The 576,716-nt window shown below is 46.5% G+C and overlaps 4 protein-coding genes, 1 long non-coding RNA gene, 1 other non-coding gene and 1 pseudogene across 14 annotated transcripts; 2 read left to right on the top strand and 5 right to left on the bottom strand.

Moving 5' to 3' along the window:
- Nucleotides 1-38,838: 38,838 nt before the first annotated feature.
- On the bottom strand, nt 38,839-75,270 carry THOC3 (THO complex subunit 3). The gene is made up of 6 exons (XM_063928009.1): nt 74,982-75,270; nt 73,599-73,755; nt 64,050-64,254; nt 52,184-52,345; nt 51,671-51,771; nt 38,839-39,245 (listed from the first exon to the last, which is right to left on the bottom strand). Exons 1-6 carry the CDS (start codon nt 75,150-75,152, stop codon nt 39,082-39,084), a joined length of 960 nt encoding a protein of 319 aa, XP_063784079.1. The 5' UTR covers nt 75,153-75,270; the 3' UTR covers nt 38,839-39,081.
- Nucleotides 75,271-84,491: 9,221 nt separating this feature from the next.
- On the bottom strand, nt 84,492-85,139 carry LOC134933057 (uncharacterized). The gene is made up of 2 exons (XR_010179582.1): nt 84,868-85,139; nt 84,492-84,591 (listed from the first exon to the last, which is right to left on the bottom strand). It is a non-coding gene; the product is annotated as an uncharacterized LOC134933057 (long non-coding RNA).
- A 278-nt stretch (nt 85,140-85,417) lies between these two features.
- Nucleotides 85,418-201,507, top strand: SIMC1 (SUMO interacting motifs containing 1). Of its 8 annotated transcripts, none has more exons than XM_063928007.1 (11): nt 85,418-85,529; nt 93,433-94,038; nt 94,939-95,162; nt 96,484-96,565; nt 110,825-110,955; nt 139,791-139,877; nt 139,979-140,107; nt 152,478-152,640; nt 153,250-153,345; nt 155,165-155,243; nt 200,974-201,507. In XM_063928007.1, the coding sequence occupies exons 2-11, from the start codon at nt 93,493-93,495 to the stop codon at nt 201,192-201,194; spliced, it is 1,758 nt and encodes a 585-aa protein (XP_063784077.1). In that variant the 5' UTR covers nt 85,418-85,529; nt 93,433-93,492; the 3' UTR covers nt 201,195-201,507. The 8 variants fall into 8 exon arrangements, with proteins under 8 accessions (XP_063784077.1, XP_063784072.1, XP_063784071.1 ...); XM_063928002.1 differs by having other exon boundaries at nt 85,423-85,770; nt 96,484-96,553; XM_063928001.1 differs by having other exon boundaries at nt 85,423-85,770.
- A 25,008-nt stretch (nt 201,508-226,515) lies between these two features.
- Nucleotides 226,516-262,374, bottom strand: KIAA1191 (KIAA1191 ortholog). The gene is made up of 9 exons (XM_063928000.1): nt 262,244-262,374; nt 259,750-259,858; nt 259,447-259,531; nt 257,968-258,158; nt 254,923-255,040; nt 232,859-232,983; nt 229,652-229,755; nt 228,269-228,387; nt 226,516-227,547 (listed from the first exon to the last, which is right to left on the bottom strand). The coding sequence occupies exons 3-9, from the start codon at nt 259,472-259,474 to the stop codon at nt 227,336-227,338; spliced, it is 897 nt and encodes a 298-aa protein (XP_063784070.1). The 5' UTR covers nt 259,475-259,531; nt 259,750-259,858; nt 262,244-262,374; the 3' UTR covers nt 226,516-227,335.
- Nucleotides 237,435-237,548, bottom strand: LOC134938788 (U5 spliceosomal RNA). The gene has a single exon (XR_010181257.1). It is a non-coding gene; the product is annotated as a U5 spliceosomal RNA (small nuclear RNA).
- A 110-nt stretch (nt 262,375-262,484) lies between the features above and the next one.
- Nucleotides 262,485-528,216, top strand: CFAP43 (cilia and flagella associated protein 43). 2 transcript variants are annotated; one of them, XM_063927998.1, is made up of 38 exons: nt 262,485-262,678; nt 263,677-263,930; nt 265,297-265,393; nt 274,750-274,917; nt 295,812-295,962; nt 321,905-322,061; nt 330,837-330,919; nt 333,248-333,379; nt 339,657-339,773; nt 342,834-342,914; nt 343,055-343,203; nt 351,723-351,826; nt 359,978-360,133; nt 365,686-365,855; nt 380,463-380,618; nt 386,553-386,683; nt 388,786-388,939; nt 398,790-398,885; nt 399,467-399,544; nt 402,772-402,897; nt 403,572-403,676; nt 404,094-404,210; nt 406,024-406,227; nt 418,925-419,131; nt 420,134-420,223; nt 422,590-422,670; nt 424,398-424,523; nt 450,993-451,112; nt 457,417-457,524; nt 466,252-466,338; nt 466,421-466,509; nt 468,694-468,901; nt 497,364-497,476; nt 497,824-497,983; nt 499,457-499,621; nt 508,890-508,970; nt 511,347-511,500; nt 528,004-528,216. In XM_063927998.1, exons 1-38 carry the CDS (start codon nt 262,647-262,649, stop codon nt 528,174-528,176), a joined length of 4,980 nt encoding a protein of 1,659 aa, XP_063784068.1. In that variant the 5' UTR covers nt 262,485-262,646; the 3' UTR covers nt 528,177-528,216. The 2 variants fall into 2 exon arrangements, with proteins under 2 accessions (XP_063784068.1, XP_063784069.1); XM_063927999.1 differs by lacking the exon at nt 274,750-274,917.
- Nucleotides 378,995-379,113, bottom strand: LOC134938462 (5S ribosomal RNA; annotated as a pseudogene).
- Nucleotides 528,217-576,716: the final 48,500 nt, after the last annotated feature.

Below are 576,716 nucleotides of genomic sequence, written 5' to 3'. Positions count from 1 at the left end.
AGTTAGTTTTGACAATACCCCAGGACAACCATCCTCAGATCGGGACGCTTACCCCTGTAGAATTGGATCAGCAGGGTGTATAGAATAGACATAGTACTGGTTGCCTAGTAACCGTCCTAACATAGAGGAAGAATTTCTTTTCCCTGGCGTACTTGAAACGCCGGGTTTTTATGGCAATCATGTTACATTCCGGATATCCGCCCCAGGCGTCCAATAGGACGGACTCATGTAGATCCAGCGCGGGTTGCTTAGCAACAAGCGCTAACAAAGAAGGGGAATTTTTTCCTCCGTTCGGATAGGAGGTAACAATCTGATGTCAGGAGCTGGGCCCGACCCGGCCTGACTCTCTGTAATAGGGCTGTCCATAATTAGGTAAACCCACCTCCGCAATTGTTCATTGGATACCCAACAGGAACAAGGTATTTAAATCCCACAGTGTTACATAATGAATGGGGCATTATCCAGGAAGTGATCAAGCCCGCTTGGCGAGCGAAACGTGTTTTCCCACAGGACCCCCACCTTGGCGTGAAAACTCACAGCGACCGTCAGCAATCTGGTTGTATATACTATTCTCTAAAGTCATCATTGGCATTGTTTAACTATTTTAATTTAAAAATGTTTGTTCATATTTTTCTATAAATTGAACACAGCTGATCATAGCTGAACTGTAGTCTCACACCCTGACCTGTAAGAATTAATGATAGGTCCCATATACATAACCCAGTCTATTTATGGTAATCATAGATTTACAACAAATATTGAACAATACCTTTATTAGAATTGGAGGCTACCCTACTGCTTGGGGCAGAAATAATCGTTTTTGTGTGTTATCAAGATACTTCTTGCAAAGCGTAACAAATGGGTGTTTTTCCCCTCAAAACGTAAATTATCAATTATTAGCAGATTTATGGTTGACATATGCTCCTTAAAGTTAATGACCAGTGTGATTGACTAATAGTAACTGCTATTGTTAGGTACTTTGTATGTGACCTAAGCCATTTTTATTAACTGCTGCTCTACAATTAGTATTGACCTATACCTGTAGCTGAAATCAGCCTAAGGAGGCCATCCTACTGCTTGGAGTGGATAACAGATTCTGTTCTTACTTCTGCTTATTCTGTGAACTCTCATCTGTGATCCAGGTTGCAATTCCTGCCTAACACAGACAGCAGATTCACCACTCTGGATTATTTTGGTCTTTCTATCCTACTATTTATGTAAAGTATATATTCTCAGACCCATTCCTATTTCTGGTGCTCTCTCATTAGTGTCCAAAGAGAGCTCTGAGGCCCTACTACCATACCATAACACAAATGCCCGATCTCGTCTGATCTTGGAAGCCAAGCGGTGTGGGCTTGGTCAGTACTTGGAAGGGTGACCTCCAAGGAATACCGAGTGTTGTAGGAGCCCACAACAATTGTCAAGACGTAAGCAACCTTCCAACGCTAACAGCAGAAGCACCTCTGTCTTCCTTCCCCCAGTTTACTGTTAACACAGGCATTTTCAGCCTATCAGTACTATACAAATTTATTTTCTAACAGGTATGATCAGCCATATGGTACAACCATAACCCAGGTGGGGTTCTCGGTAATGCCTGGCCGATTGTGGCCTTATTAATACAGTTCATCTGTACTGGTCAGGGAGGAAGGATTCAGTCCAAATCTATGGCTGTATACCCTCAACCCATATTATATGGAAAATGGCCAGAACATTCTCTATTTTTATTCTTAATCTCTCATATTTATTAGTTACCAATTTTTCATAACACTGGTGGGTATAGTCAATTTCCCCTAACAATTACAATCTCAAAAGGGATCACTGTAAGGACTTACTTTTCAGTTCATCTAAATATGTTAGGTCAATAATTCTAGCTGGGCACTGTGAGTCAGTGCCTTAAAATATTTTTTTTTCGGTTACATTATTAAAAGTTAGGTTTTATAGTATATATATTATATATGGTATTTACCATATTGCTAAGAGTGCGCCCACAAAAAGAGTCTTCTTTTTCTCTGTATTTTGCTGCATACTTCTCTCTGACTCTGGGCGCACCACCAAACGGACAGTATAGAATTGATACGAACTGTATCCAGATTGTCCTTCTTTGGTTAAGCACGAATTATTAGTAATCATCAACACTATAATACTAGTGCCTAGTCGCCCCTTTCTCCTTGCTAGAAGATGGGGACATCCTTATTAGACCATTGCTGTCATCCATCCCCCGAGGCAGAACCAGGGTTTGAGGCATAAGTGTCATCTGCCTCCTGATCAGAGAACATCTCAGAATCTGAAGCCTGCACTGACTGAGATGAGGGTGTAGTCCATCTAGGCGCTTTGGAGGCTCCTGCTTCATCGCCCTGTAACATGTCTTGAAAGGTGACTGATGTCTGAGCTAAGCTCCAACGTCAGCTGTATAGGGGAGGCCAGAAAACCAGGTTGAAACTGTTGATGCAACCCCTGTTGTGGAGGTAAAGTAGGAGCTGACAAGCGTTCTATTAACTGCATCATAACCTGAGATAAAGAAGCCTCTCCATTGCAGATTGTCTTGTACAGAATCCCGAGGGACTAAGCCAGCTGAACAGGATCTGCATGAAATCAGTAAAGGAGCCAGAGCTTCCACCTTGCTTTTAGAGTACTTGCCAGTAGATAAAGTCAACCTTTCTGTCAAACTTGACAGGTACCACACCCACTTCTCCTAGGACCCGCCCCCTTTTAATATTAAATGATAGTGTTTTATATCGCTTAATATAAAAATTTATATAAATTGATAGTGTTCGATATTAAACCGTATTAAAAATTATTGCGTAACACCAGTCACAGAGTGTCGCGCAACACCAGTCGCAGAATGTCACGCAACGCGGCGCGTCAAATCAGGCGGATGAAAGATGCATATTACACAGTGTTAAAACCAGGTAGTTTTAGCGGCATTGATAAATATTATGGGTCGGTTAAAAATAAATTTAAAAGATCCGACGTAAGAAAGTGGTTACAAGAACAAGACGCATACACGCTGCACAAGCCAGCAAGAAAAAACTATAAAAGGAACATGATTTGTGTATCGGGTATAAACCAACAGTGGCAATGCGATTTGGTCTCGCTGATAGATTTGTCAAAATACAACGATGGCGTTAAATACATATTAACAATCATCGATATATTCAGTAAGAGGGTGTGGGGTGAAAGTCTGACCGCTAAGAATGCAGCAACGGTCGCTAATGCTTTTGAAAAAATATTCCAGCGCGGCGATGTGCCGTTGAAGCTACAAACCGATAATGGTAAAGAGTTTCTAAACAGAAGCCTAAAAAAGGTGTTAGAAAAATACGGTATAAAGCATTTCACGACCAATAACGATGTGAAAGCGGCTGTTATAGAGCGCTTCAATAGGACTTTAAAAACACGCATGTGGCGCTATTTCACGGCAAAGAATACCTACAGATATATAGACGTTTTACAAGAATTCATACGCAGCTATAATAACACATACCATAGAACGATTAAGTGCGCTCCAAACGATGTGAATGACTCTAACGCATTGAGTGTCTTCAAAACGACTTACGGTGATTACTTTAGAAGTAAGAAAGCCCCAGTTTGTTTAGGAATCGGTGACCACGTCCGTATTTCTAAATATAAGGACATATTTCAGAAAGGTTACGAACAGAGCTTTTCTGAGGAGATTTTTGTTGTACATAGTGTGAACACTAAAGGGATTAAACCGCTTTATAAGTTGGCAGATCTGTACGGTGAAGTTATAACAGGTAGTTTTTACCCCGAAGAGCTTCAAAGCATACCAAAAAACTATAACAGAGTTTACAAAGTGGAAAAGATTTTAAAAAATAAGACGGTCAGAGGCCGTAAATACGCGTTAGTCAAGTGGCGCGGGTACCCCGCAAAATTTAACAGTTGGGTCGCAGCATCGGTGATAAAAGACATATAAAGATCATCAGGATCTAACAAGACGTGCGATGGATGACAAGTCGTTCTACATAACCTTACCCAGCAACGCATCGGCTGTTACCTTCCCGCAAAATAAGATTTCTAACTATACGACAAAATTGGCTAAACCGATAGACTTAAATGGCGAATGGGAAGTGGCACTTACTGAGATACAATACCCGCATACGTGGAATACATTGGATTTACAAGATTGTAGACTGCAATTATCATGGGATGGAACGGCGGAACAGCCGGTGGCGAGAGTCGCGAGTTTGTGCATTAAACCCGGTTTTTATGAAACAATCGAAGCGTTACTAAACGTAATCAACGCTGAAATTGTACAACTGAAACTGGACGTTGGATTAAGACTAACGTATGATCCATTTGCACGCGTTGTAACATGTGACAGTAAACTGTTGTATCAAATCCACGCCGGTTCTAAGCTGACATGGATACTGGGTTTACAACCTAAAACTAATATTTCTAAACCATGCGCCGACATCAAAGGCGGCCAATATACGATGTACGTGTACACAGACATTATCGAACACCAACGGGTCGGGGATAGTTATGTACCGCTACTTCGCACTGTTGAAATGAAGGGTTATAACAATGAGGTTGTCACAATACGATACGAGAAACCCGATTACGTACCATTGTGCAAAACACATTTTGACACGATAGCCATAGAGATAAAGAACGACCAAAACGAGAACATGGCATTTAAGTTTGGGAAAGCGATCGTGAAGCTACACTTCAGACGTCGCAAAACTGAATTTTATTAACTAAGCAGAATGGTCGCTGTTAAAAATTATGGCGATCCGGGACTCTATGCGCAATATTATAAATCTCAAGCCGGTAATGGGTTACCAGGTTTTCACGGCAGCGCATACATGTACGGCTGCGGTTTAGGCGGTATTTTTCGAAGTCTTTTCAGAAAAGCTGTTCCTCTTTTCCGGAGAGGTTTAGAGTTGGCTAAACCGCATATGAAGACAGCGGTTCGTAATATAGCGAAAGATGTTATCGGGCAAGCCACAACGGCCGTTGTGAATAAGATACACGAGGCGAACCAAGCAAAGCAAGACGGTTCAGGACTAATATATACAAGAAAAGGCGTGTCTAAAAGAAAACGGAAGCGTATGATAACGCTTCCGCCTTGGGACATACCCTTTTTAAATAAAAAACAGAGACGACGCAACTCAAAGAAGAAGAGAAAGCCGAAGAGTGCCGCTGGTGATATTTTTTAAACATGTCTTTCATACACCACGAATCCGTTGAATGTGCAAAAACAGAGCTGGATCTTTTTGACGTGCCCCCGACACAAACTAGCATAGAGAAAAGTCTATACGTCGAAGTTCAACCTTTAGCGGCGTTATCCGACACAGCTCCGCTTGAGTTTTATATAGCAGCCAGCGGTGAACACTACTACGATCTGAACAATACGCTGTTGTACGTGACATGTAAGATCGTACGAACCGATAACACGCCGATACCGCAAGGTGCGCGGGTCGCGCTTATTAATTACCCAATAGCGACTTTATTCAACCAAGTGGATGTAACTTTGGGCGACAGGCTCATATCACAATCCAACAATCTTTACGCATACCGCGCGTACATTGAGACTATATTAAATTACAGCTCGGACGCATTATCAACAAAACACACAACAGGACTATTTTACAAAGATGTGGATGGTGAATTTAACAACACGACGCTGGACGGCCCGAATATGGGATTCAAAAAACGAGCAGGTGCAACAGCGCAGAGTCGCACTGTTGAACTGCTAGGACCGCTTCACTGCGACCTTTTCCATCAACATAAACTAATTTTAAACGCCGTTGATCTGAAGATTAAACTAACCAGAAACAAAGACGCATTCTGCTTAATGTCGTCTGAGGCGGATGCCTTTAAAATACAGATCACAGCTGCATCCCTGTTCGTGAAAAGAGTTCAGGTCTCACCGGCCGTGCGGATTGGGCACGTGCAGGCTCTGTTAAACGGTAACGCGAAATACGCGATTGACCGCGTTGGGATGAAAATCTACAGCGTACCAACAGGCAGTAGAGTATTTAATCTAGAAAATTTATTTTTAGGTCAAGTGCCGAAAACAGTTATAGCCGGTTTCGTGGATAACGAATCATTTTCAGGAATCCATAACCGGAACCCCCTGTGCTTTGAACATAAAAATGTAAGTTTTGCGTCCCTTTATCTGGATGGAACGCCGCACCCCGCCAAGCCATTTCAACCCGACTTTGAAAGCGGTAATGCTGTAAGAGAGTATATGTCACTCATACAGATCACAAATAAGCAGAAATCTGACAATGGTATACTGATTGACCGCGAAGAGTACCTCAGGGGCTACACGCTATTTGCTTTTGACCTTTCACCAGAACAGGAGTGTGGAGAACACCTTTCCCTGATAAGAACAGGCAATCTACGTGCCGAATTCCGCTTTGCAGAAGCGTTGGACCGGACAGTCAATGTGATAATATACGCTCTATTTGATAACATCATCGAGATTAATCAAAGGCGCGATGTGCTGTACGATTATCTATAAATGAAATAAACTAACACTACGCTGCTGAAAAAATGAACACATTACAGATAAACTGTATTCTGTACGCCGTGCAAAGCACAAGGCATGTTTTTAAAGGAACGTATCCGTGCGATATGTTACCGGTCAGTAAACTGTTGCAATATCCCTGCGCGTTTGTAATCAATACGCATAGCAGCGGGCAGCCGGGTGAGCACTGGTTGGCCGCTTATTTTAACGAACAACGTGAATGTTACTTTTTTGATTCTTACGGGTTAGCCCCTGACAGCCCCCTATTCCCAAAGGCAATAATACATTTTTTAAACTTGAATTCAAAAAGTGTTTATCACCAAAATATGCAGTTGCAAAATTTTAACAGTACCGTTTGCGGTCAATATTGCATATACTTTATATTTTACATGTGTAAAAAATACAAATATGTGGATGTACTGGCCCGTTTTAGTGATGACACAAAACGTAATGATTGTTTTGTTTCAAATTTTGTAAGACGACTACCAAGAAGCCATTGTCTGAATCATTATGCATATAGATATATACAGAATTGTGTAACTTGTAACCAGCGTTGTGCGTGAAACGTTTTATGTACAACGTGTCATAACTTGACACGTTGTACATAAAACGTTTCACGCACAACGCTGTGTGTGAAGCGTGTTACGCACAACGTTGTATTGTTTGTGTAACTTGTAATCAACATTCTGTTTGATACGTTTTATGTACAACGCATCATATCTATGATGTTTTTCTAATAAACAACGTTGTTTATTAAACTTTATATCGTGTGCTTGAAATTTCTTCCGTTTACAGCAATAGAAACAAAGAACAAAACGTTGTTTTATAAAGCATAAGCATATTTTATTGATATATGTATATATATATATATATATAACACGGTAAAGATGCATTTAAAACATTACATAAAATATTATTGACATAAGTTAAACATTGTGGCGCAAAATACCAACACAAAATACAGTGTATAAAAATAATATAAATTAGTTATATGTTATAGTTTCAGCCACTGTGAATCCTGAAATAGATTTACGGATCTTTTCCTAGGCAGTAAGTAACCGTGCGGTGTTGTTAAACCTGGGGGACTTAAAACATTTATTCGCCCTTTGTTAAGGGTTTGTAACGACATGGGCGATGTCACAGCGCCATCAGAGTCATCCTGCATCTCAGCTTTTAATCGTTCTAAACACATTCTATTCCCCGCATTGGCTATGACGGTTGAGGGAATATTCAATTCAGACATAGCCCGCATAAATTCAGGCCAACCATTCGGTATATTACGGATCGACACACCGTTACTTTGCGTGATGCTTCTTATTAAATCTAACATGTTGGAACCAGGCACAGTGACGCCTTTGTACAGAAACTCCCCTTTACTGTTCCAGTCTGTGATGTGTTTAGAGCGTGTCATTTTACTCAATAGTATTTCACAGTTTTTCTTATACCGGTCATTAACACCGCTCAAAAGCTCATGATAAACAGCATCGGGGGCAATAGGCTGTGTCGTATTATTTGATTCATCAACAGATTTTGCAACGGGTGATAAAAGAGCTAAAGTTGACATTTCACTATCAGCCTGCTTACTCAACACCAGGTATCTCTGCAACAACATTGTATATCGCTTTGCTTTTTCATATTCTGATAAATCATTATTCTGTAGTATTTTCACGATCTCTACATCTAGACCGTGCGTTGCTGTTTTACGTATGTCGTCGCTGTTCGTTTTATTATGTAAACGTTCTATCTGATTCTGAGGCACCAGATACATTTTCTCAGCGTACTCCATCAGCGATTAGACAATAGACCTGTAATTAGCGGTATAGCAAAACCAAGCAGCGAGCCGATAAAACCCCCCGACTGTTTAACCAGACTCTTCTTTTTTCCAATGGCACATTTCTTATTACAAAGTGATTTTATAAGCGCACGCTTCTTTTTAAGGTAGTTCAGCTGCCGTTGAGACAGCGGTATTTTGCCTTTAAGCGTGTTGAGCGCTATCTCACAAATAGCCGTGACTAAATCGTTTGAAGCGTTGGATAAAATAGCATTTCTTTGGATTGGTGTTGCTTTAATTAACGTTTTTAAAAGCACCCAATTACGTCTTATCCGCCCCGACATGTTCACCGTTGTTAGAATGGCAACAAATGACTAAAGGTTGTACTGTTATAGCTTTATAGAACCACGCTTCTTAATGACAAAAGCGACAGGCTTGTCTGGTGGGAATAAGCCGCTTCGTAAACGATAATCGTCAAGAGCGTTGTTTCTTAAATCAACCAGCAAATACCCATAAGGGGCAGCCGTTGCGGATTCATAGGATTCGAGAAAAAAACGATGTTTCGATGGGTACATTTGTCTAGCCAGAATGCCCACCTGCATTTTATCCCTGGGGTTTTTGAACAGGACCATATATTTTGTGTTTAAATGTATAGTTCTGCTCTTTTTACCTTGACAAAATATGTTTTGGACAAGGTACAGGATACTGAGATTACGATGATGTACATACTTTGTGAAAGCCTTCTCAACCTCAGAATTATTACTTGCCGCGTCCATCAAATCATCAATCACTGTTAAATTAACCTTATCAGGGGGAAAAAGTTGATCATCGCTAAAAGACTCTGGTAACCCCTCTATAAAGCGCGTACCGGGGTAATCACGCAGAAGTTGGTCGTATATAGGTTGCCAACAGGTGTAAAACCAAACAACATTATCAGGTACATGAGTCATATGTGTTGCAGCGTGTTGCAACAGCGTTTTGACAAAATAACTTTTACCCGAATTGGACGGCCCCGCTAAAATACATGAGAAAGGGTGTTGAAATCTGGTGTCCATCTTAATAGCCGAACGGCAGTGTTGTGAAGTTGTCCGTAAGAGCCCGTTTAGTATAAACACACCTTTGCGTCTTCTGCAAAGTACGAGTCTCTATCTGCCAGCACTTTTTCACACGTACTATACCGGGTTGACGGATCACAACCTTTTTCTGGTCATCGCCTTCGGGGTTTAAAGGATAATCTAAGACCAGTTCTTTCAGGCTGTCAAAGTTAACGTGCTGCGCATTATCAACATTGAGCGTTATACCTTTAACTTTTAAACAGGTCTTTCCGTTGTTTAGTCGATAGCCGTATGACTTGGGACCGGCTGAGACAAATTCTGTTATATGGGTGCCTGTGGGCAGTTCGCTGGTCAACTCACCTAAATAATCACCCAATGGCGGGCTCCAGTCACCAGGTCTACTGACAAAAATTACAGAATCGGTGTCGTGATAAAGACATCTATCTTGTAATCTATACAGTAGTTTGTACAGTTCAACACGTGCATAAGCAGTTGTAAAGATAGCTATAGTTACATTTGAAATTGCACCCCTGGTGTAATGGTCTTTGACATACTTCCAATTTACCATAACTGTATCATCGTCAATAAAATCCAAAGCGGACACGTCATAGTACGGTAAGAACGCGTATTCAAAAAGCTTGTCGGGGTCGGTCACTAGACACGTATTGGGCATGTTGCTACGTTGACCAAATTTACCCCATAAGGAATTTAAAAACAATTTTGAAATTTGTCTTTTAGCGGGGTTGATTTCTATGTGTTCGGGTCGTAAAGACAAGCCTTCATTTTTTTGATAGGCGTCTATATACTCTTGGCGTTTCTCGGCGTCTGTACACCATTCGGGATAACCAGAGGCCTCTTGTTTATCCCTGAGGTGCGTTTTAATGTAGCCTGAAAACAATTTGTCAGATCTCTCATCAAAATGCCACACCTCATAGATTTTACATACCTTGTACCCCATTTCTACAGCCAAGTTTAGTTCCACGGTACACCATGTACCGATGAGCGCACGTTTTTCTGAATCATGAACGCACGGCTCAGTCTGTCCAGACTCAGCGCATGTGCGACATAATGGAAACATTAACTTGCCGCCCATTTTAACTGGCAGAACCGGAAAGAATAGGCCACGAGGTGGGTAAACTTTAACCCTGGCAAAACCGAAATACTTTGTGACATCACCAAAGTCCTTATAAATAATGCGTGGGTGCTGTATAGGATACGTTTTGGTTTTATTAACATACGGATAGAGGCTGGTGAAATCAAAATAGTGTATTTTTTCATCACAGCCTGTTTTGTGATACAGCTTTATGGCGTTTGTGCGCCCGCCATAAAGCGCATCACGTGGCTCCAAGGGTTCGGGTAAATCTTTACCCTTCAGAAAAGCCTGTAGATCCGCATCAGAATCTAGCATAGACTTCCATTCACAACCCCAGATTTCACGTATCTGAAATCCACAACGTTTAAGGTAGTGCAACTTTACCTGCGTCTTGTGGTGTAATTGACCGTAGGTCGTTTTAGTCAGTTTGTTTTTATCATCGGCGTTGTAACAAGCACCACAGCCGTGGTAAAAACAACCTTGGAATTCAAATGCAGTGGGTGTTCCGTTAATCACGGCATAACCATCCAGGCTGTATTTACCAACTTTCTTCTCACCCCCTTGTAAAGCGTGTCTTATACTCACCCCTTCTTTGTGTTCTATGTACATTAACCACTGTATGGCGGGCGTTGAGTAACGCTTCTGCGTCTTGTGATAGTTATCACCCGGTACAAGCGCCAGTGTCTTTTCCTGTAAAAATTTACACCGGTACATGGCCATGCATACGCTCGCCAACGTAACTAATTGAAAAGCCTCGATGTGACGTTTAACCACAACCTTTTTTTTTTTCTTTGTTATTAGAAACTCCTGTTCTGTCATGGATATAACAGCAGATCTGAAAGCATCACAAGCTTTTTGTAATATTTTCACATCGTCTTTACAATATCGCACGAGCTCTTTTTGAAAGTTAAACGGTTTGTGTACACACTGTTTATACCAAGCTGTAAACTCAGATAATTCATCAGGCATCATGTATTGTGGACCAAAATACTCTATTGACGGCATAGTTCCTATGTAATTTTGGTTATCAGCTGTGTTAAAAAAATGTGGGAAATAACCTTTGGTACCGTCAAACCCCATCGCCTTTGGTAACTTGCTAAGCCGCATGGGTAAAAAATTTAAAGAGTCGATAAATCTTATCTTCAAATCTTTTACCGTGATGCACATTATGTTGCCGCCTCTAGATAATAATTCAATCTTTAATTTCTCCTTAATCAGCTGGCGCAGCACAAAATATGCATCATAGCGACCTGCATTATGGGCTATGAATGTGTAATGCTCAAATTTTGGTTTCATGAATGTCTTTACAAAGTCTTCGATACATGCAACACCCTTAAACTCCCAGTCTTTCTCCCCCATTAATGTTAAAGCGTAACAGTAGTTTGGTATGTGCACACCTGTCTCCTGCATACACTCAAAATCATAAAAGATGTATTTCTTTGTGGGCTCTTCCGGCTTGATGGTTTGTATATAGCACAAATGGTTCGAAAAACCATCAACGAACACCTTACAAATGGGACACTTTAGGCCTCGGCAGTTATGATCTGTTCGCCTGTAGAGACAACACTTGTCACAATATACATGTTCAAGACAGGATATTTTGTGATCAAGAGCTAAAGCTTTGTGTAGCTCTAAACACTCGTTTGATCGACAAAATACCCTACACAACGAACACCTTAAAGCCGTCACACCATCGTCAATACAATCCGGCCTGTGACAAGCCTTACAAAAGAAAAGACAATCGTGATTATTTTTATGATGGTAAGCGCTATGACAACGGATGCAATAATATCGGGCTCCAAGAAACGCTTTGATATCGAGTATCCCATAAAAGTGACAATCGTGATATAGCACAAACAGCGTGTCTTTGTAACGACTGTCCGTACTGTAGTATTTCCAATCATTTTGACTATAATAGAGGAGATTGATTGAGACATTTAAATAATTTTCAAAAATTGCAACATCGCTAAAGCTGACCGCTTTATCAAGCGGCAGATTCAAAGCTTTATGTAGTTGGATCGCTCTCTCCTGTATTACATGATCATCGGCATTGTTACCTTTATCCAGAAGTTTACAGACGCTAGCGGCCAAACACAGGTTATTACCTATGCGTCTGAAGTCATAGAGATATCTCTTTCTTTTATTTATTATTAAACTTTGGGGCAGGCGTTGTAAACTACGCCCAGTCAAGCCAGACCCTGATCTGTTTCTAAAAATACTGATCACAAATCTTAAGCCTGTGGATAATAAGAATTCAGCGTTACTTTGAAGCGTGTTTGTAATCTGATTCAAAAAACTGGCCGCGTCTAATGTTTCTTGCGGCTTACGATGCGAATAGATGGCATTGTGTAACCCACCCCCCTCCAATCTAAGCTGAACGCGGTCGGCCGGATCCACGCCCGCAAGGACACCATCGAGCATGGCCTGTATAGCCGTATGAATGGCTCGAACCCCCTCTACAAATGATGTAACCCACCGAAAATGGTCATGGTCAAATTGTACATCGTGGCTTCTGAGGGGTTTCTGTGACATTTAAAATGACCTTTTAAATTAGTACCATGTGTGATGAACCCTTGCTTCTAAGAAATGGTCATGGTCAAATTGTACATCGTGGCTTCTGAGGGGTTTCTGTGACATTTAAAATGACCTTTTAAATTAGTACCATGTGTGATGAACCCTTGCTTCTAAGAAATGGTCATGGTCAAATTGTACATCGTGGCTTCTGAGGGGTTTCTGTGACATTTAAAATGACCTTTTAAATTAGTACCATGTGTGATGAACCCTTGCTTCTAAGAAATGGTCATGGTCAAATTGTACATCGTGGCTTCTGAGGGGTTTCTGTGACATTTAAAATGACCTTTTAAATTAGTACCATGTGTGATGAACCCTTGCTTCTAAGAAATGGTCATGGTCAAATTGTACATCGTGGCTTCTGAGGGGTTTCTGTGACATTTAAAATGACCTTTTAAATTAGTACCATGTGTGCCAAGCTTGATGTTTCAACTGCTGGAATGTGTGATGCTTGAATGTGTACAGCCTAATCCATGTGAAATAAGACGGTCTGTAACTACCTGGTTTTAACACTGTGTAATATGCATCTTTCATCCGCCTGATTTGACGCGCTGCGTTGCGTGACATTCTGCGACTGGTGCTGCTTGACACTCTGTGACTGGTGTTACGCAATAATTTTTAATACGGTTTAATATCGAACACTATCAATTTATATAAATTTTTATATTAAGCGATATAAAACACTATCATTTAATATTAAAAGGGGGCGGGTCCTAGGAGAAGTGGGTGTGGTACCTGTCAAGTTTGACAGAAAGGTTGACTTTATCTACTCTTGCCTTTAGAGGACATAGTAAAAATAACACAGAGTGTAATTACTAAATATGCAGTGTGGCACCCCTCACAAATTACAAGTAAATGTGAGGTACAAGGGGGGTTATTCAGAGTTAGCAAACAAAAAGTTAGCAATTTGGCAAAACCATGTTTCACTGCAGGTGGGGCAGATGTAACATGTGATAAGTTAGATTCGAGAGGGGTGTGTTCAAACTCAAATCTAAATTGCAATGTAAAAATAAAGCAGCCAGTATTTACCATGCACAGAAACAATATATAGATTGTAAGCTTGCGTGCAGAGCCTTCCTACCTCTATGTCTGTCTGTTTTTACCCAGTTTTGTTCTATTACTGTTGTTCTAATTGTAAAGCGCAACAGAATATGCTGTGCTATATAAGAAACTGTTACTAAATAAATAATAACCCACCCAAATCTACCTCTGCACATGTTACAAGTGCCCCACCTGCAGTGCAACATTGTTTTGCCCAATTACTAACTTTTTTGGTTTGCCAACAACTCTGAATAACACCAAAAAAATCTTTAAATACCTGGTATAGGCTATAGGTAGAGGAATACAGGGACAGATATAACAGTACAGCATGAATTTAAGAGCAACAACCAGCGGTAGCTAGAAGCAAGTCACATACAATGCATATAAAATTGGGCACTGAATCAACTACACAAGCCTCAGAGGCTGGTAGGATAAGTACTGTATAACGTGGACCACTGGAGAGGTATACAGGGGGTCTGGACCTGATCCTGAGTCTTGCTATGGCAGGCTCTGTGTAACAATGGCTGCTGAGCTTCTCACTGGAGGAGGAGGGTAGATATGAACAGCTCAGAAGCAGGAAAACCTGAGAGGAATTGTGCCTTGGCTGGGGGAGGGGCTAATAGAGCTAACCTCCCCTATGCTGACATCACCCCCAGGGCTGACCCGGCCTTCCCAGTGTCCCCAATGTCAGATACACACAAATAGCCCTGGTGGTCTACCAGAGGACGTGAGAGACCCAGTCTCCGCTGTCAGCACTCCAACTCCGGTGGTCGAGCTGCTACTAACACGATTCCCTGGGGAATCACCTTACCTGCTCTCCACTCTCCAGGGGGTATATTTACTAAGCTGCCGATTTTGACCGATTTGGTGTTTTTTGTTCAAAGGGTCATCTCGGGAATTTACTAAACTCAAATCTCGGCAGTGATGAGGGCATTCGTATTTTTTTTACGGCTGTGTAGTAAAAATACGAATGAATACACCATCGGTCAAACGCGGCTGTTTAGGTATAGAACTCGGTCATTTACTATGCATTCGTATTTGAAATCTCTACCGTGAAAATGCATGTGCGGCCGTGAAAAAATACAAATCGTAAAAAAAGCCTAAAAAAAAGTAGACCTGCTTTTGAGAAGCGTGTTTACATGTGTTTCCAATTATACATTACTCACACCTGAATTTTTTGACCTTTAAAAGGGACCCAAGAACATTTTTCACATCTGTCACTCTGAAATGGCTGCTGCCATGTGTAGTATTGATTTCTTGTTTGCTGGGGGATACCTGAGACTGCTCCATGAGACAACAATAAACCAGGGCCAGGAAAGTGAACATGGTCAGTAGGTTGTACAGGTTCCGCAGAGGCTGTGTAGGCCTCGTTTTTTTAGGGGGCGTTTAAACTTGAACGCATTGGCCAATGAGCAGGTTATACAGATGTTTTGGCTAAATAGAAACAACATTTTCCATCTGTATGACCTTGTCAAACTGGACCTAGACCCTGAGACAGCACGCTCTCGCTCTGTCTCAGGCCTGCAGAAACTCCTGGCTGTGTTGCACTTTATGGCTACTGGCAGCTTCCAGGCTGTGACTGGCGATGTAATTGGTATCTCACAGGCCACCTTTTCAAAATATTTAATTCAGGTGAGTTAAAACATACATACATACATACATACATGTCTATGTCTAAGTGGTGCTTCTGTTATGTAATATAACACAGTATTGTATTGATTACAGGTCATGACACTCACCTTATATTTTGTAATGTCCACTCAGGTTTTGGATGTCTTGGATGCCCACATAGATGCCTCTATCTGCTTCCCTACCCAGGAGTCGCAGTGGCATGCAGTCAGGGTAGCTTTCTATGAGCTTGCTGGCATGCCCAATGTGCTGGGTGCCATAGATTGCACACACGTTGAGCTGAGCCCACCTAGGGGCAGGCAATATATTTATACCAATAGACATCTGGGCCAATCCACTAATGTCCAGGTGTTTTGTGATGCAAATTTAACAATTATGAGTGTTGTTGCGGGTTACCCTGGCGGCTGCCATGACTCCTTCATCCTCAGTCAGTCATCCCTCTATGATAAGTTTGAGGCCGGACAAATGCTTGATGGCTGGCTGCTGGGTATGTTCCAAGTGTGTTGTCTGTATGTGTGGTAACTTCAACCTCCTTATTTTTTATTTTATTTCCCATAAACCACATGTCCTAATTTTGCCTATATCTGTCTTTCAGGTGATGGTGGTTATGGCTGCTACTCTTGGCTCCTTACTCCATTGTCCCAACCTGATTCTCCTGCTGAACACAATTATAATAATGCACATACGTCCACGCGGAATGTGATAAAAAGATGTTTTGGGGTGCTGAAATCTAGGTTTCGGTGTCTGGATAAGTCTGCAGGGCTTTTGTTGTATAGTCCCTCAAAGGTGACTAGGATTGTGTTCTGCTGCTGTTTTCTTCATAACATGTGTTTGCGCCAACATCTGCCACATGTTGTTGATGAAGAAAACAGTCAGCAAGTAGGTGATTTAGAAACATCTGGCGACAGTGTGAGTACAGATGTAGGGAGGCAGGTAAGGCAAGAAGTGATTCTGCGTTTTTTTAACGGTAAGTATTATTTAGTCATAAATAACCTTGCCTAACCACTATTATAAAATGTTTTATAGGTCTTAATTATGTTTGTGTTGCGTTATTGTTTGTTATTTCTCATGTTGTTTACAGTTAGGCAATAAAATGTATAACTTACACTGTCACTCATTAGCAAATTAAACAATACACATATTGCGTGTGAATAATTTATTACCTTGAACACAGGCATTTTTAGTGAAACAATTCCCAAAACATTATTTTTAAAGAACTATTTGCTGCAGCCTTCATCATTTTTTTTTTTTTTTTGGTGTGCTGGGTGCAGAGGATTGGCCTGGTTCGTTGGTCCGTGTTCTGCTGGAGCGTCTAACTGGGGAGGTAACTGGGGTCTGGCTTGGTGTGGTTGTTCCCGAGCTTGAGCTTAGTTGGTGTGATGCCAACACATTAAGGCTTTGGCTCAGGTTGTTTAGGCTTGCAGTGAGTTGTGTATTAGAGGCAGTGTTGGTGGGAGAGGTTTTCGTTTATCAGTTGGTTGTGTTGAATAATTTGAATGAGGGCTTGTTGCTGCCGCTGTTGGTCATCCATGATTCGTTGCAAATTGGCTTGCATTTGGCTGTTGTCTGCCCTCATCTGTTCCATTGAATTGGCAATTCTGCCAACCTGAACTATCAGTCTGCCTAAGTTCCGACTGAGTCTAGGCAGATGATGGGGCAGACTAGCAAGGTATTGGGTGTGGGTGTTCAGGCAGGCATAGTGTTGCGCCTGTTGTGTGGCCCAACTGCTCCAAAACTCTGGGGCCATTTGTTGCTGGGGTGGTGTTGGGCTCAATTGGGGGCTGTGGGATGTTTGGTGTGGTTGGGTTATGTCCTGTGGCGTGGTTGGCTGGGTAGGATCTATCGCTTGCAGGTGTAGTGTGTACGTATCCTGCAAGTCAGATTCCTGCTGGCCATCCTCGGGCATGATGGTTGGTTCTGTATGGGGTTGAAGACAGCCACTATTTAGTCAATATTTTGCATTGGTCTTTTTATAGCTTTACGTCAACATGCACTACTTCTTAATATTCATGTTGGAAATGATAAATAGATTGTGGCCTAAACTTAACTATGTAGCTCACCTTTTTGTAGAAATATGTGGCTTCTAACGTTCCCTACTCAGTTGAAAAATGTTTGAGGGAATTGTTGGACTCTGAGCCATAATTAATGTGCGAACACGAAGAACTCTAACAATTACAAATTACTACATTTACATATTGTGTATGAAGCTTCCTTTTGTAAAACACACACAATACAATAAATGTGTTGAGCAATACACTCATACATTGTTCAAGGCAGTCAGTGGTCTGGCCAAAACTTTAACAAATATAGTGCAAAAAAATGAAAACTTTAAAAATGGTTGAAAATGTCTTAAGGTGGCCTATGTTTAGAACTGCTGATGTTGGGCATGCAAAACAATTGGATTACACTTAACATTTATGTAGCTGTTTCTAGCAAATAAAAAAAAAATTGGTTGCTATGGCCAACATCACATCTGAAAATTAAACAAAAAAAATAACGTTACCCCCATGTGCTTGCTGTTGGTGATTATTACAAGGATGACTTTTGATTTGTAACACATTTTTTTGGGCTGTGCACAAACATTGGGGCAGATGTATTAACCTGGAGAAGGCATAAGGAAGTGATAAACCAGTGATATGTGCAAGGTGATAAAGGTACCAGCCAAACAGCTCCAATCTGTAAATTAACAGTTAGGATCTGTTTGGCTGCTGCCTTTATCACCTTGCACATATCACCGGTTTATCACTTCCTTATGCCTTCTCCAGGTTAATACATCTACCCCACTGTTTTTTAACTTATTTACAATTATTTTTTATGTTTACTCACCAGACAGCTGAGGGGATTGTGGATCCTCGCTTTGTGGACTGGCCAAAATGGCTTGTGGTGGCAGGGACGACACTGTGAAGATGCGCCGTTGTGGTGGTGAGGATGCTGCTGGAGATTCAGCCTCAAGATGGCGTCTCTTGGTAGGCATCCTATGGAGTATCCGAGCCCTGTGATGTGCGCCTTAGTGGAGGGGGGTTTGATGAAGAAGGACCTATGTGATAAGATAAACATTAACATTCTGCTTTTCTATGTGTTTTCCGAATATGTGTATAGACTACATTCTTACCTGCATCGCCAGCATCTGCATCTCTTGGCAGTGTGGGTTGTGGCCTGGCTGTGCTGCGTCTCTTTCGTACTGTAGAAATATGAAGAATGTCCTTATGAACATACTATTATGTTTATATGTTTATGCAAAATCCTTATTGTGATGTAAACATATGAGGAACCTGATGAGAAGTAAACAAAACTATGCTTATGCTTTTCTGCCTGACTTCATTGGATGTGTATAGTTCAATTATGAAACAATTACACCAACCAATCCATACACAAAGGTGCAGAATTCACACTATTATACTACTTAAAACCCAATTGTGGTAGCTTAACACAACCAGAATATTGCTCTGTATTTTACATTTTTTTGCTGCTAACAACCAAACACTACCCCCAAATATATGCGCAAAATTGTAAGCATCAAAAACAAATATGCATGAAAAATCACATCAACCACACAAAGGACAACCCAGAACAACACACAATAACCATAAGTCCATTGAAAATATTTTTAAAAACAAAATTTGCAAAAACACATGACTCACACTTCTTTTAAAGACACCAACAACAATTTACTTTTGTATTAAAACACCAGAAAAAGCCCAAGGCCACCTGCTAAATTGACAATACAAAGGATAAAAACATAACTATTTTTGATTAAAACTACATCACCAACACATTAGAAGAATGAACCAACTTACAATCACAATTAGCTAGAAGACATTTCAGACAACTAAGGACAAAGCACAGATGTTTTAATTATAAAAAAAACCAAAAAAATAACTCACCATCCTGCCTTGGGCGATCCGAATCCCGGACATGAGTCGCACCAACCACTTCTGGCGGAATAAGAGTACGCACAGGCTCCTCCCAATCCCGATATGACGCTCGGAAGGGGTGTCCACCCCCTGTTTGGCGGGCTGATTTAGCCTCCTTAGACATCTTAGCCTTGACACGGTGCTTGATGTCGTAGAATCGCTTACAACACGTGTCCTCGGTCCTCCTCACCACACCCTCACTATTAACTGCCGCAACGACCTTCCCCCACAGAACACTCTTCCTGCGTGAAGAAACCTTTGCAGCATCATGGCCAAACAGCTGTCGATGATGCCTCATCAGCTCCCGCACCAATGCCATATTCTCTGCGTAGCTGAATTTGACATTGCGGCCCGTCTTTGTAGTGGTGCGTGGCTGCGGAGCCACAGCACCATCACTGTCACTATCAGTCGAGGCCGCAGCAGCAACCTCCCCCTCACTAACCTCCTCCACCTCACTCACCTCCTCCCTCTCACTCACCTCCTCCACCTTACTCACCTCCTCCACCTCACTCACCTCTGACTGGGACATATTCAGGACAAACAACAAATAACACTGAGAAAAAAAAACAGTAAACAGACTCCTCCACTATCACTATCACTACACACACACACACACACACACACACTCACAAACAATGACAATAGACGTTAAAAAAAAACAAAGACAAAAAACTAGACAGACTTTTAAATAACTACACAACAAGTATGACAAGACTACTTACACACACAGTACAGCACTCAACAATCGCAAAGAACCTCCTCAAAACCGCCAAAAACTCCTAACAACTCACCAACTCCAAACACCCCTTCCTCTCACCTCTCCACTGGCTAAACCCACGAGGTGCGGACGGTTTGGGGCGGTTTTATAGTAATGAGCACAGGTACTCCTCCATCACGAATCAAACCAATCACGGACGAGTGACAAAAACGAAAGTTAGAAAAAAAAAGCGTCCGGGAACGGGAAAACACTGCCGTAACTGAAAAATGGAGCATTCGTAAAAAAACCTGAGAACACGGCCGCAAAACCACAAAATCGGCCGCATTCTACCTTGGAAAAACACGAATGACATCGACATCAAAAAATGGTAATAATCAAAACACGACAGCATAGTAAATGAGGCGTAATAAATTCAAAAAGTTGCAAATTCACACATTCGATGTCATTCGTGATTACACTTTAACCTCATTCAGAAAAATACGATTTTTAGTAAATATACCCCCAGGTGTCTGGTTGCAGACCTAAACTGGGAGAATCCTGCTAGCATGTCCTGGGAGTGATTGAGCGGCAATGCAGGCATCCCTATAGGACGCCCAGTGCAGCTTGCACTAAGTAGAAAAAATATAAAATAAAAAGCCTGGGGCTGAAAGCTGCCGACCTGTCAAATGGTGCGTCCGGCTCCTGCCGATACCAAATGAAAACTGGATGGCTGGGGGCGGGGTATAGGGTAACAGTTTGATGCCCAGTTCTCTCCAAACCACCTATACCCCGTGGTAATTCCTGTGGAACCTATGGACCCTGTGAATAAATTAAGATTATGATCAGCTTTGCTTTATGGTTCACTCACACAAAATATAGGAGTACATTCTTTGGATAGGAAGCTAAGACATAACTTAAGTACAAAGCCTACAAAATACAACTAAAGAAAAAAAAACTTATAGTCGCAAAAGGTGGCATTTGCCTAAAACCAATCCATAGATTTCCTAATAACCACTTAACTTACAATTATTTTTTTCAAAAAGATTAAAATGAAAGAACATTTGACTAAATAAAAGGAAGATTTATGGTAAGACTTACCATGATTAAATCTTTCTGCGAGGTACACTGGATTCCACAGGGAATAACATCAGGGTGTAGAGTTGGATCTTGATCCGAGGCACCAACAGGCTAAAGCTTTGACTGTTCCCAAGATGCACCTCCTCTATATCCCCACCACCAGGCACTGGAGCTCAGTTTTGTTAACCAGTCCAATGCAGTAGCAGGTAAAAGAGACGGTAGATGTTAGCCACATAGAACCACATTCTCACGACAGGAGAAGGTACCAGCGGCTAATGCCATACAAACACAAAGAAGCTAAGTGCGTCAGGGTGGGCGCCCTGTGGAATCCAGTGTACCTCACAGAAAGAGATTTTACCATGGTAAGTCTTACCATAAATCTCCTTTTCTGCAGCGGGGTACACTGGGATTCCACAGGGAATAACATTGGGGATGTCCTAAAGCAGTTCCTCATGGGAGGGGACGCACTGTAGCGGGCACAAGAACCCGGTATCCAAAGGAGGCATCCTGGGAGGCGGAGGTATCAAAGGCATAGAATCTGATGAACGTGTTCACTGAAGACCATGTAGCCGCCTTGCACAATTGTTCAAGGGATGCACTACGGCGGGCCGCCCAAGAAAGTCCAACAGACCGAGTAGAATGGGCCTTGATAGCAGCAGGAGCTGGAAGTCCAGCCTGCGCATAAGCTTGTGCAATTACCATTCTAATCCATCTGGCCAAGGTCTGCTTATTTGCAGGCCAGCCACGTTTGTGAAAACCAAAGAGGACAAAGAGAGAATCAGATCTCCTAAGGGAGGCTGTTCTCTTCACATAGATACAGAAAGCCCGTACCACATCCAAAGACCGCTCTTTGGAGGACAAATCAGGAGAGATAAAGGCCGGAACCACAATCTCTTGGTTAGGGTGGAAAGAGATCTAAGAACCGCACGGTCACAGTGAAAACTCAGAAAGGGTGACCGACAAGACAAGGAACCCACGTCTGAAACCAGTCTAGCAGAGGCAATAGCCAGCAAAAATAAGACCTTAATCGTAAGCCATTTAAGGTCCACAGACTCAAGAGGCTCAAATGGAGACTCTTGCAGGGCATTCAGAACAGACAAATCCCATGGAGCCACAGGAGGGACATAGGGAGGTTGCATCAGTAAAACACCCTGAGTGAAAGTGTGAACGCCAGGAAGAGATGAAAACTTTCTCTGAAACCACACCGACAAGGCAGATATATGAACCTTGAGGGAGGACAGACAAAGTCCAGGCCCTGTTGCAGAAAAGTCAAAAGTTTGGCAGTACTGAACTTGTATACATCGTAATTCTTAGCCGCACACTAGGTGAAGTAAGAATTCCAGACCCTATAATAAATCCGAGCAGAAGCTGGTTTACGGGCTTTCAACATAGTTTGAATGACTGCCTCAGAAAATCCTTTGGCCCTCAGGAGTGAAGCTTCAAGAAACACGCTGTCAAAGCCAGTCAGGACAGATCCTGGTAGACACAAGGGCCCTGAACGAGAATGTCTGGGCGTTGCGGAAGCAGAAGAGGACAATCTATTGAGAGACCCTGCAGGTCTGAGAATCAATGCCGTCTGGGCCACACTGGAGCTATTAGAAGTAGTATTCCTCCTTCTTGCTTGAACTTCCTTATTACCCTGGGCAGGAGTGACACCGGAGGGAACACGTACGGCAGCCAATAGTTCCATGGAATTGCCAGTGCACCCACGAATGCTGCTTGAGGATCCCTTGTTCTTACCGGAACCTTGTGATTGTGTCGAGATGCCATCAGGTCTACATCTGGTATGCCCCACTTGTCCACTAGGAGTTGAAAGACTTCTGGATGAAGGCTCCACTCTCCAGCGTGTACGTACTGACGACTGAGGAAGTCCGCTTCCCAGTTGAGGACTCCCGGAATGAACACTGTCGATATGGCTAGCAGATGGCGTTCCGCCCATTGAAGAATCTTTGACACTTCCAACATTGCCATGCGGCTTCGCATGCCGCCTTGATGATTTATGTACGCCACGATGGTGGCATTGTCCGACTGTAATTGAACAGGCCTGGGCTAGGGCAAGGGCAAGTTTCAGAGCATTGAACACTGCCTGCAATTCCAGAATGTTTATCGGGAGGAGAGATTCCTCTCTGGTCCACCGACCCTGAAGAGAGTGTTGCTCCAACACCGTGCCCCAACCCCGCAGACTGGCATCCATCATTAGGAGGACCCAGTTGGAGATACAGAAAGGACGACCCCTGCTCAATTGTTGGTCCTGTAGTCACCAGCTCAGTGACAGATGAAACTCCAGAGTCAAGGAAATCATGTGAGATCTGATCCAGTGAGGTAGGCCATCCCACCTGGCAAGGATTAGCTTCTGCAGAGCGCGAGAGTGAAATTGAGCGTACTCTACCATGTCGAAAGCCGACACCATGAGGCCTAGTACTTGCATCGCCGAGTGTATCGACACTCGTGGGTGAGGAAGCATCTTATCCTGTCCTGAAGCTTCAGGACCTTCTCTGGAGACAAGAACAAACATTGGTTGTGTGTGTCCAGTAATGCCCCCAGGTGCACCATGCTCTGAGCAGGGACCAGTGAGGATTTCTTCCAATTCTTGAGCCACCCGTGTGCCTGTAGGAAGTGGGCCGTCAGTTCCAGGTGACGTGTGAGAACCTCTGGGGAGTTCGCCAGGATCAGCAAGTCATCCAGATACGGCAGGATCCTGATACCTTGCCGACGGAGAATGGCAGACATGACTGCCATGACCTTGGTGAAGATCCCCGGAGCTGTAGTCAGTCCAGAGGGCAAGGCTTGGAATTGATAATGTAGGTTGCCAATAGCAATAGGTGTGTGTAGGTAAGCATCCTGTATGTCCAGGGATACCATATAATCCTTGGGCTCCAAAGCCAGAACAATGGAGCGAAGAGTTTCCATATGGAATTTGGATACCTTCACAAATTTGTTCAAAGATTTGAGGTTGAGAATGGGCCGGGAGGATCCATTTGGTTTCGGGACTAGGAACAGCATTGAATAGTACCCCCTGCCCCTCTGAGACAGAGGCACCGGCACTATCACTCCTGTGTCCAGGAGTGATTGCACCACCAAACGTAGATTCTTTGCCTTTAACGGATCCGAAGGGATAACAGTCGAGCAAAACCTGTGAGGGGGACATGTCTTGAAAGAGATGGCGTATGCGTGAGTGACGACTTCCCTCACCCAGGCGTCCGAAGTGGTCTGTAATCAGACCAGGGTGAACCGCAGAAGTCGGCCTCCCATCCTGGGATTCCCCAGGGGGAGGCCCACCCCATCATGCAGCAGGCTTGTCTGGTTTGGAAGCCGGCGGACGGGCAGCCCAAGAACGTTTAGGATTGGGCTTAGAGGTTTTGGAAGTGCGAGCCTGTTTTGAGTACGCCCGACCCTTTGCTTTACTTGGAGGTCGAAAGGAACGAAAGGAGGTACTTTTAGCCTTCAGAGCCGAAGGATTAGTACTTGGTAGACATGCGGTTTTAGCAGACGCTAGATCAGCAACAATCTTGTTCAAATCTTCCCCGAATAGGATGTCTCCCTTAAAAGGGATCACCTCCAAGGTCCTTTTAGAGTCCAGGTCTACCGACCAGGACCGCAACCACAGAATCCGGCGAGCCAGAATGGAAGTAGTAGACGCTTTGGCTGCCAGAACACCGGCATCAGAGGCCGCCTCCTGAATGTAATGAGAGGCTGTCGTAATATATGATAGATACTGTCTGGCATTATCAGACAAATCCAGAGGTAGCTCTGCCTCAACAGCTTGAACCCATGCTTCAATACCCTTTGCAGCCCAAGAAGCAGCTATAGTGGGTCTATGTACAGCATCCGCAAGAGTGTAAATAGACTTCAAGCAACCCTCCACGCTCTTATCCGTCGGTTCTTTCAGAGAGGTGACTGTAGTGACAGGCAAAGTAGAAGACACCACAAGACGTGAAACATGTGAGTCCACTGGTGGTTGTGTTTCCCAATTCTTAACTCTGCAAAGAGAGGAAAACGAGCTAGCATCTTTTTAGACAGGGAGAATTTCTTCCCTGGAAACCCCCAGGATTCCTGACGTATGTCAACCAAATGGTCAGAATGTGGCATAAATTAGAATTTACTCACCGGTAATTCTATTTCTCGTAGTCCGTAGTGGATGCTGGGTACTCCGTAAGGACCATGGGGTATAGACGGGCTCCGCAGGAGACTGGGCACTCTTAAAAGAAAGATTAGGTACTATATCTGGTGTGCACTGGCTCCTCCCTCTATGCCCCTCCTCCAGACCTCAGTTAGGGAAACTGTGCCCGGAAGAGCTGACATTACTAGGAAAGGATTTGGAATCCAGGGTAAGACTCATACCAGCCACACCAATCACACCGTACAACTCATGATAACTATACCCAGTTAACAGTATGAACAATAACTGAGCCTCTCTCAACAGATGGCTCATACAATAACCCTTTAGTTAAGCAATAACTATATACATGTATTGCAGAGAGTCCGCACTTGGGACGGGCTCCCAGCATCCACTACGGACTACGAGAAATAGAATTACCGGTGAGTAAATTCTTATTTTCTCTGACGTCCTAGTGGATGCTGGGTACTCCGTAAGGACCATGGGGATTATACCAAAGCTCCCAAACGAGCGGAAGAGTGCGGATGACTCTGCAGCACCGAATGAGCAAACTCAAGGTCCTCCTCAGCCAGGGTATCAAACTTGTAGAATTTTGCAAAAGTGTTTGAACCCGACCAAGTAGCAGCTCGGCAAAGTTGCAAAGCCGAGACCCCTCGGGCAGCCGCCCAAGAAGAGCCCCCTTCCTCGTGGAATGGGCTTTTACTAATTTAGGATGCGGCAGTCCAGCCGCAGAATGTGCAAGCTGAATCGTGCTACAGATCCAGCGAGCAATAGTCTGCTTTGAAGCAGGAGCACCCAGCTTGTTGGGTGCATGCAGGATAAATAGCGAGTCAGTTTTTCTGACTCTAGCCGTCCTGGAAACATAAGTTTCAGGGCCCGGACTACGTCCAGCAACTTGGAATCCTCCAAGTCCCTAGTTACCGCAGGCACCACAATAGGTTGGTTCAAATGAAACGGTGATACCACCTTAGGGAGAAATTGGGGACGAGTCCTCCATTCTGCCCTTTCCATATGGAAGATCAGATATGGGCTTTTACATGACAAAGCCGCCAATTCTGACACACGCCTAGTCCAAGCTAAGGCCAAAAGCATGACCACTTTCCACGTGAGACATTTTAGCTCCACGGTCTTAAGTGGCTCAAACCAGTGGGATTTTAGGAATCCAACACACGTTAAGATCCCAAGGTGCCACTGGAGGCACAAAAGGGGCTGAATATGCAGCACCCCTGTAACAACGTCCGAACTTCAGGCAGTGAAGCCAGTTCTTTTTGAGAGAAAAAGGGATAGGGCCGAAATCTTGGCCTTTATGGATCCTAATTTTAGGCCCATAGTCACTCCTGACTGTAGGAAGTGCAGGAATCGACCCCCCTGGAATTCCTCTGTAGGGCCTTCCCGGCCACACATCAAGCAACCTATTTTCGCCATATACAGTGAAAAAGTCTTGCTGTCACGTCTTTCCTAGCCTTTATCAGCGTAGGAATAACTGCATCCGGAACGCCCTTTTCCGCTAGGATCCGGCGTTCAACCGCCATGCCGTCCAACGCAGCCGCGGTAAGTCTTGGATCAGACAGGGTCCCTGTTGCAACATGTCCTGACTGAGAAGGCAGAGGCCATGGGTCCTCTGAGAGCATTTCTTGCAGTTCCGGGTACCGAGTCCTTTTTGGCCAATCCGGAGCAAAGAATATTGTTCACACTCCTCCGTTTATTACAATTCTCAGCCCTTGGGTCTGAGAGGAAGAGGAGGGAATATATAGACCGACTGGAACACCCACGGTGTTACTAGTGCGACCACAGCTATCGCCTGAGAGTCCCTTGACCCAGCGTAAAACCTTTTTTATCTTTTTATTGAGGTGGGACGCCATGTAGTCCACCTGAGGCAGTTTCCATCAATTTGCAAAACTGCGTGAAGACTTCCTGATGAAGTCACCACTTTCCCGGGTAGAGGTCGTGTCCACTCCCGGAACGAACACTGCTGACAGTGCGCTTACTTGATTCTCCGCCCAGCGAAGAATTCTGGTGGCTTCTACCCTCGCCACCCTGCTCCTTGTGCCGCCCTGGCGGTTTACATGAGCCCCTGTGGTCTGACTGGATCAGAACCGGTTGGTCGCGAAGCAGGAACTCCGCTTGACTTAGGGCGTTGTATATGGCCCTTAGTTCCAGGATATTGATGTGAAGGCAAGTCTGTTGGCTTGACCACAAACCTTGGAATTTTCTTCCCTGTGTAACTGCCCCCCACCCTCGGAGGCTTGCATCCGTGGTCACCAGGACCCAGTCCTGAATGCCGAATCTGCGGCCCTCGAGAAGGTGAGCATCCGCAGCCACCACAGGAGAGACGCCCTGGGGGTTAGGGTGATTAACCGATGCATCTGAAGATGTGATCCGGACCACTTGTCCAGTAAGTTCCATTGTCCTTGCATGGAACCAGCCGAAGGGGATGGCCTCGTATGATGCCATCATCCTTCCCAGGACTCGAGTGCAGTGATGCACTGACACCTGTTTTGGTTTTCAATGGATTCCTGACCAGTGTCATGAGCTCCTGAGCTCTCTCTATCGGGAGATAAACCCTCTTCTGGTCTGTGTCTAGGATCATGCCTAGGCGAGGCAGATGAGCTGTAGGAACCAACTGCGACTTCGGAATATATAGAATCCAGTCGTGTTGCCGTTTCACTTCCAGAGAAGGTGATACGCTGTCCAGCAACTGCTCTCTTGATCTCGCTTTTATGAGGAGATCATCCAAGTATGTGATAATAGTGACACCTTGCTTCCGCAGGAGCACCATCATATCCGCCATTACCTTGGTGAAATTGGTAATGACAATCCCGTACCACAATTCTGAGGTACGCCTGATGAGGTGGATAAATGGGGACACGAAGGTATGCATCCCTTATGTCCCGATTCATTTCAGGCTTGCAATGACCGCTCTTAGCGATTCCATCTTGAACCTTAACCTTTTCAGGTATATGTTCAGGGATTTTAATACAATATGGGTCTAACCGAACCGTCTGGTTTCGGGATTATAACATGGTCGAATAATAACACCCTCTTGTTGAAGGAGGGGACCCTTGACCACCACCTGTTGAAGATACAATTTACGAATTGCAGTTAACACTGGCTCCCTCTCTTGGGGGGAAGCCCGCCGGGTCCTCGGTGAGGGGGCATCTTCTCACAGTCCAGCCTGTATCCCTGTGATACAATTTATATTGCCCAGGGATCTAACAGGGAGTGAACCCACTTGTGGCTGAACTTACAAAGGCGTGTCCCCACCGGGCCTAGCTCCGCCTGTGGAGCCCCAGCGACATGCGGTGGATTTTTGTAGAGGCCGGGGAGGATTCTGTTCCTGGGGACTAGCTGTGTTGTACAGCTTCTTTCCTCTGCCCCCGGCTCTGACAAGAAAGGACGCACCTCAGACTTTCTTGTTTCTTTATTCGAAAAGCTGCATTTAATAATGTCGTGCTTTCCTAGGCTGTGCAGGAATATAAGGCAAAATATCAGAATCACCAGCTATAGCTGTGGAGACCAGGCCCGAGAACCTTTCTCCACACAATCCTCAGCCTTCCATATGCCTCTTAAGTCGGCATCATCTGTCCAATGTATATTCTGCAGGACACGTCAAGCAGAAATCGACATAGCTTTTGTCTCTAGGACCCAGTATACTCATGTCCCTTTGGGCATGCTTTATAATTATATATCTATCACTTAAGACAGCATCTTAAAATATTTATATGCATACTAGGGTCTCAATCTCTGCTGATAAGGTACCTGTCCACGCTGCCACAGCGCTATAAACCCATGCCGACACAATCGCCGGTCTGGGTAGTATACTAGAATGTGCACACTATCTGCAGGATCCCTGAGAATAGCTAGTGCAAACAGGACACCCAAGGGGAAGATTCTCAACACATCCTGGCCCTAGTGGGGAAAGGATACAGCCTGAGAATTCTCTTGTGGGAAGCTGCCGTCTCTTGTCTGGAGATTCCCGCTCTTTTTCCTCATGAGAGGAGGGAAATTTACCTCAGCATTCTTCCCCTTAACATGTGTACTCTCGTGTCAGGGACAGATGAGTCATCAGTGATATGCAAATCATCTTTTATTCCAATAATCATATATTGAATATCTTTTAGCCCTCTTGGCTGTAACGTTGCATTATCGTAGTCGACAGTGGAGTTAAACTCAGTGTCGATACTTTGTTATTTTGGATAGTGAACATAGAGAGACTCTGAAGGACTCTGTGACATAGGGACAGACCAGGGTAGATTTCCTGTCTGTTCCCTAACCTTTTGTGCAATAATTTTACCTCAGCACTTACACATATCCAAACAGGTGTCGGCGTTGTCGACGGAGACACCCTCCCACACACATATCCGCTCTATCACCTCCTTAGAGGAGCCTTTTACCTCAGGTGTACCGACACACCACACACACAGGGGATGCTCTATTTGAAGACAGTTCCCCCACCAGGCCCTTTGGAGAGACAGAGAGAGAGTATGCCAGCACACACCACAGCGCTATATAATACAGGGATGTACACTATACTGAGTGATTTTTCCCCTATAGCAGCTTATATACACAGTTTTGCACCTAAATTTATGTGCCCCCCCTCTCTTTTTTTACCCTTTGTGTACCAGGATACTGCAGGGGAGAGCCTGGGGAGCTTCCTTCCAGCTGAGCTGTGAAGAGAAAATGGCGCCGGTATGCTGAGGAAGAAGGCCCGGCCCCCTCAGCGGCGGGCTTCTGTCCTTTTATGTACTTTAATGGCGGGGGTTAATGCACATATACAGTTTATCAGACTGTATTATGTGCTTTTCGCCAAGTAAGGTAATCTAATTGCTGCCAAGGGCGCCCCAGCGCCCTGCACCCATCAGTGACCGGAGTGTGTGGTGTGCTAAGGGAGCAATGGCGCACAGCTGCAGTGCTGTGCGCTACCTTAATGAAGCCGCCGATTTTCAACTTCTCTTCGTTCTTCTGGCTCTGCAAGGGGGACGGCGGCGTGGCTCCGGGACCGGACGACCGAGGACTGGGCCTGTGTTCGATCCCTCTGGAGATAATAGTGTCCAGTAGCCTTAGAAGCCCAAGCTAGCTGCAAGCAGGTAGGTTCGCTTCTCTCCCCTCAGTCCCACGTAGCAGTGAGTCTGTTGCCAGCAGATCTCACTGAAAATAAAAAACCTAACAAATACTTTCTTTTCTAGGAAGCTCAGGAGAGCCCCTAGGGTGCATCCAGCTCTGGCCGGGCACAGATACTAACTAAGGTCTGGAGGAGGGGCATAGAGGGAGGAGCCAGTGCACACCAGATATAGTACCTAATCTTTCTTTTAAGAGTGCCCAGTCTCCTGCGGAGCCCGTCTATACCCCATGGTCCTTACAGAGTACCCAGCATCCACTAGGACATCAGAAAAACTAATTTATACCCCTTTTCCACCTAGAAGCACGGGTCGCAGCCGGGAGCCTGACACGTGTGCTACCCGGCTGCGGCCCGTGCTCAGCCCCCTTTCCCACTGCACTCACCAATCCACTCCGAAACGAGTGGATTGTGAGGAAGAAATGGCCTGCTTAGATGACACCTTGGTCCTGGGAGGACGAGGGTTAGGCTTTTGTTTAACCAAAGACTGATTTAATTGCTGTAACTGAGTAGACAGAGTATCCGCCCATGGTGGATTAACTACAGGGACAATATGTGGCTGTAATGGCAGAGGAGGTTCCACAGGGGGCGTTAGTTTCTTTACTAGCGTAGTCAGTAAATTCGAAAAAGCAGCCCAAGGTGGGTCTTGGTGTGCCACAGGTGCTGCAGACTGACTGAGGGGTACAGAACCCCCGTTACCTGGACCCTCTGCTGGAATATTTTCATCACAAATCTGCGGTGTCAGCACTGCATAATGCAGGATCAGTCACAGATCTCCCGACCTGTGTAGCAGACATTATATGGAAACTTAGCCTTAGGGCGTAACAGTACAATATAGCCAGACACAGTACCTGATAAAAAAAACCCTGTGGCGTGTGACTGCCAATGCAGAACACAAATAGAGGATTTAAGTGGTATATAGTCACTGAAATACATAGAGAAAAATACAAAAAACAGTATATCCTGTGAAACACTTTTAATAGGATTTTAATACCTACCGGTAAATCCTTTTCTCCTAGTCCGTAGAGGATGCTGGGGACTCCAAAAGGACCATGGGGTATAGACGGGATCCGCAGGAGCTTGGGCACACTAAAAAGACTTTGACTGGGTGTAAACTGGCTCCTCCCTCTATGCCCCTCCCCCAGACATCAGTTATAGGAACTGTGCCCAGGAGAGACAGGCATTTCGAGGAAAGGATTTTTGTTAAACTAAGGGTGAGAAACATACCAGCCCACACCACAAACATACCGTACAACCGGAGTAGCAGGAAACCAGATAACAGTATGAACTAACAGCAGCAACAAGCTGAATATAACTGATACACAACCCACGTGTAACCAAAAATAACCAGTATCAATACAACTGCAAGTAACAGTTCGCACTGGGATGGGCACCCAGCATCCTCTACGGACTAGGAGAAAAGAATTTACCGGTAGGTATTAAAATCCTATTTTCTCTTACGTCCTAGAGGATGCTGGGGACTCCAAAAGGACCATGGGGTCTATACCAAAGCTCCAGACCGGGCGGGAGAGTGCGGACGACTCTGCAGCACCGATTGGGCAAACATAAGGTCCTCATCAGCCAGGGTATCAAACTTGTAGAACTTAGCAAAAGTGTTTGAACCCGACCACGTAGCTGCCCAGCAAAGTTGAAGTGCCGAGACCCCTCGGGCAGCCGCCCAAGACGAGCCCACCTTCCTGGTAGAATGGGCCTTTACTGACTTCGGCAACAGTAGCCCAGCCGAAGAATGAGCTTGCTGAATCGTAGTACAAATCCAGCGTGCAATAGTTTGCTTAGAAGCAGGATATCCAATCATGTTGGAAGCATACAGGACAAACAGAGCCTCTGTCTTCCTAGTAAGAGCCGTTCTGGCGACATAAATTTTCAAAGCTCTTACGTCAAGAGATTTTGGGACCGCCACTGCCTCCGTAGCCACAGGTACCACAATAGGTTGGTTTATGTGAAACGAAGAAACCACCTTCGGCAGAAATTGTTGACGAGTCCTCAATTCCGCTCTATCCAAATGAAAGATCAAATATGGGCTCTTGTGAGACAAAGCCGCCAACTCGGACACTCGTCTGGCAGACGACAGAGCCAAAAGCATGACCACTTTCCAAGTGAGAAACTTTTACTCAACCTTACACAAAGGTTCAAACCAGTGAGACATAAGAAACTGCAACACCACTTCAAGGTCCCACGGCACCACGGGTGGCACAAATGGAGGATGGATATGCAGCACTCCCTTTACGAAAGTCTGAACCTCAGGAAGGACGGCCAATTCTTTTTGAAAGAAAATAGATAAAGCCGTAATCTGCACTTTGATGGAACCCAATTTCAGGCCTGCATCCACGCCTGCTGCAAAAAATGGAGGAAACGACCCAAGTGAAATTCCTCCGCAGGAGCTGCTTTGGTTTCACACCACGACACATACTTTCTCCAAATACGGTGATAATGTTTCGCCATAACCTCCTTCCTAGCTTTAAGGAGAGTGGGGATAACCTCCCCAGGAATACCTTTCCGAGCTAAGATTTGGCGCTCAACTTCCACACCGTCAAACGCAGCCGCGGTAAGTCCGGAAACACACCGGGCCCCTGCAGTAACAGGTCCTCTCTTAGAGGAAGCGGCCAAGGATCTTCTACAAGCAATTCCTGAAGATCCGGATACAACGAGTATTGCCTGAACCCTTGTTCGTCGTACGATCCTCAGCACCTTTGGAATGAGAGGAAGCGGAGGGAACACATACACCGACTGAAACACCCACGGAGTTACCAGGGCGTCCACTGCACTGGCTTGGGGGTCCTTTGACCTGGAACAATACCTCAGAAGCTTCTTGTTGAGGCGAGACGCCATCATGTCTATCAGAGGAATTCCCCAACGCCTTGTCACTTCTGCAAATACCTCTTGATGAAGAGCCCACTCTCCCGGATGGAGATCGTGTCTGCTGAGGAAGTCTGCTTCCCAGTTGTCCACGCCTGGGAGGAAGACTGCTGACAGAGCGCTCACGTGCTGTTCCGCCCAGCGAAGGATTCTTGTGGCCTCCGCCATTGCCGCCCTGCTCCTTGTTCCGCCTTGGCGGTTTACGTATGCCACCGCTGTTATGTTGTCCGACTGGATCAGGACAGGGAGACCCTAAAGAAGGTTCTTCGCTTGCAGCAGGCCGTTGTAAATGGCTCTTAACTTGAGAACATTTATGTGGAGACAAGATTTCTGGCTTGACCACTTTCCCTGGAAATTTCTTCCTTGCGTGACTGCGCCCCAGCCTCGGAGACTTGCATCTGTTGTCAGCAGGACCCAGTCCCGGATTCCGAATCGGCGTCCCTCTAGAAGGTGAGAAGCTTGCAGCCACCACAGGAGAGAAATCCTGGCCATGGAAGATAGAGACTTATTTTCCGGTGCATGTGCAGGTGAGACCCGGACCATTTGTTCAGCAGAACCCACTGAAACACCCGGGCATGAAACCTGCCAAACGGAATGGCTTCGTAAGCCGCAACCATCTTCCCTAGTACATTGATGAATCGACACACTTGTCGGCCTCAGAAGCTCCCTGACCATGGTCTGGATTTCCAGAGCTTTGTCCTCCAGAAGAAACACTCTGTAGCTCCGTGTCTAGGATCATACCCAGGAAGGGCAACCGAGTGGCCGGGATCAACTGAGACTTTGGCACATTTAGAATCCAACCGTGATGTCACATTTCTTAACAACTGTTCCTTGGACCTCTCCTTTATCAGGAGATCGTCCAAGTACGGGATAATTGTGACCCCTTGCTTGCGAAGGAGAACCATCATTTCCGCCATTACCTTGGTGAAAACCCTCGGGGCCGTGGAAAGCCCAAACGGCAACGCCTGAAATTGGTAATGACAATCCTGTACCGCAAACCTCAAGAAGGCTTGATGAGGAGGGTATATCGGGACGTGAAAGTAAGCATCCTTTATGTCGACTAACGCCATAAAATCCCCCCCTTCGAGGCTGGAGATCACAGCTCGAAGAGACTCCATCTTGAACTTGAAAATTTTCAAGTATGGATTGAGGGATTTTAGGTTCAAAATCGGTCTGACCGAGCCGTCCGGCTTCGGCACAACAAAGAGGCTCGAATAGAACCCTTCCCCCCATTGAGACGGGGGAACCGGCACAACGGCCCTCTGTTGACACAACTTTTGTATCGCAGCCTTTACCACTTCTCTTTCGGGAAGAGAAACTGGCAAGGCCGACACGAAAAAGCGGTGGGGGGGCATCTCCTGAAACTCCAGTTTGTACCCTTGTGACACTATGTCTAAGACCCAAGGGTCCAGGGCCGATTGAAACCTGACCTGACTGAAGAATCGGAGACGGCCCCCCACCGGTACGGACTCCCGCTGGGGAGCCCCAGCGTCATGCGGTGGACTTGGTAGAGGCGGGGGAGGACTTTTGGTCCTGGGTGCCTGACACTGCGTGCGACTTCTTTCCCCTTCCTCTACCCTTTGAGGCGAGGAAGGACGAGCCCTTTTCTCTTTTGTATTTATTAGGCCGAAAGGACTGCAATTGCTGATGGGGTGCCTTTTTCTGTTGTGTGGGAACATAAGGAAACAAAGATGACTTACCCGCAGTAGCGGTTGACACCAGGTCAGCAAGGCCGTCACCAAACAAGACACTACCTTTAAAAGGAAGAGCTTCCATATTCTTCTTGGAGTCGGCGTCAGCATTCCATTGATGAATCCACAGTGCCCTCCTGGCCGAGACCGCCATGGCATTGGCTCTTGATCTCAAGAGGCCAACATCCATCGCCGCATCCTTTAGGTAATCTGCAGCGTCCTTGATATAACCACTTAGCAATAACACTACTCACCCATACCGACGCCACAGCAGGTCTGAGCAATGCACCAGTATTAACGAAAATGGACTTCAATGTCGTCTCCAGCTTGCGATCCGCTGGGTCCTTGAGAGCAGCCGTGTCCGGAGATGGAAGCGCCACCTTCTTGGACAATCGGGATAGAGCCTTGTCCACATTGGGAGACGACTCCCATTTGTCCCTGTCGTCAGAGGGGAAAGGATATGCCATCAAAATTCTCTTGGGAATCTGCCATCTTTTGTCAGGCGACTCCCAAGCCTTTTCACAAAGCGCATTCATTTCATGAGAGGGGGGAAAATTTACCTCAGGCCTTCTCCCTTTAAATAAACAAACCCTTGTGTCAGGAACGGCAGGTCCTCAGATATATGTAAAACATCTTTGATGGCTACAATCATGTACTGAATACTCCTAACAACCCTTGGATGTAAAGAAGCCTCATTGAAATCGACATCTGAATCAGAGTCCGTGTCAGTACCTGTATCTGCGTAAAAGAACGCTTTTGTGACCCCGAGGTGGTCTGTACCTGAGACAAAGCCTCCTCCATGGATTTCCTCCATGTTTGTGTCTGCGAATCAGATTTATCCAGTCTCTTAGACAATAAAGCCACATTTGCATTCAGTGTACTCAGCAGTCACCCAATCAGCAGTCGGCTGTGCCGACAGAGTCATACCCAAATCCCTCTCTGCGCCCCCAGTAACTTCCTCCGGGGAGGAACACTCAGCCTCAGACATGTCGACACGGAGTACCGACACACCCATACCCACACTGGCCAAAAACAAGGGGACAGACCCACAGGGTAGCCTGTAGAGAGAAACACAGAGGGAGTATGCCAGCTCACACCCCAGCGCCCATATACTAAAAGATATAATATATGTGACCAGCGCTGTCTACAATATGATAAAAGCACCAAATATTATGTGCCTCCCCCCCCCCCCTGTTTCTGCCCCCTTGTTGAGGGAGCTTGGAGGTCCGGGCCAGCGTCTCTGCAGTACTGTAGAGAGAGAGAAAATGGCGCTGGTAAACAATGTGCATCTAAGCCCCGCCCCCTTCCCGGTGTGCTGTAGCCCGCTCAATTTCAAATTTATTATACTGGTCGGGGTATACTATACGGTGCCCAGGCACCGTATAATACTTTCTGCCAGTCCTCTGACCCCAGTAACTGCTGCCCAGGGCGCTCCCCCCCCAGCGCCCTGCACCGTGAGTGCCGTTGGTGAAGCGTGTGTGGGAGCATGGAGCGCTGCGCTGTGCCGTTACTGAAGTCTTCTGCCATCTGAAGTCTTCAGATCTTCTAATACCCACCCGGCTTCTTTCTTCTGGCTTCTGTGAGGAGGGTGACGGCGCGGCTCCAGGAACAAGCAGCTAGGCGAACCAAGTGATCGAACCCTCTGGAGCTAATGGTGTCCAGTAGCCTAAGAAGCAGAGCGTTTAACTAAGACGTAGGTCTGACTTCTCTCACTTCAGTCCCACGATGCAGAGAGCCTGTAGCTAGCAGGTCTCCCTGAAAAGAAAAAACCTAACAAAAGTCTTTCTAGAGAAACTCAGTAGAGCTCCCCTAGTGTGTGTCCAGTCACTCCTGGGCACAAAGTCTAACTGAGGTCTGGGGGAGGGGCATAGAGGGAGGAGCCAGTTCACACCCAGTCAAAGTCTTTTTAGTGTGCCCAAGCTCCTGCGGATCCAGTCTATACCCCATGGTCCTTTTGGAGTCCCCAGCATCCTCTAGGACGCAAGAGAAATAAATATATATATATACATATATATATACATACATACATATACATACATATACATACATACACACACACACATATGGAGTGAGGGGGAGAGAGATGCAGCTCCAGGGCGGGCACATCTGCTGTAGATGGCGTCTGAGGCTGGGGGAGGGGCTACAGGTCAGCACCTTACCCCCTCTGCTGGGCTTTACTACCAGGTACTACGGAGCCTGTAATAAAAGGATTTTAGTAAATCCGACCTGTGCTCCTTGTTCTGGTGGATATAGTGGGGTCCCAGTACGGCCACAGTGTCCACGCCAGCGGCGCAGTCCGTCTCCTGGGACAGTGTCCGGATCGCGATTTCGGCGGGTCCCACCTAGGGGACCCTCTTACCTCCTCCCTGCAAGTGCGGCCACGCAATCCAGGAGAGCAGCAGCAGTGATGTGTGCCTGATGAGACCAGAGCGCCTCTGCTGTAAGTACCCGGCAACCAGGGTGCGGGAGTATACAGCGCCGCTGTGGGAGGTGATGGCGCCGCAGCAGTATGACATATAGCATCTAGTGCCTGTGCTGCAGCCCTTGAAGTCTTCTTTCTTCTCAGAAAAGCTCTTTTCAGGGCTGCATAACGCAGCCCTCCCTGTTAGCTGCCTGCACTGCAGGCACCAACTTACAAACTGAGCTCCAGTGCCTGGAGGCGGGGCTATAGAGGAGGTGGTGCAGTGCATCTTGAGAACAGTCAAAGCTTTAGCCTGTTGGTGCCTCGGATCAAGATCCAACTTTACACCCCGATGTTATTCCCTGTGGAATCCCAGTGTACCCCGCTGCAGAAAATTTACTAAATATTTTAGTCAATAAACAAGTGCCCATATGTTCCCACGAGGTACTGGAATCCCCCAGTAGCAATACAATTTTGCAATGGTATTATTCAACCCCTACCACTACATTGCCAAGAGATCCTCCCTCCTGTGGCATTACACCGCTTCTGAGCCATTACCCTCAACCCCCCCCCTTCTCCATGCAGATCACAGGAGAGCATGTCTCGGGGGAGAATGACTAGTAACCTCTGCTGCAGCTGATCAGTGTAACAAAGCATTTTGCACTTCTGTAAACTGCACACGCACTCAAGAATGGCAATCACACGACATTCCGGGGGGGGGGAAGGGTTGGTAGAATAGTCATGTGATGTTGGTGGTCAGAGATCAGTACATCACTGCTGGGTGGGGCCACATGTGCAGAATGGATCCCCTCTTAAAACACCTCAAACGGAAGAAGGGGAGCATGGTTGCATGGTATGAGGTTGTGAAGAAAAACATATACTGCATTTCAGTAGTCTGGTAAACTGTGATATTAGGATTTAAAACACATATTAGCCTTATTCATCTGTAATCATGTCAACGCTAGACTGAACATTAATTCAAAGCCCAACCTAAATCTAAGTCTAACAATAAAGCCAGCTCAAGATCTCCAGCTATCCTTCTGACAATGCTTTCATAGGAGAACATTACCCACAACTGAGATTTCATTTCTGTATGGGAACAGGGTCATGTTGTTTTATAGCATATTGACGGTTTTTCTTTTATGTCTGTGATTCAAAACCAAAATGGGTAACAATAGGAAAGAATCACCTGTGTTTGTATAATGGTTACTTCTACACATCTAGCACAACCCCATTACTGTGCCACAACATATTATATTATTATAACATCCCCAAAAAAGTTGCAACCCTACATGTACAATAAAGCATATTTTAATCCAAATGTAATTAATTTTTTTTTGTTTTTTACTTTTCATACAAAACACTTTCATCAGTAATGCATTAATATCAACTGGACTTCCACAGCCAACCATATAAAGAAAAGCACATCACTGAAAGGCTGGCATTTATTCAGTTATGCCATGCTGGAGATGTTGCCATTCACTAGTTCAAGACTTTCTAACATCTTTTCTGGAACTTATTTCATAAGATAATGTCCTTCAAGGGTCATTAGGAAGACCAAATAATTTGACAGTGCCGGCTTCACGGCTACTGTCGTATTTCCCATCCTTATCATCGCAAGCAAAGGCCAGAAGGTATCTCTTAGGGTGCCAGGCCACGGTGAAAGTGGGGGACTCACACTGAACTTCACACAACTTCTCTCCTGCAAATATGAATGAACATCATAAGAGTGTGTAAACAGTATGCCTTACTTATATCACTTTACATATTACATATGGGGTCCATTTATTGAGAGATTTAGGGGTAGATTTACTAAAGTGCAGGTTTATAGAAGTGGATGTTGCCCAAAGTTGACATCGACAAGACGATGCCAGCCACTGCTTGACTTGTAATAGACCAATAAACAAGTATATATGTACCTGATGGTCACCTACACTGGTTATCTTACATTATGAAATGTGTGTTTAGGTTATTTGGCCTTTAAATTAACAGGGGAAAAAAAATTTGGTCATACATTTTGTGGGGGGAAAAATAAAACGTTTTGCAAACATCCAAAATATAAAAATGTTCCCATGTTTGCTATACAGAAATAATTACCTTCCCTTATTGTTTCCTGTACATGATTTATGCAATTTCAGTGATTTTTAATTAAAAAAATAAGAATTTACTCACCGGTAATTCTATTTCTCGTAGTCCGTAGTGGATGCTGGGGACTCCGTAAGGACCATGGGGAATAGACGGGCTCCGCAAGAGACTGGGCACTCTAAAGAAAGATTAGGTACTATCTGGTGTGCGCTGGCTCCTCCCTCTATGCCCCTCCTCCAGACCTCAGTTAAGGAAACTGTGCCCGGCCGAGCTGACATTACCAGGAAAGGATTTTGGAATCCAGGGTAAGACTCATACCAGCCACACCAATCACACCGTACAACTTGTGATAACTATACCCAGTTAACAGTATGAACAACAACTGAGCCTCATGAAACGGATGGCTCATAACAATAACCCTTTATTAAGCAATAACTATGTACAAGTATTGCAGAAAGTCCGCACTTGGGACGGGCGCCCAGCATCCACTACGGACTACGAGAAATAGAATTACCGGTGAGTAAATTCTTATTTTCTCTGACGTCCTAGTGGATGCTGGGAACTCCGTAAGGACCATGGGGATTATACCAAAGCTCCCAAACGGGCGGGAGAGTGCGGATGACTCTGCAGCACCGAATGAGCAAACACAAGGTCCTCCTCAGCCAGGGTATCAAACTTGTAGAACTTAGCAAATGTGTTTGAACCCGACCAAGTAGCTGCTCGGCAAAGCTGTAATGCCGAGACCCCTCGGGCAGCCGCCCAAGAAGAGCCCACCTTCCTCGTGGAATGGGCTTTCACTGACTTTGGATGCGGCAGTCCAGCCACAGAGTGAGCCAGCTGAATCGTGCTACAGATCCAGCGAGCAATAGTCTGCTTCGAAGCAGGAGCACCCAGCCTGTTGGGTGCATACAGAATAAACAGCGAGTCAGTCTTCCTGACTCCAGCCGTTCTGGAAACATATTTTCAAAGCCCGGACTACGTCCAACAACTTGGAATCCTCCAACTCCCGAGTAGCCGCAGACACCACAATAGGTTAGTTCAAATGAAACGATGATACCACCTTAGGGAGAAATTGTGGACGAGTCCGCAATTCTGCCCTGTCCATATGGAATATCAGATAGGGGCTTTTACATGCCAAAGCCGCCAATTCTGACACACGCCTAGCTGATGCTAAGGCCAACAGCATGACCACTTTCCACGTGCGATATTTTAGCTCCATGGTCTTAAGTGGCTCAAACCAGTGGGATTTCAGGAAATCCAACACAACGTTAAGATCCCAAGGCGCCACTGGTGGCACAAAAGGAGGCTGAATATGCAGCACTCCCTTTACAAACGTCTGAACCTCAGGCAGTGAAGCCAGTTCCTTTTGAAAGAAAATGGATAGGGCCGAGATCTGGACCTTTATGGACCCTAATTTGAGGCCCATAGTCACACCTGACTGTAGGAAGTGCAGAAATCGACCCAGCTGGAATTCCTCTGTAGGGGCCTTCCTGGCCTCACACCAAGAAACATATTTTCGCCATATGCGGTGATAATGCTTTGCGGTCACATCCTTCCTAGCTCTCATCAGCGTAGGAATCACTTCATCCGGAATGCCCTTTTCCGCTAGGATCCGGCGTTCAACCGCCATGCCGTCAAACGCAGCCGCGGTAAGTCTTGGAACAGACAGGGCCCCTGTTGCAACAGGTCCTGTCTGAGAGGCAGAGGCCATGGGTCCTCTGTGATCATCTCGTAGTTCTGGGTACCAAGTCCTTCTTGGCCAATCCGGAACGATGAGTATTGTTCTCACTCCTCTTTTTCTTACTATTCTCAGTACCATGGGTATGAGAGGAAGAGGAGGAAACACATATACCGACTGGAACACCCACGGTGTCACTAGCGCGTCCACAGCTATCGCCTGAGGGTCCCTTGACCTGGCGCAATATCTTTTTAGCTTTTTGTTGAGGCGGGACGCCATCATGTCCACCTGTGGCAGTTCCCATCGATTTGCAATCTGTGTGAAGACTTCTTGATGAAGTCCCCACTCTCCCGGGTGGAGGTCGTGCCTGCTGAGGAAGTCTGCTTCCCAGTTGTCCACTCCCGGAATGAACACTGCTGACCGTGCTTGCACGTGATTCTCCGCCCAACGAAGAATCTTTGTGGCTTCCGCCATTGCCACCCTGCTTCTTGTGCCGCCCTGGCGGTTTACATGGGCGACTGCCGTGATGTTGTCTGACTGAATCAGCACTGGTTGGTCTCGAAGCAGGGGCTCCGCTTGACTCAGGGCGTTGTATATGGCCCTTAATTCCAGTATGTTTATGTGCAGACAAGTCTCCTGACCTGACCACAGGCCTTGGAAGTTTCTTCCCCGAGTGACTGCCCCCCCATCCGCGCAGGCTTGCATCCGTGGTCACCAGGACCCTGTCCTGTATGCCGAACCTGCGGCCCTGGAGAAGCTGAGCACTCTGCATCCACCACAGAAGAGACACCCTGGCCCTCGGGGACAGGGTGATCAGCCGATGCATCTGAAGATGCGATCCGGACCACTTGTCCAACAGATCCCACTGAAAGATCCTGGCATGGAACCTGCCGAAGGGAATGGCTTCGTATGACGCTACCATCTTTCCCAGGATTCGCGTGCAGTGATGCACCGACACCTGTTTTGGTTTCAGGAGGTCCCTGACCAGAGTCACCAGCTCCTGAGCCTTCTCCTCCGGGAGAAACACCTTCTTCTGTTCTGTGTCCAGAATCATACCCAGGAAGGGCAGACGCGTCGTAGGAATCAGCTGCGACTTTGGAATATTCAGAATCCAGCCGTGCCGTAGCAACACGTCCTGAGAGAGTGCTACGCTGATCAACAACTGCTCCCTGGACCTCGCCTTTATGAGGAATTCGTCCAAGTACGGGATAACTAACTCCTTGCATCCGAAGGAGTACCATCATTTCCGCCATTACCTTGGTAAACACTCTCGGTGCCGTGGACAGACCAAATGGCAACGTCTGGAATTGGTAATGACAGTCCTGTACCACAAATCTGAGGTACTCCTGGTGAGGTGGGTAAATGGGGACATGCAGGTACGCGTCCTTGATGTCCAGAGATACCATAAAATCCCCCTCCTCCAGGCTTGCAATGACCGCTCTGAGCGATTCCATTTTGAACTTGAATTTTTTCATATAAATGTTCAAGGATTTTAAATTCAGAATGGGTCTTACTGAACCATCCGGTTTTGGTACCACAAACAGTGTGGAATAGTAACCCCTTCCCTGCTGAAGGGGGGGTACCATTATTATCACTTGCTGGAGGTACAGCTTGTGAATTGCCGCCAGGACTACCTCCCTTTCCGTGGGAGAAGCTGGCAAGGCTGATTTTAGGTAACGGTGAGGGGTCGTCACGTCGAACTCCAGCTTGTATCCCTGAGATACAATCTGTATAGCCCAAGGATCCACTGGTCGCTGAAGTTTCGGAGGCGCGCCCCCACCGCTCCTGGCTCCGCCTGTGAAGCCCCAGCGTCATGCGGTGGACTTAGTGGAAGCCGGGGAAGACTTTTGTTCCTGGGAACTGGCTGCATGGTGCAGCTTCTTTGCTCTACCCCTGCCTCTGGCAAGAAAGGATGCACCTCTGACCTTCTTGCTTCTCTGAGAACGAAAGGACTGCATTTGATAATACGGTGCTTTCTTAGGCTGTGAGGAAACCTGAGGCAAGAAAGTCGACTTTCCAGCTGTCGCTGTGGATACTAGGTCCGAGAGACCGTCCCCAAACAATTCCTCACTCTTATAAGGCAAAACCTCCATGTGTTTTTTAGAGTCGGCATCCCCTGTCCATTGCCGAGTTCATAAGACCCTCCTGGCAGAAATGGACATTGCATTAATTCTAGAGCCCAGCAGGCAAATGTCCCTCTGGGCATCCCGCATATATAAGACGACGTCTTTAATATGGCCCAGGGTAAGCAAGATGGTATCCCTGTCCAGGGTATCCATCTCCTCCGACAGAGTATCTGTCCATGCTGCTACAGCACTACACATCCAGGCTGAAGCAATAGCTGGCCTCAGTAGAGTACCAGAGTGTGTATACACTGACTTTAAAATAGCTTCCTGCTTCCTATCCGCAGGTTCCTTCAGGGCGGCCGTATCCTGAGACGGCAGGGCCACCTTCTTAGATAAGCGTGTCAGGGCCTTATCTACCCTAGGGGAGGATTCCCAACGTAACCTATCAGTTGGCGGGAAAGGGTACGCCAGCAGCAATCTTTTGGGAATTACTACCTTCTTATCAGGGGAGCTCCACGCTTCTTCACATAACTCATTTAATTCATGTGACGGGGGAAAAGTCACTGCCTGCTTTTTCTCCCCAAACATATGTACCCTCTTGTCAGGGACAGGGTTAACCTCTGAAATGTGTAATACATTTTTCATTGCAATTATCATGTAGCGGATGGCCTTGGTCATTTTAGGCTGTAATTGTGCCTCATCATCGTCGACACTGGAGTCGGACTCCGTGTCGGTATCAGTGTCGACCAACTGCGATAGTGGGCGTTTTTGAGACCCTGACGGCCTCTGAGTCGCCTGGGCAGGCCCGGGTTGAGAGCCCAGCTGTCCCCCGGCTGCAACGTCATCAAACCTTTTATGTAATGAGTTTACATTGTCATTTAAGACTTTCCACATATCCATCCAATCAGGTGTCGGCACAGACACCACATTTATCTGCACTTGCTCCGCCTCCACGTAACCTTCCTCATCAAACATGTCGACACAGCCGTACCGACACACAGCACACACACAGGGAATGCTCTGACTGAGGACAGGACCCCACAAGGGCTTTTAGGGAGACAGAGAGAGAGTATGCCAGCACACACCACAGCGCTATATAACTCAGGGATACACTGATTACCCAATAGCTGCTGAAATATAACTTTTGCGCCTACATTTATGTGCCCCCCCTCTCTTTTTACCCTTCTGCTACCAGGAGACTGCAGGGGAGAGCCTGGGGAGCGTCCTTCCAGCGGAGCTGTGAAGAAAAAATGGCGCTGGTGTGCTGAGGAAGAAGGCCCCGCCCCCTCAGCGGCGGGCTTCTGTCTTCTGCTTTCAGTGATAGAAAATGGCGGGGGATTTACATATATACAGTTCCTGACTGTATATATGTAGGTTTAATGCCACAAGGTACTCAAATTGCTGCCCAGGGCGCCCCCCCCCCAGCGCCCTGCACCCTACAGTGACCGGAGTGTGGTGTGCTGTGGGAGCAATGGCGCACAGCTGCGGTGCTGTGCGCTACCTTAATGAAGACAGGAGTCTTCAGCCGCCGATTTCACTGTCTTTTCAGCTTCTGTTCTTCTGGCTCTGCGAGGGGGACGGCGGCGCGGCTCCGGGAACGGACGATCGAGGACAGCCGCCTGTGTTCGAACCCTCTGGAGCTAATGGTGTCCAGTAGCCTAAGAAGCGCAACCTAGCTGTGAACAGGTACGTTTGCTTCTCTCCCCTCGGTCCCACGTAGCATTGAGTCTGTTGCCAGCAGAAGCTCACTGAAAATAAAAAACCTAACAAATACTTTCTCAGGAGAGCCCACTAGGAGCACCCAGCTCTGGCCAGGCACAGATTCTAACTGAGGTCTGGAGGAGGGGCATAGAGGGAGGAGCCAGTGCACACCAGATAGTACCTAATCTTTTCTTTAGAGTGCCCAGTCTCCTGCGGAGCCCGTCTATTCCCCATGGTCCTTACGGAGTTCCCAGCATCCACTAGGACGTCAGAGAAATACATTTATGGTTTTTATGTGTCCCCCCCCATCCCACCATATGCATTATTGCCTCAGTAATTATAGAAACCTCATAATCCGAGTACTCCATTTAATGATTTGATTAAGACAAAATAAGAATTTACTTACCGATAATTCTATTTCTCATAGTCCGTAGTGGATGCTGGGGACTCCGAAAGGACCATGGGGAATAGCGGCTCCGCAGGAGACTGGGCACAAAAGTAAAAAGCTTTAGGACTACCTGGTGTGCACTGGCTCCTCCCCCCATGACCCTCCTCCAAGCCTCAGTTAGGATACTGTGCCCGGACGAGCGTACACAATAAGGAAGGATTTTGAATCCCGGGTAAGACTCATACCAGCCACACCAATCACACCGTACAACTTGTGATCTGAACCCAGTTAACAGCATGATAACAGAAGGAGCCTCTGAAAAGATGGCTCACAACAACAATAACCCGATTTTTGTAACAATAACTATGTACAAGTAATGCAGACAATCCGCACTTGGGATGGGCGCCCAGCATCCACTACGGACTATGAGAAATAGAATTATCGGTAAGTAAATTCTTATTTTCTCTAACGTCCTAGTGGATGCTGGGGACTCCGAAAGGACCATGGGGATTATACCAAAGCTCCCAAACGGGCGGGAGAGTGCGGATGACTCTGCAGCACCGAATGAGAGAACTCCAGGTCCTCCTCAGCCAGGGTATCAAATTTGTAGAATTTAGCAAACGTGTTTGCCCCTGACCAAGTAGCTGCTCGGCAAAGTTGTAAAGCCGAGACCCCTCGGGCAGCCGCCCAAGATGAGCCCACTTTCCGTGTGGAATGGGCTTTTACAGATTTTGGCTGTGGCAGGCCTGCCACAGAATGTGCAAGCTGAATTGTACTACAAATCCAACGAGCAATCGTCTGCTTAGAAGCAGGAGCACCCAGCTTGTTGGGTGCATACAGGATAAACAGCGAGTCAGATTTTCTGACTCCAGCCGTCCTGGAAACATATTTTCAGGGCCCTGACTACGTCCAGCAACTTGGAATCCTCCAAGTCCCTAGTAGCCGCAGGCACCACAATAGGCTGGTTTAAGTGAAATGCTGAAACCACCTTAGGGAGAAATTGAGGACGAGTCCTCAATTCTGCCCTGTCCGTATGAAAAATTAGGTAAGGGCTTTTATAGGATAAAGCCGCCAATTCTGATACACGCCTGGCTGAAGCCAGGGCTAACAGCATTACCACTTTCCATGTGAGATATTTTAAGTCCACAGTGGTGAGTGGTTCAAACCAATGTGATTTTAGGAATCCCAAAACTACATTGAGATCCCAAGGTGCCACTGGAGGCACAAAAGGAGGCTGTATATGCAGTACTCCCTTGACAAACGTCTGAACTTCAGGAACAGAAGCTAGTTCTTTTTGGAAGAATATTGACAGGGCCGAAATTTGAACCTTAATGGACCCTAATTTGAGGCCCATAGACAGTCCTGTTTGCAGGAAATGCAGGAAATCGACCCAGTTGAAATTCCTCTGTAGGGGCCTTCCTGGCCTCGCACCACGCAACATATTTACGCCAAATACGGTGATAATGTTGTACGGTTACATCCTTCCTGGCTTTGATCAGGGTAGGGATGACTTCATCCGGAATGCCTTTTTCCTTCAGGATCCGGCGTTCAACCGCCATGCCGTCAAACGCAGCCGCGGTAAGTCTTGGAACAGACATGGTCCCTGCTGGAGCAGGTCCTTTCTTAGAGGTAGAGGCCACGGGTCTTCCGTGAGCATCTCTTGAATTTCCGGGTACCAAGTCCTTCTTGGCCAATCCGGAGCCACGAGTATAGTCTTTACTCCTCTCCTTCTTATGATTCTCAGTACTTTTGGTATGAGAGGAAGAGGAGGGAACGCATACACCGACTGGTACACCCACGGTGTTACCAGAGCGTCCACAGCTATTGCCTGAGGGTCCCTTGACCTGGCGCAATATCTGTCCAGTTTTTTGTTGAGGCGGGACGCCATCATGTCCACCTTTGGTTTTTCCCTACGGTTCACAATCATGTGGAAGACTTCTGGGTGAAGTCCCCACTCCCCCGGGTGAAGATCGTGTCTGCTGAGGAAGTCTGCTTCCCAGTTGTCCACTCCCGGAATGAACACTGCTGACAGTGCTATCACATGATTTTCCGCCCAGCGAAGAATCCTTGCCACTTCCATCATTGCCCTCCTGCTTCTTGTGCCGCCCTGTCTGTTTACGTGGGCGACTGCCGTGATGTTGTCCGACTGGATCAACACCGGCTGACCCTGAAGCAGAGGTCTTGCCTGACTTAGGGCATTGTAAATGGCCCTTAGTTCCAGGATATTTTTGTGAAGTGACGTTTCCATGCTTGACCACAAGCCCTGGAAATTTCTTCCCTGTGTGACTGCTCCCCAGCCTCTCAGGCTGGCATCCGTGGTCACCAGGACCCAATCCTGAATGCCGAATCTGCGGCCCTCTAGGAGATGAGCACTCTGTAACCACCACAGGAGAGACACCCTTGTCCTTGTAGACAGGGTTATCCGCTGATGCATTTGAAGATGCGATCCGGACCATTTGTCCAGCAGATCCCACTGAAAAGTTCTTGCGTGGAATCTGCCGAATGGAATCGCTTCGTAAGAAGCCACCATCTTTCCCAGGACCCTTGTGCATTGATGTACTGACACTTGGCCTGGTCTTAGGAGGTTCCTGACTAGGTCGGATAACTCCCTGGCTTTCTCTTCCGGGAGAAACACCTTTTTCTGTACTGTGTCCAGAATCATCCCTAGGAACAGCAGACGTGTCGTCGGAATCAGCTGCGATCTTGGAATATTTAGAAACCATCCGTGCTGTCGTAGTACTACTTGAGATAGTGCTACTCCGACCTCTAACTGTTCTCTGGACCTTGCCCTTATCAGGAGATCGTCCAAGTAAGGGATAATTAAGACGCCTTTTCTTCGAAGAAGAATCATCATTTCGGCCATTACCTTGGTAAAGACCCGGGGTGCCGTGGACAATCCAAACGGCAGCGTCTGAAACTGATAGTGACAGTTCTGTACCACAAACCTGAGGTACCCTTGGTGAGAAGGGCAAATTGGGACATGGAGGTAAGCATCCTTGATGTCCAGCGACACCATATAGTCCCCTTCTTCCAGGTTCGCTATCACTGCTCTGAGTGACTCCATCTTGAACTTGAACCTTTTTATGTAAGTGTTCAAGGATTTCAGATTTAAAATGGGTCTCACCGAGCCGTCCGGCTTCGGTACCACAAACAGCGTGGAATAATACCCCTTTCCCTGTTGTAGGAGGGGTACCTTGATTATCACCTGCTGGGAATACAGCTTGTGAATGGCTTCCAATACCGCCTCCCTGTCGGGGGGAGACGTTGGTAAAGCAGACTTCAGGAACCGGCGAGGGGGAGACGTCTCGAATTCCAATTTGTACCCCTGAGATACTACCTGCAGGATCCAGGGGTCCACTTGCGAGTGAGCCCACTGCGCGCTGAAATTCTTGAGACGGGCCCCCACCGTGCCTGAGTCCGCTTGTAAGGCCCCAGCGTCATGCTGAGGACTTGGCAGAAGCGGGGGAGGGCTTCTGTTCGTGGGAAGAGGCTGTCTGCTGCAGTCTTTTTCCCCTTCCTCTGCCCCGGGGCAGATATGAGTGGCCTTTTGCCCGCTTGCCCTTATGGGGACGAAAGGACTGAGCCAGAAAAGACGGTATCTTTTTCTGCTGCGAGGTGACTTGGGGTAAAAAGGTGGATTTCCCAGCCGTTGCCGTGGCCACCAGGTCCGATAGACCGACCCCAAATAACTCCTCCCCTTTATACGGCAATACTTCCATATGCCGTTTGGAATCCGCATCCCCTGACCACTGTCGCGTCCATAATCCTCTTCTGGCAGAAATGGACATCGCACTTACTCTTGATGCCAGAGTGCAAATATCCCTCTGTGCATCTCGCATATATAGAAATGCATCCTTTAAATGCTCTATAGTCAATAATATATTGTCCCTGTCCAGGGTATCAATATTTTCAGTCAGGGAATCCGACCAAGCCACCCCAGCACTGCACATCCAGGCTGAGGCGATTGCTGGTCGCAGTATAATACCAGTATGTGTGTATATACTTTTTAGGATATTTTCCAGCTTCCTATCAGCTGGTTCCTTGAGGGCGGCCGTATCAGGAGACGGTAACGCCACTTGTTTTGTTAAGCGTGTGAGCGCCTTATCTACCCTAGGGGGTGTTTCCCAACGTGCCCTAACCTCTGGCGGGAAAGGGTAGAATGCCAATAACTTTTTAGAAATTAGCAGTTTTTTATCGGGGGAAACCCACGCTTCATCACACACCTCATTTAATTCATCTGATTCGGGAAAAACTACGGGTAGTTTTTTCACACCCCACATAATACCCTTTTTTGTGGTACTTGTAGTATCAGAAATGTTCAAAACCTCCTTCATTGCCGTGATCATGTAACGTGTGGCCCTACTGGAAAATACGTTTGTTTCCTCACCGTCGACACTGGAGTCAGTGTCCGTGTCTGTGTCTGTATCGACCTGAGGTAACGGGCGCTTTAGAGCCCCTGACGGTGTTTGAGACGCCTGTACAGGTATTAACTGATTTGCCGGCTGTCTCATGTCGTCAACAGTCTTTTGTAAAGTGCTGACACTATCACGTAATTCTTTCCATAAGACCATCCAGTCAGGTGTCGACTCCCTAGGGGGTGACATCACTAACACAGGCAATTGCTCCGCCTCCACACCATTTTCCTCCTCATACATGTCGACACAACGTACCGACACACAGCACACACAGGGAATGCTCTGATAGAGGACAGGACCCCACTAGCCCTTTGGGGAGACAGAGGGAGAGTTTGCCAGCACACACCAGAGCGCTATATATATACAGGGATAACCTTATATAAGTGTTTTTCCCTAATATAGCTGCTGTATATATTTATATGCCAATTTAGTGCCCCCCCTCTCTTGTTTTACCCTGTTTCTGTAGTGCAGGACTGCAGGGGAGAGTCAGGGAGCCTACCTCTAACGGAGCTGTGAGGAAAAAATGGCGCCAGTGTGCTGAGGAGATAGGCTCCGCCCCCTTCTCGGCGGCCTTTCTCCCGCTTTTTTATGGAAAAATTGGCAGGGGTTAAATGCATCCATATAGCCCAGGAGCTATATGTGATGTATTTTTTGCCAAAAAAGGTGTTTTTATTGCGTCTCAGGGCGCCCCCCCCCAGCGCCCTGCAACCTCAGTGACCGGAGTGTGAAGTGTGTTGAGAGCAATGGCGCACAGCTGCGGTGCTGTGCGCTACCTTATTGAAGACAGGACGTCTTCTGCCGCCGATTTTCCGGACCTCTTCAGTCTTCTGGCTCTGTAAGGGGGCCGGCGGCGCGGCTCTGGGACCCATCCATGGCTGGGCCTGTGATCGTCCCTCTGGAGCTAATGTCCAGTAGCCTAAGAAGCCCAATCCACTCTGCACGCAGGTGAGTTCGCTTCTTCTCCCCTTAGTCCCTCGGTGCAGTGAGCCTGTTGCCAGCAGGTCTCACTGAAAATAAAAAACCTACTTTAAACTTTTACACTAAGCAGCTCAGGAGAGCCCCTTAGCCTGCACCCGTCTCGTTCAGGCACAAAAATCTAACTGAGGCTTGGAGGAGGGTCATGGGGGGAGGAGCCAGTGCACACCAGGTAGTCCTAAAGCTTTTTACTTTTGTGCCCAGTCTCCTGCGGAGCCGCTATTCCCCATGGTCCTTTCGGAGTCCCCAGCATCCACTAGGACGTTAGAGAAATTATATTTAGCATCAATAACTGTTAGATGTCAACTCACATAAACAGCTTTGGTCATGTATAGGCAGACCCCAAACACATTCATCCACCAGTCACCGCATGCACTAAACTTACAGATACACCCAGTGCTCCAAGTGAGGCAGTATGTGAATGACAGAGGGGGTGATAGAGGAAAGTAGTAAGTGAGAGTTCCTGGGGTGAGCGATGGAAGGAGGGTGTGAGAGGTGTAGGGGTGTGAGATGGAAGGAGGGTGTGAGATGGATGGAGGGAGTAAGAGGTGCAGGTATGAGAGATGGATGGAGGGACTGAGTGGTGCAGATGCGAGAGATGCAGGGGTGAGCGGTATAGGAGTGAGAGGTGCAGAGGTGAGACATGGAAGGAGGGAGTGAGTGAGAGATGAAGGGGTAAGACATGGAAGGAGGAAACCCACCAGCCCTGACAGGTAAAAACATGTTATCCCCAAACCCCTCTCCCACTTCCCTCCTCCGGCGAGATAAGAGACATTGTCCTATTCTACTACTGATTTGCCAGTATACTAAATTGAATACCTGTTTCAACGTGTGCAATGTCAATAAAATGATCCTCAGATGCAGACGCTAGCATTTTCCCATCATAGCTGAAGCTTAGGGTTCTCACAGGCCAGTCCAGCCTATAAATCCAGAAACCAGAATTTAATTCAACCCAGCAGATTAATATGTCCAAAATTGTAAATTGAATTAATACATAATATTCATATATTTATTTATAGCCTGGTTTATACTCAACATTTTTTTTTTGTGAACTTGAGGTAAAAATTTGCTACTAAGGGAAACCAAGCAGAACAAGTAAAATTGCTGCCTCATCATAAAAACTAAGAATAAATGAGCCAATAAACAGTATAGCAAATACATCATGACAAGTAGAATGGAGAGTGAGCCTCAGAACCAGCTGTTTACAAGCAATAACTGGATTTTACAATAACGTTGTATACGAAGACCTCTATATCTTGTGATACAATACCGAGAGTCTGAGGTCAAACTGGTTGTTTGTGATTAAGCTTAATGCAACATGCAGGTACCTACCGTGAGAAGCAACGTACACACACCAGCTCCTCTATATCCCAGAGACTGACTAGTGCATCAGCGCTGCCTGTAGCAAAATACTTCCCGGTAGGGTCAAATTTTATGCAAATGCAATTTGAAGGGTGCGCATTGATGGACTGAATTGGCTTCAGCTCCGGATAGCTAAAAAACAAACAAACAAAAAAAACACAACAGACATTAACAGGTTTAGTAAATTACATTTTTTTAAATTGAACTTTGATTTTAAGTTTAGCAAATCTTGGGAAACCCAAATAGTGAAGGCTAGTCAGAGTATTCATGTTTTATGCAACTAGCAGTCATGGATAAGGGTGAGTTAATTATAAAAGATATCAAGACCGGCTGACACTGTATTGCAGGATTATTCTTTATACAGCCCATAATTTGACAAATTAAATTGCATGAGCAGCCAGTAATATACAGGTTGAGTATCCCTTATCCAAAATGCTTGGGACCAGAGGTATTTTGGATATCAGATTTTTCCGTATTTTGGAATAATTGCATACCATAATGAGATATCATGGTGATGGGACCTAAATCTAAGCACAGAATGTATTTATGTTTCATATACACCTTATACACACAGCCTGAAGGTCATTTTAGCCAATATTTTTTTAACTTTGTGCATTAAACAAAGTGTGTCTACATTCACAAAATTCATTTATGTTTCATATACACCTTATACACACAGCCTGAAGGTCATTTAATACAATATTTTTAATAACTTTGTGTATTAAACAAAGTTTGTGTACATTGAGTCATCAAAAAACAAAGGTTTCACTATCTCACTCTCACTCAAAAAAGTCCGTAGTTTGGAATATTATGCTGAGTAAAATGACATGAGGCATGCCTATATTCTATGGGGGTAATTCTGAGTTGATCGCAGCAGGAACTTTGTTAGCAGTTGGGCAAAACCATGTGCACTGCAGGGGAGGCAGATATAACATGTGCAGAGAGAGATAGATTTGGGTGTGGTGAGTTCAGTCTGCAATCTAAATTGCAGTGTAAAAATAAAGCAGCCAGTATTTACCCTGCACAGAAACAAAATAACCCACCCAAATCTAACTCTCTCTGCAAATGTTATATCTGCCCCCCCTGCAGTGAACATGGTTTTGCCCAACTGCTAAATAATTTCCTGCTGTGATCAACTTGGAATTACCCCCTATGTTCTAATGTGGCTGTATCTGCATACGAAATGGTACGTTATAGTGTTTTCTAGGAATACACTGTAACATACCATTTTGTATGCAGTTACAGCTGCAGAAAATATAGGCTTGTGCATCCTATTCATATAGCGATGCGAATAAGACACATTTACTGCAAAAAAAAAATGCCCAAATTGCACGGGACCTGTCTGCTCATTCAAGCCAGGCAACTCCCGCTACGTGGCGTGTTGAGGCGAGATGGATGATGAGGACACACTTGTGTTACAACCCTGTTTTAGGATCTGTGAGCTCTGAGGCTCAATATTAGTTTACATTGATGTATTACTTATATCTACACTATGCATGGCTCATCACTAACATTTACACCCTTACCACAGCTTGCAATCATACTCTAGAATTTTGATCATGAATTTACCAACATAATTTAAGCATACTTAAAAAAAAATAAAAAAAAGCTAACAATATTTAAAATTAACTGGATTTACTTATATGTGCTTGCCATAGTACTCTATTATTATAATGGAATAAATATTTTCATTCATTTCAATTATTGAAACACAGACTGAAAAAAAACATGCATCGCATAGGGGTCCATTTATCAATCAAATCTGCAATGTGATCTGGGCAAGATATTAGCGTCCAAAAATAAGAATTTACTTACCGATAATTCTATTTCTCGGAGTCCGTAGTGGATGCTGGGGTTCCTGAAAGGACCATGGGGAATAGCGGCTCCGCAGGAGACAGGGCACAAAAGTAAAGCTTTCCGATCAGGTGGTGTGCACTGGCTCCTCCCCCTATGACCCTCCTCCAAGCCAGTTAGGTACTGTGCCCGGACGAGCGTACACAATAAGGGAGGAATTTTGAATCCCGGGTAAGACTCATACCAGCCACACCAATCACACCGTACAACTTGTGATCAAAACCAGTTAACAGTATGATAACAGAGGAGCCTCTGAAAGATGGCTTCCTAACAATAACCCGAATTAGTTAACAATAACTATGTACAATTATTGCAGATAATCCGCACTTGGGATGGGCGCCCAGCATCCACTACGGACTCCGAGAAATAGAATTATCGGTAAGTAAATTCTTATTTTCTCTATCGTCCTAGTGGATGCTGGGGTTCCTGAAAGGACCATGGGGATTATACCAAAGCTCCCAAACGGGCGGGAGAGTGCGGATGACTCTGCAGCACCGAATGAGAGAACTCCAGGTCCTCCTTAGCCAGAGTATCAAATTTGTAAAATTTTACAAACGTGTTCTCCCCTGACCACGTAGCTGCTCGGCAAAGTTGTAATGCCGAGACCCCTCGGGCAGCCGCCCAAGATGAGCCCACCTTCCTTGTGGAGTGGGCCTTTACAGATTTAGGCTGTGGCAGGCCTGCCACAGAATGTGCAAGTTGGATTGTGCTACAGATCCAACGAGCAATCGTCTGCTTAGACGCAGGAGCACCCATCTTGTTGGGTGCATACAATATAAACAACGAGTCAGATTTTCTGACTCCAGCTGTCCTTGCAATATATATTTTTAATGCTCTGACAACGTCCAGTAACTTGGAGTCCTCCAAGTCACTTGTAGCCGCAGGCACTACAATAGGCTGGTTCAGATGAAATGCTGACACCACCTTAGGGAGAAACTGCGGACGAGTCCGCAGTTCTGCCCTGTCCGAATGGAAAATCAGATATGGGCTTTTGTAAGATAAAGCTGCCAGTTCTGACACTCTCCTGGCCGAAGCCAGGGCTAGTAACATGGTCACTTTCCATGTGAGATATTTTAAATCCACCTTTTTTAGTGGTTCAAACCAATGAGATTTTAGAAATTCCAAAACCACATTGAGATCCCACGGTGCCACTGGAGGCACCACAGGAGGCTGTATATGCAGCACTCCCTTAACAAAAGTCTGGACTTCAGGAACTGAAGCCAATTCTTTTTGAAAGAAAATCGACAGGGCCGAAATTTGAACCTTAATAGATCCCAATTTGAGACCCATAGACAATCCTGATTGCAGGAAATGTAGGAATCGACCCAGTTGAAATTCCTCCGTCGGAGCACTCCGATCCTCGCACCACGCAACATATCTTCGCCAAATGCGGTGATAGTGTTGCACGGTTACTTCCTTCCTTGCTTTAATCAAAGTAGGAATGACTTCTTCCGGCATGCCTTTTTCCTTTAGGATCCGGCGTTCAACCGCCATGCCGTCAAACGCAGCCGCGGTAAGTCTTGAAACAGACAGGGACCCTGCTGAAGCAAGTCCCTCCTTAGAGGTAGAGGCCACGGATCTTCCGTGATCATCTCTTGAAGTTCCGGGTACCAAGTCCTTCTTGGCCAATCCGGAACCACTAGTATCGTTCTTACGCCTCTTTGCCGTATAATTCTCAATACTTTTGGTATGAGAGGCAGAGGAGGAAACACATACACCGACTGGTACACCCAAGGCGTTACCAGCGCGTCCACAGCTATTGCCTGCGGATCTCTTGACCTGGCGCAATACCTGTCCAGTTTTTTGTTGAGGCGAGATGCCATCATGTCCACCATTGGTCTTTCCCAACGGGTTACCAGCATGTGGAAGACTTCCGGATGAAGTCCCCACTCTCCCGGGTGAAGGTCGTGTCTGCTGAGGAAGTCTGCTTCCCAGTTGTCCACTCCCGGGATGAACACTGCTGACAGTGCTATCACATGATTCTCTGCCCAGCGAAGAATCCTTGCAGCTTCTGCCATTGCACTCCTGCTTCTTGTGCCGCCCTGTCTGTTCACATGGGCGACTGCCGTGATGTTGTCCGACTGGATCAACACCGGTTTTCCTTGAAGCAGAGGTTCTGCCTGGCTTAGAGCATTGTAGATTGCTCTTAGTTCCAGAATGTTTATCTGAAGAGACGTTTCCAGGCTCGTCCACACTCCCTGGAAGTTTCTTCCTTGTGTGACTGCTCCCCAGCCTCTCAGGCTGGCGTCCGTGGTCACCAGGATCCAATCCTGTATGCCGAATCTGCGGCCCTCCAATAGATGAGCACTCTGCAACCACCAAAGAAGAGATACCCTTGTCCTTGGAGACAGGGTTATCCGCTGGTGCATCTGAAGATGCGACCCTGACCACTTGTCTAACAGATCCCTCTGGAAAATTCGTGCATGGAATCTGCCGAATGGAATTGCTTCGTAAGAAGCCACCATTTTTCCCAGGACTCTTGTGCATTGATGTACAGACACCTTTCCTGGTTTTAGGAGGTTCCTGACAAGCTCGGGCAACTCCTTGGCTTTTTCCTCCGGGAGAAAAACCTTTTTCTGAACCGTGTCCAGAATCATCCCTAGGAACAGCAGACGAGTTGTCGGCATTAACTGGGATTTTGGAATATTCAGAATCCAGCCGTGCTGTTTTAGCACTTCTTGAGACAGTGCTAATCCCCTCTCTAGCTGTTCTCTGGACCTTGCCCTTATTAGGAGATCGTCCAAGTATGGGATAATTAATACGCCTTTTCTTCGAAGAAGAATCATCATCTCGGCCATTACCTTTGTAAAGACCCGAGGTGCCGTGGACAATCCGAACGGCAGCGTCTGAAACTGATAGTGACAGTTTTGTACAACGAACCTGAGGTACCCCTGGTGTGAGGGGTAAATTGGAACGTGGAGGTACGCATCCTTGATGTCCAAGGACACCATAAAGTCCCCTTCTTCCAGGTTCGCTATCACTGCTCTGAGTGACTCCATTTTGAACTTGAACTTCTTTATGTACAGGTTCAAGGACTTCAGATTTAGAATAGGTCTTACCGAGCCGTCCGGCTTCGGTACCACAAATAGAGTGGAATAATACCCCTTTCCCTGTTGTAGAAGAGGTACCTTGACTATCACCTGCTGAGAGTACAGCTTGTGAATGGCTTCCAAAACCGTCTCCCTTTCGGAGGGGGACGTTGGTAAAGCAGACTTCAGGAAACGGCGAGGCGGATCTGTCTCTAGTTCCAACCTGTACCCCTGAGATATTATCTGCAGGATCCAGGGATCTACCTGCGAGTGAGCCCACTGCGCGCTGAAATGCTTGAGACGACCGCCCACGAGTCCGCTTGAGAAGCCCCAGCGTCATGCTGAGGCTCTTGTAGAAGCGGGGGAGGGCTTCTGTTCCTGGGAAGGAGCTGCCTGTTGGTGTCTCTTCCCCCTTCCTCTGCCTCGTGGCAGATATGAATATCCCTTTGCTCTCTTGTTTTTAAAGGAACGAAAGGACTGCGGTTGAAAAGTCGGTGTCTTTTTCTGTTGGGGAGTAGCTTGAGGTAAAAAGGTGGATTTCCCGGCTGTAGCCGTGGCCACCAAATCTGATAGACCGACTCCAAATAACTCCTCCCCTTTATACGGCAAAACTTCCATATGCCGTTTTGAGTCCGCATCGCCTGACCACTGTCGCGTCCATAAACTTCTTCTGGCCGAAATGGACATAGCACTTACCCGTGATGCCAGTGTGCAGATATCCCTCTGTGCATCACGCATATAAAGAAATGCATCCTTTATTTGCTCTAAAGACAGTAAAACATTGTCCCTATCCAGGGTATCAATATTTTCAATCAGGGACTCTGACCAAACTACTCCAGCACTGCACATCCAGGCTGACGCTATAGCTGGTCGTAGTATAACACCTGTATGTGTGTATATACTTTTTTGGATATTTTCCATCCTCCTATCTGTTGGATCTTTAAGTGCGGCCGTCTCAGGAGAGGGTAACGCCACTTGTTTAGATAAGCGTGTGAGCGCCTTATCCACCCTAGGAGGTGTTTCCCAGCGCGCCCTAACCTCTGACGGGAAAGGGTATAAAGCTAATAACTTCTTTGAAATTAGCATCTTTTTATCGGGGGCAACCCACGCTTCATCACATACATCATTTAGTTCTTCTGATTCAGGAAAAACTATAGGTAGTTTTTTCACACCCCACATAATACCCTGTTTAGTGGTACCAGTAGTATCAGCTAAATGTAACGCCTCCTTCATTGCCAAAATCATATAACGTGTGGCCCTACTGGAAAATACGGTTGATTCGTCACCGTCGCCACTGGAATCAGTGCCTGTGTCTGGGTCTGTGTCGACCGACTGAGGCAAAGGGCGTTTTACAGCCCCTGACGGTGTTTGAGGCGCCTGGACAGGCACTAACTGATTGTCCGGCCGTCTCATGTCGACAAACGACTGCTTTAGCGTGTTGACACTATCCCGTAATTCCATAAATAAAGGCATCCATTCTGGTGTCGACCCCCTAGGAGGTGACATCCCCATATTTGGCAATTGCTCCGCCTCCACACCAATATCGTCCTCATACATGTCGACACACACGTACCGACACACAGCAGACACACAGGGAATGCTCTTAACGAAGACAGGACCCCACTAGCCCTTTGGGGAGACAGAGGGAGAGTTTGCCAGCACACACCAAAAGCGCTATATATGACAGGGATAGCCTTATAATAAGTGCTCCCTGTATAGCTGCTTTTATAATATAATTTTTGCCACTATTTTGCCCCCCCTCTCTTGTTTTACCCTGTTTCTGTAGTGCAGTGCAGGGGAGAGACCTGGGAGCCGTCCTGACCAGCGGAGCTGTGTAAGGAAAATGGCGCTGTGTGCTGAGGAGATAGGCCCCGCCCCTTTTCCGGCGGGCTCGTCTCCCGCTCTTTAGTGTATTCTGGCAGGGGTTAAATATCTCCATATAGCCCCGGAGGCTATATGTGAGGTATTTTTTAGCCAAATAGGTTTTCATTTGCCTCCCAGGGCGCTCCCCTCCCAGCGCCCTGCACCCTCAGTGACTGCCGTGTGAAGTGTGCTGAGAGGAAAATGGCGCACAGCTGCAGTGCTGTGCGCTACCTTTAGAAGACTGAGGAGTCTTCTGCCGCCGATTCTGGACCTCTTCATGTTTCAGCATCTGCAAGGGGGCCGGCGGCGAGGCTCCGGTGACCATCCAGGCTGTACCTGTGATCGTCCCTCTGGAGCTGATGTCCAGTAGCCAAGAAGCCAATCCATCCTGCACGCAGGTGAGTTCACTTCTTCTCCCCTAAGTCCCTCGTTGCAGTGATCCTGTTGCCAGCAGGACTCACTGTAAAATAAAAAACCTAAGCTAAACTTTCTCTAAGCAGCTCTTTAGGAGAGCCACCTAGATTGCACCCTTCTCGGCCGGGCACAAAAATCTAACTAGCTTGGAGGAGGGTCATAGGGGGAGGAGCCAGTGCACACCACCTGATCGGAAAGCTTTACTTTTGTGCCCTGTCTCCTGCGGAGCCGCTATTCCCCATGGTCCTTTCAGGAACCCCAGCATCCACTAGGACGATAGAGAAATCACATTGCAGGATGCGATTATATTTGTTAGATGTATTAAACAGCACACACTGGGGCACCAAAAGAAGCCTGTCCCTGTGATGTGTGCATTCCAGTACATGTGCAGTCTACTAAACCTGCTCCTGAGACTTTTTGAAAAGTGTTGCCTATAGGCTACAACAGTGTCAGACAGGGGCATGTAGGGCCCACCGGGGGGGATGCAGTGGTAGGGGCCCATGTTTAGGGGTGTGGCCAGTCACCTCATTGGTTTGACTAACCATTAGAGAGTGCAACATCTGGGCCCCTTCATTATATTCCGTAAAGTCAACTGCTGCATGTACCAGATTAATAACAGCAATGCACTGTAGAAAATACACCATAGTCCAGTATAAGGTAACATATGTATAATGTATAATTCAGGTGCAGTCTGGAACCTGATCCTTAGAGCAGCAGGTGGGACCCAGGCAGTGGGGACCACCAGTGGTTTCTCCCGTACCCCTGTGGGCCAATCCAAGCCTGGGCTACAACAGACTAACGCCATCTTCAGATGACATTAGCTGCTGGGGCCAAACTCCAAAATGCTTCACATTCTGAAACTTGATAAATCTGCTAGCATTGCATCCCCCATTGAAACCTTTGGGGGCTGCAGCTGCTGTTGGGAATGAAGGGGCTGTAGCAGATATCTGCTGCGGTCTCCACTTCATAGACTGGGATGCACAAATATATAATGATAAATAGGCCCTAAAGTCTTACATGGCATAAGAGTAGGATTAATGCTGGGAAGTAAAATAAATCATACCCCGTTCTGTAACACTGTGCTATTATAGGGCCTGATTCAGAGATTTACCTAAATTTGATATTTGCAGATCTGTGCGTGTGCAGATAAGTTTCTGTGACGTCAGTCGCAGTTCCCCATAAGCTACAGCATGACTGATGGGGAGCCTTCTAAAAGACGTGGGCTTGTTGGCATCATTTTGTGGGCATGCCAAAGCCGGTAGAAAGGGGTGGTGAAATCCTTAATGGCTCTTCTAGTGTACCGATTGCTGCCTTCTCCATCCAACAATGGACTTATCCCAAGTGGGCAGTGCAGACGGAGGCAACGTCACCGTGGGCGGACAGAGGCGGAATGCTGAGGACGCAGTTCCTTCCCAAGTTAAGCCCTGCCTGCGGGCCGCAAAAGTATGCGGTAGGGTTCGCACATTGCCTGCGAGTTTGACACCCTCGGTCTTGTGTAAAAAGAAGTCTCCTGCAGACTTCTATAATCCACTGCTGCATCCAAAGATGCAACATCTGATCACAGTGGACATCTGAGTAATAACCCCCAGGTTACTCCGGATGTCTGTCCAAATCATGCTGCCATGGCAAAGGAAGCAGAGTACAAAGACGCAGACACCGGCTTTGGCATGGAGAGAGTTGTGGTGGTGTGGACTAGATGGCGCTATCGTTCAAGCAGTGATGGTGAAAGTGAGAGTGATAACAAATACTTAGCTGTGTTGTATCCTGAAGGATTGTTAGGGATATTCTGTATCCAATTTTTTTGATGGAGAACTCAACCATATATAAAAAATAAGACAGAAGTACACAATGTGTAGTATTGTCGTGATTAATAAATGGAAAGCACGTACTATGCGGTCTTCACCACTGTGTACTGGAGTACCTCATTTAACAATGTGAGTCGTCAAAAAATACGTATGAAGGTATCTTTTTATGTTGATTAAGAAATAAATATCCTCTTATGCACACACCTGACTTACACAGAAACAGGTGTCTAAACGCCCATAAAGGTATCTTTCAAACTGTGGTGTATTCTTTATCAATCAGTGATAGATAGCCAAGATCTTATTTATATCCACTGATGCGAAAAAGGCGTACCTAACACTCACGTGAAAGACGGTAGGTATCCTCACATTGTGTATTCTTGTTTTATATTTTCTGCATATGGTCAAGTTCTCTATCAAAAAATTGGATATAGAACATCCCGACAATTCTCCAGGATTGATGTCCTTGAAAGAAACCATTATATGAGGATACCTACCGTCTTTCACATGAGTGTTAGGTACGCCTTTTTCGCGTCAGTGGATATAAATAAGATCTTGGCTATCTATCACTGATTGATAAAGAATACACCACAGTTTTGAAAGATACCTTTATGGGCGTTTAGACACCTGTTTCTGTGTAAGTCAGGTGTGTGCATAAGAGGATATTTATTTCTTAATCAACATTAAAAGATACCTTCATACATATTTTCTGACGACTCACATTGTTAAATGAGGTACGCCAGTACACAGTGGTGAAGACCGCATAGTACGTGCTTTCCATTTATTCATCACGACAATACTACACATTGTGTACTTCTGTCTTATTTTTTATATATGGTTGAGTTCTCCATCAAAAAAATTGGATACAGAATATCCCTGACAATCCTTCAGGATACAACACAGCTAAGTATTTGTTATCACTCTCACTTTCACCATCACTGCTTGAACGATAGCACCATCTAGTCCACACCACCACAACTCTCTCCATGCCAAAGCCAGTGTCTGCGTCTTTGTACTCTGCTTCCTTTGCCATGGCAGCATGATTTGGACAGACATCCGGAGTAACCTGGGGGTTATTACTCAGATGTCCACTGTGATCAGATGTTGCATCTTTGGATGCAGCAGTGGATTATAGAAGTCTGCAGGAGACATCTTTTTACACAAGACCGAGGGTGTCAAACTCGCAGGCAATGTGCGAACCCTATCGCATACTTTTGCGGCCCGCAGGCAGGGCTTAACTTGGGAAGGAACTGCGTCCTCAGCATTCCGCCTCTGTCCGCCCACGGTGACGTTGCCTCCGTCTGCACTGCCCACCGGCAACCACAGAGTCCTGGCCAGCGGCAGTGTGAAGCAGCGAGCCAAGGGGGCTCTGACAGACAGCCGCAGCCCTTAATCCAGAGCCCTTACAGCAGGAACCCCGACACCCTGAAGCAGCATGCCCATGAAGGAGCATCCTGCTAATGCAAGTCTCTGGGGCATGCTGCACAGGGGATGGGGGAGGTGTAATGGGGGCATTATGTGTAACTGGCACTACACTGGGGGACATTATGTGTAACTGGCACTACACTGGGGGACATTATGTGTAACTGGCAATACACTATGGACATTATGTGTAACTGGCAATATACTGGGTGACATTATGTGTAACTGGCACTATACTGGGTGACATTATGTGTAACTGGCACCATACTATGGACATTATGTGCAACTGCCAATATACTGGGGGACATTATGTGTAACTGGCACTATATGGGGGGACATATGTAACTGGCACTATACTGGGGTACATTACGTGTAACTGGCACTATAGTGGGGGCAAAAAAAATTCAAATATTCTTTATTTTTCTTGCGGCCCACACAAGACTAAAAGGTGCATACACAGTAGTAGATTTTGAGCTCAAAGTAGCTCACTCTTTGGCGTTCTGCGCTACTTTGAGCTCAAAACCTCCTAGTATGTATGGCCGAGCGATGAGCGGTGATGTGCATCATCACTGGCCGCCGTCTTCCGTCTGCCTATTTTACCAGCCGAGTGAACCACTACTATGGAACGTAGTTCACCCCCGGGAACATCGCTCAGTGTGTATGCACTGAGCAATTTTCCTGCCAGCGATGTTCACATCATCGCTGTGCATACACACTGGGCAAAAACGCCCAGTGTGTATGCACCTTTAGACCTTGATAAGTCAACCCAGTTGGGATTTTGAGTTTGACATGCCTGCACTAGATGCCTCCTGATGCATTTGCATATGGTCGCACGGCTGTTGGCGGCAGCAACAGCGTCCACGTCTGAACCAGCCCCATAGCGGTTGCAGAACATGGCCTCTCACTAATCCTCCTCTTTAATTATTGTAACTTTCTCAATAACTTTTTTTTTTTTTTGTGAATATAAAAAAATCTAACCCCCACACATTTCACTTCCCCTGAGCAAAACATCTCACTATTGTGAATATTCCAAGTTTTCAGTTATGGTGAACCAGAACGAGTGAAGACATCTCTACCTACATAGTTACCAGGACGTGTGAAGACATTTGTACCTACACAGTTACTTCAGCAGGAACAGTGGGGCAGATGTATTAAGCCTGGAGAAGTGATAAAGCAGTGGTAAGTGCAAGGAGCTGATTGGTTGGTGTGTTATCACCTTGCACTTATCACTGCTTTATCACTTCTCCAGGCTTAATACATCTGCCCCTGTGTCTGCCATTAGTTTAACATAAAGCTATATGGAGAGACTTGTCTCCATAAATGTGTTTGCATACATAACATGAAGTATATTTGAAATCACTTGCAAATGGTTAGATGTCAGCAATGCTTTAATGGAAATGTCAAACCTGATCTGAGTGACCAGCATCTGGGAGACTAGTGATAGAATTATACCTCAGAATGTTGATGCAGCCATTCCCATTGGTGAGGAAAAACAGATTGTTATCATTGTTCCAGGATATTTCATTCACTTCAAACTTGAACTGCTCTTCTGCTTTGGGGCGATGAGTTTTGACGTCTATGAAGGTGACTACATCGTCCTTATTTCCTACTGCAATGGTCTGACCATCTGGACTCCAGCAGATATTTATATTTTCACCTACAAACAAGATATATTAACTAGAAAGATACACACAAAGCATAAAAACATAAATATGGTGGAGTGGACGTCACAAAACGTCATATTTTGCAAAAATACTAAACATGTATTTAAAAAAATAAAAAAAATGAATTAACTACAACTTGCCACTCAGAAACATGTCCACTGACTTGGGCTACAGCAAACTGCAGGATTAGGATTAATAATGTTTATAATTTTTTATCAATAATTCATAAAAATTGAAAGCAAATACTAAGGTCCACGATAAGTAACAGCAAATGTGCCACAGCAAGCAATATCAGAAAGTCATCTTCCACAGAAAAAGGCCAGCTCTTTGGTATCAGTTAATAAAAGTTAACTGTTTTATATAGCAATCACCCAAGATGCCAGCGAGACATTTACAGAAGACAAAATAAGAATTTACTTACCGATAATTCTATTTCTCGTAGTCCGTAGTGGATGCTGGGGACTCCGTAAGGACCATGGGGAATAGCGGCTCCGCAGGAGACTGGGCACATCTAAAGAAAGCTTTAGGATCACCTGGTGTGCACTGGCTCCTCCCCCTATGACCCTCCTCCAAGCCTCAGTTAGGATACTGTGCCCGGACGAGCGTACACAATAAGGAAGGATTTTGAATCCCGGGTAAGACTCATACCAGCCACACCAATCACACTGTACAACTTGTGATCTGAACCCAGTTAACAGCATGATAATAGAGGAGCCTCTAGAAAAGATGGCTCACTACAACAATAACCCGAATTTTTTGGTAACAATAATTATGTACCAGTATTGCAGACAATCCGCACTTGGGATGGGCGCCCAGCATCCACTACGGACTACGAGAAATAGAATTATCGGTAAGTAAATTCTTAATTTCTCTGACGTCCTAGTGGATGCTGGGGACTCCGTAAGGACCATGGGGATTATACCAAAGCTCCCAAACGGGCGGGAGAGTGCGGATGACTCTGCAGCACCGAATGAGAGAACTCCAGGTCCTCTTTAGCCAGGGTATCAAATTTGTAGAATTTTACAAACGTATTTGCTCCTGACCAAGTAACTGCTCGGCAAAGTTGTAAAGCCGAGACCCCTCGGGCAGCTGCCCAAGATGAGCCCACCTTCCTTGTGGAGTGGGCATTTTAAGATTTTTGGCTGTGGCAGGCCTGCCACAGAATGTGCAAGCTGAATTGTACTACAAATCCGACGAGCAATCGTCTGCTTAGAAGCAGGAGCACCCAGTTTGTTGGGTGCATACAGGATAAACAGCGAGTCAGATTTTCTGACTCCAGCCGTCCTGGAAACATGTATTTTCAGGGTCCTGACCACGTCAAGCAACTTGGAATCCTCCAAGTCCTTAGTAGCCGCAGGCACCACAATAGGTTGGTTCATGTGAAATGCAGAAACCACCTTAGGTAGAAAATTTGAGGACGAGTCCTCAATTCTGCCCTTTCAGAATGAAATATTAAGTAAGGGCTTTTATGATAAAGCCGCCAATTCTGACACACGCCTGGCTGAAACCAGGGCTAATTCGTCACTTCCATGTGAGATATTTTAAGTATACAGTGGTGAGTGGTTCAAACCAATGTGACTTTAGGAAACTCAACACAACATTGAGATCCCCAAGGTGCCACTGGAGGCACAAAAGGAGACTGTATATGCAGCACCCCTTTTACAAATGTCTGAACTTCAGGCACTGAAGCCAGTTCTTTTTGGAAGAAAATCGACAGGGCCGAAATTTGAACCTTAATGGACCCTAATTTTAGGCCCATAGACAGTCCTGTTTGCAGGAAATGGAGGAAACGACCCAGTTGAAATTCCTCTGTAGGGGCCTTCTTGGCCTCACCCCACGCAACATATTTTCGCCAAATGCGGTGATAATGTTTTGCGGTTACGTCTTTCCTGGCCTTGACCAGGGTAGGGATCTTCAGGATCCGGCATTCAACCGCCATGCCGTCAAACGCAGCCGCGGTAAGTCTTGCAACAGACAAGGCCCTTGCTGGAGCAGGTCCTTTCTTAGAGGTAGAGGCCACGGTTCGTCCGTGAGCATCTCTTGAAGTTCCGGATACCAAGTCCTTCTTGGCCAATCCGGAACCACGAGTATAGTTCTTACTCCTCTCCTTCTTATGATTCTCAGTACTTTTGGTATGAGGGGCAGAGGAGGGAACACATACACTGACTGGTACACCCACGGTGTTACCAGAGCGTCCACCGTTATTGCCTGAGGGTCCCTTGACCTGGCGCAATATCTGTCTAGTTTTTTGTTTAGACGGGACGCCATTATGTCCACCTTTTGTTTTTCCCAACGGTTTACAATCAGGTGGAAGACTTCTGGGTGAAGTCCCCACTCTCCCGGGTGAAGGTCGTGTCTGCTGAGGAAGTCTGCTTCCCAGTTGTCCACTCCCGGAATGAACACTGCTGACAGTGCTATCACATGATTTTCCGCCCAGCTAAAATCCTTGCAGCTTCTGCCATTGCCCTCCTGCTTCTCGTGCCGCCCTGTCTGTTTACGTGGGCGACTGACGTGATGTTGTCCGATTGGATCAATACCGCCTGACCCTGAAGCAGGGGTTTCGCTTGACTTAGGGCATTATAAATGGCCCTTAGTTCCAGAATGTTTATATGAAGAGATGTCTCCAGGCTTGACCATAAGCCCTGGAAATTCCTTCCCTGTGTGACTGCTCCCCAGCCTCGCAGGCTGGCATCCGTGGCCACCAGGACCCAGTCCCGAATGCCGAATCTGCGGCCCTCTAGAAGATGAGCACTCTGCAACCACCACAGGAGGGATACCCTTGTCCCTGGTGACAGGGTTATCCGCTGAAGCATCTGAAGATGCGACCCGGACCATTTGTCCAGAAGGTTCCACTGTGCGTGGAATCTGCCGAATGGGATTGCTTCGTAGGAAGCCACCATTTTTACCCAGAACCCTTGTGCATTGATGCACTGAGACTTGGTTCGGTTTTAGGAGGTTCCTGACTAGCTCGGATAACTCCCTGGCTTTCTCCTCCGGGAGAAGCACCTTCTTTCTGGACTATGTCCAGAATCATCCCTAGGAACAGAAGACAAGTCGTCGGAATCAGCTGCGATTTTGGAATATTGAAAATCCAATCGTGCTGCCGCAACACTACCTGATATAGTGCTACACCGATCTCCAACTGTTCCCTGGATCTTACCCTTATCGGGGAATCGTCCAAGTAAAGGATAACTAAAATTCCCTTCCTTCGAAGGAATATCATCATTTCGGTCATTACTTCAGTAAAGACCCGGGGTGCCGTGGACCATCCCTACGGCAGCGTCCGAACTGATACAGTTCTGTACCATAACCTGAAATACCCTTGGTGAGAAGGGTATATTTTGACATGAAGGTAAGCATCCTTGATGTCCCGAGACATCATGTAGTCCCCTTCTTCCAGGTTTGCAATCACTGCTCTGAGTGACTCAATTTTGAATTTGAACCTCTGTATGCAAGTGTTCAAAGATTTTAGATTTTAGATTTTAAAATCGGTCTCACCGAGCCGTCTGGCTTCGGTACCACAATAGTGTGGAATAATACCCCGTTCCCTGTTGCAGGAGGGGTACCTTGATTATCACCTGCTGGGAATACAGCTTGTGAATGGCTTCCAAAACTGCCTCCCTGTCAGCGGGAGACGTCGGTAAAACAGACTTTTGGAAACGGCGAGGGGAATACGTCTCGAATTCCAATTTGTACCCCTGAAATATTATCTGAAGGATCCAGGGGTCTACTTGCAAGTGAGCCCACTGCGCACTGAAATTCATTGAGAACGGGACCCCACCGTGCCTGAACTTGTAAAGCCCTAGCGTCATACTGAGGGCTTGGCAGAGGCGGAAAAGGGTTTCTGTTCCTTGGAACTGGCTGATCTCTGCAGCCATTTTCCTCTCCCTCTGTCACGAGCAGAAAAGAGGAACCCTTTTGTCCGCTTGCCAACCAGGACTGCGCCTGATAATACAGCGTCTTATTTTGAGAGGCGACCTGGGGTACATTCCCTCTTTTAAGGCAATACTTCCAAATGCCGTTTGGAATCCGCATCACCTGACCACTTTACTGGAATAATTGGACAACGCACTTATACTTGATGCCAGTCGGCAAATATTCCGCTGTGCATCATGCATATATAGAAATGCATCTTTTAATTGCTCTATAGGCAATAATATACTGTCCTTATCTAGGATATCATATTTCCAGTCAGGGAATCCGACCACGCCAACCCAGCACTGCACATCCAGGCTGAGGCGATTGCTGGTCGCAGTATAACACCAGTATGTGTGTAAATACATTTTAGGATACGCTCCTGCTTTCTATCAGCAGGATCCTTAAGGGCGGCCATCTCAGGAGAGGGTAGAGCCCTTGTTTTTACAAGCATGTGAGCGCTTTATCCACCCTAGGGGGTGTTTCCCAACGCACCCTAACCTCTGGCGGGAAAAGGTATACTGCCAATAACTTTTTAGAAATTATCAATTGTTATCGGGGGGAAACCCACGCATCATCACACACCTCATTTTATTTCTCAGATTCAGGAAAACTACAGGAAGTTTTTCCTCACCAAACATAATACCCCTTTTTTTTTTGGTGGTATTCATATTATCAGAAAAGTGTAAACTTTTTTCCATTGCCTCAATCATGCAATGTGTGGCCCTATTGGAAATCACGGTTGTCTCTTCACCGTCGACACAGGAGTCAGTACCCTTGTCGGCGTCTGTATCTGAGGTAACGGGCGCTTTAGGGCCCCTGTATGAGACGTCTGGACATGCACAAGCTGAGTAGCCGGCTGTCTCATGTCAACCACTGTCTTTTATACAAAGCTGACACTGTCACGCAATTTCAACAGTACATCCACTCAGGTGTCGACCCCCTAGGGGGTGACAACACTATTTCAGACACTCTACTCCGTCTCCTCATCATTTTTCTCCTCATACATGTCGACACCAACGTACCGACACACAGCACACACACAGGGAATGCTCTGATAGAGGACAGGACCCCACTAGCCCTTTGGGGAGACAGAGGGAGAGTTTGCCAGCACACACCAGAGCGCTATATATATATATATATATATATATATATATATATATATATATATATATATAATTCTCACCGTGCGGCACTCAGCTTGTATGAAAAAGACACACTGGAAACCAGTAGCGTTAAACAACGTTTCAGTGCCTAAGCACTATCGTCAGGTTTATAAAAGAATGACACATAAATTACATACCTTTATACACAATCACCCGTGCAGTCTACCACGCCGGGAGTCCTCACGGACCCTCCTCCTTTCCGGCAGCGGCTGATGACATCATCAAGAAGTGCACCCATCACCAAGGTTACAAATAAACATGCAGCGATTCTACAGATATAACAATACATATAAGACAGATTGTCAATCAGATTGCCCCAATTGAACTGCGATCCAACCTATAAGGCTAAGAAAAGCATTCAAAAGCAATTATAACTCAAATATTCATTTAATCCCCGCGGGGATAATACATCCAGTCGATGTATCCATTGAACCTCTCTCTGTATTAGTAATCGATTACGATCACCTCCTCTCACCGGTTTTTCTACCCAATCTATCATCCGATACCTAATGCTGGCTACACTATGCTTAAACTCCGCAAAGTGACGGGCAACTGGTTGATCCGATTTTTTGTCGCTACTCAATGCCGCTCTGATTGCTGATCTGTGCATTGACATGCGATCCTTAAATCTTCCCTGGGTTTTGCCTATATAGCTTAATCCACAGGGACAGATTATTTGGTATACAACATAGCACGTATTACATGTTAGATGATGTCGGATTAAAAACTTTTTTCCTGTGTGTGGATGGAAAAAGGCATCGCCTGCAATTAAAAAACTACAGGTGGTGCATCCACATTTGAAACAACCCAACTTTTTCTTAGACAAAAAATGCTGGGTACCAGTTGGTTCCTGGTTGCTAATATCTGTGCGTACCAAAAGATCCCTAAGATTTTTACCTCGTGTGAAACACGGCATAGGATTTACCTTTTGGAATGGCAATTGCTGATCTGTTTTAATTACATGCCAATGTTTCTTAATAGCGGCATTGATCTCACCTGATTGTGTGTTATATTGAGTGATGATCGGGACTCGTTCCTTTACTGTATTAACCTGTACCTTATTTAATAATTCATTCCGATCAATCAATAACACTCGCTCTTTCGTGTGATTCAGTAGATCTCTCTCATATCCCCTTAAATATAATTTCTCTATTAGTGCATCAATCTGTTTAGTGGCCGTCTCTGTGTTTGAATTGATTCTCCTAATTCTTAACATTTGTGAATATGGAAGTGAATTTTTTAATTTTGATGGATGACAGCTGTTATATTGTAATAAGGTATTCCTGTCTGTTTCTTTCAAGAATACAGATGTCACAAATTGATTATTGACTAATTTGATATCAACATCCAAATAATCTATAGAATGTTGATTAATACGAAATGTGAATTTAATTGGACTTCCACTATCATTGATCTTTTCCATTAATTTGCAAAGGTATCCTTAGAGCCCGACCACACAATAAACAAATCGTCTATATAGCGGGTATACAAGACAATGTTAGAATAAACCACCTCCTCAGAGAAAAATAAATGTTGTTCGACACTAAACATATAAATGTTAGCTATAGCTGGGGCCACAGCAGAGCCCATTGAGCAGCCGCTCAATTGAATATAATATTTTTTGTCAAACAAAAAGTAATTCTTCTTGAGGGTAAACTCCAAAAGACATATGCAAAATTCAACAAATGCCATATCATACAAATCACAATCTAACAAAAACCTTTTCACCGCCTGTAAACATTGATTATGTGGTATAACTGTATATAAGCTGACAACATCTGCGCAGACCATCCACGATCCTTCTGGGATGCTGCCCAGAGCTGTCAGCTTATTAATAAACATAGTGGTGTCCAGAAGGAAATTCTTGTGCCGTTGGACTAACGGTTGCAAGATGGAATCAAGATATGTTGAAATTGGTTGTGTCAAAGAACCCCTTGCAGCAACAATGTTCAAAACCTCCTTCATTGCCGTGATCATGTAACGTGTGGCCCTACTGGAAAATACGTTTGTTTCCTCACCGTCGACACTGGAGTCAGTGTCCGTGTCTGTATCGACCTGAGGTAACGGGCGCTTTAGAGCCCCTGACGGTGTTTGAGACGCCTGTACAGGTATTAACTGATTTGCCGGCTGTCTCATGTCGTCAACAGTCTTTTGTAAAGTGCTGACACTATCACGTAATTCTTTCCATAAGACCATCCAGTCAGGTGTCGACTCCCTAGGGGGTGACATCACTAACACAGGCAATTGCTCCGCCTCCACACCATTTTCCTCCTCATACATGTCGACACAACGTACCGACACACAGCACACACAGGGAATGCTCTGATAGAGGACAGGACCCCACTAGCCCTTTGGGGAGACAGAGGGAGAGTTTGCCAGCACACACCAGAGCGCTATATATATATATATATATATATATATATATATATATATATATATATATATATATATATATATATATATATATATATATATATATATATATACAGGGATAACCTTATATAAGTGTTTTTCCCTTTATAGCTGCTGTATTGTTATATACTGCGCCTAATTTGTGCCCCCCTCTCTTTTTTAACCCCTTTCTGTAGTGTAGTGACTGCAGGGGAGAGCCAGGGAGCTTCCCTCCAACTGAGCTGTGAGGGAAAATGGCGCCAGTGTGCTGAGGAGATAGGCTCCGCCCCTTTCTCGGCGTCCTTATCATCCTTTTTCTGTATGTTTTGGCAGGGGTTAAATGCATCCATATAGCCCAGGAGTTATATGTGATGCATTTATTTTAGCCATATAAGGTTTTTTATCGATTTATTGCGTCTCAGGGCGCTGCCTCCCCCAGCGCCCTGCACCCTCAGTGACCGGAGTGTGAAGTGTGCTGAGAGCAATGGCGCACAGCTGCGGTGCTGTGCGCTACCTTATCTGAAGACAGGATCGTCTTCTGCCGCCGATTTTTCCGGACCTCTTCGCTCTTCTGGCTCTGTAAGGGGGACGGCAGCGCGGCTCCGGTGACCCATCCAGGCTGAACCTGTGATCGTCCCTCTGGAGCTAATGTCCAGTAGCCTAAGAAGCCCAATCCACTCTGCACGCAGGTGAGTTCGCTTCTTCTCCCCTTAGTCCCTCGATGCAGTGAGCCTGTTGCCAGCAGGTCTCACTGAAAATATAAACCTAAACTAAAACTTTCACAAAGAGCTCAGGAGAGCCCCTAGTGTGCACCCTTCTCGTCGGGCACAGAAATCTAACTGAGGCTTGGAGGAGGGTCATAGGGGGAGGAGCCAGTGCACACCAGGTGATCCTAAAGCTTTCTTTAGATGTGCCCAGTCTCCTGCGGAGCCGCTATTCCCCATGGTCCTTACGGAGTCCCCAGCATCCACTAGGACGTCAGAGAAACTACAGTTATTACTCCAATTTGCTTTTTCATTGAATTATATACATAATGGGGAGCGGTCACTTTGAACTAGCTTAATTTTGTTACAGTGTTCTAGATAAATGAATATTGGTTGCTATGGGTAACATGTCCAGTTTTCCTTTTGAGATTTTCTAACACCCCAAAGAGTTACAGCCATCACAAATCCATGCCTAAAAAGCTGCCACAATGTCTGAGGGATGGGAGCTGATTTATTTACGGAATAATTAATGCTCTAAGAACCTTCTGTTACGATAAACACTGCAATGATTTAACAAAAGATGCAACGGTCATTCCAATGTCACTTACAATCATACATTCCCCAAAACAACGACTTGCAGCGTACACACTATGTAATCTTCCACACAATATATCATGCGATTGCAGTCTAAGTCCCGGCAGAGGGGGCAGTAATAAGACATCGAAGCATTTTGTAGGCACTGACATGGCGTTCGGGGGCACGGTCCGGACAACGGAGGCATGTCCGGACCGTCTGTGGGCCGGGCTGCGGCAGCTGCGTGACATCACACGCAGTCACTTTGGATGCCCGGTGACTGTCTTCGCAGCTAGACTGCGTAGGCAGGGAGCAACCATTAAGATGCAAGCATTTTTGGGGGACCTGGCATGCGGGGCGACCCCCCGCATGCTATAGACAGGAGTTGTAGTTTTTTCGCAAAACTACAACTCATGCTGATTTAGGCCCTGTTAGGCTCATGTAGACGGTTTTACTTGCTGAAAAGAAATACAACTGATGATGCATGTATTTTTTCAGCAAGCTGTTGTTTCAAAGCTCAAAGTCAAAACTCTTAAGTGCATTAGTTCTTAACCAAAGTGCTAGAAAGGCAGACATGAGAATACTCACCCTTTGTGGTAACAGTAGTAAGACTCCTTTCAGTCCTAACATCCCAAATGCGGATTGTCTTGTCTCCTGATGCAGTGACAAAGAGATCTGGATTTGAGGGATGCCAGCAGAGTTGGTCAACACTATCCCCATGCCCACGATAATTACTTTCTTTTACCTATAATGTAAGATTTAGGGAGAATAACAGTATGTTAAGAAGAACTCGTAAACTGAGGGGCTCAGCAGAAAAGAGGCACATACCACATCAACATGGATTTTTAATTTTTGCTGCCATCAAGTAGCTTCTGTCATCTACTGTCTACTCCACTAACTTCTAACATAGTTGCATGTGCCCGTTTCTCACCAGGAGAAAAATATAAATACCTGGCCTTAGAGTTCAATACATAGCTAGTTTAAAAGGGACCCATGTATTTTGTGGCCTGTGCCTCTTTTCCAATGAACCGCTAAATTATAGGCTATCTCATCATTGACTTTTTAGACTTTAAGTTGATGACTTGTCTGTAATTATATGATCACTCATGTTTTATGGGCCTGACTATGAGATGTATGCAAAGTTGATTGATTACATAGTGGAGCTTTTTTTTCAGCCATTCCACGTGTTACTGCATGTGCCGCGATGGTCTTGCGCCATCGGTCGCAGTGAGGATTTATTTGCAAAGTGACTGACAGTCAGGCACCGTGTGTGGGAGGTAACAAGGGGTGGCTACTAAAGCAATGGGCATGTAACTCCACCGCTATCCCATACACAGTGATAAGGGCTCCAGCGTCTCACACCCATCGGCCAGTCTGCACCGCCATAAGGTTACTTAGATGGTGAATTACTGACTGATGTGTGTCCATTGGTTGTGTCTTGTACACAAGTGGAGGAAATGAGACTTCCGGGAGGCATCTCAATGCGAATCCAGGCAGCAATGACATTTGCTTATATTCACACAGCCGAGTATACATTCGTAGCTGCAACAGCATTTGTGTATATCTCCGATTCAGGCCCAGTGTTCCTTAGCTGTGGGTTCCATTCAGCTTGTACAGCACCATAGAACCCTAGCACCATTCAGAACATAAATGATTTTGCCTGCAGAAAACCCAATGTGTCAGTGGGAGGATGGTGCTAGTGCCACAATTAAAAAAACATGACAGTAAGCGCGTGCAAGCATAGAATCCCCTTTGGGTTTTGCTTACAAAGAAGGGTGATATGATAATATGTCATTCCTTATTTCATTGCTGCCTACGTGGCTATAACCCTATGGAGAAGGTTATCCTGTCCGCAGCCTCAGCCATTATGTGTAGGGGATAGTAAGGACACGATGAGACTGATGGGACAATTAAGGTGCATTACACTCCCCATGATGCTCCGCCACAATACAGGAGCTCCGGCCCTCTCACCAGGCGGTCTTTCTCCAGCACGAATACGCAGGCGCTCTTATCGAAAGAGCCGGATGCCAGGCGGCGCCCGTCACAGCTCCAGGCCACCGAGTGCACCTTAGCCAGGTGCGCTGGGAACTCCCGCGTCTTGCAGTTAGCGCGGAAGTGTTCCTGCAGCCCCAGCGCTGACATGATGATGAGAGGCTCCTGCTAGAACATCCCGGGACTGAGCGTCAGCACCACCGCCACGCCCCTTCCGGCGCCGCTACACTGCCATGGCAACGCCGGGTACTACTTCCGGGTATTTACCACCACCACCACTTCCCTTTCCTGCTGGAATTTGAAGTTGTTCTGCGTGTGAGGGTTTTGGCTAATCTAGTGTGTGATGGTGGCGCTGTGCAAACTGCAGGTGCTGTGCTCACTCATGCAGCAATCCCACCTCCAGAGCTGCCAGCTATCAGTAGCTACTGTACCTGCAATTAGCGGCAATGGAGTGGGTAGCGTCTAGATTACCTTCCTGGAGAGGACCTTTCCCATAAGGTTGAGGCTAGATCCAAGTGGCCTAAGGGACCTTTTCCGTCAGGGGGAGGAGCTACGCCAGCGGGACAGTTGCTCTAGTATCCACGCCACCAACTATTACCTTTAGTAATCAGGTGGCGAGCCACCGACCCTGAAGCGTGGCGAGCGAAGCGAGCCCGCGAGGGCACTTTTCGGGTACCTTGTTCGGCCGTAGCTCCTCCCCCTGGTGACGTGTCTCCTCCCCTAGGTACGTCAGAAGGTCCGTTCTCCCACTCCGAAATAGAATCAACCTCCATGGTATATGCTAGAACCAAGTCAGAGGTCCTTTAGCCAACTTGGTTCTAGCATATACCATGGAAGGGGTGATGGCCATCGAACGTAGAAGGTAGGCCACAGATGGGCAAAGGGTTCGATAGTGATGGTAGAGAGTGCAGCCATGCCATCCATCAAAACCATCCAATAATCTAACTAGTGATGGCAATGCTATGAGCATGTGAAGAAGCATTTAGTGCATACTTGCGAACTCTCCCTGAATGTCAGGTAGACTCTCTGAAATAGCAGCAATCTCCTTTACTCAAGAGCCTAGCAATCTCCGTGATTGCACCTTACCGCCGTTATATACTTGGGGAAAAAGAAATCAGAGATGACTGTATAGCCATTCAAATAGGTCATCAGTGCCATTTCCCTGCATTCCTGACAATGATCCCTATGGCTACATGCATTTTCAAATAAGATTTCTTGTGGTCACTTACATGAAACATCTATGGTTGCTGATCATAGGCTTCCAACATACACCACTACGCTGGCCTTTCCCCTAATGTGCCTCATAGCCCCACCCTCATTCCCTGCTTGTCCCACCTCACACTAAGGGGTCCATTTACTAAGCATTGGAGAGAGATACAGTGGACGGAGATAAAGTACCAACCAACCAGCTCCTGACATTTTTCAAACAGCCTGTAACATTACAGTTAGGAGCTGATTGGCCTATCTCCATCCACTTTCTCTCTCTCCAAGGCTTAGTAAATAGACCCCCTAAGTCAGAGCTGCTGCCTGCACTGTGTGATGGCCATCAGTGGTAAACTAAGGATGTTAAACACCTATGGTGGACCCTTTGATGGCCAACTCTATATGAAAGTATTACAGCTATTACTGAGTATATGAGATTTGTTAAAAATCCTTAATTATTATACTCTTCATCCTCTAGATATGACTATCTTTGTGCATGGTGACCATGGTGGGGACATTCCATTACTGAAGTTATGTGGTTGTGACATGCAGCTGTAGACATCACTGATAATTGCGATACAGCAATACTGCAGTTTCCTGCGCACCTCTATGGTAGCTTCAAGGTGCCGGGAAAATAAGCTTCGACACCTCAAGGTCATCGGCGGTAACTAAATACCCTGCTTGGGTCTGAGCACTTCATTGCGGCACAGGGTGTTTAAGGAGTCTTCTGATCTTGTACGAGCAAGTGATTTGTCCAGTGGTGTAGTTCAGAGGCACTATATTTTTATGTTGGGAGCAAAATATATATATTATCTCAAAATATCTGGCACACTCAGATATACCTTCCCAAGTGCCCTCCTAGCTGGATAAATGTCCACTTATCATGTATGCATAACAGCACTCTTTCCAATGTTTCAGTTTCCATGACTTTTATCAAGAAAATGAGTGCACCACTCATGGTAACCCTAGATGGCAGCTGCACTGCGCCCCATCGACCCAGTACATTGACTGACGCCTTTTAAATGTTTGAAGGGGGTGAGGCGCCCCCTCCCCCCCCCCCCCCCTTCCCACTCAGATGGTGTAGTTGTGTACAAGAATGTAGAGCTGCATTTGATGGAAGCAGTGTCACTATAAGTAGAGTGTAATAGAAATGAGCAGGTAAGCACACACTTTTGAGGAATCAGGTTCTCACAATGAGTGGGCATTCCGATTACCTGCAATGCAGTGTCGATGGCAACAATGTGCCTTTGGAGTATAGATGCTGGCATTTCGACCTATGTCATATGTGCAATGTTTTGCATCCTATGTAGCGACCTAACATTGTGGGTCATTCAGAGTTGATCGTAGCTGTGCTAAATTTAGCACAGCTACGATCAGGCACTCAGACATGCGGGGGGATGCCCAACACAGGGCTAGTCCGCCCCGCATGTCAGTGCACAGCGGCGATGCTTTTGCATTTCAGGAGTACCTCCCGGCCAGCGCGGCTCCTGCGGCTGGCCAGGAGAACCTCTTTGCTGCCTGGGTCGCAGCGGCTGCGTGTGACGTCACGCAGTCGCCGCGGCCCACCCCCCCAATGGTCCGGCCACTCCTACGTTGGCCGGACCGTACCCCCTAAACGGCATAACGCCGCCGTCCAGCCTCCTCCCGGCCCAGCGACCGTCCAGCCTCCTCCCGCCCAGCGACCGCCTCTAAACTTTCTACATCAAATATATAAGTGCTATAGAAGACTTTCTCTGGTTAAGGGGATGTTTGATAGTAGCTAAAGCCGACATGGGGCCTAATTCAGACCTGATCGCAGCGGCAAATCTATTAGCTAATGGGCAAAACCATGTGCACTGCAGGATGGGGGTGTGGTAGATATAATGTGCAGAGAGTTAGATTTGGGTGGGTTATATTGTTTCTGTGCAGGGTAAATACTGCCTGCTTTATTTTTACACTGCAATTTAGATTTCAGTTTGAACACACCCCACCCAAATCTAACTCTCTCTGCACATGTTATATCTGCCCACCCTGCAGTGCACATGGTTTTGCCCAACTGCTAACAAATTTGCTGCTGTGATCAGGTCTGAATTAGGCCCATGGTTACAATGCTTTACTTTGCATTATTACCATGTTGGCATGATAGGTTTGACATAACACTGTTCTCCTATTTTTGACATGCTTACTGTCTATTAGGCACACCCATCTACTAGTTAAGGCAGCGATGGACTGGGGCTCGAAAACGGCCTGGGCATTTGTGAGCGTGCGCGCCGAAGGCACAAGCGCACGTCACAGGGGCGCGCCGCCATGATGTATGGGAGCACGCCGCAAGTCATGGGGGCGTGGACTCACGGCACGCCCCCATTTCCATGGAGACCAGTGGGGGGCGGCTGAACCAGAGAGCCAGAGGCTGCGCTGCGCGCGGCCTTCCCGGCTCTCTGAGGGGCCAGATCGGCCCTTCTGGCATGTGCCAGATGGCCAGTCCGGCCCTGAGTTAAGGGTAATGTCACACTGCTTATTTTTCAGCTGTAGTTTTCCACAGTGAAAATCACCCTCATTTCTCTTACGTCCTAGAGGATGCTGGGGACTCCGTAAGGACCATGGGGTATAGACGGGCTCCGCAGGAGACATGGGCACTCTAAAGACTTTAGAATGGGTGTGCACTGGCTCCTCCCTCTATGCCCCTCCTCCAGACCTCAGCTAGATCCTGTGCCCAGAGGAGACTGGGTGCACTGCAGGGGAGCTCTCCTGAGTTTCTCTGAAAAATACTTTTTGTTAGGTTTTTTATTTTCAGGGAGCACTGCTGGCAACAGGCTCCCTGCATCATGGAACTGAGGGGAGAGAAGCAGACCTACTTGAATGATAGGCTCTGCTTCTTAGGCTACTGGCCACCATTAGCTCCAGAGGGTCGGAACGCAGGTCTCACCCTCGCCGTTTGTCCCGGAGCCGCGCCGCCGTCCTCCTCACAGAGCCGGAAGATAGAAGCCGGGTGAGTATTAAGACGAAAAGAAGACTTCACAGGCGGCAGAAGACTTCAGATCTTCACTGAGGTAACGCTGCGCGCCATTGCTCCCACACAGACACACACAGCGGGCACTGTAAGGGTGCAGGGCGCAGGGGGGGGGGGGCTCCCTGGGCAGCAGTAAAAACCTCTAGGGACACTGGCATATAAAGTAGATACTGCGGAGGCAGTATATTAATAAACCCCCGCCAGTATAAATAATTTGAGCGGGACCGAAGCCCGCCGGTGAGGGGGCGGGGCTTGGTCCGCCAGCATTAACCAGCTCCATTTTCTCCACAGCACACTGCAGAGAAGCTGGCTCCCCGGACTCTCCCCTGCTGAACACGGTTACAGAGGGCAAAAAAGAGGGGGGGGGGGGCACATTTAATTGGCGCAATGAGTGTATTTATATATTTATATAAAAGCGCTGTGCTAACTGGGATTTTATTCCAGTGTCCGGTGGCGCTGGGTGTGTGCTGGCACTCTCTCTCTCTGTCTCTCCAAAGGGCCTTATGGGGGGACTGTCTCCATATAGATATATCCCTGAGTGTGTGGGAGTGTCGGTACGTGTGTGTCGGCATGTATGAAGCGGAAGGCTCATCTAAGGAGGAGGTGGAGCAGATGATTGTGGTGTCTCCGTCGGCGACACCTGATTGGTTAGATATGTGGAATGTTTTAAATGCAAATGTGGCTTTATTACATAAGAGATTGGACAAAGCGGAGTCCAGGGATAAAACAGGGAGTCAATCAATGGCTTTGACTGTGTCACAGGGCCCTTCAGGGTCTCAAAAACGTCCCCTGTCCCAAGTAGCAGACACTGATACCGACACGGATTCTGACTCCAGTGTCGACTACGATGATGCGAGGTTACACCCAAGGGTGGCCAAAAGTATTCATTATATGATTATTGCAATAAAATATGTTTTACATATCACAGATGACCCCTCTGTCCCTGACACGAGGGTATGCATGTTTAAGGAAAAGAAACCTGAGGTAACCTTTCCCCCATCTCATGAGTTGAACGCGTTATTTGAAAAAGCTTGGGAAACTCCAGACAAAAAACTGCAGATTCCCAAGAGGATTCTTATGGCATATGCTTTCCCTGCACAGGACAGGGTACGGTGGGAATCCTCGCCCAGGGTGGACAAGGCTTTAACATGCTTGTCCAAGAAGGTGGCGCTACCGTCTCCAGACACGGCGGCCCTCAAGGATCCTGCTGATCGCAGACAGGAAACTACCTTAAAATCAATTTATACTCTGATAAAGGAGGTGACAGCGAAACATTATCACTGTATTATCACCGTATCTGGTGGAAGTATGTCTCTTGGTGTGAAGCCAAGAATGCTCCTACGGAAGATTTCCACTAGGGCCGTTTTCTCCACTTTCTACAGACAGGAGTGGATATGGGCCTGAAGTTAGGCTCCATTAAGGTACAGATTTCGGCCCTAGCTATATTCTTTCAGAAGGAATTGGCTTCTCTCCCAGAAGTCCAGACTTTTGTAAAGGGAGTGCTGCACATCCAGCCTCCTTTTGTGCCCCCAGTGGCACCTTGGGACCTTAACGTGGTGTTACAGTTCCTAAAATCTCACTGGTTTGAGCCTCTTCAAACACTTGAATTAAAATTTCTCACTTGGAAGGTGGTCATGTTGTTGGCCTTGGCATCTGCAAGGCGGGTGTCCGAATTGGCGGCTTTGTCTCACAAAAGCCCCTATCTGATTTTCCATGTGGATAGAGCAGAGTTGAGGACGCGTCCTCAATTTTTGCCCAAGGTGGTTTCATCGTTTCATATAAACCAACCTATTGTGGTGCCTGTGGCTACGGGAGACTTGGAGGACTCCAAGTCCCTGGATGTAGTCAGGGCCTTAAAAATTTACGTAGCCAGGACGGCTCGGATTAGGAAAACAGAGGCACTGTTTGACCTGTATGCGGCCAACAAGGTTGGCGCTCCTGCTTCTAAGCAGACTATTGCTCGCTGGATCTGTAATACGATTCAGCAGGCTCATTCTACGGCTGGATTGCCGTTACCAAATTCGGTAAAAGCCCATTCCACTAGGAAGGTGGGCTCTTCTTGGGCGGCTGCCCGAGGCGTCTCGGCGTTACAGCTTTGCCGAGCAGCTACTTGGTCGGGTTCAAACACCTTTGCAAAATTCTACAAGTTTGATACCCTGGCTGATGAGGACCTCATGTTTGCTCAATCGGTGCTGCAGAGTCATCCGCACTCTCCCGCCCGGTTTGGAGCTTTGGTATAATCCCCATGGTCCTTACGGAGTCCCCAGCATCCTCTAGGACGTAAGAGAAAATAAGATTTTAAACCTACCGGTAAATCTTTTTTTTCCTAGTCCGTAGAGGATGCTGGGCGCCCGTCCCAGTGCGGACATATTTCTGCAAGGCTTGTATATAGTTGTTGCTTACATAAGGGTTATGTTTCAGTTAAGATCAGTCTTTGGCTGATGCTGTTTTGTTCATACTGTTAACTGGTTGCGTATATTCCATGTTATACGGTGTGGATGGTGTGGGCTGGCATGAATCTTGCCCTTAGATTAACAAAAATCCTTTCCTCGTACTGTCCGTCTCCTCTGGGCACAGTTTCTCTAACTGAGGTCTGGAGGAGGGGCATAGAGGGAGGAGCCAGTGCACACCCATTCTAAAGTCTTTAGAGTGCCCATGTCTCCTGCGGAGCCCGTCTATACCCCATGGTCCTTACGGAGTCCCCAGCATCTTCTACGGACTAGGAGAAAAAGATTTATCGGTAGGTTTAAAATCTTATTTTATTTTTAGGCGTGAAATATCCACTAAAGTTATCCATTGCTAAAACGTGTCAGAAACCATTATTTTCAATAGAGCTACATTTTCCAGTAGTACTTTATCCACTGGCTAAATTCACTTCCACCATTATGTGGCGGCAAATCACTGGTGTGACAGCCTCTAGTATTATTTAATGGGTAATGCTACACAAGCAATTGACTGCAGCTCAAGTAGCAATCACAGCTGCTAATAATGTGTTCTCATAAAATATTGGCCCTCATTCCGAGTTGTTCGCTCGTTATTTTCCTTCGAATCGGTGCGATTTTCCACTAACTGCGCATGCGCAATGTTCGCACTGCGGCTGCGTCAAGTAAATTTGCTAAGAAGTTTGGTATTTTACTCACGGCATTACGAGGTTTTTTCTTCGTTCTGGTGATCGGAAGTGTGATTGACAGGAAGTGGGTGTTTCTGGGCGGAAACTGGCCGTTTTATGGGTGTGTGTGAAAAAACGCTGCCGTTTCTGGGAAAAACGCGGGAGTGGCTGGAGAAACGGGGGAGTGCCTGGGCGAACGCTGGGTGTGTTTGTGACGTCAAACCAGGAACGAAACTGACTGAACTGATCGTAAGTCTCGAGCTACTCAGAAACGGCTAAGAAATGTCTATTCGCAATTTTGCGAATCTTTCGTTCACAATTCTGCTAAGATTCACTCCCAGAATGCGGCGGCTTAGCGTGTGCACTGCTGCGAAAAGCGGCTAGCGAGCGAACAACTCGGAATGAGGGCCATTATTGGAAGTTGTTGCCCCAGAAATGTTCTCTTCTTGCAGATGCTGCTGACGGCCATCTAACGCAAGATAAACACTGCTGGGAAATGCAGCTCTACTGGAATCAGAGTTAGCTAATCATTACTTAGTTAACAAAGAATATTCACAGTTGCTAAACAGCAATTTATATTTTTGTTCTCTGCAGGTCAAACCTCTAAATTGGCAGAAAACCCTTCCTACCTCTATGTCTGTCTGTTTTTACCCAGTTTTGTTCTATTACTGTTGTTCTAATTGTAAAGCGCTACAGAATATGCTGCGCTATATAAGAAACTGTTAGTAAAAAATATTTTATAATTATAGTACTGGTAATAGCTGTAGAAAAAGCATAAAAATAAACTCAGTAGTACCCCTTTCACACTAGAATCAAAATCCCGAGTTATTGCACGTGCAGCAACCCCCGGATTTTGTTTTGTGTGAAAGCAAACAACCTGGGACTAAGGGGGTGATTTAGTTATGCGATCCTTACTGCAATTCCCCAATGTCAGGCTCCTGTAGGACCCGTTCTGCGATCATAGCGCAGGTATGTGCACACCTCTGCCTGATTGACAGACAGAGGCATTCGAGGAAGGGGGGGGCAGCATTCGGGAAAACAAGGGCATGTTACCCCCGTTTCCGGGAGTGCCAAGGACTGTCGCAAGACACAGTTTCCATGGCCTTGCAAGCCTGAGTAAACTGAAGCTTACTCAGCCTGCCTTCACAGATGAACATCACAACCATTGTTTGCGATGTTCACCTGAGATGCGACCGCTTTGCAAATGCAGGGAGGAGGTGGTATGCACCTCCTCCTGCATTTGTATTGCTAAGGACTGCAATTGCAAAGCTGCTGCAAGCAGCATGACTTTTGTTTATTCTCCAGTGATATTCAATAATAGCAGTAATCTGGCTGACAAATAATTGTTGATTTTCTGCTGTGAGAAAATTTCCATTGTACTGTAACTCTACCCCTAAATTGGTACACACAGCGAAATAGCTGGACTGATCAGACGATTTTCGGATGTTGAAACCAATTCAGAGATGGATGGATGGATGGCAAATCATGCGCGGCTGCAATTTCTCATAAATACTCAAGTGCAAAATGATGCTAATGTTGAGCATTCCTCTTGTATACTTGTGGTTCCAATGTAAAGATAGAGAGTGTCTAGGTAGACCAGGCATTCCCAACCGCGGTCCCCAAGGCACACCAACAGTGCAGGTTTTAGTGATATCCAGGCTTCAGTACAGATGGTTAAATCAAAATAACTGAGGTACTAACTAAGTCACCTGTGTTCAAGCCTGGAGATCACTAAAACCTGCACTGTTAAGGGCCCTACAGACATGCCGATCCGCCGCCGAGCTGCCCGACGGCGGATACGGCCGATGGGCGACCCGGCGGCAGGGGGGGGGGAGTGATGTTTTTTAATTCCCCCCGTCACGCGGCTCCATTGAAGTGCAGGCAAATATGGACGAGAACGTCCATATTGGCCTGCATGTACAGCCGATGGGGGACCAGCGATGAACGAGCATGGGGCCGCGCATCGTTCATCGCTGGAGCCTCCACACTGAAAGATATGAACGAGTTCTCGTTCATTTATGAACGAGATCGTTCATATCTTTCAAACAAATCGGCATGTGTGTAGGGCCTATTAGTGTGCCTTGAGGACTGAGGTTGGGAAACACTGAGGTAGACAGTCAATAGGTGGACGCCATATGTTTGACATGCATTAGATCAATTAGGTGTGGCTAACAGGGAACTGTGACCAACCTCGCAGCTCTATCAATGCACATGTGCAGTCCACTAAAGATCGGACAACTCTGTAAAAATCCAAACAGCTCTTCACTCATGTAATGTGATCTTCAAACCTGTCAAAAAGAAAGCTGTACAAGCAACTATTTGGCTGCCAACGTTCAGCAATACATAATTGCAGTTCTTACAAGGTAATACTTTCAAAACATAAACTTACAAATGAAAATATTTATTCCTTGTTGCATGGAGTACTTTCAATATTTTGTAACCAAACAGAAAGTAACATTTTATTATTTTTCAAATAAACATTTAATAATATTTAGTAACTATTGTAATATTTAGCATTCAGCAAATAAAGAGGTTTAAATCAGCAGTGTTGTCCAAGTACTTACATAAAGAGGACGATCTCTGTGCAATAACCACATTATTGTAGGCTAAATATTGTAAAAATAATCAAAGGGAACGTGTATATTATCTTCTCTAACAGCATCTATAACATATTACAGTAAATGTCCTTCTAGTATTTGCGCACTATGGGCTTTATTCAGATTCAGTTGCAAAATCGCAAAACGCGTGATTATCGGCAGACTGTGCAAGCGCTGTGAATGCATTGCGAATGCAACAAAGGCTAAATTTTGATCGCCGTTTGGGGGTGTTAACGTGCAGGCGCCAGCATGACTGCATTCGCATTATTCTGAGTAGCCCTGAGTCAACCGCAATCGTTGGTGGTACTCGATTCTGCGCATACACAATTTTGCGATTGCATCAGTGGGGCTATTTTATTCTGTATCCTATTACAGCTATGAACGCCGCTACGCACCCGTTAAGTGGCAGGATGTATCGCATCCGATATGCAGAGCCTAGCACATCACTTGTGTATACACAGACGCTCTGATACAAAGGCGTGTACAAGTGAAGTACACAAGCTATCTCTTCCTAGGTCATGGAGCATGATGCTGTTGGGATTTGCAGTCCCATAATAATCACACGCTGATCTCATCACATGGAAGGCAGAGGAGACACTCCCAGCGGCGGCAATGGAGCACGATAATGGGTACGGGAGCTGCGGCCGGTGGGAGGCGCGCTCACGGCGCGGGGAAGGAATCGGCCTGTTGTTGTCATGGCGCCGCCTCCCCGCAGGCTGCAGCTCGGGCTCCGGTGACGGGGGAGACAGTATGGCTGAGCCCATCGTTATCTCTGACTCCGAGGACACGGGAAACGCGCCGCTCGGCGCACAGCAGCAGGGGACAGGTTGGAGGTTAGAGCAGAGCCTTCCGGGAGGTGCCGGTGCCCAGGTGAGCGGCAACACGGGGGCCCGCGTCTCATACTACGGGCACTCCCACTGCCGGAGCAGGTTTATTCTATTATTAGCCATCACCTGGTCCATACAGGACTCTATTTAAAAAAATGTGAAAAGCTTTATATCTGTGCCCAATTGTCGTCAAAAGTGTGGTCCCTGATGCACAAGTGCGGGGAAAGCGACCTCCTGCTTGCTGCGGTTTTAGACAATTGTCTCCGCTAAGTGCGCATGTACTGGCTCACACTGTAACCAGGGCTGTAGAGAGCGAGCAGTGCATGGGTAGCTGACAAGGAGGGGCGTGGCCAACTGGCCATGCCCCCATACAAAGAACAATAGTAGGCATTTCCGCTCCATCGTGTCCCTCAGCCAGGAGCAGATCGAAGTGAAAGGTCAGTGGGGGGTCTATTCATGAAGCAGTGATAAGTGGAGAAGTGAGTCAGTGGATAAGTTGCCCATGGCAACCAATCAGCCGATTTGTATAATTTTATAGTATGCAAATTATAAATGTTACTTCAATGCTGATTGGTTGCCATCAGCAACTTCTTCACACTTTTCACTGCTTCATGAATAGACCCCAGTGTCTGATCTGTGTTGGGTGTATTTATTCCAGAGAGACATCCTGGATCTGGCAGATCCTCAACCTCACAGATTTTTGTCTTTTTCGTTCTCCTTTCAAGACAACCAGTGAGAAGGCAGCCTTTACAACAGGTGGTGCTCTGTTATCTTCAGGGGTTAGTGTTCCAGTTCCAGAAAGTCAGAAAGGGTTGGGGTTTTACTCCTTGTAACAAAACTGCATGGTAATTTTGGCCAAACCTCAGTGGCTGAATCATCTTTTTGTGGAAGGATGAAATCCCTGCTCTCAGTCATAGCTACTGTAGATGGCGGGGAATTCCTAGCATCTCTGGACAGCAAGGATGCCTATTTACACATTCCCATGTGAAAAGGGGATCACAGGTTTGTGGTAGAAAGTCACAATTTTCAGTTTCAAACTCTTCCCTTCAGTTTCTTCACTGTTCTTTGGGTTTTTACCAAGGCAATGGTTCCTATGATTTTGACAATCGAAGGTATTGTAGTGATCCCTTATCTAAATGATTTGATTCTCAGTCAACCACTGTTCACTGAGAAGAGGCAATCTTGGAGGAACATAGCAAGATCATCAATTTTCCAACTTGTTTACAGCCCAGAGAATGCTTTTTCTTGTTCTCTACAGCTTGTTGGAGGGTATTTCTTTCAGAGGCCAAGATTGTGGCTCTTCAGTTTCTGGTGAGGTCTTTCTTGCAGAGACATTTGGTGTTGGGCATTTTGTGCATGCAGTTGCAGGGGAAGATGGCCTCATTTTGAGGCTCTTCCCTTTGCTCATTTCCATTCCAGAGCTCTACAGAATCTAATCCTGATGCATCGATCCAGATTAGTTCTTAGACTTGACAGGCAGATCATTCATCAGACCGGTAAGTTATTTTTGTGGTGGCTATACTTGTCCGACCTGTCCAAGTGTTGCCAGTTTTTAGTCTGGGATTGTACTCAACAGCTTACAGCTTCTCCGGCTGGTGTGCAGTGATTCTGGGGCTCCAGTTTTCTTGGCCTCTGGTCCAGGGAGAAGTAGGTCCTTCCCATCAATGTGCTCGAGTTACATGTAGCCTGAAATGCACTGTCCAAGGCTCATAAGGTTTTGAGAGGCAGGCCCATTTGTATGTTATGCGAATGCCACATGATCAAAATAGAAGTCTCATGGCCATGAAGGAGGCCTCTTTCGTCATGAGATGGACAGAGAACTTTGTCCCAATGATCTCAGCATCTTTATCTCTCACTTCTGACACCATTGAAATAGACTTTTGTTCAACTCCAAAGATGTTGGGTAGTTTTGTGTGGAGGGTTCTCGAACCACCTGATAAAGTAGTCCTCCTAAATCTCATTCATATATTTTCTCTCTCTTCAACATAAAATATTGATTCTAGACAATAACTACGTGTGGATAGGTTCAAAATGAAACTGCTAATCCATGTTTGTTTCTCTGACGTCCTAGTGGATGCTGGGGACTCCGTAAGGACCATGGGGAATAGCGGCTCCGCAGGAGACTGGGCACAAAAGTAAAGCTTTAGAACTACCTGGTGTGCACTGGCTCCTCCCCCTATGACCCTCCTCCAAGCCTCAGTTAGATTTTTGTGCCCGAACGAGAAGGGTGCAGACTAGGTGGCTCTCCTGAGCTGCTTAGTGAAAAGTTTAGTTTTAGGTTTTTTATGTTCAGTGAGACCTGCTGGCAACAGGCTCACTGCATCGAGGGACTAAGGGGAGAAGAAGCGAACTCACCTGCGTGCAGAGTGGATTGGGCTTCTTAGGCTACTGGACATTAGTTCCAGAGGGACCGATCACAGGCCCAGCCATGGATAGGTCCCAGAGCCGCGCCGCCGGCCCCCTTACAGAGCCAGAAGACAGAAGAGGTCCGGAAAATCGGCGGCAGAAGACGTCCTGTCTTCAACAAGGTAGCGCACAGCACTGCAGCTGTGCGCCATTGCTCTCAGCACACTTCACACTCCGGTCACTGAGGGTGCAGGGCGCTGGGGGGGGGCGCCCTGAGACGCAATAAAAACACCTTGGATGGCAAAAAATGCATCACATATAGCTCCTGGGCTATATGGATGAATTTAACCCCTGCCAGAATTCACAGAAAAACGGGAGATAAGGCCGCCGAGAAGGGGGCGGAGCCTATCTCCTCAGCACACTGGCGCCATTTTCCCTCACAGCTCCGTTGGAGGGAAGCTCCCTGGCTCTCCCCTGCAGTCACTACACTACAGAAAGGGTTAAAAAAGAGAGGGGGGCACTAATTAGGCGCAGTATTAAAGATACAGCAGCTATAAGGGGAAAAACACTTATATAAGGTTATCCCTGTATATATATAGCGCTCTGGTGTGTGCTGGCAAACTCTCCCTCTGTCTCCCCAAAGGGCTAGTGGGGTCCTGTCCTCTATCAGAGCATTCCCTGTGTGTGTGCTGTGTCGGTACGTTTGTGTCGACATGTATGAGGAGAAAAATGATGTGGAGACGGAGCAGATTGCCTGTAATAGTGATGTCACCCCCTAGGGGGTCGACACCTGAGTGGATGAACTGTTGGAAGGAATTACGTGACAGTGTCAGCTCTGTATAAAAGACAGTGGTTGACATGAGACAGCCGGCTACTCAGCTTGTGCCTGTCCAGACGTCTCATAGGCCGTCAGGGGCTCTAAAGCGCCCGTTACCTCAGATGGCAGATATAGACGCCGACACGGATACTGACTCCAGTGTCGACGGTGAAGAGACAAATGTGACTTCCAGTAGGGCCACATGTTACATGATTGAGGCAATGAAAAATGTTTTACACATTTCTGATAATACGAGTACCACCAAAAAGGGGTATTATGTTCGGTGAGGAAAAACTACCTGTAGTTTTCCTGAATCTGAGAAATTAAATGAGGTGTGTGATGATGCGTGGGTTTCCCCCGATAACAACTGATAATTTCTAAAATGTTATTGGCATTATATCCTTTCCCGCCAGAGGTTAGGGTGCGTTGGGAAACATCCCCTAGGGTGGATAAAGCGCTCACACGCTTGTAAGAACAAGGGCTCTACCCTCTCCTGAGATGGCCGCCCTTAAGGATCCTGCTGATAGAAAGCAGGAGGGTATCCTAAAATGTATTTACACACATACTGGTGTTATACTGCGACCAGCAATCGCCTCAGCCTGGATGTGCAGTGCTGGGTTGGTGTGGTCGGATTCCCTGACTGAAAATATTGATACCCTAGATAGGGACAGTATATTATTGCCTATAGAACATTTAAAAGATGCATTTCTATATATGCGTGATGCACAGCGGAATATTTGCCGACTGGCATCAAGTCTAAGTGCGTTGTCCATTTCTGCCAGTAGAGGGTTATGGACACGACAGTGGTCAGGTGATGCGGATTCCAAACGGCATTTGGAAGTATTGCCTTATTAAAGGGAGGAGTTATTTGGGGTCGGTCTTTCAGACCTGGTGGCCACGGCAACAGCTGGGAAATCCACGTTTGTACCCCAGGTCGCCTCTCAACATAAGAAGACGCCGTATTATCAGGCGCAGTCTTTTCGTGGGCAAGCGGGCAAAAGGTTCCTCATTTCTGCCCCGTGACAGAGGGAGAGGAAAAGGCTGCAGAAATCAGCCAGTTCCCAGGAACAGAAGCCCTCTCCCGCCTCTGCCAAGCCCTCAGTATGACGCTGGGGCTTTACAAGCAGAATCAGGCACGGTGGGGGCCCGTCTCAATGAATTTCAGCGCGCAGTGGGCTCACTCGCAAGTAGACCCCTGGATCCTTCAAGGGATATCTCAGGGGTATAAATTGGAATTCGAGACGTCTCCCCCTCGCCGTTTCCTAAAGTCGGCTTTACCGATGTCTCCCTCTGACAGGGAGGCAGTTTTGGAAGCCATTCACAAGCTGTATTCCCAGCAGGTGATAATCAAGGTACCCCTCCTGCAACAGGGAACGGGGTATTATTCCACACTGTTGTGGTACCGAAGCCGGACGGCTCGGTGAGACCGATTCTAAATCTAAAATCTTGAACACTTGCATACGGAGGTTCAAATTCAAGATTGAGTCACTCAGAGCAGTGATTGCGAACCTGGAAGAAGGGGACTACATGATGTCTCGGGACATCAAGGATGCTTACCTTCAGGTCCCAATTTACCTTTCTCACCAAGGGTACCTCAGGTTTATGGTACAGAACTGTCACTATCAGTTCAGACGCTGCCGTATGGATGGTCCACGGCACCCCGGGTCTTTACCAAGGTAATGGCCGAAATGATGATACTCCTTCGAAGGAAGGGAATTTTAGTTATCCCTTACTTGGACGATTCCCTGATAAGGGTAAGATCCAGGGAACAGTTGGAGGTCGGTGTAGCACTATCTCAGGTAGTGTTGCGGCAGCACGATTGGATTCTCAATATTCCAAAATCGCAGCTGATTCCGATGACTCGTCTTCTGTTCCTAGGGGATGATCCTGGACACCGTCCAGAAAAAGGTGTTTCTCCCGGAGGAGAAAGTCAGGGAGTTATCCGAGCTAGTCGGGAACCTCCTATAACCGAGCCAAGTCTCAGTACATCAATGAAAGGGTTCTGGGAAAAATGGTGGCTTCCTACAAAGCAATCCCATTCGGCAGATTCCACGCAAGAACTTTCCAGTGGGACCTGCTGGACAAATGGTCCGGGTCGCATCTTCAGATGCATCAGCGGATAACCCTGTCACCAAGGACAAGGGTGTCTCTCCTGTGGTGGTTGCAGAGTGCTCATCTTCTAGAGGGCCGCAGATTCGGCATTCAGGACTGGGTCCTGGTGACCACGGATGCCAGCCTGCGAGGCTGGGGGGCAGTCACACAGGGAAGGAATTTCCAGGGCTTATGGTCAAGCCTGGAGACATCACTTCACATAAATATCCTGAAGCTAAGGGCCATTTACAATGCTCTAAGCTTAGCAAGACCTCTGCTTCAAGGTCAGCCGGGGTTGATCCAGTCGGACAACATCACGGCAGTCACCCACGTAAACAGACAGGGTGGCACAAGAAGCAGGAGGGCAATGGCAGAAGCTGCAAGGATTCTTCGCTGGGCGGAAAATCATGTGATAGCACTGTCAGCAGTATTCATTCCGGGAGTGGACAACTGGGAAGCAGACTTCCTCAGCAGATACGACCTCCACCCGGGAGAGTGGGGACTTCACCCAGAAGTCTTCCACATGATTATAAACCGTTGGGAAAAACTCGACAGGTATTGCGCCAGGTCAAGGGACCCTCAGGCAATAGCTGTAGACGCTCTGGTAACACCATGGGTGTACCAGTCAGTGTATGTGTTCCCTCCTCTGCCTCTCATACCCAAGGTACTGAGAATTATAAGATGGAGAGGAGTAAGCACTATATTAGTGGCTCCGGATTGGCCAAGAAGGACTTGGTAACCGGAACTTCAAGAGATGCTCACGGAGGATCCGTGGCCTCTACCTCTAAGAAGGGACCTGCTCCAGCAAGGACCCTGTCTGTTCCAAGACTTACCGCGACTGCGTTTGACGGCATGGCGGTTGAACGCCGGATCCTGAAGGAAAAAGGCATTCCGGATGAAGTCATCCCTATCCTGATCAAAGCCAGGAAGGATGTAACCGCAAAACATTATCACCGCATTTGGCGAAAAAATGTTGCGTGGTGCGAGGCCAGTAAGGCCCGACGGAGGAAATTCAACTGGGTCGATTACTACATTTCCTGCAAACAGGAGTGTCTATGGGCCTGAAATTGGGGTCCATTAAGGTTCAAATTTCGGCCCTGTCAATTTTCTTCCAAAAAGAACTAGCTTCAGTCCCTGAAGTTCAGACGTTTGTAAAAGGGGTACTGCATATACAGCCTCCTTTTGTGCCTCCAGTGGCACCTTGGGATCTCAATGTAGTTTTTTGGGTTCCAAAAGTCACATTGGTTTGAACCACTTAAATCTGTGGAGTTAAAATATCTCACATGGAAAGTGGTCATGCTGTTGGCCCTGGCCTGTGCCAGGCGCGCGTCAGAATTGGCGGCTTTATCCTATAAAAGCCCTTATCTGATTTTCCATTCGGACAGGGCGGAATTGAGGACTCGTCCTCAGTTTCTCCCTAGGGTGGTTTCAGCGTTTCACCTGAACCAACCTATGGTGGTGCCTGCGGCTACTAGGGACTTGGAGGACTCCAAGTTGCTAGACGTTGTCAGGGCCCTGAAAATATATGTTTCCAGGACGGCTGGAGTCAGAAAATCTGACTCGCTGTTTATCCTGTATGCACCCAACAAGCTGGGTGCTCCTGCTTCTAAGCAGACTATTGCTCGTTGGATTTGTAGTACAATTCAGCTTGCACATTCTGTGGCAGGCCTGCCACAGCCAAAAATCTGTAAATGCCCACTCCACAAGGAAGGTGGGCTCATCTTGGGCGGCTGCCCGAGGAGTCTCGGCTTTACAACTTTGCCGAGCAGCTACTTGGTCAGAAGCAAATACATTTGTAAAAATTCTACAAATTTGATACCCTGGCTGAGGAGGACCTGGAGTTCTCTCATTTGGTGCTGCAGAGTCATCCGCACTCTCCCGCCCGTTTGGGAGCTTTGGTATAATCCCCATGGTCCTTACGGAGTCCCCAGCATCCACTAGGACGTCAGAGAAAATAAGAATTTACTTACCGATAATTCTATTTCTCGTAGTCCGTAGTGGATGCTGGGCGCCCATCCCAAGTGCGGATTGTCTGCAATACTGGTACATAGTTATTGTTACCAAAAATCGGGTTATTGCTGTAGTGAGCCATCTTTTCTAGAGGCTCCTCTGTTATCATGCTGTTAACTGGGTTTAGATCACAAGTTATACGGTGTGATTGGTGTGGCTGGTATGAGTCTTACCCGGGATTCAAAATCCTTCCTTATTGTGTACGCTCGTCCGGGCACAGTATCCTAACTGAGGCTTGGAGGAGGGTCATAGGGGGAGGAGCCAGTGCACACCAGGTAGTTCTAAAGCTTTACTTTTGTGCCCAGTCTCCTGCGGAGCCGCTATTCCCCATGGTCCTTACGGAGTCCCCAGCATCCACTACGGACTACGAGAAATAGAATTATCGGTAAGTAAATTCTTATTTTTTGTTATTTTTTAATTATTTATTTTTTCTCTTTTCAGGACTTAATTGATTTGACAGACTTTGATGACCATGTAATAGATTTGACTGCCAATGAGCACATGAATTTTGAGTTCGATCAGTTGATATCCTCGGAATCCTTAAGCAACAGCAGTTGTCTCCTCTCAGGTGGACAGTCCGACTCGGAAAGTAGCAACAATGCATGTTGGTTATCTGGGGACAGTAGACTTTTAAATGATGAGATCCCTGATTGTGAAGGCAGGTTTGCTGAAAGTAGCTGGAGATCTACGTATAGCCACCAAAGAATTTCTGATTGTGCAAGTGATGTGAAAAACCAAGAGGTCTCTCGCTGTGATAGTATTGATGAGGATCTTGCATTTCAAACGAACGTGAAAGGCCCCTTGAAAAATTGTTCTACTTTACAAAGTTGGCAGCCTGAAGCCACCTGCACTGTGTATTTACAGGACAATCATTCACAGCCGGTGCCAAGTTCTACATCCACCCAAACTGTGGTAAAACAAGAGGACAGTAAGGAAGAGCCTGATGCTCAAGCAGTGCATCTCAACAATGCCCTTCTGTACAAACTTAGGTACTTCAAGAAACCTCCAGTCAATCACTTCTTTTTCAATACATTTAAAAATGACAAGGTAACAGAACGACACCTTAAATCTTGTAAAACAGTTAGACTGAGAGAATGCAGGTGGTAGTCTCGTATTTTCTGTCACCACAAGCAAGGAGAACTTATTTATGTTTGGTACTGTTTGTAGTATAAATAATCACTAAACATTTTCTGCTTGTAACTCTTAAGGCCCACACACTAAACGATCCTCACTGACGCCGATATTGCCAGCGGCGGGGTGCCAGCATCGGCTAGTGCATACACATTTGCCGATGCCAGCGGGGGAAGAGAGCGGTGGCGGGGGGAACGACGCCCATGCTGCAGGTGTAGCATGGCTGTCGTTAACGAGAACCTCCCTCGTCTGTACGTGTTCAGACGAGGGAGGGGGTTGTTAAAGATGCACGGGAGCGCGCATCGTTAACGACATTGAGTGTACACACTGGACGAGATTGTAAAAGAATGGCCCTTCTGAGCGATATCTTTTATTTTCTTGTCTAATGTGTATGGGCCTTTATCCATTAACACTTAGGAACACTTTAGATGTACCTAGAGAGCGTGTGCGAGTTTGTATTATTATTATTATTATTATTATTATTATCATCCCTTATTTATATGGCGCCACAAGGGATCCGCAGCGCCCCTTACACAGTACTTAATCAAATGAGCAAACAAGAAAACAGCACTTACATTTCAAGACAATATAGGACAGGTATAGAAAACCCGGGGTTAGGTGCCATCAAAGGGAGTATGGAGTATAAGATTGTGTAAGTAAGAAAATGTTGTTAGTGTTTCCTCTACCATTCTGTTCCTACATTTGGTTTACAGTAACTTTGTTACACTTCTGTAACTTACACCCAGTATTGCACACTGCTCTCTTATAGCTTATTCGGTTCACATTTTTCCTTTATTTTCCGTGTAATTGTAACAGAAACTGCCTTCAGTGCCAATCCCTTTAAGTCGTATGAGCATCGTGAACAACACAAAAGATGAAAGCTTCCATCAAGGCACATTGCACTTCTTGAATGAGTTTGTATCTGCACATTATTACCCACCTAAGGATATTATCAGTCATGTCATCAACTCTATTCTACTTTGTGCGGAGGAACAAGCAATTGAGCATGAAGCTTACATGATCCTGATGAAAGTTCAAAAGTAAGTAAAGCCGCTGGACCGCCAGACCAGTCACTTTGTTTTAAATAAAACTGTAAGCAGTCATTAAGTAAATCTAAATTCCTCTGGGTAAGCAGAACAAGCTTTTAATGCTTTTATTCCTTGCATCACGTACAAAAGATAATTGCAACCCTATATCAGAAACCTACTTTCCTGAACCGAAAGGGCCTGATTCGGAGCCGCATCTGCAGTTTGTCTCACTGCTTATGCACGGGACATTCTTGTGCACTTGAGTCTCAGTAGTGCGGCAATGGTGCATTCACACTTAACATAAATTGATTGTTGGCATGTAGATGGCATTGCAACCAATTTAGAGATGAAATCAACTGAATATGGGGATCATTCAGGTTGCATCGCAAATGCAGGGGGGTGTTCATTGACTGTTGCGGGGGAAACGGGCATGTCACCTGCATTTTAGGGGCGGCTTTGTGTCTTCACACACAGCCGCTCCAATCGAAAAAATGGCGGTACTCCTGCCGTTGCAGCCAGGCTGGGTCGGCAGGAGGCTTCCCTAGTTCCTGCGACCACACACTAATTACAGTGCTATCGCAATTAGAGCATGATCGCAGTTGGTGGGCGACCATTCCCTGTGATGGCCGGCCACAAGCATGTGAAAAAAAGGATTGCAGATTCTAATAAAAAGCAGAGTCTGCAAACCTTAATTATGTTTGGAAATGCGTGGCTAAATTCAAGCGCACTATGTGGCTGCACCTGCGGGTGCATTACGTTTGCATTTGATTTAGTCCTGTAATCTAAGTTGTCTATAGCCATTGTTTTACCCTATCTTTTCCGAATGTGCAGTGAGCATATTCAGTACATTTTGATGCCAGAGAGAAAATTGTGACCTCTTCTGTGCCAGTATAACCCATTCCAAGTGCAAAGAATTGCATCCTAAAATACACAGGCTGTAGTGTGATGCCAGGAAACCTAAATCAACAGTATAGGCAGCTATGAAATGTAAGCGAGGGAGAAATAAAACAAATGTAGAACAAGTAGCGTTATACATTGATTTATTATTAAATAGTTATGGGGAGCTTTATATTATCCTTATCCTCTATATTATACATCCCCTTGTTTGCTATATTGGTCTCTATTCATTTCAGTAGTGTTGGCAGAGTTGGGTCAACCACTGTTTAACCCAGGTACTCATCTAGGGTCAAGTGGTTACTGGGGGGCCCAAATGTTTTATCAAATCAGGGAGTCCCAAACCAAAATTTAATCTAGTGTCCTACAGAATTGGACTGATAGAAGTGAGGAATGAAGTCATTTTTAGTGAAGCTGCTGCCCATTTATGTTTTTTCAGGATGCACCCAGCTACCTTGGATACAGTGGCGTGGGATTGGAAGCTGCTCTCGGAGGTGATGGAGAAGAAGGTATTAGTTGAGGTGGGGAATGGGGGAATCTTTATGCCCATTGGCACACCTGTAGATTAAAGTAAAATGTTTGGTCTATTCAGCAATGAATTATAGGCAGTCTAATTTCCTTGAATTGTAAGACCTGGTTATAAACAGACACTGGCTACCAGTATATGTAATCTATTACGACATGGCAAAAGCATATTGAAGCCAACTCAGAGTTGTCTCACTGTGCATGGAACTATATGCTGCTAATGAGCCGTATGCCGAGTTGCAGGATTCTGTGTGACCATGGCACCAAATTCCATCCGTTTGTGGAAGTAGTAGTCTTCATCAGCTTTTATTTGAACCAGTCTCATACCTGGTGCAAGAGATGCATCAACAATCAAGTGGATCCCTGTGTATGCACAACTAGGCCCACAATTCCAATGACCCAGCTTCACATAATGTATGCTTCATGTGAATGCCCCATTTCCAACCAGTTTCGCCACAAGTGGCAATGCTATACAATCTACCTTTTCTAGAGATATTAGAATGTGTCTTCTATTTATTAAATATGAAAGAGAAGAGAATTCTAGATTCCATGTGAGTTCTTTCTTCATTATGGTGCACCAAGTCACAAGATGTTGTTTATCTTGAAAGAGTGTAGATAAGTGACTAAATAAATATGAATTATGCTTCTATGTAAACCTGAAGTTCCAAGGAGGATATGTTTACAGTATATAAATATACTAGGTGATTCATCGCGCCCTGCAGGCGCTCTTCACACCGTCGTAAAGGACTATGCCCCCTTAACCCTTGCACGTCCTTGTGGCATGCAATATTTCTATTATATGGAGTATCCCCTCCAATCATAATTATGTGAGTGCGTGCAATGGTTAAGGGGTCAAAGCCCTTGCAACGGCATGAACAGCGCTCGCAGGGCCTGATGAATCACCTAGTAGGTGCTGTGTTTGGGGGTGTGGTGGGTGCGGGGGAGACGCGGAGGGGGTCCGGGGGTGCCGCGGGTGGGGGGAGGGGCTGGTGCGGTGGTGGAGGAGGGGCGGGTGCCGCAGGAGGGGGTCAGGAGCCACCGTGGGTGGGGGAGGGGCAGGTGGTGCTGCGGGTGGGAGAGGAGTGGGTGCAGGGGTGCTGCGGGTGGGGCAGAGGGGCCGGATGTGCGGGTGCCGCGGATGGGGCCCGGAGGTACTGCGAGGAGGGGCGGGTAATACTTCTCCTGCTTCTCCTCCTGGAAGCAGCTAGGCTGCTGTCCTCCCTTTGGCAGTGGTTCTCCTGGAGACTCGCACAGCATCCAATCACTATTTTTAGCGGCGGTGTCCTAACGCACCGCATTACAGGGAAGAAGATGCACTCAATAAACTGCAACTCCCAGGAGCCCTTTGCGCCTGAATGCTTCGGCGGCTAGGGCTGCTGGGAGCTGTAGTTTATTTATTGCGTATACTTCCCTGTAATGCGGCACGTTGGGACACCGGTGCTAACAAATAGTGACTGGCTGGCAGAACTGACTGACTCGCTGAATCAATGTAAAAGGTGAGAGTGCTGTGCAGTGTCAGTGACACTGCTCACCCACTGCACTGTCACCTTTTACATTGATTCAGCGTCCAGACATTACCCTCCGCGATATCACCCACTTTATCCGTTACATTAGCCATCTCGGGGCTTCCAGGCCAGCAGCCCAGGTGCTGTGTTGTGGAGTCAGGGCTTCTGGGGATCTGTGTGCGGCGATGCTTTTGTACTTGACGAGTAATTCCCAGCCAGCGCAGCTCCTGCGGCTGGCCGGGAGTTACTTGTCGCTGCCCGGATCGCAGCGGCTGCGTGTGACATCACACAGCCACTGCGGCTCGCTCACCTCACGGTCCTGCCACTCCTGCGTTGGCCGGACCGCGCCCACAAAACGGCGGGCAAACGCTGCCATGCCGCCCCCTCCCGCCCAGCGACCGCCTCTGTCTGTCAATCAGGCAGAGGTGATCGCTAGGCTGTCAGCCATGAGCCGGCGCACTGCGGTGCCGGCACATGTGCAGTTCTGACCTGATCGCTGCACTGCGATGAACTGCAGCGAGCGATCAGGTCAGAATGACCCCCATAGGACGCTGCAGTAAAAGGTTTTTCTGCTGCGGGGTACACTGAGCTCCTCAGGGAATGACATTGGGGTGTAGAGTAGGCTCTTGATCCGAGGCAACAACAGGCTAAAAGCTTTGACCTTCTTCCCAGAATGCATAGCGCCGCCTCCTCTATAACCCCGCCTCCGTGCACAGGAGCTCAGTTTTGTAGTTGGTGCCATGCAGTAAGCAGGCATACAACAGGGGGGCTGCTCCAGCAGCCCTGAGACTGCACAGGGGGTTCTTGTCAGGTATTGTGCTGCTGATATTGTACTGGATTGCCCTGCATTTTGCTTTCGGATATGTCAGCTACAAGGGGCAACGGAGCTGGGGCTGATCTCACATTGTGTGGTGGTGACGCTGCAGACACATTTGAGGAAAATATAGCAGCTGAGGGTTCAGGTTCTGGGGGTTCCTTACCCCCCCAGTGGGACCGTAGCAACGGGGGTTCACAATGGGCTACTTTCTCCATGTTATTGAATACGCTGGTAACTAGACTAATGCCCCATGGGACCTCCTGTACCAGTACAACCGCTTATGGTCCCCGCTGTTAACTCGCCATGGGCAGATCAACTGTCTGCTCAGTTACAGCAATTGAACCAATCACTGACTACTCAGAAGTCTAACCCTCGCCCGCCTAAGTCAAAGGGGTCCTCTAAGTGGGCTGTTACTTCCGCACAATCCACCAATCTTCCAGACACCTCGTCTGATGAGGACAGCATTTATGCTGACCCCACAGATTCTGATCCTGAAGCTTCTGATGGGTAATCTGTTTCACAGGTGGATGTTCCTGACTTGTTGGAGATTATCAGGCTCATTCTTCAAATTACTGATGACCCGGAGCCTGATGCTGCCCCTAAGAAACCGGACAGATTTAAACTTCAGAAAGTGGTTAAACAAATTTTACCTCATTCTGATCATTTAGTTGACATACGTCAGTAGTCCTGGGAAAATCCAGGAAAGAAATTCACGCCTCATAGGAAGATGATGGCTCGCTATCCCCTCGCTGCAGAGAAACACCCCCACCAGTGGATTCGCAGGTGGCGCGGCTGGTGGTATCCTCAGCTACCGTCACTTCTCTGAAAGAACCGACGGATAAGCGTGTGGAGGGTTGTTTAAAGGTGATTTACACCCTAGCAGGTGCTGTGCATCGGCCCACCATTGCAGCGACATGGGCTGCAGAGGCTGTTGAAGCATGGGCTCAGGAGTTGGAAGCTGAGATGTATTCCAACACTTCTGATCATGCTAGACAATGCTTATCGTATATTGTCACAGCTGCTCATTACATTAAAGAGGCGGCTTCTGATGCCGGTATTCTGGCGGCCAAGGCTTCTACTACGTCCATACTGGCTCGCCGGATCCTATGGTTGCGGTCCTGGTCCGTGGATCTGGACTCTAAGAAAACCCTGGAGGTACTCCCTTTTAAGGGAGACATCCTTTTTCGGAGAAGACCTCAACAAGATAGTGGCTGACTTAGCTTCTGCTAAAACAGCTTGTCTACCTATTACTGCTCCTTCGGTAACGAAGGCTAAGAGTACTTCCTTTCGCTCCTTTCATCCTTCAGGGAAAGCAAAGGGTCAGACGTACCCAAAACAGGCTTGCACTTCCAAACCCAATAAGCCCAAACCCAAACGGGCCTGGGCTGCCCGTCAGCCTGCTTCCAAGACTGACAAGCCTGCCGCATGACGGGGCGAGCCTCCTTCTGGGGGATCCCAGGGTGGGGGCCGACTTCAAGGGTATACCCAGGAATGGTTGAAGACCACTTCCGATGCCTGGGTACGGGAAGTCGTCACTCGAGGTTACCCGTATCCTTCACAAATCGTCCACCTCATCGATTTTGCCTGACAGACGTCCCTTTGGATCAGGTGAAGGCAAAAACTCTTCATTCGGTGGTACAGTCCCTCCTGGACACAGAAGCGGTAGTACAGGTGCCTCTGGCTCAGGGAGGCAAGGGTTACTATTCACTGCTGTTCCTAGTCCCGAAACAGAATGGATCCTCTCGGCCCATTCTCAACCTCAGGTCCTTGAACAAATTTGTGAGGTTCTCCAAGTTTCGTATGGAAACTCTTCGCTCTATTGTTCTGGCATTGGAACCTGGGGATTATATGGTCTCCCTGGACATACAGGATGCTTACCTGCATATTCCATTGCAATCTCACATCAGCAATACCTGAGGTTTGTGGTTGGCAACCTCCATTACCAATTTCGGGCATTACCTTTTGGTTTGACTATGACTCCGCGAGTCTTCACCAAGGTTATGGCGGTAATGACGGCTGTTGATCCTGGCAAATTCCCCAGAAATTCTCCTACGCCATCTGGATCTGACCGTCCAGTTTCTGCAAGCCCACGGGTGGCTCATCAACTGGAAGAAATCTTCCCTGGTCCCTGCTCAGAGCATGGTGCACCAGGGGGCATTGTTGGACACTCACAACCAGCGGTTGTTCTTGTCTCAGGAGAAAGTCTTGAAGCTTCAGGACAGGATTCGATGCTTCCTATCTTGTCCGCAAGTGTCGATACATTCGGCAATGCAAGTGCTAGGTCTCATGGTGTCGTCTTTCCACATGGTGGACTATGCTCAATCCTATTCCCGCCCTCTGCAGAAATTGTTTCTTGCCAAGTGGGACGGCCTGCCTCAACGGATCAGGTCTCAAATGATCTCCTTGTCTCCGGAGGTCCGTCTGTCACTGAGCTGGTGGCTTCAGGACCAACGGTTGAGCAGGGGTCGTCCCTTCTGGATCTCCAACTGGGTCCTTCTGACGACGGACGCCAGCCTGAGAGGTTGGGTCGGTGGACCAAGGAGGAGTCTCTCCTCCCGATTAAACATTATGGAATTGCGGGCGGTGTTCAACTAATTGAACTTGGCCTAGCATTTAATACAGAACAGACCTGTTCAAGTACAGTCGGACAACGCCACCATGGTGGCATACATCAATCATCAAGGTAGCACTCAAAGCCGCATGGCGATGAGGGAAGTATCACGGATTCTTCAGTTGGCGGAACTGGGAAGCGGACTTTCTCAGTCGTCAGGACATACACACCGGAGAGTGGAGCCTCCATCCAGAAGTGTTTGAACTCCTCGTGGACAGGTGGGGCCTTCCAGATGTGGACCTGATGGAGTCTCAACACAATCACAAGGTTCCGGTCTTAGGAGCAAGGACAAGGGATCCTCTAGCAGCGTTCGTGGATGCACTGGAACTTTCGGCTGCCATACGTGTTCCCTCCGGTGTCACTCCTGCCCAGAGCAATAAGGAAGTTCAAGCAAGAAGGAGGAATCCTACTTCTGATCGCTCCCGTGTGGCCCAGACGGCATTGGTTCTCAGACCTTCAGGGTCTCTCTATAGAGCGTCCCCTTCTACTTCAACAGCGCCCAGATCTCCTCGTTCAGGGCCCCTGTGTATATTAGGATTTAGCCTGGTTGGCTTTGACGGTGTGGCTCTTGAAGCTTCCGTCTTGAGGGCCAAAGGATTTTCTGAGGCGGTCATTCAAACCATGTTGAAGGCCCGGAAACCGGCTTCTGCTCGGATTTACCATAGGGTCTGGAATTCCTACTTTGCTTGGTGTGCATCTAACAATCATGACGCTTACAAGTTTAGTACGGCCAAACTTTTGGCCTTTCTACAACAGGGCCTGGACTTGGGCCTTCGTCTGGCCTTCATCAAGGTTCATATTTCTGCCTTGTCGGTTTGGTTCCAGAGAAAAATTGCGACTTTACCTGATGTACATACGTTCACTCAGGGTGTGTTGGGGGCCTGTGGCCCGTTGGGACTTGTCAGTGGTTTTGGAGGTGTTGCAAGGGTCTCCGTTTGAGCCTCTTGAATCTGCAGACCTTAAGTGGCTATCTCTTAAGATATTGGGGGTAATTCCAAGTTGATCGCAGCAGGATTTTTGTTAGCAGTTGGGCAAAACCATGTGCACTGCAGGGGAGGCAGATATAACATGTGCAGAGAGAGTTAGATTTGGGTGTGGTGTGTTCAATCTGCAATCTAATTTGCAGTGTAAAAATAAAGCAGCCAGTATCTACCCTGCACAGAAATAAAATAACCCACTCAAATCTAAGTCTCTCTGCAAATGTTATATCTGCCCCCTCTGCAGTGCACATGGTTTTGCCCAACTGCTAAAAAATTTCCTGCTGCGATCAACTTGGAATTACCCCCATTGTTTCTGCTGGCTATTGCTTCTGCTAGACGGGTGTCGGATTTGGGTGCCTTGTCTTGATTTTTCAGCGTGATCGGACGGTTCTTAGAACACGTCCCAGGTATTTACCTAAGGTGGTGTCTTCTTTCCACCTTAATCAGGAGATTGTGGTTCCGGCCTTTGTCTCTCCTGAATTGTCTTCCAAAGAGCGGTCTTTGGATGTGGTACGGGCTCTCCGTATCTACGTGAAGAGAACTGCCTTCATCAGAAAGTCGTATTCTCTCTTCTGTTTGGTTTTCACAAAAGTGGCTGGCCTGCTCACAAGCAGACCCCTGGCGAGATGGATTAGAATGGTGATTGCACATGCTTATGTACAGGCTGGCCTTCCAGCTCCTGCTACCATTAAGGCCCATTCTACTCAGTTGGTTGGACCTTCTTGGGCGGCCCGCCGTGGTGCAACAATTGTGCAAGGCGGCTACGTGGTCCTCAGTGAACACGTTCATAAGATTCTATGCCTTCGATACTTCCGCCTCCCAGGATGCTTCCTTTGGACGCCGGGTTGTTGTGCCCGCTACAGTGCTTCCCCTCCCATAAGGAACTGCTTTAGGACATCCCCAATGTCATTCCCTGTGGAGCCCAGTGTACCTCGCAGCAGAAAACGAGATTTATGGTAAGAACTTACCGTTGTTAAATCTCTTTCTGCAAGGTACACTGGGCTTCACAGGGCGCCCACCCTGACGCACTTAGCTTCTTTGGGTTGGTATGGCATTAGCTGCTGACACTTTCTCCTGTCATGAGAGTGTGGTATATGTGGCTACTGACAGTTGTTTTTGCCTTTTGCCTGCTACTGCATTGGACTGGTTAACAAAAACTAAGCTCCTGTGCACGGAGGCGGGGTTATAGAGGAGGCGGCGCTATGCGTTCTGGGAAGGTCAAAGCTTTTAGCCTGTTGGTGCCTCGGATCAAGATCCTACTCTACACCCCAATGTCATTCCCTGTGGAGCCTAGTGTAGCACGCAGAAAGAGATTTAACAACGGTAAGTTCATAAATCTCGTTTGTTTTTTTCCCCCTATCTACAGCGCAGTGACTTGAGGGCATGCCCTCCAAGTGTACCTTTTTGGCAGATACAGTACCATTTTTTTTTTTTTATGGTCTGTACCGATTTTTGGCTCTTCAAACTTCCATTGAAAGTCTTTTCAAATTTGTATCGATTTTTATGTGTAAATTGTTGGAGGGTATGTTGCTGCAGATGCAGTGGGCCTATTTTGGAGTGTGGAGCTGGAGCTGCAGCTCCATCAGCCCCACTGTTAATCCTGCTCTTGGAACACACAGCAGCCAAAGGACAGAGCCTCCCATTGGATGTAACCAGTGTGGGAGAGCGTTTCTGCCCAGTCAGCTTTGTACTGGGTGTGATAGACCTGCTGCTAACCCAATGACAGCTCCTAGCCACGCCCAGCGTTTTCCACACAGTCACAGAGTGACAGATCTGGGCAATTATATAGGAGATAAGATGTGCACAGAAATGTTTAACCGGGTTCAGTATGGTATGCCGGCGGTCGGGCTCCCGGTGACCAGCATACCGGCGCCGGGAGCCCGACCGCCGGCTTACCGACAGTGTGGCGAGCGCAAATGAGCCCCTTGCGGGCTCGCTGTGCTCACCACGCTACAGGCACGGTGGCGCGCTGCTATTTTATTCTTCCTCCAGGGGGGTCGTGGACCCCCACGAGGGAGAATAAGTGTCGGTATGCCGGCTGTCGGGATTCTGGCGCCGGAATACTGTGCGCCGGGATCCCGTCAGTCGGCATACTGAAGACCACCCATTTAACTTGTTCAGTGTTAAACGGGTGGTCACCACACTGGGCTACTTTTACTGGCAGAGAAGTGCAACTGTATAATGCATGCCCACAAGACTAGTAGGGACTAATGTAGCCCATACACTTGTGAGATAATCGGTGCTAACCTTCGATTTCAACCACATCTGTGAGAGAAATCAAAGGATTGTATGCACATTTTAGGTACCTTGCGACGTGATGCGCGGGCACGCCGGTCGAATCTCGCGTCTCAAGATAGTATGTGCTGCACTTAATATTTATCGAATCGCAGTGCGATCGCATGTGTTTTAAAAACACGTGCGATATATCGCACTGCGATGCGCGATGAGCACCCGCCAGGAGCGGATGGAGGCTGCTCCCACTCGGCGGTGACGTGCCCATCACGTGATTACCATGCGATCGATCGCATGTTCGCATGGTAATCACTTTGGCAGTTCAGGTGCGATTCCATCGCACCTGAACTGCCGGTGCGATGCCCCGCGATGTTGAGTCGCGGGGCATCGCACAAGTTTATGGGGACCATAAGACCACTAAGAAACATGAACCTGTGTCTAATGTAACAATTTACTTGTCCGATGTCCTAAAACAAGCATGTAGGAAGTATACGGATTCTGGCTGCGTTAAGACAAGCCTATATCTTTAGAGATGTATAATATATATTGTGTTTTCTCTGACGTCCTAGTGGATGCTGGGCACTCCGTAAGGACCAAGGGGAATAGACGGGCTCCGCAGGAGACTGGGCACTCTAAAAGAAAGATTAGGTACTATCTGGTGTGCACTGGCTCCTCCCTCTATGCCCCTCCTCCAGACCTCAGTTAGAATCTGTGCCCGACCAGAGCTGGATGCACCTAGTGGGCTCTCCTGAGCTTGCTAGAAAGAAAGTATTTGTTAGGTTTTTTATTTTCAGTGAGATCTGCTGGCAACAGACTCACTGCTACGTGGGACTGAGGGGAGAGAAGCAAACCTACCTGCGTGCAGCTAGCTTGTGCTTCTTAGGCTACTGGACACCATTAGCTCCAGAGGGTTCGAACACAGGGCCTGACCTCGATCGTCCGTTCCTGGAGCCGCGCCGCCGTCCCCATTGCAGAGCCAGAAGACAGAAGAAGGAGAGAAAATCGGCGGCAGAAGACTCCGGTCTTCATTAAGGTAGCGCACAGCACTGCAGCTGTGCGCCATTGCTCCCACTGCACACCACACACTCCGGTCACTGTAGGGTGCAGGGCGCTGGGGGGGGGGGGGGGGCGCCCTGGGCAGCAATAAGTATACCTTTTGGCAATATATACACATAATACAGTCTGGAAAACTGTATATGTGTAAAACCCCCGCCATTTTTAGTCAGAAACAGGACAGAAGCCCGCCGCTGAGGGGGCCGGGCCTTCTTCCTCAGCACACCAGCGCCATTTTCTCTTCACAGCTCCGCTGGAAGGAAGCTCCCCAGGCTCTCCCCGGCAGTATCCTGGTACACAAAGGGTGAAAAGAGAGGGGGGGGGGGCACATAAATTTAGGCGCAAAATTTGTATATACAGCAGCTACTGGGTAAACACTGAGTTGTAGTGTAATCCCTGGGTTATATAGCGCTGGGGTGTGTGCTGGCATACTCTCTCTGTCTCTCCAAAGGGCCTTGTGGGGGAACTGTCCTCAAATAGAGCATCCCCTGTGTGTGTGGTGTGTCGGTACGCGTGTGTCGACATGTCTGAGGTAAAAGGCTCCTCTAAGGAGGTGATAGAGCGGATATGTGTGTGAGAGGGTGTCTCCGTCGACAACGCCGACACCTGTTTGGATATGTGTAAGTGCTAAGGTGAATTTATTGCACATAAGGTTAGGGAACAGACAGGAAATCTACCCAGGTCTGTCCCTATGTCACAGAGACTTTCAGAGTCTCTCAATGCTCACTATCCATAATAACAAACACTGGTATCGACATGGAGTTTAACTCCACTGTCGACTAAGATAATGCAAAGTTACAGCCAAGATGGCTAGAAGGTATTCAATATATGATTATTGAAATAAAAGATGATTTGCATATCACTGATGACTCATCTGTCCCTGACACGAGAGTACACATGTTTAAGGGGAAGAATGCTGAGGTAAATTTCCCTCCTCTCATGAGGAAAAAGAGCGGGAATCTCCAGACAAGAGACGGCAGCTTCCCACAAGAGAATTCTCAGGCTGTATCCTTTCCCCACTAGGGCCAGGATGTGTTGAGAATCTTCCCCTGGGGTGTCCTGTTTGCACAGACGGTAGCACTTGCTATTCTCAGGGAACCTGCAGATAGCGTGCACATTCTAGTATACTACCCAGACCGGCGATGGTGTCAGCATGGGTTTATAGCGCTGTGGCAGCGTGGACAGGTACCTTATCAGCAGAGATGAGACCCTAGTATGCAATATAAATATATAAAAGATGCTGTCTTAAGTGATAGATATATAGTTATAAAGCATGCCCAAAGAGACATGAGTATACTGGGTCCTAGAGTCAAAGCTATGTCGATCTCTGTTTGACGTGTCCTGTAGAATATGCATTGGACAGATGATGCCGACTTAAGAGGCATATGGAAGGCTGAGGATTGTGTGGAGAAGGGTTCTCGGGCATGGTCTCCACAGCTATAGCTGGTAATTCTGCTAGTTTGCCTTATATTCCTGCACAGCCTAAGAAAGCACGACATTATTAAATGCAGCCTTTCGAATAAAGAAACAAGAAAGTCTGAGGTGCGTCCTTTCTTGTCAGAGCCGGGCAGCTAGTTCCCAGGAACAGAAGTCCTCCCCGGCCCTTACAAAAATCCACCAATGTCGCTGGGGCTCCACAGGCGGAGCTAGGCCCGGTGGGGACACGCCTTCATAAGTTCAGCCACAAGTGGGTTCACTCCCTGTTCGATCCCTGGGCAATAGATATTGTGTCTCAGGGATACAAGCTGGACTGTGAGAAGATGCCCCCTCACCGACGGCCCTGCGGGCTTCCCCCCAAGAGAGGGAGCCAGTGTTAACTGCAATTCACAAATTGTATCTTTATCAAGTGGTGGTCAAGGGTCCCCTCCTTCAACAAGAGGGTGTTATTATTAGACCATGTTGTAATCCCGAAACCAGACGGTTCGGTCAGACCCATATTGAATTAAAAATCCCTGAACATATACCTGAGAAGGTTCAAGTTCACGATGGAATCGCTAAGAGCGGTCAGTGCAAGCCTAAAAAGGGGGAGACTTTATTGTGAATCGGGACATAAGGGATGCATACCTTCAGGTCCCCATTTATCCACCTCATTAGGCGTACCTCAGAATTGCGGTACGGTATTGTCATTACCAATTTCAGATGTTGCCGTTTGGTCTCTCCACGGCCCCGAGAATATTCACCATGGTAATGGCGGATATGATTGTGCTCTTGCGGAAGCAAGGTATCACTATTATCACGTACTTGGACGATCTCATAAAAGCGAGATCAAGAGAGCAGTTGCTGAACAGCGTATCACTTTCTCTGGAAGTGTAACGGCAACACGGCTGGATTCTATATATTCCAAAGTCGCAGTTGGTTCCTACAGCTCATCTGCCTCTCCTAGGCACGATCCTAGACACAGACCAGAAAAGGGTTTATCTCCCGATAGAGAGAGCTCAGGAGCTCATGACACTGGTCAGGAATCTATTAAAACCAAACAGGTGTAAGTGCATCACTGTACTCGAGTCCTGGGAAGGATGGTGGCATCATACGAGGCCATCCCATTAGGCAGGTTCCATGCGAGGACTTTCCAATGGGACTTACTGGACAAGTGGTCCGGATCACCTCTTCAGAGGCATCGGTTAATCACCCTATCCCCCAAGGCCAGGGTGTCCCTCCTGTGGTGGCTGCAGAGTGCTCACCTTCTCGAGGGCCGCAGATTCGGCATTCAGGACTGGATCCTGGTGACCACGGATGCAAGCCTCCGAGGGTGGGGGGCAGTTACACAGGGAAGAAATTTCCAAGGTCTGTGGTCAAGTCAACAGACTTGCCTTCACACCCATATCCTGGAACTAAGGGCCATATACAACGCCCTAAGTCAAGCGGAGATCCTGCTTCGCGACCAACCGGTTCTGATCCAGTCAGACCGCAGGGGTTCATGTAAACCGCCAAGGCGGCACAAGGAGCAGGGTGGCGAGAGTAGAAGCCACCAGAATTCTTCGCTGGGCGGAGAATCAAGTAAGCGCACTGTCAGCAGTGTTCATTCCGGGACTGGACGACTGGGAAGCAGACTTCCTCAGCAGGCACGACCTCCACCCGGGAAAGTGGGGACTTCATCAGGAAGTCTTCACGCAGTTTGCAAATTGATGGGAACTGCCTAAGGTGGACTAGATGGCGTCCCACCTCAATAAAAAGCTAAAAAAGGTTTTACGCCGGGTCAAGGGACCCTCAGGTGATAGCTGTGGTCGCACTAGTAACACCGTGGATGTTCCAGTCGGTCTCTGTATTCCCTCCTCTTCCTCTCATACCCAAGGGCTGAGAATTGTAATAAAAGGAGGAGTGTAAACAATATTCTTTGCTCCGAATTGGCCAAGAAGGACTCGGTACCCGGAGCTGCAGGAAATGCTCTCAGAGGACTCGGGGCTTCTGCCTCTCAGACAGGACATGTTGCAACAGGGGCCCTGTCTGTTCCAAAATTTACCGCGGCTGCATTTGACGGCATGGTGGTTGAACGCCGGATCCTAGCGGAAAAGGGCATTCCGGATGCAGTTATTCCTATGCTAATAAAGGCTAGGAAAGACGTGACCGCAAGACTTTTCACTGTATATGGCGAAAATAGGTTGCTTGGTGTGAGGCCGGGAAGGCCCTACAGTGGAATTTCAGCGGGGTCGATTCCTGCACTTCCTACAGTCAGGAGTGACTATGGGCCTAAAATTAGGATCCATAAAGGTCAAGATTTCGGCCCTATACATTTTCTCTAAAAATTAACTGGCTTCACGGCCTGAAGTTCAGACGTTGTTCCGGGGGTGCTGCATATTCAGCCTCCTTTTGTGCCACTGGTGGCACCTTGGGATCTTAACGTTGTGTTGGATTTCCTGAAATCCCACTGGTTTGAGCCACTTAAGACCATGGAGCTAAAATATCTCACGTGGAAAGTGGTCATGCTATTGGCCTTAGCTTCGGCTAGGCGTGTGTCAGTATTGGCGGTTTTGTCATGTAAAAACCCTTATCTGATCTTCCATATGGACAGGGCAGAATTGAGGACTCGTCCCCAATTTCTTCCTAGGGTGGTATCATCGTTTCATTTGAACCAGCCTATTGTGGTGCCTGCGGCTACTAGGGACTTGGAGGATTCCAAGTTGCTGGACGTAGTCCGGGCTTTGAAAATTTATGTTTCCAGAAAGGCGGGAGTCAGAAAGTCTGACTCGCTGTTTATTCTGTATGCAGCCAACAAGGTTGGCGCTCCTGCTTCGAAGCAGACTATTGTTCGCTGGATCTATAGCACGATTCAGCTGGTTCACTCTGCGGCTGGATTGCCGCATCCAAAATGGTGAAAGCCCATTCCACAAGGAAGGTGGGCTCTTCTTGGGCGGCTGCCCGAGGGGTCTCGGCTTTACAGCTTTGCCGAGCTGCTACTTGGTCGGGGTCAAACAAGTTTGCTAAGTTCTACAAGTTTGATACCCTGGCTGAGGAGGACCTTGAGTTTGCTCATGCGGTGCTGCAGAGTCATCCGCACTCTTCCGCCAGTTTGGGAGCTTTGGTATAAACCCCATGGTCCTTACGGAGTTCCCAGCATCCACTAGGACGTCAGAGAAAATAAGAATTTACTCACCGGTAATTCTATTTCTCGTAGTCCGTAGTAGATGCTGGGCGCCCGTCCCAAGTGCAGACTCTCTGCAATACATGTATATAGTTATTGCTTAACTAAAGGGTTATTGTTATGAGCCATCTGTTACTGAGGCTCAGTTGTTAACCATACCCAGTTAACAGTATGATCATCACAAGTTGTACGGTGTGATTGGTGTGGCTGGTATGAGTCTTACCCTATATTCCAAATCCTTTCCTTGTTGTGTCAGCTCTTCCGGGCACAGTTTCCTTAACTGAGGTCTGGAGGAGGGGCATAGAGGGAGGAGCCAGTGCACACCAGATAGTACCTAATCTTTCTTTTAGAGTGCCCAGTCTCCTGCGGAGCCCGTCTATTCCCCTTGGTCCTTACGGAGTGCCCAGCATCCACTACGGACTACGAGAAATAGAATTACCGGTGAGTAAATTCTTATTTTTCCTTCCCTCCAATCCAGACTTGCTGCCTATTTCTTCAGTATGTAGTGCAAACTCTAGATGATGACTTCCAGCGGTCCTTGCAGCGACGGTCCCTGAAGAGATGTCTGTGTAAAACAATGCTTTCCTGTGACCGTTTCAGTAATGTCAAGTAAGTGTCTGACCACATACAGAAAGTTTATAGTACACTTGTTTCTTTAGTAGAAGGCATAGATTATGAAGCGACCTGTGTGAAGAAAAATTTCATCTAGACCAGCGTTTTTCAACCACTATGGCGCGGCACACTAGTGTGCCGCAAGCTGTTGTCAGATGTGCCGCCGCCCGCCCACCCGAGATGCCTACCACCCCAATGCCAGCTGCAGCAGTAACTGCTTCGGGCTTGGGTACCACAAGGCTCTTCCGCGGCTTGGGCCATGACCTACTGTATGCTGACGCGGCGTGACTCACAGGTCACGCACGCCATGTGACATCACCTTCTTACCCGCCTAGTGCTGCTCCGTGGTGCTCTGCTCCTCACTGCTCCAATGTCGGGATGGAATGCAGTTCTTCACTACTCTGATGGTGAGAGGGGAACTTGAGCTTTATAGTGAGGTTGGAGACAGTGTTTATTAACATTTATTTGATTACTGTGGGGGGAAGGGGGTGCAATGTGGGGGACAGTGTGTGGCATTACAATGGGGGGGGCAGTGTGTGGCATTACAATGGGGGGGCAGTGTGCAGCAATACTATTACTGCGTTTTATGTCTGCGGGGGCCAATGTATTTGTTTTATTACTGCGGGGGCCAGTGTGTTTTATTACAGTGGGGACCAATGTATTACTGTTAATATTTGTTATTATATATTTATATTATATTTGATTTAAAACTGATGGTGTGCCTTTGCATTTTTAAAATGTTGTTTAGTGTGCCACAAGTTTAGAAAGGTTGAAAACACTGACCTAGACCAATGCACAGGATCTTAACAAATCTAAAATGGAGTATTCTCATTTACCACTAGAGGGCATATAATCTAGTTTTAGTAAAATCTCAGCCTGTATTTAATTGCACAATAGTTCACATGCTTCTATCTGTCTATTGGCAGCCTAGATGGGCCGATGGTTCTCATCTGCCGCCATGTTCTATGGGGACGATTAAATTGCTTTGTGGGCGCCCAAACGTAATGGGCACCCATCCAGAGCTATTCAGTTGTGTCCCCCCAGTACCCTCCGTGGGCACGCATGTCCTGTGTGCACGCCCACTAGTACCGGGTCTAACTACACAAATCCGCTAAACCCGTCTAAAGTCTAGGATAGGGTGCTCAGACTCCTGTTTCAGCACTCAAATCACGTTTTGCACATCAGGAGGCTGCAAGCTGAAATGTGTCCCCTGGCTGCATGCGCACCTAAATGGAGAAATATTCGTTATGGTAAGAACTTACCGTTGATAACGGTACTTCTTTTAAGTCCACAGGATAACATTGGGATATGATGACGCGACAGCGGATTTGCACCAAACAGTCAAAGCTTTCAGCCTCCCAGCATGCAACGGGTCCATCCATATATCCCCGCCTCCTGTCTCAGGCAAATCAGTTATTTTTGCAAAGCTCAAGGCAGGAGCATCATAGATAGTCCTAATCAGGCAAAAAGAACATACATGCACACCCTTCCGTACAAGAAGGAAGAGGTTAGTGAGTAAAAGGATCCTCAAATCGGGTGGGATCCCTGTGGATCCTGTGGACTTAGGAGAAATACAGTTATCAATGGTAAGTTCTTACCATAACAAATATTTCTTCGGCAGGGTCCACAGGTTATCCACAGGATAACATTGGGATGTCCCAAAGCAATTTAGTGGGGACGCTCCTGATTGGACAGGAGAATACTTCGCCCGAATTCAGCGTCCTGAGAGGAAAAGGTATCAAAGGCATAATGTCTAATGAATGTGTTAATGGAAGACCATGTGGCTGCCTTACATATCAGTTCTGCTGAAGCACCACGTTGTGCTGCCAATGATGGACCTACCTTACGAGTAGAGTGAGCAGAGACTTTAGCCGGAAGAGGCAGATTAGTGTGAGAATATGCTTCTGAAATAGTCATCCGAAGCCACCTCACCAGTGTCTGCTTGTCAGCAGGCCATCCTCTCTTGTGAAATCCATAGAGAACGGAGAGAGAATCTGTCTTACTGATGCACTGGTACGATCTACGTAGATCCTTAAGGCATGGACTGCGTCCAACAATGCATCTCCCGTAGAAAGGTCTGGCCCCTGGAAGGCCGGGACCACAATTTCTTCGTTAAGGTGGAATTTAGACACCACTATAGGAAGATACCCAAATGTATTTCTGGGAACTGCTCTATCTGGATAAAATAATCAGAAATGGAGGACGACATAACAATGCCCCCAAATCTGAAACTCTTCTAGCTGAAGAAATGGCCAGTAGAAAGAGAACTTTAGCTGTCAACCATTTAAGATCCACTCTTTTAAGTGGTTCAAATGGGTCAACCTGAAGGGCCTTTAGGACTAAACCTAACTCCCCGCAGCATTCCCTGGAAAAAAGTATGCACATCCTGTAGGTTACCAATTTTCTTTTGGAACCATACAGTCAATGCTGACACTTGCACTCTCAAGGAAGCCACCCTTAAACCTTTATCTATTCCTGCATGAAGGAATGCTAAGAATCTGGAGGCTCTGAAAGACCTAGGGTCAAATTTCTGATCACTGCACCATTTGAATATAGGCTTGCCATATTCGGTGATAAATGCGAGCTGAAGGTTTCCTTGCTCTGAGCATATTTTGAATTACCTATTGTGAGAATCCTCTTGAGACCTTGAAAAAGACACCCCTTGGTGTCTAAACATGTCGGAGGAGTGATTGTCCAGGGGCTTCCCATCCACGCCGATCTTTTGAGCATCAGTACGGTATACAGAACTAATACCTGGGTTTCATCACATGGTTTTGTTTGACATGTCTATGCTTCATATATTTCTGGTACGGAGATTGGGAGAATCCCCTTTTTATATGTATATCATGTATTGTGATTAAATACTGTTTTTAAGTATACTACGCCATGCAAAGTTTTTATACTGTTTTTTTCATGTGCAGTGGAATGAAAGAAACCTTTATGAGCCTTGAATAACAATATAAACACATATGCAATGTGAGCATCTGTTAAGAATCCACCTATGGTTTTGTGTTCATAATAGTTAAAGATACCTTTATGAGTATTCTGCATATCTATTGAAAGAACAAAGTGAGCACTATTCTGTTATCACGGTGGTGCCCCATACTGTAGAGGATTTCTGCACCCCACTCTTTTGGGGAGAGGATAAGGGTTTGATAATACCAACCTTCCCTGATCTTCACATACAATAGAGTTGTTATTTGTACCTGTTTTCTTCATTTTTCATACTTCCACACCTGTGAGACATACTGAATGATGAGAATCCAAATGACTGTTGGTTGAAGGACTATACATCTGGAATAAGTTTGGCGCAAGGACCTTTTTATTGTTTTACCACGAGAATCCTCTTGACTTCAGGATGGAAGTCTCAAGAGCCACGCCGTCAAAGACAGTCGATCCAGGTGTTTCTGATAACAAGGACCTTGAGACAGTAGGTCTGGACGTTGAGGTAGTAGGAATGGAGCATCCATCGACATCCTCTGCAGATCTGTGTACCAACGTCTTCTGGGCCAAGCTGGAGGTATTAGTATCAAGGCACCTATTTCTTATTTTGCCTTTCTCATCACCCTGGGTAATAGGGTGATTTGGTGGTAACACATAGGCTAGATGAAATTCCCATCTCACTGACAGGGCATCCACAAAGATCGCTTTGGGATCCTTTGTTCTTGACACGTATGCAGGAACTTTGTTGTTCTGACGGGATGCCATAAGATCTATCTCCGGCAACCCTCACTTGTCTACCAGGGTTTGGAAGACCTCTGGGTGTTAAGCCCATTCATTTGCATGAATGGCGTGTCGACTGAGAAAATCCGCTTCCCAGTTTAGGACTCCCAGAACGAACACTGCAGACAAGGCTAGATAATTAAGTTCTGCCCACTTTAACGTGCGACTTACCTCCTTCATTGCTTTCTGGCTGCGTGTTCCTCCCTAATGGTTGAGATATGCTACTGCCATCGCATTGTCTGAGCGGATCTGAACTGGTTTCCCCTGAAGGATGTCCTTTGCCTTAATCAAGTACCATGTATATGGCCCAAAGTTCCAATATATTTATTGGCAGGCAACTTTCTTCCTTGGTCCACTGCCCCTGGAAACAAATCCTTCCTGACACTGCTCCCCAGCCCTGAAGGCTGGCATCCGTTGTCAGAATTTCCCAATCTGATATCCAAAAGGGTTTCCCTTTGTCCAGATGGGATGTCTGTAGCCACCAGGCTAATGACCTCCTTACTTCGAGAGTAAGGACCATAGTCTGTTTTTATTGTCTGTTGAAAACCATTCCATTTGGTAAGCATCAGACGTTGCAGAGGCCTCGAGTGGAACTGAGCATACTCTACCATGTCGAATGTTAACACCATCAATCCCATCACACGCATTGCTGCGTGAATGGATACCTTTCGACTGTGTAGCAGCTCCTGAATCCTTGACTAAACTTTGGATATCCTGTTCAGAGGTAAGGTTACTCTCTGAAGGCTCGAATCCAATACAGCCCCCAAGTGAGTCATCCGCTGTGACGGAACCAGAGACGACTTTGCCCAATTTATGAGCCAACCGTTCTTCTGCAGACAAACTATGGTCTGTTGCAGATGACATAGAAGCAATTCCTGAGACTGTGCCATGATTAAGAGATCATCGAGGTATGGAAATTTTTTTCTCTTACGTCCTAGAGGATGCTGGGGCCTCCAAAAGGACCATGGGGTATAGACTGGATCCGCAGGAGCTTGGGCACACTAAAAAGACTTAAGACTGGGTGTGAACTGGCTCCTCCCTCTATGCCCCTCCTCCAGACCTCAGTTAGACTTTGTGCCCAGGAGTGACTGGATGCACACTAGGGGAGCTCTCCTGAGTTTCTCTAGGAAAATACTTTTTGTTAGGTTTTTTTATTTTCAGGGAGCCCTGCTGGCTACAGGCTTCCTGCAGCGTGGGAGTGAGGGGAGAGAAGCAGACCTACTTCTGTGAGTTTCAAGGCTCTGCTTCTCGGCTACTGGACACCATTAGCTCCAGAGGGTTCGATCACTTGGTGCGCCTAGCTGCTTGTTCCCGGAGCCTCGCCGTCATCCCCTCACAGAAGCCAGAAGTCGGGTGAGTATGAGAAGAACAGAAGACTTCAGGACGGCAGAAGACTTCAGTGACGGAAGGTAAAGCACAGCGGTAACGCTGTGCTCCATGCTCCCACACACACATCACCAACGCTTGTCACTGGGTGCAGGGCGCTGGGGGGGGGGCGCCCTGGGGGGCATGTTACTGAGGTTACTGAGCCGGCAAAAGATCGTAGGTGCCGAGGCACTTTATTACAGACCCCCGCCGGGCATTTTTTGTATGTTAAAATTTGGCGTGCCGAAGCCGCCGGGAAGGGGGCGGAGCTTCGGTCCGCGGCTCACTCGCGCGCCATTTTCTCCCTACACAGCACCGAGGGAGAGACGCTGCCGGGACCTCCACGTTTTCTGCAAGTATAAGGGAGCCGCTGTGGGGTACCAGTTGTGAACTATAAGGCAGCGCTGGGTACACTTAATCTTCTGTGTCCCAATACAGGCGCTGGGGTGTGAGCTGGCATACTCCCTCTGTCTCCTCTTCTGGGCTGAATTGTGGGCCTGTCACCTTGCTGGGACGGTTCTGGGTGTTGTGGGTGTCGGTACTGTGTGTCGACATGTCGGAACCTGAATGTTATTCACCAGAGGAGGTTATAGGAGGTGGGGATGCGGGGCTAGAGCTAGCACTGTCGACGCAGCCGACTCCTGATTTACTAGCACTCCTTAGTACAATAAATTCCAATGTAGCTTCTTTATCTAAGAGGTTAGATAAGTCTGAGTCACAGACCCAGGTGTGGAAGAAATCTATGGAGGAGGCTTTATGTCAGGTACAGACCCCATCCGGGTCCCATAAGAGGCCTTTTACTCAGGTGGGGGATACGGATACCGACACGGACTCTGATTCCGAGGTCGATTTCACTGAGGCGGCGTTACATCCACGTTTGGTTAAGAGTATTCAGTACATGATAGTGGCTATAAAGGATGTGTTGCAGATTTCTGATGAACCTGCGGTGCAGGAAACAAGGATTTGCTTATTTAAGGGGAAGAAACCTGAAGTTTCCCCCCCTCTCATGAAATGAATACTCTTTGTGAAAAGGCTTGGGAATCGCCGGATAAGAAATGGCAGATTCCCAAGAGGATTTTTATGGCGTATCCTTTTCCCTCTGATGACAGGGAAAAATGGGAGACATCTCCAACCGTTGATAAAGCTCTATCCCGTTTGTCTAAGAAGGTGGTGCTTCCGTCTCCTGACACGGCAGCTCTCAAGGATCCGGCAGATCGCAAGTTGGAGACGTGTCTGAAGTCCATTTTCGCTAATACGGGTGCATTGCTCAGACCTGCTGTGGCGTCAGTATGGGTGAGTAGTGCTATTGCTAAATGGGCCGAGAATTTAGCTAGTGACATGGATACTCTTGATAAAGATAATGTCCTTCTAACTCTTGGTTATATTAAGGACGCTGCAGATTACCTGAAGGACGCGGCAAGGGACGTCTGTCTCTTGGGATCAAGGACCAATGCCATGTCGATATCTGCAAGGAGGGCCTTGTGGATCCATCAATGGAATGCTGATGCCGACTCCAAGAGGTCTATGGAAGCTCTACCCTTTAAAGGTACGGTCTTGTTTGGGGACGGCCTGGCGGACCTAGTCTCGACCGCGGGTAAGTCCTCTTTTCTTCCTTATGTTCCCACACAACGGAAGAAGGCACCACATCCGCAAATGCAGTCCTTTAGTCACAATAAATACAGGCGTGGAAAGGGTTCGTCTTTCCTCGCCTCAAAGGGTAGAGGACGGGGAAGAAAAATTCCTGCAACCTCAGGTGCACAGGACCAGAAGTCCTCCCCGGCTGCTACCAAGTCCACCGCATGACGCTGGGGCTTCCCTGGGGGAGTCCGGACCGGTGGGGGGCCGTCTTCAGGTATTCAGCCAGGTCTGGATTCAATCAGACCTGGATCCTTGGGTGTTAGAAATAGTGTCTCAACAAACTGGATTTTCTGGAGATGCCCCCTCACCGGTTCTTCATTTCGGCATTACCAGTGGTTCTTCCGGACAGGGAGGTGGTCCGGGCGGCCATTCAAAAATTGTGTTTACAGAGGGTCATTGTTCCCGTCCTTCCGTCCCAGCGGGGGGAGGGGTTCTACTCGAGCCTCTTTGTGGTACCGAAACCGTACGGTTCGGTCAGACCAATTCTAAATCTAAAATCCCTCAATCCATACTTGAAAGTCTTCAGGTTCAAAATGGAATCCCTTCGAGCGGTGATTGCCAGCCTGGAGGGGGGGGATTTTATGGCGTTTGTCGACATAAAGGATGCCTACTTACATGTGCCGATATATCCTCCACATCAGGCTTTCCTCAGCTTTGCGATACAGGATTCTCATTACCAATTTCAGGCGTTGCCATTTGGGCTTTCCACTGCTCCGAGGATTTTCACCAAGGTCATGGCGGAAATGATGGTTCTTCTTCGCAAACAAGGGGTTTCAATTATCCCGTACTTGGACGATCTCCTGATAAAGGCGAGGTCCAAGGAACGATTGCTGACAAGTGTAGAGTTGTTTCTATCGGTTTTGCAACAACATGGATGGGTCCTCAATTTGCCGAAATCCCAGTTGATTCCGACCACTCGGCTTCCTTTTCTGGGCATGATTCTGGACACGGAGTTACAGAAGGTATTCCTTCCAGAAGAAAAGGCTCTGGAATTGCAGATGATGGTCAGAGAACTTCTGAAGCCGACGAGTGTGTCGATCCATCATTGTACTCGGGTTCTGGGGAAGATGGTTGCGGCGTACGAAGCCATTCCATACGGCAGATTTCACGCCCGCGTGTTTCAGTGGGACTTGCTGAGCAAATGGTCCGGGTCTCACCTACACATTCACCGGAAGATAAGTCTATCTCCCAGAGCCAGTATTTCTCTCCTGTGGTCCTACAAGCTCATCACCTCCTGGGGGGACGCCGATTCGGTATCCAGAATTGGGTACTTCTGACAACAGATGCAAGTCTCCGGGGCTGGGGCGCAGTCACCCAAGGAAGAAATTTCCAGGGAAAATGGTCGCTCCAGGAAGCCTGTCTCCACATAAATGTTCTAGAGTTAAGAGCCATTTACAACAGCCTGCTCCAAGCAAGAAGTCTTCTTCAGGGTCGACCGGTCCTGGTACAGTCAGACAACATCACAGCGGTGGCCCATATAAACTGGCAAGGCGGAACGAGGAGCAGAGCAGCAATGGCGGAGGCCACAAAGATACTTCGCTGGGCGGAACAACACGTCAGCGCACTGTCAGCAGTTTTCCTACCGGGGGTGGACAACTGGGAAGCGGATTTCCTCAGCAGACACGACCTCTATCCGGGAGAGTGGGCTCTGCACCAAGAGGTATTTGCAGAAGTGACAAGACGCTGGGGAATTCCGTTGATGGACATGATGGCGTCTCGGCTCAACAAGAAGCTCCCGAGGTATTGTTCCAGGTCAAGGGACCCACAAGCCACGGCGGTGAACGCCCTGGTGTCTCCGTGGGTCTTCCAGTCGGTGTATGTGTTCCCTCCTCTTCCTCTCATTCCAAAGGTGCTGGGGATCATTCATCGAGCAAGGGTTCAGGCGATTCTCGTCGTCCCAGACTGGCCAAGAAGGGCCTGGTACCCTTATCTCCAGGACTTACTGGTGGAAGCTCCTTGGCCGCTTCCTCTAAGAGAGGATCTGTTGTTACAGGGTCCATGCGTGTTTCCGGACTTACCGTGGCTGCGTTTGACGGCATGGAGGTTGAGTTCCAGATCTTAGCTCGTAAGGGTATTCCCAGGGAGGTCATTCCAACTCTCATTAAGGCTAGGAAAGAGGTTACGGCGAAACACTATCACCGTATCTGGAGGAAATATGTTTCCTGGTGTGAGGTTAAAAAGGCTCCTGCGGAGGATTTTCACTTGGGTCGTTTTCTCCACTTTTTACAGGCTGGTGTAGATGTAGGCCTGAAATTGGGTTCCATCAAAGTGCAAATTTCGGCTTTGTCTATTTTCTTTCAAAAAGAGTTAGCTGCCCTCCCAGAGGTTCAGACTTTTGTAAAGGGTGTAATGCATATCAATCCACCGTTTGTACCACCTGTAGCGCCATGGGACCTTGATGTCGTCTTACGGTTCCTCATGTCTTCCTGGTTTGAACCTTGGCGGACGGTTGAATTAAAATTTCTCACTTGGAAGGTAGTTATGCTTTTGGCTCTGGCATCTGCCAGGCGAGTATCGGAATTGGCAGCTTTATCTCATAAGAGTCCGTACTTGATTTTTCATGCGGATAGGGCGGAATTGAGGATTCGTCAACAATTTCTACCGAAGGTGGTTTCGTCATTTCACATTAACCAACCTATTGTGGTTCCGGTAGCTACGGAAGAAGTGGCAATTCCAAAATCTCTGGATGTTGTAAGAGCGTTAAAAGTTTAGTTTCTAGGACAGCTGTTACTAGGAAAACTGAAGCGTTGTTTGTTTTGTATGCGGCCAACAAGGTGGGTCATCCCGCGTCAAAACAGATTATTGCACTCTGGATTTGTAGTACGATCCAGCAAGCTCATTCTTCGGTGGGGTTGCCGGTGCCGAAGTCGGTTAAAGCCCATTCTACCAGAAAGGTGGGCTCATCTTGGGCAGCTGCCCGAAGTGTTTCGGCACTACAGCTTTGCTGAGCGGCTACTTGGTCGGGTTCGAACACTTTTGCTAAATTCTATAAGTTCGATACCCTGGCCGATGAGGACCTGGCGTTTGCTCAGTCGGTGCTGCAGAGTCGTCCGCACTCTCCCGCCCGCTCTGGAGCTTTGGTATAATCCCCATGGTCCTTTTGGAGTCCCCAGCATCCTCTAGGACGTAAGAGAAAATAGGATTTTGGTACTCACCGTTAAATCCTTTTCTCCTAGTCCGTAGAGGATGCTGGGCGCCTGTCCCAGTGCGGACTATTACTTGCATTATATATTTTCTTACTGGTTAAGTTAGTTTATACACGACTTGTGTATTGGTTTGTTGCAGCTGGTTGCTGGAGTTTTATGCATACTGTTATCTGGTTTGGCGTTATTCCGGTTGTACGGTATGTTTATAATGTGGGCTGGTAATTTGGTAGCCCTTAGTTAAGACAAAAATCTTTCCTTGTAATGTCCGTCTCTCCTGGGCACAGTTCCTATAACTGAGGTCTGGAGGAGGGGCATAGAGGGAGGAGCCAGTTCACACCCAGTCTTAAGTCTTTTTAGTGTGCCCAAGCTCCTGCGGATCCCGTCTATACCCCATGGTCCTTTTGGAGTCCCCAGCATCCTCTACGGACTAGGAGAAAAGGATTTAACGGTGAGTACCAAAATCCTATTTTATCCCCTGCTGGCGGAGATAAACTGCCATTACCACCATAATCTTGGTGAATACTCTGGGGGCTGTGGCCAAACCAATTGGAAGGGCCTGGAACTAAAAATGCTGCTGGAGGATAGCGAACCTGAGATAGCGCTGATGAGACAGTGCTATAGGAACATGTAGGTAAGCACCCTGGATATCCAGGGATACCATAAAAGCCCCTAGCACCATGGCCAAAATGATGGAACGTAAAGTCTCCATATGAAACCAAGGCACCCAAATGTATTTGTTCCGCACTTTGAGATTGAGTATGGGCCGGAACGACCCATTTGGCTTCTGGACTAGAAACAGGTTGGAGTAAAAACCCTGTCCTCATTGTGCAGGAGGAACTGGAATGATTACTCCTGACTGAAGCAACTTCTGAACTGCCTATTGCAAAGCCCTGGCCTTCGTTTCTACTGAAGACGGGCTGGTACAAAAAAACCTTTGAGGAGGGTGTTTCTTGAAAGCAAATGCCTAACCATGAAATACCGCTTCTAGCACCCAGGCATCTGTGGTAGACTGCTGCCAGATCCATGCAAATTGAAGAAGTCTGCCTCCCACCCTGTGATTCCCCAGGTGGAGGCCCGCACCATCAGGCTGATGGCTTTTCTTCTGATTCGGAAGCCAATTCTCTGGTAGCCCAATGCTTTTTCGTCTTACCAGACTTCTTGTATTGGGACTGTTTACCATCACCTTTTCCTTTTGCTTTTCCTTGAGACCGAAAGGGCCGAAAATCTGGAAATTTAGGCTTGAATTTGTGTGTGAAAGGAAACTTCACTTTCTTGGAGTCTGCTTCTGACTCTAAAATACTGGTTAATTCTTTACCAAAAAGAATATCTCCAGTAAAGGGTAAAGACTCCAAAACCTTTTTGGATTCTGAATCAGCTTTCCATGTACATAGCCAAACTGCTCTGTGAGCGGCTACTTCTGAAGCTGATGCCTGAGAGGAAGTAGTACCCATATCCAAGGCTGCTTCTTCCAAAAACATTGTCGCCTGTTTGATATGTGCAACTTGGGATTTTTGCTCTCTAGATGCCATTTAAAGATCCTCCCCCAATGCATCAGCCCAGGCAGCCATTGCTTTCTCCATCCAGGCTGAAGCCATGGCTGGTCTTATGATTGCCCCAGACAAGGAAAAAATGTTTTTTAGAAAACCATCAACTCTTATATCCGTGACATCATTTAATGATGTTGAAGGCAGAGGTAATGTAGATTTTAGCACTAATCGGATGACATGGGTATCTCTTTTGGGAGCCACCTCCCTCTTTAAACAGTCCCCATCCGGAAGAGGGTAATTGGAATTCCATTTCCTTAGAATTCTAAACTTCTTACTGGATGTAACCCAAGCCTCTTGTATAATTTCAGTCAGCTGTTCTTACCCAGGAAACTCAGTCCTAACTGTTTTGGGATGTTTAAACACAGATGCCTTAGATTTTAACACAGGCTCTGCTGATTCTTTTAAGGATAGAATGGCTTTCATCGCATTAATTAACTCTGATATGTTCACTGAGCTGAGAACTTCCTCCTCATCTCCGTATGCAGAAACTGATTGTAATGAGTCTTCATACTCCGAATCCTTATCTGAAACATGTGTAGACTGTGAAGATGTTGTTTCATGTCCATGTAATGTACTTACCACCGGCCTTTCAGCCTGTTTTTGTTGAGAGGCTGCTGCTTCCCCTGCTGGATGTAATATACCCCAGGTGGAATGCTGCATGTAAGGGGTAATAATGTAACCTATCTCTCGTACAGAAGTTGGAATTATCTGCTCAGCTATACTGGATAATGTCTGTGGAAAAGTAGCCTATGGGGGATCCACTTGCACCTGTGTCTGCCTAGGATTTTTCAAGAGACTTTGGTGAAAGCTAAAACAATTTACACACAAACCATTCTGAACCAGATCCTGAGAGGTTAACCCAGCTTTGCAAGACAAACATGACATGAGTGTTGGTGCTGCTGTGAGTGTATTTTCCTCACCCGTTCCGCTCTTAGACATGATCAATAATCACACACTTGTACAGTGTAACTACAATTTGTGAATGTAATCACTTTAAATTTTGTTAAAGTGACATACAATCTGACCCTACCCTGCTTTGCACCAGCATTGAGGATCGGAATAGACAGAAAAACCGACAGAATTATAGTAAAGTCAGCAATCACACTAGCAATCAGTCACAGGTTATACATTAGTATAATAAGCAATATGAGCACATAACTACAAATACATTTCAAATACGTAGGAGAAACATATTACTGCATTACCTTATATAGGATTTAATCGTATTCAGTCGCACAGCGAAAGAAAACCATAATAATTATCAGACTCGTATGCATTAGGCCAACTATTCGTACTCAAAAGGTAGATAGAGACTTAGTACTGTATTACCCGTGCTTAGTAGAGTGGGATACAGGGAGACTCACCCCGCTTCCAGGATAGATCAATACGTTAGCTAACGCTGAGCGGATCCAGACGCTAATAGTGTACACACTCGCCCTGTGAATCTACAATGAACACAGACGCCCAAGTGAACACTGACGCACCAGTCACACAGCCACCTATGCTGCGACTGGGTCCCCTTAGATGCACAGCGTCTCAGACGGAAGCAGGAAATCAGTTAATGGCGGGAGACTCAGAGGAAACTGTTCATGAACCGGTGGGAGGGGCGACCAGGGGAGCATCTGACTCCCCACTGCTGACATCAACCCTAGGGATCACGGCCTCATACTACCCCTGGAGCCTATGATTCCTAGGGCCTAGCGCTGGTGCACCCTAGGTGGCAGCCGCTTCAGCGACTGTTTGGTAGTCTCCTCCCAAAACAGTGCGTCTGTGTCCGTGTTCCCCCTCTAAGCGGAACCGATGCCTTACCTTCTCCCCGTGCCCCGGCCACAGCCTGGTAACATCTGCTGGACTTGCTAGTACATCCGACACAGACGCCTGCCAAAACAGCACTGTACTTGTGGGTAAGCGTTGTCGCGACCCGGCGGTGGGTTGTTGGAGCGACTCTTTCTAAGGTACGTATAAGACGCTTTTTAGAAAGATCACTCAAAAAAATAGTAAGACTATAAAAATAAAAAAGCTTATAGCTGCTAAAAAAAAAACAGCAGCCCTCTTGACCATGGTCCGGCTCCTGCCGCACCAAACAAAAAACTGATTTGCCTGAGCCAGGAGGCAGGGATATATAGACGGGCCCGTTTCATGCTGGGAGGCCAAAAGTTTTGACCGTTTGGTGCAAATCTGCTGTCGCGTCATCATATCCCAATGTTATCCTGTGGATCCTGCCGGAGAAACAATTTAATTGCTCTGTTGGGCACCATCTAGTGGCAGCCGAGGCGACCAACAATTGAGTTGCTCCCTAGGTTTCTATGTTAATATTCAAGAGAGCAGGGGGAGGTGGGGTTCCGATCAGGTGGGGGAGAGAAGGAAAGCTTCCCTGATTCTCCTGAGCCTAGGCTGCAGGAAGACTTTTTCATGCAGCCATGGGTGGGCAGTCATCTTAGGATTGCAACTCTTCAGTAGCTTGGCTGGAGGAGGCAGCGGGGAGGTTGCCTGCTGCAACAGAGATGGCGGCCAGGTGGGCTGACCCTGGTTGCTGTTGGAGGATTAGGCTCTAACACAGTCGCATCAGATATGACGATGTCAGGGAAAGCCCAACTTGCCATGGTTGCATCTGATGCGACCACAGCAGGCAAGTGGTTAAAGGGCCCTGCCTAAGCAAGCCACTTAGCTCTACAATTAAAATAAACCTTATAAAAGTGGTTTGTTACAGCTACCCCTTAGTGCAGGGATGGGAAACCTTTGGTCCTCCAGTTGTTGATGAACTACACATCCCAGCATGCCCTGCAACAGTTTTAGCATGGCCAAATGGCAAAACTGTAGCAAGGCATGCTGGTATGTGTAGTTCAACAACAGCTGGAGGGCCAAAGGTTCCCCACCACTGCCTTAGCGGATTGTCTTGCTACACCTAGTATGTAATAGAAGGTTTTTATTAAAGATTTTCAATATTTTGGTTACAAAACAATATGGAAACTGTCGAAGTAAAAAACAATATTACATAAAGAGAACATACAAACTACACACATATAAGTCGCTATACTTACAAATACGCGCAGCGAGCACAGCAATAATAAGATTTTAAACCTACCGGTAAATCTATTTCTCCTCGTCCGTAGAGGATGCTGGGGACTCCGTAAGGACCATGGGGTATAGACGGGCTCCGCAGGAGATAGGGCACCTAAAAAGAACTTTGACTATGGGTGTGCACTGGCTCCTCCCTCTATGTCCCTCCTCCAGACCTCAGTTAGAGAACTGTGCCCAGAGGAGATGGACAATACAAGGCAGGATTTAGCAATCCAAGGGCAAGATTCACACCAGCCCACACCAATCATACCATGTAACCTGGAACCTACATAACCAGTTAACAATATGAACAAAAAACAACAGTAACGGTCCAAGACCGATGTCAACTGTAACATAACCCTTATGTAAGCAACAACTATATACAAGTCTTGCAGAGTTTCCGCACTGGGACGGGCGCCCAGCATCCTCTACGGACTAGGAGAAATAGATTTACCGGTAGGTTTAAAATCTTATTTTCTCTTACGTCCTAGAGGATGCTGGGGACTCCGTAAGGACCATGGGGTTTATACCAAAGCATCCAATCGGGCGGGAGAGTGCGGATGACTCTGCAGCACCGACTGAGCAAACGCTAGGTCCTCATCAGCCGGGGTATCAAACTTGTAGAATTTAGCAAAAGTGTTTGACCCCGACCACGTCGCCGCTCGACAAAGTTGTAAAGCCGAGACGCCTCGGGCAGCCGCCCAAGAAGAGCCCACCTTCCTAGTGGAATGGGCCTTAACCGAATTTGGTACCGGCAATCCAGCCGTAGAGTGAGTCTGCTGAATCGTATTACAGATCCAGCGAGCAATAATCTGCTTTGAAGCAGGCGCGCCAATCTTATTGGCCGCATACAGGACAAACAGAGCCTCTGTTTTCCTAATTTTAGCCGTCTTGGCTACATAAATTTCAGGGATCTGGAATCCTCCAGGTCACCAGTAGCCACAGGCACCACAATAGGTTGATTTCATATGGAACGACGAAACCACTTTAGGCAAAAATTGCGGACGTGTCCTCAATTCAGCTCGATCCACATGAAAAATCAAGTAGGGGCTCTTGTGTGATAGAGCCGCCAATTCTGACACTCGCCTTGCTGATGCTAAGGCTAACAACATTACCACCTTCCAGGTAAGAAATTTCAACTCAACCTTGTTAAGCGGTTCAAACCAGTGTGATTTTAGGAACTGCAACACCACGTTCAGGTCCCATGGTGCCACTGGAGGCACAAAAGGGGGCTGTGTGTGCAGCACTCCCTTTACAAACGTCTGGACTTCTGGAAGAGAAGCCAATTCCTTCTGAAAGAAAATCGAGAGGGCCGAAATCTGTACCTTAACCGAGCTTAATTTCAGGCCCATATCCACTCCTGTCTGTAGGAAGTGGAGAAGACGACCCAAATGAAAATCTTCCGTAGGTGTATTCTTGGTCTCACACCAAGACACATACTTTCGCCAGATACGGTGATAATGTTTTATCGTCACCTCCTTCCTAGCCTTTATTAAAGTAGGGATGACCTCTTCCGGAATCCCCTTTTTTTCTAGGATTCGGCGTTCAACCGCCATGCCGTCAAACGTAACCGCGGTAAGTCTTGAAATACACAGGGCCCCTGCTGCAACAGGTCTTCCCTCAGAGGAAGAGGCCAGGGGTCTCCTGTGAGCATCTCTTGTAGATCCGAGTACCAAGCCCTTCGAGGCCAGTCTGGGACAACGAGTATCGTCTGTACTCTTCTTCGTTTTATGATCCTCAACACTTTCGTGATGAGAGGAAGAGGAGGGAACACGTAGACCGAGTCGAACACCCACGGTGTTACCAGTGCGTCTACTGCTACTGCCTGAGGGTCCCGAGACCTGGCGCAATACCTCCGAAGTTTTTTGTTGAGGCGTGACGCCATCATGTCTATTTGAGGAGTTCCCCAAAGACGTGTTACGTCTGCAAAGACTTCTTGATGAAGTCCCCACTCTCCTGGATGGAGATCGTGTCTGCTAAGGAAGTCTGCTTCCCAGTTGTCCACTCCCGGAATGAAGACAGCCGACAGAGCGCTTACATGATTTTCCGCCCAGCGAAGGATCCTTGTGGCTTCCGCCATCGCGACTCTGCTTCTTGTCCCGCCTTGGCGGTTCACATGAGCCACTGCTGTGACATTGTCTGATTGAATCAGAACCGGAAGGTTTCGAAGAAAACTCTCCGCTTGTCGAAGGCCGTTGTAAATGGCCCTGAGTTCCAACACATTGATGTGTAGACAGGACTCCTGGTCTGACCAAAGACCCTGAAAAGTCCTTCCCTGTGTGACCGCTCCCCATCCTCGGAGGCTCGCGTCCGTGGTAACCAGGATCCAGTCCTGAATCCGGAACCTGCGACCCTCCAGCAGGTGAGCACTTTGCAATCACCACAGGAGGGACACTCTGGTTCCTGGGGACAGAGTTATTTTCCGATGTAAATGCAGATGGGACCCGGACCACTTGTCCAGAAGGTCCCATTGAAAAGTCCTTGCATGGAACCTTCCGAAGGGAATGGCCTCGTAGGCCGCCACCATTTTCCGCAGAACTCCGCATTGGTGAACTGACACCCTTTTCGGTTTTAGCAGGTCTCTGACCATGTTCTGGATGTCTTGGGCTCTCTCTATTGGGAGGAAGACCTTCATTTGTTCCGTATCCAGTATCATACCTAGGAACAGTAGTCGAGTTGTCGGAATCAACTGTGACTTCGGTAGATTTAGAATCCAACCGTGTCTCTGGAGCACTCTCAGAGAGAGCGCCACACTGCTCAGCAATTTCTCTCTTGATCTCGCTTTTATCAGGAGATCGTCCAAGTATGGGATAATTGTGACCCCATGCTTGCGCAGGACTACCATCATTTCCGCCATTATCTTGGTGAAAATCCTCGGGGCCGTGGAAAGTCCAAACGGCAACGTCTGAAATTGGTAATGACAATCCTGTACAGCGAATCTCAGGTATTCCTGATGGGGGGCATATATGGGGACATGAAGGTACGCATCCTTTATGTCCAGAGACACCATAAACTCCCCCTCCTCCATGTTGGCTATTATCGCCCTGAGTGATTCCATTTTGAATTTAAATCTTTTTATGTACAGGTTTAGGGATTTCAGATTGAAAATCGGTCTGCCCGAACCGTCCGGTTTCGGGACCACAAATAGGGTTGAGTAGTAACCTCTTCCCTGCTGGTGCAGGGGAACCTTGATTATCACTTGCTGTATACACAGCGTTTGAATTGCAGCTAACACTACATCCCTGTCCGATGTGGAAGCTGGTAGATTTGAAAAATCGGCGCGGGGGCACCTCCTCGAATTCCAATTTGTAACCCTGGGAAACTATTTCCAACACCCAGGGATTCAGGTCCGAACTGACCCAGGCCTGACTGAAAAGTCGAAGACGTGCCCCCACCGGTGCGGACTCCTCAGGGGAGCCCCAGCGTCATGCTGTGGCTTTTGGAGCAGCCGGGGAGGACTTTTGTTCCTGGGCACCTGCCGAAGCAGGTGCTCTCTTGCCTCTGCCCTTACCTCTGGCGAGGAAAGAGGATCCCCGACCTCTTTTGGACTTGTGCGACCGAAAGGACTGCATCTGATAGGGTGTTACTTTCTTTTGCTGTTGGGGAATATATGGTAAAAAATTTGATTTACCTACTGTAGCTGTGGAAACCAGGTCCGTCAGCCCATCCCCAAACAATACATCCCCCTTATAGGGTAGTACTTCCATATGTTTCTTGGAATCCGCATCACCCGTCCATTGGCGAGTTCATAAGGATCTTCTCGCTGAGATAGACATGGCATTGGCCCTAGAAGCTAGCAATCCAATGTCCCTTTGAGCATCCCTCATAAATAAGACTGCGTCTTTTATATGGGCTAGAGTTAGGAATATAGTATCCTTATCCATAGTATCAAATTGATCTGTCAGCTCATCTTTCCAAGCTGCATTTGCGCTACACACCCATGCCGACGCAATCGTCGGTCTTAGCACAGCACCCGTATGAGAATAAATACCCTTTAAGGTAGTTTCTTGCCTGCGATCTGCTGGGTCTTTAAGGGCCGCTGTGTCAGGAGACGGTAGCGCCACTTTCTTGGATAAGCACATCAGGGCCCTGTCCACAGTGGGGGGTAATTCCCAAATCTCCCTGTCCTGCTTAGGGAAAGGGTATGCCATAAAAATTCTTTTGGGGATCTGCGGTCTCTTATCCGGAGTCTCCCAAGCTTTTCCAAAGAACTCATTTAATTCATGAGATGTGGGAATATTTATAATCTGTTTCTTTTCCTTAAACATGTGTACCCTTGTGTCGGGGACTGACGGTTCATCCACAATATGCAACACATCCCTTATTGCCACAATCATACACTGAATAGTTTTAGTCACCTTAGGGTGCAATTTTACTTCGTCATAGTCGACACTGGAATCAGAATCCGTGTCGGTAGTAGTGTCTTGTGTTAAGGGACGCTTTTGAGACCCCGACGGGCCCTGTGAGTCGGTCCAGTCTGAGGATTGACCGCCTGATGTCCCCCCTAAACCAGCCTTATCAAGCCTTTTATGTAAAGATGCCACACTTGCATGCAACGTATGCCACATGTCCATCCAATCTGGAGTCGGCACAGCCGACGGGGACACACCACTCATTTGCTCCACCTCCTCCTTGGAGAAGCCTTCCGCCTCAGACATGTCGACACACACGTACCGACACCCCACACACACAGGGAGTTACCTATAAGGGGACAAAACCCCAACCAGGCCCTTAGGAGAGATAGAGTATGCCAGCACACACCCAGCGCTTAAAAACACTGGAATATATGACCAGATAGCGCTATTATATGTTTATAATTGTAATCTCCACTCACTGCGTCGCCAAAGTGCCCCCCTCCTCCTTTTTCCAACCTGTGAAGCTCAGCAGGGGAGAGAACAGGGAGCCAGCGTTTTCTCATGCAGCCTCTGTGGAGAAAATGGCGCTGGTTAGTGCTGAGGATCAAGCCCCGCCCACCCGACGGCGGGCTTCGGTCCCTTCATCATATACTAATAAAATGGCGGGGGTCCGCGGATTTACTGTCCCACAGCCTAATCCATCGTATTTTTGGCCAAATCGAGGTTTATTGCTGCCCAGGGCGCCGCCCCCCCCCTGCGCCCTGCACCCTTCAGTGCCTGCTTTGTGTGTGTGACTGGGAGCAATGGCGCGCAGCTTACCTCATGAAGATCTGATGTCTTCTGCCGCCTGAAGTCTTTTCCTCAATACTCACCCGGCTTCTATCTTCGGCATCTGTGAGGAGGACGGCGGCGCGGCTACGGGACGAACCCCAGGTGAGACCTGTGTTCCAAATCCCTCTGGAGCTAATGGTGTCCAGTAGCCTAGAAGCCGTGCCCAACTTTACAAGCCAGCTCTGCTTCTCTCTCCTCGGTCCCACGATGCAGGGAGCCTGTTGCCAACAGGTCTCCCTGAAAATAAAAAACCTAACAAAATTCTTTTTCCACAGAAAACTCTGGAGAGCTCTCTGCAGTGCACCCATTCTCCTCTGGGCACAAGATCTAACTGAGGTCTGGAGGAGGGACATAGAGGGAGGAGCCAGTGCACACCCATTCTAAAGTTCTTTTTAGGTGCCCTATCTCCTGCGGAGCCCGTCTATACCCCATGGTCCTTACGGAGTCCCCAGCATCTTCTAGGACGTAAGAGAAATATGGTAACACACGCATTTACACGGACATGCCACAGAGATGGATTCAACACTTATTTCATGCAGTACATAATTGTGGTGGTATCAAGCGCCAGACATCATGATGATTTAAAATTGTATATGATGGAGTGGTGTCATGTATGTGTATTATTTGAACGAAACAAGATAGACCAGTCATGTTTACTATTGAAGCAACCAGATTGATGTTTAGATTCATTTGATACTTGTTATTAAGTTGTAGGATATTGCAACACGGAATTATGATTAAATGTATAAAAGCTAAAATCACTTTTATTAGAACAATAGATACTCCAAACAGGTAATGAACAGGAAACTCAGGCCAGCCCCTTTGGACGTCCCCAAGGCTGAACATGTTCAGCATATACAAAGGAACTGGTGACTCATCGTGAATCCCTCCCCCAGAAACTAGATAACACATTGACCACACAGGAAATTAGTGACTGTAAGGTCTGAGATGATGATGGAATTGCTGGCAGCTCAGTTCCTGTTTTGGTCTCAGAGGAAGATTGAGTCCCAGCATTACTTTACAGAGAGAGAGAGAGTGATATGGAAAGACGAATTTATATTACTTAAGGATAATGGTATTGTATGCTGGCATGTAACTGTATGTAACTTTATGTATTAACTGCTTACTGTGTGAGTTGTAATCATGTAACTATAGGTATACAGTACTTTGTAATATATATTGAATCCATATCCTTTTAATAACAAATATATACATCAATGAGCTTTGGAACTCAGATAATGTGTGGGTGTATTGTTTTCTCTAATGGGATGCAGTGTTTTGCGATGTACAGCGCACTTTTATCGTATATGGTAATAAGATGCGCCTGGCGTCTGCAATATATATTAGAGCGGGCATTTTAAATATTTGTGAGAAATCAATCTGGCATTCTTAGATGGGGGCTGGTCCGCGATATCACGTTCTTAATGATGCACTGTACATTATAAACGCGACGCTGTGGTCGATCAGCTTGTGATGGACGCATCCTAAAGCTGAGAAAATCATCATATCCGTGTGTATTGTTGTGTTATTAGTAAGACGCTGATATAAATTCAAGGGACAATGCGTTTCTCATAATATTTAAGATGCTAAAATGTATTTTTATTGTTGCAAAACAAGGTTCAAATAAGTCATCTTGTGTTTGATTCAGATTGGATTGTTTATCTGTTTAAGTAGGTTTAAAAGTATATTTAAAAGTTGCTGCATAGTCTTGATATAGTTTTTATTTTTAACTCGGGCCTAAAATAACTTCTGGTGCTTTTATGATGTGCGATTTCTTTGTGACAAAGGAAGCCGCATGGTCTGTCCTCCATTTTGGACTAACCACATGGCCTGTCCACCATTTTGTGTAACCCTCATGGATGTGGAAGGGGGAGGAGCAGTGGCCATTTTGGGAAGGTCATTTTCTAAATGGCTGATTTTCACTGCTCGGAATAATCAGCTCTCCTTGGTCACATCAAACACCATTTATGAGTTACCAATGCATTTATTTAACCCATGCCATAGTCAATTACAAATAGTTTCAGCTGGGCCTAGTGAGAGTTAATAGATGAATACTTAGTGTAAGAATTACACACAGATATAAAAAAAGTTTTTTTTCTTTTACCTCTAGGATTCAGTTAACTCTGCTTGCTAGTTTAGGATAGCCATTGAAATGTTAATTAACCTCTCCCACTACCCTCTTGAACAGGCATATGAACCTCTGTTGATATGCAAATTAGAGACTTTGAAGGAAATGCATTCATTCAGTAGGTGTGTACTGTGTGGGGGTTCTATGAGAGTCAAGTGGTATATATATTATATAAATATATATTATATATAATATTATAATTGTGTGTATATTTATATCAGTGTATGTTCTGCAAGATAGCTATCCAATCTGAATCATATCATTTAAATTATTGATTATTGCTAGAGTCATTATAGATCTGTGTGAAATAGGATACATTTGTTGCTATATAGTTAAAACTAAAATAAATGTTTAAGGAAGTAAGCGTAAAGACACAAACGCAGGTCTGCATAAAAGTTTATACAGAACAAGTTGTGTCTAGTGGGCAATAGTAGTTAGTATTGCTCACATTTATAGAAGCTGTGTGATTTGTTTTATTGCGGACGCAGGGTTTTGTACACGTGTCTCGGACAAAGTAAAGGACTGCGCACGCAGCGTAAGAGACACGCACGGTGGCGTGTTTGCACAAAGTGCGTAAGAATGCGGGCACTAAGTACAAATTATACAATAGTGTAGTTTAGTTCAAAGGTGGGATAGTAGACATTTAATACAATAGCAGATAACTATCAGATTTCAAAAGCAGGTTACTCTAAATTTAGTTTAAAAAACTGTATTGCCTCTGGGGTAAAGCTGCCAACCTGAATGAATCCAAATTTTCTGTACAGAAAAGACAAAGTGTACTTGAGCGAACGTAGGAGTGAGTGGAACTGAACCCCAGAAGTCAGGTCCCGTGGTACATCAAGTAAGAGGAGGCTTGGTGGGGTGAAGTGGCTGACTCACGTTAATATAGATTGAAATACGCAAATCGTGAGGTGATTTGCAGAGGAGCGTGATAGTGCATAGTATTGCGATTGAAGTTAAAAGGTTTTTGTATTACGCTCCGAACTGAGGGTCGCAGTTTGTACATCGACCCGTGGTTGTACGGCAGATAGGTAACAAGTACCTATATGCTGTGCGTTTGGACCGCGCATTTGTGGGTGCGATATATATAGCGCAACTGGATACCCCTTTACGAGCTTTTGCGTAAAATCGCGGTATCATTAGCGCTGTATAGAGCATACGCAAGTGTGATTTGTGTATAAGTGTATAGGGAGTTTTCGCTGGTCTCTCTCAGGAAAATCTCCAACGGTGTATATTCACTGGAATAGGTAAGTCACTCCTAAACACTTCCAGTGAATAGAAACCAGATAGGGGCCTCACTGGGTACGCGGTGGTCACTATTGGAGTGAGTCGGGGTACTCATCGGAGAAGGAGTTGGGTGAAAGCGCTCTAAGAACTTTCACAGTCTATCTGCGGTGTGCATTGGGGATTGCGTAAAAAGGAAAAAGTCCGCGATGGGATCCAATTGCACAAGCAGTGGGCGTTTGGTAACTAGGGTTCAGGTTGAAGAGCCGCGGCTCAAGGGGTCAGCGAGGTTTGTTATTTGTGGTAAATATGGATCACACACGGAAGACTTTTTGTCTGAATGGGAACGTATGACTGACAAAGATAGGGTACCATTCCCTAAAGTGAGCAGCTTTGAACCAGAGGTATTGCAGAACTCAAGGATAAGAATATGTCTGATAAAATCCCGAAAACAAAGGGTCAGACATACAAATTGTTTAAACCTGTGACAGCAAGAGGGGTTGGTGAGTTTGATCCTCAGGTGGTATTGCAGGTGGTATGTTTAACCAAAGTCATATAAGACAAGAATGGAAATATAAGAACTATTTGAACTTGTAGCAACAATAAATAAGTAGGAAGAAAAAAAAAATATAATGCAAGTACACCGCCATATGTAGATGTGGAAGCAGTTACGGCCAGCATACAAACTATAGAAAATAATAAAAATATGAAAAATATGACTGTAACCTATATATGTACTAATGAATGTTGAAGTTTTATTCAGGAGAAGGTGACCTGATCGTTTTCAGCCATTTCTCATGTACCCAGAGGAGTATCCAACCGGTAAAAGAAGAGCAGTAGCCTGTGAGGAAGTGGCTGAGACCAGTGGAACAGGTAAGTATGGTATCATTTGTGTACATATATAGTAAAACCCAAAAATAAAATTAAAAAAATCAAGAAAGTAACGTCAGAAATGGAGAAAAAAAACCTGTCCGCACATTAGTATTTGCCAGTAGGAAAGCGGACAGAGACAAGGTAACCCCAGGGTATTTCTTTCAGTTACCATATAAGAAGTATTCATTCCTAGTAATGCCCCTAGTCAAGATGAGCTTGGAAATGTTTGTTGAACTATGTACAGACCCTTAGAACGGGATGAGAAGGATTGAATGAAATACTTCGCATGACCTAGAAGCTTGTTAAAAATTTTTTTTGTTTTTGTCTCTTGCAGAAATAGAAAACTCTCCATCTGGATAAGACCACTGGTAAACACTAATTCGGCAAATGGGAGGTGGCTGTCTCTGTGCAAATGAATGGGCTCAATAAGGCATTGAGTGTCAGGGTGCAGACTTCTTTGCAAAATTGGAAAGGGGTCACAGTAGCTAATCTTAGATAGTGTGCTATTGAACATCACAAGAATAGTGGTTGGCGCAAAGTACAACAGGTGGAGAGGTTGAGGATGGTAAGTATACTGGCACATACAGGAAAGACCCATCAGTCCAAACCCCAGATCCCTAATGGTCAATAATATGTTACACTTGTAGGAAGGAAGGGCATTTTGCCAGAGATTGTAGGAGTAGTAAGACACATAGTCAATATAGATCCCCTAGACAGAAAACACAAGCCACATTATTAAACACATAGACGGGACCAAGGGACATATAGTAAGGAATCATAAGCCATATAGAAAACACAGATTCGGTTAATGGGAAGAACAGAATAAATGCAACTTACTAATGTTACATTTCACTGTTCTAGATGCATGTCCATCACAGGTAGAGGAAATTATCTCACAGATACCGGGTTCCCTATGAACTTAGGATGGACAGGACACTGGATTGATGGCTGGGATAGTCCCAGTAGAGATAAGACACACATAATTTTTTTTAAGGAGTAGACCAAGTAGAGAATCACTTCCCCGTAGTGCCCAATCCAGTTGTCAAATTTTTATAAAATCTTCTCCACCTCTACAAACTCATCTATCACCAACCTCTATTCTGTTTCTCTACAGTTTTCCTCTTCATCTTTTGCGTTCACACAGGGTGGTACAATACATGGACCCAAGTACAGTTCAAACTCCACATGCCTAGGTCCTTCAGAGTTCTGCCCAAACCCAGTATATCTCAACAGCACGATGACACCAGTATTACTGCAGTGTGCCTTGTCATGCACAAATGGTGGAGAATGGGAATACTGGTGAAGGGAAATTGTGTATAGACACTGATATGCCTGTTGGTGAATGGCAAACCTGACATTTTCTTTTTAATTTTCTTCTTTTTTCTCTTCTCTAGAGATGTTTCTTTTTTACTTTTTTTTTTTTTTGAGTTATGCTCATGTTACTCTACATTGCAAACACACGATAGAAAATTAAACTGGGTAGAGGTATTTCCTGCCGCCACGGATCCTGCTGTGTTTACCGCAAAGGAAAATTGCGCAGAAATTTGTGTGTAGATAGTGGTACCCCTAGAAGTAGGAGCAAAGCTTGAAATTGTACTATTGTGATCATAGATACTGCCACTAGTATTATGTAGCTTCGGAACCACTCCCAGATCTTCACTTAACGAATCACCCTCTTCTAAATTTGTTGTTGTTTTGGTTTTGGTATTTGTGGGGGGGGGTTTTGGGTTGTTTTTGGAAGACAACCTCATGTCATGATTGATCCACACAATGATCAGAAATACACCAATGAGGTGACAGTACAGTACCTTGTTGAGATGAGCCAGCATTTGAGAACTTGACAAAAGAACTTGAAACTGTTGATTGCTGGTATGCCAAATGCTAACTGTCTTGATTGTGAACCAAGAGATTGTGTGATTGTTCTTACGCTCAGGTTGCCTAATAGACAGGTGGGAAGGACCATACCAAGATTTGTTGACAGCACTAAAGGTCGCCGAAAGAGAGACTTGGGTCCACTCGTCCCACTGCGAGAAGGTCGCTGACCCAGAGTTATTGCTCACATTCATCGAGTTGTGAACCGTGTGTTCCAAGTGAACTGTGTGTTCAAAGAGCAAGGTGGAGAGCAAAGTGAACTGTGTGTTCCAAGTGAACTGTGTGTCCGTGAAGACTGAGAGGCGGCACTGTTGAACACTACCTGAGCGTACTAAAGGACTGCAGAAAGACCAGTCATTGTAATTGATTTGTTATGAACAAGAGTTGTTTTGTTCTATTTCTCTTTTCTCTCTTTCCCGCTGACAAACATTTTCTTTCAGGATATTCTATTTTTGCGAGGTTTATTTTTTTATGAGGAGTCGAGTGTGGGACTGGAACTGGTTCTGTAGGAAGGAGTGATCTCCTTATAGGATCCCAGGATTAGCCGATCAGTTTGTTAAAGTCAGAGAAAAATCAAAGGTCTAGTAGTTATGGAGTTCAGAGGTAATCAGGAACAGTCAGACAATGGCTATTCACACATTGCAGATAAAGAGCTCACTAATATATGTGGAAGAAAGGTTTATGAGTGGCTCTCCCCGAACTCCGAAGGTTTATGTTATTTAAGAAGGACACTACTTATAACCCTTGTTCAATGATTAAACAGACCTAGCATACGTTCCAGAAATGGAAACAATGTTCAGAAAATGTTAGGAATATGTAGATCATGAAAAAAATTTATGTCACTGTCACGATTTGAATCCAAACATCAGTGTACAAAGACGTAGGTACATGTATGTGTGAAATGTTCGTCGCAAATCAGACATTATAGGCCAAAGCACTGTCCCAGCATACTCTATAGGTTGAATGTTGTCCCACACCCAACCAGTGGTCCCGTGACCGCCGAGTGCATATAGAGGATGTCTCGTCCTCCTCCCTGTCTTCCCCAAATATAGTCAAGTGTCTTATTTGCGAAATGCATACATACTTGTGTCTAGGTCACCGATTATGGTATGAATTATTTTTTTCTTATGTTAATAATTGATGGCAGTTATTGTTTACTGCCAAAGGGTGGACTGTCGAAGTAAAAAAAAAATTACATAAAGAGAACATACAAACTACACACATATAAGTCGCTATACTTGCAAATACGCGCAGCGAGCACAGCAATATATGGTAACACACGCATTTACACGGACATGCCACAGAGATGGATTCGACACTTATTTCATGCAGTACATAATTGTGGTGGTATCAAGCACCAGACATCATCATGATTTAGAATTGTATATGATGGAGTGGTGTCATGTATGTGTATTATTTGAACGAAACAAGATAGGCCGGTCATGTTTACTATTGAAGCAACCAGATTGATGTGTAGATTCATTTGATACTTGTTATTAAGTTGTAGGACATTGCAACACGGAATTATGATTAAATGTATAAAAGCTAAAATCACTTTTATTAGAACAATAGATACTCCAAACAGGTAATGAACAGGAAACTCAGGCCAGCCCCTTTGGACGTCCCCAAGGCTGAACATGTTCAGCATATACAAAGGAACTGGTGACTCGTCGTGAATCCCTCCCCCAGAAACTAGATAACACATTGACCACACAGGAAGTTAGTGGCTGTAAGGGCTGAGACGATGATGGACTTGCTGGCAGCTCAGTTCCTGTTTTGGTCTCAGAGGAAGATGGAGTCCCAGCATTACTTTACAGAGAGAGAGTGATATGGAAAGACGAATTTATATAACTTAAGGATAATGGTATTGTATGCTGGCATGTAACTGTATGTAACTCTATGTATTAACTGCTTACTGTGTGAGTTGTAATCATGAAACTATAGGTATACAGTACTTTGTAATATATATTGAATCCATATCCTTTTAATAACAAATATATACATCAATGAGCTTTGGAACTCGGATAATGTGTGGGTGTATTGTTTTCTCTTATGGGATGCAGTGTTTTGCGATGTACAGCGCACTTTTATCGTATATGGTAATAAGATGCGCCTGGCGTTTGCAATATATATTAGAGCGGGCATTTTAAATATTTGTGAGAAATCAATTTGGCATTCTTAAAACGAATATTACAAATGATGACAAATGAGAAGATAAATAATACAGACATCATACAATGAATTGAATACAGATAATATCTCCAATTATGGTTAAAAAAAACAACAACAAAAACGGTAAAATTCAAAAAATATAAATGTACTGTATATTATCTAGCTGCACCTCAGTAGTTGAAATTCATGACATTTTTAAGTCCACATCAATAGCCAGTTGCTGATCATTATTCTCATTGCAGCATTCGGCGAGCTTACACACCCCATTAGCACTTTAGCAAGTCTCCTTCCAACCGCTTGCTCACTGCGGCCAATGCTTATTGATAGGTGCGATGAATCTGCTTCCATTTCCATAATCTACTCTAAACATTGGAGTCCCAACAGGGATCCCAGGGAAATCCAAAGAGCTTCCTCAAATCTTCTGTTCTACTTACAGTCTCAGTGAAGAAAGCCTAAAGAGAAGTATTGCTCCCATAATGGAAAACACACCACTTAAGTGTGTACTAACTGGGGGAATGGAACTTGGCTGAAGAGGAGCACTGATCAGAAGTGTTGACTTCCAGCACTCGGATTATGAAATGGCCTATGTGGCCACACAGCTGAGTAATATGGGAGACACTTGCTTAAGGAGGGTGTTAACATCTATACATTTACCTGTCAACCTTTTAACATCTCTGCGGGTCATGGGTTATGACCGCTTCTCCCTGTATACAGTTGTTTCCAATGCAGAAAATATTAAAGTTGTGTTTTATCACATTTGATATTAATACCTGGCTGAAAATAACAGCAAATAGCAAAACCAAGAGCAATGTACTTATAAACCTTTGTGATGGCCAAGTATGCTCCAATACCAATTAGGCTGTCTGTTAACACTTTCTGTAATTTGTCTGTGTTACAGAAATGTCATACACTGGCTAATGGATAACATTTCTGGAATTGGCTTGGACAAGGAGCTGGATACCTGTTCTGAGTGTGACAGAGAAAGGTAAGGGGTTGCTCTATCCCTGATCTATGTTTTGTCAAATAAGCAGAAGCATACAGCTTTTTAGTCCCTTTTCTTTCTCTTTCCTTCTTTCCTGTAAACAGGATGGTTTTCCTTCTACAACGCATGCTCTCTATAGCAGTGGAAGTTGATAACTTACCTACAATGAACTCAAACAGGATAGCTGACTTCATATTCCCCTATTTTATTGTCTTAAAAACCCGGCAACAGAGGTAACTATGTACTATATACTGTTATGCATCTATGAAGACCTTTTAGCTCTCCTATTTAACTGTGCAAGCAAAATTCCAAGGTCATAAACATGTTTTTATGCCCAAACTATTTTCTGCACATATCAGCAATTTTCTGTTGCATAAGAACTTTCTGAGTATGTCAGTCTGTGATCTGCAAATGTTCAACAACAGAAGAGGCGAGTGGATGAAGGTGTTATGTAACAATTTTCTTAAAAGAATAGTTTTTTTTCAGTTGAAGATGTTATGACCTAGGGATCATAGTTGTAAGGAATAAAGTGTTGTCCGCACAGACCTAAAAATGAACTCAGAACAAAATGAGTAGAGATAAAAGGACAGTCAGTATATAAGTAACACTTATACCCCTGTTTATTGTAACATGCACATCTGTGCTTATATATCTGTTTGTGACACGGGGGGTGCTCCCTGAGAGTTAGGTTAAGCTATTTCACAAAAATTACCAAGAAAGGTAGACAAGAACTCTCCTAGAGTGGGGCACTCAAAAGTGTAATAATACGTGTGCAACAATATAGGATCAAGAGAGAAAATATGATAAGACTTAACTTTTATTAAAGATCAAACATTAAAAATACTTGGAGATATTCTCTCTTATTCTAAAAAGGCGAAATATAAACACAATACATATAGTGCAACATACAACAATTTAAAAGGTACAGGTAATTTGCATACTCCAGCGGGCCTTGGCCCTTTATATAGTGGAGAATAAATATATGAATAAGACTCTAATAACAGTAAGTCAAGACCTTAAAGCATGTTTCGTGGTTCTGCTGCCTCGTATGTGCTATAGCATTATATACGTGGTGAGAGACTGGCATGAGTAAGGGTCTCTCACCACGTATATAATGCTATAGCACATACGAGGCAGCAGAACCACGAAACATGCTTTAAGGTCTTGACTTACTGTTATTAGAGTCTTATTCATATATTTATTCTCCACTATATAAAGGGCCAAGGCCCGCTGGAGTATGCAAATTACCTGTACCTTTTAAATTGTTGTATGTTGTACTATATGTATTGTGTTTATATTTCGCCTTTTTAGAATAAGAGAGAATATCTCCAAGTATTTTTAATGTTTGATCTTTAATAAAAGTTAAGTCTTATCATATTTTCTCTCTTGATCCTATAAAAACAAATGTGTTGAACAAATGCGCTGCCTAAAACAATGCCGCCTGCTTGAAAAATACAGGAATCCTCATCAAATTCCAAAGAAAGCAAAATGAAACATAAAGATTTAACAAGTGGGCGCAAAGAACCTACATAGAGAATATCCTCAAGGTGATGGATGATTCCAGGGATATCACAGACTTTGTTCTTAGATACTCAAACCACCATATGATCAGTCAGGTAGAAATTTTCTTTATGGAGATATTCCAGAAGTGTCACAATCAGTGTTCTAAAATTCCCAATCCACCGTGTAGGTCAATCAGGTGGTGGTATTCTTTCTCTCAATGTAAAAAAGAATAGATCATGGTGCAGATCAAATTTAAAGGGACAAACACGTTTTAATAGACACAGGACACTCACAATTTGCCTAAAAAGAAAAAGCATGTAACCAATCAAATGGTACAAGTTGGAGTGTGGGCCTCTAACATCATCACGTTACCCTCCCAGAATGGTATTGGGACACCACTGGTGGTTCCGGATAGCACACCAGTTGGAGCAGGCTTTGAAGTCAGAAGTCACATCCACAGCAAGCAGAAAACGCCACCAGCTTAACGCGTTTCGGACAGTACTTGTCCTTCCTCAGAAGAACAAGTACTGTGATAGAAGAACACAGTCTGTGATATCCCTGGAATCATCCTTCACCTTGAGGATATTCTCTATGTAGGTTCTTTGCGCCCACTTGTTAAATCTTTATGTTTCATTTTGCTCTCTTGATCCTATATTGTTGCACACGTATTATTACACTTTTGAGTGCCCCACTCTAGGAGAGTTCTTGTCTACCTTTCTTGGTAATTTTTGGGAACTAGGGATCATAGTAACAGATTTCCAAATGTAGTGAATATTGTATAAGATTCATGTGAAAATTAATATAAGTAAAAATAATGTATTGTTAACTAAAATATCCCAGGTTCTCCTAAATGTAACATAAAACCTTCATTCGCTCGCCTCATCAATTACTGCAGCAGGCAACAAGTTAGTTGATACAATGATCTACAATTGTGTCCTCATAGATTTAGCCTCAATATGCCACGCAGCAGGAGATGCCTGTCATGAGCTAGCCGACCGGTCCCATGCAACCCGGCTAGCAATGGGCATCGTCTTTTTCTTTTATTTATTTTTTTCTCTTCCGTCCTAGGGGATACTGGGAATCCATTTATTACCATGGGGTATAGACGGGTCCATTAGGAGCCATGGGCACTATAGACGTTCGATTGTGTGTGCTGGCTCTTCCCTCTATGCCCCTCCTATCAGACTCCGTTTAGAAAATGTGCCCAGAGGAGCTGGTCACGTCTCTGGAAGCTCCTGAAGAGTTTTCTACATTTATTTTTAAAGTTTGTTATTTTCAAGCAGGACTAGATGGCACCAGTCTGACTACTTTGTGGGACTTGCGGGGGGTGGGGGGGGGGAAAGGCCCAACCCCAGTCCCAGTAAGGGTTAATGGTCCCGTACCGCGCTGACAGGACGCTAGCTCCTGAGGGAACTAGTCGCAAGCCCCACCACGGCGAGCGTACATTCCTGCAGCACACCGCCACCCCTAACAGAGCCAGAAGAATGAAGAGTGGTGAGTACTAAGCCAGCGTCCCAGTTAGCGGGTCGCCGGCCATTATGGCAGCATGAGGGTACAGAGATGCACGGCTTCTATACGGGGCGGACTGAGTCTCCTGACTTAGTATACTGTAGTGTACACAGTACCCAGACTGGCACTACAGCCATAAAAGGGGAATGTCTCCATTTTATGCACACAGACACATAAGACAGTATAAAGAAGGGAAGACTGCGCGCCATTAAAGGGGCGGGGCTTCACTATGAGCGGATTCAGCAGCTCACAAGCGCCATTTTCCCTACTGCAGCTGACACAGACGCTGACTGACAGGGACGCGCAGCTCCTCCGGAAAGCCTCCAATCTACCTCAGCGGTACCAGGGGGCTATAGCAGGGGGGAGCAGTTTACTAGTGTATTAAGTCCCTAATCTAGGTATTTAGTCTGTGTCCAGGCTAAGCTTGGCATTAGCGATAAGGACGCCGTGTGCTGGTTTAATACTCTCTCTGTCTCTCTCTGGAAGGGCTCTTTGTGGGTTAATTATGCTTTTAAGCTTTTCCTGTGTGTGTGCTGTCACTACTGTAGTATGTCAGGCAAAGAGTGTGTTTCATGTAAGGCACAGTGTTCCTCTTCTCCAGGGTGGGTTCACTAGTGTGTACTCAGTGTAGTATCCCTCCCCAGGCTAGTGGGGCAGAACCAGCATGGCTGGACTCCATTAGGGGAATGATTTCCACCATTTCTACAAAATTATCTCGTAATGAAAGAGACGCAATACTTAAGACAGTCTATGGATGAGTTTATGAAAAAGGACTCATACCCAGTCCAGCGTCTGTCCTCTACCATTTGTCCGCAATAACGTACTTTTTGTCCCATAACCTGCTTTCTGACTCTGATAATGAGGGGTCAGAAATGGAGGAAGGTGAGGTGGCCACAGAGGTAGGGGAGGGTACTCTGTCACAGGGTCCAGAGGCTCTCATACATGCTATCAGAGAAATTCTAAATATCCCTGATAAGGTGACAGAGAAGAGTGAGAAATCTTACTTTCTCTAACGTCCTAGTGGATGCTGGGGACTCCGTAAGGACCATGGGGAATAGACGGGCTCCGCGGGAGACAGGGCACTCTAAGAAAGAATTCGGACTACTGGTGTGCACTGGCTCCTCCCTCTATGCCCCTCCTCCAGACCTCAGTTAGAATCTGTGCCCGGACGGAGCTGGGTGCATTTTAGTGAGCTCTCCTGAGCTTGCTAATAAGAAAGTATTTTGTTAGGTTTTTTATTTTCAGAGAGATCTGCTGGCAACAGACTCTCTGCTACGTGGGACTGAGGGGAGAGAAGCAAACCTACTAACTGCGTATAGGTTGCGCTTCTTAGGCTACTGGACACCATTAGCTCCAGAGGGATCGAACACAGGAACTCACCCTTAGTCGTCCGTTCCCGGAGCCGCGCCGCCGTCCCCCTCGCAGAGCCAGAAGACAGAAGCCGGCGAGTGAAGCAAGAAGACATCAAAATCGGAGGCAGAAGACTCCTGTCTTCATATGAGGTAGCGCACAGCACTGCACCTGTGCGTCATTGCTTCCACACTAACCCACACACTCCGGTCACTGTAGGGTGCAGGGCGCAGGGGGGGGGCGCCCTGGGCAGCAATTGAGTACCTCCTGGCAAAATAGAGCATATATACAGCTGGGCACTGTATATATGCATGAGCCCCCGCCATTATTTTTCACAAAATCGCTGGACAGAAGCCCGCCGCTGAGGGGGCGGGGCTTCTTCATCAGCACTCACCAGCGCCATTTTCTCTCCACAGCTCCGCTGAGAGGAAGCTCCCCAGGCTCTCCCCTGCAGAATCACGGTAGAAAGAGGGTAAAAAGAGAGGGGGGGCACATAAATTTAGCGCAAATTCACTAATACAGCAGCTACTGGGTAAACACTAAGTTACTGTGTAATTTCTGGATTATATAGCGCTGGGGTGTGTGCTGGCATACTCTCTCTCTGTCTCTCCAAAAGGCCTTGTGGGGGTTCTGTCCTCAAATAGAGCATCACCTGTGTGTGTGGTGTGTCGGTACGATTGTGTCGACATGTTTGACGAGGAAGGCTATGTGGAAGCAGAGCAGGTGCAGTTGAATGTGGTGTTTCCGCCGACGGCGCCGACACCTGATTGGATGGATATGTGGAAGGTGTTAAATGATAATGTAAACTCCTTGCATAAAAGGTTGGATAAAGCTGAAGCCTTGGGACAGTCAGGGTCTCAACCCATGCCTGATCCTACAGCGCAGAGGCCGTCAGGGTCTGAGAAGCGCCCACTATCCCAGATTGTTGACACAGATATCGACACGGACTCTGACTCCAGTGTCGATGGCGATGATGCAAAGTTGCAGCCTAAAATGGCTAAAGCCATCCGCTACATGATTATAGCAATGAAGGATGTATTGCACATTTCAGAGGTAAACCCTGTCCCTGACAAGAGGGTTTATATGTTTGGGGAAAAAAGGCAAGAAGTGACTTTTCCCCCTTCACATGAGTTAAATGAGTTATGTGAAAAAGCTTGGGATTCTCCTGATAGGAAAGTGCAGATTCCCAAACGGTTGCTTATGGCGTATCCTTTCCCGCCAACGGACAGGATACGCTGAGAATCCTCCCCTAGAGTAGACAAAGCTTTGACACGCTTATCTAAGAAGGTGGCCCTGCCGTCACAGGATACGGCCTCCCTAAAGGATCCTGCGGATAGGAAGCAGGAAAGTATCCTGAAGTCTGTTTATACACATTCCGGTACCATGCTGAGGCCGGCAATTGCGTCGGCCTGGATGTGTAGTGCTGTAGCGGCATGGACAGATACTCTGTCTGAGGAACTGGATACCTTGGACAAGGATACTATAATACTGACCCTGGGGCATATAAAGGACGCTGTCCTATATATGAGGGATGCCCAGAGGGACATTTGCCTACTGGGCTCTAGAATAAATGCAATGTCTATTTCTGCCAGAAGGGTCCTGTGGACTCGGCAATGGACAGGTGATGCCGACTCAAAAAAGCACATGGAGGTTTTACCGTATAAGGGTGAGGAATTGTTTGGGGACGGTCTCTCGGACCTAGTTTCCACAGCTACGGCTGGGAAGTCAAATTTTTTGCCATATATTCCCTCACAGCCTAAGAAAGCACCGTATTACCAAATGCAGTCCTTTCGATCACAAAAAGGCAAGAAAGTCAGAGGTGCGTCCTTTCTTGCCAGAGGCAGGGGTAGAGGAAAGAAGCTGCACAATACAGCTAGTTCCCAGGAACAGAAATCCTCCCCGGCTTCCACTAAATCCACCGCATGACGCTGGGGCTCCACAGGTGGAGCCGGGAGCGGTGGGGGCGCATCTCCAAAATTTCAGCCACCAGTGGGTTCGCTCACAGGTGGATCCCTGGGCTATACAGATTGTGTCTCAGGGATACAAGCTGGAATTCGAAGTGATGCCCCCTCACCGCTTCCTCAAATCGGCCCTGCCAGCTTCCCCCATAGAAAGGGAGGTAGTGTTAGCGGCAATTCACAAATTATATCTCCAGCAGGTGGTGGTAAAGGTTCCCCTCCTTCAACAGGGAAGGGGTTACTATTCCACAATGTTTGTGGTACCGAAACCGGACGGTTCGGTCAGACCCATATTGAATTTAAAATCCCTGAACATTTACCTGAAAAGGTTCAAGTTCAAGATGGAATCGCTCAGAGCGGTAATTGCAAGCCTGGAAGAGGGGGATTTTATGGTGTCTCTGGACATAAAGGATGCTTACCTGCATGTCCCCATTTATCCACCTCATCAGGAGTAGCTCAGATTTGTGGTACAGGACTGCCATTACCAATTCCAGACGTTGCCGTTTGGTCTGTCCACGGCACCGAGAATATTTACCAAGGTAATGGCGGAAATGATGGTGCTCCTACGAAAGCAAGGAGTCACAATTATCCCATACTTGGACGATCTCCTCATAAAGGCGAGGTCCAGAGAGCAGTTGCTGATCAGCGTAGCACATTCTCAGGAAGTGTTGCAACAGCACGGCTGGATTCTGAATATTCCAAAGTCGCAGCTGATTCCTACAACGCGTCTGCCCTTCCTGGGCATGATTCTGGACACGGATCAGAAGAAGGTGTTTCTCCCGGCGGAGAAGGCTCAGGAGCTCGTGACTCTGGTCAGAGACCTCTTAAAACCAAAACAGGTATCGGTGCATCAATGCACGCGAGTCCTGAGAAAGATGGTAGCGTCATACGAAGCCATTCCCTTCGGCAGGTTCCATGCGAGGAACTTTCAGTGGGACCTGTTGGACAAGTGGTCCGGATCGCATCTTCAGATGCATCGGCTGATCACCCTATCCACCAGGGCCAGGGTATCTCTTCTGTGGTGGCTGCAGAGTGCTCACCTTCTCGAGGGCCGCAGGTTCGGCATACAGGACTGGGTCCTGGTGACCACGGATGCAAGCCTCCGAGGATGGGGGGCAGTCACTCAGGGAAGAAACTTCCAAGGGCTGTGGTCAAGTCAGGAGACTTGTCTGCACATCAATATCCTGGAACTAAGGGCTATATACAACGCCCTGAGTCAAGCGGAGCCTCTGTTTCGCAACCAATCGGTGCTGATTCAGTCAGACAACATCACCGCAGTGGCTCATGTAAACCGCCAGGGCGGCACAAGAAGAAGGGTGGCGATGGCGGAAGCCACCAGAATTCTTCGTTGGGCGGAGAATCGCGTGCAAGCACTGTCAGCAGTGTTCATTCCGGGAGTGGACAGCTGGGAAGCAGACTTCCTCAGCAGGCACGACCTCAACCCGGGAGAGTGGGGACTTCATCAAGAAGTCTTCACACAGATTACAAATCGATGGGAACTGCCACAGGTGGACATGATGGCATCCCGCCTCAACAAAAAGCTACAAAGGTATTGCGCCAGGTCAAGAGACCCTGAGGCGGTAGCTGTGGACGCACTAGTAACACCGTGGGTGTTCCAGTCGGTCTATGTGTTTCCTCCTCTTCCTCTCATACCCAAGGTGCTGAGAATCGTAAGAAAAAGAGGAGTGAGAACAATACTCATTGTTCCGGATTGGCCAAGAAGGACTTGGTGCCCAGAACTGCAAGAAATGCTCACAGAGGACCCATGGCCTCTGCCTCTCAGACAGGACCTGTTGCAACAAGGGCCCTGTCTGTTCCAAGACTTACCGCGGCTGCGTTTGACGGCATGGCAGTTGAACGCCGGATCCTAGTGGAAAAAGGCATTCCGGATGAAGTGATTCCTACGCTGATAAAGGCTAGGAAGGACGTGACAGCAAAACATTATCACCGTATATGGCGAAAATATGTTTCTTGGTGTGAGGCCAGGAAGGCCCCTACAGAGGAATTCCCGCTGGGCCGGTTCCTGCACTTCCTACAGTCAGGAGTGACTATGGGCTTAAAATTAGGGTCCATAAAGGTCCAGATTTCGGCCCTATCCATTTTCTTTCAAAAGGAACTGGCTTCACTTCCTGAGGTTCAGACATTTGTAAAGGGAGTGCTGCATATTCAGCCCCCTTTTGTGCCACCAGTGGCACCTTGGGATCTTAACGTGGTGTTGAGTTTCCTGAAATCTCACTGGTTTGAGCCACTTAAGACCGTGGAGCTAAAGTATCTCACATGGAAAGTAGTCATGCTATTGGCCTTAGCTTCGGCTAGGCGTGTGTCAGAATTGGCGGCTTTGTCATGTAAAAGCCCCTATCTGGTTTTCCATATGGACAGGGCAGAATTACGGACTCGTCCGCAAATTTCTGCCGAAGGTGCTGTCATCTTTTCATTTGAACCAACCTATTGTGGTGCCTGCGGCTACTCGTGACTTGGAGGATTCCAAGTTGCTAGATGTAGTCAGGGCTTTGAAGATTTATGTAACCAGAACGGCTGGAGTCAGGAAAACTGACTCGCTGTTTATCCTGTATGCATCCAACAAGCTGGGTGCTCCTGCTTCAAAGCAAACTATTGCTCGCTGGATCTGTAACACGATTCAGCAAGCTCATTCTGCGGCTGGATTACCGCATCCAAAATCAGTGAAAGCCCATTCCACAAGGAAGGTGGGCTCTTCTTGGGCGGCTGCCCGAGGGGTCTCGGCGTTACAGCTTTGCCGAGCAGCTACTTGGTCGGGTTCAAACACTTTTGCAAAATTGTACAAGTTTGATACCCTGGCTGAGGAGGACCTTGTGTTTGCCCATTCGGTGCTGCAGAGTCATCCGCACTCTCCCGCCCGTTTGGGAGCTTTGGTATAATCCCCATGGTCCTTACGGAGTCCCCAGCATCCACTAGGACGTTAGAGAAAATAAGATTTTACTCACCGGTAAATCTATTTCTCGTAGTCCGTAGTGGATGCTGGGCGCCCGTCCCAAGTGCGGACTTCTTCTGCAATACTTGTATATAGTTATTGCTTAATTAAGGGTTATGTTATGTTGGCATCCGTTTGTTGATGCTCTGTTGTTGTTCATACTGTTGACTGGGTATGTTATCACAAGTTATTTGGTGTGGCTGGTATGAGTCTTACCCTGGATTCCAAAATCCTTTCCTTGTAATGTCAGCTCTTCCGGGCACAGTTTCCTTAACTGAGGTCTGGAGGAGGGGCATAGAGGGAGGAGCCAGGGAGGAGCCAGTGCACACCAGTAGTCCGAATTCTTTCTTAGAGTGCCCTGTCTCCTGCGGAGCCCGTCTATTCCCCATGGTCCACTACGGACTACGAGAAATAGATTTATTGGTGAGTAAAATCTTATTTTAATATTAAGGAAAAACTCTCAGCCACTTTTCCTGTGTCAAAGGAACTAAGTACCCTGTTTGAAGAACCGTGGGTTAATCCAGATAAGACATTTTAAATTCCTTGGCGGTTGTTAATCCTCTTTTTCCTTTTCCTCCTGAGGATAGGAAAAATTGGGAAAATCCACCGATAGTGGATGCGTCAGTCTCCAGACTCCCACGTAAAATTGTATTACCTTTCCCTGGTGCAGCCTCCCTAAAAGATGCGGCTGATCGCAAGATTGAGACTACACTCAAATTTTTGTATACTGCTGCCACTATAGCATGTGGATGGATTACAAGAGCCATTGCTAAATGGTCAGGTAATTTAATTGAGGGGTTAGACACCTTACCTCAAGAGGAAATTGTTTTGCTCCTGCAACATATACAAGACTCTGCGAACTTTATGGTGGAAGCCATAAAAGAAATAGGTTTGCTTAATACATACACTACAGCTACGGCAGTGTCGGCACGCAGAGGTTTATGGCTACGCCAGTGGACTGCTGATGCGGACTCCGGGAAAGGAGTGGAAGGCCTACCTTTCACAGGAAGGCCTTATTTGGAGATGAACTCCACAAATAGATCTCCCGAGCTACTGCAGGTAAGTCCACATACCTTCCTTCTGCAGCTCTGCCAGCTAGGAAGGCCTTCTCAGGACCTAATCTACGGTCCTTTCGGACTCCCAAATTTAGGGGCAAGGCCAGAGGTTCTTCTACCGCCGCAGGAGGTGCTAGAGGTAAACACGCAGACCAGCGACTGCTGGTTCACAGGAACAGGGCTCAGACTCGGCTTCCTCAAAACCTTCCGCATGACGGTGGACAGAGATGCCTGGAAGACAGGAGGGTCGGAGCCCGGCTAAAATTCTTCTGTCACATCTGGACAGGATTGTGCCAGGATCCCTGGGTCATAGACCTTATATCCTGGGGCTACAGACTTCTCACCTAGTCGAGGTTCGGGATTCAGAATTGGATTCTGCTAACCACAGACGCAAGCCTTTAGAGGTTGGGGAGCAGTCACCCAGGGGGTGCAGTTCCAGGAAACATGGTCAAGTCAGGAAGTCGTCCTTCCAATAAACAACCTGGAACTCAGGGCTATCTGCAACGCCCTTCTGCAGGCCTCATCTCTTCTTCAGAATCAGGCCATTCAGGTCCAGTCGGACAATGTGACGGCGCTAACATACATAAACCTACAGGGCGGAACGAAAAGCAGAGCCGCAATGTCAGAGGTGTCAAGAATTCCCCTCTGGGTGGAAAAACAGGCAGTAGCGGTAGACGCCCTGACAACTCTGTGAGTTTACCAGCTGGTGTACTTGTTACCTCCCATTCCTCTGTTCCCAGGAATTCTAAAAAGAATAAAAAGGGAAAAGGTTCAAGCAATCCTCATTGCTCCGGACTGGCCACGAAGGGCCTGGTATGCGGATCTTCTCGAGATGCTGATCGAAGATCCGTGGCCTCTACCTCTTCGAGAGGATTTTTTGCAGCAGGGCCCGTTCGTCTATCAAGACTTACCACGGCTGCGTTTAACGGCATGGAAGTTGAACGGTTAATTCTAGCCAGGAGAGGGATTCCTGACAAGGTCATCCCGACTATGATCCAAGCCAGAAAGGGGGTAACGTCTAAACATTACCATCGTATTTGGAAGAAATGTGTCTCTTGGTGTGAGAGCAGACAATATTCTGCGGTGGAATTTCATCTGGGACGTTTCCTGCTTTTTCTGCAGTCGGTAGTGGATGTGGGCCTACGCCTAGGCTCCATTAAAGTTCAGATTTTGGCCTTGTCTATTTTCTTTCAGAAACAATTGGCTTCTCTCCCTGAGGTCCAGACGTTCTTGAAAGGTGTTCTGCACTTACAACCTCCCTTTGTGCCTCCTACAGCACCTTGGGATCTCAATTTGGTGCTGCAGTTCCTTCAATCGGACTGGTTTGAACCGTTGCAGGAGGTAGACGTAAAGTACTTTATGTGAAAGACTGTCACACTGTTGGCCTTGGCCTCAGCAAGACGTGTGTCGGAGCTGGGGGCGTTGTCTCACATCAAACAACCTATTGTGGTTCCGGCTGTTACGGACGCCTCTGGTACTTCAAACTCTTTGGATGTCGTAAGGGCTTTGAAGGTCTATGTGAAGAGAACAGCTCGTCACAGGAAATCGGACTCGCTGTTCGTTCTTTATGATCCCCATAAAATTGGGTGTCCTGCTTCGAAGCAGTCCATTGCACACTGAATCAGGCTCACTATCCAGCATGCTTTTCCCACGGCAGGTTTGCCGATTCCGAAATCTGTTCAAGCCCACTCTACTAGGTCTGTAGGTTCCTCTTGGACGGCTGCCCGGGGTTCATCGGCTTTACTGCTCTGCTGAGCAGCTACTTGGTCGGGTTCGAACATGTTTGCTAAATTTTACACGTTCGATACTTTGGCCTCTGAGGACCTTTAGTTTTGTCAATCAGTTCTGCAGGAACCTCAGCACTCTCCCACCTGGTGTGGGAGCTTTGGTACTTCCCCATGGTACTAAATGGATTCCCAGTATCCCCTAGGACATAAGAGAAAATAGGATTTTAATTACCTACCGGTAAATCCTTTTCTTATAGTCCGTAGGGGATACATTTACAGATTTACAGTTTCTCAAACTTTAGTCAAGTTCACGTTGTTGTTCATGCATGTACGATGCTGTATTGGTATTCCTCCAGGGATGCTGAGGAACTGGAGGGCAAGGGACTTATACCCACAAGTGTGCATTACAAAAAATAAGGTAGATTTGTTTAAGTATTAAGTTTAGTGGAATTTCATTTATTCTGATTACTATTTAGAATGTATTTACTGTACAGCCTCCAGTTAGTAACTACTTCGGAATACTTACGTAGTATTTTGTACTCATTCTTTAGGGAGCTGTTCCTCTGCAGCACTGAAAACCACCTTCTTCGGGCAAAGATTCTAGAGGTGATCTTCCAAAATAGTTGTGATGCTTCTCTACCTCAAGACCAATCCCTTTCTTTAGACCAAATACTGTTCTTCATTGGTAATTCCACACTGCGCCTGGAAAACCAGGTGAGCAAGAATGAATAGGTTGTAACGGTCACAATCCTTTAGCTAGATACCTTTTTGGGATTATATACCACCTACTAAATTTTAATGGGTCCATCAAGGAACTCGCTAACCTTAAAAGGCATTATAATCCCTGTCTAGTGTGTGATTATCATCTGTAGTAATTTACTGAGAACTTTATTATTTTCCGAATACTGACAGCTGAACTTGTCTTTAGATACTGTACTGTACATACAGTATATTAGATGTATAAACATCACTTTTTATTAACTTAATTCAGTATGATATTCAAGTTTTTAGGTTTTGTCCATAGTTTTATTTTTCCTTACAGGGCTTTTATGACGCTTTAAACATTTATTCTTATTTTCACTGTTGCTTTGCCCAAAGTGCAGTATATTGCTGTTTATGTTAAACTATTCATCGGAAAACCCAGCGTAGCTGTTCTAATTTCATAAAATACAGCTAGCCCAGTGGTTCCCAAACATTTTTGAGTCACGGCGCCCCAGAGTATCAGAATTTTTTTCACGGCATCCCTAGGCTACATGTTTCTGATTGAGTAATTTTGATAAAAATATTACATTTAAGTAAAATGTGCTTATATGTCATCCTTAGGTTCAATTATGTGGTGAGGTACAGGATCCACTTCTGGTTGTCCACATAATTTATGATTGGAAGACACCAGCACTGGTTTTGCCTATTACATTGACCGTAAATATTTGAATTGGTTCTTGACCACCAATCCAAGGCACCCCTGCAAGTGTCCCGAGGCCTAGGCACACAGTTTGGGAACTTCTGAACTAGCCACTAGCCAGACAAAATGTTATCCAACATATATTGCTTTTTGCACAAATAACCCCCTATTATTTGGTAGGCATGATTGAATCGGAAACACTACTGCCATGTGGAGTATTATATGTGCCATGTTTTTGTTGGTCAACTTTAATTAGAAATCTAGTCAGTAAAAAAATTGGACAATTCAAAAGAACATCTTAAATCTTTACAGTGCTGTATACGATCCATTTTCTGGATGAAGACATAGAATTGCTTATATAAAATGGTTTTCACAATAGCCATAGGGATAAAAAAAAAATCATTCTCCTTCTGATTTGTGAAACGCATACTTCACTATAAAGAAAAATACATTTATTTATCATATGAAAGCTGTTGCAGTGGCCAAAGGTTGTTACTAACAATTACAGGTATGTAATAGTTAATTCTTGCCCACTGGCTGACCCCAAACATTTAACTACAGACTAGGCACACAACCCACATACAGGCTCAGAGATGCAAAACTTGCTTTATGCTTTTGGAAACTGGTGCATATTAATGTTGTGTTCTGTGTATGTTGTGATACAGTACCTCACATAAAGCTCTCTAAGATACCTTGCGGCTTCAGCATACTCTGTTTATTATAAATTGATATTTGCTATTACATAAAGATACACTGAGGTGCCAAAAGTCATGGGATAGGTGCCTGGTATCTTGTAGGACCCCTTCTAGTCCAGCAACTCTGCATCAATTCCATAAGTGGACAGAAGACTCTGGAGAGATGTTAACTTATGCCATCTGGATAACTTCCCACAGATTCCAGATATTTGTAAGTGCAGGATCTTGTGTGCAAATGGACTTCTCCACCACGTCCCATAAATTCTCGATTTGGGTTCATGTCAGGCGAACGTGGCGGGCACGCCATTTGTTGGAACACCCCACATCATTATGGAACCACCACCAGCCTTTACGGTGCCTTGTTGACAATTGGGGTTCATGGCCTCATGGGCTTTGCGCCACACCTGATCCTTACCAGCAGCCCAAAACAACTGAAACCATGACTCATTGGACTACACCACATGTTGCCAGTACTCCAAGGTCCAAATAATGCAGGTCCCAGATAAGATGCTTTGTCCGATGTCGTAGTGTTTACAGGGGAACTCTTCTGCTCCTATATACCATGGAAGATCTCCTGCATTGAATGTGGATGTGATTTGAGCCAGTGTCGCTTGTCTGTTATCACAGACAATTCTTTCCAGACCCTGCTGGTCACGATCATTGAGCACCTGTGGTCGCCCACTACGCTGTCCATGGTGGGTAGTAATGCCTTCCATGAGGTATTCGCTGTGCACACGTGACATCGTATATCAAGGAATGTTGAATGTCCGCACAACTTGAATGTCCCATCTATCCGTCACCCACTCTCATACCCTGTTTGAACTCTGATCACGTCGCCTTGCCATGAGCAGCATAGTCAGTGATCAAACTAACTCATGAGGTGTCAGATTACAACTGATGCAGGTCAAGAAAGCAGTATTTCCAAGATGTCACACTACTGTGGCACCACCTACCATTACCATTGCATACTGCTATCCCATGACTTTTGGCACTTCAGTGTGTAGTAATATTAATGGCCATAATTAAGTTTGTTGTTTTGTTTCCATAACAAACATACTGTGACCAAATTGAGCAAATTAAGAGATTACAAACAATTGCTTTTAAAATTTCACTGTATTAATATAATGTCTCTTGTCCATAGGGTGCAGAGTGGCAACGATGGGATGAGATGCTGCTTTACATCTATCTGCTGTTTGTAAGTTTACAGAAGATTATGACAGGTACGAGGGATTTTTTATATATACCATATACCAATCAGCAGCACTCCATTCACCATCAGGGTAATATACATACAGCCGGTGCCTTCCCCAAGTTTCAAACAGCGTTACAAACCGTGAGTATATAGCAGCAGCGGGCGGCACTCAAAGCTCCCCGCAGGGAATAATACACAGACAGTGTCTGTGTATTATTCCCTGCGGTGAGCTTTGAGTTCCGCCCACTGCTGCTATATACTGAATGTATAAAATTCATGGTAAGATGGCATGGGTCAGAGGTAGGCAGATGAATCTTGATTTCTCTGACGTCCTAGTGGATGCTGGGTACTCCGTAAGGACCATGGGGAATAGACGGGCTCCGCAGGAGACTGGGCACTCTAAAAGAAAGATTAGGTACTATCTGGTGTGCACTGGCTCCTCCCTCTATGCCCCTCCTCCAGACCTCAGTTAGAATCTGTGCCCGGCTCGAGCTGGTTGCACACTAGGGGCTCTCCTGAGCTTCTAGTAAAGAAAGTATTTGTTAGATTTTTTATTTTCAGTGAGATCTGCTGGCAACAGACTCACTGCTACGAGGGACTTAGGGGAGAGAAGCGAACCTACCTGCTTGCAGCTAGCTTGGGCTTCTAGGCTACTGGACACCATTAGCTCCAGAGGGATCGAACATAGGCCCAGCCTCGGTCGTCCGGTCCCGGAGCCGCGCCGCCGTCCCCCTTGCAGAGCCAGAAGCAAGAAGAACATCCTGGAAATCGGCGGCTGAAGACTCCGGTCTTCATTAAGGTAGCGCACAGCACTGCAGCTGTGCGCCATTGCTCCCTATGCACACCACATACTCCGGTCACTGATGGGTGCAGGGCGCTGGGGGGGGGGGGGGGCCCTGGACTGCAATTAGAGTACCTTACATGGCGAACAGCACATAGTATAGTCTAATAAACTATATATGTGCAAGTCCGTCGAGAAGGGGGCGGGGCTATCTCCCTCAGCACACTGGCGCCATTTCTTCTTCACAGCTCCGCTGGAAGACAGCTCCCCAGGCTCTCCCCTGCAGTTTCCAGGCTCAAAGGGTAAAAAAGAGAGGGGGGGCACTAAATTTATGCGCAAACTATATGTAAAGCAGCTATAGGGAAAAATCACTTTGTGTTAGTGTAAATCCCTGATTATATAGCGCTGTGGTGTGTGCTGGCATACTCTCTCTCTGTCTCCCCAAAGGACTTTGTGGGGTCCTGTCCTCAGTCCGAGCATTCCCTGTGTGTGTGCGGTGTGTCGGTACGGCTGTGTCGACATGTTTGATGAGGCTTACGTGGAGGCGGAGCAGGTGCCGATAAGTGTGATGTCACCCCCTGCGGGGTCGACACCAGAGTGGATGGATATGTGGAAGGTATTAACCGACAGTGTCAACTCCTTACATAAAAGGCTGGATGACGTAACAGCCGTGGGACAGCCGGCTTCTCAGCCCGTGCCTGCCCAGGCGTCTCAAAGACCATCAGGGGCTCACAAATGCCCGCTACCTCAGATGGCAGACACAGATGTCGACACGGAGTCTGACTCCAGTGTCGACGAGGATGAGACATATACACAATCCACAAGGGGCATCCGTTGCATGATTACGGCAATGAAAAATGTGTTACACATTTCTGACATTAACCACTAAAAAGGGTATTATGTTTGGGGAGAAAAAGCAGTACCACTAAAAAGGGTATTATGTTTGGGGAGAAAAAGCAGCCAGTGTTTTTTCCCCCATCAGATGAGTTGAATGAAGTGTGTGAAGAAGCGTGGGGTTCCCCCGATAAGAAACTGGTAATTTCTAAAAAGTTACTGATGGCGTACCCTTTCCCGCCAGAGGATAGGTCACGTTGGGAGATATCTCCTAGGGTGGATAAGGCGCTCACACGCTTGTCAAAAAAGGTGGCACTGCCGTCTCAGGATACGGCCGCCTTGAAGGAGCCTGCTGATAGAAAGCAGGAGGCTATCCTGAAGTCTGTATATACACACTCAGGTACTATACTGAGACCTGCAATTGCTTCAGCATGGATGTGTAGTGCTGCTGCAGCGTGGTCTGATACCCTGTCAGATAATATTGATACCCTCGACAGGGATACTATTTTGCTAACCATAGAGCATATTAAAGACGTCGTCTTATATATGAGGGATGCACAGAGGGATATTTGCCGGCTGGCATCTAGAATTAATGCAATGTCCATTTCTGCCAGGAGGGTATTATGGACCCGGCAGTGGACAGGTGATGCTGATTCTAAAAGGCACATGGAGGTTTTGCCTTATAAGGGTGAGGAATTGTTTGGGGATGGTCTCTCGGACCTCGTATCCACAGCAACAGCTGGGAAATCGACATTTTTACCTCAGGCTCCCTCACAACCTAAGAAAGCACCGTACTATCAGGTACAGTCCTTTCGGCCTCAGAAAGGCAAGCGGATCAAAGGTGCTTCCTTTCTGCCCAGAGGCAGGGGGAGAGGGAAAAAGCTGCACCAGACAGCCAGTTCCCAGGAACAAAAATCCTCCCCTGCTTCTACTAAGTCCACCGCATGACGCTGAAGCTCCACAGACGGAGCCAGGTGCGGTGGGGGCGCGTCTCCGGAACTTCAGCGACCAGTGGGTTCGCTCACAGGTGGATCTCTGGGTTCTACAAGTGGTATCTCAGGGATACAAGCTGGAATTCGAGGCGTCTCCCCCTCGCCGTTACCTCAAATCAGTCTTGCCAGCTACTCCCCAGGACTGGGAGGTAGTACTGGCGGCAATTCACAAGCTGTACCTCCAGCAGGTGAAAATAAAAGTTCCCCTCCTTCAACAGGGACGGGGTTACTATTCCACAATGTTTGTGGTACCGAAACCAGACGGTTCGGTGAGACCCATTCTAAATTTGAAATCCTTGAACACTTATATAAGGAAGTTCAAGTTCAAAATGGAATCGCTCAGGGCGGTTATTGCAAGCCTGGAAGAGGGGGATTACATGGTATCACTGGACATCATGGATGCTTACCTACATGTCCCCATTTACCCACCTCTCCAGGAGTACCTCAAGGTTGTGGTACGGAACTGACATTACCAATTCCAGACGTTGCCGTTTGGTCTGTCCACGGCACCGAGGGTGTATTCCAAGGTAATGGCCAAAATGATGATACTCCTTCGAAAGAAGGGAGTTATAATTACCGTACTTGGACGATCTCCTTATAAAGGCGAGGTCCAAGGAGCAGTCGTTGATCGGAGTAGCACTATCTCCGGAAGTGCTACAACAGCACGGCTGGATTCTGAATATCCCAAAGTCGCAGCTAGTTCCTACGACGCGTCTGCTGATATTGGGCATGTTTCTGGACACAGAACAGAAGAAGGTGTTTCTCCCGGAGGAGAAGGCCAAGGAGTTGTCATCTCTGGTCAGAGACCTCCTGAAACCAAAACAGGTGTCGGTGCATCATTGCACGCGAGTCCTGGAAAAGATGGTAGCTTCTTACGAAGCAATTCCCTTCGGCAGGTTCCATGCAAGGAACTTTCAGTGGGACCTGTTAGACAAGTGAGGATCGCATCTTCAGATGCATCGGCTGATCACCCTGTCCCCGAGGGCCAGGGTGTCTCTGCTGTGGTTGCTGCAGAGTGCTCATCTTCTCGAGGGCCGCAGATTCGGCATTCAGGACTGGGTCCTGGTGACCACGGATGCAAGCCTCCGAGGTTGGGGAGCAGTCACTCAGGGAAGAAATTTCCGAGGACAATGGTCGAGTCAGGAGACTTCCCTACACATAAATATTCTGGAACTAAGGGCCATTTACAATGCCCTAAGGCAAGCAGAACCCCTGCTTCAAAACCAGCCGGTGCTGATTCAGTCAGACAACATCACGGCTGTCGCCCATATAAACCGACAAGGCGGCACAAGAAGCAGGATGGCGTTGGCAGAAGCCACAAGGATTCTCCGATGGGCGGAGTATCACGTGCTAACACTGTCAGCAGTGTTCATTCCGGGTGTGGAAAACTAGGAAGCAGACTTCCTCAGCAGGCACGACCTCCACCCGGGAGAGTGGGGACTTCATCCAGAAGTCTTCACGCAGATTGTGAACCGTTGGGAATAGCCACAGGTGGACATGATGGCGTCCCGCCTCAACAAAAAGCTAAAAAAGTATTGCGCCAGGTCAAGAGACCCTCAGGCGATAGCTGTGGACGCACTAGTGACACCGTGGGTGTACCAGTAGGTTTATGTGTTCCCTCCTCTTCCTCTCATACCCAAGGTACTGAGGATAGTAAGTAAGAGAGGAGTAAGAACTATACTCGTAGTTCCGGATTGGCCAAGAAGAACTTGGTACCCAGAACTACAAGAAATGAGCTCGGAGGACCCATGGCCTCTGTCTCGCAGACAGGACCTGTTACTGCAGGGGCCCTGTCTGTTCCAAGACTTACCGCGGCTGCGTTTGAAGGCTTGGCGGTTGAACGCCGGATCCTAACGGAAAAGGGCGTTCCAGATGAAGTGATTCCTACGCTGTTAAAGGCTTCGAAAGACGCTGCCTGAAGTTCAGACGTTGTTAAGGGAGTGCTGCATATACAGCCCCTTTTGTGCCTCCAGTGGCACCTTGGGATCTCAACGTAGTGTTGGTTTTCCTAAAATCACATTGTTTTGAGCCACTTCAGAACGTGGAGTTGAAGTATCTCACGTGGAAAGTGGTCATATATATTTGGCCTTGGCTTCGGCTAGGCGTGTGTCAGAATTGGCGGCTTTGTCATGTGAAAGCCCTTATCTGCTCTTCCATAGGGACAGGGCAGAATTGAGGATTCGTCCCCAATTTCTCCCAAAGGTGGTATCATCGTTTCATTTGAACCAACCTATTGTGGTGCCTGCGGCTACTCGGGACTTGGAGGCCTCCAAGTTGCTGGATGTAGTCCGGGCCCTGAAAATCTATGTTTCCAGGACGGCTAGAGTCAAAAATACTGACTCGCTGTTATCCTGCATGCACCCAACAAGCTGGGTGCTCCTGCTTCTAAGCAGACTATTGCTCGCTGGATCGGTAGCACGATTCAACTTGCACATTCTGCAGCTGGACTGCCGCATCCTAAATCAGTAAAAGCCCATTCCACGAGGAAGGGGGCTCTTCTTGGGCGGCTGCCCATGGGGTCTCGGCATTACAACTTTGCCGAGCTGCTACCTGGTCGGGGTCAAACACGTTTGCAAAATTCTACAAGTTTGATACCCTGCTGAGGAGGACCTTGAGTTTGCTCATGCGGTGCTGCAGAGCCATCCGCACTCTCCCGCCCGTTTGGGAGCTTTGGTATAATCCCCATGGTCCTTACGGAGTACCCAGCATCCACTAGGACGTCAGAGAAAATAAGAATTTACTCACCGGTAATTCTATTTCTCGTAGTCCGTAGTGGATGCTGGGAGCCCGTCCCAAGTGCGGACTCTCTGCAATACGTATATATAGTTATTGCTTAACTAAAGGGTTTTGTTATGAGCCATCTGTTAATGAGGCTCATTTGTTGTTCATACTGTTAACTGGGTATAGTTATCACAAGTTGTACGGTGTGATTGGTGTGGCTGGTATGAGTCTTACCCTGGATTCCAAATCCTTTCCTTGTAGTGTCAGCTCTTCCGGGCACAGTTTCCCTAACTGAGGTCTGGAGGAGGGGCATAGAGGGAGGAGCCAGTGCACACCAGATAGTACCTAATCTTTCTTTTAGAGTGCCCAGTCTCCTGCGGAGCCCGTCTATTCCCCATGGTCCCAGCATCCACTACGGACTACGAGAAATAGAATTACCGGTGAGTAAATTCTTATTATTTCAATACTTCACTGCTTTCTTGCATGGAGACGAATCAGTGAGTGATCAGTGACTGATCAGTCCTCTTAACATATGTTGTCAAATTGCTACAGTGTTAACTATCCGTTCCCCTGTCAGGGGATGAAGGATAATTTAGAGGTTCTGGTGTCTAATGTCAGCTCCTGTTATCCTGGAAATTGGCCAATAACTGTTCTAGAATGACTAATGATGAGAAGTTATTATGATTCATCTATACTTTGCTTTTAATATCACTGTCAGACCTCAAGTTTGTGTCCCCCCACTAAATGCTGGGGGTTATATAGTTGTAGTGGTTAAAAATAAATGTAAATGCCAATAGGAAGAAAATGAACTTACTAGGGATTTGGCAGCTACACATGGCATGTATATGCAGTGGCGTTGAATCTACCAATGTCTGGAATTGTGCCGTAGGAATGCAACAAAGTCAATCAAGTGACACCTGGTTGATGGTTGGAAATGCTGTTGAGGGAGTGGTTCCTGAATAGCCCATAAATACTTTACTGTATATACATCTGGGAATTGAGAAAGCCATGACGTTAGGATAATAGTGTGGTACTGTGCTTTATATACTATCGGGCAGCTCAGTGGCGTAACTAGAAATTTTCCTCCCCCAAGCCAAAAAATCCTTTGGCATTAGCAAAGGGATAAATAGGCGCGCGCCGCCAAAAAGGGTGTGTGGCTTTGTTAAAATGGGCGTGGCTTCGCGTAAAGGGGCGTGGTATTGCAGGAAAAGACTACCTTATACCCCAGTTTTGCAACCTACACGCCCAGACGTTAGCCACCACAGGAAAGAAAAATAATCCTGATTCATGCCCCTTACATTATTTGTCATTTTTCCTCCTTATAGTAATGCCCAGTATACATTATTCCACATACTGCAATGGCCCTTAGACATTATGCCACACACAACAATGCACATGACACAATATGCACACACTGTAATGCCCCCGACACATTATGCCACACACCGTAATGCCTGTGACACATTATGACAGGAATCGCAATGCCCGTTATACATTATGCTACACACTGCAATGCCCCTGATACATTATAGCACATACAATGTCTGTGACACAGTATTACACACACCACAATGATCCTGAGACATTATACCACATACCACAATGCCCGTGATATAGTATACAACACACCGTAATGCCCGACACATTATGACACACACCGCAATGTCCGTGATACATTATGCCACACACCGTAATGCCCATTACACATTAAGTTCTACAGTAAGGCTTCTAATTACTTTTAAATTACCTGCTCGTTGCCAGGGGTTTCATGCTCTTGGTTCCATGCATGGTGCCAGGGGTTTTCATGCTCAGGGTGTCATGCTCGTTGCCAGGGGTTTCATGCACTGGGTGTCATGCTCGTTGCCAGGGGTTTCATACACTCGGTGTCATGCTCGTTGCTAGTGCTTGTTGCTAGTGCCGTGCCCCCAGTGCCACATATGCCCCCAGTGCCAGATATTCCCCCACAGTGCCAGGTATATGCCCCCAGTGCCAGGTACATGCCCCCAGTGCCAGATCTTCCCCCACAGTGCCAGGTATATGCCCCCAGTGCCAGGTATATGCCCCCAGTGCCAGATCTTCCCCCACAGTGCCAGGTATATGCCCCCAGTGCCAGGTATATGCCCCCAGTGCCAGATCTTCCCCCACAGTGCCACATATGCCCCCTCAGTGCCTGCTCCCCCCAGTGCCAAATATTCCCCCACAGTGCCAGGTATATGCCCCCAGTGCCAGATATTCCCCCACAGTGCCAAGTATATGCCCCCAGTGCCAGATATTCCCCCACAGTGCCAGGTATATGCCCCCAGTGCCAGATCTTCCCCCACAGTGCCAGGTATATGCCCCCAGTGCCAGGTATATGCCCCCAGTGCCAGATCTTCCCCCACAGTGCCAGGTATATGCCCCCAGTGCCAGATCTACCCCCACAGTGCCAGGTATATGCCCCCAGTGCCAGATCTTCCCCCACAGTGCCAGGTATATGCCCCCAGTGCCAGGTATATGCCCCCAGTGCCAGATCTTCCCCCACAGTGCCAGGTATATGCCCCCAGTGCCAGGTATATGCCCCCAGTGCCAGGTATATGCCCCCAGTGCCAGATCTACCCCCACAGTGCCAGGTATATGCCCCCAGTGCCAGGTATATGCCCCCAGTGCCAGGTATATGCCCCCAGTGCCAGATCTACCCCCACAGTGCCAGGTATATGCCCCCAGTGCCAGATCTTCCCCCACAGTGCCAGGTATATGCCCCCAGTGCCAGGTATATGCCCCCAGTGCCAGATCTTCCCCCACAGTGCCAGGTATATGCCCCCAGTGCCAGGTATATGCCCCCAGTGCCAGATCTACCCCCACAGTGCCAGGTATATGCCCCCAGTGCCAGGTATATGCCCCCAGTGCCAGATCTACCCCCACAGTGCCAGGTATATGCCCCCAGTGCCAGGTATATGCCCCCAGTGCCAGATCTTCCCCCACAGTGCCAGGTATATGCCCCCAGTGCCAGGTATATGCCCCCAGTGCCAGATCTACCCCCACAGTGCCAGGTATATGCCCCCAGTGCCAGGTATATGCCCCCAGTGCCAGATCTTCCCCCACAGTGCCAGGTATATGCCCCCAGTGCCAGGTATATGCCCACAGTGTCAGGTATATGCCCCCAGTGCCAGGTATATGCCCCCAGTGCCAGATCTACCCCCACAGTGCCAGGTATATGCCCCCAGTGCCAGGTATATGCCCCCAATGCCAGATCTTCCCCCACAGTGCCAGGTATATGCCCACAGTGCCAGGTATATGCCCCCACAGTGCCAGGTATATGCCCCCAGTGCCAGGTATATGCCCACAGTGCCAGGTATATGCCCCCACAGTGCCAGGTATATGCCCCCAGTGCCAGGTATATGCCCCCAGTGCCAGATCTTCCCCCACAGTGCCCGGTATATGCCCCCAGTGCCAGGTATATGCCCCCAGTGCCAGATCTTCCCCCACAGTGCCAGGTATATGCCCCCAGTGCCAGGTATATGCCCCCAGTGCCAGATCTACCCCCACAGTGCCAGGTATATGCCCCCAGTGCCAGGTATATGCCCCCAGTGCCAGATCTTCCCCCACAGTGCCAGGTATATGCCCCCAGTGCCAGGTATATGCCCCCAGTGCCAGATCTTCCCCCACAGTGCCAGGTATATGCCCCCAGTGCCAGATCTTCCCCCACAGTGCCAGGTATATGCCCCCAGTGCCAGATCTTCCCCCACAGTGCCAGGTATATGCCCCCAGTGCCAGATCTTCCCCCACAGTGCCAGGTATATGCCCCCAGTGCCAGGTATATGCCCACAGTGCCAGGTATATGCCCACAGTGCCAGGTATATGCCCCCAGTGCCAGGTATATGCCCCCAGTGCTAGATCTACCCCCACAGTGCCAGGTATATGCCCCCAGTGCCAGATCTTCCCCCCCAGTGCCAGGTATATGCCCCCAGTGCCAGGTATATGCCCCCAGTGCCAGGTATATGCCCCCAGTGCCAGATCTACCCCCACAGTGCCAGGTATATGCCCCCAGTGCCAGGTATATGCCCCCAGTGCCAGATCTTCCCCCCCCAGTGCCCGGTATATGCCCCCAGTGCCAGGTATATGCCCCCAGTGCCAGATCTACCCCCACAGTGCCAGGTATATGCCCCCAGTGCCAGATCTTCCCCCACAGTGCCAGGTATATGCCCCCAGTGCCAGGTATATGCGCCCAGTGCCTGCTCTCCTCTCAACCCCCCCCCGCACCTTTGTGTTGGAGGGACGGGACACTGAGCGCATAGCGCGTCTCTCCTGTGTCCCTCCTGGCTCTCCCCCGGCAAGTCTAATAAAGGAAGTGCCGGTTCGTGAGCCAATCAGAGCTCACGAACGGCACTTAGACCGGCCGGGGGAGAGCCAGGAGGGACACAGGAGAGACGCGCTATGCGCTCTGTGTCCCTCCAAGTCCTTACAGCAGGGAGGGAGACCGCCCGCATGTCAATCTGTGCAAAGTCAGTGGCGCCCCGCAGCCCCTCGCCCCCAAGCCACCGCGAGGACTGCGGGGGCAGTAGTTACGCCACTGGGGCAGCTATAGATGGGGCCTGATTCAGAGCTAGGAAAAAGGGCCAGTTTGCACCTTGAATGTTGGAGTGTCTTGAGGGTCGCACGCTACTGTGGAGAGAGCCATCCTGCCTCCCTTTTACCAACACTGCACCAGTGTGAGGTTGTATGTCCCTAACCTCACCTCATGGTGTAGGTCAGGCTTTTTCAACCAGGGTGGCGTGACCAGTTGCAAGGTGTGCCGCGGAGCCAGAGCAGCTTCCTGCACCTTCAGAGTGAACTGTTGGCCCGGGCTCTTCTTAGAGGATCGGTCGTGCTCCGGCCATGACCTATGCCTTTAAAACGATGTGATATCATAGGTCACGGCCGCCGCGTCTCACCAGCCAGCCCACCCGCCTGCATACACATCTTCCAGTTCCCGCCTGCATACACAGCTTTCCTTGCCCACCCACATCCACACCTGCCCCACCGCCCGCTTCTCAGTATTCGCAGAACTCCACTATGAACAACCCCCGCCAATGAGAGACAGGGAAGAGGACAGCTGATAATATTTGTTATTTTATTTCTTCTGTGGGGAACAATAGGATTTCAATAGAATTTATGTGGGGAGAATAAGGATTTATGGGGTAACTGTGAATAATTCATGTGGGGAGCAATAGGATTTATGTGGGGAGAAATATGATTGATTTATGAGGAGCAATAGGATTTATGTGGGGAGAAATGTGATTGATTTATGTGTGGAGCAATAGGATTTATGTAGGGAGCAACATGATTTATGTTGGGAGCAATGTGATTGTTTTTTCTGTGTAGGCCAATGTATGTGTGGATTTTTTATTTCTCATACGTCCTAGAGGATGCTGGGGTCCACTTCAGTACCATGGGGTATAGACGGTTCCGCAGGAGCCATGGGCACTCTAAGACTTTTCAAAGGGTGTGAACTGGCTCCTCCCTCTATGCCCCTCCTCCAGACCTCAGTTTTAGAAATGTGCCCAGGCAGACTGGATGCACTCCAGGGGAGCTCTACTGAGTTTCTCTGAAAAGACTTATGTTAGGTTTTTTATTTTCAGGGAGGACTGCTGGCAACAGTCTCCCTGCTTTGTGGGACTGAGGGGGCAGAAGTGGGAACCAACTTCCTGAATAGTTTCATGGCTCTGCTTCTGGCTGACAGGACACCATTAGCTCCTGAAGGTTACTGAACGCTAGCTGTGCCTAGATGCTCACTCCCACAGCACGCCGTCACCCCTCTCACAGAGCCAGAAATCAGAAGACAGGTGAGTGATAGAAGACAGATCTTCACTCAAGTAAGTGACGGTTAAAGGTACCGCGCGGCTGGCGGGAGCGCAACGCGCCATGTTGCCCACACATACACAGGCACTGCAGGGTGCGGGGGGGGGGGGCACCCTGGGCAGCATGAAACCTCATAAAACTGGCAGAAAAGGGGCATAAGATGCCGAGGCACAGCCCTACCCCCGCCAGTATAATTATTAATATCAGGATCTCTGAGGAGAAACGCGCCATTGCAGGGGCGGAGCTTCCTCCTCAGTCAGCCAGCACACTGCTCAGCGCCATTTTCTCTCTCTCCTCAGGCTGCAGAGACAACGCTGGTCCTCCTCCACTACTGAATACAAGTATCAGGGAGCAGAACATCGGGGGGCACAGTGAAATTGGTGCTTTATATTGTGTATTGACATTATAAAAAAGCGCTGTATGTCAGAGGGCATTTTATATTTCACAGGCATTGTGTTACTGAAGCTGGGTTTGTGAACTGGCTGCTCCTATCTTTGTCCTTCTGACAGATTTTACTGTGGGTCTGTCCCCTATAAGTCCCGGAGTGTCTGTGGTGTGTTTGTGCACGTGTACGATATGTCTGAGGCAGGGAGTTCTTCCCCTGAGGAAGCCATTTTAGGGACACAGAGTTGTAATCCGGTGGCGCTGCCGGCACACCACGAGCCTGAATGGGTGAAAGAAATACGTGATAGTGTGAATCATATCAGTAGGAGATTAGATAAGTCTGAGTCTCATGCAGAAAGCTGGGGAAAATCTGTGGAAGATGTGATTTTTTCAGGGTTCTGCTTTCTCATCCGCAGGCGACCCCTCTGGGTCACATAAGAGACCGTTTGCAAACATTGTACATACTGATACCGACACGGACTCTGATTCCTGTGTCGACGATAGTGATTCCAGGGGGATAGATCCCAAATTGGCAAAAATATATGATTGTTGCTATAAAGGAGGTCTTAGAAGTTACAGAAGCCCCTACTGTACCTCAGGAGAAGGCTTATTTCTATAAGGAAAAGAAATGTAAGGTAACTTTCCCTCCTTCCCACGAGCTAAATACTCTTTTTGAGGGAGTTTGGGTAAATCTTGAAAAGAAATTTCATATTCCCAAAAGGATTCAGATTGCTTATCCTTTCACATTAGAGGACAGGAAAAGATTGGAGTCACCCCTGGTGTTAGACAGCGCGTGGGTAAGTCGTGCTATAGAAAAATGGTCAGATAACTTGTCATCGGAAATTGACGCGGTTGATAGAGACGAGATACCCCTAACGTTAGGTCATATCAAAGACGCTGCCGCATACATGCTGGAAGCTATGAAGTATATTGGACTCTTGGGTTCAAAAGCCGCTACCATGGCCATATCGGCTCAGAGGGCGTTGTGGATTCGCCAGTGGAATGCTGATGCAGATTCCAAAAGAAATATGGAGGCTCTCCCGTATAAAGGTGAGGCCTTGTTTGGTGATGGGCTGGATGCGTTAGCCTCGCCGGCTACCGCAGGTAAGTCGACATTCTTGCCCTATGCTCCTACACCGGCGAAAAAGACACATCACTCTCACATGCAGTCCTTTCGGCCCAACAAATACAAAAAGGCCAAAGGTTCCCCCTTCTTTGCAGGTAGGGGAAGGGGAAAAGGAAAGAAATCCGCAGCGGCTCCCGGATCGCAGGAGCAGAAGTCCACCCCTGCTTCTGCCAAATCTGCAGCATGACGCTGGGGCTCCCTTGCGGGAGTCCGCTTGGGTGGGAGCACGTCTGAAACTTTTTTGTCAAATCTGGATTCAATCTGGCCTGGACCCATGGGTCTTACAAATAGTGTCCCATGGGTACAGGCTGGAGTTTCAAGACGTCCCGTCATGCCGATTTTTCAAATCGACCTTGCCAGCTTCTCTTCCAGAAAGAGAGGCAGTAACATCGGCAATTCAAAAATTATGTCAGGATCAGGTCATTGTCCGGGTACCCTTGTCATAGCAAGGAGAAGGTTTTTATTCAAGCCTCTTCGTAGTTCCGAAGCCGGACGGCTCGGTCAGACCGATTTTAAACCTGAAAAATCTGAATCTCTACCTGAAAAGGTTCAAGTTCAAGATGGAATCCCTGAGGGCAGTGATTTCCAGTCTGGAGGAGGGAGACTTCATGGTGTCAGTAGACATAAAGGATGCTTAATTACATGTTCCCATTTATCCTCCTCACCAAGCTTATCTGAGATTCGCAGTACAGGATTGCCATTACCAGTTCCGGACGTTGCCGTTCGGGCTCTCCACGGCACCGAGGGTATTCACCAAGGTGATGGCGGAGATGATGGTCCTCCTTCTTCAAAAAGGAGTCAATATAATTCCTTATCTGGTCGATCTCCTGATAAAAGCGAGATCCAGGGAACAGTTGGTGTAGAACATCACACTCCCCCTGTCAATACTCCAACAACACGGTTGGATCATGAATTTTCCAAAGTCGCAGTTGGAACCGACGACAAGATTGTCCTTTTTAGGGATGATTCTGGACACACAAGTACGGAGAGTATTTCTTCCAGTGGAAAAGGCTCTGGAAATCCAGAAAATGGTCAAACAAATATTGAAACCAACAAGCGTGTCGATCCATCAATGCATTCGATTGTTGGGGAAAATGGTAGCGGCCTACGAGGCCATACAGTTTGGCCGATTTCATGCCAGAGTATTCCAGTGGGACCTGTTGGACAAGTGGTCCAGATCCCACCTACACATGCACCGGGAAATAATCCTGTCCCCCAAAGCTGCTCCTGTGGTGGCTACACAGTTCTCACCTACTAGAGCAGGGATGGGGAACCATTGGCCCTCCAGCTGTAGTTGAACTACACGTCCCAGCATGCCTTGCAACAGTTTTAGCATGGCCAAATAGCAAAACTGTTGCAAGGCATGATGGTATATGTAGTTCAACAACAGCTGGAGGGCCGAAGGTTCCCCATCCCTGTACTAGAGGGACGCAGGTTTGGGATTCAGGACTGAGTCCTAATAACCACGGATGCAAGTCTCCGAGGCTGGGGAGCTGTCACACAGGGGGAAAGCTTCCAAGGAAAACGGTCAAGTCAGGAAGCATGCCTTCACATCAATGTGTGTGTTTTTGGTTTTTTTCTGTGTGGAACTGATGGTGTGCCTTGGCAATTTTAAAATATTATTCGGTGTGCCGCTAATAAAAAAAGGTTGAAAATCACTGGTGTAGGTAATTGGACAATAGAATAGATGCCATTGTTTTCTTTTTCTGTAAACTGCCAGGGTGCTGTAGTGCAATAGTTTAATTGTATTGGTATCACTGTTTACCTTAACAGTTTCTACTCCTGTGGTGGGCACACAGTTACAGTACCTGACATACTTATTTGTTTATTTGTGGTTCTATAGGCTAGTGTTACTTAGCCCTTATAGTTTTTCTCACACACTTATCTGCTATCTGCTTCTGAGAGTGTTTGGCTTTTACAACAGGGTGGAACATGTCCTCCAGGGGATCTTCCAAAGCTGCCCAAAAGGAGAAGGGAACAGCTGGGCTGCACGCCTGTACGTGTACGGCTTGCAAGGAAATTTGTCTTGCACGGTACAAGACCATTGCTCTGTCGAGCCTCCAGCTGAGCCTGTTGTGGGGGGGGGGGGGGGGGGGTCAACCCCATCTGAGCCAGCTTGGGCTTCCTCCTTGGCCTCGGCTATGAAGGAACTGGCTTCCCAGCTGGCAGCTAACCAAAAACCTCAGGTACCTGTTGCGGTACTAGCGCGGACTCTTTACCTACCCAGCCACAACCTCAACCGACTAAGCCCTCCTGGGTCTAGCGGTTGTCACAATCAGTACATGGATTATTGCAGGTTTCCAGTAACCTACAGCAGGCCCTGGGTTCTTTATCTAAGCGCAGGAGTAAAAGTTCCTCTGCGCCATCCCTCATACAATCTGACCAATCCCACTCTGAGGGATTGGTCAGATGGCCAGATGGCCAGATGAGTTTGACCAGGGTAGAGGCACTAGTCAAGGCGGTTAGGGAAGTCCCTCAAATTAAGGATACTGACACCCCTTCTGATGCAGACTTCTCTTTTTAAGAAGAAAAAGAAGGATCTGTCTGCTTTTCCTCTTCTACACAATTGGAGAACCTTTTCAAGGAAGCTTGGTCTCATCCTCATAAAAAGTTTTTGGTAACCTAGAGGAACTCTTCCTTCTACCCCATGGCGGAAGCTGATCGGAAGAAATGGGAGAGTCCCCTGCCGGTGGATGCGCATGTAGCTTGCCTGGTTAAGTCTTCCACCCTTCCCATCCCGGGTGTCACTTCTCTGAAGGAACCTATGGACAGGAAACTTGAACAGTCCATGTAACCCATCTACTCCAACGCTGGAGCAGCTCTACGCCCTGCAATTGTATCTGCCTGGGTCTCCTTAGCAATGGGCAGCTGGTCAGATGTGCTAACAGGGTCTCAGGTCAAACATGCACCATTCTGATCTTATCAAATATGTTGATAATATTAGAGAGGCCAACACCTTTTTAGGTGAAGCGGTATTGGATATGGGTACTTTTTCATCCAAAATTTCTGCTACCTCAGTGGCGGCTAGACGCGCACTGCGGTTGTGCTCTTGGCATGCTGAAAATTCGAAGAAAGCATTGGAATCCTTTCGGGAGAGGTCCTCTTTGGTGAGGAATAGAACAAGATCGTAGCCACAGTTTCTGCTTCCAAGAACACATTACATCCTTTGGCTGTGCCGAAGACTAGATCTCCAACTTTTCGTTCCTTTCGCCCACAGGGTAAGGCCCGTGGTAAACCTTCCGCCTGCTTCCAGGCTCCTTCTACCAAGACTTCAAAACCAAAAGGCTGTCAACCTTGGTCAGGAAAGCGCCAGGCCCCCAAGCAGACCGAAAAGCCTGCCACATGACAATCTGGGCTCCCACCTGGAGTCTTCCAGGGTGGGCGGTCGTGTCCTTCGATTCGCCGAGGTCTGAAGGCAGACTACGTCGGATGTCTGGGTTTTGGGCATTTGTGTCCAACAGATACACCCTATCTTTAAGAGACAGGCCCCCCAGACGTTTCTTTCCCACGGGACTGCAAGCAGACCTTCAAAAGATGACCGCACTTCAGGACGCAGTACATTCCCTACTTCTTCGAGAGGTCATTGTCCCAGTACCAGTTCTCCAACAGGGGATGGGATTTTATTAAAATCTGTTTCTCGATCCAAAGCCAGACTGCACATTCCGTCCTATACTAAACCTGCAAACCCTAAATAGGTTTCTCAGGGTTCTGAAATTTTGCATGGAGTCCCTCAAATCTATCATGCAGGCCTTGGAACAGGGAGTCTTTATGGCCTCCTTAGACATCCAAGATCCCTATCTGCACATCCCCATTCGAGAAAGACACCAGAGGTTTCTCAGGTACGCTATTCAGAAAAAAATGATGATGGCGCATTTGCGACTGCAGGGTGTCCGCAACTTACCATATCTGGACGATCTTCTCCTTATGGCACTGTCTCAGGCCAGCCTTCAGGAGCACATCGACCTCACGCTGACAATTCTTCAGTCACATGGTTGGCTGATAAAGTGGCGAAAATCCAGCCTCACACCATCTCAGCGCTTGATACACTTGGGTGCTCTATGTCAGGTCTGTATCTGTGTCTGTTCCCAGAGGGGGCACTAGTGGGTCAGTGGTGGTGCGGTGGAGGAAACGAGGAGGCTGCAGTAAGTTCCTGCGCATGTGCGCAGTGATGCTTTATTTAGCACACAGAGGTATGAACAGCAACTGGAGCAAATGGCAATACAGATGGTTTTTAGCAAGGAAGCTGACAGAGGTACAATAACAATCACAGGTAATGGGCTGGTCTGGAAACCAGTGTGATTAGCAAACAGCGATGATCGGCCTGGAAGCCGATGGCGAACATCGAAGACCGGCTTGGAAGCCGATGGTAAACAGGATAAATATGCAGTAGATAAGTAATGCAACCGATGGCAGTAAATACAGGCAACACCAGTAATCGGTCTGGAAACAGCAATAGCTTCACACAGTCAATAGATATGCTCAAAGTCCGCAAAGCCAAGCAAGGCTATAGCAGGAGACAGTTGGTAATTACAAGCTGGTTGTTTTAAGTGCTGGATGCAATAGCACAATGCTGAATGCAGATTAACAACACACAGGTGAGAATGGTAAGGCAGCACCTGGAGAGAGAGTCTCTTACTGCATGTAGAAGTGGTAGCAAACTGTGGAAGGAGTTTGTAGCAGAGCTGGATGGCTGGTGCCTGCAGTTCCACGGAGAAACTGGAGCTAGGAAATCGCTGGAGACAGAAGACTGGAGCAATAAGCTGGTGCCGTGACCTCCGGAGGCCTGCACACCAGCAAGCTGGTAAGCCAGATTCCGCTGAACGCTGATTGCTGACACTCTATTGGACACTCTATTGGACACTCAAGTGCAGAGAAGAGCCTTACAGGACATGATTTGCAGGTTTCTGAATTGGAAAAAGGTATCCATTCACTTCTGCATGCAACTGTTTCGGAAGATGGTGTCTTGTTTCGAGATGGTGGAATATGCACAGTTCCATTGAAGACCATTACAAATGGAACTGTTATGGAATTGGGGTCACTCTCCACGACATCTCAAATTGCAGACGATTCTGTTTTCCAGGGACACTCGTCTGTCGCTCCTTTGGTGGCTACAGACATCCCACTTGAACAAGGGTCGTTCTTTCTGCATCCTGACTTGGGTAGTCCTCACGACGGGGGTGGGGTACATTCGTGAAAGATCGTTCCTTCCAAGGTCGGTGGACTCTTCAGGAGAGCCAACTCTCCATCAATGTTCTGGAACTGCAAGCGGTTTTCAGGGCCTTGACTCAGACGGATCCTCTCTTACGTCACCGTCTGCTAAGAATCCAGTCTGACAATACGACGGCAGTCGCCTACATAAACCACCAGGGCGGCACTCTCAGTCCAGCAGCCATGACGGAATTCTGTCACATTTTGCGGTGGGCAGAGAAGTATCTACCGGCCCTATCCACAGTGTACATTCCTGGTGTGTTAAATTGGGAAGCGGACTTCCTCAGCCGCCAGGATGTTCATTCCAGCGAATGGTCTCTCCACCCTGCAGTCTTCCAGCTGCTGGTCCAACGGTGGGGCCTTCCGCAAATCAATCTGTTTGCTTCCCGACAGAATCACAAGCTACCCTACTAGGACGCCAGTCCTATAGGACGCTGCAGTGCATAGTATATGAAGTGGCTAGTTATCAAGTGGCAGCTAAAATCAATAGCAGTGTTATACCTGTATGTCATTAGTTACATCTTCAACTGATATCAAAATTGACTCCTGTCTCTCCTTTTCGTCAACAGGTAAATACTGCAGACTATTGCAAATTTCTTGCTAAATTTTTATTCGGTAAATACTGCAGACTATTGCAAATTTCTTGCTAAATTTTTATTCGATAAATACTGCAGACTATAGCACATTACATTGTATGGTTAAAAGTTTAGAAAGTTTGTTCTAAGTGGATTAATATCTGTAATCTGAAAAAACTTACAGTGATTGAGTGGGGTTTTACTGACCTTACATTTTGTTAGATTTGATTAACACCTTTTGCTGGAGGTGGAGGGTTGCTGTGTGGGGTAGGGGGTTGTAATCAGGAGGAACATGTGTCTGTAGACTTATTTATTCAGTATAGATCAGGACACCAGTCCTATAGGACGCTGCAGTGCCTAGTATATGAAGTGGCTAGTTATCAAGTGGCAGCTAAAATCAATAGCAATGTTATACCTGTGTTAAACCGAAGGCAAACAAACCAACAAGATAACAGAAGGACTGCATTACAACCACAAAACTCAGGATCTTTATTTGGCCTCTCCTCGCCTATACCATGAGAACACCAGGACCAGGATTACCACCTCTCTGGCTGAGAACATCAAGTCTGCCCCTAGGCCTAACCCTCAAGATGAACAGGGAACTGTGGGGGTAGAGCACCAGGACCAGGCTCAGCAGGGACATCCCCATTGCTTCTGAGTATGCCCCACACGTGGTCCTACCCACCCGTACTATGATCTTATCATAATAATGTTATCCCAATTTTACTTCTGCCACTAGGTACCTGCTATTGTTTATTCCCCCCCGGGGTTTTTTTTTTTCTTCAACCGCACTGTGTGGTTTCCTGTAATGTTTACCTCCACTGATTGCACACCCTGCCATTGCGCCCTACATGCAGGGTACATCATACTACTACATAAGCATCAGTTTTCCCATATATGAACTTGGCCATAGTGTAACCTTCAAAGTGCGCCCAACATGGCTGCACTTGCGGATGGGATGAAAAATACATAGGCCTGATGGTTTTGATGGAACCCTATTCTGAACTGTAGGACTCTGAAATCACCCCCATTTTATGTCATCTCTTCTAGCGGTAGACTATTCCACCCTGGGTAATCCTACACTGTGCGCCCAAGATGGCTGCCGCACCTGGTACCTTATGAGGGTGGAATACACAACCCTTGGAAGTTATTACACAAAATGCCTACACCAATCCTGCATTATGCTTATGTGTGCTTAAGGTTTTCTTTTATGTCGGTATTGCTGTATTGCTCAAATCCTCTGTATCATGTGCATTGTTTTTGATATCTGTAAAGCGCCTTGAGTCCTGTTGGAGAAAGAGCGCTTTATAAATAAAATTATTATTATTATTATTATTATTACTACATAGCGTTCACAAGGGACCCAAGCGCGTACTTAATCGATACCTTAGCGGTACCTTGGCCATTTCAGATGGTGTATCTCTTTCCACTGGTGGTCCTTCTTCCGAGGGTCCTTCACAAACTCAAATCGGAGACTGTGATCGCTATCCTGGTTGCTCCTCATTGGCCGAAGAGGGCCTGGTATGTGGATCTCCTAGCCCTATCAGTAGCTCCTCCATGGTGCCTTCCTCTCCGTCTCAAGGTCCATGTCTACATCTGGATCTTCAACGGTTGGCTTTGATGGACTGGCTATTGAGAGGTCGGTCTTGAGGAACAAAGGTTTCTCTACTAAGGTCATAGACACTATGATTGCAGCTCGGAAACCTTCCACTGCTAGGATATACTACAGAGTCTGGCACACCTTTTTCAGATGGTGTCATACTCGTCATTTCTCTGACGTCCTAGTGGATGCTGGGACTCCGTCAGGACCATGGGGAATAGCGGCTCCGCAGGAGACAGGGCACAAAATTTAAAAGTTTGACCACTAGGTGGTGTGTACTGGCTCCTCCCCCTATGACCCTCCTCCAAGCCTCAGTTAGGTTTTTGTGCCCGTCCGAGCAGGGTGCAATCTAGGTGGCTCTCCTAAAGAGCTGCTTAGAAAAAGTTTGTTAGGTTTTTTATTTTCAGTGAGTCCTGCTGGCAACAGGCTCACTGCAACGAGGGACTTAGGGGAGAAGAAGTGAACTCACCTGCGTGCAGGATGGATTTGCTTCTTAGGCTACTGGACACTAGCTCCAGAGGGACGATCACAGGTACAGCCTGGATGGGTCACCGGAGCCGCGCCGCCGACCCCCTTGCAGATGCCGAATAGAGAAGAGGTCCAGAAACCGGCGGCAGAAGACGTCTCAGTCTTCATGAGGTAGCGCACAGCACTGCAGCTGTGCGCCATTGCTCTCCGCACACTTCACACCAGCGGTCACTGAGGGTGCAGGGCGCTGGGGGGGGCGCCCTGGGCAGCAATGTAATATACCTATTCTGGCTAAAATATATCACATATAGCCCCTGGGGCTATATGGATGTATTTAACCCCTGCCAGGTTCCAAAAAAACCGGGAGAAGAAGCCCGCCGAAAAGGGGGCGGGGCCTATTCTCAGCACACAGCGCCATTTTCCTGCCCAGCTCCGCTGCGAGGAAGGCTCCCAGGACTCTCCCCTGCACTGCACTACAGAAACAGGGTAAAAACAGAGAGGGGGGGCACTTATTGGCGATATTTATAATATTTGAGCTGCTATAAAGGGAACACACTTATTAAGGTTGTCCCTATATATATATTTATAGCGCTTGGGTGTGTGCTGGCAAACTCTCCCTCTGTCTCCCCAAAGGGCTAGTGGGGTCCTGTCTTCTATCAGAGCATTCCCTGTGTGTCTGCTGTGTGTCGGTACGTGTGTGTCGACATGTATGAGGACGATGTTGGCGTGGAGGCGGAGCAATTGCCTGTAATGGTGATGTCACCCCCTAGGGAGTCGACACCAGAATGGATGGCTTTGTTTATGGAATTACGGGATAGTGTCAGCACGCTACAAAAGTCGGTTGACGACATGAGACAGCCGGCAAACCAGTTAGTACCTGTCCAGGCGTCTCAGACACCGTCAGGGGCTGTAAAACGCCCTTTACCTCAGTCGGTCGACACAGACCCAGACACTGACACTGAATCCAGTGTCGACGGTGAAGAAACAAACGTATTTTCCAGTAGGGCCACACGTTATATGATCACGGCAATGAAGGAGGCTTTGCATATCTCGGATACTGCAAGTACCACAAAAAGGGGTATTATGTGGGGTCTGAAAAAACTACCTGTAGTTTTTCCTGAATCAGAGGAATTGAATGACGTGTGTGATGAAGCGTGGGTTACCCCTGATAAAAAACTGCTAATTTCAAAGAAGTTATTGGCATTATACCCTTTCCCGCCAGAGGTTAGGGCGCGCTGGGAAACACCCCCTAGGGTGGACAAGGCGCTCACACGTTTATCCAAACAAGTGGCGTTACCGTCTCCTGATACGGCCGCCCTCAAGGATCCAGCTGATAGGAGGCTGGAAAATACTCTAAAAAGTATATACACACATACTGGTGTTATACTGCGACCAGCAATCGCCTCAGCCTGGATGTGCAGTGCTGGGGTGGCTTGGTCGGATTCCCTGACTGAAAATATTGATACCCTGGATAGGGACAGTATTTTATTGACTATAGAGCAATTAAAGGATGCGTTCCTTTATATGCGAGATGCACAGAGAGATATCTGCACTCTGGCATCAAGAGTAAGTGCGATGTCCATATCTGCCAGAAGAAGTCTATGGACACGACAGTGGTCAGGCGATGCGGATTCCAAACGGCATATGGAAGTATTGCCGTATAAAGGAGAGGAATTATTTGGGGTCGGTCTATCGCATTTGGTAGCCACGGCAACAGCCGGGAAGTCCACCTTTTTACCTCAAGTCCCCTCCCAACAGAAAAAGCCGCAGTCTTTTCAGCCGCAGTCCTTTCGTTCCTATAAGAACAAGCGAGCAAAAGGACATTCATATTTGCCCCGAGGCAAAGGAAAGGGTAAGAGACTGCACCAAGCAGCCCCTTCCCAGGAGCAGAAGTCCTCCCCGGCTTCTGCAAAGGCCTCAGCATGACGCTGGGACCTTACAAGCGGACTCAGGGGCGGTGGGGGGTCGCCTCAAGAATTTCAGCGCACAGTGGGCTCACTCGCAGGTGGACCCCTGGATCCTGCAGGTAGTATCTCAGGGTTACAGGTTGGAATTCGAGAAGTCTCCCCCTCGCCGGTTCCTAAAGTCTGCTTTGCCAACGTCTCCCTCCGACAGGGCGACGGTATTGGAAGCCATTCACAAGCTGTATTCTCAGCAGGTGATAGTCAAGGTACCCCTTCTACAACAGGGAAAGGGGTATTACTCCACGCTATTTGTGGTATCGAAGCCGGACGGCTCGGTAAGACCTATTATAAATCTGAAATCTCTGAACCTGTACATACAAAAATTCAAGTTCAAGATGGAGTCACTCAGAGCAGTGATAGCGAATCTGGAAGAGGGGGATTTTATGGTGTCCTTGGACATCAAGGATGCTTACCTTCATGTCCCAATTTGCCCTTCACACCAAGGGTACCTCAGGTTCGTGGTACAAAACTGTCATTATCAGTTTCAGACGCTGCCGTTTGGATTGTCCACGGCACCCAGGGTCTTTACCAAGGTAATGGCCGAAATGATGATTCTTCTTCGAAGAGAAGGCGTATTAATTATCCCTTACTTGGACGATCTCCTGATAAGGGCAAGATCCAGAGAACAGCTGGAGGTCGGAGTAGCACTAACTCAAGTAGTGCTCCAACAGCACGGGTGGATTCTGAATTTTCCAAAATCCCAACTGATCCCGACGACACGTCTGCTGTTCCTATGGATGATTCTGGACACTGTTCAGAAAAAGGTATTTCTTCCGGAGGAGAAAGCCAGGGAGTTATCCGAACTAGTCAGGAACCTCCTAAAACCAGGGACAGTGTCTGTGCATCAATGCACAAGAGTCCTGGGAAAAATGGTGGCTTCTTACGAAGCGATTCCATTCGGCAGATTCCATGCACGAATTTTTCAGTGGGATCTGCTAGACAAATGGTCCGGATCGCATCTGCAGATGCATCAGCGGATAAAATTGTCGACAAGGACAAGGGTCTCTCTGCTATGGTGGTTGCAGAGTACTCATCTGTTAGAGGGCCGCAGATTCGGCATACAGAACTGGGTCCTGGTGACCACGGATGCCAGCCTGAGAGGCTGGGGAGCGGTCACACGAGGAAGAAACTTCCAGGGCGTGTGGTCAAGCCTGGAAACGTCTCTTCACATAAATATACTGGAGCTAAGAGCAATCTACAATGCTCTAAGCCTGGCAAAACCTCTGCTTCAGGGTCAGCCGGTGTTGATCCAGTCGGACAACATCACGGCAGTCGCCCACGTAAACAGACAGGGCGGCACAAGAAGCAGGAGGGCAATGGCAGAAGCTGCAAGGATTCTTCGCTGGGCGGAAAATCATGTGATAGCACTGTCAGCAGTGTTCATTCCGGGAGTGGACAACTGGGAAGCAGACTTCCTCAGCAGACACGATCTTCACCTGGGAGAGTGGGGACTTCATCCAGAAGTCTTCCACATGATTGTGGTCCATTGGGAAAGACCAATGGTGGACATGATGGCGTCCCGCCTCAACAAAAAACTGGACAGGTATTGCGCCAGGTCAAGAGACCCTCAGGCAATAGCTGTGGACGCTCTGGTAACACCATGGGTGTACCAGTCAGTGTATGTGTTCCCTCCTCTGCCTCTCATACCCAAGGTACTGAGAATTATACGGCAAAGGGGAGTAAGAACGATACTCGTGGCTCCGGACTGGCCAAGAAGGACTTGGTACCCGGAACTTCAGGAGATGCTCACGGAAGATCCGTGGCCTCTACCTCTAAGAAGGGACCTGCTTCAGCAGGGACCGTGTCTATTCCAAGACTTACCGCGGCTGCGTTTGACGGCATGGCGGTTGAACGCCGGATCCTAAGGGAAAAAGGCATTCCGGAAGAGGTCATCCCTACCCTGGTCAAAGCCAGGAAGGAGGTGACTGCACAACATTATCACCGCATTTGGAGAAAATATGTTGCATGGTGTGAGGCCAGGAAGGCCCCGACAGAGGAATTTCAACTGGGTCGATTCCTACATTTCCTGCAAACAGGATTATCTATGGGCCTCAAATTAGGGTCCATTAAGGTTCAAATTTCGGCCCTGTCGATATTCTTCCAGAAAGAATTGGCTTCAGTTCCTGAAGTTCAGACTTTTGTAAATGGAGTACTACATATACAGCCCCCGGTTGTGCCCCCAGTGGCACCGTGGGATCTCAATGTAGTTTTGGATTTTCTCAAATCCCATTGGTTTGAGCCACTCAAATCGGTAGATTTGAAATATCTTACATGGAAAGTAACCATGCTACTGGCTTCAGCCAGGAGAGTGTCAGAATTGGCAGCTTTATCATATAAAAGCCCATATCTGATTTTCCATTCGGACAGGGCAGAATTGTGGACGCGTCCTCATTTTCTGCCTAAGGTGGTATCAGCGTTTCACCTGAACCAGCCTATTGTGGTGCCTGCGGCTACTAGCGATTTGGAGGATTCCAAGTTGCTGGACGTTGTCAGAGCATTGAAAATATATATTTCAAGGACGGCTGGAGTCAGAAAATCTGACTCGCTGTTTATACTATATGCACCCAACAAGCTGGGTGCTCCTGCTTCTAAGCAGACGATTGCTCGTTGGATTTGTAGCACAATTCAACTGGCACATTCTGTGGCAGGCTTGCCACAGCCTAAATCTGTCAAGGCCCACTCCACAAGGAAGGTGGGCTCATCTTGGGCGGCTGCCCGAGGGGTCTCGGCATTACAACTCTGCCGAGCAGCTACGTGGTCAGGGGAGAACACGTTTGTAAAATTCTACAAATTTGATACCCTGGCTAAGGAGGACCTGGAGTTCTCTCATTCGGTGCTGCAGAGTCATCCGCACTCTCCCGCCCGTTTGGGAGCTTTGGTATAATCCCCATGGTCCTGACGGAGTCCCAGCATCCACTAGGACGTCAGAGAAAATAAGATTTTACTTACCGATAAATCTATTTCTCGTAGTCCGTAGTGGATGCTGGGCGCCCATCCCAAGTGCGGATTGTCTGCAATACTTGTACATAGTTATTGTTACAAAAAAATCGGGTTGTTTATTGTTGTGAGCCATCTTTTCAGAGGCTCCTACGTTATCATACTGTTAACTGGGTTCAGATCACAAGTTGTACGGTGTGATTGGTGTGGCTGGTTTGAGTCTTACCCGGGATTCAAAATCCTTCCTTATTGTGTACGCTCGTCCGGGCACAGTATCCTAACTGAGGCTTGGAGGAGGGTCATAGGGGGAGGAGCCAGTACACACCACCTAGTGGTCAAACTTTTAAATTTTGTGCCCTGTCTCCTGCGGAGCCGCTATTCCCCATGGTCCTGACGGAGTCCCAGCATCCACTACGGACTACGAGAAATAGATTTATCGGTAAGTAAAATCTTATTTTTGACCTGTTTCAGTATCACCTTTCCAGAATTGTGGCCTCTTACAAGCAGGACTAGACTTGGGCCTCCATTAAGCCCCTCTCAAGGTTCTGGTTTCAGCACTCTCTGTGTTGTTCCAGAGACGGGTGGCCCACTCCTCGGCTGTTCAGACTTTCCTCCAGAGGGCGCTGCATCTCCAGCTGCCTTATATTTCACCGTTTAACCCATGAGATTTGTCTTTGGTCCTTCAGAGTCTCTAGAGGGCTCCCTTTGAACCCTTGGAAGATGTGGATCTTCGCTGGCTCACTTGGAAGTCTGTTTTTTCTGCTTGCCATTGCTTCGGCTTGTAGGGTTTCAGTTTTGGGAGCTCTGTCTCACAAGTCCCCCTTTTTGATTTTCCACCCAGATCGGGCAGTTCTCCGTACCCATCTGGATTATCTACCTAAAGTGGTTTCTATATTTCATATCAATCAGGAAATTGTTGTTCCAACCTTTTCTCCTTCGGATTCTGCAAGTGATATTGACAATATGGCCACTCTTGATGTGGTCAGGACCTTGCGTATCTATGTGCAGTGCACTAGTGCATTACGAAAAATGGATTCCTTGTTCATCCTTTACAACAAACATAAACGGGGCTGGCCAGCCTCCAAGGAGACTATTGCTAGATGGTTGCGACTTACTATTCATCAGGGTTATCTGTTGGCTGGGAAGCCGGTTCCGGCATCAGTTAAGGCCCATTCCACAAGGTCAGTTGGAACCTCATGGGCAGCTCGCAGGGGGGCTTCGGCAGAGCAACTTTGCAGGGCTGCTACATGGTCTTCAGCTCTTACTTTCCTTCGGTTCTATAGATTTGACAACTTCGCCTCAGCTGATGCGGCTTTTGGGCGTCGGGTCCTCAGTGCAGCTCGGGAGCGCTCCCGCCCGAAAAGGGACAGCTTAGGGACGTCCCACTATCCCCAATGTCACACCGTTGGCTGAGAGAAAAAAAGGGGATTTTTGTCTTACCTGTAAAATCCTTTTTTCTGAGGCCATGGTTGACACTGGGCGCCCACCCTTTCGCTCCTTGCGAGTGTGTTTTTCGGACATGTTCTCCAGCTTGTCTCGTGGCTGTGTCGGTTAGGTTCTTGTATGTTTCTGCCTTCTTTTACTGTTCGTGGCTTGTAGGCTGCACTCAAATTTTTTAACTCCGTGCTGCCCAGACCGAAGCCCTAAGCTATACCCACTGTCCCCAGTGTCAACCATGGCCTCAGAAAAAGAATTTTACAGATAAGACAAAAATCCCCTTTTTGGGGCAACAGACCCTGTTTTGACTGGCTCTAGGACTAAATCCTAAATGGATACCGTTAATTTGTTTTCTCTCCCCTAAAGTATTGCAAAGGGTCATTTACAAACAAAAGTTTAGACTTGCAATGCTGCTTTATATGCAAGCGTGTCTGCTGGCACCACTTATACCCCTTTCAGACCGCACAAATAACCCGGTATCGACCCAGTATATTGCTGACTCGACACGGGTCTCTTTGCAGTGTCACTCTCAAATTCCCAGGTCGCCTGACCCTGTAATTCAACCCGGGAATAAAAAAGGTTTATTACTGGGTCAGGTGCAGTGTGAACGGGTTACCCAGGTCTATGCGACTCGGTACCTGTTCACAGTATAGGAAGAGGTGGCACGGAGATGATCTCATCTCCCAGAGCCTTCTCCACCCCCGATGCCGCTGCGGTCCCCGCCCCGATGGCAACCCAGGTAGGATCCATTTCCAATTCCCGGGTGCGACCGGGCATTTGTAATCTGAAAACGGTATTAATGACAACTTTATCTAGACTGCCATGGGGAAAGCCTTCTGCCAATCACACACCCACAAAGCTTTATCCATTAAATCCTCTTACAAGTGAAATCTAGTTTCTTGCAAGTTGATAACAAAGTGTCTCATGTATGCACCAAATATTGGTAACTATGGTGCCAAAAATAATTATATGACTAATTATATTACTAGATGTGGATAAATAATCCCACCTTTTGCACCTTTTTATACAATATATTTATATTATGGGATGAAAGATCATAAATTAGAAAACTCATTGGATAAATAAATTCTTCTCTCCCTCCACCACCAAATGGAGACATAAGACATTTGTTGATGATCCGTTTGCTATAAGAGAAGTGTCCCCACTAAGGGCCTGATTCAGCTTAGTATGCAAACCCAAGATTATGGATCTGCACTGCTGGCAGATAGTTGGCATGGTGATCCAATGCAGTCATATCGCAAATGCGTCTATTTCCTACAGACAACCCCTGCTGCATTTGAATTTTATATGGTACTGCACAGCCATTTCCTTGCAGCTGTGCAATGCCAACCACATTGGAATCAGGCCCTAAATTCTACAAATGTGAAGTTGGCAAAATGTAAACTATAGACTACTTCTCTGTAATAAGGACCGGTGCCTTAACCTTTTGGGAAATTAAGACTGGCCAATTGGAGGTGGTCTCTGTAATAGTCAGCTGTCACGGCTCTTAAATATGGGCGTCTTCATAGATGCATGGTGTAGACTGAAAGAAAAATGTCTAAAATATAACATTATATCCATCCTAAATAAATTAACATAGACTTGATGGCGTTTGTTAGGGGGATGTCGAGAGTACTGCTGTATGTATGTGTGTGCACGTTTGTTAGGGGGACGTCCAGAGTACTGCTGTATGTATGTGTGTGCACGTGTATATGTGTGTGTGTGTGTGTATGTATATATATATATATATATATATATATATATATATATGTATATATATATATATATATATATATATATATATATATATACTGTGTGTGTGTATATATTTTAACACCTTCATTCATTCACATACATATACGCACATACAACAGTACCCTGGTCGTCCCCCCTAACAAACGCCATTAAGTCTATATTCATCTATTTAATATGGATAAAATGTTATAATTATATATATATATATATATAACAGAATGTGTCTTAAGGGAGCTAGGCAGATGAATACTTTATATCGGAATCTCTCTTCCAAATTTTTGACCACAGTTAAATAAAAATGTTCGCTTTATTCACATATTATCATTGAACAGAGCATTGTAGTGAATAAAATTACATTTATATACAGCAGAGGATACAGTTAAAAAATAAACTTAAGTTTTGTAAAATACATGAATCTTGATTCTTTCATTCAATGATATTTCTTAAAAGATGCCTGATGATCTCATACTAGAACCAAACCCAACGCGTTTCGTCCCAAAGGACTTCATCAGGGGTTCATATCAATGGATATTGGAAGAGCTTTATGGGGCAAATATCCAGTACTGCTGTTCAGGAGAGCCTGAGAATCTGCTAAGCTTGATCAACTTAATTGTGGATTTAGTCATTTGTGAATACAGCGCTCAAATCCCTGTATTGCATGACTATATTGGCCTGATCAATTGTGAATACTGGTGTATCCAGCATTGTTGTTTTATTATTGTAGCATACTGATTTTGCATGTGGGAACAACACTACCATTAAAATCGGTTATTTGCCCCATAAAGCTCTTCCAATATCGATTGATATGAACCCCTGATGAAGTCCTTTGGGACGAAACGCGTTGAGTTTGGTTCTAGTATGATATCATCAGGCATCTTTTAAGAAATATCATTGAATGAAAGAATCAAGATTCATGTATTTTACAAAACTTAAGTTTATTTTTTAACTGTATCCTCTGCTGTATATAAATGTAATTTTATTCACTACAATGCTCTGTTCAATGATAATATGTGAATAAATCGAACATTTTTATTAAACTGTGGTCAAAAATTTGGAAGAGAGATTCTGATATTAAGTATTCATCTGCCTAGCTCCCTCAAGACACATTCTGTTCTTTTATCTTTACTCAGTACTCCAGCTAACTGAGAGTACCGTCATAAGGTGTAGCTTGGGAATAGCGCAGAATTAGGTCTATACCACTTCTCTCTCTCTCTATATATATATATATATATATATATATATATATATATATATATACATACATACATACATACATACATACATACATACATACATACATACAGCACAGGGATAGGCGGCACTCAGAGGATCTTGTAAGCACAAAGAAACACACTGCGGCACAGGTGTATGTTTCTAACGTTTAGGATTTAATCCATCTTCAGAGAGTTAGAAACATATACCTGTGCCGCAGTTTTAATTTTTATTTTTTTCATTCAATGCTTAGTCACATTGATAAAGTAATTATACAGTACAAAAATACCAGAATATTGAAAAAGTAAGTGTTTCATTTGGGTTTTGAATAGCTAACTCTTGACAGCATACAATGTTCATAAGTGTTCTAACTGCCTGGATGTCTGTCTAGGGCAGGCATTCCCAACCACGGTCCTCAAGGCACACCAACAGTGCATGTTTTAGTGATATCCAGGCTGCAGCACTGATGGTTAAATCAAAATAACTGAGCTAGTAATTAAGTCACCTGTGTTCAAGCCTGGATATCACTAAAACCTGCACTGTTAGTGTGCCTTGAGGACCGTGGTTGGGAATGCCTGGTCTAGGGGGTATATGCAATTCACGGCGAATCGCGGCAAATTATCGCCGTTTTTAAATTCGACACAATTCGACAGGTGAATTCCGGCAGGTGGCTGCCGGAATTCACCATATTCAATGAAAAACGGATTCGACAGTCCCGCGGGCGAAAAACGGCCGATTTGCCGGATTTTGCCGCGATTTAAAAAAACGGGAAAAACACGGAAAAAAAATGGCGTGGGGTCCCCCCTCCAAAGCATAACCAGCCTCGGGCTCTTCGAGCTAGTCCTGGTTCCAAAAATGCGGGGGAAAAATTGGGCAGGGATCCCCCGTATTTTTAAAACCAGCACCGGGCTCTGCGCCTGGTGCTGGTGCAAAAAATACGGGGGACAAAAAGAGTAGGGGTCCCCCGTATTTTTTACACCAGCATCGGGCTCCACTAGCTGGACAGATAATGCCACAGCCGGGGGTCACTTTTATGCAGTGCCCTGCGGCCGTGGCATTAAATATCCAACTAGTCACCCCTGGCCGGGGTACCCTGGGGGAGTGGGGACCCCTTCAATCAAGGGGTCCCCAGCCACCCAAGGGCCAGGGGTGAAGCCCGAGGCTGTCCCCCCCATCCAATGGCTGCGGATGGGAGGCTGATAGCCTAGAGTAAAATGACAAGAATATTGTTTTTTCCAGAAGAACTACAAGTCCCAGCAAGCCTCCCCCGCAAGCTGGTACTTGGAGAACCACAAGTACCAGCATGCGGGAGAAAAACGGGCCCGCTGGTACCTGTAGTTCTACTGGGGAAAAAATACCCAAATAAAAACAGGACACAGACACCGTGACAGTAAAACTTTATTACACACTGCCGACACACACATACTTACCTATGTTGACACGCCGACTGCCACGGTCTCCGACGATCCGAGGGTACCTGTGAAAAAAATTATACTCACCTTCCAGCGTCCAGAGGTACATCCACGTCCAGAGATACATCCACGTACTTGGCAAAAAAAGAAAACGGACACACGGACCACCGGACTGAAAGGGGTCCCATGCTGACACATGAGACCCCTTACCCCGAATGCCGGGACACCACGTGACTCCTGTCACTGAAGTCCCTTCAGCCAATCAGGAAGCGCTACTTCCGTGGCGCTCACCTGATTGGCTGTGCGCTGTCTGTGCTGTGACAGCGCATCGCACAGCTCGGTCCATTATATTCAATGGTGGGAACTTAGCGGCTAGCGGTGAGGTCACCCGCCGGTCAGCGGCTGACCGCGGGTAACCCCACCGCTGACGGCAAAGTTCCCACCATTGAAACTAATGGACCGAGCTGTGCGATGCGCTGTCACACCACAGACAGCGCACAGCCAATCAGGTGAGCGCCACGGAAGTAGCGCTTCCTGATTGGCTGAAGGGACTTCAGTGACAGGAGTCACGTGGTGTCCCGGCATTCGGGGTAAGGGGTCTCATGTGTCAGCATGGGACCCCTTTCAGTCCGGTGGTCCGTGTGTCCGTTTTCTTTTTTTGCCAAGTACGTGGATTTATCTCTGGACCCTGGCTGAGGTGAGTATATTGAACTTTTCTTTTCAGGTATCCGTGGATTCTACATGGAGAAGAGGACCGATGTTGGCGTGTGAACATAGGTAAGTATGTGTGTGTCGGCAGTGTGTAATAAAGTTTTACTGTCACGGTGTCTGTGTCCTGTTTTTATTTGGGTATTTTTTCCCCCAGTAGTACTACAGGTACCAGCGGGCCCGTTTTTCTCCCGCATGCTGGTACTTGTGGTTCTCCAAGTACCAGCTTGCGGGGGAGGCTTGCTGGGACTTGTAGTACTACTGGAAAAACCAATATTCTTGTCATTTTACTCAAGGCTATCAGCCTCCCATCCGCAGCCCTTGGATGGGGGGGACAGCCTCGGGCTTCACCCCTGGCCCTTGGGTGGCTGGGGGGGGGGGACCCCTTGATTGAAGAGGTCCCCACTCCCCCAGGGTACCCCGGCCAGGGGTGACTAGTTGGATATTTAATGCCACGGCCGCAGGGCACTGTATAAAAGTGACCCCCGGCTGTGGCATTATCTGTCCAGCTAGTGGAGCCCGATGCTGGTGTGAAAAATACGGGGGACCCCTGCTCGTTTTGTCCCCCGTATTTTTTGCACCAGCACCAGGCGCAGAGCCCGGTGCTGGTTTTAAAAATACGGGGGATCCCTGCCCAATTTTTCCCCGCATTTTTAGAACCAGGACCAGCTCGAAGAGCCCGAGGCTGGTTATGCTTTGGAGGGGGGACCCCACGCCATTTTTTTTTTACATTTTCCCGTTCCAGCACTAAAAAAAAAAATAATAATAATAATATTTTTAAAAATATATAAATAATACTTGTGCCTCCAAAAAAAAAAAAAAAAGTACCTAATCCCTTCTAATATAAATAGATATGCTATTCCCCAAAAAAAAACACCAAAAAAAACATGCTTAAAATTTTTTTTATTGTTTTCACCCTCCAAAGTGTGGCGGATTGAAAATGACGAATTTACTGTCTAAAAGCACTGCTGTCGAATTTCCAAACTTGAATTGAATATGCTTTTGTCGAATTGCAGCACTTGTATCATTGCAGAAAAGTCGAATTTGCAAAAAGTCGAATTTTGAAAGTCCGTTTTTTTGACGGAAAGCACTGAATTGCATTGACGATTTTTTTTTTTGGGCGAAAATGACCCGAAATTCGACAATTTCGGGAATTCGACCGCAATTGCATATACCCCTAGATCTTGCAAACTTGATCTGCTGATCGCCTTTTAAGCATGATTTTCTTGATTATGTGACTCTTAAAGTCATCTTATTTTGCTCTTGGACTTAATTTTGATTTGCAACAAAAATTCATCATCTTTGGTCTAGGAAATGAGTTATATTTGTGGGGTAAAAGTGGTTAACGTGACTATTACGCAGGTCAGATTGGCTACTCAGCACTAGGCATGTTTCTTAAGCTGGGTATATACTAGGTGATAATACTGCAAGCCTATCAGATATATGTGCATGACGTCGTTCCTAGATATCGCGTTGGCAGTGCAGATCTATCGGCAAATCTGGCTGTGTGTACAGGCAGTCTTGCTGCAGGGGCTGACATCATAGCAGTGCGGCCAAATTCAAATGCCCACCCGCTAGATTAGAGGAATGACACATTGAGCGGTCAACAGTGGTGCAAGTAGAAAAAATGTCTTACGGGTACTGTGTGCGCGCGCCGAAGGCGCGCGTGCAAAAAAAATGGGTGTGACCAAATGCCACATGGGGCGTGGCCAATGAAAATGGGGGCGTGATACACATATGGGGGAGGGGCAGATACACGTATGACCCCAATAGTGTCAGATACACGTTGCCCCACAGTGCTAGATATACATTGCCCCACAGTGCCAGATACATATAACCCCACAGTGCCAGATACACATTGCCCCACAGTGCCAGATACACAAATGTCCCCACAGTGCCAGATACACAAATGTCCCCAGTGTCAGATACACATTGCCTCACAGTGCCAGATGCACATTGCCCCACAGTGCCAGATGCACAAATGTCCCCAGAGTGCCAGATACACATTGCCCCACAGTGCCAGATACAGAAATGCCCCCAGAGTGCCATACATTGCCTCACAGTGTCAGATACACATTGCCCCACAGTGCTAGATACACAAATGCCCCCCGTGCCAGATACAGAAATGCCCCTACAGTGCCAGATATGCCCCCAGTGCCAGATATCCTCCAGTGCCAGGTATACATGCCCCCCTGTGCCAGATATCCCCCAGTGCCAGGTATATATGCCCCCCTGTGCCAGATATGCCCCCAGTGCCAGATATCCCCCAGTGCCAGGTATACATGCCCCCCCCCCCCCAGTGCCAGATATCCCCCAGTGCCAGGTATAACATGCCCCCCCAGTGCCAGATATCCCCCAGTGCCAGGTATAACATGCCCCCCCAGTGCCAGATATCCCCCAGTGCCAGGTATAACATGCCCCCCCAGTGCCAGATATCCCCCAGTGCCAGGTATAACATGCCCCCCCCAGTGCCAGATATCCCCCAGTGCCAGGTATACATGCCCCCCTGTGCCAGATATCCCCCAGTGCCAGGTATATATGCCCCCCTGTGCCAGATATGCCCCCAGTGCCAGGTATACATGCCCCCCTGTGCCAGATATCCCCCAGTGCCAGGTATATATGCCCCCCTGTGCCAGATATACCCCCAGTGCCAGGTATATATGCCCCCCTGTGCCAGATATGCCCCCCAGTGCCAGGTATACATGCCCCCCTGTGCCAGATATCCCCCAGTACCAGGTATATATACCCCCCCCTGTGCCAGATATGCCCCCAGTGCCAGATATCCCCCAGTGCCAGGTATAACATGCCCCCCCAGTGCCAGATATCCCCCAGTGCCAGGTATATATGCCCCCCTGTGCCAGATATGCCCCCAGTGCCAGGTATACATGCCCCCCCAGTGCCAGGTATAACATGCCCCCCTCCCCTACTCACCGCTGCCGTCGCTGTCCTCCTGTCTGTCATGTGAGGGAAGGAGAGTGCAGCCTGCGCCTCTCGTTCCCCTCAGTCTCCGGCGGGTGTCTCAGTTTAATTCAGCGCCGATCCGTGAGCCAATCAGAGCTCGCGGGTGCGAGCTCTGATTGGCTCACGGATCGGCGCTGAAGTAAACTGAAACACCCACCGGAGACTGAGGGGAACGAGAGGCGCAGGCTGCACTCTCCTGCCCTCACATCAGCGGCGGTGCGGCGTGGGGGAGGGAGGGAAGGAAGAGGAGCGGCGGCCCGTCGGTGTGGGTACGGCGTACCCACGGCTAAATTCTTACGGGTACGCCGTACCCACCCGTACCCGCCCACTTGCACCACTGGCGGTCAATCTGTAAGTGTCTATACTTACCTGAATCGGCTGCTCTGTCGGTGCAACCAACAGTAATAGTCTGAAATCTACTGGTTATGCATCCAATCTACTCTCTCTAACCTCCTCTCGACTTTTCCCAGTGGACTGACTCCTCTACCCGTCAGGAGAGCCACTGCTTTGATCTTGTATTCACCAGACTTTCCCTGTCTGGGATCACAACCTTATCACCTGCTTGCTCTTCATTACTTCAAACTCATTATCACTGAAGTCCTCCAATCCTCCTCAAACCTGCAGAAATATTAACAAAATACATTTTCAAGAACTTTGCACCTCTCTGCAACAACTGCTCTCTCCTATTTCTGCATTCACTTCTGAGATGGCTGGATCACACCTGAACCAGATTCTAGTAATATCCCTTGATGAAGTGGCTCCAGCTACCCATCGCACTCCACGTAGAATCACATGGCAACCATGGCACTCTAAATTAACAAGACTCCTACAAAAACTCTTGCATAAAGAACGTCAGTGGCATAAATCTTGTACTCCAAGCGACTTCCACACGTATAAGACTAACAACCGCTCATATCGTAATGCCCTGGACACTGCCAAACAAACATTTCCAAACTCTCATCTCTGCTCAAGCCTCTAACCCCAAGTAACATTTTAATACATTTAAATCCCTTCTCAACCCTCCCTTACCCAAACCACCAGCCACTATCAGGGCGCAAGAATTTGTTTCCTACTTCAAGGTCAAGATTGCTATCATCCAAGATGAAATGGTATGCTCTTGCTCAGTGACCTGCTCAATTCCTTTCTTGAACCCTCTGGCACCTTCTCTTCATTTGATCCCACAAATGAAGATGAAGTTTCCATGCTCTTCTCATCCTCCTACTCTACTTCCTCTCCTCTTGAACTTATACCCTCATAAACAAGTGAAGCTCTATCTCCTGTGCTCACCCCAACCTTAACTAAAATCTATAATCTCTCTGTCTGTGTGTCTTTCTCTCTCCCCCCCTGGTATCTTTCCTTCACTGTTAAAGTTCACAGTGATTTACTCCCATTCTGAAAAAAAAAATGTGACCTTAACACACTCTCAAACTACCTTCCCATCTCTCATCTCCCATGCCCCTCCAAGCTACTTGAAAGACTTGCCTACACTCTTTTTCTTAACTCACACAACTTATTGGACCGACTTCAGTCAGGCTTCCACTCCTAATACTCCACAGAGCTAGCACTGACTAAAGCAGTGATAGATCTGGTCACTGCTAAGTCTAAATACCATTACTCACTTCTTATTCTTCTAGATATTTCTGCTGCTTTTGACACTGTTGACCACTCTCTCCTCATACAAGCACTACAATCCCAAGGTCTTCAGGATAGAGTCCTTTCTCAATCTATACCTCCTCTCTTGGCAAACTAATTAGCTCATTTGGATTGCAGTATCATCAGAACGTGGATGATACCCAAATCTACATATCCTCCCCAGATTTGTCGCCATCTGTATTGATCCGTGTCACTGAATGCCTTTCTTCCTTTTTATCTTGGATATTACCTCGCCACCTCAAACTTAATATTTCCAAAACAGAATTAATTCTATTTCTACCACCCAGTAGTCATTACCAACCTGCTATCTCTATCACGGTTAAGAACTCCCAATCAGTCTTACACCACAAGCTCAGTGCCTAGGTTTCATCATTGACTCTGAACTGTCCTGTTCACCACATTCAATCTGTCTCAAAATCATGTTACATGCATCTAAAAAACATTTCCAAAATATGACTATACCTTACACACAACACTGCAATACTCTAATCTATTCTCTCATTATCTCCTGCATTGATTATTGCAATAGTCTTCTTACTGGTCTTCGCAAAAAGAAATTCTCACCACTGCAATCCATTCTGAATGCAGCTGCGAGGCTAATTTTTGCATCCACTCTCAGTCCCTCCATTGGTAACATGTATTTCATATAAAATACTTTTACTCACACACAAGACCATTAACCAAATTATACCAAAGTACTACTCTTCGGTTACCTCAAAATATCTCCTAACCCGACCTCTTCACAAGATCTGCATCTCTCATCCACACATTAATTGTTCCCATTCACGATTGCAGGACTTTCTTTGGGCTGCACCCACGCTGTGGAACTCCCTCTCACTCACCATAAAAGTCTACTCTAGTCTTCAAGCGTTCTCTGAAAACTCACCTCTTCAGGCAAGCTTATCAAATTCCGGAACTGCCCACATACACGGGTATATTCAGTTGAAGTCGGATCATCTCCGACATGCATTGTCGGAAAGGACCCGACAAAGCACTATTCAATGGCCGTTCTCGACAATGTCATTCCTACAGTTTTTAAAGTGGGAATGACATTGTCGGTAACGCGGCCAAAAACTGTCAAATTTGGCTGCGTTTCAGATAGAAGCATGCGGATCGGCAGCTATTCCGCCAATCTACATACTTTACGACAAGTCTGAATTCCTGCCTTGTTGGAAAAATCAGGGCTCTATTGAATAGGTCGGAACACCTTCCGACCAAAAATAGTCGGAAACTGCCGTCTTTCCGACTTCAATTGAATATACCCCACAGTAACCTTCATGAACTTTCCTATCTAATTACATCCCCACTCTAGTCCACACATCCTCACATTTTCCCTATCTACACTTTCCCATCCTCCTGATCCTAGGTCAATATTGCTGTGTGAGCACATTATACATCCTTGTGTATCAATGCCTATTTTCCTATAGATTATAAGCTTGCAAGCAGGGCCTTCCTACCTCTGACTCTGTCTGTTATAACCCAGTTTTGTTTTTATCATTCATGTAAAGCACAAAATAATTTTTGATGTGCTATATAGGAAACTGTTAATAATAATATGTCTGTCTGGTGTGTACCCAGCTTAAGTTTCATCTACTCTGCAGTTGCGCTTTTTTTTCCCTCTGACATAGGGGGTTATTCCGTGTTGATCGCACGCTGCGATCAGGTCTCTACTGCGCATGCACGTCGTACGGGTACAATGCGGATTGTTGCCGAGCTATGGATTTAACGAAGAATCCATACGCACAGCCGATCGCAAGAAGATTGACAGAAAGAGGGAGTTTATGGGTGGCAACTGACCGTTTTCTGGGCGTGGTAAGGAAAACGCAGGCATGTCCGGGCGTTTGGAGGGCGGGTGTGTGACGTCAATTCCGGCACCAAAAAGACTGAAGTGATCGCAAGGGCTGAGTAATTTCAGACCTACTCTGAAACTGCACAAAATGTTTTTGCAGAGCTCGGCTGCACAGGCGTTCGCACACTTGCAAAGCGAAAATACACTCCCCCGCGGGCGGCGACTATGCGTTTGCACAGCTGCTAAAAACTGCTAGCGTGCGAACAACTCTGAATGACCCCCATAGTCTTTTACAGCACTCTGAAGTCAAAAGTAAGAGAGCTAGAGCATAACAAGAATGGGAGTATTCAATCTTCTAAATTTCTTTGATCAATACACATCGTTGAACTGTGCATTCCTGTTTATAGCATTTCAGTGCATCTTGCCATTACACTGCCCATAGCCAGAGCAGATATAGGTTTTATAAGGAGCAGAGCAGGTCCGATCAGATCTTGAACTACTGCACTGGATTAGCTAGAACAAAATAAAGCTTCTGAACCTTCCTGCCTAGTGAGCTGCGGATAGTGTGGCATAAGGTCTATATCACATGAAAGATGGTATGCAGTGCTTTCCACCACACACTGCTGTGTCAGACTTGCTATGGCACCAGAGGGCAATTTCTACCATTTGTATGTGTAGCCTTTATGAAATTGTCAGGCTTCATGTATAAATAATAATTATGGGATTAGAGAAATCCAGGGCGATTTAAGTTGACAGCACATTTTAGCAATAAAATCTCCCAAAACATGTTATAAAGAATAAAACCTTGCAGGTGAACAGCAATGGCACAATTGTATGTATCTGGATTATATTGCTAGATGTTGATAAATAATACTGACAGCTGCTTGGATTTCATATTATGTGTGTATGTAAAGGCAGGGGTGTAGCTAAACGTATGGGAGCCCCATTCCGAAACTTCCACACACACTCTCCACCCCACTTTGGGTAATCACTGACCCTGCTTATCTGCTGTCTTTCAGTATTCAGTCAATGATGCTGGGAGGAGACGTGGATGTATTGCAGAGGTTTCCAAACTGTGTGCCGTGGCTCCCTGGGGTGCCTCGGGACACTTGCAGGGGTGCCCTGGGTTGGTGTTCCAGGACCAATTCAAATTATATTTCTCTATCGTCCTAAGTGGATGCTGGGGTTCCTGAAAGGACCATGGGGAATAGCGGCTCCGCAGGAGACAGGGCACAAAAGTAAAGCTTTTACAGGTCAGGTGGTGTGTACTGGCTCCTCCCCCTATGACCCTCCTCCAGACTCCAGTTAGATTTTTGTGCCCGGCCGAGAAGGGTGCAATTCTAGGTGGCTCTCAAAGAGCTGCTTAGAGAGTTTAGCTTAGGTTTTTTATTTTACAGTGATTCCTGCTGGCAACAGGATCACTGCAACGAGGGACAGAGGGGGAGAAGAAGTGAACTCACCTGCGTGCAGGATGGATTGGCTTCTTGGCTACTGGACATGAAGCTCCAGAGGGACGATCACAGGTACAGCCTGGATGGTCACCGGAGCCACGCCGCCGGCCCCCTCACAGATGCTGAAGCAAGAAGAGGTCCAGAATCGGCGGCTGAAGACTCCTGCAGTCTTCTTAAGGTAGCGCACAGCACTGCAGCTGTGCGCCATTTTCCTCTCAGCACACTTCACACGGCAGTCACTGAGGGTGCAGGGCGCTGGGGGGGGGCGCCCTGGGAGGCAAATGAAAACCTTTAAAAAGGCTAAAAATACCTCACATATAGCCCCAGAGGCTATATGGAGATATTTACCCCTGCCTAAATGTACTAAATAGCGGGAGACGAGCCCGCCGAAAAAGGGGCGGGGCCTATCTCCTCAGCACACGGCGCCATTTTCTGTCACAGCTCCGCTGGTCAGGAAGGCTCCCAGGTCTCTCCCCTGCACTGCACTACAGAAACAGGGTATAACAGAGAGGGGGGGCAAAATAAATGGCAATATATTAATATAAAAGCAGCTATAAGGGAGCACTTAATCATAAGGCTATCCCTGTCATATATAGCGCTTTTTGGTGTGTGCTGGCAGACTCTCCCTCTGTCTCCCCAAAGGGCTAGTGGGTCCTGTCTTCGTATAGAGCATTCCCTGTGTGTCTGCTGTGTGTCGGTACGTGTGTGTCGACATGTATGAGGACGTTATTGGTGTGGAGGCGGAGCAATTGCCAAATATGAGGATGTCACCTCCTAGGGGGTCGACACCAGAATGGATGCCTTTATTTGTGGAATTACGGGATAGCGTCAACTCGCTTAAGCAGTCGTTTGCCGACATGAGGCGGCCGGACACTCAATTAGTGCCTGTCCAGGCGCCTCAAACACCGTCAGGGGCTGTAAAACGCCCCTTGCCTCAGTCGGTCGACACAGACCCAGACACAGGCACTGATTCCGGTGGTGAAGGTGACGAATCAACCGTATTTTCCAGTAGGGCCACACGTTATATGATTTTGGCAATAAAGGAGATGTTACATTTAGCTGATACTACAGGTACCACTAAACAGGGTATTATGTGGGGTGTGAAAAAACTACCAGTAGTTTTTACCGAATCAGAAGAATTAAATGACGTGTGTGATGAAGCGTGGGGTGCCCAGATAAAAAACTGCTAATTTCAAAGAAGTTATTGGCTTTATACCCTTTCCCGCCAGAGGTTAGGGAGCGCTGGGAAACACCTCCTAGGGTGGACAAAGCGCTAACACGCTTATCAAAACAAGTGGCGTTACCCTCTCCTGAGACGGCCGCACTTAAAGATCCATCAGATAGGAGGATGAAAAATATCCAAAAAGGTATATACACACATGCAGGTGTTATACTACGACCAGCTATTGCGACTGCCTGGATGTGCAGTGCTGGGGTAGTTTGGTCAGAGTCCCTGATCGAAAATATTGATACCCTGGACAGGGACAATATTTTACTGTCGTTAGAACAAATAAAGGATGCATTTCTTTATATGCGTGATGCACAGAGAGATATCTGCACACTGGCATCACGGGTAAGTGCTATGTCCATTTCGGCCAGAAGAGCTTTATGGACACGACAGTGGACAGGCGATGCGTAGAGGAGTTATTTGGGGTCGGTCTATCGGATTTGGTGGCCACGGCTACGGCCGGGAAATCCACCTTTCTACCTCAAGTCACTCCCCAACAGAAAAAGGCACCGACCTTTCAACCGCAGCCCTTTCGTTCCTTTAAAAATAAGAGAGCAAAGGGCTATTCATATCTGCCACAAGGCAGAGGACGAGGGAAGAGACAGCAACAGGCAGCTCCTTCCCAGGAACAGAAGCCCTCCCCGGCTTCTACAAAAGCCTCAGCATGACGCTGGGGCTTCGCAAGCGGACTCGGGGGCGGTAGGCGGTCGTCTCAAGAATTACAGCGCGCAGTGGGCTCACTCGCAGGTAAATCCCTGGATCCTGCAGATAATATCTCAGGGGTACAGGTTGAAATTAGAGACAGAGCCACCTCGCCGTTTCCTGAAGTCTGCTTTACCAACGTCCCCCTCAGAAAGGGAGACGGTTTTGGAAGCCATTCACAAGCTGTATTCTCAGCAGGTGATAGTCAAGGTACCTCTTCTACAACAAGGGAAGGGGTATTATTCCACTCTTTTTGTGGTACCGAAGCCGGATGGCTCGGTAAGGCCTATTCTAAATCTGAAGTCCTTGAACCTGTACATAAAGAAGTTCAAGTTCAAGATGGAGTCACTCAGAGCAGTGATAGCGAACCTGGAAGAAGGGGACTTTATGGTATCCTTGGACATCAAGGATGCGTATCTCCACGTTCCAATTACCCCTCACACCAGGGGTACCTCAGGTTCGTTGTACAAAACTGTCACTATCAGTTTCAGACGCTGCCGTTTGGTTTGTCCAAGGCATCTCGGGTCTTTACAAAGGTAATGGCCGAGATAATATTTCTTCTTCGAAGAAAAGGCGTATTAATTATCCCATACTTGGACGATCTCCTAATAAGGGCAAGGTCCAGAGAACAGCTAGAGATGGGTTTAGCACTATCTCAAGAGGTGCTAAAGCAGCACGGATGGATTCTGAATATTCCAAAATCCCAATTAATGCCGACAACTCGTCTGCTGTTCCTGGGGATGATTCTGGACACAGTTCAGAAAAAGGTTTTTCTTCCCGAAGAAAAAGCCAAGGAGTTATCTGACCTGGTCAGGAACCTCCTAAAACCAGGAAAGGTGTCTGTACATCAATGCACAAGAGTCCTGGGAAAAAATGGTAGCTTCTTACGAAGCAATCCCTTTCGGCAGATTCCATGCAAAGGGATCTGTTGGACAAATGGTCAGGGTCGCATCTTCAGATGCACCTGCGGATAACCCTGTCGCCGAGGACAAGGGTATCCCTTCTGTGGTGGTTGCAGGAGGCTCATCTATTGGAGGGCCGCAGATTCGGCATGCAGGATTGGATCCTGGTGACCACGGATGCCAGCCTGAGAGGCTGGGGAGCAGTCACACAGGGAAGAAATTTCCAGGGAGTGTGGTCGAGCCTGAAAAAGTCTCTTCACATAAGCATTCTGGAACTAAGAGCAATCTACAATGCTCTAAGCCAGGCGAAACCTCTGCTTCAAGGAAGACCGGTGTTGATCCAGTCGGACAACATCACGGCAGTCGCCCATGTAAACAGACAGGGCGGCACAAGAAGCAGGAGGGCAATGGCAGAAGCTGCCAGGATCCTTCGCTGGGCGGAGAATCACGTGATAGCACTGTCAGCAGTATTCATCCCGGGCGTGGACAACTGGGAAGCAGACTTCCTCAGCAGACACGACCTTCACCCGGGAGAGTGGGGACTTCATCCAGAAGTTTTCCACATGCTATTAAACCGTTGGGTAAAACCAATGGTGGACATGATGGCGTCTCGCCTCAACAAAACACTGGACAGGTATTGCGCCAGGTCAAGAGATCCGCAGGCAATAGCTGTGGACGCGCTGGTAACACATTGGGTGTACCAGTCGGTATATGTGTTTCCTCCTCTGCCTCTCATACCAAAGGTATTGAGGATTATACGGCAAAGAGGAGTAAGACTAGTGGCTCCGGATTGGCCAAGAAGGACTTGGTACCCGGAACTTCAAGAGATGGTCACGGACGATCCGTGGCCTCTACTTCTGAGAAGGGACCTGCTTCAGCAGGGTCCTTGTCTTTTTCAAGACTTACCGCGGCTGCGTTTGACGGCATGGCGTTTGAATGCCAGATCCTAAAAGGAAAAGGCATTCCAGAAGAAGTCATTCCTACCTTGATAAAGGCAAGGAAGGAAGTCACCGCGAAGCATTATCGCCGTATTTGGCGAAAATATGTTGCGTGGTGCGAGCAGCGGAGTGCTCCGATGGAGGAATTTCAACTGGGTCGTTTTCCTACATTTCCTGCAATCAGGATTGTCTATGGGTCTCAAATTGGGATCTATTAAGGTTTCAAATTTCGGCCCTATCAATATTCTTCCAAAAAGAATTGGCCTCAGTCCCTGAGGTCCAGATTTTTATCAAAGGAGTACTGCATATACAGCCTCCTGTGGTGCCTAAGGTGGCACCGTGGGATCTAAATGTAGTTTAGATTTCCTCAAATCCAATTGGTTTGAACCACTAAAGAATGTGGATTTGAAATATCTCACATGGAAAGTGACTATGTTACTGGCCCTGGCTTCGGCCGGGAGAGTATCTGAACTGGCGGCTTTGTCTTATAAAAGCCCTTATTTAATTTTCCATTCGACATAGGGCAGAGCTGCGGACGCGTCCGCATTTTCTCCCTAAGGTGGTATCAGCGTTTCACCTGAACCAGCCTATTGTAGTGCCTGCGGCTACAGACGACTTGAAGGACTCCAAGTTGTTGGACGTTGTCAGAGCCTTAAAAATATACATTTAAAGGACGGCTGGAGTCAGAAAATCTGACTCGCTGTTTATACTGTATGCACCCAACAAGTTGGGTGCACCTGCTTCTAAGCAGTCGATTGCTCGTTGGATTTGTAACAAAATTCAACTTGTACATTCTGTGGCAGGCCTGCCACAGCCTAAATCTGTTAAGGCCCATTCCGCAAGGAAGGTGGGCTCATCTTGGGCGGCTGCCCGAGGGGTCTCGGCATTACAACTCTGCCGAGCAGCTACGTGGTCAGGGGAGAACACGTTTGTAAATTTTTACAAATTTGATACCCTGGCAAAGGAGGACCTGGAGTTCTCTCATTCGGTGCTGCAGAGTCATCCGCACTCTCCCGCCCGTTTGGGAGCTTTGGTATAATCCCCATGGTCCTTTCAGGAACCCCAGCATCCACTTAGGACGATAGAGAAAATAAGAATTTACTTACCGATAATTCTATTTCTCGGAGTCCGTAGTGGATGCTGGGCGCCCATCCCAAGTGCGGATTATCTGCAATACTTGTACATAGTTATTGTTAACTAATTCGGGTTATTGTTTAGGAAGCCATCTTTCAGAGGCTCCTCTGTTATCATACTGTTAACTGGGTTTAGATCACAAGTTGTACGGTGTGATTGGTGTGGCTGGTATGAGTCTTACCCGGGATTCAAAATCCTCCCTTATTGTGTACGCTCGTCCGGGCACAGTACCTAACTGGAGTCTGGAGGAGGGTCATAAGGGGAGGAGCCAGTACACACCACCTGACCTGTAAAAGCTTTACTTTTGTGCCCTGTCTCCTGCGGAGCCGCTATTCCCCATGGTCCTTTCAGGAACCCCAGCATCCACTACGGACTCCGAGAAATAGAATTATCGGTAAGTAAATTCTTATTATGGTCACTATAACAGGCAAAACCAGTGCTGGTGGCTGCCAGTCATAAAATATGTGGCCAAACAGAAGTAAATCTTGTCCCTCACCACACAACTGACCCTAAGGATGACATATAAACGTGATCTACTTAATGTAATATTTCTTTCTAAATTTCTCAATAAGAAATTTTTGGCCTAGGGGTGCTGTGAAAAAAATTCTGATATTCTAGGGCGCCGTGATTCAAAAAAGTTTGGAAACCACTGGTGTAATGGGACTTTCCTGGACCATGGCTACGCCTCCTCACAGTATTAGTGGGGACAGAACAGACGGACCACATAGCAGCTGCACCAATAAATGAATGTCCAAAGATAAGGCTGCACAGTAAGGCAGTTTTAGGGTTCTGTTCTATTTGTATATTGTATAATATGAACAACAGATTTGAAGCAGATAGCACACACAGTATATATATATATATTTATTTCTAAAAGGCAATTTTACCACTAGCAGACATCCAAAAGATAATTGCAAATGTAAAAATTGTTCCATTCTATGTAAGATACTGTAGGTTCTACTGTATGCATGTCTTTACAGAAGTAGTGCCTTCTACCCCAAGTTCTATGGGAAATTGGGGGAATCTGAGCTGACAAATGTGAAAAATTCACTGGAATTTCCCTTTCTAGACCACTTGCGAACACAAGTTACAGACCGCATTGATGAAAGCCTGAAGAAGCCACATTCTCAGTTACCTGCATCTGAGGAAATCACTGAAGAAGACGTGGAGGCCTCTCTCAACACATTCAAGAAACGGGTTTTTCTTGGAGCGGAAACTCCCTCAGCACTTAAGGATAGAATTCAAATGTTGCGGTCTTTGCTACTAACAGCTGTTAAAAGGCACACGTAGTAATATATCTGAACTGTTCATTTTGATATTTTTTATTTTATTTTCTAAACTATTTTAGCAAATGTTTTTAATCTCAGGTGTCTGGATCATTTCAGCATAAACTTTGCCAATGTAAATAGTTTGTGGAGATTCAAAAAATATATTAAGTAAGATTTAATTTTTAGGAGGGTGTAATGTAACCTGACCGCAATGCCTGATGGTTTAAACTACTAGTAAAAGCTATAAAACCGCTGTCTGTCCAATCAGAAGGTGAAGACTACCATACATATTTTAATGAAGGCGATCTTTATCTCTTGATAAAGGAGGAAAATTATGGGTGCATTATAATTTTATTAACATATTGGTTGCAAGCTATTTAATTTGATTATGATTGATGTGGAAATATTAATTGTTAAAAAAAAAAAAATTGGAGGTCAACATATAATATTTTATGAAGTTGGAGACAGTTATAAATCTACACTATAATAATAGATGATGCCCCATTTATAAGTAAATGTGTTATTTTAATACCAATTCTTTTATATAATAAGTACGTAATATTGCTGTCAATCAAATTAAGCATTACTTTTGCATGCAAATATGGAAGCAATAATAAGAATTTACTTACCGATAATTCTATTTCTCGGAGTCCGTAGTGGATGCTGGGGTTCCTGAAAGGACCATGGGGAATAGCGGCTCCGCAGGAGACAGGGCACAAAAGTAAAGCTTTTACAGGTCAGGTGGTGTGTACTGGCTCCTCCCCCCATGACCCTCCTCCAGACTCCAGTTAGGTACTGTGCCCGGACGAGCGTACACAATAAGGGAGGATTTTGAATCCCGGGTAAGACTCATACCAGCCACACCAATCACACCGTACAACTTGTGATCTAAACCCAGTTAACAGTATGATAACAGAGGAGCCTCTGAAAGATGGCTTCCTAAACAATAACCCGAATTAGTTAACAATAACTATGTACAAGTATTGCAGATAATCCGCACTTGGGATGGGCGCCCAGCATCCACTACGGACTCCGAGAAATAGAATTATCGGTAAGTAAATTCTTATTTTCTCTATCGTCCTAAGTGGATGCTGGGGTTCCTGAAAGGACCATGGGGATTATACCAAAGCTCCCAAACGGGCGGGAGAGTGCGGATGACTCTGCAGCACCGAATGAGAGAACTCCAGGTCCTCCTTTGCCAGGGTATCAAATTTGTAAAAATTTACAAACGTGTTCTCCCCTGACCACGTAGCTGCTCGGCAGAGTTGTAATGCCGAGACCCCTCGGGCAGCCGCCCAAGATGAGCCCACCTTCCTTGCGGAATGGGCCTTAACAGATTTAGGCTGTGGCAGGCCTGCCACAGAATGTACAAGTTGAATTTTGTTACAAATCCAACGAGCAATCGACTGCTTAGAAGCAGGTGCACCCAACTTGTTGGGTGCATACAGTATAAACAGCGAGTCAGATTTTCTGACTCCAGCCGTCCTTTAAATGTATATTTTTAAGGCTCTGACAACGTCCAACAACTTGGAGTCCTTCAAGTCGTCTGTAGCCGCAGGCACTACAATAGGCTGGTTCAGGTGAAACGCTGATACCACCTTAGGGAGAAAATGCGGACGCGTCCGCAGCTCTGCCCTATGTCGAATGGAAAATTAAATAAGGGCTTTTATAAAACAAAGCCGCCAGTTCAGATACTCTCCCGGCCGAAGCCAGGGCCAGTAACATAGTCACTTTCCATGTGAGATATTTCAAATCCACATTCTTTAGTGGTTCAAACCAATTGGATTTGAGGAAATCTAAAACTACATTTAGATCCCACGGTGCCACCTTAGGCACCACAGGAGGCTGTATATGCAGTACTCCTTTGATAAAAATCTGGACCTCAGGGACTGAGGCCAATTCTTTTTGGAAGAATATTGATAGGGCCGAAATTTGAACCTTAATAGATCCCAATTTGAGACCCATAGACAATCCTGATTGCAGGAAATGTAGGAAAACGACCCAGTTGAAATTCCTCCATCGGAGCACTCCGCTGCTCGCACCACGCAACATATTTTCGCCAAATACGGCGATAATGCTTCGCGGTGACTTCCTTCCTTGCCTTTATCAAGGTAGGAATGACTTCTTCTGGAATGCCTTTTCCTTTTAGGATCTGGCATTCAAACGCCATGCCGTCAAACGCAGCCGCGGTAAGTCTTGAAAAAGACAAGGACCCTGCTGAAGCAGGTCCCTTCTCAGAAGTAGAGGCCACGGATCGTCCGTGACCATCTCTTGAAGTTCCGGGTACCAAGTCCTTCTTGGCCAATCCGGAGCCACTAGTCTTACTCCTCTTTGCCGTATAATCCTCAATACCTTTGGTATGAGAGGCAGAGGAGGAAACACATATACCGACTGGTACACCCAAGGTGTTACCAGCACGTCCACAGCTATTGCCTGCGGATCTCTTGACCTGGCGCAATACCTGTCCAGTGTTTTGTTGAGGCGAGACGCCATCATGTCCACCATTGGTTTTACCCAACGGTTTAATAGCATGTGGAAAACTTCTGGATGAAGTCCCCACTCTCCCGGGTGAAGGTCGTGTCTGCTGAGGAAGTCTGCTTCCCAGTTGTCCACGCCCGGGATGAATACTGCTGACAGTGCTATCACGTGATTCTCCGCCCAGCGAAGGATCCTGGCAGCTTCTGCCATTGCCCTCCTGCTTCTTGTGCCGCCCTGTCTGTTTACATGGGCGACTGCCGTGATGTTGTCCGACTGGATCAACACCGGTCTTCCTTGAAGCAGAGGTTCCGCCTGGCTTAGAGCATTGTAGATTGCTCTTAGTTCCGGAATGCTTATGTGAAGAGACTTTTTCAGGCTCGACCACACTCCCTGGAAATTTCTTCCCTGTGTGACTGCTCCCCAGCCTCTCAGGCTGGCATCCGTGGTCACCAGGATCCAATCCTGCATGCCGAATCTGCGGCCCTCCAATAGATGAGCCTCCTGCAACCACCACAGAAGGGATACCCTTGTCCTCGGCGACAGGGTTATCCGCAGGTGCATCTGAAGATGCGACCCTGACCATTTGTCCAACAGATCCCTTTGCATGGAATCTGCCGAAAGGGATTGCTTCGTAAGAAGCTACCATTTTTTCCCAGGACTCTTGTGCATTGATGTACAGACACCTTTCCTGGTTTTAGGAGGTTCCTGACCAGGTCAGATAACTCCTTGGCTTTTTCTTCGGGAAGAAAAACCTTTTTCTGAACTGTGTCCAGAATCATCCCCAGGAACAGCAGACGAGTTGTCGGCATTAATTGGGATTTTGGAATATTCAGAATCCATCCGTGCTGCTTTAGCACCTCTTGAGATAGTGCTAAACCCATCTCTAGCTGTTCTCTGGACCTTGCCCTTATTAGGAGATCGTCCAAGTATGGGATAATTAATACGCCTTTTCTTCGAAGAAGAAATATTATCTCGGCCATTACCTTTGTAAAGACCCGAGGTGCCGTGGACAAACCAAACGGCAGCGTCTGAAACTGATAGTGACAGTTTTGTACAACGAACCTGAGGTACCCCTGGTGTGAGGGGTAATTGGAACGTGGAGATACGCATCCTTGATGTCCAAGGATACCATAAAGTCCCCTTCTTCCAGGTTCGCTATCACTGCTCTGAGTGACTCCATCTTGAACTTGAACTTCTTTATGTACAGGTTCAAGGACTTCAGATTTAGAATAGGCCTTACCGAGCCATCCGGCTTCGGTACCACAAAAAGAGTGGAATAATACCCCTTCCCTTGTTGTAGAAGAGGTACCTTGACTATCACCTGCTGAGAATACAGCTTGTGAATGGCTTCCAAAACCGTCTCCCTTTCTGAGGGGGACGTTGGTAAAGCAGACTTCAGGAAACGGCGAGGTGGCTCTGTCTCTAATTTCAACCTGTACCCCTGAGATATTATCTGCAGGATCCAGGGATTTACCTGCGAGTGAGCCCACTGCGCGCTGTAATTCTTGAGACGACCGCCTACCGCCCCCGAGTCCGCTTGCGAAGCCCCAGCGTCATGCTGAGGCTTTTGTAGAAGCCGGGGAGGGCTTCTGTTCCTGGGAAGGAGCTGCCTGTTGCTGTCTCTTCCCTCGTCCTCTGCCTCGTGGCAGATATGAATAGCCCTTTGCTCTCTTATTTTTAAAGGAACGAAAGGGCTGCGGTTGAAAGGTCGGTGCCTTTTTCTGTTGGGGAGTGACTTGAGGTAGAAAGGTGGATTTCCCGGCCGTAGCCGTGGCCACCAAATCCGATAGACCGACCCCAAATAACTCCTCTACGCATCGCCTGTCCACTGTCGTGTCCATAAAGCTCTTCTGGCCGAAATGGACATAGCACTTACCCGTGATGCCAGTGTGCAGATATCTCTCTGTGCATCACGCATATAAAGAAATGCATCCTTTATTTGTTCTAACGACAGTAAAATATTGTCCCTGTCCAGGGTATCAATATTTTCGATCAGGGACTCTGACCAAACTACCCCAGCACTGCACATCCAGGCAGTCGCAATAGCTGGTCGTAGTATAACACCTGCATGTGTGTATATACCTTTTTGGATATTTTCCATCCTCCTATCTGATGGATCTTTAAGTGCGGCCGTCTCAGGAGAGGGTAACGCCACTTGTTTTGATAAGCGTGTTAGCGCTTTGTCCACCCTAGGAGGTGTTTTCCAGCGCTCCCTAACCTCTGGCGGGAAAGGGTATAAAGCCAATAACTTCTTTGAAATTAGCAGTTTTTTATCGGGGCACCCCACGCTTCATCACACACGTCATTTAATTCTTCTGATTCGGTAAAAACTACTGGTAGTTTTTTCACACCCCACATAATACCCTGTTTAGTGGTACCTAAGCTAAACTCTCTAAGCAGCTCTTTATGAGAGCCACCTAGAATTGCACCCTTCTCGGCCGGGCACAAAAATCTAACTGGAGTCTGGAGGAGGGTCATGGGGGGAGGAGCCAGTACACACCACCTGACCTGTAAAAGCTTTACTTTTGTGCCCTGTCTCCTGCGGAGCTGCTATTCCCCATGGTCCTTTCAGGAACCCCAGCATCCACTTAGGACGATAGAGAAATTTTATTATTGGTATGCAAAAATTGCTAGCTATGCAAAGCTGAGTGCACAAGAAAATACACCTGTTTCCAGACAGATCTTGTGCACCTGGTGGTAATGGTGAGCGCTAATGATGACAGCAAGCAAACAAAGACTATATATAGGGGTGGATACTTTGCTACATAAAAGATGACATCTGCAGCTCCTGCTGATGGTTGGGTATGATTTACCGGCAGCTGGGATGCCGGCTGTTAGTATACCGACAGCGAGCTCCCTTGCAGGCACGCTGTGCTTGCCACAGGTTCTGTTCCCACTGTGTTGGTGGTGTGGACCCACCAACCGAGTAGGTATACTGGGCGGCTGTCGAGATTTCATATGTCGGAATTTCTCCTGAACGCTGGGATCCCAACAGCCGGCATTTTAGCTGCATCCCCCTCCTGAGAGATATTGCTCTGCATTTTAGGCTTGTCACCTGGTATGCTCTGCTTTGCAGATTTGGTTTCAGACTGGGCATCTTTATAGCAGACTTTATAGTTTAGACCAGTGGTTCCCAACACACAAGTTTCCCCAACAGATTCATGGTTTGAGGATTTCTGTCTGTGGAAGCAGGTGCAATAATTACTACACCAGCAAAATGGGTGTAGTACGGTATGCCGGCGCTCGGGCTCCCGGCGACCAGCATACCGGTGCCGGGAGCCCGACCGCCGGAATACCGACAGCGGGGCGAGCGCAAAGGAGCCCCTTGCGGGCTCGCCACGCTGCGGGCACGGTGGCGTGCCACACTATTTTATTCTCCCTCCAGGGGGGGTCGTGGACCCCCACGAGGGAGAATAGCTGTCAGTATGCCGGGTGTCGGGATTCCGTAGCCGGTATACTGTGCGCCGGGATACTGACATTAGGCATACTGAAGACCACCCAGCAAAATAGTTGAACTCACCTGTGCATGATTGAAGAAATCCACAAACCATGACCTGTTGCTGGAGCTTGAGGACTGGAGTTGAGAACACCTGGTTTAGCCTGAGAGATTCTTAACATATTGTAAGTTATTAATATACCAAACTGGAAATAAACATGAACATCATGATGTTTATTCTAATATATTGAAATCCAATAAAAACATTTCTAGGAAATCCTGTAAATAATAAGGATGGCAATTAGCTGGCATCATGGCCTCATATAACACCATTTGTCACCCTTTAGTCAAAAAATTATCATTTATAAATTTTGTCATTTAGAATTTTTCGGGATATATTTTTTTTTTTAAAGCTTACATAAATCTTAAGAACATAGCAAAAAAAACAAAAAGGTTTGTACCTCGACAAGCTATGTTGCAATGCAATGTGTGCACATTTTGTTTATTTCTCTAACGTCCTAGTGGATACTGGGGAATAGGATATTGCCATGGGGTATAGATCGGGTATACTGGAGCCCGGCACTTTAAGAAATCAATAGTGTGTGTGCTGGCTCCTCCCCTCTATGCCCCTCCTGCAGACTCGGTTTAGAAAATGTGCCCAGGGAGCCAGGTGCATTCTGTTGCTCTCCAGAGAGTTTTCTTCAGAAATTAATTTGTTTATTTTTTTCAGGCAGCACTGGTTGGCAACCAGTCTGCGTGCGTCATGAGACTTAAGGGGGGAACCGAACCAATTTCCTAAAAGATAATGGTTCGTAATCCCAGCTGACCGGACACTGAGCTCCTGAGGCGCTGTTTCTCACATCCCCAGATTTGAGACCACGCCGCCACCCCTTAACAGATGCCGAAGTCAACGCGATGAGTGTTAGCAGGTCCCTGGTGCGAATTGGCATCATTAAGGGACAGTGATCACCCGGCTCCGGGCCGCAGTGCCCACTAAGTACCCAGACTGGCAGCATGCGTACACTCGTTTTCACAGTTTATGGAGAAAGCCAGTATAAATAAAATGCAGGGAGCGTGCGCCATTATGGGGGCAGGGTTTCCCAGGGAGCGCCATTTCCTGCTGCTGTTGCTGATATAGGCTGCATGCGGAGACTGCTCCTCCACAGGACCCACTGAATCACTATTGTAACTGATACCAAGGGGTTATAGTGAAGGGGGGAGCTCATAATCAGCGGTTCTACAGCTGTGTGGAAAATTACACATAGAAGACACCCAGCGGGGCCCTGTTTGGTCTGTGGTGTAGTGTGCTGGTTCCAATTCTCTCTGTCACTCCATTCAGGGTGGTCTGGGATAAGTGTGCATATATCACTAATTCTGCACTGTGTTATCATACTGTGTTTTCTGCGCAAGCATGTCTGCAAATAAGTCTGTGTGTACTTTATGCAAAGCTAAGTTTACACCTTCCTCACAGGGGTCCCTTATGTGTACCCAATGCTCAATTCCTTCACAGGGTAGTAATGTGCAGGAACCGGAGTGGATGGAATCATTTAATACTATGATTTCCAGTATTAATTCAGAGTTAGCTACGGCTAAACAAGAAAGACAGACCCTAAAACAAACTATGGACACGTTTATGGTAGCTGTTGCAGACCACAGACAGGCTCTTCAGCCCTCCCTATTGGTCTTTTATAAACGCACTCTCCCTCAATTATTACAATCTGATTCTGAACTACCAGAGTTTGAGGAAGGAGAGGCTGAAGTGGACGAGGATAATTCCCTGTCCCCAGGTGTTGAGGCCCTCATTTATGCCGTTAGAGAGGTGCTCAATATCCCTGATAAGGAGGAAGAACAGACAGGGGAATTGTTTTTAATGTGAAACCAAAGTCCTCTGCAACCTTCCCGGTTTCTAAAGAATTAGATTCCCTGGCTAAGGCAGCATGGCTAAATCCTGACATAAAATGTAATACCCCTAAACAGGTGTTAACTTAATTCCCTTTCCCTACAGAGGATAGGAAAGTCTGGGAAACCCCATCGACAGTGGATACTTCTGTGTCCAGGCTGTCACGTAAGATTGTCTTAGCGGTAGCTGGGGCTGTTTCCCTTAAAGACTCAGCTGATCGCAAAATTGAAACCACTCTTAAATCCATTTACGCTGCAGCGGGTGTAGCCCAACGCCCTACCATAGTATGCGCTGGATTTTTAGAGCCATGGTAAAATGGTCTGATGAGATGCTGAAGGGGCTGCTTACACTACCTCAGGAAGAGATTTTCATTACTACAACATAGCCAAGATGCTGCTAACTTTATGAGTGAGGCTGTTAAGGCACTTAGTATCATTAACGTCCGTACCACTGCTATGGCAGTAACGGCTCGCAGAGCCCCGTGGCTGCGACATTGCTCAGCGGATGCTAATTCTAAAAAAGGGGTTGAGAACCTTCCTTCTACAGGTGATGCCTTGTTTGGGGAAGAGCTGAACAAGTGGATATCTCGGGCAACTGCAGGCAAATCTACATATTTGCCGTCTGCCCCGCATCCCTATCCTGGGCCCTCCATGCAGTCCTTTCGGGTAGCCAGATTCAGAGGCAAAGGCAGAGGTGCCTCCAATGCTACTAGAGGATCTCACGGTAAGTCCCGTAAATCAGCAGCTGCTGGACCTGCGGACTAGGCCTCAGGATCCTCTTCCACATAGCCCTCCGCGTGATGGTTGGCCCCAGCAGCAAGGCGACTTTCAGGTAGGTGCTCGCCTTTAGCACTTCGCCCACATTTGGGCAGAGTCCTGCCGGGATCCTTGGGTGAGGGACCTCATATCCCTAGGGTACCTGCTGGAATTCCAGGAATTCCCTCCTCTCAGATTCTTCAGGTCAGGCTTACCAGCTTCACAGGAAGCAAGGGTTTCCTTACAGCAGGCAGTACAAAAGCTGCTTTCTACAGGACTTACTGTTCCAGTGCCTCCTCAGCTGCACACAAAGGGGTTTTACTCAAGTCTCTTTGTGGTTCTGAAGCTGGACAGTTCTGTACGACTGATCTTGAACCTCAAATCCCTGAACCCGTATCTTCGGGTGTTCAAATTCAAGATGGAATGTCTAAGAGCAGTGATTGCGAATCTAGAGGAGGGGGAGTTTCTGGTGTCCCTGGATATAAAGGACGCATACCTATATATGCCGATTTGGCCCCCTCACCAAGCGTTCCTCAGGTTTGCGATTCTGGACCAGCATTTTCAATTTCAGGCCTTACTCTTCGGATGACGCTCAGTGAACATGGACGCACCAGTCACACAGCCACCTATGCTGTGACTGGGTCGCCTACGTATACAGCATCTGAGATGGAAGCGGGAAACAGTTCATGGCGGGAGACTCAGAGGAAACTGGTCATGAACCGGTGGGAGGGGCGACCAGGGGAGCATCTGACTCCCCACTGCTGACATCAACCCTAGGGATCGCGGCCTCATCCTAATCCTGGAGCCTCTGATCACTAAGGCCTAGCGCTGGTGCACCCAAGGTGGCAGCCGCGTCAGCGACTGTTTGGTGGTCTCCTTCCCAAAACAGTGTGGCTGTGTCCGTATTCCCCTTCTAAGCTGAATCGATGCCTTACCTTCTCCCCGTGCTCCGGCCACAGCCTGGTAATGTCTGCTGGATCTGCTAGTATATCCGACACAGACGCCCGCCGAAACAGCACTGTACTTGTGGGTAAACGTTGTCGCGACCCGGCGTAGAGTTGTTGGAGAGACTCTTTCTAAGGTACGTATAAGACGCTGTTTAGAAAGGTTGCTCAGTAAAATAGTAAGACTATAAAAATAAAATAAGAAAGCTTACGACTGCTAAAAACCAGCAGCCTTCTGACCATGATCCAGCTCCTGCCACTCCAAACAAATAACTGGTTTGCCTGAGTCTGGAGGCGGGGATATATGGACGGGCCCATTGCATGCTGGGAGGCCAGAAAAGCTTTGACCAATTGGTGCAAATCCGCTGTCGCTTCATCATATCCCATTGTTATCCTGTGGATAACCTGTGGACCCTGCCCGAGAAATGGACATGACCTGTCATTCCTACAAGTTGGTTAAATCCGTGATGTAACCAATTTGTATAAACTACAGCACAGGTTCTCAAACTCGGTCCTCAGGACCCCACACAGTGCATGTTTTGCAGGTAACCCAGCAGTTGCACAGGTGTATTAATTACTCACTGACACATTTCAAAAGGCCCACAGGTGGAGCTAATTATTTCACTTGCAATTCTGTGAGGAGACCTGCAAAACATGCACTGTGTGGGGTCCTGAGGACAGAGTTTGAGAACCTGTGAACTACAGTATTTATCCATTTTCCAGTGTTTGGGAACAAATGGTGAGTGAAATTTGCACTCATCCGTTACCAGATTTTCATTCCATCCAGCCAGTTTTAGTAATAGGGGCATCAGAGGAAATGTGCATCTGTAGGGATGCAGAGTCTTGCTTCGCTGCTGCTTTCTTTGCAGCTGGCATCATTGCTTCTGTATCACCGTCTGGTGCCATGTTAGGGTCTGCCCAGTGCTTCTCCCTTCTCTGCTGTTGTGGCTTCAGCGTGCTGGAGGAGGAGAGAGTTCAGGCAGAGTTGTTGGGGAGTACAGGGAGAGGTGCTGAACCAGTGTCATCTTAAAGACACAGCCCTAGGTTGCAGAAAGCAGCATATACTTCACCTACTACCCCCACGAGCTGCAGGAGCCGACAGGTTTCTGGTAGGGGCTGATACTCTATAAGGGATTATCAAAAGTCTTTTTATGCTGTAGGTACTCTATGACGCTGCAGAGAATGGAGTTTTGGCAGGGAGCATACAACCACATGAAATTGGCAGCACCGGACCAGAGAGGAAATCCAGGCCGCGGCTTCGACTGACGAGTAGGCCTAAGCACCAGCATCAAAGAATGGTAATGAGGCCGGTGGGTGGAGGGGCCAAACGCTATAGTGTGGTAACAGAGGAGTATATTAGGGGTAAAAAGAGACGGTATATCAGGAGTTCTTGAGCAGCACATACAGCTTCATCAGCAGCCAAGCCATAATGCTCCTTTTATAGTCTCTAAACTTCTTACATAAGTTGAGCTGAATTAAGTATTTTCTTTCATTTGCATCCAAATAGCTACCCAGTCAGTTTCCCATAAAAGGTAATGATGGTTACAAGGATTTAGGCTGGGTACACACTACAATCTGACAGCATGACCGACAACATGGCGGACACTATCGTGTGTTATAATGTTCATGCCCACATTCAGCTGTATGCTCTTGGGCACCGGATCATGCCAGCAGCCGTGAAGTACAGTACAGTACAGTAGATGGAACAACACCGATGTCACACTACCCGATTTGCACAATGTCGGTCCAAACCGATCGACATATATTTTAGTGTGTACCCGGCCTAGTATACAGTGGAGATAAATCCCTTTGTGAAGGCTTTTCTAAGACACAAAATATTCCACTGTGGTTAAATACCTGTGAGTTATACATTTATTTATTTATTTTTTCATTTTATTATGAAAATGTCTAATTTGACAGAACTGAAAAATAAATTGTTCAGGATGGCAAATTTAGATTCTGAAAAAGGAGGAAATGAAGTATCTGATTTCTCTAACGTCCTAGTGGATGCTGGGGACTCCGAAAGGACCATGGGGAATAGCGGCTCCGCAGGAGACTGGGCACAAAAGTAAAAAGCTTTAGGACTACCTGGTGTGCACTGGCTCCTCCCCCTATGACCCTCCTCCAAGCCTCAGTTAGATTTTTGTGCCCGAACGAGACGGGTGCAGGCTAAGGGGCTCTCCTGAGCTGCTTAGTGTAAAAGTTTAAAGTAGGTTTTTTATTTTCAGTGAGACCTGCTAGCAACAGGCTCACTGCACCGAGGGACTAAGGGGAGAAGAAGCGAACTCACCTGCGTGCAGAGTGGATTGGGCTTCTTAGGCTACTGGACATTAGCTCCAGAGGGACGATCACAGGCCCAGCCATGGATGGGTCCCAGAGCCGCGCCGCCGGCCCCCTTACAGAGCCAGAAGACTGAAGAGGTCCGGAAAATCGGCGGCAGAAGACGTCCTGTCTTCAATAAGGTAGCGCACAGCACCGCAGCTGTGCGCCATTGCTCTCAGCACACTTCACACTCCGGTCACTGAGGGTGCAGGGCGCTGGGGGGGGGGCGCCCTGAGACGCAATAAAACACCTTTTTTTGGCAAAAAATACATCACATATAGCTCCTGGGCTATATGGATGCATTTAACCCCTGCCAATTTTTCCATAAAAAAGCGGGAGAAAGGCCGCCGAAAAGGGGGCGGAGCCTATCTCCTCAGCACACTGGCGCCATTTTTTCCTCACAGCTCCGTTGGAGGAAGGCTCCCTGACTCTCCCCTGCAGTCCTGCACTACAGAAACAGGGTAAAACAAGAGAGGGGGGGCACTAAATTGGCATATAAATATATACAGCAGCTATATTAGGGAAAAAACACTTATATAAGGTTATCCCTGTATATATATAGCGCTCTGGTGTGTGCTGGCAAACTCTCCCTCTGTCTCCCCAAAGGGCTAGTGGGGTCCTGTCCTCTATCAGAGCATTCCCTGTGTGTGTGCTGTGTGTCGGTACGTTGTGTCGACATGTATGAGGAGGAAAATGGTGTGGAGGCGGAGCAATTGCCTGTGTAAGTGATGTCACCCCCTAGGGAGTCGACACCTGACTGGATGGTCTTATGGAAAGAATTACGTGATAGTGTCGGCACTTTACAAAAGACTGTTGACGACATGAGACAGCCGGCAAATCAGTTAATACCTGTACAGGCGTCTCAAACACCGTCAGGGGCTATAAAACGCCCGTTACCTCAGGTCGATACAGACACTGACACGGACACTGACTCCAGTGTCGACGGTGAGGAAACAAACGTATTTTCCAGTAGGGCCACACGTTACATGATCACGGCAATGAAGGAGGTGTTGAACATTTCTGATACTACAAGTACCACAAAAAAGGGTATTATGTGGGGTGTGAAAAAAACTACCCGTAGTTTTTCCTGAATCAGATGAATTAAATGAGGTGTGTGATGAAGCGTGGGTTTCCCCCGATAAAAAAACTGCTAATTTCTAAAAAATTATTGGCATTATACCCTTTCCCGCCAGAGGTTAGGGCGCGTTGGGAAACACCCCCTAGAGTGGATAAGGCGCTCACACGCTTATCAAAACAAGTGGCGTTACCGTCTCCTGATACGGCCGCCCTCAAGGAACCAGCTGATAGGAAGCTGGAAAATATCCTAAAAAGTATATACACACATACTGGTATTATACTGCGACCAGCAATCGCCTCAGCCTGGATGTGCAGTGCTGGGGTGGCTTGGTCGGATTCCCTGACTGAAAATATTGATACCCTGGACAGGGACAATATATTATTGACTATAGAGCATTTAAAGGATGCATTTCTAAATATGCGTGATGCACAGAGGGATATTTGCATTCTGGCATCAAGAGTAAGTGCGATGTCCATTTCTGCCAGAAGAGGGTTATGGACGCGACAGTGGTCAGGTGATGCGGATTCCAAACGGCATATGGAAGTATTGCCGTATAAAGGGGAGGAGTTATTTGGGGTCGGTCTATCGGACCTGGTGGCCACGGCAACGGCTGGGAAATCCACCTTTTTACCCCAAGTCACCTCGCAGCAGAAAAAGATACCGTCTTTTCAGGCTCAGTCCTTTCGTCCCCATAAGGGCAAGCGGGCAAAAGGCCACTCATATCTGCCCCGGGGCAGAGGAAGGGGAAAAAGACTGCAGCAGACAGCCTCTTCCCACGAACAGAAGCCCTCCCCCGCTTCTGCCAAGTCCTCAGCATGACGCTGGGGCCTTACAAGCGGACTCAGGCACGGTGGGGGCCCGTCTCAAGAATTTCAGCGCGCAGTGGGCTCACTCGCAAGTGGACCCCTGGATCCTGCAGGTAGTATCTCAGGGGTACAAATTGGAATTCGAGACGTCTCCCCCTCGCCGGTTCCTGAAGTCTGCTTTACCAACGTCTCCCCCCGACAGGGAGGCGGTATTGGAAGCCATTCACAAGCTGTATTCCCAGCAAGTGATAATCAAGGTACCCCTCCTACAACAGGGAAAGGGGTATTATTCCACGCTGTTTGTGGTACCGAAGCCGGACGGCTCGGTGAGACCCATTTTAAATCTGAAATCCTTGAACACTTACATAAAAAGGTTCAAGTTTAAGATGGAGTCACTCAGAGCAGTGATAGCGAACCTGGAAGAAGGGGACTATATGGTGTCTCTGGACATCAAGGATGCTTACCTCCATGTCCCAATTTGCCCTTCTCACCAAGGGTACCTCAGGTTTGTGGTACAGAACTGTCACTATCAGTTTCAGACGCTGCCGTTTGGATTGTCCACGGCACCCAGGGTCTTTACCAAGGTAATGGCCGAAATGATGATTCTTCTTCGAAGAAAAGGCGTCTTAATTATCCCTTACTTGGACGATCTCCTGATAAGGGCAAGGTCCAGAGAACAGTTAGAGGTCGGAGTAGCACTATCTCAAGTAGTACTACGACAGCACGGATGGATTCTAAATATTCCTAAATCGCAGCTGATTCCGACGACACATCTGCTGTTCCTAGGAATGATTCTGGACACAGTACAGAAAAAGGTGTTTCTCCCGGAAGAGAAAGCCAGGGAGTTATCCGACCTAGTCAGGAACCTCCTAAGACCAGGCCAAGTGTCAATACATCAATGCACAAGGGTCCTGGGAAAGATGGTGGCTTCTTACGAAGCGATTCCATTCGGCAGATTCCACGCAAGAACTTTTCAGTGGGATCTGCTGGACAAATGGTCCGGATCGCATCTTCAAATGCATCAGCGGATAACCCTGTCTCCAAGGACAAGGGTGTCTCTCCTGTGGTGGTTACAGAGTGCTCATCTCCTAGAGGGCCGCAGATTCGGCATTCAGGATTGGGTCCTGGTGACCACGGATGCCAGCCTGAGAGGCTGGGGAGCAGTCACACAGGGAAGAAATTTCCAGGGCTTGTGGTCAAGCATGGAAACGTCACTTCACATAAATATCCTGGAACTAAGGGCCATTTACAATGCCCTAAGTCAGGCAAGACCTCTGCTTAAGGGTCAGCCGGTGTTGATCCAGTCGGACAACATCACGGCAGTCGCCCACGTAAACAGACAGGGCGGCACAAGAAGCAGGAGGGCAATGACAGAAGTGGCAAGGATTCTTCGCTGGGCGGAAAATCATGTGATAGCACTGTCAGCAGTGTTCATTCCGGGAGTGGACAACTGGGAAGCAGACTTCCTCAGCAGACACGATCTTCACCCGGGGGAGTGGGGACTTCACCCAGAAGTCTTCCACATGATTGTGAACCATTGGGAAAAACCAAAGGTGGACATGATGGCGTCCCGCCTCAACAAAAAACTGGACAGATATTGCGCCAGGTCAAGGGACCCTCAGGCAATAGCTGTGGACGCTCTGGTAACACCGTGGGTGTACCAGTCAGTGTATGTGTTCCCTCCTCTTCCTCTCATACCAAAAGTACTGAGAATCATAAGAAGGAGAGGAGTAAAGACTATACTCGTGGCTCCGGATTGGCCAAGAAGGACTTGGTACCCGGAAATTCAAGAGATGCTCACGGAAGACCCGTGGCCTCTACCTCTAAGAAAGGACCTGCTCCAGCAGGGACCATGTCTGTTCCAAGACTTACCGCGGCTGCGTTTGACGGCATGGCGGTTGAACGCCGGATCCTGAAGGAAAAAGGCATTCCGGATGAAGTCATCCCTACCCTGATCAAAGCCAGGAAGGATGTAACCGTACAACATTATCACCGTATTTGGCGTAAATATGTTGCGTGGTGCGAGGCCAGGAAGGCCCCTACAGAGGAATTTCAACTGGGTCGATTCCTGCATTTCCTGCAAACAGGACTGTCTATGGGCCTCAAATTAGGGTCCATTAAGGTTCAAATTTCGGCCCTGTCAATATTCTTCCAAAAAGAACTAGCTTCTGTTCCTGAAGTTCAGACGTTTGTCAAGGGAGTACTGCATATACAGCCTCCTTTTGTGCCTCCAGTGGCACCTTGGGATCTCAATGTAGTTTTGTGATTCCTAAAATCTCATTGGTTTGAACCACTCACCACTGTGGACTTAAAATATCTCACATGGAAAGTGGTAATGCTGTTAGCCCTGGCTTCAGCCAGGCGCGTCTCAGAATTGGCGGCTTTATCCTATAAAAGCCCTTACCTAATTTTTCATACGGACAGGGCAGAATTGAGAACTCGTCCTCAATTTCTCCCTAAGGTGGTTTCAGCATTTCACTTAAACCAGCCTATTGTGGTGCCTGCGGCTACTAGGGACTTGGAGGATTCCAAGTTGCTGGACGTAGTCAGGGCCCTGAAAATATATGTTTCCAGGACGGCTGGAGTCAGAAAATCTGACTCGCTGTTTATCCTGTATGCACCCAACAAGCTGGGTGCTCCTGCTTCTAAGCAGACGATTGCTCGTTGGATTTGTAGTACAATTCAGCTTGCACATTCTGTGGCAGGCCTGCCACAGCCAAAATCTGTAAAAGCCCATTCCACACGGAAAGTGGGCTCATCTTGGGCGGCTGCCCGAGGGGTCTCGGCTTTACAACTTTGCCGAGCAGCTACTTGGTCAGGGGCAAACACGTTTGCTAAATTCTACAAATTTGATACCCTGGCTGAGGAGGACCTGGAGTTCTCTCATTCGGTGCTGCAGAGTCATCCGCACTCTCCCGCCCGTTTGGGAGCTTTGGTATAATCCCCATGGTCCTTTCGGAGTCCCCAGCATCCACTAGGACGTTAGAGAAAATAAGAATTTACTTACCGATAATTCTATTTCTCATAGTCCGTAGTGGATGCTGGGCGCCCATCCCAAGTGCGGATTGTCTGCATTACTTGTACATAGTTATTGTTACAAAAATCGGGTTATTGTTGTTGTGAGCCATCTTTTCAGAGGCTCCTTCTGTTATCATGCTGTTAACTGGGTTCAGATCACAAGTTGTACGGTGTGATTGGTGTGGCTGGTATGAGTCTTACCCGGGATTCAAAATCCTTCCTTATTGTGTACGCTCGTCCGGGCACAGTATCCTAACTGAGGCTTGGAGGAGGGTCATAGGGGGAGGAGCCAGTGCACACCAGGTAGTCCTAAAGCTTTTTACTTTTGTGCCCAGTCTCCTGCGGAGCCGCTATTCCCCATGGTCCTTTCGGAGTCCCCAGCATCCACTACGGACTATGAGAAATAGAATTATCGGTAAGTAAATTCTTATTTTAAACCTGATGAAGTTCAGTAATTAAGCAGGATAATTGGGGAAGGTTGAAAGGAAAGCGCATCATCAATTAAGTGCAAATTTCCAGAGAATAATCACCCATATGACCAGTACACATGAGAATACAGAATGAGACATTATGGGGGATATTCAATTGTTTGAAAAGTCAGTTGGGTGTCTGTTTTTACCTATCTAATAGACAGGAAAAAACAAACAATTAGATAGGTAAAAACAGACACCCAACTGACTTTACAAACAATTGCATATCCCCCAATGACTGTTGCATGAACAAAATAAAGCAATAGAAATGTGAGTTTTATGACAAATAATAGATTGTAAAACACTTGTACAGACTTGCCAATTGTTTTGCAAGATCACAGAACTGAAGGTGGCTGTTGCAGTTCCAAACCTGTGTTAAACCAGGTGCTATTCTCCATTACCACAAATCTCTTGAATTATTTGTTTTCCAACACTAGTCCACTTTGGGGGTTATTCCGACCTGATCGCACGCTGCCGTTTTTCGCAGCAATCAGGTCATTACTGCGCATGCACTGCAATACGCAGGCACGTCCTACGCAGGTACAATGCGGATCGTTGCTGGGCGATAGATTTAATGAAGAATCCATTTGCACAGCCGATCGCAAGAAGATTGACAGGAAGGTGTTTATGGGTGTCAACTGACCGTTTTCAGGGAGTGGTTGGAAAAACACAGGCGTGTCCAAGCGTTTGCAGGGCGGGTGTCTGACGTCAATTCCGGGACCAGACAGGCTGAAGTGATCGCAGCGGCTGAGTAAGTTCTGAGCTACTCAGAAACTGTACAAAATAGACGTTATGGTAAGAACTTACCGTTGATAACGTGATTTCTCTTATGTCCACAGGTATCCACAGGATAACATTGGGATATGCCGGACCGACAGCGGAAATGGTACCAAACGGTCACAAGCTTTCTGGCCTCCCAGGATGCATCAGGGCTTCTCCATATAATCCCACCCACTGACTCAATCAACTCCGTTCTTTCCACAGCAATTAGGCAGGAACATCAGGTAGAAACCTATTCAGGCGATAAGAACACACATGCACACCCTTCCATGCAAGAGGGAAGAGGTTTAGTGATTGTAAAGATCCTCAAATCAGGTGCGTCAGGGTAGGACCCCTGTGGATACCTGTGGACATAAGAGAAATCACGTTATCAACGGTAAGTTCTTACTATAACGTCTATTTCTCTGGCTGGGTCCACAGGATAACATTGGGATTCCCAAAGCCAGTTTTAGTGGTGGGGACGCTCCTTATTACACAGGAGAACCTTTCGCCCTGAATTCTGCGTCATGAGGCAAAAGTATCCAAGGCATAATGTCTGATGAATGTGTTTATGGAAGACCATGTGGCTGCCTTACAAATCTGTTCTGCTGAAGCACCATGTTGTGCTGCCCATGAAGGACCTACCTTACGTGTAGAGTGAGCAGAGACATTAGCCGCAGTAGGGTGATCTGCACGAGAATAAGCTTCTGATATTACCATTCAGAGCCATCTTGCCAGCGTCTGTTTACTAGCAGGCCATCCTCTTCTATGAAATCCGTAGAGGATGGAGAGAGAATCTGTTTTTCCGATGGCACTAATACGATCTATGTAGATTCTTAATGCTCGGACTAAGTCCAGCGACGCTTCTCCTGCAGAAAGTCCCGATCCATAAAAAGCTGGGACTACAATCTCTTCGTTAAAGTGAAACTTTGAAACCACCTTCGGAAGATAAGCAGTTCTCAGAACTAGATCTGCTTTATCTGGAGAAAAAAAATTAGGAAAGGAGACTTGCACGACAGTGCTCCTAAATCTGATACTCTTCTAGCTGAGGCCATTGCCAGTAGAAAGAGTACTTTAGCCGTTACCCATTTAAGATCTACTCTCAAGTGGTTCAAACGGAGGTCCCTGAAGGAATTTAAGAACTAGATTCAAATCCCAGGGAGCTGCAGGAGGAACAAATGGAGGTTTAATGTGTACAACTGCCTGAAAGAAAGTACGCACATCCTGTAAGTCAGCAATCTTTCGCTGAAACCATACAGTTAATGCTGATACTTGAACTCTCAAGGAAGCTACTTTCAAACCCTTATCCAATCCTGCCTGAAGGAAATCCAAAATCCTGGATACTTTAAAAGATCTTGGATTCATACTTCTTTCACTACACCAATGAATATAGGCTTGCCATATCCGATGATAAATACGAGCTGAGGAAGGTTGTCTTGCTCTAAGCATAGTTTGAAGTACTTGCTTTGAAAATCCTCTAGCTTCTAGGATAGAGGTTTCAACAGCCACGCCGTCAAAGACAGACAATCCAGATGGCTGTGACAACAAGGACCCTGCATTAGCAGATCTAGACTGAGCAGTATTGGTGCTTCCACGGACATCCTTAGTAGATCTGTGTGCCAATGCCTTCTCGGCCAAGCTGGAGCTATTAGGATTATGGCTCCTTTTGCTTGCTTTATTTTCCTCACTACTCTGGGTAACAGATTGGAAATTTCATCTGGCATATCTGTTCCCTCCAATTTACTGACAGTGCGTCTACAAGGACCGCTCCGGGATCCTTTGTTCTTGATCCGTACCTCGGAACTTTGTTGTTTAGACGAGACGCCATGAGGTCTCTCTCTGGTAGACCCTATCTGTTCACTATAGTCTGAAACACTTCTGGGTGTAATGCCCATTCAGTTTCCTGAATGGTGTGTCGACTGAGAAAATTTGCTTCCCAGTTCAGTACACCTGGAACAAACACCTGACAATGCTGGAAGATGGAGTTCTGCCCACCTTAGTATGGGAGTTACTTCCTTCATCAATCTTTTGCTGTTTGTTCCTCCCTGATGATTGAGGTACGATACTGCTGTTGCATTGTCTGAGCGGATCTGGACTGGTCTTCCTTGCAGACTGTCCTTTGCCTGAACTAGAGCCATATAAATGGCCCTTATTTCCAACAGATTTATTGGCAGGCGACTTTTCCTTATGGTCCATTTTCCCTGGAACCAAAGGCTTTTTTGAGTACCGCTCCCTAGCCCTGAAGACTGGCATCTGTTGTCAGGACTTGCCATTCTTCTATCCAAAAGGGTTTCCCCTCGTTTAAATGGTCTGTCTGTAGCCACCAGGCTAGAGACCTTCTTACGTTTACCGGAAACATCTGTTTTTTTATTGTCAAATGATTTCCGTTCCATTTGGACAGAATAAGGTGCTGGAGTGGTCTGGAGTGGAATTGCGCATATTTCACCATGTCGAAGGTTGACACCATCAGACCCAACAGTCGCATTGCCGCATGGACTGACATTGTCTGGGTGTGCATCGTCTGTAGACCTGAATGCAATATGGCCCCCAGATGAACCAGAGAGTCTATGAGGAAGCTTCAATTGGAAGCGAAACGCGTCAGGAAAGTGCCCGAATTGTGACCCAGTTGACACTGTTTGTTCCCGTTGATGTGCATCGCTGTTGTTTTTGAGGCTGACAGATGGGAGAAAGGAGGATGCTATACGCGGCAGCTTGAGGACGGGAGCATACTCAGCTGACAGGCGCCGGCGGTGCGCTGAGCTCCAGGAGCCGGACTGTCCTTTCCCCAAAGCCTACAAGGTGTGTGCACTGCATACCGGAGCTATTGCAGTGGGAGACGGAGGATGCCACGAGCGGTGGTCAGAGAACGGGAGTCGTATTTCACAACAGGTGCTTGTGGTGCACTGAGCCCCGGGTGTTCGATTTATTCTCCATGATTCAGGAAATCTCCCATAAGTAAAGAATCTTTCTTCCTGCGAGCACATGGATAATTCCACCAATTGGTAAAAAACTACATCTATACTATACTACATGATATTTAATCCAAGAGATATAAATACTCCTAACGGGACTGTCCTATTTAGGAATGCAATAAAATAAGGACATCAGTACCTTTACAAATATTGGATTAATCCACTGTGGTCAATTATAGTAATTTAGGTTCATGATCCACCTCTTATGCTCAATTAATATTATAATTATTATTTTTAATATATCTTATAGTGGGTTTTTTTATATATGCGCATATTAAGTTAATTTTGTGATATTTTTTTGTGTTTTATATGATTGATTTCATAGATATTAAAAAATATTATAAAAGAATCAATGTATTGAGTATGTTCATGCCCAGTTGCCTCTAATTAATCATATTAGCGCGAGGAGTTTTTTTTTAGATTTTGCTAGCTTGCATCTGGTTTATATCAGGTGGGATTGTGTTGGCTACATCCACACAAGCCAATTTTCCTTCGCTGCTTTGTAGAATATATCGGTTTTTATTTTTAAAACTATATACATATTAATCTTTATACTCTAATGGTTTGTGTATATGTGGATGCATGCACTTATCCACAGTTATACACACATTTGTATATATATAGTGATTAGCGCCAGACACTATTAGTGGTCTTCCAAATATTGGGCAGCTTGTCTTAAACGGCCCAAATGATTCTCCTGCTCCCTATTATGAGAGGAGAGGCCATTCTCTAGTTCCTCTATCCATTCTCCCATTGCCTTTGCCATCCAGGCTGAAGCCATAGCAGGCCTTACCACTGCTCCTCAGAGAGAAAATATATTTTTCAAGAAGCTATCTACCCTTCTGTCTGTGACATCATTTAATGAGGTAGAAGACAACGGCAAAGCAGATTTATGCACAAGTCGCAGTACATGTGCATCTATTTTAGGAGGAACATCTCTTTTTGAACAATCCGCAGCCGGAAATGGATAATAAGAATCCCATTTTTTCGGAATCTTATATTTTTTACTGGCCGTCGCCCAAGATTCTTCCATCATTTCCATCAGATCCTCTAACGCTGGGAATTCAGTCTTAACTGTTTTTGTTCGTTTAAACACAGGTGCTTTAGATTTTGACACTGTTTTGGCTGTTTCCTCCAAAGAGAGAATAGCCTTCATTGCATCAATAAGTTCAGCTACATCCTCTGAGCTGAAACTCTGCGATTGATCATCCTACGGAGTATTTGAATATACTGTATCATCATCTGTTGTATCATCTTGTGTAGTCTGCAACATAGACGTATCTATCTTAGTTTTACCTGTACCTTGGTTACTTGTAAAAGCTACTGGAATCAAACCATAGGAAGGGAGCTGCATGTATGGGTTAATAGTGTAACCTATTCCCTGGGATGGCGCTGCCGGAGTTAATCTGTCCGCTATTGAAGACAAACTTTGTGCGAACACACTCCATGGTGGCTCTGCTGGTTGTTGAACCAATTCCTGTTTTTTACTTTGCTGAAAAGCAAAACAGTTAGCACATAACCCCTCATAAGTGACCAACTGGCCTATACCAATTAACCTTATTTTACAAGATAAACATGTTAAGGATGTAGGAGTGCCTGATAAATTCTCCTTGTCACTTTTGTCGCTCATAGACATGGTAATATTCTGTTTATGACTACACAATTTGTGACTGAAAATCACCTATATATAAATATAGAAGTGAGATCAATCTGACCACAAATGTGCACCTGAATGGAGGTTCAGAACAGAACTGACAACATATAAAAGTCAGCACACATACTAGCAGTCAGTCACAGTTTAAAACATTAAACATTGTCATATGAGAATACAATCACCATCATAATAACTTACAAGTAGGAAAATTGTATTTCTGTTTTTAATGGGTTTTTTTTTTTTCAAACATAACATGCAGAAACAACAGTAATATACAGGTCTCATATGCATTATGTACCAAAATTAGCAATTCATACTAACAAGTAGAGAGAATTTTAGTACGGTATAACCCTTCCATAGAGCGGGATACAGGGAGACCCACCACACTTCCATATCCATCAATACGCTCGCAATACGCTGAGTGGATTCAGACGCTACTGGTGTACACTGCCGTTCTGATAATTGATGACACACGGACGCTCACAAACGGACACAGACGCTCAGTGAATGCCACGTGTATGCAGACGCTAAGGCCTGCGACTCGGTCTAGGCGGCAACTCTAGTGTACACAACCACAGCGTCTTAAGCTGCGAATGAGTACCCTCATGGTAGCGTCTGAGACGGAAGTGAGGTCATTCAGTTCATGGACTGGAGACGCGCGGAAACTGGTCATGAACTTGGGGGAGGGGCGGCCAGGAGAGCGTCTAATTCCCCCTGTTGACTTAAACTCTAAGGATCGCGGCCTCAACCTAGTCCTGGCGCCTATGATCCCTAAAGCATAGCGCTGTCGCACCTAAGAGTGGTCGGCGCATCAACACACTGGTTGTAGTCTCCACCAATACAGTATAGCTGTGTCCGGAACCCCTAGTAAGAGGAAATCCATTGACTTACCTTCTCCCCATGCTCCGGCCACAGCCTGGTTATGTCTGCTGGACCTGCTAGAATCATCCGACACAGACGCCCGTCGAGACAGCACTATACCGCGAAGGTAAGCGTTGTTGCGACCCGGTGGAGAGTTGTTGGAGCGACTCTTTCTAATATGCGTTTAAGACGCCGTTAAGAAAAGTCACTCAAAAAACCATAGTAAGACTATAAAAATAACATAATAAAAGCTTCAGGCTGCTGTTAATAGCAGCCCAGTGACCATGGTCCGGCTCCTGCCACACCAAACAAAAAACTGATTTGACTGAGTCAGTGGGCGGGATTATATGGTGAGAACCCCGATGCACCCTGGGAGGCCAGAAAGCTCGTGACCGTTTGGTGCCGTTTCCGCTGTCGCTCCGGCATATCCCAATGTTATCCTGTGGACCCAGCCAGAGAAAAACATTTTTAGCGCTCGGCTGCACATGCAATCGCACGCTTGCACAGCTAAAACACACTCCCCAGTGGGCGGCGACTATCTGTTCACACCACTGCAAAAAATAGCTAGCGAGCAACTCGGAATGACCCCCTTTGCTCCCACTCCCTCCTTGATCTACTTCCATTCCCATCATGCCACATAAATCTCCTTCACTAATGACCTTCTCAATACTAATGTCAGTTTTCCATTCTCATCCTCTGAGCCGGTCAGCTGCTTTTGACTGCTGACTTTCAAGCTCTCCACTCTCTGGGCTATTACCCTCACATGGCTGATCTACCCATTACACTGAACGGCCAAAGACATAACCGCTGCTTAGTAATGTAGCCACAGGAGACACCATTGGACTTCCAGTGGACGGGTCCAGTTGCCATAGCAGCAATTTCCATTTTCATCTCAGTTGTTTGATGCGGATACAATTACCAAGGGAGAAGGAGCAGAGCAGCGTTTCCCAACTTTGAGCCTAATTCAGACCTGATCGTAGCAGCAAATATGTTAGCAGATGGGCAAAACCATGTGCACAGCAGGTGGGGCAGATAGAACATGTGCAGAGAGAGTTAGATTTGGGTGGGGTGTGTTCAAACTGAAATCTAAATTGCAGTGTAAAAATAAAGCAGCCAGTATTTACCCTGCACAGAAACAAAATAACACACCCGAATCTAACTCTCTCTGCAAATGTTATATCTGCCCTCCGCAGTGCACATGGTTTTGCCCAGTAGAAAAAGATTTTGCTGCTGCAATCAGGTCTGAATTAGGCCTGTAGTACATCAAGCTTCAACTACGTTCACACCTTGCAATCCTATAGGATCATTGCTGCAAATACCTTGTTCTCACCTGCCAGCGAGCCCCTTTTAAAAAGGTATACATGCTGCAAATACATGATGTACAGATATGTCCTTTTAGGATATATAAATAAGTTGTACTGATTTAAGACAAGTGGGCAGTGTAGCTATCTGTTACCTCCAGCACACTCCCGTTTTGTTATACAAGTATCCTCACACACAAAGTGTATTTATACTACCAAACAGGAGTTCCATATATTATATATAGTGTACACTACTGTGTTTTCTATTACCACACTGAAATACAATTGAGGAGACAGACTTCAACTTTTTCAATACTTCCAAGCTCCTATATTCCTAGAGAATGTAAGCAGGGCCATCTCATTCCTTGGTTTCAATTTGGACCAAATAGTGATAACATAATAAGCAAGGGTTGTGAGTTTAATCAATGCTCAATAGTCAACTGGGTAAGAAAGAGAAAAGCCAAAATAATGGTCATCGGTATCACTCCTGCAGTAATATCGTCACACCTTTATTTTGTTAAGGATTGTCAATAGGAATTTCCACCTGAATAAGGATAGATATACAAACCTGTAAGCCAAAAAACACAGCCTCCTATAATAAAGTTTATTTTAAACCATAAAAGTAGGCACAGCTGCACACAAAATACATACAAATAAATTAAACAAGCTTTCAGTGTGCAAGAAAAACAAAAACAGAATGAGAAAATTACTATGCAGCCTGCATGTGCTAACCTTACGTAGGGAACCAGATTGTTCCATTTGCTGTGCCAGTTACTTATCACTTCATTAGCAAACAAAATGCCTATGGAGAAGGAAATATGTTCTAACAAAGCTCAAGTTCCAGATAAAATGGATAGATGCCACGGTTTTTATTCTAGGTAATCATTTGTGCTATTTACAAAATATGGTGTCAAACACCAAACACAGGTCTAGTGAAGACAGTAACCATGTTTAGCAGGGACACTTGTGGCATGTCATATAGGTAACGGGATACAGCTGTATGACAGGGTGGATGGGAAGGGAAAGAATGTCGCGGTGACGGTATTAAAGTTTGCATTCTACTACACCACCGTTCTTTTCAACCAATCAACCGCTTATGCAAGTCTATGCAAAGTCTGTAGATAGCTAGTCAAAGCAATGCACAAGTCAAAAGAGTTTCTGGCATGACCTGCATGGGTGTAAAGAAAAGGTAGCAACAGTTCTTGTGTGTCAAGAGGTTTCAGGGAAGCATTTACACTCCCACCTTTGTGAAGAACAGAGAATGATTATTACTATTATGCACTTTACTGGCAAAGGGCCGCTGTGGTGACACCCTTCAAGAGGAGAGCCTGGAAAGGAGAAAAAGGCGACTACTAAGATTGCTCATCGGCCTATAAATAGATTTTGGATGGGAGAAAGAAAAATGCATCTTAAAATCCAGTTGGAGTGAGGATGTTCATATCACGTGGCTTGAGGTTGTGGCTTCTGGGAACTTTGCTATTTACATCAACCAATGGTGGCATTTCCATCTTTGGAGGTCTGAAGGTAAGTGGGTCATCTGCTATTCTGTTAGCCTGGGCTCTCATCAATTCCATGGGGGTTGGCTTCTGAGCACCTTTGTAAGATTGGACAGTGAAGCCACCTGTACAGCATGTACAAAGAGGCATCAGTTAGGACAGCATTGATTACATATCTAGACAGAAAGCTACAAATTATATATATTTTACATGTGAATGGCTGGTGGCACTACCCTCCTTGCTTTAAATTAACCACAGGATACCGTCCTATACTGCTGCTTGATTGCATAACAAACATTCCTTTTTAGAATTTGAAAATTAAATGTACTATATATTAGCAATTTCTAAACCAATTATCAAACTCAGACTTTTTTACTTCTTACAAAAGGTGTTCGGTATGTTTTACCACTGCACGGGATGCCGAATGTCAGTATACCGACATCGGCATCCCGAGTGGTAGAATGCCGGCAGGGAGGGCAAGCGCAACGAAGCCCTTGCGGGCACGCTACGCTCGCCACAGGTTCTATTCTCCTTCTATGGGTGTCGTGGACACACAGAGGGGGAATCATCTACCTCGCCAGTATACAGACGGCGGTATGATGCCCCCTTCGGGATTCCAGCATCGGCATTGTGTCAGCCGAGATCTCGACGAGCGGTATGCTAACCGCATACCCATAAAAGGATATTATACTGTAATGTAAATAGAAGTCAGGAATGTGCAAATCCAAAACCCTATTTAACAGCGGTGGCTCAGCCTTTCAGATTATTTTCTATTCTCAATAAGCACTCATCTTCCATTATAACTTGCCAAGCTAGCTACTTTCTTATGGAAGACTATAAAATTACCTGGATCTGTGGTTGATTTCTGTACAGTACGAGGACCAAACATACTCCATTTATCTGCCTCTGAGCTTTGGATCTCACCAGTTGGAAGGGAAGTGGTGGAACCCTGACTGAACCACGATCTGTGCAGAACACAAAAGACATTGAGAAATCTCTCACACAGTTGATGGTCTATCAGTAGAAAGTGAAAACATGTAATAAAAGTTCAATGAAATACATTTTTTTGGTAAAGTTTCCGAAAAACCATGTAAAACAGTAAAAATATGTAGTTTGCATCAGAATGTATATGTAGTGGAATTTACATTTAGTACAGCAATGTCAAATCTTAAGGGGAGGTATAAATTGCACTGGGAGTAGTGTGAGGGCTCTTGTATCATTCTTTAACTGTAAACTACAATATTGTGATGAAAACCAGATCGCTCATGTGTGTAGATTAAGGGTATTCGACATGTGAAACTACACATCTCACATATTGAATACCCCCTGCTCTACACACTTGCGTGATGTATGGTGACTGAAGTCTTAAGCTCACAAGAAGGCAAATACTTTAAACACCAATACAATGTATGTAGAGTGTTTCTGCACTCACATACCCCCTCCCATCCCTGAAGCCAATAGAGTCAGGCAACAAAGGATTTGTAGTGTAGCAATGTTTCAGTACAGTTAGATACTGGAAAAATTACAAAAGAAAAACTCTTAAAAAAGGTTCATCAACCACAACAAATACCACTAATGTTTACAGATCTGAGAGCATGATTTATTAAAAAAAAAAAAAATATTTAAAATTGTTTCCCCCTTCCGAAATACAGAGTGACCTTGGTACAGTCACTACCACTAATGTATAGGATGGCTGTGGAGTGTGGTCCAGACTCATCAATCATTTGCAGAAAACTGTTAAAATTAGCTCACTTCTACAGTGCTGACTGTTCTGATAAGCAGATTTGGTGTGTCCAATCTTCACAGGTGAGAGCGTGCTAAAATTTTATAACACACATATTACTGCAAAGAGGGCCACATCAGTGCTCTAAATTGTATGATGGTTACCAGCCTATAAAATGACAGCACTAAATTCTAGAGATCAGGGCTGCATTCTTGGGTAGGGTGAAATGTCCCTATTGAACCATTCCTCTTATCCTGGGACTAGGCCATGCAGTCATTTTCCATGTCTGTAAAGCTATTGTAGCTGCAGGGATAAATGAAAAGCTGCAAATTCCATGCAGCCATATTCCCGTTCAATTGCCAATTTGAACAGCAATTAAGCAGTAGCCCTAAAGCTAACTGGGAGTGCAGTTCTACCACATAAGTATCATTACTTGACTGTGAGAAAAGACATTTGTATGGTAAAACATGCACACCCGATGACATAGGCTGCACACTGTATGATACCTGCGCATCTGCTTGGGGGAGGAGCTTGGAGTGCTGCAAGGAGTGGATTGTGCGGATGAACTTTGCTTTTCGTCACCAGATTCTCCAGTTTGCATCTTTAACTTCTGTGAATGGGAAAGAAAACCTTTACTGGTTAAATTTTTGATTTTACCAAACTGAGAACCAGATTGCAGAAAATAGAAATGTCTTTCTTTCCTCCCAAACAAGAACACACTTCCTGTGCACATAAAACTACACGTCCGTAGGCTTGACTGGCAATTTACTGCTTCTCCAAACTTGATCTCATAGTATTTGTAAACAGTCAATTTTACAATCACGTTTGTTAGAATGTAATGATTTTCAGTGCAAGCCAGTTTATGTGCATGAAAAAGTGGCTGCCAATGCTATCCTATGAGGGTCCTCTAGGGACACCGTTTTTCTTGCCTTTAAAGTGACAGAACACCACTTCTATTACGGAAAGACCTATCTACCCTGAACACTGCAAGCAGAGTGGAAGGGAGCGTTTGCTCAGCAAACTGATACAGCGTGACCTCATAATGTCACACAGCTTTGCTAGCATGCTACAGATAGAAGCAGTCATTTACAATGCATTATATTTACTTCCCATCTAGTGTTTTGGAAGGGCCAGTGTTTATTTCACATTTTAAAGTCACGGCAAAGAGGCAGCCCGACACCTGGTTCCAGCTTCCATTAGTTTTTTGTACAGCAGTCATGTGAAGGCCGCTTACCACAGAAAATCACTCAGAAACCTGGTTTATCCTGGTTGTCTCTTGAATACAACGTATCTCAGCTTTTTTGGATATTTTTGATGTTTTTGTTGTTACCCACACAAAGTTGAAGCCTAACATTTCAGCTCACTAGAAGCCAGCCATTCAGTAGTAGCTGGCAGAGAATACCTTGATGTGACAAGTGACAGGCTGCACTGAGGAATATTGATCCAGCACTTACAGCTACCTCCACAGAATGTAGAACATATAATAGTGCAATTAGTTTATATGCAGTAAACACAGAACCGACCATCTTCTGATGTCACCAGAGTAAAGCAAATATGGAGCTTAAGCATCTTACAGCAGATTTTTGCTGCAGTTACCAAGATGCACAGTACGTATACTGACTGACCCCTCAAAAATACAGTACATACATTTCACTGTCTCCTGTTACTCTGTGAAATAAAGTACATAAACACCAATGCAAAATTGCTCCTGGAAGTTGCATCTGTACAGCCAGTCCCTTCCAAGAATATTACATCATGTTACATAAACTGCTTGGGGCCTCAACACAGTTTCATACAGCGTCCTAGTCTGAATACACCCGAATAAACAAGTCTCTGCAGTTAGGCTCTACGGGTCAGTTATGTCGTCATCCATTGAAATCCAGTTTGCTCGTGGAAACACCAGTCCACTACTTTGTTCCGTTCAAGACAAAGATACATAAAAGTTGTGTCACAATTGTCCCAGTCATTTCGCAGTTAGTTGTCCCATACAGTGACAGACAGTGGGCCGGAATCCGGTCGAAATGCAGATGCCGGAATCCCGACACTGCGTCGGCATCCCAACTAGGATCAAAAGCCAGGCGCCGGGATACCAAACCCAACCCAGTGGGACAGACTTAGTACAGACTTAAGAGAAAAGACTCTGCATGTGTACATAAAATCAAGATAGCTTGAACCTTCCAATGCAAACAATTCTATTAAGAGAAAACTGGTAATGCAGCTGTATACTCTTATTCAGGTGCACTGAAGATGAACTACTTCCTGTTTACACAACACCCTAGATTTTCACCTTAAACACACTTAACCAGCACCCTGAGCTGGCCACATATCCTGCAATATCTGGCGACAAGCAGAACAAAATGGTTGCAACACTGAAGATCTAAAGCTGGGTACAATGGACGATATATCAATGGAGGGTGTGTACCAGCGATATTTCTGTGGACAATGTTCACAAACATATTGAGTTGGCTGTGCAGCACAGCAAATGGGCAACATATCAGCAAATCATGCTCTGTGTACGGGCGGTGAGCCGACTGTCCGTATACTCGCTACAGAGGCCGCCGGTGACTGACATCACAACTGGGCAAGCACATGTCAATGCCCGCCCAGTTGTGACATCAGGCATGACATATCTGACTGACGATTGGTAAGTGTGTATGCACTTATAGGCCCTACACACTGGCCGATATTCCTCAAAGATATGAACGATCTCGTTCATTATTGGTGTGTGGAGTCACCTGCGATGAAAGATGCGCGGCCCCGCGCTCGTTCATAGCTGGTTTCCCGTCAGCTGTGCATGCAGGCCAATATGGACGATCTCGTCCATATTTGCCTGCACTTCAATGGAGCCCCCCCCCCGGTCGCGTCACCCGTCGGCAGTATCCGCCGTCGGTCAGCTCGGCGGCGGATCTTTATATGTGTAGGGCCCATTAATCTTCAGATTGGTCAGCAGATCAGCCGGACAGCCAATCAGTTGTCCAAGTGGGATCAGCATGATGTCCCGAATGTCTGGATCCAGACAGCCGGGACACCGGCGGTGAGCGCAGTGTCCCCCCTCGCGGGCTCGCTACGCTACGGACAAGGTGGTGATATTCCCTCTCGGGTGCTGGCTTGGTCCACCACCCAAGTGGGGAATTCAAACCACCAGTAGTTCACCAGGTGGTAGGATTCTGGCGTCAGGATACAGACAGCCAGGATCCTGGCAGACGGTATATTGACTGCCTCCCGTCAAAGTGTGTGACCAACATTAAGGAAATCAGTTGGACCATTAGGTACGTTGATAGATACAGCTGGACGAAATCTGACAATGACCTGTCTGTGCTTTTGCTTTGCACTAATTTTCACATGTCCCCCAGTAACTGGTAGCAGATATGGAAATGTAACACTGATGAAGCTTCCAACAACTCATAATCACAAAAACATTTAAATAAAACAGAACCACCTTGTGTGGCAATAAAAAAATAAAATGAAAGTCCACTGGGCACATGAACCATATTAAATCCACGTCTACAGAATACCATGCATAGCCATCCACACCAACCCATGGGACATGCAAACAGTACAATAAGGAACACGGGACCAGATTTGAGGAGACGAAAAGCAGCAGCAAGCATAGCACATTCTGTGTTTTCTTCACAGCACTGCCATAAGGCAAGATGCACACTCCAGGCAGCAGCACAAAGGTAAGGGGGCAGAGGGCAAGCCACAAGTCTTACATGCAGGGCCTCCGCCACGCGATGGTACTTGGTCTCTTCGGCAGTGAGGCCTTTGTGTGGAGTATATCCAGCATCCCTGAGGCCGGCCTGCTGCTCGAATCGCTGAATGCTCTCTTGTGTATGCTCTGAAATGGGAGACATTTGCACACACAGCTTTCAAGCAGGTGCAACAGCCAGAGACTGACTGGAGCCTTACTCAGAGCAGATACATACTGGACACATTGCAAATTAGCACTCAAAAACGCATTTTAAAAATACAATAGATGCTATTTTTATTAGTCTTGTTTCTTTTGTGTTTGGTTAGAATGATTCTGTTATCATGAGCCTGTAACAGTGTTCATTAGCAAAAAAATAGAAGATTCCCACTGCGTTCCATATGGAAGGCACAGTGAGAAGAACCAAGACAAAATTGTACTGGATTAGGGATCACTGGCACACTGATATTGAACGTGCATTATCAAACACTTAAGAATGTAGGGTGAACACACTCCTGAGCACAACCACCGTATCAGTATTGGAGGCAATGCCAGTGTCTGCAGCATGTTGTTGGTTCCATTTGAAAAGGTGGAATAACAAAAAAAAAAAAAAAGTACATGTAATATAAATATTATAGTATTCCTAATTGGGGCAGGGACCAATGTGAATGAGTAGATAATAGGATTTTGGTACTTACCAGGTAAATCCTTTTCTTTGAATCCATAGGGGGCACTGGAGTACTCTTGGGATATGGACGGGCGCAGCCGAACAAAGGCACTGAATATTTAAATTTAGGACTCTCCCCCCTCCATATCCCCGAGTACCTCAGTGTACGACCTCAGTGTTTTTTACTGAGCGAACAGGAACTATATAGAGAGGTTGACAATGGAGAATTCCTATAACATAACGGACAACAACAAAGTTGACCCATAACTTTACTGTCAACTAAACAGTTGACACCATAACCGATAGAACTTTATAATTTGAACCAATCGGTGAAAATGTGTTACCATAAGCTCCTCTGAGCTTAATACCAACTAGGTAAAACGTGTTACCCTAAGCTCCTTTGAGCTTAAAACAACCCAGGTAAAACTGCTCTGGGTGGGCGTCCAGTGCCCCCTATGGATTCAAAGAAAAGGATTTACCTGGTAAGTACCAAAATCCTATTTTCTTTTTCATCCACTAGGGGTCACTGGAGTACTCTTGGGACGTACCAAAGCTTCCCTCGTGGGCGGGAGAGCTGTTTGATACTTGTAACAGTAGGCAGCCAAAGCTAGATGCTGATGCCGCCACCATTCATAACGTGTAAACGTGCACAAACGTGGTGCACTGAAGGCTATGTAGCCGCGTCGTAGACGCTCCACGACCCGCTGGGTCTGACATTCCCACAGAACCTGTGGGATGAGCTATTACTGACGTAGGCGATTGTAACTTAGCCTTAAAGTAAGCCTGACTTGTAGTCATTATTATCCAACTGGATAATGTCTGCTGAGAAACTGGCTAACTCCAGTTGGCAGCATCATCGAGAACAAACAACGTATCCGTATCACGTACTGTAGACGTTCGGGACATATATAAACGCGTAATGCGTGTACCACATTCAGAATTCTAGAATGTGCTGTCCACCCAGGAACCACTATTGGTTTATTGATGTGAAGAATACGAAAGCGGAATTCGTCCGAAGATCTGCTTTGTCATGAGAAAACTCAAATACGGTGGCTTGGAATACAAGGCACCCAAATATGAAAACAAAACCCTTGCCGAAGCCAAGGCTAGAAGAAAAATGTTTTCCAAAGTGAGAAACTTAATCCCCATTTGTTGTAAGGGTTCAAAATATGAAAACTGTAAGAAATCTGAACCCAACCTCAAGTCACCTGGCGCTGTAGGTGGGATAAATGGAGTCTGAACTTTGATGACACCTTGTAGAAAGGTGTGTACAGACGCAATAGAATCAAACGTCTTTGAAAATAAGTTTACCACACAGATACCTGCACCCTCAGTGCAGATAAACGCCGTTTTCCATCCCACCCCGTTTAACAGAATACGGGTAACTTGAAGGATGATGTCGGAAACTTCCGAGCTTTACCACCTATGTAAGCACACAAAATTTTGTAATAATGAGCTGCCTTAAGCGGCTTACTAGTTTGTAACATGGTTGGTATAACCGATACTGTAATGCCCTATTTATTAAGAGGGCGGTGTGAACCCTCACCCCGTCAACCGCAGCTGCGGTACCTAGGTAATAGGTACATAGGTAACTATGGGTAAAAGAACGTTCCCTGTTATAACAGGTTGGACGTATTATGAGCGGGCCAATATCGTGTGCCAGTATTCCCTGGAAATTCGAGAAGCAAGCTCTCCGAAACCCATGAGATATCACTAGTATGACTGTGACGAACTGTCTTATGATCCGTTTTGGCAACGGAGAGAGAACAGCGGAAAATGGTGGAGCCAGATACACGATGCTGAATGACCACATGAATGTGAAACACTCCACCGCCACTGCCCTTGTGATCTGTTGTTTTGTACACATACTGAGCTTTTGTAATTTGGCGAGATGCCATCATGTATACCTGAGGGTAATCTTTTGTGGACTCATATATGAACCACCTCTGGATTTAATGTCCAGTTTTCAGGATATAAATCCTGACGGGTGAGATCATCTGTCTATCAGATGTCCACTCACGGAATGACCCCGTTGACATCATCACATAATAGTGTTCTAGGTAATTGAGGATTCGAGTTACCTGCCGCATTGCCATGCGGCTTCTTGGTTCTCCCTGGTTGTTGTGTATGCAACTCCCGTTGCATTGTCTGACTGCCCTTGGTCAGACTGAAAACGAAGCATGTATTGCATTGTAAATTGCACGGAGTTCCAGGACTTTTATCGACCGCAATCTGTCGTGATTTTAGAACCTCTTTTTTAACTACAACTCCTGAACCTCTGAGACTGTCGTCCAGAGTATATACACCCTCGGCCCTCTGTGGGAAACACGAGTGACGGCCGGCGAACTAAAGTGCTTTGAAACACATCATTATTTTTAACAGGCGAATACACCAATGTACCGCTAGTGTGCGTGTTTTGCACTAATTACTAGATGTGTAGTAGGTAAATGTCTTTGATTTACCGTATTTATAATCTTACCTAGGAATCGTTCAGACGGCATTAGATGCGATTGCTTTTGAACTTGATCTGCCACCGCAGTATATATTAGTAGCGCAAATTAGAGGAACTCTGTTGAGACAGAGTTCTTATGAGCAGATCATCTAAGTTAGAGGCACTCTGTTGAGACAGAGTTCTTATGAGCAGATAGTCTAAGTATGGAAAGATTGTCACTGTCAGGACTCTGAGATGAGCTACCACCAACATCACTTTGGTAAATACCCGAGGCGTTGACCAGAAGCCAAACGGTAGACCTGAAATGGTTAATGGTTGTGGCGTTTTGCAAACGCTAGAACCTATGACCAACCGGAATGGGTAAATACGCTTGTGAAGATAAAGTGCAATGATGCAATTTTGTGGCTCCAATATGCAAATGCTAACCGCAGAAAATTCAATTTCAAACTGCAGTAAGTGACTTGCTGATTGAGACTGCGACGGAGCTGTCTGGTTTTGTTCCCCCAAACAGAGGGGAATAAGTAACCCTGACTCTGCTGGTGTACTACTGACTGGATATAAAACAGCTGAAACCCAGCCGAGACTAAATGGCAACCTGCCAAACCGTTCGATAGAGGCATCTTGTACTTTAATCTGTAAATAGCTGAGACATCATGAGTTGATGTCTTCCGCCAATGTAACGTGTAAAGACGCGCTTCCACAATAGGAACATGGAGATGGCCTAAGAGGTCATCAAGCCACTGGCTTGCTGACTATAGCGTCCTTACAAGGCGTGACTGTTTTGTACCTTTGAAAAAACTGAAGTCTAAAGGGATTAAACGCCGGCACAAGTATTTCCGTTTTGATACTGGCTGCAGTAATGTCAAATTTAGGACCAACAAGCTCTGGCCTTGTCGCGCTTAAACTAGCGACGATGAAAGTGACCGGCGTTAGCAGAAACTTTACAGATATACTCTGCAACTTCTTTAAACAGTGATCGTCCTTGTTTCCATACATAGAGTCTAGTGACTCAAATGTTTTTTTTTTTTTTATAATGTGTGACACAGACGCATTTACCAATGGCGGATCGCGTCATTTTGGAAACGATTAAATAGTGGTTAGAGTCTACTCAGTCTCTGTAAAAAATGGAGACAGTGACTCACTGGGATCTAGCAATGTATGGTTGTCAAAACCCCCGCACTACCTGAGTGCTGGACTAATGTACCCTTCTCACTTGTAATTATCAGTGTGAGATTTGACATAGAATCGTGCATTAAATTATAAGACCAGTCAAATAAACACTCTGGTACCCAAAGGGAAATTGGCCCTTTGGAAAGACTGTCTTTTGTTAGATGTGGCAGAGTAACTTCCGAGACTCCGATTTTACCGCTCTTTTAATTTGAATTTGTAAAATTATTTTTAGTCTGCGCTAGAGCCTTACTCGCTATGCAGACAGACACCACAATAGGCAACGGACAGACACTTGGCCGACTTATTGTTATGTGTCATATATATATTTTATTGCTGAACAGCATATTTATATGAAACTCATGGTTGTTTCTGTCTACGGAAATCTTTAGTAAAAAACGAAAGATCTATGAAGAGAAACCAGAGTATTCTTTATGTGAAAAACAGGTCACATGGGCATGTGAAATCCGAACCAAATTCCCACTAACACCCCTGCGCCTCTGGTGGCTTAGAGATGTAGGGCAGGAATGTTCCAGAATTACACACTGGAAAACAACAGGAAGCCTGGTTAAAATGGCCCCTTTGCCATGCTGACTGATAATCACAGAACAAATTACAAATGTTTCCGTGTTAATATAGCCTATTATACAGTATAATCACAGGCCGAGTACAACACATGCTCTATGAATAAATATATATATAGGCTCAATAGCCTATGATAATTAGACATTAATATATTTATACAGCATTAATATGGGCTCAATAGCCTAATATACAGTAATAACCACAGACTTTAATATAGGCTCCATAGCCTATTATACAGTGATAATCACCGATTAATAAATAGGCTGAATAACCTTGTTAATAACAGCCTTTAATATAGGCTCAATAGCCTATTATACTGTGAAAATTACAGACAGTAATATCCTATTACTGCCAGGACAGGTATTATAACTCTGTGACATATATATATATATATATATATACCCTGCTGCTGTTTTATATTTGATCCGCCAGCTCCAGCGTGCCTTTCCCCCTGTAACGCTGTGTGCGGGAAGCCTGCACTTGTCACCTTGTACTGAGACTGAGGGAACGTCGTATGGCGCTGGGCGGCCGGACGGAGCTGGGCGGCCGAACTCTCTGCAGGAAGACTGCCTGGGCGGCCGGCGGAGCGGCGTTTAAACTGAGAGTGAGGGAGCGTCTGCGGCGTATGGCTTCCCCCCTGCTGGGCGGCCGGACGGAGCTGCCGAACAGAGCGCTGGGACGGGCGGCTTAGCGGCTGGGCGGGTATGAGGGCAAAGCAGCATATTAACCCCAACATAGCGGGGCGGCAGCCTGCGCTGACCGCCCCGTTCCCCAGCCTACCTTACTTGCTCCTGATCATAGCTGCGACGGGGCTTCTTATGTGTAAGCTCCGTCCAGCTTCAGTGATAGAACTCCTGGCTGTGACGGGGCTTCTTCTGTGTAAGCTCCGTCCAGCTTCTTGTGAGTCATGGCTGTGACGGGGCTTCTTCTGTGTAAGCTCCCTCCAGCTTCAGTGATGTGAGTCATAGCTGTGACGGGGCTTCTATGTGTAAGCTCCGTCCAGCTTTCAGTCAGCTTTCCAGTGATCTATGGCTGCGACGGGCTTCTTCTGTGCAAGCTCCGTCCAGCTTTTTAGTCCTGGCTGCTCTTTGTAGGAGCAGTGGGCTGTCTGTGGCTGTGAGGGTGCTCTTTGTGAGGACCGACACGCCATTCGCTGCCCGTGGAGCGGCACTATCCCGGACCCATGTTTTTCTTGAAACTGGGAAGGGATGTGCTTTTAAAAAAAATTAAAAATAAAAATGAAAAATTATTAAAATCTTCCAACAAGTGTGGGAATCCCACAAGCCGATGTTAGTGCTGTGAGCACCGAAAAAACACTGAGGTCGTACACTGAGGTACTCGGGGATATGGAGGGGGGAGAGTCCTAAATTTAAATATTCAGTGCCTTTGTTCGGCTGCGCCCGTCCATATCCCAAGAGTACTCCAGTGACCCCTAGTGGATGAAAAAGAAATGGTCTGTAAAGCAGTGTGGTATGTGTGTGGGTGTGCTATATAAATGTTAATTAAGTATTTGATTCAACTGCTGCAAATGATAGGTTAGGGGACCTGATAAAACCTGGCTCCTGGTTAAATGAAAACAATTACTAGGGAGCTGTTATTTACGTCATTAGTACACTAACAAAGCATTCAGTATTCAAGTAATGCACAAGACAGTAAGAAACCCACACAAAACTGCATGCTGACCTATATTAGACTCCACATAATCCCTGCAGGACTGCAAACAAACAATCAGCAGACCCACTGTATATTATGCATAGAAATGTAATCAGTTTCCACACAGTAACAATTATACTCTCTTCAATCTGTTACAGAGTAAACGCAGAACAGATAGCAAAAAGCACAAACTGCTGAACTGACATCACTGGGTGCTCCAAGAGATTCTGCTGGCATAAGATAGGGGAAGGGTGGAAAAAACCTGTACAAGCAAAACCAAACCCACAATGAAGAAAACATGCAGAAGGTGGCATTTTGCAGTCTGTAGTGGATGATAACTGTGCAACCTGCACACAGCTGTATAGCACATCAGGCATGCTAAGCTCTGAAGGCATAGGAAGTTCTACATGTAGAGCGGTAAATGCTACAATACCAAGGATAGTATTTTCTATTGCAGTCACTGCCTGGCACTGTGTGCTACTATTCTGCTTTCTTTCAGCTAGGATACCCCAGACCTATTACAACGGATGTGTAAGTAGCATAGTTATTACCATGACCTGAGAGCACAGCACCACACCTATCTACGTGACATTCAAGATGCTATTTCACAATCTAGTTTGCCATTTGATCTATTTAGTACAGTCTCGATACTCAGAGGACAGTATCACTTGACAAATCCCAGGTGCCCTGTTGGTCCCCAGGTGTGAATCTGTACATGTGTCACCTTGTGCTTAGAGGAGATGTCTGGGCACACGCAGCAGTAGTGAGCTCCGTAATGAGCCCTCCATGGGCCAAGCATTCTACAGCAGTGTGTGCAATGATCACAGGTTAATTCCTTCCAGTAAAGAGGGCTATGCTGTGGCAAAGAATTCTCCATGGGGTACTAGTGTGCAATTACTGGAGGAGCACAGCAGCAGTGAGAGAACAGGAAGGAGTTACTATTAGAGAATAGTAGTAATGATCGCATTGCAGTTAAATGAGTGAGGGTTACTAATAATAATGCACAATGGAAGAGGACAGGTGACAGGACAGCAGTAGTGATAAAGGCCACATGCAGGGAAAGGGCAATGTGTTTGAAGGGTTATATAGAGTATGGAGAACGCAGAAATGAGATGAAGTAGACTATGGGGTATATGCAATTCCGGGCGAATTGCAGCACTTTTTCGCCCGTTTTTAAATTCGACACAATTCGACCGTCGAATTCCGGCAGGTGGGTGCTGGAATTAGACATTCAATAAAAAACGGATTCGACAGTCCCGCTGTCGAAAAACGGCTGAATTGACGGATTTTGATGCGATTTTTAAAAATGTTAAAAAAAAAAATAAAAAAAAAAAAAAAAAACGGTAAACACCCAGAAAAAAAAATTTGCGTGGGGTCCCCCCTCCTAAGCATAACCAGCCTCGGGCTCTTTGAGCCGGTCCTGGTTGCCAAAATACGGGGGGGGGGGGGGGGGGAATGACAGGGGATCCCCGTATTTTAACAACCAGCACCGGGCTCTGCGCCTGGTGCAAAAAATACGGGGGACAAAAAGCGTAGGGGTCCCCCGTGTTTTTTGTACCAGCACCGGGCTCCACTAGCTGGACAGAATGCCACAGCCGGGGGACACTTTTATACCGCTCCCTGCGGCCGTGGCCTTAAATATCCAACTAGTCACCCCTGGCCGGGGTACCCTGGAGGAGTGGGGACACCTTCAATCAAGGGGTGTTCCCCCCCCCCCCCCCCCCCAGCCACCCAAGGGCCAGGGGTGAAGTCCGAGGCTGTCCCCCCCCATCCAAGGGCTGCGTATGGGGGGCTGATAGCCATGTGTAAAAATGAAAGAATATTGTTTTTTCGACGTCCGGGGTACCTGAAAATAAAAATAAGAATTTACTTACCGATAATTCTATTTCTCGTAGTCCGTAGTGGATGCTGGGGACTCCGTCAGGACCATGGGGAATAGCGGGCTCCGCAGGAGACAGGGCACATCTAAAAAGCTTTTTAGGTCACATGGTGTGTACTGGCTCCTCCCCCTATGACCCTCCTCCAAGCCTCAGTTAGGTACTGTGCCCGGACGAGCGTACACAATAAGGAAGGATCTTGAATCCCGGGTAAGACTCATACCAGCCACACCAATCACACCGTACAACTTGTGATCTGAACCCAGTTAACAGTATGATAACAAAACGAAGTAGCCTCCGAAAAGATGGCTCACAACAATAGCAATAACCCGATTTTTGTAACAATAACTATGTACAAGCATTGCAGACAATCCGCACTTGGGATGGGCGCCCAGCATCCACTACGGACTACGAGAAATAGAATTATCGGTAAGTAAATTCTTATTTTCTCTAACGTCCTAGTGGATGCTGGGGTTCCTGAAAGGACCATGGGGATTATACCAAAGCTCCCAAACGGGCGGGAGAGTGCGGATGACTCTGCAGCACCGAATGAGAGAACTCCAGGTCCTCCTTAGCCAGAGTATCAAAATTTGTAAAATTTTACAAACGTGTTCTCCCCTGACCACGTAGCTGCTCGGCAAAGTTGTAATGCCGAGACTCCTCGGGCAGCCGCCCAGGATGAGCCCACCTTCCTTGTGGAATGGGCATCTACATATTTCGTCTGTGGCAGGCCTGCCACAGAATGTGCAAGCTGAATTGTACTACAAATCCAGCGTGCAATAGACTGCTTAGAAGCATGAGCACCCAGCTTGTTGGGTGTATACAGTATAAACAGCAAGTCAGACTTTCTGACTCCAGCCGTCCTAACTATATATATATATAATATATATATATATATATATATATTTTTTTTTAGGGCCCTGACCACGTCTAGTAACTTGGAGTCCTCCAAGTCCCTAGTAGCCGCAGGCACCACAAGAGGTTGTTTCAGGTGAAAATGCTGACACCCCTTCATGAAGAAACTGGAGACGAGTCCCAGTTCTGTCCTGTTCAAATGGAAAAAATTTTAATATGGGCTTTTGTAAGACAAAGCCGCCCCTTCTGACAATCGCCTGGCCGAGGCCAGGGCTAACAACATGGTCACTTCCCATGTGAGATATTTGTCAACAGCATGGTCACTTTCCATGTGAGATATTTCAAATCCACAGATTTGAGCGGTTCAAACCAATATGATTTTAAGAAATCCCAACACTATGTTGAGATCTCACGGTGCCCCTAGGGGCACAAAAAAGCTGTATATGCAATACATCCTTTACAATCTGGACTTCAGGAACTGAAGTCAATTCTTTCTGGAAGAAAATCTACAGGGCCGAAATTTAAATGTTAATGAACCCCAATTTGAGGTCCAAAACACTCCTGTTTCCAGGAAGTGTAGAAATCGACCTAGTTGAATTTCCGTCGTGGAGCCTTCCTGGCCTCACCCACGCAACATATTTTCACCACATGTGGTGATGACGTTGTGCGGTCACCTCCTTCCTGGCTTTGACCAGGGTAGGTATGACCTCTTATGGAATGCCTTTTCCCCTCAGGATCCGGCATTCAACCGCCATGCCGTCAAACGCAGCCGCGGTAAGTCTTGGAATAGACATGGTACTTGCTGAATCAAGTCCCTTCTTAGCTCCCCAGGCCCTTAGTCCTCTGTGAGCATTTCTTGAAGTTCCGGGTACCAAGTCCCTCTTGGCCAATCCGGAGCCACTAGTATAGTTCATACTCCTCTATGTCTTATAATTCTCAATACCCTGGTTATGAGAAACAGAGGAGGGAACACATACACAGACTGGTACACCCACGGTGTTACCAGAACATCCACAGCTATCGCCTGAAGGTCTCATGACCTGGCGGAATACCTGTCCCGTTTTTGTTCGGGCGGGACGCCATCATGTCCACCTTTGGTCTTTGCCAACGGTCCACAATCATGTTGAAAAACTTCCCTATGAAGTTTCCACTCTCCCGGGTGGAGGTCATGCCTGCTGAGGAAGTCTGCTTCCCAGTCGTCCACTCCCGGAAAGAACACTGCTGACAGTGCTATCACATGATTTTCCGCCTAGCGAAAAATCCTTGCAGTTTTCACTGCCCTCCTGCTTCTTGTGCCGCCCTTCTGTTTACGTGGGCGACTGCCGTGATGTTATCCCACTGGATCAATACCGGCTGACCTTGAAGCAGAGGTCTAGCTAAGTTTAGAGCATTATAAATTTGCTCTAAGCTTATTTATGCGGAGAGAATTCTCCAGACTTAATCACACTTCCCTGGAAATTTTTTCCCTGTGTGACTGTTCCCCAGCCTCTCAGGCTGGCCTCCGTGGTCACCGGCATCCAATCCTGAATGCCGAATCTGCGGCCCTCTAGAAGATGAGCACTCTGTAATCACCACAGGAGAGACACCCTTTTCCTTGGATATAGGGTTATCCGCTGATGCATCTGAGGATGCGATCCGGACCATTTATCCAGCAGATCCCACTGAAGAGTTCTTGCGGGAAATCTGCCGAATGGAATTGCTTCGTAATAAGCCACCATTTTTACCAGGACTCTTGTGCAATGATGCACTGACACTTTTCCTGGTTTTAGGAGGATCCCGATTAGCTCGGATAACTCCCTGGTTTTCTTCACTGGGAGAAACACGTTTTTCTGGACTGTGTCCAGAATCTTCCCTAGGAACAGTAGACGTGTCGTCGGAAAAAGCTGCGATTTTGGAATATTTAGAATCCACTCGTGCTGTCGTAGAACTACTTAAGATAGTGCTACTCCGACCTCCAACTGTTCTCTGGACCCTGCCCTTATCAGGAAAGCGTCCATGTTTCTTTTAAGAAAAATCATCATTCCGGCCATTACCTTGGTAAAGACCCGGGGCACCGTGGACCATCCAAACGGCAGCGTCTGAACTGATAGTGACAGTTCTGTACCAGGAACCTGAAGTACCCTTGGTGAGAAGGGCAAATTTGGACCTGTAGGTAAACGTCCCTGATATCCAGTGACATCATATCGTCCCCTTCTTCCTGGTTCGCTATCACTGCTCCGAGTGACTCCATCTTGATTTGAACGCTTGTATGTAAGTGTTCAAATATTTCAGATCTCACCGAGCCGGTTGGCTTCAGTACCACAATATAGTGTGGAATACTACCCCCTTCCTTGTTGTAAGAAGGGTACTTTGATTATCACCTGCTGGGAATACAGCCTGTGAATTGTGTGAGGGGGAGACGTCTCGAATTTCCAATGTACACCTGGGATATTACATGTAGGATCCCGGAGTTCCCTTGCGAGTGTTGCTGAAACTCTTGAGATGACCCCCTACCGCACCTGAGTCCGCTTGTACGGCCCCAGCGTTATGCTGCGGACTTGGCAGAAGCCGTGCGGAGCTTCTGTTCCTGGGAATGAGCTGCTTGCTGCAGTCTTCTTCCCTTTCCTCTCCCCCTGGGCAGATATGACTGGCCTTCGCCCGCCTGCCCGTATGGGGACGAAAGGACTGAGACTGAAAAGACTGTGTCCTTTTCTGCCAATATGTGACTCGGGGTAACAAAAGGTGGATTTTTCAGCTGTTGCCATGGCCACCAGGTCCAATGGACCGCCCCTTTATACGGCAATACTTCCATATGCCGTCTGGAATCTGCCTCACCTGACCACTGTCGTGTCTTCGTCTGGCAGATATGTACATCACATTTATTCTTTGATGCCAGAATGCAAATATGCCTCTGCGCATCACACATATATAGAAATGCATCCCTAAAATGCTCTATAGACAATAAAATCCTGTCCCTGTCAAGGGTATCAAAATTTTCAGTCAGGAAATCCGACCAAGCCCCCTCAGCGCTGCACATCCAGGCTGAGGCGATTGCTGGTCGTAGTATAACACCAGTATGTGTGTATATACTGTTATGATATTTTTCAGCTTCCTATCAGCTGGCTCCTTGAGGGCGGCCGTATCTGGAAACGGTAACGCCATGTTTTTTATATGCGTGTGAGCGCCTTGTCCACCCTAAGGTGTGTTTTCCAACTCGCCCTTACTACTGGCGGGAAAAAGGGTATACCGCCCATAACTTTCTGTCGGAGGAACCCCACGTATCATCACACACTTCATTTAATTTATCTGATTCAGGCAAAACTACAAGTAGTTTATTCCCACCCTACAAAATACCCTTATTTGTGGTACTTGTGGTATCAGAAATACGTAACACCTCCTTCATTGCCCTTAACATGTAACTTGTGGCCCTAAAGGAAAAAATAAGAATTTACTTACCGATAATTCTATTTCTCGGAGTCCGTAGTGGATGCTGGGGTTCCTGAAAGGACCATGGGGAATAGCGGCTCCGCAGGAGACAGGGCACAAAAAAGTAAAGCTTTACTAGGTCAGGTGGTGTGCACTGGCTCCTCCCCCCATGACCCTCCTCCAGACTCCAGTTAGGTACTGTGCCCGGACGAGCATACACAATAAGGGAGGCATTTTGAATCCCGGGTAAGACTCATACCAGCCACACCAATCACACCGTACAACTTGTGATCTAAACCCAGTTAACAGTATGACAACAGAAAGGGCCTCTTAAAGATGGCTCCTTAACAATAACCCGAATTAGTTAACAATAACTATGTACAAGTATTGCAGATAATCCGCACTTGGGATGGGCGCCCAGCATCCACTACGGACTCCGAGAAATAGAATTATCGGTAAGTAAATTCTTATTTTCTCTATCGTCCTAAGTGGATGCTGGGGTTCCTGAAAGGACCATGGGGATTATACCAAAGCTCCCAAACGGGCGGGAGAGTGCGGATGACTCTGCAGCACCGAATGAGAGAACTCCAGGTCCTCCTTTGCCAGGGTATCAAATTTGTAAAATTTTACAAACGTGTTCTCCCCCGACCACGTAGCTGCTCGGCAGAGTTGTAATGCCGAGACCCCTCGGGCAGCCGCCCAAGATGAGCCCACCTTCCTTGTGGAGTGGGCTTTTACAGTTTTAGGCTGTGGCAGGCCTGCCACAGAATGTGCAAGTTGAATTGTGTTACAAATCCAACGAGCAATCGACTGCTTAGAAGCAGGTGCGCCCAACTTGTTGGGTGCATACAATATAAACAGCGAGTCAGATTTTCTGACTCCAGCCGTCCTTGCAATGTATATTTTTAAGGCTCTGACAACGTCCAACAACTTGGAGTCCTCCAAGTCGCTAGTGGCCGCAGGCACCACAATAGGTTGGTTCAGATGAAATGCTGATACCACTTTAGGGAGAAAATGCGGACGAGTCCGCAGTTCTGCCCTATCCGAATGGAAGATTAGATAAGGACTTTTATAAGATAAAGCCGCCAATTCAGATACTCTCCTGGCAGAGGCCAGGGCTAGTAACATAGTCACTTTCAATGTGAGATATTTCAAATCCACCTTTTTCAATGGTTCAAACCAATGGGATTTGAGGAAATCTAAAACTACATTTAGATCCCCCGGTGCCACCGGAGGCACCACAGGAGGCTGTATATGCAGTACTCCCTTGACAAAAGTCTGGACCTCAGGGACAGAGGCCAATTCTTTTTGGAAGAATATTGACAGGGCCGAAATTTGAACCTTAATGGATCCCAATTTGAGACCCATAGATAATCCTGATTGCAGGAAATGTAGGAAACGACCCAGTTGGAATTCCTCCGTCGGAACCTTCCGATCCTCGCACCACGCTACATATTTTCGCCAAATGCGGTGATAATGTTTCACGGTGACTTCCTTCCGTGCCTTAATCAAGGTAGGAATGACTTCTTCTGGAATGCCTTTCCCTTTTAGGATCTGGCGTTCAACCGCCATGCCGTCAAACGCAGCCGCGGTAAGTCTTGAAAAAGACAGGGACCCTGCTGTAGCAGGTCCCTACTCAGAGGTAGAGGCCACGGTTCGTCCGTGAGCATCTCTTGAAGTTCCGGATACCAAGTCCTTCTCGGCCAATCCGGAACCACTAGTATTGTTCTTACTCTTCTTTGCCGTATGATCTTCAATACCTTTGGTATGAGCGGCAGAGGAGGAAACACATACACTGACTGGTACACCCAAGGAGTTACCAGTGCGTCCACAGCTATTGCCTGTGGATCTCTTGACCTGGCGCAATATTTGTCCAGTTTCTTGTTGAGGCGAGACGCCATCATGTCTACAATTGGTCTTTCCCAACGGTCTATTAACATGTTGAAGACTTCTGGATGTAGACCCCACTCTCCCGGATGAAGATCGTGTCTGCTGAGGAAGTCTGCTTCCCAGTTGTCCACGCCCGGGATGAACACTGCTGACAGTGCTATCACGTGATTCTCCGCCCAGCGAAGAATCTTGGCAGCTTCTGCCATTGCACTCCTGCTTCTTGTGCCGCCCTGCCTGTTTACATGGGCGACCGCCGTGATGTTGTCCGACTGAATCAACACCGGCTTTCCTTGCAGGAGAAGTTCCGCCTGGCTTAGAGCATTGTAGATTGCTCTTAGTTCCAGAATGTTTATGTGAAGAGACTTTTCCAGACTCGTCCATACTCCCTGGAAGTTTCTTCCTTGTGTGACTGCTCCCCAGCCTCTCAGGCTGGCGTCCGTGGTCACCAGGATCCAATCCTGAATGCCGAATCTGCGGCCTTCTAATAGGTGAGCCTTCTGCAACCACCACAGAAGTGACACCCTTGTCTTTGGTGACAGGGTTATTCGCAGGTGCATCTGCAGATGCGACCCTGACCATTTGTCCAACAGATCCCTTTGGAATATTCTTGCATGGAATCTGCCGAATGGAATTGCTTCGTAAGAAGCCACCATTTTTCCCAGGACTCTTGTGCATTGATGTACTGACACTTTTCCTGGTTTTAGGAGGTTCCTGACCAGATCGGATAACTCCTTGGCTTTTTCCTCTGGAAGGAAAACCTTTTTCTGAACCGTGTCCAGAATCATTCCTAGGAACAGCAGACGAGTTGTCGGGATTAAATGGGATTTTGGAATATTCAGAATCCACCCGTGTTGTCTTAGCACCTCTTGAGATAGTGCTAAAGCTGTCTCCAGCTGTTCTCTGGACCTTGCCCTTATTAGGAGATCGTCCAAGTATGGGATAACTAATACGCCTTTTCTTCGAAGAAGAATCATCATCTCGGCCATTACCTTGGTAAAGACCCGAGGCGCCGTGGACAATCCGAACGGCAGCGTCTGAAACTGATAGTGACAGTTTTGAACAATGAACCTGAGGTACCCCTGGTGTGCGGGGTAAATCGGAACGTGTAGATACGCATCCTTGATGTCCAAGGATACCATAAAGTCCCCTTCTTCCAGGTTCGCTATCACTGCTCTGAGTGACTCCATCTTGAACTTGAACTTTTTTATGTAGAGGTTCAAGGACTTCAGATTTAGAATAGGCCTTACCGAGCCATCCGGCTTCGGTACCACAAATAGAGTGGAATAATACCCCTTTCCTTGTTGTAATAGGGGTACTTTGACTATCACCTGCTGAGCGTACAGCTTGTGAATGGCTTCCAACACCCTCTCCCTTTCGGAAGAGACGGTTGGTAAGGCAGACTTCAGGAAACGATGAGGAGGATCCGTCTCTAATTCCAACCTGTACCCCTGAGATATTATCTGCAGGATCCAGGGGTCTACCTGCGAGTGAGCCCACTGCGCGCTGTAATTTTTGAGACGGCCCCCCACTGTCCCCGAGTCCGCTTGAGAGGCCCCAGCGTCATGCTGAGGTTTTTGCAGGAGCCGGGGAGGGCTTCTGTTCCTGGGAAGGAGCTGCCTGTTGGTGTCTCTTCCCTCTTCCTCTGCCTCGTGGCAGGTACGACAAGCCCTTTGCTCTCTTATTTTTGTAGGAGCGAAAAGGCTGCGGTTGAAAGGTCGGTGCCTTTCTCTGTTGGGGAGTGACTTGAGGTAAAAAAGTGGATTTCCCGGCAGTAGCCGTGGCCACCAAGTCTGATAGACCAACTCCAAATAACTCCTCCCCTTTATACGGCAAAACCTCCATGTGACGTTTTGAATCCGCATCGCCTGTCCACTGTCGTGTCCATAAGGCTCTTCTGGCTGAAATGGACATAGCACTCACCCGAGATGCCAGTGTGCAAATATCCCTCTGTGCATCACGCATATAGATAAATGCATCCTTTATTTGTTCTAACGACAGTAAAACATTGTCCCTATCTAGGGTATCAATATTTTCAATCAGGGATTCTGACCAAACTACTCCAGCACTGCACATCCAGGCAGTTGCTATAGCTGGTCGTAGTATAACACCTGCATGTGTGTATATATTCTTTTGAATAACTTCCATCTTTCTATCTGATGGATCCTTAAGTGCGGCCGTCTCAGGAGAGGGTAACGTCACTTGTTTGGATAAGCGTGTGAGCGCCTTGTCCACCTTAGGGGGTGTTTCCCAGCGCGCCCTAACCTCTGGCGGGAAAGGGTATAATGCCAATAACTTTTTTGAAATTATCAACTTTTTATCAGGAGCAACCCACGCTTCATCACACACGTCATTTAATTCTTCTGATTCAGGAAAAACTGTTTTACGGTATCTGTAGTATCAGCTAAATGTAACGTCTCCTTCATTGCCAAAATCATATAACGTGTGGCCCTACTGGAAAATACGTTTGAATTTCTACCGTCGTCACTGGAATCAGTGCCCGTGTCTGGGTCTGTGTCGACCGACTGAGGCAAAGGGCGTTTTACAGCCCCTGACGGTGTTTGAGGCGCCTGGACAGGCATTAATTGATTGTCCGGCCGCCTCATGTCCTCAACTGACTGTTTAAGGGAAGATAAACCATCACGTAATTCCACAAATAAAGGCATCCATTCTGGTGTCGACCCCCTGGGGGGTGACATCTGCATATTTGGCAATTGCTCCGCCTCCACACCAATATCGTCCTCATACATGTCGACACCACGTACCGACACACACCGCAAACTCACAGGGAATGCTCTAATGAAGACAGGACCCACTAGCCCTTTTGGGGAGACAGAGGGAGAGTCTGCCAGCACACACCACAAAGCGCTATATATACAAGGGATATCCTTATATTAAGTGCTCCCTTATAGCTGCTTTAATATATATATATATAGCCATTAATGTGCCCCCCCTCTCTGTTTTACCCTGTTTCTGTAGTGCAGTGCAGGGGAGAGACCTGGAAGCCGTTCTGACCAGCGGAGCTGTGACAGAAAATGGCGCCGTGTGCTGAGGAGATAGGCCCCGCCCCTTTTTCGGCGGGTTCTTCTCCCGCTATTTTTCCAGTCAGGCAGGGGTTAAATATCTCCATATAGCCCCTATGGGCTATATGTGAGGTATTTTTAGCCTTGTATAAGGTTTATATTTGCCTCTCAGAGCGCCCCCCCCCAGCGCTCTGCACCCTCAGTGACTGCCCAGTGAAGTGTGCTGAGAGGAAAATGGCGCACAGCTGCAGTGCTGTGCGCTACCTTATGAAGACTGAGGAGTCTTCAGCCGCCGGTTTCCGGACCTCTTCACGCTTCAGCATCTGCAAGGGGGTCGGCGGCGCGGCTCCGGGACCGGACTCCACGGCTGGGCCTGTGTTCGATCCCTCTGGAGCTAATGGTGTCCAGTAGCCAAGCAGCAAATCCACTCTGCATGCAGGTGAGTTTACTACTTTCCCCCTAAGTCCCACGTTGCAGTGATCCTGTTGCCAGCAGGACTCACTGTAAAGAAAAAAACCTAAACTAAACTTTCTCTAAGCAGCTCTTTAGGAGAGCCACCTAGATTGCACCCTTCTCGTTCGGGCACAAAATCTAACTGGAGTCTGGAGGAGGGTCATGGGGGGAGGAGCCAGTGCACACCACCTGACCTAGTAAAGCTTTACTTTTTTGTGCCCTGTCTCCTGCGGAGCCGCTATTCCCCATGGTCCTTTCAGGAACCCCAGCATCCACTTAGGACGATAGAGAAATACGTTTGTTTCTTCACCGTCGACACTGGGGTCAGTGTCCGTGTCAGTGTCTGTCGACCGACTGAGGTAAATGGGCGTTTTTACAAGCCCCTGACGGTGTCTGAGACGCCTGGACCGATACTAATTTGTCCGCCGGCTGTCTCATGTCGTCAACCGGCTTGCAGCGTGTTGACATTATCACGTAATTCCATAAGTAAGCCATCCATTCTGGTGTCGACTCCCTAGAGAGTGACATCACCATTACAGGCAATTTTCTCCGTCTCCTCACCAACATTTTCCTCATACATGTCGACACACACGTACCGACCTACAGCACACACATACAGGGAATGCTCTGATAGAGGACAGGACCCACTAGCCCTTTGGGGAGACAGAGGGAGAGTTTGCCAGCACACACCAAAAGCGCCATAATGTATATAACAACCCTAGAAGGTGTTGTTTCTATATATGGGCTCTTAATATATAATTATATCGCCAATTTATGCCCCCCTTCTCTTTAACCCTGTTTCTGTAGTGCAGGGGAGAGTGGGAGCCTTCCTCACCAGCGGAGCTGGTCAGGAAAATGGCGCTGAGTGCTGAGGAGAATAAGCTCCGCCCCTTTCACGGCGGGCTTTTCTCCCGGTTTTTAGGAAAACTGGCCTGGGTTAAATACATACATATAGCCTTAATGGCTATATGTGATGTATTTATTTGCCAAATAGGTATTTATATTGCTGCCCAGGGCGCCCCCAGCAGCGCCCTGCACCCTCCGTGACCGTGTCAGTGAGCCGTGTAGCAACAATGGCGCACAGCTGCAGTGCTGTGCGCTACCTCTCTGAAGACTGTGAAGTCTTCTGCCGCCTGTTTCCGGACCTCCGTTCCGCCGTCTTTCTTCAGCGTCTGTAAGGGGGATCGGCGGCGCGGCTCCGGGACGAACCCCAGGCTGACCTGTGTTCCGACTCCCTCTGGAGCTCAGTGTCCAGTAGCCTAAAACTTCAATCCTCCTGCACGCAGGTGAGTTGCAAGTCTCTCCCCTAAGTCCCTCGTTGCAGTGATCCTGTCGCCAGCAGGAATCACTGATTAGAAACCTAAAAAAAAAACTTTACTAAACAGCTCCTTAAGAGAGCCATCCAGTTTGCACCCTTCTCAGACGGGCACAAAAACCTAACTGAGGCTTGGAGGAGGGTCATAGGGGGAGGAGCCAGTACACACCATGTGACCTAAAAAGCTTTTTAGATGTGCCCTGTCTCCTGCGGAGCCCGCTATTCCCCATGGTCCTGACGGAGTCCCCAGCATCCACTAGGACGTTAGAGAAATTATATACTCACCTGATCCAGTGTCCGGTTCTTTTATTGTAATCCTCGTACTTGGAAAAAAAAAAAAAAAAACGCATAGCCGATCCAGACGGACTGAAAGGGGTCCCATGTTTACACATGGGACCCCTTTTTCCCCTAATGCAGAGACCCCCCGTGACTGCTGTCACATAAGGTCCCTTTAGCCAATCAGGGAGCGCCACGTCGTGGCACTCTCCTGATTGGCTCTATGCGCGTCGGAGCTGTCAGACGCGCATCGCACAGCCCCCCTCCATTATCTTCAATGGTGGGAACTTTGCGGTCAGCGGTGAGGTCACCCGCGGTCAGCCGCTGACCGCAGATAACCCCACCGCTGACCGCAAAGTTCCCACCATTGAAACTAATGGAGGTGCTGTGCGATGCGCTGTCTGCCAGCTCAGACGCGCATAGGGAATCAGGAGAGTGCCAGGACGTGGAGTTACCCGATTGCCAGAAGGGACCTTCTGTGACAGGAGTCACAGGGAGTCTCAGCATTCGGGGAAAGGGGTCCCATGTGTAAACATGGGTCCCCTTTCAGTCCGTCTGGATCGGGTAAATGCATTTTTTATTTTGCCAAGTACGTGGATTACAAATATCACTGGACACTGGATTTAGGCGAGTATGATTTTATTTTCAGGTACACCCCGTGGATTCTACTTGGACAAGTGGACCGAACGTCGTGTCAACATAGCTAAGTATGTGTGTGTGTCGACATGTATGTAATAAAGTTGTACTTTCAAGGTGTGCGTGTCCTGTTTTTATTTGGGTATTTTTTTTGCAGTAGAATTACAGGTACCAGCGGGCCCGTTTCCCCCCCGCATGCTGGTACTTGTGGTTCTCCAAGTACCAGCTTGCGGGGGAGGCTTGCTGGGACTTGTAGTTCTGCAGCAAAAAACAATATTCTTTCATTTCACAAAAGGCTATCAGCCTCCCATCCGCAGCCCATGGATGGGGGGGGGGGGGGGGGACGACGACGACGACAGCCTCGGGCTTCACCCCTGACCCTTGGGTGGCTGGAGGGGGGGGGGACCCCTTGATTGAAGGGGTCCCCACTCCTCCAGGGTACCCCGGCCAGGGGTGACTAGTTGGGGTTTTAATGGCACGGCCCGATATCAAAGTGTCCCCCGGCTGTGGCATTATCTCCCCAGCTAGTGGAGCCCGGTGCTGGTTCCAAAAATACGGGGGACCCCTACGCTTTTTGTCCCCCATATTTTTGGCACCAGGACCGCACGCAGAGCCCGGTGCTGGTTCTAAAAATATGGGGGATCCCCTGTCATTTCCCCCCCCCGTATTTTTACAACCAGGACCGGCTCAAAGAGCCCGAGGCTGGTTATGCTTAGGAGGGGGGGAACCCATGCATTTTTTTTTCTGATTTTTAACCCATTCCATAAAAAAAAAAAAAAAATATTTAAAAAAAATATATATAAAAAATACTTGTGCCTCCTAAATAAACAAACCAAGTACCTAATCCCTTCTAATATAAATAGATATGCTATAACCAATAAAAAAAAACAAAAAAAAAAAAACATGTTTTTAAAATTTTTTATTAGATTCCGCCAGCAAAGTGAGGCGGATTGAAAATGACGAATTTACTGTCTAAAAGCACTGTTGTCGAATTTACAATCTTCAATTGAATATACTTTTGTCGAAATGCCGCATTTGTACCATTGCAGAAATGTCGAATTTGTCAAATGTCGAATTTCAAAAAGTCGAATTTCAAAAAGTCCGTTTTTTTGATAAAAAGTACTGAATTGCATTGTCGATTTTTTTTTTGGGGCGAAAACGTCCCGTTTTTCGACATTTTCGGGAATTCGACCGCAATTGCATATACCCCTATATGGTGATATATACTTCCGGAGGGTTATTGTTTGGATAGAATGGTGTGTATTGCCTGTAATAAGTATGAACTGCATCTACAGGGGGTGGGGGCAATGCATTACTTACAGATCACACGCTTAATAACAAGCCTTTGGGAAAGTCCACTGGCAACCAGAATTTTAGTAGGCCTCTGTGCTCCCCTATAACGTTCTATTTGCAGCAGTTGATCAAACAAAACCCAAAAGAACAGTTCCCCATCCACCTAAACCAGAGGTTCTCAAACTCTGTCCTCGGGGGGCACACACGGTGCATGTTTTGCAGGTCTCCTCACAGAATCACAAGTGAAATAATTAGCTCCACCTGTGGACCTTTTAAAATGTGTCAGTGAGTAATTAATACACCTGTGCACCTGCTGGGTTACCTGCAAAACATGCACTGTGTGTGCCCCCGAGGACCAAGTTTGAGAACCTCTGACCTAAACTGACTAATTAATTAAGCAAGAGATTAATGCAGCTTTATAGTTTTAGTCCCTCCAACAGAACCAATCACTAGCCTGTATAGTGAATGCATATTTCACAGTACAGATATGTATCTACTAATAGTATTCCACATAGCAAGGGGGAAAAACAAAGATACATCCTTACTTGTCATTAGAGAATTCATGATGACAGAGGTTGCTTTGGCTTTCACCACAGGGGCCTTCTCAATGGTAGAGGAATGGGGCAAAGTAGGTGGGGGCATGCTATGATCCCCATCCTCAACCTGCTCAAAACAATGGAAAATGTATGGAGAGAAGAATGGGCACGGAATAATGTTAGAAGAAGAGGGGGGAAATATACAAGTCATTTTACAGTGAGTGATCATGTTTTTCAATGCATTTTTCCTCTACAACTAGTAACACCCATATCAAGTTATAAAAGGTTATCCTGTTATAGAACCAGAACATACTAATTACTTCATATAACAGGAAGCCTTTTCTAACTATATATATCCAATATGGTTTCCATAGCAGCAAGTTTTGTTTTCGATAGACGTATTGTTAGGCTTAGATAGTCATCCCAACAGCAATACTGTAGATTTCCATACAGATAATGAATTATCATATACAGTGCTGGCAATATGTTTATACACTGAATCAAATCATTAGAATGAAGCCTATAAAACACAACAGAAACTAGTGCTACCTCTAAGGAATGATGTATGGATGCTACTAATCAATCCATAGCCTGGATGTATGTTTAGCACACACATTGTTGGGCAATAGGTGCATTTTAAACATTAATACTATTTCTAGTTACACTATAATAGTGATGGCTCAGTCATTTTGGATGTTTTGCTAAACAAGGAAAACGTTTTATAGTAATCCGATAACCGAACGGGGTTTCATTAGCATATGCTGCACAGGGGGTCACCTAGTGAAATGGGGCATGGCGCCGGCCGCGCAAATTAGGGGGCATGGCCACGCCTACGTCATTTTAGTGGGCGGTGCGGTCCACAGACGCTACTATAGAGCGAGTCTGTGGCCGGCGACGTCCCTTTTGGGGGCGTGCCCAGCACCTCCGTCGGTGCTGGGCTTCCCCCAGCTCTCTCCCAATGCGTGAATGGATGCCGCGCGCATGCGCACAGCATCTTTACACGCTGGGAGGGCAGGAAGCGGGTGGCTGTTCTAGCAGGGCGCCGCAAATGGGACAGGGCAGGTTTTGCCTGCTAAAAAACGGGCAGGGCGCGGCGCCCTGCTAAAACAGACTTGAGTGAACACTAGTCACCTTTTACACTGCATTTTTAAAAGAGTCCAACTTTAGAGTGGACATATACAGTATATAACTAAGTGAACTGCAATACTGTAAGCTCCACAGTCAGATCTCTCGCCCCTCCTATTTTATTACATTTTTTTGTCTGGAACGTATCCTTAATGTATCTTAAGACTATAAAAGCACTTAAAAATACACTGCAATTAAATTTAATGAATGTGTATCCAGTAATATGAACTATAGGTAACACTTTTTTTTTTGCAGTTATGGGCCCTACACACTGGGCGATATTACGGAAAGATATGAACAATCTCGTTCATTAATGAACGAGATACCGTTCATATCTTTCAGTGTGGAGGCAGCAACAACGAACGATGCGAGGCCCCGCGCTCATTCATTGTTGGTGTCCTGTCGCTTGTGCATGCAGGCCAATATGGACGCTCTCGTCCATATTTGCATACACTGCTATGAAGCCCCCCATCACCCCCGCCACCGGGACGCCCGTCTGCCGTATCGGCAGTTGGGCAGCGGGTCGCGCAGTCTGTAGGGCCCATAACAAGTAGATTACTCCAAAAAGTAGATTACTCCAAAAAGAACGTATCCTTGCAGCACTACATGGGGAAACATGGCTGCAATCTCTACAAGGCTACATACATGGAGTCTACAGACAACCCATTACCTAAACAATGACGGAATCTCTCACAAGGTTAGTTAGTGATAGGATTCCATTCTCCCATCTGTTGCATTGACAGCATTTAGCAAAATACAAACTTTCACCACCTCCCAAAACAATAAAATAAGGACAGCAATGTTCAGGAAAGAGGGGACCATCTCTTCAGCAATTAATCCAAAAGTCAAAACAGATTTTGTTTTGGGAGGTTACTATTCTAAAAAAAATCTATGATGATCTTCATTTTCTAACAAGACCACAATCCAACCAAAATACCCCTTTCACACCGCCAATGGCGGATCCCACCCGCAAATTGGAAACGGGTCCTTCCCAGGTGGGATCCGGCATTGGACCCTAAGGGCTGTTACACACTACCCGGTTTACACCAGATGGCAAAAAGCCGGACAAAAACTTTGTCCGGCTTTTTGCCATCCGGCAGAGTCTTTCACACACAACGGCTTTGAGCCGTGTGTAACGCTGTGAGCATGCGCAGCAGCAGCGGTGGCTAAAAAAAACCAAAACATTGTGTATGAAAGCTCCCCTTCACACACGCGGTTCTCTGCCTACAAAGACGGCACAGCAGCCGCACCTTCCAGTGGATATTTCCGGCTGCAACCCGGCAGCCGTGCCGGGGCCGTGCCATGTGAAAGGACACATTGCTCTGAATGTGTCTCAGCAGCACAGCTGCGTCAAAAAGCTATCCGGGATTTTGCAGGGCGGCGGGAGCGGGCGCGTGTGTAATAGCCCTAACTGCTGGCTTTCCGACCCGGCAAGTTTCCATAGTGGCGGGTGCGGAGCCGGCAGTGGCGCTGAGCTCATCTCTTTGCCACCTCTCCCTATCTAGTGAACGGGTCCCAGGTTGCATCGACTCGGGAACCCGTTCACGCTGCCACTAACCCGGTGTTCAACCCGGGAATAACACTGCTTTATTCCCGGGTTGAATTACTGGGTCAGACGACCCAGGAACCCGACCATGGCCCTTTTTACACCGCACACCGACCCATATTGCCAGGTCGATAACGGGTTATTTGTGCGGTGTGAAAGGGGGTGCTGGATTTTTGGATACTCTATTACAAGCAATAATGTAGATGTGCCATTCACACTGTTAGGTCACAAAAAATTCTAAATCACAGTTGTCACTGTCTTTCACCCAATTCATGAATCATTTTTGGTAGGATTTAGTGACCGCAGTGCCTAAATGGCTCACTATATGGGTCCCAGCTTGTGTGTCCCCCACCCCACATACAGGAGGCTCTCCCCCAGCATACCTTAGACAGCTTCTGGTATTTACGTTCTGGGATTACAGGGTTTCTCCACAAGATGTTACTGCACATATCCGATGGGGGTGGTGTCATTGGTGCTGTATCCTCCAGAGCATCGTCATAGCTGAAAGCTCGACGGTGCATCCCGACAGGCAGGGACATTTTTCCTAGAAGCCCACCGGAACTGTGCTCAATGGCTGGGGATAAAGAGCCAGCTACTTACTACAGAGATCACCTAGAAACAGCTGTATATGTAAGCCTTACTATTCTTTCCACAAATACTTCTACATATTATTTCAAATTCATTTTGAAAAAAAAAAAAAAAGCCAAAAAAATAAAATAAAAATGGACTTTACCGCAAATATCTTTGAATTTAGATCAAAATATTTACAAGCACATAAGAATATTTACAACTACTAAAGAAAGGTCTATGCACACATACAAAACCCCCAACACTAGCACACAATTTGGCCACCCAGGAGACCTGGCCAGTTGGCACTTAGCTTCAGGCATCATTGTGACCTTTTAGTGCAGTAGGAAATGACAGAGCACACACACAGGCCAAACACATTTGTTTGGATAATTATCTGGGGCACCAACACTGTCACTGTGTGCAGGGTTAACTTTTACAGCAAAAATCGGACGTGCACTTGCTAGAACACTGTATTATGGAAAATATGACGCCAAACTGAAAGAAACGGAGCAAGCACTTTTATTAAGTTGTTGAAAGGGAGAGCGAAAAAAAATAAAAAAAATTATAAAATTATATATATATATATATATATATATATATATATATATATATATATAGATATATATATAGATATATAGAGAGAGAGAGAGAGAGAGAGAGAGAGAGAGAGAGAGAGAGAGATTTTCCCTCCTTATGTTAAACAAACCCAATTTAAAATAAACAAGCAAAAACTCCAGTATAAGGGGACTTACTGGAACTCTCCAGCAACATTTTAGAAGGAAGTACGGCAAAACTGAAAGTTTAGACATATCCGAGAAACTGAAGCCACATTTATTTCCAAACAAGTGAAGTGGCAGCCACCCAATAACAAACACTGCCACGGAATCAACCCTTCTTGGGCGGTAAGTACGAGTACCCCAATACCAACAACTGCTGTTGTACCCAAAAATCACAGTATTGAATAAGGGCTAGTCACTGGTGCTCCATAAAAGCCATGCACCATGATAAGCAAGCAACCTTCAGTCACTTAGGTACAAATGGCAGAGGAAGGTGATGCCAGAGGCAGAAAGCAACTATTAGAGTTTTTCAGTGAAATGTAAACAGAGAACCAAATTGCACAAGTACCCATTAATTATAATTGTTTTTACTGTTATATGCACACCAAATAACACTCCAATTCATTCAGACATGACCTTCACATGCTAGACCTTTGTCTGCTGTACACCAGATCCACAGTATAGAACAATTATTGCCTCTCATGGAGAACCATGATTAATAAGAAGGTATGTTACCAGGTACATCAGGTTGTCTTGATGCCATGACTGATTACAGATGCTGCCTTTTTTCTATGGAGTTCCAGAATATAATTGTTGTTACCTGGCAAAAACAAGCATCTATTTATTGCTGTAGGAATAGGCAAGTTATAGAAACATTTATGATCTAAAGCTACATCTCACGTAACAGTATTAGCAGCAGGATGTGGGTTTACAATAGATTGGGGGTGGAGGTTCAGTTAGATGAGAACACTGTGAAAACGATTTGTGTGCACGCTGTTCTTTTGGAACAGACAAAACAACAGGAGATGTAAATCTTACCAGGCCACAATGTAACAGAGATTAAGTGGAATGAGAGGTGTTACATCGGTACATAGTGCAAATAGAGCAAAAACCCAGAAGGAGTGCCAGAGTAGTCCATGCAGGGTACCTGGAAGCCAAATAGAGAAGGTCAGCATATATTAATAACTTACCAGGTAACAATCCCTACACCACATCTTATATACAAACTAGGGAAGCCAATAACCGGGGTCGGCGGGATCCTGGGATTTAAGGCCAAAAACGGCCGGGATTCAATCCCGGGATTGGAAGGTCTTATCCCGGGGTTGGAGGGATCAGCGTTGAGCGTCCACAGGATGCTCAGATACTGCCCGGCTTCCTCCTTCCGGCTTCCCCAGCGCAGCATGACGCTGTCAGCCGCCGCTGGGGGAGAGAGATTGTGAAGTTTCCCACCCACCCGCTTGCGGTATACGGTTAGTTACGTGTGCGTGGCGATGGGGCGGCCACATAGTTAAACGCCAATCCCGATACCCAGGATTGAAAAACTGACCCGGGATTGGCTTCCCTAATACAAACCAATGAAATTTCATTATACTGCATGCAAACATCACTTATACAGAAAAGCAACGTGGAACACCATTGTGGTCAAGCACCAGTGGTGCAAGCATGTGGGTACAGAGTACCCTAAAGAATATGGCAGCGGGTACTCAGTACCACCTGCCACACACTTTGCACCCGTGACCACCATTACCAGAATTATAATGCGCCACAAAGTTACAAGACCATGGTGCTTGGCAGCATGACAGTGCTTTCCAGTTTGTCATGGTTACTGGGAGCGCAACAGTGATGTCATGACGCCACATCACACTTCCTCCTCTGGCAGCTGTGGCTGGCGTGAAGAGAGGAGCCTGATTGCACTTTCCCGCAGCGTCTCTTGCTAGAAGCATTAATTTCTAATATAAAGAGACACTACTATATGTGTCTATTATTATGGGGGTATTACTACATATTTCTATTGTAATGTGGATACTACTATATATATATTTCTATTATACCAGGGGCACTACTACACTAAATATTCCTGTTATAATGGCGGCATTATATTATATTGTTATTACATTGGGGGGGTATATATATATATATATATATATATATATATATATATATATATATATATATATATATATATATATATATATATATATATATAGGCACTCAGAGACTTGACTTGTGCAAAACAAACTTTTAGTGCAAAAACTGCAGGTTACAGCATCAACGTTTCGGGGCACGTAGCCCCTTCATTCATACGTGCCCCGAAACGTTGATGCTGTAACCTGCAGTTTTTGCACTAAAAGTTTGTTTTGCACAAGTCAAGTCTCCGAGTGCCGCCTTTTAGATCTGCTATATACATGGAGGTGCAAACCTCATTGGAGGGCACCAGAGCCAGTTAACCCTTGGAGGTTTTTTGAGTGCCAGCCACAAAAGGAAGGATAGATAGATATATATATTTTTATTATTATACTGGGGGCATTACTATATATTTCTACTATACTGGGGGGATCACTATGTATTTCTATTATACTGGAGGTAGTACTATATTTTCTAGCCTTGCCTCCAGAGTACAAAAAAAGGGGGCTTTGTAGTGTTGCCACGCCACAAGTGTCATATAGCCACTCCCAATTGTGCCATGTGGCCACACCCCCTCACAACACATGACCACACCCATTTTTCAGCACTCGGTACCACTAAGGAAATATTTCTACTTACACCACTGTCAAGCACCCACATTCATTAAGGGTTGGCTGGTTGAGGGGAGGCTGGGGGGACGGTGGCATCAAACATGCCCCAACATTCAGTAGGTGGTGGGGGGGCAGTGGCGTCACACATGCCCCCACATTCCGTAGGTGGGGTGGGGGCGGTGGCAACACATGCTCCCACATTCAGTGGGGGGGACGGGGGGCAGTGGCATCAAGCATGCCCCCACATTCAGTGAGGGGGGTGGTGCCCTCCCCACATTCAGTGAGGGGGGGTGGGGGTTCCCTCCCATCAGGGAGAGGAGCAGCAGCATGGGCTCTAAAATTCCCAACAACTGTGTACTGTGTTAGCATTGGACGAGGCTGCATGTTTGCTTCTTATTCGGCCAGCTTCGTATTCACTTCTTATTCAGAAAATTGGAGTGTTAGCATTGGAGTAATGAACAATACGAATAAATCCATGTGTAACCAGCACCCCAGAGATGCGGAATGCCCGCAGTGTAGCAGTAGAGTAAGGGCAGTGATGGAGCAGGGCACAGGATTTGAGGACTAGCTGGTGACGTGCGGGGCAGGGATGCGGCTGGGCACAGCTGGCATTACCACTGGAGCGGGGCAGCCAACAATCATTACCCCTATCAGCTGCTGACGTGTCGGCGGACCGGTACAAAGCCAGACGGGCAGGATAACGCTTCTCCCCCGGGGGGATGGGGGATGCTACCCAGACCAGGCGGCGGCGGCGGAAGCTGCTACTATACCGCGCTACAGACACACACACCCCTCACCTGCAGAGCGACTGCTCCCGACAGCTCGTACACTAACAGCCGCCTTTCGCTCCTCTCTCCCGGGACATGTACAGACAACAAGGGCTGCCGGCTACATCAGCAAGAAAAGAAGCCATTATCTGCTGTAGAATGGCGACCAATAATGAAACACACTGCACATGCGTGAGGCGGGGCCCAGAGAACGTATTTGCGCATGCGCCTCTCACTGGCCTTCGTCTTTGCGGCTTGCGCAGCCATCTTTGTTTGGGGAATCAGAGGTTTGTCATGCGCAGATATGCTCTGACGATCCGGCACAGGAGACCCAACCAATGGGACACGACGTTTAGGGTTTCCTAGCAACCGGCGTAAACTTTACTGAGGGTCGAGCTGGCAGCGTCCCGATCTCAGGGTCCCCGGGAGCACAATGGATTCCTCCAGCTGCTCGCTGGAAGTCAGGTAAGTGCAGCCTGCGCTATCAGCCGCACACTGATGTATGTTCCACATGTAGTTAGTACATTCACAGTTGCAGTGCACACGGGACACTATATATATATATATATATATATATATATATATTGTAAAATTAATGTGGGCTCTCTAAGGAGATTTCAGGTATAGAAGTAATGTGGGTGATTGTGAGATTCTGCATTGGAAGAGCCCGTAACATGTTAGTTAGTCAAAAGGTATCACTCTTCCATCAATGATGTTGGATTAGATTTAGAATTGGTATTTATTCAGCGGCGGAAAAAGCGCAGTTTAGTCCAGATCATGGGGGTCATTTACGAGTTGATCGCTCGCTAGCAGTTTTTAGCAGCCGTGCAAACGCTATGCCGCCGCCCTCTGGGAGTGTATTTTAGCTTAGCAGAAGTGCGAACGAAAGGATCGCAGAGCGGCTACAAAAAAATATTTTTCTGTTTTAGAGTAGCTACAGACCTTGCGATGACTTCAGACCATTCAATTCCGGATTTGACGTCACAAACACACCCTGCGTTCGTTCGGCCAGCCACGCCTGCGTTTTTCCTGGCACGCCTGCGTTTTTTCGGACACTCCCTGAAAACGGACAGTTGACACCCAGAAACACCCCTTTCCTGTCAATCTCTCTGCGGCTGCCATTGCGACTGAAAAGCGTCGCTAAACCTTGTGTAAAAATACATTGCCCGTTGTGAAAGTACGTCGCGCGTGCGCCGAATACGCATTCGCAGAAGTGCCGCTTTTTCACTTAATCGCTGCACTGCGAACATTTTTCACTAGCAATCAACTCGGAATGACCCCCCCCAAGTTAGGAAATGTAAAATCACACTGAGATGATATTTTTCTGCAGAATAAACTGCACAGATATGTTCTTACATTTTATAAGAAATCAAAGTAAAATAAACAGAGAAATACATGTACTTTTTATTCCATTATATGTTGATAATCATCATAATGATTTTAATTGTCTTGTTTCTTTTCAGATGGATGCAGGGAATCAACCAGAAGCATGTCACTTTTATCAACCATAATACAGTGTGTTACCCATGTGGAAATTTTATAGTGTTTACTGACACAGAGACAAGAAAGCAGTCAGTGCTGCAGTGTTCTACAGGGAGTATCGGAGCATTTGCTCTCAGTATAAGTGCTGAAGTGGTGGCATTTACTGACCAAAGGCTTCAGCCGAATATATTCATATATACCTTCCCAGGATTTGTGAAAAGAGCAGAACTAAAAGGTATTCTGTCAATGAAGGGGCAAACTAGACGAGCCAAGAGGTTCTTATCTGCCGTAAAATTCTATGTTTCTATGTAAGGAGAACATGTAACATTTTGGGGGAAATGGTGCTGCATTTTGCAGGGCTGTTGCCAGGGCCGTCTTAACAGCAGTGTAGGCCCCTGGGCACAGCAATGCACCGTGGCCCCTACCCATCCTCCAGCAGTAGGGGTGGGTTGGTGCTATCAGCGGCAGCTTTGATGACCCGTGGGCGGTAGTGGGTGTTCTATCTTCCACTCAGCATGTAGGACCTGGAGCAGTAATTTCTGCTATTTACTCCTTTACTGCACAGATGGTGGGAGATGCGGTGAGACGGAGAACACTAAACTGTATAAGGGGGAATTGCACTGAATGAAAGTGCCCCAGTACTTGACTTCCAGGGCGGTAGGGGGTGTTTAATACGCAGGGGAGGGGTAGATAGTGGAGTGGGCTTAATATTCATAATTTTCTAGTGAGAGGGCAGCTTGCTTGATTGCAGATATCTCAAATTCCTGGAAATAGATGTCCTAGCTTTCAATGGGATATAAAAGTTGAGAGCCCCACCTTTCAGGAGGTTCTGGGGACTTGGGGATCAGAGATCAGGAGCCAGAGCAATCCACCAACAAAATTATAAAACTGGATACCAGGCGTGTGGAGCTGGAGCAGGGACCAGCTGCTGGAAGGCTGATATCTCTGGTTCTGGGCATAGTAGAGACAAGCTGCCAGTGTCCAATGAAAGGGGAGAGTCACAGCTTTTGGAGTATACCCTCAGAACTACTCTATGTCAGACAGAGCCCGAGATATCTTGGGGGGAAGAGCAATTAACAGGCTCGGATGGGGACCACTGCTTTGAAGTTGGATATCTCTGGTTCCCCAGGGCCGATTTTCAAAAATCTGGTACCCCTAGAAAGAGCGGACCCTCAGCTATCAGCATAGTGCCCTTATACTACTGGGGCCCTTGGGCAAGTGCCCATTGAGCCCATACGAAAAGACGGCCCTGGCTGTTGCTGGTTTATGGAAGATTGAAACTGTAAGGTGCTGCATTTAGAGTAGGGTGACTTTAGTTCAGGGATGGGGAACCTTCGGCCCTCCAGCTGTTGCTGAACTATACATAACAGCATACCTTGCTACAGTTTTGCTATTTGGCCATGCTAAAACTGTTGCAGGGCATGCTGGGATGTGTAGTTCAACAACAGCTGGAGGGCCAAAGGTTCCCCACCCCTGCTTTAGTTCTACATACACATGCAGGACAGTTATACCTGTGCTGTATTAAGTCTGGTTGTATACCTTAATGCATGATTTTCCCAGGTGTGTTTATATTTCACAAATCTGCTCTTTGGCTTTTACAGAGGGAGCACAGCTGGAATACTCTTTACTAGCATTTAGTCATTCAGGACACTACTTAGGTAGTTACTCATCTGCTCCTGATCACCTGCTCACAATCTGGTAAGAAAAACATGTAATATTACTTTATAGTAGCTGAAATGCCCGGGGTGAAGAATGGACCTTGAAGTAACATAGTAACATAGTATCTAAGGTTGAAAAAAGACAATTGTCCATCGGGTTCAACCTATTTGTGGTCTCCTATGCACGATTATTTTGTATAAAATTTTGACTGAAGTTGCTAACTACCGTTCCGATTAACCCCTCTTTTTTATAATAACCATAGTGCGTGACTATGCCCCGTAACCCTGGATATCCTTATCCATTAGGAATTTATCTAACCCATTCTTAAAGGTGTTGATTGAGTTGGTCATTACAACTCCCTCAGGCAGGGAATTCCAAACACGTATCGTCCTTACCGTAATAAAGCCTTTACGCCGTATTGTGTGGAATCTCCTCTCCTCTAACCTGAGCGAGTGTCCACGAGTTCTCTGTGTTGATCTAACCAAAAACAGGTCCTGCGCAAGATCTGTATATTGTCCCCTTGTATATTTGTAAATATTGATCATGTCCCCTCTTAATCTCCTCTTTTCCAGTGTAAACATGCCTAGTCTTGCAAGCCTTTCCTCGTATTCCAGCGTCTCCATACCCTTAATTAGTTTGGTTGCCCGCCTTTGAATTTTTTCTAGCTCCAGGATATCCTTTTTGTAGTAAGGTGCCCAGAATTGTACACAGTATTCAAGGTGTGGCCTCACAAGTGATTTATATAACGGGAGTATAATCTTCTCGTCCCTAGCATCTATTCCCCGTTTTATGCATGCTAATATCTTATTAGCCTTCTTTGCTGCAGTCCTACTTTGGGTACTACTGCTTAGTTTGCTATCTATGAGGACACCTAAGTCCTTTTCCAGTACAGAATCCCCTAATTTTACCCCATTTAGTAGGTAGGTGTTATTTTTGTTCTTGTTACCACAGTGCATTATCTTACACTTGTCTGTATTGAAGCGCATTCTCCATTTCGCTGGCCAAGCTTCTAATTTAACTAAGTCATTCTGAAGCGACTCAGCATCCCCCTCCGCATTTATAACTTTACACAATTTGGTATCATCTGCAAAAATTGACACCATGCTCTCTAGACCTTCTGTTAGGTCGTTAATGAAAATATTGAACAATAGCGGTTCTAATACTGAGCCTTGCGGCACACCACTTAGCACTTCAGTCCCAGTTGAAAAAGATCCATTAACCACAACGCGCTGCTCCCTATTATCTAACCAGTTTTTGACCCAAGTGCATATTGTGCTTCCTATCCCTGATTCTTGTAGCTTGTAGATAAGTCTCATGTGTGGTACAGTATCGAACGCTTTGGCAAAATCTAAAAAGATTACATCCACCTCTTTACCCTGATCTAGGTTTGCGCTTACCGTTTCATAAAAGCCAAGTAAGTTGGTTTGACAGGATCTGTCCTTCATAAACCCATGTTGATTCCATTTAATGACCTTATTGACTTCAAGGAACTTCTGAATACTATCTCTTAGAATACCTTCCAATACTTTCCCCACTATAGATGTAAGACTAACTGGTCTATAATTACCTGGTTCAGCTTTACTTCCTTTTTTGAATATAGGCACTACTTCCGCTATACGCCAGTCTTTGGGAACCATACCTGATATTACTGAATCCTTAAAGATCAAAAATAGCGGTTTTGCAAGTTCAGAATGAAGCTCCATTAGAACCCTTGGGTGAATACCATCGGGACCTGGTGACTTATTAATCTTTAAATGTTTTAATCGGTCACAGACTACTTCCTCGCTTAAATAAGTATCTATCAGCGGGATATTCTCATTATTGAGATTATATGTTAGTCCATGAATTGGGTCCTCTCTAGTAAATACTGTTGAAAAAAACTCATTTAGTGTGTCCGCTATGTCATTATCATTTTTGCTTAAGACTCCCAACTTGTCTTTTAAAGGGCCTATACTCTCCTTCTTTAATCTCTTGCTATTAATGTATTTAAAGAATTTTTTGGGATTCGCTTTGCTTTCCTTTGCTACTAGTTTTTCAGTTTCTACTTTAGTCACTCTTACTTCCTTTTTGCATATTTTGTAACATTCCTTATAGTGCTGAAATGACTATGCTTCCCCGTCAGATTTGTATTTTTTAAATGCTCGCCTTTTCTTGCCCATAAGTTCCTTAATCTTTTTGTTAAGCCACATCGGTTTATGATTTTTATTCCTTTTTTTGCTGCTTGTAGGAATAAATTTGAGTGTATTTTTAGCTAGCAGGAAGTAGTATTTTTTCCTAAAAACAAACCTTCCCAATCAATATCCCTGAAAAATACCCTCATCTTTTCAAAATTTGTTCTGCTAAAGTTTAGAGTCCTAGTTGAGCCAGTATAGGGCTGTTTATGGAAACTGATATTGAATGTGACCATATTGTGGTCGCTGTTTCCTATGGGTTCCCCTACTATAATACCTGATACCAAATCCCCATTGTTTGTTAATACCAGGTCTAAGATTGCATTGTACTTGGTTCCTCAATTAGTTGAACTAAGTAGTTATCATTAAGTGTGTTTAAAAACATATTGCCCCTAGCAGTATCACATGAATCATTTTTCCAGTTTATCTCTGGATAGTTAAAATCTCCCATCACTACTATGTCTCCTACTCCTGCTGCTCTTTCAATTTGCTTTAGTAACAATTCCTCATCAGATGCGTTGATACCAGGCGGCCTATAGCATACACCCAATACTAACTTTTTTATTCCTTTTTCCCCGCATGCAATTTCTACCCATAATGTCTCGACAGTGTCTACAGTCCCCTCCTGAATATCTTCCCGTATATCAGGTTTTAAAAACGGCTTTACGTAAAGACACACCCCTCCACCCTTTTTATTTAGTCTGTCTCTCCTAAACAGTGTATAGCCCTCTAGATTGACTGTCCAATCATGAGATTCGTCCCACCAAGTTTCAGTAATGCCTATAATATCATACTGTTTGCTTGCTGCAAGTATTTCTAGTTCACCCTTTTTACCAGTAATGCTTCTGGCGTTTACATACATACAACTAAGATAAGTATTTTCCCTTGCGTTAGGGACATCTTTCACCTTATGTAGCAATGATGACCTGTAATTGTCATTAGTTAGTGCTTTGGTAAATTCTCTTTTAGTACCCATGTTAGTAACCTTACCGCCTGCTCTTACCCTCCCCCCAACTTCTCCCCCATTTCGTTTACTACCGCCATCCCCACTATTCTCACTGCAGGACCCGTAGTTTCTAGCTAAACCCTCCCCCCAGGCTCCTAGTTTAAAATCTCCTCCAACCTTCTAACCATCCTTCCCCCCAGCACCGCTGCCCCCTCCTCAGTCAGGTGCAATCCGTCACGACAAAAGAGATGGCGCCTAACTGAGAAGTCCGCCCAGTGTTCCAGGAACACAAACCCCTTTTTCCTGCACCAATCCCTAAGCCACACATTTACCTCCCTAATCTCCCTCTGCCTCCCTGGACTAGCGCGTGGCACGGGTAATAATTCCGAGAATATTACCTTAGATGTCCTTGCCTTTAGTTTCTTTCCTAAGTCCATATAGTCTTTCTTAAGGACATCCCACCTTCCGCTAACTTTGTCATTGGTGCCAACATGCACCAAGACCGCCGGGTCTTTCCCAGCCCCTCCCAACAATCTATCTACCCGGTCCGCGATGTGCCGTACCCGAGCACCCGGGAGACAACAGACTGTACGGCGATCACGGTCCCGGTAGCAGATTGCCCTATCTGCCTTCCTGATGATAGAATCCCCTACCACCACCATCTGACTAGGTACCTCACTATCTTTTATCCCAACCGCGCCAGAGGGACCGCTCCTCTGGATGCTAGAGGGAGCAGTCTCCGGCACCGTCATTTCTTCACTATCATCCTCCAATTCCTCGTCCAGTCGGGCAAATTTGTTCGGGTTTGATAGTTCGGAGATGTCGAGCCTCCCCCTCTTTTTCTTCCTTCTAACTGTGACCCAGCTGGCTACCTGATCACCATCCTCTTCTACCAGTGACCCCTCCCGCAACTCCTCCACCGTTCTGTCTAAACTTCGCTCGAGATTGTGAATCTCCCTCAGTCGCGTAACGGTTTGCTCTAGATCAGTTACCTGGGCTTCCAGGGCAACCGTTGGCACACACCTCGTGCAGATGTAATCACACTGGGCCGGTAGCTCCAGGTGTGCAAACATCTTGCACGACATGCACTGAGTGAGGTCCCCAATCACAGCCCCTCCCATATTGTTTGTAAGGTCTAACTCCCTGTTACTCTCAAAGAAAAAGCAGGAATAATAAAAAGTAGAAGACAAACAATCTCACTTGTACAATAATTAAGCTGGCTTATACTTATCTATCTTTGTGCGGTTCTTGGTCCTTCACTTTTATGCAGCCGTAGTACTCTCTCCTGCGGCACCTATACTCCACTTAGCAGTTGCAGTTGTTCCAGCTCACTGCACCTCCTTTTCACTCGGCTTCCAGCTCCTGCTAAAAAAAAAAAAAGCCCCTCACACACGCACAATCACAGCCCCTCTGCTGCTCCAAGTAAGAGACCCTCTCACTCACTCACAAGTTCAGCCCCTTGCAGCCTCACCAGAAGTTTAATGGTACTGCAAATATGTGTGTTCCTGATTGTGTATTATAAAAATCACCTTTTTCTGTATTCTAACTCACCTTTTGCTGTTACCAACTCACACTTACAAATCCGAGCAGCACTTTAAAATACAAGCCCTTACAAAGAGCAAGCTCCAAAGAGTCTAATCACTGATTATATAGGCTCAGCCAGCTGCTTTAGTCAGCCCCTCCTCCTCCTGATTACTCACACCTGATTCAACCCCCTCCCTCTGGCTTTTCACCTCACACTTTTTTTTTCCCCTCCAAAAAAAAATCGCAGTACAGATATAAACACACACAAAAAAACAGTATAGATACAAACAATCAGATTCAGATTAACTTTCTCTCACAATATTACTATCCCTATATGGATAGAAAGAGAATAATCAGAACTCACCTTTTGCTGTTACCAACTCACACTTACAAATCCAAGCAGCACTTTAAAATACAAGCCCTTAGAACAGGGGTGGGCAATTATTTCAGCTGGGGGGCCGCTTAACACTTCCAGTGAATGTTCGAGGGCCACACACAAGGGTGGGGACTAATATGAATAACAAATATTTGTAGGAGTAAGTCCTGGGCTGCGCAGAGACTCCACAAAGTAGATTTTTGTAGCTCTGCGTACACATACGATCGTACACTTGCACGGGTGAATTTACACTCCTCCTGGGGGCGGCGACTACCCGAACGCAGGACAGCAAAATTTGCAGCACAGTGATCAGGTCTGAATCAGCCCCTTAGTCAGCAGTTGCTGTAAAATAAGACCCGTTATAGGGCCCAATTCAGACCCGGTCGCTGCTGTGTATTTTCGCACAGCGGGTGATCGGGTCTGAACTGCGCATGCATTGCAGTGCGCAGGCACATCGGTCTGCCGCGCTGGGGAGCGTCAGGCAGTGATGGGATGGTGCGAACAAAGCGATCGCACAGGTGATCGCAAGGTGATTGACAGGAAGAGGCCGTTTGTGGGTGGCAACTGACCGGTTTAGAGGAGTGCACGGAAAAATGCAGGAGGGACCAGGCGTTTGGAGGGAGGGTTTCTGACGTCAGCTCCGGCCCCGATCATCGCATTGAAAGAGTAGGTCCTGGGCTGTGCAGAGACTGCAAAAACTTCTGTTTCTGCAGCTCTCCTGCACATGCGATCGCTCCCCTGCACAGCGATTACCCCCTCCCCCTGTAGGCGGCGACTACCTGATCGTAGCAGTGCAAAAATCACACCCTAGCGATCGGGTCTGAATTAGGCCCATAGTTTTATATATATATATATATATATATATATATATATAAACTATAACTATAAAAACATAGTATTATATATATATATATATATATATATCTATAAAAACACACACACCACAATATACATTACACCGCATACGTAGTTTTTTACAGGCAAAATACAAATGTCTAAAGGGGGGTACTCACGGAGCGATATTCTAAGCAATCTGACTAGATTGCTTAGAATATCGGCATGATCGCTCCGTGTGTAGCCCCCTCAGCGATAGCGATGCGCGGCCCCGCACATCGCTATCGCTGCTGCTAGATTGGCCTGCATGCAGGCCAATCTAGCGGGTCGCTCACTTCACCCGCTGGGTGAAGTGAGCGCCCCCCCCCCGTCTCCCCCCGCACGCTCAGCACAGATCGCGCTGTGCTGAGCGGCAGGAGAGATGTGTGCTGAGCGGTTCGCTCAGCACACATCTCTCCCAAATCGGCCCGTGGGTACTGGGCTTAAAAAACACTTTCAGTAATAAAAAAATAAAAATAAAAAACTGCTGAAAACAAACAAACAAACAGCATCCTGTGTAATGCTGTTATCAATCGTATTCACAGCTGGTTACTAGCTCCCCCCACCCGCTTCCCTGAACCCACATAGCAGTCTCAAACCTCCCCTCTCCCTTAAACCCATATAGTAGTCTCTACCCCCCTTCCCCCACCCCTGAACCCATATAGCAGTCACTACCCCCCTTCACCCCCTCCCCTGAACCTATACAGCAGTCTCTACTTCCCTTTCCCTGAACCTATACAGCAGTCTCTACCCCCCTCCTCTCCTCTCTCCCTCCTCCTTCTCTCCCCCTCCTCTCCTCCCTCCTTCCCCCCCCCCCCCCGGACCCATATAGCAGCTTTACCTTTGATGTTTTTATTTCACTGTGGCAGATCTGCTGCCCAGATTATCCACCGCCTTCTCTGCCAGATCCGCTGCGCTGCGCAGAGCCGCTGCTGCTACCCGCTGCCCTCTGCACTCTTGCCGTGGCTCCGCCCCCTATGCCGCCCAGCGCATGATGTCACAGAGGAAATCCCGGTCAGCAGACCGGGTATTTCCTCAGCGGCGCCGCATCTCGGAGCTTCGTAGCGCAATGACAAGCGGCTCAGCCGGGCCGCTTGTCATTGCACAGTGGTATGGGACAGCGGGCCAGGCAGAATCGGTTCGCGGGCCGCATCCGGCCCGCGGGCCGCATGTTGCCCACCCCTACCTTAGAAAGTACATGTGCAGCTTGCCAGCTCAGCTGGTACCAATTTTCTGTAAAGTATGAACTGTGTCCATTAGCTGACAACAAGTATTGTGCTTTAATATGAAGCTACATTTTATCACAATGCCAGGTCCCACCCGGGAGTTGAAAACGGGTCCTTCCCGGGTGTGACGTGGCATTGGACCCTACACACCACAATCCCTACCAGGCAAGTTGCCATCTGGGGGCGGGGACGGAACCGGCATCGGGGGCGGGTGCGGAGGGGGCTCTGGGAGATGAGATCATCTCCCCGCCACCTCTGCAGTGAACGAGCACCAGGTCGCATCCACCTGGGTAACCCGTTCACACTGCGCCTGACCCGGTAAGTACCCAGGGATAACCCTTCTTATAACCTGGGTTAAATTACCTGGTCAGGTGACCCGGGAATTCATCCATGGCCCTTTTCACACCGCACAGCGACCCGTGTCGACCTGACAATATACCGGGTCGAAACCGGGTTATTTGTGCGGTGTGAAAGGGGTATTTGTTTCTTTTTAGGCTACTATACTATTACTGATCACAGCTCTCAATTGCATTCAGTTTTGTTATCAAGTAAGAGATACCACTGTCTTACCCTGCACATCTCCTGCAGATGTAAGGTTCCTGTCTGCCTTGTAATGTCTGCACTTTCAAGATAACTTTCCCTCTGTCCTTATAAACGGCCACAGTATTGCTATTTATTAATTGAGCTGCCAGGAACTTCTGATTATATATGGTAGAGTCCTGCATCTTCCAGCTATCTTATGCATGCAATGCTCTTTTATCTTATATAAGGCGCTCACAATAATTATATTTCTCTGGTAGATTTTCAGCAGAAATAGTTGAACTCATTCTGCTCTTATTTCTTCTATCTCCCCATAGGACTCGCTTTGAGGTTATTTTGCCGTTCTCCTGCTACAGCTCAGTATAGTCTTATAGTTCAGCTTTTAGTTCTAACCCCTCTAGTGAGTGCTGCTAGTAAGTAGTGTGGGTGGTGTGTACACACGGTGAGATAAATCTGTGAGATTTTGACTATAGAGTCAAAATCTTATGAAAAGTTAGTGCATATCTCAAGGTGTTAGGCAGCTTGCGATACAAATTCGATCCCGCACTCCCGTGGGGTCGGTATCATAAGGCTAGATAGACTGTGCAGGCAAGTCAATCTTGAGTATCTAGTGTACTATCTAGTACAAAGTATAGTCAAAATTGGCACTTACTCAAAATCGTACATAGACAAAATCACAAGCACAGATAGTCAAAATCTGTACTATCTGGGCTCTAGTGGAGTTCAAAGGAAATCGCATAGTCAAAATCGAACATAGCAGAGAACTCACCGTGTGTACACACCTAACACTTACAATCCTCTTGTCTAGTACTTCTCCCTCATTACAGGGTGAGTGGCTCCCTGTATATGAAAGCCAGCAACTCCTTCATACAGTAGCTTGGGAGCTCAGCCTCCTCTGAGGTACCACCCCCCCTGCCAGCTTCCTTAGTTACTGGGAAGTTGCTCAGAGACTGAAACCGCAGGGAAGCTTTTCCCAACACTGTTGAGTAGTGCGTGCAACGAAGTTCAAACCTAGGCAAAAACCTAATCCTGGTCAAACTACACCTCCATGCCAAATTTGGTGGAGCGATGTACAAAATTCCGGCTATGCATAAGGGACAAACACACACACACACACACACACACACACATCCTTTCTCACTTATTAAATAGATTGTAGCAATGCATCGGGGGCCCATGGCAATCAAAGGGCCCGCAGAGTGTGGGGTCCCGTTTCCCTGCCCCATTCTTGACCCTCCCCCCCCCCCCGTCTCCTCCATGAGTACCCCCCTTCTCCTCTGCCCAGTCTGTATTGAATTCTCCCCAGGTCCTGTATGCTGGTGCAGCTGTTGTGTGAGGGAGCCTGCAATTCTGCAAACAGAGTTAAGTATTTGAGGAGGGCTGTATACTTTGGATGTTAATGTAAGAGAGGTGGAAGGTGTATACTTATATTATCTGGGGGATGATGCGGGTTGAGGGGTGTAATGTATCGGGGGGATTATATTATGTGGGGGTGGTGAGATGGGTTGTGGGGTATAACAATTTCTGGATTGTATCACTTACAAAGTAGCCATTCTATTCTCATCTCACTACTGTGTCATATACCACATTCATAGAAAGTGACCTGTGGGTTTAGCACATTGCTCTTTGTTGAGAATATGATAACTCGCCTCAATTTTATAACTGATGTCTCAGTTTTCCATGTGTTGTATTGTATACAGTAACTCAATGTGTTTATATACTGTTTTTCTTACCACAAGGAACTGGCAGGAAGGCATTGCGCTATGTAGCAAGTCCGATCCCAGCTCCGGTTTTACCAGTATGAGCTTTAACCCCATGGATTGGCACCAGTTGTGCTTGTCTAGTGGAGAGTCTCTCACTGTTTGGAACATTGAAGTCTGCAACACAGTGTACCACCTAAAAGAAACGTAAGGAAGCGGTTTAATGTTTGTCTATAAGCAGATCCAAATTAAGGTTCCGGGTGGCCAGGGGCGCTAAAGATAAGGGGCCCCCGTTTTTTTGCTGGACAGTCCTGTCACGCGCACAGCATCTAGTCACGGGAGACAGAGGTACTGGGGGCATGCCAGCACCTCATAAGAGTACTGGGCATGCCCCCTAAATGACAAAAACAGGGACGTGGCTCACGATCGCAGCTCTCCCAGGAAGCCACAACCCTTATCCATAGGGCACACCCTCCTTTGTAGTTGCACGCAGTGGAGCCTCGCGAGGGGGTCCCTCTTTGGTAGCAGCAGATGCTGGGAGGTATGATATATACACACAAAAGAAATAGACTGTGGCACTCCGGGACTTTCATCAATATAAATGTATATTCAAAAACTTGTCACAAATAACTCAGATGTTTCAGGGCACGTAGTCCCTTTTTCAAGGTGTATACACACCTTGAAAAAGGGGCTACGTGCCCCGAAACTTCGGAGTTATTTGTGACCAGTTTTTGAATATACTTTTATATTGATGAAAGTCCCGGAGTGCCACAGTCTATTTTTTATTCACTACAGAGGGCACCTGGGCACCATCCATATTACTCAGGAGTGCCGGACTACCCAAAAACCGAATATATATATATATATATATATATATATACAAACAAATCTAGAAAACTTCAGCACTCGCCACCCCAGAAGCGGGGTGCAATATCTGCACTCACCACTCATAGGGTGGGGTGCATGCAGCCCATGGCCACCAACCCAAATATATACAAACAGAAAGTTCAGCACTCATCATAGCAAGGTCACTTATCCTCACAACATCAATAAATAAATGATGGGGGTTTAGTTAGTGAATTGGCCAATGCACGGAAGCCTGCATACCGCTCGCCAAGGTACCCCACCTTCATGCAGGTCCTACACTATCACAAAGTCTCAAAAATAAAAACCTGGCAACTTTGTGATAGTGTAGGACCTGCATGAAGGTGGGGTACCTTGGCGAGCGGTATGCAGGCTTCCGTGCATTGGCCAATTCACTAACTAAACCCCCATCATTTATTTATTGATGTTGTGAGGATAAGTGAGCTTGCTATGGTGAGTGCTGAACTTTCTGTTTGTATATATATATATATATATATATATATATATGATAATGCCACAGTCTATTTCTTTTGTATTTTATTCACTACAGAGGGCACCTGGGCACCATCCATATTACTCAGGAGTGCCGGACTACCCAAAAACCGAATATATATATATATATATATACAAACAAATCTAGAAAACCACAGCACTCGCCACCCCAGAAGCGGGGTGCAATATCTGCACTCACCACTCATAGGGTGGGGTGCATGCAGCCCATGGCCACCAACCCAAATATATACAAACAGAAAGTTCAGCACTCATCATAGCAAGCTTACTTATCCTCACAACATCAATAAATAAATGATGGGGGTTTAGTTAGTGAATTGGCCAATGCACGGAAGCCTGCATACCGCTCGCCAAGGTACCCCACCTTCATGCAGGTCCTACACTATCACAAAGTCTCAAAAATAAAAACCTGGCAACTTTGTGATAGTGTAGGACCTGCATGAAGGTGGGGTACCTTGGCGAGCGGTATGCAGGCTTTGTATATATATATATATATATATATGATAATGTTAAAATACTCAGTCTCTGCACAAACAGTCCAAATGTTTCCAGAGTTGATTCCTCTCCTGCTTTTAAAACTCCTCCATGTGCAGCTACATCCAGCTCCAAGCCAATGGAGCAGAAGGGTATTGTTGCTAGGAAATTAGGAGAGCGCACTGGTAAGTTAAAATGTAATATCTTTATAAATAAAGTGTAGTAGTAACGTACATCTCAGTTTTAGAAGACAAACACAGCATGTATTAAAAACCGTCAGGGCTCTGCTCTGCTCCGTCTCGCTGATAACACTGCACCGGCTCTGGTTCCAGCAGCTGACGTCACAACGTCCACGGTGTGTAACCACGCCCAACGCGTTTCAACCAATAGTGGTCTTCGTCAGGGGATGTGGTCATTGTCCATAAACAGGGTTTTTATACGTACACCCTTCATTGTAAATTTAACACTTTCACATCAGTTTAAAAGTGGGAGACATGTTTAGATATATTCTAATATACACCATTGTAACAATTCACAACAAAATAAAAAGAGTGCAGCACACTAATCAATCCCAATTCTCACAGAATTGATTTTCCGAACATAACATTAAACTACAATTGCTTTTGTTCATTTTAATGGTACCTTACTATATAACTTATAGCTAAATGAGGTTAACAAACCTCCCCACGCCCAATCATTAATTGGGATCAGATCACTATGCTGCACTTTACAAGAAATGTACACGTGTTTTTACAACCTCTCTATAAAATATAATTCCATATATCCAAAAAGAACACATATTCAAAGATTATATCCTAAAAAATATATGTATATATATATATATATATTGATAATAAAAGGCAGACTTAATACTATAATCGGACCAAAAAACTTAAAAAATGCAATCCAATAGATGGGACTTCCACTCATTGACAAGCAGCTATTAATCATAAATTCTTCCATCTCATATAGTCAGAATACTATTGATTCAATGCATTTTCTCTGACGTCCTAGTGGATGCTGGGGACTCCGTAAGGACCATGGGGAATAGCGGCTCCGCAGGAGACTGGGCACAAAAGTAAAGCTTTAGAACTACCTGGTGTGCACTGGCTCCTCCCCCTATGACCCTCCTCCAAGCCTCAGTTAGATTTTTGTGCCCGAACGAGAAGGGTGCACACTAGGTGGCTCTCCTGAGCTGCTTAGTGAAAAGTTTAGTTTTAGGTTTTTTATGTTCAGTGAGACCTGCTGGCAACAGGCTCACTGCATCGAGGGACTAAGGGGAGAAGAAGCGAACTCACCTGCGTGCAGAGTGGATTGGGCTTCTTAGGCTACTGGACATTAGCTCCAGAGGGACCGATCACAGGCCCAGCCATGGATAGGTCCCAGAGCCGCGCCGCCGGCCCCCTTACAGAGCCAGAAGACAGAAGAGGTCCGGAAAATCGGCGGCAGAAGACGTCCTGTCTTCAACAAGGTAGCGCACAGCACTGCAGCTGTGCGCCATTGCTCTCAGCACACTTCACACTCCGGTCACTGAGGGTGCAGGGCGCTGGGGGGGGGGCGCCCTGAGACGCAATAAAAACACCTTGGATGGCAAAAAAATGCATCACATATAGCTCCTGGGCTATATGGATGAATTTAACCCCTGCCAGAATACACAGAAAAACGGGAGATAAGGCCGCCGAGAAGGGGGCGGAGCCTATCTCCTCAGCACACTGGCGCCATTTTCCCTCACAGCTCCGTTGGAGGGAAGCTCCCTGGCTCTCCCCTGCAGTCACTACACTACAGAAAGGGTTAAAAAAGAGAGGGGGGCACTAATTACGCGCAGTATTAAAAATACAGCAGCTATAAGGGGAAAAACACTTATATAAGGTTATCCCTGTATATATATAGCGCTCTGGTGTGTGCTGGCAAACTCTCCCTCTGTCTCCCCAAAGGGCTAGTGGGGTCCTGTCCTCTATCAGAGCATTCCCTGTGTGTGTGCTGTGTGTCGGTACGTTTGTGTCGACATGTATGAGGAGAAAAATGATGTGGAGACGGAGCAGATTGCCTGTAATAGTGATGTCACCCCCTAGGGGGTCGACACCTGAGTGGATGAACTGTTGGAAGGAATTACGTGACAGTGTCAGCTCTGTATAAAAGACAGTGGTTGACATGAGACAGCCGGCTACTCAGCTTGTGCCTGTCCAGACGTCTCATAGGCCGTCAGGGGCTCTAAAGCGCCCGTTACCTCAGATGGCAGATATAGACGCCGACACGGATACTGACTCCAGTGTCGACGGTGAAGAGACAAATGTGACTTCCAGTAGGGCCACACGTTACATGATTGAGGCAATGAAAAATGTTTTACACATTTCTGATAATACGAGTACCACCAAAAAGGGGTATTATGTTCGGTGAGGAAAAACTACCTGTAGTTTTCCTGAATCTGAGAAATTAAATGAGGTGTGTGATGATGCGTGGGTTTCCCCCGATAACAACTGATAATTTCTAAAATGTTATTGGCATTATATCCTTTCCCGCCAGAGGTTAGGGTGCGTTGGGAAACACCCCCTAGGGTGGATAAAGCGCTCACACGCTTGTAAGAACAAGGGCTCTACCCTCTCCTGAGATGGCCGCCCTTAAGGATCCTGCTGATAGAAAGCAGGAGGGTATCCTAAAATGTATTTACACACATACTGGTGTTATACTGCGACCAGCAATCGCCTCAGCCTGGATGTGCAGTGCTGGTTTGGCGTGGTCGGATTCCCTGACTGAAAATATTGATACCCTAGATAGGGACAGTATATTATTGCCTATAGAGCATTTAAAAGATGCATTTCTATATATGCGTGATGCACAGCGGAATATTTGCCGACTGGCATCAAGTCTAAGTGCGTTGTCTATTTCTGCCAGTAGAGGGTTATGGACACGACAGTGGTCAGGTGATGCGGATTCCAAACGGCATTTGGAAGAAGGGGAGGAGTAATTTGGGGTCGGTCTTTCAGACCTGGTGGCCACGGCAACAGCTGGGAAATCCACGTTTGTACCCCAGGTCGCCTCTCAACATAAGAAGACGCCGTATTATCAGGCGCAGTCCTTTCGTGGGCAAGCGGGCAAAAGGTTCCTCATTTCTGCCCCGTGACAGAGGGAGAGGAAAAAGGCTGCAGAAATCAGCCAGTTCCCAGGAACAGAAGCCCTCTCCCGCCTCTGCCAAGCCCTCAGTATGACGCTGGGGCTTTACAAGCAGAATCAGGCACGGTGGGGGCCCGTCTCAGTGAATTTCAGCGCGCAGTGGGCTCACTCGTAATTAGACCCCTGGATCCTTCAGGTGATATCTCAGGGGTACAAATTGGAATTCGAGACGTCTCCCCCTCGCCTTTTCCTAAAGTCGGCTTTACCGATGTCTCCCTCTGACAGGGAGGCAGTTTTGGAAGCCATTCACAAGCTGTATTCCCAGCAGGTGATAATCAAGGTACCCCTCCTGCAACAGGGAACGGGGTATTATTCCACACTGTTGTGGTACCGAAGCCGGACGGCTCGGTGAGACCGATTCTAAATCTAAAATCTTGAACACTTACATACGGAGGTTCAAATTCAAGATTGAGTCACTCAGAGCAGTGATTGCGAACCTGGAAGAAGGGGACTACATGATGTCTCGGGACATCAAGGATGCTTACCTTCATGTCCCAATTTACCCTTCTCACCAAGGGTACCTCAGGTTTGTGGTACAGAACTGTCACTATCAGTTTCAGACGCTGCCGTATGGATGGTCCACGGCACCCCGGGTCTTTACCAAGGTAATGGCAGAAATGATGATACTCTTTCTTGGACGATTCCCTGATAAGGGTAAGATCCAGGGAACAGTTGGAGGTCGGTGTAGCACTATCTCAGGTAGTGTTGCGGCAGCACGATTGGATTCTCAATATTCCAAAATCGCAGCTGATTCCGACGACTCGTCTTCTGTTCCTAGGGATGATCCTGGACACAGTCCAGAAAAAGGTGTTTCTCCCGGAGGAGAAAGTCAGGGAGTTATCCGAGCTAGTCGGGAACCTCCTATAACCGAGCCAAGTCTCAGTACATCAATGAAAGGGTTCTGGGAAAAATGGTGGCTTCCTACGAAGCAATCCCATTCGGCAGATTCCACGCAAGAACTTTCCAGTGGGACCTGCTGGACAAATGGTCCGGGTCGCATCTTCAGATGCATCAGCGGATAACCCTGTCACCAAGCACAAGGGTGTCTCTCCTGTGGTGGTTGCAGAGTGCTCATCTTCTAGAGGGCCGCAGATTCGACATTCAGGACTGGGTCCTGGTGACCACGGATGCCAGCCTGCGAGGCTGGGGAGCAGTCACACAGGGAAGGAATTTCCAGAGCTTATGGTCAAGCCTGGAGACATCACTTCACATAAATATCCTGAAGCTAAGGGCCATTTACAATGCTCTAAGCTCAGCAAGACCTTTGCTTCAAGGTCACCCGGAGTTGATCCATTCGGACAACATCACGGCAGTCACCCACGTAAACAGACAGGGTGACACAAGAAGCAGGAGGGTAAGGCAGAAGCTGCAAAGATTCTTCGCTGGGCGGAAAATCATGTGATAGCACTGTCAGCAGTATTCATTCCGGGAGTGGACAACTGGGAAGCAGACTTCCTCAGCAGACACGACCCCCACCCGGGAGAGTGGGGACTTCACCCAGAAGTCTTCCACATGTTTATAAAACTCGACAAGTATTGCGCCAGGTCAAGGGACCCTCAGGCAATAGCTGTAGACGCTCTGGTAACACAGTGGGTGTACCAGTCAGTGTATGTGTTCCCTCCTCTGCCTCTCATACCCAAGGTACTGAGAATTTTAAGATGGAGAGGAGTAAGCACTATATTCGTGGCTCCGGATTGGCCAAGAAGGACTTGGTAACCGGAACTTCAAGAGATGCTCACGGAGGATCCGTGGCCTCTACCTCTAAGAAGGGACCTGCTCCAGCAAGGACCCTGTCTGTTCCAAGACTTACCGCGGCTGCGTTTGACGGCATGGCGGTTGAACGCCGGATCCTGAAGGAGAAAGGCATTCCGGATGAAGTCATTCCTATCCTGATCAAAGCCATGAAAGATATAACCGCAAAACATTATCACCGCATTTGGCGAAAATATGTTGCGTGGTGCGAGGCCAGTAAGGCCCCGACGGAGGAATTTTCAACTAGGTCGATTCCTACATTTCCTGCAAACAGGAGTGTCTATGGGCCTGAAATGGGGGTCCATTAAGGTTCAAATTTCGGCCCTGTCAATTTTCTTCCAAAAAGAACTAGCTTCAGTCCCTGAAGTTCAGACGTTGTGAAAGGGGTACTGTATATACAGCCTCCTTTTGTGCCTCCAGTGGCACCTTGGGATCTAAATGTAGTTTTTGGGTTCCAAAAGTCACATTGGTTTGAACCACTTAAATATGTGGAGTTAAAATATCTCACATGGAAAGTGGTCATGCTGTTGGCCCTGGCCTGGGCCAGGTGCGTGTCAGAATTGGCGGCTTTATCCTGTAAAAGCCCTCATCTGATTTTCCATTCGGACAGGGCGGAATTGAGGACTTGTCCTCAGTTTCTCCCTAAGGTGGTTTTCAGCGTTTTCACCTGAATCAACCTATTGTGGTGCCTGCGGCTACTAGGGACTTGGAGGACTCCAAGTTGCTAGACGTTGTCAGGGCCCTGGAAATATAGGTTTCCAGGACGGCTGGAGTCAGAAAATCTGACTCGTTGTTTATTCTGTATGCACCCAACAAGCTGGGTGCTCCTGCTTCTAAGCAGACTATTGCTCGTTGGATTTGTAGTACAATTCAGCTTGCACATTCTGTGGCAGGCCTGCCACAGCCAAAATCTGTAAAAGCCCATTCCACAAGGAAGGTGGGCTCATCTTGGGCGGCTGCCCGAGGGGTCTCGGCTTTACAACTTTGCCGAGCAGCTACTTGGTCAGGAGCAAATACGTTTGTAAAATTCTACAAATTTGATACCCTGGCTGAGGAGGACCTGGAGTTCTCTCATTTGGTGCTGCAGAGTCATCCGCACTCTCCCGCCCGTTTGGGAGCTTTGGTATAATCCCCATGGTCCTTACGGAGTCCCCAGCATCCACTAGGACGTCAGAGAAAATAAGAATTTACTTACCGATAATTCTATTTCTCGTAGTCCGTAGTGGATGCTGGGCGCCCATCCCAAGTGCGGATTGTCTGCAATACTGGTACATAGTTATTGTTACCAAAAAAATCGGGTTATTGCTGTAGTGAGCCATCTTTTCTAGAGGCTCCTCTGTTATCATGCTGTTAACTGGGTTTAGATCACAAGTTATATGGTGTGATTGGTGTGGCTGGTATGAGTCTTACCCGGGATTCAAAATCCTTCCTTATTGTGTACGCTCGTCCGGGCACAGTATCCTAACTGAGGCTTGGAGGAGGGTCATAGGGGGAGGAGCCAGTGCACACCAGGTAGTTCTAAAGCTTTACTTTTGTGCCCAGTCTCCTGCGGAGCCGCTATTCCCCATGGTCCTTACGGAGTCCCCAGCATCCACTACGGACTACGAGAAATAGAATTATCGGTAAGTAAATTCTTATTTTAACCCATAAGTCCGGGCTCATTGTTTGAGATCCACAGGTCGGGACTCAGCCGCTGCCACTTATGGATCTCAATGAGCTCAGGCAGACAGGCTAATCATGTAAAAACGGAACAATGTCACATCCTTCGTTAAGTCCTTGTGGTGCAAATGTGTTTAGGGTATATATCCAGTAAGTTTCTCTCTGAGAAAGCTTTTTTAACAAATCACCTTTTCTATCATCTAATGTAATTTTTTCTATCGCTTTGAACTTAAACCCTTTCAAACTAGAGTTGGCACATTCTTTAAAATGACGGGGGACACTGATTTTCCACCTTGTATAAAATGTTACGTGTATGTTCTAATATGCGCAATTTTAGAGTGCGCTTCGTTTTACCAACGTAGCTTTTACCGCAGCTACACTCCAATAAATATATAACATGGGTACTCAAGCAGCTCAATTTACCTTTAATCTTCCATGATTTCTTTTTACTGGAATCAGAGAGTTGTTTGTTATCCTTATGTACATGTTGACACACTTTACATCTTTGACAAGCAAAAAATCCTTCAGTTTTATTTATATCTGACTGGTCATTAATGGATTTAAGCTTGCTCGGAGCCAATCTATTTTTCAGGGAACAAGATTTCCTGTATATGATCCTGGGTTGCTGCGGGATGACATCTCTTAATAACGGGTCAGGACACAAGATGTCCCAGTGTCTCATAAGTATCTTTTTAATCTCTCCTCCCTTTACATTATACCGTGTCACAAAAGAAACCCCTTGTGTATGACCCGACCTCACATCTTTTTCCTTGTATACCGTTAACTCTTTCCTATCTCTATCTAGGGCTTTTTTATAACATTTTTTTATCAATGTCTATTGTTTTTCCCTAAACCTTTTGTTATAGATTTCCGTTTGTTCCTGAAATGTATCTATTTGTGAACAATTACGTCTCAATCTGACAAATTGAGAATAAGGGATATTCTCAATCCATTTCTTATTATGGCAGCTCTGGAAATGAACATAACTATTTCTATCTATCCCTTTAATATGGGTATAAGTGTTTATTTTTTCATTACTACTGTAATCACTGCTATCCAATATAAGATCCAGAAATTCAATTGTACTTTTTTGATGATTAGAAGTAAAATGTAAGTTATAATCATTATTATTTAAATATACCATGAATTTTTTGAAATCCTCGTCATTCCCCGACCATACCACAAGTACGTCATCTATAAACCTTTTATATATATATATGTATATAATTTCGAAAGGGGTTATTATTATAAATGACCTCCTTTTCCCATTTCCCCAGATAGAGATTTGCCAGACTTGGGGCATAAGGGGTCCCCATTGCAACCCCACATTCCTGGTTAAAAAATTCACCCTGAAAATTAAAATAATTGTTCTTAAGGATATAACCCATACATTCCAACAAAAAATTCCTTTTTTCACTTGTTAAATTAGGATCTCCTTCTAGAAACATTTTAGTGGCCTCCAATCCCCCCTCATGCGGAATACTAGTATATAGGGCCTCGACATCAATCGTGGCCCAACTAAATTAATTTCTCCATTTTAGATCTCCTAGTTCATTCAAAATCTGTGTTGAATCTTTAATATATGATTCTAATTTAAGTACATGATCTTTTATATGCGCATCCACAAATTCTGATATGCTTGATGAAACCGATCCTATCCCGGACACTATAGGGCGTCCGGGTGGCTTGTCCAGCCGTTTGTGGACTTTTGGAGGGCTGTAAAATATTGGAACCCTAGGATGAGGCTTAAACATAAATCCAAATTCCTCTGAATTAATACTACCATCTTTTACACCTTTGTCCAACAGAGATCTCACTTCTTCTACAATCCGTTCTGTGGGGTCCTGAGATAATTTCCTATTTCCTATTTCTATTTAACAAAACAATACCTGCTTTGAAAACGTTGGAAAAAGATCCCCTTTTGGTTATTTAGATGGCGGACAAGGGAGGAGGTATTGTTTTGTTAAATAGAAAGGATTATTTGGAGGAATGTGAAAGATTGTTGAATGATAGAAACACTTATAGGAAATTATCTCAGGACCCCACAGAACGGATTGTAGAAGAAGTTAGATCTCTGTTGGACAAAGGTGTAAAAGATGGTAGTATTAATTCAGAGGAATTTGGATTTATGTTTAAGCCTCATCCTAGGGTTCCAATATTTTATAGCCCTCCAAAAGTCCACAAACGGCTGGACAAGCCACCCGGACGCCCTATAGTGTCCGGGATAGGATCGGTTTCATCAAGCATATCAGAATTTGTGGATGCGCATATAAAAGATCATGTACTTAAATTAGAATCATATATTAAAGATTCAACACAGATTTTGAATGAACTAGGAGATCTAAAATGGAGAAATTAATTTAGTTGGGCCACGATTGATGTCGAGGCCCTATATACTAGTATTCCGCATGAGGGGGGATTGGAGGCCACTAAAATGTTTCTAGAAGGAGATCCTAATTTAACAAGTGAAAAAAGGAATTTTTTGTTGGAATGTATGGGTTATATCCTTAAGAACAATTATTTTAATTTTCAGGGTGAATTTTTTAACCAGGAATGTGGGGTTGCAATGGGGACCCCTTATGCCCCAAGTCTGGCAAATCTCTATCTGGGGAAATGGGAAAAGGAGGTCATTTATAATAATAACCCCTTTCGAAATTATATACATATATATAAAAGGTTTATAGATGACGTACTTGTGGTATGGTCGGGGAATGACGAGGATTTCAAAAAATTCATGGTATATTTAAATAATAATGATTATAACTTACATTTTACTTCTAATCATCAAAAAAGTACAATTGAATTTCTGGATCTTATATTGGATAGCAGTGATTACAGTAGTAATGAAAAAATAAACACTTATACCCATATTAAAGGGATAGATAGAAATAGTTATGTTCATTTCCAGAGCTGCCATAATAAGAAATGGATTGAGAATATCCCTTATTCTCAATTTGTCAGATTGAGACGTAATTGTTCACAAATAGATACATTTCAGGAACAAACGGAAATCTATAACAAAAGGTTTAGGGAAAAACAATAGACATTGATAAAAAAATGTTATAAAAAAGCCCTAGATAGAGATAGGAAAGAGTTAACGGTATACAAGGAAAAAGATGTGAGGTCGGGTCATACACAAGGGGTTTCTTTTGTGACACGGTATAATGTAAAGGGAGGAGAGATTAAAAAGATACTTATGAGACACTGGGACATCTTGTGTCCTGACCCGTTATTAAGAGATGTCATCCCGCAGCAACCCAGGATCATATACAGGAAATCTTGTTCCCTGAAAAATAGATTGGCTCCGAGCAAGCTTAAATCCATTAATGACCAGTCAGATATAAATAAAACTGAAGGATTTTTTGCTTGTCAAAGATGTAAAGTGTGTCAACATGTACATAAGGATAACAAACAACTCTCTGATTCCAGTAAAAAGAAATCATGGAAGATTAAAGGTAAATTGAGCTGCTTGAGTACCCATGTTATATATTTATTGGAGTGTAGCTGCGGTAAAAGCTACGTTGGTAAAACGAAGCGCACTCTAAAATTGCGCATATTAGAACATACACGTAACATTTTATACAAGGTGGAAAATCAGTGTCCCCCGTCATTTTAAAGAATGTGCCAACTCTAGTTTGAAAGGGTTTAAGTTCAAAGCGATAGAAGAAATTACATTAGATGATAGAAAAGGTGATTTGTTAAAAAAGCTTTCTCAGAGAGAAACTTACTGGATATATACCCTAAACACATTTGCACCACAAGGACTTAACGAAGGATGTGACATTGTTCCGTTTTTACATGATTAGCCTGTCTGCCTGAGCTCATTGAGATCCATAAGTGGCAGCGGCTGAGTCCCGACCTGTGGATCTCAAACAATGAGCCCGGACTTATGGGTTAAAATGCATTGAATCAATAGTATTCTGACTATATGAGATGGAAGAATTTATGATTAATAGCTGCTTGTCAATGAGTGGAAGTCCCATCTATTGGATTGCATTTTTTAAGTTTTTTGGTCCGATTATAGTATTAAGTCTGCCTTCTATTATCAATATATATATATATATACATATATTTTTTAGGATATAATCTTTGAATATGTGTTCTTTTTGGATATATGGAATTATATTTTATAGAGAGGTTGTAAAAACACATGTACATTTCTTGTAAAGTGCAGCATAGTGATCTGATTCCAATTAATGATTGGGCGTGGGGAGGTTTGTTAACCTCATTTAGCTATAAGTTATATAGTAAGGTACCATTAAAATGAACAAAAGCAATTGTAGTTTAATGTTATGTTAGGAAAATCAATTCTGTGAGAATTGGGATTGATTAGTGTGCTGCACTCTTTTTATTTTGTTGTGAATTGTTACAATGGTGTATATTAGAATATATCTAAACATGTCTCCCACTTTTAAACTGATGTGAAAGTGTTAAATTTACAATGAAGGGTGTACGTATAAAAACCCTGTTTATGGACAATGACCACATCCCCTGACGAAGACCACTATTGGTTGAAACGCGTTGGGCGTGGTTACACACCGTGGACGTTGTGACGTCAGCTGCTGGAACCAGAGCCGGTGCAGTGTTATCAGCGAGACGGAGCAGAGCAGAGCCCTGACGGTTTTTAATACATGCTGTGTTTGTCTTCTAAAACTGAGATGTACGTTACTACTACACTTTATTTATAAAGATATTACATTTTAACTACCAGTGCGCTCTCCTAATTTTCTAGCATATATATATATATATATATATATATATATATACTGTGTGTGTGTATATGTATCCATATATATTCATATATATATATATACATACATACATACATACATACATACATACATACATACATACATATATATATATATATTTCTCTATCGTCCTAGTGGATGCTGGGGTTCCTGAAAGGACCATGGGGAATAGCGGCTCCGCAGGAGACAGGGCACAAAAAGTAAAGCTTTTCCAGATCAGGTGGTGTGCACTGGCTCCTCCCCCTATGACCCTCCTCCAGACTCCAGTTAGATTTTTGTGCCCGGCCGAGAAGGGTGCAATCTAGGTGGCTCTCCTAAAGAGCTGCTTAGAAAAAGTTTAGCTTAGGTTTTTTATTTTACAGTGAGTCCTGCTGGCAACAGGATCACTGCAACGAGGGACTGAGGGGAGAAGAAGTGAACTCACCTGCGTGCAGGATGGATTGGCTTCTTGGCTACTGGACATCAGCTCCAGAGGGACGATCACAGGTACAGCCTGGATGGTCACCGGAGCCGCGCCGCCGGCCCCCTTGCAGATGCTGAAGTCAGAAGAGGTCCAAAATCGGCGGCTGAAGACTCCTGCAGTCTTCTAAAGGTAGCGCACAGCACTGCAGCTGTGCGCCATTTTCCTCTCAGCACACTTCACACGCAGTCACTGAGGGTGCAGGGCGCTGGGGGGGGGCGCCCTGGGAGGCAAATGTAACCTATATAAAGGCTAAAAATACCTCACATATAGCCCCCAGAGGCTATATGGAGATATTTAACCCCTGCCTGGATTCACTAAATAGCGGGAGACGAGCCCGCCAAAAAAGGGGCGGGGCCTATCTCCTCAGCACACGGCGCCATTTCCTCTCACAGCTCCGCTGGTCAGGACGGCTCCCAGGTCTCTCCCCTGCACTGCACTACAGAAACAGGGTAAAACAGAGAGGGGGGGCAAATTTATGGCGATATTTTTATATATATAAAGCAGCTATAAGGGAGCACTTATTATAAGGCTATCCCTGTTATATATAGCGCTTTTGGTGTGTGCTGGCAAACTCTCCCTCTGTCTCCCCAAAGGGCTAGTGGGTCCTGTCTTCGTTAGGAGCATTCCCTGTGTGTCTGCTGTGTGTCGGTACGTGTGTGTCGACATGTATGAGGACGATATTGGTGTGGAGGCGGAGCAATTGCCAAATATGAGGATGTCACCCCCTAGGGAGTCGACACCAGAATGGATGCCTTTATTTATGGAACTACGGGATAGTGTCAACACGCTAAAGCAGTCGTTTGACGACATGAGACGGCCGGACAATCAATTAGTGCCTGTCCAGGCGACTCAAACACCGTCAGGGGCTGTAAAACGCCCTTTGCCTCAGTCGGTCGACACAGACCCAGACACAGGCACTGACTCCAGTGGTGACGGTGACGAATCAACCGTATTTTCCAGTAGGGCCACACGTTATATGATTTTGGCAATGAAGGAGGCGTTACATTTAGCTGATACTACAGGTACCACTAAACAGGGTATTATGTGGGGTGTGAAAAAACTACCTATAGTTTTTCCTGAATCAGAAGAATTAAATGACGTGTGTAATGAAGCGTGGGTTGCTCCTGATAAAAAGCTGATAATTTCAAAGAAATTATTGGCATTATACCCTTTCCCGCCAGAGGTTAGGGAGCGCTGGGAAACATCTCCTAGGGTGGACAAGGCGCTAACACGCTTATCTAAACAAGTGGCGTTACCCTCTCCTGAGACGGCCGCACTTAAAGATCCATCAGATAGGAGGATGGAAAATATCCAAAAAAGTATATACACACATGCAGGTGTTATACTACGACCAGCTATAGCGACTGCCTGGATGTGCAGTGCTGGGGTAGTTTGGTCAGAGTCCCTGATTGAAAATATTGATACCCTGGACAGGGACAATATTTTACTGTCGTTAGAACAAATAAAGGATGCATTTCTTTATATGCGTGATGCACAGAGGGATATCTGCACACTGGCATCACGGGTAAGTGCTATGTCCATTTCGGCCAGAAGAGCTTTATGGACGCGACAGTGGACAGGCGATGCGGATTCAAAACGGCATATGGAAGTTTTGCCGTATAAAGGGGAGGAGTTATTTGGAGTCGGTCTATCAGATTTGGTGGCCACGGCTACAGCCGGGAAATCCACCTTTCTACCTCAAGTCACTCCCCAACAGAAAAAGGCACCGACTTTTCAACCGCAGCCCTTTCGTTCCTTTAAAAATAAGAGAGCAAAGGGCTATTCATATCTGCCACGAGGCAGAGGTCGAGGGAAGAGACAGCAACAGGCAGCTCCTTCCCAGGAACAGAAGCCCTCCCCGGCTTCTACAAAAGCCTCAGCATGACGCTGGGGCTTCTCAAGCGGACTCGGGGACGGTGGGCGGTCGTCTCAAAAATTACAGCGCGCAGTGGGCTCACTCGCAAGTAGATCCCTGGATCCTGCAGATAATATCTCAGGTTGGAATTAGAGACAGATCCACCTCGCCGTTTCCTGAAGTCTGCTTTACCAACGTCCCCCTCCGAAAGGGAGACGGTTTTGGAAGCCATTCACAAGCTGTACTCTCAGCAGGTGATAGTCAAGGTACCTCTTCTACAACAAGGGAAGGGGTATTATTCCACTCTTTTTGTGGTACCGAAGCCGGATGGCTCGGTAAGGCCTATTCTAAATCTGAAGTCCTTGAACCTGTACATAAAGAAGTTCAAGTTCAAAATGGAGTCACTCAGAGCAGTGATAGCGAACCTGGAAGAGGGGGATTTTATGGTATCCTTGGACATCAAGGATGCGTATCTCCACGTTCCAATTTACCCCTCACACCAGGGGTACCTCAGGTTCGTTGTACAAAACTGTCACTATCAGTTTCAGACGCTGCCGTTCGGATTGTCCACGGCACCTCGGGTCTTTACAAAGGTAATGGCCGAGATGATGATTCTTCTTCGAAGAAAAGGCATATTAATTATCCCATACTTGGACGATCTCCTAATAAGAGCAAGGTCCAGAGAACAGCTAGAGATGGGATTAGCACTGTCTCAAGAAGTGCTAAAACAGCACGGGTGGATTCTGAATATTCCAAAATCCCAATTAATGCCGACAACTCGTCTGCTGTTCCTAGGGATGATTCTGGACACGGTTCAGAAAAAGGTTTTTCTCCCGGAGGAAAAAGCCAAGGAGTTATCCGAGCTTGTCAGGAACCTCCTAAAACCAGGAAAGGTGTCTGTACATCAATGCACAAGAGTCCTGGGAAAAATGGTGGCTTCTTACGAAGCAATTCCATTCGGCAGATTCCACGCAAGAATTTTCCAAAGGGATCTGTTGGACAAATGGTCAGGGTCGCATCTTCAGATGCACCTGCGGATAACCCTGTCTCCAAGGACAAGGGTGTCTCTTCTGTGGTGGTTGCAGAGTGCTCATCTATTGGAGGGCCGCAGATTCGGCATACAGGATTGGATCCTGGTGACCACGGACGCCAGCCTGAGAGGCTGGGGAGCAGTCACACAAGGAAGAAACTTCCAGGGAGTATGGACGAGCCTGGAAACGTCTCTTCACATAAACATTCTGGAACTAAGAGCAATCTACAATGCTCTAAGCCAGGCAGAACCTCTGCTTCAGGGAAAACCGGTGTTGATCCAGTCGGACAACATCACGGCAGTCGCCCATGTGAACAGACAGGGCGGCACAAGAAGCAGGAGTGCAATGGCAGAAGCTGCAAGGATTCTTCGCTGGGCAGAGAATCATGTGATAGCACTGTCAGCAGTGTTCATCCCGGGAGTGGACAACTGGGAAGCAGACTTCCTCAGCAGACACGATCTTCACCCGGGAGAGTGGGGACTTCATCCAGAAGTCTTCCACATGCTGGTAACCCGTTGGGAAAGACCAATGGTGGACATGATGGCGTCTCGCCTCAACAAAAAACTGGACAGGTATTGCGCCAGGTCAAGAGATCCGCAGGCAATAGCTGTGGACGCGCTGGTAACGCCTTGGGTGTACCAGTCGGTGTATGTGTTTCCTCCTCTGCCTCTCATACCAAAAGTATTGAGAATTATACGGCAAAGAGGCGTAAGAACGATACTAGTGGTTCCGGATTGGCCAAGAAGGACTTGGTACCCGGAACTTCAAGAGATGATCACGGAAGATCCGTGGCCTCTACCTCTAAGGAGGGACTTGCTTCAGCAGGGTCCCTGTCTGTTTCAAGACTTACCGCGGCTGCGTTTGACGGCATGGCGGTTGAACGCCGGATCCTAAAGGAAAAAGGCATGCCGGAAGAAGTCATTCCTACTTTGATTAAAGCAAGGAAGGAAGTAACCGTGCAACATTATCACCGAATTTGGCGAAAATATGTTGCGTGGTGCGAAGATCGGAGTGCTCCGACGGAGGAATTTCAACTGGGTCGATTCCTACATTTCCTGCAATCAGGATTGTCTATGGGTCTCAAATTGGGATCTATTAAGGTTCAAATTTCGGCCCTGTCGATTTTCTTTCAAAAAGAATTGGCTTCAATCCCTGAAGTCCAGACCTTTGTTAAGGGAGTGCTGCATATACAGCCTCCTGTGGTGCCTCCAGTGGCACCGTGGGATCTCAATGTGGTTTTGGACTTTCTAAAATCTCATTGGTTTGAACCACTAAAAAAGGTGGATTTGAAATATCTCACATGGAAAGTGACCATGCTTCTAGCCCTGGCTTCGGCCAGGAGAGTGTCAGAACTGGCAGCTTTATCTTACAAAAGCCCATATCTGATTTTCCATTCGGACAGGGCAGAACTGCGGACTCGTCCGCATTTTCTCCCTAAGGTGGTGTCAGCATTTCATCTGAACCAGCCTATTGTAGTGCCTGCGGCTACAAGTGACTTGGAGGACTCCAAGTTACTGGACGTTGTCAGAGCATTAAAAATATATATTGCAAGGACAGCTGGAGTCAGAAAATCTGACTCGTTGTTTATATTGTATGCACCCAACAAGATGGGTGCTCCTGCGTCTAAGCAGACGATTGCTCGTTGGATCTGTAGCACAATCCAACTTGCACATTCTGTGGCAGGCCTGCCACAGCCTAAATCTGTAAAGGCCCACTCCACAAGGAAGGTGGGCTCATCTTGGGCGGCTGCCCGAGGGGTCTCGGCATTACAACTTTGCCGAGCAGCTACGTGGTCAGGGGAGAACACGTTTGTAAAATTTTACAAATTTGATACTCTGGCTAAGGAGGACCTGGAGTTCTCTCATTCGGTGCTGCAGAGTCATCCGCACTCTCCCGCCCGTTTGGGAGCTTTGGTATAATCCCCATGGTCCTTTCAGGAACCCCAGCATCCACTAGGACGATAGAGAAAATAAGATTTTACTTACCGATAAATCTATTTCTCGGAGTCCGTAGTGGATGCTGGGCGCCCATCCCAAGTGCGGATTATCTGCAATAATTGTACATAGTTATTGTTAACAAATTCGGGTTATTGTTGAAGGAAGCCATCTTTCAGAGGCTCCGCTGTTATCATACTGTTAACTGGGTTTAGATCACAAGTTGTACGGTGTGATTGGTGTGGCTGGTATGAGTCTTACCCGGGATTCAAAATCCTCCCTTATTGTGTACGCTCGTCCGGGCACAGTACCTAACTGGAGTCTGGAGGAGGGTCATAGGGGGAGGAGCCAGTGCACACCACCTGATCTGGAAAAGCTTTACTTTTTGTGCCCTGTCTCCTGCGGAGCCGCTATTCCCCATGGTCCTTTCAGGAACCCCAGCATCCACTACGGACTCCGAGAAATAGATTTATCGGTAAGTAAAATCTTATTATATATATATATATATAAACAATAGGCAAGGATCCACAGTAATATATATATATATATATACATACATACATACGCACACACACACAATGTCCTACACTCTCATCACATATCAGATCAGTTAAGTGGGTGCTCCCAATAGGCCGTTGTCAGGCCCACTCGAATATCGCAACTTCCACCAGGTGGAGGGTGCACTCTCGCAAAGATAATTCACTTCATAAATTTCAGTCAATAATTTATTGTAGTCACAAATCACCTTTTATGGTCGACGTTTCGGTCCGATAACGAACCTTTTTCTAGACAGGCTGTACATCATATGTAGGTAGATAAACAGTCACCTAGGTGTATGATACATCTATAAAACAGAATATACAATCATAACTCGTTATTGCCTCCCAGGCCCCATAGCGAACCACACATCTAATAATAGAAAAAGGCCACCACCAGAGTATCCTAGTAGTGCGTCCTACATACAACACTTAGTGCAGTGATAGTGGAACATGCTGAGACAAACCCCAAATGGTACCTGTAGTTTCAATGTGCAGGACCAGATGCAGCCACTCAAAACCCACTGTCCCATACTTTGGTTCTGCTGGCCAATAAATATATGTGTATATCAGTTTATAAACAACACAACCTACCAAAATACATCCCACACTGAATACCAGCTATACAACAAAGATATCAAAGTATCACCAAGTCACTTTCGTGTTCCAATGGCTAAATTCTGTGTGTGGCTGCATGCTAGACACCGCTTATTCCAATCCCGGCCGCCGGACCGGAAGTCCGTGCGTTCCACCGGGCCGTAAGTGACAGCGGGTGGGTTCCACCAGAGTGTCAGGGATGTCGGACCACCACTCTCTGCATCACAAGAGGCATAATCCAGAAGGTTTGTGCGCTGAGCGGTAGCTTCCGACAGATTTAGGTCGGAAGGGGTTCCGACCTATTCATTAGGGAGCGGTTTTCTCGACTTGTCGGAAAGCTGTTGGAATACACGTGGATCGCCAAGCCGCATGTATTGTTGTAAGCGCGGCTAAACAGGTTTTGTCGTATTGGCAGTGTCGGAGCGGGCCAAACCTGTCGGGTTTGGCCGCATCACTGAATACGGGGGGTCATTCCGAAGTGATAGCCCGCTGCCGATTTTCGCAGCGCAGCGATCAGTTAAAAAAAAGGCAAAACTGCGCATGCGTATGCACCGCAATGCGCTCGCGCGTCATACGGGTACAAACAGCATGGTTGCTGTGCAATGCTTCTAGCGCAGAATCCATTCGCACAACCAATCGCAAGGAGAGTGACAGGAAGAGGGCGTTTATGGGTGTCAACTGACCGTTTTCTGGGAGTGGTATGGAAACGCAGGCGTGTCCAGGCGTTTGCAGGTCGGGTGTCTGACGTCAATTCCGGCACCGGATAGGCTGAAGTGTTCGCAAGGGCTGAGTAAGTTCAGACCTACTCAGAAACTGCGAAAAACTTTTTCGTACCGCTCGGCTGCACATGCGTTCGCACACTTGCAAAGCGAAAATACACTCCCCCGTGGGCGGCAACTATGCGTTTGCACGGCTGCTAAAAATAGCTAGCGAGCGATCAACTCGGAATGAGGGCCACTGACCTGTCGGATCCTTTCCGTCAAAAAAGATCCGACAGGTATTGAATATACCCGATAGAGTGGATTCAGGTTAGTGTGACAAGCCCACATGGTCAGTTTAATTTATTTGACCAAATACAACCTTTGTGTGTGTCATTCATTTATCATTTTAAGTTGCTCCTAAAGTGTATGTGTCACGTACAGTGGAGCCAACTCTGATGTGATCTGAACTACTATTTAGGGGACTAAGGGGGTTATTCAGAGATGAACACAGATCGCTGTATATGCAGCCAGATCTGCGTTCACCTCTGTACATGCTGGGGCCCGCAAACGGTCCTGGACCACCCCCCCAGCGCTGCATTACCGCCCCGCAAACGCCATTCGCGGGATGCCATCAGGGATGTGACCGCAATATGTGTGGCCACGCAGCCGTTGCACATGCGCAGTTTGCCACCATCAGCAAACTGCGCTGCTGGCCGCAGATACGGTTGGGTTTGAATGGCTCCCTATATTTTATCAATTCACTAGAAACTAGTGACAAAACTAATGTTACTTTTAATCCCCAGGCCAATCAAACTTCCTAATGAGGATGGTACAGTGGCTATAGAGGATGGACCTATCGGTGCTCAAGCAGACATCCAGCTCTCCTACTTTGGACCTCTAATGCCAGTCCCTGCCATTGCTGGCTTAGTGGGTAGCCTAGCAGAAGGATTCAAAGTAAGTCAGTACTAACTGTAAATGCTGTATCTCAGTGTTTTCCAAATGTTTCTTGAATCACTGCGCCCAGAAGATCAGCAATTTTTATCACAGCACCCTTAGGCCAAACGTTTCTTATTGAGTAATTCAGAAACAAATATTCAATTAAGAAAACTGTGCCTAGCTTTCATGCTTAGGTTGAGTTATGTAGAGGTGGACAGGGTTGCACTTCTGTTTGTCCACATATTTTATGATTGCAAGCTACCAGCATTGGTTTTGCTTATCACATTGACCATAAACAAAAATTGGGGGCAGATGTACTAAGCATTGAAGCATTAAAGTGGAGAGAGATAAGCTACCAACCAATCAGCTCCTTACTGTCATTTTACAAACAGGGCCTAATTCAAGGTTGATTGCAAAAGCAAAATCTTCCTCTAATGGGCAAAACCATGGGGCTAATTTCAGGTTGGATCGCAATTCAATCAGAATTATTGCGTTCGCCCCCGTGGGCGCATGTGCAGTGCCCATCTAGCATGGGCGCCCCGCAGAAATTGCGAACGCCTCTGTCTGTCAATCAGGCAGAGGCGTTCGCGGGGTGGGGGGTGGTGGCAATGCTCCATTTCCTAGATGGAGCATTGCAGGGGTGTGGCCTGTAACCGTGGGGGTGGGCATGCCAGCACGAACGGGAGCGTGGCGGGGGCATGGTCGCGGCGGCTGCTTGATATTACACGCAGCGCTCGCAATTTCCGCTTGTTGAGGCGGCGGTCATCATGCTGGGCAGCCTTGACCTGCGATGAGCGGCCCCCAGCATGCTAACAAAAGGATTGCAAATTTTGCTAATTTGCAGAATTTGCAATCCTTACTGAAATAGGCCCCATGTGCACTGCAGGGGGGAAGGCAGATATACAGTAACATGTGCAGAGAGAGATAGATTTGGGTGAGTTATATTGTTTCTGTGCAGGATAAATACTGGCTGCTTTATTTTTACACTGCAATTTATATTTCAGTTTGAACACAACCCACTCGAATCTAACTCTCTCTGCACATGTTATATCTGCCCCCCCTGCAGTGCACATGGTTTTGCCTATTAGATGAAGTTTTTGCTTTTGCGATCAACTTTGAATCAGACCCACAGTCTGTAAAATGGCAGTAAGCAGCTGATTGGTTGTCACTTAGTACATCTCCCCCTTAATTTGTTCCTGGATCATCAGCCTATGGCACCCCTGAAAATGCCCACTGCACCCCAGAGTGCCATTTCACAGTTTGAGAACCACTGCTGTATTTGATCAAATCTGTAACATATTCAGAGTGGTGGGAATTTACTTAACAGACAAGCCCAAGCAGCTTTTCTCTCCTTTATGACCAAACCAAAATTTATGTTATGGTGGTTTTCCAGTATAACCATGACAACATGTTTATTCCCTAAAATAGACAAATACATTTTATATACATTTTTTAGGACAGCAAAGGCGAATGTATATATTGGCAAAAAATGAGAAGTTGGAAATAAAACTTTTACTTTTGATTCCTCCTACTAATAAGCATCTTGTCTTCTTTTGGTCAACCACCCTGTGTGCCACCCATGCAGCGCTTATGGTGCTGCCCCCTGAACCCATCAATCATTCCTGATACCAGGAGTTGAATGTGAGGCTTTTTTTGTTGTTGTTCTTTTAAGTATTTCGTATTGGGATTTTCTGAAATAAAAAATAGAATATAATGAAGAATTCATTCTGTGCAAAGATGAAAAGCGTCAGCGCTTGTTCTTGAAAGTAAGGATGTCATTCGCTTCCGTATATCGTCATTCCACCTACAAAGCTGACATTATCTAAATATAAACACCGTAAAAAATATAAACAGGTCGGCTTTGTCCCTGGCCGCCTAGCATCTGATAATACACATAAACTTATAGACCTGATTTACGCGGCCAATGTAGGATTGACTCCCGCCCTAGTGATGGCCTTGGACGCAGAAAAGGCCTTTCACAGAGTCGACTGATCTTTTATGCGCTCCACCTTACAGGCCTTTGTCTTCAAAGGCAACTTTATACGTGGGGTTTCATCACTATACTTTAACCCTTCTGCCCTTGTTTTAGCAAATGGCTTTGCATCTTCTACGTTTAGCATTTTAAATGGCACCAGGCATAGCTGCCCACTTTCGCCCCTCCTTTTTGCTTTAACTATGGAACCCCTTACGGCTAGACTGCGTTGTAACCCTAACATCTTGGGCATTCAGGTTGGTCCAACAAGCCATAAAGTTGCTCTTTATGCAGACAATGTTATTCTCACCATAACTCGACCTGCTTCTTCCCTCCCAGTAATCTTTGATGGAATTTGTGCTTATGTACAACTATCAAATTTTAAAATTACTGCAGATAAGACTGAAGTTCTTCCCTTACACCAGAGGTTCCCAAACGCGGTCCTCAAGGCACCCCAACGGTCCTGGTTTTAAATTTATCCATGCTTGACCACAAGTGACTTAATTAGCACCTTAGTCAATTTGATATAACCATCTGTGCTGAGCCATGGATATACCTAAACCTGGACTGTTGGGGTGCCTTGAGGACCGCGTTTGGGAACCTCTGCCTTACACATTGATCCTGCTACACTCCTTCAATTACAAAGTTCCTATGGCTTTCATTGGAGAATTCATTCTCTGAAATATTTGGGAATACATCTCATCAGCTCCTATGATAAATTGTTTGATGCAAACTCCCCCACCCCCCCTATTGGAGAAAGTACGTTGTGACCTAAGTTCTTGGAACACGCATTTTATATCATTGACTGGCCTCATTAACGCCATTAAAATTACTATTATTCCGAGATTTCTTTATGGCTTCAAAACACTTCCAGTTAGAGTCCCTTCCCTTTTCATGAAGACCCTTCAGCGTTTAGTCTCCAGGTTTATATGGTCAGGTAAGAGACCTAGAGTAAAGCTCAGAGTTCTCTGTCTCCGTACGAAAAATGGAGGTTTAGGCCTACCAAATTTTCACAAATACTATTTATCAGCTGACCTCACCCAAGCGGTTCTTGCTCATGCTAATCCCCAAACTAGAGGGTTTCCACAGGGAAACATCGGGGTGTAGAGTGGATCTTGATCCAGAGGCACCAACAGGCTAAAGCTTTAGGCTGTCCCAGGATGCATTGGGGCCTCCACTATAACCCCACCTCCAGGCACTGTGAGCTCAGTTTCGAGTTGATTCCTGCAGCAGCAGGTCACGTAACAGGGAGGATGCACTGGGCAGCCCTGAAAAACTTTTTAAGAAGACTTCAAGGGCCGCAGCGCTGATATGTCAGTGTGACATTCTGTGCTGCGGCTCCATCACCTGCCAAGCGGCGTTGCATACTCCCACGGCCTGTTCCCGGGTACTTGTGGTGGAGACGCTCTGGCTTTAGGTACATGGTTGCAGACGCTCTCCTGGTTTGCGTGGATGCTACAGGGAGGAGGTAAGAGGGTCCCCCAGACGGGACGCGCCATTAAATCGCGTTCCTGTCGCAGTCTAGGGAGACAGACCGCGACGCTGGCATGGACATTGTCACCGAGCAGGGACCCCACTATATCCACCAGGGCATAGGAGTACAGGTCGGGTGTTCTAACGCCCATTTTAATAAGACTCTGTAGTACCGGTGGTGAGAACCAGCATAGGGGAGCCGGCGCTGGACCTGTAGCCACTCCCCCGGCCCAGGGCGCCACCTACTGCAGATTTTCCCGCCCTGGAGCTGCCTCACACTCTCCCTCACTCCCAGAATAAGACGCTGGGCGCTATCTTCTAAGCATAACTGCGGCTGGTCTCCGGGACTGCAGGGCAAGGTCTCCCTTTCTAAAGCCGCCTGTATACATCGCTGTGACTTTACAAACACTTCAGTATTCTACATGTCTTTATACAGACAGCGTTAGTTAAGGAAGAGTGTACCTATTACAGGATATATTGTACGAGTATTCTGATATATATCTCCAGTCTAGGACCGCGCTGTGTTTTATATATATATATATATATATATATATCTGTACAGACACTAGTCCAGTGCAGTTTTATTGTCATAATAATTATCTGCATTGACTGTGTGTGCCTGTATCTGCTGTGTGGTTTCACTTTCAGTGTTTCCCAGATATATCTATCAGTATATTCTGTACCCTAAGGGACTAGGTGCGTCTGGGTCATATATATAGTGCGTCACAGTATTACCCATTACGTGTATTCTACTGTGTACTCAGTCACATAATACCGGATTTATTCGCTGGTGTTGTGTATTGTGTATTCAGTCACATACTAAGGGATTTGTTCGCAGGTATTGTACTCTGGCTTTATTGTACTAAACCGCTCTGGTGTTGTATTTGTGTACAATGTCTAACAAGAAGGGCAGTAAGTTTGTGGACGCTCTTGCATCATGCAGAGCATGCGCCAAGGATTTACTAGAGGGGGAATGTTTTGTATGATGGTTTGTGCACTGTGTGTCATACATCTCCCAGTCAGTCCGCAGCTCCTGTAACCAATCAGGAGCCACCCTGGGCTGTGTTCACAAACCTACTAGGTACTCTGGTGAATTGCCTTACGCCCCCTATGGGACTACCTGTGCCACTACATCAACAAATTGTCCCTATGGTTAATCCGCCTTGTGGAGAAAATTTGTATAACCAGTTGCAGCAATTAAATCAATCCTTGGTCAGACAAAAATCTACTCCAGGTCACTCCCGTGTCTCTGGCTCATCTAAGCGGGCTACTTCCTCCTCACAATCCACGAATCTCCCAGATGTTTAATCTGAAGAGGAGGGGGAGTATACTGTCTTGTCAGACACTGAATCAGGTGTTTCTGACGAGGATTCTCCATTGTAAATTGATGTCCCTTCCCTAGTGGTTGCTATTAAGCAGATCCTACAAATCACTGATGATAAGGATTCCACTACTGTGGCTAAGAAAATTGATATGTTTAAACGGCAGAAGGTGGTTAAAAATCTATTACTTATTTTGTTGTATGTTCCATGTTCTTGTGTACTTTTTGCTGCTCACTGATATTGTGATGGTCATATTTCTCTAACGTCCTAGAGGATGCTGGGACTCCGTAAGGACCATGGGGAATAGACGGGCTCCGCAGGAGACATGGGCACTTTAAGAAAGACTTTAGACTCTGGGTGTGCACTGGCTCCTCCCTCTATGCCCCTCCTCCAGACCTCAGTTTTAGACTGTGCCCAGAGGAAGATGGGTGCACTGCAGGGAGCTCTCCTGAGTTTCCTGCTAAGAAAGCATTTTGTTAGATTTTTTTCTTATTTTCAGGGAGCCCTGCTGGCAACAGACTCCCTGCATCGAGGGAGAAATTACCAAGGTAATAAGTTCGGCGCTTGTTAAGGTGAGATGCTTCTCGTTAAAGCTGCTGTTAGAAAGGGGTAGTTAGCCCCTATGGTTAACAAAAAAGAACAATATATACAGCGCTTAGAGAACTGGATATGGAAAAAAACAATTATATTTTATTGTATAGAATTTGTTGCAACATTTAATCTAAAACTTCATAGATGTACATCAAATACATAAAAAAGGAATGTATATAAAAAATATATATATATTTTTATATATTAAAAATTTGGGCAAGCATAGCAATTTGTCTGGTATATTACCATACAGAAGTTGAGCAGTCGGTTGGTGTATATACTCCAAGGAACTTATGCCACAGTCCTGGGGCAATTTGAATGCTGGCAGATGAGAGTCCACAAAATTCTTAGGACAGACCTTTGCTTTGTTCCGAGCAGCAACCCAGTCCTATTTGAAGCTTGGTCTCCTATGTTGTTAATGGATGTCTGCCTAATCCCCGTTTTGGCTTGTAAGCGGACTTCTAGGCTTGTTCCAGGTAAAGGTGGTGGAGTCTGTAGTGCCCAACTTCTCTTAACCAACGCGTTTCGCTGTACCAACAGCTTTATCAAGGTGTCACACACCTTGATAAAGCTGTTGGTACAGCGAAACGCGTTGGTTAAGAGAAGTTGGGCACTACAGTCTCCACCACTCCACCACCTTTACCTGGAACAAGCCTAGAAGTCTGCTCAACTTCTGTATGCTAATATACCAGACAAATTGCTGTGCTTGCCCAAATTTTTAATATATATATATATATATATATTTTTTTTTAATATATACATTCCTTTTTTATGTATTTGATGTACATCTATGAAGTTTTAGAATAAATGTTGCAACAAATTCTATACAATAAAATATAATTGTTTTTTTCCATATCCAGTTCTCTAAGCGCTGTATATATTGTTCTTCCCTGCATCGAGGGACTGAGGAGAGAGGAGCAGACCTACTTAAATGATAGGCTCTGCTTCTCGGCTACTGGACACCATTAGCTCCAGAGGGAGTGGAACACAGGTTCGTCCTGGGCGTTCATCCCAGAGCCGCGCCGCCGTTCTCCTCACAGAGCCGGAAGAAACGAAGAAAGAAGACTACTGAGGCGGCAGAAGCCCTCGGGTGCTTCACTGAGGTAACGCACAGCACTGCAGCTGTGCGTCATTGCTCTCATACACCTCACACACTCCGGTCACTGTAAGGGTGCAGGGCGCAGGGGGGGCGCCCTGGGCAGCAATAGAATACCTCTCCTATGGCAAATGTCTATATACATGTACAGGTGGGCACTGTACATGTATATAAAAGAGCCCCCGCCATATTTTATTAAATTTGAGTGGGACAGAAGCCCGCCGCCGAGGGGGCGGGGCTTCTCCCTCAGCACTCACCAGCGCCATTTTCTCTCCACAGCACCGCTGAGAGGAAGCTCCCCGGACTCTCCCCTGCTTAACACACGGTGAAAAAGGGTTTTAAAGTAGAGGGGGGGCACATAATTGGCGATTATACATTACAGCAGCGCTACTGGGTAAACATTCTGTGTTTTTCTCCGGAGTCATATAGCGCTGGGGTATGTGCTGGCATACTTTCTCTCTGTCTCTCCAAAGGGCCTAAAGGGGAACCTGTCTTCAGAAAAGAGTTTCCCTGTGTGTGTGGAGTGTGTCGATACGCGTGTGTCGACATGTTTGACGATGAAGGCTCGCCTAAGGAGGAGGGGGAGTGCATGATTGTCAGGTCGCCGTCGGCAACGCCGACACCGGACTGGAAGGATATGTGGAATGTCTTGAATGCTAATGTAAATTTATTGCATAAGAGATTAGACAAGACTGGGGCTAGGGATCAGTCAGGTAGTCAGACCATGCCTGTCCCAGTGGCACCGGGAACTTCTGGGTCTCAGAAACGCACATTATCCCAGATCACTGACACAGATACCGACACGGATTCAGATTCCAGTGTCGACTATGAGGATGCAAAATTACAGCCAAAAGTGGCTAAAGGTATTCGTTACATGATCATAAAAGAGGTTTTGCATATTACTGAGGAACCCCCTGTCCTTGACACGAGGGTACACATGTATAAAGAGAAAAAGCCTGAGATCACCTTTCCGTCCTCATTTGAGCTAAGCGAATTGTGCGAAAAGGCTTGGGAATCTCCAGACAGGAGACTACAAGTTCCCAATAGGATTCTTATGGCGTATCCCTTCCCACAAAAGGACAGGATACGATGGAAATCTTCACCTAAAGTAGACAAGGCATTGACACGCTTATCCAAGAAGGTAGCACTGCCTTCCCAGGATACTGCTACCCTCAAGGATCCTGCGGATCGTAAGCAGGAAGTTACCATGAAGTACATTTACACACATTCTGGTACTATTGTTAGGCCGGCTATGGCATCGGCCTGGGTTTGTAGTGCTGTCGCAGCATGGACAGATTCCTTGTCTACGGAGATTGAGACCCTAGATAAGGATACCATTCTAATGACCCTAGAGCATATCAAGGATGCTGCGTTATATATGAGGGATGCTCAAAGAGACATTTGTTTGCTAAGCTCCAGAATAAATGCTATGTCTATTTCTGCTAGGCGACTCTTGTGGACCCGACAGTGGACGGGGGATGCCGACTCAAAGCGGCATATGGAGTCGTTGCCTTACAAGGGGGAGGAGTTGTTTGGAGAAGGCCTCTCGGACCTTGTCTCTACTGCTACAGCTGGTAAATTGAATTTTTTACCTTATGTTCCCCCACAACATACTAAGAAGGCACCTCATTACCAAATGCAGTCCTTTCGTTCAAATAAAAGCAAAAAGGTACGGGGATCGTCCTTTCTTGCCAGAGGTAAAGGCAAGGGAAAAAAGCTGCACACAGCTAGTTCCCAGGAGCAGAAGTCCCCCCCTACGTCTGCAAAATCCACCGCATGACGCTGGGGCTTCCCTGGGGGGGCCAGATCAAGTGGGGGCACGTCTTCGATTTTTCAGCCACGTCTGGGTTCACTCACAGGTGGATCCCTGGGCAATAGAGATTGTTTCTCAGGGATACAGGCTGGAATTCGAAGAGATGCCTCCTCGCCGGTTTTTCAAATCGGCTCTGCCAGCTTCTCCATCAGAAAGGGAGTTAGTGTTAACTGCAATTCAAAAATTGTACCCGCAACAGGTGATAGTCAAGGTTCCTCTTCTCCAGCAAGGAAAGGTGTATTACTCAACCCTGTTTGTGGTTCCGAAACCGGACGGTTCGGTCAGACCCATTTTGAATCTGAAATCCCTGAACCTGTACTTGAAAAAGTTCAAGTTCAAGATGGAATCGCTCAGATCGGTCATCGCCAGCCTGGAGGGGGGGGGATTGGATGGTTTCCCTGGACATAAAGGATGCTTACCTTCATGTTCCGATTTTTCTTCCTCACCAGGCGTTCCTGAGATTTGCGGTACAGGACTGTCATTACCAATTTCAGACGTTGCCGTTTGGGCTTTCCACGGCCCCGAGAATTTTCACCAAGGTAATGGCGGAAATGATGGTGCTCCTGCGCAAGCAGGGTGTCACAATTATCCCATACTTGGACGATTTCCTCATAAAGGCGAGATCTCGAGAGAAGTTACTGGACAGCGTGTCACTGTCAGTGAGGACGTTGCAACAGCACGGCTGGATTCTCAATATTCCGAAGTCCCAGCTGGTTCCTACAACGCGTCTGACCTTTTTGGGCCTGATTCTGGACACAGAACAGAAAAAGTTTTTCTTCCGGTGGAAAAGGCTCAGGAGCTCATAGCTCTGGTCAGGAACCTATTAAAGCCAAAAGAGGTTTCAGTGCTTCACTGCACCCGTGTCCTGGGGAAGATGGTGGCATCGTACGAGGCCATCCCCTTCGGCAGGTTCCATGCGAGGACTTTTCAATGGGACCTACTGGACAAATGGTCCGGGTCTCATTTACAAATGCATCAAAGGATCACCCTGTCTCCCAGAGCCAGGATATCTCTCCTGTGGTGGCTGCACAGTGCTCACCTCCTGGAAGGCCGCAGGTTCGGCATTCAGGACTGGATCCTGGTGACCACGGATGCGAGCCTCCGAGGTTGGGGAGCAGTCGCACAGGGAAGAATTTTCCAAGGACTTTGGTCAAGTCAAGAGACTTGTCTTCACATCAACATCCTGGAACTAAGGGCCATATACAACGCCCTACGTCAAGCGGAGATCTTACTTCGCAATCGACCAGTTCTGATGATCCAGTCAGACAACATCACCGCAGTAGCTCATGTAAACCGCCAAGGCGTCACAAGGAGCAGAGTGGCAATGGCGGAAGCCACCAGAATTCTTCGCTGGGCGGAGAATCATGTAAGCGCTCTGTCAGCAGTGTTCATTCCGGGAGTGGACAACTGGGAAGCAGACTTCCTCAGCAGACACGATCTGCATCCGGGAGAGTGGGGACTTCATCAGGAAGTCTTCGCACACATTGCATGTCGGTGGGGACTACCCCAAATAGACATGATGGCATCCCGTCTCAACAAAAATCTACAAAGGTATTGCGCTAGGTCAAGAGACCCTCAGGCGGTAGCTGTGGACGCCCTAATGACACCGTGGGTGTTCCAGTCGGTATATGTGTTTCCTCCTCTTCCTCTCATACCCAAGGTGTTGAGGATAATAAGAAGAAGAGGAGTGAGAACAATTCTCATTGTTCCAGATTGGCCACGAAGGACCTGGTATCCGGATCTGCAAGAAATGCTCACAGAAGATCCGTGGCCTCTTCCTCTAAGGCAGGACCTGTTACAACAAGGTCCCTGTCTGTTCCAAGACTTACCACGGCTGCGTTTGACGGCATGGCGGTTGAACGCCGGATCCTAGCGGAAAAAGGTATTCCGGATGAGGTAATTCCTACGCTAATAAAGGCTAGGAAGGACGTGACGTCTAAACATTATCATCGAATATGGCGAAAATATGTTTCTTGGTGTGAGGCCAGGAATGCTCCTACGGAAGAATTCCATCTAGGCCGTTTTCTTCACTTCCTACAAACTGGAGTGAATTTGGGCCTAAAATTAGGCTCCATTGAAGTTCAGATTTCGGCCTTATCCATTTTCTTTCAAAAGGAATTGGCCTCTTTACCTGAAGTACAGACTTTTGTGAAGGGAGTACTGCATATTCAGCCTCCTTTTGTACCTCCGGTGGCGCCTTGGGACCTTAACGTGGTGTTAAGTTTCCTTAAGTCACATTGGTTTGAACCACTTAAAACAGTGGAGTTGAAATATCTCACTTGGAAGGTGGTCATGTTGTTAGCCTTGGCTTCGGCTAGGCGAGTTTCGGAATTGGCGGCTTTATCACATAAAAGCCCCTATCTGGTTTTCCATATGGATAGAGCGGAGTTGCGGACCCTTCCTCAATTCCTACCTAAGGTGGTCTCATCCTTTCATATGAACCAACCTATTGTCGTGCCTGTGACTACACGTGACTTGGAGGATTCCGAGTCCCTTGATGTGGTCAGGGCTTTGAAAATTTACGTGGCCAGAACGGCTAGGATCAGAAAAACAGAAGCACTGTTTGTCCTGTATGCAGCCAACAAGGTTGGCAGCCCTGCTTCAAAGCAGACTATTGCTCGCTGGATCTGTGACACGATTCAGCAGGCGCATTCTACGGCAGGATTACCGTTACCGAAATCGGTTAAGGCCCATTCCACTAGGAAGGTGGGCTCGTCTTGGGCGGCTGCCCGAGGGGTCTCGGCACTACAGCTGTGCCGAGCTGCTACTTGGTCAGGGTCAAACACTTTTGCAAAGTTCTATAAGTTTGATACCCTGGCTGAGGAGGACCTCCTGTTTGCTCAATCGGTGCTGCAGAGTCATCCGCACTCTCTCGCCCGTTTGGGAGCTTTGGTATAATCCCCATGGTCCTTACGGAGTCCCAGCATCCTCTAGGACGTTAGAGAAAATAAGATTTTACACTTACCGGTAAATCTATTTCTCGTAGTCCGTAGAGGATGCTGGGCGCCCGTCCCAAGTGCGGACTTCTTCTGCAAGACTTGTATATAGTTATTGCTTACATAAGGGTTATATTATAGTTCATCGGTTTGGACCGAGACTATGTTGTTTGTTCATACTGTTAACTGGGTAGTTTATCACAAGTTATACGGTGTGATTGGTGTGGCTGGTATGAATCTTGCCCTTGGATTAACAAAAATGCTTTCCTTGTACTGTCCATCTCCTCTGGGCACAGTTTCTCTAACTGAGGTCTGGAGGAGGGGCATAGAGGGAGGAGCCAGTGCACACCCAGAGTCTAAAGTCTTTCTTAAAGTGCCCATGTCTCCTGCGGAGCCCGTCTATTCCCCATGGTCCTTACGGAGTCCCAGCATCCTCTACGGACTACGAGAAATAGATTTACCGGTAAGTGTAAAATCTTATTTTTACGGTACACCTTTGTATTGCCTGTTTTTCTCTTTCTTAAATAAAATAAAAAATATTGTTAAAAAAAATAATAATCTATTACCCCATTCTGACCATTTGGTGGACATCAGGCAGGAACCCTGGTCTAATCCAGAGAAGAAATTCCCTCTTTCTAAAAGGGCCTTGGCTCGCTATCCTCTCCCTGCAGAGTTATATAACAAATGGGAAAATCCACCACCGGTGGATTCTGATGTCACCCGCCTAGTGGAGTAATCCACTCTGCCTGTCACCACTGTCACTTCACTGAAGGAACCGACAGATAAGTGTGTGGAGGGATGCCTGAAATCTATTTACTCCCTTACAGGTGCTGTACATAGACCCACTATTGCAGCCTCTTGGGCTGCAAAAGGTATTGAAGCATGGGTTCAGGCATTAGAGGAAGAGTTGCCCGAGGATATATGATACCCAGTGGAATGACCCAGCCCTGAGACACCAGTACCGAAGAGGTCTTTCTAACCAGTTAAAAGACCAACTGGTACAATATCCCTTACCTGATAGCTTGGATCAGCTCATGCAGTTATCCATTCGGGTGGATAGACGGCTGAGAGAGCGCAGGCTTGAAAGGGAGACAGAGGTTTCCTTCTTTCCCAAGGGAACCTCAGACTCTGAGGAATTTTCCGAGGAGCCTATGCAGATTGGGGCTACCCGCCTCTCCTCGCGTGAGAAGACGCGGAGGAGACAGCAGGGGTTATGTTTGTACTGTGGGAATAAAGGTCATGTGGTAGTATCATGCCCAGAAAAGCCGGAAAACTTCAGGGCCTGAGGGTGATGGGAAATATCCTGTCAGGCCAGAAGTCAGAATTTCCCAAGAAGACTTTTATCATTCTGGTGACCTTGAAGATCCTCGGTCAAACTGTCAAGACTGAGGCCTTTGTGGACAGTGGGGCCGACGGGGGTTTTATGGACCGCCAATTCGCCCTGAAACACTCTGTTCCCTTAGTACCCTTGGCATCGGAAATTGAGATTTGTGAGTTAAACGGGGAACCATTATCCCAGGGTAAAATTACCTCTTGCACTAGCCAGATTTCTTTGTTTATTGGAGCCACACACTCTGAAAAATTGTCCTTTTATGTGACTGTCTGTACTTTTGCCCCATTGGTGTTGGGGTTACCCTGGTTAAGGGCCCACAATCCTCAATTTGACTGGGTCTCTGGGGAGATTCTTAGTTGGGGTACTGATTGTTTCAGGAGTTGCTTGAGCCTTCCAGTCAGGCTTTCGCAGCTAAGTTTGCCAGGATTGCCAGGATGTTATGCAGATTTTGCAGACGTGTTCTCCAAAAGAGTTGCAGAGGTACTACCTCCCCATCGCCCCTATGACTGTGCCATTGATTTGTTGCCGAATGCTAAGCTTCCCAAGAGCAGGTTGTACTCCCTGTCACGTCCTGAGACTCAGGCTATGGCAGAGTACATTCAGGAGAACTTGGCTAAGGGATTTATCAGACCTTCACAGTCTCCAGTTGGGTCGGGGTTCTTCTTCATGGGTAAAAAGGACGGTTCGTTGCGACCCTGCATCGACTTCAGGGAATTGAACCGTATCACGATTAAAAACTCATACCCACTGCCTCTCATTTCGGTCTTGTTTGACCAGCTTCGTACTGCCACCATTTTTTCCAAGATTGACCTACGCGGTGCGTACAATCTAATCCGAATAAGAGAGGGGGATGAATGGAAGACTGCCTTTAATACCCACTCAGGGCATTATGAATATTTGGTGATGCCTTTTGGGCTCTGTAATGCCCCGGCAGTCTTCCAGGACTTCATGATCGATGTGCTCAGGGAATATTTAGATAGATTCTTAGTTGTATACTTAGATGACATCCTAAGCTTCTCCCATTCCCTGGAGGAACATCGGAAGCATGTACGCTTAGTCCTCCAGAAACTCAGAGACCACCGGCTTGGGGCGAAGCTGGAGAAGTGCGAATTTGAAGTTTAGCAAATCGCATTTCTAGGATATATTATCTCCCCAGAAGGTTTCCAAATGGAGGGTTCCAAGGTACAGGCAGTCCTGGATTGGGTGCAGCCCACTAGTTTGAAGGCGCTTCAGCGTTTTCTGGGCTTTGCAAATTTTTATAGACGATTTATCGCTGGATTTTCGTCTATAGTGGCGCCCTTGGTGGCACTCACTAAGAAAGGGGCGGATGTTGCTCACTGGTCTTGTGAGGCCAAAGCGGCTTTTGCCCGTCTCGAAAGGGCATTTGTCTCGGCCAAGGTGCTGCGACACCCAGATCCAGAGCGTCCTTTTGTGGTGGAGGTGGATGCCTCTGAGATGGGTATTGGGGCAGTGCTCTCTCAGATGGGGGTGTCTGATAATCGCCTTCATCCCTGTGCTTACTTTTCCCGTAAATTTTCGCCTGCCGAGATGAATTATGATGTGGGTAACCGGGAATTGTTGGCTATTAAGGATGCACTCGAGGAGTGAAGGGGCTTGAGGGGGCTAAGTTTGTGGTCTCAATTTTCACCGACCATAAGAATTTGGCATATTTAGAGTCAGCGAAGCGCCTCAATGCCAGGCAGGCACGATGGGCTTTGTTTTTTGCTCGCTTTAATTTTTTGATAACATATCGCCCTGGGTCAAAAAACATCAAGGCTGATGCGCTCTCGCGGAGTTTTGCTCCAATCCAGGAGACCACCGAGGAGCCATTGCCCATTGTGTCCCCATCATGTATTAAAGTGGGCATTACCCAGGACCTCTTGTCATTAGTCCTTAGAGCACAGGAGCAGGCTCCTCCAGACCTTCCGGTAGGTCTTTTGTTTGTGCCTCCTAGGTTAAGACAGCGAGTGTTCCTGGAATTCCATGCCAAGAAGTCGGCAGGTCACCCGGGTATTGCCAGAACTCGGGAGTTGCTATCTAGGGCGATGTGGTGGCCCTCGGTGGCTAGGGATGTGGATCAGTGGGTTCGGGCATGTGACATCTGTGCCCGAAATAAGACTCCTAGAGGGGTTCCTGTTGGCCCATTACATCCACTCTCTATTCCATCTAAGCCATGGACCCACATTTCAATGGATTTTGTGGTGGACTTGCCCAAATCCTCGGGGATGACAGCCATCTGGGTTGTCGTTGACAGGTTTTCGAAGATGGCGCACTTCGTTCCATTGGTTGGGCTGCCATCGGCCAGACGCCTGTCTGAATTATTTATGCTGCATGTTGTGCGCCTCCACGGGTTGCCACTTGATGTGGTCTCTGACCGCGGATCCCAGTTTGTGGCCAAATTCTGGAGGGCATTTTGTTCCGATCTCCAGATTTCTGTCAGCTTGTCGTCAGGCTACCATCCGCAGTCTAATGGGCAGACTGAAAGGGTGAACCAGTCCTTGGAGCAGTTCCTCAGGTGTTATGTCTCCAAGTGTCATACTGACTGGGTTGCTCATCTGTACATGGCGGAGTTTGCCTATAACAACGCGGCTCACTCTGCTACAGGGATCTCTCCCTTCCTTTGTGTGTATGGGCATCATCCTAAGGCCAATTATTTTGACCCCCAGGACTCCACGCCTGGTGGTTCCTCTGTGGTTTTGTTCCTTAGAGGTATTTGGAGGAAAGTGAAGAAAGCCCTTGTGTCTGTGTCATTAGTGACCAAAAGGGTTTTTGATAAGCGGAAAAGACCCTGCAGCTTCAAATTAGGAGACTTCGTCTGGTTGTCTACCAAGAATTTGAAGTTGAGACAGCCATCTCATAAGTTAGGCCCCCGGTTCATCGGTCCTTATAAGATCACTAGGGTTATCAATCTAGTGGCATTTCAGTTAGATCTACCCCGTTCTTTGGGTATCAATAAAACATTTCATTGTTCCCTTTTAAAACGGGCGATTAGTAATCCTTCTTCCAGTGGAAGACCTTCCCCTCTTCTGATACGTGGCTAGAGGGAGTTTGTTGTTGAAAGGATTCTTGACTCCAAGATGGTTCGGGGTCGGCTGTCATTTTTGGTGCACTGGAAGGGGTATGGCCCGGAGGAGCGGTAGAGGGTGCGCAGTTGTGATCTTCATGCCCCCAGACTGTTACGCTCTTTCTTCTCGCAGTTCCCCGATAAACCCGGTGGTAGGGGTTCTTTGACCCCTCGTCAGAGGGGGGGTACTGTTAGGGTCTCCTGCTCTGTGCTGCCACGTCGTCATGGCAACCGGGAGACAAGTGCTAGCGGAGTAACCTGAGCGTAGCTGATACTCCGGTTCGGGTCTTTTGCTGTGCAGTGGTTACAGGCTCTGTGCACGGCAGGGGATCCGGTGCTGGTTTTTGTGCTTACAGTCTGTGAGGTCTGAGTGGGGCGTGGACAGCACCTGCTATATAAACCCTCTTCTCAGGTTAGGCAGATGCTGCTGAATCTTTGTTGGTTAGTCAGTTCCTGAAAGCTAGCTACTACTGTGTAAACTTTGTATTTGTTTGTTGCTTACTGCAAATAGGCCTTGGGATTTGGTATTACACTCTGCCAATCCAGACCTAGCAGTAAGACTGGAGTCAGTCGTTTAACCTGCTGGGGTTCTTTTGCTACTCTGTGAACCTAGCAAGTTTGCGGCTGTATTCTCAGACTTGCCTGCCAAAATCCTTTCTCACTGTGCAAGGTGTTCAGGTGTCAGTTTAGTGGCAGTAAGCTGAACCAGTGCACTCCAAGTGAGGACTAGGATTGTGGAGACTCTCCTTGTGTCTATTATTCCATCTCTGACCAAGGAGTTTACTGCCACACCCGTTGGTAACCCTTTAGGGTTTTGCTGTTGCCCTTAGCAACAGCATTTCGGGTTCTCTACGTATTAAATCACAACATCTCGCTTCTTTCCATCTGAGCATTCCTAATACTAGGGAGACACCCAGTTTCTTAGCCTTTGGGCTTCTCTGTTCACTTTGTGTTTATTTTGTTACCCTATCACCTTCTATGTATGGTAATGTCATATTCCCCAGTCTGTCTGTGAGTTCATTTGTTTTGCATCCCTCTCCGTTCAGACACCAGTACATTCCTGCTGGCACTGGTGTGCATAACACGTATTCTGTGGTTGAGGTTATGGAAGGTGGTTCTGGACTCCAAAAAGACCTTGAAGGTACTCCCCTTTAAGGGGGACATTTTGTTTGGGGAAGACCTTAATAAAATTGTGTCTGAGTTAGTAGCTGCTAAGACTGCTTTTCTCCCAAATACTAATCCTTCTGCACAGAAGGCAAAAGGTACCACTTTTCGTTCCTTTTGGCCTCAAGGGAACGCAAAAGGTCAGGCATCCCGAGACAGTCTTGTGCTCCCAAAACCACAAAGCCCAAGGCTAAGCAATCCTGGCCGGCCCGTCAGCTTGTTTCTAAACCTGAGGGACCCCAGGGTGGGAGGCCAACTTCTGCAGTTCATCCAGGTCTGGTTAAAGACCACTTCAGACGCATGGGTGCGGAAAGTTGTCTTTCACGAGTATGCAGTCTCCTTCAAGAGATGTCCCCCTCACCAGTTTTGCACCACGGTTACCCCTTGGATCCGTTAAAGGCGCAAGCTCTGCAAAAGGTTGTGCGTTCCCTCCTGAATACAGGAGTCGTAGCACCAGTACCTCTGTCCCACAGAGGCAGAGGTTACTACTTGACCCTGTTTCTAGTTCCAAATCCCATTGGGTCTTTTTGGTCTATTCTCAACCTCAAATCACTGAACAAGTTTGTGAGAGTGTCCAAGTTCTGTATGGAAACACTGCTCTCAATTGTATGGAACCCGGAGACTATATGGTATCCCTGGATATACAGGATTTGTACCTGCATATATCTATTGCCATGTCGCATCAGAAGTATCTGCGGTTTGCTTTTGGCGACCTCCACTATCAGTTCCAGGCTTTGCCATTTGGACTGGCTACGGCGCCTTGGATCTTCACCAAGGTTGCGGCCGTAATGACGGCCCATCTCCGTCGCCAGGGAGTCAGTATCCTGCTGTACCTGGACGACTTTCTGATTCTGGCAAACTCCCATGATGTCCTCCTCAGTCATCTGCAACTGACGGTAAGCTTCCTACAAGCCCACAGGTGGCTCATCAATTGTAAGAAATCCTCGCTGGTCCCAGCTCAGAGCATGGTGCACCTGGGTGCACTCCTGGACACACACAGTCAGCGACTGCTTCTGTCTCCAGAAAAAGTCCTGAAGCTTCAGGACAGGATAAAATGCTTCCTTTGTCGCAGGTGTGGCAGATATAACATGTGCAGAGAGAGTTAGATTTGGGTGGGTTATTTTGTTTCTGTGCAGGGTAAATACTGGCTGCTTAATTTTTATACTGCAATTTAGATTTCAGTTTGAACACACCCCACCCAAATCTAACTCTCTCTGCACATGTTATATCTGCCCCCACTGCAGTGCACATGGGCCCTCATTCCGAGTTGATGGTTCGCTAGCTATTTTTTGCAGAGCAGCGATAAGATAGTCGCCACCATTAGAGGAGTGTATTTTCGCTTTGCAAGTGTGCGAACGCTTGTGCAGCCGAGCGGGACGAAAAAGTTTTTTGCAGTTTCTGAGTACCTCTGGACTTACTCAGCCCTTGCGATCACTTCAGCCTGTCCGGTCCTGGAATTGACGTCAGCCTCCCGCCCTGCAAACGCCTGGACACGCCTGCGTTTTCCCTACCACTCCCAGAAAACGGTCAGTTGACACCCTATAAACACACTCTTTCTGTCAGTCTCCTTGCGATCGGCTATGCGAATGGATTCGTCGCTAGAAGCATTGCACAGCAATGATGCTGTTTGTACCCATACGACGCGCGTGCACATTGCGGTGCATACGCATGCGCAGTAGTAACCTGATCGCTGCGCTGCGAAAAACGGCAGCGAGCGATCAACTCGGAATGAGGGCCCTGGTTTTGCCCAACTGATAACAAATTTTCTGCTGCGATCAATTCTGAATTACCCCCTATGAACATGACTGCTGCGTCTGATTGGATGGCTAATTCTCCTGTCTAATCAATTGACACATTCTCTTCCTCATCCTCACATTTCTGATTGTGGAAACTGAAGCTTTATAAGGAGCTTCAGTAGAAATGACCGGGCCCCATAACATTTTCCTGGACATCACATTTTACTTGTTCACACTGATATATATCATACTGGAGTGGGGTCCGCACAGTGATATATGAGGGGGAATTACACAGCTCACAGCTCACACTGATATGTTGTATTATTAATATATAGAGGAGATGGGAACGCACAGTGATATGGATTCAGTATGATTTACCGGCGGGCAGGATGACAGCTGTCTATATCCCGAAAGTGGCATCCCGCCTGTCAGAATGCTGGCATTGGGCTTGCTGCGCTCGCCACGCTGTGGGCTCGGTGGCTCGCTATGTCACCACAGGATCTATTCCCACTCTATGGGTGTCATGGAAACCCACGAGTGGAAATAGTCCTGTTTTGCCGGGATTCCGGCTGGCGGCATTGTCGGCTGGCGGGATTCCGGTGTCAATATCCTGACCGCCGGGATCCCGACAGCCAGTAAATTGAACTGCATCCTAGTGATATATAAAAGGGGGAATAACAAAGTTCCAAGCTCACACTATTAAAAAAGTTTTCTTCCCGAAATTAAAATCTCTTTGATTATAGTTTATTGTTGGGTTTTCTAATAAACCTTTCAAAATTGCATATAATACTTTTTCTTTTTTTTGCGGCTCACACAAGACTTAGACCTTGATTATTCAGCCCAGTTGGGATTTTGCGTTTGACATGCCTGATCTACAAAGTCTAAACCATTACATTAAACTCCCTGCTGATGAACTGTACCATGCTCCTCATACCTGCAGAATTCTCCATTCTGTTAATCATCAGCAGATCTCCACATCTCTTCATGAACTTCTCATTCCAATTTCTACATTCAAATATCCTAATAGGGCAGCACCACATCTTAGCCAAAGACTAGTAACAGCTCTTGTGACCCCAACTACTCTTCACACTCTCCATGATGTCAGCCATGGCATACTAAAATACACTGCTTCACAAAAACTTTAGTGCAAAGTAGAACGTTATTCGTGTAAATCTTGTGTGTCTCATAACTTGTTTGCACATATCTACTACTCCTGTCCAAATGATCTAGACACTACTAAACAAACATACTTCCAATCCTTTATTTCTGTCAGGGCTCTAAGCCTAAACATTTTAATAGATTTAAATCTCTTTCCAACCTTTCAACACCAAAACCACCATCACTGCCCAAGATTTTGCTGTTTACTTTTTTTTACACACGGAGCGATGTTCAGCTCATTTCTAAGCAATCTGACTAGATTGCTTAGAACATCGTTCCGTGTGTAGGGGTGCCGGCGACAACGATGCCCGGTCCCACGTGTCGGTATCGCCGGTGCTAGATTGGCCTGCATGCAGGCACAATCTAGCAGGTTGCTCATTGCACCACTGGGTGAAATGAGCGGCCCCCCGTTTCCGTCCCCCCCTCAGTCTGTGCTACACTGCTCAGCACACATCTCTGGGGAAATCTCCCCATCAGTACGGCCCTTTAAATGCTGTGCTGTTCCTCAGCCGGCAACCTGCTCATTTTCTTCCCTGATCCCTCTGGCACCTTCTCTTTGATCACAAACATGAAGCTTAAATATTTACACTCTTCTTCCTACTCTACTACAGGGGGGCACACACCGAGAGATCCATGCTTAAATTCTACGCAGTCTGACTAGATTGTTTGTTTAGAAATTAAGCATGGATCTCTCTGTGTGTATCCCGTACGGCAATGGCGATTTGCGGCCCCGCGCGTCGCTATCGCCGGTGCTAGATTGGCACAATCTAGCAAGTCGCTCATTTCACCGCTGGGTGAAATGAGCGGCAACCCCGCCCCCCCCTCTCTCCCCCCCCCCCCCACGCTCAGCATACATTACGCTGTGCTGGGCAGGGGAGAGATGTATGCGGAGCAGTCTGTGCTAGATCGCTCAGCACACAATTCTCCCCGTGTGTGCGGGGCTTACCTCTCTGTCAGTGTCTGTGGTTTTTCTGGATTTGTATCAGCTCCCAAGCTAGTTATGTGGCTGGAGGCCGTATGGTGGAAATAGGGAGGTTTAACAAAGCCTCTCTTCATAGATGATAAATGGAATTGATTTACTAAACATATAATGATAACAGAATATAGGCAGGGCACAATATACACTCACTGGTTACCAGCAGGGCTGGAAAATATGTTCAGGTCATGAACTGTGGTGAGTGTCCAGCATTATAACATGGATAGTTTCTTGTGATAAGAACAGGATAAATGGGGGTCATTCCGAGTTGATCGCATCCAGCAACTTTTTGCTGCTGCTGCGATCAACTTATCCCCGCCTATGGGGGAGTGTATTTTAGCACAGCAGGGCTGCGATCGCTTGTGCAGCCATGCTATGCTTAAAAATTTTCCTGCAAAAGAAAACCAGCCCTACAGCAACTTACCCTGTGCGACGGATCCAGCGATGAAGGTCCCGGTCCTGACAGACATCCACCCTCCGTTCGCCTGGACACGCCTGCATTCTTCTTACCACTCCCCCCGAAAACGTCCTCCAACGGTGAGTATCCGCCCCGGACCGCCTCTCCGCTGTCAATCTTCTTTCCGTCCAGCACTGCGCCTTTTCTTCTTGCTAGGCGCTCCGTTGCCTGGCGACGTCTGTCGCTGGGCAACGTTGTGCGTGCGCAATGCGCACTCCACGCATGCGCAGTTCTGACCCATTCGCACCGCAGCAAACAACAAACGCTGCGTGCGAACGGGTCAGAATGACCCCCAATGAGTAATGGTTCACGCAATGATACTTCCAGTAGCAGGTTGTGTAGTCGGCAGGATCGAGTAAGCTGAGGGTACCAGGATGTGGATAAAATTCTTTGGTCAGTGCTCACCAGCAGGGAGAGCTCTGGTACAAACTATCTCAGCTGCAGACTGTAGAAGTTGGTAAATAGGCAAGTTACGATACCACAGAGATACACTGGTGAAGGATAGAAGCGTTTGCAGACATACTAGCACTGAGAATGTCCCTGAAGTAACTGCTGTTTGTGATGGGATCAGAAGAATAGATTGGCTGAAATCATGATCTCCTAGGTAACTGAGAGTAGATCTAGCTGAGCTGGTTTTGAAGTTACACAGATTCACATGTGAGAGTGCATGGTGCTACGAGATAGTCTGACACTTTAGCAGCATACAACCACACTCCGCAGTCAGTGGATTACACACAGCTCTGCTGATTAACACTTGGATAGAACACAGGTGGTCATTCCGAGTTGTCCGCTCGCTAGCAGTTTTTAGCAGCCGTGCAAACACTATGCCGCCTCCCACTGGGAGTGTATTTTAGCTTAGCAGAAGTGCGAACGAAAGGATCGCAGAGCGGCTACAAAATTATTTTGTGCAGTTTCAGAGTAGCTTCAGACCTACTCAGCGCTTGCGATCACTTCAGACTGTTCAGTTCCTGTTTTGACGTCACGAACACGCACCTTGCGTTCGCCCAGCCACGCCTGCGTTTTTCCTGGCACGCCTGCGTTTTTCCGAACACTTCCTGAAAACGGTCAGTTGACACCCTCTTCCTGCCAATCACTCTGTGGCCAGCAGTGCGACTGAAAAGCTTCGCTAGACCTTGTGTGAAACTACATCGTTTGTTGCAATAGTACGACGCGCGTGCGCATTGCGCCGCATACGCAGAAGTGCCTTTTTTTGCCTCAACGCTGCAGAGCGTACGAAAGCAGCTAGCGATCAACTCGGAATGACCCCCACAGTTCAACACATGAGTCTGTGAATAATAAAAAGCAGAACTGAATGAAACTTGAGGTATAAATATCACAGGAGTCTGTGGGTAACCCTTTGCAGGACAGATAAGTGCATGAGAAATATATTTCTTTACTCAGGGGTCCTGCATGACTGGCAGGAACTTGGAAGCATTCAATAAGTTACAGGAGTCTCAGGATAGTGCTCAGCAATACTGGCTCGTGCAGGAGAATCACACAGCAGCTTGATGGAACACACTGGACTGAATGCTGCAGTCTAGAATTAGCAGGCAGGATATAGCAGAGGTTGTTCTGGCAATGAGTAGTGGCCAGGGGGAGACTTATATAGGGAGCTCTGGATGCTGATATGTCTCTGAGGTTATGTGTAGGAGATCTGGAATTGAATTGGTTGAGCAGTTGATCTAAGTAAAGGCCCATACACACAGTGAGATTCGGGCATACCCGATTCTCATTATGCGACAGGGGCTAGATCGGGACATAGTCAGTATCGCAAGCACACTCATTATGTGCTTGCTATACTGACTATGTGCGATTTTGGCTAAGTGTCAATTTTGACGATCTCTTCTACAGAGATAGTCAAAATTGACTTGCCTGCACAGTCTATCTATTCTTACGATGCCGACCGCTCGGGGCCGCGCATCAGCATCGAATCGGGATCGCAAGGTGACTTTCACCTTGCGATCTGCACTAACTTTTCTTACGATTTTGACTATATAGTCAAAATCGTAAGAAAATATCTCACCGTGTGTACACACCGTAAGTTGGAGGTGTCCATGTCCCAGCGGTCCCTGCTCCAAATGAAAAAACAAACAAACAGACTTTATTAGTTTCATGGCTGAGAATATGCCCCTACAGTCTAGGTGAGTGATGTAGTACCATGATCTGACAGCGCCTGGTGCAGAAACTGGCTTTACCGGTCCGGCATATGACACTCTCATCTTTATCCTGTTCCCTACAAATCAGTGGATATCTATTTCTTGTCTGTATCCCATCCTTTGTTAAAATATGTAATCTCTCTCTCTCTCTCTCTCTCTCTCTCTCTCTCTCTCTCTCTCTCTCTCTCTCTCTCTCTCTCTCTGTTCTGCTATCTTTCCATCATTACTAAAGCATACATTGATTACTCCTATTCTGAAAAAAAATTACAAATTGATACAAATTCTCTCTCAAATTACAATCTCTCAGCCCCCTTGCCCCTCGATGATCCATAAAAGACTTGCTAACCTTATATGCTTTCTTTCCTTATATAACTTACTTGATCTTCATTCAGGCTTTTCTTCCCTACACTCCGTTGAGACTGCATTGCCTAAGGTGGTCTTTAATTTGATCACTTCTAAATCAAAAGGCTATTAAAAACTTCAAAATATCTTGGACCTCTACTGCATTTGGCACTTTTGACAACTTTTTCCTCATACAAATTCTGCATTCCCTAGGTCTTCAAGACACTGTCTAAAGATGAGTACACACTAGGCGATATTTGAAACAATACCTTTCGAGCGGTATTGTTTGCAATACCGCCCAGTGTGTACGTTACAAACGATGAACAATGCGTGCTCCCGTGGGTCATTATCGGGTCCCTCCTGTCGCCTGTACATACAGCTCAATTTGGACTTATCCTGCATGTACGAGCTGGCGGCAGTGTGATGTCACCAAACCATATCGTTAGTAATATCGTACAGTGGGGGTAATTCCAAGTTTATCGCAGCAGGAAATTTTTTAGCAGTTGGGCAAAACCATGTGCACTGCAGGGGGGGCAGATATAACATTTGCAGAGAGAGTTAGATTTGGGTGGGTTATTTTGTTTCTGTGCCGGGTAAATACTTGCTGCTTTATTTTTACACTGCAATTTAGATTGCAGATTGAACACACCCCACCCAAATCTAACTCTCTCTGCACATGTTATATCTGCCCCCCCCTGCAGTGCACATGGTTTTGCCCAACTGCTAACAAAGTTCCTGCTGCGATCAACTCGGAATTACCCCCTGTGTGTACACACTATATCGGCCGCCCAGGAAGGTAGGGAAAACACTAGGCGATATCGTTCATGGAACTTATAAAATATAGAGCTAATAACAAAGTCAGTCAACATGAGTTACCTACATGACATCTCTACCTCTGATGACCAACCTTACACCTCAAGCCCACTGCTTATTTGTCATCATCGACTTGGGTCTGTCCTCTGTTCCCCCAATTCAATCTGTTTCCATATCATGTTACTCATATCTAAGAAATGTTTTCAGAATATGGCCATTTCTCACACAAGACACCACGAAAACTTTTATTCAAGCACTAATCTCATGTGTTGACTATTGCAATAGCTTCCTTACTTGTCTTCCCCATAGCAGAGGTTCAACCCTATAACCACAGGTGCTTTAAGAGAGGAGGGGCCTGTGTGCAGTTTCTGATTAGGCCCTCTCCTCTCTGGCAGTGCAGTAGACTCTACTGTGCATGTGCAGGTCACCTGGAACATGGCGCCTATGCTGCGTTCCCGGGGACATCTCTATTGCGCATGCGCGAATCACCGGAAAATAGCTGCACCTGCCATTTTTTTTGTGATTTTTGACGCTGTGTAGCCAGCCATGTCAACCGCACACCTTGCACCCATTATAGATACGCTAGTGCCTATAATCTTTTTGAATGCAGCAGTTAGACTGATTTTCTTACAAAATGTTCTTCTCTGCTGCTCCTGTCAGTCCCAAGCCTCCAACTGTTCCCTGATAAATGTAAATCTTCTAACAAGCTCATCAAATTCCAGAGCCATCCACTTACCCTAGTCACTATACCGACGTCAGAATCCACAGCGCTGGACAGCCCGACAGTCGGTATGCCGACTAACAGGGACTATTCCGACTCGTGGGTGTCCACAACACCCATAGAGTGGGAATAGAACTTGTGGCGAGGGTATCGAGACACTGAGCCCGCTGCGTGATGAGCGCATCGAGCCCGCAAGGGGCTTAATTGCGCTCCCCTCCCGCCGGAATTCTGCAGACCAGGATCCCGGGGTTGGTATGGTGACCTCCGGGATTCCAAAAGCCGGTCTCCCAATACCAACACACCTGTTCTACCTAATTACCTCCCATGTACCAAATTGCAGCCAATATTGCTGTAAGGCTGGATCATACAGCCCACTAAACACTTTGCTCTTGCAATCTGGCTGGATCAGTATGCAATTTGTACTGAACTTCATGTATTGAATTCTATTTCCCTATAGATTTTAAGTTTACAAACCTGTTTTTGCTTTTTATATTAATGCTGCTTTAGAAACACAGGCCAACTCCCTGGAAACGCACCCCTGTCTGCATTTCATGGTTACTACATAAGGCCCCCAGTCTTGTTTTATTGCCATGTTCCCAATTGCAAAGCGCAATGTAAAATGCTGCCATTATAGCAATAAATGTTGGTAAATAAACTAATTCAATTATTTATTTAAAAGGAATAATGTAAATCTTGTGCTGTTTGTGTATAGTATTACAATTGATTTACACTTGTGCTACTTTTCAAATAAAGTAAACCTCAGTTTAGTCCATGCGTGTTTCTTTAAATGTATAATGTGGTAAATTTAATATATTGATTATTTTTTTTCCATTTAAGCCAAAAGCACAAAGAAAACCTGTTTTTAAACCCAATATTCATTGCTGGAGTTCATCATCTGACTTGTATGTGGGCTGTAAAGGAGGACATCTTTTATCCATTAACCCTGAGACACAGAAAGTTACTGCGCTACAGCTAACAGAGCAACCAACAAACGGTAAAATATGTCATATATGGGTTAATTCTTCTGATTAATGTGTAGAACATTCTCTTTGCAGTGGATGGCATTGGATTTCCAATATACATCAGTGAACTGCTCTGTTATCATTCATATTTTATTTCTGCAGCAGGGTATACTGTGTTCCACAGGGAATACATTAGGGGGTAGATATGGATCTTGATCCGGGCACCAAAAAATTAAAGCTTTAGCCAAGATGCATTGGGGCCTCCTCTATAACCCCGCCTCCAGGCATTGTGAGCTCAGTTTTCAGTTGGTGTCTGCAGAAGCAGGTCACTTAACAGGTGGGCTGCACTGGGCAGCCCTGAAAAAGCTTTTTCTGACAGAAAATGTCTTCAAAACTGGGCTGTCAGTGCTGTATGTCATGGTGACACTTCAGCACTGCAGCTCCATCACCTCCCAAGCGGCGTTGCATACTCCCGCTGGCTCAGTTCCCTGGTACTTGCGGCGGAGACACTCCGCCTTAGGCACATAGTCGCAGACGCTCTCCTTGTTCGCGTGGCTACTACGGGGAGGAGGTAAGAGGGTCCCCCAGGTGGGACCCACCATTAAATCGCGTTCCGATCGCAGTCTAGGGAGACAGACTGCGACACTAGCATGGACACTGTGACCGAGCAGGGACCCCACTATATCCACCAGGGCATAGGAGTACAGGTCGGATATACTACTGTCCACTTTTAATAAGACTCCACAGTACCAGGTAGTAAAGTCCAGCATAGGGGAGCCGGCGCTTGACCTGTAGCCCATCCACCGGCCCAGGGCACCATCTACTGCTGGTGTTCCCGCCCTGGAGCTGCCTCACACTCTCCCTCACTCCCTGACTGAGACGCTGGGCGCCATTTTCTAAAATAGATGCAACTGTTTTCTGGGACTGCAGGACAAGGTCTCCTTTGTAAACCCGCCTGTACATCAGCGCCGTAGTTTTACAAACACTTAAGTATTGTACATGTCAATAAGTTAAGAACAAATGTACCTGTGCCAGAATATATTGTAGAGTATTCTGATATATACATCGGTCTCAGACCGCGCATTGTTATATATATGTATTTATATGTGTTCATATAATAATCCATTGCAATTTTATTGTCATGAAAATAATTATCTGCATTGCAAATGTGACTATGTGTGCCTGTATCTGCTATGTGATTTCACTGTGGTGTATTCCAGATATATCTATCACTGTATACTGTACCCTAGGGGACTAGGTGCGTCTGGGTCAATATATAGTGCATCACAGTATTTACCCATTATGTGTATTCTACTGTATACTCAGTCACATAATACCAGATTTATTTGCAGGTGTTTTGTACTGGGTACTCAGTCACATGCTAACGGCTTTATTCGCAGGTATTGTACTCTGTCTGGCTTCATCGTACTAAACCGCTCTCTGTTGCATTTGTGTATAATGTTTAACATGTAGGGCAGCAAATCTGGGGATGCTCCTGCATCCTGCAGAGCATGCGCAACGGATTTACCTGAGGGGGACGTTTTGTGTGATGGTCTGTGTACTGTGTCTCATACATCTCCCAGTCAGTCTGCAGCTCCTGTAATCGATCTGGGGCCAACCTGGGCTGCGTTCTCAAACCTACTGGGTACTCTAGTTAAAAGCTTTATGCCCCCTATGGGACCACTGAAGCTCCGATGGTTACTCCGCTTTGGGCGGGAAAATTTTGCCTCACGGGTTGTTGCGTATGATTCATTTCTTGGTCAGGCAAAACCCTATTCCAGGTCACTCTTGTGTCTCTGGGTCATCTGAGCGTGCTGCTTCCTCCTCCCTATCCAATTATCTCTCAGATATTTTATCTGAAGAGAGGGGGATCATGCTGTCCTGTCAGTCTATATACTAGGTGTTTTGACAAGGATTTTTCATTGCTAAATGATACCACTACCCTTGTGGTTACTGGGAAACAAATCCGACAAATCACTGATGATAAGAGGATTCCCCTACTGTGGTTAAGCAAACTGATATGTTCACACGTCAGAGGGTAATTAAAACGCTGTTACCACAATCTGACCATTAAGTGTACATCAGACAAGACCCCTGGTCTAATCCAGGGAAGATATTCCCCCTGTCTACAACGGGTATTAGCTCAATATCCTCCCCCTGCAGAGTTATATAACAAGTAGGTAATTCACTGCTAGTGAACTCGTGTCACCCATCGGGTGTCGTCCATTCTGCCTCCCACCACTATTTTCTCACTGTAGGAACCGACAGATAAGCGTGTGGAGTGATGCCTGACGTCTATTACTCCGTCAAGGGTGTTGTACATCGACCAAGATTGCGTACTCTTGGGGCTGCAAAATAGATTGATGACTGGATCAGGCATTAGAGGAAGAGCTGCCCGAGGATATATCTGACAATGTCAGACATTCCCTGTCTCACAATATCACCGCCACCTTTCTCTACACCAGGAGGCGCCCCCTGAGGCGGGTGGGTTGGCTGCCAAGGCATTGAATATGTCTGTCCTGTCCCACCGTATTCTGTGGTTGATGTCATGGAAGGTGGATCTGGACTCCAAAAATCCGTGGAGGTATTCCCCTTTACTGGGAACATCTTATTTGGGGAAGACCTAATTAAAAATTGGGTCTGAATCGGCGGCTACTGTGACTGCCTTTCTCCCAAATGCTACTCTTTCTGCACAGAACGCATAAGGTACCACTTTTCCCTGCTCTCGGCCTTAAGGGAAAGCGATGGTCAGGCATACCCGAGATTGTCTTGTGCTCCCAACACCCACTAAGCCCAAGGCCTAACTATCCTGGGCTGCTCGTCAGCCTGCTTCTCATGACAAGCCTGCTGCATGACGGGACAGGCCTCCCCCTGGGGGATTCCAGGGTGGGGGGCCGATTTCTACGATTCTTCCAGGCCTGGTTAATGACCACTTCACACGCATGGGTGCGAGAAGTTGTCTCTCAAGGGTATGCAGTCTATTTCAAGAGACGTCCCCCTCGCCAGTTCTGCACTCCAGTTATCCCTTCGGATCCGTTAAAAGCGCAAGCTCTACAGATGGTTGTGCGTTCCCTCCTGGATACAGGAGTGGTAGTGCCGGTACCTCTGTCCCAGAGTGGCAGAGGATGCTACTCGACCCTGTTTCTAGTACCAAAACCTGATGGGTATTTCTGGTCTATTCTCAACCTCAAATCACTGAACAAGTTTGTAAGAGTGTCCAAGTTCCGTATGGAAACACTGCGCTCAATAGTACTAGCCATGGAACCCCAGAGGCTATATGGTATCCCTGGATATACAAGATGCTTACCTGCATATGCCTATTGCCATATCGCATCAGCTATATCAGTGGTTTGCTATTGGCAACCTTCACTATCAATTCCAGGCTCTGCCGTTTGGACTGGTCGCGGTCCCTCGGATCTTCACCAAGGTTATGCTCCGTCGCCAAGGAGTCAGGTTCCTGCCGTATCTGGACAATTTGCTGATTCTAGCAAACTCCCACAATGTTCTCCTCAGTCATCTACAACTGACGGTAAACTTCCTACAAGCCCACGGGTAGCTCATCAAGTGGAAGAAGTCCTCACTGGTCCCTGCTCAGAGCATGGTGCACCTGGGGGCACTACCGGACACACACAGTCAACGGCTGTTTCTGTCTCCAGAGAAGGTCCTGAAACTTAAGAAGACTTCCTTTCTCGCCCAAGACTGTTGATACACTCGGCGATGCAAGTAATAGGCCTCATGGTGTCTGCTTTTGACATGGTAGAGTACACTCAATTTCATTCCCGTCCTCTACAGAGGTTAATCCTTTCCAAGTGGGATGACCTACCTCATTGGATCAGGTCTCACATGATCTCTTTGACTCCGTAGGTTCGTCTGTCACTGACCTGGTGGCTACAGGACCAGCAGTTGAGCAGGGCCGTCTCTTCTGGATCCCCAACTGGGTCCTGCTGACTACAGACGCCAGTCTGAGGGGTTTGGGCGTGGTGTTGGAGCAACACTCTTTCCAGGGTCGGTGGACCATGAAGGAGTCACTCCTCCCGATAAGCATTCTGGAATTGCGGGGCAGTGTTCAATGCTTTGTCTCTCGCCCTGCCTCTGATATAGAACAGGCCTGTTCAAGTACGGTCAGACAACGCCACCACGGTGGCATACATAAACCATCAAGGCGGCACTCGAAGCCGCATGACAATGATGGAAGTGTCAAAAATCCTTCGTTGGGCGGAACGTCTTCTGCCGGTAATATCGTCAGTGTTCATTCCAGGAGTCCTCAACTGGGAAGGTGATTTCCTCAGTCGTCAGGACGTGCACGCCGGAGAGTAGAGTCTTCATCAGGAAGTATTTCAACTCCTAGTGAACAAGTGGGGCCTACCAGATGTAGACCTAATGGTGTCTCGACACAATCACAAAGTTCAGGTCTTCGGATCAAGGACCAGGGATCCTCAAGCAGCGTTCGTGGACACACTTGCAATTCCATGGAACTTTCGGCTGCCCTACATGTTCCCTCCAGTGTCACTCCTGCCCAGGGTACTACGAAAGTTCAAACAAGTAGGAGGCATACTACTTCTAGTCACTCCAGCATGGCCCAGACGGCATTGGTTTTCAGAACTGCAGGGTCTATTGATAGAGAGTCCTCTTCTACTTCCTCAATGCCCAGACCTCCTTGTTCAGGGCCCTTGTGTCTATCCAGACCTGGCCAGACTGGCTTGAATGGCGTGGCTCTTGAAGCTTTGCTCCTGAGGGCAAAAAGGATTCTCCAAGGTGGTCATCCAAACTATGCTGAAGGCCCACAAACCGGCATCTGCGTGGATTTATTATAGGGTCTGGAATTCTTACTTCATCTGGTGTGCTGCTAAGAATTACGAGGCTTATGAATTCAGTACTTCCAGACTTCTGGCTTTTCTGCAACAAGGCCTGGACTTAGGAGTTCGTCTGGCCTTCCTCAATGTTCATATCCCTGCCTTGTTGATGTGGTTTCAGAGAAATATTGCGTCTATTCCTCACGTTCATACTTTCACTCAGGGTGTTTGACAGATTCAGCCTCCCTATGTCCCTCCTGTGGCTCCATGGGATCTGTCTGTTGTTCTGAATGCCCTGCACGAGTCTCCAGTTGAACCTCTTGAGTTAGTGTACCTTAAATGGCTCACGGTCAAGGTCCTGTTCCTACTGGCTATTGCCTCTGCTAGGAGGGTGTCAGACCTAGGCGCTTTGTCCTGTCGTCCACTGTTTCTGATATTTCACCGTGACCAGGCAATTCTTAGAACTCGCCCTCGTTATTTGCCTAAGGTGGTGTTATCTTTTCACCTTAACCAAGAGATTGTGGTTCCAGCCTTCAGCTCTTCTGGTTTGTCCTACAAAGAGTGGTCTTTGGATGCGGTACGGGCTCTCCGTATATACGTGGAGAGGACTGCCTCTATCAGGAGGTCAAATTCCCTTTTTGTACTTTTCGGTTTTCACAAACGTACTTGGCCTGCGACTAAGCAAACCTTGGCCAGATGGATTAGAATTGTGATTGCACAAGCTTATGCACAGGCTGGACCTCCAGCTCCTGCTGCTATTAAAGCCCATTCTACTCGGTCTGTTGTACCCTCTTGGGTGACCCGCCGTGGCGCGTCCACTGAACATTTGTGCAAGGCGGCTACGTGGTCCTTAGTGAACACGTTCATTAGGTTCTATGCCTTTGATACGTCCGCCTCCCAGGATGCTTCCTTTGGACGCTGGGTTCTTATACCCGCTAAGGGGTGTCCCCTCCCTTGAGGAACTGCTTTGGGACATACCTAATGTATTCCCTGTGGAACACAGTATACCCCGCTGCAGAAAAGGAGATTTATGGTAGACTTACCATTGTTAAATCTCTTTCTGCGAGGTACACTGGGTTCCACAGGGCGCCCGCCCTGACGCACCTAGCTTCTATGGGTTTGTTTGGCATTAGCCGCTGGTCCCTTCTCCTGTCGTGAGAATGTGGTTCTATGTGATTAACATCTGCCTTTTCTTTTACCTGCTCCTGCATTGGACTGGTTTATGAAACTGAGCTCACAGTGCCTGGAGGCGGGGTTATAAGGAGGTTCCAATGCATCTTGGGACAGCTATAGCTTTAACCTTTTGGTGCCTGGATGTATTCCCTGTGGAACCCAGGGTACCTCGCAGAAAGACTTTAAACAATGGTAAGTCTGCCATAAATCTCCTTTTAGCCTATATAATCTTAAGGCTTTCTTGTAAGAATGAGGGAAAAATATAAAAATCTAGCTGAATGTCACCTGTCTCTCCCGTTACGGAACCTAGAAACTCCCCATATTTGAAACAGGGGAGTCATCTTTTCCAGCTCTGTTTCCCTATACTGTACAATGGGGGTCATTCCGAGATGATCGTAGCTGTGCTAAATTTAGCACAGCTACGATCATTCACACTGACATGCAGGTGGACACCCAGCACAGGGCTAACCCCCCCCCCCCCCCGAAGTCAGTGCCGCCCCCCCCCCCCCCTGCAGAAGTGCAAAGGCATCGCACAGCACTGAAAGAGCAGCTCCCGACCAGTGCAGCTTTAGCGTGCTGGGGCCAGGAGCTACTCATCGCTCCCTGGCCCGCCCCCCGTTCGGTCCAGCAAACGCCGCCGTTCTGCCCCCCCCCCCGCCCAGTGACCGCCTCTGCCTGTCAATCAGGCAGAGGCCATCGTAGCGGCCCGACAGCCTTCGGCCGTCTGACATGCTCCGGCGCACTGCGGCACCGGCGCATGCGCAGTGCTGACCCGATCGCACCGCTGCGATAAACTGCAGAGTGCGGTCGGGTCACAATTACCCCCAATGTATTATTGTCTGGTGATCAGTGTGCAGAAAACTTAGCAAGTCTAGGGATCTCCACCATCAGTGGCGGAACATGCGAGTGGTGGGCCCAGGTGCAAAAATATGATTTGGGCCCCCCTCCTCCATCCCCACCCAAGTTCATAATATGCCACATGGCAATGGGTGACAGGGAGAGGCAGGGGGTGACAGCGTAAGGAAAGGGGAGCCCGAGATTAACATAGAGAGGCAGGGGGTGACAATGGAAGTTAAGGGGATGCAGAGGGTGACAAGAAGTGACAGGGAGAGGCAGTGGGTGACAGGGAGAGGCTGACAGAGAGAGACAGTGGGGCCCACCCTGCTGTCTGCACTGGGCCAATTATCCGACATTGCTCAAAAGTCAGGTGATAACTCATTGGTGATCTGGGCAGTAGTGGGCCCCTTAGTCCTCAGGGGCCCAGGTGCAATGCACCTGCAGCACCAATGGTAGTTCCACCTCTGCCTACCATCCTGGCTTCCATTCCATTAACTCATAGGGGTTTTATGAATCCTTAGCATTTAGCAATACCTGAATTTGAATTTATCTATATAAAATGACACAGATCTTCACTGAACGCTACAACGGGCAGTACTTCCCAACAGCTGGAGTCCAGAACCAAGGAGGCGGGATGTCTGTGTAATATACTCGTACCTTGGTACACATATGTCCATATGTAGATACAGATGTTTCTTACATTTATTATAATTATTACTTAATCTCAGGGTACCACAAAAATCTTCATTGGGGGCGTAGACACAGAGAACCTACAGTCACAGTGCTGGGCATACAGGAAGCATAATACAGTGCATAATACAAAGGTAAAGAACATGCAAGAGGCAAGGATGCATAGGTGGATGAGGTGGGAACAGACAAGACGTCACAAGGAAAGAGGTCCCTGCTCATGACAGATTACAGTCTAATGTAGTACAGTATCTAATCAATAGTGGATTGTTTGAGATCCTTCCACTAATATACCTTTCACATAGATCCTCTGACCTGGTCCTGGCTTGGTGGGAAAGGGTAGTTTGTCCAAGTCGGGTCTTCAACCCTGTTCTTGACCAGAGTCGAATAAAGGACTGGCCTGGATTAGCCGCAGTGTGAAAGGAGCAACCTGGGTTATTTGACCCAGGTTATGTTTTAAAGATGTTGATTGGCTGTTTATCTCGAAGTCCACCACAAGGGAGTGACCTTGCAGAGTAGAGAGACGGCTGTGACAAAAGGTGCAGTGTGAACAGGGACGACCAGGGAATAACCGGGTCCAAGGTGCAATGTGAAAGGAATCTGAGCAGCTGTGACACGGATTGAAAATGTGTTCAAAAACCCAGGTTGGACCCGGGATTTTGGTGTGAAAGGGTTATTGGAAAAACAGGACAGGAATGGAATTCTGGATTTAGAGGGTTCTTCAGAGTCCTTAGTAGTTTTTGCGCTAAGGATGAAATCGCATACTGTGGGCTGTCCAGCACAGGACAAGCATGTATAGCGTCTCCCTGCATTGCAGAATCCAGAATTAGAGGTTGACCCCTGCCTACGCAGCCTGGCTGCATAGGCAGGAGCACCCCCGCCATGTTTTCGATCGTAGGAAACACAGACGACGTTACCGGTCCACCCCGGAAACGGCCATGACATGCCTGCGTTTCCTGCTCCCCTTAACCCCAACGCCACGTCGCCGCCCCCAAATGCCCGCCACCTGTCAATCATAATACGATCGCTTCCTTCCGGGATGCGATTGCATAATGAAAACACGTGCAATGTGGCCGCGGCACATGCGCAGATGGACGAAAAGCGTCCGTTTGCAAATTTTTCAACACTGCGTCCATCTCTGAATAGACCCCTTAGTCCACCGCTAGTTAGAATCTATGTTACTATAACTATACTAAGTAGATTCTTATCCATACATTTCACTAAGTTTAAAACACCAGTGTTGCATTGTTTTATTTACACAACTGAAATGTTTCATTTTACACCCTGTTCACTAATAGAAACACTTTTATTCTCCAGAACAGTCACCTGGAGCCGCACTATGTGAAGGAAGCATACACACTATGGCACTTTATAGAGATGGACTCTACATTGCTGGAAGTGTAAGAGCTTATTTGTTAGATGTGATATTTTATGGTTACTGTGCTGGATTTCATGTCAGTTTACTCAGTTATTTGTGTTTGCGATGATTCTGACATTACACAGTTTATACTGCATCAACTAAACTGCTGCATCTTTGTGTAAAGAAGTCACTTGCTGGCACTTTCATGCAGGAAACGGAAAACATTTACGTTTGCTTGTTAAATTATAAACTTAAATGAAATCTTTTACCTACACACAATGGGCCTGATTCTGAGTCTGACATCTGTGAAAACAGACGCCTCCTGATTGCAAGCTGACAGAATCACAAAACATGGTATGCAACTATGCACATGCGCCGGATGATGCGTCCAAAGTTGCAAGCAGGTGCGTGCTGCATCTTGGGGGTCATTCCGAGTTGTTCGCTTGTTATTTTTTTCTCGCAACGGAGCGATTAGTCGCTAATGCGCATGCGCAATGTCCGCAGTGCGACTGCGCCAAGTAAATTTGCTATGCAGTTAGGTATTTTACTCACGGCATTACGAGGTTTTTTCTTCGTTCTGGTGATCGTAATGTGATTGACAGGAAGTGGGTGTTTCTGGGCGGAAACTGGCCGTTTTATGGGAGTGTGTGAAAAAATGCTACCGTTTCTGGGAAAAACGCGGGAGTGGCTGGAGAAACGGAGGAGTGTCTGGGCGAACGCTGGGTGTGTTTGTGACGTCAAACCAGGAACGAAACTGACTGAACTGATCGCAGATGCCGAGTAAGTCTGGAGCTACTCAGAAACTGCTAAGAAGTGTCTATTCGCAATTCTGCTAATCTTTCGTTCGCAATTTTGATAAGCTAAGATTCACTCCCAGTAGGCGGCGGCTTAGCGTGTGCAATGCTGCTAAAAGCTGCTTGCGAGCGAACAACTCGGAATGACCCCCCTTGTGTGAACAGAGACTAATATAAAGTAGGTATTTTTGGGCGGCGAGTATTAAGAAGCATGGTGCGGCTGTTTATGATGGAAGTGTCATTGGTGTAATAGGCATGTACTGTATGAAGACCTCTGTGCAATTCTGATTTATGCGTACGGGGATGGAACACCTGTTTCTAACTGATCTCTCGCAGCTATCATGGGGCAAGTGATGTTGTATCAGTGAATGCTAAAACAGTATATAGTCTTGTACTTTCATACGCATGGAAAGCAGCCTCAGAAATGTCAGACTCAGACTGGGTGTATCCATTATGACTTGAGGCAATGGGGGTCATTCGGAGTTGTTAGCTCGTTGCCAATTTTCGCTATACTGCGATTAGTCGCTAACTGTGCATGCGCAAGGTACGCAGAGCGCATGCGCTTAGTTATTTTACACAAAACTTAGATGTTTTGCTGTAGCGTCTGTGGCGCTTTTCAGTCGCACTGGTGTTCGGTAAATGATTGACAGGAAAGGGGCGTTTCTGGGCGGCAACTCAGCGTTTTCCCAGCGTTTGCTAAAAAACACAGGCGTGTCAGGTAAAAACGCGGGAGTGTCTGGAGAAACGGGGGAGTGGCTGGCCGAACGCAGGGCGTGTTTGTGACGTCAAACCAGGAACGAAACGGGCTGAGCTGATCGCAGTGTAGGAGTAAGCCTCGAACTACTCAGAAAGTGCTAAGAATTATTTATTCGCAATTCTGCTAATCTTTCGTTCGCAATTCTGCTAAGCTAAGATACACTCCCAGAGCGCGGCGGCCTAGCATGTGCAATGCTGCTAAAAGCAGCAAGCGAGCGAACAACTCGGAATGAGGGCCAATATGTAGGCTAATGCCTCTTAAATGTAATAGTGTCCAGTGACATCACATAGACCATTTCTGGTAGCCAGGGGCTATCCAATTACCCCATAAACCGGCATTTATCAGGGATTATGCTTTGGGTGCCTTAGGCATCCGAAGCATAAATGCTATAAGCAGCTTTCGGAGCTGTGATAACACGTGATCGGGAACTTACCCCGGATTCCATCGTGTGTTATTGCAAGATCACGGGTCCTTTTTCGACTGTTAAAAATAGCTTAGAATTGGATAACGCGATAAGGACTATTGGTCAAACATCGCACATTTTTATCTGGTGAAAAAGGATTGCGCCTAATAGGATAGCCCCTAATATATAGCTTATTCTGCATGCTTTCTACTTGTATAAAAAGAAACTTGCCACTGATGCTTTCTGTATTGAAATGAAAAAGTAATTACAAATATTCTCTTGTTTCAAGATACCAATGTAAGTATGGCAGATCCACTGATTGTATTTCTTTGTGTGACCGTGATTCCTGTATTAAAGAAAGCTAGATTTTTCCATTCAGTGCTGTCATTTGCAATTGGTATTTTCTGCACCCAGGATGGAATCTTACGATCATGCTCAATAAAGGGCTCAGAGATTAAACTTGAAGAATGCTGGAATGCAAAGGAACCTATTGAGAGCATCAGTTTTTCTCCAGATTACAAGATGCTTTCCATTGCAACAAACAAGGTATGCATCATATGTTTAATGTACTAGCTTCAGTTACCGTGATTCACACTGATTTACAATTGGACCGCCTCCTTATTATTATAATGATGGGAAATGCATCTTTTGTCATGAAGTACATTTAGTAGAGATGTGCACCGGAAATTTTTCGGGTTTTGTGTTTTGGTTTTGGGTTCGGTTCCGTGGCCGTGTTTTGGGTTCGAACGCGTTTTGGCAAAACCTCACCGAATTTTTTTTGTCGGATTCGGGTGTGTTTTGGATTCGGGTGTTTTTTTCAAAAAACCCTAAAAAACAGCTTAAATCATAGAATTTGGGGGTCATTTTGATCCCAAAGTATTATTAACCTCAATAACCATAATTTCCACTCATTTTCAGTCTATTCTGAACACCTCACACCTCACAATATTATTTTTAGTCCTAAAATTTGCACCGAGGTCGCTGGATGACTAAGCTCAACACCTGGCCCATCTAGGAGTGGCACTGCAGTGTCACGCAGGACGGCCCTTCCAAAAAACACTCCCCAAACAGCACATGACGCAAAGAAAAAAAGAGGCGCAATGAGGTAGCTGCGTGACTAAGCTCAGCGACCCTAGTGGCCGACACAAACACCTGGCCAATCTAGGAGTGGCACTGCAGTGTCACGCAGGACGGCCCTTCCAAAAAACACTCCCCAAACAGCACATGACGCAAAGAAAAAAAGAGGCGCAATGAGGTAGCTGCGTGACTAAGCTCAGCGACCCTAGTGGCCGACACAAACACCTGGCCAATCTAGGAGTGGCACTGCAGTGTCACGCAGGATGGCCCTTCCAAAAAACACTCCCCAAACAGCACATGACGCAAAGAAAAAAAGAGGCGCAATGAGGTAGCTGTGTGAGTAAGCTAAGCGACCCTAGTGGCCGACACAAACACCTGGCCCATCTAGGAGTGGCACTGCAGTGTCACGCAGGATGGCCCTTCCAAAAAACACTCCCCAAACAGCACATGACGCAAAGAAAAATGAAAGAAAAAAGAGGTGCAAGATGGAATTGTCCTTGGGCCCTCCCACCCACCCTTATGTTGTATAAACAGGACATGCACACTTTAACCAACCCATCATTTCAGTGACAGGGTCTGCCACACGACTGTGACTGAAATGACGGGTTGGTTTGGACCCCCACCAAAAAAGAAGCAATTAATCTCTCCTTGCACAAACTGGCTCTACAGAGGCAAGATGTACACCTCATCATCATCATCCTCCGATTCATCACCGTGTACATCCCCCTCCTCACAGATTATCAATTCGTCCCCACTGGAATCCACCATCACAGCTCCCTGTGTACTTTGTGGAGGCAATTGCTGCTGGTGAATGTCTCCATGGAGGAATTGATTATAATTCATTTTAATGAACATCATCTTCTCCACATTTTCTGGAAGTAACCTCGTACGCCGATTGCTGACAAGGTGAGCGGCGGCACTAAACACTCTTTCGGAGTACACACTTGTGGGAGGGCAACTTAGGTAGAATAAAGCCAGTTTGCCTCTTTTTCCTGCCAGTATACGTACGGACTGTGTGACGTGCCTACTTGGATGCGGTCACTCATATAATCCTCCACCATTCTTTCAATGGTGAGAGAATCATATGCAGTGACAGTAGACGACATGTCCGTAATCGTTGTCAGGTCCTTCAGTCCGGACCAGATGTCAGCATCAGCAGTCGCTCCAGACTGCCCTGCATCACCGCCAGCGGGTGGGCTCGGAATTCTGAGCCTTTTCCTCGCACCCCCAGTTGCGGGAGAATGTGAAGGAGGAGATGTTGACAGGTCGCGTTCCGCTTGACTTGACAATTTTCTCACCAGCAGTTCTTTGAACCCCTGCAGACTTGTGTCTGCCGGAAAGAGAGATACAACGTAGATTTTAAATCCAGGATCGAGCACGGTGGCCAAAATGTAGTGCTCTGATTTCAACAGATTGACCACCCGTGAATCCTTGTTAAGCGAATTAAGGGCTCCATCCACACGCTCAGTGTTAGCTCCTCCTTCAATGTCTCCTGCTTCTTCTGCAAAAGCCTGATGAGGGGAATGACCTGACTCAGGCTGGCAGTGTCTGAACTGACTTCACGTGTGGCAAGTTCAAAAGGTTGCAGAACCTTGCACAACGTTGAAATCATTCTCCACTGCGCTTGAGACAGGTGCATTCCACCTCCTTTATCGTGCTCAGTTGTATAGGCTTGAATGGCCTTTTGCTGCTCCTCCAACCTCTGAAGCATATAGAGGGTTGAATTCCACCTCATTACCACTTCTTGCTTCAGATGATGGCAGGGCAGGTTCAGGCGTTTTTGGTGTTGCTCCAGTCTTCTGTACGTGGTGCCTGTACGCCGAAAGTGTCCCGCAATTCTTCTGGCCACCGACAGCATCTCTTGCACGCCCCTCTCGTTTTTTAAATAATTCTGCACCACCAAATTCAAGGTATGTGCAAAACATGGGACGTGCTGGAATTTGCCCATATTTAATGCACACACAATATTGCTGGCGTTGTCCGATGCCACAAATCCACAGGAGAGTCCAATTGGGGTAAGCCATTCTGCGATGATCTTCCTCAGTTGCCGTAAGAGGTTTTTAGCTGTGTGCGTATTCTGGAAAGTGGTGATACAAAGCGTAGCCTGCCTAGGAAAGAGTTGGCGTTTGCGAGATGCTGCTACTGGTGCCGCCGCTGCTGTTCTTGCGGCGGGAGTCAATACATCTACCCAGTGGGCTGTCACAGTCATATAGTCCTGAGTCTGCCCTGCTCCACTTGTCCACATGTCCGTGGTTAAGTGGACATTGGGTACAACTGCATTTTTTAGGACACTGGTGAGTCTTTTTCTGAGGTCTGTGTACATTTTCGGTATCGCCTGCCTAGAGAAATGGAACCTAGATGGTATTTGGTACCGGGGACACAGTACCTCAAACAAGTCTATAGTTGGCTCTGCAGTAATGATGGATACCGGAACCACGTTTCTCACTGCCCAGGATGCCAAGGCCTCAGTTATCCGCTTTGCAGCAGGATGACTGCTGTGATATTTCATCTTCCTCGCAAAGGACTGTTGGACAGTCAATTGCTTGGTGGAAGTAGTAAAAGTGGTCTTACGACTTCCCCTCTGGGATGACCATCGACTCCCAGCAGCAACAACAGCAGCGCCAGCAGCAGTAGGCGTTACACGCAAGGATGCATCGGAGGAATCCCAGGCAGGAGAGGACTCGTCAGAATTGCCAGTGTCATGGCCTGCAGGACTATTGGCATTCCTGGGGAAGGAGGAAATTGACACTGAGGGAGTTGGTGGGGTGGTTTGCGTGAGCTTGGTTACAAGAGGAAGGGATTTACTGGTCAGTGGACTGCTTCCGCTATCGCCCAAAGTTTTTGAACTTGTCACTGACTTATGATGAATGCGCTGCAGGTGACGTATAAGGGAGGATGTTCCGAGGTGGTTAACGTCCTTACCACTACTTATTACAGCTTGACAAAGGCAACACACGGCTTGACAAATGTTGTCCGCATTTCTGTTGAAATACTTCCACACCGAAGAGCTGATTTTTTTGGTATTTTCACCAGGCATGTCAATGGCCATATTCCTGCCACGGACAACAGGTGTCTCCCCGGGTGCCTGACTTAAACAAACCACCTCACCATCAGAATCCTCCTGGTCAATTTCCTCCCCAGCGCCAGCAACACCCATATCCTCCTCATCCTGGTGTACTTCAACACTGACATCTTCAATCTGACTATCAGGAACTGGACTGCGGGTGCTCCTTCCAGCACTTGCAGGGGGGCGTGCAAATGGTGGAAGGCGCATGCTCTTCACGTCCAGTGTTGGGAAGGTCAGGCATCGCAACCGACACAATTGGACTCTCCTTGTGGATTTGTGATTTCGAAGAACGCACAGTTCTTTGCTGTGCTTTTGCCAGCTTAAGTCTTTTCATTTTTCTAGCGAGAGGCTGAGTGCTTCCATCCTCATGTGAAGCTGAACCACTAGCCATGAACATAGGCCAGGGCCTCAGCCGTTCCTTGCCACTCCGTGTGGTAAATGGCATATTGGCAAGTTTATGCTTCTCCTCCGACGATTTTATTTTAGATTTTTGAGTCCTTTTTTTACTGATATTTTGTGTTTTGGATTTTACATGCTCTGTACTATGACATTGGGCATCGGCCTTGGCAGACGACGTTGATGGAATTTCATCGTCTCGGCCATGACTAGTGGCAGCAGCTTCAGCACGAGGTGGAAGTGGATCTTGATCTTTCCCTATTTTTGGAACCTCAACATTTTTGTTCTCCATATTTTAATAGGCACAACTAAAAGGCACCTCAGGTAAACAATGGAGATGGATGGATACTAGTATACTTATGGATGACGAGTGACTGACGACACAGAGGTAGCTACAGCCGTGGACTACCGTACTGCGTCTGCTAGTATAGAGATGATAATGATATAAAAAATATATATATATCACTACTGCAGGTATATATAATATAATGACGGACCTGCTGGACACTGTCAGCAGACTCCTAAACTACTAGTATGAAGAAGATAGAAAAAAAAACCCACCACAGGTAGGTATACAATTATGGACGAGCACTGACGACACAGAGGTAGCTACAGCCGTGGACTACCGTACTGCGTCTGCTAGTATAGAGATGATAATGATATAAAAAATATATATATATCACTACTGCAGGTATATATAATATAATGACGGACCTGCTGGACACTGTCAGCAGACTCCTAAACTACTAGTATGAAGAAGATAGAAAAAAAAAACCCACTACAGGTAGGTATACAATTATGGACGAGCACTGATGACACAGAGGTAGCTACAGCCGTGGACTACCGTACTGCGTCTGCTAGTATAGAGATGATAATGATATAAATATATATATATATATCACTACTGCAGGTATATATAATATAATGACGGACCTGCTGGACACTGTCAGCAGACTCCTAAACTACTAGTATGAAGAAGATAGAAAAAAAAAACCCACCACAGGTAGGTATACAATTATGGACGAGCACTGACGACACAGAGGTAGCTACAGCCGTGGACTACCGTACTGCGTCTGCTAGTATAGAGATGATAATGATATAAAAAATATATATATATCTCTACTGCAGGTATATATAATATAATGACGGACCTGCTGGACACTGTCAGCAGACTCCTAAACTACTAGTATGAAGAAGATAGAAAAAAAAAACCCACCACAGGTAGGTATACAATTATGGACGAGCACTGACGACACAGAGGTAGCTACAGCTGTGGACTACCGTACTGCGTCTGCTAGTATAGAGATGATAATGATATAAAAAATATATATATATCACTACTGCAGGTATATATAATATAATGACGGACCTGCTGGACACTGTCAGCAGAATGCGTTTATAGAATAAATAAAAAAACACCACAGGAGTGTTTAACTTTTTCAGGCAGACAATATACTGGTGGTCACTGGTCAGTCACACTGGCAGCAAAAGTGTGCACTGTACTCCTGCTATAACTGCACCCCAGTCTCCCCCACAATTCAGCTGTGTGAGCAGTGAGCACTCAGCACAGTCAGATATACATAGATATATCATGCAGCACACTGAGGCTGAGCACAGATATGGTATGGAGCGTTTTTTTCAGGCAGAGAACGGATTAAAAAAAACTAGCAAAACTCTGCACTGACTGTACTCCTCCTAACAGCTCTCCCCAATCCTCCCCACAATAAGCTAAGCAGCAATCAGATCAACTAACTAGTACTAACAGTAACTATAAACGGAGAGGACGCCAGCCACGTCCTCTCCCTATCAATCTCAATGCACGTGTGAAAATGGCGGCGACGCGCGGCTCCTTATATAGAATCCGAGTCTCGCGATAGAATACGAGCCTCGCGAGAATCCGACAGCGGGATGATGACGTTTGGGCGCGCTCGGGTTAGCCGAGCAATGCGGGAAGATCCGAGTCTGCCTCGGACCCGTGTAAAAAGGCTGAAGTTCGGGGGGGTTCGGATTCCGAGGAACCGAACCCGCTCTTCTCTAACATTTAGCACAAATTATTACAGGACAAAATTCATTAGTACAGTTTAAAATAGTGAGTTCTAATATTAAAATTGGTAGCCAAAAGGTATAAATGTAAATATTATATAACATCAATAAAAACTTGCATGCACATACGTGTCTTGCATATTTTTAATATAAACATATAACTGCTCAATTAATATGTAATGTAATGTTACAGCAAATCTTACATTTCACTATCAGTAACTGTTTTTATTATTATTTTAGGGTTGTGTATATATATACCCACATAAACAGTCTGGAGACCCATTTAAACTATTAAATTCATATAATGAGGACATAATCGCTGCTGATATTGTGGCAAATGGAAACAATCAGTGTTTGGTAAGTGGCAATCTTTTCCTCTGCCAAATGCCAACAATGCAATGCACACATTCCCCTGGGAATAATATGTAATATATCTTTATACTTCAGGTATTATGCATTTTGTGCATGCTAGTTCATGGTGCATTGTAAGGTTGTTTAGCCATTTCATGATCAGTAGGAAGTCATAAGCCACAGTAATTTACTATGGGCTAACTATAGTTACAGAGCTATCCAGTTAGCCCCGAAGGCAGGCTGCAGGTAACAGGGATTTTTTTCTGTTTTTGGTTGCTATAACCATGTTAACATCACATAAATATAGGGTAATTAATTCGGAAATAGATGTGGAGTCTCTGCAGAATGATTTATCTAAACTTGAAACCTGGGCGTCTAAATGGAGAATGAGGTTCAATATAGAAAAATGCAAAGTTATGCATTTCGGGACTAAAAACAAACTTGCATCTTGCATATTAAACGGGGAAAGTCTAGGGGTAACAGTATTGTAAAAAGATTTGGGGGTACTTATTGATAATAAACGTAATAACCGTATACAATGTCAAAGCGCAGTAAAAAAGGCAAGTAAGGTTCTAGCGTGCATAAAACAGGGAATTGAGACAAGGGACGAGGATGTAATCCTGCCGCTGTACAAATCATTGGTACGTCCGCACCTGGAATATTGTGTTCAATTTTGGGCACCACTGTATAAAAAAGATATCAGTGAACTCAAAAGGGTTCAAAGGCGAGCTACTAAATTGATTAAAGTGCTAGAGGGACTGGATTACGAGGAAAGGCTTACTAAGATGAATATGTATTCTCTGGAAAAGAGGCGTCTAAGAGGAGACATTATTAATATCTTCAAATATGTAAAGGGGCACTACAAAGAGTTATCAGAGGAATTATTTATTAAAAGAACTCTGTTTAGGACACGTGGGCACTCGCTGAGACTGGAGAAGAGAAAATTCCATACGCAACGTAGGAAAGTGTTCTTCACTGTTAGGGCAATAAGGATTTGGAATTCCCTGCCAGAGAAGGTGGTAATGGCAGACTCTGCAAATGCATTTAAAAATGGATTGGATAAATTTCTGATTGAAAATGATATGCAAGGTTATAGCATTTAAAATATTGACGTTGTTAATCCGGGTGTAACATGACTTATATTTGTTAACTAGTCATAAAACATTACTTCAGCAGGTATATTATAATCAACTCAACTTAATACAGAATACAGGTTGAACACAATGGGCATTTTGCCTCTATTCAACCTCATGTATGTTACTATGTATGTATGTATGTATGTCCTGTAACTTATCTTGGATTCTATGGGTTAACGCCCACTAACAGTTAATTTACCGGGCTAGAAAAAGGGGCTGTAATCGAATAGGTAGTATGGATGGTGTAATAGTTCGCATTACTGCCTCACTGAGGTCATGGGTTCAATTCCGACCATGGCCCTAACGGTGTGGAGTTTGTATATTCTCCCCATGCTTGCATTTGTTTACTCCCGAAGTCCAAAAATATATTGGTATGTTAATTGGCTCCCAGCAAAATTAACCCTAGCATGAAAGTGTGTGTGTGTGTGTGTGTGTGTGTGTGTGTGTGTGTGTGTGTGTGTGTGTGTGTACATGTGGTAGGGTATAGATTGTAAGCTCCACTGGGACAGGGATTGATGTGAATGGCCAAATATTCTCTGTAAAACGCTGCGGAATATGTGTGCACTATATAAATGGTGATAATAGTAAATACCACCCTTTTTCACACATGGTAAATGATTGGGGCTAACTGAATTTCCCAAATATTATATTTTTAATGAAAAATTATATATATCAAGTATATATACAGGCGCTGTGATGAGTGTGCTTTTCCTAGCAGCTGAATCAATAAGGGGTAGTCAAACCCTTTAAAAACATACAAATTAGAAAGGAGTATACAGCGCTATTGACACAGTAAGATCTAAATAAGTGAATATTTAATAATAGATTAAGAAAGACTTATACAATTAAAAAACATGCAATCTAAGATGTAAAATATCTCGCTAATGACTTCAAGTGGACTGAAAGCTTGTGATATTGCCACCAGCTAGTATATTAAGCATCCATCATCATATTTGAAACCAACATATATACAGTCATATTTACGGACCAAAGGTGTTATAGTTCATCCAATTGGATGTGGTTACCGAGTCTGTGTTCCGTTTAATAAGGCTCCCGTGAGATGCAAGTCCGTACGGCAACAGTTGTTGGGGTCCTGGTTCATAGTTCACTTGGAACTCCGTGTTCCATAAAATAGGTTCTCCTCCAGATGTATTAGGCAGTTAGCAATGCCAATGGGAGTCCTGGTTCACGGAGGTGGGCAAATGCAGGGTCCTGACTGTAAAGAGTGGCGTGGTGATGGTGCTGGTTGGCGAAGGTCCACATAGGTCTCAACCTAACGCGTTTCACTGCTCCAGGCAGCATTTAGTATTTATATACAGTATACTGTATATATTTGAAAATGTGCTGTTTGTGTAACTTGTTAAATGTTCACAGTAGCTATTAGTCGGGTTTGTGAGGTAGCAAAATCTGATAATATGAACCCTAGGGCAGGGCCGAAACTATGCTGTTTGTCACCCGGGGCAAGGCAGTAATTTGGCGCTAACAGGTTAATAACACTCACAGTTAAGGGCACCAGAGCAGGACATGAAAGCGCACTAGAGTACACTGCTTGCAGGCGGCCGCCACAGCTGTGTTAAAGGGCAGTGTAGTGCAGGGCAGTGTGAGCAGGGAACACATGGTGAGCAGAGGGGAAGCTGGAGGAAGAGGTGCACACCACTGGGAGGACACACGCAGCGGGTATGTATAGAGCCCTGTGTGCTAGGGTGGTCAGGATGTGGGTCTGCAGAGGTCTACTTGTGTTGCTTAGCTGTAAATCCACCACTGTGGCTCAGCGTGTGCCCCCCCCCCCCCCCCCTAGTTGCAGCCCTGTCTAGAGAGGGAAAACTGGAATAAAGATATTGAATGGGTTAGAAGAAGCTGACTTTACTTCTAAACTCAACTTTATTTATACTGTAGCTGTTAGATGTAACTGCCTTTTTTCTAATTAAAGAGTGTGGGAAGGTCAGGAAGAGTGCAGCTGTGGTCACTGGAGGACGGAGCAAACATCAGCACTTTGTGTATCGATACACAGGTATTTCTGTATTTTATTTTATATATCTAAACTCTGTAATTGGGTTGTTATTCTGCTGTAACTTCCTGTTCTTGTGTCATAATCAACCTTTTGGACAGGTCAGGTCACATGGTATATTGTGTTGTGTTTCTTTCCTTCAGGCAACGTGCATGGCGTGTTGCCCGTCATCCAACTATGCAGCTATTGGAAGTAGCAGCGGACATATCTTTTTCATTGATGTTGTGAAAGTTAAAACTCCTCGAATAGTGAGAAGAAAACGACTTTATCATGTCCCTGTGCTACACTTGCAGTGAGTTACTATAGCCTTACACTGAAATGCCCTGAATCTTGTCCCAGTCCATTCTATAACACTGGTCTGCATTATACTTAGGTCAAGGTTTTCATAGGTGATCATTTATATTTAGTGCTTGGTGAATTCAAAATGATAACTCATTATGCTTAATCAGGTCAGGTTTTCTTGCTCGCTCAAGTTCAAAAAAAATACATATATCATTAATAGATTATATAAAAGTTTTTAAATTATAATTATTGTTTCAAACCAGACTTACTTTCGCATCAGATGTACAGTATATACAGTATATGAAATGGTACACAAATACAGTTATTCTGGAAGAAAGGTCCTTTTCAAAGAGTATTTTGTACCTGGGATGAGGCACCAGCTATCCACAAGCATATTCCCAACCTGACAATTCTGACCTTGCTCTTTGCGATTAGCAAATTGCAACGGTGATATCTGGCAACTCTGTACAGGGAGGAGGGGGGCAAGGTATACTGGTATATAGCTGCTCACTGCTCCAGGTAGTCTGGCATGAGCTCTCTCAGTGTATTGAGGCTGAAATGCTGGCGGTCGGGATCCCGGAGGTCAGCATACCGACCCTGGGATCCGGGCTGCGAGAATACTGGTGGGGGGGGGGGGGGGGGGGGGGGGGGGGGGGCGGGCGCAACGGTAGCCTTGTGTAAAATAAAAGAATATTGTTTTTTGCAGAAGAACTACAAGTCCCAGCAAGCCTCCCCCGCAAGCTGGTACTTAGAGAACCACAAGTACCAGCATGCGGGGGGAAATGGGCCCGCTGGTACCTGTAGTTATTCTGCAAAAAAAATACCCAAATAAAAACAGGACATGCACACCGTAAAAGTAAAACTTTATTACACACATGCTGACACACACATACTTACCTATGTTCACACGCCGACTCTGGCCACGTCTCCAAGAAGAATCCGGGGTACCTGAAAATAAAATTATACTCCCCTAAATCCAGTGTGTCCTGTTCTTTTTTTTGTAATCCACGTACTTGGCAAAAAAACAAACCGCATTTACCCGGACCACGCACTGAAAGGGGTCCCATGTTTACACATGGGACCCCTTTCCCCGAATGCTGAGACCCCCCCCGTGACTCCTGTCACAGAGGGTCCCTTCAGCCAATCAGGGAGCGCCACGTCGTGGCACTCTCCTGATTGGCTATGCGCGTCTGAGCTGTCATACAGCGCATCACACAGCCTCTCCATTATCTTCAATGGTGGGAACTTTGCGGTCAGCGGTGAGGTTATACGTGGATTACAAAAAAAAAAAGAACAGGACACACTAGATTTAGGTGAGTATAATTTTATTTTCAGGTACCCCGGATTCTACTTGGAGACGTGGCCAGAGTCGGCGTGTGAACATAGGTAAGTATGTGTGTGTCGGCATGTGTGTAATAAAGTTTTACTTTCACGGTGTGCGTGTCCTGTTTTTATTTGGGTATTTTTTTTGCAGAAGAACTACAGGTACCAGCGGGCCCGTTTCCCCCCCGGATGCTGGTACTTGTGGTTCTCCAAGTGCCAGCTTGCGGGGGAGGCTTGCTGGGACTTGTAGTTCTTCTGCAAAAAACAATATTCTTTTATTTTACACAAGGCTATCAGCCCCCCATCCGCAGCCCTTGGATGGGGGGGACAGCTTCGGGCTTCACCCCTGGCCCTTGGGTGGCTGGAGTGGGGGGACCCCTTGATTTAAGGGGTCCCCACTCCTCCAGGGTACCCCGGCCAGGGGTGACTAGTTAGTGATTTAATGCCAGGGCCGCAGGGACCGATATAAAAGTGTCCCCCTGGCTGTGGCATTATCTCTCTGACTAGTGGAGCCTGGTGCTGGTGTTAAAAATACGGGGGACCCCTACGTCTTTTGTCCCCCGTATTTTTTGCACCAGGACCGGACGCTGAGCCCGGTGCTGGTTCTAAAAATACGGGGGATCCCCAGTCAATTTTTCCCCCGTATTTTTACAACCAGGACCGGCTCAAAGAGCCCGAGGCTGGTTATGCTTAGGAGGGGGGATCCCACGCATTTTTTTTTCTGGATTTTAACCCATTCCCACCCCTTCCCACTGAAAACCATGCTCTCTCTATTTTAGTCAGTTAAAAAAAAAAAATTTTTTTACAAAATATATAAATAACAGTTGTGTATCCTAATAGACAAACCAAGTGCCTAATCCCTTCTAATATAAATAGATATGCTATTAGCAATAAAAAAAACACCCAAAAAATCATGTTTTAATTTTTTTTTATTAGATTCCGCCAGCAAAGTGAGGCGGAATGAAATTGACGAAATTACTGTCGAAAAGCACTGTTGTCGAATCGACATTCTTCAATTGAATATACTTTTGTCGAAAAGCCGCATGGGGGTATATGCAATTCCGGGCGAATTGCGGCATTTTTTCGCCCGTTTTTAAATTCGACACAGTTCGACCGCCGAATTCCGGCCAGCGGGTGCCGGAATTCGACATATTCAATAAAAAACGGATTCGACAGTCCCGCTGTCGAAAAACGGACCAATTGACGGATAAGTGCGTCCTGGATTCAACTTTTAGGACGGCACAAAAATCGGTTAAAAACCCTAAAAAAATTGCGTGGGGTCCCCCTTCCAAAGCATAACCAGCCTCGGGCTCTTTGAGCCGGTCCTGGTTGTAAAATACGGGGGAAAAACGGACAGGGGATCCCCCGTATTTTTAGAACCAGCACCGGGCTCTGCGTCCGGTCCTGGTGCAAAAAATATGGTGGACAAAAAGCGTAGGGGTCCCCCGTATTTTTTGTACCAGCACCGGGCTCCACTAGCTGGGGAGATAATGCCACAGCCGGGGGACACTTTTATACCTGTCCCTGCGGCCGTGGCATTAAAACCCCAACTAGTTACCCCTGGCCGGGGTACCCTGAAGGAGTGGGGACCCCTTAAATCAAGGGGTCCCCCCCTCCAGCCACCCAAGGGCCAGGGGTGAAGCCCGAGGCTGTCCCCCCCATCCAAGGGCTTTGGATGGGGGGCTGATAGCCTTGAGTAAAATGAAAGAATATTGTTTTTTGCAGAAGAACTACAAGTCCTAGCAAGTCTCCCCCGCAAGCTGGTACTTGGAGAACCTCAAGTACCAACATGCGGGGGGGGGGGGGGGGGAACGGGCCCGCTGGTACCTGTAGTTCTACTGCAAAAAAAATACCCAAATAAAAACAGGACACGCACACCTTGACAAGTACAACTTTATTACACACATGCCGACACACACATACTTACCTATGTTCACACGCCGACCTCTGTCCGCTTGTCCAAAAAGAATCCGGGGTACCTGAAAATAAAATTATACTCACCTAAATCCAGTGTCCTGTTATTATTTGTAATCCTCGTACTTGGCAAAAAAAAAAACGCATACCCGATCCACACGGACTGAAAGGGGCTGACCGCGGGTGACCTCACCGCTGACCGCAAAGTTCCCACCATTGAATATAATGGAGGGGCTGTGCGATGCGCTGTCTGACAGCTCAGAGGCGCATAGCCAATCAGGAGAGTGCCACGACGTGGCGCTCCCTGATTGGCTGAAGGGACCCTCTGTGACAGGAGTCACGGGGGGGTCACAGCATTCGGGGAAAGGGGTCCCATGTGTAAACATTGGACCCCTTTCAGTCCGTGTGGATCAGGTATGCGTTTTTCTTTTGCCAAGTACGAGGATTACAAATAATAACAGGACACTGGATTTAGGTGAGTAGAATTTTATTTTCAGGTACCCCGGATTCTACTTGGACAAGTGGACAGAGGTCGGCGTGTGAACATAGGTAAGTATGTGTGTGTCGACATGTGTGTAATAAAGTTGTACTTTCACGGTGTGCGTGTCCTGTTTTTATTTGGGTATTTTTTTTTGCAGTAGAACTACAGGTACCAGCGGGCCCGTTTTTCCACTGCATGCTGGTACTTGTGGTTCTCCAAGTACCAGCTTGCGGGGGAGACTTGCTGGGACTTGTAGTTCTTCTGCAAAAAAACAATATTCTTTCATTTTACTCAAGGCTATCAGCCCCCCATCCGCAGCCCTTGGATGGGGGGGACAGCCTCGGCTTAACCCCTGGCCCTTGGGTGGCTGGAGGGGGGGACCCCTTGATTTAAGGGGTCCCCACTCCTCCAGGGTACCCCGGCCAGGGGTGACTAGTTGGGGTTTTAATGCCACGGCCGCTGGGACCGGTGTAAAAGTGTCCCCCGGCTGTGGCATTATCTCCCCAGCTAGTGGAGCCCGGCGCTGGTACAAAAAATACGGGGGACCCCTACGCTTTTTGTCCCCCGTATTTTTTGCACCAGGACCGGACGCAGAGCCCGGTGCTGGTTCTAAAAATACGGGGGATCCTCTGTCCGTTTTTTCCCCGTATTTTTACAACCAGGACCGGCTCGAAGAGCCCAAGGCTGGTTATGCTTAGGAGGGGGGACCCCACGCATTTTATTTTCTTGATTTTAACCCATTCCCACCCCTTCCCACTAAAAACCAGGCTCTCTCTATTTTAGTCTGTTAAAAAAAAATATATTCTTTTAAAAAATATATAAATAATACTTGTGTCCCTCTAATAGACAAACCAAGTACATAATCCCTTCTAATATAAATAGATATGCTATTAGCAATTAAAAAAAAACAAAAAAAAAAAACATGTTTATGGGGTATATGCAATTGCGGTCGAATTGCCGCAAAAGTTGAAAAATGGGACATTTTCGACCAAAAAAACGTGTCGAATTGGATTCGGCAATGCAATACAGTACTTTTCGACGAAAAAACGGACGTTTCAGATTCGACTTTTTGCAATTCGACATTTTGAAAATTCTACATGTCTGCAGTGGTAAAAATGCGGCTTTTCGACAAAAGTATATTCAATTGAAGAATGTCGATTCGACAACAGTGCTTTTCGATAGTAATATCGTCAATTTCATTCCGCCTCACTTTGCTGGCGGAATCTAATAAAAATAAATTAAAAAATGTTTTTTTTTGTGTTTTTTTAATTGCTAATAGCATATCTATTTATGGGGGTCATTCCGAGTTGTTCGCTCGTTATTTTTTTCTCGCAACGGAGTGATTAGTCGCTAATGCGCATGCGCAATGTCCGCAGTGCGACTGCGCCAAGTAAATTTGCTATGCAGTTAGGTATTTTACTCACGGCATTACGAGGTTTTTTCTTCGTTCTGGTGATCGTAGTGTGATTGACAGGAAGTGGGTGTTTCTGGGCGGAAACTGGCCGTTTTATGGGTGTGTGTGAAAAAACGCTACAGTTTCTGGGGAAAAACGCGGGAGTAGCTGGAGAAACGGAGGAGTGTCTGGGCGAACGTTGGGTGTGTTTGTGACGTCAAACCACTGTGACTGAACTGATCGCAGATGCCGAGTAAGTCTGGAGCTACTCAGAAACTGCTAAGAACTGTCTATTCGCAATTCTGCTAATCTTTCGTTCGCAATTTTGATAAGCTAAGATTTACTCCCAGTAGGCGGCGGTTTAGCGTGTGCAAAGCTGCTAAAAGCAGCTTGCGAGCGAACAACTCGGAATGACCCCCTATATTAGAAGGGTTTATGTACTTGGTTTGTCTATTAAGAGACACAAGTATTATTTATATATTTTTATAAGAATACTTTTTTTAAAAAAAAATAGAGAGAGCATGGTTTTCAGTGGGAATGGGTTAAAATCAAGGAAAAAAATGCGTGGGGTCCCCCCTCCTAAGCATAACCAGCCTCGGGCTCTTTGAGCTGGTCCTGGTTGTAAAAATACGGGGGGGGAAATGACAGGGGATCCCCCATATTTTTACAACCAGCACCGGGCTCTGCGCCTGGTGCTGGTGCAAAAAATACGGGGGACAAAAAGCGTAGGGGTCCCCCATATTTTTTACACCAGCACCGGGCTCCACTAGCTGGGGAGATAATGCCACAGCCGGGGGACACTTTTATACTGGTTCCTGCGGCCCTGGCATTAAATACCCAACTAGTCACCCCTGGCCGGGGTACCCTGGAGGAGGCGGACCCCTTAAATCAAGGGGTCCCCCCTCCAGCCACCCAAGGGCCAGGGGTGAAGCCCGAGGCTGTCCCCCCCATCCAAGGGCTGCGGATGGGGGGCTGATAGCCTTATGTAAAATAAAAAAATATTGTTTTTTTGCAGAAGAACTACAAGTCCCAGCAAGCCTCCCCCGCAAGCTAGTACTTGGAGAACCACAAGTACCAGCATGCGGGGGGAAACGGGCCCGCTGGTACCTGTAGTTCTTCTGCAAAAAAAATACCCAAATAAAAACAGGACACGCACACCTTGAAAGTAAAACTTTATTACATACATGTCGACACACACACATACTTACCTATGTTGACACGAGGTTCGGTCCACTTCTCCAAGTAGAATCCACGGGATGTACCTGAAAATAAAATTATACTCACCAAAATCCAGTGTAGATCGGTCCTCTTGAGAATTTGTAATCCACGTACTTGGCAAAAAAAAAAAACGCATTTACCCGGACCACGGACTGAAAGGGGTCCCATATTTACACATGGGACCCCTTTCCCCGAATGCTGAGACCCCCCGTGACTCCTGTCACAGAGGGTCCCTTCAGCCAATCAGGGAGCGCCACGTCGTGGCACTCTCCTGATTGGCTATGTGCGTCTGAGCTGTCAGACAGCGCATCGCACAGCCTCTCCATCATCTTCAATGGTGGGAACTTTGCGGTCAGCGGTGAGGTTACCCGCGGTCAGCCGCTGACCGCGGGTAACCACCGCTGACCGCAAAGTTTTTTTGACCGTCCGTTTTTTTGCCGAAAAGTACTCTATTGCATTGTCGATTTTTTTTTGTGTCGAAAATGCCCCGTTTTTCGACATTTTCGGGAATTCGACTGCAATTGCATATACCCCATATGTGTACGCTGAGCTGCTAAAATCCACTTTGTGCAGTCTCTGCGCAGCCCAGGACTTACTCCTACAGTGCGATGAGAACAAGCTGATCGGGGCCGGAGCTGACGTCACACACCCTCTCTGAAAATGCTTGGCCATGCCTGCGTTTTTCCGGACACTTCCAATAAAAGGTCAGTTGCCACCCACAAACGGCCTCCTCCTGACAATCACCTTGTGAATGTCTGTGCGATCGGATTTTTTGCACCATACCGTCACTGACCGATTTGTTGCATTGCGGTGGATACTCATGCACAGTTAGTACCTGATCGCCCGATGTGCGAAATCGCACAGCAGCGATCAGATCTGAATCACGCCCTTTGTCCTGGTCACCAATTTTAATAAATAGATTGAGATAACCAAAAGTGGGAAACCCCTTTAAGAAAACAGTCCTTGATAATGAACTAATAAAATAATAATATAATATTAAATTATACATTAAAACTATTTCAGGAGTATGAAAATTCCATGATGAAATACACCAACAATAATAGGAAATGCAGAGATGAGGGTTAGTCAGAACAGATGACTGTCTCTTAGGTGAATGCAGTTATAATGAGATTTCCCTGCTTAAGTGTGTCAAAAGGAGCGCTGTTCTTCAATGTTCATAAGAACAAATGCATTGTATTTAAATACCCACAGTATTGCTGTGTGGCACTATAATAAAGCCATGTGCACATATACAGATCTAGTTTGGTGTTTGAGCCTTAGGGGGTAATTCAGAGTTGATCGTAGCAGCAAATTTGTTAGCAGTTTGGCAAAACCATGGGGGTAATTCCAAGTTGATCGCAGCAGGAATTTTGTTAGCAGTTGGGCAAAACCATGTGCACTGCAGGGGAGGCAGATATAACATGTGCAGAGAGAGTTAGATTTGGGTGGGTTATATTGTTTCTGTGCAGGGTAAATACTGGCTCCTTAATTTTTACACTGCAATTTAGATTTCAGTTTAAACAAACCCCTCTAAAATCTAACTCTCTCTGCACATGTTCTATGTGCCCCCCCCTGCAGCGCACATGGGGGTCATTCCGACCCGTTCGCATGCAGTGGTTCTTCACCGCGGTGCGAACGGGTCAGAAAGGCGCATGCGCGGTGGATGCATTATGCACGCGTACGACGACGCCAGCAAGAAATGTGATTGCAAGAAGATGGACAGGTGGGAGGCGTTCCGTGGCGGATACTCTGCGTTTTCCAGGCATGGTGAGTCCAACACAGGCATGTCGAGGTGTTTGGAGGGCGGATGTCTGACGTCAGGACCGGGACCTTCATCGATGGATCCGTTGCACTGGGTGAGTAACTGCAGCCCTAGTCTTGTTTTACTTGAAACTTTTTTAGCATAGCAGGGCTGCACAAGCATTTGCAGCCCTGCTATGCTAAAATACACTCCCCCATAGGCGGCGTCAGGTTGATCGCACGAGCAGCAAAAAGTTGCTATGTGCGATCAACTTGATATGACCCCCATGGTTTTGCCCAACTGCTAACAAATTTGCTGCTGCGATCAGGTCTGAATTAGGCCCTTAATTCTTAACAAACCTTTTCCCACAAACAAGGAAATTATTATCTCTTCTAAAATGTATTAATACAGAGGTGCAAATAGCATAGTCTTTATGCAGTTACTGTTTTCTTTTCGTAGTTTTGATCAAAAAGGCAATTTTCTCATGACTGGAGCAGCTGATGGACACGTATTTGTATTAGATGCCAGGCCATCCAATTCATTCCAGGTTCTTGGATACACAGGTAATTGTTTAGACATTACAATGGATTATACTGTAGAAACTTGCTGTTAAACCATAGTTTGTTGCTGGCATTTAATGACCTTGGCAATGGAAAGGGAGGTGACAACAATGGAGTGCTTGTATTGCTTTCATGGGATCATTTATATTCTCTCCAATGGGTTTATTTACTAAGCGTCGTGTTCTGAAACATGATGTTTCTGGTCTTGTTTATGCCTAAAATTTTAAAGGGCAAAGATTTAACAAGCAAAACTTGGCCTGTGACATTTTTCTGCATATACTGTACGTGATAGGAAGTGCCGTGTTTTAGAACCTGACTTGACGCCAGGGGCGTCGGAATGGGGGGGGGCAAGGGGGCAGTTCGCTCCCCCCAAACATGAGAGAGGCGCCATCCACCCGGGAGCGCGATTGCCCGCTGAGCCTGCAGCTGCCACCACTAGCGGCAGCATTCCCCGCTGTGTAAAGTGATAGCAGCGGTCAGTGCCGGCGCATCCCTCTGAGCAAAGGGATGCGGCCGGGGCAAATAACTTGAACGGTGGCTCTGCTACTTTCTACTGTAAACGTGTTTGTATACAGTAGCTACTGTATAAGCACAACACGTTCCGACCACACAGCGGGCGCCGGCCACTGCTGTGTGACACTGTCCACGAATCCGCAGCACGACAATGCGGCACACGGTGCATCGCATCCAGGAGGTCGGCGCACACCAGGTAACGTCCACCCCTCCCTCTGTATCTGCTGCTTATCGCCACCGCGATCGGAGCTCAGCTCCGATCGGGCAGCTCATACAGCAGGGAGTCAGGGACATGTCACACAGCAGTGCCCGCAGGTGCCCGCTGTGTGGCCGCACTGGCCGGGACGTGTTGTGCTTATACAGCAGCAGCTGGAGCGGAAAGCAGGGCAGTGAGGGCAGCGGGCAGCAATAAAAATGGCCACTGGAGGAGGGCTGCTGCGCTTGCCCAGCCGCAGCAACTCCTCCTCCTACCAAACAGTCCCTACACTACAGCCTGCCAATCACGGAGCCGCTTTAACCCTGCCAACCCCACAGGGAGCAGAGCCTGAGGAGCGGACGCACAGCTAGCCAGTAAGCTTTACTTTTGTGAAAAATGTTTTGTTGAAACTTAAAATCAACTTAAGCTTGCTGAGCTGCCTGCTGTGGTGGATATACAGGTGCTGTGTGCTGGCCGAGTGAGGGGTGATTGCTGTTGGGTGTACCTGTGATCTATTCTGCTAGGTGAGATGTGCTGTGGAAGGAGAGGGCAGGGAGTTTCTGTATGAGGGGTCACTCACTGTCACCCTGTGTATATGTCCCTCTGTCCCCGTGAATGTCCCTCTGTCTCCCTGTATATGCTTGCCGCCGTCACCCTGTGTATATGTCCCTCTGTTTCCGTGTATGTCCCTCTGTCTCCCTGTATATACGTGCTGCCGTCACCCTGTGTTTCTCAACCTGTGTATATGTCCTTCTGTCCCCGTGTATGTCCCTCTATCTCCCTGTATATACGTGCTGCCGTCACCCTGTATTTGTCACCGTGTGTATATGTCCTTCTGTCCCCGTGTATGTCCCCCTGTATACGTGCCGCTGTCACCCTGTGTTTGTCACCCTGTGTATGTCCCCTCTGTCACCATGTGTATGTCCCTCTGTGTCCCTGTGTATATGTGCTGCTGTCACCCAGTGAATACGTGCCACTGTCACCCTGTGTATGTCCCTCTGTCCCCCTGTGTATGTCCCTCTGTCTCCCTGTATATACGTGCTGCTGTCACCCTGTGTATATGTCCCTCTGTTACCCTGTGTATCAGGGCCGTAACTACCTGTGTGCCAGGTGTGCCTGGCACACAGCACAGTTGCCCTGAGGGCGCAACGGCCAGCAGCATGTAATGAGTCAAATTGACTCATTACATGCCGCCTCTGTTGTGTGTGCCGTGCGCCGCCACCGCGCTGTGGAGGAGAGAACAGCGCCGGGCTACGGAGAAGGAGGAGGAGGGAGGGGGACTGGAGCCACAGCAGCGCTATTTCATTGGTAGTAAGCGCCGCTGCAGCTGTCCCCTCTCCTTCCGTATAGGCTGCCCGGCGCCGCTGTGGATGCTGGGATGCGGTTCCTCCATCCCAGCATCCACAGCAGCGCCGGGCAGCCAATACGGAAGGAGAGGGGACAGCTGCAGCGGCGCTTACTACCAATGAAATAGCGCTGCTGCGGCTCCAGTCCCCCTCCCTCCTCCTCCTCCTTCTCCCCTGCCTCCGGAGCTGCCAGCACGAGGAGCCTGACTGCCAGCGGGAGAGATGGTAAGTATCTCTCTCTCTCTCTCTCTCTCTCTATCTATCTTGTCTGCCGTTATGTATAAAAAGGGGGACTGTGCCTGCTGCAATGTGTAAAAAGGGGGACTGGCTGCCGTTATGTGTAAAAAGGGGGATGCTGTCTGCCGCAATGTGTAAAAAGGGGGACTGTGCCTGCCGCAATGTGTAAAAAGGGGGACTGGCTGCCGTTATGTGTAAAAAGGGGGATGCTGTCTGCCGCAATGTGTAAAAAGGGGGACTGGCTGCCGTTACGTGTGAAAGGGGGGACTGTGCCTGCCGCAATGTGTAAAAACGGGGACTGGCTGCCGTTATGTGTAAAAAGGGGGGCGCTGTCTGCCGCAATGTGTAAAAAGGGGGACTGGCTGCCGCAATGTGTAAAAAGGGGGACTGTGCCTGCCGCAATGTGTAAAAAGGGGGACTGGCTGCCGCAATGTGTAAAAAGGGGACGCTGTCTGCCATGATGTGTAAAAAGGGGGACTGGCTGCCGTTATGTGTAAAAAGGGGGACTGTGCCTGCTGCAATGTGTAAAAAGGGGGACTGGCTGCCGTTATGTGTAAAAAGGGGGAGTGTGCACTGCCGTAATGTGTAAAAAGGGGACGCTGTCTGCCGTAATGTGTAAAAAGGGGTACGCTGTCTGCCGTAATGTGTAGAAAGGGTGACGCTGTCTGCCGTAATGTGTAAAAAGGGGACGCTGTCTGCCGTAATGTGTAAAAAGGGGACGCTGTCTGCCGTAATGTGTAAAAAGGGGACGCTGTCTGCCGTTATGTGTAAAAAGGACACGCTGTCTGCCGAAATGTGTAAAAAGGGGGACTGTCTGCTGTAATGTGTAAAAGGGGGACTGTCTGCTGTAATGTATAAAAGGGGCTCTACCTGGTGTAGTAGCACTACTGTGCAGCGTAATTTGAATAATGGAGACTACTGTGCACCGTAGTATGGATTGGTATTATTTTGTGGCCACACCCCTTCCCCATGAAGCCACTGCCCCTATCTTGCATGGGAGGGGGGGCGCCAATACCGTTTCTTGCACACAGCGCTAAAATGCCTAGTTACGGCACTGCTGTGTATGTCCCTCTGTTACCCTGTGTATGTCCCTCTGTTACCCTGTGTATATACTAACCGTGGGGTAGGGAAGTAGAGCACAGGGATGAGAAGGAGAGGCGAGATGAATGAGGAGGAGTAGGCGCTCTACAATGTAAATAATGGGCTCTGTCAGGCATATTGTGTGTAAGGGGGTTCTACCAGAGTTCCGTACAGGAGTTCCGTACAGGTACAAGTGACCCATCTAAGGTGTCCAGTAATTAGGGGCGCCAAACTGAGATTTTTATCCTGCCCCCCCCAACTGAAAAACGTTCTGACGCCTCTGCTTGACGCATAGTACATAAATCTCTCTAAAGTTCTCCCAGTCTCATTTGTCTACTAACGTTGACTAGTGGATACAAAACCAAGATGTGTTTTCTCACTGCAGTTTGATCACAAAATAATTGGGCAGTACGGATGGTGTAATGGTTAGCATTACTGCCTCACAGTACTGAGGTCATGGGTTCCATCCCCACCATGGCCCTAACTGTGTGGAGTTTGTATGTTCTCCCCATGTTGCGTTGGTTTCCTCTGGGTACTCCGGTTTCCTCCCACAAACCAAAAATATACTGGTACGTTAATTGGCTCCCAACAAAAATTAACCCTAGTGTGAATGTGTCTGTGTGTACATGTGGTAGGGAATATAGATTGTAAACTCCCCTGGGGCAGGGACTGATGTGAATGGGTAATATTCTCTGTACAGCGCTGCGGAATATGTGTGCTCTATATAAATGACTGGTAATAAATAATAATAATAAAATAATGCAGTCCAACAGAGCACACTTTCACGTACTGTACAGTATAATGTCCTGCTCTTCTTCACATTGCTTGGACTATTGTAAAAGGTATGTACAGAGTGGTTGGAGACAAATTTTAGTTCATCCTGTACTTTGTTATGTTTAGGTGATGGGAAGATATATGGAAGGGGGCAGTTATGTCTGTGCTCACAGGGCTAGAGGACCTTGTCCTTCAGGTAGATATCTGCTCTTGTGCAGGTAGGACAAGGCAAGGGGGTTTGGGGCTGTGGCAGGCTTTGATCTGGGGGCTCTGCTCTGCCATTGTCAATCATGATTTATGGTGGCACTGACTAGCATATAGATGGCAAGAGGTGGGGCATGAGGGGGCTCTGAGTTGGCAAATTAAGGCATGATGGGGCTCTGAGGCATATCAATTGGCATGAGAGGTGAACTGAGGCATATAAATTGGCATATGGGGCATTCCACGGGCATGTGGGGGGGCAATGGTGAGCAAATAGAGGGCAAGAGGTGGGTCATGAGGGGCTCTGGGTTGGTATATAAAGGGGCATGATTGGGCTCTGAGCAGTGGTGCAAGTAGAAAAAATGTCTTACGGGTACTGTGTGCGCGCGCCGAAGGCGCGCGTGCAAAAAAATGGGTGTGGCCAAATGCCACATGGGGCGTGGTCAATGGAAATGGGGGCGTGATACACATATGGGGGAGGGGCAGATACACGTATGACCCCAATAGTGCCAGATACACGTTGCCCCACAGTGCCAGATATACATTGCCCCACAGTGCCAGATACACATTGCCCCACAGTGACAGATATACATTGCCCCACAGTGCCAGATACACATTGACTAACAGTGCCAGATACACATTGCCCCACAGTGCCAGATACAGAAATGCCCCCAGAGTGCCAGATATACATTGCCTCGCAGTGTCAGATACACGTTGCCCCACAGTGCCAGATACACATTGCCCCACAGTGCCAGATACAGAAATGCCCCCAGAGTGCCAGATATACATTGCCTCGCAGTGTCAGATACACATTGCCCCACAGTGACAGATATACATTGCCCCACAGTGCCAGATACACATTGACTAACAGTGCCAGATACACATTGCCCCACAGTGCCAGATACAGAAATGCCCCCAGAGTGCCAGATATACATTGCCTCGCAGTGTCAGATATACGTTGCCCCACAGTGCCAGATATACATTGCCCCACAGTGCCAGATACACATTGCCCCACAGTGCCAGATACACAAATGCCCCCACTGTGTCAGATATACATTGCCCCCCGTGCCAGATACAGAAATGCCCCTACAGTGCCAGATATGCCCCCAGTGCCAGATATCCCCCAGTGCCAGGTATACATGCCCCCCCAGTGCCAGATATCCCCCAGTGCCAGGTATACATGCCCCCCTGTGCCAGATATCCCCCAGTGCCAGGTATACATGCCCCCCTGTGCCAGATATCCCCCAGTGCCAGGTATACATGCCCCCCTGTGCCAGATATCCCCCAGTGCCAGGTATATATGCCCCCCAGTGCCAGATATCCCCCAGTGCCAGGTATATATGCCCCCCAGTGCCAGGTATATATGCCCCCCAGTGCCAGATATCCCCCAGTGCCAGATATCCCCCAGTGCCAGGTATATATGCCTCCCAGTGCCAGATATCCCCCAGTGCCAGGTATATATGCCCCCCAGTGCCAGGTATATATGCCCCCCAGTGCCAGATATCCCCCAGTGCCAGATAGAAATGCCCCCCCAGTGCCAGATATCCCCCAGTGCCAGGTATAACAACCCCCCCCCCCCCCCCTCCCCCCTCACCGCTGCCGCTGGCCGCTGCCGTCCTGTGTGAGGGAAGGAGAGCGCAGCCTGTGCCTCTCCTTCCCCTCAGTCTCCGGCGGGTGTCTCACAGTTTAATTCAGCGCCGATCCGTGAGCCAATCAGAGCTCGCACCGCGAGCTCTGATTGGCTCACGGATCGGCGCTGAATTAAACTATGACAGCCGCCGGAGACTGAGGTGAAGGAGAGGCACAGGCTGCGTTCTCCTTCCCTCACACATCAGCGGCGGTGCGAGGAGCGGCGGCGGCCCGTCGGTGTGGGTACGGCGTACCCACGGCTAAATTCTTACGGGTACGCCGTACCCACCCGTACCCGCCCACTTGCACCACTGGCTCTGAGGCATATATCTTGGCACGTGGGGGCTGTGATGCATTCACAGGGGCATGAGGGGGCCTAAATAAATAAAATGCTTGTATCCCAATTGCAGTTTTGGCCTCACCTCTGGTAACCTTATTTCTAATTCTACAGACTTGTTGCATTTACAGTGTGATGCAACATTAATTCTGTGCCTTTTGATTGTTGAGATTGAAGTGACTTATTGTCCTATATTTATTTTCTAACATCTACTAATAAGCAGTTTTTTTATTTTGTTTTTTTTTATTTGCATATACAAAAATATAATTTTGTTCCAACTAAAAAATGAACCCTAGTATGTATGTGTGCATGTACATGTGGTAGGGAATATAGATTATAGCTTCCATACTGCCACTACTCGATTTCCATTTTCACCATTAGAAATTAGTATACAAAAACTAGAATGTAAGTTTGCATCAGTTAATCACTTGCTATGAATTGTTTTATGAAAATACAGTATAAGCAGCTTATATAAAGACAAACGTCTTTCTGGCTCCACTTTTCAGCAAAATGCTTCTGGCACGTAGTTTGAATCAAGACTCTGTTATCGTGTTTGCAAAATTAATTGATTAAAAACAAGTCAATCATCATTTTTTAATTTCATTATTTAACACCTTGAATACATTGCTGTCTCTACTTATTCTACCTATGTATCTGTTGCTAGTACTACTAATCATATACATACTATTCTCCCAGAAGATGCAGGAGACCTCCATTTTTGAGGAGATTAATACCATAGGGGGGTATTATGACACATTTTGTGTTATTTTAGCCCTCTGTCCCCTTCACCCAGACCGGCATTTAGCTGCATTTTGCAGCGATGGAGGGGGTTCTAATGACGTGATAAACCTGGCTTCTCCCTAAGAGGAGACAGATAAAGTCATCAAGAATTCACTTATTTCAGTAATAGTCAAAATTGACTTGCCTGCACAGTCAATCTAGGCTTGCAATGACGACCGCGCATCGGCATCGAATCGGGATCGCAAGGTGACTTTTACCTTGCGATCTGCACTAGTACCCCTTTTCCACTAGCTCAAAAAACACGGGTAAATGCACGGGGGCGCGCATTTACCCGTGTTTTTGGCAAGTGGAAAAGGGTCAACCCGGATCAAGTGACCCGTGAATCCTACCCGGCTATTTACCTGGGTAGGACACGGGAATGATCCGGGTAGGGTGTAGTGTAAACGGGAGCCGTGTCGATGCGACACGGCTCCCGTTTACACTGTATGGATGGGCGGCGCTGGGAGATCATGTGATCTCCCTGCGCCGCCCCTGCCGTGTAGCTAGAAGCGTCACCAACCCGGCATATGCCGGGTTGTGACTGCTGATGGGAAAGGGACCGAGCACGGGTCGCAGCAGGGGGCAGCTCCCGTGTCAGGCTCCCGGCTGCGACCCGTGCTCGTAGGTGTAAAAGGGGTATAACTTTTCTTACGATTTTGACTATATAGTCAAAATCGTAAGATAATATCTCACCGTGTGTACACACTCAAAGATTTCTATTGCTATTTATCACAGCATTAGGGACAGTTTACCAATAAAAGCCCACTGGGGAAACTGAGCTTCAATACTGTCTGGCAGTGGTTAGAGGGCCCAAGGCACTTGGTCATTAGCAGGGCACTTGCCTGTGATTGATATCACATATTATGATTCTTAGTAAGTAAATACCCAAATATAACAGGTGAGATGTAATTTATATCCTAGCTACGATAGACAAAATGCTGATTGCATTCATACTGTGTGCACCGGGTTGTTAAAACAGTTGAAGTCAATAACTCATCATCTGTAGCTGTATGTTCACCTTGTGTAGCTTTTGCATGGACAAATCTTGCTTTCTTTTGCAGTGGTTGGTGGAGATATCCTGTCATTGTCTTCACTAAGCTCAGTGGACACACAACACGTTAAGGTTCTGGCGCTTGTCTGTCCCACGGGAGAGCAGGAGAAGGAGGCGGGAGGCACCCAGCTGGAGCTGTTTTCTCTATCACTGAAACTATTATCAAGTAAATGCTATAGAAGTTGTGCGTCAAACTATATTTGTGAACAAAAAAGTATGGTTCCCAAGTCTGTGTTTGTGTATTCTGTGCTATAGTACCACAAGAAGTGGTGACACTTACAAGTCTCCTGGTCATACAATGTAGAATTTTTATTCAGTATGCGACGCATCAGCGATGCGATCTGTGCAGTGCACACACAGTGAGATGCGATCGCCTCTGCCTGCTTGACAGGCTGAGGCATTCACGGAGCGGGCATGCAGGTTCAGCCGGCATTTCGTTAGTAAAGGGGGTGGATTTGGGTCGGCCGCGTGATGTCACACGTGCCCACTGAAAGATGGCCACCCTGCGCCTGCTTTTGTAGCCTAGCTGTGGAGGGGGGTCATACACTAATCAGCGATGCGATCGCAATTGAATTGCAATCACATCGCTGACGGTTATTTGCATGCTGGGAGGCATTGCCCTGTGCTGGGCGGCCCCCAGCATGCGATCGCAGCCAGTTACAGTTTTGCTAAAACAACAAAACTACAACTGAAGCTGAATAAGGTCCCATGTCCGTTCCATTGTCCTTCAGATATGTAATGATTTAATGGCATGGTGGTGTTTTACATTTGGATTTTTGATAAGATGAGCGCTATGAAGGATGAGTATAGGCACTGGGACTGACAAAAAAAAAAAAGGATTAAAAAAACAACTTTTTTTATTTATTATTTTCTTCTAAAAGATTTGTGATGATCTAAGCTATTCATTACATAATGATGTAAGATATCGAAGTACTGTACCAGAGAGCTATTAACTAGTGCACTGGAATTTCTGATTGGGGTCGCTACAGTATGGCATAACGTGACCTACTGGGTACAGTACAGTGTGTCATAATTTGACCTACTGGGTAGGGAGGCCAATCCCGGGCCATCTTTTCAATCCCGGGTATCGGGATTGAAAAATGGTCAATCCCAGGATACCCGGGATTGGCTTTAGACTCTGTCCGTCCGTCGCCCCGCCCCTCCCCACCCGCCCTGCAGACATAAAAAAAACGTACAAACCTGTACAGCGAGGTAGCGGGTGATGATGAGCCAGCGGGTGAGTGCAGGGGAACCGGGAGGAGGCAGCGGGTGAGTGCAGGGAGAGCCGGGACGAGGCGGCGGGTGAAGTCCGCCGTACTTTCCGGCTCTGCGGCTGCCGACAGCGCAGCGTGACCTCACAGGCACAGGTCACGTTGCGCAGGGGGAGATGGGAGGAGGGAGCTGGGCAGCATCTGAGCGTCCTGTGGACGCTCAACGCTGATCCCTCAATCCCCGGGATTGGAGCTTCCAATCCTGGGATTGAATCCCGGCCGTTTTTGGGCCCAAATCCCGGGATCCTGCCGATCCCGATCCGGGGATTGGCCTCCCTATGACTGGGGAAACTGCAGTCTATCATAGTGTGATTCTAGGGTCACTACAGTGTGGCATAATGTGACCTAGGGGTATATTTACTAAGGTCCCGATTTTGACCGAGATGACGTTTTTTCTTCAAAGTGTCATCTCGGTAATTTACTAAACTCAAATCACGGCAGTGATGAGGGCATTCGTAATTTTTTGGAAGTCCAAGAAAAAATTAGAAATGAATACACCATCGGTCAAAACGCGGCTGTTTAAGTATGAATCTCGGTCATTTACTAAGAAGTGCAAAGCAAAAAAAAAAAAAACACTGCCGTGATAAATTACAACTCGTAAAAAAGTGCTAAAAAAAAACAGACCTGCTTTTTTTCCCCGTGATTGGATAGGCATGCACGGATCCATGAGATCCGTGCATGTATATCAGTGGGAAGGGGTGGGAAAGTGGTTATTTTCGGTAAAAAAAATGCGTGGGGTCCCCCCTCCTAAGCATAACCAGCCTCGGGCTCTTTGTGCCGACCCTGGTTGCAGAAATATGGGGGAAAAAATGACAGGGTTCCCCCATATTTAAGCAACCAGCATCGGGCTCTGCGCCTGGTCCTGGTTCCAAAAATACGGAGGACAAAAAGAGTAGGGGTCCCCCGTATTTCTAAAACCAGCACCGGGCTCCACTAGCTGGACAGATAATGCCACAGCCGGGGGTCACTTTTATATAGTGCCCTGCGGCCGTGGCATCAAAAATCCAACTAGTCACCCCTGGCCGGGGTACCCTGGGGGAGTGGGGACCCCTTCAATCAAGGGGTCCCCCCCCCAGCCACCCAAGGGCCAGGGGTGAAGCCCGAGGCTGTCCCCCCCATCCAATTGGCTGCGGATGGGGGGCTGATAGCCTTTTGTGAAAATGAAAAGATATTGTTTTTAGTAGCAGTACTACAAGGCCCAGCAAGCCTCCCCGCATGCTGGTACTTGGAGAACCACAAGTACCAGCATGCGGCGGAAAAACGGGCCCGCTGGTACCTGTAGTACTACTACTAAAAAAATACCCAAAAAAAGACAAGACACACACACCTTGAAAGTAAAGATTTATTACATACATCCACACAAACATACTTACCTATGGCCCCACGCAGGTCGGTCCTCTTCTCCAGTAGAATCCAAGGGGTACCTGTTGAATAAATTATACTCACCAGCTCCAGGGTCCCAGGCTCCTCGTAGCATCCATTTGTAATCCACGTACTTGAATAAAATAAAAAAACGGACACCCGAGCCACGCACTGAAAGGGGACCCATGTTTGCACATGGGTCCCCTTTCCCCGACTGCCAGAAACCCACTGTGACTTCTGTCTAAGTGGGTTTCTTCAGCCAGTCAGGGAGCGCCACGTTGTAGCACCCTCCTGATCGGCTGTGTGCTCCTGTACTGACTGACAGGCGGCACACGGCAGTGTTACAATGTAGCGCCTATGCGCTCCATTGTAACCAATGGTGGGAACTTTCTGCTCAGCGGTGAGGTCACTTTCGGTCAACCGCAGGGCAGAAAGTTCCCACCATTGGTTACAATGGAGCACATAGGCGCTACATTGTAACACTGCCGTGTGCCGCCTGTCAGTCAGTACAGGAGCACACAGCCGATCAGGATGGTGCTACAACGTGGCGCTCCCTGACTGGCTGAAGAAACCCACTTAGACAGAAGTCACAGTGGGTTTCTGGCAGTCGGGGAAAGGGGACCCATGTGCAAACATGGGTCCCCTTTCAGTGCGTGGCTCGGGTGTCCGTTTTTTTATTTTATTCAAGTACGTGGATTACAAATGGATGCTACGAGGAGCCTGGGACCCTGGAGCTGGTGAGTATAATTTATTCAACAGGTACCCCTTGGATTCTACTGGAGAAGAGGACCGACCTGCGTGGGGCCATAGGTAAGTATGTTTGTATGTTTGTGTGGATGTATGTAATAAATCTTTACTTTCAAGGTGTGTGTGTCTTGTCTTTTTTTGGGTATTTTTTTAGTAGTAGTACTACAGGTACCAGCGGGCCCGTTTTTCCAAGTACCAGCATGCGGGGGAGGCTTGCTGGGCCTTGTAGTACTGCTACTAAAAACAATATCTTTTCATTTTCACAAAAGGCTATCAGCCCCCCATCCGCAGCCAATTGGATGGGGGGGACAGCCTCGGGCTTCACCCCTGGCCCTTAGGTGGCTGGGGGGGGGGGAACCCCTTGATTGAAGGGGTCCCCACTCCCCCAGGGTACCCCGGTCAGGGGTGACTAGTTGGATTTTTGATGCCACGGCCGCAGGGCACTATATAAAAGTGACCCCCGGCTGTGGCATTATCTGTCCAGCTAGTGGAGCCCGGTGCTGGTTTTAGAAATACGGGGGACCCCTACTCTTTTTGTCCCCCGTATTTTTGGAACCAGGACCAGGCGCAGAGCCCGATGCTGGTTGCTTAAATATGGGGGAACCCCTGTCATTTTTTTCCCAATATTTCTGCAACCAGGGTCGGCACAAAGAGCCCGAGGCTGGTTATGCTTAGGAGGGGGGACCCCACGCATTTTTTTCCTCCGTTTTACAGTGTTTATTTAAAAAAAATGAACCCCAGCACGGATCACACAGATCCGGCCGAGATTCATTTTGAAAAAGTCGGCAGTGTTTTGCTAATCACTGCCGTAAAAAAGGTAAAAAAGACACGAATGACATCGACATCGGAACAAATGAAAAATCCGAATACGACAGCTTAGTAAATTAGTCGTAATAAATTCAAAAAGTTGCAGTTTTACACTTTCGATGTCATTCGTGATTGAACTTTGACCTTTTTCCGAAAATTACGAATTTTAGTAAATATACCCCCTACTGGGGTCACTACAGTGTGGCATAATATGTTCCATTAGGATCACTGTGAAGCCAAATGATTTCTGTGGGCACTGCAGTGTGGCATAATGTTACCTACTGGATATAGTACAGTGTGGCATAATGTGACCTACTGTGGGGACTACAGTCTGCCATAATGTAATTCTGGGACCACTACAGTATGGCATATTGTGACCAACTAGGGGCACTACAGTGTGGCATATTGTGATTCTGGATTCCTACAGTGTAGCATAATGTTATCAACTGGGGGCATTACAGTGTGTCATGTGACCTACAGCGGGCACTACAATGTGGCATAATGTGTCCTACTAGGGCACTACAGTGTGGCATAATGTGACCTACTGGGAATAATACAGTGTGGCATAATGTGACCTACTAGGGGCACTACAGTGTTGCATAATGTGACCTACTAGGGGCACTACAGTGTGACATAATGTGACCTACTAGGGACACTAAAATGTGACATAATGTGACCACTAGGGGCACTACGGTATGGCATAATGTGACCTACTAGGAGCTCTACAGTGTGACATAATGTGACCTACTAGGGGCACTACAGTCTGACACAATGTGACCACTAGGGGCACTACGGTATGGCATAATGTGACCTACTGGGTACAGTACACAGTGGCATGTGACTTTTTGGGGGAATAAAAATGTGGCATAATATGAACTGATAGGAGCACTACAGTGTGACATAATGTGACCTACTAGGGGCACTACAGTGTGACATAATGTGACCTACTAGGGGCACTACAGTGTGACATAATGTGACCTACTAGGGGCACTACAGTGTAACATAATGTGACCTACTAGGGGCACTACAGTGTAACATAATGTGACCTACTAGGAGCACTACAGTGTGACATAATGTGACCTACTAGGGGCACTACAGTCTGACACAATGTGACCACTAGGGGCACTACAGTAGGGCATAATGTGACCTACTAGGGGCACTACAGTCTGACACAATGTGACCTACTAGAGGCACTACAGTATGGCATAATGTGACCTACTATGGGTACTACAGTGAGACATAATGTGTCCTACTAGGGGCACTACAGTGTGACATAATGTGACCCACTGGGGGCACTACAGTGTGGTATTTTCATCTTGCAAAATATGAGTGTATTTCGTTTAATCTTTTCAAAAAATACATCCAATGGTATTGGGTATTTCTTTTATGTATGGTCTGTGAGAATGGAGATTATGTGATACGTATTCATCAGGAAGAACGACAGTAGTTCCATATATTTAAACACTGTGCTTTCTTGCACAGAAAGGTTTCTGTTCTGCACTGATGTGTTTCCTCTACATTGTACTAATAGGTCCCATTGAATACATTGATCATCGTGGGATGTTTAAAGACAGCACGGTCCAGAAGCAACAATACAAAGTGGAACATCCTCTGTTTTCAGCTGTGCTCGGAAGCAATGCTAGTTCTATATATGGGTACTGCAGTGACTCCCCCATTATTTACAAGTTTTTGCTGCCAAAGGTAAAAGTATTTTAGGCTGTTGCTTTATTGTAAATGTCACAAATGACCTTCATCATGTATCTCGGCTGTTCCTCCTTCCTCTTAGTATCTGGTCAGATGGTCGACAGCAACCATGTCAGTATTCATAGTGTCAATATTAGACTGTCGATATGGTTAAACATGTCGACAAACACCATATTGGCATCCTCAGAATGTCACAATGTTTACAATGTGGACATCTGAAATGTCACCATATGAAATTTCGACATTCAGAGGATGCCGGCGGTTAGGCACTGCTGAGATGGTTAGGGTTAGGCACCGCTGAGATGGTTAGGGTTAGGCACCGCTGAGATGGTTAGGGTTAGGCACCGCTGAGATGGTTAGGGTTAGGCACCGCTGAGATGGTTAGGGTAAGGCACCGCTGAGATGGTTAGGGTTAGGCACCGCTGAGATGGTTAGGCTTAGACACCGCTGAGATGGTTAGGGTTAGGCACCGCTGAGATGGTTAGGGTTAGGCACCGCTGAGATGGTTAGGCTTAGACACCGCTGAGATGGTTAGGCTTAGACACCGCTGAGATGGTTAGGCTTAGACACCGCTGAGATGGTTAGGCTTAGACACCGCTGAGATGGTTAGGCACTACTGGGATGGTTAGAGTTAAGCTGCACTAGTGGGAGGGTGTGGGGTAGGAATTAGGGATAGGGAGTAGAATACTCACCGGAATGCTGCTGCTGAGAGGTCGATACCAGAACTGCTCCACGCGTGAGCGACGTGGGACCAGAAGACGATGCTAGAGATGCTGCAGCCACCAGTAGACGGTAAGACACCACTAGATCATCAGGGTCGGTTTGTCAATAGTTCATTATGTTGACATATCATCCGTGTAGACGTTATTTATTTATTTTTAATTCAACAATTTTTATTGTGTTTTGATTTGGTTACAGAACCAAAAACAAATAAAACATTACTTGAGAACATTTCTGTTATTGACATTAATAAAGCAGTTTATAGTGAAGCATTAAATTGAAGATTAACAGAGATGGACAATACTGGTATATGCATTCAAGCGAAGAACACAGGATAAAGTGTAAATGGGAACAACTTGATTTCAATCAATGTGGAATATGTATGGGACCACACATATATTGCACTGGCTATTTGTATCAGCCTTATAGGTTATCAACCTAAATGAACAGTATATTAAACATTATTACTGTGTGATCATTAGTTACTGTTTCTTTTCTACAATATGTAACAACATAACGTACCATTATGAAATTGAGTTGGCACCACAGAGCATATTGATGCGAGTACCCTTGGCATATGGTGAAGATAGCCACCTATCCCATATCCTATAGAATTTAGCGATGGCTTTCCTGGATATGTAGACAAATTTTTCATGTGCTACCGTGGTATTCACTAGGGCTATCCATGAGTCTGTATCTGGGCCAGTGGGTGCCATCAACGACTGGGCTATAGATACTTGTGCAAGGGCACATACATTTTTAACATAACATCTGGAGGGGGCATCCAGCAACTCCTCATCCACCACCGCCAATACACACACACACACAAGAGGGGACAGTACATCCGCAGGTATTCCAGTGGAAACTATAATCCTGATTACATCCTGCCAGAATGCATTAACCATTCGACAAGACCAAAGCGTGTGCCAAAAGGTGCCCCCTGTCAGAGCACACTTGGGACATTTAGAATCTGTCCTCCCTCCGTATCTCAATAACCTCTCCGGGGTAATATAGACTCTGTGTAAGACAAAAAGGTGGACCTGTTGATATCGAACTGTTGTGGTCGCCAGGCCAGAGGCGCCTATAGCTTACTTCCAAGTTTCGTGTGAGATGGGTCCTAGGAGGGGGGCCTCCCATTTAGATTAAATAGAAGGAAGGGCCACTTTATGGTAGGCATGTAGCAGAGCCAAATAGAATATTGAAATAGTACAGTCTTGAGTGTTATAAAATAGTGCACGAGCAGGTGTGTCCTGGAGCATCAGGGGGGCAGCCGCAAATTGTGTCTGACAAGTGTGGTGGAGTTGTAAATAAAGATAAAAATAAAAGGTAGGAATATTATAATCCTCCCGGAATTGTTGGAAAGTCTTAAATATATCCCTGTGATATAATTGTCCAAGAGACTTTACCCCATGACGGTGCCAGACCTCCCTAACCTGTTTTGAAGCAAGCTCATTAAGGGTACGCGTGTATGCTAAGGGCATTTCCGGGTACCAGCCCTCTCCCTGCAACAGTCTATGTGTCTGTCTCCCGACCAAAATTGCATGTTTGATGACTGGGAATTTATAAAGTGACACATTGTCACTCAGTAGTAGTTGTATTGGGGTACAGTCTTGGTCTGTTTCATAAAGAAGTCAGGAAATCAATTCATCCCTATCAGGATTGTGTAACCATTTACTGATATGCACCAATTATGCTGCTTGGTCATACAGACTGAATTCAGGGAGGGCTAGGCCCCCAGAATCTCGTTGGCGCGTGAGGGTGTCCAATTTCATTTTCACCCGATGACTAGACCATACAATGGATGAAAGAAGGTCATCAGGTTTTTAGTGGGAGATATACAGGGGAGTGCTGCAGCGCATATAGCAATTTAGGCAGGGCGACCATTTTCACTAGATTTATTCTACCCGTTACAGTGAGGGGTAAAGTCCCCCACACTGCGATACGGGCATGCAAATAATCCACATGTGGTTTTATATTTAAGGAAAAATATTGAGAGGTGCTGTTTGTGACCCACACTCCCAAATATTTAAATGAGTCTACCCATCGAAGAGGGAGATCCGCAAGGAGGGCACTAGGACAAGGACTTCAAAAGGGTAGGATGCAAGACTTTTTCCAATTGATGGACAAACCAGAGTACCCGCGAAGGTGACAATAATATGCAACATATAGGGCATGGTGTTACTATAGTCTGATATAAACAACAGTATATCATCCGCGTATAGGGCAATTTTATCCGTAACGTGTCCCACCCGGAAGCCCCCCACCCTCGGCTCAGAACATATCAGACATGCTAACAATTTCACTGCCAAGCCAAAAAGGATAGGGGATAATGGGCAGCCCTGCCTTGTACCTCTCGCCAGAGGGAAGGCAGAGTAAATTAAACCGTTTACCGAGACCCTGGCTGAGGGGGTTGAATAAAGTAATTTAACCCATTGTATAAAGCGTGGTCCAATGATGAAGCGAGCCATAGACCCCCACAAGAACGCCAACTCCACTGAATCAAAAGCTTTAGCAGCATCAAGAGATACTATAACAGAGGAGCCGGTGTCCCCGCGAGGGCTCTGCAGATGCGTAAATAAATGCCTTATATTAGTTAGAGTGGTCATCCCTGGCACGAAACCAGTCTGATCTATGTGAATAATTTGAGTTATAACAGAATTTAACCAAAGTGCCAGGATCTTTGCCAAGATAGTAGTGAGATAGGTCTATAAGAGGCCGCCTTCTGTGGGTCTTTATCTGGTTTCAAAAGGTCTATTATCAAAGCTTCTGTCAGAGTCAGGTAGTGAGCAAAGTTTCAATAAGTCATTGAACAGAGTAAGCAGTTTGGGCCCATAAAAGTCTATATGTTTTTTATAGAGCTCAATAGGTATTCCGTCTAGCCCACGGTGCTTTGCCTCCAGGAAACATTTTAATAGCTGTAACTATCTCCGTCAATGACAAAGGGGAATCTAGGAATTCAGCTGCATAGACGTTATTAATGTTGCCATGCTGACAGTTCAGCCATATTGACTTTCTCATGTTGACCTGATGCATGTCGACATTATAACTACCCACAAATCATACCACACGCCTTCCTCTTCTTGTTCTGGAGATGGCTTTTGATCTTGTGGCTTCTGCTTCCAAGGCAGCCGCAGAGATTACCAAAGGAGGAACAGAGACGGTGACAGCAGTAACAGTTAAACTTTCTGTACAAACAGAAAGAGGCGATCTCCCAGCGATGCTATGTGTAATTTTCTGATCCGTATGTGTTCCTGTTCCTCAGATAAAGAACACAATATAAAGTATATCCATTAACATGTGCTGATGCTTCAATAAATTTCTAAAGTCACTCCTCTTAGTGACTGACCTGGGTTAAATAAGATGCATTCACATAACGGTTTCTTTAATACTGCATACAATCGGCCACCATCAGCTTATCTACACCAACGCGTTTCGGATAAAATCCTTCCTCAGGGTCATACCCTGAGGAAGGATTTTATCCGAAACGCGTTGGTTTACTACAAGGGGACCCTGGACCAGACCCTTCCACGGTGGTTGGCGGCATTTTGTGGGTAATATTTTCTTCACTTTCAAAGTATTAAGAACATTTACCCCTATCCATCCTACCGGTACCATTGGAAGTGGTCTTTTGGTCTTATATATTGGGTACCTTGTACAGTGTTTTGTTTATTGTTCAAACTTTTTATTATTCCCACAATGTTGGTGGGTAATTTTATTTTTTAAATAAATACATATTTTATCACTATTCGCTGTCATTTGGATCCATTTGAGTGGAGAAAACAAAGGTCCAGACACAGAGACCGGAAAAGATACCTTTCAGCGCACATAGGGCTTATCATAAAGGTAAGCCTGGTGTAGATAAGCTGATGGTGGCCGATTGTATGCAGTATTAAAGAAACCGTTATGTGAATGCATCTTATTTAACCCAGGTCAGTCACTAAGAGGAGTGACTTTAGAAATTTATTGAAGCATCAGCACATGTTAATGGATATACTTTATATTGTGTTCTTTATCTGAGGAACAGGAACACATACGGATCAGAAAATTACACATAGCATCGCTGGGAGATCGCCTCTTTCTGTTTGTATTGTATCTGTAGAGGAGTGGTGCTCCTTTTTGGGGATCTGCCGAGCTGAAGCTAGGGCGCAAGTTACTTTTCAATCTATCTTTTGTCTTTAGTTAAACTTTCTGGTCAAGCTGCTGAACTGGGAGGGTATTCTAGTAGATCATCGAAAAACAACCCTGTCCTTGGTGTGACGACACTATTGGTACCATCCTGTAATTCCCCACTGCCCTCACACATATTTACCAGTTTATATTCACGAGGAGAGGCTTGTGTGGTAGGTAGAGCACAGAGCATACGTAACTGCTAATTGTCATTTTGTGTATAAGCATCATCATGTACAGGTGGGAGCTCACTTTTACCAGAACATTTAAACATATTTTCTGCTGCGGGGTACACTGGGCTCCACAAGGAATGGACAGTGGGGTGTAGAGTAGGATCTTGATCCGAGGCACCAACACGCTAAATGCTTTGACCTTCTTCCCAGAATGCATAGCGCCGCCTCCTATATCACCCCACCTCCCTGCACAGGATCTCAGTTTTGTAGTTGGTGCTGCAGTAGCAGGCACTTAACAGAGGGGCTGCTCCAGGCAGCCCTAAGAAGAGTTTTTTTTCTGAGGAAAAAAGTGAAGACTTCAAGGGCAGCAGCAGTGTTACATGTCAGTGGACATTCATGGCTGCAGCTCCGGCTCTCCCCAGTGGCGCTGTACACTCCCGAGCCCTGGTTGCCGGGTAACTACAGCAGGAGGCTCCGGTTTTCTTCTTGTCAGGCACACATGACGGGGGCTCTCCGGGATCGTGTGGCCGCACTTCGGGAGGTGGTAAGTGGGTCCCGCTTGCGGGACCCGGTCTTTATCGCGATCCGGCACGGTCAGTGGGAGGCGGGCCGCGCGCACTGGCGGTGGACACTGTGGCAGTACAGGCGATCCCACTAGATCACCAGGGCATGGGACAGGTCAGGTGTTCTCTATAAACCATTTTATTAGAGCCCGCAGTACCCGGTGGTTTTGCCAGCAGGGGGATAGAGCTTGGACCTGGAGCCCCTCCTCCAGCCCCAGGGCGCCATTTTCTGCAACTGTTCCCGCCCTGGAGCTGCATATCTGTCTCTCCCTCACTCCCTGGCAGTGTCTGTGGCGCCATTATCCCTCAGTTCACTGTTCCTGGGAATGCTTGGGCAAATCCTCCTATGTAAAGCCGCCTGGTTGTCAGTGCTGTGACTTTACAAGACACTTAAGTATTCTACCTGCCTTTTTTAGTCAGTGTTAGTTAAGAAAGAGTGCACTTAGTCAGGGTTTCCTAGTACAATTACCCTGTGATATACATCCAGTTTTTACTGTGTACTGTTATATCTATTGTTATATAGCTGTGTAAGCTAGTCCAGTGCAGTATTATTGTTAGTAATAACCTCTGCATTGTACAGACTGTGACTATCTGTGTGTGCATTTGATAGCTGAGTGGTGTCCATTTCGTGTCTTTCACTCAACCTGCTATCCCTATATTCTATAACCTGAGGGGGCTTGGTGCGTCAGGTTTTATCTAATATAGGATTTTCACAAAGATATTGTTACATTCTTGGTGCTCAGAACGAAAGAGGTGTTGCGAAATGAGTCCAAAGCACCAGAACATGACGCTGAAATAAAGGCAAGGTGTAGTAATAGCCCCTAGCAGCCTACCTCCGTTGTTTCACCCGCGTGGTCAGATTACGCCTGCGAGGCTATGGTTTCTTGGGCCTATGGCAGCCGCATTTGAAGGGCGGATTAGGTTTGCCCAACTCCGATGCCCCCAGGTCTTAATGTGAGACAAGGCGTAAACCGAGACGGGATGATAACAAGGGGACCTCTAACTAAACCAAACTGAGAGCTAGGGGCTACAAAGAGATCTAAAACTAAACGCATATGCGGCACAGCCGCCAGGATAAACAACAACAAAGGAAATGCTGTCCACAAGCTACGGCTTTGGCCGACGGACACGGCAAAGCCGCTACTCACGAAACCGGTACAAATACTGGCAAATGGACAGGAACCCCCAAAGTAGCTGACACAGGCTCTCAGGACCGGAGGACAGGCAGAGTTCCAATGACAGACCAGTGGACACCAAGGAACAGGATACGGGATCAGGAACAGACAAAGCCACTGGACTTCTGAACAGGAACGCTTCAAGGCAAGACACTGGATCAGACACCGAATCAGACACTGGATCAGACACAGGCCTCCTGGACAGGAATGCTTCAAGGCAGGAAGCAGCTAGACAGAAGCTATCACTGGCGTCTGTGTAATGCACTGAGACAGAATATAGCAGGCAGCCCTCCAATAGCTGCAGAGAAACTAATTAATTATGTTGCGCAGCTGCCCTGCTGCACAACTGACAAGTGCAATTAACAGACAGGTGAGGCTAAACACATGGAAACAGGCTGCAATTACACAGACTCACCACCGGCAGCAAACAAGAGTCTTCTAAACCAGAGCAAAGGGAAATCCAGGCCTGCAAGAGAACTATAACATAAAATGCATGAACAGGAATGAACCACTGCTTGTGGTTCATAACAGTACCCTCTCCTTAAGGGTGGGCTCCGGACACCCCATAACACCCACGGGGAACAGAAACAGAAGTATAACATAAAATACATAACCAAAATGCAAAACAGGAATGAGCCACTGCCGTGGCTCATAACAGATATACTGTATTACGTATTTTTCTCTGTGATTTAGTCACCATATCTCTCCTTTATCTCTGCTGGTGCTGACTACACTGCGCAGGGGTTTGGGCTAGAGGTATTGTGCTGCTAAACAAATTGTACTGTGTTACCTGATACTGCAAGTTATATCATGTCTGCTTCTGAGGTTAACGGTTCAGGGGCTGAACACACTGCCGGTGTTGCTGAAGCCGCAGATACCTATGAGGAGAATATAGCAGCTTTGGGCTCTGGTTCTGGGGGCTCCTTGCCCCCCAGTGGGAGGGTGGCAACGGGGGCAAATAATGACCCGCCGTGGGCCGCTTTTTCCACGCTTCTGCAAACGCTAGTTCATAAACTAGCACCCCCTATGGGACCCCCAATGCCGGTGCAACCGTTTGTGGTCCCTGCAGCTAACCCGCCGTGGGCGGACTAATTATCTGCTCAAATAAAGAAGTTGAACCAGTCCCTGACTACTAAAAAGTCTCACAATTCACTGCTGTCACGGACACCTCGTCGGATGAAGACGGCACCTACACTGACCCCACAGGTTCTGACTCGGATACGGCTGATGGGGAGGGTGGTTCACATGTGGATGTTCCTGATCTTTTGGAGGCTATTAAGTTAATTTTACAGATTACGGATGATCCCGAGCCATCCGTTCCTCCTAAGAAACCAGATAGGTTCAAGCGACAGAAGGTGATTAAACAAGTTTTACCTCACTCTGACCACCTAATTGATATACGTCAGGAACCCTGGGAAAACCCGGGTACGAAGTTTGTGCCTCAAAAGAAGATGCTGGCTCGCTATCCCCTCGTGCCGGAGCTGTCTAAGAATGGGGAAACGCCTCCTCCAGTGGACTCACATGTGGCTAGGATGGTGGTTTCCTCAGCTCTACCGCTCACCACCGTCACGTCTCTAAAAGAGCCTACGGATAAACGTGTTGAGGGTTGTCTAAAAGCAATTTACACCCTCACGGGTGCTGCACAAAGGCCTACTATTGCAGCTACATGGGCTGCAGAGGCTATTGAAGCATGGGCCTTGGAGTTAGAAATGGGCCTTGGAGTTAGAAACTGAAATCTCTTCTGACCATGCTAGACAATGCTTGTCATATATTGTCACAGCTTCTCGCTATATTAAAGAGGTTGCTTCTGATGCCGGTATCCTAGCAGCCAAGGCCTCTACTACATCAGTCCTGGCTCGCCGGATATTGTGGCTGAGATCCTGGTCTGTGGATCTGGACTCTAGAAAAACCCTGGAGGTACTCCCTTTCAAGGGAGATATTCTGTTTGGGGAGGACTTAAATAAGATAGTTGCTGACTTGGACACTGCCAAAACTGCCTGTCTGCCAAGTACCGCTCCTTCTGTGTCGAAGGCTAAATGTACTTCTCTTCACCCCTTTCATCCTTCAGGTAAAGCAAAAGGTCAGGCGTACAACAAGCATGCCAGCACTTCCAAACCTGGTAAGCCTAAGCCCAAAAGAGCCTGGGCGGCCCGTCAGCCAGCTTCCAAGACAGATAAGCCTGCCGCATGACGGGGCGGGCCTTCCTCTGAGGGATTCCAGGGTGGGGGCCGGCTTCTAGGGTATACCCAGGAATGGTTGAAGACCACTTCAGATGCCTGGGTACGGGAAGTCGTCACTCGAGGTTACGCCAAAGCCTTCAAAAACCGACCCCCTCATTGATTTTGCCAGACAGACGTCCCGTTGGACAAGACAAAGGCAAACACTCTACATTCGGTGGTACAGACCCTCCTGGATACAGGAGTCGTAGTACAGGTGCCCCTTGCACAGAGGGGCCGGGGGTACTATTCTTCGCTGTTTCTAGTCCCGAAACCGAATGGGTCCTCCCGGCTCATTCTCAACCTCAAGGCATTGAACAGGTTTGTGAAGGTTTCCAAGTTCCGTATGGAAACCCTTCGCTCTATAGTTCTGGCCTTGGAACCTGGGGACTTCATGGTCTCCCTGGATATACAGGATGCTTTCCTACATATTCCTGTAGCAGTGTCTCATCAGCAATACCTGAGATTTGCAATTGGCAACTGCCATTACCAGTTTCGGGCGTTACCTTTTGGTTTAACAACGGCTCCGCGAGTCTTTACAAAAGTCATGGCGGTGATGACGGTGGTACAAGGGGTCAGGATACTGCCGTATTTGGACGACTTATTAATCCTGGCAAATTCCCCAGAACTTCTCCTGCGTCATCTAGATGTGACTGTCCGGTTTCTACAAGCCCACGGGTGGCTCATCAACAGGAAGAAGTCATCCCTGATCCCTGCTCAGAGCATGGTGCATCTGGGAGCACTATTGGACACTCACAACCAGCGGTTGTTCCTGTCTCAGGAGAAAGTCCTGAAACTTCAGGACAGGATTCGTTGCTTCCTATCTCGTCCGCAAGTGTCGATACATTCGGCGATGCAGGTGCTGGGCCTCATGGTGTCAGCATTCGATATGGTGGAGTACGCTCAATTTCACTCTCGCCCTCTCCAGAGGCTGATTCTATCCAAATGGGACAGCCTGCCTCACCGGATCAGGTCTCAAATGATCTCATTGACTCCGGAGGTCCGTCTGTCGCTGCTGTGGTGGCTCCGGGACCAACAACTGTGCAGGGGCCGTCCGTTCTGGATATCCTACTGGGTCCTGTTGATGACAGATGCCAGTCTAAGAGGTTGGGGCGCGGTGCTGGAGCAACACTCCCTTCAGGGGCGGTGGACCAAGGAGGAGTCCTTCCTCTCGATCAATATTCTGGAGTTGCGGGCGGTCTTCAATGCCTTGAACCTAGCCCAGCATTTAATTCAGAACCGTCCTGTTCAAGTACAGTCGGACAACGCCACCACAGTGGCTTACATAAATCATCAAGGCGGCACTCAAAGCCGCCTAGCAATGAAGGAAGTCTCACGGATTCTACAGTGGGCAGAACGCCATCTACCAGCCATATCGGCAATATTCATTCCGGGAGTCCTGAATTGGGAAGCGGACTTTCTCAGTCGTCAGGACGTGCATGCCGGCGAGTGGGGCCTCCATCCAGAAGTGTTTCAACTCCTAGTGGAAAGGTGGGGCCTTCCAGACGTAGATCTGATGGCGTCTCGACACAATCACAAGGTTCCGGTCTTCGGAGCAAGGACAAGGGATCCTCAAGCAGTATTCATGGATGCGCTGGCGGTACCGTGGAGGTTTTGGCTGCCGTACGTGTTCCCTCCGGTGTCACTCCTGCCCAGGGTAATTCAGAAGTTCAAGCTAGAAAAAGGAATTCTGCTTCTCATAGCTCCAGCATGGCCCAGACGGCACTGGTTCTCAGACCTGCAAGGCCTATCGTCAGAGCGTCCAATTCTACCTCCTCGTTCAGGGCCCCTGTGTCTACCAGGACCTCGCCTGGCTGTCTTTGACGGCATGGCTCTTGAAGCTTTCGTCTTAAGGGCTAAAGGGTTTTCTGAGGCGGTCATTCAAACTATGTTGCGGGCCCGGAAACCGGCTTCGGCTCTGATTTACTATAGGGTCTGGCATTCTTACTTTGTTTGGTGCGCATCTAACGATTATGATGCTTCCAAGTTTAGTATAGCCAAGTTGTTGGCTTTTCTTCAGCAGGGCCTGGACTTAGGCCTGCGTCTGGCCTCCCTCAAGGTTCAAATATCTGCCTTGTCGGTGTGGTTTCAGAGAAAAATTGCGACCTTACCTGATGTGCATACCTTTACTCAGGGCGTGTTGCGGATCCAACCTCCCTATGTCCCGCCTGTGGCTCCTTGGGACTTGTCGGTGGTTTTGGAGGCGTTACAAGAGTCTCCGTTTGAACCTCTTGGTTCAGCTGACCTTAAGTGGCTTTCCCTTAAGGTGGTGTTTCTACTGGCTATTGCTTCAGCTAGAAGAGTGTCGGATTTGGGTGCCTTGTCCTGTAGTTCCCCATATCTGATATTTCACCGTGACCGGGCGGTTCTTAGGACCTGTCCCGGCTATCTACCTAAAATGGGTTCTTTGTTCCACCTTAATCAGGAGATTGTAGTTCCGGCACTTGTTTCTCCTGATCTGTCTCCCAAAGAGCGGTCTTTGGATGTGGTACGGGCTCTCCGTATCTGTGTGAAGAGAACTGCTCCTATTAGGAAATCTGATTCTCTTTTTGTTGTGTTTGGGTTTCACAAACGGGGCTGGCCTGCTCACAAGCAAACTCTGGCCAGATGGATTAGAATGGTGATTGCACATGCTTATCTGAAGGCTGGTCTCTCTGCTCCTGATCACATTAAGGCCCATTCTACTCGGTCTGTTGGACCTTCTTGGGCGGCCCAACGTGGTGCGACCCTTGAACAATTGTGCAAGGTGGCTACGTGGTCCTCTGTGAACACTTTCATAAGGTTCTATGCCTTCGATACTGCCGCTTCCCAGGATGCTTCCTTTGGACGCCGGGTTCTTGTGCCCGCTACAGTGCGTCCCCTCCCATAAGGAACTGCTTTAGGACATCCCCATTGTCAATTCCTTATGGAGCCCAGTGTACCCCGCAGCAGAAAACGAGTTTTATGGTAAGAACTTACCTTTGTTAAAACTCTTTCTACGAGGTACACTGGGCTCCACAAGGCGCCCACCCTGACGCACTTAGCTTCTTTGGGTTGGTATGGCATTAGCCGCTGACACGTCTCCTGTCGTGAGAATGCGGTGTTGTGGCTACTAACCGTTGTCGTCTCTTTTCCTGCTACTGCATTGGACTGGTTAACTAAAAACTGAGATCCTGTGCAGGGAGGCGGGGTGATATAGGAGGCGGCGCTATGCATTCTGGGAAGAAGGTCAAAGCTTTTAGCCTGTTGGTGCCTCGGATCAAGATCCTACTCTACACCCCATTGTCCATTCCTTGTGGAGCCCAGTGTACCTCGCAGAAAGAGTTTTAACAAAGGTAAGTTCCTACCATAAAACTCGTTATTAAAGATCCTCTGTAGCACATACAGTGGCTGTTAGCACGGGACTATATTGCACTTCAGCGGGTGCTAATACCTCTAAATGCTTCAGGCAACATTAAAATTGATGCAAAGCAAAAGTATTGCATGTCAGAAAGTGTGTATGCACAGGTCCATTGGCTTACTTTATTGGACTATCCTCATCAACCCATGTGTAATAAGCGTAATAGGCTTTCAATGATTGTGTGTACAAAGCATTGGTCTCATGTAATTTTCTATTACTGTATTGTTATAACTTCTCACATCTGTTAATGTATGACAAGTGGATACATTTTGGTGCTTTGTTAGCAATACAACCTTTCATCTCCTGATGATTATAATCTGCTGACTATTCTTAATTTAATGATCAAAAAGAAGACAAGAACACTCTTTTTTGGGCGCATCCCTTTGGAACTTAGATAGTATGATAAATATATAGCCTGAAATAAAGATTAAAAAGTGTCAATGTATAACACTTATAAAGTAAAAAAAGGTCACTGTGATTATTGGAAATATCTCAGATTCCTCTGATTTGCACTTTAAACATATACAGCACACACAAAGTCAGAGAATAGAGTTATCACAAAAGACCCCGGGCCAGCTCTGTCTCCTACTTGACTCCACTCTGTACTCCTATATTAAATCACATGGTGTCTGGATGGTATGAAGACGGATTATATGGATTCCCAATATGAGAGTAAAACATAGAAGGAAGTTATAGAAGGTGGATCTGCTATCAGTGTTATGCAGAGTCAAATGATGACCCAAGTCCTACAACACTTGGTATTCCCAGTAGGTCTTCCATCCAGGTACTGACCAAGCCCAACACTGCTTAGCTTCCAAGATCTGACGTTATTGGGTGTTGACAGTGTGGTGTGATAGTAGTATACCTGTTGATGATTCAGGGATCACTAATGAGAGTCCACCTAGCACTCAGTAATTCCTGTAGGACTACCGGTATAGACCTTAGAAAGAAACAGCCAGAAGAAAGTATTGAACGGATCTGTTGTCCATGTTAGGGGTCAGATATGATGGGAAACCGTGTGTTCTGCCCCTGAATTAGTGATGAGAGTCCATTGGAAAAAAAAGGAATAGTAGCTACATAGATTTTTATTTAGAAAGAATCAAGAAATGGGTTATTTTTACCCAATAATGCAGGAATCATTATTTTGTAAATAGAGATTCCATGCCACTAGACACAAAAACCATATCAGAAGGTAAATGAAGAGATTTTCAAAAGACAAAAAAATTAAACAATTCTTAATAATGAAAATACACACTAGCTCCTGGTTCATATGACATAATTCACTGTTTTCACAGTTTTTAAATGTGTTTTCTATGCATTAAATCACAAATTTTGATTGTGATCCCACCTGTGGTTATAGGACAGTAATCATATCATGCATGTGCTGATAATTGAAAATATGTATGTAGTTTAGAACATACCTGACTGCACTGGGAACAATGAATGAATTCCCCTGCCGGCCAGATGCTACCTGTATATATCATGCTGCAGGCTGTATGAGTTGCACAGGGACACCGAATGGGTGAAGTCAGTGGAGGTCCATTGGTAGAGACCGGCCGCGGCGATGTCCTGAAAACGCATTTTGCCCGATGCACGGGCTTGATCCATTCCGGATTCCAAATTCAACACATTTTAGCACATTGTGATGTTTGACATTTTCTGCCATTTGCTATATGGTGGTACTAGACATATTTGTCAACCGTATATTGAGATGTATGAAGATACAAAGTATATTTCAGTTGAACTTAAAAACAGTACAGAGCCCAATATATGTGAGTTATACAAAATATGGCACATTATCAAAAATCGCTTTAGACAGGAACCACTTATTTTCTATGATACATAAATAGCCTATTTTCATTTTCAAGACTTTCAGTTCTGTGGATGCATTGTATGTTAAAACCATGGGCCGGATGTAATTAAGTCCGAGTTGTCCGGAGGTGCGGACATTTTTTAAAGCAGCAATAATGTACAAGGCAAAACCATGCCTTGTGAATGATTGCTGCTTTAAAAAAAAGTCAGAGTTCAGACAACTTGGACTTCATAACATCCAGCCCCATATCTGTAATGCAGCACTGAACACTATGAAACATTTCCTTTTAATAATCTAACTGCCACTTATCTGATTGATTACTATGGGTTTCAAAAATTTGTTATATGCACCAAAATTAGACACACTGGCTAATACAGACAGTTTCTATTTCTCTATAGGAAGTCTCCAGCGATCTTATTAAAGTTCTCCAAGTAGAAAAGAAGGTTCGTGGAAGTGACCTTGGGCCTGGATCTCTGTGCTTGTCTCCTCATCACAGGTGGTTGGCTGTGGCTGCAAAGGATGGCATTTTGTATCTTCGAGATTCATTTACCTTAGTAAGTATAATAGTATGTATATATATATATATATATATTTATTTTTATATATATATATATATATATATATATTATAATCTGTCCAGTGTATGGCGCTCAGCGGTCTCTTAAAGTAATTCAAACATCCGGCTTCATTTGCCGTTAGCAAATGAAGCCGGCTGTTTGAATTACCGTATTTGCCGGCGTATAAGACGACTTTTTAGCCTTGCAAAACATGCCACCAAGTGGGGGGTCGTCTTATACGCCGGGGGTCGTCTTATACGCCGCAGTGCCTCCCGATGCACTGCGGCCGCGGCGGGTCATCAGCGTGGCTGTGGCGATACAGGGGTGCCAGCCTTTTCGGCGTGACCGGCCCGTTCTGCTCGGGAAGCAGCGTCGCTCCGGCCCGCCCCTTGCGGTCATAATATAGTAATGTCACTTGGTATTAATAGACTGCTGCTAGTGACAGGGAGACAGGGAGGGCAGACAGGGAGCAGGGACCAATCCAATCAGGCTTTGTATACAGCCAACAGCCAACCACAGTACTGCACCATTGTACAGTACAATACAGTACAATACAGCATAGAAAATGTCCAGCAGTCAAACCCCTATCAACCCTATCATGGCAACAGCAAAAAGAAAGAAATATGATGCAAGTTTTAAACTTAAAGTTGTAGTCTGATGTTCTTTTACGTTTTATTTGGTGTGTGGAAGGTGTGCGGAAGAGGGGGTAGTCTTATACAGTGAGTATATAACAAACTCTATATTTTGAGTGGAAATGTTGGGGGTCGTCTTATATGCCCAGTCGTCTTATACGCCGGCAAATACGGTACTTTAAAAGTGCCGTACACTGGACAGTATGTTTCGATTTATTATTTTATTAAAATATTTACACTGTTTTTTTTCTTTTGTGTGGATGATCCTGTTGATGTTGAGAGAATTGTTGTCGACTGGTGGCCAGCAAGTATTTATCCCAGACTGTGCATCCAGTGCATCCAGTAAGTATTCACAGCGCTTCACTTTTTCAACATTTTGTTATGTTACAGCCTTATTCCAAACTGGAATAAATTATTCTTATCCCTCAAAATTCTACACACACTACCCCATAGTGACAATGTGAAAAAAGTTTTTTTTAGATTTTGCAAATTTATTAAAAATAAAAAACTAAGAAATCACATGCACAGCCTTTGCTCAATACTTTGTTGATGCACCTTTGGCAGTAATTGCAGCCTCCAGTCTTTTTGAATATGATGCCACAAGCTTGGCACACCTATCTCTGGACAGTTTCGCCCATTCCTCTTTGCAGCACCTCTCAAGCTCCATCAGGTTGGATGGGAAGTGTCTGTGCAGAGCCATTTTCAGATCTCTCCAGAGATGTTCAATCAGATTCAAGTCTGGGCTCTGGCTGAGCCATTCAAGGACATTCACAGAGTTGTACTGAAGCCACTCCTTTGATATCTTGGCTGTGTGCTTAGGGTTGTTGTTCTGCTGAAAGATGATCCATCGCCCAGTCTGAGGTCGAGCGCTCTGGAGGAGGTTTTCATCCAGGATGCCTCTGTACGTTGCTGCATTCATCTTTCCCTCTATCCTGACTAGTCTCCCAGTTCCCGCCACTGAAAAACATCCCAACAGCATGATGCTGCTACCACTATGCTTCACTGTAGGGATGGTATTGGCCTGGTGATGAACGGCCTGGTTTCCTCCAAACATGACGCCTAGCATTCACGCCAAAGAGTTCAATCTTTGTCTCATCAGACCAGAGAATTTTGTTTCTCATGGTCTGAGAGTCCTACAGGTGCATTTTGGCAAACTCCAGGCGGGCTGCCATGTGCTTTTTTTACTAAGGAGTGTCTTCCATCTGGCCACTCTACCGTACAGGCCTGATTGGTGGATTGCTGCAGAGATGGTTGTCTTTCTGGAAGGTTCTCCTCTCTCCACAGAGGAAGGCTGTAGCTATGACAGAGTGACCATCGGGTTCTTGTTCATCTCCCTGACTAGGGCCCTTCTCCCCCGATCGCTCAGTTTAGACTGCCGGCCAGCTCTAGGAAGGGTCCTGGTGGTTCGGAACTTCTTCCATTTATGGATGATGGAGGCCACTGTGCTCATTGGGACCTTCAAAGAAGCAGATACTTTCTGTACCCTTCTCCAGATTTGTGCCTTGAGACAATCCTGTCTCGGAAGTCTACAGACAATTCCTTCATGCTTGGTTTGTGCTCAGACATGCACTGTCAAGTGTGTGACCTCATATAGACAGGTGTGCGCCTTTCCAAATCATGTCCAATTTACCACAGATGGACTCCAATTAAGCTGTAGGGACATCTCAAGGATGATCAGTAGAAACAGGATGCACCTGAGCTCAATTTTGCGCTTCATGGCAAAGGTTGTGAATACTTATGTACATGTGATTCCTTAGTTTTTTATTCTTAATAAATTTGCAAAAATCTTAAACTTTTTCACGTTGTCATTATGGGGTATTGTGTGTAGAATTTTGAGGGGAAAAATGTATTTATTTCAATTTGGAATAAGGCTGCAACATAACAAAATGTGGAAAAAGTGAGGTGCTGTGAATACTTTCTGGATGCACTGTATGTACCTGATTTTGCACTGTACTGAACAGTGGGCCTGATTCAGTGATAAGGGCAAACTTCCTTGCAGTTGCAATCCCATACAAAGCAACTGTGTGATAATATGCAAATTTCCACGGACTGAGATTCATGTGAACGCGGGTTGTATGCTGTCGGTGGCAACAGATACAGGAAGCTTGAGGGCTTAATGTAGGACTTACACATAAAGCACTAGGGTCTGGGCAGGATGTTACAGGTAATTGAAAGTCTCTGGAAGGAAAGTACCAATGGTATGTACTATTTGTAACTTGGTATGTTGGAGATCTGGGCTGACCTCAACGAACAGGATACACTAAGAATACTGGAGAACTGAGCTAAACCTAGCAGACAGAATACACTTGGAATGCTGGAGATCTGGACTAAACTTAGCGAGCAGGATGCACTTGGAATACTGGTGAGTGGGGCTATACCCAGCGACTATAAGAACTTTGTACTGGAGTCAGCAAAGTGACTATTGAACTGGAATCGATGAGGGAAGTACAGTTAATGTCTGAAACCATTGTACATATATATATATATATATATATATGAGACTAAAACGGATGTTACTTATATCGGGCTGGAACCAATGAAGCTTCTTATACCGGGCTGGAACCGATGATGCTTCTTATATTGGGCTGGAACCGATGATACTTCTTATATCGGGCTGGAACCGATGATGCTTCTTATATCGGGTTAGAACCGATGATACTTCTTATATCGGGTTGGAACCGATTATTCCTCTTATATCGGACTGGATCAGATGATGCTTCATCTATCAGGCTGGATACTTATGGCTAAGCTGATAGTAGTAGGTATACTGGCAGCCCATCTGAGACTGACAGGCACTGATGGCTGACCTGAAATTAGCAGGTGTTCAGAAGTCAGGCTGAAGTAAACGAACACTTGTGCTGGGCTGGAATCAGTAGCGGAATGCAGGACAATACTGCAGGAACAGAAGCCAGAAGTCTGGAACGCAGGACATATTTCTGTGGAGCAACATTGTTCAAAGCAATTCTGCATTTTGTCTGAGCTTCCCTTTTATGCCCCCTGGTCAGCAGTGATTGAGAGACAGAGTCAGTTGACTACTATGAAGGCTGTGGTTGGAGAATCAGAGGTCAGCTGATCACGAGTGTAATGGCGGCACCCATGTCTGAGTTTTGGAGGGAACTTTGGCAGTCAGTATGAGTAGCAGAATGCTGAGTGGAAGCAGAGCTCTGTGAAGACATACACTTGAATTGTTCACAGAATGCTGAGAGCGGTGTGCAGAGAGGCCAGTTGGTCAGGGATAACACTGCTGGAATAAGGATTCTGCAGAATACAGTACTCTCACAGGAGAACTCTCTCAGGTGGCTAATCAGTATATATATAGAGAAATTCACCCAGCGCCAGCTGATAATATTTAAATATCTGCAGCCTCTTAAGTGGGTTTACTCTTCCCACAATTGATGAAACAAAAAACCAAAGTTTTTCCCACGAATGGGAAAAGATAGAGGCGCTGATATTAAAATATTATTAATAAATACACCATATACCAATATATATAATTTTGGTTTATTATTCAAATCTGATAAAAAGATTATTTTTGTTATTACCGGCCGGTAAATACAGTAAGATATGTTCCACTGTTTAAACAATCACATGCATTAAAATAAGAAAAAATAAGAAAATTAAAAAAAAACATTAAATAATAAATAAAAATCTGCAGTATAAAATGACCTTTAAAGTTTTTAAGTATCCGAATACTGATGATTTATTTCACCTATACGTGAGCCCAATATTGTTGTTATAGTCACTCCTCCCGGCCGCTGGTAGCAGTTCCTTTATATGCGGACATATCAGGAGGTCAGGTAAAGGCGTTTAGCTTATAGTTGTTAAGAGTTACCAGAAAACGATACTGGCTCACCAAATGATGTTTGATTGATATTTAACTAAGGTGAAACAGTCTCTAAATCAGTATATCATAAAAGGATCAGAAATTCTCTTTATACGAGGGGCTATTTATCTGATGGTATGAGAGCTTTTCAGCAATATTCCCAATGGTATTTATTAATAATATTTTAATATCAGCGCCTCTATCTTTTCCCATTCGTGGGAAAAACTTAGGTGGCTAATCAGCCTGGAAGGAGATTCAGCAGCCAGTAACACAACTCCAACTTGTATGTTGGGAGACTTCTCAGGTAATGAACTCAGCAATACAGGATACACTTGGAACTAGAGGACTGATGCCAGTGGTGAGTCATAAGACAAGCTACTAAAAGAAGAAGACGTAAGTCAGGCTCATGACACAAATGTCGCAGCCCCTGGGATTTGCATTAAGACGCTGAAGGTATCTCAGATGCGCCACCTGTGTATGAAGATGCAACTATCGTATGCACATGTTCAGACCATTCACACAAGCCACGCTATGGTCTTGCATAATGTACCCCTGTCAGTGGCTTCTGCTAGTAGGGACCCACACATGCCATCACTGTAGAGTCATTGACTGTGAACCAAACACATAGCTGCTAACCAGCTGCATCTCACTCCATCACGCAGTGGGCCATCTAAGTGAGCCTTGTGCACATTCCTGCTGTGACATTTATACAATTTGACTATGGGGTATATTCAGTTGAAGTCGAAAGCTGCCGTCAGTTTTCGACTTTTTTAGGTCGGAAGGGGTTCCGACCTATTCAATCAAACCACAAATTTTTCGACAAGTAGAGTAATTCGACTTGTCGAAAAGCACGTGGATTGGCGGAATAGCTGCCAATCCACGTGCTTGTGCCGAAAATGGGGCCATAACCGACAGGTTTTAGCCCCCTTTTCGACCATCTCCATTCGACTTTAAAAAAAGTCGAACTGAGATGGGGAGAGCAGCGCCGGAGACTGGAGAGCCGAGATGGGGACGGAAAGAGCCGAAGCGGGGATGGGGAGAGCCGAGGCAGGGACGGGGTGAGCAGCACTGGAGGATGTCACAGCCGCCGCTCACAGAGACCTCGCTTGCTGGAGCCGGGTGGACGCTGCAGCAGTAGCTGTGATGCAGGGACTGGGAGAGACGGGGGGGGGGGGGAGAGGTAGAGATGGGGGGGGGGGGAGACGGGGGAGAGCCACGGGCAGACAGGGGACAGCAGCGGCTATATAGCCTCTGCTGTAGCGCTGCTCTCCCCCGTCTGCCCGCTTCTCTCTTCTCTCGTCTTTTTTAACAGTCGAATTGAGATGTCATTGAATGGCCTATGTCTGATCCATTTCGACAAATGAATGTCGGAATGGACCGACTTCAATTGAATATACTCCTATAAATCCAGCATTTGACAATAATCCAACATTTCTCCAGAATGTTTATTAGCTACACCCTGTCTTCTAATTCCAGGACAGCTTTGCCCAGATATGTTGCCATTCCTATCACACTGGCGGCATCTCCTCAATGGCATTTTCTTCAGATGGACAGACATTAGTTACTACAGGGATGACAGATGGGGCACTGGTGTGTCTCGGGTGGAGGTGAGTGCAGCAAACTACAGGTTCATTTCTAATACAGACAAACTGAGCAAATATTTTTGATGCATTGAAATGTTGTGTGAGAAGTCAGCCATGTCACCTCGTGTATTGTGGATACAGCATACATGGGGGTTTATTTACTAAGCCTTGGACAGAGGTAAAGTTCCAGCCAATCAGCTCCTAACTGTCATTTTACAAACGCAGCCTGTAACATGGCAGTTAGGAGCTGATTGGCTGGAACTTTATCTCCGTCCACTTTACCTCCATCCAATGCTTAGTAAATAGACCCCATAGTTTGATGCGTCAGCCATGCCACCTTGTGTATTGTGCATGCAGCATACATTGGTTGGACTGTATTATAGCGTCACGGATCGTACCGCTATACCACTTCCTGTTTCACCTCATTACTGAGGTGAAACAGGAAGGAACATCGACAAGCTGTATGAACATCTTGTCTACCGAAGCAGGGGAGTGAAAACATCCCCCCCTCTGGTGATGTCCATCTGAAATCACAGCGCATCAGCTTAGTGCATGGGTACTGTGTTTCTCCCGAACCGACTCAACTGCGCATGTGCAGGATCTTGCTACTCACCTGTAGCCCTCATCCGGCACCCACCATAGCCAGGGACAGCTCTGTCCTTGCTGTGGAGCTAGGACATCGCCACCTGCAGCTATCAGATTCAATAGCTGCAAGTGTCGGAACAGTCAGGGCTGCTGACCATTCATACATTGCCCCTGCATATCGGTGTGTTATCTTTTAAACGGCAGCGCCAATATGGACAGAGATGCACAGCGTCCCTGTAACTTAGCCCGCACCGCCGCTGTAGTACATGGGGTAGAAGCAGCATCAGTACACATAACGTGCACTGATACCACTTCTCCCCCATAATGAAGGAAAATACATTTACCCCATTGGGTGTAATTCAAATGTTATATCACGCCCAATCTCCTGTCTAAAATGATCCCCGTTATCATGCATATTGTGCCCATACATTTACCCCATTGGGTGTAATTCAAATTATATATCACGCCCCATCTCCTGTCTAAAATGATCCGCGTTATCGTGCATATTGTGCCCATAGTAATCAGGTTTAGCCGTGTAAAGGGTTGGGTGCCTCGCTACTCCAAGAGCAGGGAGCTGAAATAATGATACCACACACCCGAGGGCATAAACGGAACCGGTGTGGAAAGTGGTGAAAAGAATTGAATCCCACCCATTGTGTCATATGTCAGCCATGACACCTTGTGTACTGTGCATACAGTACATTGTGTGAAATGTCATTCATTTTAGCTTTATTACTAGCACAGAAGTCAGTCAGAAGCAGAAGAGAATAGTGGAATACAGTGTACTGTCATACTGTTATACAGCTTGAGTCTCCCATATCCAATATGCTTGAGACCAGAAGTATTTTCATACCTCCCAACTGTCCCGATTTTCGCGGGACAGTCCCGTTTTTTGGGGACTGTCCCGCTGTCCCACCCGCGGGCCACAGTGTCCCGCGGTGGGGGGGTCAGCTGGGAGGCTCTGTCAATCGCTGCTCTGCTTAGCAGAGCAGCGGTGAATAGACGTTGTGCACATGCGCACAGCGTCTATTCAGTGGAGTCAGAGGGAGAGGGAGCATGCCAGCGGCTCACAGAGCGCTGGGCATGCCCCCTCAGTGACGAAAACGGGGGCATGGCTCGCGATCGCGGGTCCTCCCGTGAAGCCACGCCCCCTTTTCATAGGCCACACGCCCTTTTCGGGAGCGCGCGCGCGGCTTTGCCGCGCGAGTGTCCCGCTCCACAAAACAGCAAAGTTGGGAGGTATATATTTTGGATATAGTGTTTTTCCGTATCTTGGAATATTGGCATAGTATAATGACATATCTTGGGGATGGAACCCAAGTCTAATCACAGAATCCATTTATGTTTCATATACAACTTTATACACAGTCTGAAGGGAATTTTAGACAATATTTGTAATAAGGTGCATTAAACAAAGTTTGTGTACATTGAACCATCAGAAAGCAAAAGTGTGCCCATTTCAGTTGCACTGAAAGCATTCCGTATTTCAGAATTTTGGATATGGGAGACTTCACCTGTATAATGTTCTGTTGTGTTCACAGACCTCCTGGGAATAATACACTGAAGGCAGCCTATGAGTATGGCAGGGCTCTCAGCATTTCTCTTCGGGATGCTATATTCAGCGGAAATGAGGATTTGCTGAAGATGGCACTATGGACACCTGATGCCGATGCCTTGCCTGTTCCAGATAAAGAGGTCTATTTCCTATTTACCTATGTATACATGGCTATTTCTGTGTGTCTCATGTCCAACCAAAGGCTTGATAAACAAAAAAGAGACAGAGGGCCTGATTCAGGGGTGGATGCTACTGCATCTGCTGTGGCTGCCACCATCGGAACATAGGGAGTGATAATATGTAAATGCCAGCCTTCTCCTTGTGCACCGGCATGCAATGGAGGGTACCAGTGAAGAGATGCCCATGTTTAGTGTCCGTGGAAAGTTCAGCTGTGTTAGTGGTTCAGAACACTCCACCATCGCTCGCACCATCAACGCTTGTGACAGCCTATGGGCTGCTCAGAGTTTTCTTCTCAGAGTCATCTAAACATGACCTCTGTGACTGTGGATCTGCATTTAAGAACGCAGCCGCATTCACTGACACATCTATGACCAGGACCGTCTTAACAGCACTGAAGGCCCTGGGCAAAGCTATGTACTGGGGAACTTACTCACCTATTCACAGGAATAAATAATAAAATGAAAACTTACTCCATGTCACAAAACGTTCCAGTTTCTGCTTGCGCTGGGTTACGTACCTGTCACCCCATTCCTGATTCCGGCTACTCAGCAAGCATGTCGCATCTGTCAATATCCTGCAGGTCAGGATATCATGCTTAGCCAAGTTTCTGATCTGAGATGTCTGCTCAGCATACAAACTGCAACACAGTCAGTTTCAGCATGTGACACGGGGCCTAATTCAGATCTGATCGCAGCAGCAAATTTGTTAGCTAATGGACAAAACCATGGGGTCATTCCGAGTTGTTCGCTAGCTGTTTTCGTTTGCAGCGCAGCGATTAGGTAAAAAAGCGGCACTTCTGCACATGCTTATGCAGCGCAATGCGCACGCGCAACGTACTTTCTAAACAGCCGATGCACAGTTTCACACAAGGTCTAGCGACGCTTTTCAATCGCACTGCTGGCTGCAGAGTGATTGACAGGAAGTGGGTGTTTCTGGGAGGTAACTGACCGTTTTCGGGGAGTGTGTGGAAAAACGCAGGCGTGCCTGGGGAAACGCAGGCGTGGCTGGCCAAACGTAGGGCGTGTTCGTGACGTCAAAACAGGAACTAAATAGTCTGAAGTGATCGCAAGCTAGGAGTAGGTCTGGAGCTGCTCAGAAACTACACAATCTTTTTTTGTAGCCGCGCTGCGATCCTTTCGTTCGCACTTCTGCTAAGCTAAGATACACTCCCAGAGGGCGGCAGCTTAGCGTTTGCATGGCTGCTAAAAGCAGCTAGCGAGCGAACAACTCGTAATGAGGGCCCATGTGCACTGCAGGGGATGCGGCAGATGTAACATGTGCAGAAATAGTTAGATTTGGGCGGGTTATTTTGTTTCTGTGCAGGGTAAATACTGGCTGCTTTATTTTTACACTGCAATTTAGATTTCACCACCACACCCAAATCTAACTCTCTCTGCACATGTTACATCTGCCCCTCCTGCAGTGCACATGGGGGTCATTCTGACCCGTTTGCTCGCCGCGTTTTCACGCAGCAGAGCGAACGGGTCCCTGCTGCGCATGCGCCGGCGCCATAGTGCGCCTGCGCATGGGGGACGGCCGAAGGCCGTAGCAGGATAGCGATCGCCTCTGCCTGAGTGACAGGCAGAGGCGATCGATGGGTGGAAGGGGGTGGAACGGCGGCTTTTGCCCGCCGTTTCGTAGGCGCGGTCCGGCCAACGCAGGCGTGCCGGACCGAGTGGGGGGTGGGCCACAGCGGCTGCGTGACGTCATACGCAGCCGCTGTGGGCCAGGGAGCGAGGAGTAGCTCCCGGCCAGCACGCTAAAGCTGCGCTGGCCGGGAGTTACTCCTGAAGTGCAAAGGCATCGCCGCTGTGCGATGCCTTTGCACTTCTGCGAGGGGGGCCGGACTGACATGTGGGGCAGACTAGCCCTGTGCTGGGCGTCCCCCCGCATGTCAGGAAAGATGATGGTAGCTCTACAAAATTTTGCACAGCTACGATCAACTCGGAATGACCCCCTGGTTTTGCCCATTAGCTAACAAATTTGCTGCTGCGATCAGGTCTGAATTAGGCCCACTAATTGCTGACTCTCCCTCCAGGCTGATTATGCACCTGAGAGTTCTGTGTGTGCGCTTGCAGATTCCTGTTTGCAGCAGTGCTATCAGTCCCTTACAGCTTGCTGCTGCCCAAGGTGCACCCCAGTGCATACCTCATGAGTTTTCCCTCCATCCCCAATTGCTGGCCGCTGATTACCATCCTCTGCACTCCTGGCCTTCTATTGTTTCTAGCAGAAAGAATTAATTTGTTAAAGATGTGCGCAGTTACTGTCAGATAGCTCCAACCACCCACCAAACAGCAAGCTGACTGTCATTCACTATCTGACTGGAGGCAGGCAGAGAATTCAGTACTCTGGTGGATAGCTCCAGCCATCCACCAATCAACACGCAGACAGCCATTTGATGTCTTGCTGCAGCCTGGGAAGCAGGTAGAGAATGCTGCCTGGCCGCTCTGATTGGATGTAGCTCACAATCAAAGCGGCCACGCAGCATTCTCTGCCTGCCTCCCAAGAAGCTCTGGAGCCACCAGCCTGGGAGGCAGATGAACCTGCCCGTACCTGATTAAAGGGTACTAGAATTGTGGGGCCCTGGGCATCTGCCCAGTCAGCCTATTTGTTAAGACGCCCTTTACTATGACACTCACATAACACACCCATGAGACAGCATTTTTTTGCAAACACTTCAGGCCACCTCCCAGTCACCGCCCAGGAACACCCAGGATTGTGCGCCAAAATACACAACACTGTTGTCTACTTTACTTGTAGATCAAAATGTAAAGAAATTAATGTGGGGAGTAAAAATTCAAAGACAGAATATAAAATAAATGGTTATGTAACATCAGCATCAGAGGAAATGTGGCTTAGCGTTATACTTTCCAATGATATGAAGGTCATCAAGCTCTGGGGGAAAACTAGTAGAATAATTGGTTGTATAGTAAGAAATATTAGTAGCAGGAAGAACAGGAAGAAGAAGGTTATATATCTACTGTACAAATCTACACGCTGGGATTATTAATTGGTGGAACCAGAGCCGATCTGCCTGGTATGGCACAACAAACCTAGAGGCTTGGAATCTAATAAACTCCCAGTTTCTCTTACGTCCTAGAGGATGCTGGGGACTCCGTAAGAACCATGGGGTATCGACGGCTCCGCAGGAGACATGGGCACTGTAAAGCTTTAGAATGGGTGTTCACTGGCTCCTCCCTCTATGCCCCTCCTCCAGACCTCAGTTATTTCCTGTGCCCAGTGGAGACTGGATGCACTGCAGGGGAGCACTCCTGAGTTTCTCTGAAAAAGCTTTTGTTAGGTTTATTATTTTCAGGGAGCACTGCTGGCAACAGGCTCCCTGCTTCGTGGGACTGAGGGGAGAGAAGCAGACCTACTTAAATTATAGGCTCTGCTTCTTAGGCTACTGGACACCATTAGCTCCAGAGGGAGTCGGAACACAGGTCTCACCCTGGAGTTCGTCCCAGACCCGCGCCGCTGTCCTCCTCACAGAGCCGGAAGATAGAAGCCGGGTGAGTATAAGAAGAAAGAAGACTTCAAAGGCGGCAGAAGACTTCAGATCTTCATGAGGTAACGCGCAGTAGTAACGCTGCGTGCCATTGCTCCCAGCTCACACACACAGGCACCACAGTAAGGGTGCAGGGCGCAGGGGGGGCACCCTGGGCAGCATTAATATACCTCACATAACACTGGCAAAGTACTTATATACACTAAAAAGGATATATATTTCAGAATCCACCGCCAGTATAAAGATTTAGAGCGGGAACGAAGCCCGCCGTCGGGGGGCGGAGCTTGTTTCCTCCAGCACTAACCAGCGCCATTTTTTCTCCTCAGCATACAGAGAAGCGGCCCCGGACTCTCCCCTGCTGTTTGTTAATACAGAGGGTCAAAACGAGGGGGGGGGGGCACGTTTATGTGGTGTTTTACACTTGTAATAAAAAGCGCTGACAGACTGGGTTTTTTGTCTCAGTATACAATGGCGCTGGGTGTGTGCTGGCATACTCTCTCTCTGTCTCTCCTAAGGGCCTTATGGTGGGTCAGTCCCCATTATATTAGGTATCCCTGTTTGTGTGGGGATGTCAGTACGTCTGTGTCGACATGTCTGAGGTGGAAGGCTCATATAGGGAGGAGGCAGAGCAGATGATTGTGGTGTCTCCGTCGGCGCTGCCGACACCTGATTGAATGACTAATGTGACTTTATTATAAAGTTTGGACAAAGCTGAGTCCAAGGATTAAAGCAGGGAGTCAATCCATAGCTTTTACTGTGTCACAGGGCCCTTCAGGTTCGCAGAACCGTCCCTTTTCACAGGTAGTAGACACCAATACCGACACGGATTCTGACTCCAGTATCGACGGTGATGATGCTAAGTTACACCCAAGGGTGGACAAGTGTATTTAATATATGATTGTGGCAATTAAAGATGTTTTGCATATCACTGAGGACCTTTCTGTCTCTGACACAAAGGTCGGCATGTTTAAGGGAAAGAATCCTGAGGTAACTTTTCCCCCATCTCGCGTGCTGATCGCCCTGTTTGATAAAGCTTGGGAAACTCCAGATAAGAAACTGCAGATTCCCAAGAAAATATTATGGCGTAACCTTTCCACTCCCAGGACTGTTTACGGTGGGAATACTCACCCACGGTAGACAAGGCATTTACGCGCTTGTCAAAAAAGGGGGGGCTACCTTCCCCTGATATGGCAGCCTTTAAGAGTCCTGCTGATGGCAGACAGAAAACTACTTTAAAATCAATGTATACATACGAGTGCCCTACTAAGGCCGGCAGTAGCGTCGGCATGGGTGGGTTGCGCAGTTGCAGCGTGGGCAGATAACTTGTCATCTGACATTGACACCCTAGAAAAAGATGCCATTTTGGTGACCTTGGGTCACATTAAAGACACAGCATAATATATGAGAGAAGCTGCGAGTGATACTGGGCTGTTGGGTTCAAGAGCCAATGCCATGGAGATCTCTGATAGACGGTCTCTGTGGACCTGCCAAGGGACAGGTAGGCTGTTTAAAAAAAAAAAGGACTTTGCCTTACAAAGGTGAAGTTTTATTTGGGGAGGGCCTCGCGGATCTGGTAACCACAGCGACCGCGGGTAAATCTACTCTTTTGCCTTATGTTCCCCCACAGGAAAAGAAAACACGGCAATATCAAATGCAGTCCATTCGGTCGCATAAGTTCAGTAAGGATCGGGGCTCTTCCTTCCTCGCCAGAGGTAGAGGGAAAAGAACACCAGCTACGGCTATTTCCCAGGGACAAAATGTCCACCCCTTCCTCTACAAATGCCACTAAATGACGCGGGGGCTCCGCTGAGGGAGTCCGCGCCGGTGGGGGCACATCTTCGACTCTTCAGACAAGTCTGGGTTCAGTCGGACTTGGATCCTTGGGCGGTAAAAATTGTATCCCAGGGATGCAAATTAGAATTCGAAGATGTGCCTCCTCACCGATTTTTCAAATCGGTCTTGCCAGTTTCCTCCTCAGAGAGGGAAACAGTGGCAACTACCATACAGAAACTGTATCATCAGTATGTGATTATCAAGGTTCCCCTTCTACAGGGGAAGGGGTTTTATTCAAGCTTTTTTTTTGTGGTCCCGAAACCGGATGGCTCGGTCAGGCCCATTCTGAATCTAAAATCCCTGAACCTATATCTGAAAAGGTTCAAATTCGAGTTGGAATCTCTCCGGGCAGTGATCTCCAGCCTGGAAGGGGAGGTTTTTATGGTGTCACTTGACATAAAGGATGCATACCTTCATGTTCCCATTTATCCTCCTCATCAGGCGTACCTAAGATTCGCTGTACAGGATTGTTATTCCCACGTCCGACACGTTCATGGCGGACATGATGGTGCTCCTGCGTGAGCAAGGCGTCACATTTATCCCATACTTGGACGATCTCCTGGTAAAGGCGAGTTCAAGGGGGAAAATTATTACAAAGCGTATCTCTCTCCCTGAGAATACTACAACAACACGGCGGGATCCTAAATCTACCAACGTCACAGTTGGTTCCGACAACTCGACTGCCGTTTTTGGACACGATTCTGGACACAGAAAAACAAAAGGTCTTTCTCCCAGAGGAAAAAGCCTAAGTACTCCAGAACATGGTCAGAGACTAAATGCACTCATTTATTAGGAAGGATGGTGGGGCCTATGAGGCCATTCCACACGGACCTTTCGGTGGGATCTTCTGGACAAGTGGTCAGGGTCCCACCGTCACATACATCGGAGCCCTGTCGGAGCCCTGTCCCCCCGGGCCAGGGTCTCTCTCTCTTTCTCTCTTTTTCTCTTCCAACTAGGAAGTTTTCTCCATTTTCTACAGACAGGAGTGGATATGGGCCTAAAGTTAGGCGCAATTAAGGTGCAGATTTCTGCCTTATCCATATTCTTTCAGAAGGAATTGGCTTCTCTCACAGAAGTCCAGACTTTGGTAAAAGGAGCGTTACACATCCAACCTCTTTTTGTGCCCCCAGTGGCACCATGTGACCTTAACGTGGTGTTAAGTTTCCTTAAGTCACAATGGTTTGAACCGCTTCAAACAGTTAAATTGAATTTTCTCACTTGGAAAGTGATCATGTTATTGGCCTTGGCATCTGCGAGGCGGGTGTCCGAATTGGCAGCCTTGTCTCACAAAAGCCCCTATCTGATTTTCCAGGCGGATCGAGCAGAGTTGAGGACTCGTCCTCAAAGTCTGCCTAAAGTGGTTGCGTTATTGCATGTACACCAACCTATTGTTGTGCCTGTGGCTGCGGGTGACTAGGAGAATTCCAGGCCCCTGGTTGTAGTCAGGGCTTTAAAGTTTTATTTAGCCAGAACGGCTATGGTTAGGAAAACAGATGCACTATTTGTCCTGTAGGCAGCCAACAAGGTTGGCGCTCCAGCTTCTAAGCAGACTATTGCTAACTGGATCGGTAACACGATTCAGCAGGTTAATTTTACGGCTAATTTGCCGGTACCAAATTCAGTAAAGGCCCATTCCACTAGGAAGGTGGGCTCTTCTTGGGCGGATGCCCGAGGCGTCTCGGCATTACAATTTTGCCGAGCAGCTACTTGGTCGGGTTCAAACACTTTTGAAAAATTCTATAAGTTTGGTACCCTGGCTGATGAGGACTTCGTGTTTGCTCAGTCGGTGCTGCAGAGTCATCCGCACTCTCCCGCCCGTTTTGGAGCTTTGGTATAATCCCCATGGTCCTTACGGAGTCCCCAGCATCCTCTAGGACGTAAGAGAAAATAAGATTTTAAACCTACCGGTAAATCTTTTTCTCGTAGTCCGTAGAGGATGCTGGGCGCCCGTCCCAGTGCGGAAACATTCTGCAAGACTTGTATATAGTTATTGCATACTTAAGAGTTAAGTTACAGTTGAGATCGGCCTATGGCTGATGCTGTTTTTATTCATACTGTTAACTGGTTATTGTAGACCACGTTGTACGGTGTGTATGGTGTGGGCTGGTGTGTATCTCGCCCTTAGATAACAAAATCCTTTTCCTCGTACTGTCAGTCTCCTCTGGGCACAGTCCTAACCGAGGTCTGGAGGAGGGGCATAGAGAGAGGAGCCAGTGCACACCCATTCTAAAGCTTTACAGTGCCCATGTCTCCGGCGGAGCCGTCGATACCCCATGGTCCTTACGGAGTCCCCAGCATCCTCTACGGACTAGGAGAAAAAGATTTACCGGTAGGTTTAAAATCTTATTTTTTTTACCAAGAACCGCTGCAAGATGGGTAGGCGCATAGGTAGAACAGGGAGAGATTTACTAAAGCTTCTAAAACAGACAAGTGTTGGTGTTGCCTATAGCAATCAATCAGATTGTGTCTATCATTTCTATATTGCATTCTAGAAAATGAGAGACACAATCTGATTGATTGTTGTGGGCAACATAACCATTTGTCTGTTTTAGAAGCTTTAGTTAATCTATTCCTTGGTGTGTGGCAAGGTCACTTGTATGACCTTATCTTGCGTATTATACAGATAACTCCTGGCTAACATGTCATTGTTTCATAGACGCCAGCCATATCTGTGATTGTTTAGTTAAATAATTTAAGATAGTTGGAAACTCCCATTCATGTGAAACATTAACAAGCTAGATTAAACTATACTTGTTTTTTAGTAAAGTCTTCATGGAAAAATATTACCTGTAATAAACCTGAAAAAACACATAGATCCCATGTTCCAGATGTTCTCCAGCAGTGTATCAAAGCAGCCATGTATACAAGTCATTATCAGAACTTAATACTCATTACATATCCATGGCCTTAATGAAGAATTACATAAACAAGCCTAGTCCTTTTATTTCCCAAGTTATTAGATGTTACATTTAGAATTCTAAATAACATGATATAATTATCAGATATACTGCTTTTGGTTAATTGATTCTATAAACCAGGTTACTAAACAAAAGTGAAATTTCTGGTTACTAAACAAAAGTGAAATATTGTAAACCTAATATCAGATATTTTTTTATAAAATTAACTGTTTGAATGTTTCTCCTTAATTCCTTATCACGGCAAATGTTATATGTCCCATAAGCTACTTCTTAACCACTTGTCTGGCACTACAGTATGTGATACGACCGCAGCCAGGGGTGTGTTACCACATCACATACGGCCGGCAAGTCTCGCTGTGTCCCCCATCTGCATGGAGGAAATCCATTTTGCACAAGTGTAGAATGACCTTACTCTAGTTTCAGCGACCCCCTGGAAGTGATGTCACAGTCCGTAACTGCCAACATCACTTCTGAAATTGCTCCCCAGAATGCCTTGCGAGCGGCATTCCGGGGCACATGTGCTGGAACTAATCGTGCTGGGAGGTGAACATTGTTCCCTTCCTCTGCGCCACACTCCACTGTGCTGTCTCTGCAAAAAGGAGAGGTGTTATAAGTATGGGGGGGGCTGTAATTGGGGGGTGTCATCTCTACTAGCGGGGTTATGATGCCACATACAAAAATATTTTTTGGGTGGGGAGTATATATTAATAATATATTTTAAAAATATGTATTCCAGGGGATCTTGTACCACCATGGTGTGTGTGTGTGTGTGTGTGTGTGTGTGTGTGTGTGTGTGTGTGTGTGTGTGTGTGTGTGTGTGTGTGTTGGGGGGGGGAGATAATTTAGGAGATCTTATGCCACTAGGGGGAATATTTGTGATGGGGTATGAGGAGTAAAATTACAATGGGGGCCTATGGACATAGGGTTGGGGGGTATATATACAGGTTGGGTCTCAGTTATCTGGAGACCCATTATCCGTAATATTCCAAAAACCGGAATATCCCGGAGCTGTAGTGATGTCATGATGTGCCGCAACGTTATGACATCACTACTACTGTGACCAATGTCTGGCGGTGGGGGAGTGGCTTTGCAGCTAGTCCCTCACCACATAGTGCATGCCAACCTCTGCTGACCTCACCGCTTTCCCCTGCAATGACCGCCGGACCCCATGGACCCCCGCGGACCAACGTTGCCCCTCCCAGACCCCCGCATTGACAGCCGGACCACTTGTGACGACTGCTGGACCCCTCTCCGAACCAGGTATTCCATTATCCGGAAAAATCCCATATCCGGAATGCTCTTGGTCCCGAGCATTCCGGATATGGCATACTCGACCTGTAATTTATATATAGGTATATATAGTTGTAAATAAAATATTTAAATATATCCTTAAAAATACCTTTTAAACTTTATTAAATAAAAAATAAAAATTACAAATCTGTGCAGTTTTGTGGAAAAGAAATTGTCAATTAAGAGGTTAAAATGTTTTAATGTTTTCATTCCTATCAGCAATATTTTTTCTGTGATTTTAATATTATTATCTTCATTCAGGAAAACCAGCTAAGTGTGGAAGTCACTGAACAAGAAAGCAGCTTCTCATCAGCTGTGTATGGAGATCCCACTTGGCTCGATCAGAAATTGGATGAGGTATGTATTGTACTTCAGAAACAATTTTAACATAAACATAAACATGCCATTCTGCTATTAAAATAAAATTGCAAAGTCCAGTCTATGTAACAGCCTACTGTGTCAACCCCGCCCCCCCCCCCCCTTCCTTCCTCCAGTGCGTCATAATGTATATATAACATGCTATATATTTGATATATTTGACCTTTCTTATACTGGATACCACTGATGTACAGTACGGATTTGTAAGACATCCTGTAGTAATGCTAGTTGACATTGTGAAGGCTGCAAACATTTGATCACATGAAATGTTTGCATTTTTGTCAATTGACCTACGTAGTATTTTATTACTTCTGCAAATATATTGTCATAAAGCAGAATAAGCTAATTTCATTACTCCTGTATTACACTAGAGAGCATGCGATCAAACAAATACTCCTATATAATTTAAGTTAGAAGGTGGGATAGCCAAAACACCTGAAATACTAAAGTAATAATATATTAAATAAATAAAGGTTTAAAAAAAGCCATCTAACTGCAGTACAGTTATTAGTTTATGTGATGATATTTGCTTTCATATAATTCATGTTTATCATGAAAAGGTTAGAAAAGAAGAAACACAGAAATATGCTGACCAAAAGAAAAGTCTGAGAAAAGGCATAAAAGAGCTCCGGGAAAAAGTAAGGAAATCTGACATGATTTAGTATTTGAAGTAAATAACAAGTGGGAAATTATTATATAATGTATCAAAAGCAAAATGCTATCTATTATTCCTGCACTATGGATTCTGTGGCGTTTGTATTCTGATATAATACATTGTTCATAAGATCTACATGTGCAACCTATTGCACATTGCAGCCTTTTCTGCATGTGCAATAACCATCTGGTGTTCATAGATTGTGATCACTTTACTTGTTACTGATCACCAGGACAGGCTCTTATTGGAGCCCGTATTCCAACAATTTAAATGAATACATCTGAGTGGAAAAAGAATCCTTATTGCTGCAATGTGCGGCGATAAGGTGTCTTAATATTCTGGGGATAACCACATACCATGATAAACATGCCTCCAAGAGATCGTAGGAAGGAAAATAAGATTTAGAAAATATTCATGTTTTGCATAGAGTATGAATTCAGGCATACATAGATGACGCTAGAGTATGAATTCAGGCATACATAGATGACGCTGGAGTATGAATTCAGGCATACATAGATGACGCTAGAGTATGAATTCAGGCATACATAGATGACGCTAGAGTATGAATTCAGGCATACATAGATGACGCTGGAGTATGAATTCAGGCATACATAGATGACGCTAGAGTATGAATTCAGGCATACATAGATGACGCTCTTGGTGACCTGAATGATTCTTCGTGCAATTAGACACAATGGGCTTTGGAGGAGCTTATAACAGCGACCTGTTCTCACCTCTTCTGAAAAACACAACCTCACCTCAATATCCTGCCCATGCTTACTGAGGGATGAGGAAATCAAAAGCAGATTGGTCAGTCAACCATGGTTCTTCTGAGATATGCAGGAGCAGCATTTTGGATGTACAAAGTTTATATTAATGATTTTACTTTAACAAGTAACAGAAGGCAATTATGTGGCTTAGTATGAAAGTCTACGGTGAGTTTCAGTGATTATGGCTGGTAAAAAGGACAAACTTGCCAGAATCTCACTGAAAACTTGCCAAAAACTAGCCAGAAAAAAATGTCTCTGCCCGGAGAGATTGCACAGACTAAATGCCTTTTGAGCTATCTGCCTGGACAGAACATAATAAACCGCCACATTAACATATGTATTACTTTGTCACTAATTAATACTCAATTAAGTGGCCCCCAAAAAAATAAATAAAATAATGATGAGCTGTAATTATTTCCAGATGTTATTATTGGGGGCAAAAATGTTTTAAAAATAGAACATTTAAAATGATATGTTAAAAAATATTTTATGTTAATTGGGGCCATATTAGTCAATTAATTATTTAATTAATTAATTAATTAACAGTAGAAGCAGCAAATAATTACAAAACCCAGAATGAATGTACTTCTAAGATTAATTAAGATGGCCTCAAATTGACGTAAAAATATAATTGTCTTCATAATTCAAAAAATGTTCTTATTTTTTAACATTATTTAATTAAATATTATGCTCCACCATTATATTTATTATTTCCTGGGCCCCTTAATTGAGTATTAAGTAGTGGTACAGTAATACATGTTTAATGTGGCTGTTCTGCCTGGATAGATAGTCTAAAATGCATGCAATCTGGGCAGTCTCACCGGCCCGAGGCAGCTCTTTTATTCTGCAAGTTTTTCTGGCCATTTTCTGGCGAGGTTACAAGACACAGGCTACCTAACAAGTTGTACGTTTGACATTACAAAAGTCAATACAGCCATTTGTATCCAGTGGAAAGTCATTCGGGGGGTTTGTGGAGAGTTTGCCTCTAGTTGTATTCTGTTACACACAGTGACTTGAAAGTAAAAAACAAAAATCACCAGTTTAAAAAAAAATTCAGGCTATTACATTCCCCTGTATCATATTAGCCCCAAAGCAATTTGGGCCATTAAAAATGGACGTATGTCTCAATTAATGTCCGATGGTCATTATCGCGGTATCCAATTTGAGGCCATTTTTACCGGCCAAAATTGGACCTGCAGTCGCATGATATCACATGGGTTAAGTTCCCGATCCCATGTGTTTCCGCAGCTCCAGCGGTTGCTTATCGGGGATTATGCACGCAAAGTATAATCTCTAATAAGTGACTGCATCAGTGGAAAAGGACGCTGGTATCGGGGGTTAATAGAATAACTCCTGGCAGTCCTATTAGCAGCGGTAAAGTACCGTTGCTAATAGGATATCCCCCTATGTCTGATTCTATTTCCAAGTGTAATTACATTATTTTCCTGAATAATTATTTTTTTTTCCTGTTATTTTTGCCTGATGTGTGAATTTATGCCCATGGTTTTGGCTAACTATAGTGCAACCATAATATAACATGAAAACTGTCCCCGGTATCAAGCATGTGAATTATGTGAAATTATTTTAAAATTGGATTATAGCAGTAGTACAGGTTGAGTCTCCCATACAGAATCTTCTGAATACGACTGAAATAGTGAAACCTTTCTGATGGTTTGATGTACACAGATTTTGTTTCATGCAAAAAATTATTAAAAATATTGTAGAAAATTATCTTCAAACTATGGGGGTAATTCAGACCTGCTCGTAGCAGTAAATTTGTTAGCAGTTGGGCAAAACCATTTGCATTGCAGATATAACATGTGCAGAGAGAGTTAGATTTAGGTGTGGTGTGTTCAAACTGAAATTTAAATTGCAGTGTAAAAATAAAGCAGCCAGTATTTACTCTGCACAGAAACAAAATAACCCACCCAAATCTAACTGTCTCTGCACGTTACATCTTCCCCACCTACAGTGCATATGGATTTGCCCAACAGCTAACAAATTTGCTGCTACGATCAGGTCTGGATTACCCCCTATGTGTATAAGATGTATATGAAACCAAAATTATTTTGTGTATGTACACAAACTTTGTTTCACGTACAAAATTATAAATAAATATTGTATAAAATATCCTTCAGGCTATGTGTATAGGAAACATAAATGCATTTCGTGTTTAGCCTTGGGTCCCATCCCCAAAATATCCCATTATGGTATGCAAATATTCCAAACGATAGAAAAATACGATCTCCAAAATACTTGTGGTTCCAAGCATTTTGGATATGGGAGACTTAACTTGCAGTTGGACATGTGGTTACATCAACACTATCAAGACCAATAAAAATGGTGATAAAACAATTCAACATGCTAAAATATACGTTTGGAAAGTATTTATACTATTATCCTATTTTATACAAGGTGCTCATACTGTGTGTCTTTTTAGATACAAGCTATGATGCGAGAGAATGAATCATTACCTGACATTGAAAAGTTGAACCAGCAGGAATTTAACCTGGACACAGAAGAGCAGGAAAGACTGCGGGCGGAAAGTGAGCAGGAAGTGGAGAGAGTAAGTGGTCGCCTAAATGCAAAAGAGAAATGTGATCGTTACTATAGGCCAGTGGTTCCCAAACGTTTTTGGATAACGATGCCCTAGAGCACAGGTTCTCAAACTCGGTCCTCAGGACCCCACACAGTGCATGTTTTGCAGGTCTCCTCACAGAATCACAAGTGAAATATTTAGCTCCACCTGTGGACCTTTTAAAATGTGTCTGTGAGTAATTAATACACCTGTGCACCTGCTGGGTTACCTGCAAAACATGCACTGTGTGGGGTCCTGAGGACCGAGTTTGAGAACCACTGCCCTAGAGTATCAGAATTGTTTTCACGGCACCCTTGGGCCAAAAGTTTATTATTGTGAAATTCAGAAAAAATATAAAATTAAGTAAATTGTGTTCATATGTCATCCTTAGGTTCCATTGTGTGGTGAGTGACAGGATTTGCTTCTGTTTGTCCACATAGTCTATAATTGGAAGCCACAAGCACTGGTTTTGCCTATTACATTGACCATACATAATTTTAATTAATCTTGGACCACCAACCCACTGGCAGGGGTGCAAGTGCCCTTAGGCACATTTGGGTGCCACTATACCCAGTTTGAGAACCACTGCTATAGTCTCAGGAAATGTGCTACATTTGGTGCACTTGCAGAATAAATTATTTTTTGTGTGTGTTTCCTTAAAGGTACGAAGAGAAATTGAGCTGGAAAATGTGTCTAAACAATATCTACGTGAAATCATTAAAAAAGAATGCTGGGATTCTATGGCTGTTAAAGGACGCTCTATCATGGTAAATGTAGTTTATGCTTCATGTCTTGACCATCCTATATAATACAGGGCGAATGCAGCTCCTTACCTCTGTGGGGGAAATTCAAGTGTTTTGCACACCTGCGGTCAATAGATGGCGCCCAATGGAGCAATTAAAGTGTTGCCCTTTTCAGTAGAACACAGCAGCCATAACTTACATGTTATGCCGCTCAGTCATTTTGACGGACTGGTAACCAGTTCGACATAAAGTAGGAATGTTATACAATATTAGCTTTAGTAACATAATACAAAGTAAATAGAACTTTTGTTAAATGTACAAGACAGTCATAGCAAAATGTAAAGATGAATATTCTAAAAAAATGAATTTATTACATGTCTATAGAATGTTACACTAGTTTAATCAGATTGAGTTATTATATTGATTTCTCTGGTATTTAAGTCTTTTCATACAGAATATGAAGTGAAGAACTATCCTTTGAAAGAACGAACTGTAAAGGAGCTGGAAGATTTTGCCAGAGTTTTAAATGTCAAGAAGATTGAATCAGTCGATCTCAAAGTAAAATAAAAACAAGCCGTTTATTTACTTTTATTGGTCTAACTTTTTGTTGTTGTTGTTTTTTTTGTTCCATTTCATTCTGTAGCAAAGTGTAACCTTGTCAGTAGTTGTAACTTGTAACATCCATCCAGCCAGCCAATATATTGCAAATTAGCCCCAATTTTCAGCACCTTGTTTGTTGTACTTAATTGAACATGGCCGGTAAGACACAAGGCTACCCAAATCTAAACAAAGAGAAACATGTACAACTAAATATTATCACCATTCACAGCAACAGGAAGGGTTCACAGACTGGAAAGCAGTTGCTGTAAATGGTAAAGTCCGTATGTGCCTCCTTACTCTGCTACACAATGAATCTATATGCTACTGTAGTTACGGGGTGAGCTGTATTTACACAGTGTCTCAGCGTCCCTCTGCTGACAATACTGGTGCTCTGACACTGACAGGACCACTTTTTCAACATTGCATAGAATAGAGACTACTTCCCTATTTGGCCTCCCTCTTCATTAATACCGTTTTCACGTCGCTAAAGCAGGTCACTCCCAGGACTTCTTTATGGGTCCTTCCCGGGTTCGACCTGCTTGGGACCCCTTTCAGACTGGCGGCAGCAACCCGCCATATTGCCGGGATGGTGACATGCTCGGTGACGTGTGCGGAGGCGGCGATTGGAGATCAGATCATTTCCAAGCGCCGCCTCTCCCTGTAGTGTGAACGTGTCCCAGGTCGCATTGACCTGGCAACCCGTTCACACTGCACTTCAACACGGGAATAACCCTGCTTTATTACCGGGTTGAAATATCGGGTCAGTCGACCCAGGAAATTGTAACATACCCCTTTCACACCGCACCTCGTCGACCCGGCAATATACCTGGTTATGTGTGCGATGTGAAAGGGGTAGTTGAACTTTTCTGGTTTCCCCAGATACGTGTCTCATTCAACCTTTATTCAACTATTTTAACACTCAGGAGAAGTAATGCCCTCTAGCTGCCTGTGTTTTTAATGTTATATTTATTGATTTTTTATTTTTATTTTAAACCAACACTTTACTTATGCCAAACTCTGCACCCAGTTTATCTTATTCATATGGCATCTACTTTACAAGAACTAATAAATCCCAGTTAAAAGTAGAACTATTCGTCTACACCTGGGATTCGTTATCACTCATGTAATAACTACACCCTACAGCGAGATGACCAAGCTCTTCATATATACAGATGGGTCCACGGTTATCTTGGCTAGTTTGCTGCGCCTAGGCACACCATGTTTTATTAACATAAACCCTTCATCTATTGTTCTCAGCTGCAAAACAATACAGAGAACAATGCAGCAGGGGATTAAGGGGGTAATTCTGAGTTGATCGCAGCAGCAAGTTTGTTAGCAATTGGGCAAAACCATGTGTACTGCAGGGGGGCAGATATAACATTTGCAGAGAGAGTTAGATTTGGGTGGGTTATTTTGTGTCTGTGCAGGGTAAATACTGGCTGCTTTATTTTTACACTGCAATTTAGATTTCAGTTTGAATACACCACACCCAAATCTAACTCTCTCTGCACATGTTATATCTGCCCCCCCTGCAGTACACATGGTTTTGCCCAACTGCTAACAAAGTTCCTGCTGCGATCAACTCAGAATTACCCCCCAATTCATTACAGCAGGGAATTAAGTCCGACTACCCAGTCTCAGTTAATCCTATTAAAGGTCAAGATAAACATGGACCCTTCTGTATGTTCTCTTACGTGGATCACAATGATTTACCAATCATATAAAAAACAAATGATACGAGGAGCCAGCATGATGTTTCTTTTTCCTTTAGGCGAGAAAAGAAATTGTTGAGGTTCAGGCAAAAACTGGATCAGAAGAGGAGGAAGAAGTGGAGGAGGAGACTGTGAAAAGCCAGGACATCACCTCTCTGATTGGGAGCCTGAGTGACCAATATGGCGGAGACACCTCCCACTTGTACAGCCAGCTGGAAATGCACAGCCGGGAGGAGAAAATTAACCAGATTATTTTGTTGCAGGTAAGTAGCACTAGGGCCGTGTGATACAGATTGTTCTGCTGCTATGTGTGCCTCTCGGCCATATCTGTGGAATGCAGGAAATAGCTTTATGTTTTTAGACTCTTTGGGGCAGATGTATTAATCCCGGAGAAGTGATAAAGCAGTGATAAGTGCAAGGTGATAATTCACCAGCCAGTCAGCTCCTAACTGTCAATTTACATATTGGAGCTGATTGGCTGGTGCGTTATCACCTTGCACTTATCACTGCTTTATCACATCTCCAGGCTTAATAAATCTGCCTTTATCATTTAAATCAATTACAAAAAATGCAAGTAACTTGTGTGTAGCTCAAACACCATGCACTACAAGTGATTCTTTACGGGTGTAGTACGGTATGCCGTCGCTCGGGCTCCCGGCGACCAGCATACCGGCGCCCGACCGCCGGCATACCGACAGCCTGGCGAGCGCAAAGGAGCCCCTTGCGGGCTCGCTGCGGGCACGGCGCGCCACACTATTTTATTCTCCCTCCAGGGGGGTCGTGGACCCCCACGAGGGAGAATAGTTGTCGGTATGCCGGGTGTCGGGATTCCGGCGCCGGTATACTGTGCGCCGGGATCCCGACATTCGGCATACAGAAGACCACCCTTCGTTACATGTCTGGTAAATCTACCACCACACGCTAGAAGTATATACAGTACTAAATTGTTTATGCACTAGACTATTACACATTACAGGCAATTTTTAAAATGTCTGTAGTTCAAATATCACGTTTAAATAATATATAATGTAGGCATCTTAAGTAAGTGTTTTAGTGGTTTTTGTATGGCTGATTAAGGATGTGGAGCTTTTCACAGATGAATTACACATACACATATTTCCCACTACAAGGATAATGTAGTATAATGTAGCTGCTCTGTCTCCTGATTTGGCATGACACAAGGAGTGGTCTTTTAGATTAAAATTAGAAGAGTGTTGTCCATGGACCTCACTTGGGGGTATATGCAATTGCCGGCGAATCGCGGCAATTTTTCGCCCGTTTTTTAATTCAACACAATTCGACTGTCGAATTCCGGCAGGTGGGTGCCGGAATTCTACATTTCTCTGACGTCCTAGTGGATGCTGGGGACTCCGTAAGGACCATGGGGAATAGCGGCTCCGCAGGAGACTGGGCACAAAAGTAAAGCTTTAGAACTACCTGGTGTGCACTGGCTCCTCCCCCTATGACCCTCCTCCAAGCCTCAGTTAGATTTTTGTGCCCGAACGAGAAGGGTGCACACTAGGTGGCTCTCCTGAGCTGCTTAGTGAAAAGTTTAGTTTTAGGTTTTTTATGTTCAGTGAGACCTGCTGGCAACAGGCTCACTGCATCGAGGGACTAAGGGGAGAAGACGCGAACTCACCTGCGTGCAGAGTGGATTGGGCTTCTTAGGCTACTGGACATTAGCTCCAGAGGGACCGATCACAGGCCCAGCCATGGATAGGTCCCAGAGCCGCGCCGCCGGCCCCCTTACAGAGCCAGAAGACAGAAGAGGTCCGGAAAATCGGCGGCAGAAGACGTCCTGTCTTCAACAAGGTAGCGCACAGCACTGCAGCTGTGCGCCATTGCTCTCAGCACACTTCACACTCCGGTCACTGAGGGTGCAGGGCGCTGGGGGGGGGGGCGCCCTGAGACGCAATAAAAACACCTTGGATGGCAAAAAATGCATCACGTATAGCTCCTGGGCTATATGGATGAATTTAACCCCTGCCAGAATACACAGAAAAACGGGAGATAAGGCCGCCGAGAAGGGGGCGGAGCCTATCTCCTCAGCACACTGGCGCCATTTTCCCTCACAGCTCCGTTGGAGGGAAGCTCCCTGGCTCTCCCCTGCAGTCACTACACTACAGAAAGGGTTAAAAAAGAGAGGGGGGCACTAATTACGCGCAGTATTAAAAATACAGCAGCTATAAGGGGAAAAACACTTATATAAGGTTATCCCTGTATATATATAGCGCTCTGGTGTGTGCTGGCAAACTCTCCCTCTGTCTCCCCAAAGGGCTAGTGGGGTCCTGTCCTCTATCAGAGCATTCCCTGTGTGTGTGCTGTGTGTCGGTACGTTTGTGTCGACATGTATGAGGAGAAAAATGATGTGGAGACGGAGCAGATTGCCTGTAATAGTGATGTCACCCCCTAGGGGGTCGTCACCTGAGTGGATGAACTGTTGGAAGGAATTACGTGACAGTGTCAGCTCTGTATAAAAGACAGTGGTTGACATGAGACAGCCGGCTACTCAGCTTGTGCCTGTCCAGACGTCTCATAGGCCGTCAGGGGCTCTAAAGCGCCCGTTACCTCAGATGGCAGATATAGACGCCGACACGGATACTGACTCCAGTGTCGACGGTGAAGAGACAAATGTGACTTCCAGTAGGGCCACACGTTACATGATTGAGGCAATGAAAAATGTTTTACACATTTCTGATAATACGAGTACCACCAAAAAGGGGTATTATGTTCGGTGAGGAAAAACTACCTGTAGTTTTCCTGAATCTGAGAAATTAAATGAGGTGTGTGATGATGCGTGGGTTTCCCCCGATAACAACTGATAATTTCTAAAATGTTATTGGCATTATATCCTTTCCCGCCAGAGGTTAGGGTGCGTTGGGAAACACCCCCTAGGGTGGATAAAGCGCTCACACGCTTGTAAGAACAAGGGCTCTACCCTCTCCTGAGATGGCCGCCCTTAAGGATCCTGCTGATAGAAAGCAGGAGGGTATCCTAAAATGTATTTACACACATACTGGTGTTATACTGCGACCAGCAATCGCCTCAGCCTGGATGTGCAGTGCTGGGTTGGCGTGGTCGGATTCCCTCACTGAAAATATTGATACCCTAGATAGGGTCAGTATATTATTGCCTATAGAGCATTTAAAAGATGCATTTCTATATATGCGTGATGCACAGCGGAATATTTGCCGACTGGCATCAAGTCTAAGTGCGTTGTCCATTTCTGCCAGTAGAGGGTTATGGACACGACAGTGGTCAGGTGATGCGGATTCCAAACGGCATTTGGAAGTATTGCCTTATTAAGGGGAAGAGTTATTTGGGGTCGGTCTTTCAGACCTGGTGGCCACGGCAACAGCTGGGAAATCCACGTTTGTACCCCAGGTCGCCTCTCAACATAAGAAGACGCCGTATTATCAGGCGCAGTCTTTTCGTGGGCAAGCTGGCAAAAGGTTCCTCATTTCTGCCCCGTGACAGAGGGAGAGGAAAAAGGCTGCAGAAATCAGCCAGTTCCCAGGAACAGAAGCCCTCTCCCGCCTCTGCCAAGCCCTCAGTATGACGCTGGGGCTTTACAAGCAGAATCAGGCACGGTGGGGGCCCGTCTCAATGAATTTCAGCGCGCAGTGGGCTCACTCGCAAGTAGACCCCTGGATCCTTCAGGTGATATCTCAGGGGTACAAATTGGAATTCGAGACGTCTCCCCCTCGCCGTTTCCTAAAGTCGGCTTTACCGATGTCTCCTTCTGACAGGGAGGCAGTTTTGGAAGCCATTCACAAGCTGTATTCCCAGCAGGTGATAATCAAGGTACCCCTCCTGCAACAGGGAACGGGGTATTATTCCACACTGTTGTGGTACCGAAGCCGGACGGCTCGGTGAGACCGATTCTAAATCTAAAATCTTGAACACTTACATACGGAGGTTCAAATTCAAGATTGAGTCACTCAGAGCAGTGATTGCGAACCTGGAAGAAGGGGACTACATGATGTCTCGGGACATCAAGGATGCTTACCTTCATGTCCCAATTTACCCTTCTCACCAAGGGTACCTCAGGTTTGTGGTACAGAACTGTCACTATCAGTTTCAGACGCTGCCGTATGGATGGTCCACGGCACCCCGGGTCTTTACCAAGGTAATGGCCGAAATGATGATACTCTTTCGAAGGAAGGGAATTTTAGTTATCCCTTACTTGGACGATTCCCTGATAAGGATAAGATCCAGGGAACAGTTGGAGGTCGGTGTAGCACTATCTCAGGTAGTGTTGCGGCAGCACGATTGGATTCTCAATATTCCAAAATCGCAGCTGATTCCGACGACTCGTCTTCTGTTCCTAGGGATGATCCTGGACACAGTCCAGAAAAGGGTGTTTCTCCCGGAGGAGAAAGTCAGGGAGTTATCCGAGCTAGTCGGGAACCTCCTATAACCGAGCCAAGTCTCAGTACATCAATGAAAGGGTTCTGGGAAAAATGGTGGCTTCCTACGAAGCAATCCCATTCGGCAGATTCCACGCAAGAACTTTCCAGTGGGACCTGCTGGACAAATGGTCCGGGTCGCATCTTCAGATGCATCAGCGGATAACCCTGTCACCAAGCACAAGGGTGTCTCTCCTGTGGTGGTTGCAGAGTGCTCATCTTCTAGAGGGCCGCAGATTCGACATTCAGGACTGGGTCCTGGTGACCACGGATGCCAGCCTGCGAGGCTGGGGAGCAGTCACACAGGGAAGGAATTTCCAGAGCTTATGGTCAAGCCTGGAGACATCACTTCACATAAATATCCTGAAGCTAAGGGCCATTTACAATGCTCTAAGCTCAGCAAGACCTCTGCTTCAAGGTCACCCGGAGTTGATCCATTTGGACAACATCACGGCAGTCACCCACGTAAACAGACAGGGTGACACAAAAAGCAGGAGGGCAAGGCAGAAGCTGCAAGGATTCTTCGCTGGGCGGAAAATCATGTGATAGCACTGTCAGCAGTATTCATTCCGGGAGTGGACAACTGGGAAGCAGACTTCCTCAGCACGACCTCCACCCGGGAGAGTGGGGACTTCACCCAGAAGTCTTCCACATGTTTATAAAACTCGACAAGTATTGCGCCAGGTCAAGGGACCCTCAGGCAATAGCTGTAGACGCTCTGGTAACACAGTGGGTGTACCAGTCAGTGTATGTGTTCCCTCCTCTACCTCTCATACCCAAGGTACTGAGAATTATAAGATGGAGAGGAGGAAGCACTATATTCGTGGCTCCGGATTGGCCAAGAAGGACTTGGTAACCGGAACTTCAAGAGATGCTCACGGAGGATCCGTGGCCTCTACCTCTAAGAAGGGACCTGCTCCAGCAAGGACCCTGTCTGTTCCAAGACTTACCGCGGCTGCGTTTGACGGCATGGCGGTTGAACGCCGAATCCTGAAGGAGAAAGGCATTCCGGATGAAGTCATTCCTATCCTGATCAAAGCCAGGAAAGATATAACCGCTAAACATTATCACCGCATTTGGCGAAAATATGTTGCGTGGTGCGAGGCCAGTAAGGCCCCGACGGAGGAATTTTCAACTAGGTCGATTCCTACATTTCCTGCAAACAGGAGTGTCTATGGGCCTGAAATGGGGGTCCATTAAGGTTCAAATTTCGGCCCTGTCAATTTTCTTCCAAAAAGTACTAGCTTCATTCCCTGAAGTTCAGACGTTTGTGAAAGGGGTACTGTATATACAGCCTCCTTTTGTGCCTCCAGTGGCACCTTGGGATCTAAATGTAGTTTTTGGGTTCCAAAAGTCACATTGGTTTGAACCACTTAAATATGTGGAGTTAAAATATCTCACATGGAAAGTGGTCATGCTGCTGGCCCTGGCCTGGGCCAGGTGCGTGTCAGAATTGGCGGCTTTATCCAGAAAAAGCCCTCATCTGATTTTCCATTCGGACAGGGCGGAATTGAGGACTTGTCCTCAGTTTCTCCCTAAGGTGGTTTTCAGCTTTTCACCTGAATCAACCTATTGTGGTGCCTGCGGCTACTAGGGACTTGGAGGACTCCAAGTTGCTAGACGTTGTCAGGGCCCTTGTAATATAGGTTTCCAGGACGGCTGGAGTCAGAAAATCTGACTCGTTGTTTATTCTGTATGCACCCAACAAGCTGGGTGCTCCTGCTTCTAAGCAGACTATTGCTCGTTGGATTTGTGGTACAATTCAGCTTGCACATTCTGTGGCAGGCCTGCCACAGCCAAAATCTGTAAAAGCCCATTCCACAAGGAAGGTGGGCTCATCTTGGGCGGCTGCCCGAGGGGTCTCGGCTTTACAACTTTGCCGAGCAGCTACTTGGTCAGGAGCAAATACGTTTGTAAAATTCTACAAATTTGATACCCTGGCTGAGGAGGACCTGGAGTTCTCTCATTTGGTGCTGCAGAGTCATCCGCACTCTCCCGCCCGTTTGGGAGCTTTGGTATAATCCCCATGGTCCTTACGGAGTCCCCAGCATCCACTAGGACGTCAGAGAAAATAAGAATTTACTTACCGATAATTTTATTTCTCGTAGTCCGTAGTGGATGCTGGGCGCCCATCCCAAGTGCGGATTGTCTGCAATACTGGTACATAGTTATTGTTACCAAAAAATCGGGTTATTGCTGTAGTGAGCCATCTTTTCTAGAGGCTCCTCTGTTATCATGCTGTTAACTGGGTTTAGATCACAAGTTATATGGTGTGATTGGTGTGGCTGGTATGAGTCTTACCCGGGATTCAAAATCCTTCCTTATTGTGTACGCTCGTCCGGGCACAGTATCCTAACTGAGGCTTGGAGGAGGGTCATAGGGGGAGGAGCCAGTGCACACCAGGTAGTTCTAAAGCTTTACTTTTGTGCCCAGTCTCCTGCGGAGCCGCTATTCCCCATGGTCCTTACGGAGTCCCCAGCATCCACTACGGACTACGAGAAATAGAATTATCGGTAAGTAAATTCTTATTATTCAATAAAAAAACGATTCGACAGTTCCGCTGTCGAAAAACGGCCGATTTGACGGATTTTGTTTAGATTTTAAAAAATGTTTAAAAAAACGGGAAAAAACTGTAAAAAAAAACGAAAAAAAAAATTGCGTGGGGTCCCCCCTCCTAAGCATAACCAGCCTCGGGCTCTTCGAGCCGGTCCTGGTTCTAAAAATCCGGGGGGAAAACTGACAGGGGATCCCCCGTATTTTTAAAACCAGCACCGGGCTCTGCGCCTGGTGCTGGTGCAAAAAATACGGGGGACAAAAAGAGTAGGGGTCCCCCGTATTTTTTACACCAGCATCGGGCTCCACTAGCTGGATAGATAATGCCACAGCCGGGGGTCACTTTTATACAGCGCCCTGCGGCCGTGGCATTAAATACGCAACTAGTCACCCCTGGCCGGGGTACCCTGGAGGAGTGGGGACCCCTTCAATCAAGGGCCCCCCCCCCTTCAGCAACCCAAGGGCCAGGGGTGAAGCCCGAGGCTGTCCCCCCCATCCAAGGGCTGCGGATGGGGGGCTGATAGCCTTTTGAAAAATGAAAGAATATTGTTTTTTTTCAGTAGTACTACAAGTCCCAGCAAGCCTCCCCGCAAGCTGGTACTTGGAGACCCACAAGTACCAGCATGCGGGAGAAAAACGGGCCCGCTGGTACCTGTAGTTCTACTGGAAAAAAATACTCAAATAAAAACAGGAGACAGACACCGTGAAAGTAAAAGTTTATTTCACACCTGCCGACACATACTTACCTATGTTGACCCGCCGACTGGCACGTCTCCAATGTCGCCGACGATCCGGGGTACCTGTGAATCAAATTATACTCACCTGATCCAGTGTCCAGATTATAATCCACGTATTTGCAAAAAAAAACAATTAACACCCGGACCAGGCGGACTGAAAGGGGTCCCATGTTTACACATGGGACCCCTTTCCCCGAATGCAGAGACCCCCCGTGACTCCTGTCACAGAAAGGTCCCTTCAGCCAATCAGGATTCGCCACTTCGTGGCACTCACCCGATTGGCTCTGCGCGTCTAAACTCAGACGCGCATAGCACAGCCCCCTCCATTACTTTCAATGGTGGGAACTTTGCGGTCAGCGGTGAGGTCACCTGCGGTCAGCGGCTGACCGCGGGTAACCCCACCGCTGACCGCAAAGTTCCCACCATTGAAACGAATGGAGGGAGCTGTGCGATGCGCTGTCTGCCAGCTCAGACACGCATACAGCCAATCAGGAGAGTGCCACGAAGTGGCGCTTCCTGATTGGCTGAAGGGACCTTTCTGTGACAAGAGTCACGGGGGGTCTCTGCATTCGGGGAAAGGGGTCCCATGTGTAAACATGGGACCCCTTTCAGTCCGCCTGGTCCGGGTGTTCGTTTTTTTTTTTTTTGCCAAGTACGTGGATTATAATAAAAGACCAGGACACTGGATCAGGTGAGTATAATTTTATTCACAGGTACCCCGGATCGTCGGCAACATTGGAGACGTGGCAGTCGGCGGGTCAACATAGGTAAGTATGTATGTGTCGGCATGTATGAAATAAACTTTTACTTTCACGGTGTCTGTGTCCGGTTTTTATTTGGGTATTTTTTTTCCAGTAGAACTACAGGTACCAGCGTGCCCGTTTTTCTCCCGCATGCTGGTACTTGTGGTTCTCCAAGTACCAGCTTGCGGGGGAGGCTTGCTGGGACTTGTAGTACTACTGGAAAAAACAATATTCTTTCATTTTTCAAAAGGCTATCAGCCCCCCATCCGCAGCCCTTGGATGGGGGGACAGCCTCGGGCTTCACCCCTGGCCCTTGGGTGGCTGAAGGGGGGGGGGCCCTTGATTGAAGGGGTCCCCACTCCTCCAGGGTACCCCGGCCAGGGGTGACTAGCTGCGTATTTAATGCCACGGACGCAGGGCGCTGTATAAAAGTGACCCCCGGCTGTGGCATTATCTACCCAGCTAGTGAAGCCCGATGCTGGTGTAAAAAATACGGGGGACCCCTACTCTTTTTGTCTCCCGTATTTTTTGCACCAGCACCAGGCGCAGAGCCCGGTGCTGGTTTTAAAAATACGGGGGATCCCCTGTCAGTTTTCCCCCCGGATTTTTAGAACCAGGACCGGCTCGAAGAGCCCGAGGCTGGTTATGCTTTGGAGGGGGGACCCCACGCATTTTTTTTTCTGATTTTTACCCCATTCCATTTAAAAAAAATAAAAATATATATATATTTTTAAAAATATATAAATAATACTTGTGCCTCCTAAATAGCCAAACCATGTACCTAATCCCTTCTAATATAAATAGATATGCTATTACCAATAAAAAAAACACACAAAAAAACATGTTTTTAAAAATTTTTAGTACATTCCGCCAGCAAAGTGTGGCGGATTTAAAATGACGAATTTACTGTCTAAAAACACTGTTGTCGAATTTACAATCTTCAATTGAATATACTTTTGTCAAATTGCCGCATTTGTACCATTGCAGAAATGTCGAATTTGACAAATGTCGAATTTCAAAAAGTCGAATTTGGAAAGTCTTTTTTTTTTGACGAAAAATACTGAATTGCATTGTCGAATTTTTTGGGGGGGCGAAAATGTCCCGTTTTTCGACATTTTCGGGAATACGACCGCAATTGCATATACCCCTTGATGTTTTTAAGCCATGTGTTTTATTGGAAGGTCCCTTGTAGGGACTGATGGTGTCATGGTGACACAGAAATGGACAATCAGACTTTTTCAGTTTTTATTTTTCTTGCCTTTATCAGGCAATAAAAAGAATCAGACTGGTTTAGAACTGCAAAAATTCACACAGTTTTAACTATTAAAACTCTACCGGTTTCAACTGTCAAACCAGTGTCAATATCAAGCGCACTCAAACCAAATTTCCACAGATTGGAACCTAACAATTATGGGTGGTATTCATGTGACCGGCGGTCTGCTGACCAACAGTCACATGACCTCCTCCATCGTCCCGAAGGCTCACTATCCCGATGGTCAGCATGCCGACCAACAAGGACTATTTCCACTCGTGGGTGTCCACGACACCCATAGAGTGGGAATAGAACCCGTGGCGACCGCAGGTCGCCACCGAGCCCGCAAGGGGCTTGCTGCACTCGCCCCTCCCCGCCGGGATCCCGGCGTCGGTAAGCTGCCAGGATCCCGGCGTCGGTAAGCTCTGACCGCCGGTCAGCCATACTACACCCAACAATTATGTATATTATGCAGCTCCCAATAGAGTATTGTACAATACTCAATGGTTAAATACAACAAGAACACAGAAATATCACAAGGAAGTGCATGTATGAATTAAATTTTATCTAACATAAAAAAAATTTTTATTCAATTAATTATATAATAATGCACAGCACAATATATGCTAAAAACTTTAAAACACACCAATATCAATACTGCAGTATAAAAGTCCAGTAGACTAAATTAATGCTATTACCGCCCAAAGATATACATGTACCACTGGAGCTCCACCTAAGGATGTTCTTTAAGCACACATAGTGCTATTTTTGTAACTCCCGGTATAGGACTGGTTAATTTGTGATTAATCACGTTGTTACTTTGTATCCATAAGCCAGAGGAATGTATCTTAAGTATCTAAAAACGTTCCCAGTGTGCCTGCCGCGTAAAAATGTTTTTAATGTTAGATAAAATGTAATTCATACATGCGCTTCCTTGTGATATTTCTGTGTTCTTGTTGGTTTAGAACTGGCAAGCCAGGTCATGGATCCCTCCTAATTAAATGTAGTACATATCTTCTGATGAAATTATGTGAATATTTCCATTAATTTTATTAAACATGGAAAAGTTATATTGACATTCTCTTCATGCCAGACACTTTGGGTTATATCTGAATTTATCATATCTACAAACTAAATATACAAACAAAAGTATACGTTAAGGCCCATATAGATGGGCCAATGCGGGGAGAGATGTGTGCTGAGCGAACCGCTCAGCACACATCTCTCCCGCCGCTCAGCACAGCTCGATCTGTGCTGAGCGTGCGGGGGGAGACGGGGGGGGGGGGCGCTCACATCACCCAGCGGGTGAAGTGAGTGACCCGCCAGACTGGCCTGCACGGCAGGCCAATCTAGCAGCAGCGATAGCGATGAGCGGGGCTGCGCATCACTATCGCTGTAAGGGCTACACACGGAGCGATCAGGCTTATATTCTAAGCAATCTAGTCAGATTGCTTAGAATATCGCTCCGTGAGTACCCCCCTGAAGAGACAGAAAGGTACCTTAGCTCAGGTTGCTTTATCTAATTTTACAACAATGACTTCCTATATGAGACAAATCTCCACTCAGCACAGACTTATAGAAATTCAGAAGGCAGTCATAATATGGGATTTCTCACTTCCCTGTAGTCAGCAGGGGAAATACAATACTTCCATGTGACTATGGGGCTGATTCATGGTTGCATGCAAGTCTTTTTTGTTTACAGATCTTGTGGTTTTTCACACCACACATGGGGCCTCATTCAGGCCCAGACGCTGCAGTCATTTGGTCAGGGTCATCTTAACAGCATTGTAGGCCCTAGGCAAAGCAATGCACTGGGGCCTCTACCCAGACATTCATGGGAATAAATAAAATAATAAAATAAATCTTAACTTACCCCTCCTACGGTCCTAAGCCGTCTCTCCAATGCTTCCACACAGTGAATAGCTGTCAGCACTCTGGTGGATTGCTGGAGCTAACCACCAATCAATCAGCATGCTGATAGCCATTCATTGTCTGAGGCAAGTAGAGAATGCTGCACTCTGATTGGTGGATTATCTGGCCATCCACCAATCTTCATGTTGTTATCCATTTACTGTCTGACTGCAGGCTGGGAGGCAGGTAGAGAATGCTGCACTCTGATTGATGGATACCTCCAGCCGTACACCAATCAGCATGTTGACACTTGACAGTCATCTACTGCCTGGCTGCAGACAGGAAGAGAATACTGTCTGGCTGTGATGATTATGTGTAATTCACAATCAGTGCGGCCGGGCAGCATTCTCAACCTGCCTCCCAAGAAGCTTTGGAGGCAGATTCCCCCCCAGCCCAGCCCACCCTTTCTCGAAGACCCCTAGAATTGTGGGGCCCTGTGTGCCCATATATTAAGATGGCCCAGGATTCGGTCGCAATTGACTGATTATTTTAGCTCTGCACATGTGCAAGAGACTCACTGTGCATGTGCAGATCTGAATCAGGCTCCTGGTCTGTAGCTGCATCTCAGGCACTTGTGACTAAATGTGCAGAACTGGGTGGTAAGTGGGCAATCATACTGTACATAAGCTAAGTTTAGTGAAGGCCTGTCCAGATGGAAGAGAGTGTGGCACATTTATATGCATACATAGAGATCTGACTGATATCAGATGGATCTTTTGCACGAAAGATAGGAATGGAGCAAGTACGCGCTGCTAATGATAGCTATTTAGTCTAGTATGTCAATTGCGGCAGTGCAGTTACATACAGGTGTGCAACTTAGCGTACAAGCATCTGCGTTTAGTTCTGTGCACGCAGTGTGAGTTTAATTGCGTCTGACTTGTAGGCAACTCAGAAGTTGCCATATATCCTTCTTGGATAATCAAGATTAATGGTTACAGTATATTGGTTCTGTAACATTCTTGGAAAGCATGCACATTCCAGTGTGAGTTATTTCTTTGGTATGCGGTCAGCATACCGATTGTCTGGATCCCTACAGTCACAATACAGATGCCGGGATCGTGACGGGGGCACCATACCGCCGCCAGTATACCGGCAAGGTAGGCGATTCCCCCTCTATGGGTGTCCATGACACCCCCAGAGGGAGAATAGAACCTGTGGCTAGCATAGCTCACCACCGTGCCCGCAAGGGGCTTTGTTGCGCTCGCCACCCTGCCGGCATTCCACCGTTCAGGATGCCGATGTTGGGATAGTGACGTTCGGAATCCCGGGCGGCGGTATTACATACCGAACCCATTTGTTTCATATACACCGCTTTATTTAGCTAGTTTATACTATTTACATTACATTTACTGCAGGATATCATCCACAATGTCAAAACTGCCTTTAACAAAGAATTTGAAGTGGTGTGCAGGCAGAAAGAGCAAGAAGTCGCCCGTGTGAATGAGAGGAACCAAAGAATCCTGGAGATCATGTCTGAGCTGAACACACAGGAAAAAATCCTACAGCCACAGTTTACAGATAATGAGAAACCAGAGCGAGCACTAACCGTGGACGAGTCAGAGGTATGAGACAGCTTGTGTTCTGCAGCAGAATGTGAGGGTAAGGCACTTCTTCTAAGTAACATGGGGCCTAATTCAGACTGGAATGCTGCAGTCTGTTGCCCAGAGTAGTGTGCGCACACATTGAGATGCCATGCAGGGGTGTCCGGGCCATTTGCGATGTGGGCTGCGGCGGCTGTGTGACATCACACGCAGCCGTTGTGACCCAAAACATGGCGGGTAGCTGACTGCCTTTGCAGCTAGGCTGAGTAGGCAGAGGGCTACTCGACAGATGCAAAAGCTGTGCGATGCTTTCACATGTCTGTGGTGGGTGCTGGATCCGGCATGCAGGGCGGACTTGCCCTGTGCTGGGCGTGCCCCCGCATGTCAAAGAAAATGATCGTTGATGTGCAATTTTTCTCACCTCTACGATCAGGCCTGAATCACCCCCATGGATTTAGAGTAAAAGCATAATCCATATTTGTAGTCTTTTCTGTATGTACAAATTAGACACAGGCCACTCATTAGATACCTCTACTACAGGGTTCCATCTATAAAGGGAGGTACAGACCACTGCATACACCTGCACCTCAAGTTAGTAGCCCCACGCTCAGTGTATGAATTCATATGCCCAGGATGGATATCTTCCTAAAGTTCAAGCTGATGAAGCAGTGACAGTAACTCAGATAACTAGGAGTTCCACCACTGGCACAGATGTGTCCTTATTTACCTAGCATTTTACTCCATATGGTGCAAGAAGCTTGACACAACTTAGACATTCCACCATGGGGGGGAGGACGGACTTACACTTTTTTTATAAGAAAAAGTCTCTGGTGGGGGGAGGTGTGGCCACATAGATGGGTACAGCTCGCCATTCAGGCGAATATCCACATATGGTTTAGGTTGATTTGCATTCAGCACTGAGTCGGCCACAATATATGTAAGACTGACCTTTTTATGAAACAGTTTGTGTCTGTAACTGATTTATGTCTAATAACTACACCTGGATCTTTTCTTTGATTAAAGATAAAAGTTGAAAAATATTTAACATCTGAACAGAAAGCAGAGGCAGAGCAGCTTGCCAAACAGGAAGAGGAGAAACGCCTGGCCGCACAGGTAAGTGCTAAATGATTAGGATTCTACCTACAACTATAGGGGGAAATTCAGATCCAATCGTAGAGGTTTAGCACATCTGCGATCATTTACTCAAACATGCGGGGGGACGCCCAGCACAGGGCTAGTCCGCCCTGCATGTCAGGCCTTACCCCCCCTCCCACACAGGTGCAAAAGCATCGCACGTCGGCGATGCTTCTGCACCTGGCGAGTAGCTCCCTGCCAGCACAGCTCCTGCGAGCTGGCAGGCTGGTTCTCGACGTGTCCTGGGTCGCAGCGGCTGCGTGTGACGTCATGCAGCTGTCGCGGCCCACCCCCGCAACGGTCCGGACATGCCTCCATTGTCCGGGCCGCTGGCACGCCCCCTCCCGCCCCGTGACCGCAGGCGATCGCAGCACAGAGATGCTTTTAGCAGCTCAATGGGCTCCCGGGGTGCGCGTGCGCACTCCACATAGGGATTCAGACGGCAGCGATCCAGTCTGAATTAGCCCCGTAATTCTGTGTGGAAAGCTCTACAGGATATAACACCGGATGTGATGTCTTCTCTAATCTGTTTTCTGGCTTGTGTGATGCAGTGCAGGGTCATACCTACGTAAGTGCTAGCGGTGCTTCGCATACAGCACATGTGCACTGTGGGCGCAGGATCACCGGCAACACCCACAGGTCGGCACTGCCCTGTGTGTCCGCAAGTTACATTAGCTGCAGCACCCGGCTACTTGTATAGCACTACATAGAACGGTAGCCGGGTAACGCTGCAGCTTGTGTGTAGATGCACTGCCCATCCTGGTTTCATCATAAGGTAAAGTTGTGCTCCGAGGTGTCAGCCAACACACACAGACTTAGACGCATACATAGACACACACACCCACTCACCCCCCCCCCCCCACTCTTACTCTACCTTGCATAACGTGTATCAAGTGCTCTACCTGGCATAATGTATATCAGGGGCTCTCCTTGGTATAATGTGGGTGTGGGCTCTATGTGGCATAATGTGGGTTCTACCTGGCATAGTGTATATCAGGGCCTCTACCTGGCATAATGTGGGCTCTAAATGACATAATGGATATCAGGGCCTCTACCTGGTATAATTTGAGTTCTACCTAGCATAATGTGAGCCCAACCTGGCATAATGTATTTCAGGGCCTCTACCTGGCATAATGTGGGCTCTACCCGACATAATGTATATCAGGGCCTCTACCTGGCATAATGTGGGCTCTTCCTGACATAATGTGGGCTCTACCTGGCATAATGTGAATCAGGGGCTCTACCTGGCATAATGTAGGTTCTACCTAGCACAATGTGTATCAGGGGCTCTACCTGGTATAATTTGGGCTCTACTTGGTATAATGGGGTTTTAACGCAGCAGAGCGAACGGGTACCTACTGCGCAGGCCGTAGCAGGGATGCGATCGCCTCTGCCTGATTGACAGGTAGAGGCGGGCGGGAGGGGGCGGAACGGCGGCCGATGTTTCGTGGGTTTGGTCCGGCCAACGCAGGCGTGGACGGACCGAACGGGGGGTGGGCCGCAGCGGCTGCGTGAAGTCACACGCAGCCGCTGCGGGCTGGGGAGCGATGAGTAGCTCCCAGCCAGAACGCTGGGAGCTACTCTTGAAGTGCAAAGGCATCGCCGCTGTGCGATGCCTTTGCACTTCTGCGAGGGGGGGGGGCGGACAGACATGCGGGGCGGGCTAGCCCTGTGCTGGGCATCCCCCTGCATGTCAGGGAAGAAGATCGTAGCTGTGCTAAATTTAGCACAGCTACGATCAACTCGGAATGACCCCCAATGTGTATCAGGGGCTTTACTTGGCATGCTGTGGTGTAATGTGTGTAAGGGGCCCTACTGAGTGGTGTAATATGAATAACGGACACTACTGTGATGTGTAATGTGAATTGGTACTATTCTGTGGCCATGCCTCTTCCTCATAAAGCCACGCCCCTATATTTTTGGCTCTCGTCTTCAACGCACTGTCCCCATTTTAAAAATGGTGGGAGAGAGGGCACTAATTCTTTTTCTGGCACAGGGCACCAAAATGTCTAGTTATGACACTGATGCAGAGATACAGTGACCTTTACCTCCACAAGCATACTCACTACCTGCCATTAGGAAAGTAGTACTGTGTATCTGGCTTTAATATGTAAAACATAGACTCACATCTTATTATAAAACATGTACAATGTAAACATGGACTCATACCATATTATAAGAGTTGTTATAGACATATCCCATAATATTATTAGTTTTAATTACACTTACTAAATTATCCAGTAAACATTCACATGCGTTTAATTAGAGCAGTTCATATATATTTGGTAGAAAATGCTCAGTGATGAGCCTTGAAATGAGATATTTACTATTCTTATTATCTGTAGGAAGACCACGCCAAACAACGTGCGCTCAATGACATGATGGGGGGTGTCCTGGAAGTGAAGAAGGAAGATATATTAAGAACGGTGAGAACCATTCTGGTACCTTTATATGGCGACATTGCCAATATCTGGAAATTATATTTATCATCAATAAGGGATAAGCAAGGACAGATTACTACCTTTTCAATATTTCTCACATTATTGTGACATGATAATAATTGGTTATTATTATTATTATTTATTTATATGACATTACAAGATGTGCGTCGCACCTTAGATGTAGCGATGTGCACAGACCCCTCTTTTTATGTTTTGTTTTCTGATTATCATTGTGTTTTGGTTTTGCAAAACCACTCTCCAGTGTTTTGGGTTCAGTTTTGGATCTGGCTTCTTTAAAATCAGTAAAAACAGCGAAATCATGTAACTTGGATCTGATTTGTTCCTATAGTATTATTAACATCAATAACATTAATTTCCAGTCAGTTTTTCCCACCTCACCATCGGTAACGCTGAGAGGGGGAGGAAGGGGGATAGCGGGTACAAATTCCTGGGGTTGATGGAGTGACAAATCCCCCCCCCCTAAGTACATCTGTTGCCAGTATCGGCGGCGCCATCTTCCCGGTGATCTCTTTGGAAAGATGATTCCGCACATAGAAAGCAAAGACTCTAGCACTGTGCCAGAGCCTTTGCTATCTAGTAGCCAGCGTCATCTTCCCAATTATCATGGGACAGAGGGACCGGCTTCCCGTTCAGGTAAGGTAGGAAGCGGATGCCCTCCTACTGCCCCGCCTGCATTAAAATTGCACTCCCTTGTGGAGTGGGCAGGGCCGCTTTGCGCCCCACAATTATATTTTTAGATTAATATTTTTATAGTAAAGGTCGTCATCATGTCATCATGTCCATTTTTAAAGTGCCCCCCCCCCTCCCCTTTTACCAGGGCCCGGCGTGGCTCTCAACAGCCTTGCCCACCATACACTGTAATTAGAGTTCCATGTGCTGGAAGGTACATTTTGAAACAAAAAAAACCATGAGTAACTCATTTCTATGTTGACCTTTTGAACCTGTCGACATTTTGTTCATGTTGACCGTGTGCATGTCAACCATTTGGGGTCGACCTTCTGACTGTCAGCCTATCATACCATAACCGTTTGAGAGTAGGGGCAGGATAGAGTTGCCTTGCTGCTCATTAATGAGCCAGGAAGACACTGCAGCTTCAATTGTACCCTTTTCACACTGCCTGAAGCGGGTTGCACCCGAGAGCCTGACACGGGACATCCCAGGGTGAGACCCGCCTCAGGCCCCCCACCACCGCTGTAAGCAACCCGGAATATTGCCATGTTGGTGACGTCAGCAGTGACGCGGCGGCGACACTTGGAGATCACAAGATCTCCAAGCGACGCTCGTCCACACAGTGAAGAGGAAACGGGACGCATCGACATGGCTCCCGTTCACACCACACAGGAAGCCGGGTTGAACACTGCTCGCTACCTGAGTTAGAATAGGTATTTCAACCCTGGCACCTTTCAGACCACAAATGAACATGGGTTATGCACGTTCATGTACCAATAACCCGTTTTCATAACCGGCGGTCTGAAAGGGGTATTAAAGGGTCACCAGTGAACAGTCTGAAAAATCTTATTTCGGAGATAATTTCCCTTAATTAGATCAGTGCCTGCAATAATCCAACATTAACTTGTTCTGCTATATTCAGTTTATGCTGGCTTCTTATATAGTTGAACAACATCCTCCTACTAATATTAATATTGATGTTTCTTCATTTTACATTCATTATGTTACTTGCCTCGTTTCAGGAAGTCTCGCGTCCTGGGTTTCTGTCTAGGGCTGATGCAGAGTGGACTGAAGATGAAAAAAAGCAGTTCAAAGACTATGATAAGAAATGTAAAGAGCTGAATGAGGAGAAGGACAAGTACAGGAAGGTAATACAGTATAACAGGAATCCTAATCCTCATATGCTCACTGCTGACACACAGTATGTAATGTGCCACGCACACAGCTATTCCAAAGAGAAAACATTTTACTAACCAGGACAACATGTCAGCAGATTCCTTCTGTGCTTTATATTTAACAAAGTATATCTATTTTTTCCTAGGTTTAATATTATATTAATAGAGTAGAACTTTCAGCTTTATTAGCATTGATGTTTATTTCTGTAGCACCAATATATTCAATTGATTATAGGGGGTTGTTTGTGGGCTGTGATGTTATTGGTGTGCAGGAGGAAACTGGAGCACACAGACGAAAAAAAACACCATGCAAACCCGTAAGGTACATACAAACTCCGTACGTACGTACGTACGTACGTACGTACGTACGTATGTACGTACATATATATATATATATATATATATATACACACCCTAGTGTGGCCCCAGCACTGCAAACTACAAAGTTTAATCATTGTGCCACCATGCTACCCAAGTTAAAAGTTTGTGTGCCTCCTGCAGACAGTGGCAGGTTCAGTTAGCCACAGGTTAATCTGTGCAGCCAGTTTTCCTGGGTAAAGTGCCCGCTCATTTCACTTACAGACCCAAGATAGCAGGTCAGTGTAGGGGCAGAGCCATTATTTTTCAGCACAGAATAGGTACTAGTTTCTGAGTGGGGATGTTTTTTTTAAGCAGACCCTCCCATAGAGTCACAAACCATGTGTTAGCCAACCTAGGGCTTATTTTTTGATTAAGACGTAACACCTCAACCAATGGTTCAGGATATAAGGGATGGAGAGCAACACTGCCGCATTAAGGGCCTAAATCAGATCTGATTGCAGCAGTAAATTTGTTAGCAAATGGGCAAAACCATGTGCACTGCAGGGTGGCAGATATAACATGTGCAGAGAGAGTTAGATTTGTGTGGGTTATATTGTTTCTGTGCAGGGTAAATACTGGCTGCTTTATTTTTACACTGCAATTTAGATTTTAGTTTAAACACACCCCACGCAAATCTAACTCTCTCTTGATAATGTCGATTATCTTACAGGAAAGAAAGCTATACCTTATACACACTTAGAATACACTTTACCATGGAGCCGCTGCGGCCGCTAAACCTAGTACACACGCTACGTACTTTATACACTGTTTGCGTACGGAGTCCCGTATCACTGTACGGACTTAGCGGCGCGCTGGGGGTACAAAGTACACGGAGGGGAGACATATGTACAAAGTACACACAGCGCGCACACACCCGCGCTGGGGGTACATACACGGAGGGGAGACATATGTACAAAGTACACACAGCGCGCACACACCCAGAGATACACTTTAAACCTTCACAGTAATGAAATGCAATGATAAAACACTTTAAACCTTAGCAGGGCAATGAAGACACGACACCAATTGTGATTTAACCGCTGGGTTCCGACACCACAGTGGATTATTGCTGAAAGGGGGTTACAATACAAATAATACAATACAATATAACAGAGTAAATGGCTACATTCAATGGTACATACTTGAGTAGATTCGCTTGCGCTTCCCGGCCCGGTCCTCGGTAATCAAATAGATAACTTTGTGAGTCTTGTGATTTTCCAGGCCAGAAGCAGGCTCTCTTTATAAACTTCTTCCAAAAGCAATACAATAGATACTGTAATCACTTTGTCCTTTGGACACAGGAATGCACTTTTACAGTACAGGAGAGGTCATAGGTCGGTTTGAATAGGTAGGCGATGTCTTTCCCAACTGCTCTTGTGGGTGGTCTCCTCTGGATTCCCGCCGCAAACATAATGTACAGTAAATACAGTTTATATCTATATTCTGCTTCTGCACATAACTATCCGCAGGAACATGCGATCTTCCTCAAACTAACACCGGAATGTTACCCTTAAAATACCCTACATCTGGATACCAAACACCACCTTATGACCTTGTTCTGTCCCCTCCTATTCTGTAAAGGTGAATCCCTTTGTTCTGAAACCATTTAAACTGTTGTTAATTTCATATGTGATGCAGGGGGACTATGTGTACTTTGTGCACTATTTGGATTAAATATGTAATGTGTTTTGATAGCTCTCCATGCGTTCACGAACTCTACCATAAATACCCATACCACGCGCTGATGTGCACGACCGCGGGGGCGACCATACCAAATTGCGAATATGTGCACGCACAGCAGAACAAGTACACGCGCGGAGGCCATCTGTGTGTTGTTTGTACGTGATGTGTGTACTGCAATATTTTTCGCCTTTGACAGTCCACCCTTTGGCAGTCACCAATAACTGCCACTATCTAATCACTAAACAGAAAAATATCTACACAATATCTACAGAAGTTTGGATAGTCGGGAGAGAGGGGTAGGTAGGAAATGTATGACCTAGTGGGATAGTAAAAAGCATGTATGTATGAATCTGTGTCTGAGGGGCATGTATCATCGTGCCGTATATGTTCTAAATAAGCATCGAGGTATTACGAAGTATACATTAAATCCTTCTCATCCCGTACTAAGGGTCTGTAAATGGGCCAACAAACACTACCGAGCTCTTGTCAGATTGTTCCAACAAATGGGGTGCACATTTAGTTGATGATACACGGAGGGGAGACATATGTGAGTGCTAGTATATGTGGATATCACCTGTCGACTATGTGTGCTATTAACTGGAGGTTGCAGAGATGAAGATAAGACACATATCTAAAATACATTCACATAAACATTTTGGGTAGGGCAAATGTCTTTTCCGGATGGATGTATCTGGGCAGAGGGGGAAACACAAGAGAAATGGGTGAAAGAAACAGGCCATGAAATTCATTTACAATCCTTATCATAACACTGTCTCTATGGATGGGTCATAAATTAAATCTGCTGCTATAACAGCACTCTTGCTCCTTAGACTCATCAATTTTGTGCCGTGCTTGCGCCGGGTCAGAATTCGAACACACCTAAATATCAAACCAATAATTATGATGACTCCATGATACAAAGGAGAAACTTCCCTACACTCATAATAACATTTTGAGCCCACTCTCCTAAACCTGAGAACCAATTTCGTGGGTTCAAGCATGAGACCCAGCCGGTCAGTTCATTACTCACAGTCGCCAAGGTAAGGTTGTGATTCCTCCTGAACTCCCACTTCAACTGTAAAATATCGTCCATCTTTTGATCGATAATCTCCGTTGGGTCATCAGTGCTATTTGTAATATACGTACAGCACTTCACCCCATATTGAGTTGCCAGAGTAACACAGTACCCACCTGTCACGGCTGTGATATAATTTAGGACCATCCTGTGCTGAATCAGTTCCTTCTTGTAAGCTTGTAACTCCCGTATACCTGAAGGTGTCTTCATATATCTCAGTGATATTATCTATCAAGTTCACTAGCGCATGGATATCCCTATAATTTGTAATTCCTCTGGCAGTACGGGTGATGTCTAATGCGAGAAGGAATTGAATCCCGGTGGATTAGTGGATCAAATCAGAGGCTGCGTGCTCTGTCCTATCTATGAGGTGTCTCTTGACGATGTGTTCATAGTGAGTATGAGTATAAGGAGCCTGAGCACTGCGGTGAACGTCTTTCATCTTATCATGGGTTATGGTCATGACCTCTGGCAGTACTCTCCCAATATAACACAATCCCTCTGAGCTCGGGGCAAGCCACTTGTACGCCTTCCTCCCACATATGAAATAGGCATCATCTGGGAGAACATAGGGGACAAAATATAACATCACCATATTACAAACTTTCCAAGTAAAGAAACCCATCCCCAGTTCTCCCATCTGCTCAGTACAAGTATCGGGCTGGATGATATGAGCACAATACCTTGGCGATACTTTTCCAACCCACATGGTCTTGCTTCCACGAGTATACCTATACCGAAAATACCTCCCACTGTTGGCTATTTGGCGTACAAGTTCAGAGTCTGTGGGTATCCTATCAGCTCTGTGTGAAAAGGTCATTGTCTGGTTATTCCACGTCACTTCCCAATTTTCCGGTTTTCGGTAATTGGAAATATTAAAACATAATAAGGATCTATCTACATGATACTGGTGTAGCTTCAAACTAGGGGGCCTAGAAATATTGAATTTCTTGTCCACCGGTCTCCCACCCCGTAATTCGAGTACCTCATCTATTGCTAAAGGGTATGGTACTAATCCTGACTTGCTCTGACCTTGAGGTACCTGTGAGCACACCCAGCATTCTGTCTGGTTTAAGACCTTACCCACTAGTGAGTGGTAATCACTCAACGGATGCCGGTCCATGTCGATATTAAGGTTGGACTGACATCTCTGGATGCACCCATCCTTAACTATATTCTCACAATTCCTACAAATACAATATTCATCAGACAATAACCCCTCACAGTGCCTCCGAGCTCCTTGACTACCAGAGCGCTTACTGATGCAGGCCTTTACCAAAATGATGTGCTGATCTTGAGATCCTACAAATTCGTACTTGCCATCAGAACCCATTCCAGATCCCTGCTCGACCTCTCTGGGACCCTCACCAAAACAAACTGTCCTTATCAAAACCAGAATTACTAACAGAACCCGAAACGCAGTCTCTTGTGATCGATCCATTTCTTTAGGGGAAAGGAGGAAAATAAGAAGGAGAAAAGAAAGGAAAAATGTAGGGGGAGGTGAAAAAAGAAAGTGGTACGACAACCGTTCTAGCTCTTGTTACTCTCTGTGCTCAGATGCCTTTCAACAGTCCTGCCTCTCAACATTCCCGGAACAGACACTCCAGTGATTCGAGATTCTCTACACTCTGCTCTTTGTCACGAGTTCTCTCCGGGTCAGCAACCTTCTTGCAGTGGGACGAGTGGATCCACGTCTCTCTTTCGGCGACTTTCAATGCTGTTGTGCTGGTTAACAAGACTTGATATGGTCCTTTCCACCTATCTATGAGGCAACCTGAGCATAAGAAATTTCGAATCATCACATAATCCCCAGGTTCAATGTCATGACAATTACTGTTCGGCAGGTCCGGAATCACCAGCTTTAAATTTCTTTGTTGATTTCTCAGCTGCTGGCTCATCCCAACCAAATATTTCACAGTCACTTCATTATTACATTTCAAATCATCCTGGGGGTCTATCATTACATGAGGTTGTCGACCAAAAAGGATTTCAAAGGGTGGTAGGTTAAGGGAAGACCTGGGAGTGGTTCTGATGCTGTACAACACTAGTGGCAAAGCTTCTGGCCACGACAATCCAGTTTCAACCATTAATTTGCTCAGCTTGTTTTTAATAGTGCTATTCACTCTCTCCACCGTTGCACTCGCCTGTGGACGGTACGGAGTATGCAGCTTGCTATAATTCCCATCAGTTTGCACTGACCTGAAAGACTTCACCTGTAAAATGGGTACCCCTATCACTTTCAATTATTCTAGGGATACCATATCTACACACAAATTCCTGCACAATTTTCTTTGCAGTGAACGTAGCAGTATTTGTGGCAGCAGGGAACGCTTCTACCCAATTTGAAAATACGTCAATACAAACTAACACATATTTTAAATTCCTACAGGGTGGTAACTGTATGAAATCGATTTGTATTACCTGAAAAGGACCGTCTGTCGGAGGGATATGGGATGGCTCTGTTTGTATTGACTTTCCAATATTCTTCCTAAAGCAAGTAAAACATGTCATTGCTCTCTTACCTGCATGGTTGTAAGTATGTTCTTTACACTTGATAACAGCCACTCTGTCTGGTTCCTGTATCGCTGTTAGGAGCCTTTTTATGTGGGACGCATGCGCTACAGGTGTGCCAGCTGCCGTCATGAAATTTCTGAGGCGCCATAGGGCCCCGAAATCATGTACCACTCCAAAGGCATACCTAGAATCTGTGTATATATTAGCTGACTTACCCTTGGCCAATTCACACGCTCTGGTTAGGGCGACCAGCTCAGCAACTTGTGCTGAGTGCGGTGGGCCCAGGGGTTCAGCTTCTATGATACCTCTGTCGTCTACAACTGCGTATCCAGTACACAGGTCTCCCGAGTCCGTCTGTCTGTGGCAACTACTGTCAGTGTAAAAGGTAAAATCTACGCCTTCCAGTAGGTTGTCACTAATGTCAGGTCTCGCAGTGAAAGTCTGATTCAGGTATTCCATACAGTCATGCGTATCAGTGTCTGCACTAAATCCTCCTTCACCATCATTCTCATCCTCCACCCTTTGTGTCTGTCCAGGCACACTTGGCAAGTAAGTTGCAGGATTTAGTGCGCTGCATCTCTTAATGTTGATGTTTACAGGGGCCATCAGTGATAATTCCCACCTTGTAAACCGTGCGGATGAGACATGTCTGGTTTTGGCGGAGTTCAGTAAGGCTGATACAGCATGAGGTGTATGGATGGTCAGGTTGTGTCCTAACACTACGTCTTCGCTTTTACTTACTAGCAAAGCTATCACTGCAACACTTCGCAAACATGTGGGGAGAGACCGTGCTACGGTGTCCAACTGTGCACTGTAGTAAGCTACCAGCCTGCTGGCATCACCATGTCTCTGGGTTAAAACTTCTGCTGCGCACCCTGCACTTTTTGTACCGTATAATTCGAAGGGTTTCCCATAATCTGGCATACCTAATGCAGGTGCCTGTGATAGGCACTGTTTGAGTCTCTCAAATGCCAGCTCGGACTCATCTGTGTGCGAGATCCGATCTGGTTTGTTCGAAGAGACCATCTCTTGCAAAGGTAAAGCCAGTATGGAGAACCCTGGGATCCAGTTTCGGCAGTACCCACACATTCCAAGGAAAGTGCGGATCTGTTGCTGCATTTGTGGCAGAGTCATGTCGCGAATCGCCTGTATTCTATCAGCGGTGAGGTGTCTAAGTCCTTGAGTCAAGCAATGTCCCAAATATTTTACCCTGGTCCGGCACAACTGCAACTTATCCTTTGAAACCTTGTGTCCCGTTTGGGAAAGATGAAACAGAAGCTGTTTCGTGTCTTTCAAGGACAACTCGAGTGAATCAGAACACAACAATAAGTCATCGACATACTGTATTAGCACTGATCCCCTCTCAGGTTGAAAGGATTGTTAACAGTCATGCAAAGCCTGGGAGAAAATACTTGGGCTGTCAATGAAACCTTGGGGAAGCTTGTCCAGGTGTACTGTACTCCCCTGTATGTAAATGCAAAGAGGTATTGGCTGTCAGGGTGCAGAGGGACAGAAAAGAAAGCAGAACAGAGGTCAATAACAGTGAAAAGTTTTGCAGTAGGGGGAATTTGCATGAGGATGACAGCTGGATTGGACACTATGGGGAATTGGCTCTCAACTATCTTGTTTATCCCCCTTAAATCCTGCACTAGCCTGTAACCCCTCCCCCCACTTTTTTTCACAGGGAAGATGGGACTATTGGCAGTGCTGGACGTCCTGACTAGGATGCCCTGTTGTAGCAACCGCTCTATGACGGGGTACACTCCTAATTCTACCTCTGGCTTCAGAGGATACTGAGGGATTTTTGGAGCTATCCTACCATCTTTTACTTGCACTACTACTGGAGCTACATTCGCCATCAATCCATTGTCTTGTCCATCTTTGATCCAAAGGGAACACGGTATTTGTGAGATCATTTCCTCTACCTTTGATGGACACTTGTCTATAACAGCAGAGTGCGACATTAGCCTTTGAGGGGTGTCTAATATATCTTGCACTTGAACGTGATTCTCGGGTATATCCAAGAAGACACCCTCAGGAGTACAATATATGACACACCGCATTTACACAATAAATCTCTGCCGAGCAGATTAGTCGGAGCCGATGCAGCCAGCAGAAAAGAGTGTTTGGACTGCAGGGGCCCTATCGTAATCTCTGCCGGTCTACTCAAAGGGTAGTGTTGCACCGTTCCTGTTACTCCCATTGCCGAAATTGTTTTACCCGTGGTTTTTATACCTACAGTCGAATTTAGCACTGACCTGGCCGCCCCTGTATCTACAAGAAAAGGTAATCGTATACCAGCTACATCAACCGTGACCTCAGGTTCACTACCAAGGCTAGCAATCAACTTAACTGGCTGCAGACTACAGGTGTGGCCCAACCCCTATTGTGTGGTGAGACCCTCCCGCAGCGCATTGGCAGCTACGATATGTGGGGGAGGTAGCTGAGAATTTTCGGAGGTCTGCCCATCTCTCCTTGGTGGGTACCTCCTTATTTCCCCTGCATGTGGCTCGTAACTTTTCCTATGTGGTCCCTGATCCCAATTATGTGAGTAGTAGTGTGGTTCGTATTTTCTGTGTAGGGGTCTATCTTGGCTATGCGCTCTACTACTCTTACAGTCTTTGGCAAAAGGCCCTTCCTTCCTACAAGTGTAACATGTTCTAGGTCTGTCCAAAACAACAGGGGTCCGGGTTTTCGGCTGATGGGGTTTTGCCGTAAGGGCCTGTATACTTACCGTCATCAGTTTTTCCCCCTGGGACTCCCTGTGTTTAATGATGTTCCTATCATGCTCGATAGCGGACTCTCTCAATGCAGCCACCGAGATACCTCTCCAGTTTGGTAGAGAAGTCTGTACCCTTGTTCTGAGTGCCTCCTTCAACCCGTCCATTAATACTGAAACAGCTACCTCCCTGTGATGTACATTGTCTCTAATGTCCTCGATCCCAGTGTATCTAGCCATTTCCTGCAGTGCTCGATGGAAATATTCGGATGCCGTTTCACCTTCCTTTTGTCTTATGGAAAAGATTTTATTCCATTTGACAACAGTAGGGAAATATATTCCTAATTGCAGATTGATTTGTCGTACATTCTCCTGAGTGTACTCATCAGTGAGAGGTACTTCTGCGTCTAAGTTGCAATCAGTTATAAATTTCGCGGGGTCAATATTTGAGGGTAAATATACCCGTAGCACTGTTCGCCAATCTTTGTTTGTGGGTTCGGTGGCATTACCTAACTCTTTAATGAACCTCTGGCATGCGACTAGATCTTTTCTGGGATCGGGAAATTCTGACATAATTGACCTTAATTCTGTCCGGGACCAGGGACAATGCATGGCAATGTTCCTGACGGGAGTTACTCCCTGAGCGTCAGTCTTGCCATTGGGGACTGCGATCACCCTGACAGGATTTAATTCAATTACATCATTTTGATTTGACTCTACAATGTGAGGTGCTATGGTTTCTGCATAATGTACGGTACCGTACTTACCTGTGGACACGACCTCACTTATCCCTCCACTAGGGGGCCTGACTACTGCTCTTGCTGGTTGGGCCGTGCCCACCTGAGTGTCTTGTATGGTGGCTGCTAGAGAGAGTGCCGATATCGTGCTGGACTCATCCTCTTGTTCGCAGTCCTGGGGAAAATTTAAAACAGGGTACAACTGGCAAGGGTTAGCGTTAGTACATCTTGCAATTGCACTTCTATTCTGTACCAATGTATCATTGCCTGTAGCCATTTTCTCCCCAACAATATATGGTGGTGGTGGTGCGGTCGCCATTGTTTTCCCGCTAGGTTTGGAACCTGCTGCGCGAGCTAATTCCCTTTGCATATCTCCCTCCTGTTGCCACAAATTTAAACAATCTGTATGTTTAATCCTTCGTTTCTTGGATTTTATCAGACAAATCCTTAACCTTAAGTTCTGTAATACCTCTGGTTCAAAGCTGCCCACCCTAGGGAATGGTTCCCTATCATTGTTAGTCATACATATCCACTAATTGCATAAAACTTCTGTGTGTGAACCATATTTTTCACACATGATAAACCTTGCTAAGCCTTTTGGCCACAATTCTGTCTGAACCCTGTCTAAACGTCTCTTACTTGAGCAACTGACTCCCATATTTGTTGGTCTCTTCTAATATCTTTAAAAAAATTCCCACAAACACCAAAATACTCAATATAAGTAGACGGTGGAAGTATACCTGAGCGCCTTCCACTCGCTCTCACCCACGCTGGCCAATACAACGATACATTGTTGATAGCGGATCGCAATGTACCCAACTTAGGGCTCCTATCAGACCTTACACCGTAATTTATTTCGGTGGAAGTTCTGTTTGGAATATTTTCCTGAGAGAGGCAGTGAAAATTTCCTTTTCGGTATCTTTCAACTGGAATTGTTTGTAGGGTGAAAAACAGAGAAATTAGATAACTATCTTTCACCCTTTCCAGTGAAGCCCACCAGGGAGATTTCCCGAAGTTATCAAAGAAAAACCTCTTTGTCTATACAATCACGTCTGCGTATGCTCTTCCACAGCGCATATGACACAATAATATCACGTTGCTCTGTGCTTAACAAACGGACATGTGATGCAATAGCACAGCCTATAGATACTAGTTATCTATATGCCCTACGATTGCTGTAGACCACCTAGCTTAGACCACCTAGACCACGAAGAGTTGTATGGGATACCACACAGTCCACTAAGACCACCTAGTTAATAATGCAGGGTTGCGAACCCTACGCCACCGGGCCTCTACTAACCCAGTGTGTCCACTTAGACCACCTAGACCACTTAGACCACTTAGTTCTTGGGTTCAGTATCCACTCACTCCTGCATTCGCTCACTCACATACACGTTATTTTTTTTTTTCTGTACAGAAAATTAGGATTCATTCAAGTTGGCAGCTTTACCCCCAGAGGCAATTTAAATTTTTTTATTTATACTAAATTTTGTTTTTATATTAAATTTCTTTAGAAACCGGGTAGTTTGGTGCTATTGTAGTGTAGCTACTGTCCCGAACTATTGTGTAATTTGTACTTAGCGACCGTATTTCTTACGCAATTTGCGTAAACACGCGATCGTGCGTGTCTTCTTACGCTGCGTACGCAGTCCCGTACTTTGTCCGAGACACGTGTACAAAACCGTACGTCCGCAATCACACAAATTCCACAACTTCTATACATGTGAGCAATACCAACTATAATTGCTCACTTAACACAACACACAGTTTCTTTCTGTATAAACCTTTTTAACTAGGCCAGGCTGCGTGTGTGTCTTACACTTACTTCCTTAACATTTATTTTAGTTTTAACTAAATAGCAACAAATATCTCCGGTTTCACACAAGTTTAAATTAATCTAGCAATCTGAATTTTATGGCAACACTGTGAGAGAGTATGCAAAGAGTATGGGTGCTGTGTAGGCTTTTGGCGGCAAAAGAAATTTCACAGATTTTAAATAGCTTTTTTCCTGTTTACCTTACGAGTTCTACCAGCATCTCTACAAACCATACAGAGCAAACGCCATCTAATCAGCAATTAAGTAGGGTTTTCAGTGCATCCATCGACCAAGAAAAGGATACGTAGGATAACTTCCCACCCTTTGCTGATAGATTACGTCTGCTGTGACCTGTTAGGTAGTAAGTATGTGGAAAACCGGAGAGCCCCCAATTGATTATGTCGATTATCTTACAGGAAAGAAAGCTATACCTTATACACACTTAGAATACACTTTACTATGGAGCTGCTGCGGCCGCTAAACCTAGTACACACGTTACGTACTTTATACACTGTTTGCGTACGGAGTCCCGTATCACTGTACGGACTTAGCGTACAAACGCCGCGCTAGGGGTACAAAGAACACACAGCGCGCACACACCCAGAGATACACTTTAAACCTTCACAGTAATGCAACGCAATGATAAAACACTTTAAACCTTAGCAGGGCAATGAAGACACGACACCAATTGTGATTTAACCGCTGGGTTCCGACACCACAGTGGATTATTGCTGAAAGGGGGTTACAATACAAATAATACAATACAATATAACAGAGTAAATGGCTACATTCAATGGTACATACTTGAGTAGATTCGCTTGCGCTTCCCGGCCTGGTCCTCGGTCATCAAATAGATAATTTTGTGAGTCTTGTGATTTTCCAGGCCAGAATCAGGCTCTCTTTATACACTTCTTCCAAAAGCAATACAATAGATACTGTAATCACTTTGTCCTTTGGACACAGGAATGCACTTTTACAGTACAGGAGAGGTCATAGGTCGGTTTGAATAGGTAGGCGATGTCTTTCCCAACTGCTCTTGTGGGTGGTCTCCTCTGGATTCCCGCCGCATACATAATGTACAGTAAATACAGTTTATATCAATATTCTGCTTCTGCACATAACTATCCGCAGGAACATGCAATCTTCCTCAAACCAACACCGGAATGTTACCCTTAAAATACCCTACAGCTGGATACCAAACACCACCTTATGACCTTGTTCTGTCCCCTCCTATTCTTTAAAGGTGAATCCCTTTGTTCTGAAACCATTTAAACTGTTGTTAATTTCATATGTGGTGCAGGAGGACTATGTGTACTTTGTGCACTATTTGGATTAAATATGTAATGTGTTTTGATAGCTCTCCATGCGTTCACAAACTCTACCGATGCTCACGACTGCGGGAGCGACCATATGCAAATTGCGAATATGTGCACGCACAGCAGAACAAGTACAAGTGCGGAGGCCATCTGTGTGTTGTTTGTATGTGATGTGTGTACTGCAATATTTTTCGACTTTGACACTCTGCACATGTTATATCTGCCTCCCCTGCAGCGCACATTGGGCCTAATTCAGAGTTGATCGCAGCTGCAAATTTGTTAGCAGTTGGATAAAACCATGGCCCTCATTCCGAGTTGATCGCTCGCTAGCTGCTTTTAGGAGCAGTGCACACGCTAAGCCGCCGCCATCTGGGAGTGTATCTAAGCTTAGTGCGAATGAAAGGTTAGCATAATAGTGCTGACATTTTTTCAAGCAGTTTCATAGTAGCTGCAGACCTATTCCTTCCTTGCGATCACTTCAGTCTGTTTAGTTCCTGCTTTGACATCACAAACACGCCCTGCGTTCGGCCAGCCACTCCCCCGTTTCCCCAGGCACGCCTGCGTTTTTACCTGACACGCCTGCGTTTTTTAGCACACTCCCGGAAAATGGTCAGTTACCACCCAGAAACACCCACTTCCTGTCAATCACTCACCGATCAGCAGAGCGACTGAAAAGCGTCGCTCGACCTTGTGTAAAACTACATAGTTGTGTGTGAAAGTACGTTGCGCGTGCGCACTGCGGCCCGTACGCATGCGCAGAAATGCCGATTTTTAGCCTGAACGCTGCGCTGCGAACAACGGCAGCTAGCGATCTACTCGGAATGACCCCCCATGTGCACTGCAGGGGGGGAGATATAACATGTGCAGAGAGAGTAAAGGGGGGTACACACCTTGCGATGTTCAGATAATTTCTAAGCAATCTGGCTAGATTGCTTAGAAATTAGCTGAACATTGCTCCTTGTTTAGGGGTGCCGGCGACAGCGATGTGCGGTCTCGCGCATCACTATCGCCGGTGCTAGATCGCGCTGTGCTGAGCGGGGGGAGAGATGTGTGCTGAGCGGTCTGCGCTAGATCGCTCAGCACACATCTCTGGGGAAATCTCCCCATCAGTACGGCCCTTTAGATTTGGGTGTGTTCAAACTGAAATCTAAATTGCAGTGTAAAAATAAAGCAGTCAGTATTTACCCTGCACAGTAAATTCAGAATCCTCTTTACTAGTACAGTAGGAGCATTGCCTTCATTAATATCTATTTTTTTATTTCTCTGACGTCCTAGTGGATGCTGGGACTCCGTCAGGACCATGGGGATTAGCGGCTCCGCAGGAGACAGGGCACAAAAATAAAAGCTTTAGGACTAGGTGGTGTGCACTGGCTCCTCCCCCTATGACCCCCCTCCAAGCCTCAGTTAGGTTTTTGTGCCCGTCCGAGCAGGGTGCAATCTAGGTGGCTCTCCTAAAGAGCTGCTTAGAAAAAGTTATTAGGTTTTTTATTTTCAGTGAGTCCTGCTGGCAACAGGCTCACTGCAACGAGGGACTTAGGGGAGAAGAAGTGAACTCACCTGCGTGCAGGATGGATTGGCTTCTTAGGCTACTGGACACCATTAGCTCCAGAGGGATCGAACACAGGCCCAGCCATGGAGTCCGGTCCCGGAGCCGCGCCGCCGACCCCCTTGCAGATGCCGAAAAGTGAAGGAGGTCCAGAAACCGGCGGCAGAAGACTTTTCAGTCTTCATGAGGTAGCGCACAGCACTGCAGCTGTGCGCCATTGTTGTCAGCACACTTCACACCAGCGGTCACTGAGGGTGCAGGGCGCTGGGGGGGGGGCGCCCTGGGCAGCAATGATAATACCTTGTTCTGGCTAAAAATACATCACATATAGCCCCTGGGGCTATATGGATGTATTTAACCCCTGCCAGGTCTCACAAACACCGGGAGAAGAGCCCGCCGAAATAGGGGGCGGGGCCTATCTCCTCAGCACACAGCGCCATTTTCCTGCACAGCTCCGCTGCGAGGAAGGCTCCCAGGACTCTCCCCTGCACTGCACTACAGAAACAGGGTAAAAAAACAGAGAGGGGGGGCACTTTTTTGGCGATATTGATATATTAAGCTGCTATAAAGGAAACAACACTTCTGTAGGGTTGTTCCTATATATTTATAGCGCTTGGGTGTGTGCTGGCAAACTCTCCCTCTGTCTCCCCAAAGGGCTAGTGGGGTCCTGTCTTCGATAAGAGCATTCCCTGTGTGTCTGCTGTGTGTCGGTACGTGTGTGTCGACATGTGTGAGGACGATGTTGGTGTGGAGGCGGAGCAATTGCCGGTAATGGTGATGTCACCCCCTAGGGAGTCGACACCGGAATGGATGGCTTTGTTTATGGAATTACGTGATAATGTCAGCACGTTACAAAAATCAGTTGACGACATGAGACGGCCGGCAAACCAGTTAGTACCTGTCCAGGCGTCTCAGACACCGTCAGGGGCTGTAAAACGCCCTTTACCTCAGTCGGTCGACCCAGACACGGACACCGAATCTAGTGTCGACGGTGAAGAAACAAACGTATTTTCCAGTAGGGCCACACGTTATATGATCACGGCAATGAAGGAGGCTTTGCATATCTCTGATACTGCAAGTACCACAAAAAGGGGTATTATGTGGGGTCTGAAAAAACTACCTGTAGTTTTTCCTGAATCAGAGGAATTGAATGAAGTGTGTGATGAAGCGTGGGTTAACCCCGATAGAAAACTGCTAATTTCAAAGAAGTTATTGGCATTATATCCTTTCCCGCCAGAGGTTAGGGCGCACTGGGAAACACCCCCTAGGGTGGATAAGGCACTCACACGCTTATCAAAACAAGTGGCGTTACCGTCTCCTGAAACGGCCGCCCTCAAGGATCCAGCTGATAGGAGGCTGGAAACTACCCTGAAAAGTATATACACTCATACTGGTGTTATACTGCGACCAGCCATCGCCTCTGCATGGATGTGCAGTGCTGGGGTGGTTTGGTCGGATTCCCTGACTGAAAATATTGATACCCTGGATAGGGACAGTATTTTATTGACTATAGAGCAATTAAAGGATGCTTTTCTTTATATGCGAGATGCTCAGAGGGATATTTGCACTCTGGCATCGAGAGTAAGTGCGATGTCCATATCTGCCAGAAGAAGTTTATGGACGCGACAGTGGTCAGGTGATGCGGATTCCAAACGGCATATGGAAGTATTGCCGTATAAAGGGGAGGAATTATTTGGGGTCGGTCTATCGGATTTGGTTGCCACGGCAACAGCCGGGAAATCCACCTTTTTACCTCAGGTCCCCTCCCAACAGAAAAAGACACCGTCTTTTCAGCCGCAGTCCTTTCGTTCCTATAAGAACAAGCGGGCAAAAGGACAGTCATATCTGCCCCGAGGCAAAGGAAAGGGTAAGAAAGTGCACCAAGCAGCTCCCTCCCAGGAGCAGAAGCCCTCCCCGGCTTCTGCAAAGCCCTCAGCATGACGTTGGGGCTTTACAAGCGGACTCAGGGGCGGTGGGGGGTCGACTCAAGAATTTCAGCGCACAGTGGGCTCACTCACAGGTGGACCCCTGGATCCTGCAGGTAGTATCTCAGGGTTACAGGTTGGAATTCGAGAAGTCTCCCCCTCGCCGGTTCCTAAAGTCTGCTCTGCCAACGTCTCCCTCAGACAGGGCGACGGTATTGGAAGCCATTCACAAGCTGTATTCTCAGCAGGTGATAGTCAAGGTACCCCTCCTACAACAGGGAAAGGGGTATTATTCCACACTATTTGTGGTACCGAAGCCGGACGGCTCGGTAAGACCTATTCTAAATCTGAAATCTTTGAACCTGTACATACAAAAATTCAAGTTCAAGATGGAGTCACTCAGAGCAGTGATAGCGAATCTGGAAGAAGGGGACTTTATGGTGTCCCTGGACATCAAGGATGCTTACCTGCATGTCCCAATTTGCCCTTCACATCAAGGGTACCTCAGGTTCGTGGTGCAAAACTGTCATTATCAGTTTCAGACGCTGCCGTTTGGATTGTCCACGGCACCTCGGGTCTTTACCAAGGTAATGGCCGAAATGATGTTTCTTCTGCGAAGAAAAGGCGTATTAATTATCCCTTACTTGGACGATCTCCTGATAAGGGCAAGGTCCAGAGAACAGCTGGGGGACGTAGTAGCACTAACCCAAGTAGTGCTGCAACAGCACGGGTGGATTCTGAATTTTCCAAAATCTCAATTGACCCCGACGACACGTCTGCTGTTCCTGGGAATGATTCTGGACACGGTTCAGAAAAAGGTGTTTCTTCCGGAGGAGAAAGCCAGGGAGTTATCCGAACTTGTCAGGAACCTCCTAAAACCAGGAAAAGTGTCTGTGCATCAATGCACAAGAGTCCTGGGAAAAATGGTGGCTTCTTACGAAGCGATTCCAATCGGCAGATTCCACGCACAAACTTTTCAGTGGGATCTGCTGGACAAATGGTCCGGATCGCATCTGCAGATGCATCAGCGGATAACTTTGTCTCCACGGACAAGGGTGTCTCTTCTGTGGTGGTTGCAGAGTGCTCATCTGTTAGAGGGCCGCAGATTCGGCATACAGGACTGGGTCCTGGTGACCACGGATGCCAGTCTGAGAGGCTGGGGAGCGGTCACACAGGGAGGAAACTTCCAGGGAGTGTGGTCAAGCCTGGAGATGTCTCTTCACATAAATATACTGGAGCTAAGAGCGATTTACAATGCTCTAAGCCTGGCAAAACCCCTGCTTCAGGGTCAGCCGGTGTTGATCCAGTCGGACAACATCACGGCAGTCGCCCACGTAAACAGACAGGGCGGCACAAGAAGCAGGAGGGCAATGGCAGAAGCTGCAAGGATTCTTCGCTGGGCGGAAGATCATGTGATAGCACTGTCAGCAGTGTTCATTCCGGGAGTGGACAACTGGGAAGCGGACTTCCTCAGCAGACACGATCTACACCCGGGAGAGTGGGGACTTCATCCAGAAGTCTTCCACATGATTGTGAACCGTTGGGAAAAACCAAAGGTGGATATGATGGCGTCCCGCCTCAACAAAAAACTGGACAGGTATTGCGCCAGGTCAAGAGACCCTCAGGCAATAGCTGTGGACGCTCTGGTAACACCGTGGGTGTTCCAGTCAGTGTATGTGTTTCCTCCTCTGCCTCTCATACCAAAAGTACTGAGAATTATACGGCAAAGGGGAGTAAGAACGATACTCGTGGCTCCGGATTGGCCAAGAAGAACTTGGTACCCGGAACTTCAGGAGATGCTCACGGAAGATCCGTGGCCTCTACCTCTAAGACGGGACCTGCTTCAGCAGGGACCGTGTCTATTCCAAGACTTACCGCGGCTGCGTTTGACGGCATGGCGGTTGAACGCCGAATTCTAAGGGAAAAAGGCATTCCGGAAGAGGTCATCCCTACCCTGGTAAAAGCCAGGAAGGAGGTGACTGCACAACATTATCACCGCATTTGGAGAAAATATGTTGCGTGGTGTGAGGCCAGGAAGGCCCCGACGAAGGAATTTCAACTGGGTCGATTCCTACATTTCCTGCAAACAGGATTGTCTATGGGCCTCAAATTAGGGTCCATTAAGGTTCAAATTTCGGCCCTGTCGATTTTCTTCCAGAAAGAATTGGCTTCATTTCCTGAAGTCCAGACTTTTGTAAAAGGAGTACTACATATACAGCCCCCGGTTGTGCCCCCAGTGGCTCCGTGGGATCTTAATGTAGTTTTGGATTTTCTCAAATCCCATTGGTTTGAGCCACTCAAATCGGTGGATTTGAAATATCTTACATGGAAAGTAACCATGCTACTGGCCCTGGCTTCAGCCAGGAGAGTGTCAGAATTGGCGGCTTTATCGTATAAAAGCCCATATCTGATTTTCCATTCGGACAGGGCAGAACTGCGGACGCGTCCTCAGTTTCTGCCTAAGGTGTCTTTAAATACACAAGTACGTTGAAAAGACAGATTTACACCATTCGCTGTGAATATGCTTTCTCTATCTCCTTTAAATAATGTTAATAAGTGTCTCTAGTAAACATACAGCAAATAACATCAGCATTTTCCAGGTCCTCCCTACTGGAGATGCAACAATTTGCAGACACCGCCTGTCACAACTGAGGGCCTGAGCTGACGGGAGGCAGCCTCAGTTGTAGGGGCTGAGATGTAACAGAACCTGGGAGGTTGTTTCAGACCCCTAGACATGTAAGTAACATGTAGAATAACTGCCCGAAGGCGTGACCACGACAACCAGGATAAAAGTCAATGATGTTTATTATGACAAACTCCGTAACACAGCAGCAGTAAAAGGAAACATAAAAGTCAACAGAGGATAAATACAATTCCTGGGTACTACAGGGTGGCAAGGGCCACAGGCACTGGTAGTGTGAGACAGTTCTTATAATCTTCTAGTTGGAAAGTCCTTACCAGGCCTGACTGTAGCAATGGAGAGAACCCAGTATCGTACCAGCTGATGTTCCAGGAAAGGCTGGGCTGCTGAAGGTAAAACGGCTGCTGTGGATACTGGCTGGAACCAGACTGTTGTTGGTACGGAGTGGATACTGGCTGGAACCAGTTAAATAATAAACGAACTTGAGAGCGATGAAATAATAATGAAGTTTGGAGTTTGAGAGCGGTGAAATAATAATACCGGTGGAGAGTGGTAAACTGCAGAAAAGGACACCGGCCCTTTAAGAGAAGCTATACACTGCTGGAAGCTGGGCTGGAAGCAGGTGATTGTTTGAGAAACAGGTGAGTCCAGAATGGATCGGAGAGTCAGGCTACACCGCAGATGGAATGCTGGTGCGGGTCTCTATAGCAGAAGTCTGGAGACAGGAGCTGGAACCTGGAAGACAACCACAGGAGAGAGACAAACTGGAACTAGGTTAGACAACCAAAGCACTGACGCCTTCCTTGCTCAGGCACAGCATACTTATACCTGCAGCAAGGAAGGGGTTGGCTAGGCAATTATGCAAATCAACAATACAGACAGCAGATTGGTGGAAATAATCAGATGACAAAATCCAAGATGGCTGCGCCCATGCAGACACTTGGAGGGAAGTTTGGTTTGTAATCCATGTGAGAATTGAAACAGTAATGGCGACGCCGGCCACAGGAGACGCCAGACTGACAAGCGCACATTTAACCACGCGGGCACAGCGGAGGCCGCGGCTGCTGAAATCACCACTCTGACATTCTGCATGTGGAAACTCAGGAACAGCGGGATCCGGTCCTGGAACGCTGAGCCAGCCTTAGGAGGCATCTGAAGGGTAAGTAATGGCGTCCAGATACCCGGATCGTGACAGCACCCCCCCCTTTAGGAGTGGCCCCAGGACACTTCTTAGGCTTTAAAGGAAACTTTGCGTGGAAATTTCGGACCAAGGCAGGAGCATGGACGTCTGAGGCATTGGTCCAAGAGCGTTCTTCAGGACCATAGCCCTTCCAGTCAATGAGGTATTGTAACTGACCGTAACGGAAACGTGAGTCCAAAATCTTGGCCACCTCGTACTCGACTCCCCGTTGAGTCTGAACTTTGGGAGCTGGAGGAAGTGCGGAATGAAACCGATTCAGGATCAGCGGTTTCAACAAAGAAACATGAAATGTCCTGGGTATTTTCAAGAAGGATGGTAACTGTAACCTGTAGGCAACAGGATTGATGACTTGTTCAATCTTGAAGGGTCCGATGTAGCGAGGTGCAAATTTCATGCTGGGAACTCTCAACCTCAAATTCTTCGTGGACAGCCACACACGATCACCCACCTTGAGAGCAGGAACCGCTCTACGCTTCCTATCGGCAAACTTCTTATACCTGAATGAGGCTTTAAGCAGGGCTGCGCGGACGTTCCTCCAGTTATTTGAAAACTGACGCAAGGTGACATCCACTGCTGGAACAGAAGTTGCGGGAAGCGGTTGGAATTCTGGGACTTTAGGGTGGAATCCATAATTAATGAAGAATGGTGTAGAAGAAGATGAGGAATGGTATTGATTGTTGTGGCTGAACTCGGCCCAAGGAAGGAGTTGAACCCAGTCATCTTGAGAGGAAGACACATATATACGGAGGAAGGCCTCCAAGTCCTGATTCACCCTCTCGGTTTGACCATTGGTCTGAGGATGGTAAGCCGTGGAAAACTTTAACTTGACTTGGAGGGCTTGACACAAACTTCGCCAAAATTTGGCTACAAATTGTACTCCACGATCCGAGATGATCTCTTCAGGAAGACCGTGAAGTCGGAAGATCTCTTGTATAAACACTTGAGCCAACTTGGAAGCTGACGGAAGACCGGTGAGAGGGATGAAATGTGCCATCTTGGTGAACCGGTCAACTACCACCCAGATGGTATTAAACTTGTTGCAGATAGGTAGATCGGAAACAAAGTCCATCGACAAATGGGTCCAAGGTCGACGGGGAACAGATAATGGAACCAGTTGCCCCGCAGGCGACTGGCGGGAGACTTTGTGTTGGGCACACTTTGGGCAGGAGGCAAGAAATTCGATAACGTCCTTCTTCAGAGTTGGCCACCAGTAGGACCTAGAAATAAATTCAAGGGTTTTCTGAATGCCTGTATGTCCAGCAAAACGGGAAGCATGGGCCCAATGCATGAGCTTCTTCCTTAGAACTGGCTTAACAAAACTTTTCCCTGGTGGAGGCGTAGAGTCCATCCCTACCGTGGAGAATGCCAACGGATTAATAATAGGATGCTTGTCTGCAGACTCGGACTCATTTTCTTGCTCCCATGAGCGGGAAAGGGCATCGGCCTTACGATTCTGAGAACCCGGACAGAACTGGAGTTTAAAGTCAAACCTAGAGAAGAAAAGTGCCCATCTGGCCTGACGAGGATTCAGACATTGTGCGCCTTTGAGATATAAAAGATTTTTGTGGTCGGTAAGTATGGTGATTGAGTGGGAAGCTCCCTCCAACAGGTATCTCCACTCCTCCAGAGCGAGCTTGATGGCTAGCAACTCCTGATCACCAATGGCATAGTTGCGCTCAGCTGGGGAGAACTTCCGGGAGAAGAAACTGCAAGGATGTAGATGTCCATCTTTGGCCCTCTGGGATAACACTGCTCCTACTCCAACGGAGGAGGCATCTACCTCTAAGATAAAAGGAGAGTCGGTGTCGGGCTGTTTCAGAACTGGTGCAGAGATGAACCGTTGCTTCAGAAGGTGAAAGGCCTGTGTAGCTTCCTCGGACCACTTGGACGGATTAGCACCTTTCTTGGTTAATGCAGTGATAGGCGCCACGATGGTGGAAAAGTCTCGTATAAATTTTCTATAATAATTGGCGAACCCTAAGAACCTCTGGACCCCTTTGAGGCTTAAGGGTATAGGCCAATTCTGGATTGCTTGGAGTTTCTCAGGATCCATCTCTAGTCCGGAACCGGACACAATGTAACCTAGAAACGGAATGGTTTTAACTTCAAACACACACTTCTCCAATTTACAATAGAGGTGATTGACACGGAGACGGGAAAGAACCTCTTTTACCCAGAAACGATGATCTTCGAGATTATTAGCAAAGATGAGGATGTCGTCTAGATAAACCACGACATGGCGGTACAAGATGTCCCTGAAAATCTCATTCACGAAGTGCTGGAAGACTGCTGGAGCGTTGCTCAATCCGAAGGGCATGACGAGGTACTCATAATGTCCGTCACGGGTGTTAAAGGCGTTCTTCCACTCGTCACCCTCACGGATTCGGATGAGATTGTAGGCACCCCTCAAGTCCAGCTTTGTGAAAATAGTTGCACCACTAACTCTATCAAAGAGCTCGGTAATCAGGGGTAAAGGGTATCGGTTCTTGACGGTAATGTCGTTCAGACCTCTGTAGTCGATGCACGGACGCAGACCACCGTCTTTCTTCTTAACGAAGAAGAAGCCTGCGCCGGCTGGAGAAGAAGATGGTCGGATGAAACCCTTCGCCAGGTTCTCTTTGATGTACTCTTCCATGGAGTGTGTCTCAGGCAGAGACAACGGATAAGTTCGGCCTCGCGGTGGAACCTTCCCTGGAATGAGGTCGATTGGGCAGTCCCATTCTCTATGAGGAGGAAGGATATCAGCAGAGGCTTTACTGAACACGTCCGTGAAGTCTTGATATGGAGGAGGCGGAACATCAGATGACCTGGGGAAGGAAGAACAAACAGGAAGAACTTTGGCTAAACAAGTCTCAGCACAGGAGGGCCCCCATGCCAGTATTTGCGTAGTCGTCCAGTCAATTGATGGGTTGTGGAGACGGAGCCATGGAAGGCCTAAAACCACTGGATGTGTGGCTCTTGGAATCACTAAAAAAGAAATATACTCAGAATGAAGAACTCCCACTCTCAGACGAACTGGAAGAGTCCTTAAGGAAATGACTGCGTCAAAAATCTTGCTGCCATCCACGGCAGTCAAAGAGATGGACGAGGACAGTCTCTCGGTGGGTAGGGACCACCGTTTAACATAAGCTTCGGTCATGAAATTCCCAGCTGCTCCGGAATCAAGGAGGGCAATGACGTTCCTGTAACGTTGAGCAATTTGGAGCGACACTGGGAGCTTACAGTCATGAGGAGATGGAGAGGAGATCATTACTCCTAGCCGGCCCTCTCCTTGGCGAGCTAGGATCTGGAGTTTCCCGGACGTTTGGGACAGGCATTGATAGTGTGCGACGGAGCTGCACAGTAGAGACAGAGAGACTCAGAGAGACGTCTTCGGCGCTCAGCGGGAGATAGACGGGAACGACTAATTTGCATAGGCTCATCCTTGGATGGAGATGGTTGACGAGGAGGAGGAGCAGAAGATTTAGGAGTAGATGATCGTCCTCGCTCGGTTGCTCTCTCTCTGAAACGTAGATCAACCTTCGTGCAAAGAGAAATTAGCTCATCCAACTTAGAGGGCAAGTCTCTGGTAGCTAACTCATCCTTGATGCGTTCTGATAAGCCATGCCAGAATGCAGCATACAGGGCCTCGTCGTTCCATGCCAGTTCGGATGCCAGGATTTTAAACTGTATAAGATACTGTCCCACAGTACGTGTTCCCTGGCGTAAACGGAGAATCTCAGATGAAGCAGATGTTATCCGGCCTGGCTCGTCGAAGATGCGCCTGAATGTAGCTACAAAGTCAGTATAGGAGGATAGCAGGGGATCAGACTTCTCCCATAAAGGTGATGCCCAGTCAAGGGCTGAGCCACTGAGAAGGGAGATGATATAGGCAATTTTGGTACGGTCACTGAAGAAATTGCCAGGTAGAAGCTCAAAGTGGATTTCACATTGATTGAGAAATCCCCTGCAGAACCTTGGAGATCCATCAAATTTTGCTGGCGTTGGAAGATGAAGATGTGGACTGGAAATGGGTAAGGTGGGTGGGGTTACAGCTGGTGTTACTGTAGTGGACGCACCGGACGTGCCAGGTCCACGGAGGGTCGTTTGAATCCCATCCAGCCGTGTAGAGAGATCCTGGAGACAGCGGATGATGTGGCCCTGTGCAGCCTCCTGATGTTCAAGTCGGGCTGCCAGTTCTTGCATCGGCCTGGCCGCTTGATCCTGGTCTCCGGCTGGATTCATTAGGTCAGTGCTTACTGTCACAACTGAGGGCCTGAGCTGACGGGAGGCAGCCTCAGTTGTAGGGGCTGAGATGTAACAGAACCTGGGAGGTTGTATCAGACCCCTAGACATGTAAGTAACATGTAGAATAACTGCCCGAAGGCGTGACCACGACAACCAGGATAAAAGTCAATGATGTTTATTATGACAAACTCCGTAACACAGCAGCAGTAAAAGGAAACATAAAAGTCAACAGAGGATAAATACAATTCCTGGGTACTACAGGGTGGCAAGGGCCACAGGCACTGGTAGTGTGAGACAGTTCTTATAATCTTCTAGTTGGAAAGTCCTTACCAGGCCTGACTGTAGCAATGGAGAGAACCCAGGATCGTACCAGCTGATGTTCCAGGAAAGGCTGGGCTGCTGAAGGTAAAACGGCTGCTGTGGATACTGGCTGGAACCAGACTGTTGTTGGTACGGAGTGGATACTGGCTGGAACCAGTTAAATAATAAACGAACTTGAGAGCGATGAAATAATAATGAAGTTTGGAGTTTGAGAGCGGTGAAATAATAATACTGGTGGAGAGTGGTAAACTGCAGAAAAGGACACCGGCCCTTTAAGAGAAGCTATACACTGCTGGAAGCTGGGCTGGAAGCAGGTGATTGTTTGAGAAACAGGTGAGTCCAGAATGGATCGGAGAGTCAGGCTACACCGCAGATGGAATGCTGGTGCGGGTCTCTATAGCAGAAGTCTGGAGACAGGAGCTGGAACCTGGAAGACAACCACAGGAGAGAGACAAACTGGAACTAGGTTAGACAACCAAAGCACTGACGCCTTCCTTGCTCAGGCACAGCATACTTATACCTGCAGCAAGGAAGGGGTTGGCTAGGCAATTATGCAAATCAACAATACAGACAGCAGATTGGTGGAAATAATCAGATGACAAAATCCAAGATGGCTGCGCCCATGCAGACACTTGGAGGGAAGTTTGGTTTGTAATCCATGTGAGAATTGAAACAGTAATGGCGACGCCGGCCACAGGAGACAGGAGACGCCAGACTGACAAGCGCACATTTAACCACGCGGGCACAGCGGAGGCCGCGGCTGCTGAAATCACCACTCTGACATTCTGCATGTGGAAACTCAGGAACAGCGGGATCCGGTCCTGGAACGCTGAGCCAGCCTTAGGAGGCATCTGAAGGGTAAGTAATGGCGTCCAGATACCCGGATCGTGACACCGCCATTTTGATTTATTAAGCATGTGTGGCCAGTCAGTGGTTGTCGAGGCACACCTGGCTCTATGAACTTGGAGCAGCTGACTTCCGTGTCACATGACCTCCTCTGCACAACACAGGAGGTCATACAGTTTACCAGAGGAGGGAATTATTGTGCTCTCCTTGTGCTCTCCTTTCTTCCTCTATGCCACAGAATCTAGGGGGTAATTCTGAGTTGATCGCAGCTGGATTTTTGTTAGCAGTTGGGCAAAACCATGTGCACTGCAGGGGGGGGCAGATATAACATGTGCAGAGAGAGTTAGATTTGGGTGTGGTGTGTTCAATCTGCAATCTAAATTGCAATGTAAAAATAAAGCAGCCAGTATTTACCCTGCACAGAAACAATATAACCCACCCAAATCTAACTCTCTCTGCACATGTTATATCTGCCACACCTGCAGTGCACATGGTTTTGCCCAACTGCTAACAAAAATCCTGCTGCGATCAACTCAGAATTACCCCCCTAGTCTCTACCTGTAGTTGTGTAGGTGTGAGAAGGCATATGGGAACATGTGGGATGTGTGACCTGAGGGGCATGTGGGGGAGGGCTGATGAGCATGCAGAGGGTATGTGGGGTGGTCTGATATTGTGTGATAAGATCTGGGGGCTTGGGAGGAAGGTTAGTGGTATGTAGGGAGGTGTTATGGGCATGTAAAGGGCATGTGGGCAAGTCTGGGGTGCATGTGGGAAGGTCTGATGGGCATGAAGGGGCATTTGGGAGGTCTGATGAGCATGTAAGGGGCATTTGGCGAGGCCTAGGGGAATGTGGGTAGGTCTGGTAGAATGTGGGATGATCTGATGGGCATGGGGAGGCCAGATGCGCATGTAAGGGGCATTTGGGGAGGTCTAGTAAAATGTGGGATGATCTGATGGGCATGTAACAGGAGGATGTAGCTATGTGACCGCCGGTCACAATACCGATCCCGACATCCTGCCGTCTCTCAATCCTGACAGTCGGCAGCCCAACTAACAGGGACTATTCCCACTCGTGGGTGTCCACGACACCCATAGAGTGGAAATAGAACCTGTGGCGAGCACAGCCTGCAAGGGGTTTTGTTGCGCTCGCCGCCCCCCCCCCCCCCCCCCCCCCCCCCCCCCCCGGCATTCTGTGGGCGGGATCCCAGCGTAGGGATGCTGACCGCTGGGATCCTGCCCACCAGCACCCCATACCCAACCCCATAAATGGAGCATTTAGGGAGATCTAGGGGCATGTTGTGAAGTCTGATGCATGTGAAGATGAATAAGCGACATGGGTCTTTAGATGTTTAGACGTTTTGGGGGTCTCAGTTTGACTGAATGGCCACTCCCATACTTACCTCTGCTTGCCTATAAATTACCAGATACCCTTGACAGAAACACAAGACAGCTTTGGGTTTTTATGGTTGTGTTTAAAATGTAAAATATACCTGCTCACTATTTAATTACTTTTAGATACTAGAAGCAGAAATGAAAAAGATTCAGACCTCAATCATGGAAAGCACACAAGCTTTTGATGACATTTTGACAAGATTTTTTGAAAAGAAAGTTAAAACTGAAATGGTCATTTACCAGGTAACCTTTATACTTTTTAAACTTAAATAACAAATTTGGATAGAATAATAATTTCATGTAGGACACATCAAAATACAGAGTTAAAAGTATTATGGAATATTATTTATGTGTGGCTTCTAGCCAATGGCAAGACAATTGCTAAAATGGGTAACAAAACACAAAGGGGGGTATTCAAATGTTTGAAAAGTCAGTTGGGAGTCTAATAGACAGGAAAAATCAGACACCCAACCAACTTTTCAAACATTTGAATTCCACCCAAAGTGTAGCATTTAATTGGGGGGATTTCAATTGTTTGAAAAGTCGGTAGGGTGTCCGTTTTTTCCTGTCTATTAGATAGGAAAAAGCAGACACCCAACTGACTTTTTAATCAATTGAATACCCCCTAATAACTGAAAAACTATTATTCATATTAAGACATTTCTATGTCAGTATTCAATTAGCTGCGGTCCACCGAGTCTATCCGAGTCTATCCCTTGTTTCTCTATCGTCCTAAGTGGATGCTGGGGTTCCTGAAAGGACCATGGGGAATAGCGGCTCCGCAGGAGACAGGGCACAAAAAAGTAAAGCTTTTACCAGATCAGGTGGTGTGCACTGGCTCCTCCCCCTATGACCCTCCTCCAGACTCCAGTTAGATTTTGTGCCCGAACGAGAAGGGTGCAATCTAGGTGGCTCTCCTAAAGAGCTGCTTAGAGAAAGTTTAGCTTAGGTTTTTTACTTTACAGTGAGTCCTGCTGGCAACAGGATCACTGCAACGAGGGACTTAGGGGAGAAGTAGTGAACTCACCTGCGTGCAGAGTGGATTTGCTGCTTGGCTACTGGACACTAGCTCCAGAGGGACGATCACAGGTACAGCCTGGATGGTCACCGGAGCCGCGCCGCCGGCCCCCTTGCAGACGCTGAAGAGAGAAGAGGTCCAAAATCGGCGGCTGAAGACTCCTGAGTCTTCATAAAGGTAGCGCACAGCACTGCAGCTGTGCGCCATTTTCCTCTCAGCACACTTCACACAACAGTCACTGAGGGTGCAGAGCGCTGGGGGGGGCGCTCTGAGAGGCAAATAAAAACCTTATTAGAGGCAAAAAATACCTCACATATAGCCCACAGAGGCTATATGGAGATATTTAACCCCTGCCTAACTTCAAAAATAGCGGGAGACGAGCCCGCCGAAAAAGGGGCGGGGCCTATCTCCTCAGCACACAGCGCCATTTTCTCTCACAGAAAAGCTGGAGAGAAGGCTCCCAGGCTCTCCCCTGCACTGCACTACAGAAACAGGGTTAAAACAGAGAGGGGGGGCACTGATTTTGGCGATATTGTATATATATAAAAGATGCTATAAGGGAGAAACACTTATATAAGGTTGTCCCTATATAATTATAGCGTTTTTGGTGTGTGCTGGCAGACTCTCCCTCTGTCTCCCCAAAGGGCTAGTGGGTCCTGTCCTCTGTCAGAGCATTCCCGGTGTGTGTGCTGTGTGTCGGTACGTGTGTGTCGACATGTATGAGGACGATGTTGGTGAGGAGGCGGAGAAATTGCCTGTAATGGTGATGTCACTCTCTAGGGAGTCGACACCGGAATGGATGGCTTATTTAGAGAATTACGTGAGAATGTCAACACGCTGCAAGGTCGGTTGACGACATGAGACGGCCGACAATCTATTAGGACCGGTCCAGGCGTCTCAGAAACACCGTCAGGGGTTTTAAAAACGCCCATTTACCTCAGTCGGTCGACACAGACACAGACACGGACACTGAATACAGTGTCGACGGTGAATAAACAAACGTATTTCTCATTAGGGCCACACGTTAAGGGCAATGAAGGAGGTGTTACGTGTTTCTGATACTACAAGTACCACAAGAAAGGGTATTATGTGGGAGTGAAAAAACTACCTGTAGTTTTTCCTGAATCAGATAAAATAAAATGAAGTGTGTGATGATGCGTAGGGTTACCCCGATAGCAAATATTGGCGTTATACCCTTTCCCGCCAGAAATTAGGGTACGTTGGGAAACACCCCTTAGGGTGATAAGGCGCTCACACGCTTATCAAGTGGCGTTACCGTCTCCAGATACGGCCGCCCTCAAGGAGCCAGCTGATAGGAAGCTGGAAAAATATCCTAAAAAGTATATACACACATACGGTGGTTATACTGCGACCAGCGATCGCCATCAGCCTGGAGATGCAGTGCTGGGTTGGCTTGGTCGGATTCCCTGACTGAAAATATTTTATTCATGTAGAGCATTTAATAGGATGCATTCTATATATATGTATGTGAGATGCACAGAGGGATATTTGCTCTCTGGCATCAAGATAAGTGCGTTGTCCATATCTCCCAGAAGATGTCAGGGACACGACAGTGGTCAGGTGATACAGATCCCATACGGCAGATGGAAGTATTGCTGTATAAAGGGAAGGAGTTATTTGGGGGTCGGTCCATCGGACCTGGGGACCACAGCAACAGCTGGGAAATCCAACCTTTTTTACCCCAAGTTACATCTCAGCTAAAAAAGACACCGTCTTTTCAGCCTCAATCTTTCCTTTCCCATGAGGGCATGCAAGCAAAAGGCCAGTCATATCTGCCCAGACATAGAGGTAAGGGAAGTAGACTGCAGCAGGCAGCCCTTTCCCAGGAAAAGAAGCCCTCCACCGCGTCTGCCAAGTCCTCAGCATGACGCTGGGGCCGTGCAAGCGGACTCAAGGTGGGGGGGTAGTCTCAAGAGTCTCAGGGCGCAGTGGGATCACTCGCAAGTTGACCCCTAGATCGTACGAGTATTATCCCAGGGGTAAAGATTGGAGAGTCGAGACATCTTCTCCTCGCAGGTTCCTGAAGTCTGCTTTACCAACGGCTCCCTCCGACAGGGAGGCAGCATTGGAAACAATTCACAAGCTGTATATCCAGCAGGTGATAATCAAAGTACCCCTCCTACGACAAGGAAAAGGGTATTATTTTTCCACACTATATTGTGGTACTGAAGCCAGACGGCTTGGTGACACATAGTCTAAATCTAAAATGTTTTGAACACTTACATAAAAGGTTCAAATCGAGATAAAGTCACTCAGAGCAGTGATAGCGAACCGGAAAAAAGGGGACTATATGGTGTCCCTGGACATCAAGGATTACCTCCATGTCCAAATTTTGTCCTTCTCATCAAGGGTACCTCTGGTTCGTGGTACAGAACTGTCAATATCAGTTTCAGACGATGCCGTTTGAATTATCCACGGCACCCCGGGCCTTTTTACCAAGGTAATGGCCGAAAAGATGTTTCTTCAAAGAAAAAAGGCATCTAAATTATCCCTTACTTGCACGACCTAAAAAGGGCAAGTTCCAGAGAACAGTTGGAGGTCGGAAGAGCACTATCTAAAGTAGTTCTTCGACGGCACGACTGGATTCTAAATATTCCAAGAATCGCAGCTGTTTTCCGACGATACGTCTGCTGTTCCTAGGGATGATTCTGGACACGGTTCAGAAAAAGGTTTTTCTTCCCGAGGAAAAAGCCAAGGAGTTATCCGACCTGTCAGGAACCTCCTAAAACCAGGAAAGGTGTCTGTACATCAATGCACAAGAGTCCTGGGAAAAATGGTGGCTTTTTACGAAGCAATTCCATTCGGCAGATTCCATGCAAGAATTTTCCAAAGGGATCTGTTGGACAAATGGTCAGGGTCGCATCCTCAGATGCACCTGCGAATAACCCTGTCGCCAAGGACAAGGGTATATCTTCTGTGGTGGTTGCAAAAGGCTCATCTATCGGAGGGCCGCAGATTCGGCATACAGGATTTGATCCTGGTGACCACGGACGCCAGCCTGAGAGGTTGGGGAGCAGTCACACAAGGAAGAAACTTCCAGGGGGTATGGACGAACCTGGAAAAGTCTCTTCACATAAACATTCTGGTACTAAGAGCAATCTAAAATGCTCTAAGCCAGGCGGAACCACTCCTGCAAGGAAAACCGGTGTTGATTCAGTCGGACAACATCACGGCGGTCGCCCATGTAAACAGACAGGGCGGCACAAGAAGCAGGAGTGCAATGGCAGAAGCTGCCAAGATTCTTCGCTGGGCGGAGAATCACGTAATAGCACTGTCAGCAGTGTTCTTCCCGGGCGTGGACAACTGGGAAGCAGACTTCCTCAGCAGACACGATATTCACCCGGGAGAGGGGGGTCTTCATCCAGAAGTCTTCCACATGCTAATAAACTGTTGGGAAAGACCAATGGTAGACATGATGGCGTCTCGCCTCAACAAGAAACTGGACAAGTATTGCGCCAGGTCAAGAGATCCACAGGCAATAGCTGTGGACGCACTGGTAACACCTTGGGTGTACAAATCAGTATATGTGTTTCCTCCTCTGCCTCTCATACCAAAGGTATTGAAGATTATACGGTGAGGAGGAGTAAGAACAATACTAGTGGCTCCGGATTGGCCAAGAAGGACTTGGTACCCGGAACTTCAAGAGTTGGTCACGGACGACCCGTGCCCTCTACTTCTGAGAAGGGACCTGCTACAACAGGGTCCCTGTCTCTTTCAAGACTTACCGCGGCTGCGTTTGACGGCATGGCGGTTGAACGCCAGATCCTAAAAGGGAAAGGCATTCCAGAAGAAGTCATTCCTACCTTGATTAAGGCAAGGAAGGAAGTCACCGCGAAACATTATCACCGCATTTGGCGAAAATATGTCGCGTGGTGCGAGGATCGGAGTGTTCCGACGGAGGAATTTCAACTGGGTCGTTTCCTACATTTCCTACAATCAGGATTGTCTATGGGTCTCAAATTGAGATCTATTAAGGTTCAAATTTCGGCCCCGTCAATATTCTTCCAAAAAGAATTGGCCTCAGTTCCTGAGGTACAGACTTTTGTTAAAGGAGTACTGCATATACAGCCTCCTGTGGTGCCTCCGGTGGCACCGTGGGATCTAAATGTAGTTTTAGATTTCCTCAAATCCCATTGGTTTGAACCATTGAAAAAGGTGGATTTTAAATATCTCACATGGAAAGTGACTATGTTACTGGCCCTGGCTTCCGCCAGGAGAGTATCTGAATTGGCGGCTTTATCTTATAAAAGCCCTTATCTAATCTTCCATTCGGATAGGGCAGAACTGAGGACTCGTCCGCATTTTCTCCCTAAGGTGGTATCAGCGTTTCACCTGAACCAACCTATTGTGGTGCCTGCGGCCACTGGCGACTTGGAGGACTCCAAGTTGTTGGACGTTGTCAGAGCCTTAAAAATATACATTTCAAGGACGGCTGAAGTCAGAAAATCTGACTCGCTGTTGTTACTATATGCACCCAACAAGTTGGGTGCCCCTGCTTCTAAGCAGACGATTGCTCGTTGGATTTGTAACACAATTCAACTTGCTCATTCTGTGGCAGGCCTGCCACAGCCTAAATCTGTTAAGGCCCATTCCACAAGGAAGGTGGGCTCATCTTGGGCGGCTGCCCGAGGGGTCTCGGCATTACAATTCTGCCGAGCAGCTACGTGGTCGGGGGAAAACACGTTTGTAAAATTCTACAAATTTGATACCCTGGCAAAAGAGGACTTGGAATTCTCTCATTCGGTGCTGCAGAGTCATCCGCACTCTCCCGCCCGTTTGGGAGCTTTGGTATAATCCCCATGGTCCTTTCAGGAACCCCAGCATCCACTTAGGACGATAGAGAAAATAAGAATTTACTTACCGATAATTCTATTTCTCGGAGTCCGTAGTGGATGCTGGGCGCCCATCCCAAGTGCGGATTATCTGCAATACTGTACATAGTTATTGTTAACAAATTCGGGTTATATTGTTAAGGAGCCATCTTTAAGAGGCTCTTTCTGTTATCATACTGTTAACTGGGTTTAGATCACAAGTTGTACGGTGTGATTGGTGTGGCTGGTATGAGTCTTACCCGGGATTCAAATTGCCTCCCTTATTGTGTACGCTCGTCCGGGCACAGTACCTAACTGGAGTCTGGAGGAGGGTCATAGGGGGAGGAGCCAGTGCACACCACCTGATCTGGTAAAAGCTTTACTTTTTTGTGCCCTGTCTCCTGCGGAGCCGCTATTCCCCATGGTCCTTTCAGGAACCCCAGCATCCACTACGGACTCCGAGAAATAGAATTATCGGTAAGTAAATTCTTATTTATAGTAATTTTACATAATGGATGGCCAGAAAGAAATACAATAGATATGTTACAACAATTGTCCATAGTGAAAGAATAATCAAATAGAAGCCTCACTGGTTTGCAACTGCGTACAGCATTAACTACTGAGTTACAGCTGACAAGTGGGTTACACAATTGATGGGATAACAAAAAAAATATCTTCTACTCTTTATACTGGACAGGAGGAACTGAAGATAAGAAATCTTCTACTGTCAGTTCTCATTGAAGATGAGATAAATACCAGAGCAGCACAACTAAACTATATACTGGGCACAAAACGGAAACAGAAGGTGAGAGAAATATCTACATTTGTATTTAATGCAGACCTGTTATATCCTCATAAACTGGTTTATTTTACCACTTGCCTGGCATGGTCGCATCAGATGTGACCATGCCTGCAAGTGCTCTATCTGACCTGGTCGCACAGGATGCAACCAGTCAGATAAACAGTGTTAGCAGCGGCAGGGAATGGAAACTTCCCTCCGGAAGGTCCCTCTGCCTCCCTGCACTCTCCCCTGCTGATTGCCGTGCTGCCGATCATTGCTGGTTGGTCAGCACGACAGGACCCCCCACCCCCAGCGGCTGCAGACAATAGCATCCGCTGGTAAGTGTAAATCATTGTCCCCAAGCCACCCCCAGACCCCCCCCCTGTGTACCTGGCAGCTGTCCGGGCTTCAAAAACTAAAGTCGCGATGATCGCAATGTTACCGATGGTCGCAATGTTCCCGATCGATATTCCAATGTTTTGGGGGGAAATTTTTTTACAAATAAAATGTTTTTATTTTTTTAACTAAAATTGTTTTGGATAGGGTTAAATTCATGTTCTTCACCTAATTCACTCATTTTAAAAAAAGACAATTTCTGAGCGTTTTTGGGGGGGAAAAATCGTTAGTTAAGTGGTTAAAATATGAAATCTGAGTAACATGTATTTAATGCAAGGGGCTTATTTAAAGTTAGATGTTAATTTTTGTGTGTAAAATGTACATTCCATACTGTGCATGTGCACAAAAAATACATACACATACATCAGCATATATTACTTTTTTATATATAGCTGACTTAGATCACCTTCTGTCAGGAGAGACTGAATGGGGAAGGGTAATGAATGCTGAGCACAGTGAGGACATGATGCCATAACTGTGACAATCAGAAGTGGATACACAAGCAGACACACCCTTTTAGAGAGGCATTTTTTGCTGGAGGACTGTACTACAATACACAGTATTGATGATGAAATCCTGCAGCATTATCTAGCCATCAGGGGTGTTTTAAGCGTGCATGATTCTAGCAGGCCTCTTCCTCTCTAGCAATGAGTAGACTCTGGCTTTATGGTAGAGTCTTCTGCGCATGTACAGGTCTCTGGGAACATGGTGCCCACACCTTGTTCACGGGGAACTTTTCTATTGTGCATGTGCAAATCCCCATGAAAAAGGTCATGGCAGCCATTTTCCCAGTGATTTATGTCTGCAGGACTCCGGAGGGGTAAATATAACTATATCGTTGCAGGGTGTGCGGGGTGGACCCCTGTGAACCCAATGGCACCACACACTTGCACCATTATAGATATGTCTATGCTAGCTATTCTGATTGACTGACTGTGTATTGATCAATCCAGTTGATAGTATTTAAATCATTAGCATTGCGGCTATCAGTATTGGGATTAGAGAGGAACGGTGTGTCCTGTAAGAGGAAGGAAAGCCGGCATCAGTTGGAAATGGACAGGTGACCTGTGCAATGAGTATGAAATCCATCGGGTCTACCTAAGTCACGGCTCAGTCGAAAATGTTCTCTGAATAATAACCTGGGTCCAGTGACCCAGGAATTCAACACGGGTAGCTACCAGGGTCGGTCTCGGCAGCCGATCCAGGTCCTATTAAATGCCTATGGAGGACCGGCTCACCACTAACCCAAACCAGTGTGCCGTGTGGACGAGGTTTCAAGCCAATGTGACACGGCTTGAAACAGTGTTTAGTTACCTGGGTAGGACTCAGGTTTTTAGTTGAGAAGAGGTTTTGGACAAAGACATCTGTGGTCATTGTGTGTTCAGCAAGACATACTGTAGGGAGGTCTAAGGCAGAAAACCAGGTGACAACAGCTGGATATTCTGTCTCTGAAGAGCAAGAAAATTACTGGCTGATGACACAGAACCTCAGAGATACAAAAATTGTGTGATTCCTGATTTCAGCCACTAGAGATTTAAAAAAGTTATTTCTCCGGCAGGGTCCACAGGTTATCCACAGGATAACATTGGGATATGATGAAGCGACAGTGGATTTGCACCAATCGGTCAAAGCTTTTCGGCCTCCCAGCATGCAACGGGCCGGTCCATATATCCCCGCCTCCTGGCTCAGACTAATCAGTTTTTTTGTTTGGTGCGGCAGGAGCCGGACGATGGTCAAATGGGCTGCTGGTTTTTATCAGCCATAAGCTTTATTTTATTTTTATAGTCTTACTATTTTTTTTGAGTGATCTTTCTAAAAAGCATCTTATACGTATCTTAGAAAGAGTCGCTCCAACAACTCTCCGCCGGGCCGCGACAACGCTCACCCACGAGTACAGTGCTGTTTCAGCGGGTGTCTGTGTCGGATATACTAGCAGGTCCAGCAGACGTTACCAGGCTGTGGCCGGAGCACAGGGAGAAGGTAAGGCATTGGTTCTGCTTAGAGGGGGAATACGGACACAGCTGCACTACTTTAAGAGGAGACTACCAAACAGTCGCTGACGCAGCTGCCACCTTGGGTGCACCAGTTCTAGCCCTTAGGGATCATAGGCTCCAGGAGTAGTATGAGGCCGCGATCCCTAGGGTTGATGTCAGCAGTGGGGAGTCAGATGCTCTCCTGGTCGCCCCTCCCACTGGTTCATGACCAGTTTCCTCCGAGTCTCCCGCCATGAACTGTTTTCCCGCTTCCGTCTGAGATGCTGTGTACTAAGGGACCCAGTCGCAGCATAGGCGGCTGTGTGATTGGTGCGTCAGTGTTCACTTGGGTGTCTGTGTTCACTATAAGTTCACGGAGCGGCAGTGTACACTAATAGTGTCTGGATCTACTTAGCATTCGCAGACGTATTGATCGATCCTGGAAGCAGGATAAGTCTCCCTGTATCCCACCCTACTGAGTATAGGTTATACAGCACTAAGTCTCTATCTACCTTTTGAGTACAATAGTTGGATAAGTGCATAATGCATATGAGTCTGATAATATTACTGTGGTTTCTTTCGCTATGCATCTGAATACGGTTAAAAGTTTTATAAAGTAATGCAGTAATAGGTTTCTCCTCCATACTCGAAATGTATCTGTAGTTGATTATGTGCTCATATTGCTTATTATACTAATGTATAACATGTGACTGACTGCTAGTGTGATTGCTGACTTTACTATAATTCTGTCAGTTTTTTCTATCTATTCCAATCCTCAATGCTGGTTTATAGCAGGGTAGGTTCGGATTGTATGTCACGTTAACGAGTCTTAAAGTGATTACAGTCACAAACTGTGTAGTACACTGTGTAAGTGTTGGTTATTTATCATGTCTAAGAGCGGCAAAAGTGAGGAAGATACACTCACAGCAACACCAACACTAATATCATGTTTGTCTTGCAAAGCTGGGTTAACTTCTCAGGATCTGGTTCAGGATGGTTTGTGTGCAAATTGTTTTAGCTTTCACCAAGGTCTTTTGAATAGTACAAGGCAGATACATGTGGAAGTTGATCCCTCTTGGGCTATGTTTGCACAAACATTATCCAGTATAGCTGAGTAGATAATTCCAACTTCTGTACCAGGAATAGGTTACACGATAAACCCTTACATGCAGCTTCCCACCTGCGGTTTATCACTTCCAGCAGTAGCCTCTCAAAAGAAACAGTCTAAAAATCCAGTGGTAAGTAAATCTACATCTTCACAGTCTACACATGTTTCAGATGAGGATTCATCAGAGGATGAAGGCTCATTAAGCTCTGGTTCTGCATATGAAGAGGAGGAGGTAGGCCTCAGCTCAGTGGACATAGCTGAGTTAATTAAGGCAATGAAAGCCATTCTATCCTTAGAAGAATCAGCAGAGCCTGTGTTAAAATCCAAGGCACCTGTGTTTAAACGTCCCAAAACAGTTAAGACAGATCAGCTGACGGAAATCATAGAAGAGGCTTGGACTACGCCCAGTAAGAAGTTTAGAATTCCTAGGAAATGGAATTCCAAGTATCCTCTTCTAGCTGGGGATTGTTTAAAGAGGGAGGTGGCCCCCAAAGTAGATACATATGTTATTCGATTATTGCGAAAATCTACATGACCTCTGCCTTCAACATCATTAAATTATGTCACGGATAGGAGAGTGGATCATTTAAAAAAAAAAAAAATTCCCTGTCTGGGGCAGTCATAAGACCAGCCATGGCTTCAGCTTGGATGGCAAAAGCAGTGGCTGCCTGGGCTGATGAATTGGAAGGAGATCTTTCAATGGAATCTAGAGTGCAAAAATCCCATATGGCACATATAACACAGGCTGCGATGTTCTTGGAAGAAGCAGCTTTGGATATGGGTACAATTGCCTCCAGGGCATCAGCTTCAACAGTAGCCGCTCGCAGAGCAGTTTGGCTACGTACATGGAAAGCGGATTCAGAATCTAAAAGGTTTTTGGAGTCTTTACCTTTCTCTGGAGATATTCTTTTTGGTAAAGAATTGACAGATATTTTGGAGTCAGAAGCAGACTCCAAGAAAGTAAAGTTTCCTTCCACATACAAATTCAAACCTAAAGTTCCAGCTTTATGGCCCTTTTGGTCTCAAGGAAAAGCTAAAGGGAAAAGTCCCAATACAAGAAGTCTGGTAAGACTAAAAAGCATTGGTCTACCAGAGGACCGGTTGGTAAAACAGAAAATAAGCCATCAGCCTGATGGTGCGGGCCTCCACCTGGGGGATTCCAGGGTGGGGGGCCGACTTCTTCAGTTTGCTCTGATCTGGCAGCAGTCTACAACAGATGCCTGAATGCAGGAAGCCGTATCTCTCGGTTATGCATTTTGCCTTCAAGAAACACCCTCCTCGAAGTTTTTTTTGTACCAGCCTGTCTTTAGTAGAGACAAAGGCCAGGGCTTTGCAAGAGGCAGTTCAGAAATTGCTTCAGTCAGGGGTAATCATTCCAGTTCCTCCTGCACAACAAGGACAGGGTTTTTACTCCAACCTGTTTCTAGTTCAGAAGCCTAATGGGTCATTCCGGCCCATACTCAATCTCAAAGTGCTGAACAAGTACATTTGGGTACCTCGGTTTCATATGGAGATTTTACGTTCCATCAATTTGGCAATAGAGCCGGGGGAGTATATGGTATCCCTGGATATCCAGTATGCTTACCTACATGTTCCTATAGCACTGTCCCATCAGTGTTATCTCAGGTTCGCTATCCTTCAACAGCATTTTCAGTACGAGGCCCTACCTTTTGGGTTAGCCATAGCCCCCAGTGTATTTACCAAAATTATGGTGGTAATGGCAGCTTATCTCCGGCAGCAGGGGATAAGAATTTTTCCATACCTCGATGACCTTTTAATTCTGGCACAGTCTCAGGAATTGCTCCTGTGTCATCTGCAACAGACAATAACGTGTCTGCAGAAGCATGGGTGGCTCATAAATTGGGCAAAATCGTCACTTGGGGGCTGTACTGGATTTAAGCCTTCAAAAAGTATTTTTACCTCTGAACAAGATATCAAGTTCAGTTAAGGATTCAGGAGCTGCTAAACAGTCATAGGGTATCCATTCACGCAGGAAAGCGTGTAATGGGATTGATGGTGTCAACATTCCACATGGTGGAGTATGCTCAGTTCCACTCGAGGCCTCTGCAGTATCTGATCCTTGCCAAATGGAATAGGGTTTCATCAGATGATAAAAACGCAGACTATGGTCCTTACGGTGGAAGTAAGGAGGTTGTTAGCCTGGTGGCTACAGACATCCCATCTGGACAACGGGAGACCCTTTTGGATATCAGATTGGGAAATTCTGACTACAGATGCCAGTCTCCAGGGCTGGGGAGCAATGTCTGGAAGGTTTTGTTTCCAGGGGCAATGGACCAAGGAAGAAGGTTGCCTGCCAATAAATATATTGGAACTTCGGGCCATATACAGGGCACTGATTCAGGCAAAGCACATCCTTCGGGGAAAACCAGTTCAGATCCGGTTAGACAAGGCAACGGCAGTATTATTATCCTTTATTTATATGGCGCCACAAGGGTTCCGCAGCGCCCAATTACAGAGTATATAAACAAATAATCAAAACAGGAAAACAGCAACTAAATAAACATAGCTACATCAGCAGATGACACTGGAATAAGCATCAGGTGTCAGAAGACTGCTGGAGTTGATGCAGTTGAAGATTATTAAAGTAAGAGAAAGGATAAGCACATGAAGGAAGAGGACCCTACTCGTGAGAGCTTACATTCTAAAGGGGAGGGGTAGCAGACGGGTGACACAGACGCGGTACATAGAGAGCGTGGAACAGAGGGTTAGGAAGAGATTTGGCTGGGTTTGGTGAAGAAGTGGGTCTTGAGAGCCCGTTTGAAGTTTTGTAGAGAGGTGGAGAGTCTGAGGGGGAGAGGTAGGGAATTCCAGAGAATTGGAGCAGCACGTGAAAAATCCTGGAGGTAGGAGTGGGAGGAAGTAATCAATAGGCAGGAGAGTCAGCGTGCATTAGCAGAGCGAAGAGGACGGGTGGGAGTGTAAGGGTAGATAAGGTCAGAGATGTAAATGGGAGAGGAGTGGGTGAGGGCTTTGTAAACGAGTGTGAGAAGCTTGAAATGGATTCTGAAAGGGAAGAGAAGCCAGTGAAGGTCTTGTAGGAGATCAGTAGCATACCTCAACCATCCGGGAGGAACTCACAGCCAAAAAGCTATGAAGGAGGTAAGTCACACACTAAAGTGGGCAGAACTTTATCATCCAGCCTTGTCTGCAGTGTTTGTTGCGGGAGTCCTAAACTGGGAAGCAGATTTTTTCTCAGTTGACACGCCATTCAGGCAAGCGAATGGACTCTACACCCGAAGGTCTTCCAGACTCTAGTCGACAAGTGGGGGTTTCCAGAGATAGATCTCATGGCATCCCATCAGAACACAAAGTTCTCGCATACGGGTCAAGAACAAAGGATCCCAGAAAGATAAAGCAAGGAAAGAGTGCGACGATACTAATAGCTCCGGCTTGGCCCAGAAGACATTGGTACACAGATCTGCAGAGAATGTCGATGGATGCCCCATTCCCGCTCCCTCAACGTCCAGATCTACTGACATCTGGATTGACTGTCTTTGACGGCTTGGCTCTTGAGACTTCTATCCTGAAGTCAAGAGGATTCTCACAACAGGTAATTCAAACAATGCTCAGAGCATGGAAACCTTCCTGAGCTCGAATTTATCACCGAATTTGGCAAACCTATATTCATTGGTTCAGTGAACGGAAAATAGACCCTAGGTCTTTCAGAGTTTCCAGGGTCTTAGCTTTCCTTCAGGTAGGAATGGATAAAGGTTTGAAGGTGGCTTCCTTGAAAGTGCAAGTGTCAGCATTGACTGTATGGTTCCAAAAGAAAATTGCCAATTTACAGGATGTGCATACTTTTTTCCAGGGAATGCTGCGCATTCAACCTCCTTTTGTTCCTCCTACAGTGCCTTGGGACTCAAGTTTAGTCCTAAAGGCACTTCAAGTTGCCCCATTTGAGCCACTTAATAAAGTGGATCTTAAATGGTTGACAGCTAACGTTCTCTTTCTACTGGCCATAGCGTCAGCTTGAAGAGTATCCGTTTTAGGGGCATTGTTATGTCGTCCTCCATTTCTGATCTTTAATCCAGATAGAGCAGTTCTCAGAACTAAATCTGGGTATCTTCCCAAGGTGATGTCTAAATTTCACCTTAACGAAGAAATTGTAGTCCCAGCTTTCCAGGAACCGGGCCTTTCTGCGGGAGATGCATCGCTGGACGTGGGTCGTGCCTTAAGGTTCTACGTGGATCGTACCAGTGGATCAGAAAGACAGATTCTCTCTTCATTCTCTACGAATTTCACAAGAGAGAATGGTCTGCTGCTAAGCAGACACTGGCGAGGTGGCTTCAGATGACTATTTCAGTAGCATATTCTCACGCTGATCTCCCTGTTCCGGATAATGTCTCTGCTCACTCAACTCGTAAGGTAGGTCCATCATGGGCAGCACAATGTGGTGCTTCAGCAGAACAGTTATGAAAGGCAGCCACATGGTCTTCCATTAACACATTCATTTTCATTAGACATTATGCCGTAGATACCTTTGCCTCTCAGGACGCTGAATTCGGGCAAAGGATTCTCCTGCCCAATTAGGAGCGTCCCCACCACTAAATTGCTTTGGGAAATCCCAATGTTATCCTGTGGATAACCTGTGGACCCTGCCGGAGAAATATAGGTTATGGTAAGAAATTACCGTTGGTAACTGTATTTCTTCTAAGTCCACAGGGATCCCACCCTGAGGCACCTGATTTGAGGATCCTTATACTCACTAACCTCTTCCTTCTTGTATGGAAGGGTGTGCATGTGTGTTCTTCTCGCCTGATTAGGGCTATCTATGATGCTCCTGCTTTAAGCTTTGGGAAAACAACTGATTTGTCTGAGCCAGGAGGCGGGGATATATGGACGGGCCCGTGGGTGGCCGAAAAGCTTTGACCGATTGGTGCAAATCCACTGTCGCTTCATCATATTCCAATGTTATCCTGTGGACTTAGGAGAAATACCTTTATCAATGGTAAGTTCTTACCATAATGTATATTTTTTTGCAGAGCTGCTGACGGGGCCATTCAACTAGCGGTGGTGTGGTTGGCAATCACCTTGTAATGTTCAACTGCGCACATTTCCACCTATTACAGTAGCTGAACATCGCTAATTTTTCTGCATACCTTTATGGGGTGCGGTGAAAAACTAGCAGTGTTCCTGATTGCGATGTGCCACATATTGTAGCCAAGATGCTAACTGAATCACCCTCCTTAAATAACTTATATGTTCAAAAAGATTATCAAATATACTATTGAATTAAAAATCCTTTTATTACAGAATGAAACATCTGAACTAGTGAAGACTTTCAAAGCTGAGGTGGAGGCATTCAGGGAGTCCTATGATGATCTCGTGGCAGAAGATAAGGTAAAGAAAACAAAACATTTTAACACTGACAAGACATGTGCTTATCATCCTATTCACGTTATTGAATTTATTCTGATTGTAGTTGTTGGATCGAGGATTTAAGAAGGAATTCTCTGACATCCCAGCTCACTATGTGGACCAGCTTTATAAACTTTACAAACGAAGACCAAGGTAGTATTGTCTTAGACATTTTCTTCTTGGGTGAAATGTCTGCATACGTACAGCTTGCAGGCAGGGGCAAACACAGGATTTTCTGAGGGGGATTTCCATATTATACACATATATATAGCACATCACACACATACAGTCACACACATATTCACATTGCATACACATACATAGCATAACACACACGCGCACACACATACTGTATACATAGCACACTACACACATTGCATCCACATACATAGGACACACACACGTATTCATTACATAGCACACCACACAAATACACAAATTGTACACACACACACACACACACACACACACACACACACACACACACACACACACACACATACATAGCACATAACACACACACATATACATAGTGCAAAACATATACAAAACATATACTGTACATATATACATAGTATACCACACAAACACACACATAGATCACCACACACATTGCACACACATACATAGTACATAAGGACTATACACAGCATACCATACACATATTGCACACCACACATACATAGTTCACCACAAACATTGCACACACACACACACATACATAGTACATAACACACACACACATAGCACTGCACAGACATACACATTGCAAAATCATACATAGCATACCACACCACACACATACTGTAGATACAGACACACATACCTACTGCTGAGAGGAGGAGACTGTCGGCGGCCGGCCCATATATTTCAGAATGTGAGGAGTGGGGCGAAGAAGCAGCTGTGGGATGAACATGCGCAGCAACTCCCCAGCTCTTCTGTCCGTGACATTCTGTTAGAGAGCTCTGCCGGAAAAAGCTCTCTGCTGTGGTCACAATCGTGATTTCGATTGCGGTTTATTTTGAGGCAAAGACACAGTTGTCTCCGTCTCTGGAAAAAGAATTTGGTCCATCAGGGGGGGGGGTTTCTGGGTACTCAGAAACTCCCCCTGCGTGCGCCACTGGCAGGGATGTCTGATACTGTCCATTAAGTTTTAGCCCCATAGTACTATGGAATCTATGTACTAAGCCTTGGAACGGAGATAAAGTGCCAACTAATCCGCCTTCTAACCATCATTTTTTTTGAAACACAGGGGTCTATTCATGAAGTGAAATGTGTGGAAAAGTTAACCAGTGGAGAAGCTGCCCATGGCAACCAATCAGCTGCTATGTATAATTTTATAGAATGCACTTTATAAATGTTACCTCAACACTGATTGGTTGCCATGGGCAACTTCTCCATTTGCTCACTTCTCTACTCTTTTCACTGCTTCATGAATAGATCCCACAGTCTGTAACATGGCAGTTAGGAGCTGCTTGGTTGGTACTTTATCTCTGTTCACTATATCGCTCTCCAAGGCTCAGTACATAGACCACTAAATTTGGTACCTGAATACCAAGATGCTATGACAATGGGATAAGCAGGGTCGGACTGACCCACTGGAGTACAGGGGAAATCCCTAGTGGGCCCCACTGCCTGTGGGTTCAACCCCTTCCTGTATTGTCAGGTTCCGGACAGTGTACTCAAATTATACATTGTTACTCTATTAGAGGGCCAGATACATGGGGTGGGGTGTAATGGAGTCCGAGTTCCCTAGAGGTGTGGGATGCCTGCCAATCTTGGACTTTTTTTTAAAGGGGCAATCACTTACAATGCAAAACCATGCCTTGAAAGTGATTGCCCCTTTAAAAAAACTTCCGAGACCGTCCGGCATCCCGCACCTCTGGCGATCTCGGACTCCATTACTCCCTGCTGCTGGTCTCTAATGGCTGTCCAAGTCTCTATTGAGGCTGATCTCACCTCATGATTACTGGCCCACCCCTTAAGCATTGGCCACTACCACTGCATTTCCTGGTGTGCCCTTCATGCCCCAGTCCAACACTGTAGACTGGAATGGGATGAGGTTTACAATTTTGGATGCTAATTACAGATCCATTGTATTTAAATGTACAACTTATCACAAAGATTTTAATGTCACTCCGGGTCTTGGTAACACAATGATGTTTGATGTTTGAACTCAAACTACCCCTCAGCTGTGGGGGTCACTGAATTTAGGAACACGATTTGTCATATACAGTATACCAAAGTAATGCTTATACTGACCCCTATATGTTATGTACTTTTATAGGCTGCAAGTTTTAAACAGTTGTATTGTGTTTCACTTGTTCTACATTTTAGAGTTCAACGCCTTAGGACTCAGACAGAAAATGATGCACCATTTGGTGATCGTCCAGGATCATCTAAAGCATTTAATGACTCCATTGTTCAGCTAATGAAAGCTATGGATGAACTAGATACTCCAGAGCATATGCCAGAAGGACTGGAACTGCCAGTGTGGGAGCGTTTCTGCCTGGCAAGGCGGTCAAAGATGGAGTATGAACAGCAAGTATGCAACAAATTCACCTGTCTCTCTGTCTTAACCAGAAGCATAAACCAGACATTAAATGGGCACATCCGGTCATTAGTTCTAGATCACTGAAGTACTTTATGGATAGTTTCTCTAACGTCCTAAGTGGATGCTGGGGACTCCGTAAGAACCATGGGAATTAGCGGCTCCGCAGGAGACTGGGCACAACTATAAAGAAAGCTTTAGACTACTGGTGTGCACTGGCTCCTCCCACTAAGACCCTCCTCCAGACTTCAGTTAGATTCTTGTGCCCGGCTGAGCTGGATGCACACTAAGGGCTCTCCTGAGCTCCTAGAAAGAAAGTATATTTAGGTTTTTTATTTTACAGTGAGATCTGCTGGCAACAGACTCACTGCAGCGAGGGACTAAGGGGAGAAGAAGCGAACCTACCTAACAGGTGGTAGTTTGGGCTTCTTAGGCTACTGGACACCATTAGCTCCAGAGGGATCGACCGCAGGACCCGACCTTGGTGTTCGTTCCCGGAGCCGCGCCGCCGTCCCCCTTACAGAGCCAGAAGCATGAAGAGGTCCGGAAAATCGGCGGCAGAAGACTTCGGTCTTCACCAAGGTAGCGCACAGCACTGCAGCTGTGCGCCTTTGCTCCTCATGTACACCTCACACTCCGGTCACTGATGGGTGCAGGGCGCTGGGGGGGGGGGCGCCCTGAGGGCAATATATGACACCTTGGCTGGCAAATCTACATCATATATAGTCCTAGAGGCTATATAGATGTAAAAATACCCCTGCCAGTATTCCAGAAAAAGCGGGAGAAGTCTGCCGGAAAAGGGGCGGGGCCATCTCCCTCAGCACACTGGCGCCATTTTTCCCTCACAGCTCCGCTGGAAGGAAGCTCCCTGGCTCTCCCCTGCAGTCTGACAAGCTACAGAAGGGTAAAAAAGAGAGGGGGGGCACTAAATTTAGGCGCAGGATATATATATATATATATATATATATAAAAAGCAGCCTATAAGGGAAAACACTCATTTATAGTGGGATCCCTGTGTTATATAGCGCTCTGGTGTGTGCTGGCATACTCTCTCTCTGTCTCCCCAAAGGGCTTTGTGGGGTCCTGTCCTCTGTCAGAGCATTCCCTGTGTGTTTGCGGTGTGTCGGTACGGCTGTGTTGACATGTTTGGTGAGGAGGCTTATGTGGAGGCGGAGCAGATGCCTGTAAATGTGATGTCACCCCCTGCGGGGTCGACACCTGATTGGATGGTGCTGTGGAAGGAATTACGTGACAGTGTCGACTCCTTGCATAAAAGGTTTGACGACATACCAAATGTGGGACAGCCGGCTTCTCAGCCTGTGCCTGCCCAGGCGTCTCAAAAGCCATCAGGGCTCTAAAACGCCCGCTACCACAGATGGCAGACACAGATGTCGACACGGATACTGACTCCAGTGTCGACGACGATGAGACTAATGTAACTTCCAGTAGGGCCACACGTTACATGATTGAGGCAATGAAAAATGTGTTGCACATTTTTGATGTTACCCCCGGTACCACAAAAAAGGGTATTATGTTTGGAGAGAAAAAACTACCAGTAGCTTTTCCTCCATCTGAGGAGTTAAAATAAGAATTTACTTACCGATAATTCTATTTCTCATAGTCCGTAGTGGATGCTGGGACTCCGTCAGGACCATGGGGAATAGCGGGCTCCGCAGGAGACAGGGCACATCTAAATAAAGCTTTTAGGATCACATGGTGCGTACTGGCTCCTCCCCCTATGACCCTCCTCCAAGCCTCAGTTAGGTACTGTGCCCGGACGAGCGTACACAATAAGGAAGGATCTTGAATCCCGGGTAAGACTCATACCAGCCACACCAATCACACCGTACAACTTGTGATCTGAACCCAGTTAACAGTATGATAACAAAAAACGAAGTAGCCTCTGAAAAGATGGCTCACAACAATAGTAATAACCCGATCTTTGTAACAATAACTATGTACAAGTATTGCAGACAATCCGCACTTGGGATGGGCGCCCAGCATCCACTACGGACTATGAGAAATAGAATTATCGGTAAGTAAATTCTTATTTTCTCTAACGTCCTAGTGGATGCTGGGACTCCGTCAGGACCATGGGGATTATACCAAAGCTCCCAAACGGGCGGGAGAGTGCGGATGACTCTGCAGCACCGAATGAGAGAACTCCAGGTCCTCCTTAGCCAGAGTATCAAATTTGTAAAATTTTACAAACGTGTTCTCCCCTGACCACGTAGCTGCTCGGCAAAGTTGTAATGCCGAGACCCCTCGGGCAGCCGCCCAAGATGAGCCCACTTTCCTTGTGGAGTGGGCCTTTACAGATTTAGGCTGTGGCAGGCCTGCCACAGAATGTGCAAGTTGGATTGTGCTACAGATCCAACGTGCAATCGTCTGTTTAGACGCAGGAGCACCCATCTTGTTGGGTGCATACAATATAAACAACGAGTCAGATTTTCTGACTCCAGCTGTCCTTGAAATATATATTTTTAATGCTCTGACAACGTCCAGTAACTTGGAGTCCTCCAAGTCGCTAGTAGCCGCAGGCACCACAATAGGCTGGTTCAAGTGAAAAGCCGAAACCACCTTAGGGAGAAAATGAGGACGTGTCCGCAGTTCTGCCCTGTCCGAATGGAAAATCAGATATGGGCTTTTGTATGATAAAGCCGCCAACTCTGAAACTCTCCTGGCTGAAGCCAGGGCCAATAGCATGGTTACCTTCCATGTAAGGTATTTTAAATCTACCGATTTTAGAGGCTCAAACCAATGAGATTTGAGAAAATTCAAAACTACGTTCAAATCCCACGGTGCTACTGGAGGCACTATTGGGGGTTGTATATGTAGTACACCTTTGACAAAAGTTTGTACTTCAGGCACTGATGCCAATTCCTTCTGGAAGAAGATTGATAAGGCCGAAATTTGAACTTTAATGGACCCCAATTTTAGGCCCATAGACAATCCTGCTTGCAGGAAATGTAAGAATCGACCCAATTGAAATTCTTCCGTTGGAGCCTTCTTGGCCTCACACCACGCAACATATTTTCGCCAAATGCGGTGATAATGTTGTACAGTCACTTCCTTTCTAGCCTTAATCAAGGTAGGAATAACTTCCTCTGGAATGCCCTTTTCTTTTAGAATCCGGCGTTCAACCGCCATGCCGTCAAACGCAGACGCGGTAAGTCTTGGAACATACAAGGTCCCTGCTGAAGCAGATCCCTTCTTAGAGGTAGAGGCCATGGATCCTCCGTGAGCATCTCTTGAAGTTCCGGATACCAAGTTCTTCTTGGCCAGTCCGGAGCCACCAGTATTGTTCTTACTCCTCTTTTCCGTATAATTCTCAGTACCTTTGGTATGAGAGGCAGAGGAGGGAACACATACACTGACTGGTACACCCACGGTGTTACCAGAGCGTCCACAGCTATTGCCTGAGGGTCTCTTGACCTGGCGCAATATCTGTCCAATTTTTTGTTGAGGCGAGACGCCATCATGTCCACCTTTGGTCTTTCCCAACGGTTCACAATCATGTGGAAGACTTCTGGATGAAGTCCCCACTCTCCCGGGTGAAGGTCGTGTCTGCTGAGGAAGTCTGCTTCCCAGTTGTCCACTCCCGGGATGAACACTGCTGACAGTGCTATGACATGATTCTCCGCCCAGCGCAGAATCCTTGCAGCTTCTGTCATTGCTCTTCTGCTTCTCGTGCCGCCTTGTCGGTTTACGTGGGCGACTGCCGTGATGTTGTCCGACTGGATCAACACCGGCTGACCCTGAAGCAGCGATTTTGCCAGGCTTAGAGCATTGTAGATCGCTCTTAGCTCCAGTATATTTATGTGAAGGGACGTCTCCAGGTTTGACCACACGCCCTGGAAGTTTCTTCCCTGTGTGACTGCTCCCCAGCCTCGTAGGCTGGCATCCGTAGTCACCAGGACCCAGTCCTGTATGCCGAATCTGCGGCCCTCTAACAGATGGGCACTCTGCAACCACCACAGGAGAGACAACCTTGTTCTTGGTGACAGTGTTATCCGCTGATGCATGTGCAGATGCGATCCGGACCATTTGTCCAGCAGATCCCACTGAAATGTCCGTGCATGGAATCTGCCGAATGGAATCGCTTCGTAAGAAGCCACCATCTTTCCCAGGACTCTTGTGCATTGATGTACTGACACAGTTCCTGGTTTTAGGAGGTTCCTGACAAGTTCGGATAACTCCCTTGCTTTCTCCTCCGGGAGAAACACCTTTTTCTGAACCGTGTCCAGAATCATTCCCAGGAACAGCAGACGAGTTGTCGGGGTCAATTGAGATTTTGGAAGATTCAGAATCCACCCGTGTTGCTGAAGCACTACCTGGGTTAGTGCTACACCGACTTCCAGCTGTTCTCTGGACTTTGCCCTTATCAGGAGATCGTCCAAGTAAGGGATAATTAATACGCCTTTTCTTCGTAGAAGAACCATCATTTCGGTCATTACCTTGGTAAAGACCCGAGGGGCCGTGGACAAACCAAACGGCAGCGTTTGAAACTGATAATGACAGTCTTGTATCACGAACCTGAGATACCCTTGGTGTGAGGGGTAAATTGGGACATGCAGATAAGCATCTTTTATGTCCAGGGACACCATGAAGTCCCCTTCTTCCAGATTCGCTATCACTGCTCTGAGTGACTCCATCTTGAACTTGAATTTCTGTATGTACAGGTTCAAGGATTTCAGGTTTAGAATAGGTCTTACCGAACCGTCCGGCTTCGGTACCACAAATAGTGTGGAATAATACCCCTTTCCCTGTTGTAGGAGGGGTACCTTGACTATCACCTGCTGAGAATACAGCTTGTGAATGGCTTCCAAAACCGACGTCCTTTCTGAGGGAGACGTTGGTAAAGCAGACTTTAGGAACCGGCGAGGGGGAGACCTTTCGAACTCCAACATGTAACCCTGAGATATTATCTGCAGGATCCATGGGTCCACTTGTGAGCGAGCCCACTGATTGCTGAAAATCTTGAGTCGACCCCCCACCGCTCCTGAGTCCGCTTGTAAAGCCCCAGCGTCATGCTGATGGCTTTGTAGAACCCGGGGCGGGCTTCTGGTCCTGGGCAGGGGCTGCTTGCTGCCCTCTCTTACCCTTTCCTCTGCCTCGCGGCAGATAAGACTGTCCTTTTGGTCGCTTGTTTTTATAGGAGCGAAAGGACTGCGGCTGAAAAGACGGTGTCTTTTTCTGTTGGGAGGGGGTCTGAGGTAAAAAAGTGGATTTGCCGGCAGTTGCCGTGGCCACCAGGTCCGAAAGACCGACCCCAAATAATTCCTCTCCTTTATATGGCAATACTTCCATATGCCTTTTGGAATCCGCATCACCTGACCACTGTCGCGTCCATAAACTTCTTCTGGCAGATATGGACATCGCGCTTACTCTTGATGCTAGAGTACAAATATCCCTCTGAGCATCTCGCATATAAAGAAAAGCATCCTTTAATTGCTCTAGAGTCAATAAAATACTGTCCCTATCCAGGGTATCAATATTTTCAGTCAGAGAATCCAACCACACTACCCCAGCACTGCACATCCAGGCTGAGGCTACTGCCGGTCGCAGTATAACACCAGTATGTGTGTATATACTCTTCAGTGTAGTTTCCAGCCTCCTATCTGCTGGATCCTTGAGGGCGGCCGTATCAGGAGACGGCAACGCCACTTGCTTTGATAAACGTGTGAGCGCCTTATCCACCCTAGGGGGTGTTTCCCAGCGCGCCCTAACCTCTGGTGGGAAAGGGTATAATGCCAATAACTTCTTGGAAATTAGCAGTTTTCTATCTGGGTTAACCCACGCTTCGTCACACACGTCATTCAATTCCTCTGATTCTGGAAAAGCTACAGGTAGTTTTTTTACCCCCCACATAATACCCCTTTTTGAGGTACCAGCAGTATCAGAGATCTGCAAAGCCTCCTTCATTGCCGTGATCATATAACGTGTGGCCCTATTGGAAAATACGTTTGTTTCTTCACCGTCGACACTAGATTCATCTGTGTCGGTACCCGTGTCGACTGACTGAGGTAAGGGACGTTTTACAGCCCCTGACGGTGTCTGAGACGCCTGAGCCGGTACTAACTGGTTTTCCGGCCGTCTCATTTCGTCAACTGACTTTTGTAATGTGCTAACATTATCACGTAATTCCATAACTAAAGCCATCCATTCCGGTGTCGACTCCCTAGGGGGTGACATCACCATTACCGGCAATTGCTCTGCCTCCACACCAACATCGTCCTCATACATGTCGACACACACGTACCGACACACAGCAGCCACACAGGGAATGCTCTAATCGAAGACAGGACCCTCTTAGCCCTTTGGGGAGACAGAGGGAGAGTTTGCCAGCACACACCAAAAACGCTATAAATGTATATAAACAACCCTAGAAGGTGTTGTTTTTGATATAAGCGCTTTTAATATATCAATATCGCCAAATTATGCCCCCCTTCTCTTTGTTACCCTGTTTCTGTAGTGCAGTGCAGGGGAGAGTCCTGGGAGCCTTCCTCACCAGCGGAGCTGAGCAGGAAAATGGCGCTGAGTGCTGAGGAGAATAAGCTCCGCCCCTTTTTCGGCGGCTTTTCTCCCGGGTTTTAAGAAAACTGGCCTGGGTTAAATACATACATATAGCCTTAATGGCTATATGTGATGTATTTATTTTGCCACTAAAGGTATTTAATATTGCTGCCCAGGGCGCCCCCAGCAGCGCCCTGCACCCTCCGTGACTGAATCAGTGAGACGTGTAGCAACAATGGCGCACAGCTGCAGTGCTGTGCGCTACCTTCATGAAGACTGAGGAGTCTTCTGCCGCCTGCTTTCCGGACCTCCGTCTTCAGCGTCTGTAAGGGGGATCGGCGGCGCGGCTCCGGGACGAACCCCAGGAGGACCTGTGTTCCGACTCCCTCTGGAGCTAAGTGTCCAGTAGCCTAAGACTCCAATCCATCCTGCACGCAGGTGAGTTGGAAATCTCTCCCCTAAGTCCCTCGATGCAGTGATCCTGTTGCCAGCAGGATTCACTGAGATTTAAACCTAAAAAAACTTTTTCTAAGCAGCTCTTTAGGAGAGCCACCTAGATTGCACCCTTTTCGGACGGGCACAAAAACCTAACTGAGGCTTGGAGGAGGGTCATAGGGGGAGGAGCCAGTACGCACCATGTGATCCTAAAAGCTTTATTTAGATGTGCCCTGTCTCCTGCGGAGCCCGCGATTCCCCATGGTCCTGACGGAGTCCCAGCATCCACTAGGACGTTAGAGAAATGAAGTGTGTGAAGAAGCGTGGGCTTCCCCTGATAAGAAGCTGGTAATTTCTAAGAGGTTACTAATGGCGTACCCTTTCCCGCCAGAGGATAGGTCACGTTGGGAAACATCCCCTAGAGTGGATAAAGCGCTCACACGCTTGTCAAAGAAGGTGGCACTACCGTCTCTGGATATGGCCGCCCTGAAGGAATCTGCTGATAGAAAGCAGGAGGCTATCCTGAAATCTATATATACACACACAGGTGTTATACTGAGATCAGCTATTGCTTCAGCATGGATGTGCAGTGCTGCAGCTGCATGGTCAGATTCCCTGTCAGAAAATATTGATACCCTAGACAGGGACACTATATTGCTAACCGTAGAGCATATAAAAGACGCACTTTTATACATGAGGGATGCACAGAGGGATATTTGCCGGCTGGCATCCAAAATAAGTGCAATGTCAATTTCTGCCAGGAGAGGGTTATGGACTCGGCAGTGGACAGGAGATGCAGATTCCAAAAGGCACATGGAAGTTCTGCCTTATAAGGGTGAGGAGTTGTTCGGGGATGGTCTCTCGGACCTCGTTTCCACAGCAACAGCTGGGAAGTCTACATTTTTACCCCATGTTCCCTCACAGCCAAAGAAAGCACCGTATTATCAGGTACAGTCCTTTCGGCCCAATAGGGGCAAGCGGGTTAAAGGCGCGTCCTTTCTGCCCAGAGGCAGAGGTAGGGGAAAAAAGCTGCAGCATACAGCCAGTTCCCAGGAGCAAAAGTCCTCCCCCGCTTCCTCTAAGTCCACAGCATGACGCTGGGGCTCCACAGGCTGAGCCAGGTACGGTGGGGGCCCGTCTCAAATATTTCAGCAATCAGTGGGCTCGCTCACGGGTGGATCCCTGGATTTTTCAGATAGTATCTCAGGGGTACAAGCTGGAATTCGAGACGTCTCCCCCCCGCCGTTTCCTCAAATCTGCCTTGCCAACCACTCCCTCAGGCAGGGAGGCAGTGTTACAGGCAATTCACAAGCTGTATTCACAACAGGTGATAGTGAAGGTACCCCTACTTCAACAAGGACGGGGTTACTATTCCACAATGTTTGTGGTACCGAAACCGGACGGTTCGGTGAGACCCATTTTAAATTTGAAATCCTTGAACACATATATAAAAAAATTCAAGTTCAAGATGGAATCGCTCAGGGCGGTTATTGCAAGCCTGGACGAGGGGGATTACATGGTATCACTGGACATCAAGGATGCTTACCTGCATGTCCCCATTTACCATCCTCACCAGGAGTACCTCAGATTTGTGGTACAGGATTGTCATTACCAATTCCAGACGTTGCCATTCGGTCTATCCACGGCTCCGAGGGTCTTTACCAAGGTAATGGCCGAAATGATGATACTCCTTCGAAAGAAGGGAGTTTTAATTATCCCGTACTTGGACGATCTCCTGATAAAGGCGAGGTCCAGAGATCAGTTGTTGGTCGGGGTAGCACTATCTCGGGAGGTGCTACAACAGCACGGCTGGATTCTAAACATTCCAAAGTCACAGCTGGTCCCTACGACACGTCTACTGTTCCTGGGGATGGTTCTGGACACAGAACAGAAAAAAGTGTTTCTCCCGGAGGAGAAGGCCAAGGAGCTGTCATCTCTAGTCAGAGGCCTCCTAAAACCAAAACAGGTGTCGGTGCATCACTGCACGCGGATCCTGGGAAAGATGGTAGCTTCCTACGAAGCAATTCCATTCGGCAGGTTTCATGCAAGAACCTTTCAGTGGGACCTGTTGGACAAGTGGTCCGGGTCGCATCTTCAGATGCATCGGCTGATAACCTTGTCTCCAAGGACAAGGGTGTCTCTGCTGTGGTGGCTGCAGAGTGCTCATCTTCAAGAGGGCCGCAGATTCGGCATACAGGACTGGGTCCTGGTGACCACGGATGCCAGCCTTCGAGGCTGGGGGGCAGTCACACAGGGAAGAAACTTCCAAGGACTATGGTCAAGTCAGGAGACTTCCCTGCACATAAATATTCTGGAACTGAGGGCCATTTACAATGCCCTAAGTCAGGCAAAAACCCTGCTTCAAAACCAGCCGGTACTGATCCAGTCAGACAACATCACGGCAGTCGCCCATGTAAACCGACAGGGCGGCACGAGAAGCAGGACGGCAATGGCAGAAGCCACAAGGATTCTCCGATGGGCGGAAAATCACGTGTTAGCACTGTCAGCAGTGTTCATTCCGGGAGTGGACAACTGGGAAGCAGACTTCCTCAGCAGGCACGACCTCCACCCGGGAGAGTGGGGACTTCACCCAGAAGTCTTTCAAATGATTGTAAACCGTTGGGAAAGGCCACAGGTGGACATGATGGCGTCCCGCCTCAACAAAAAGCTAGAAAAGTACTGCGCCAGGTAAAGGGAACTGCAGGCGATAGCTGTGGACGCTCTAGTGACACCGTGGGTGTACCGGTCGGTTTATGTGTTCCCTCCTCTTCCTCTCATACCAAAGGTACTGAGGATAATAAGGAGAAGAGGAGTAAGAACTATACTCATTGTTCCGGATTGGCCAAGAAGAGCTTGGTACCCGGAACTTCAAGAAATGATCTCAGAGGACCCATGGCCTCTACCGCTCAGACAAGACCTGCTGCAGCAGGGGCCCTGTCTGTTCCAAGACTTACCGCGGCTGCGTTTGACGGCATGGTGATTGAACACCGGATCCTGAAGGAAAAGGGCATTCCGGAGGAAGTCATTCCTACGCTGATTAAAGCTAGGAAAGAAGTAACCGCAAACCATTATCACCGCATATGGCGAAAATATGTTGCGTGGCGTGAGGCCAGGAAGGCCCCAAAGGAGGAATTTCAGCTGGGCCGTTTCCTGCACTTCCTACAGTCAGGGGTGACTATGGGCCTTAAATTGGGTTCCATTAAGGTCCAGATTTCGGCTCTATCAATTTTCTTCCAGAGAGAACTGGCTTCACTACCTGAAGTTCAGACTTTTGTTAAGGGAGTGCTGCATATTCAGCCCCCTTTTGTGCCTCCAGTGGCACCTTGGGATCTCAACGTGGTGTTGGATTTCCTAAAGTCACATTGGTTTGAGCCACTGAAAACCGTGGATTTGAAATATCTCACGTGGAAAGTGGTCATGTTGTTGGCCTTAGCTTCGGCCAGGCGTGTATCAGAATTGGCGGCTTTGTCATGTAAAAGCCCTTATCTGATTTTCCATATGGATAGGGCAGAATTGAGGACTCGTCCCCAGTTTCTCCCCAAAGTGGTATCAGCTTTTCATCTGAACCAACCTATCGTGGTGCCTGCGGCTACAAATGACTTGGAGGCTTCCAAGTGTTTGGACATAGTCAGGGCCCTGAAAATCTATGTTTCCAGGACAGCTGGAGTCAGAAAGACTGACTCGCTCTTTATCCTGTATGCGCCCAACAAGTTGGGTGCACCTGCTTCAAAGCAGACTATTGCTCGCTGGATCTGTAGTACGATTCAGCTTGCACATTCTGCGGCTGGACTGCCGCATCCTAAATCAGTGAAAGCCCATTCCACGAGGTAGGTGGGCTCTTCTTGGGCGGCTGCCCGAGGGGTCTCGGCTCTTCAACTTTGCGGAGCAGCTACTTGGTCGGGGTCAAACACGTTTGCTAAATTCTACAAGTTTGACACCCTGGCTGAGGAGGACCTAGAATTTGCCCATTCGGTGCTGCAGAGTTATCCGCACTCTCCCGCCCGTTTGGGAGCTTTGGTATAATCCCCATGGTCCTTACGGAGTCCCCAGCATCCACTTAGGACATTACAGAAAATAAGAATTTACTCGCCGGTAATTCTATTTCTCGTAGTCCGTAGTGGATGCTGGGCGCCCATCCCAAGTGCGGATTGTCTGCAAGACTTGTATATAGTTATTGCTTAACTAATGGGTTATTGTTGAGCCATCTGTTGAGAGGCTCAGTTGTTATCATACTGTTAACTGGGTATTGTATCACGAGTTATACGGTGTGATTGGTGTGGCTGGTATGAGTCTTACCCGGGATTCAAAATCCTTCCTTATTGTGTCAGCTCTTCCGGGCACAGTATCCTAACTGAAGTCTGGAGGAGGGTCTTAGTGGGAGGAGCCAGTGCACACCAGTAGTCTAAAGCTTTCTTTATAGTTGTGCCCGGTCTCCTGCGGAGCCGCTAATCCCCATGGTCCTTACGGAGTCCCCAGCATCCACTACGGACTACGAGAAATAGAATTACCGGTGAGTAAATTCTTATTTTTACAGTACTTGTGATTTTCTTATGGTTATCTTTATAATTTTCACTGTTAAAGTGCCATATAAAATAGAAACCCTTTTATTTACTACTGCTGACATATTTTCTACATATTTATATAGTAACATTAAAGGAACATTAAAACCTCAATCCAGACATATACCTTACAGTCCTGAGCACTATGCTTTCCCAAAAATTCTATATTTCTAGCTCACATGCCTTGATAAAAATAATAATTTCCAGCCCTTGCAAAATAATAATAATAATAATAATAATAATTTTATTTATATAGCACTCTTTCTCCAACAGGACTCAAGGCACTTAGCAGACAGTGTGAACATAATACAGCAATTTAGATAACACAAAAACAATACAGAAACTATGAACACTATGCAAGGTTAGATTTGCATGACATACAGAGACCATGGACGGTAAAACAAAAGGATGTGGCAGCCATTTTGGGTCATCAGTTGTAAGGAATTGTTCATCCCTCCCACAGAGGATCCATGTGATGCAGCCATCTCATGGGCACTACAGAGGATCACACAGGGCAGAATAGGTAATGCCTGGAACTGATGACACATAATGGGGCACTTGGCAGGCATTTCACATGGAAAACGGACAGAACTAATTAACAGGGTTTCTCTAACGTCCTAGTGGATGCTGGGAACTCCGTAAGGACCATGGGGAATAGCGGGCTCCGAAGGAGGCTGGGCACTCTAGAAAGATCTTAGACTACCTGGTGTGCACTGGCTCCTCCCACCATGACCCTCCTCCAAGCCTCAGTTAGATTTCGTGCCCGGCCGAGGTTGGATGCACACTAGGGGCTCTCCTGAGCTCTTAGAAAGTTATAGTCTTAGAATTTGTTATTTTCAGTGAGACCTGCTGGCAACAGGCTCACTGCAGCGAGGGACTAAGGGGAGAAGAAGCGAACTCGCCTGCTTGCAGCCGGATTGGGCTTCTTAGGCTACTGGACACCATTAGCTCCAGAGGGATCGACCGCAGGCCCAGCCTTGATGTTCGGTCCCGGAGCCGCGCCGCCGTCCCCCTTACAGAGCCAGAAGCAAGAAGATGGTCCGGAAAATCGGCGGCATGAAGACTCTGTCTTCACCAAGGTAGCGCACAGCACTGCAGCTGTGCGCCATTGCTCCTCTCACACACTTCACACTCCGGTCACTGAGGGTGCAGGGCGCTGGGGGGGGCGCCCTGAGGCAGCAATAAAAACACCTTGGCTGGCTAAAATACCTCAATATATGGCCCCAGGGGCTATATATGAGGTAAATACCCCTGCCAGAATTCCATAAAAAACGGGAGAATAGGCCGCGAAAAAGGGGCGGAGCCTATCTCCTCAGCACACTGGCGCCATTTTTCCCTCACAGCTCGGCTGGAGGGAAGCTCCCTGGCTCTTCCCTGCAATTCTACAGTACAGTAAGAGGGAAAAGAGAGGGGGGGCATTAAAATTGGCACTGTATACAGTATATTATATAAAAGCTATTAGGGACATAACTCAGTTAGTCCCTGTATATATATAGCGCTCTGGTGTGTGCTGGCATACTCTTACTCTGTCCCCCCAAAGGGCTTTTGTGGGTCCTGTCCTCGTTTAGAGCATTCCCTGTGTGTCTGCGGTGTGTCGGTACGGCTGTGTCGACATGTTGAATGAGGAGGCTTATATGGTGACAGAACAGAGGCCGATATATGTGATGTCGCCCCCTGTGGGGCCGACACCAGAGTGGATGGATAGGTGAAAGGTATTAACCGACAGTGTCAACTCCTTACATAAAAGGGTGGATGACGTAGCAGCTGTGGGACAGCCGGCTTCGCAGCCCGCGCTTGCCCAGGCGTCTCAAAGGCCATCAGGGGCTCAAAAACGCCCGCTCTCTCAGATGGCAGACACAGATGTCGACACGGAGTCTGACTCCAGTGTCGACAAGGTGGAGACATATACACAATCCACTAGGAACATCCGTGACGTGATCCCGGCAATAAAAAATGTGTTATACATTTCTGACTTTAACCCAAGCACCTCTAAAAATGGGTTTTAGGTTTGGGGAGAAAAAACAGGCAGTGTTTTGTTCCCCCATCAGATGAATAAATGAAGTGTGTGAAAGCGTGGGTTCCCCCGTTAAGAAACTGGTAATTTATAAAAAGTTACTGATGGCGTACCCTTTCCCGCCAGGTGGATAAGTTACGCTGGGAGATATCCCCTAGGGTGGATAAGGCGCTCACACGTTTGTCAAAAAAGGTGGCACTGCCGTCTTAGGATACGGCCACTTTAATAGGTACCTGTTGATAAAAAACAGGAGGCTATCCTGAAGTCTGTATTTACACACTCAGGTACTAGACTGAGACCTGCAGATAGTGCTGCTGCAGCGTGGTCGGTGACCCTGTCAAACAGGGATACTAGTTGGAAAACATAAAAACATATTAAAGACGTCGTCTTATATATGGGGGATGCACAGAGGGATATTTTGCCGGCTGGCATCCAAAATAAATGTAATGTCCATTCTGTCAGGAGGGTATTAGAGACCTGTCACTGGACAGGTGATGCTGACTTAAAAAGCGCATAGAGAGCCTTATAAGGGTGAGGAATTATTTGGGGATGGTCTCTGGGACCTCGTATCCACAGCAACTGCTGGGAAGAAATAATTTTACCTCAGGTTTCCTCACAGACAAAGGTACAGTCCTTTCGGCTTCAGAAAAGCAAGCGGGTCAAATGGCGCTTCCTTTCTGTACAGAGACAAGGGTAGAGGGAAAAAAGCTGCACCAGTCAGCCTGTTCCCAGAATCAAGATTCTTCCCCCGCCTCCTGTGAGGCCACACCATGACGCGGGTGCTCCACAGGTGTAGCCAGGTACGGTGGGGGGCCGTCTCAAAAATTTCAGCAATTAGTGGGCTCGCTCACAGGTGGATCCCTGTTTCTTTCAAGTAGTATTTCAGGGGTACAAGCTGAAATTCGAGATGTCTCCCCCCAGCCGTTTCCTAAAATATGCCTTGCTGACAACTCCCTCAGGCAGGGAGGCTGTGCTAGAGGCAATTAATAAGCGGTATTCCCAGCAGGTAATACTCAAGGTGCCCCTACTTCAACAAGGACGGGGTTACTATTCCACACGGGTTGGGGTACCGAAACCGCATGGTTCGGTGTGACCCATTTTATATTTAAAATCCTTGAACACAAAAATTCAAGTTCAAGATGGAATCGCTCAGGGCGGTTATTCCAAGCCTGGACGAGGGGGATTACATGGTATCCTGGGACATCAAGGATGCTTACCTGCATGTCCCCATTTACCATCCTCGCCAGGAGTACCTCAGATTTGTGGTACAGGATTACCATTACCAAGTCCAGACACTGCCGTTTGGACTGTACATGGCACCGAGGGTGTTTTATCAAGGTAATGGCCGAAATGTTGATACTCCTTAAAAAAAAGGGAGTTGTAATTATCCCGTACTTGGACAATCTCGTTATAAGGGCGAGGTCCAAGGAGCAGTTGGTAGTCGGGGTAGCACTATTTTGGAAAGTGCTACAACAGCATGGTTGGATTCTAAACAGTCCAAAGTCACAGCTGGTTCCTATGACACGTCTACTGTTCCTGGGGATGGTTCTGGACATAAACCAGAAATAGTGTTTCTCCCGGAGGAGAAAGCCAAGGAGTTGTCATCTCTAGTCAGAGACCTCCTGAAGCCAAAATAGGTAGCGGTGCATCATTGCACGCGAGTCCTGGGAAAAATGGTAGCTTCCTACGAAGCAATCCCATTAGGCAGGTTCCATACAAGAACTTTTCAGAGGGACCTGTTGGACAAGTGGTCCGGATCGCATCTTCCGATGCATAGGCTGATAACCCTGTCTCCAAGGACCAGGGTATCTCTACTGTGGTGGCTGCAGAGTGCCCATCTTCAAGAGGGCCGCAGGTTCGGCATACAGGACTAGGTCCTAGTGACCATGGATTCCAGCCTTTGAGGCTGGGAGGCAGTCACACAGGGAAGAAATTTCCAGGGACTTTGGTCAAGTCAGGTTATTTCCCTACACATAAATATTCTGGACCTGAGGGCCATTTACAATGCCCTGAGGCCGGCAAGGCCTCTGCTTCAAAACCAGCCGGTACTGATCCAATCAGACAACATCACGGCAGTCGCCCATGTAAACCAACAGGGCGGCACAAGAAGCAGGATGGCGATGGCAGAAGCCACAAGGATTCTCCGATAGGCGGAAAATCATGTGTTAGCACTGTCAGCAGTGTTCATTCCCGGAGTGGACAACTGGGAAGCAGATCTTCTCAACAGACACGACCTCCACCCGGGAGAATGGGGACTTCCTCCAGAAGTCTTCCAATAGGATTGTACACCATTGGGAAAGGCCACAGGTGGACATGATGGCGTCCCGCCTCAACAAAAAGCTATAAAAGATATTGCACCGGGTCAAGGGACCCTCAGGCGATAGCTATGGACGCTCTGGTAACACCGTGGGTGTACCAGTCGGTTTATGTGTTCTCCCCTCTGCCTCTCATACCAAAGGTACTGAGAATAATAAGAAGGCGAGGAGTAAGAACGATACTCGTGGATGGCCAAGAAGAGCTTGGTACCCAGAACTTCAAGAATTTATATCAGAGGATCCATGGCCTCTGCCACTCAGACAGGACCTGCGGCAGCAGGGGCCCTGTCTGTTCCAAGACTTACCGCGGCTGCGTTTGTCGGCATGGCGGTTGAACGCCGGATCCTGAAGGAAAAGGGCATTCCGGAGGAAGTCATTCCTACGCTTACTAAAGCCAGGAAAGAGGTTACAGCAACTCATTATCACCGCATATGGCGAAAATATGTTGCATGGTGTGAGGCCGAAAGGGCCCCAACAGAGGAATTTCAACTAGGTCGATTTCTGCATTTCCTGCAAGCAGGAGTGACTATGGGCCTTAAATTGGGTTCCATTAAGGTACAGATCTCGGCTCTGTCGATTTTCTTCAAAAAGAACTAGCTTCAGTACCTGAAGTTCAGACATTTATAAAAGGAGTGCTGCAGAGTCAGCCCCCGTTTGTGCCTCCTGTGGCACCTTGGGATCTCAACGTGGTGTTGAGTTTCTTAAAATCACATTGGTTTGAACCACTAAAAACCGTGGATCTGAAATATCTCACGTGGAAGGTGGTTATGTTATTGGCCTTGGCTTCTGCCAGGCGAGTATCAAAGTTGGCGGCTTTGTCTTGTAAAAGCCCTTATTTGATTTTCCATATGGATAGGGCAGAATTGAGGACTCGTCCCCAGTTTCTCCCAAAGGTGGTGTCAGCGTTTCACCTGAACCAGCCTATTGTGGTGCCTAGGCTACTAGGGACTTGGAGGACTCCAAGTTGCTAGACGTTGTCAGGGCACTGAAAATATATGTTTCCAGAACGGCTAGAGTCAGAAAATCTGACTCGCTGTTTATCCTATATGCACCTAACAAGCTGGGTGCTCCTGCTTCTAAGCAGACTATTGCTCGTTGGAATTGTAGTACAATTCAGCTTGCACATACTGTGGCAGGCCTGCCACAGCCAAAATCTGTCAATGCCCATTCCACAAGGAAGGTGGGCTCATCTTGGGCGGCTGCCCGAGAGGTCTCGGCTTTACAATTTTGCCGAGCAGCTACTTGGTCAGGGGCAAACACGTTTGCAAAAATTCTACAAATTTGATACCCTGGCTGAGGAGGACCTGGAGTTCTCTCATTCAGTGCTGCAGAGTCATCCGCACTCTCCCGCCCGTTTGGGAGCTTTGGTATAATCCCCATGGTCCTTACGGAGTTCCCAGCATCCACTAGGACGTTAGAGAAAATAAGAATTTACTCACCGGTAATTCTATTTCTCGTAGTCCGTAGTGGATGCTGGGCGCCCATCCCAAGTGCGGTTTATCTGCAATACTTGTACATAGTTATGGTTAACTAAATCGGGTTATTGTTGAGCCATCTGTTGAGAGGCTCTATTGTTTCATACTGTTAACTGTGTTTCATATCACGAGTTGTACGGTGTGATTGGTGTGGCTGGTATGAGTCTTACCCGGGATTCAAAATCCTTCCTTCTTGTGTACGCTCGTCCGGGCACAGTACCTAACTGAGGCTTGGAGGAGGGTCATGGTGGGAGGAGCCAGTGCACACCAGGTAGTCTAAGATCTTTCTAGAGTGCCCAGCCTCCTTCGGAGCCCGCTATTCCCCATGGTCCTTACGGAGTTCCCAGCATCCACTACGGACTACGAGAAATAGAATTACCGGTGAGTAAATTCTTATTTTTACCATCATCTGATTTTAATTTATTTGTCTTAATGCAACTTTATTCTGTATATTTCAGCCATAAACAGCAATAAAGTATAAAGTACAATTCTGCAGTTAGATTAAAGAGCCCTACGGACATGCCGATCCGCCACCGAGGTGCCCGACGGCCGATACGGCCGACGGGCGACCCGGCGGCGGGGGGGCAGTGACGGGGGGAGTGAAGTTCCTTCACTCCCCCCCGTCACTCGGCTCCATTGAAGTGCAGGCAAATATGGACGAGATCGTCCATATTGGCCTGCATGCACAGCCGACGGGGGACCAGCGATGAACGAGCCCGGGGCCGTGCATCGTTCATCGCTGGAGCCTCCACACTGAAAGATATGAACGAGTTCTCGTTCATATATGAACGAGATCGTTCATATCTTTCAAACAAATCGGCATGTGTGTAGGGCCTATAAGTGCTAATCTCTAAAAATCAGTATAGTATGTGACTGTATAATGAACTACATTTACTTAATAAATTAAATGTGTTTAAAATAAACATAAATATAAACAATTCATAATTCCTAAATGTAATTTAATAACAATAATTGTATATATGGCCATAAACTGTGAGTATAATAGCAGCCAATCATCTTTATAATAAATGAGAAAACTGATGATCCCAAAAGTATTAGTGTCCGCTTTGAACCATCTAAATCTAGCAAGCAGAGATGACATTGTCTTTCATTTCACATCTTAACAATAAAAATACTTTCATGTGTCTGCTATATCCAGGAAGTTTTCCTCACAGGTTTGTGTGGTATCCAATTCAGATATTGTAGGAACCACTGATTTAGGACATTTTACTGTATATTTTATAATCTGAAAACCATAACATGAGACGTAAACAAATTTGTGATTATGGTTCACAATTAAATGACCGGTTGTCTGCATCAATTGATACAGATCGAACTGACGAATTGTACATTTAAAACAGAAAAACTGAATAAGTTTCTAAACAATTTCAGCCATTTCAGCATCTATAAGCTCAATTGGGTAGATAAACTTCCTGTACAATTCTGTGTTCAGCTCTGTGTGAAACTGTAGGGTAAATATATGAAGCAGTAATAAGAGAGGAGACGTGAGCCAGTGGGGAAGTTGCCCATGGCAACCAATCAGCATTGAAGTAACATTTCTAATTTGCATACTGTAAAATTATACAGAGCAGCTGATTGGTTGTCATGGGCAGCTACTCAACTGGCTCACTTCTCCTCTCTTATCACTGCTTTATACATTTACCCCTGTATGTGCTATATACACAGTCAAGTCACATTATTATGAGCACCTCCTACATTTGACATTGGTAGCACGTAGCCTATGAAGTACGACACGTCTTGCAATGGCTTGGTGGGTATATAAGGTGTGCGATAGGCCGGCTGCACACATGTCACTTGTTGCTGTCATGGGTAAAAGGGGTGATTTATCTGAGTTGCACAAAGGAATGATTATCGGCTTTCAGGCCAAGGGTGGCAGTATTTCTGAAACAGTTTGTGACTTGGCAAATTGCACCATTGCGAATAACCGACGTGGAAACTGCGGAGTACCAAATGCAATTGATGTGAGCGTCGGCTATGAAGCTGCATGAGGGCTACAGTGGAGCAGCTCACAGTCAAAACGAACCTGGGCGCTTAGACGTGTGTCTAAAATGACAGTTCAGCCCATCTAGCTGCTGTCTGTGCTGCACACGGCGGTTACTCTGGCTATTAGCTGGTGGTCATAATAATGTGACTCAATCGTCTATAAAAGGGAATAATAATTTAGGTAACATTGACCCTTTTTTAAAAGGAATTAAATCTGCTCAACAAATCTTCTGTCACTAAAATGTATAATTGTATAATTATACATTTTGTATAATGTACAATGTATAATTCTTATCCTCTGACATCTCCACCATCATTATGGGCGATTTCAATATAGCTCTTGACAGTCCACAATCTGTTCATGCATCCAAACTCCTCTCTCTAACCTCCTCTCTTGGCCTAACCCAATGGTCCGACTTCTCTACTCACCAGGAGCGCCACTGCCTTGATCTTGTGTTCACCAGGCTCTGCTCAGTTTCCCAACTCATTAACACTCCTTTCCCTCTCTCTGATCACAACCTGATCACCTTCACAATCTCTTCTATTACTTTAAATTCTAGGACACTAAAACCAAGCAAGCCTCCTCTAACACGCAGAAATACTAACAATATAAATTTTCAACAACTTTCCACTTCTCTGCAACAACGTCTCTCACCAATCTCTACATTCACCACACCTGACACTGCTGTATCCCACCTGCACCAGACCCTAGAGAGTGCCCTTGATGAAGTTGCTCCAGCTACCCATCACACTCCACGTAGGCTTAGATGCCAACCATGGCACTCTAAATCAATAAGACACCTACAAAAACTGTCACGTAAGGTAGAACGTCAGTGGCGGAAATCTCAGAATCCAAGTGACTTTCTCACATATAAGACTACCTACCACTCCTATCATCAGGCCCTGGACACTGCCAAACAAACATATTTCCAATCTCTCATCTCTTATCATGCCACCAACCCCAAATGACTTTTTAATACATTTAAATCACTTCTTTACCCTCCCTCACCTCCCCCACTAGCTACTATCAGTGCACAAGAACTTGCTTCCTACTTCAAGGATAAGATTGATAAAATCCGAGATGAAATGGTATGCTCTAACTCAGCCAGTGACCTGCTCAAATCCCTATCTGAACCCTCTGGCACTTTCTCTTCATTTGATCCCACAAGTGAAGATGAAGTATCAATACTCTTTTCTCTATCGTCCTAGTGGATGCTGGGGTTCCTGAAAGGACCATGGGGAATAGCGGCTCCGCAGGAGACAGGGCACAAAAAGTAAAGCTTTTTCCGATCAGGTGGTGTGCACTGGCTCCTCCCCCTATGACCCTCCTCCAGACTCCAGTTAGATTTTTGTGCCCGGCCGAGAAGGGTGCAATCTAGGTGGCTCTCCTAAAGAGCTGCTTAGAAAAAGTTTAGCTAGGTTTTTTATTTTACAGTGATTCCTGCTGGCAACAGGATCACTGCAGCGAGGGACTGAGGGGAGAAGGAGTCAACTCACCTGCGTGCAGGATGGATTGGCTTCTTGGCTACTGGACATCAAGCTCCAGAGGGACGATCACAGGTACAGCCTGGATGGTCACCGGAGCCGCGCCGCCGGCCCCCTTGCAGATGCTGAAGTCAGAAGAGGTCCAGAATCGGCGGCTGAAGACTCCTGCAGTCTTCTAAAGGTAGCGCACAGCACTGCAGCTGTGCGCCATTTTCCTCTCAGCACACTTCACACGGCAGTCACTGAGGGTGCAGGGCGCTGGGAGGGGGGCGCCCTGGGAGGCAAATGAGTACCTATAAAGGCTAAAAATACCTCACATATAGCCCTAGAGGCTATATGGAGATATTTAACCCCTGCCTAATTTTTCTAAATAGCGGGAGACGAGCCCGCCGGAAAAGGGGCGGGGCCTATCTCCTCAGCACACGGCGCCATTTCCTCTCACAGCTCCGCTGGTCAGGATGGCTCCCAAGTCTCTCCCCTGCACTGCACTACAGAAACAGGGTAAAACAGAGAGGGGGGGGCACATTTATGGCGATATTTTGATATAACAAAGCAGCTATAAGGGAGCACTTATTATAAGGCTATCCCTGATATATATATAGCGCTTTTGGTGTGTGCTGGCAAACTCTCCCTCTGTCTCCCCAAAGGGCTAGTGGGTCCTGTCTTCATTAGGAGCATTCCCTGTGTGTCTGCTGTGTGTCGGTACGTGTGTGTCGACATGTATGAGGACGATATTGGTGTGGAGGCGGAGCAATTGCCAAATATGAGGATGTCACCCCCTAGGGAGTCGACACCAGAATGGATGCCTTTATTTATGGAACTACGGGATAGTGTCAACACACTAAAGCAGTCGTTTGACGACATGAGACGGCCGGACAATCAATTAGTGCCTGTCCAGGCGACTCAAACACCGTCAGGGGCTGTGAAACGCCCTTTGCCTCAGTCGGTCGACACAGACCCAGACACAGGCGATGACTCCAGTGGTGACGGTGACGAATCAACCGTATTTTCCAGTAGGGCCACACGTTATATGATTTTGGCAATGAAGGAGGCGTTACATTTAGCTGATACTACAGGTACCACTAAACAGGGTATTATGTGGGGTATGAAAAAACTACCTATAGTTTTTCCTGAATCAGAAGAACTAAATGACGTGTGTAATGAAGCGTGGGTTGCCCCTGATAAAAAGCTGATAATTTCAAAGAAATTATTGGCATTATACCCTTTCCCGCCAGAGGTTAGGGAGCGCTGGGAAACACCTCCTAGGGTGGACAAGGCGCTAACACGCTTATCTAAACAATTGGCGTTACCCTCTCCTGAGACGGCCGCACTTAAAGATCCATCAGATAGGAGGATGGAAAATATCCCAAAAAGTATATACACACATGCAGGTGTTATACTACGACCAGCTGTAGCGACTGCCTGGATGGGCAGTGCGGGGGTAGTTTGGTCAGAGTCCCTGATTGAAAATATTGATACCCTGGACAGGGACAATATTTTACTGTCGTTAGAACAAATAAAGGATGCATTTCTTTATATGCGTGATGCACAGAGGGATATATGCACACTGGCATCACGGATAAGTGCTATGTCCATTTCGGCCAGAAGAGCTTTATGGACGCGACAGTGGACAGGCGATGCGGATTCAAAACGGCATATGGAAGTTTTGCCGTATAAAGGGGAGGAGTTATTTGGAGTCGGTCTATCAGATTTGGTGGCCACGGCTACAGCCGGGAAATCCACCTTTCTACCTCAAGTCACTCCCCAACAGAAAAAGGCACCGACTTTTCAACCGCAGCCCTTTCGTTCCTTTAAAAATAAGAGAGCAAAGGGCTATTCATATCTGCCACGAGGCAAAGGTCGAGGGAAGAGACAGCAACACGCAGCTCCTTCCCAGGATCAGAAGCCCTCCCCGGCTTCTACAAAAGCCTCAGCATGACGCTGGGGCTTCTCAAGCGGACTCGGGGACGGTGGGGGGTCATCTCAAAAATTACAGCGCGCAGTGGGCTCACTCGCAAGTAGATCCCTGGATCCTGCAGATAATATCTCAGGGATACAGGTTGGAATTAGAGACAGATCCACCTCGCCGTTTCCTGAAGTCTGCTTTACCAACGTCCCCCTCCGAAAGGGAGACGGTGTTGGAAGCCATTCACAAGCTGTACTCTCAGCAGGTGATAGTCAAGGTACCTCTTCTGCAACAAGGGAAGGGGTATTATTCCACTCTTTTTGTGGTACCGAAGCCGGATGGCTCGGTAAGGCCTAGTCTAAATCTGAAGTCCTTGAACCTGTACATAAAGAAGTTCAAGTTCAAAATGGAGTCACTCAGAGCAGTGATAGCGAACCTGGAAGAGGGGGACTTTATGGTATCCTTGGACATCAAGGATGCGTATCTCCACGTTCCAATTTACCCCTCACACCAGGGGTACCTCAGGTTCATTGTACAAAACTGTCACTATCAGTTTCAGACGCTGCCGTTCGGATTGTCCACGGCACCTCGGATCTTTACAAAGGTAATGGCCGAGATGATGATTCTTCTTCGAAGAAAAGGCGTATTAATTATCCCATACTTGGACGATCTCCTAATAAGGGCGAGGTCCAGAGAACAGCTAGAGATGGGATTAGCACTGTCTCAAGAAGTGCTAAAACAGCACGGGTGGATTCTGAATATTCCAAAATCCCAGTTAATGCCGACAACTCGTCTGCTGTTCCTAGGGATGATTCTGGACACGGTTCAGAAAAAGGTTTTTCTCCCGGAGGAAAAAGCCAAGGAGTTATCCGAGCTTGTCAGGAACCTCCTAAAACCAGGAAAGGTGTCTGTACATCAATGCACAAGAGTCCTGGGAAAAATGGTGGCTTCTTACGAAGCAATTCCATTCGGCAGATTCCACGCAAGAATTTTCCAAAGGGATCTGTTGGACAAATGGTCAGGGTCGCATCTTCAGATGCACCTGCGGATAACCCTGTCTCCAAGGACAAGGGTGTCTCTTCTGTGGTGGTTGCAGAGTGCTCATCTATTGGAGGGCCGCAGATTCGGCATACAGGATTGGATCCTGGTGACCACGGACGCCAGCCTGAGAGGCTGGGGAGCAGTCACACAAGGAAGAAACTTCCAGGGAGTATGGACGAGCCTGGAAACGTCTCTTCACATAAACATTCTGGAACTAAGAGCAATATACAATGCTCTAAGCCAGGCAGAACCTCTGCTTCAGGGAAAACCGGTGTTGATCCAGTCGGACAACATCACGGCAGTCGCCCATGTGAACAGACAGGGCGGCACAAGAAGCAGGAGTGCAATGGCAGAAGCTGCAAGGATTCTTCGCTGGGCAGAGAATCATGTGATAGCACTGTCAGCAGTGTTCATCCCGGGAGTGGACAACTGGGAAGCAGACTTCCTCAGCAGACACGATCTTCACCCGGGAGAGTGGGGACTTCATCCAGAAGTCTTCCACATGCTGGTAACCCGTTGGGAAAGACCAATGGTGGACATGATGGCGTCTCGCCTCAACAAAAAACTGGACAGGTATTGCGCCAGGTCAAGAGATCCGCAGGCAATAGCTGTGGACGCGCTGGTAACGCCTTGGGTGTACCAGTCGGTGTATGTGTTTCCTCCTCTGCCTCTCATACCAAAAGTATTGAGAATTATACGGCAAAGAGGCGTAAGAACGATACTAGTGGTTCCGGATTGGCCAAGAAGGACTTGGTACCCGGAACTTCAAGAGATGATCACGGAAGATCCGTGGCCTCTACCTCTAAGGAGGGACTTGCTTCAGCAGGGTCCCTGTCTGTTTCAAGACTTACCGCGGCTGCGTTTGACGGCATGGCGGTTGAACGCCGGATCCTAAAGGAAAAAGGCATGCCGGAAGAAGTCATTCCTACTTTGATTAAAGCAAGGAAGGAAGTAACCGTGCAACATTATCACCGAATTTGGCGAAAATATGTTGCGTGGTGCGAAGATCGGAGTGCTCCGACGGAGGAATTTCAACTGGGTCGATTCCTACATTTCCTGCAATCAGGATTGTCAATGGGTCTCAAATTGGGATCTATTAAGGTTCAAATTTCGGCCCTGTCGATTTTCTTTCAAAAAGAATTGGCTTCAGTCCCTGAAGTCCAGACCTTTGTTAAGGGAGTGCTGCATATACAGCCTCCTGTGGTGCCTCCAGTGGCACCGTGGGATCTCAATGTGGTTTTGAACTTCCTAAAATCTCATTGGTTTGAACCACTAAAAAAGGTGGATTTGAAATATCTCACATGGAAAGTGACCATGCTTCTAGCCCTGGCTTCTGCCAGGAGAGTGTCAGAATTGGCAGCTTTATCTTACAAAAGCCCATATCTGATTTTCCATTTGGACAGGGCAGAACTGCGGACTCGTCCGCATTTTCTCCCTAAGGTGGTGTCAGCATTTCATCTGAACCAGCCTATTGTAGTGCCTGCGGCTACAAGTGACTTGGAGGACTCCAAGTTACTGGACGTTGTCAGAGCATTAAAAATATATATTGCAAGGACAGCTGGAGTCAGAAAATCTGACTCGTTGTTTATATTGTATGCACCCAACAAGATGGGTGCTCCTGCGTCTAAGCAGACGATTGCTCGTTGGATCTGTAGCACAATCCAACTTGCACATTCTGTGGCAGGCCTGCCACAGCCTAAATCTGTAAAGGCCCACTCCACAAGGAAGGTGGGCTCATCTTGGGCGGCTGCCCGAGGGGTCTCGGCATTACAACTTTGCCGAGCAGCTACGTGGTCAGGGGAGAACACGTTTGTAAAATTTTACAAATTTGATACTCTGGCTAAGGAGGACCTGGAGTTCTCTCATTCGGTGCTGCAGAGTCATCCGCACTCTCCCGCCCGTTTGGGAGCTTTGGTATAATCCCCATGGTCCTTTCAGGAACCCCAGCATCCACTAGGACGATAGAGAAAATAAGATTTTACTTACCGATAAATCTATTTCTCGGAGTCCGTAGTGGATGCTGGGCGCCCATCCCAAGTGCGGATTATCTGCATAAATTGTACATAGTTATTGTTAACTAATTCGGGTTATTGTTGAAGGAAGCCATCTTTCAGAGGCTCCGCTGTTATCATACTGTTAACTGGGTTTAGATCACAAGTTGTACGGTGTGATTGGTGTGGCTGGTATGAGTCTTACCCGGGATTCAAAATCCTCCCTTATTGTGTACGCTCGTCCGGGCACAGTACCTAACTGGAGTCTGGAGGAGGGTCATAGGGGGAGGAGCCAGTGCACACCACCTGATCGGAAAAAGCTTTACTTTTTGTGCCCTGTCTCCTGCGGAGCCGCTATTCCCCATGGTCCTTTCAGGAACCCCAGCATCCACTACGGACTCCGAGAAATAGATTTATCGGTAAGTAAAATCTTATTTTCATCCTCCTACTCCACTACCTCTCCTCTTGATCCTATACCCTCACAGGTCAGCAAAAGTTTGTCTCCTGTGCTTATCCCAACCTTAGCTAAAATCTGTAATCTCTCTCTCTCTACTTGCATCTTTCCATCTCTGTTTAAACATGCAGTGATTACTCCCATTCTGAAAATACACAACTCTGACCCAAACACACTCTCTAACTACCGTCCCATTTCTCAGCTACCCAGTCCCTCCAAGCTACTTGAGAGACTTGCCTACACTCGCCTTACACACTTTCTTAACTCCCACAACTTACTGGACCCACTTCAGTCAGGCTTTCGTGCCCAACACTCCACGGAGACGGCACTGACCAAAGTAGTGAATGATCTGGTCACTGCTAGATCAAAAGGCCATTACACACTACTTATTCTTCTAGATCTCTCTGCTGCTTTTGACACTGTTGACCTTTCTCTTCTCATACAAACACTAGAGTCCCTAGGTCTTCAGGACACAGCCCTTACTTGGTTCTCATCCTACCTATCTAATCGATCTTTCAGTGTTCACTTCTCTGATGCTACCTCCTCTTCTCTACCTCTATCAGTTGGAGTACCGCAAGGCTCAGTCTTAGGTCCTCTGCTTTTCTCAATCTATACCTCCTCTCTTGGTAAACTAATCAGCTCCTTTGGATTTCAGTATCATTTGTACGCTGATGATACTCAAATCTACTTATCCTCCCCAGATTTATCACCATCTGTATTGGCTCGTGTCACTGGATGCCTGTCTGCCATTTCATCTTGGATGTCATCTCGCCATCTCAAACTCAACATTTCCAAAACAGAATTAATTATTTTCCCACCAGCTAAGGGTAGTTACCAACCTGATATTGCCATAACTGTTGACAATGCAACTATCCACCCTACCCCACAAGCTCGCTGCCTAGGTGTCATCCTTGACTCTGAACTGTCGTTTGTTCCACACATTCAATCTGTCTCTAAATCATGTTACATGCACCTTAAAAACATATCCAAAATACGCCCTTATCTTACACAAGACACTGCAAAAACTCTGATCCATGCACTCATCATCTCCCGCATTGATTATTGTAATAGTCTCCTTACTGGTCTTCCCAAACATAGGCTCTCACCACTTCAATCCATTTTAAATGCAGCTGCGAGGCTAATCTTCCTCGCCAGACGTTCTTCGTCTGCTGATCCGCTCTGTCAGTCCCTCCATTGGTTACCGGTATTCTACCGTGTCAAATATAAAATACTTTTACTTACATACAAGGCTATTACCCAAACTGCACCATCATACATCTCCTCACTCATCTCAAAATATCTCCCTACCAGACCCCTCCGCTCTGCACAAGATCTGCGTCTCTCATCCAGATGTATTACCTGTTCCCACTCAATATTACAGAACTTTACCCGGGCATCACCCACTCTGTGGAATGTCCTCCCACACACAATAAGACTCTCCACTAGTCTCCAAACCTTTAAACCATCCCTGAAAACTCATCTCTTCAGACAAGCCTACCAAATTCCTGACCCACACACATAACCTTCAATGCTTCCCTATCCAGTTACATTCCCTCTGCACAGTCCCCATAACCTCACATTTTGTCTTCCAACATTGCTGGGTGATCATATCATACAACCCACTAAGAAGCTAGCAATCTGGGGAAACATTATGTAACAGGTTGCATCTATCCTTGTGTATCAATACCTATTTCCCTATAGATTGTAAGCTTGCGAGCAGGGCCTTCCTACCGCTATGTCTGTCTTTGCCCTGTTTTGTTCTATAACTGTTGTTCTAATTGTAAAGCGCAACGGAATATGCTGTGCTATATAAGAAACTGATAATAAATAAATAAATAATAATTGTTAACATTAAAAAAGGCAGCAGCCCATTTAGCTTGACCTTAGGGGGTTATGTAATAGTTTCTGATTTTATGAAACCTGTGGTATTTCAGCACTAAATTTAAAGTGGAAATCAGATATAAGTCTCTTTCAGCCTTATAACTGACCGCCGCTATAAATGTACTTGCAGAAATCTTCCAGTTTTGGAATCTCTGAACCATAACCCCCAGGTCTTCATTGATTTAAATTGTTGAGATTAAAAGGGAAATTGGTGATATTACTGAACCAGGTAAAAATTATATTTTGTTCATATGAGCTCAGAATTTCTATAATACATTGTCTAAATGTACATCAATGTTTTTGTTTTTAAATCTAAATTAACAAAGTTTAAATGTTATATAGATGATATATTGTGTCCAACAAACTTTCTGCCTGTTTAGGTGAAGCGTAAGGCCCTTGTCCTGGCTGAAATGCAGGAATTTCTAAATAAGAGAATAGAAGAAGATGAGAGAACACGGCAGGACATTGAGAATATTATTCAAGAACTCAACATGTAACTATCACATTCATTTTGTTTATACATAACAGTGTTTATCAAACTAGATGCCACTTTGTCAGATTTCCTTACTGAAGCTAACGATACTGAAAGTCATGTATACTTTAGATAGGCCTACACTTGTTTCTACACATCACTATATTTCTGCACTTTCATATTTGGCATGACTCTATGCAAGATATCGTATGTTTATGCTACATGCAGTATTTCACTTGGGAACCTTTCTATTTTCATTGCACAATCCACTATAGTGAGTAATGATTTGCCAAGGCATTAAAGTTTTTATAGTGTGTAATATTAGCTATTCATTCATACATCTCTGGAATCTTTTTTTATTGTTTTAGATTGCGCAACGAGAAAATGAAGTTTCAGCTGGATTTGACTGTCCAATTCATACTTAAACAAGGGCAAGTGGAAGTGGAGAGTGCTGATTTAATCCCTAATTATGCAGATGCCATACTTCTCCATAGGAGTGTGATAGAAGACTTAAATAACGCTATACGGGTAAACAACAATTCGTTTGATTCATATTAACAGCTGTTAATGACACATTGTGTTAGATGACAGCAGTGATTTTTTTTCTAATGGTACTCACTAGTACACATTACAGGCACTTTTATTTGTATCATTTTACATATTTTAGAGGGCGCTTCAATTGTTTCCTCCCGCGGGTACCACTAGGGGGCGCAAAACAAAGCAATTCAATTGTTGCTCCGTTTATACGTCACGAAGGAGAATTTCTTATCACTACCGGCAATTAGGCGGCAAGAAGAAATGTGAGCAAAGTCCGTGGTTTAGGTGCCCCAACAGGAATTTGGGTGCCCTAGCTAGGACTTTAGATGGGATTACCCGCTATTTGCAGCTAAACCCCATCCATTTGGGTGCATTTAAAGTAATGGGTGCCTGATCAGAGCAACAATTGAATTGCTCTGATGGGCACCGAAAAAAATATTTAAATCGTCCCCCTTAAAATTAGTGCCAGAAACAAGATCAGCCCTCTGTACCTTGAAGCAGGGGCAGCCAGAAAGTAGGTATGATTTTATTTAAAGACCAAAAGTGTGGGACTTATGGCACACATTACTGTATACATTCATGTTGAGCATTAAATCCCCCATTTTGGGCTTAAGTAAAATCAATCAATAAATAAATAAATGAAACGCTAATAATGTTATTTGATGTTATATTCAGGCAAATAACCCAAAATAAGATAACTTTGGGGTTTTTTGTTTGTTTTTTATTCTTTATTTAAAAATTCCCATACAGAAACACATCCAGTGGAATGTTCTGCATAATACAGAACACAGTGCTGAGCAATAGTCAGTACCAAGGGCCTAATTCAGACCTGATCGCAGCAGCAAAATTGTTCGCTAATGGGCAAAACCATGTGCAGTGCAGGTGGAGCAGATATAACACGTGCAGAGAGAGTTAGATTTGGGTGAGGTGTGTTCAAACTAAAATCTAAATTACAGTGTAATAATAAAGCAGACAGTATCTACCCTGCACAGAAACAAAATAACCCACCCAAATCTAGCTCTCGCTGCACATGTTATATCTGCGCCACCTGCAGTAAACATGGTTTTGCCCATTAGAGAACAATTTTGCAGCTGCGATCAGGTCTGAATTAGGCCCTTGATACTGACTATTGCTCAGGCCCCTAATACAGAGTAAAAGTAGCACCAAAACTGTCTTCTTTTGTTTTTTATTTAATTATTATGAGTGTTCATTGTGTAAATTGCTCTATTGTCTTCATAATAAAATGTGCACTGAAAGTATCCAGTTTCACTTTTAGAACATCCTTCTTTATCCCTAATTTTTTAAGTAACCAATAGATGAATATAATGTATTTTTATTGCTGTGTATAATATTTGTAGCCTTGACTGTTACCACTGATATACAGTAGGTCATGGAGTATGTATGCCTATATGTCACATATAGCGAATATATCATTGCTCTCTGTTGCTTTACCTCCATGTGCAGGGACTGGGAGAACAGAAAATTGCAAGCATGGTGGAAAGCAAAGATTTCCGGAAAGGAATCTTCCAACTTCAGTGGGAACATCAGAAAATACAAATGGAGATGGAAGACCTGAAAAAGAAATCCAAGGATATTATGATGCTTCGTGTTACAAAAGAAATGCAGATAGTATGAGGTTTTCCTAATATTTGTAACTTCGAGCATAATGTTGTTTAGTGTGCATACACGGATCAGGGTACCCGACTGAGATACCTCTTCTGCATCTATGAACCACTCCCCTTTATAAGCCACCAGCTCCTCCTCCACTCCTATCACTCTCTTACATGCTGGAGTCCCACAAGGGTCCATTCTCAGCCCCTTTCTCACCTCTCGTCTCCTGTGGTGCAAAGTACCTCCACTACACTTATGACGCCAAAGTCTACCACTCTTTCCCTGACCTCTTCCCTACTTCCTTTCTCCTATCGCACGTTGAATCTCATTATTGATATCCAATTTCTACTAATTAATGAGTGTGTTGAAAAAAATGTGGAAAGCCCTACATGTGTACTTTTCTATTAGTAGCCAAATTTGCTAATTAAGGAAAACTTTGATGACAGTTGGAAACTGGTGAGGCGGGAAGGGGTACATTTTCTAAGCGGTGCTTTTCAAAGCCATTGCATGTCCAGTGGTTTCAGCTGGGTACGTAATATTAAATACAAAACACTCCTGGTTTTGTACTTGATCTTCTTGCAGCCGCCAATCTCAGAGGGACCTCCAATCCCCTCTCCATCCTTGGCTGCTCTCCCAGTGTGTCCCAATCAGTGCTGGTTGCAGTGGTCGGGCTGCTGGTGGCACCTCTCTGTAGCTGGCGGGGAATGTAAATCATTCCAGTGTTGACTTCCCAGTGTGAATACCTGGTGGCTGCAGAGAAGAGCAGCCGCCAGTAAATGATTCCAGCGCTGCCCCCTCATGTGTGAATATCCAGCAGCTACAGAGTGGAGTAGCTACCAGGGACATGGAAACATGCATCCATCAATGAAACATGCATCCATCAATGAAACATGCATCCATCATTATCTTCCATTCATCAGACTGTTGATCATGATACTATCGATTTTCGGACTATTGTTTTTTTTCCTGTTTTTTTTCAAATATGAATCTTTTGGATTATGGGGATCCCATATCAATCAAGAATATCAATACGGGGCCACCGATAAGATCAAGCTCATGCACAGTATAGCATACCATAAAAATTGCTATTTTTATGGAATCTTGTATTTAAAAAAAATATGTGTATTTAAAAAAAATAAAAAAACATTAGTTAAGTGGTTAATAACACTGTCCCTTTAAATCTAGCAGCTTAAAGCGCCAATGACTTGCTTTACCCTCATGATGGAGGTGCCAGGTGTTTTCCAAATGATTCTGCATTTTTGTTTGTATTTCTATGTTCCCAGAATGCACCAGTACTAACGTTTTTCATCATCAGTACAGATTCAGGCTCTTATGTAAAGTCTGTGAGTTGCCGGAATTGGTGCAATTCTGGCACTTTATCCAGTAAATTCAGAGGGCAATAATTTAAAGTTTTGCCTTTTAAATTATTGCAGCTTTAAATCTACAGGTTATTTTGATAGCCTGCTAGTTGTAGGAACTGGAGCAATTCTATTACATAAGGGCATCAGATCTTATTTATTATACTCTTGTAAATGGATCTTAATTATGTTCAATAACCTACTAATTCATTATTATAATTGCAGTTGGAGCTTTCAATTTGCAGAATAGGCACAAAGCCCATGAATTAATCACTCAATTAAACATTTCTGTTTCTCTATTGATGTAATGAAAATCCATTGATGGTATCTGTGGACACCAGGCAGCACATGGAACACATGAGAATGCATAGTTCTGTTACCGCTGATTCATTGCAATGTGCCCTTTCATTTCAGTGAAGTTTCGACATGTAACACTCATATACTGAAATTAATGGGAGATTTTTTAAATGTGTTTGTAAATCCAACGATTTTTTTTTTTTTGCAAAACTGGTTTTTATTAAGTTTTTCGAGTGCAAATGTAACAACACAATCGACAATCAAAAATACAAGAGCGTTGAGGTAAGTACAACTTAACAGCCTATTGTCTCAGGGTATTGGATCTCTGCGAATAGTGGTGTTATGTAGTTGTAGGCTATCGTAGGTGAGAACCAGACAGTTTGAGGCAAAAAGTTAACAAATAACATCGAGTCTTAGAGAGAGAATTTGGGGTAAGGGGTTTAGAAGGGTAGGGAGGAGAAGAGCGAGGTGAGAGGGGGGGGGGGGGGGGGTAGGTAGAGTCAGAGCACTAACAATTGATGTATACCTACTTGAGTAGGGTGTCTCCCAGGCGTGAGCCCGGGATGTCGGGTAAGAGGGGGGATGCTACAACATTCGACATTAATGTTCATAGAGTGAAGGCCGACATATAGAGTTAGAGGTAAATATATTGAGAGTGAGAGTGTAAAGAGAAAGAAAAAGAAGGTATGTGGGTAGGTATGGCATGGAAGCTAGAAAGGCGATATGCCAGGGGTGTAACCAAGGAGGGGAAGAAGGGAGAATGAAAAGTTGTTATTTAGAACAGAGGTATAGTACAATCCTATAAACGGCATCATCTAGTGATTCCTTTAGACATCTTCCAGAGGGGATTCTCAAAAACTGAAGTTATCTGTGCTTGGGTGTCCTGATCAAGTGTGGACAGATATGGACTCCATTTCTTGTGAAACCCCGCAAGGCCGGAATAACCTGTGATAACAGTGGTCTTGCGGTCAAAATAAATATATGTCAACATAACTTTTAAAACTTCAGATAGAGAGGGGATGGATCTAACAACCCAGCGCTTCAGGATCATCTTTTTTGCGATTGTAAATAGCATGGTAAACATAGGATACAATGACTTAACCCCAGGAATGGAGTTCCACGTGGAAAAATTCATACAAAGACATGCCCTCGGGTCAGGCCTTAGGGAGATGTGGAATTTGGTATTAATGAATCCCATTACTTTGTTCCAAAAGCGCTGGATCCTAGTACAACTCCAGAGACAGTGGTAGAATGTGGCTTTAGCCCCTTTGCATTTAGGGCATTTGTTGGGGTTGGAGGGGTTGTCGGCATCCTGATTATAAGGTGGCAAGTATGCCCTATGTATGGTTTTAAGATGTACTTCCTGAAGGTATGCGGAGTTCAAAATGGATAGGGTGCGCTGGTGGTGGCTTAGCAAATGTTCGTAGGAGGTGATGTCTGAAACCTCTGATTGCCATGCGGCAACTAGTTTTGGGAGATATGTTGTGGAGGGAATGTTCACTAAATGAGTATATAACTGTTTAATTTTATAGGGTTTAGTCTCCCATTGCTTCATGACTTTTGCTAGTGGGGATAGGTGAGTTGTAGAAGAGGTGCTGAGATTGAGTGATGTGAGGTAGTGTCTCATTTGAAGAAACATGAAGAAGTGGGAGGAGGGTAGAGAATATCTGTCTCTCAGCGTTTCAAATTGTGTAATGTGTCCACCTGGGTCGAAAACCTGTGAAGCGGAGCACAGCCCCCTCTCCCGCCATTGGAGAAATAGAGTGTTGTGAAGAGAAGGAGGGAAGGATGGATTCCCCCAGAGAGGTATATATGTAGAGGTGGTATGGTCTAGTTTCAATTTCTTATGAATTTTCACCCAGCTAAAGTAGGTGTCCCTGAATAGAGGGTGTTCCAAGATGGAGGATGGGATCAGGGCCTTTTTTGTGTGTAGAAGAGCGCCAGGGGAGAATGGGCTAAAGGCGTCAGTGTCTAGTGTAAGGTCTGTATAAGTGCTCTTACCCAGTAGCCAGTCTGAGGCATATCGCATGAAAATTGAAAGGGAATACGATATAAAGTCTGGGACTCCAAACCCTCCTTCCGACCTGTCCATCACCAGCTTCGCAAAAGCTATTTTAGGCTTTTTTCCTTGCCAGATAAAACGGGTCATGGCTCTGCGCAGCTTGGTGTTGTCCAGGTCTCTGAGGCCTACTGGGAGAGACTGCATGATATAAAAGATTTTTGGGAAGATTACTGATTTAAGGACTGCGATCCGTCCCAACATAGATAGGGGAAGAGTAGCCCAGCCCTCAAGTTTGGTGAGGACAGCAGAGATAACCGTGGAAAAATTTAGCTCATAGATACGTGTGTTGTCTCGTGGAATGTTTATTCCCAGGTATTTAAAGTGTGACTGAGTGATCGTGAAGGTAGTGGTTTGCGTAAGTGTGGTGAGCAAGGAGGGGGTAATATTTAGAGGAAGTAGTTCTGATTTTTCAGCATTAATCTTGTAGCCTGCTATTGCACCAAAGTCCGAGATTAGGCGTAAAATTTCGGGGATAGACGAAAGTGGGTTGGATATAAATAAGAGCATGTCGTCTGCAAATAGGGCGACCTTAAGTTCAGTTTTACCAACAAATATACCGGTGTAAGAGGTAGAGAGTCTGAGGGCAATGGCTAAGGGCTCTAGGGCAATGGCGAATAGGAGAGGGGATAGGGGGCAGCCTTGTCTTGTGCCTTTCCCAATAGAGAAGGGGTTTGAGAGGAAGCCGTTGCAGGATATTTGGGTGGCTGGGGATGAATAGAGGGTACTGATAGCTTTGATAAAGGGATCCGGGTAGCCAAATCGGTGTAGGGTAGCATAAAGATGTGGCCATTCGACTAGGTCGAAGGCTTTTTCTGCGTCTAGAGAGAGGATGGCAGAGTCCAAATTAGGTGAATCTGGTTGACGGGAGTGCAATGCTGCTATCACCTTTCTCACATTGACCACTGAATGTCTGCCGACTATGAAGCCGGTCTGATCCGGGTGTATGGTGTGGGGGAGTGTGAGTTTTAGACGGTCAGCTAAAATTTTTGTAAACAGCTTGTAATCCAGGTTCAGCAGGGATATTGGGCGATAAGAGCCAGGAAGCGACAAATCCCTTCCAGGTTTGGGGAGTAATTTAAGGATGGCTGAGTTGAAATGTGGAGGGGGTGTCTTCCCTAGCAACAAGGAATTGAAAACCTCGACTAAGATGTAATCAAATTTGTGTTGGAGGAGTTTATAAAATTCCCCAGTATAGCCATCCGGGCCTGGGGCCTTATGAGGTTTCAATTGCCCTATTGCCAGGCGGACTTCAGTTAGAGTGATTGGGGATAGAAGTTGAGAAGCTATTTCTGTCGATAGGACAGGGTAAGGGAGAGCCTCCCAAAAGGAGGGGGAGGACTGGTGTGTCCCTGAAGGGGTTGGAGGGTGAGTGGGCTCCGGAGGGTGAGAGAGGGTGTTGGACTGGGGTTTTATTAATTGTGGAGGCACGTTTGGTCCTTTTGACGTATAAAGCTGTGAGTAGAAAGTATGCATAATCTGGGCTATCTGTTTGTTCGTAGAGGTTAGAGTACCTTGTGTGGTGCGAAGGGGGTGCACGATCGCTGGGGAATAAGTGCCCTTTAGTAAATTGGAGAGTAACCGTCCCGTTTTATTGCCAAACTTGTGAAATTTATGATGAACTGAGAACAGATACCTGTCGCCCATTTCCGATAGGAATTCATCAAAGTGGGTTTTGGATGTCAGGTATGCCTGTTTTGTGTTTGGTGAGGGGGATGATTTATATATCTGAAAAGATTGGGATAAGGCGTCTTGTAGTGATATGTATTGAGCCGAGTATTTCTTGTTGGAAGCTGCGGTAAAAGAAAAAATTGCACCTCTGAGTACTGCTTTTGCCGACATCCAGAACAGAAATGGATCGGAATTAATGTGTTCAGAGTTGTTGGTGCAATAGTCGTCCCAGGCAGCCTCCAAGAAGGACTTGAAAGTGAGAGACTTGCAGAATCTGGAGGGGAATCTCCATAGTTTGGTGGTGTCTCTGTCATCAGGGAAATGGGCAGTAAAGGTAACCAGGGCGTGATCAGAGAGGGAAATGGGGGCAATGGTGCATTGAGTGACTTGAGGAAAGAGAGTATGGGAGATAAAGAAGTAGTCAATGCGGGAGAGAGAGCCGTGCGCCGCTGAGAGACAGGTGTATTCCCTTTCTGTTGGATTTAGGGCTCGCCAGAGGTCAATAACCTGTAGAGTGGATGAGAAAAAGGGGATGCCTATTTTGGGGAGTGTAGTGTGCTGGATCTTACGTGTTGAGGATTTGTCTAGGAGTGGAGAAGAGATCAAGTTAAAATCTCCTCCAATGATGAGATTATCTCTCATGAAAGGAGTCAGGAGGGCAATTAGTTGTCGGAGGTAGGACTTGGAGTAAGGGGGGGGTGCATATATGTTAGCTAGAATAAATTTTTTGCCCAACAGATCTACAGATACTATTACAAATCTACCTGAGTCGTCTGCAGTGATGTTGTGTATTTCAAATGGTAGAGATCGGCGCACCAGGATGGCTACACCACGGGCTCTGGAGCTGTAGGAGGAGAATGCCAATACGGACCAGCCTAATATTCCCAGCTTTAATGTTTCAGATGGGGTCAGGTGAGTTTCCTGGAGGAATGCCACGTCAACGCCGCTTTTTTGTAAATATATCAGGAGTTTTCTCCTTTTCGCTGGGGAGTTTATACCTCCAACATTCCATGTAGCGTAGCGGAGATCAGGCATCCCTCCTGGAAACAGGGAGAAACAGGAAAAATGGTTTAAAACATAGAGGGTCAAGGGTAGCAGCCTTCAGCATGAGCGTATTATGCATTATTGCAGCATCCAACCATTTCACAGAACTTAGAGTAGTGCTGAAATGGAAAGGGGGGTAAAGGGTGTCAGCAGAAATAGGGGGAGGGATACAGGGAAAAAGGGGAAGAGCATACATGAGAGAGGGCAACCAGATGTTAGAGTCTGGTGCCGCACTTCCGCAATAGTTGAATAATAACAGTGTGCAAAACAAGAAATACATCCGGCAGGGAGGGGTAGATCCGTCCCTGCTCCCCAGTGTGCAACTAAATATATAAGGGTGACCAGGAGGTCCCCGCAGTACACCATATGGTATATAAATGAACATATAAACATATCATAATTCTTAGAACTTAATCTGCATATGCAGCTAACGGCAATGTAGATGCTTTTCATTTAAAAAGTCAAAGCATAGTATAACTAGGTTAGGGCCATAAAACGTCATTCTGTGGAATCAGTGATGTCGGCTTCTTTCGCCTGGGACAGCTCCTGAAGATATGCCAATGCATCCGGGGGGTTGGAGAAGTCCTTGAATGAGGAACCCTCGTAGATGCGGAGCCTCGCCGGGTATAACAGGCCGAATTTGCGTCCTTCTGCCTCCAGTCTAGAGCATACAGGGGAAAAACCTTTTCTGGCGCGCGACAGCTCTGCCGAATAATCCTGGAATATGTGCAGTTTATGTCCCTCCCACGACAGGGTTTTGGCCTTGCGAGAGGCCGACCAGATCTCCATCTTATGTAAATAGTTGAGGCAGCGGAACAGAGTAACGCGGGGTCTCGGTCTGTTAGGGGTCGGTGTCGGGCCCACCCTGTGTACCCTCTCTATAACCATGTCCTGGCAAACTGACTCTATGCCTAGGAGCGAGGGGAGGGTGTTGCGGACAAAATGGGCCAGTGCCGGTCCCTTGACAGATTCGGGCAGACCGACCAGCCTAATGTTATTACGACGCGATCTGTTCTCAATGTCGTCAATCTTGTTCCATAGCTGGTAATTGTCATTAGTGAGGCGTTTTACTGTATGCTGCAAGCCCTCGACGTCATGGGAGACTACAGTGATTTGCTGTTCTGTTTTAGAGACTCTGTGTGTTAGGTGTTGAAGTTGGCTGGTGATGTCAGCTACAGCCTTGGAGAGGAGTGGTGTCATGGTGGCTGTTATGGCTGCCACTACATCTGTGTAAGTCACAGGGGTTTCATTACCGGCACTTACTTGGCCCCCAGAAGCAGATCCCTCAGCTGCAGACTTTTTGTGGAGGGGGGGAGCGCTATCACCAGCGGTGTCCGCCGTCATCGTCCCTGCAGCACGTCGCTTCTCCTGGCGTGGAGGCTGCGGCTGCTGCTGTGAGTCCGGCTGGGGGTGCGCCGTCATCGGGGCCAGAAACTTATCCATTTGCTGCAGGATAGGTAGCTGGGGCACTGCGGGACACTCCGGAGTCAAAACGAGGCTTTAAAAGCCGTGAAAATGATATTTGGTGGGGAGCAGTGAGCGGAGCTCAAAACGGAGCTCAGTACTCCATGAGGCCGGAACCGGAAGTCAAATCCAACGATTTTAAATGAATGGAAATCGCTAAAAATTGCTGCTTTATACATTAGAGATTTGGGACAAAGAATTCATGTACTTAGCCCTTTGAGTCCTAGCAATTTTGATTGATTGAGAGAATCAAACTTGAATAGATCGTACATCCATGAGACTAGCACTGAAATAAAATAACAGCACTGCTCCTTACAACACAGTGGCCCTCATTCCGAGTTGTTCGCTCGCTAGCTGCTTTTAGCAGCATTGCACACGCTAGGCCGCCGCCCTCTGGGAGTGTATCTTAGCTTAGCAGAATTGCGAACGAAAGAGTAGCAGAATTGCAAATAAATAATTCTTAGCAGTTTTTGAGTAGCTCGAGACTTACTCCTACACTGCGATCAGCTCAGCCCGTTTCGTTCCTGGTTTGACGTCACAAACACGCCCAGCGTTCGGCCAGCCACTCCCCCGTTTCCCCAGCCACTCCTGCGTTTTATCCTGGCACACCTGCGTTTTTCCGCACACTCCCAGAAAACGGTCAGTTTCCGCCCAGAAACACCCACTTCCTGTCAATCACACTGCGATCACTTTAACAATGAAAATTCTTCGTTCGGACATGAGTAAATCTACTAAGTTTTGTGCTAAATTACTTAGCGCATGCACGCTGCGTACCATGCGCATGCACATTTTTGCCTTAATCGCTCCGTTGCGAGAATCGGCAACGAGCGAATAACTCGGAATGAGGGCCTGTGTTGTAGAATAATTTACAAAGCCATTCATATAACAGGTGCCCTAGCTTACATTTGGTTATTGCTATTGATATCAAGAACTATCATGTTTTGTACAACTTAATGTCATAGATCAGTGGTTTCCAAACTTTTTTGAATTACGGCGCCCTAGAATATCAGATTTTTTTTCACGGCACCCCTAGGCCAAAAATTTCTTATTGAGAAATTTAGAAATAAATATTACATTAAGTAGATTGTGTTTATATGTCATCCTTAGGGCCAGTTGTGTGGTGAGGGACAAGATTTGCTTCTGTTTGGCCACATATGTTATGACTGGCAGCCACCAGCACTGGTTTTGCCTATTATATTGACCATGAATAATTTTAATTGGTCCTGGACCACCAACCCAGGGCACCCCTGCAAGTGTCCCGAGGCACGCCAGGGAGCCACGGCACACAGTGTGGGAACCTCTTTCATAGAGTGAACCAGGAAATTATGTTACAAAATTGTCTTTTACAGTCTTCATTCAGTCAACCAATAACTCTAACTTTGTGTTTTCACAGTTTCTGAATGAATCAAATTATGACAAGCGTTTGTCTAATCAGATACTGGTCCTAGAAGACACCATCAGCGTTCAAGAAAAAGTATGTTTACAAACATAAGTATTAAATTACTAATCATCCGACAAAAGCTGAAATGATGCACTGGCAGGAGGGTGTGCCACTGAATTTATGGGGTCCGCTATAGATTCAGGGCTCGTTCTCACAAATGCTCAGTGGAAATGAGTAAAAGGATGAAAAACAGTCTACTGTACTGGTGGCATACACCCACACAACAGATCACTTTGTATATAACAGTATTTAAATGTGACATTAATGTTTTAAAATGCCAGGATTGATTTAAGCCCAAAAGAAACCTAAAATGCTGTTTAAGGCACTTTCAGGCATTAGTTTATGGCAGCCAGGGCCTAACTGCCTATCTGGCACTTCTGGCAAATGCTAGAAGGGCCGATGGGCTGGTGGGCCGGTCCTGTCAACAGAGAGTCGGGAAGGCTGCCCGTAGTGCCCCGTTGCTAAGCAATATGGAGGTGTGCCGCTAGTCCACACACCCTGAATCGCAGCACGCCCCCATTTGCAGTATCCGTGTGCCCCTTTTGCGTCACACGTGCGCGCGCACACGTATGCCAGGGCTGAAAAGAGGTTCCAGTCGGTTTTGATTAGTAAAACAAGGAATATCTTATACATCTGCATTGTAACACCTAGAACCCAGTCTACCAGTCTTCAGCTAAAGATGTTGACTGGCACTGTTTCTTTTACTATTTCTAGTTATTCACTTTACCAATATAGAAGCTGTCACTTAACACTGTTTATCTTTTGAAAATGTATTTAACCTGGTTAGAACAATTTTTGTTTTACATGTTCTTATTTTCTGTTAGCAGTTAATCTGCTGTTGGAAGTGTGCAGTACATTTGTACATCTAGTCTTCGGGTGTGGTATGGAAGGTAGATAGTAACTAGGTCAACAGTGTCTAGGTCGACCACTATTGGTCGACAGTAACTACGTCGACAGAGTCTCTAGGTCGACATGTGCTAGGTCGACGGGTCAAAAGGTCGACGTGATTTTTTAAAATGTTTTTTTTTGTGTGACGTTTTCTTCGTAGAGTGACCGGGAACCTCAGTTAGTGCACCATGTCCCCTCACAAGGTGCCTCGCTGCGCTTGGCAGAGGTTACCGTTCACAATTGTAGTCCACTTGGATCGTTATGTATGAAAAGGTTCAAAAAAAGAAAAAAATTGTGAAAAACTCATGTCGACCTTTTGAACTGTCGACCTAAAACATGTAAACCGAGAGACCCTGTCGACCTAGAAACCCTGTCGACCTGGTTACTGTCGACCAATAGTGGTTGACCTAGATAGTGTCAACCTAGTTACTGTCGACCTAGAGACCGGATCCCCTAGTCTTCACCTAGACATCCTCTGCTGAGTACTCCAGATCCACACATGTACATTGCCAGTGGCATTGCTAGTTCAATGGGTCAAAACAAAGCAGCCCCTGTAAAAGAAGAATAGCCTTCCTGGTAATTCTATTAACACACTGACTAAAACAAGATTTTTTTCATAATTAGTATTTAATTAGTTCAAACAAAAGCAAGGATACAGAAAGGAAGCACAACTATGTCCTTAAGTGGGAATAGCCAACTACTGTAGGCTAATCATAATGTCCACCCAGGGAGAATTGTAATGTCCACCCAGGGAGAACCAGTCCCTAGCCTGGTGCAACAAACATGCAGATTGATAGAATTCTAAATTAGGAAATGCCAGTTCTCCCTCTAATTTGGATAGAGATACAATTTTCTAAAATATAATCCTTCATCAGCACACAAAGCTTATTGAGGAAGGAAACCGTCAGTACTCTAGGTATAACTGGTATAATATATTAATCAGCAACAACAGCACTTTCTTTAATCGTCACAAGACGATTTACACACGAGACCTAATGAAACATCAAGGGGGTATTTAGCAAAGGTTGGAGAGAGTTAAAGTGAACCAAGATAAATTGGAGAGAGATAACGTACCCAAAAATCAGCTTTAGTCAAAGCACTGATTTGTATGTATACTGCAGGCCATTTGAATGCCGAGTATATTTAACAGACCTGTGGAGGACCTCCATTAGTCTTGGTGGAACATTCAATGGGAGGGCTTCACTTGTAACAGTATTTAACCAGTAATAGATGAGACTAGCATATTGTTCAATTACTACCCGGAGTCAGAGAGATCTCGAAGATGGTGATGACAGGACCTGACTGGCATCTGTGAGCTTGATCTTTTCTGAAAAGGGATGACAAGGGTCAGGCCTGACGAGTGCCAATAGTGATGGGGAATAGAGAAGATAAAAGCTATTGGCAAAGCAAAACAGGTTTTACTGCACTTATGGTGAAACTCTGTAGGTGAACGGTCTTTAAAAAATAGTTTGGAACAGTTATGTGTTTTGTCTATTGCTTTCATTGTCTCCTGTCTTGCAGCAACATGAGAAAACTGTCAAGCGCTTAAAAAAAATGATTAAGGACTTGGGGAGTCAAATTAACAGTAAGAAGGAGGCAAATACACAACTAGACAATGAGCTGCAGGATACACTGGTCTCCTTCTCTGAAAGAAAACATATATACAACGCAGTTGGTAAGTTTTATGTTATTAAGGGGTCTATTTACTAAGCCTTGGATGGAGATAAAGTCGCTGGAGATAAAGTACCAACCAATCGACTCCTAACTGTTATTTTTCAAACACAGCCTGTGGCATGTCAGGAGCCGATTGGCTGGTACTTTATCTCCAGCGACTTTAACTTCATCCAAGGCTTAGTAAATAGACCCCGTAACATGCAAGATATAACTATTTTTAATGCTGATAATAGTTATACTTGGTGTGGCAAGGTGAGAGCCTGCTTCATGTACGGAAGGGGGTAACTTGCTCATATGTTGCAGAAACATGGGATAGCTTCACCACTTTGTCTTACTTTTATTAAATTGCAGAAAGTTGTCCTAATAAACCAAGCACAAACTTTGCGTTACAATGCACATTAGTTGGCAAGCTGCTCAATCAGATTGTGATGTCACTCAGGTGCTAAAAGGGAGGGGTAATTCTGGGTAAGAGAAAAACATTTTGCTATCCCTAATGCACACTGAGTGAGAAATAACACTACATAATAATCAGATAATACGGAGATCTTAGTTGCGTATATCTGCAGATATAGGGTTAAGCCCCCAGGCCAAACGGCAAGGCGTCTCTGTCACTGGGGGTCCCTAATACTAGGTGTGGGTCCGGCGTGCAGGACCCCGTCATGTCGGCACAGGCCGGCTACCCCAGGGCAGCACACAGGTGAAAATTAGTAAGGGTTAATAAGAAGCACATAAGTGCTATATAAGTGAGGTGTGATTAAAATAATACAAAAATATATACAATGTGACAGGGAAAAACATAAGTGTTAATAAAGTGTTAGGGTGTGCCAACCTGAAGCAGCCCAGCCATACCAACACAGGGAAAATCGCACCCCAAACCCACCTCATAAATAATAACAAATATGTCTGGGTCTAATAGCCCAGTGTAAGGCCAGTATAGCCCAGTGTAAGGCCACATGATAATGGCTCCTACAGCATCTGGTAATAGTTATACTTGGTGTGGCAAGGTAAGAGCCTGCTACACGTAAGGAAGGGGGTAACTTGGTCATATGTTGCAGAAACATGGGATAGCTTCACCACTTTGTCTTTTATTAAATTGCTGAAAGTTGTCCTAATAAACCAAGCACAAACTGTGTGTTGTCTAGTGTAATGTATTATGAGGCTACTCCTAAATCCACTATATTACTCCATTATATAACAATATACTGATCTATTACTTCATATGAAAATGTATATTACTATATTATTCCACATATAGAACCATATACTCCTATATACAGGCAACCATATACTAGTATTATTATTCCACTTATGCAACAGTATACTCCTATATTACTTCACATACACAACCATGTACTGTTTTCTGCATCGGGGTACACTGGTATTCCACAGAGAATAACTTTGGGGTGTAGAGTTGGATCTTGATCCAAGGCACCAACAGGCTAAAGCTTTGACTGTTCCCAGGATGCACTGTACCGCCTCCTCTATATCCCCGCCTCCAGGCACTGGAGCTCAGTTTGTAAGTTGGTGCCTGCAGTGCAGGCAGCTAACAGGGAGGGCTGCACTAGGAAGCCTTAAAAAGAGCTTTTCTGACAGGAAAGAAGACTGCAAGGGCCGCAGCATAGGCACTTGGTGCTATATGTCATACTGACATATCGTGCAGCGGCTCCCTCACCTCCTCTAGCGGCGCTGTATACTCCCGCACCTAGGTTGCTGGGTACTTACAGTGGAGGCGCTCCGGTCTCCTCAGGCACACATACCGCCGCTGCTCTCCTGGATCGTGTGGCCGCACGATAGGGAGGAGGTAAGAGGGTCCCCCAGGCGGGACCCGCCGAAATCGCGATCCGGTCACGGTCTCCGGAGACGGACCGTGCTGCTGGCGTGGACACTGTGGCCTTGCAGGGACCCCACTATAGCCACTAGGGCAAGGAGCACAGGTCAGATTTACTAAAATCCATTTAGTACAGGCTCCATAGTACCCGGTGGTGAAGTCCAGCGAAGGGGATAAGGCTCTGACCTGCAGCCCTCCCCCAGCCCCAGGCGCCATCTACAGCAGATGTTCCCGCCCTGGAGCTGCATCTCTCTCCCTCACTCCCTGTCAGCGTTTGGGCACCATTACACAGAGCTGCGCTGATTCTGGGACTGCTGGGCATTGTCTCCTCTGTAAAGTCGCCTGCCTCATCAGCGCTGTGCATTTACAGTACACTTAAGTATTCTACATGTCGTTTAGACAGTGTTAGTTAAGAACAAGTGCATAACTACAGGAATATTTAGTACAAGTATCCTGTGATATGCATCCAGTATTTACTGTGCATTGTTATATCTGTATACAAACATAGCTTTACTTAGCATTGCTAGTCCAGTGCAGTTTTATTGTTGTCTGTAATAATTTCTGCATTGTACATGTGACTGTGTGTTCCAAACAGTAGCGGATCTTGCCACGGGCAAGCAGGACTTTTGCCTGGGGCGCCGCCTTTCGGAGGGCGCACCATGGCAAGATCCGCTACTGCTGTGCCGCCCGCTGTGTGCCTCGCTGGTTCCCCGCTGTGAAGGGAACTAGACGCTACGTGTCTAGTTTCCCTTCGTGGAGAGGACCTTTGCTGTGCGGTGCGCGATGATGTCATCGCACACTGCACAGCATTGTGGGACTGACACAGACTCTAGGGGTCATAATTGACCTCTAGTGTCTGTCTATGCCAGATCCGAGGAGAGGAGCGGCGCCGGCGGAGGTCTGCAGCGGTCGGGAGCGGGGATAGTAAGTATTCATTTTTTTTTTTTTTCAGCGGCGCTACTCTACGTAACTGACCACGCCCCCTGTATGAAGCCATGCCCCTATTTCCCGCCCGGGACGCCAAAAGGGCAAGAACCTGCCCTGGTTCCAATAGCTGCTGTGTGGTTCCTATTCCGTGTATCTTACACATATTGCTATCCCTATATTCTGTACCCTGACAGGGGCTAAGTGCATCAGGGTCTTATATACACTGCTCAAAAAAATAAAGGGAACACTTAAACAACACAATGTAACTCCAAGTCAATCACACTTCTGTGAAATCAAACTGTCCACTTAGGAAGCAACACTGATTGACAATCAATTTCACATGCTGTTGTGCAAATGGAATAGACAACAGGTGGAAATTATAGGCAATTAGCAAGACACCCCCCAATAAAGGAGTTGTTCTGCAGGTGGTGACCACAGACCACTTCTCAGCTCCTATGCTTTCTGGCTGATGTTTTGGTCACTTTTGAAAGCTGGCGGTGCTTTCACTCTAGTGGTAGCATGAGACGGAGTCTACAACCCACACAAGTGGTTCAGGTAGTGCAGCTCATCCAGGATGGCACCTCAATGCGAGCTGTGGCAAGAAGGTTTGCTGTGTCTGTCAGCGTAGTGTCCAGTGCATGGAGGCGCTACCAGGAGACAGGCCAGTACATCAGGAGACGTGGAGGAGGAGGCCGTAGCAGGGCAACAACCCAGCAGCAGGACCGCTACCTCCACCTTTGTGCAAGGAGTAATAGGAGGAGCACTGCCAGAGCCCTGCAAAATGACCTCCAGCAAGCCATAAATGTGCATGTGTCTACTCAAACGATCAGAAACAGACTCCATGAGGGTGGTATGAGGGCCTGACGTCCACAGGTGGGGGTTGTGCTTACAGCCCAACACCGTGCAGGACGTTTGGCATTTGCCAGAGAACACCAAGATTGGCAAATTCGCCACTGGCACCCTGTGCTCTTCACAGATGAAAGCAGGTTCTCACTGAGCACATGTGACAGACGTGACAGAGTCTTGAGACGCCAAAGAGAACGTTCTGCTGCCTGCAACATCCTCCAGCATGACCGGTTTGGCAGTGGGTCAGTAATGGTGTGGGGTGGCATTTCTTTGGGGGGCCGCACAGCCCTCCATGTGCTCGCCAGAGGTAGCCTGACTGCCATTAGGTACCGAGATGAGATCCTCAGACCCCTTGTGAGACCATATGCTGGTGCGGTTGGCCCTGGGTTCCTCCTAATGCAAGACAATGCTAGACCTCATGTGGCTGGAGTGTGTCAGCAGTTCCTGCAAGACGAAGGCATTGATGCTATGGACTGGCCCGCCCGTTCCCCAGACCTGAATCCAATTGAGCACATCTGGGACATCATGTCTCGCTCCATCCACCAACGCCACGTTGCACCACAGACTGTCCAGGAGTTGGCGGATGCTTTAGTCCAGGTCTGGGAGGAGATCCCTCAGGAGACCATCCGCCACCTCATCAGGAGCATGCCCAGGCATTGTAGGGAGGTCATACAGGCACGTGGAGGCCACACACACTACTGAGCCTCATTTTGACTTGTTTTAAGGACATTACATCAAAGTTGGATCAGCCTGTAGTGTGTTTTTCCACTTTAATTTTGAGTGTGACTCCAAATCTAGACCTCCATGGGTTAATAAATTTGATTTCCATTGATAACTTTTGTGTGATTTTGTTGTCAGCACATTCGACTATGTAAAGAACAAAGTATTTAATAAGAATATTTCATTCATTCAGATCTAGGATGTGTTATTTTAGTGTTCCCTTTATTTTTTTGAGCAGTGTATATAGTGTTTCACAGAATATACTGTTTGGTATTTTTCTCTATGTATTTCAGTCACCATATACCACTTAAATCCTCTGTTTGTGATCTGCATTGCAATCGCACTCCACAGGTTTTTTTTTTGTCAGGTACTGTGTCTGGCTATATTGTACTGTTACGACCTAGAGCTACATTCTCCAATAATGTCTGTGTCACATGGCGGGATATCTGTGCCTGATCCTGCGTCATGCAGTGCTGAAGCCGCAGATTTATCTGAGGAAAATATTCCAGCTGAGGGTCCAGGTATTGGGGGTTCTGTACCCCTCGGTCACCCTGCAGCACCGATGGCAAACCAAGACCCACCTTGGGCTGCTTTTTCTAATTTACTGTCTATGCTAGTAACAAGACTTGCGCCCCCTGTGGGACCTCCTGTGCCTGTACAATCACATATTGTTCCTGTTGTAAATCCACCATGGGTCGACTCGGTTACAGCAGTTAAATCAGTCTTTGGTTAAACAAAAGCCTGACCCTCGCCCCCCTGGGACCAAAGGGTCATCTAAGCGGGCCATTTCTTCATCACAATCCACGCATGTTTCGGATACTTTATCCGATGAAGATGGTGTATATACTGACCCATCAGACACTGATGCAGATGCTCCGAAGGCTAAGAGTACCACCTTTCGTTCCTTTCGACCTCCAAGTAAAGCCAAGGGTCAGGCGTACCCGAAACAGGATCGCACTTCCAAAACCTCTAAACCCAAACCTAAACGTTCCTGGGCTGCCCGTCAGCCTGCTTCCAAACCAGACAAGCCTGCTGCATGACAGGGCGGGCCTCCCCCTGGGGGACCCCAGGGTGGGAGGTCGACTTCTGAGGTTCGCCCAGGTATGGTTACAGACCACTTCAGATGCTTGGGTGAGGGAAGTTGCCACTCATGGATACGCCATCTCTTTCAAGAAACGCCCCCTCGCCAGTTTTGCTTGACAAATATCCCTTCAGATACGTTGAAAGCAAAAAACTTGTCGTGGTACAATCCCTCCTGGACACAGGCATGATAGTGCTGGTGCCTCTGGCTCAGAGAGGCAGGGGGTACTATTCAACGCTGTTCCAAGTTCCGAAACCGAGTGGAACCTCACGGCCCATTCTCAACCTCAAGTCTTTGAACAAATTTGTGAAGGTAGCCAAATTCCGTATGGAAACTCTTTGCTCTATTGTTCTGGCCTTGGAGCCCAAGGACTATATGGTATCCCTGGACATACAGGATGCTTACCTACATATACCTATTGCCATGTCGCATCAGCAATATCTGCGATTTGCTATTCCAGGCCTTGCCTCTTGGACTTACCACGGCTTCACGAATCTTCACCAAGGTCATGGCAGTCATGACGGCCCTTCTCCGCACTCAGGGTATCAGGATCCTGCCGTCTCTGGACGACTTGATGATCCTGACGAACTCTCCAGATGTTCTCCTCGGTCATCTGGAGCTGACGGTCCAATTCCTGCAAGCCCACGGGTGGCTCATCAACTGGAAGAAATCCTTGCTGGTTCCTGCTCAGAGCATCGTAAACCTGGGGGCGTTACTGGACACACACAACCAACGGTTGTTCTCGTCTCCAGAGAAAGTCCTGAAACTTCAGGACAGGATTCGATGCTTCCTCTCTCGCCCTTGTGTGTCGATACACTCGGCGATGCAAGTACTAGGCCTCATAGTGTCGGCTTTCGACATGGTAGAGTACGCTCAATTTCATTCTCGTCCTCTGCAGCGGTTAATTCTTTCCAAGTGAACGGATCAGGTCTCACATGATTTCCTTGACTCCGGAAGTTCGTCTGTCTCTGAGCTGGTGGCACCAGTACCAATGATTGAGCAGGGGTTGTCCCTTCTGGATCTCCAACTGGGTCCTCCTAACGATGGATGCCAGTCTACGGGGTTGGGGAGCGGTGTTGGAGCAACACTCTCTTCAGGGTCGGTGGACCAGGGCAGAATCTCTCCTTCCGATAAACATTCTGAAGTTGCGGACAGGGTTCAATGCTCTGAAACTGTCCCTGCCTATGGAACAGAACAGGCCTGTTCAAGTACAGTCGGACAACGCCACCATGGTGGCGTACATAAATCATCAAGGCGGCACTCGAAGCCGCATGGCAATGATGGAAGTGTCAAAGATTCTTCTATGGGCAGAACGCCATCTGCCAGCCATATCGGCAGTGTTCATTCCCGGGGTCCTCAACTGGGAAACGGACTTCCTCAGTCGTCAGGACGTACACGCCGGAGAGTGGAGCCTTCATCCGGAAGTCTTTCAACTCCTAGTGGACAAGTGGAGCCTACCAGATGTAGACCTGATGGCGTCTCGACACAATCACAAGGTTCTGGTCTTCGGAGCAAGGACAAGGGATCCTCAAGCAGCGTTTATGGAACTTTCGTCTGCCATACGTGTTCCCTCGAGTGTCACTCCTGCCCAGGGTAATAAGGAAGTTCAAGCAAGGAGGAGGATTACTACTTCTAATCGCTCCAGCGTTGCCCAGACGGCATTGGTTCTCAGACCTGCAGGGAATCTTGATAGAGCGTCCTCTTCTACTTCCGCAACGCCCAGACCTCCTCGTTTTGGCCCGACTGGCTTTGACGGTGTGGCTCTTGAAGATTCAGTTCTGAGGGCCAAGGGATTTTCTGAGGCGGTCATTCAAACTATGTTTGAAGCCCATAAACCTTCGGCTTGGATTTTTTATAGGGTCTGGAATTCTTACTTCACCTGGTGTGCGGCTAAGAATTATGATGCGTACAAGTTCAGTACTGCCAAACTGTTGGCTTTCTGCAACAGGGCCTGGACTTAGGCCTTCATCTGGCCTCCCTCAAGGTTCATATTTCAGCCTTGTCGGTATGGTTTCGGAGAAAAATTGCGACTTCATACATTCACTCAGGGTGTTTTACGGATTCAATCTCCCTATGTTCCTCCTGTGGCTCCTTGGGATTTGTTGGTTGTTCTGGATGCCCTACAAGAGTCTCTGTTTAAACCTCTTGAGTCTGTGGACCTTAAATGGCTTACACTTAAGGTCTTATTTTTGCTGGCTATTGACTCTGCTAGAAGGGTTTCAGACTTGGGTGCCTTATCCTGTCGGTCATGCTTTCTGATTTTTCACCGTGACCGTGCGGTTCTTAGAACTCGCCCTGGTTATATGCTTAATGTGGTGTCGTCTTTTCACCTTAACCAACAGATTGTGGTTCCGGCCTTTCTCTCTCCTGGTTTGTCCTCCAAAGAATAGTCTTTGGATGTGGTACAGGCTCTCCGTATATATGTGAAGAGAACCGCCTCTCTTAGGAGATCTGATTCTCTCTTTGTCCTTTTTGGTTTTCACAAACGTGGCTGGCCTGCGAATAAGCAGACCTTGGCCAGATGGATTAGAATGGTGATTGCACAGGCTTATTTACAGGCTGGACTTCCAACTCCTGCTACTATCAAGGCCCATTCTACTTGGTCTGATGGACCTTCTTGGGCGGCCCGCCGTGGCGCGTCCCTAGAACAATTGTGCAAGGCGGCTACGTGGTCCTCAGTGAACACGCTCATCAGGTTCTATGCCTTTGATACTTCCGCCTCCCTGGATGCTTCCTTTGGACGCCGGGTTTTTGTGCCCGCTACAGTGCATCCCCTCCCATCAGGAACTGCTTTAGGACATCCCCGATGTTATTCCCTGTGAAATACCAGTGTACCCCGCTGCAGAAAAGGAGATTTATGGTAAGACTTACCATTGTTAAATCTCTTTCTGCGAGTTACACTGGACTCCACAGGGCGCCCACCCTGATGCACTTAGCTTCTTTGGGTCTGTATTTTATTAGCCGCTGGTCCCTTCTCCTGAGAATGTTGTTCTATGTGACTACTAACTACTGTCGTCTCTTTTACCTGCTCCATGGATTGGTTGACAAAACTGAGCTCCAGTGCCTGGAGGCGGGGATATAGTGGAGGCGGTGCAGTGCATCCTGGGAACAGTCAAAGCTTTAGCCTGTTGGTGCCTCGGATCAAGATCCAACTCTACACCCCGATGTTATTCCCTGTGGAATCCAGTGTACCTCGCAGAAAGAGATTTAACAATGGTAAGTCTTACCATAAATCTCCTTATATTAAGCATCTCCCAAATTCAGTATTGACATATATGCATTTCACAAACCTCCATATAATACTCATGTAACAAACTATAATCTCCACATGCAAAATATGGGGCTGCTATATTGTGTAAAATACATAAATTGGCGCTGCGCATGCCCAGAAGCTCACCACATACTGGTGTTATGCAGCTCTTGAATACAACTTTGCACGACTGGCAAACTGGGAGGAGAAAGGGAAGGGGCCATCTAACATATGCCAAGGACACCACATGCGTTTTCACCTTATAAGGGCTCTATCATTAGCTGGTGCCTAATGGCAAGTGAACATACATGTTGATGAAGAGGATGAGGGTCTCCAGCACGAGCTATTCACTCCTGCTTGGCTTTTTGTAGATTCTCTGCTGAAGTGTTTATTTGTATTGCTGGATTATTATTCACACAATAAGGAGAGTTGTACCTGCTGTATTCAAAAGGATTTCTATATGTTATTTACTCCTATTGGTTAATGCATAGTTCTATAGTTATGGCTCACGAGCCTCACCCATAGTCTCCCAATATGCAGCATACAGTACATGCCACACCATCATGAAGCAATTAACCTCATGCTGGCAATTTATCCTTTTCATGGGGATACAGTTATATTGCCGGCAGTTGGGATCCCGGAGGCCAGGATACCAACGCCGGAATCCCGACCACTGAGAATGCCGACAGCAGGAATCCCAGCTAACAGGGGCTATTCCCACTCGTGGGTGTCCACAACACTCATAGGGTGGTATTCAAATGCTATATCATGCCCTATCTCCTTTCTAAAATGATGCCGGTTATCTTGCATATTGCACCCATAGTAAACAGGTTTAGCTGGGTAATGGGTTGGGTGCCTCGCTACTCCGGGGATAGCGAGCTGAAATAATTATACCACGCCCCCGAGGGCAGAAACAGAACGGGTGAGGAAAGGGGTGAAAATAATTGAATACCGCCCATAGAGTGGGAATAGAACCTGTGGCGAGCCACCGAGCCTGCAGTGTGGTGAGCACAGCAAGCCCGCAAGGGGCTTTCTAGCACTCTCCCTGCTGCCAGCATTCTGGCGGCTGGTATCCAGGCATTTGTATGCTGACCGCCGGGATCCTGGATGCCGGGATACCATACCCAACGCTTTTCATGCTGTGCCATAGTAATATGTCCCCACAGTGGCAATAATGTCCCTGGGGCGAAGGCAGAGAAGAGGGATAAGTTGTGTCGATTCCTGTCCTGAGAGGGGTTTATAGGGTTTGGCTTATAAAGCCCACCTGGCCTGCCAGTGTCCTTATCGCTCATGTGTGTGCAATAACTTCCTTACACGCATGTGGAAGCCCTGTTCTGTCTGCCAGATGGTGCATGCGCAGTGCTGGGGAATCCAGTGTTGCTGTGTCATAGAAGCGGCTCTATCCTTCACTTCCATTTTGAAAAGTCAACATGTAACAGTCACAAATCTAGAGTAAATACTTAGTAGAAATGAGACACCAACACCCACGACAAGCATTAACAGGCCCCATAGCAAAATTTGGTAAGGAACATGGCAATGCTGCTTTAGCACCCTGGCGTGTGCTGTTGCATGCACTTAGCTCTTTCTAGAGCAGAGAGGAGGTTTTGGAAATAACCAGCGACCTAGCATTGCCGGGCCTCCATCACCTCTGGGTCTGAGAGCAGTGGCAGCCCCTGCAACTCTTGCAGTTGCACCATTGCCTACAATTCGATAATTGTAGACATCTATTTAGGGTTATCTCACCAAGCCAGCCACATGGAAATGGAAAGGATAATCTGTGGTTGTCCTAGAATGCTTATTTATGCTTTGATTTTTCTCCGGCAGGGTCCACAGGTTATCCACAGGATAACAATGGGATATGATGGAGCGACAGCGGATTGGCACCAAACGATCAATAGCTTTCTGGCCTCCCAGGATGCAACAGGTCCATCCATATATCCCGCCCACTGGCTCAGGCAAATCAGTTTTTTGTTTCGTGCGGCAGGAGCCGGACCATGGTCAGGGGGCTGCTGTTTCCTTAGCAGCCCCAAGCTTTCTTATTTTATTTTTATAGTCTTACTATGTTTTGAGTGATCTTTTACGCATACTGGAAAGAGTCGCTCCAACAACTCTCCGCCGGGTCGCAACAACGCTTACCCACGAGTACAGTGCTGTTTCGGCGGGCGTCTGTGTCGAATATACTAGCAGGTCCATCAGACGTTACCAGGCTGTGGCCGGAGCACGGAGGGAAGGTAAGGCATCGGTTCCGCTTAGTAGATGGAATACGGACACAGCCGCACTGTTTTGGGAGGAGACTACCAAACAGTAGCTGACGCGCCGCCACCATGGGTGCTCCAGCGCTAGGCCTTAGTGATCTTAGGAATAGCATGAGGCCGCGATCACTAGGGTTGATGTCAGCAGTGGGGAGTCAGACCCTCTCCTGGTCGTCCCTCCCCCTGGTTCATGACCAGTTTCCGCCGAGTCTCCCACCATGAACTGATTCCTCACTTCCGTCTCAGATGCTACCAGAGGGGACTCGGTCGCAGCATAGGCCGCTGCATCAGTGTTCACTAAGCGCTACCACAAGAGATCCGGTCGCAGCATAGGCGGCTGTGTGACCACTGCATCTGTGTTCACTGAACGTTACCATGAGACCGGTGCGTCTGTGTCCGCTATAGGTTCCTGGAGCGGCAGTGTATACTAGTAGCGTCTGGATCCACTCAGCATTTGCTAACGTACTGATCGATCACTGGAAGCGAGGTGAGTCTCCCTGTATCCCACTCTTCTGAGTACGGGCTATATAGGACTAAATTTCTATCTACTTTTTCAAGTACGAATAGTTAAGTGCCTATTGCATATGAGTCTGTGTACATTTACTGTGGTTTCCTTCGCATTGCGTCTGAATACGTTAGATCTGTTTATACAGGATTCAGTAAATGTTCGCCTACATACTTTAAAAAGTGTTTGTAGTTGATGATGTGCTCATATGACTAATATATGATATGTGACTGACTGCTAGTGTGATTGCTGACTTTAATATATATTTGTCAGTTGTTTCTTCTGATCCTCAATGCTGGTGCATGGGTAGGGTCAGATTGATATCACTTTAGAGAGTTAAAGTGATTACAGTCACAAATTGTGTAGTACACTGTGAAAGTGCTGATTATTTATCATGTCATAGAGCGGCAAAAGTGACAAAGGTACACTTACAGCAACAGTTATATCATGTTTGTCTTGCAAAACTGTATTATCCTCTCAGGATCTGGTTCAGGATAGTTTATGTGTAAATTGTTTTGCTTTTCGGCAGAACACAAGGCAGATCCCTGTACAACATCAGGTACAGATGGATCCACCTTGGGCTATGTTTGCAGAGACTTTGTCCAGTATAGCTGAACGGATAATTCCTACAGCTTCAGTACCAGGTATAGGGTACCCATACATGCAGCTCCCTACCTACGGTATATCATTTCCCCCAGCAGCTTCTCAAATGAAACAAGCTGATAAAGCGATGGTAAGTAAATCTTCACCTTCACAGGCTACACATGACAATTCATTGGAAGATGAAAGCTCAGTTTACTCTACCTTAACATATGAAGAGGAGGAAGGTCTCAGCTCAATAGATATAGCTGAATTAATTAGAGCAATGAAGGCCATTCTGTCTTTAGAAGATTCAACAGAGCCTGTGTTAAAAACCAAGGCTCCTGTGTTTAAATGTCCCAAAGCAGTTAAGACTGAGTTTCCAGGGTCAGACCAGCTGACGGAAATCATGGAAGAAGCTTGGGTAACACCCAACAAAAAATATAGAATTCCCCAAAAATGGGATTCCAATTATCCTTTTCCAGCCGGGGACTGTTCAAAAAGGGAGATGGCTTCTAAAGTAGATACGCATGTGATTCGATTAGTGCAAAAATCTATATTGCCTTTGCTGTCAACATCTTTAAATGATGTCACGGATAGGATAGTGGATGGTTTTCTAAAAACCATATTTTCCCTGTCTGGAGCAGTCATAAGGCCAGCCATGGCTTCAGCTTGGATAGCAAAGGCAGTGGCTGCCTGGGCTGATGCATTGGAAGGTGATTTTTCATCAGCTTCTAGAGAGCAAAAATCCTATATAGTCCATATTAAACAGGCTGCAGTATTCTTGGAAGAAGCTGCATTAGATATGGGTACTATTGCTTCTAGGGCATCAGCCTCAACAATAGCTGCTCGCAGAGCAGTTTGGTTGCGTATGTGGAAAGCTGATTCAGAATCTAAGAAGGTTTTGGAATCTTTGCCTTTTGCTGGAAATATTCAGTTTGGTAAGGAATTGACAGATATTCTGGAGGCAGAAGCAGACTCCAAGAAAGTCAAGTTTCCTTTCACATATAACCCCAAACCTAGGGTCCAGTTTTCTGGCCCTTTCGGGCACAAGGAAAACCAAAGGGAAAAAGAGATCATAAACAGCCCCAATGCAATAAGTTTGGCAAGTCAAAAAAGCATTGGGCTACCAGCGGGCCATCTTCCAAACCAGAAGATAAGCCATCAGCCTGATGGTGTGGGCCTCCTCCTGGGGGACCCCAGGGTAGGGGGCCAACTTCTTCAGTTTGCACAAATCTGGCGGCAGTCTACAACAGATGCCTGGGTGCAAGAAGCGGTATCTCTAGGTTATTTGTTTCCCTTCAAGAAGCATCCTCCTCGAAGGTTCTTCTGCACCAGCCCGTCTCGGGTAGAGACAAAGGCCAGGGTTTTGCAAGAAGCAGTGCAGAAATTGCTTCAGTACCACATGCACAACGGGGACAGGGTTTTTACTACAACATATTTTTGGTTCAGAAGCTAAATGGGTCATTTCGGACCATTCTCAATCTCAAAATGCTAAACAAATTATATTATATGGTATCCCTGGATATTCAGGATGCTTACCTACATGTTCCTATAGCACTGTCCCATCAGTGTTCTCAGGTTTGCTATCCTCTAGCAGCATTTCCAGTTTCAGGCCCTACTTTTTGGGTTAGCCACAGCCCCCAGAGTATTTACCAAGATTATGGTGGTTATGGCAGCTTATCTCCGCAAGCAGGGGATAAGAATTTTTCCATACCTCGACGACCTTTTAATCCTGGCACAATCACAGGAATTGCTTCTGTGCCATCTCCAACAGACAATGTCTGCAGAGGCACGGGTGGCTCATAAATTGGGCAAAATCATCTCTGGTGCCGTCACAACGGATGACTTACTTGGGGGCTGTACTGGATTCATGTCTGCAGAAAGTATTCTTACCTCGGAACAAGATATCCAAGGTACAGTCAAAGATTCAGGACACACAGTCAGAGGGTATCCATTCACGCAGCTATGCGAGTGATGGGGTTGATGGTTTCAACATTCGACATGGTGGAGTATGCACAATTCCACTTGAGGCCTCTGCAGCGTCCGATTCTGGCCAGATGGAATGGAGTACATCAGACAATAAAGAAACAGACGATGGTACTTCCAGTAAAGGTAAGGAAGTCATTAGCCTGGTGGCTACAGACATCCCATCTAGACAAAGGGAGACCCTTTTGGATATCAGATTGGGAGATCCTGACAACAGATGCCAGTCTTCAGGGCTGGGGAGCAGTGTCCGGAAAATTATGGTTACAGGGACAATGGACCAGAGAAGAAAGTTGCCTGCCGATAAACCTGTTAGAACTTCGGCCCATATACATGGCACTGATTCAGGCAAAGGACATTCTTCAGGGAAAACCAGTCCAGATCCGCTCGGACAATGCGACGGCAGTAGCGTACCTCAAACATCAGGGAGGAACTCACAGCCAAAAAGCAATGAAGGAGGTAAGTCACATACTAAAGTGGGCTGAATTCCATCTTCCAGCCCTGTCCGCAGTTTTCGTTCCGGGACTCCTAAACTGGGAAGCGAACTTTCTCAGTCGACACACCATTCAAGCAAGTGAATGGGCTCTACACCCGGAGGTCTTTTAGACTCTAGTAGACAAATGGGAGTTGCCAGAGATAGATCTCATGGCATCCCATCTGAACAACAAAGTGCCCGTATACGGGTCAAGAACAAAGGATCCCGGAGCGATCTTTGTGGATGCCTTGTCGGTGAAATGGGACTTTCATCTGGCTTATCTGTTTCCTCCGATCACCCTGTTACCTAGGGTGGTGAGGAAAATAAAGCAAGCAACGGGTGCCGTGATTCTAATAGCTCCGGCTTGGCCCAGAAGGCATTGGTACACAGATCTGCAGAGAATGTCGACGGACGCTCCACTTCTGCTTCCTCAACGTCCAGATCTACTGATGCAGGGTCCCTGTTATCACAGACATCTGGATCGACTGTCTTTGACGGCGTGGCTCTTGAAACCTCTATCCTAAAGTCAAGAGGATTCTCTAAACAGGTAATTCAAACAATGCTCAGAGCAAGGAAACCCTCCTCAGCGCGTATTTATCACTGAATTATGGCAGGCCTCTATTCATTGGTGCAGTGAAGGAGGTATGGACCCGAAATCATTTAGAGTTTCCATGGTCCTCGTATTCCTTCAGGAAGGAATGGATAAGGGTTTGAAGGTGGCTTCCTTGAGAGTGCAGGTATCGGCATTGACTGTATGGTTCCAAAAGAAAATTGCCAATATACAGGATGTTCATATATTTTTCCAGGGAATGCTACGCATTCAACCTCCCTTTGTTCCACCTACAGTACCGTGGGACTTATGTTTAGTCCTGAAAGCCCTTCAAGTTGCCCCATTTGAACCACTTAACAAGGTGGATCTTAAATGGTTGACAGCAAAAGTACTCTTTCTACTTACTATGGCATCAGCTAGAAGAGTATCAGATTTAGGAGCGCTGTCATGTCATTCCCCATTTCTGATTTTTTATCCAGATAAAGCAGTTCTCAGAACTAGGTCTGGGTATCTTCCGAAGGTGGTGTCTAAATTCCACCTTAATGAAGAAATTGTAGTCCCAGCTTTTCAGTTATAGGGACTTTCTGCAGGAGATGCGTCACTGGACGTAGTCCGGGCATTAAGGATCTACGTGGGTCGTACCAGTGCCATCAGACAGATTCTCTCTTCATTCTCTATGGATTTCAAAAGAGAGGATGGCCTGCTACTAAACAGACGCTGGCAAGATGGCTTCGAATGACGATTTCAGAAGCATATTCTCAAGCTGATCTCCCTGTTCCGCCTAATGTCTCTGCTCACTCAACTCATAAGGTAGGTCCTTCTTTGGCAGCACAACATGGTGCTTCAGCAGAACAGATATGTAAGGCAGCCACATGGTCTTCCATTAACACATTCATTAGGCATTATGCCTTGGATACTTTTGCCTCTCATGACGCTGAATTCGGGCGTAAGGTTCTCCTGTCCAATCAGGAGCGTCCCCACCACTAAATTGCTTTGGGAAATCCCATTGTTATCCTGTGGATAATCTGTGGACCCTGCCGGAGAAATATACGTTATGGTAAGAATTTACCGTTGGTAACTGTATGTCTCCTAAGTCCACAGGTTCCACAGGGATCCCACTACTCACTAACCTCTTCCTTCTTGTATGGAAGGGTGTGCATGTGTGTTCTTCTCGCCTAGTTAGGGCTCTACTCCTGATTAGGGCATCATGCTCCTGCCTTGTGCTTTGGAATACAACTGATTTGCCTGAGCCAGTGGGCGGGATATATGGACGGGCCCGTTGCATCCTGGGAGGCCAGAAAGCTTTTGATCGTTTGGTGCCAATCCGCTGTCGCTGTTATCCTGTGGAACCTGTAGACTTAGGAGAAATACGGTTATCAACGATAAGTTCTTACCATAACGTATATTTCTTAATAAGAAAGAAAAACATTTTCTAATTTGTGTAAGGTGTTTGCATTGGCTTGAAAAATAATTGAATTACTGGTTTGTTCTGATGGTTACTTTAGGACGAGAGCAAAGTTTTGCGAAGAATGCGAGGGATAGATACATGGACATTGTACAGCGCCGGAAGCTAGTAGATCTTGCAAAGGCGCAAGTTCAAGAGATCACTGTGCTCCGCATGGAGCTAGATCGACTGCGGATGAAAACCTTCCCTGCATTAGTACATATGGAGTACTAGACACACATAATGCTCTGAATTCATTAAAAGCAGAAATGAATGGCTTGCTCTCATGATTTATTGTATTTGTCCTGGTTTGATTTTTTTTTATTAATTTTAATGACTTTACTTCACTTTACATAATTAAAATGAGTTTGTCAAGTATTACTTTCTCAGGAAAGAGAGAGGTTATTTCCTAGGAGCAGAAAAAGAGATCCTTTCAATTATCAACACTAAAGGGGGTTACACGCGGGGAGATGTGTGCTGAGCGATCTAGCACAGACCGCTCAGCACACATCTCTCCCTCCGCTCAGCACAGCGCGATGTGTGCTGAGCAGAAGGGGGGGGACGCTCACTTCACACAGCGGGGAAGTGAGCGACTGGACTAGATTATGCCTGCATGCAGGCCAATCTAGAGTCAGCAATAGCGATGCGCGGGGCAGCGCATTGCTATCGCTATGGGGCATACACACGGAGCGATGTATGCTTCTTTTCTAAGCAATCCAATCAGATTTCTTAGAAATTAAGCAAAAATCGCTCCATGTCTACCCCCCTTAACAACTGTGTGGGATCGCCAATCCAAAACAAATTAACAAAGAAAGTGCATAGTGCTCTGGCATCGTATTAAATATTCCTTGGTGATGAGAATTATCACTTGTTTATTCGTTAAAATATACTGTATCAATACATTGATAATAAAATATTGCAATAAAATGTAGCTACAAACAAATATAAATCCCATATCCTCACTAGAAACACTAATAAATATGATTAATATATACCAATGTAATAATAAAAAGTTCAGTAAGTGGAGTCTTACATATGCCTGGTACCATACACAAATATCTGTATGTTTCAAGCGTGATGCTGCAAAGGTTAATCCTGGAGTTAAGTCTTTCACACCACAATGTGCTATTCAGTATATAAAGCAGTTGCTAAAATCCGTGCCGCTGAAATGACATCTACTATAGGGGGTCATTCCGAATTGATCGCTAGCTGAATTTGTTCGCAGCGCAGCGATCAGGCTAAAAATCTGCAGTTCTGCGCATGCGTATGCGGCACAATGCGCACGCGCGACGTACGGGCACAACGGCCGATGCAGTATTGCACAGGGTCTAGCGATGCATTTCAGTCGCACTGCTTGCTGCAGAGTGATTGACATGAAGTGGGCGTTTCTGGGTGTCAACTGACCGTTTTCAGGGAGTGTGCGGACAAACGCAGGCGTGCCAGGAAAAACGCAGGCGTGGCTGGGCGAACGCAGGGCGGGTTTGTGACAAATCCGGAACTGAATAGTCTGAAGTGATCGCAAGCGCCGAGTAGGTTTTGAGCTACTCTGAACCTACACAATTTTTTTTTGTAGCCGCTCTGCGATGAAACCGTTCGCACTTCTGCTAAGCTAAAATACACTCCCAGTGGGCGGCGGCATAGCGTTTGCACGGCTGCTAAAAACTGCTAGCGAGCGAACAACTCAGAATGACCCCCATAGTTGTAACATGGCACCCTGTTCCATGCTGATGTCTTCTCAGTGGGAACACTGATGAATCCGTCAGTGTATCAGTGAGCCGTATATAGGAGGGTGGATTCCTCAATACAGTTCTATCACACTACTTTTGCAGGAATCACTTGCAGAATAAGCACCCTGGCAAACATTGAGGTGCTAATCCATATATGTGTTCAATAGAATGTTGTGATAATGTTTTTTCTTTAGCATCCATAAGGGATATTGGGGAGACTTAGTACGATGGGGTATAGACGGGGTCCAAAGGAGCCGGTGCACTTTAAATTTCTTCACTGGGTGTGCTGGCTCCTCCCCTCCATACCCCCTCCCACAGGCAGTTTAGAAAAAAGTGCCCTCAGGAGAGGATGCAGCTCCAGAGAGTTTTCTTCAGTTTCTTTTAAACTTTTATTATTTTCGGTATGCTGTTTGGGCAACAGCATACCTGCACCATGTGAGTTAGGGGGGAGACCAGCCTTGTGAGGTGACAGAGCTGCTTCCCCGCTGCAGGACCACCGCCCTAAGAGGTTGTTTGTTCAGTGGGGCACAGCACCTTAGCTGTTGCAATCGCAGCACGCCGACCGCCCCTAACACTAGCCTGTAGGTGACGACAGTGGTGAGTACAAACCATGGGGCCCCGCTAGGGCGGTCTCCAGGTTCATGGTGCTGCTGAACGCGGGCGCGGCATACGGGACCCTCCTGGGGGGGGGGGCCGCTAGAGCCCCCTGTGTACACTGGCTATTGGTGGCTTAAGCTAGCACTTGTGTGATATTTTTAAGCACTTTAGGAAGCATTGCCAGGATAAAATAAACGCTGTAGCTCAGGTGCCATTGAGGGGGGAAGGGCGGAGCTACCTCAGAGTGGGACCAGCGGCATTTTGGCGCCTTCCTCTGCTTACTGCAGAAGGCACACACAGCTCCTCCTGACACTCAAGACATGCTGGAAAACTGGCAAAGGGGGAGAGTCGCTATTGTACACAATCTGTGTCCTATACAGGACAGAAATCATAAGTGTTTCACTGTGATATTATGAGCTGACAGCCTCACTGGGGCTGTGTAGCTGGGGTGTGCTGGTCTTCTCTCTCTCTAGGTCTCCCTCTCTCATACAGTAAGGGCAGGCTTGATAAGTTTTACTGTCTGTGGGGGTGATTCAGACCTGATCGCTAGCAGGCTATTTTTTGCACTGCAGCGATCAGGTAGTCGCCGCCTACAGGGGAGGGGGTAATCGCTGTGCAGTGATACGAACGCTTGTGCAGAGAGCTGCACAAACTAAAGTTTGTGCAGTCTCTGCCCAGCTCAGGACTTACTCAGCCGCTGCGATGATCCTGGATGGTGCTGACGTCCGGAACCCTCCCTGGAAACGGCCGGGCACGCCTTTGTTTCCCTGGACACTCCCTGAAAACGGTGAGTTGCCGCCCACGGACGCCTTCGTCCTGTCAATCTTCTTTCGATCGCCGCTGTGAATGCTTTTTTCGTAGAATCTGATGCTGTCCGGCGAACCCCGTCGCCGGCCAGCGATGCACCTGCGCATTGCGGCACACACGTATGCGCTGTTCAGATCCAGTCGCACGGCTGCAAAAAATGCAACATGCGATCGGGTCTGAATGACCCCGTGTGTATGTGTATGTCATTGTGATTTACTGTGAACATGGGTAAACACAAACAGTGCAGTGCCACACCAGATTCTCTTCCTTATCATCTGATTCTGTTTCATGTGAAGAATGCAGCCAATCTTCACAACTCAGTGAGGGGCTGGAGGAGAGGGTCAAGAGCCTTCCTGGCTAGGGGCCCTTAAGAATATGATGTCTGCTATTGTGATCACCGTCTGGTCTGTTGTCTCCCGGGTGCTGGGAGATAGATTGTTGGGAGGGGCTGGGAAAGAGCCGGCGGTCTTGGTGCACGTTGGCACCAACGACAAAGTTAGCAGCAGGTGGGATGTTCTTAAGAAAGATTATAGGGACCTAGGCCAGAAACTAAGAAAAAGGACATCTAAGGTAATATTCTCCGAAATATTACCGGTGCCACGCGCTAGCCCAGGGAGTCAGAGGGAGATTAGGGAGGTAAATGTGTGGCTGAGAGACTGGTGTAGGAAGGAGGGGTTTGTGTTCTTGGAACACTGGGCGGACTTCTCAGTCAGGTGCCATCTTTTTTGTCGAGATAGATTGCACCTGTATGAGGAAGGGGCTGGGGGTAGGATGGTTAGTAGGTTGGAGGAGCTTTTAAACTAGGAGCCTAGGGGGAGGGTTCAGTTAGAAAATACGGGTCATGCAGCAAGAATAGTAAAGATGGTGGTAGTGAGCTAAATGGGGGTGGAGATTGGGGGAGCAGCCGGCAAGGGTAAGGGTATTAGCATGGGTTCTAAAAAGAGTATTAAAAAATGTAGTGCAAAAGCTTTCACCAACAACATCTATGTGTCATCTTCACATAATATAGAAAAAGATGTACGTAGCATAGGGGATAATACTTATGTCAGGGCGGAGAATTTAGGCCGTAACACTGGGATGATCAAAGAGACGAGTAAGGTGGGCATCACTAAGTATGGTGGGGGTAGTAATGGAGTGAGAAGGACAGTCCGCAAGAGTAACTCGAGGGACGCTCTAGTAAACCATGATAGGATACCTTTAAAAAAACAAGCGGATATGGGAACCACTAAACTAAAATGTATGCTTGCAAGTGCAAGAAGTCTAGCAGGTAAAATGGAGGAATTGGAATTATTAGCATCAAAGGCTGAGTATGATATTATAGGTATTACGGAAACATGGTGGGACGACTCTCACGACTGGGTTGCAAACTTGGAGGGGTATTCTCTTTTCAGAAGGGACAGGGTAAACAAAAGAGGAGGAGGTAGTGTATGTCTTTATGTTAAACCGTACTTAAAGGAGGTTATTTATGAGGGGACAGGTGATAACGTGGAGTCATTATGGGTTGAAATCTCAACTGGGGGTATAGATGCAAAAAAATTAGTTATAGGCACGTGCTACAAACAGCCAGATATTATCATACTTGAGGAAAAACAATTCTTGCAGCAAATCGAAAAGGGCTGCAGGATTGGGAGACATCCTAGTGATTGGGGATTTTAACTATCCTGATATAAATTGGAGTAACGATTCATGTGTTGAAGCTAGGGGTAACAGGTTCTTAAGTTTGTTAAAAGATCACTACTTGTCTCAATTAGTCGAGGACCCAACTAGGGGTACAACTATTCTAGATCTAGTAATTACTAATAATGTGGACATCACATCGGATACTAAAGTTGGGGAGACCTTGGGTAACAGTGATCACTGTATGATCACTTTCTATATCAGTTTCAGGAAACATTGCTATAAGGGTTCAACAAAAACATTTAACTTTAAGAAGGCTAACTTCAGTATGCTGAGATGTGCATTAAATTACATTGAGTGAGAAGTTTTGTTTCATGGTAAGAACACTTCAGAAATGTGGGATGCTTTAAAAGGGTTGCTGTATAGCAATATTGACAAATTTATCCCCATGGGCAGTAAGCGCAGGAGTACCAAACTCAAACTGATGTGGCTTAACAAGAAGGTCAAGACCAAAATCGATAAAAAGAGGCGTGCTTTCAAAGCATTTAAATTTAATGGAAAGGAGGATTCATTACAGTACTACAAGGAATGCAACAAAAGATGCAAAAATGCAATAAAAGCAGCTAAAATTGATAACGAAAAGCTAATTGCTTTAGAGAGTAAAACCAATCCCAATTTTTTTTTTACATACATAAACAGTAAAAGGTTAATAAAGGAGAACATAGGTCCATTAACCACTTGCCTGGCATGGTTGCATCAGATGCGACCATGCCTGCAAATGCTCTATCTGACCTGGTCGCACAGGATGCGACCAGTAAGATAGAGAGTGTTAGCAGCGGCAGGGAAGATAAACTTCCCTCCGCTGCTGCTGTCAGAGGGACCGGAAGGTCCCTCTGCCTCCCTGCACTCTCCCCCACTGATTGCCGTGCTGCCGATCGGTCAGCATGGCAGGATCCCCCCCCCCCTCCAGCGGCTGCAGACAATGGCAGCCGCTGGGGAGTGTAAATGAACCCCCACACGCCACCCCCAGACCACCCCTGTATACCTGAAAGCAGCAGTGTTGCCGATCGATGTTTGGGGAAAAAATATTTAAAAAAAATATATTTTTCTTTTTTTTAACTAAAATCATTTGGGATAGGGTTAAATTCACGTTCTTCACCTAATTTACTCATTAAAAAAAAAAACAATTTCGGAGCGGATTTTGGTGAAATAAATTGTCAGTTAAGTGGTTAAAAGATGAATTTGGAGTATTGTTAAATGATGACGAATCAAAAGCAGAAATACTGAACACATTTTTTTCATCAGTGTTCACCAGAGAACAACTGACGGTGGGAGTAGTGCATAGCGATAGTGACAGTAAAATTTTGTGGCTAGATACTTGTTTAAGTGAAGAAATAGTCAGGGAGAGATTACGCAAAATAAAGATGAATAAATCACCTGGCGCGGACGGACTTCATCCGAGGGTTCTTATGGAGCTTAGGTCACAATTAGCAAGACCCCTGTGCTTGATTTTCAATAGTTCAATTAGATCTGGCGTGGTACCGAAGGATTGGCGTATAGTGGAGGTAGTGCCATTATTTAAAAAGGGATCCAAAAATCATCCTGGTAACTACAGGCCGATCAGTTTGACATCTATAGTGGGGAAAATATTGGAAGGAATTCCAAGGGACAGTATACAGGAGTATCTGCAGACCACTACGATTATTAGCAAGAACCAGCATGGGTTTGTGAGGGACAGGTCATGTCAAACTAACTTAGTTAACTTCTACGAGGAAGTGAGCGACAATCTTGACCAAGGAAAAGCAGTGGATGTGGTCTACTTAGATTTTGCAAAAGCCTTCGATACAGTGCCTCACTGGAAATTAATCATCAAATTAAAAGAGCTTGGCCTAGGAAAAACTGTTTGTACATGGATAAGCAACTGGCTGGAAAACAGGGTACAGAGAGTAGTGGTCAACGGGAAGTCCTCAAGCTGGACACCGGTTTTCAGCAGAATACCACAGGGGTCCTTACTCGGGCCACTACTGTTCAACATATTTATCAATGACCTAGAAATAGGCCTGGAAAGCACAGTGTCAATCTTTGCAGATGATACTAAACTCTGTAGGGTAATTAATTCAGAAAAAGATGTGGAGTCTCTGCAGAATTACTTATATAAACTTGAAATATGGGCGTCTAAATGGAAAATGAGGTTCAATATAGAAAAATGCAAGGTTATGCATTTTGGGACTAAAAACAAACTTGCACCCTACATATTAAACGGGGAAGGTCTAGGGGTAACAGTTTTGGAAAAGAATTTGGGGGTACTCATTGATAATAAACTTAATAACCGTATACAATGTCAAAGCGCAGTAAAGAAGGCAAGTAAGGTGTTAGCATGCATAAAACAAGGAATTGAGACAAGGGACGAGGATGTAATTCTGCCGCTGTACAAATCATTGGTGCGTCCGCACCTGGAATATTGTGTTCAGTTTTGGGCACCACTACATATAAAAAGATATCGGTGAACTAGAGGGGGTTCAAAGGCGAGCTACTAAATTGATAAAAGGGCTTGAGGGACTGGATTACGAGGAAAGGCTTACTAGGTTGAACGTGTATACACTGGAAAAGAGGCGTCTAAGAGGAAACATTATTAATATCTTCAGATATGTAAAGGGGCACTACAAAGAGTTATCATAGGAATTATTTCTTAAAAGAACTCTGTTTAGGACACGCGTGCACTCGCTGAGGCTGGAGGAGAGAAAATTCCGCACGCAACGGAGGAAAGGGTTCTTCACTGTTAGGGCAATAAGGATTTGGAATTCCTTGCCAAGGAAGGTGGTAATGGTGGACACTATAAATGCATTTAAAAGGGGATTGGATGAATTTCTGATTGAAAAGGATATCCAAGGCTACAACATTTAAAATATTGAAGTTGTTAATCCGGGTGTAACGTGATTGTAGTTGTTAACTAGTCATAAAACATTCTTCTGCAGGTACATTAAAATCAACTCAACTTAATTCAATAAACAGGTTGAACGCGATGGGCATTTTGCCTCTTTTCAACCTCAATTACTATGTTACTATGATATGTCATCACAGCTCACTGCTAATGTTCAGAAAACTCAGCTACTACAACTGTTGCAGACTTAGCTACTAGGGCAGATGTTACTCAGCCCTTCCTCTCTAGCTCAGGACCACAAAAGTGTGGTTTACCTGCCTTACTACCTTACTATCTGAATCAGATGATGATATACAGGAGGACTTAGATCCCGGTAGTGGGGATTCCGCTTCTGCTTGGGGTATTGAACCACTCATTCTGGCTATACGGGACGTGTTAAAGCTCCCTCTAGAGGACGCTGCGTAGTTTTCCTTTACACAAAACAAGCCTAATGTCACTTTCCCTGATTCTGCAGAGTTAAATGATCTATTTAAGTTAGCCTGGAAAAATCCAGACAAAAAATACCAAGTGTCAAAAAGAGTTTTGTACACTTTCCCATTTGCTCCTGAAGGTAGGAAATTCTGCGTATAACCCCGGGAGTTGACGTATCAGTCTCTCGACTGTCAAAAAAGGCGGTGCTGCCTGCCCCGGGCTCCTTTACCATAAAGGACCCTGGTGACAGAAAAATAGAGACTGCACTAAAGTCTATCTACACAGCAGCAGGTGTATTGCAAAGGCCGGTCATAGCGGGTTGCTGGATGACCCATGCTATACACACGTGGGCTTCTCAGATTCAGGAGGGCCTCTCTGGGGATATGCCTGTGGTCACTACGGTGACTCTCCTGAAGCACATTCAGGACACTGCACGCGTCCTGTGTGACTCGCTCAAGGAGATGGGCAATATTAATGCTAGGACTTCTGCCATGGCAGTGTTGGCGCGCAGGGCCTTGTAGTTGCATCAGTGGATAGCAGACCCAGAGTCCAAGCGCAGTGTGGAATCTCTCCCCTTTTCTGAGGAATGGCTCTTTGGGGTTGAGTTGGATACATGGATTTCCAAAGTCACTGCAGGAGAATCCACGTTTCTCCGTTCTTGGGACCCGCCGGCTAGGCGTTCCTACCCGGGGCCGTCTATTCAGTCCTTTCGGTCTAACAGATTTCGATCTAGTGCTAGGGGTGCCTCCAATGTGACTAGAGGCACCAGAGGTAAGACAAGAAGACCTGCGAACACCGGTTCTCATGAATAAAGCACCAGTTCTGCTTCCACTAAGTCCTCAGCATGACGGTGCCCACCCACCCCGAGGGGATCTCGAGGTGGGAGCTCAACTGCATCACTTCAGCCGCATATGGGAGGTTTCCTGCCAGGATACCTGGGTCAAGGACCTCATTTCTCAGGGCTTCAAGCTGGAGTTCGACGATGCTCCTCCCCAACGATTTTTCAAATCAAGCTTACCAGCTTTGGAGGATACGCAAGTTAGGTTGCAACGGGCCATCCAAAATTTGGTCCAGTCCCATGTCATTGTTCCAGTACCAATATCACAATGAGGAAAGGGTTATCACTCCGGCCTGTTTATGGTACCGAAACCGGACGGTTCGGTAAGACCCATTTTGGATCTTAAGTCCTTGAACCCTTATCTAAATGTTTTCAAGTTCAAAATGGAATCCTTGAGAGCAGTGATTGTGGGCCTGGAAGAACAAGAATTCATGGTTTCCTTGGATATCATACCTTCATATTCCAATTTGGCCACTTCATCAAGCTTCTCTGAGGTTTGCCCTACTGGACGATCACTACCAGTTCCAGGCACTGCCCTTTGGCCTGTCCACAGCTTCGAGGGTATTCACAAAGAAAATGGCTCTGGGTCCAGGGGGTCAATATTGTCCCTTACCTAGACGATCTTCTGATAAAAGCAAGATCCAGGGAACTTTTATTGCTCCATATCGACCGCACTATCCAACTTGTCACACCATGGGTGGATTCTCAATTTACAGAAGTCCCACCTGGAACTGACTCAGCGGCTCCTGTTCTTGGGGATGTTACTGGATATGGTGGCCCAGAAGGTGTTCCTCCCGGAGGACAAGACGAGAACACTTCAGGAGATGGTCCGCATGGTGCTCTGACCTGCTCGTGTATCCATCCATCTTTGCATCAGATTGTTGGGGAAGATGGTCCCCTCCACGAGGCGATCCAGTTTGGGAGGTTCCATGCCAGAACATTTCAATTGGTCCGGATCACATCTATAGATGCACCGGATGATTTGGCTGTCGCCTCAGGCCAGGATTTCGCTCTTTGGTGGCTGCAGTCCTCCAATATCCTGAAAGGCCGGAGTTTCTGGATTCAGGATTGGACCCTCCTCACGATGAATGCGAGTCTGCGAGGAAGGGGTGCTGTCACCCAAGGGGCTCAGTTCCAGGGCAGGTTGTCAGCCCACGAAGCCCTCCTTCCGATCAACATTCTGGAACTTCAGGTAATCTACAATGCTCTGCTTCAGGTCTCTCCTCTGCTCACAAATCATGCGATCCAAGTTCAGTCGGACAACGCCACTGCAGTGGCGTACATCAATCAGCCAGGAGGGACAAAGAGCAGAGCCTGCATGCGAGAGGTGTCAAAGATACTCCTCTGGGCGGAAAGAAATGCAAGAGCAATGTCAGCAAACTTCATTCCGGGAGTGGACAACTGGGAAGCGGACTTCCTCAGTCGTCACAACCTCCACCCGGGAGAGTGGGGACTCCACCATCAGGTGTTCCAGCAGATCACCCACCGGTGGAGCTGCCCTCAGATAGACATGATGGCTTCTCATCTCAACAAGAAGCTTCACTGGTATTGCTCTCGAACCAGGGACCCTTAGACGAGGGCAGTGGACGCACTGACGTCGCCTTGGCCTTACCGGCTGGTCTACCCGTTTCCTCCGATTCCATTGCTCCCAAGGGTGCTCAAGCAAATCAGAAATCAGGGAGTCCAGGCAATTCTAATTGCTCCGGATTGGCCTTGGAGGGCGTGGTATGTGGATCTTCTGGACATGTCCGTTGAAGACCCTTGGCCTTTACCACTAATAAGCAATCCTCAACAAGGACCGTTTGTCTACCCGGACTTACAGCAACTTCGTTTGATGGCATGAAGTTTGAGCAGAACATCCTAGCTCACAAGGGCCTTTCCAAGAAGGTTATTGCTACCATGGTTCAGGCCAGGAAACCTGTTACATCAAAACACTATCATCATATCTGGAGGAGATATGTCTTTTGGTGCGAGGAACGCTCGTATCCACCTGTGGTGTTCCACTTGAGACGTTTCCTCCATTTCCTGCAAGCTAGTGTGGATAAGGGCTTACGTCTGGGTTCCGTTAAGGTACAGATTTCAGCTCTCTCAATCCTCTTTTAGAAGAAATTGGCAGTGTTGCCAGAAGTTCAGACTTTCTTGCACGGGGTACTCCACATACAACCTCCTTTTGTGCCACCTACGGCGCCCTGGGATTTGAATGTGGTGTTGGAATTTCTACAGTCCTCCTGGTTTGAACCTCTGATGATGGTAGAAGATGAGTACCTCACGTGGAAGACAGTGATGTTACTGGCCATGGCTTCCGCTAGGCGTGTCTCAGAATTGGGGGCCTTATTGTGTACAAGTCCATACTTGGTCTTTTCCGAGGACAGAGCGGAGCTCAGGACTAGGTAGCAATTCCTGCCGAAGGTTGTCTCTGTGTTCCACTTAATCAGCCTATTGTGATTCTGTCCAGTTCTGACACTTCTGCTCCTCCGGAAGCATGGGATGCTGTGTGAGCCTTGAAGATCTATGTCAAGCGAACGGCTCAGATCAGAAAGACGGATTCCTTGTTCGTGCCCTATGATGCGCAGAAAAAGGGTTGCCCTGCTTCAAAGCAGTCCATTGCTCATTGGCTTAGGCTTACTATCCAACAGGCCTATGTGTCGGCAGCCTTACCTGTTCCTAAGTCTCTGAAGGCCCACACTACAGGATCGGTGGGCTCTTCCTGGGCTGCTGCCCATGGAGTCTCAGCTTTGCAACTATGCCGAGCTGCTACCTTGTCATGGAAGAACACTTTTGTTAAGTTCTACAAGTTTGATACCCTGACCAATACCCAATTTGGGCAGGCGGTGTGGCAGCAGTCTCCGCATGTCCCGTCCATTCTGGAAGCTTTGGGACGTCCCCATCATACTAAGTCTCCCAAATATCCCTTATGGATGCTAGAGAAAATAGGATTTTAATTACCTACCGGTAAATCCTTTTCTCATAGTCCATAAGGGATATTGGGCACCCGACTCAGTGCGTTGACTTTTCTGCAGGTTCTCTGTTATGTGGTTACCTGTTCAGCTGTTGCTGTTATTGTTTTAAGCTGTTGCTGGTTGTTATCTGTTCATGGTGTGCTGGTGTAAAATCTCACCACTCTTTTGTTGCCATGTTCTTCTCTCATATATGTCCTTTCTCCTTCGGGCACTGTTTTACTTATAACTGCCTGTGGGAGAAGGCGTAGAGGGGAGGAGCCAGCACACCCAGTGAAGAAATTTAAAGTGTACCTGCTCCTTTGGACCCTGTCTATACTCATCGTACTAAGTCTCCCCAATATCCCTTATGGACTATGAGAAAAGGATTTACCGGTAGGTAATTAAAATCCTATTTTAAAGTGCCAGCTCCCTGTAAAGCCACCATCATCACCCCACGGTCTTGAAGTTGTGCCATTGTCCCCTAGTGGCTGACAGAAAAATAAATACTGTGCACAAACGGAGCAACAGTATATTAATGGCCCATGCACCACACACATTTCTCTAGCATCCATAAGGGATAATGGGGAGACTTAGTATGATGGGGATGTCCCAATGCTTGCAGAACGGGAAGGAATGTGCAGAGACTGCTGCAGCACCGCCTGCCCAAACTGGGTATCCTCTGGCCAGGGTATCAAACTTGTAAAACTTAACAAAAAAAGTGTTCTTCCCTGACCAGGCAGCAGCTTGGCATAGTTGCAAGGCCGAGACGCCTCAGACAGCCGCCCAGGAAGAGCCCACAGATCTTGTAGAGTGGGCCTTCAGAGACTTAGGAACAGGTAAGGCTGCCAACACATAGGCCTGTTGGATATTAAGCCTAAACCAATGAGCAATGGACTGCTTCGAAGCAGGACAACCCTTTTTCTGCGCATCATAGAGCATGAACAGGGAATCCGTCTTTCCGAGCCATTTGCTTGACATAGATCTTCAAGGCTCGCACCGCATCTAATTCCTCCGGAGGAGCAGAAGTGTCAGAACTGGATGGAACCACAATAGGTTGATTCAGGTGAAACACAGAGACAACCTTCGGCAGGAACTGCTGCCTAGTCCTGAGCTCCGCTCTGTCCTCGGAAAAGACCAAGTATGGACTTTTACACGATAAGGCTCCCAATTCTGAGACATGCCTAGCAGAAGCCAGGGCCAGTGACATCACTGTCTTCCATTTGAGGTACTTGTCTTCTACTGTCATCAGAGGTTCAAACCAGGAGGAATGTAGAAATTCCAACACCACATTCAAATCCCAGGGCGCCGTAGGCGGCACAAAAGGAGGTTGTATGTGGAACACCCCTTGCAAGAAGGTCTAAACATCTGGCAACAATGGCAATTTCTTCTGGAAGAAAATGGAGAGAGCTGAAATCTGGACCTTAATAGAACGCAGACGCAAGCCCTTTTCCACACTAGCCTGCAGGAAACGTAAGAAACGTCTCAAGTGGAACTCTGCAGGTGGATATGTGCGTTCCTCACACCAATAGACAGATCTTGTCCAGATATGATGATAGTGTTTTGACATAACAGGTTTCCTGGCCTGAACCATGGTAGCAATAACCTTTTTGGAAAGGCCCTTGTGAGCTAGGATGTTCCGCTCAACCTCCATGCCATCAAACGAAGTTGCCGTAAGTCCGGGTAGACAAACTGTCCTTATTGAAGAAGATAGCTTCTTAGTGGTAGAGGCCAAGGGTCTTTGACGGACGTGTCCAGAAGATCCGCGTACCACTCCCTCCAAGGCCAATCCGGGGCAATGAGAATTGCCTGGACTCCCTTATTTTTTATTTGCCTGAGCACCCTTGGGAGCAATGGAATCGGAGGAAACAGGTAGACCAGCCGGTAAGGCCATGGCGACGTCAGTGCATCCACTGCCCTCGTCTGAGGGTCCCTGGTTCGAAAGCCATACCAGTGAAGCTTCTTGTTGAGACGAGAAGCCATCATGTCTATCTGCAGGCAGCCCCACCGGTGGGTGATCTGCTGGAACACCTGATGGTGGAGTCCCCTCTCTTCCGGGTGGAGATTGTGACGACTGAGGAAGTCCGTTTCCCAGTTGTCCACTCTCAGAATGAAGATTGCTGACATTGCTCTTGCATTTCTTTCCACCAAGAGGAGTATCTTTAACACCTCTCGCATGCAGGCTCTGCGTTTAGTTCCCCCTTGCTTATTGATGTATGCCACTACAGTGGCGTTGTCCGACTGAACTTGGATCGCATGATTCGTGAGCAGAGGAGAGGCCTGAAGCAGAGCATTGTAGATCACCTGAAGTTCCAGAATGTTGATCGGAAGGAGGCTGACCACCTGCCCTGGAACTGTGCCCCTTGGGTGACAGCACCCCATCCTTGCAGACTCGCATCCGTCGTGAGGAGGGTCCAATCCTGAATCCAGAAACTCCGGCCTTCCAGGAGATTGGAGGTATGCAGCCACCACAGGAGGGAAATCCTGGCTTGAGGCAACAGCTGAATCATACAGTGCATCTGTAGATGTGATCTGGACCACTTGCTCAGGAGATCCAAATGAAATGTTCTGGCATGGAACCTCCCATATTGGATCACCTCTTAGGAGGCGACCATCTTCCCCAACAATCTGATGCAAAGATGGATGGCTACACGAGCAGGTCGGAGCACCATGCAGACCATCTCCTGAAGTATTCTCGCCTTGTCCTCCAGGAGGAACACCTTCTGGGCCACCATATCCAGTAACATCCCCAAGGGCAGGAGCCGCTGAGTCAGTTCCAGGTGGGACTTCTCTAGATTGAGAATCCACCCATGGTGAGACAAAAGTTGGATAGTGTGTTCAATATGGAGCAGAAAAAGCTCCCTGGATCTTGCTTTTATCAAAAGATCGTTCAGGTAAAGGACAACATTGACCCCCTGGACCTGGAGTTGGAACATCATCTCTGCCGTCACCTTCAGGAATACCCTTGGAGCTGTGGACAGGCCAAAGGGCAGTGCCTTGAAATGGTAGTGATCATCCAGTAGGGCAAACCTCAGGAAAGCATGATGAGGTGGCCAAATTGGAATATGAAGATAGGCGTCCTTGATATCCAGGGAAACCAGGAACTCCTGTTCTTACAGACCCGCAATCATTGCCCTCAGGGATTCCATTTTGAACTTGAAAGCCTTTAGGTAAAGATTCAAGAACTTTGGATTCAACATGAGCCTTACCGAGCCGTCCGGCTTTGGAACCACAAACAAGTTGGAGTAATAACCCCTGCCAAGTTGGGGTATCGGTACTGGAACAATGACGTGGGACTGGACCAACTTTCGGATGGCCTGTTGTAACGTAACCTGCGTATCCTCCAAAGCTGGTAAGTTTGATTTGAAAAATCATTGTGGAGGAGCATGGGGAGGAGCACCGTCTAACTCCAGCTTGTAGCCCTGAGAAATGAGGTCCCTTACCCAGGTATCTTGGCAGGAGCTTTCCTAGATGCGGCTGTAGTGACGCAGTCAGGCTCCCACCTCGAGATCTCGGGGTGGGTGGGCACAGTCATGCTGAGGACTTAGTGGAAGCAGAACTGGTGCTCTGTTCCTGATAACAGGTGGTTGAAGGTCTTCTTGTCTTACCTCTTGCACCTCTATTTGCATTGGAGGCAACCCTGGCCCTAGAACGAAATCTGTTAGACCGAAAGGACTGATCAGATGACCCCGGTAAGGAACGACTAGCCAGCGGGGCCCCAGAGGGGAGAAACGTAGATTTCCCAGCAGTGACTTTGGAAATCCACGTATCCAACTCAACCCCAAAGAGCAATTTCCCCGAAAAGGGGAGGGATTCCACACTGCACTTTGATTCTGCATCTGCTATCCACTGACGCAACCACAAAGCCCTGCGTGCCGACACTGCCATGGCAGAAGTCCTAGCATTAATATTCCCCATCTCCTTGAGCGAGTCACATAGGACACGTGTAGTGTCCTGAATGTGCTTGAGGAGAGTCACCATAGTGACCAGAGGCATAGCCCCTGAGAGGCCCTCCTGAATCTGAGTAGCCCACGTATTAATGGCATGGGTCATCCAGCAACCTGCTATGACCGGCCACAGCGATATACCTGCTACCATGTAAATAGATTTGAGTGTAGTCTCTATCTTTCTATCCCCAGGGGGTCATTCCGAGTTGATCGCTTGCTAGCTAATTTTAGCAGCCGCCCACTGGGGAGTGTATTTTAGCTTAGCAAAAGTGCGAACGCATGTGCAGCCGAGCTCTGCAAAAACAGTTTGTGCAGTTTCTGAGTAACTCTGAACCTACTCAGCGCTTACGATCACTTCAGCCTATTCCTGCCCGGATTTGACGTCATACACCCGCCCAGTGAACACCCAGCCACGCCTGCATTTTCTCAGACAAGCCTGCGTTTTTACAAACGCTCCCTGAAAACGGTCAGTTGACACCCAGTAACGCCCTCTTCCTGTAAATCTTCTTGCGGCCGCCAGTGTGAAGGAAAACTTCACTAAAACCTGAGCACAACCACAAAGAGCTTTGTACCCGTACGTCACGCGTGCACATTGCGGGGCATACGCATGCGCAGAAATGCCATCTTTTCACCTGATCGCTGTGCTGCGAAAATCGGCAGCAAGCAATCAACTCGGAATGACCCCCCAGTATCCTTCATGGTAAAGAAGCCCGGGGCAGGCAGCACCACCTTTTTGGACAGTCGAGAGACTGATACGTCAACTCCCATGGGTTCTTCCCAGAATTTCCTACCTGCAGGAGTAAATGGGAAAGTGCGCAAAAGCTTTTTTGACACTTGGAATTTTTTTGTCTGGATTTTTCCAGGCCAACTTAAATAGGTTATTTAACTCAGCAGAATCTGTGAAAGTGCCATTTGGCTTGTTTTGTGTAAAGAAAAACGACTGCTGTGACATAGCGTCCTCTAGAGGAAGCTTTAACACTTTCCATATAGCCAGAATGAGGTGCTCAATACCCTGAGCAGAATCAGGAGCCCCACTAATGGGATCTAAGTCCTCCCCATCCTCCTGTATATCCTCATCTGAATCAGAGAGTAGGGCAGGTAAACCACGCTTTTATGGACCTGCATGAGAGATGGAGGGCTGTGTAACATCTGCCCTAGCAGCTAAATCTGCAACAGCCTGTTGTAGTAGCTGAGTCTTCTGAACATTAGCAGTCATTTGTGATGACATCAGTGGCGGAACTAGCGAGCGGTGGGCCCAGATGCGACAAAATGCTTTGGGCCCCCCATCCAAGTCTACCCCCTCACCCCTGGAGAGGATCTGGTGAGGGGGACCTGCTCAGGGCCAGAAAAATGGATACCTAGCAACAGTGCCGTAACTAGACATTTTAGCACTGTGTGCAAGAAACGGCATCAGAGCCCCACCCCTGCATGCAAAACAGGGGCAGTGTGCGCCGTAGGCGCGCGCAAAAATACATAGTGGCGTGGCTTCATGGGCGTGGCTTCAAATTATGCCGCACAGTAGCACCACTACACCAGGTAGAGACTCTTTTACACCTTAAGGGGGGACAGATACCTCTTTTTACACATTACAGCAGACAGCGTCCCCTTTTTACACATTACGGCAGACAGCGTCCCCCTTTTTACACATAACGGCAGACAGCGTGCCCTTTTTACACATAGCGGCAGACAGCGTGCACTTTTTACACATAACGGCAGACAGCGTGCCATTTTTACACATAACGGCAGATAGCGTGCCCTTGTTACACGTAGCGGCAGACAGCGTACACTTTTTACAAATAACGGCAGACAGCGTGCCCTTGTTACACAAAGCGGCAGACAGCGTACACTTTTTACACATAACGGCAGACAGCGTGCCCATGTTAAACATAGCAGCAGACAGCGTACACTTTTTACACATAACGGCAGACAGCGTGCCCTTTTTACACATAACGGCAGACAGCGTGCGCTTGTTATACATTACGGCAGACAGCATCCCCCTTTTTACACATTGCGGCAGACAGTCCCCATTTTGTAGAAAGAAAAGAAAAGAAAAAAAGAAAGAAAGAAAGAATGAAGAGGTGGAGGAGGGAGCCGCAGCAGCGCTGTGTTATTGGTGGAGGCGCTGCTGCTGCTGGCCGTCTGCTTCACTATAGGCTGTTCTCGGAAGACAGCCTACAGTGAAACAGAGGGCCAGCAGCAGCAGAGCCTCAACCAGTAGCAAAGCGCTGCAGCGGCTCACTCCTCCACCTCCCTCCTCCTCCTCCTCCCCCGTACCGCTGCTCCTCTCCTCTCTCTCCGGGCGGCTGTGTGCTGCGGGCAGCGGTTGCCCACAGCACACAGCGGCATTTAATGAGTCAGTTTGACTCATTACATGCTTTGGGCCCCTGGACAGAGGCGGGACCCAGTGCAACGCATTGGTTGCACTGGCGGTAGTTCCGCCTCTGGATGATATAACAGACATCATAGTTTTAAGAGCCCCTAACCAGTGGGGCTCTGGACCCACTCCCTCAGCCCCCTGACTGAGTTGTGAAGATTGGCTGCGTTAACATGAAACAGAATCAGTAGATAAGGGAGAGAATCTAGTATGGCATACACTACAGAGTTTGTGTTTACTCATGCTTACAGTAATCACAATAACATACACATACACACAGACAGTAATACTGATCAAGCCTGCCCTTACTGTATGTGAAAGGAGACACACAGAAATAGACACCAGCACAGCCCTAGCTGTACAGCCCCAGTGAGGCTGTCAGCTAATTATATTACAGTGAAACACTAGTAAATTCTGTCCTGTAGAGTACCCAGATTGTGTACAATAGCGGCTCTCTCCCTTTGCTACACCCTTTACCAGTTTTGGGAGTCAGGAAGAGCTGTGTGTGCTGATTGCTGCTGCAGTAAGCAGACGAAGGCGCCAAAATGCCTCTGGTCCCGCTCTGAGGTAGCTCCGCCCCCACCCCACCCCCCCCAATGGCGCCGGGGCTACAGGGTTTTTTATACTGGCAATGTCTCCAAACATGCTTAAAAACATTGCACCAGTGCTAGTTTAAGCCATCCTGAACCAGTTTACACAGGGGCCTCTAGCGGGTCCCCCCCAGGAGGGTCCCATATGCCGTGCCCGCGTTCAGCCGCAATTTGAACCGGGGGTTCCCCCTAGCGGGGCCCCCGGCTTGTACTCACCACATGTCAGGAATCGACTCACCACTGTTATGTCGGTCCGCCGGAGCGGACTCCGTCTGGGGTCACTGCATGTTGCTGTCACCTGTCGCCCTGCTCATGGATGTCGCCGCGGGCCTGGAGGCGCCTCTGGAGTCAACGGGCGTGTGAGTGCGCCGCGTCCCTGCCGGGCCGCGGCATGGGCGCCGCCATGACAGTATTCCCCAGTGTAAGTGCGGCGGCCAATCCGGAGCTTGGCCGCACCCCCTTGTCTCACTCCAGCCAATGCCTGCCGGTCAGGGGGTATATCAGGAGCTGCTGGGTGAGTCAGAGGTTGTCCTGAACTTTGTGTCACTCCTACGACTCGTGTGTTTGGACCTGTTATCCTGTTCCTCCGTGTTCCTGGATATTCACCTGATCCTCCGTGTTCCTGGATATTCTCCTGTATCTGCTACTCCGTGGAACTACAAGCACCAGCACCACAGCAATACCTTTCTGGCTTCACACCTTCCACACCTGCAGTGTGCTCCAGCCATCAGCAGTAGAGACTCCCTATCCAGGTGCATTCTAACAACTCACCTGTGATTCAGCCTGCAAGCTGATTGTGCTTTCCACCAGCACAGTGGACATTAACACCACGTCTCCTGCATTGCTACCAGGTTTGCTACTACTATTCCTATCTCTGCTGGCTCCACGTTTTAACCATTCCGGTTTCATTTCCATGCTACAAACTCTGCCATAGACTTTCAGTTTCAAACCATACTATTCCATTGCCATTACCATTGCCGTTACCATTGTCATTTCCATTGCATTCGTTTGTTTACTTTCTGCTGCATTATTATCTGGACTTTTCTGTTATTAATAAATCTACATTGTGCACATGCGCAGAAACCCAGTACAGCCTCCTCACTTCATTCCACCTACCTCCACTGACCCACTAGCGCCCCCTCCGGGGACACAAACAAAACGGTCTCTGACACCACAGATGTCACCTTCAGGCTAGTGTTAGGGGTGTGCAGCGTGCTGCGATTGGGACAGCCAAGGCGCAGTGCCCCGCTGAACAAACAACCTCTCAGGATGGATAGGCCTGCAGCAGGGAGGCGGCTCTGCACCTCGGAAGGCCGGTGACCGCCCCCCCCCCCCAACTTCCCACGGTGCAGGTATGCTGTTGCCCAAACAGCATACCGAAAACAATAGAACTTTAAAAGAAACTGAAGAAAACTCTCTGGAGCTGCAGAGGTGTGCATCCTCTCCTGAGGGCACTTTTTTCTAAACTGCCTGTGGGAGGGGGCATAGAGGGGAGGAGCCAGCACACCCAGTGAAGAAATTTAAAGTGCACCGGCTCCTTTGGACCCCGTCTATATCCATCGTACTTAGAGGGTAATTCTGAGTTGATCGCAGCAGCAAGTTTGTTAGCAATTGGGCAAAACCATGTGCACTGCAGGGGGGCAGATATAACATTTGCAGAGAGAGTTAGATTTGGGTGGGTTATTTTGTTTCTGTGCAGGGTAAATACTGGCTGCTTTATTTTTACACTGCAATTTAGATTTCAGTTTGAATACACCCCACCCAAATCTAACTCTCTCTGCACATGTTATATCTGCCCCTCCTGCAGTGCACATGGGCCCTCATTCCGAGTTGTTCGCTCGGTATTTTTCATCGCATCGCAGTGAAAATCCGCTTAGTACGCATGCGCAATGTTCGCACTGCGACTGCGCCAAGTAACTTTACTATGAAGAAAGTATTTTTACTCACGGCTTTTTCTTCGCTCCGGCGATCGTAATGTGATTGACAGGAAATGGGTGTTACTGGGCGGAAACACGGCGTTTCAGGGGCGTGTGGCTGAAAACGCTACCGTTTCCGGAAAAAACGCAGGAGTGGCCGGAGAAACGGTGGGAGTGCCTGGGCGAACGCTGGGTGTGTTTGTGACGTCAACCAGGAACGACAAGCACTGAACTGATCGCATAGGCAGAGTAAGTCTGGAGCTACTCTGAAACTGCTAAGTAGTTAGTAATCGCAATATTGCGAATACATCGGTCGCAATTTTAAGAAGCTAAGATACACTCCCAGTAGGCGGCGGCTTAGCGTGTGTAACTCTGCTAAATTCGCCTTGCGACCGATCAACTCGGAATGAGGGCCATGGTTTTGCCCAACTGCTAACAAAGTTCCTGCTGCAATCAACTCAGAATTACCCCCAATGTGAATAATTCATGTGTGGAGCAATAGGATTTATGTGGGGAGCAATGTGATTGTTTTTTCTGTGTAGGCTAATGTACAGTATGTGTGGATTTTTTTTGTTTTTTTACTGTGAGAGCCAATGTGTGTTTAGTTTTTTTCTGTGGGGAACTGATGGTGTGCCTTGGCAATTTTAAAATATTGTTTGGTGTGCCGCAAGTAAAAAAAAGGTTGAAAATCACTGCTCTACACACTAGGCAATTGGCTCCCGAGGTGCCCTACGGCCGTCTCTGCTTCCGCTGACAGGACACCAGTAGCTCCTGAGGGGGTATTGAACATAGGCCAAGCCTGGCTAGCGCTCACTCGCACAGCACTGCCGCCACCCCCTAACACAGCCAGAAGTCAGAAGAGTGGTGAGTATATCACCGGAGACCTACAAGAGAGGGGCCCTCCGGTCATCGTTGGCGGCAAAAAGGTACAGCCAGGCGGTGGGACGCTGCGTGAGCATGCATCTCAAAACACACAGCCCTTCACAACACAGGGTGCAGGGCGCGGGAAGGGGGGGGGGGTGGCGCCCTGAGCTGCATGGAAAAATCTCACTGGCAGAATGGTAAATACATGTATAGCCTCTGATTTACAAACCCCAGCCAGTATAAAAATCATTGTTGCTGAGGCAGGATAACGCCATTACAGGGGGCGGGGCTTCTCCTCAGACTTGCCAGACACTCACTCAGCGCCATTTTCTCCTGCAGATCACAGAGAGAAGCTGACAGATGCTGTTTCCTCCTCATAACAACACTGAAACAAGTACCAGGGTGTTATAGAGAGGAAGGGGGGGGGGGGGGGGGGGGAGTGTTTATTACATTAGGTGAGCGTGCCTAATATTGAAATAAAGCGCTGAAGGTTTTGTATAATAAATATATAGGGAGCAGTGTGTGAACTGGCAAATCTCTCCGCGTTTCTCTGACAGATTTTAGTGTGGGTCTGTCACCGATAGCTCCCCTGTGTGATTGTGGTGTGAAAGTGCACGTTTGTGACATGTCAGACAATGGAGAGAGCTCTTCCCCTGAGGAAGCCATTTTAGATACACAGGAGTGTAATGTGGTGACCCTTCCCTCACAGAAGGAGCCAGAGTGGGTGAGAAAATTACAAAGTAATATATCAAAGCTTTCTAGAAAATTCTCTGAGTCTGAACAACAGACATAATACTGGAGAAAGTCAATGGAAGATGTACTATTTGCTGATCCCTCCACGTCATCCACACGGGACCCCTCAAGTTCCCAAAAGAGGTCACTTGTGCAGATTATGCAAGGTGACACAGACACCGATTCCAACACAGGTGTCGACACTGGGGATTTGATAGGGGTGGACCCCAAGTTAGCAAAAAGCATTCAATGTATGATCATTGCTATTAGGGAGGTGTTAGAGATTACAGAAACAATACCTGAACCTGAGGAAAAGGCTTATTTTAATTTGAATAAGAAATTGATGATTACTTTTCCTCCTACAAAGGAATTGAATACATTCTTTGAAAAATCCTGGTCTAACCCAGAAAATAAACGTATTCTTCTAGGAATATGAAATTTAGCGTACCCCTTTCCTGAAGAAGACAGGAAAAGATGGGAGTCACTCCCATGGTAGACACCTCAGTTTCTAGGTTGTCTAAGAAAATAATTTTACCTGCCCCAGGGTCGGCTTCATTAAAGGAGCCTGCTGACCGTAAATTAGAGACGACCTTAAAATCCCTTTATATGGCTACCGGAACGTTACTCAGGCCCACCATTGCTTGTGCATGGGTAGGTTACGCTATTGAAAAATGGTCAGACAACTTGCTAGCAAATATAGACACAGTTGATAAGGATGATATGGTCTTAACTCTTGGTCACAAAGGATTCTGCAGGATACTTGGTGGAAGCTATGAAGGATATTGGTTTATTAGGATCAAAATCCTCAGGTATGGCGATTTCAGCTCGCAGAGCACTGTGGATTCGCCAATGGAATGCAGATGCAGAATCAAAAAGGAATATTGAAGCGCTCCCCTACAAGGGTGAGGCGCTATTTGGGGACCAGCTGGATGCCATGATTTCAACGACTACCTCAGGTAAATCAGCATTTCTTCCTTATGCAGCGGCACCTGCAAAGAAAGCATATCATTCGCATCCGATGCAACACAAAAAAGCCAAAGGTACCCCCTTCTTCGCAGGAAGAGGGCGGGGAAGAGGTAGGAAACCTACAACAGCATCAGGATCGCAGGAGCAGAAGTCAGCCGCTGCTTCTGCTAAAACCACAGCATGACACTGGGGCTCCCCTGCGGGAGTCCACTCAGGTGGGGGCACGTCTAAAACTCTTCAGTCAGATCTGGGTACAATCAGATCTGGATCCTTGGATACTACAAATAGTATCCCAAGGTTACAAGTTAGAGTTTCAAGATCTCCCCCATGACGATTTTTCAAATCAGCCTTACCAGTTTCTGTTTAAGACAGAAGAAATATAACGGAAGCAATACAGAAATTATGTCAGGATGAGGTAATTACCTTAGTCCCTTGGCTACAACAGGAAAAAGGATTTTATTCAAACCTGTTTGTGGTACCGAAGCCGGACGGCTCGGTCAGACCGATTTTTAAACCTAAAATCGTTGAATCTTTACCTAAAAAGGTTCAAATTCAAGATGGATTCCCTGAGAGCAGTAATCTACAGCTTGGAGGAGAAGGAATTTATGGTGTTGGTTGACATCAACGATGCTTACTTGCATGTTCCCATTAACCTTCACATCGAGCATACCTGAGGATTGCATTTCAGGACTGCCACTTCCAGTTCCAGACATTGCCATTCGGGCTCTCCACAGCACCGAGAGTATTCACCAAGGTAATGGCAGATATGATGGTTCTCCTTCACAAGAAAGGAGTCGACATAATTTCTTACCTGGACGATCTCCTGATAAAAGCGAGATCCAGGGAGAAGTTAGTGCAGAACAATGCACTATTCCTGACGGTGCTTCAACAGCACGGTTGGATCATAAACTTTCCAAAATCACAGTTGGAACAGACGATGAGATTATCATTTCTGGGAATGATACTGGATACCGAGGTACAGAAAGTATTTCTACCGGTGGAAAAGGCTCTGGAGATCCAGAAGATGGTCAAACAAATTTTGAAACCAGCACGTGTGTCGATTCATCAGTGCATCCGCCTGCTGGGGAAGATGGTAGCAGCATACGAGGCTCTACAGTATGGCCGATTCCATGCCAGGTTGTTCCAGTGGGATCTACTGGACAAATGGTCCAGATCGCATCTACACATGCACCAGAGGATACTCCTGTCGACAAAAGCCAGAATCTCGCTCCTGTGGTGGCTACACAGTTCTCACCTCCTAGAGGAACGCAGGTTCGGGATTCAAGCCTGGATCGTAGTGACCACGGATGCAAGTCTCTGAGGTTGGGGAGCAGTCACGCAAGGGGAAAGCTTCCAAGGAAGATGGTCAAGTCAAGAAACACTTCTTCACATAAACATTCTGGAGTTGAGAGCCGTTTTACAACAGCCTTCTACAAGTGGCGCATCTTCTTCAAGATCATCCCATACAGATCCAGTCAGACAATGTAACAGCAGTGGCTTACATAAACCGTCAGGGTGGAACGAAAAGCAGAGCGGCAATGGCAGAGGTGACAAAAATACTCCTCTGGGCATAAAGACATGCAAGAGCTCTGTCAGCAATCTTCATTCCAGAAGTGGACAACTGGGAAGCGGACTTACTCAGCAGACACGATCCCCATTCAGGAGAATGGGGCCTCCACCAAGAAGTCTTTGCAGAGGTAGCAAGTTGTTGGGGCATTCCTCAAGTAGACATGATGGCATCTCGTCTCAACAAGAAGCTTCAGAAATATTGTTCCAGGTCGAGAGACCCACAAGCAATAGCAGTGGATGCACTGGTGACCCAGTGGGAGTTCCAGTTGGTGTATGTGTTCCCTCCACTTCCACTAATACCAAAACTTCTCAAGATCATAAGAGCAAAAGTTCGGGCGATCCTCATTGTCCCAGACTGGCCAAGGAGAGCTTGGTATCCAGATCTTCAGGAGTTACTGATAGAAGATCCTTGGCTTCTTCCTCTTCGCGAGGACCTGCTTCAGCAGGCGCCGTTTGTTTATCAAGACTTACCGCGGCTACGTTTGACGGCGTGGCTGTTGAGCGCCAGATCCTAGCCCAAAAGGGTGTTCCCAACAAAGTCATTCCCACACTTATTCAGGCCAGGAAAGGAGTAACATCTAGACATTACCATCGTATTTGGAGAAATTATGTATCTTGGTGTGAATCCAAGAATTCTCCAATGATGGAGTTTCAATTAGGATGTCTTCTCCTATTTCTACAGGCTGGTGTGGATGCAGGTTTAAGATTGGGCTCTATCAAGGTCCAAATTTCGGCCTTGTCCATTTTCTTTCAGAAACAGTTGGCTTCCCTTCCTGAGGTTCAGATGTTTGTGAAGGGGGTTCTGCGCATCCAAACACCATTTGTGCCTCCTACGGCAACATGGGATCTTAACGTGGTGTTGCAGTTCCTTCAATCAGATTGGTTTGAACCTCTGCAAGAGGTTGAGTTAAAGTTTCTCACTTGGAAAGTGGTCATGCTGTTGGCCTTGGCATCCGCAAGGCGGGTGTCTGAGTTAGGGGCATTTTCTCACAAGAGCCCTTATTTGATCTTTCATGAAGATAGGGCTGAACTAAGAACGCGTCAGCAATTTCTTCCAAAGGTTGTGTCTCCTTTCCATATGAACCAACCTATTGTGGTGCCAGTGGCTACTGACACCTCAGCTGTTTCAAAGTCCTCGGATGTGGTCAAAGCTTTGAAGACTTATGTCACGAGAACAGCTTGTATAAGGAAAACAGAAGCACTGTTTATCCTGTATGATCCCAACAAGATTGGGTGTCCTGCTTCTAAGCAGACGATTGCACCATTGGCATTTCTATAATGGGTGCAGTGTGTGCGAGGCACACGGGCCCCCAGGTTGAGGGGGGGGGGGGGGGGCACTCCGCACACACTGCACCCATTTGCTTAATACTTACCTCTCTGAAGTCCCCCGTCGAAGCCATCCCTTTTCGGCAGCGCAATAGAGTTTGAACACTAGGGGGAACAAACTCTATTGCGCCTGCTGAAAACTCCGGAAAGATGGCACGGCGGCCATTTTTCCGGAGTTTCACGCATGCGCATTACGCATGCGTGTTCCCGGAGGTTTGCGCATGCGCAATAGAGTCTGTTCTCAGACTCTATTGCCGCTGCCGCGGAGAAGGATGGCACCGCCGGGGGACTCCGGAGAGGTAAGTATTAAATGCTGTGCATCAGTCAGAGAGGAGGGGGGCCCTGAAGCAGAAGGCTGCACACGGGCCTCCTCCTCTCTTAAAACGCCCCTGGATTGCACGCTGGATCAGATGTATGATTCAGCATGCTCATTCCATGGCAGGATTGCTGATACCGAGTTCGGTACAGGCCCACTCTACGAGGAAAGTGGGTTCTTCCTGGGCGGCTGCCCGGGGTGTCTCGGCTTTACAGCTTTGCCGAGCAGCTACTTGGTCAGGGTCAAACACGTTTGCTAAGTTTTACAAGTTTGACACCTTGGCTGCTGACAACCTTAAATTTGGTCAATCAGTTCTGCAGGAACATCCGCACTCTCCCGCCCGTACTGGGAGCTTTGGTACATCCCCATGGTACTAAATGGACCCCAGCATCCTCTAGGATGTTAGAGAAAATAGGATTTTAATTACCTACCGGTAAATCCTTTTCACGTAGTCCGTAGAGGATGCTGGGCGCCCGCCCAGTGATCCTTTTTCCTGCATTATATTTTTTTCTTCTTACACAAGTTATCACGTGTTAAGTTGTTGTTCATCAGTTGCTGTAAAGTTATTCATGCTCGTTGGCATGTTTTGAGTTGTATGCCATGTTGTGCGGCATGGTTGAACGGTGTGAGCTGGTGTGAATCTCGCCACTAGCTTAAAGTAAATCCTTCTTTTGAAGTTTGTGCATCTCCTCGGGCACAGTTCCTATACTGAGGTCTGGAGGAGGGGCATAGAGGGAGGAGCCAGTTCACACTGTAAAAAAGTCTTAAAGTGCCGAAGGCTCCTGCGGACCCGTCTATACCCCACGGAACTAAATGGACCCCAGCATCCTCTAGGACGTTAGAGAAACTTTGTATCCTTGTTCCATTTACAAAGTAACTTTTACCTGTGCTAGACTGCATTATAGCGGAATACATCCGCTATACATACATAGTTGCAGACGCAGGCAGTCTGCTCCCAAAATGATCTCAGCATGTGCCCTGAAGTCTAATCATTCTTAACATAATGCCCATTAAACATACATTGTGATAAAGATTTTTCATTAACATTTTTACTTTAATCATCATTATCTGTTAATGCAGTGGTTATCACATTTGGTGCCCTAGCACCCTGTGGTGCCACAAGGTACTTGCTGGATGCCTCGGATTGATGGTCCAGGACCAAATAAAATTATATATTGTCAATGTGATTGGCAGCCAACGTCTTTAGTTTTGCATATCATAAAACATGCAGACAATCAGATGCCCAACCCTGTCCACTACCACATAACTGAACCTAATGACGACATAAAAGCACAATCTACTTACATTTGTTTCTGAATTAATAAGAAACTTTTGGCCTAGGGGTGCTGTGAAAAAAATGCATATACTCAAGTGTGCCATCTCTTGGCAAACTAATCAGCTCTTTTGGATTTCAGTATCATCTGTACACATATGATACTCACATCTACCCTGATTTGTCACCATCTGTACTGGTCCATATCACTGAATGCCTTTCTTCCATTTCCTCTTAAAATGTCATCTCGCCACCTCAAACTTAATATTTTTTCAAAACAGAATTAATTATATTTCCACCGGCCAATAGTCGTTACCAACCTGATATGTCTATCACTGTTGAGAGCTCAACAATCAATCATATCCCACACGCTCGCTGCTTAGATTCTGAACTGTCTTTTGTTCCCCACATTCAATCTTTCTCCAAACCATGTTACATGCATCTAAAAAAAACATGTAAAAAATATGATCACACCTTACACAAGACACTGCAAAAACGCTAACCCATGCTCTCATTATCTCATTATCTCCTGCATTGATTATTGCAATAGTCTTCTTACTACTCTTAGATCAAAAATTATTATTTTATTTATTTTATTAACAGTTTCTTATATAGCGCAGCATATTCTGTTGTGCTTTACAATTAGAACAACACTCTCACTACTACAATCCATTCTAAATGCAGCTGTGAGGCTAATTTTCCTCGCTAGACGTTTGTCTGCTGAACTGCCTTGTCAGTCCTTCCATTGGTTACCTGTATTCTGCCGTATTCAATATGCAGTAAAATACTTTTACTCACACACAAGGTCATTAACCAAACTACATCAACGTACACCTCTTTGCTTATCTCAAAATAAGATAATAAACACGTTCTCTTCATTTTTCACAAGATATGTTTCACATCCACACTCATTATTTGCTCCCATTCACATTTGCAGGACTTTCTTTGGGCTGCACCCGCTCTGTCAAATGCCCTCCCACAGGGCCGTTACTAGGTTTGTGCAGTGTGTGTCACCGCACATAGCACTGCAGGGTAGGGGGCGCTGTTGGCAGCACTTGTCAATTATCTGTTTTAATTATTTTCACTTGCAGCCTCCCCCCTTTTTGAAGCCCAGCATCTCCTGACCACCCCTGTCTCTATGTAAGAGGTTCAGCAACCAAAAACTAGGGCACATGGGAAAGTTCTCCTGGAGAATAAAACTGTCCGTCTCCAAAAACGCCAGAAAGGTTGAAGGCGAGGACAGTCCCACCATATGTTCAGGGGAGTGCCAACCACCACCACGCATATCCAACAAGTGTTAGGGACTCCAGGGTACATTTAAGCAAGCAGGTTAGGGCAGCGGGAAAGTACTCTCTAGTTCACCAATACGTTCGGTGAAATAGAAAACATGTTATGAAGTATCTCTGATCAATCATCTTCACCCACCATACCCTATAGATCCAATTCCCAGTCATGCATGTATTTAGGCTTAGAGGAGAAAGCATGGTCAATCAGTAACATGTAGATAAAGGAAAGAGGGTGGGACAGGTAAGACTGAGAGAGACATATTTTCAAACAGAGTAGTCTCATGCCTAATGTCGCCCAGTGAGCATAAACCCATTTAGAAGTGTTTAATCTGAAGGTATTTCCGTATTTCATTGTTGGATAGGTCCCAACTAGTTTGGATAGTGGGAAAACTGAGTATACCAGATGAATCTATTAATTGGTTCACCCTAATTATACCGCATGAGCGCCACAACCGGAACGAATGAGTGACAGTCTTGGAGGAAAAATCCAGATTTCAAAACAATGGGGTGAGAGAAGGGACAGGCATAAGGACAGGTTGAATACGTCATCAATGCCAACAAGCAATGGTGGGTTCCAGCAAGGGATGGTGAACAGAGGGGACTACCATAAGCCAAGGTAATTCCGGGGGTAATGCTGGAAGAGAGGCCAATTCAATTATCAACCCATTGTTTCCTATTGGTTACACGACTCCATTCCATAAGTCTTGTAAGTATCACTGCATGATAGTAGGAAAGGGAGTGGGGTAACTGGAGTCTGCCACAATGTTTTCTTCTATACAATATCTCATGTTTATACTGAGGTCTATGGCCTGCTCATATGAAATCTCTAATCTTACGATGAAGAACAACAAACCAGCTGTTTGGAATCGCAGTAGGAGGGATTTACACAAGATACAGCACCCAAGGTAGAATGTTCATTTTATTTAATCACTCCCTCTCATCCCACCCATGAAATTCTCTTGAAAGCCCAATCAAGGAGATCCGAGTGAAGCCTTGCCAGCAGAGAAGGGAAATTGGAGAAAATCTGGTAGAGGTCCCTTCTTAATAACCCCAAGGTATTTTAGATGCGAGGGATGCCAGGAAAATGGGGTAATAGACTGTAACACTCAAAGATACATCTGATCTAATGTGAGGTTTAGAGCCACTGATTTTGACACGCTCACCTTAAAATTAGAAAGAGCCCGAAGACGTTTAAATTCATGAAGAAGGTTAGGAATAGAAGTCAGATGATTGGAGACCACTGCTAAAAAGTCACCCGCAAAAAGGCTAACTTGTACTCCTGATCACCTACCGTCAACCCCAATATATTTACATTTGGTTGAATGGCTCTCGCCAGCGCCTCCATACATAAAATACAAGTGGAGGCAGGAGACAACTCTGTTGAGTGCCATTAGAGATCAAAACTGGGTCAGAGAGATCTCCATTAATTTGCACACGAGCCGAGAGGTTTGTATACAGAGCACAAATTCTCTGAAGTCCCGTCGGACCTAGACCCAAATGTTCCAGCACACCCATCAGGAAATCCCAATCTACCCTATCAAATGTCTTTTCCGCATCTATGGAGAGTAACATAATCGGGGTCTTATGAATAGAGGCCACATGGATCAAATCTAGGACCTTTGTGGTCCTAGATTTAGCCCTAGATTAGCCCTAGCTTCACGGCCAAGAACAAAGACCACTTGGTCCGAAAAAATCAGAGTAGGAGCAACAATTTCAAATGATTGGCTATTAGTTTGGCAGAAAGCTTCACATCGACATTCAATAGGGAGAAGGGTCTGTAATTGGAACATTGAGCCGGATCATTGCTGAGCGCACAGTGCCTTGGCTAACATCTTGCCTTGGTTTGTTACCCCAAAGAAAATATTTACTACAGCATTTATGGGCATCCATTATAATTTTCCCGGACATAAGAGCGTTGAGATAATTACGAGCAGAGGTGAGGGAATATAGGGTCTCGGGTGAAAGGCATGCTTTGTGTTATAGTTCTAGGGACTGTATTTTCTGCAATAATGCCGTCCTAGTCGCCAAACACTGCTTCCTCAAATACGCCCCCAGCTGGATAAGTTTACCTTGGATTAGCAAATTTATGAGCTTCCCAAATTGTGACCTTAGAGGTGTCAGGAAAATCACTGGTAGCGATATATAGTCTGCTATCACTTCCCAAACCTGCAGCTGGCAATAGGCATCCTGGAGAAGCAACTCGTTCAATCTCCAGGTATAAGAGGTAGAGTTTGAAGATGGTAAGGAGACCTTCAAGGAGATAGCGGTGTGGTCTGCCCAGGATAAATGATCAATCGATGTTAAAGCCACCAACTGTAAAAAATTGATGAGCGAAAAAACAAATAATTAACTCTAGTGTACACATTATAGGGATGGGAATAGAAGGAGAAATCTCATGTGGAGGGATGGTTAATGTGCCAAACATCTATCAACTGGTGGTTATGAAACAGTCTCCTAACCTTGCGGTAAAGTTTATCGGAATATCGAGGAGAGGGGTTAGGTGGGGATCTAGTGACCAATTTAAGTCCCCTCCAAATATCTTTACACCTGTAATATGAGGCTGAGCAAGAGCCAGTATCTTATCAAAAGAGGCTGGCTGGGCTCTATTTGGAGCGTAAACATTAATAAAGGTAAAGGTCCATGCAGACACTTTACAATTTAACAGCAATGCCTGACCCGGAATCAGATGATGGCACAAAATCTCAGAAAGAGTGACATGGCGGGCATACAAAATGGCAATGCCAAGCATTTTACAATCAGGGTTGTTAGAAAAATAACCATTAGGGAAGTCCCTATTCCTTAAAGATGGGGCAACGCCGTCATTAAAATTAGTTTCTTGCAAGAAGGCTATGTCTACCCTCTCCGCCTTCAATTCCCTCAAAGCACGTGACCTCCTCTCAGTAAAATTGAGACCCTTAACATTAACAGAAACAATATTCAAATTAGCCATTGAGTGAAAAATTGGTCCCTAATGAAGAAGGGAAAAAAAGGGGGAATAAAGGCTGATATGATAGGACGAGACAAGGCAGCGTCCAAACCCAAGCATATGAGGCCGAAAGAAAGAATGAAGAAAAATAAATAGAGAGAAGAGACAGCAAGATATGTACAGACAAGTACATGAGCAGCAAACAGGTAATATGGAAAGATAGCAAAACATCACTATGTCCTAGACCACAGGGTGCAGTGCAAAGAGGGCAACAGGGGAGAAACAGAGCAATCATCTAACACAATAATTGGAATAATGAGAAGTGCAGTAACGTGACTCAGCATATTAGCTAATGCATAATTGAAAACAAAAAATCAGATAATACATGGATAGCAAGTTGTAAACCCTACTATAAACAAGTAAAAAGAGAACAGAGTCTGAATTCTAATAGCCTGAACAAATCAGCCAAAAGTGAGGAGCGTCCCATTTGAGGCCCCAAACGTATAACATGAAGACCACACCAATGGCACAGAATCCCAGTGGGTAAAGGTAACTGTATCCATGCCTCCCACAAAGAGCAACTTGTAATTGCTGGTTTGAAAATATAAATGAGCTAAACCAGTGATTTCCAAACTTTTTTGAATCACGGCGCCCTAGAATATCAGAATTTTTTTCACGGCACCCCTAGGCCAAAAATTTCTTATTGAGAAATTTAGAAAGAAATATTACATTAAGTAGATTGCATTTATATGTCATCCTTAGGGTCAGTTGTGTGGTGAGGGACAAGATTTGCTTCTGTTTGGCCACATATTTTATGACTGGCAGTCACCAGCACTGGTTTTGCCTAGTATATTGACCATGAATAATTTGAATTGGTCCTGGATCACCAACCCAAGTGTCCCGAGGCACCCCAGGGAGCCATGGCACACAGTTTGGGAACCTCTGAGCTAAACACAATCACAGGTGTCAAAGGGGGACTTAAAGCTGGGCACAGTGGAATCTCAAGAGCTCAGTGGAAGTCTCGAGAGTGTCCAGCTGGAAGGTCATACTCACGTGGACCAGTCTAGGTGGTATGGAGATCTCAGAACTGCTTCTGGAAAAAAGTCCCAAGTTTTGGACTAGGTTAGAACAAGATTAAGGGTAGGCAAAGGTAACATGTGGGCCTTCAGTAAAGCTGATTAGTCGAGCAAGTAGAAACAGTGAGTAACCACACCCTGTTCAGGTCGGTGCAGTCGGAGAGGCAGACTAAGATGATGAAGGAAGATGTTTTCTCTGTTACTCAGAAGAGGGTCCAGCATCCTGAAATGGAGGCTCATAAGAGGGAGCTCGGGGTGGAAGAAGCCGTGACTAGAGTGACTGCCATTCAGGGATAGGCACCTGTGCTATGTCCAAGACAGAGCAACAGGGGTGACCATTGGTGGCCACTAGGCTAAATGGATAGCCCCATCTGTACTTGATATTTTGTGAACATAAGACATCAGTCAAGGGCTTCATCTGCAAGGTATGTCATGAAAGATTATATAGGGGTTAGTAAGCCATGAAAGAGGCTCATCCTAGGAAGGCTTTCTTTTTGGTGCACTCTTTAAAGAATTATTAGCTAGTTAAAACAAAACTTTTATTTTTTAATTATTTAAGAAATTAGGTAACACTAATTACACAGGAACTGTTTAAATAATACAAAACAGAGATTTTTTTTAAAGAAAAAGATTCCCCCCCCCCCATAAAAAGGGGGGGGGGGATTGTTAAAAAAAGAGGTGATTATTGATTAATTCATACCTCCAATAATCCTATTGGTTATAAGATAGACTAATAGGGGTCGGCACCGCACTGGATTTGAAATGGCAAGGAGTTGTATATATACCCTTGCGAGTGGACCAACAGTGTGTAACAATAGAAGGATCCCTGAAAGGGGTGCTTGATGTAAAACTTGGTGGTGCTCCCAGAGTCAGTGGTATAAATTATAGTGTACAAAGAAAAAAGAAAGACTCTATGTTGGGGCACACTTGGTGGATATTAAATATGTTAGATAGATAGACCAGTATAGAGAATACCCATATTTTATTAGATTGATCCGAAAAAGCTTGTATAGCGAAAATATTACAAGTATATTCCTATTCATTATAGGTAGTAAATCGTACAGAAGAAATATCATATTATAATTGATAATTATAAACCAATTGGTTAATTTTACTGTACAGATTATAGGCAGCAGTCCGATATAGGCAGGGGAGACACAGCTATATCATATCATAACATAACATAAAATAAAATACAATACTGCAACAAAAAAAACACTTCCTTTGGCTAGACTTGTGTTTTGCAACAGTTGTAACAATTCAATGGATACTTGTATAAGATTACCAATAAATCAAGCACTTAACACCATAGATACATATTGTTTTGAAATAGAATGCAAACAACATGAAATGTAAATCTGAGCCAAAAATACATTGTGTGAACTTATACCATTTTTATATTGCAGGTAATAGGTTTGTTATTTGGAATTCACAAAATATATAATTAGGTTGCACCAATTAGCAGTTTAAACCAACAGTTTCTTTAGCTCTCATATGGGAGAGTTTATATATGTGTAGTAGCAGTAGATAAGGTGCTAATTAGGATAATTAATATTGAGTGTTGCAAAGTTAAACAGTTAATTTTCAATATCTTGCTGTGAACTCTCCTATTATAGTAAAAATAATTCCTTCATTCAACACTTCATAACAAAAACATGTAAAGTTTCACAAATGTTTTATGCTGATTTCAATCATGGTTATAAAACAAAAGTGGAGGAAGAATAGAAATCTCTGTGTCAATTGTGAAGCACCCCTTCTACTGTTAACCCATGTGCTGTAATAGCAGTGAATGGGTATAATGAGAGCGGGGAACTACCACATACAGAGACAGAAGGAAGGAGAGTAGCGTCGACTTCTGATGTCCGCTCTTCATCCGTTACCCTCCCCTGGTGTTGATACATTGCAGGGGAAGGTTCCAGTGTGCAGGGATGAGAGAGTTGGCTGAAGGTACCTGAATCCCGATTGAGATCCCACTGTGATTTTGTGGGAAATAAAACCGCTCTGTGTCTCTATCAGTAGCTGCTCTCAACCACTTCTGAAAATAGCAGTGAAGGAGCTGGGTGATCTCTCAGCTAAGCCGCTTCTCCTTGCCGCTTCTGACTGCAGCCAGGTGCCAGGTCACGTGAGCGCTACACAGACCCGTAACGCCCTCTTTTCCGGTGATGTATGTTTTGCATAGGCTTGATCACATCCGGACCTGGTTAAAGCATACCAGGGATAACTATTTAAAACACCCTAGGGTGTGATCAGACCCGCTGTCCACCAATAATGGGCGGTTGATTGGTGTTCACTCTGATAGTCAGTCATCAATCACAGTTGTCAAAGGGAGACTTAAAGCTGGGCACAGTGGAATCTCAAGAGCTCAGTGGAAGTCTCGCGAGTGTTCAGCTGGAAGGTCATACTCATGTGGACCAGTCTAGGTGGTATGGAGATCTTAGAACGGCTTCTGGAAAAAAGTCCCAAGTATCAGACTAGGTTACAACAAGATTAAGGTAGGCAAAGGTAACATGTGGGCCTTCATTAAAGCTGATTAGTCGAACAAGTAGAAACAGTGAGTAACCACACAGTGTTCAGGTCATTGCAGTCAGAAAGGCAGACTAAGATGATGAAGGAAGATGTTTTCTCCGTGACTCAGAAGAGGGCCCAGCATCCTGAAATGGAGGCTCATAAGAGGGAGCTCGAGGTGGAAAAAGCCGTGACTAGAGTGACTGCCATTCAGGGATAGGCACCATGACAGAGCAAAACGGGTGACCATTGGTGGCCACTAGGCTAAATGGATAGCCCCATCTGTACTTAATACTTTGTGAATGCAAGACATCAGTCAACAGTTTCAAATGGCATCTCATCTGCAATTTATGTCATGAAAGATCCTGGAATGCTTGACCATTGAATTCAAGCTCCCCAGAACCCTGAAGCCTATGAAGTATCTCATCCTTCTGGGCAAAGTAATGTAAGCGGCATATGACATCACGTGGATGCTCCAACTGTAGGCCTCTAAGTTGTAGTGCCCTGTGGACTCTATCAAAAGCAATGGAGTCACTGGAATAATGACTGAAAACCTTGTTGAACAGCTGGGTAAGAACATCCTGAAGACCTTGGTGTGGGATGTCCTCAGGAATGTCACATATTCTCAAATTATTTCTTCTGACCCTGTTGTCAAGATCATCTAAATTGTCCCAGAGGTTCTGAATCTCTGCAGCCTGTGACTTCACAGTGTCAACTAACACTTTGTGAAAAGTATCAGTCTCCTCCACTCTGGTCTCCAACGTGAGAATGCAAGTTCCTAAATAAGTTAGCTCCGCTTTGAGCATTGAAACTTATAAATGTACCACCTCCAGAGAATTACTTTCCAAGGATACAAAATCGGTCTTAGTAGGGATATCCGCTTTGATGGATAAGGACTGTAGAGGTCAAAGGACTTTCTGCATATCATTCTTCCACCAGAGCCCAAACCATCTAGAGGTTCATTTATCTCCGTCGGAGCTTCAGAGGATGTCGATTGAGAAGGCGAGGCAGGATTCAAGAAGACAGACATGTCAGATTCTCTCTGAGTGTTGAGATAGCACTGGAGTTCAGTGTAGGGCAAGGCCTCAGAGGATTGAGGGACACTTTTTGGGCCTTTTTGTTTCTGTCAACTCATGGAGTGCTCTAGCCCAGGATACAAGATGAATAGTGACAAGGCAGCAATAAGTTCCTCATGGAGGAGCACTTAGAAAAGCTATCCCGGAGTCAGGGAGGCACAAAACTGCAAGGTACGTAGAAGGAGGATGGAGCAGTGAGAGGCAGAGTATGACTTTAGGACTCAATGAGGCCAGCGATCATGATGCGTAGGTATCAGGACACAGAAATCATAATAGTGTTCACAGATAAAAACTGCACTCACATGATGAGATAAACATGTCAGGTGATGTCAGCCGTCCCTCTCCAGAGAGGCATTAGGCGGCCATCAAAGGATAAGATGCCCCTATTTGAGGGTTAAATCACATAGTGAAAAAAAAATATCCAGAGAGGCTGCAGTTACCAAGAACCATCACCAGGTGGCGTCAAAAGATCAAGGGTCTTGCACAGTTTAAGCAGATATGACCCCGAAAAGTGAAGAAATGAAGCTCCTCAACTGTTAGTATTAATTACTCCTTAGGGGTGTAGAAATCCCAGTTGAACAATCAGGACACTTGGATAGTTGAACAGGGGAGGTGGAGATGGTGATACAGGGAATGCAGTACTCACAAGTATCTTCAGTAGCTGCACAGGCTAATGACTGCACAGCTAACTCAGTAGTGTAGAATATGAAGCCAGGGAGAGTGTGCTGTAGTGGAGTGTATAGAAATTACCAGCCTCCTGCAATGTACAGCCTCTGAGTGGGAAAGCCGGATAAACTATCTCCCATTCCCGGCACTGCCGGTTCGGCTGGTCGCATTCCTCTTTCCCGCACAGGCGCCAGTGAGGAGAGCACAGGTCCAGGAAGGTAGATGCTAGAACCAAGTTGGAGAAAGGACCTCTGATGTCAGTGCGAGGAGCCATGACACCAGGGGAGGAGCTAGGCCAGCGGGATAGTTCTTCTACTATCCACACCACTATTTTCTTTAGTAACCCGATGGCGAGTGAAACGGAGCGGCGTGAGCCTCGGCGAGCGAAGCAAGCCCGCAAGGGTATATTTCGGGTACCTAGTTCTGGCATGGCTCTTCCCCCTGGTGACTTAGCTCCTCCCCATGGCGACGTCAGAGGTCCTTTCTCCAAGTTGGTTTTAGCCATGACCGGTCCCGGAACTCAGCTCACCTTCCAGTGGATGAGAGAGTACTGCAGTGTTTGTTGTTGGGCTGAGTGGCTGTTCCTCCGGCAGCGCAGTTTGCACATGTGAGCCGGGAGAGAAGGCAGGAACATGAGTCCCCGGCTTCAACCTGCAGGAGATCCAAGGAGCAATCCTCGGTTTCGTGAACATGGTTGCGAGGAAGCGACAGACTCCTCGGTGTGGAAGGAACCACAGGGAGGACACAAGGGAGGCCCTGGTGGCCAGGCAAGGGGTTAAATGGCCACTTCAGCCCGGAGCTCCAGACTGGTATGTCCGACCAAAATGGCCACCAGGCCACGCCCCCCCCCCCCCCACCTTCCCCCCGGTGCTGGTTATTTCCTTTTACTGGGGTACAGGTAACCTGATATAGTTAGAAATCTCATCATTTTTATGTGGGATCAAGAGGGTTGGTGAGTGTGGGTTTGAGTCCTGGGTGTGGCAATATATTAAAATGTGTTCTTTAATGAGGGGTATTGTGGCTTGAAGGCGGCAAGCTCTCAGTTTGAGTGCATGAATGTGTTATAAAGAGAATTTGTGTCCAAATCCATTTTCTTGCAGTGTTCTATAAATGTCTATAATATATATGTATTAATTGTAGGAAGGGGCATCATAGCATGGGCTTTCTCTGGGATCAATTTTGTCGTGCGTCTGGCACTTGGCACCAAAAAGTCTAGTTATGGCTCTGCCCTCCCACACACAATAAGACTCTCCTCCAGTCTCCAAACCTTCAAGCATTCCCTGTAAACTCACCTCTTCAGGCAAGTTTATCAAATTCCGGAACCACCCACATAACCTTCATAAACTTTCCTGTGAACGAATGTATGGTAGGTGCCTACTGCGCAACCCTTCTCTGCTGCCTATGTGGATTAACTCTGGTCTCCCCTAGACCACAATGTATAACAATGCAAATGGTGTGGTAGTCCACAATGGGCACTGGAGTGTTCTAAAAATAAGTGTTTATTTATAAACATGGGACAAGACAACATGAATTGAAAAAGACACCTCGGATGTTAAAAAAGAACAATATAAAGACATCCATAAAGCTAATAATACTGTAAAAATCCTTGATCCTGCATGTGTTCAAACACCTGTTTAAAACACCATAGTCTGAAAAGCTTGTAAAGTAACCAAAAAAGCATTTGGTAATGGGAAAATGTTCTCAATCGTCCCAATAGAGCAGGAGGGTATAAGGCTTGCCCAGTAAATGGAAATGGAGCCACTGGTGGTAAATGAGCAGAATGCAGTGCAGACTACGCACCCTGCTGGGCTCCAATGCTTTAACCAGGCAAACCGATCCCTTCTCCTGATGATCCTTGGCAAGTCACAGTCACTACCAACGCGTATCAAGCCGCACAGGCTCTTTTTCAAGGTATAGTGACTGTGATCAAAGTTCTTCCTTTTAAACATTCAGTTTTCCCGCATTTGCGCCGACCGGAAGTGCATCATCTCGCCACTTCCAGTAATCGCGCGGCTCCGTGGTTGGCAAACCGCGACCTCCTGGTTGGTAGAAGTGCATGTGCGTATTACTTCTGACTAAGGTAGTGAATGATTTGATCACTGCTAAATCTAAAGGCCATTACTCACTACTTATTCTCCTTGATCTCTCTGCTGCTTTTGACACTGTTGACCACTCTCTTCTCATACAAACAACTACAATCCCTAGGTATTCAGGATACAGCCCTTTCTTGGTTCTCATCCTACCTATCTAATCACTCCTTTAGTGTTCGTTTCTCTGATTCCACCTCCTCTTCGCTACCTCTCTCAGTTGGAGTACCGCGAGGCTCAGTCTTAGGTCCTCTGCTTTCCTCTATCTATACCTCATCTCTTTGCAAACTAATCAACTCTTTTGGATTTCAGTACCATCTGTAAGCGGATGATACGCAAATCTACCTATCCTCCCCAGATTTGTTACCATCTATATTGAGCCGTGTCACTGAATGCCTTTCTGCCATTTCATCTTGGATGACATCTCGCCACCTCAAACTTAATATTTCCAAAACAGAATTAATTATATTTCCACCTGCCAATAGTAGTTACCAACCTGATATCTCTATCACTGTTGATAACTCAGCAAACATCCCTACCCCACAAGCTCGCTGCCTAGGTGTCATTCTTGACTCTGAACTGTCCTTTGTTCCCCACATTCAATCTGTCTCAAGATCATGTTACATACATCTAAGAAACATATCCAAAATACGACCATATCTCACACAAGATACAGATAAAACTGTAATCCATGCTCTCATTATCTCCCGCATTGATTATTGTAATAGTATCCTGACCAGTCTTCCCAAACCTAAGCCCTCACCACTACAATCCATTTTGAATGCAGCTGCGAGGCTAATCTTCCTTGCTAGATGTTCATCGTCTGCAGATCCGCTCTGTCAGTCCCTCCATTGGTTACCGGTATTCTACCATATTAAATATAAAATACTTTTACTTACATACAAGGCTATTAACAATACTGCATCTCTTCACTCATCTCAAAATATCTACCTAGCCGACCTCTCCGCTCTGCACAAGATCTGCGTCTCTCATCCACATGCATTACTTGTTCACACTCAAAATTACAGGACTTTATCCAGGCTTCACCCATTCTTTGGAATGCCCTTCCACACACAATAAGACTCACCTCTAATCTCCAAACCTTTAAACGTTCACTGAAAACTCACCTCTTCAGACAAGCCTATCAAATTCCAGACCCACCCACATAACCTTCAGTGCTTCCCTATCTAATTACATCCTCTCTGTACAGTACACATAACATCACATATCTTGTCTGTCTTTACTCTCACACCCTCCTGACACTTGGCCAACATTGCTGGGTGATCACATCATACAACCCATTAAGAACCTAGCAATCTGGTGGACCATTCTGCAATAGGTAGCATCTATCCTTGTGTATCAATGCCTACTTGCCTATAGATTGTAAGCTTGCGAGCAGGGCCTTCCTACCTCTGTCTGTCTGTTGTTCCCCAGTTTTGTTCTATTACTGTTGTTCCCCAGTTTTGTTCTATTACTGTTGTTCTAATTGTAAAGCGCAACGGAATATGCTGCGCTATATAAGAAACTGTTAATAAATAAATAATAAATAAATAAATACTTCCAGTCGTCGAGGGAGCATCCAACTTCCTGTGATGGTTGGCGGAAGTATATTTTTTCCTGCTCAGTTGGTAAAAACGTTTGGTTGGCAAGGGATATTCACTTATTCAATCGGGTTTTTTTTGGATACAGTTAATACTAGTTAGACACATCCATCACTGGTTAAGGAAACGGAGGCTTATATTCTTATATGGCAAATTTCCATATGTAAAAGGAAGAGAAACATAAAGATAGTAACCATAATAATAATAATAATAATAATAATAATAATATTCATCTAGGCGAAATAGGTAAATATTAACAATTTGGAGGAGGTGAAAAAAGGGATATTGTTATGAGTATGAAGTCAAAAGGACACTATGCGTGAAGGTTAGCTTATGTACTGAGATGGGTAAGGCTATGAAAACCATTTTAGTTCAAAGTCCTTGTTAAGTCCACCTGGGCGCAAAGATTTCAGTCTAAATATCCACTCCATCTCTATTCGTGCTAAACATGAATCTCCATCCCTATTTCTCCACGTATATTTTTGACATTCTGGATACCCAGGAATTTGGAAATATGTTCTGTGGAGCATAAATGACAATTTTTAAAATGTTCTGAGAGTGTGTCACAAGTCCTTTTTTTATATTTTTCAGATGTTCTACTGTTCTTGTTTTTAGGGCTCTAGAAGTCCGTCCTATGTAGATTAATCCGCAAGAACATTCAACTAGGTACCACATTGGGTATATGGCACGTGATAAAGTCCATGATTTTATATTATTTTCCTTTCACAGTGAAACGAATACATTTTGTTTCTTTGCTTTTTACGCATTTGCACATAGCACAACTACCACACCGGTGGAATGCCTTAGTTCGTATCCTTTCTACTGGATTAGGGGGGTAATTCCGAGTTGTTCGCTCGTTGCCGATTTTCGCTATACTGCGATTAGTCGCTTACTGCGCATGCGCAAGGTTCGCAGCACGCATGCGCTTAGTTATTTTACACAAAAGTTAGGTATTGTACTCACGGCATAACGAAGCTTTTTCATCGCTGTGCTGATCGTAGTGTGATTGACAGGAAGTGGGTGTTTCTGGGCGGAAACTGGCCGTTTTATGGGAGTGTGCGGAAAAACGCAGGCGTTCGAGTTGAAAAACGCAGGAGTGGCTGGAGAAACGGGGGAGTGGTTGAGCAAACGCTGGGTGTGTTTGTGACGTCAAACCAGGAACGAAAAGGACTGAGCTGGTCGCAATGGCTGTGTAAGTCTGGAGCTACTCAGAAACTGCTAAGAAATTTCTATTCGCAATTCTGCTAATCTTTCGTTCGCACTTCTGCTAAGCTAAGATACACTCCCAGAGGGCGGTGGCTTAGCATGTGCAATGCTGCTAAAAGCAGCTAGCGAGCGAACAACTCGGAATCATCCCCTAGATTCCAGTGCACTCCTTACAAGTTTATTCTGTAATTTATCCGATTTTAGATAGATAAATCTTGGTCTTGCTGGTGGCACTTTTGCTAGGATGGGGTCCTTTCGTAGGAGGTGCCAATGTTGATTGAATATGCCCTTCAACTTTTTGTGGTGTGATCCATACTTGGTGATAAATACACAATCATTGTCCATGCTTTTTTCTTTCTTGGTGTTCTTTATGAGGAGTGAATCTCTTGACGTATTCTGGACTTCCATTTTAGTTTGTTCAATCAAATTGCTTTCATAGCCCCATGCTTTGAAGTTCATCCCCATCTGATTCTTTTGTTATGTACATACTTCATCCTCTGTACAGTTCCTTTTGACTTGAATTAAAGAGAAATAAACATAGTGTGTACGTACTGTTTTTAAACTGTTTGCATAGGAGCTCATAATTAGGAACACTGCTGGTCCCACTAAAACATTATAAGAGCGAGCTGAATATAGAATATACAGTTTTAATATACATAATCCAGTAGCAAATGCAGGTATCAAACGTACAAGATAAAAATATAAAAACGGCTTATCTGTCCACTATGGGAAGTCCTGGGTGAGCATCAAGTCCCTGTCCCTAAGGACAGGGACTTGATGCTCACCCATTATATTCAGCTTGCTTTTATAATGTTTTAGTGGGACCAGCAGTGTTCCTAATTATGAGCTCCTATGCAAACAGTTTAAAAACAGTACACACTATGTTTATTTCTCTTTAATTCACATGCTCCTGCATCTAAGAGTCATCAGACTGAAGACGCTATAAATAAACTAAGTTATTGCTTTTACTATCACTGCATTTACACGATTCACAGGGTGACTTCACTAAATTTAATGTGCCAGACACTAGTAGGCGCTCCCATGCACTTCATTTGTTTTATATTTTACCTACCTACTGGGCAAGAGCTGGCACTCATTTATTGTTGAGGAGTGTCGTATGTTTTTAACAAAGAAATAAGAAATCAGTATTCTTAATCACTAAAAGTGTGTCTTGCCAGGATATTTCAAGGCGCTATTCTCTATTTTTTTGTGAGATATATATATATATATATATATACACTGCTCAAAAAAATAAAGGGTACACTAAAATAACACATCCTAGATCTGAATGAATGAAATATTCTTATTAAATACTTTGTTATTTACATAGTTGAATGTGCTGACAACAAAATCACACAAAAATTATCAATGGAAATCAAATTTATTAACCCATGGAGGTCTGGATTTTGAGTCACACTCAAAATTAAAGTGGAAAAACACATTACAGGCTGATCCAACTTTGATGTAATGTCCTTAAAACAAGTCAAAATGAGGCTCAGTAGTGTGTGTGGCCTTTTAGTGTTCCCTTTATTTTTTTGAGCAGTGTATACATATATATAAATTTAAATAATGTGCTGGGTTTTTCAAGTATAAATAAATCTTATGGGCTATCTGATCTGCTGCACAACTTATAGTGTGTACCCAGCCTAAAGGCCCATACACATTGGGCGATTTTGAGCTCAAAGTAGCTCACTTTTGGCATTTTGAGCTACTTTGAGCTCAAACTCGTCCATTTTGAGCTACTTTGAGCTCAAACCACCCACCCCCGTGAACATCGCTGGGCACAGGAAAATAGCTCAGTGTGTATGCACTGAGCTATTTTCCTGTCAGCGATGCCCACGATCATCGCAGTGCATACACGCTGGGCACCTTAAGTCACCGTTCTGTTTATCTTTAAAAACTGTACTGTTAGGGTGCCTTGAGGACAGCATTTGGGAACCTCTGGTCTGAGGGGTGTTGGGTCATGCTGGGATCAGTGCCGTCTCTAGAGGTGGGCAAGCTGTGTGATCACACGGGGCACCTCTGGCAGCACTTGCTTGCTCCTATCCTGCTCCCTTTCCTCTTTCTCATAGTACTCCACCGGGGAAGGGGGGTGTCGCAGAATGACGAAGTTGCATTTCAGAATGTCTATTAAGGTTGGGGAGGTGCATTTTTTTTTACTGTTCGCACTGGGAGCCAAATTGTCTCGAAACAGCCCTGGCTGGGACGTCTGATGAGCATGCAAGGAGGGAACCTCTGAGGCTGCCGGAGTTGTATAAATATGTTAACCAAATAACGTATGCCGCCAATGAGCTATGCAGTGTGTACATGTAAAGAAACCGAAGTGACTGGTGCCAACATGCCAGTCATCTGACGAGGCTGAAGTTAGCTTCTTATTCAGCCAGCTTCTTATTCACTTCTTATTCAAGCTCCGGCTTCTTATTCACTTCTTATTCAAGCTCCGGCTTCTTATTCACTTCTTATTCAAGCTCCGGCTTCTTATTCACTTCGTATTGGAGCTCCAGCTTCTTATTCAGATCATTCAGTTTTGCAAGGATTAATGAGTCTTGGGCAACAAATTTGACACCTGAAATCAACAGAGGAGGGACCCTTGCATATGACCAATATGTACTTTGCCTTGCCCAACGCTGGTTTGTGCATGAAATACGCTGGCAAAGTGGGTACATACACCATAAATGACCATTTTGAATAAGTAGCTGTAGTTTTGCAAGGGTTATCGAGTCCCAGGCAACAAATTTGACACATGAAATCAACAGAGGGTGGTCAATTGAATATTGCCCTCTTGTATTTTGCCTTGCCCAACACTGGTTTGGGCATGAAATATTCTGGCAAAGTGGGCACATACACTATAATTTAAGATTTTGAATAAGTAGCTGTAGTTTTGCAAGGGTTAACGAGTCTTGGGCAACAAATTTGACACCTGAAATCAATATAGTGGGGTCATTTGCATATGACCCACATGTATTTTGCCTTGCCCAACACTAGTTTGGCCATGAAATACGCTGGCAAAATGGCCACCTTAACACTATAATTTTTTATGTTGAATAAGTAGCTATAGTTTTGCAAGGGTTAACGAGTCTCGGGCAACAAATTTGACACCTGAAATCAACAGAGTGGGGTCACTTGCATATGACCTGCATCTATTTTGCCTTGCCCAATGCTGGTTTGGGCATGAAATACACTGGCAAAGTGGGCACAAACACCATATTATGATTTAATATTTTGAATCAGAATCGGTATATTGCCAAGTATATCAGTACATAGGGGGTCATTCAGACCCGTTCGCATGCTGCTTTTTCTCACAGCCCTGCGAACAGGTCTGAACTGCGCATGCATCTGACCCGCAATGCGCAGGCGCAACAATGCCCGGTGATGGGGGTCGCCGGAGAGCGACGGCTTCTACGAAGAAAGTGATCGCAGGGGCGATCGCAAGTAGATTGACAGGCAAAAGGCGTTCCTGGCAGCAACTCACCATTTTCTGGGAGTGTCGGAAGAAACGCAGGCGTGTCTGGCTGTTTCCTGGGAGGGTTCCTGACGTCAACTGCTTCCATGATCATCGCAGCGGGTGAGTAAGTCCTGGGCTATGCAGAAACTGCACAAACTTTAGTTTGTGCAGCTCACTGCACAGCTGAACGCAGCCCTGCAAAGCCCTAACCCCCTCCACTGTAGGCGGCAATTACCTGGTCGCAGAAGTGCAAAAAATAGCCTGCATGCGACCAGGTCTGAATTAGGCCCGTAATACACAAGGAATTAGTTTCCTATAACCACAGCTCCCAGACAAGATACAACACATGACATAACATAGGGAAGAGAAGCTTGACGGATACTTGAGTACATGTTACGTGTATGACTTGAAATGGGCTAGGCAATTGTCGAATTAACCAAGATAGTTGCTTGGGGAAAGAAACTATTCCTGTGTCTAGCAGTTCTCGCCATCCACAAGCCGTACTGTCTGCCAGATGGCAGTCGACGGAACAGGACGTGAGCGGGGTGGGAGTGGTTGTCAATGATCCTTTCCGCCCCCTTCGTGACCCTTGCCCGATAGATATTCTCAATTGCTGGGATGTTTGTCCCTATGATTTTTTCCGCTACCTTTACGATTCACTGTAGTCTGTTCCTGTCATGGGTTGGAACCGAGCCCAACCACACTATTATCGAGGTGCAGAGAACAGATTGAATAATTGCAGAGTAAAAGAGGATCAGAAGTTCCTGCGCCATTTTGAACTTCCTAAGTTGTCGTAAGAAGTACAACCTCTGCTGGGCTTTTCTTACAATGCCAAAGATGTTAGACTTCTACCTCAGATCCTTGGCTATCGTGGAGCCTAGAAATCTAAAGGATTCCACCACTGTTACCGTATTGTCCGCAATTGTTAGTGAGGAGAGTGTAGGGGGGTGCTTCCTGAAGTCAACAATCATCTCAACCATTTTTGATGAGTTTAGCTGTAGATTGTTTGTGCCCAGAGCCGGTGCTAGGGTGTTCGGCGCCCCCCTGCAAACTCTAAATTTGCGCCCTCCCATATTCATTTGGCGCGCGCCGGGAAAAGGGGTGTGGTCTCACAAGTAAGGGGCATGGCCACACAGTAGTAAAATTACGCCACAATGTAGCACAATCTTATTAATCTTATACGTAATGCCCCACCCGTAGTAGTAGCGTCTTTATACGTAATGCCCCACCCGTAGTAGTAGCGTCCTTATATGTAATGCACCCCAGTAGTAGTAGCATCCTTTTACATAATGCACCCCCAATAGTAGTATCATCCTTATACATAATGCCCCCCGAGTAGTAGTAGCATTCTTATACATAATGCACCCACAGTAGTAGTAGCGTCCTTATACGTAGTGCACCCCCAGTAGTAGACGTGTCCTGATACGTAATACCCCCCAGTAGTAGTAGCGTCCTTATACGTAATGCCCTCCCGGTAATAGTAGCGTCCTTGTACATAATGCCCCCCCAGTAGTAGTAGCGTTCTTATACGTAGTGTACCCCAGTAGTAGTATCGTCCTTATACGTAATGCCCCCAGCCCCAGTAGTAGTAGCGTCCTTACACGTAATGGCCCCCCCAGTAGTAGCGTTGTTACACGTAATGCCCCCCTGTAGTAATAGCGTCCTTATACGTAATGCCCCCCCAGTAGTGGCGTCCATAGAGCGCGCGCACAGACATACCTCACACATACACACACACACACACACTTCTCTCTCACCCTCTACTTACCTAATCCAGTCTCCCTCTGTACAGCAGCCAGGTCCGTGTAGCTCCGCCCCCTTACGGGCCGTTTAGCCACGCCCCCTGTTGTCCCGTGTAGCTCCGCCCCCTTCTGTCCCGTACTCGGCGCTCTCACACAGATGAGATGAGGTGAAGGGAGGGAGGAGGCGTATCATGCTGCAGGTGCCCGCTGCCAGTGCCTGTCACACAGTGACAGACACAGCAGTGGCAGCAGCAGGGGGGACAGGACGGCGCAGCAGGGAAGGGATGCAGAGTAGGGGAAGCGCCTATCCGTCCCAGCGCCTCCCTGCACTGCATCCCTTCGCTGAGCGGGTAGCGCTGGGCCTGTTTGTGCCGCACCAGGTGTCTAGCCTCTCAACCTCCTTCCTGTAAGCATACATCTCCCCATCCGTAATGAGACCAATTAGTGTGGTGTCATCCGCAAATTTAAGGAGTTTCACAGATGTGTCTTTGGAAGAGCAGTCGTTGGTGTAGAGAGAGAAGAGGAAGGGAGAAAGAACACACCCCTGGGGTGCACCCGTACTAGTTGTCCTAACCTCAGAGATGAATTTCCCCACCCTGACTCGCTGCTCTCTATCCGTTAAGAAGTTCACCACCCAGGAGCATAGCGTTTCGAGGACACCTAAGCAGTGCATCTTCGATTGCAGCAGGCCAGGGATGATGGTATTGAATGCAGAGCTGAAGTCCACGAACAGGACCCTTGCATAGCCTCCTGGTGAATCCAGGTGCTTCAGGATGAAGTGCAGACCCAGATTCACTGCATCCTCCACTGATCTATTAGCCCTGTAGGCGAACGGCAGAGGGTCTAGGAGGGAACCTACTGTGGACTGTAAATGAGTCAGTACTAGACAATCCATCATCTTCATCACCACCGATGTTAGTGCTACTGGCCTGTAGTTATTCAGGTCTTCGGAGGAGGAAGGTTTCTTCGGCACTGGAATAATGAGTGAGCTCTTGAAGCAAGCTGGGACCACACCAGTTTCGAGCGACTTGTTGAAGATGGCCATGAATACTGGTACCAGCTGTTCGGCACATGTTTTAATGGTGGATGGAGATACGTCATCTGGCCCTGGTGCCTTCTTTGACTTCAGTCTCCTGAATAGCTTAGTTACCTCCACGACCTCCGCATTAAGATCCTTCTGAGGCGGCCACCTCCATCTCCAGGCCCCCCCAGCCGGGAGCAGCCCGGCCAGAGCCTCCTTGAGCCCGTGGTGGCCCCTCCGGGACTCCCTTCCACAGACACCCTGACCCACTGTCCCCCTGAGCCAGCCGCTGGCTCTCTCTCCAGGCCCCATGGTGGGGAGCATCCCTGTCTGCAGCGCCATGGTTACCTGGTGACTCCTCTGGATCCCCAGCCAGCCACTGCCTCCAGC

This window comes from Pseudophryne corroboree, chromosome 6, assembly GCF_028390025.1.
Source record: "Pseudophryne corroboree isolate aPseCor3 chromosome 6, aPseCor3.hap2, whole genome shotgun sequence".
NCBI classification, from domain to species: domain Eukaryota; kingdom Metazoa; phylum Chordata; class Amphibia; order Anura; family Myobatrachidae; genus Pseudophryne; species Pseudophryne corroboree.
This window is presented reverse-complemented; position numbering and strand designations above follow the sequence as displayed.

Coding starts and splice junctions, on each gene's coding strand:
- THOC3 (XM_063928009.1), bottom strand. CDS start 75,152: ATGTCAGCGCTGGGGCTGCAGGAACACTTCCGCGCTAACTGCAAGACG. Junction 73,756..74,981: donor TGCTGGAGAAAGACCGCCTG/GTGAGAGGGCCG, acceptor CTTACATTATAG/GTAAAAGAAAGTAATTATCG. Junction 51,772..52,183: donor TGTGTACGTTGCTTCTCACG/GTAGGTACCTGC, acceptor CTGGATTTATAG/GCTGGACTGGCCTGTGAGAA.
- SIMC1 (XM_063928001.1), top strand. CDS start 85,513: ATGGAGCACGATAATGGGTACGGGAGCTGCGGCCGGTGGGAGGCGCGC. Junction 94,039..94,938: donor ATACATTTAAAAATGACAAG/GTAACAGAACGA, acceptor TAATTGTAACAG/AAACTGCCTTCAGTGCCAAT. Junction 152,641..153,249: donor CACTGCGCCTGGAAAACCAG/GTGAGCAAGAAT, acceptor TGTCATCCTTAG/GTTCAATTATGTGGTGAGGT.
- KIAA1191 (XM_063928000.1), bottom strand. CDS start 259,474: ATGGCATCAAGACAACCTGATGTACCTG. Junction 258,159..259,446: donor AAGACAACCTGATGTACCTG/GTAACATACCTT, acceptor CTTTATCCCCAG/CCATTGAGCACAGTTCCGGT. Junction 229,756..232,858: donor GCGTGGCGGAGGCCCTGCAT/GTAAGACTTGTG, acceptor TCCCATTCACAG/AAGTTAAAGATGCAAACTGG.
- CFAP43 (XM_063927998.1), top strand. CDS start 262,647: ATGGATTCCTCCAGCTGCTCGCTGGAAGTCAG. Junction 380,619..386,552: donor TTCGAGATTCATTTACCTTA/GTAAGTATAATA, acceptor TTCTAATTCCAG/GACAGCTTTGCCCAGATATG. Junction 499,622..508,889: donor TTACAAAAGAAATGCAGATA/GTATGAGGTTTT, acceptor GTGTTTTCACAG/TTTCTGAATGAATCAAATTA.